This window comes from Ornithorhynchus anatinus, chromosome 5 (genome assembly GCF_004115215.2).
Source record: "Ornithorhynchus anatinus isolate Pmale09 chromosome 5, mOrnAna1.pri.v4, whole genome shotgun sequence".
Lineage (NCBI taxonomy): Eukaryota > Metazoa > Chordata > Mammalia > Monotremata > Ornithorhynchidae > Ornithorhynchus > Ornithorhynchus anatinus.
In genome coordinates, this window is record NC_041732.1 from 37580792 (window position 1) to 38077928 (window position 497137).

The 497137-nt window shown below is 46.4% G+C and overlaps 15 protein-coding genes, 2 long non-coding RNA genes and 1 other non-coding gene across 34 annotated transcripts; 7 read left to right on the forward strand and 11 right to left on the reverse strand.

Moving 5' to 3' along the window:
- The first annotated feature begins 4809 nt into the window (after positions 1-4809).
- ADGRA2 (adhesion G protein-coupled receptor A2) lies at positions 4810-48319 on the forward strand. Of its 4 annotated transcripts, none has more exons than XM_029064999.2 (19): positions 4810-5126; positions 20621-20692; positions 31007-31078; positions 31449-31520; positions 31753-31824; positions 32085-32248; positions 32846-33059; positions 33618-33782; positions 34188-34386; positions 34706-34855; positions 35015-35176; positions 35479-35706; positions 36018-36234; positions 36909-37126; positions 39124-39251; positions 40353-40476; positions 40764-40912; positions 44830-44919; positions 45114-48319. In XM_029064999.2, exons 1-19 carry the CDS (start codon positions 4810-4812, stop codon positions 46381-46383), a joined length of 4083 nt encoding a protein of 1360 aa, XP_028920832.1. In that variant the 3' UTR covers positions 46384-48319. The 4 variants fall into 4 exon arrangements, with proteins under 4 accessions (XP_028920832.1, XP_028920833.1, XP_028920835.1 ...); XM_029065000.2 differs by lacking the exon at positions 4810-5126 and adding an exon at positions 6660-6840; XM_029065002.2 differs by lacking the exon at positions 4810-5126 and adding an exon at positions 16540-16561.
- On the reverse strand, positions 48234-54355 carry BRF2 (BRF2 RNA polymerase III transcription initiation factor subunit). The gene is made up of 4 exons (XM_029065004.2): positions 53978-54355; positions 50904-50963; positions 49936-50257; positions 48234-49338 (listed from the first exon to the last, which is right to left on the reverse strand). The coding sequence occupies exons 1-4, from the start codon at positions 54129-54131 to the stop codon at positions 48594-48596; spliced, it is 1281 nt and encodes a 426-aa protein (XP_028920837.1). The 5' UTR covers positions 54132-54355; the 3' UTR covers positions 48234-48593.
- A 10896-nt stretch (positions 54356-65251) lies between these two features.
- Positions 65252-99467, reverse strand: RAB11FIP1 (RAB11 family interacting protein 1). Of its 2 annotated transcripts, XM_001519894.4 has the most exons (6): positions 99085-99467; positions 80921-81366; positions 78430-79228; positions 74769-76886; positions 73812-73920; positions 65252-68946 (listed from the first exon to the last, which is right to left on the reverse strand). In XM_001519894.4, the coding sequence occupies exons 1-6, from the start codon at positions 99441-99443 to the stop codon at positions 68728-68730; spliced, it is 4050 nt and encodes a 1349-aa protein (XP_001519944.3). In that variant the 5' UTR covers positions 99444-99467; the 3' UTR covers positions 65252-68727. The 2 variants fall into 2 exon arrangements, with proteins under 2 accessions (XP_001519944.3, XP_028921250.1); XM_029065417.2 differs by lacking the exon at positions 74769-76886.
- A 27708-nt stretch (positions 99468-127175) lies between these two features.
- Positions 127176-140688, reverse strand: GOT1L1 (glutamic-oxaloacetic transaminase 1 like 1). Of its 3 annotated transcripts, none has more exons than XM_029064675.2 (9): positions 140446-140688; positions 136448-136629; positions 134752-134863; positions 133557-133666; positions 133135-133227; positions 132888-133035; positions 129926-130091; positions 128849-128991; positions 127176-127391 (listed from the first exon to the last, which is right to left on the reverse strand). In XM_029064675.2, the coding sequence occupies exons 1-9, from the start codon at positions 140558-140560 to the stop codon at positions 127204-127206; spliced, it is 1257 nt and encodes a 418-aa protein (XP_028920508.1). In that variant the 5' UTR covers positions 140561-140688; the 3' UTR covers positions 127176-127203. The 3 variants fall into 3 exon arrangements, with proteins under 3 accessions (XP_028920508.1, XP_039767944.1, XP_028920507.1); XM_039912010.1 differs by having other exon boundaries at positions 132888-133059; XM_029064674.2 differs by having other exon boundaries at positions 132888-133038; positions 140446-140686.
- A 3879-nt stretch (positions 140689-144567) lies between these two features.
- Positions 144568-152536, reverse strand: LOC107547780 (nucleoplasmin). Its single transcript, XM_039912205.1, has 5 exons — positions 152476-152536; positions 151180-151262; positions 146572-146691; positions 145336-145429; positions 144568-144587 (listed from the first exon to the last, which is right to left on the reverse strand). The coding sequence occupies exons 1-5, from the start codon at positions 152534-152536 to the stop codon at positions 144568-144570; spliced, it is 378 nt and encodes a 125-aa protein (XP_039768139.1).
- A 1667-nt stretch (positions 152537-154203) lies between these two features.
- ADRB3 (adrenoceptor beta 3) lies at positions 154204-164411 on the reverse strand. Its single transcript, XM_039912206.1, has 5 exons — positions 163594-164411; positions 162547-162897; positions 158381-158495; positions 154374-154418; positions 154204-154269 (listed from the first exon to the last, which is right to left on the reverse strand). Exons 1-5 carry the CDS (start codon positions 164409-164411, stop codon positions 154204-154206), a joined length of 1395 nt encoding a protein of 464 aa, XP_039768140.1.
- Positions 164412-192625: 28214 nt separating this feature from the next.
- On the forward strand, positions 192626-192763 carry LOC114812495. The gene has a single exon (XR_003760147.1). It is a non-coding gene; the product is annotated as a small nucleolar RNA SNORA7 (small nucleolar RNA).
- Positions 192764-197628: 4865 nt separating this feature from the next.
- EIF4EBP1 (eukaryotic translation initiation factor 4E binding protein 1) lies at positions 197629-220823 on the forward strand. Its single transcript, XM_029066877.2, is given in 4 exon segments — positions 197629-197799; positions 197801-197858; positions 213983-214156; positions 219956-220823. Coding segments are annotated over 4 exon segments (351 nt in total). The 5' UTR covers positions 197629-197712; the 3' UTR covers positions 219988-220823.
- A 5029-nt stretch (positions 220824-225852) lies between these two features.
- LOC103167928 (nodal homolog 2-A-like) lies at positions 225853-231662 on the reverse strand. The gene is made up of 3 exons (XM_029064732.2): positions 231344-231662; positions 228046-228704; positions 225853-226916 (listed from the first exon to the last, which is right to left on the reverse strand). The coding sequence occupies exons 1-3, from the start codon at positions 231573-231575 to the stop codon at positions 226758-226760; spliced, it is 1050 nt and encodes a 349-aa protein (XP_028920565.1). The 5' UTR covers positions 231576-231662; the 3' UTR covers positions 225853-226757.
- A 5048-nt stretch (positions 231663-236710) lies between these two features.
- On the forward strand, positions 236711-271005 carry ASH2L (ASH2 like, histone lysine methyltransferase complex subunit). Of its 3 annotated transcripts, none has more exons than XM_007661081.4 (17): positions 236711-236813; positions 240437-240503; positions 240596-240741; positions 241489-241577; positions 242161-242255; positions 243529-243624; positions 245722-245817; positions 246110-246185; positions 247550-247567; positions 249103-249196; positions 249449-249666; positions 251091-251258; positions 251628-251821; positions 253236-253328; positions 253895-253993; positions 254313-254372; positions 254491-255267. In XM_007661081.4, exons 3-17 carry the CDS (start codon positions 240623-240625, stop codon positions 254596-254598), a joined length of 1623 nt encoding a protein of 540 aa, XP_007659271.2. In that variant the 5' UTR covers positions 236711-236813; positions 240437-240503; positions 240596-240622; the 3' UTR covers positions 254599-255267. The 3 variants fall into 3 exon arrangements, 2 of the variants coding, with proteins under 2 accessions (XP_007659271.2, XP_001519513.2); XR_003759672.2 differs by lacking the exons at positions 236711-236813; positions 254491-255267 and adding exons at positions 269958-270411; positions 270742-271005 and having other exon boundaries at positions 240443-240503; XM_001519463.6 differs by lacking the exon at positions 247550-247567 and having other exon boundaries at positions 236712-236813.
- On the reverse strand, positions 256486-264158 carry STAR (steroidogenic acute regulatory protein). 2 transcript variants are annotated; one of them, XM_007661080.4, is made up of 7 exons: positions 263968-264158; positions 262104-262217; positions 261509-261636; positions 260318-260473; positions 259763-259947; positions 258842-258935; positions 256486-258078 (listed from the first exon to the last, which is right to left on the reverse strand). In XM_007661080.4, exons 1-7 carry the CDS (start codon positions 264029-264031, stop codon positions 257962-257964), a joined length of 858 nt encoding a protein of 285 aa, XP_007659270.1. In that variant the 5' UTR covers positions 264032-264158; the 3' UTR covers positions 256486-257961. The 2 variants fall into 2 exon arrangements, with proteins under 2 accessions (XP_007659270.1, XP_001519505.2); XM_001519455.6 differs by having other exon boundaries at positions 260318-260476; positions 263968-264157.
- Positions 271006-273720: 2715 nt separating the features above from the next.
- Positions 273721-288112, reverse strand: LSM1 (LSM1 homolog, mRNA degradation associated). Of its 2 annotated transcripts, XM_029064317.1 has the most exons (4): positions 287966-288112; positions 281618-281686; positions 279414-279529; positions 273721-274262 (listed from the first exon to the last, which is right to left on the reverse strand). In XM_029064317.1, the coding sequence occupies exons 1-4, from the start codon at positions 288009-288011 to the stop codon at positions 274092-274094; spliced, it is 402 nt and encodes a 133-aa protein (XP_028920150.1). In that variant the 5' UTR covers positions 288012-288112; the 3' UTR covers positions 273721-274091. The 2 variants fall into 2 exon arrangements, with proteins under 2 accessions (XP_028920150.1, XP_028920151.1); XM_029064318.1 differs by lacking the exon at positions 281618-281686 and having other exon boundaries at positions 287966-288109.
- A 215-nt stretch (positions 288113-288327) lies between these two features.
- Positions 288328-327997, forward strand: BAG4 (BAG cochaperone 4). 2 transcript variants are annotated; one of them, XM_029065592.1, is made up of 5 exons: positions 288328-288559; positions 314391-314498; positions 323716-323970; positions 326405-326677; positions 327388-327997. In XM_029065592.1, the coding sequence occupies exons 1-5, from the start codon at positions 288365-288367 to the stop codon at positions 327877-327879; spliced, it is 1323 nt and encodes a 440-aa protein (XP_028921425.1). In that variant the 5' UTR covers positions 288328-288364; the 3' UTR covers positions 327880-327997. The 2 variants fall into 2 exon arrangements, with proteins under 2 accessions (XP_028921425.1, XP_007665592.2); XM_007667402.2 differs by lacking the exon at positions 288328-288559 and adding an exon at positions 314103-314180.
- A 4968-nt stretch (positions 327998-332965) lies between these two features.
- Positions 332966-333829, forward strand: LOC114812161. The gene is made up of 2 exons (XR_003759808.2): positions 332966-333607; positions 333713-333829. It is a non-coding gene; the product is annotated as an uncharacterized LOC114812161 (long non-coding RNA).
- A 6786-nt stretch (positions 333830-340615) lies between these two features.
- Positions 340616-367449, forward strand: DDHD2 (DDHD domain containing 2). 5 transcript variants are annotated; one of them, XR_003759734.2, is made up of 19 exons: positions 340616-340796; positions 342960-343072; positions 343194-343421; positions 344674-344864; positions 345365-345454; positions 346680-346800; positions 348676-348765; positions 349615-349750; positions 354867-355075; positions 355339-355406; positions 355787-355909; positions 357705-357800; positions 358905-359027; positions 359760-359915; positions 360169-360271; positions 360397-360573; positions 361698-361860; positions 363521-363738; positions 365185-367449. XR_003759734.2 is itself a non-coding variant. In XM_016227370.3 (19 exons), the coding sequence occupies exons 3-18, from the start codon at positions 343202-343204 to the stop codon at positions 363600-363602; spliced, it is 2148 nt and encodes a 715-aa protein (XP_016082856.2). In that variant the 5' UTR covers positions 340616-340796; positions 342946-343072; positions 343194-343201; the 3' UTR covers positions 363603-363638; positions 365185-367449. The 5 variants fall into 5 exon arrangements, 4 of the variants coding, with proteins under 4 accessions (XP_016082856.2, XP_007665589.2, XP_007665591.2 ...); XM_016227370.3 differs by having other exon boundaries at positions 342946-343072; positions 363521-363638; XM_007667399.3 differs by having other exon boundaries at positions 363521-363638.
- On the reverse strand, positions 361740-363523 carry LOC114812062. The gene is made up of 2 exons (XR_003759735.2): positions 363123-363523; positions 361740-362658 (listed from the first exon to the last, which is right to left on the reverse strand). It is a non-coding gene; the product is annotated as an uncharacterized LOC114812062 (long non-coding RNA).
- Positions 367450-371114: 3665 nt separating the features above from the next.
- Positions 371115-379405, reverse strand: PLPP5 (phospholipid phosphatase 5). Of its 2 annotated transcripts, XM_029066896.1 has the most exons (8): positions 379304-379405; positions 376803-376911; positions 376111-376201; positions 375667-375730; positions 374039-374163; positions 372916-373003; positions 372475-372645; positions 371737-371824 (listed from the first exon to the last, which is right to left on the reverse strand). In XM_029066896.1, exons 1-7 carry the CDS (start codon positions 379378-379380, stop codon positions 372495-372497), a joined length of 705 nt encoding a protein of 234 aa, XP_028922729.1. In that variant the 5' UTR covers positions 379381-379405; the 3' UTR covers positions 371737-371824; positions 372475-372494. The 2 variants fall into 2 exon arrangements, with proteins under 2 accessions (XP_028922727.1, XP_028922729.1); XM_029066894.1 differs by lacking the exon at positions 372916-373003 and having other exon boundaries at positions 371115-371824.
- A 2861-nt stretch (positions 379406-382266) lies between these two features.
- Positions 382267-458275, reverse strand: NSD3 (nuclear receptor binding SET domain protein 3). The gene is given in 31 exon segments (XM_029066415.2): positions 382267-388746; positions 389207-389411; positions 390117-390223; positions 391435-391576; positions 393672-393788; positions 396659-396928; positions 397883-397995; positions 398986-399188; positions 402674-402830; positions 405320-405466; positions 409501-409674; positions 411245-411442; positions 412313-412439; positions 413742-413870; positions 414286-414416; positions 417364-417409; positions 419563-419663; positions 423454-423583; positions 427421-427936; positions 430813-430845; positions 430847-430912; positions 430914-430969; positions 435084-435243; positions 436898-436966; positions 447011-447033; positions 447036-447086; positions 447089-447254; positions 447256-447342; positions 447344-447385; positions 447387-447729; positions 458258-458275. Coding segments are annotated over 30 exon segments (4308 nt in total). The 5' UTR covers positions 447687-447729; positions 458258-458275; the 3' UTR covers positions 382267-388504.
- Positions 458276-497137: the final 38862 nt, after the last annotated feature.

The following is a 497137-nucleotide window of genomic DNA, read 5'->3' on the forward strand; positions in this document are numbered from 1 at the left end:
TAAAAAAAATTGAAGGTAAAGGGGAAGGAGCCATCGGGGACTGAGGTGCCTTAAGTCCAATATGGAGATGTCTTGCAGGCAAGATGGTGGCTAAGGAGGGAAGAAGATAGGGTGCAAAGTGTTTTTTAAAAGTAAGCGAGGATGGGGTCAGAGATACAGGAAGAGGACGTAAGGAGGGAGTAGTACCTTTTTGAGCTTATATGGTTGACCCATACCGAACCTTCACTCTTTTGGGCCCCTTTTTGGCATTCTGAACTTTGTGAATCCTCTAATCAAGGTAATCAATCAGTTAATCGATGGTATTTATTGAGCACGTCGTGTGTGCAGTGCCCTATACTAAGCACGTGGGAGAGTACAATTCGATAGAGTAGGTAGACACGATCCCTGCCCATACGGAGTTTCCAGACCAGCGGGAGGTGGAGGAAGTAGACATTAAAATAAACCACAGTCGGAAATGTACGTAAGTGCTGCGGGGGTGCAGTGAAAATCAAAGTTCTTAAAAGGTACAGATACAAGTGCCTAGGCGAAGTAGAAGGGAGGGCAAATAGGGGAAGTGCCCGCTTAGTCAGGGAAGACCTCTTGGAGGAGTTATGACTTTAATAAGGTTTTGAAGATGGCGAGAGTGATCGTCTGTTGGATATAAAGGAGGAGGGAGTTCCAGGCCAGAGGAAGGTCATGGTTAAGGGGTCAGCAGCGAGAAAAGGAGAACGATCTGTCTCCCGGCTGCTGCACATCAAGCCGGTAGGTCAGTTGTGATGATCTCCTCTGCTATGCTGTTACATTGTTTGAGACTGAATCACTCTGTCTGTAAATGGTTGATTCTGCCCTCCCTGTTGCTGTGTACCTACCTTTAATTCACCATACAGGACCTGCCAGGAATCCTGAAACGAAGCTCTCAGCTTTAGTGGCGAGCTGACTGTACCCCAGAACCTCCTTGTCAGTAATGTTCCTGCCGTACAGTTCATAGGAAACACTATAATACTCTGCACACGTTAACTGCTCAATAAATAGCATGGACGATAATGATATACAGCCAATATACAGGTAGCAGAATTCTTTGGTCCAAAGAGGAGGTGTAAATATGAGTCCTCAGAATTTTTCATTGCTTGCTCTGCATGCTATCTCATCATCACATGAGCCCTAATTCCAATTCTGACTTTAACTGAGAGGATGGGTCTCTTCCTCGCTATGCGTCTGAGTTCGCAGGTTAGGAAAATATAAAGAGTTCCCTGACTTGCTTCCAAGAGGCTTGGATAAGGGGGATGACCAATAAATAACCGGTGAAAATATCTGCAAAGGCCGAAATAAGTTCTAAATGGTCCACACTGGTCTAGTGTGGGGCAAGTTCTTCGAAGGAACTGCAAGGATTGGGTCAGGGGTTGGGATGCTGAGGCAAGTGATTGGGGGTTGCGGGGAAGCGAAACAACCCCATCCCAAACTACCACAGAGCAGGCAAAGAGAGCTAGCCGAATGGAGTTGGGGGAGCCCAGAGGACTGCACTTAGAACAGTGCTTTGCCCATAGTAAGCGCTTAACAAATACCATCATTATTAGGGAGCTGCCGAATCTGGGGGCTGATTCTGGAGGATGGAGAGTCGTGGCATGGGAGGAGATGAGAGGGAGCATGGGTTAATGGATAGAGCACAAGCCGGGGAGTCAGAACGTCATGGGTTCTAATCCGACTCTGGCACTTGTCTGCTGAAGGACCTTGGACAAGTCACTTCACTTCCCTGTACCTCAGTTACCTCGCCTGTTAAATGTGGATTGAGACTGGAAGCTCCATGTAGGACAGGGACTGTGTCCAACCTGATTTTCTTGTATCCACCCCAGCGCTTAATACAGTGCCTGGCACACAGTAAGTGCTTAAGAAATACCACAATTATTTATCCCCCCTTCTAGACTGTGAGCTCGTTGTGGGCAGGAATTGCCTCTATTGCAGTATTATACTTTCCAAGCGCTTAGTACAGTGCCGTGCACACAGTAAACGCTCAATAAATACAATTGAATAATAACAGTGGCATTTGTTAAGCGCTTACTATGTGCCAAGCACTGTTCTAAGCACTGGGGTAGATACAGCAGCATGACTTAGTGGAAAGACCACGGGCTTGGGAGTCAGAGGTCATGGGTTCTAATTCCGACTCTTCCACTTGTCTGCTGTGTGATCTTGGGCAAGTCACTTAACTTCTCTGTGCCTCAGTTACCTCATCTGTAAAAATGGGGTTTAAAAAATGTGAGCCCCACATGGGACAGTCTGCTTACCCTTTATCTACCCCAGCGCTTAGAACAGCGCTCAGCACATAGTAAGCGCTTAACAAATGTCATAATTATTATTATTATAAGGTAATGAGGTTGTCCCACGTGGGGCTCGCAGTCTTCATCCCCAGTTTCCAGATGAGGTAACTGTGGCCCAGAGAAGTGAAGCGCCTTGCCCAAGGTCTCAGAGCAGACAAGGGCCATTACCACCCCCGTCCTCTGACTCCCAAGCAGGTGCTCTTTCCACTAAGCCAGGCGGCTTCATGAGGGCACCGTTCCTTCCCAAGCGCTTAGTACAGTGCCTTGCAGGGGGTAAGCGCTCAGTGAGGACGGTTGAATGAATTGAATGAATAGAGAAGCAGCGCGGCTTAGTGGAAAGAACCTGGGTTTGGGAGTCCGAGGTCGTGAATTCTAATCACGGATCCGCCTCTTGTCTGCTTGGTGACTTTGGGCAAGTCACTTCATTTCTCTTTGCCTCAGTTACCTTATCTGTAAAAGGGGGATCAAGACTGTGAGCCCCACGTGGGACAATCTCATTACCTTGTACCTAGAGAAGCAGAGTGGCTCAGTGGACAGAGCCCGAGCTTGGGAGTCAGAGGTCGTGGGTTCTAATTCTGACTCCGCTGCTTGCCAGCTGTGTGACTTTGGGCAAGTCACTTCACTTCTCTGGGCCTCAGTAACCTCATCTGTAGAATGGGCATTAAGACTGAAAGCCCCGAGTGGGACGACCTAATCACCTTGTATTCCCCCTCCCCCGCCCCGTGCTTAGAACAGTGCTTTGCACCTAATAAGCGCTTAACAAATGCCACCACTATTATTATTGTAATTTTTTATTCATTCAATAGTATTTATTGAGCTCTTACTATGTGCAGAGCACTGTACTAAGCACTTGGAATGTCCAATTCGGTAACAGAGACCATTCCTGCCCAATAACAGGCTCACGGTCTAAACGGGGGAGACAGACAGCAAACCAAAACAGAACAAAACACCTATCCCAGCGCTTAGAACAGTGCTTGGCACATAGTAAGTGCTTAACAGATACCATCATTATTATGAAGTAGCGTGGCTCAGTGGAAAAAGCCCGGGCTAGGGAATCAGAGGTCACGGGTTCGAATCCCGACTCTGCCACTTGTCAGCTGTGTGAGTGTGGGCAAGTCACTTAACTTCTCTGTGCCTCCGTTCCCTCATCTGTAAAATGGGGATTAATAATAATAATGTTGGTATTTGCTAAGCGCTTACTATGTGCAGAGCACTGTTCTAAGCGCTGAGTAGATACAGGGAAATCAGATTGTCCCTCGTGAGGCTCACCGTCTTAATCCCCATTTTACAGATGAGGTAGCTGAGGCACCGAAAAGTGAAGTGACGTGAGGTGACATGCCTCAGTTTTGAACCCATGACCTCTGTGAGCCTCCTGTGACAACCTGATTACCCTGTATCTACCCCAGCGCTTAAGAGAGTAAGTAGCACATAGTAAGCGCTTAATAATAATAATAATAATAATGTTGGTGTTTGTTAAGCGCTTACTATGTGCAGAGCACTGTTCTAAGCGCTGGGGGAGATACAGGGTAAATACGCTGTCCCATGTGAGGCTCACAGTTAATCCCCATTTTCCAGATGAGGTAGCTGAGGCCCAGAGAAGTGAAGTGACCTGCCCACAGTCACACAGCTGACAAGTGAGAAGCAGCGTGGCTCAGTGGAAAGAGCACGGGCTTTGGAGTCAGAGGTCATAGGTTCGAATCCCAGCTCTGCCACTCTGTCAGCTGTGTGACTGTGGGCAAGTCACTTCACTTCTCGGTGCCTCAGTTCCCTCATCTGTAAAATGGGGATTAAGACTGTGAGCCCCACGCGGGACCACCTGATTCCCCTGGGTCTACCCCAGCGCTTAGAACAGTGCTCGGCACATAGTAAGCGCTTCGCAAATACCAACATTACTAAGTGGGAGAGCCGGGATTCGAGCTCAAGACCCCCGACTCGCAAGCCCGGGCTCTTTCCACCGAGCCACGCTGCTTCTCAAGTGAAGTGAGAAGTGAAGTGACTTGCCCACAGTCCCACGGCTGACAAGTGGCAGCGTCTCCATTCGAACCCATGACCCCCGACTCGCAAGCCCTGGCTCTTTCCCCTGAGCCACGCTGCTTCTCAAATGCCATCATTATTAGGAAGGAGCTGCAGAGCTCAGTGAGCGGTGGAGGGGAGGCCCGGAGGCCGAGCCCTTCCAAGCGCTTAGTCCAGTGCTCCGCACACAGTGAGCGCTCACTAATAGGCGACTGGATGCATGAGTGAATGGAGGCAGGGCCGAGCCCCCCGGCCGGGTGCCGGGAGGCGCTAGGGCCTGGCGGAAGGGGTGGGGGTGGGTCTGGGGGCGGGGCAGGGGGCGGGTCTGGGGGAGCAGCCTCCATCCATGGCCCGGAGCGGCGCAAAAAGCGCGCAGAGAGCGCGCAGAGAGCGCGGCGCTCCGCGGGGAGCCGGGAGGAGCCCCCCACCCCCCGCTGCCGGGCCCCCCGCCTCTGCGGACATGCCCCAGGGCCGCCCTGCCCCCGGCTGAGCGGGCGATGGGCTGATGGGCAGCGGGGGCGGCAGGATGCCCTCGCCGCCCGGCCTGCGGCTCCTCCTCCTCCTGCAGCCGGTCCTGCTCCTGGCCCTGCAGCCCGCCGCCGCCCGCCGATGCCCGCCCAACATCCGCAGCTGCAAGTGCGCGGGGGAGCGGCCCAAGGGGCTCGCCGCGGGACCGGCAGGAGCAGGAGGAGCAGGAGGAGGAGGAGGAGGAGGAGCAGGGGGCGTCCCCCCCAGCCCCACCCGCCGCAGGGTGGTCTGCACCGGCGGGGACCTCCCGGAGCCGCCCGACCCCGCACTCCTGCCCAACGGCACCGTCACCCTGTGAGTAACCCTCGCCACTGCGGCCTCTCCTCCTTCTAGGAGTCTCCAAGCTGTTGGAGCTCCTTTCATTCATTCGGTAGGATTTACTGAGCGCTTACTTAGCGGACTCGGCGCTTGGAGTGTTAGAGACCATCCCTGCCCAGTGACGGGCTCACAAGTCTAATCGTTGTCTGGTTCTGGCCTCTTTTGCTCTGCTGTCTGGCTCCCCCCGTTTAGACCGCGAGCCCGTCACTGGGCAGCGATGGTCTCTCTCTGTTGCCCAATTGGCCCTTCCGAGCGCTCAGTACAGTGCTCTGCACATAAATACGATTGAATGAATGAAGGTCTTAAGCGCCCGCTATGTGCCAGGCACTCTGCTCAGCGCTGCCGGGGCAGCGGAGAGAGCACGGGCCTGGCAACCCCAAACTCCTTTCATTCAGTCGTATTTATTCAGCGCTGACTCTGTGCAGAGCGCGGAACTAAGCGCTTGGAAGGCACAATTCGGCAACCGATTCCATTCATTCCTTCATTCGGTGGGATTTATTGAGCGCTGACTATGTGCGGAGCGCTATACTCAGCGCTTGGGAGGTACAGTTCGGCAACCGATTCCATTCATTCCTTCATTCAGTCGGATTTATTGAGCGTTGACTGTGTGCAGAGCGCTGTACTAAGCGCTTGGAAGGTACAGTTCGGCAACAGATTCAGTCATTCAATCGGATTCATTGAGCGTTGACTGTGTGCAGAGCGCTGTACTAAGCGCTTGGAATGTACAGTTCGGCAACAGAGAGAGGCCATCGCTGCCCAACAACGGGCTCACAGTCTAGAAGGGGGGAGACAAGGCAACAAGACAAAACAAGTAGGCAGGCATCAATACCATCAAGATAAATAGAATCATAGAGATCTACACATCATTACCAAAATAAATAGAGCAATAAATAATGTGTACAAATATGCACAAGTGCTGTGGGGAAGGGAAGGGAGAAGAGCAGAGGGAGGGAGTAGGGGCAATGGGGAGAGGAGGGGGGAAGGCTCAGTCTGGGAAGGCCTCCCGGATCCGCCACTTGTCTGCCATGTGACCCTGGGCAAGTCACTTCACTGCTCTGGGCCTCCGTTACCTCATCTGAAAAACGGGAATCGAGACGGTGAGCCTCCCACGTGGGACAATCTGATAACCTTCTATCTAACCCAGCGCTTAGACCAGTGCTCGGCACATAGTAAGCGCCTAACAAATGCCATCATCACTATTATGATTATTATTCTCCTCTGGGCCTCCGTTACCTCATCTGGAAAACGGGGAGTGAGACTGTGAGCCCCGCGTGGGACAGGGACTTGATTCCACCGCTAAATACGATTGAATGAATGGATGATTGGCTTGTATCCACCCCAGCGCTTAGGACAGTGCCCGGCCCAAAGTAAGCGCTTAACAAATACCATCATTATCATTATTACCGCAGGGCTTGGGGAGGGACGGCCGAGGGTGCTCCGGCGGAGGAGGAGGAAGAAGAAAAGGAAGAGGAGGAGGGAGAAGAACAGAAGGAAGAGGAGGACGAGGGAGAGGAGGAGGAGGAAGGACGGGCCTAGGGATGGGGGTTGGGGAGTCGGACCCCCTCGGGAGTGGGAGTCCTGAAGCTCATCTGGCCGGGAGGACGTTGGGGAAACCCAGCCCCCTACCCCCTGGGCCGGATTGCCGCTGGCCACTGACCGTAGCTCCGGACAGAGTCTGTCTGGGAGAGGGGTGAGCAGAGGGTCTGCAGTGTCCGAGGAGGGCGGCTGGGGGCCGGCGGGGTCGGAGGTCGGGGACAGTCCTCGCCCCGGCCCCCGCAGCTCTCCGAGGGAAGCCCGCGGCGTGGGAGACGGTTGGACGGCTCCTCCCACGGGCGCTGGGGGGCTGGGCAGCGGGGGACCCCGAGGACACAGGCCCCCTCCCCCGATATCCAGTCTGGCCTTGGCGGAATGCTTCGTGGCCGGAGGGCCAGCGGGCCCCTGGGCCGTCATTTGGTCCTGTCGGCCGGAGTCAGGATGTCTAAGAATCAGGGTGGCTGGTGCGGAAGGCTAAGTGCTTTCCACATGCACTCTCCGAAGGAAAAATCGTTTGAAGTGAAGTGCCCACTCACTCCCTCTCACATTCATACACACGCTCACTCGCTCGCTCATTCGCTCTCACACGTTCACTCACAAACACACAAGCTCACTCCCTCTCTCTCATTCACTCTCACATGTTCGCTCGCTCACACATACATGCTCACTCAATAATAATAATGGTATTTGTTAAGCGCTTACTATGTGCCAAGCACTGTTCTAAGCACTAAATACACGCTCATTCACATGCTCACACACACGCTCCCTCACTCGCCCTCTCATTCACTCTCACATGTTCACTCACACACTGACACACCCGCTCATTGCCGTGCTCAGACACGCCCGCTCACTCACATGCTCAGAAACACACCCTCACTCCCGTGCTCACACACAAGCTCACTCCCATGCTCACTCCGTCCCTCAGTTGCTCCCTGGCTCTCTCATGCCGTCTCACGTGTTCCCTCGCTCGGTCTCCTGCCGGCTCAGGAGGTCCACGGTCGATCTCTCAAAATTTGGGAACCCGTCTGCACTTTATTAAATCGGACTTGAAGGAAAGGAAATCCCGCCCAGGCCCTCCTCCTCCTGTAGCAGGCAACTTTAGCAGCCCCTCGTCTCTGGTCAAGAAGGCTTGGCGCCCCTCTCCCTTTGGCCCCCCAAGCCTCCCGCAGTCTCCTGGACCCCGCGGCCCTGGACACCCCTCTCCAAGGCCTCCTCTGCCAGCCCAGCCTCCGATCCCGGCTTTCCTCGCCTCCCCAAAGCGGCGGGTTTAGCTCCCAGTCGGCTTCGAATTCTTTTCCGAACAATAGTCCAAGCCGCCTTCGGCAGGCCGGGGATCGGAGACGGCCTGCTTCCGGACAGGACACAAACGGTCAGCTCTGACGCTGACTCCTGCCCGGCCTCAATCTGGAGGAGTGGTCGGCTCCTCCTGCTCCCGGTCTGGCGGTTTTTGTCCCCGGCCGGGTAGGGGGAGGTCAACCGTTACCGAAGGTCAACTATTCTGGAACCCAAAGTCCAGGATCGAGGGAATTCACGGCGGGTTTTTCCGGGCTTAAATCGAGCGGAGATCAAAAATCGCAGCCCCCTCGTAGTGGCTGTTAACAGGCTCTTTGGCCTGGACTTGAATTTCCCCAGACGCAGGGAAGCAGCCCGGTCTAGGAAATAGAGCCCGGGCCTGGGAATCAGAAAGACCTGGGTTCTAAATACGGATCCGCCCCTTGTCTGCTGGGTCACCGTGGGCAAGTGACTTTACTTCTCTGTGCCTCAGTCACCTCATCTGGAACGTGGGGATTAAGACTGAGCCCCATGTGGGACAGGGACTTGTGTCTAACCTGATTAGCTTGTATCCAGTGCCTGGCACATAGTAAGCGCTTGACAAATGCCACTATTATTATTACTATAATACGTGGCACCTGAGTGTCCCCATAGGTGGATGCAGCCCTGATTGTGCGTGGGTGCTGCTGTCTCACCGGTGTGTGTACCCTATGTCTACCCGAGCCCGTGTGTCAGTGAGTGCCTCAAAGTCCCTGTTAACCTGGGCCTGGTTGTGTATACGTCAAGCCGGAGAAGCTTAACAGAGACAGACCGCGGGAAGGTGGGAGAAAAGAGACAAGCTGCGAGTCCGTCCTGCAGTACATCTTAAAGTGATTTGGCTCCTAATGCTTTCCATCCATGGCTGATTGTCATTGACTTGGCTGGGAGGTGAGACAGTCAATTGGAGAGAACACCCAGGGTGACAAAGATGAAATCCTTCCCCACCCGAATGTCTCCGGGGCGAAGGGACTGGGGCTTCTCTCTGTGGTCTCCAGTCCACAGGACGAGAGAAAGTAGGGCCAAGGAGGGGGCGGGGGCGGGGGGGAATGGGAGGAATTCCAACCCCCCGTCCCAGAGGAGGCTGCAGCCGGGGGCCAGGGGCCCGTCCTTCGGGCGGCGAGGAAGGAGTGTGACCGTAACAAGGGGCTCCCTCCTAACCCGAGTGGGGAAACTTAGTCAAGTGGAGGACAAGGGGAGCGCCGGCTATTCCGCCTTCCCTTCCTCTCTGGTATGTTGCCTGTATGTCTACCCCCATTCCAGCTGCCCTTGCCACTCCCACTTTTTCCATCTACAAAGGGGTGCCCCAAATGAAATCCAGTAAATCCAAGGTTTTACTGTAGGGAAAAGGATCCCCATTCTCCATTAAAATGGGCGAATCAGGATGACATTTCTCTCGGAACACTCCCGGCCCTCCTTCCTCCCCAACCCCTTCCTCCCACCCCCCCATTTCCCAAACAATTGGGGCAACATCTTTAACATAAAACAGGGCACTTGATCTGAGGTTTTGCCAGTTTACACCCGGTAAAACCCCATCTTTATAGGAAGTTGCTGTTTCAAGTGGTCTGCAAAGAGAGAGGAAGGAACATTCGGTCCTTTAAAACCCGAGGTGTCCAAATAATATTTCCACTGAGGCAGCCTTCAGCATTTGATTCAATTCCCTGCTCCTGATCTGCCCCATTTTGTTCCCATTCTTCTTCTTCCTTTCTCTTTGACTTCCCCCAGCTCCTCAAGTGTCAATCAATTGTATTTATTAAGCACTTACAATCAATCAATCGATAGTATTTATTGAGTGCTTACTATGTGCAAGAGCACTGTTCTAAATACTTGAGAGAGTACAGTCTAACAGAGTTGGTAGACACAGTCTTTGTCCTCAAGGAGTTGGCAGTGTAATATATACACGCTCTCTCCCTTACTTGGTTTACCAACAGCTCCTCGTCTATTCCATTCATCCTTGACTCCCTACCCCTGGCCTTGACCCTCCACCCGGGATCCTGGTGGTCCCCAGAGTAAGTAGTATCCTTTGGCTCTCATTTAAGGAGACCCCAGTCATTCGTTTAGGGAAAAGCAAGTCTCCCCAGTCCCCAGTTTTCCCCTCTCCTCATTAGCTCCCAAAGCAGGGCTCCATGCTGTTTCTGCTGTTACCTATTCACCTTGATGTTGAAGAAAGCACGGTGGTCTTTTCCGGTCCAACTGCCTTCCTCCCACCTACCTCTCTTCTCACCTCCCAATTTCTAAGACCCTAGATTTGCAAAAGCCACCCACCACCTATAGCTGTTTGGCCACAGTGATGACCTGGGCTGAGTTGGTGCAGTACATTTCATCCAGGGGCACTCAATGAAGAATACCCTTACTGATGCTATTGCTATTATTCCCCTGGGGGAAGATGCTTTCGGGTCTGATATTGAAGGGGCTTGGAGGTAGGAGAGAGCTGCAGCCAAGGTGGGCATGGGAAATGACCAGCTTTTAAATTATTACTAATAATAACTAATAATACTAATACACAATTACTATGTATCAAGCACTGTTCTAAGCACTGGGTTGGATGCAAGATAGGTTGAACACAGTCCCTGCCCCACATGGGGCTCACAGTTTAAGTAGGAGGAAGGTGAATTTAATCTCCATTTTACAGAGGAGGAAACTGAGGTCCAGAGAAGCTAAGTGACTTGCCAGACCAGTGGCGGATTGGGATTAGAACCCAGGTCCTCCAATTCCTAAGGCCTGAGCTCTATCCATTAGGTCTTGCTGCTTCCTGTTGATAAGCATCAGCCAGAGGAGGCGGTTCTGGAGGTAGAGACTCTTTTCCCTGACAAAGGAATTTTTCCTATTCGGGAGAAGCAGCTGTTCCATGGTCCCAGATAAGCACTGTCTCTTGCCTATTTCTGGGGATCCCAAGTCGCATGACCTTACTAGGGTCTCCCCCAAACCCAGAGCCCAAGTCTCTCTGGAATGAAACTGCCAGCTTGTCAGGCAGAAGGGTGCCTTACATTCGGGCGTGCACCCTCTCTGAGCAGAGGTATGAATTCCAGGAAAGCAGTCACTCTCTGCATCGCTCTGGGGTCCCCCTAACAGGCAGAGCTCTGAGTCCTGAACCGGAGAAAACCTCATACTCCACCCATTCTTCCACTGCCCAGGGCAGGGACAACCCCGGCCCTAAACAATGAACTGTTACCGCCCGTCTGGAAGTCAGTGCCATGACCCCGGGCAGGAGGGCACTACCAGCTCACCAGCAGACGGTTGTGTCTCCTGGGTGTCTTGCTGGCCCCAGAGAGAAGCCCGTTCCCTTGTGTCGTTCGATGACTTGTCTAGATGCGGAGAGGAGGTTGTGAAAAGTAACGTGCCAGTCACTTTTTGTGGGTGGACTCCCAGATTTCCAACTGGGTCCTAATTGCAAACAGCCTTTCCCAGCTGTTGCTGTAGAACACTTGGGGCTTCCAGCTAGCACATCCCTCAAATGCCCTGGTAAATCACTGCCTCTATCCCAAATTCTTTAGATCCAGCCCCCACCCGCCCTGCCCCTACCCCCACCAAAAGGGAAGGAAAACATGTGGGATTCAGCTGCACCCAATGGGGCTGGCAGGGCCCATCTCAGTAAGCAATCACTACATATTATTGATTGAGTCCTGTCTTATGATAAAGAGTCTCTTCAAATTAGCCAGTTCACACGGAGATGATACTCAGTCACCTCTTTATGTACGAAGTGATCACCTGTAGTTACTTGGAATAGAGGTTGCAGATGGTAACTTGGAAACCCAGAATCTTAAACCAGAACTGGGAACCAATGCAGATTTTACTCTACTGTAAATTAGGGATCCCTGAAATTCTGCTAATCTTCCCTCCATCCAGCTTCTTGATGTAGAAACCCGTTTTCTTCCTGATTTTGGGGTTTTTATCAACTTTTCCAGCTCCCACCTCTCTGCCCAATTCCTCCTTTGTAATTGGCTGTGCTCCTGCTGATGTCATTAGGTGAGTGACTGACAGCTATGTGAATAGCTTTCCACCCTTGGAAGAGGGTCTTGAGGAGCTAGTGATTTGCCTTTGCCTATTGTAGCGGCTTCTGGAAGTTTCCATTTAAGGCCAGGGCAGCCTGTCACATGAAGGCCCACTAATAACCACGGTTATCTCTATCTCTGGGGACTCCCAGCACCTACACCTCTCATGATGCTTAGTCTCTCGAAGCAAGTAAGTCGGCCCGGCCATCACCAATGACCCCCTCCGTCGACCCCCACCATTGACCCTGAGGTGCCTGGTTAGTTGAGAGGATATTGGCTGCAGGCATGGGGCTGAACATTTCTCCTTCTCACTCTCTCTCTCTATCTCTCTCCTCCGTCCCTCTGCCTCTCTATGTCTCTTTGTGTCTCTGTCCGTCTCCTGCTCTCTCTCTCTCTCTCTCTCTCTCTCTCTCTTTCTCTCTCTCCTTCCCCCATATGGTTCTCATAACGTCTGGGCTTGGAGACAGCAGCCAGAGGAAATGGCTGTGCACAGAGAGCTTTTGTGAGAGAGAGAAGAGGGGGAGGGGAAGAGGAGTGGAGAAGGAGGGAAAAAGGCAAAGAGGGCACTCCATGGAAGGAGAGAGAGATCTGGGCACCTCCAGTCGCCTCCATTCTTTCCCGCACTGCTTGGGAACCTCTTTTGGACCTCTCAATGAGATCCTTATTCCTGTACGGGGATCCTTCCTCTAACAGAAAGTGACATTCTCTCCTCTCCCCTTCCCTGTTCCTCAACCCTCCCTCGCTCTTCCCATGGGTTAGAGCTGGATGTTACAGCAGCAGCACTTATGGCTAGAGAAACTTCCCTAGTGAAGTGGGAAAGGCTGTCTGCCCATGTGGAGAAGGCATAAGGCTCCAAGCATAAACATGTGTATATAGGCACACAGAAAACACCCTAACGAATGTCCCAGCAGCAGTGACAGCCGCAGAAGTTCTAGACCTGAGAGGGTGATCACTGACTTGAAAGATTTCTGATTTGCTGGATGATTCTGAGCAAACCCCTTCCCCTCTTGTGGCCACAACTATCCCCTTTGGAAGACGGAAGAAAAATCCCTGCCTCTGACCTTCTTCTTTCTCTCCCCACTCCCTCTGCCTCCTCCTCCTCCTTCCTGGGGATGAGGGATCCACCTGTGGTGTCTGTGAAGCAGGGGAGGCACATCTTCTCCAAATGTGATTTGGGGATCACGTTTAAGGGAGAAGGTTTTCTAATTGGTTCCACATACAAGTCACTGAGAACAACTTCAGAACTGTAGGGGAGGGATGAAAAAAGCCCTCCTCTCCCTTTGCTTTTCTCACCCAGTCCCTCTGAAGAAGGCAGAGAGGGAAATAATTCCTGGGGAAGCTGAGGCACAGGGACAAGTGACTCAGGATTGGGACCAGACCCCAGCTCTGGCAGCCTTTTCTCTGCCCAACCATTTTTCCCAGCCTTCCACTTTAGGCTCCTGGGTCCCTGCTCCCCTCAGGTACCAGCCCGGCCCCCCCTCCCCACCAAACATTGCTCAAGGGAGAGGGGGTGGGAGAGGGGAAGCAGCACCAGAGCTGAAGAGACATGGAAAGGAGTTGGAGGAAAAGCCTGGTGTCTGCTGGGAAGGGGCTTCACAGTGGGGCTGTTTATTTTCATTCCCCAAGCTAAGCCACCCAGTTCTATTTAGGGCCCAGGGCCTGTCAGCTAGAGAAGTCTCCCCCGCCACACTCCACCCCCTTTTCCTTCCCTTCCCCTTCCTTTTTCCCCTCTCTCCCCTCCTTTCTTCTCTCCCTCCCCACCCCCAGTCCCAAGAGACTCGGCAATATTCCTTCATTCTCAGGCCCCAGAGTCGATGGGCGGCTGGCACTCCAGAGTTCTGCTGGCCCAGAAGGGGCTGGTTTCTTCTCCAGTTCAGGGCTTAGGGTTCCCTCCTGAGGTGGAGCCCCCGGGCCTTCCAGGGGAGGCCAAGGGACATAAAGGAACCAGTGAGATGGATGGGGCCAGGTGAGCGGCAGGTCTCCCAGAAGCAGAGGGAAAGGAATCGATCCGTCATGGGGAGAAGAGGAGAGTAGGGGGGATAGGAGGGGTTTTTCCTTCTGGAATTGGAAAAACTAGAGAGTTGCCTTCTGGAGGGGGCTGGCTCAGGGAGGTCAGCACTACAGAGGGCACACAAACAGACAGAGCTGCCAACGGCTTATCCCCAGGACCCCCGGGATGGAGCTGAGCTGCCCCTGGGGAGGGGAGGGTTAAGTGAGAAGCTCTGGGGCCTGTTGGTGGGAGCGGAAATGCCTTCCCTCCCCCGTTCCCCACTCCCTCCTCCCTCTCCCGATCTCTGCCCCATTCCCCAGACACCCTCCTCCCCTCACCCCCTCGCCTCCCCCCTGCCTTGTTCCCCGCTCCCCCCTCTGCCCGGCCCCTGCCCTGGTTCCCTGCTCCCATACAGTCGTGTGTTTGAGTAAACTGGGATCTAGGAATGTTGCCCCTCCTCACCAGAGGTAGAGCAGGGGCCAGTCCAGGGACTGCAACTGTTAGGGCTCCCCGGACCAGCCTGCTGGCCACAGGCTGCCCTCAGGGAGTCCTCCGAGAGCCCTCAGCACCAGCTCCACTCAAGGGTGTCTCTGTTGGGACATTTTCCCCTTCATTCCCTCCGGGACTCTTTTTCTATGACTTCTTCTCCTGCCTCCCCGACCAACCGGGGCCCCTGACCTTCCCGTTCCACCGCCACCTCATACCACCTCTCGTGAACCCCCACAAAGGAGTTGTTTTGCAGCCAGAATTTGGGGGGAAGATCCTGTTAGAGAAAGCAGGAGCCTGAGAGGGAGTACAAGGGGGCAGGAAGGGATCAGGGAGCTCCGGGGAATCCCATGGAGTAAAAGGGCAGAGAGAGGGTAGATCCAAGAGCTCCTGGGCCTGACTGGGGGTGAGTAATGAAGTTAGGCAACGAGGAGGAGGGGACCCTGATAATCCCCTCTAGACTGAAAAGTGTTGGTGAGCAGGAATCAACTCTATCAGCTCTACTGTACTGTACTCTCCCAAGCACATAGTACACTTAGTGTTCGATAAATATTACTGATTGACTCTGGGCCAGTGGGGAGGCCTGAGAAAGGGAAAACAGAGTTTGGGTTCACAGAAGAAGACCTACTTGGACTTCCTACTGATCAATCAGTCAGTGGTATGTATTGAGAATTTACCATGGGCAGAGCACTATACTAAGTGATTGGGAAAGTACAATACCATAGTTAGCAGACACGTTTCCTGCCCACAACGAGCTTACACTCTAAAGGACTGTACCTATACCTCTGGACTGTACCTATACCTCTCCACCCCACCTCAGTGAGGCACTGGTGGTGATGGGATCTAATCCCAGCTATGCCCTTTGTCGGCTGTGTGGCCTTGGGCAAGTCACTTCACTTCTCTGTACCTCAGTTACCTCATCTGTAAAATGGGGATTAAGACTATGAGCCTCAGGCAGGGCAGAAACTGTGCCCAACCCAATTTGCTTGTATCCACCCCAGCGCTTAATAGAGTGCCTGGCACATAGTAAGTGCTTAACAAATACCACAATCATTATCATTATTATTATTATCTGGAAGTCACTAGGTTCCACCATACTGAATTGAGCAGTTTCTGAGCCCAATCTGCAATCCTCCTCCCATACCTCACCCTGCCCCCCAGACAAATGCCCCTATCTGCAGGATGTTGCAGTAGAATAATAATAATAACAATAATAATAATTAAGTATTTACTACAAGTCAAGCTCTTTACTAAGCATTGGAGCAGATAAAAGATAATCAGGTCCCACAAGGGACTCACAGTCTAAGTACGAGAGAGAACAGGTATTGAATCCCCATTTTGCAGATGAGGGAACTGAGGCGCAGAGAAGTGAAGTGATTTGCCCAAGGTCACACAGCAGAAAAGTAACAGAGATGGGATTAAAACATGCTCTTTCCACTAGGCCATGCAGCACTAGGCCTAGTAGAAGTAGAAGTAGGCCTAGTAGTGAACTTCTCCCCCACTTCCACCTGTAGCAACTATGTGAAGACAAGGGTAGCGAGAGGACCAGGGCCCCCTGACTGAACTTCATTAGCGTGTTCCACTTCCCCCCCATGTCCTCTCCATGGAGCTCAAGCAAACTCTGATTATTCAGTCAAGCCATCCATCAGTGGAATCTGTTGAGTGCCTACCATCGCCAGAACTCTGTACTAAGCACCTAGGTGATCTCGTATATTAGAGTGAGGCCCCTCTGGAGATGTCTACCTTATGCCAGAAGACCCTCACTCTATCCCAGATCTCTAATCTCCCAGGCCTCCGAGGGAATCTGGCCCACGGGAGAAGTGCCTGGACTCCTGTTACAACAGAAGACACCTGTCATTGTTCGCCAAGGGAAGCTCTCTCTCGCACTCTCTCTCTCTCTCTCTCTCTCTCTAGGACCCAAGCCAGTGGGAGGAGCCGAAAGGATATTTCCCTCAGCTAACCTGATTGGGTCTCTGGGTCTCCTCCCTCTCGGGCCCCAGCTGGGATCTACATCCACTTTAGAGAATCCTGGTTTGGCACTGGAGCCTGGGATAAGTAAACCCTCTAGTGCTATCCTTTTCCTCAGCTGTGTTCAGGGAAAGGTGGGTCTATCTCCCCCTCTAGTCTGCCAACTGCTTGAGGGAGGGGCTCACACCTACTTCTTTCTTGCACTGTGCTCTGCACACAGTAAATAAATATCACTCAATAAATACCACTGATTGATTGATCGACTAAGGATGGAAGAGGTGTTTTATGCAGAAGAGATAGGATGGACCATTTGACTGGCCCAGTTCTGAGACACCATCTTGGGACTGGAGGCTCAAAAGGTAGAGCTCACAGAGTGTTAATAAGAGGTGGGTGTTGGGGGAGTGAAGTGAGGATTGAAACACACCATCAGTACTTGCCCTTGTCCCCTCAGGACCTGGATCCGGGCATGGACAGTTCTTTGGCCAGTGGAAGAGGATGGAGTTGAAGGGGAAAGTCCCTGCCACCCTAAACCCGGCCCTGGCACTTCCTGCCAGCTCCCTCCATTATCTGAAGGCTGGAAAGCAGAGGGAGAAGGAAAAGAGTAGCTGCAACTTGCCTGATCCAGTGTTGCTGATCCTATTCACTTATGTGCATGTTTATACACTGAGTATGTGTGTTTATATGTGATATTGCAAACACATGTCTTTATGTACATGTGCATACTCTCTTTATGTGGGGAAGGTGGGTATGCTTAGCTTCTAACTCAAGTGTGTGCCCACACAGGACTGCTGCCTAAAGGGGCACCTAAATGAAGTTCTTTCTGTCTTTCCATCTGACAGATTCATCAGGGGGCCAAGTGGTCAACTCAGCAACCTCTGTGCCTGCTCAAAGTTGCCATCCCCTTCAGCTCAAGGAAGCCCAAAACAGGGTGGGGGGAGACGGGGAAGAGGAGGGATGAGGGGGAGCTCAGTGAGACCTGCCATTCTGCAGCTCAGCTCTAGGTCCACGGCTCTGTTAGGGCTCTGCTCAAATGCCGGTCTTCATAGCAGACTCCAGCCACTTGCTCCATTGAACTCTCACCTCATTAGTGACAAACTCAGGAATTATTCCCCCTCCCCCTCTTAGAAGCTCCCAGATTCAGGAAGGGCCCTCCCCTCCCCACCCAGCCCCGGGGAGAGGCTCCTACAGTTAATGGACCCTCTGCCCAGCATTCTGACCCCTCCTTGGCCTCAATTCTGTCTCTGGGACTCAGAGCTGGGTGTTCCAGAGGCTGCCTCCCCAGGGAAGGACTAGGGTTGGAGGCAAGGCTCTGGCAGAAAGATTCTGGGTCTGGGGGAGGCTGACAGGGAGAGGCTAGGTCTGGGAGAGCTTTTGGCAGGGAGGAAGCACTGGGTCTGGGGGTGACTGGCGGGATGGGGCTGGAACTGGGGGAGACTCTGATAGGGTCTGGGGCTGGGAGAGACTGACAGGGAGGGTCTGGGGGAAACTCTAGAGGGAGGAGGTGCTGGGTCCAAGGGAGACTGGCAGAGAGAGGTTGGGGCTGGGTCCTGGGGAGCCTCTGGCAGAGGGGAGCTTCTGGGTATGGGGGAGACCGGCAGGGAGGAGATGCTGGATCCGAGGGAGGCTGGCAGGGATCCGGGGGAGACTCTGACAGGAAGGGACTGGTTCTACGGGAGACTCTGGTAGGGAGGAGGTTCTGGGTCCAGGGGAGACTCCGTCAGGGAGGAGGTTTTGGGTCCAGGGGAGACTGGCAGGGAGGAGGTTCTGGGTCTAGGAGAGACTGGCAGGGAGGAGGGACTGGAGCTGAGGGAGTCTCTTACAGGGAGAGGCTGGATCTAGGGGAGACTGTCAGGAGGGAGGTGCTGCTGCTGAGCAGGATTGATGGGCTGAGGAAGGGAACCCCATATGGGGAGCAGCCCTTACCTGAGGCACGGCCCAGGAACGTTTGGGGTGAGAGGGAAGCCTGGCTATGGAGCTCCCTCCTTCCCTGACTGCTCCCCCGGGGTTGCATCCTTGCAGGCCGAGGCGTCGTGGGGACTCTGGCCGTGGGCCGGAGAGGCATTTTCATCCACCCCGTTACTCCCAGGGGGAATTTAGGTCAGTGTTTCTCCCTTCCCTCCTTGAGCTCTCCGCTCCCCGGCAGGCACAAAATACACGCAAAACGTTAGTTCTCCGCAATTCGTGTTAAAGAACTAACTGTCCGAGAACTGGCTGAGGGACGAGGGGGCATAGAAGTGGCTGGTAAGGAAGATTTCGCAGGACCCCTTGGCAGAGGCTGGGGTTTGGGCTGCGGGAAAAGCACCCCCCCCACACACACACACCCCCTCAATAATAAAAACAACTTGTCCCGGTTTCTGCCCGGGCTCTTTGATCCCGCCCCCTAATTCCGACCCCGGCTTGGTTTCCACCCCAGGATAGAGCCCCCCATTCGCTCAGGGCCAAGCAGGGCCGGAAACGTGGAAGCAAACGGGACCGGGAAGCACCGCCCGAGGCGAGGGGGTCGAGAGGATGGGGAGTGGGGAGGAGGGATGGGGAAAGGGCGGAGGGGGGTGTCTCTTCAGGGCCCCGCCCGAGGTCTGGGGCACAGCTGGTCGCTGCCCTTGGCCGCCCGTCCGGGAGGCCCGTATTGTTCTGGGCAGGCGGCCCCTCCCCTCCAATACCCAGTCGGGGGTCTGGGGTGAACCCTGCTTCCCTCCGGGAAGTGGAACAGCAAGCATCCCGACTGCGGGGCCGGGGGAAGGGGGTTGGAGTTGGGGGAGGAGGGCGGTCCAGGGCTGGGGAGGTGGTAGGCCAAGGCCGCCCAGGGCTGGGGAGGTGGGCGACGCTTCGGGGCTCCCCGAGGGGGAATCATCCATTCGTTCAGTCGTATTTACTGAGAGCTTACTGTGTGCAGAGCACTGTACTAAACGCTTGGAAAGTACAATTCAGCAACAAATAGAGACAATCCCTGCCCACAAGGGGCTCACAGTCTAGAAGGAGGGAGACGGGCATCTAAAGAACTAAACAGGCAATCAGAGACCCCTCGTCTACCCGTTGCGGTCTCCCCCGCAGTCCCGACCTTCCTAGGACTCCCAGGTCCGTCCTCCCTGGGCTCCGGGCTGGCAGCGGAGGCTCATTAAGACTTTAATGAGCAATTAGCGCCCGGGGCCGTAGCCTCACTGCGCCGCCCCCAGCCCGGCGCCTTCCCCCCTGCCCAGGAGACCTGAACCAGGGCGGGAGGTAGCAAGCGGTCCGAGGATGCTGCGTTATGCGGGGGCAAGGGGGAGAAGCGCATCCGCCCCCTTCCCCAACAGGGTTAAAGACGGCCTGAGCGCCAGGGGAGCACCTTGGAGCTGCTCCCCTCGGCCGGACTCATTCAATCGTATTTATTGAGCGCTTACTGTGTGCAGAACACTGTATTAAGCGCTTGAGTTTGGGGGTACAGGCCTCCCCCCATCCCGGGACATCCTTCCTCCGACAAGCCGAGGGGACCAGGGAGGACGGGAAATTGCCCAAGGTCGCTCTCCCTCTCAGCTTAAAGGAGTCAGCGTTGAGAGGATAATAATAGTTGTGGTATTTAAGCCCTCACTACATACCAGGCACGGTACTTGGCATCGGGGTAGATACAAGCAAATCCGGAGGGTCACCCTCCCTGTCCCACATGGGGTTCACAGTCTTTAATTCCCATTTTACTGATGAGGAACTGAGGCACAGAGAAGTGAAGTGACTTGCCCAAGGTCATCCAGCAGGCAAGTGGTGGAACTGGGATTAGAACCCAGGTCCTTCTGACTCCCAGGCCTGTGCTCTTTCCACTAGGCCATGTAGAAGGGAACAGGGACTGTGTTCTTCCCCAGTTCTTAGTACAAGAGAAGATGGGGTGTGGGCACAGGAACCCCCAAGCTTCTCCCCTTTCCCCAGCCCTGAGCTGTTTCTCCCCTGGGGCTCTGGCCCCGGAGGGTGACTCCCGCTCATGCAGCCAGAGGGCATGGGGTAAGAGGCCGGGCCTGGCCCAGGACAAATCAAGAGGCCCCACCTTGGTCCTGGGCCTGTTTCTGGGCTGGGGTCAGTGACGGGGGGCTAGCGGGGTCCAGTCGCCTGCTCCGGCACTGAAGGGTCAGGAGGAGTGCGGGTATGCAGCTGAACCCGAGTTGGTATGTGGGTCCCTCTCCACAGGGCCCTGACTGTCCCACCCCCTCCTCTTTTCTCCTCCGCAGGCTCCTGGGCAACAACAAGATCGTGGGCCTGAGGAACGGCTCCTTCCGTGGGCTGCATGCGCTGGAGAAGCTGTAAGTGATGGTTGCCCTGTGAGGGGGTGGGCATGGGAACCCACTGGGGGGCACTGCAACAGGGGAGCGAAGTCTGGGCATTCAGGTGTTTCCCGTTCCCCTGCCGCCCCTCCGCTTTGCCCTCCCAGGACACCCCTCAGCCTCCATCAGTCTTCAAGGGCTCTCGCCTCCCTTTGGATGCATTTCCCAGCTGCGCTGCTTCTCTCCCAAAGCCCAGTGGTCCAGCTAAGCAGGCAGTCATCCTGCCAGAGAAATGATCATTTATTTCTGAGGATAGCTGACCCTGGGAGGGGGTGGAGGGGAAGAGTTTCTGGTAGCTGTGGGGGTCGAGCAAGGATCTGAAGGAGGAGAAGCTGCATGGGCAGAGGGTCTAGGCCAAGCATGAGGTGGGAGTGAGCGAATGGTTAGGACGCTTCACCGATCTCCCTCCTTTTATTATGGTATTTGTTAAGCACTTAGTATGTTCCAGGCACTGTTCTAAGTGCTGGAGTAGGTACAAAATATTCAGGTTGGACACAGTCCATGTCTAAACTGGGGCTCACAGCCTTAATCCCCTTTTTACAGATGAGGTAACTTAGGCACAGTGAAGTGACTTGCCCAAGGTCACACAGCAAACAAGTGGTGGAGCTGGGATTAGAATTCAGGCTGTTCTGTCTCCCAGGCCCATGCTCTAGCCACTTGGCTATGCTTCTTCAAGCAGCATGAGCCAAAATAGGCAGATGCTTCATGGCCTGGCTCCTCTGGTGGAATCTGTGCCCAGTTCCAGCAATCAACCAATCCATGGCATTTATTGAGTGCTTACTGTGTGCAGAACACTGTGCTGAGTTTCTGCAGCTCAGGGTTTGGGGACCCTGCAGGAACTCAGCACCTGGGGTAAGGGCAGAAGACTTCACCAACTCAATGGTATTTATTGAGTGCTTACTTTGTGCAGAGCACTGTACTAAGCACATTAATTCAATTAATCATATTTATCGAGTGCTTACTGTGTGCAAAGTACGGTACTAAGCACTTGGGAGAGTATAATATAACAATAAACAGACACATTCCCTGCCCACAATGAGCTCACATGGGAGAGTACAATACAACAGAGTTAGTTCTTAGACAATAAGCTCCTAAGCTTGAGTCTGACAAGCTTTCCAAGAAAGACCCATCCCATTAAAGGGAGATGGAGCCTGGAAATAGGCCAAGAGGAGCAGAGACGGTGACTCTAGGAGATGGAGGGAGAACATGTGTGAGTGTGTGCGTGTGTGTGCGCCATGTACAGAGTGACACACACCGAATTGCTTGGAGTTCGTCAGCTCGGTATCCTAAGTAACGGGTAGGCCTGACAGGAAGAATGAGAAGTCACGAAAGTAGAGATTTGAAAGTATTCCGTTTGCCAAAAGCCAGTGAAATGATTTGACTTTCCACGCAAGCAGTTAGGAATTCAGTATTTCAGCTCCTAAACTCGAGTGAGCTCAGTGACTGAGAACTGAGTTCGGAAGAATCGTACTTAAGTTCCAGTCTCATTTCTGCATCTTTAATAGGGCAAAACCACAGATGGTTTTCCAGCCACGGGTCCTGGAGCTGATTAGGAATAGAGTTCTCCCTCTTTCCAGGGACAGTGGTGTGTGTCAATATCTCTGACAGGTCTCTCCCCTCTCACTGGTCTCACACAGGCCCAAGACCTTTCTCAGGTCTGACCCAGGTCAATCTGAGCTTCAGAGCACAAATGTTCCTTCACCCTATTTACCTTCAATTTAATACCAAGCCCCACTTAATGTAAATAACAAACTGTGACTTACTTGATGCACACTGCATATTAATAATAATGATGATGGTATTTATTACGCACTTACTATGTGCCAAGCACTGTTCTAAGCACTGGGGTGGATACGAGGTAATCAGGTTATCTCTTGTGAGCCTCACATTCCTCATCCCCATTTTCCAGATGAGGTCACTGAGACACAGAAAAGTTAAGTGGCTTGCTCGAGGTCACACAGCAGACAAATGGCAGAGGCAGCATTAGAACCTACATCCTCTGATTCTCTTGCCACTATGCCACGCTGCTTTTGTATTGGAAAGGTTCATCTTAGCGGGAAGACTTAGATGTTGTCTTGCCCTAAGGCAGGGGGATGTACTAAATGACCCCTTCCAGCCCTATTAGTCCCTGAAATTGGTTCATTATGGCCCTTATATTGGTCACCTGAGATTATCTGCTGTATGGAAGGTTGGGGGGAAGGGTGAAGGAGAACAGCTTCAGTTACTTGAAAAATTAGGAAGGGTCTACGTTGCATTGGCTCTGTTTGAAAATGACTAAATGCAGCTCAACAGACTGGCTTCTTGTAGGAATCCAGTTTTGCTCTTAGTCATAACCTGTCCATTGTGGGTCTCTGCCTGTGTGTCAGTCCAGACTCTGTATTTTTAGGTTGAAGTGTGTGTGTGTGTGTGTGTGTAAAGAAGGGGGACAGGACAGGCATCCATGAGGGTGGGAGAGACAGAGGAGAAAGTGTCTGTGACACTCTCCAGGGTCTTACTCCTGAGTGGAGGGTTCTATTTTTCCATCCTCTGCAGGATTCTGTTGGTCTGGACTCTTACTTTGAAAATAAATGGGCCGGCTGGAAAATATTAAATGAAAGCTGAAGAGAAATTAAGTTATGTTTGACCCGCAGAATTAAATGAAGAGTCCCACATATCCTGGGCTGCAATTATTTTTTGATTTTGCCCCCTGGTTCTCAGTCTCATAACTCTGACTTAAGCCAAGCATTCAAGAGAAGATGTCAGACCACTTTTGCATCAGTCTCCTTCTTGTTATGAGCAATCCCCGCACTTAGAATGGGTTCAGGGCTGGCCAAACTGTTTACAAAAAAGGGGAGACTTGAAGGAGGATGTCCCATTGAAATCGTCCCTCACCCCAGGGTCATGGTCACCTCCACTACCATCTGCCAGTGATATATCCCCAGTTAGATGAGGTTCACAAAGTTGCTATTTCTAGATTTTTTTTCCCCTTCCCACTCTCCCAAAATTACTCATCTGCTATCACACACTTTCCATCCAAAAGCACATGGCAGGGAAGAGATATGGTGAGAGTCAGTGTAGTCACTGCTGGACCGTAAATAGCCCGCAGATCTCAGTTTAGAGAAGACCCGAGAATACTTCTAGACTGCAAGCTAGCCGTGGACAGGGAATGTATCTGCCAACTCTGTAATCTCCCACGCACTTAGCACAGTGCCCTGCACCTAGTAAGCATTCAATAAGTACCATTGATTGACCAGAGCAGGAGACGTTAAGAAAGAGAGTGTTTGTGTGGATGCGTGTGTACAGACACAAGGGGCCAGGCTGAGGGGCGGGGAGGGGGCCGAGAAGGGCAACGTGGTCCGCCCCTTAATGATTTGTAGTCACCTAATGAGATTAATGAGCCCTGGGGGCTGGTATGCGGCTGGTGCTGGGGCACTCATTAGAAACAGACGCTCTCTTGGGAATCAGGGAGCAAGGGGAGGGTGCACGTTCTTACAGGCCAGATGGCTTCAATTAGTTTGGGGTTGGGGGAGGGAGGCAAGGATGATTTCCCCCTCCCACCCTTATCCCCCCTGTCCGGGAGCTGGGGGAATGCGCCACAGAGATGGCCACCACCATTGTAGGCAGAAGGCCTTCTTTCCTCCCGTCCAAATGAGGCTCTGAGAAGACAAGGGACTCGCCTCTAGCCCCAAGTCGGAGGAACAGCAAGGAGGCCCAGAGGGCCAGGGCCCTCAGATGCTGCCGTGGCCTCCAGAGCTCCTCCCCTCCTAGCAGCAGGCAGAGGGGAACGTGGGGACCCGGGGTCGTGTTCTCTGCGTGTGTCTGCCTCGCTTGGCTTTCTAATTAACGCGGGAAGTCTTGTAGGGTTGGAAGGAGGAGCCGTTCTGTGGCCTCAGACCCTGTAATTTGGTCTCCAAACCTACGAGCAGGGAGGTCTGTGGGGGCTGGAGGGAGCCGGCTCTGGGCCGCTCCCCTCCCCGCACACCACTACCCGGCCTGCTCAACTGCTGCCTAGGAATTATCAGGAAACCCAACAAGAGGAGGATGGAGACAGGAGAGTCAGCCCTCTGTGAGGGCACCTGGGCGCGCATGTGTCTGTGTGTCTGGACAACCAAGAAGCCTCCTTGAGTGTGAGGGAGGAACAGATCCAACCCAAGGGCAGAGAACTCTCTAGTGGGAGTGAGGAAGAGGGTGGAAAAGAGTCCCCTGCCTTTCCCCTGGGACTTTCCAATGGAGCCAGGCCCTGTTGAAAGGGAGTAGCAGGCTGTCTCCCCAGCTGGGAGGGATGAGAAAGCTAAAGAGCTGTGCCCCGGCTCTGAAAGAGCCACCCAGCTCCCTCCCTGCAAGGGCCAGGCGCCTGAAGATGCCGTATCTGGGCGCTGTGGGCAACTCCGGCAACTCCGATGAAGAGATGGCCTACAGCCAGTTAGCCTTCTCCCCTGCAGCTTCTTCTCCTTGGCCTCCACAGGCCAAGTGGGTGGGACTGAGGTTCTCAGATTTGCGGATGCGCAGGTAGACCCCAACCCCCTCGTCCCCTGAGCTGGGAGGAGACACGGCCTGACTTTCCAGGAAGGCCCTGCTTTCTGGTGCTTTGGAGGAGAGACAAACTACCCCAAGTCCCTCCGCTGCCTCAGTAAGGGAGGGGGAGGAAGGGGTGGGGAGGCAGCGCCATTGTCTGGGGGCTTCTCCAGGATTGGCGGCCCCGTGGCCCAGATCCCTGGGCTCCGGGCTGCCCAGACTGGCTCCCGGCTGCAGGAAACCAAGGGCAGGAAGAGGCAGTGGGGCCCGTGCAGCATAGCAGGCAGAGAGATCCCATCTGCAAAGCATCAGCTGGGCCAGCAGGGTGGGGGGAGGAAATGGGAATAAACACAAGTTAGCCGGGAGGCGGGGGCGGGGGGCCACGGCCTCAGCCCCTTGGCAACCCATGAAGGGAAGTGACACAATGAGGAATGTGTTTCCCTCTGCCAGTCCTGCGCGGGAGCCGTGCTTCGGGCCGTGGGGTAGGAGGCCGGGCCGGGGAATGACCTGGATAGCAGAGCAAATGCTGAGGCCCTTCCCAGGCCCGGGATTGGGAAGGAGCAGCAGGGCAGCGGCATTGACGTGTGGGGAGGGGGTATGCCGGGGTCTCTCTCGGGAGCACCGCATGTGCGTGTTCAGTGTCTGTGTCTCAGGGTCTGTATGAGTAGGTGCAGCCGTTGCCCGAATGTTCCTTATGTGTGTGGCTCGGCATCCGTACACTTCCAGAAGAGAGTGAGCGTGTGTATGTTGGGATCCTTTTCTTTCCTTATGCTAGTCAGGGGGTGCTGGGCTCCTCTGGGCCCGGGTCCTTTGTACCCCAATCCTCTGCTCCATGGGATTTCTAGGGACAGGGTTCAAGATGGGGGAGGGTTGAGGCATGAGTGACAAGAGTGGAGGGGGAGGAGGCCAGAGAAGGGGTGAGTGTGTGTAATTTACACTCACTCTGACTGTTTATGTTAAGTCTCTGGTTTTCAGCCAAGCTGCCCCCCTGATGGGGATGGGACCGCCCCTGTCCCAGCTTCCTTTCTCCACAGCAGGGATCAAGCTCCATTAACCCCTCCCTAGTCATTGCCCAGGGCACAGTGGTAGAATCGATTCCCTCCCCTCCGCCGGCTCTCCGTCCCAGCAGGGCTCCAGGGTCTCCCTTGCATCACGGCTCTGCTTGGGGCAGGGAGGTGGCAGTGGGTCAGGCAGGAAAGGGAGATTATTTGGGTGCTTCTCTGGGGCTCTAGCTGGAGCAGGGCAATTCCCCAGCCTTCACTGTGGGTGGATGCTCCCGGCAGGAATCATTCAGGGACAGTCTCCTCCTGGCCACTCCGAGCCCCACCTAAACAGGCTAGGGGGTTCATTTGGGCCACGTCAAAACTCATAGATACTGTGCTCAGCCTGAGCTGAAGAGTCAGAGCTCTCCAACTGGAAACCATGATTATTGTAGTTGCTGTTATTATTATTATTATCAATAATAATACGCATTTACTATGTGTCGATCACTGTTCTAAGCGCTGAGGTAGCTACAAGTTAATTAGGCTGGATACAGTCTCTCTCTAACTTGGGGCTCACAGTATAGGAGGGAGAATAGGTTTTGAATCCCCATTTTCTGTAGAGGAAACTGAAGCACAGAGGAGTTAAGTGACTTACCCAAGATCACACAGCAGACACGTGGCAGAGCTGGGATTAGAACCCAGGTCCTCTGATTTTCAGGTCCGTGCTCTTTCCACTAGGCCTCGACTGGGAAATGAATTAGTCATTCAGTGGTATTTATTGAATGCTGATTGTATAATGAACACTGTACTAAGCACTTGAAAGAGGACGATGAAGTAGAGTTGGTAGACATGTTCCCTGCCCACACAGGAGCTTACAGTCTAGAAGGGGAGACCAACATTAAAATAAATTACCGCTATGGGAATGGGAGAGTATAAGGATTACGTACCTGAGTGCAGTGGGTTAGGATGAGTATCAAGTGCTTAAGGGGTACAGATCCAAGTTCAGAGGCAGTGTAGAGGGGAGGGTAAGAGACATGAGGGCCTAAAACAGGGAAGACCTTTTGGAGGAGGTGTGATTTTAGGAGGACTTTGAAGGTGGGAGAGTGGTGGTCTGTTAGATATGAAGGGGGAAGGAGTTCCTGGCCAGAGGGAAGACGTGGGCATGGGGTCATTGGCTAGAGAAAAGAAATCGAGGTTCGGTGAGTAGGTTGGTGGTAGAGGAGCGAAATGTGTGGACTGGGTGGTAGTAGGAGGTGAGGGAGGCAAGGTAGGAAGAGGAGAGCTGATTTAAGTGCCTTAAAGCCAACAGTGAGGAGTTCTTAGTGGATTCTTCACCGTCCAATCAATCAATTCTATTAATGGAGTGTTTACTGTGAACAGAGCGCTGTACTAAGTGCTTGGGAGAGTACAGTATAACAGAGTTTGTAGACGGCGTTCCCTGCCCACCAGGAGTTTACAGTCTTGAGGTGGAGGCGGTCATTAAAATAAATTATGGCTATGTAATTAAGTGCCGTGGGGCCGAGGGTACAGCTCCGAGTGCATAAGCAATGCAAAAGACAGAGGCAGCAAGGGAAATGAGGGTTTAATCGGGGAAGGCCTCTTGGAAAAGAAGTGGTTTTAAAAAAGCTTTAACGGTGTGTAGAGTAACGGCCTGTTGTATATGACGGGGGAGAGAGTTCCAGGCCAGAGGGAGGGTTTGGGCTAGGGGTCGGTGGCGAGATAGATGAGATCGAGGTTCATCGAGTAGGTTGGCATTGGAGGATTGAACCATGTGGGCTGGGTTGAAGTAGGAAATCAGCGAGGTAAGAAAAGAGGGGCGAGCTGATTGAGTGCCTTAAAGGCACTGATAAGGAGTTTTTGTTTGTTGCGGAGGTGGATGGGTAACCACTGGGGGTTCTTGAGGAATGGGGAGATGTGAACTGAATGGTTTTAAAAAAAATGATCCAGGCAGCAGAGTGAAGTGTGGACTGGAGAGGGGAGAGACAGGAGGCAGGGAAGTCAGCGAGGAGGCTGATGGTGTGGTGGATAAAGCACGGGCCTGGGAGTCAGGAGGGTGTGGGTTCTAATCACAGCTCTGCCACCAGTCTGCCGTGTGACCTTGGGCAAGTCACTTCATTTCTCTGTACCTCAATTACCTCATCTATAAAATGGGGATTGAGACCAGGAGCCCCATGTGGGACAGGGACTGTGCTTACTTCTATCCACCCCAGTGCTCAGTAGAGTGCCCGGCACACAGTAAGCGCTTGACAAGTACCACAGTTATTATTATTATTACTCAAGGTGGTATAAGATCAGCGACTGGATCAGCACGGCAGCAGTTTGGATGGGGAGGAAAGGGCAGATTTTCATGATGTTATGAAGGTAGATGGGGCACGATTTAGTGACAGATTGAATATGTGGGTGGAATGAGAGAGATGAGCCGAGGATAATGCCAAGGTCAGAGGTTTGGGAGGCAGGGATGTTAGTAATGTTGTCTCCAGTGATAGGAAAGGCAGGGCAACGTGGTTTAGTGAAAAGGGCACGGTCTTGGGAGTCGGAGGTCGAGTCCTAATCCCGGCTCCGCTGCTTGTCAGCTGTGTGACTGTGCCTCAGTTACCTCATCTGTAAAATGGGGATGAAGTATGTGAGCCCTACGTGGGACAACCTGATTACCTTGTTTCTACCCCAGCGCTTAGAACAGTACTTGGCACATAGTAAGTGCTTAACAAATACCAACATTATTGTTATGATTATTATTATGCAGGATCAGTCAGACTCGGAAACCATTCCAGCGGGAGGGAGGAACCCGACTGTGGGCTCTAGAAAAACCCTGGTTCCGTCCCATTTAAGGCCTTGCAAAGCGCCATACTCTGCATTCCAGCTCGGAGCACCCGAGCAATATCTGTCTTCCTTACCACCCCCCTCAAGCCACTCTGGCCTTCGGTCGCCGGGCCAGGTGGCCGGTGGCGCGGTGGGCGGGTTCCCGCAGGTGTGCGGGAGCTGTCCCTTCAGCACTCTCTCCTCCTCCTCTTCCTCCTCCTCTTCCTCCTCCTCTTCCTCCTCCTCTTCCTCCTCCTCTTCCTCCTCCTCCTCCTCCTCCTCCCCCCGCCCCCCGCCTCTGGGCCTGCAGGGGAGGACAGGTGGACAATCTGGTCCCGCTTGCTGAGCAGAGGAAGAGCTCTCCGAGGCCCCCAGTCCCAGCTGAAGTCCTTGTACAATTGCCCCACTTGGCTCCAACAGTCAGCTTTCCTCCCGGTTGATAATCCCTGCCTTGGCACTCTTCCTGAGGCCGCCGGAGGGGCCGGGCCCAGACTTTCCACCCTGATGTCTCACCTGGCTTGATAACGTGCCCTTTAGTTCTCCCGCCTAACACACACCCACACGGACAGGCTTAGAAGAAGAGAAGCAGCGTGGCTTAGTGGATAGAACACAGGCCTGAGAGTCAGGAGGACCTGGGTTCTAATCCTAGCTCGGCTACATGTCCGCTGTGTGACTTTGGGCAAGTCACTTCCTTTTTCTGGGCCTCACTTACCTCATCTGTAAAATGGGGATAAGAGCATGAGCCCCCTATGGGAGAGGGCTTGTATCCTCTTGTATCTACCTCAGTGCTTAGAACAGTGCATGGCACATAGTAAGGGCTTAACAAGTACTATTCTTCTTCTTCTTATTATTATTAATAATAAAAAGAGGAGTTTTCCTCCCTCTCATTCTGAATTCTTTGTCCCAATTTTCCGCATGTCATGCGTGTTGTCAATCCATACTATATTTTGAGGGGCTTTACTTTTTTATGGTAATTGTCAAGCACTTCCTATACGCCAGGTACTGTACAAAGCACTGGGGTAGATGAAGCACAAAGAAGTGAAACGACTTGGCCAAGGTCACAGAGCAGACAAGTGGCAGAGCCCGAATTAGAACCCACATCCTCTGCTTTCCAAGCCCGTGCTCTTTCGACTAGACCCTGAAGCTTCTCAAAGTCTACTCTGTGCAGAGCACTGTTCTAAGCACTTGAGTTGACTGAAGATACAATCAGATGCCTCACTCCAACCCGGAGCTCAGTCCCCTCCTTATCCCCATCAGTCCTCACCCCCAGCTACCTCCAGCAGTTTAGGGGGCAGAAGGCCCTTCCCGCTCTGAGTTTGGGACACAAGGACCGAAGCCCCAGGGAGTTGCTCTGCTCTTCGGGCACCGTCACTAACCCCCAGCAGCAGGAGAGTGTTTGAGGACCTTTGTTCTCTCCCTTCCCTGTCCCCTCTGTCCCTGTTGAGCCCATTCCTGACTTCCTCTCTCAATCCATCAATCAATCAAATTTATTGAGCACTTACTGTACTAAGCGCTAGGGAGAGTACAATATAACAATAAACAGATACATTCCCTGCTGAGCTCTGAGCTGAGAGTCATGGGCCCAGGGACTGGGTAGGACCAGTCGGCAGAGGGGGTGGAGGAGGTTCGGAGGATAGAGAACAAAGAGATGGGAGAGTCCTAAGAGAGTCTGAAGTTTCTAGTTCATGTGGAAGGTCTGCAGAAGAACTGGGAGGGAAAGGAAGTAGCATGACCTAGTGAATAGAGCTTGGGCCTGGGAGGCAGAAGACCTGAGTTCTAATTTCAGCTCCTCCACTTGTCTTTGTGATCTTGGGTAAGTCACTTCAATTCTCTATGGCTCAGTTACTACATCTGTATAATAAGGATTAAAACTGGGAGCCCCGTGTGGGACATGGACTGTGTTCAACCTGTTTAGCTTGTATCTACCCCAGTGCTTAGTACAGCACCTGGCACATTGTAAGGGTTTAACAAATACCATTTAAGAAAAAAAGTAAGCCTTGTCCCTCTGCCTCCCCAGGGACTTGAAAAACAACCTCATCAGCACAGTACAGCCTGGAGCCTTTCTGGGACTGGGGGAATTAAAACGTCTGTGAGTATCTCTGTCTGTGTTCCTACCCAACCCCCTCACCTCTCCCTCCCTCTTTCTTCCTCTCCCTCCCTCTTTCTTCCTCTCCCTCCCTCTTTCTTCCTCTCCCTCCCATTTTCCTCCTCCTTATGAGAGTTTGCACTCTTTTTATCTTTCTCTCTCCCTCCCCACCCACCCTTGTAGATCTAACAGTTTCCAAGCCTCCCTTACCCACTCACCCCTAGCCCCCATCCCTGTCAGATCCAATTCCCCCTCCCTCATTTTACCCTCAGATCTCCCTCTCCCTTGCTCCCAGCCCTTTGCCCTCCTTTTATGTCCCCTCCCACTTCACTGCTTGGGCCTCCTGAAGCTGTCGGGATGTGTATATCTACAGAGACCTCTCCAACAACCGGATTGGCTGCCTCTCCTCTGCCATCTTCCAGGGACTCTCCAGCCTCCTCCGTCTGTGAGTGCCTGGGTTGGGGAGTGGGGGGAGGAGAGAATGGACAGGAGGAAAAGCTGTGCCTCTACTGATGACCTGAGGGGAGGGAAGCTAGCACCAGGAGTGGGGGGTGGGGGGTAAGGGAAGGGGGTCACACGACCGACCGTGAGTCCACCATTCCCCTATTTCCCAGGGGCTTCAGGGCTGGCTAGTGCTGCTTCCCTTAGGGCTCAGACTCTGCTTTCTTTCCCCACAGAAACATGTCCGGGAACATCTTCTCTAGCCTGCAGGCTGGGGTGTTTGATGAACTGACTTCCTTGAAGGTTGTGTGAGTATCTCTCCCTGCCCCACCGATTCGCCCTGTGCCCAAGGGAGAGGCCCTCTTATTTGCTTGGTGGCACTTTCATGGGCACACATGGGCACATCTATCCAAGTCTCCACACTCATTTTCCTGACTGGCCATTCCCAGCCCCAAATCAATGCTTTCCTCTCCTCTCCTCCTCTGCCCGGGAGCAATTTGCTCCCCCCTGGCCGGATGACCACGGTTCTTGCCTCGGTGACCACCGTGGCCTTTTCCTCTTCTTTCAGGGACTTTGGCACGGAGTATCTGACCTGTGACTGCCGCCTGCGCTGGGCCTTGCCCTGGGCCCGCAACCACTCGGTGCAACTGTCGGAGCGGACCCTGTGCGCCTATCCCAGTCCCCTGCATGGCCAAGCCCTGCGCGGCCTCCGGGATGCCCAGCTCCGCTGTGGTGAGTGACTCCCCTTCCTCCTCCCAACCCACTGGCTGCCACCCCCTGAAACCTCTCCCTCCAGGGGCCTTCCTGCCAGAGACCCAGGCCCTTCCCACCCTCTCCCAACTTCAAACTCTCATCTGAAACCAGGATTCCTAAACATTTTCCTGCTGCTCTCTGGCCCTTTGCTCCCGGGCCCATTTTCTTTCCCCCTTGTCTTCCTTCCTCTCCTGCTGTGCTCAGTTGGGTGTGGGATGCAGCTAACTCTGACCATGATGGATGGAGGGGGCTGCTTAGCTCCAGTTTCTGCCATTCTCCCCTCTCCCTGAGGGTCTCCACAGCCCCTGACTTTCCCCAGCCCTTTGTCTTCCTTCTCTTCCCCTTCCTCCCCTTCCCTTCCCCACCCTCCTCCTCCCCTTCTTCCCACTCTCCTCCTCCCCTTCCCCTTCTCCTTGCCCTGCCCCTCCTCCTTCCCCTCCTGCTGCTTCTCCTTGCCACCCTCCTTCTCCCAGCTCTTGTCCTCTCCTCCTCCTCTTCCTCCACCTCCTCAGGCCTTCATCCTCCTCGTGGTCCGGTTTCCCTGCCAGGGCTCACTGTGGTTCTGCTCCCCCACAGTGGGCGCCCCGGAGCTGCACACTCACCACCTGATCCCCTCGCTGCGCCAGGTGGTGTTCCAGGGAGATCGCCTGCCCTTCCAGTGCACCGCCAGCTACCTGGGCCGTGGCACCCGCATCCGCTGGTACCACAACCGGATGCCCGTGGAGGGTGATGAACGGGCGGGCATTATCCTGGAGGAGAGCCTGGTTCACGACTGCACCTTCATCACCAGGTGTTGGCCCCTGCCCTTCCCAGGCTGGGCCTGGGGAGGGTGAACACTGGCATCCCTTGGGATTTGGGGAGGAGTGGCTGGGGAGGTGGCGGGGGGTGGAGGGATGGGGGGGTGGATTTTAGGAGACGGTGTCTCAGAATTTATGGGACGGAGAAAGGGTTGGGCTGGCGATGTCTTGTGAAAATACTTCCAGCTTGGCAGATGCAAAGACTCCAACCCCAAGAGAGACCCTGGGCCCGAGAGATCCCTGAACTGAACCACCTTGTGCTAGAATAACAATCACTATGATGCTATTAATTTAACACTAAATTTGTACTAAGCACTGGGACAGAGCCAAGCCGATCAGATGCAGTCCCTGCCCCACACGAGGAGTACAATATAATAGGTATGGGAGAGAAGGTACCTTATCCCCACTTTACTGATAGGGAAACTGAGGCACCGAGTGACTCGACCAAGATTATGCAGTCGGCCGATGGCAGTATTGTGATGGGAACCCGAGTCTCCCGGCTCCCCGTTTAAGACTCTCTCCCTTTTTTCCCGGCCCTCTGTCCGCTCCAGTGAGCTGATCCTGTCCAACATCCACGTGTGGGCTTCCGGGGAGTGGGAGTGTTCTGTGTCCACCGCCCAAGGGAATGCCAGCAAGAGCGTGGAGATTGTAGTGCTGGAGACTTCGGCTTCCTACTGCCCTGCCGAGCGAGTCGCCAACAACCGGGGAGACTTCAGGTGTGTGCCAGGGAAGAGGGGGAGGGGAGTGGTTTGGGTGATGGGGGTTGGAGTCTGACACCAAGTTCTCTTGCCATGGATTCCCCCAATTTCCCCCCATTTGTCTGCTCCCCTTGGTTGTCCCTGTGGGGAACGCTTCCTCCTCCCCGCAGCCATCCAACCACCCGAATTTACCAAGGCCCCTCCTGTTGGAACAGCAAGACTCTGTCCCAGTTCAAACTATGATAACTTGTAGCGAGGGTGGGAGGTGAGACTGGCTAAAGTGAGAGTTGGGAGAGGAAGGGGGTCCCGTAAGGGTGTCGAGAAGGGCAAAGGGCCGGAGAACCCCGTGGCTGGAGTCGTCGGGGATGGACAGGACGGGGGCGCGAGGTTCCCGAGCTACCAGCTTCCCATCCTCTGCCTTAGGTGGCCCCGCACCCTGGCGGGCATCACCGCCTACCAGTCCTGTCTCCAGTACCCTTTCACCTCCGTGCCCCTCAGCGGGGGCGCTCCGGGCACCAGGGCCTCCCGCCGCTGCGGCCGTGCCGGCCGCTGGGAACCAGGAGACTACTCCCATTGTCTGTACACCAACGACATCACCCGGGTGCTCTACACCTTTGTCCTGGTGAGGCTGGTCGGGGCTGGGGGGTGCGGGGGGAGTGGAGTAGGAGAAGAGGCCTGGCTGGGCCTCGGGGCATAGGTGGGTCCAGGGCGTAGGGATGAGATGGGGAAGGGAAGAGATGTGACTTTGGGGCTGGAGTGGGCAGAGGAGCAGGTGGGTGGTGGTGGCAGTTGCTGGGAGGAGATGGGATTCCAGTCCAGGCTCAGTTTTGCGCCTGAGGCTCTGCCCTCTGGGTGTGTGTGGTGTGCGGGGCTGGAGGAAGAATAGCGCTAAAGAGGTAAGGGGACCGCGGCTAGAGGGGTCTCCTCTTCCCACCCCGCAGATGCCCATCAATGCTTCCAACGCACTGACCCTGGCGCACCAATTGAGGGTGTACACTGCCGAGGCAGCTGGCTTCTCTGACATGATGGACATTGTCTACGTGGCTCAGATGATTCGTAAATTCCTGGGCTACGTAGACCAGATCAAGGAGGTGAGGCTTCTCCTCCCGACTCTGGCTCCCCGGCTACCCTGCCTCCCTCCTCCCCACCCCCCACCAAGCACCCTGATTCCTTAGCCACCCCCTCCCGTACCCCCGGTCCCTCAGCCACCAGCTCCCTGACCTTTCTCTTCCTGGCCTTCCCTTTCCCAGCTCGTGGAGGTGATGGTGGACATGGCCAGCAACCTAATGCTGGCGGATGAACACCTGCTGTGGCTGGCCCAGAGAGAGGACAAGGCCTGCAGCGGCATCGTGGGGGCTCTGGAGCGCATCGGGGGGGCCGCCCTCAGCCCCCACGCTCAGCATATCTCTGTGGTAATGGGGGGGAGCGGGGCCAAGAGAACACGGGAAAGGGCACCCTATCAGAGGTCATCTCCATCCTGAGGGCTCAGGGGAAGGACCGGTGACCAGTACGTGGCCTAGGAGGAGAGGGAAGGTGTTTGAGGGGGAGGCAGATACCGGGTTCCAGAATCGTGGCCACCCCTTACCAAAAGGCTTGCCCCCAGATGGAAGGAGTTAGAGGTCCCACACTGTAGGCTGATGGGGCGCTTAGTTTCCGGTGTTGGTGGGTAGGTGGTACCTCCCAATCTGTGGGGTGACTGGGCTCCCGTCCTCAGAACTCACGGAACGTGGCTCTGGAAGCATACCTCATCAAACCCCACAGCTACGTGGGCCTCAGCTGCACGGCCTTCCAGCGACGAGAGGGAGGAGGGGGCCTGGGGCCCCGGCCAGGGTCCCCCATCCAGGACCCCCGGCCAGACCCCGAGCCCCCCTCCGACCAGCAGCTCCGCTTCCGCTGCACCACCGGACGGCCTAACGTCTCTCTGGCAGCCTTTCACGTCAAGGTGGGGCAAGGGTGGGGAGGGCATTGGGTTTGAGGGGAGCATGAGAAGGGAAAGCAAGGGAGAAGTGAATTGGGGGCAGTTTAGAGCAAAAAGTGTGTCTGTCTGTGTATGGGTGTGGGTGTGTCGGTCTGTGTATGGGTGTGTTGGGGCGGGGAGGGGTGAACTCTTAGGAGTGAATTCAAGAATGGGGAAGAAAGAAGACTAGGACAGACTGTGGATGGGGCTGAAGCAGCGTCTGTGACCTAGTAAAAGTGGGCCCCAGAGGGCCAAGCAGCTGCACTGTCTCTGAGGAATCCCCATGTCCTTCCCAGAACAGCGTGGCCCTGGCCTCAATCCAGCTGCCCCCGAGTCTGTTCTCAGCCCCGCCGGCCGCCCTGGCCCCTCCAGTCCTCCCAGACTGCACCCTACAGCTGCTCGTCTTCCGCAACGGACGCCTCTTCCGAAGCCACGGTAACACCTCCCGCCCTGGAGCTTCGGGGCCGGGCAAGAGGCGTGGAGTCGCCACCCCAGTGATCTTCGCGGGAACCAGTAAGAGGCTTTTACCTCTCCTCCGCACCCCCCAGCCCGGCTCAGATAACCTCAGACCACCCCTCCTTCTCGGCAACCCTCCTCTGGCCCCACCCCAAGCCTCGGTCTTCCCTGGGGGTATCATAATCGTAATAGTCATAATTAATAATAATAGTATTTGGTAAGTTCTTACTATGTATTGAGCACCGTTTCAAGCGTTGGGGTAGATCCAAGTTAATCAGATTAGAAGCACTCTCTATCCTACACAGGGCTCACAGTCTAAGGAGGGAGAACAGGTATTTAATCCCCATTTTACAGTTGAGGAAACTGAGGCACAGAGAAGTTAAGTGACTTTCCGAAGGTCACACTGCCGGCAAGTGGCAGAGCTGGGATTAGAACCCAAGTCCTCTCACTCCCAGGCCCATGCTCTTTCCTCTAGGCCATGCTGTGGCTGTGCTGAAAAAGAACTAAACATGGTCCCAAAGGGTGGGCTGTGGTGGGAGAGAGCAGGCCCCCTGCCTGCTGAGGGAAGGGGACTCTGGAAATCAGCCCCAGGATGAGGCAGGGAGCAGGGCCCCAGTGTCTGTCCCTCCAGTGTCTGAGGGGCCCCGTTATCTGTCAACCCACAAATGCCAACTCTGTCCTGTCCCATCCCATCCCATCCCAATCCATCTCCTCCTCTGTGTCTCTTCTAGGTGGCTGTGGGGTAGGGAATCTCACAGAGCCAGTGGCTGTCTCCCTGCGGCACTGGGCGCAAGGGGCTGATCCCGTAGCAGCTTCCTGGAGCACGGAGGGCCCGGGAGGGCCGGGAGGACCGGGAGGCTGGAGCTCTGAGGGCTGCCAGCTCCGCTTCAGCCAACCCAACGTCAGCTCCTTGCACTGCCAACACCTGGGCAATGTTGCTGTGCTCATGGTGCGTACGGCCCGGGGGCAACACGGTATGGGAAGGGAGGGAGGGAGGGCAAAGGAGAGCAGTGGAGAGGCAGGGAGACTAAGGGGAGGAACCTGACTTCTCTGGGAAGTGAAGACACGAGAGTGTATGGGTGGGTGGGGTCACAAGGAGGAGGAATCAAGCAATGGTATTTATTGAGTGCTTATTCTGTGCAGCACATTGTACTGAGGGTTTGGGAGATTATAATACAACAGAGTTGATAGATAAGTTCCCTGCCCACAAGGAGACTGGGGACAGGCTGAAGAGTCAGAGTGATGAACCTCCTATTTGCCCTTTCTCTCCTTGGGACTTGGGACTGGTTTGGTGCTGTCCCTGGGATTTATAGTTCACCTGAGGCTCCTCGGGGTGGCATACCCCTCAGGGCCGACACAGTCCCTGGTGGACCAGGGGGTCCAGGAACCCCAGGGAGACTGCTCGGCTGTGACTGTCTTTCTAGTCCCTGGGTGGGCTGGGGTGTTATTTGTTGGCCCTGGGGATTTAGTTCAGCCTAGCTCCCTCCAAGGCCACACCAGACCTGCAGAACAGCAACTCAAACCCAAAGGGGTTTGAACTACTCCAGCCTCTCTGGACCGATGATTAAGGACAGGTCCAGAGTCCTCTGGGGTCCACTCTCTGGAGGTACAAACCCCAAAGGGGAGCCCCAGGCCTTTTCTGTCTGCCCCCTAGAAGGGAAGAGCTGATAAGCTCGTTGTGGGCAGGGAATGTTTCTACCAACTCAGTTCTACTGTACTCTCCCACGCACTTAGTACAGTGTTCTGCACACAAGAAGTGTTCAATAAATACCATTGATTGAACACCACTCATCCAGTTCTTACTGGCTCTCTGGAGGATGGTACTTGAGAGCCAGAAACAATAGTAATGATAATATTAAGTGTGGTATTTGTTAAATATTTACTATGTGCCGGGCACTGTTCTAAGCACTATAGAAGATACAAGGTAATCGGGTTGGGTATAGTCCCTGTCCCACATAGGGCTCACAGTCTTAATCCCCATTTTACAGATGAGGGAACTGAGGCACAGGGAAGTTAAGTGACAAGTGGCAGACAAGTAGCGGAGCTGGGATTAGAACGTGGGTCCTTCTGACTCCTAGGCCCATTACTTTATTCACTAGGCCACACTGCTTCCCTTTCTCCTGTGCCTGGCCCTGAGAAAGATGAGGCTGGAGTAGCAGTGCCAAGATTTCACATTGCTGCACCCAGTCAAACCTAAACTCTCACATTTGAGACAAATCCAGGCAAAACCCTTAGCGCCTGGAGCTAGTCAGAGATCTGGGACTACTCAGGCTATGACTGAGGGGAAAGCAAGAGACCTCCCCCCACAGGGTCTGGGAGCCCTCTCTTAAACCTCTACCCTTCCCTGCCACCCACCTCCACGACTGTTGCTTGTGGTCCCAGCAGGGATGATACTTTTTACCTTATTTGCACCACTAATAATAATAACTGTGGTATCTGTTAAGTCCTCACTAAGTGCCAGGGATTGTACCAAGTGCTGGAGTAGATACAAGTTTACCAGGTTGGACACAGTCCCTGTCCTTCATAGGCTCACGGTCTCAATCCCCATTTTACAGATGAGGTAACTGAGGCACAGAGAAGTGAAATGATTTGCCCAAGGTCACACAGCAGATAAGTGGCGGAGACAGGATTCGAACCCCATGACTTTCTGCCTGCCAGGCCCGTACTCTATCCACTTCTCCGTGCTGCTGCTCTATGCTTATGTAACCTCTGCCCATGCTGAGTGCCTGGAAAGGGTTAAGAGGGGCATGAGGCCTGCTCGGGGGTGCGTTGGTTAGGTTTCTGCCCAGCACTCATCACTGCCCGGGCAAGTAGGGCACTGAGAGAGAGGAGCTGGGCGGCCCGGGCTGCTTGCAGCCTCGCATCCACTCTGTTCCCAGTCATCCTCCCTCCATGGATCCCAGGCTCCCACCTCTGACCCTCCCCCCTTCTTCCTGACCCTTCCAGGAGCTGAGCGCTTTTCCGCAGGAGGCGGGGGGTGCGGGAGCAGGGCTGCACCCTGTCATCTACCCCTGCACAGCCCTGCTGCTGCTCTGCCTCTTCTCCACCATCATCACCTACATCCTCAACCACAGGTGGGTGGGCTGGCTGCAGAGAGAGGGGTGGGCAGAGGCACGGAGGGCTGGACGGGGAGGGGAAGGAGCTGGTTTCACGAGTTGGGGGTTGTCCCCGGTGAAGGGCAGTGTGAGGAGCAGGGGGTGTTAAGGGGCTGGGGGTTTCACATGAGGATCTGTAACTGGGGTTTTATGCCTGAGTCTGTGAGTGGGGCAGATGCATGGAGAAGTGTAGGTCTGCACAGGGGACAGAAACATGGGGAGGTGTTGGGGCAGGGGACAGATGCATGGGGAGGTGTTGGGGTGGGGAACAGATGCAGCACGGGAAGCAGCACAGCCTAGTGACTCCAAGCACGGGCTTGGGAGTCAGAGGATGTGGGTTCTAATCCGGGACCGCCACTTGTCTGCTGCGTGATCTTGGGCAAGTCACCTAACTTCTCTGTGCCTCAGTTACCTCCTCTGTAAAATGGGGATTAAGAATGTGAGCCCCAAGTGGGACAACCTGATTACCTTGTATCTACCCTAGTGCTTAGAACAGTGCTTGGAACACAGTAAACACTTAACAAATACTATAATAATTATTATTATTAAGCATAGGGAAGTGGAGGTGTTCGTGGGGGACAGACACAAAGGGAAGTGTAGGGGTGTGTATGTTTGGGGATTATATATTGATGGAACTAGGGGCAGTGGACTACATATAGAGGCCGGAGTCTATAAGCCATCCTGGGTGGAGGTGGTGGAGTCCTAAACAAGAGGAAATGGAATTAGATGGCATTTAAAATAATAGGACTAAGTGTCAAAAGAGAATTTCTTCACTGTTAGAGTGATTAAACCCTACAACAGGCTATGAAGGGAAATCTCAATTCCTAGATTTCTTTAAAAACAGAAGATCCTCCAGGCCTGTCCTGTGTGGTTTTGGACTGGGGTCTACGGGGAGGTGCCGGTGGGGTGGAAGGTTGGACGTTCACACGTCTGAGGGGGTGCGGACGTCTGTCTGCCCCTAGATACCTGGCCGCCCACCCCAGTGAGCTGTCCTCCGAGCATGTGGGGAACTGGGGGTGGGGTGGGGCGGGCCACGCTGGCTGAGCCTCGTACCAGTAGCACTGTCTGTGTCTGTGTCAGCTCCATCCACGTCTCCCGGAAGGGCTGGCATATGCTGCTTAACCTCTGCTTCCACATGGCCATGACCTCGGCCGTCTTCGCAGGTGGCATCACCCTCACCAACTACCTGATCATCTGCCAGGCCGTAAGTCCCACCCCCTCTCTGTCCTTCTGCCTCTGGGGGGAGGGGAGAGAAGGAAGAAAGAGGGAGGGGGCGCTCACTCTGAGGCGAGCGGTGAGTGGGTCGTGACCACACGGGATAGCACGTGAGGAGGAGGGGCCTCGCTCGACGTGCCACACTGGGGAGAAGGGTTGACCCAGTCGTGGGGTGAGGGGTCAGTGGGAGCAGGAGGGGGATGTGGGGCCCAGAGAAGGGTGCCAGTGTGCGGGTATCCCCCACAGCACCCAGGTGATCTCTTCCCTCCCCAACAGGTGGGCATCACCCTGCACTACTCCTCGCTGTCCACGCTGCTCTGGATGGGGGTGAAGGCCCGCGTGCTCTACAAGGAGCTCACCTGGAGGGGGCCACCCCCCCAGGACGGGGGGGACCTCGGCCCTCCTGCCCCACGCCCCATGCTCCGGTAAGAACCAGCCCTGTCCCTCCTGCCTGGCTCCTCCTCGGGCCCTGGTCTGAGAGGGAGGGGAGGTGGTTGGTGAGGCAGATGCATAGGTTGTGGGCCCCCAAAAAGTCAGGCTCCCCATCAGCTGGCATTGGCAGAGAAGGCACGGACGCAGGGCCTCGGGCCCTGGTCTGAGAGGGAGGTGGGGTGGGTGGTGAGGGAGGTGGAGGGGTTATGGGCCCCAGAAAGTCACACTCCCAGGTGGTTGGTGTCGGCAGAGAAGGTATGAGCTCAGGGCCAGGCCCGGAGTGGTCAGTGGTGCCTCATTTGGCAGGGAGAGGGAGGGTAAGAAAGGGCTCCCCTCAAGCACATGGGGACTAGAGGGAGGCTGTTTCTGAAGGCGTTAAGGGGGTCACTGGACCTGCAAAAGCAGCCTACTTACGGTGGGTGAGGAGAAGATGGGAACAATTAATCAATCATATTTCTTGAGCATTTACCAAGTCCTCTACCCCTACCCGCAGTGATCAGTCAACAATGGTATTTATTGAGTGCTCACTATATGCAGAGCACTGTACAGACTGTAAGCTCATTGCAGGCTGGGAATGTGTCTGTTGTATTGTACTCTCCCAAGCACTTAGTACGGTATAGGGCTCAGGCCTGGGAATCAGAAAGTCTTGGGTTCTACTCCCGGTTCTGCCTCTTGTCTGTGTGACTTTGGGCAAGTCACTTTGCTTCTCTGTGCCTCAGTTACCTCATCTAAAATTGGGGATTGAGACTCTGAGCCCTATATGGGACAAGGACTGTATCCAGCCCTATCTGCTCTTATCCACCCCAGTTCTTAGCTTTGTGCCTGGCACATAGTAAGTGCTTAACAAATACCATTATTATATTACAGTGCTCTGCACACAGTAAGCACTCAATAAATATGACTGACTAAGCTCTTGGGAGAATACAGTACAAGAGACTTGGTAGATATGATTTCTGACCACAAGCAGCAAGGCCTGGTGGATAGAGCAAGGGCCTGGGAGTCAGAAATTCTAATCCCAGATTTGCCACTTATCTGTTGTAGGACCTTGGTCATGGCTCTTTACTTCTCTGGACCTCAGTTACCCCATCTGTAAAATGGGGATTAAGACTGTGAGCCACATGTGGGGCGTGGACTGTGTCCAACCTGATTACTTTGTATCTACTCCAACGTTTACTACTGTGCCTGGCATACAGAAAGAGCTTAACAAATACAATAAAAAAGGAGCTTACAATTTAGTGGGAGAGACAATGCTTAGTACGTTGCCTGGTACATAATAAGAGCTCAACAACTACCATAAAAAAGAAGCTTACAGCCTAGTGGGAGAGACAGACATTTAAATAAATGTCAGAGAAGTAACAGAGTATAAGGATATGTACGTCAGTGCTGTGGGGCTAGGAGTGAATATCAAAGTGCTTTAGAGGTATAGATCCAAGGTGACATGGAAAGGAAGGCAAATATGTTGGGGAAAAGAGAGGGTAGCCAGAGAAGACTTCTTGGAGGAGATACGATTGCAGTAGGGCATTGAAGAGGGAAGAAGGGAGGTTTGTTGGACATGATGGGGAAGGGAGTTCTAGGCCAGAAACCAAGGACTTGAGCAAGGGGCCAATGGCGAGAGACGAGATGGAGACACAGGAACTAGGCTGAAGTTAGATGAGATCCAAGTATATGGCCTAGATTGTAGTAGGATATTAGTAAACCTAGGTAGGAAGGGGAGAGCGTACTCAAATCCTTAAAGTCGGTGGAAAGGAGTTTCTGCTTGATATGGATACGGATGGGCAACCTTTGGAAGTTTTAGAGAAATGAGGACATGCATGCAGGATAGTTTTTTAGAAGAATGATCACTGGCAGTAGTGTGAGGTAAGAACTCAAGTAGGAGAGACTGGAGACAGGGAGGTCAGCAAGGAGGGTGATGCAGTAGTCGAGTCAGGATGTAAGCGCCTGGACCAGCATGGTAGCAGTTTGGATGGAGAGGAAAGAGCAAATTCTTGAGATGTTGCTGAGGTAAAATTGACCGGATTTGGTGACAGACTGATCAGGCAGGTTGAAGGACAGAGATAATGCCGAGATTATGGGCTTGTGAGGCAGGGACAAGTTGATGTTGTCTACAGTGATGGAAAAGTCAAGGGGAAGATGGTTTGGGAGGGAAGACTACAAGTTCTGTTTTGGGCATATTAAGTTTAATGGGTTGACAGGACATCCAAGTAGAGATGTCCTGAAGGCAGGAGGAAATGTGAGGCTTATGGAAATGTGAGGTAGATTATGGGAATCACCCACAGAGATGTCAGATGAAGCCATGGGAGAGAATGAGTTCTCCAAGGGAGTGGATGTAGAGGGAGAACAAAAGGGGACACAGACTGAACTTTGAGGGGCTGCCACAGTTAGGAGGTGAGAGGTGGAGGAGGGGCTGCCGAAAGACACTGACAACGAGCAGCCAGAGAGAGAGAAGGAGAACCAGGAGTGGATGGTGGTGTCAGTGAAGAAGCTAAGATTAAATGTTTCCACCGGGAAGTGTTGGGGGGAGAACCAGAGAGTCCAAGGCATCTGAGAGGTCAAGGAGGATTAGGATTGCCAATCTCCCTCCTAACCTTCCTCTCCAAGTTTCTCAAGTGAGTTGTCTACACCTACTGCCTCTATTTCCTCTCCTCCAATTCTCTCCTCAATGTCCCTGCAACCTGACTTCCATGGAAACTGCCCTCTGAAATCACCAATGACCTCCTCAACAAATCCAACGACTTCTACTCTATTCTCATTGTCCTTGACTTCCCTTTTAGGATAGGGTATAATAATAATAATGTTGGTATTTGTTAAGTGCTTGCTATGTGCAGAGCACTGTTCTATACATGGGCATGTTTGAAAGCAGAGAGGAAGGAGGCATTGGAAAGTGAAAGGTTGAAGACGGCAGTCGGGAAAGGAAGAGGAGAGGGTGCAGATGTTTTAATAGGGTGTGACAGACTGGAGACCCAGGTGAAGGGGATAAATTTTAAGAGGCAGGAGATACTGCTGGGAAGAAAGGGAGAGTCCAAAAGTGGGCAGGAAGAGGGTGGGACGGGAGTGGAGCAGGGGAAAGTTTAGGGAGCTCATGCCTGATGGTTACAATTTCAACGATAATATCGGGGACAAGGTTATTAGGGGCAGGTGATGGGGGAGGAGAGAGGTGGGATTTAAAGAGGGAGTTAAAAGTCTGGAAGAGCTGGAGTGGGAGCACAGGCAGGTGAGGAGATGGTAGTCAGAGAATGGGATTTCAAAGGTGGCGAGGTGAGAGATTGTAGAGTAGAAACAATAAAATCTCCAACAGCTCCTCCAACCTGTGGGTGGCTTGGCATCTATGTGGGAGGGGCAGCCCTTGAGCCACGGCCCAAATGAAGCACTGTGGCCTATTGGTTAAAGCATAGGTTTTTAAGCACTCAAGTATCTCGCCCCCTCCTACCTTACCTTGCTGATTTCCCACTACAGCTCAGCCCCCACACTTTGCTCCCCCAACACCAACCTACACATCGTCCCGCGATCTCACCTATCTCGCCACTGACAACTCACTCACATCCTTCTTTGGCAGACCATCATTTCCCACCTTCAAAGCCGTATTAACATCACATCTCCTCCAAATGGACTTCCCCAACTAAGCCTCATCTCCCCGACTCCCCTTTCCTTCTGTGTCACCTAAACGCTTGGATCTATACCCTATAAGCACTTGCTACTCACCCCACCCCCACAGCACTTACGTATCTATCCGTAATTTATTTTTTAACGTCTGGTTCCCGCTCTAGCCTACAAGCTCGTTGTGGACAGGGAAGGCGTCTACCAACTTTGTACTGTACTCGCCCCAAGTGTCTAGTACGATACTCCGCACGCTACGTGCTCAATAAATCCCACCGGTCTATTGATCCTTCTCCGCTGACTCGTTTCCCTCCAGGTTCTACCTGATCGCTGGGGGCATTCCGCTCATCATCTGTGGCATCACGGCTGCTGTCAACATCCACAATTACAGGGACCACAGCCCCTAGTGAGTCAAGGGTCTGCTCATCCTCGTTCTTTCTGGCTAGTCCCTCCCGTCCCCAAGACCAGGACTCTGAGAGCCCTGGGCTTTCGACATAGCTCATCCCCTTCCCGCAACCCATCCTCCCCGGGTCCAGATGTGCCCCTTCCTCTCCTCTCCCTGTCCCGTTTGACCTCCCCTCGCTCTCTCTCACTCTCTAGCTGCTGGCTGGTGTGGCGTCCAAGCCTGGGGGCCTTCTACGTGCCAGTGGCCTTGATCCTGCTCGTAACCTGGATCTACTTCCTCTGTGCCGGACTGAGCTTGCGAAGGGACCGGGGGCAAGGCCCCAAGGGGGTCCCCTGCGGGTCCTCACTAGAGCCAGGTGAAGAGCTCCCGGCCCGGCTCCGGCCCGGCGGCCCCCTCTTAAGTGACTCGGGCTCCCTGTCGGCAGCCAGGGGGCTGGGGGGGACTTCGTCGGGTGCTCGAGGGACCGGGGATGGCGTCTACTCTCCTGGGGCCCAGCTGGGGGCCCTGGTGACCACCCATTTCCTTTATCTGGCCCTGTGGACCTGTGGAGCTCTGGCCGTGTCCCAGGACTGGCTGCCCCAGGTAGTGTGCAGCTGTCTGTACGGGGTGGCCGCCGCTGCCTTGGGCCTCTTCGTCTTCACCCACCACTGCGCCCGGCGCCAAGACGTCCGGGCCTCCTGGCACGCCTGCTGCCCCTCCCCGCGCGGGCCGCCCCACCCTCTGCCCGTCCCCCCCGAGGAGAGCTCCCCGGCCTTCGGGGAGCGATCCCCCTCCCTCAAGTCTTCCCCGGCCGGCAGCAGCAGCGGGGGCGGCCACGCCTCGCACCTAGGCCCCTGCAAACTCACCAACCTGCAGGTGGCCCAGAGCCAGGTGTCTGAGGGTGGCACGGCCTCTCGGGGGGAGGAGCCCGAGCCTCCCGCCCCCCGCGTCCCCACCTCCCGCCACCCCAACAATCTCCACCCCGGGCGCCGGGCGCACAAGAGCCGGTGCAAGGGGCAGCGAGGCGGAGAGGGGGGAAGCAAACACCGGCCGAAGGCCCCGAGGGCAGGGGTGGCGGGGGCGGCTCCGGCCTCGGAGCCACCGCCGTCCAGTGAGAGCGGCAGCCTGCGCAACAGCCCCTCCGAGAGCTATCCCAGCAGCAACTGCAACAGCCCGGGGACCAGCCCGCGGGACGGGGAGCCCGGCCCCACGCCCTCAGAGGGCAGCGACGCCAGCGGGCCCCCGGGCCGCCCCGAGCCCGGGAGGGCGGCCCAGCGCCGCAGCGCCAGCCGGGACAACCTCAAAGGAGGGGCGGGGGGAGGCCTGGAAAAGGAGAGCAAGCGCCGTTCGTACCCTCTCAACACCGCCAGCCAGAACGGGGGCCTGAAGGGCGGCAAGTATGACGACATCAATCTGGCCGCTGTGGAGGGGGCGGGCGGCAGCTGCATGAAGACGGGCCTCTGGAAGAGCGAGACCACGGTCTAGATCTGAGGGTGGGGGGACGAGCCACAGGAGGGCCTCTGCCCCCCACTACCGGAGTCTGGGGAGAACAGGGAGCCCTAGCTGCCCCACACGAGGTTAACCACACTGGGGCCGGGAGCTGGCCGACGGTAGCCACCTCCACCCCTCCACCTGCCCCGCTAATGGACGGGTGCCAGCTAATGGACACTGCTCCTTGTCCTGCCTGTTCTCTGTGAGGGAGGGCGGGGGATGGGGGCACTGGCTGGGACACTGCAGAGAGGAAGTGACAATCGTTGGAATTCATGCAGCTTACACATTATCTCTTCTAGACCTGTCAACCCAGGCCTGGCCCAAGTGCCTAGACACCATCCAGGGGGAGAATGCTTATTTTCCCCTCTAGGCAGCAATGCCCCACCCCACGACACTACACACACACACACAAAAAAAAAAATCAGCAAAGGGCAGTCTCTGGGACCCAAATCCCAAGGCTCCTTCACTCTCACTTAGGCATTTTTCCCACTGGAGCCTAGAACACAGATGAAAGAGGACAAAGGGGTCCTCTCAAGCCCCTCTGTTGTCACTGGAGACAATCGGATCACTTTCCACGAGCCAAACCCCCGATCACTTCAGCTCTGGGAGCAGCTCTGGGTTAGGAAGAGGCCAGAGTCGGGTTGGGATTGAGCTCTATGCTAAGACTGCTGCTCCAGAAGCAGACTAGGCAAAGGGGGAGCGTGGGATTCCTGAGGAGACAAGACAACCTTGGGGAGAGGAGGATGGGGCAGGGAGAGTGGGGCACGTCTGAACTTTCTGCAACCAAAGAGGGAACCAGGGGGTCACCAAGGGGGGAAGGCCCCTGATTTGTAGCTCGACGTGGACTCGAACTTCTCGAGACACGGACCAATGGAACCCTTTAAACTCTTCCTGAGGCAGAACGCCTGATCCTGCCAGGCAGCTAGGAGAGGAGGCGGGGAGGGCTTGGGATGGGCATCTGAACTGTCCTCACCCAAGGAGAGTGAGTCTAAAGCCAGCAAACCCCTGAGCTGAAGTGGTGGGACTGGGGAAAGCACTTACTTCCCAATTCCAAAGCCCAGCCCACTCTCTCAGCAAAGGACAGAAACTCCTGACATTAGCTGTGGCGTCTCCCCTGGGGACAGCGGTGAGGGAGAGGCGGCGGGGGTAGGGTGCGGTGGGGCTGGGGCGTGGGGGGCGGGTTAGGAGCATTCCTTGCCTCTCCTGAAGACAGAGAGCAAGCCGCCCGTTGCTGTCAGAGTCACCACCCGGGAAGCCATTCCTCTCACAGCCGAACCCCGGTGCCCCAAAACGACCCTATCACCCGCTAATCCCGTCCAGCGTGAGACTGAACCCCATCCTTTCCCAAGGCAGTACATCCACAGCACTTAAAGGGGACCTAACATTCTCTCTCGGGGCCACGCTGCACAGCTGGGGCCCACGCCTTCACTCTTCTTCTGCTCCCAGTACTTACTCATCTTTTCCCAGTCTGGAAGGTGGCTATCGGTCCTAGGTTCCAGGACAGCTACGAGAGGGGGAAAGCTTCCACGTTAAGCCCGGGAGGCGAGAGCAACCCAAAGTCCTGCCTTCTCCTCAGGGTGGGCCACCCCAGGTTCATCCCTAAGAGAAGAGAAGGTTGTGGAGAGAGGAAGGAGACACGACCCCGTTGCTTAGGGCATGCTCTGTTATATATGCTTGCTGCACGGTGACAGTATTAGAGAAAGGAAAAAAAGCTTTGTATTATTCTTCCACATATGCTGACCGCTGTTTACATACCTTGCCAATGCCTTAGCACTGGAGAGCTTTTTGCAATATACTGGGGAAGGACAAGGGGGGAGGAGGGAATGAAAGGTGCCAAAGAAACGTGTTTTTCAAACTCGGGTTTTATACAGAATGTTTTCTAGCAGATGCCTCTTGTTTAATATATTAAAGATTCGCCAAGTCCCCTCAACAGCCCTCGGCCTGAACTCGGTCCTTCGGTGTCTTGAGGAGCGATGCCAACTCCATTTTCTGTGCACATCAGGTCCCACGAGGACCGACCCTGTCCAAGTCAGGCCCAAGAGTAACTTCCATCAGACCTTCTCTCTCCCCGTCTCTGTGAGTGTGTGTGTGTGAGTCTCTCTCTCCCTCCCGTACCTACCTAGTTGATGGAAGGAGGAAGTGTTAGAGCCGCTTTTCCTCTCCTATCCCACTGCAATCTGTCAAGTTCACGGGGAGGCAGGGGATCAGGAAGGGTCCGGGGTGCCTACCGCCTTCTGGCTGGCTGCCTGAGCCTTCTGGAATTCCTTCACCTCCTCGTGGGTGCGCAGATACTGCTCCAGCTCGCTGTCAGAGATGTCCTCGTACCCAGTGATGTGAGTGTCCGGGGGGCGGGGGCAGGGCCGCTTCTGGGGCCTCAGCAAGCAAGGGGGCAGCAGAGGAGGGGGACTAGCCGGCCGCTTCCCCCGCTGGGGTACCGAGGGGCGGTCGCTCCCCTTCTCTTCTTGTGGCCGCCGCTCCTCTTCCGGCCCTTCCTCTTCTCTTTCCTCCTGCTCCTCGTCCTCCTCCTCGTCCTGCTCCACCCTCTCCCTGAAGGCCCGGCGGATGAGGAGGTGACGGTGCTGCAGCAGGTCCCCGATGTGCTTCACGACCGTCCGCTTGTCCGGGGACAGGAGCCGCAACCAAGCCAGCTTCCCCGCCATCCGCAGCAGGATGGCCAGCAGCTCCTGCAGCCGGAGGTAGGCCGGGTGGGGGAGGTCCACGCCGGCCAACTGGCAGAAGCGGGCGAGGGGACAGGTCAGGCGGCCACCCGGCCGCAGGGACTGCCAGGCGAGGTAGGCGGCCGCGGTGATCACGGGCACCGGCTGCCGCCCCGTCACCAGCCAGGTGTCGCTGGCTAACTCCACTAGCTGCACGGTCCGGGACACCAGCTTCTCCTTGTCCTCCGCGAACTTGGCCGGCACAGAAGGGGAAGCCTGCGACACCTTGAAGCTGGAACAACAGAGAAGCCCCGGGCTCAGTTGCCCTGGGTGGAGCCGCTCTTCCCTTCCGCTCCTTCGTCCCCCTCCCGACCCACCGGGAGGGGCTTCTCCTAGGTGAGGAAAGAGAAGCTGACTTCTCAAGGGTGGGGACCACCTGAGCACAAAGAGACCCAAACAGTATATCCAGAGAGGGACAGACCCAGGAAGATGGACACCCTCCCCTCCGGCCCAGTCTGGTGGGAATCGGGACCAGGGCAACATGGAGAAGCCAGTGTGGCTTAGTGGACAGAGCACGGGCCTGGGAATCAGAAGGACCTGGGTTCTAATCCTGATTCTGCCACTTGTCTGCTGGGGGATCTTGGGCAAGTCACTTAGCTTCTCTGGGCCTTGGTAATCTCACCTGTAATATGGGGATTAAGACTGTGAGCCCCGTGTGGGATGGGGACTTTGTCCAACCTGATTAGCATGTATCTATCCCAGCGCTTAATACAGGGACGGACAGAGAGTAAGCGCTTAACAAACGCCATTCAAAACCAACAAAAAACCAGCATCTATAACCGGGAAGCGGCCACCCTTCGTAGCCCCAGGCCCCCTGAGCGGTGGGTACCTGCCGCAGTAGGTCTTCACCAGGTCCGCCAGGCTCAGAGCAGGCACGTCCAGTCCTAGAAGCTTCACTACCTGCAGGTAAGCGGCCGAGAACAGCTCCAAGTCGGCGTAGAGCAGGCTGCAGACCGTGCCCATCGTCAGGGGCCAGTTGTGCTGCCGGCAGGTGACCAGGACACAACAACCCACCAGGACCTCCTTCTTCTGGATCCTGGCGGCTCGGAGGGCGGGATGCTGGAACGCCCGCCGGTAGTAGGAGATGGCCGTGTCCTCGAAGGTCGCCGGCAGCTGCAGAACTCGGCACAGGTCCTTCACCCGCCGGAGCCCTGGGAGATGCCACGGCCCGGTCACGCAAAGGGGCGGCAGAAGGCCGGGGAGCTCACGGCCAACGGGCAAACGCCTGTCACGTGCTTCCTCCCGAGTTTACGGCTGATTGGCAAGGGGCACAGTGGCAAACGGAACTGGCTGCCTACTGTGGGTTTACAGTTTGACCGCCCCCACGCTCCCTTATTCTGAGCCAAGTTTTTAAGTCATTCTCCCGGATGGCCCCCTGGGGCGGAGGAAGCTTCTAATGCAAGTGGATACTTGCTCCTGACAAACCCGTTTCTAGAAAACCGTTCCCTCTTATTTGCTGTACCCGGGTGGCCTCCTTACAAGACGGCAACCTGACTGTTGCGCTCCTGAAAGGAGGGTTGGCCCACACCACCTGCTAGGTCCACTCTAGGGCGGTTTCTGAGGTCAAGTTCCACCTGGGGACCCTCAGCCCCAGAGTAACCCCTCAGAACAGGTCTAGTTTCCCCAGGGGACTCTCCCCAGCCCCCTCGATTTCACCCAGAACCTCCCACTCCAGGCTGCCCTGCCCCCCACCTTCTTCGGCTCTGAATCTAGGAAAGGCATTCAGTCCATCCCCGACCCAAAGGACCACTTTCCTTGTTGTTTATACAGCCTTAGGGCAGAGAATCGGGATCTCACCTCGAAGTTGGCTGCGGCTGACTTGTTCGCTCTCTCCTGTGCTACGCGAGTATGTTACCTCTGAAAGAGAATAAAGAGTTTGGTCTCTCGTTACTCCAGACGCCACACAGTACATGCGGCAACATGACCCGCCGATGCCATCTCTTTGGGCCCCGAGGTGGTGATAAAACAGGGGAAGAAACATAAATTTTGCCTGCAAACCTGGGGAAAGGGGGCCAAATCGGGGCAGGGCACAAGGAGTTACCTGCAGTCAATCACTCCTCCTGTCGATCGATCAATGGTACTTATCGATCGCCTACTAAGTGGACAGCTCTGTACTAAGCGCTTGGGAGAGTACGCTTTACCTAATGCCCCTCCACCCCCTGACACACACACACCTTTAGCAGCTATAGGTAGCCCCGGTTTAATAACAATAACAGTAATGATCGTATCTGTTAAATGCCTACTGTGTGCAAAGCACCGTTCTAAGGGCTGGGAGGGTGGGAGGTAGGAGGTGATCAGGTTGTCCCCCATGGGGTTCACAGTCTTAATCCCCATTTTACAGATGAGGCAACTGAGGCACAGAAAAGTGAAGTGACTTGCCCAAGGTCACCCAGCTGACAAGTGGCGGAACCAGGATTAGAACCCACGACCTCTGACTCCCCAGCTCGGGCTCTTTCCACTGAGCCATGCTGCTTCTCTAATCCCGGATCCACCACTTGTCCACGGTGTGACCTTGGGCAAGTCACTTCCCTGTGCCTCAGTGACCTCATCTGTAGAAATGCTCAGTGGAAAGAGCCTGGGCTTGGGAGTCAGAGGTCATGGGTGCGAATCCCGGCTCTGCCACCAGTCAGCTGTGTGACTGTGGGCAAGTCACTTCACTTCTCTGGGCCTCAGAGACCTCATCTGTAAAATGGGGATGAAGACTGTGAGCCTCACGTGGGACCACCTGATTACCCTGCCTCTACCCCAGCGCTTAGAACAGTGCTCTGCACATAGTAAGCACTTAAACACCAACATTACTATTATTATTCTTATAAATGGGGATTAGAAAATGTGCCCCCACGTGGGGCAATCTGATTAGCCGGTGTCTACCCCATTGCTTAGAACAGTGCTCGGCAAGAGTAAGCGCTTAGCTGATAGCATAATAATTATTCCTATGTGCCGAACACTGTTCAAAGCACTGGAAGTCACAGAGCTGACAAGTGGGAAGGGGGTCTGCCAGGAGTCCCAGGGTGGAAGTAGAGGGTTCTGGCACAGGAGGTGAATGGAGGGGGGCATGCCGGGGGGGCAGGGAGTTTAGGAGTGCCAGGGGGCTGGGGGGGGCAGGGGGTTGGGGATGCCGGGGATTGGGGGTGCCAGGGGGCTGGGGGGCCAAGGAGTTGGGGGGCCAGGGAGTTGGGGGGCCAGGGGGCCGGGGGTTGGGGGGCCAGGGGTTTGGGGATGCCAGGGGGTTGGGGGTCCCAGACTGAGCTCCCCTTTTCCCAGACTGAGCTCCCCTTTTCCCTCTGCTCCCTCTACACCCCCCCCTTCACCTCTCCACAGCTAAACCCTCTTCTCCCCCCTTTCTCTCTGCTCCTCCCCCGTCCCTTCCCCTCAGCACTGTACTCGTCCGCTCAACTGTATATATCTTCATTACCCTATTTATTTTGTTAATAAGATGTACCTCACCCTGATTCTATTTATTTGCTATTGCTTTAATAAGATGTTCATCCCCTTGATTCTATTTATTGCCATTGTTCTTGTCTGTCTCCCCCGATTAGACTGTGAGCCCGTCAAAGGGCAGGGACTGTATCTGTTACCGACTTGTCCATTCCAAGCGTTTAGTCCAGTGCTCTGCACATAGTAAGCGCTCAATAAATACTATTGAATGAATATTTATTTGCTATTGTTTTAATGAGATGTTCTTCCCCTGGATTCTATTTATTGCCATTGTTTTTGTCTGCCTGTCTCCCCCGATTAGACTGTGAGCCCGTTACTGGGCAGGGATTGTCTCTATCTGTTACCGACTTGTCCATTCCAAGCGTTTAGTCCAGTGCTCTGCACATAGTAAGCGCTCAATAAATACTATTGAATGAATGAACAGGCATCAATAGCATCGAGGTAAATACAATTATGGATATATACACATCACTAAATCAGTAGCAGGCATCGATAGCATCAAGGTAAATAAATAGAATTATGGATACATACACATCACTAAATCAATAGCAGGCATCAATAGCATCAAGGTAAATAGAATTATGGATATGTACACATCACTACATCAAGAGCAGGCATCAGTAGCATCAAGGTAAATAGAAATTATGGATATATACACATCACTAAATCAAGAGCAGGCATCAACAGCATCAAGGTAAATAAATAGAATTATGGATTTATACACATCACTACATCAATAGCAGGCATCAATAGGATCAAGGTAAATAAATAGAATTATGGATACATACACATCACTAATATAAATTAAAAGAATTATAAATGTGTACGTATATACATATATACAATGAATGAATGGCGGGGGTTGGGGATGCAAGGGGGATGGGGGTGCCAGGGGGTTGGGGGTGCCAGGGGGTTGGGGGTGCCAGGGGGATGGGGTGCCAGGGGGATGGGGGTGCCGGGGGGATCGGGTGCCGGGGGTTGGGGGTGCCAGGGGCATGGGGGTGCCAGGGGGTTGGGGTGCCAGGGGGATGGGGGTGCCAGGGGGATGGGGGTGCCAGGGGGATGGGGGTGCCAAGGGGATGGGGGTGCCAGGGGGATGGGGTGCCGGGGGTTGGGGGTGCCAGGGGCATGGGGGTGCCAGGGGGTTGGGGTGCCAGGGGGATGGGGGTGCCAGGGGGATGGGGGTGCCAGGGGGATGGGGGTGCCAAGGGGATGGGGTGCCAGGGGGATGGGGTGCCGGGGGTTGGGGGTGCCAGGGGCATGGGGGTGCCAGGGGGTTGGGGTGCCAGGGGGATGGGGGTGCCAGGGGGATGGGGTGCCAGGGGGATGGGGGTGCCAGGGGGATGGGGTGCCAGGGGGATGGAGGTGCCAGGAGGTTGGAGGTGCCAGGGGGATGGGGGTGCCAAGGGGTAAGTCCCGAGAGGGGTCGTCACCTCGGAGATGCTCCTCGTCAGCAAAGGTGGTGGTGAGGAGCCCCTCTGTGAGCACGCAGCCACACTGGGCACACACCACCTGCGTCTGGGCGTAGTGGGCGTCCTCCACCACCTCTCCGGACCCGCACTCTGGGCAGCGGCTCCGGCCCGCCATCCCGGGGGGGCCGCGGGGAGGCTAACGGGAGCGACGCCGGGCCGGAGCCGCCATGGCCGCCGCCCTCCCTCCGGCCGCTCCTCCGCTGCCCCCGGGGGGACCCCTGTCGACGCCGCACCGCCCGCCACTTCCGGCCGCGGCGCCGGCCGTGGAGGCGCTCCTGGCCGCGGCTCGCGTCACATCCGGTCCTCGCCTTCAGGAGTCCCCCCCGGAAACGGGAGCCGGAAAAAAGGGTTCCTTCCCGGTGCTGGCCGTGGAGCCCACGGGGAACTGCCTGTCAATCAATCGTATCAATCAATCAATCAATCAATAAATCTAGATAGACAGATAGACAGATAGATGATGGATAAAGATAGATAGATAGATAGATAGATAGATAGATAGATAGATAGATAGATAGATAGATAGATAGATAGATAGATAGATGATAGATAGGTAGACAGACAGGTAGACAGGTAGACAGACAGACAGACAGATAGATAGACAGACAGATAGGTAGACAGATAGGTAGACAGATAGGCAGATAGATGATAGATAGATGATAGAGAGAGAGAGATGGATAAAGATAGATGGATAGAAGATAGATAGATAGATAGATAGATAGATAGATAGATAGATAGATAGATAGATAGATAGATAGATAGATAGATAGATAGGTAGATAGATAGATAGGTAGATAGGTAGATAGGTAGATAGAGAGATCGATAGAGAGATAGATGGATAAAAGATAGATAGATAGATAGGCAGATAGATAGATAGATAATGGATAGATAGATAGATAGATAGATAGATAGATAGATAGATAGATAGATAGATAGATAGATAGATAGATAGATAGATAGATATAGATAGATAGATACAGACAGACAGACAGATAAATGGTGGTATTTGTTAAGCACTTACTATGTGCAAAGCACTGTTCTAAGCGCTGGAGGATACAAGGAGATCAAGTTATAATAATAATGTTGGTATTTATTAAGAGCTTCCTATGTGCAGAGCACTGTTCTAAGCACTGGGGTCTACAGGGTAATCAGGTTGTCCCACATGAGGCGCACAGTCTTAATCCCCAGCTGCTTCTCATATTGGTATTTAAACGCTTACTATGTACAAAGCATTGTTCTAAGCGCTGGGGTAGATACAGGGTAATCAGGTTGTCCCACATGAGGCTCACAGTCTTCATCCCCATTTTACAGATGAGGTAACTGAGACACAGAGAGGTTAAGTAACTTGCCCAAGGTCACACAGTTGCTAAGTGGAGGAGTTGGGATTAGAACCCATGACTTCTGACTCCCAAGCCCGGGTTCTTTCCACTGAGCCAAGCTGCTTCTCATGTTGGTATTTGTTAAGCACTTCCTATGTGCAGAGCAGTGTTCTAAGCGCTGGGGTAGATACAGGGTAATCGGGTTGTCCCACGTGAGGCTCACAGTTAATCTCCATTTTACAGATGAGGTCACTGAGGCCCAGAGAAATGAAGTGACTTGCCCACAGTCACACAGCTGACAAGTGGCAAAGCCAGGATTCGAACTCATGACCTCTAACTCCGAAGCCCAGGCTCTTTCCACTGACCCATACTGCTCCTCTATTTATTGCGCCTTTACTCTGTGCAGTGCCCTGTGCAGAGATGCAGCGGGGCTTAGTGGCACGGGATTGGGAGTCAGTTATCGTGGGTTCTAATACCGGCTCCGCCCCTTGGCTGTGTGACTTTGGGCAACTCACTGAACTTCTCTGGGCCTCAGTTACCTCATTTGTCAAATGGGGATGAAGACTGTGAGCCTTACGTAGGACAACCTGATGACCTTGTATCTCCCCCCAGCGCTTAGAACAGTGCTTGGCCCATAGTAAGCACATGGCAAATACCCTCATCATGATCACCCATCATGGGGAGCAGCATGGCTCAGTGGAAAGAGCACAGGCTTGGGAGTCAGAGGTCATGGGTTCGAATCTCGACTCTGCCACTTGTCAGCTGTGTAACTGTAGGCAAGTCACTTCACTTCTCTGTGCCTCAGTGACCTCATCTGTAAAATGGGGATGAAGACTGGGGATGAAGACTGTGAGCCTCACATGGGGCAACTTAATTACCCTGTCTCTACCCCAGTGCTTGGAACAGTGTTCTGCACATAGCATTTGACAAATACCAACATTATTATCACTACTAAAGGGTTGGGAGAGTACAATATGACAACGTTGGTAGACACGTTCCTAGAGGCGGAGACAGACATTTATATAAATTACTGATATGTTACATAAGTGCAGTGGCTGAGAGAGGGGTGAATAAAGAGAGCAAATCCAAATGCAGGGACGAGGCAGAAGGGAGTGAGAGAAAAGGAAATAAGGGTTTAGTTGGGGATCCTCTTGAAGGAGACATGCCTTTAATAAGGCTTGGAGGGTGATCATCTGTCGGATATGAAGAGGGAGGGAGTTCCGGGCCAGAGGCAGAATGTGGGTGAGAGGTCGGTGGCTAGAAAGATGAGATCCAGGTACAGTGAGTAGGTTGGCATTAGGGGGCAAAGTGTGTCGCTGGGTTGTAGGAGCATATCAGAGAGTTAAGATGATTGAATGTTTTAAAGCCTATAGTAAGGGGCTTCTGTTTGAAGCAGAGGTGGATGGGCGACCACTGGAGTTTCTTGAGGAGTGGAGAAACATGGGCTGAGCAGGTCTGTGGGAAAATGATCCAGGCAACAGAGTGAATTCAAGACTGCGGTGGGGAGAGACAAGAGGCAGGGAAGTCAGCAAGGAGGTTGATTCGTTCATTCATTCATTCAATCGATCCTATTTATCGAGCGCTTACTGTGTGCAGAGCACTGTACTAAGCACTTGGGAAAGTACAATACAACAAACAGACACATTCCCTGCCCATATCAAGCTCACAGATGCAGTAATCAAGGTGGGATAGGATAAGTGCTTCGATTAACGTGGTAGCAGTTTGGATGGAGAGGAAAGGGCAAGGCAAGGTTAGCGACTAGGGTGGATTTAGGGAAGGCGATAGTTCCGTCTTCCATTAATCCTTCCTGAGTGTCATGCTTCTGTTCTCGACAGATAGGGCGATTCTAATAATAATAATAATAATAATGGTATTTGTAAAGTGCTTACTATGTGCCAAGCACTATTGTAAGCACTGGGGGAGGTACAAGTTATAATCCCCATTTTACAAATGAGGTAACTGAGGCACAGAGAAGTTAAGGGGCTTGCCCAAAGTCACACAGCCGACAAGTGACAGAGCCGGAATTAGGACCCACAACCTCTGACTCCCAAGCCCGTGCTCTTTCCACTGAGCCATACTGCTCCCCAGACTCTCTAAGTCTGGGGCACGAAACTCCAGAATGGGCTGCCCTAAGCTCTCCACCTCCTTGCCATTTCGCCCCGTTCGGGGCTGGGGAACAGACCCTAACCTAACATGCCTGCCCTAATCTGCACTCCACCCCGGGCCCCCATCACAGCTCGCCCAGGCCACGGGGAAGATACCGAGAGCCTGTTCAGTAAGTTTCTAGGACAGTGAGGCACTGACCGAGCAAGGAGCAATAGGTCTGCCTATCGTTCACTACCAAGTTCTTTCTACAGTGCTCAGCCCACAGTAAGCCCTCGATAAATAACCTCTGATAGATTGCTCAGCCTGCCCATTGTCCAGTCTTCGCTTGAGAGGGTTTGCGGTGCTGGGGATCCCCTTTTACAATTCCACTGGCAGAACTCTCTTGTATCTACTCCAGCAATTAGTTCCAATCGATTGGATTTATCGAGTGTTTACTGTAGGCCGAGCACTGTCCTAAGAACTTGGGAGTATACACATTCCCTGACAACAAGGAGCTTACAGTCTGGAGGACGAGACCAATATTCAAGTAAATTATAGAGATATATATGTGCTGTGGAGTTAAGGGTGGAGTGAATATCAGGTGCTCAAAGGGGTCCGTTCCAAATGCACAAATGACACATAAAGGAGAGGGTGCAGGGGAAACGAGAGCTTAGTTGGGGAAGCCTCCTTGCTAACTTCCCCGCCTTCCCTTTCCAGTAATAGTAATAGCAGCAGCATTTATCGAGACTACACTGGTGTGAATTAGACATGGTCAATGTTCCCCGGGGGGCTCACGGTTTAAAATTATTATTACTACTATTATCATTTATTCGCCTGGGGCAGAAAGAATCTCCCAGCCACCATATCAGCCAGCAGCCTCAACCTCCCTCCCCTCGTGCTCAGTGGTAGAAAGTAATGAGCTTGAGTAATTGGATTCAGCTAGCCCATCAAGCCAACCTGTAGCCTCAGGTGACAATAACTGGGACCCTCCACATCAAATCCTAGCCAAAATGTACAGTGCCTATGGGTAGGAGTGTATGGGCATGGGTCTTTATGGGGAACTAAGCATAAACCTTTCCCTCTGTGGCTCCTACTATTGCTCACCACATCCTTGTTCTTCTCTCACCACACCCACCCCAAACAACCCATCCCTGGATCCTCTCCACAGTCTTCCTTCTCTGCTCATGCATTCGTACAGCTGAGTCATCTTGGCAGAAATCTAAAATCCATACCCATCTCTGCAGCAATAAATCTGACCTTCCATATTACAACTCTGCCCTTTTACTAAGGAAACAGTGCTTCTATTCTTTCCTCATTAATTCCCCCAACTTTAGCCTCCTTCAAGTATCCCAGACTTTCAACTCCCTCTTAAAGACTCCAATGCCCCATCTCCTCCCTCACTAAGCTCATAGCTTCGCAAACGACTTTGCTAACAAAGACGATCAGACATGAATTCCCTAGCTTCCCTCCTTTCACCTCCTAAATGTTCTCCCCCAATAAAACATTCTCTTTCCCAGCAATCTTCCTAATTTTCCATCTCCTCTTAAAACCTAACTTCTCATTGTGCCTTGTCTTCCATCGTCTCCCACCTCTTAAAATACTTGCTTCTACCCTCCACCTCACTCTTACAGCTATTTTCATCTTCTTTCTCTCTGCCTTCAAGTACACTCAAATATTCATTATTTTATGGGGAAAAAAGCCAGGACTTGGCCTTGCCACCCCCTCCAGCAACTACCCTGTCTATTCCATTTCCTATCTAAACTTCTCAGATGGACTGAATATTCCCTCTGTTTCCACTTCAGCCCTGACAACTCTATTCCAGACCTCAGAAGTCTAGGGCCTTGCTCAATGCTCTTTATTCAGACTAAGCTCACCAAGAATTCCAGTGATTCCCTTATAGTGAAATCTAATGGGTCTTTTCTCTGCCCTAATCTTCTCTGGCCATTGTGCTACTTTCATGTAGTTAACCAGCTCCTCTAGAAATTTTCTTTGGCCTTGGTTGAGCAGTCATAGTAGACTCCTGGTTTTCATTTTCCCTCTCCAAACTCAGTTTCCTTTGCTGGCCCCTCTTCCTCTCTTTATCTTTTAACTTTGGGTGTTCCTCCAGAGCCAGTTCTGGGCCCTCTCTTTACACTCAATTTCTCAAGAAACTCACCAGTTCACCTGGCTTCAACTAAAGCCTCCAAGCAGACGACTTGCAAATCTCCATCTCCAGCTCTGGTTTCTCAACTGCTCTATTTTGGACTTCTTCCTGCCTTTGGAATACTTCCATCCGGACGACCCTCACAACTCATAACTGTTGCCAACACTTTCAGCCTTCCTGTTCATGAATTCACAACTTTGGTATCATCACTTTCTCTTCTCTCTCACCCCTCCCCCAGCCTCCAAACACCAACCACACACACATCTGTTCTCTAATTCCTACTGTTTCTTCCTTTATGCTATTTGATGGATCCACCCCTTCCTCTCCACCCTTCCGATCTCACAGGCTTAGTGGAAAGAGCCCTAGACTGAGAGTCAGGAGGTTCAGGTTCTAGTCCCAGTTCCATCCCTAGCCAGTTGTATGACCCTGGGCTAGTCAGTGTGACTTAGCGGAAAGAGCCCAGCTTGGAAGCAGAGGTCATGGGTTCTAATCCCAGCTCCACCACTTTGGGCAAGTCACTTAACTTCTCTGTGTCTCAGTTACCTCATCTGTAAAATGGGGATTAAGACTGTGAGCCCCACGTGAGACAACCTGATTACCTTGGATCTACCCTAGTGCTTAGAACAGTGCTTCTAAGCAGCGTGGCTCAGTGGAAAGAGCATGGGCTTTGGAGTCAGGGCTCATAAGTTCGAATCCCAGCTCAGCCACTTGTCGGCTGTGTGACTGTGGGCAAGTCACTTAACTTCTCTGTGCCTCAGTTCCCTCATCTGTAAAATGGGGATTAAGACTGTGAGCCCCACGTGGGACAACCTGATTCCCCTATGTCTACCCCAGCGCTTAGAACAGTGCTCGGCACATAGTAAGCGCTTAACAAATACCAACATTATTGCTTGGCACATGGTAAGCACTTAACAAATACCATCATTATTATTATTATTTAAACTCTCTGGGCCTCAATTTCCACCTCTGAAAAATGGGAGTAATAATAATACCTATCTTTCCATATCTCCCAGGGATTTCATGAGAAGAAAAATGAGATAAGTAGTGTGAAAGCACCTTGGAAGATAAAAACACCATATGAATTCAGTGTAGTCTCAGTTCATATGAATTGAGCAGCAGCGTGGCCTAGTGGAAAGAGCACAGGCCTGGGAGTCAGAAGACCGGGGTTCTAATCCCAGCTCTGCCACTTAATAATAATAATGTTGGTATTTGTTAAGCGCTTATTATGTGCAGAGCACTGTTCTAAGTGCTGGGGTAGATACAGGGTAATCAGGTGGTCCCACGTGAGGCTCACAATTAATCCCCATTTTACAGATGAGGTAACTGAGGCACAGAGAAGTTAAGTGACTTGCCCACAGTCACACAGCTGACAAGTGGCAGAGCTGGGATTTGTCTGCTATGTGTCCTTGAGCAAGTCACTTCACCTCTCTGTGCCCCAGATACCTCATCTGTAAAATGGGGATTAAGACTGTGAGCCCTAGGTGGGACATGGACTGTGTCCAGCCTGATTATCTTGCATTTTTCCAACATTTAGTACAGTGCCTGGCACGTAGTAAGCATTAAAACAATAATAATAATTATAGTACTTGTTATTCATTCATTCGATCATATTTATTGAGTGCTTACTGTGTGTGGACCACTGAACTAAGCGCTTGGAAAGTACAATTCAGCAACAGAGACAATCCCCGCCCACAACGTGTTTACATCAAAACAAGTAAACAGGCATCAATACATCCATATAGATAGAATTATAGATATATAACCATCCAAAAAAGTAAACAGGTACTAATATAAATACTTGGGTACTTATTATGTGCCAAGCACTGTTCTAAGCACTGAGGTAGATGCAGGTTAATCCGGTTGGACACAGACTGTCCTTGTTCCATCTGAAGCCCACGGTCTAAGTGGAAGGGAGTAGGATTTAATCCCCATTTTACAGTTGGGGTAACTGAGGCCCAGTTAAGCACTTACAACGTGCCAAGGACTCTACTAAGCTCTGGGGTAGATAGAAGATTGAATGAGTGAAAGATGCTAGAGTCAGACACAGTCCCCGTCCTCCCTAGGGCTCACAGTCTTCATCCTCATTTTACAGATGAGGTAACAGAGGCACAGAGAAGTGAAGTGACTTGTCCCAAGTCACACGGTAGAGATGCGGCAGAGGGAGAGTTAGAACCCAGGGCCTCTGTCTCCCAGACCCGTGGTCTTTCCACTCCGCCCTGGCATCATCGATCGCTTGGCCTGCGGATGAATAGCAGCAGATGGCGCCCTCTGTCCAAGCTTCTAGAGCGCCAGTGAGTGTCCAGCACCCACCCCGGCCAGCTTGGGAACTTTGGCTGCCAGGGACCCTCCCCTGGGATTGAGATGGGCCACCGAGTCAAAGCTGGCCCTGGGGAGAGGGTATGGCACCGTAGCCCGGCCACCCCCACAAAGTCAAGGCCACCTAACGCAAAATATTCCAGCGTTAAGGGCACAATGCCAATGCTGACTAAATCTCAACTCAGAAAAGAGAAGTCTGTTCCATCCACATAAGAGGAAACGACTGAGGCCTGCCCTGAAGGGCAGATCAGGGGAGGAGCCAGAAAGAGCAAGCCAAGAATCCTCCAACGCTTTCACTAGCACCTACCTCCCCCCACTTCTCTCTCTCCCTGCCCTCCTCCCCTAGCCAGTTGGGCAAACATTTTGGACGTTACAGCCTCTACCCCACCCAGTTGTTTATTATCGCGTCTGTTCCTACCCTAAACCGAGCAGTTGCTCTTTGGTGATTGGACTTCTACCTCCGTCCGGTGGCAAACGGGCAAATCAGTTGGCCCCTCCTTCTGTCTTAAGCATTTGAAGCTTTTCTGATTTGCTTCCTTCCCTCTAGCATTTATTTTCCTTGAATATTTACCCTTCCTTCCCCGTTCCACTCCTATGCTGGGGAAGTCATCGGGGGTTAAGGGGAAAGGAAATGGTGGCACTGAGGCTCCGGAAGGAGTTGAAGGTCTTGAAGTCCACGAGGAACAAGGGATTTGGACGGAGGGACAGTAGCACTATTTTGCTAGTGAAAGGACAGTCAGAATTGGTAACGTGAGAGAGCAGATGAATAATGATGCCTATAAAGTGAGGGCTATTTTGCTTTCCAAATCTCTGAGATAAAGCTCAATTCTTTTTGAGTTAATTGGAGGCGGCACAAAAATAAATCCCAAGTATCGTCACAGTAACGCCAGTTGGGCTGTACAACAAGGAATGGATCAAAGCAGTCACTTTCATTTTCTCCTATAACAGTTTTCTGGTCCCTTTGGATCATTTGGCTAAAAAGACAGTAAAATCCTGTGGAAGGAATTGTTGGTCCTTCGGCCAGACAAAAATTTCCATTTCAAGATTAACATACCTTTCCCCCAGCTCACCCTGCCCAGCAGAGGCTCAGCTCAACAGCAGGGCTCAGTTTACAACGTCCCAAGTCTGCAGGGCCAGGTATGTTCAATTAGATATTCTTTGTTTTATTTTTTTCTCCCCAGAGCAGTCAGCAAGAAATAAATCAAAACAAGGAAACAGGTATCTTTATTTACTTTCAGGGAGCCATTGCAAGTCCGGCTAGCAGAATCCAGAGCAGCCAGGTAAGAGATTTTTAAGGGACCAAGCCTACTTTAATCTCTCAAGCTTGCTAAATTGGCCAATCTTTTAAAATTGGGGGTTCACACAGATGGAGTCAGGGCTTAAAACATCTGACCTCTGCATGGTTTCAGTTCACGTCTCCCCCCTCCTCAAGGACCTCCAGTGGTTGTCCATTTACCTCTGTATTAAACAGAAACTCCTTACCATTGACTTTAAAACACTCAATCACCTCATCCCCCTCTTATCTTACTAAGCAGCTCTCCTACAACAACTCAGGCCACATATTTTGCTCCTCCAATGCCGAGCTACTCACTGTACCTCAAACTCATAAATCTCGCTGCCGCCCCCTTGCCCATGTCCATCCTCTGGTGCGGAATTCCCTCTCGCTTCACATACAACTGATCGCTCTCCTCACATTAAAATCCCACCTCCCCCAAGACCAAGCCCTACTCCCCCTCCCTTCCTCATGACTTAATTTAATGTCTATTTTCCCCCGCTAGACTGTAAGCTCCTTGTCCACCAACTGTTTTATTGTACTCCCCCAAGTGCTCAGTACAGTGCTCAGCACACAGTAGTGCTCAATAAATGCCATTGATTGCTTGTTTCTGCATCACCACCAGTGAGGACTGCTTGGGGCTCAACTTGTTAGTGGAGGCAAGTGGGTCACTGGACCAAAGGGGCATAATAATAATAATAATGATAATAATAATAATAAATAATAATGTAATTGTGGTATTTAAGTCAAACTATGCGTCAAGCACTGCTGTAAGCACTGGAGTACGTATAAGTTCATCAGGTCCCACATGGGGTTCACACTGTACATAGGAGGGACAAAGCAACATGGCAAAATGGATAAAGCACAGACCTGAGAGTCAGAAGGTCATGGGTTTTAATCCTGCTTCTGCCACTTGTCTGCTGTGTGACCTTAGGCAAGTCACTTTACTTCTCTGGGTCTCAGTTACCTCATCTGTAAAATGGGGATTGAGTCTGTGAGCCTCATGTGGGACAGGGACTGCGTCCAACTTGATCTTCTTGTATCCACCCCAGCGCTTAGTACGGTGCCTGTCAAATAGTTACGCGCTTAACAAATACCATAATTATTATTATGGAACTGAGGCCAAGAAAAGTGAAGTAACTTGCCCAAGGTCACACAGCAGGCAACTGGTAGAGGTGGGATTAGAACCCAGGTCCTCTGACTCCAAGACTCTTGCTCTTTCCAGTAGGCCACAATGCTTCTCTGGGAAGCATCCGTCAATGGATGGAGGGAAAAAGGAAGGTGTTTTCTGGACCTGAGGAGGTGGATGGTCCCTGCTGGGACTGGAATATATTGACTGCACATTGCTTTGGTGAAGTGGGATCTCCGAGTGAGGTTGGACTGAGGATGAACTAGAAGGGCCCTGGGGCTTGAGGGCATGGCTTCATATGCTTGGCCGCTGGAAAGGCATACTGGTGAGCAAGGTGAGCAAGAGAAACCCCTCGTTTTTATCCGGATAGTTCCTGGATATTTAAATGTGTTGATTTGCAGTGTTTACTAGTGTAATCTTTGTGTTTTCAGTTATACCTGGATGGTAGGTGAATTTGTGTGGTCTGTGCAAAGTTGCATCTTCAAAAGGGGAAATAGGGGGAAGTTGGCATAACAGAGGAAGGAGGAGAGGGAGGCAAAACAACAACAAAGTGAGGTAAAGTCGGGGAGAGCGTGTGAGGAGAGAACAATGGGCAGAAAGAATGAGTAGACATATCGTGAAGGTGGGGATAAAGGTGTGGCTGTAGAATACCTTTTTATGACCCTGCTGTGGAGTTCTGGAAAGCTGAGCCCAGGGGACAGGGGCTTTAATCTCTCTCATCACCCCCTCCCATATTGAACTGACCATCCTCAGATCCCAGGAGTGAAATGCCAACAGTATGTCTGCAGAGGGCAGAATGATCCAGACACCAAAGGCGGCAATTTCATCTGGGAAACCCAAGTGAGGGGACTATATGGGGTGTTTGCCCAACTGTCCTACAGAAAACTTCCCCGGCTTTCATCCAGGCTCAGGCTAGAGCGGTCCTCTTCCGGGATGGATGGAGGGACGCATGGGCCAATCCACCGACACCAACTTTTAAGACGGTACCATTTTATTTAGTGTTCCAGGGAAAACTTAGGTTCACTTAAAAATAAAACAAAAAGAAATTCCAAGTTCCCAAAGTAAAGCAGGAAATATCAAACACTCCATAATCCTACCACAAAGCATAATGGGAGATCCTTCAATATTTTAAAAATACATAACAGTATCCAGAAGTAGCAACTCATAGAGCAGATGATGTGGAAGCACCGAGGAGTGGAGGTGGGATATTGTTCCCAGGAGATAGAGTAGGCTTCCAGCTCTGGTCAAGGAACTTCTAACCCCCTACAGCACCTGCTAGTTAATCAGAAGCTACAAGAATAGCAAGTTACATTTTTAAGCAAACTGGCTTCCAGGATGTGGATGAGAGGAGGCAGGGTCGCTTTCCTCCCTCACAGCCACTGTAGTGTCCTACAGTCCCCACAGCTGGGACTCAGGTGTGTGGATATGCTCCCATATGGGTACCCTCTTCCACAATCCCCCACCCAGCCATCACACACATACACACAAACACACACCCCTGCTTCAGTCCAGATGGGGCAAATTTCCTTCTTGTTTCTATAGTACTCAGAGAAAGTGACCATATCAACAGAGAAATGCAGAAAAAAATTTCCTGTTAAAAGTCCTAGGGACCAAGAGATGACCCGATATAAGGAATATCTTCAGCAAAGGTTTCACTGTCACATATTAACTGTGACTTCCAGCTGCAAGTCTGCCACGATGGCAAGACATATGACATTGGATTTAGCACTTCCTAAGGCACTGATTTTTTTCTTTATTTTGGTCAACTGAGGCACTGCAAAAATGTAATGGGTCTTGCTGTGGAATGAGGATAACTTGATTCAGTCCAGCGAGGCCTCTAAAAATCCACTGGAGTTGGGTCCCCATTATTATTTTGACTAGTTTAAGTCCCTGAGATACCCCCAGAGTTAGCTGTCATTTTCTTTTCTAAGTCACTAAATTGAGGTCATGGCTTGAATCACACTACAGCTTTTTCAGTGGAAATATGAAATCCCTCACTAGTAGCAGTATTGGACCACTGAATGTAATGTGGGATTACGGGAGATAGCTTAAAGACTTAAAGCCCTAAAACCACACTATAGTCCCAGGCAGAGCTCAGAGCAGAAATCAACCAATTCATCTCCAGGAAGCATTTGGGGACCCTAGGATCCCATTACCCAATTACTGAAGTTGCCCCACTAATGACTGCTATTATGTACCTGAGGTCTAGCAGGGAATATTGAATCCAGCTTCCTCTGCCTTGAATATTGCAAGACTCCAACAAACTCATCTCTTTCTGTTAAAAAAAAAAAAAAGGCCTGCCTTCCAAATTTTCCAGCACATTAGGGTCATCATAGTTAAAAGTTTATATAGGAGTAACAAATGTAACAAGAAGCAGATATATATATATATACACATATATATATACACACACACACCCCTATATATGTATATGAATACATATATAATCTTCTTGATAGAGAGGAAGATATATTTCCCAGGTTCCAATAAACATTTGGATTTTTTAAATGCGTAAATATATTTCACTACATAACATAACACAAATATAAGTTATCTGAGAAGAGGTCTCCAGTGTTAGAAGAAAGTATTAAATATCAACTTTAGCTATGGTTGTCCTGTTCTAAAAGGCTACTATGACGTATCAAGCTGTAGTTAAGCTGTAGTTATCACCCTTCAGATTAAACTGCACCAGAAATGATCTGCTTCCTATCAGGAGAAAAGATTTCACCCTCAATCATCATGCCAAATGGCAGACACTAGGGAAGTTTTCAACTGAAAAAAATAGAAGTTTTCATGCAAGAGGTTGGGCATTTAGTAACCGTGTCTGCCTTCCCGCTCCCAGTCTCAATCCTGCAATAAGCTTACATTCATCTTCTCAGCAGGAAGGTGATATGATTCTAGAACCTACATTATAGCTGGCCCAGGGATCACAATATAAAGTACCACAGGACTTAGCTTCCTGAAGCCTTTGAAATGATATTCAAGGGAGAAGGAGGATAAGTAACCCTAGGGAGTTTTACAAAATTCGATCAACCTCAGGGAAGGGTAACATCTTGCTTTTCACAATCCCATACCCAAAAGAAGGCCTAATCAAAAGCTAAAAGGAGCAGCATTAGATTGAAACAAGTCAACAGACTGTCTTACAGAAAAGTAGTGGAGAAATTTCAGCTTTTGACTGGCTTTTAGGAATGATGATGAAATATAGCCCTAACACTGACGACCTCCCTCTCATTTTCACTATCACCTGGAAATGGCAGGTTCACTGAAGGGGAAGTGTGGAAAGTGCACTTAATCTGAACAAGGCCTCCAGAAAGGTTCTAAACAAGCATTAAGTCTTACTCCCTCATCTGATTGTTTTCTAGGTTAATTCATAAGAAACGCTTAAAACATCAGATTCGGCAAGATTCCCACTCCCTGTGGTATAATGGACTGAATTAAGTGGCAGGTAGTGGATTGGTCTGATGAGGAAACTGGACAGCAGGCAGGGTTTCTGCAGGGTCGGTTACAGAGACCCACTTGAAAATGTTGGCTTTGACTGCCACAGGTCTCACTCTCCTCCTCCTCCTCCCTTCTTACCACATGTCATTCAATTTGGCAAGCAGCCGAATTCACTCTTGCAGCCAGGAGGATGCCTGCGGCTGAGTTAGCAGTAACTCCTACCGGGCTTCCCTTCCAAACGAGAGTTGAGTCAGGGTTGAAACCTGCTTTTCTCCTTCCTAAAACCGAGATGACTTACCTCCCTGCGGTAGAACTCTATAGACTGTTCCAAAATATTCAAGTAAGTTGTGGGGACAAAGGAGGGAGGGTGGAGAAATTTTGAGATAGAGGGTGCTATTCACGAAAGGCAACTCATCTAAATTACACTAAGGCACTTTCAGAAGGCATTCCTTAAACTAACCATACCATGGTTACCCAATGTCCAGAAAGAGTGTTCAGGTTTACATGGTATCAGCTTTATAATAGGGTATCTGTCACCAGAATGCAGTCCCTAAACTACTTAAAGTCAAAGAAGAGATGAATGAAAGATAGCATCAGGCGCCTGGCTCATCCCTTCTCCTTCTGAGGCTTGAAGAGGACAGCTGTGGGCTTCAAAAAAGAAACGACGCCCTGCAGTTAAAATGCATTAATGCCTCCCACGGCTATCTGAATCTCTGGTCTCTTGTTTAGATCTTGTAACCAGGCTCCTGGTAGGAATAAAATATTTACAACACGTTTAAAAGGCACAATACAAAGCTTCTACTCATCTCTGAGAATGGGTCCAGAGATTCAACTGCAATAATTGACCAGGCTTGAGATTAGTAAAATTGACTCGTCAGACAATTTGCAAGGGAGAGGGTAGTTCAAAAGCAGGTTCTAGTTGTTGTTCCTCTGATCCGCAGGATGTCCATTTCCCCAAGAGAACTTGTAAACGAAGATAGGAGGAAGCCGTCTGTCCTTCATTAGGATGTCTCACATCTTTCCTGCTTTCTTCCCTAACTGTGCTGGAGTGCACAGGATGTTGGGAGTTTCCTCCATGACTCTGACAAGCAGGTTATCAATGTAGTCTTCCAACTCCCGCACCTGAAATTCCTTCTTGTTGATGGTTTCCTTTTGTTTCAGAACCAACTGGATCAGCTCATCATGGGTTAACTGGGCATAGGCGAAGGCAGGGTCGGAGGGGTTGTATTTCTTTAGAATTGGGGAAAGAGTAATGATTAGTCCCAGATTAATTTGAGAAAAGTAAGTCACTAAAAGCAACCCAAGGGAAACGGTGAGCTAGTTTATAAAGGATCACGATGTTTCAATCCAGTCATGAGCTCTAGTTGAGAAAGCCACAAAATATGACCCTTGTGTTTAAAGTTTCTTCTAAGTGATACTGCAGGACTCAACTATAGCATGAATTCACATAAGAGACAGACACACCCACCCACAGGATGACCTCATTTTCCAGCATCTCTGTTTGGGCACTGCCACAGAGTGTTGATTACACTAACAGCCCATGAAAAAAGTTGGCAAGGCAAGACCTCTGGAGGGAATAAAATATTTACAACACACACGATGGCATGAAGGCAATTTAAGTAACTTGATAATCCTCACTTGAAGCCCCAAGAATCAAAATAAAAACACCACAACATTCCATGAGCACCCTCTAAGTCCTCTACTGTTTCCCTCCTCACCCCTTCTCTTTGTGAAAGGGCAGGATCTCCTGACCAGACAGCACCCCAAATTACTCCATTGGCATTGATATGGGAACTTGGAACTGAAATCTGCTAACCCCCATCCTTGGCTGTCCCCAAGGAGGAGAAAATAATTTAGGGCTAAGCTAACAAGAAGCTCCTTGAAGAACTTGCCCAAAAACTACAGCTCAAGTACTGGTGAGCCAATTTACAGTGAATCAAGGAGATGGGTCATTAAAAAAGCAGTTCCAGAGCATTCTCCAATTCTCACAAAGCTTTGGTCAGAAGATGTCCAAACTTGGCCTGCCTTGAAACCTCTATACACTAAGTTGTCAATCAATGGGTTGTATTTATTGAGTGCTTACTGTGTGTAGGGCACTGTACTAAGCACTTGGGAGAACACAATAATCTAACAGAACCCCAGAATGTGTGTTTTCCTTACGTGTTTAGGTAGTGCCCCGTCGGGAAATTAGGGAATGTTCTTCTCATAATACATGTCTGTCCAAACAGAACGTGAAACAGAGTGGGAAGAAAGGGTTTGTCCAGGTGTGAAGAACACAATGCAGGTTTTCCTTACCATGGATCTTCAAGAACGTGACTCCCACATAACAGAAATAACTAGTTTCATTAGCTCCCAAAATAGGAAAGCCTGGAGTTTAGCTTCAGAAACAACCAGCTCTGATCAAAACTGAAATTAGCATTCATTTCTCTTAGTGTATGGTTTCCCTCATCCAGAGAGGGAAACCACCCAGGCACTTAAGACAATCCAGCAAACCTCAGCAGAGACCAATCTGTTCTTTAAGCTGGCAATAGGGAAAAGGAAGAAGAAACTGCTGGGCTTCTAAACTGCACAGACATTTTAATACATAGTGGGAGATTTTACATCCCACGGTTTAATGAACTGGTTGAGAAACAACTTCCTTTAGAGAGGAATCCTCCTCCTCTTCTTCCCCTTTACCACTTCTATGTCCCGGTCAGGGCAAACAGGTAAAACTCAAATTTATAATGAAAACAAGATATTTTTTCCTAGGCCTCATCCTTCCAGTCAGAAGAGCCAAGAACAACAAAAAATAGTAATAATAGTACCTGTTAAACCCTCACTATGTTCCAAGCACTGTACTTACGCACTGGGGTAGAAATAAAATAATCAGGTTAGACACAGTCCTTGTCTCACATGGGCCTCACAGTCTAAGCAAGAGGAAAAACAGCCATAGTTATATTGCAAATACAGTCTTAATGTAAGGGAAAGTTTCAGTAGGCAGCAGAGGCTGTATTTTGAAGGGTAGGAGCCTGTTTTTCAGGTTTTCACTTGTTCTCCACGAGTACTGTTGGGGCCTCCGGGTGACCCCAAGGTAAGGATACTGATGTAAACAAGAAGGTTATTCCTTGAGACTTGAAACTTGAAAACTGGAGCAGTAGACGTCAGTCTCAGTTAACTATTACAGAAATAATCCACAGTAAACCAAGTAACAATGGAGGGAATCGTGAAGTATTAAATACCTCCCTGGTTTTGTGGAGGTGTGTTTTTTTAATATTCCATTTAATCCCACTAGTTTCTAAAACGGAACTTTTAAAACGGTTTGGTCTGTATATAGAAAATGCATCTCTGATGTAGGTTTTGAGCTCTATAATCAGCTGAGAAAGGCTGAGTCATTACCATATTAGTGATAGGAATGTGTCCATTGTACTGATCCTAATTAAGTACTGTTTCTGGGTTAGGAACATGAAAGGGTTTTAATAACTTTAGCTATGCAATATCTTTGCTAAACCTCCCCCTTACTCTGGCAACATTCCAAAGAGTAGTATTAGCATAAATATTGTTTTATCCTTTTAGTACAAAGCCCTCATTATAGAGCAGGTCCGCTCTCAGCAGAAGGGCTGAAGGAACAAGCTCCTAGAAAGAGTTTTTACATGAATTCTGAATATTCACCCTGTTCAATAATGAAGCTTAGGCAAGAAATAGAGAAACTAGCCACTCAGCTTTCACAAATCAGACTCTCTGTGTGTCTTCTTTTGACAGAAAAGAGGTTATCAACTGTTGACACCTCCAGGTACCCCGAGTCAGCTGGGAGAAAGTTGCCTGGGACTAAATGCCCTTTGAAGAGGACAAAATGAGCCAAGTGTCTTTCTGACAAAGGAGCCAAGTGCTCTTCTTGGGAGCAGAGCCCCACCTGTGCTCAAACAACTGTAGGTTGTAGTTTCTACCCCCAAATCATTTTTTATTCTCTTCCTCATCCTGATCCAAGCACTCATATTTCCTACTCTGACTACTGTATCAGCCCCCGCCATTGACTTCCCTGTCTATCCCCTGGCCGGTCCATATTTCACTCTGCAGCCTGAATCATTTTTCTGAAAAGCTGTTCAGTCCATGTCCCCACTCCTCAAGAACCTCCAGGGGTTACCCATCCACCTCTGCAAACAGAAACTCCTTACCATGGACTTTAAGGCACTCAGCTCTCCTGCTGCCTGACCTCGTTGACCTCCCACTACAACCCAATCCACACACTCCACTCTTCTAACGACAACCTACTCTATATACTTCAACCACACCTATCCCACCGCTGACCATCTGCCTTTGTCCTTTCGGGCCTGGAACTCTGTCTCCCTTCACATCCTACAGTCTAGCACTCTCCCCACCTTCACAACCCTCTTAAAAATCACATCACCTCCAAGAGGACTTCTCTAAACACTCATTTCCCCTACCAGCCCTCCCCTCTGCATCAACTATGCACTTGACTGTGTACCGATTAAACACTCTCACACTCATCCCAGCCCCACACCATTTATGTACACAGTCTTAGGCTCTATTATTTCCCCATCTGTCATTTATTTTAATGTCTGTCTTCCCCTGTAGGCTGTAAGTTCGTTATGGGCAAGGATAGCCCGTACCGATCCTATTATATTGTACTTTCCCAAGTGCTTAGTACAATGCTCTGCACACAGGATGACCTAGTGGATAGAGCACTGGCCTGGGATTCAGAAGGGCCTGGATTCTAATTCTGGCTCCACCACTTTTCTGCCATGTGATCTGGGGCAAGTCACTTCACTTCTCTGTGCCTCATTTATCCCATTTGTAAAATGAAGATTAAGATGGTGAGCCCACATGGGACAAGGAATGTGTCCAACATGATTAGTCTGTATGTACCCCAGCAATTATTACAGTGCCTGGAATATAGTAAGCCCCTACCAAATACCATAAGAAAAATACCATTGATTGATAAAAGCTATAACTTCTGTCTGCATAGTATGGGGTTTGGTGGCCTCCAAAAAACTACCCATCTAATTATGAGTAAAGTTAAGCAAACATTGAACAATACTACATACATATCATTCCTAACATACCTCAGTAGGGAGTGTAGAGAATGAAAGGAAGGAGGAAATCAAGGAGGGTAGAGAGGGGAAGGAAAGTCTTATTAAAAATGTAATGTGCTGATCAAATTTTTGCACTGTTTTGGAAGTCTGCCGTAAATTCACTTTGAGGGTGCTCAATATATACTCATTGCCAGACGACCTTAATTCTTCTGGGCAAAGTTAGCTTATTTTAACTCTGTCAAGATTAGAGAAGTGAAGGAAAACGATGGTCTGAAAGGTGCTAACTTGCTTTAGCCATATATTTACACATAAATGGCCAAAGCAAGTTAGCACTTTTCATATACATCTATATAAATGTATAAATAGATATAGATATGAAAAAATCTCTTCACCAATAACCTGCATGCCCTACGTTACAAGAGGCAAATTGACCTTTTAGTATAGTTTCTGGTCGTTATATTTTGGAGCAGGCTCTGAAGACCCAGCATTCCTCACCCATCAAAGTGCAACAGGTAGGGGTTAGAAAGATGCTTTGGGCCTCCTGGTTCAGAGAGACCCTCCCTTCTTCATATATTAGAGAGCCGGTGCAACATCCTCTTAAGATAGCCAACTCGAGTAACATTTTGACTTCCCGACACTGGAAAAATAGATCAAAGGGCCCATTTGTACTTCAGTAAAGGTAGGAAGGAACTTCCTTCTGGATTTTGGCCAGTTGGAGGGGAATTTTACAACACAGAACGCTAAAAGAATGACCGACTATTTTCAAACAAGGAACTAGGTTGTGTTTGGGGTTGTTTGTTGGAGGGATGTGCACTTCTTCCAAAGTCATCCACTTTTTTTTTTTTTTTAAATAAAAGGGAGGGCCAACACTAGGAGGCAAATTCATTTTTAGGTGTTTTCCATGTTGGCAATAATATGAACAGCTACAAACCACATAAAAATCCTGAAATTACAGGAAGTTAAGTTCCTCCAAGCTAGCTTAGAGAGTGAGTGCGCTAGCAATGGAAAGTATTTGATAGGCAAAAAGCTCACATATTTACACATCTAATTCTTACAGAAATATACCTTTATAATGGCCTCATTAATCAGGTTCTCACTGATGATCGTGGCAGTTCCCAAGCTGGTGCTGAGAGACTTAGATGCTGCTGTATTCATTGGCTTCACAGGATGAGGTCTGAAAGAGAAGAGGGGATGGGAAAGTGGGTCTGTTTAAGTCACTCAGTACCAGTTTGGCAAGGCAAATGTTCTCCATCACAAGGAAGGCTGACAGGCAAGTTCTAGAATTGAAGGCAGACAAGGTGAGCGGTCCTGCCTACGTCTCTCGGTTCACCGGGTTCCCCAAGTTTTAGTTAAAGCGAGAGAAGACAGGAGAAGTAATAGTACAGCCAAGCACCACAATATCCACTGCCCTGATGCTCTCTCCAAATACAGTGACTCTTCCTCCAGTAACACCACCAGAGGCCTGGAAAGGATAGTACCTCCTATTGCCCAACACCGTTTCTGGAGGCAATCATCCACCCACTGGACAAACCCTCTGCAACCTGATCCTCAAAGGCAGAGCAAAGACAACAAGAATAAACCTGGTTTGGTTTTAAGCCTGTGCTTAGGGCAGACAGAAGCTGCTGTATCTATGGCCGAAAAGATGTTCTGACCAAAAGTTCAATAATTAGATCTAAACCAGTTTCTGGTGGGGAGGAGGGTCGTTCTGATTTTGCTAGTAACTGCTTCTTACACTCCTGGGGGCCACGTGACTCGACAAACCTGTTCTACAACCGTTGTGCAGGCCAGACAGCCGACGGTGACTGTTCTCATACCTGCCTTTCAGTAGCTCAGCCAAGGTACGTGCGATAGCCGGTGCAACCTGTGGGTTTCTGATCGTTCGCCCTGCCAGGAAAACCTAGGCATGACATCAAAACACCTGTGCACGTAGGAAGAACGGGAGTCAACTCTGGCTACAAGTGGAAAACCAGGCAGGGGGAAAAAAATGTATGCCACATTTAGACAATCTTCCCATTCTCTCACCTTTGCTTGGCAGACACAGTTCCACCACTCAGCTGAGTTGGGACTGGCTGTGTCTCCGAGGGGGAAACCCACGCCCGAAGCAGCTGCTTCCTCTTGCCAGAATTTTCAACTTTATCAGCCGAGCCCTCTGCTGTTGCTTTTTTTGGAGATTCTGCTTTACCAGTGTCACAAGTGTCAGAGTGTGGAGAGTTGGAGAAGGAGTGTGCTGGAGAAAAAGGCTCAGAAAGAGAGGGATTTGAAACAGAGGAAGCCTGAGGGGTTTTAGAGAAAGAGAGTGGCTTCCCACTTTCCTTAAAGGGGTCATCCTCCTCCAACTCCTGCTCCTCAACGCTACCAGGGCTCGACACCTGTATATCTAATCCCAAAACACTCTGAAGACGTGTTTCGGGCATTCCTAAATCTGAAATCTCCTTTGAAGTGGACCTGCTGGATGTAGCATTTTCTTCAGGTATCTTTGTTTTGACGTCCTTCACTTCCTTCTGGACTGATGTAGCCTGCCTAGCCTCACTTCTCCAATTCTCTGTCAGGCTCTGATTTCCCTCCTTAGTGCAGGCCAACGACAGACTCGAAAAAGGTGTCCCAGTGTCATCAGGATTTGTATTATTTACAGCCATTTTGTCCTCTTCATACTGTTCTACTCTCTCATCATCCGACGTTGCTTCTGGAATAGAAGGGAGGGTTAAAGTGAGATCTCCGGTAACTGGAGATCTAAGGTCCGAAGCAGATTTAAGATCCTTCAGGGGGTCAGATAATAAACCTTCGTGATCGTTGGCTTTACTTTGAAAATGCTCGCTGTTGAGATCATATTCCTCAATTGTGAATAACGGAGGGGCTTTTCGTGAGCTGACTTCACCGAACGAGCCTCCTGAGAGACTCTCGCCACCAAGTGTGGACACCACCGTCTGGTCTGCCATGATGACAGGTGAAGAGCGGGAAGAAGAAAGGCGGCTGCCAGCTAGAGACGCCAGCCCATCATGATTTAGTTCGAAAACACTTCTTGGCTTTGGCGGCAGAGAATGAGGGTCCGCTTCAATCCCAGTTTTATCCATAGTGTCCTCTGTGTCGGATACCTGGAGTCTTGAAATGGGTGCAGGTGGCTTTAAGTCAGAGAAAATATCACTGGCCATTTTTTCCTTAAACTTTAGCTCTGAAAGCTGATTTTCAACCTTTTCTTTAGTGGAATCTTCCACATCCTCTTCCAGGAGGCAATGTTCATAAAAGGACAAACACTTCTTGCTTTTATTTTGACCCTCAGCACAAATGAGACCAGCCACATTGCCTTTTTGCACCACCGCATCAAATGGGGAAGACGAGTCGCCCTTTTTGAATGACAGCTCACTTTTTTCATGAACAGACACTTCTCCATCTTCATTTGCTTGGCTTTCTGGAGAAGAAGGTTGCTTCCTGGAGTTCTGAGGCAATGCCTCAGAGTCAGGAGTAAATTCTTTATTTGATTTTATCCAAAGTTTAGCATTTGGGCTCCTGCTACTCTGTGTGATAATCTCATTATACTCACTTGCATTTTCCCTGGAAGAAAGGGAACCACCAAATCCTTGCCTGTAGTGGCTCTGGGAAGGCTTGGTGTCCTTTTCTTTTTGTTGGACTTTCTCAAGCTGCTCAGGATTTGTACCTTTCAGCTCCTCCATGAGGGACTGTGCTGATTTTCTGCCACTCAAGCCTGTGCTCTTCCTTGGGATGGGGACTACTGTTTCTACTTTATCGGTTTCATTAGCTCCCTCTACAGAGGTGGTTGCACCTGGATACAAAGGAACTGGAGGTTGTTCAGAAAGCCCTCCGAAAGAGGTGGAATCTTTGGTTGCACTCTCATTTTGTGACTTGACTGTAAGGAGGAAAGAAGGCCCTGCAGAATCAACCTGGTTCGGAATTAAGGGAGGCCAACTTTCAATAGGAGTAGAAGTGGAAAGGGGAGCTGTGGGGGGTGACAGAAAGGAAGAGCCAGGAAGGCTTTCAAGAGATTGTGTTTCTGAATCTTGTCTTGTTTTGGAAGGGGGAGGTTTATGGCCCGAAACGGAAGTTTGCCCAGAAAAAGAAAGAGAAGAATCACAAAGGGAAGAAAGAAGTGTGGCTTTGGGTGGAGCCTCTGGAGACACTCCCAGTCTGTAAAAGGACAAAATAAAATCTGCAGGTCAGTTGCAGATGCAATATGAGATGAGCTCCCACACAAACACTCACTCTCAATCTCTCTCTCTCTCTCTCCCTCTCCCATGCAGTGATGAAGATCTCACACATTTGGCAATCAAGCAAAGTTGTAAGGATGAAAACAGAACAATTAGAGAAGCAGCAGAAACTTACAACACAAAAGAAACACTTTGTAAATAAAGCATCTGTACCACACTGAAAGGCTCGTTTCAACAGGGCCAGAGAGATTCAGGTCAAGAAACATCCTGCAATTTCTTTTGTGGATAATTTACCTGGAGTATTTGATTAATAGAATAGTAAAAAAAAAAGGATTTAAAATCTTCAAAGCATTGCCAGGGCAGAGATTCCGAGACTCTAGACAGGGGTCTTGGAAAGGAACATGTTTTCTGTATGTGTAAGACAAAGGTAGGCAGAATCTCCAAAAAAAGTATCACATACCCCAAGTCACAGAACTACAGTTAGTGTGAATGTGAGTCATGCTGAAAAGTAGAAATGCACTGAAGTTAGTTGGTCTTCTTACAACCAGATGCAAAGTCAAACATGCAGGGAACCACCACAATGCATGTCCAGGAATGACCCGCAGCTCCTCATACCATGTCAAACTTGCACCCCATTGCAAGGAAGAAATATGGCATTAGTCTTCATGAAAAGGGAGAATTAAAGCATCCACTAAGAACCCAATTCACACAGGGCTGGGCGCAGTACAGCACCAACACATATTATTCTGCAGAAGTAAAAAAAATGCATTCATATTCTCACATTTTCCGTTTGAAGACACGAAACCACATTGAGAACACCCAGTATTTCTCCACAATTAGCAATTCAGACAGTTGGCATTGACTAATGACATCATCTGCTTATTAAAACCCCTTGCTGGGCCAGTGGTGTTGAAAACATCAGAAAATTAGCATTGAGAGGAGGCAAAGAAAGCCTCTGAAAAGAGTGGAGCACTTGGAAAGTTATTAGATGGATCAGAGGATGAGGATTTAGAGAGGAGCCACTCCTCTCACCATCTCTTCCCATCTCCCTCTTCTGCCCTTGACAGCTCCCCTTAGGATTCTGAGGGGTTTTATTATGAGTACATTCAGAATGGGTTCAGCACTGTGGTTTGACCTTCTCACAAGTGGTCAAACTTACAACCCACATTGTGACTGCTTCCTTAAAGAAGCCGGCAAAACTGTGGTTGGTGGAACCCCTTTATGTGATCAGCATCTATGCATTTTGTGCTATGTGCAGCCGAGATTGGGGATCCTGGAAGGGGGGCAAGCAATTAAAATAAAAGGTGGGCTAATAAAAAAAAATATATATAATAGCCCTGCAGATCATTACAAACATTCCTTCAAACTTTTGTGAAATGACCACCGAGGAGCCAGGAGCGGCCCCTCCTCTCCCCTCCGCCGACAGAAATGGCAGGAGGGGCACTGGAAAAAAAATGATCCCAGAAGGTGCCATTCCCTGCAAGCTTTTAAAAAGGCAGTTGACCCGAGGAGCCAAGACTAACCTGGGTTTGACAGCTTTGGTTTGGGGCACTCTTGCTGAGGCTGAAGTCGGTTTGGTTTCAGGTTTGGGTTCTGGTTCCGGCTCAGTTTCGGGTTCCGGGATCAGCACCTCCTCAAAGGGGTTTAAAGCTTTACCCTGTCCAGGCACAGCAGCATATGGGTCTTTCCCAGGATCTACCAAAGGGCCTCTCACAAGCTCAGCCAGTTTTTCCTCCCCTTTGACTTCTATGGGGTTCACTTCTTTCTCCTTCACTGTGATGTTGGCAGGGTTCTCTGCTTCACTGCTCTTTGCCACCTCTTTTTTTCCTGTGACAAGAGACAGCAAAGAGGACTTCTTGCTCTCCTGCTTCTTATTCTCTTTCAATTCTTTTGCTGCCTCCACATTTCCAGGCAAAATGCTCTCCCTTAAGTCCCCACTAGCCAGAGGTTTATAAGATGGCAGAGTCAAGGATTTAAGCGAGTCTTTGGAGGGAGACCCAGACAGCCTTCTGTCAGGAGACATTCTTCCTGGGTCCCCAAGTTCCTTTGATGATCTGGAAGACAGGTTTTCAGTAGAGGAGAACAAATGCTTCTTCCGAAAACCTTGGGGAGATGGGGAGGAAGAAGGAGTGTTGTCTCTTGGAAGAGTTTCACTTTTGGGTTCTGGTTGCTCCATGTAAACGTGATTCCCATTGATGCACACATTAGATCGGGAGAGGTGATCGTTCTTGGATCTAAGGCCACTGAAAAGGGAGAGTCCTTCTTTCTTGGGAATGTTTAACTGTTTGGTATCTGCACTTGCTGTTCTCTTGTGAGCCATGCCTGTGGAAAAAAAACACGAGTCTTAATAAGCAGAGTTCCCAATCTCAATTTAAAAAGGAGAGGAGAGATGTTAAACTAATGAGAACCCAACACAGAGGATATTAGAGTCTCTAATTAAAAACCCATGCATATCTTTTACAGAGTCCTGCTATGGAGAGCAGAGGAAATGGTCGGATGGATGGAACGGGTTCAAAAGACCCAAATTCTAGATCTGAAAGGACAGATTTGAATAAACCAAATATTTTATTCTCCCAAAGAATAAAAATGCAACTTCATGCAACCAAATAAGCCTGTGGCATAAATAAGAAATAATACCTAAACGGAGTTCTTGCCTATTTCTGCAGACACATGAGATGCCATAGGGCTTTACCTTCTGAAACAAAATGGTGCTGTAATCTTATACAAAACGTCTGGAGCTCATCCTATACTCTTCCAGGCCTCAAGAAGATGAGCTTCAGCATCCCTCTGTGACAATGTCCTAGATGTTCCAAAGCAAGCTTAGGGACTGCCACTTTTGATCTGACATAATAGGCATGGATGTGCTCCTAAGCGTGTTTGAATGATGCAAGCTCAAGAGTATTTTTGTTGCCAAAGAGGGTGAAGACATGAGATGTGTGCACATCTCATACGAATGCATACACACAAATACACATTCATTCATTCATTCAATAGTATTTATTGGGCACTTACTATGTGCAGAACACTGTATTAAGCGCTTGGAATGTACAATTCAGCAACAGATAGAGACAATCCCTGCCCAATGACGGGCTCACAGTCTAATCTGGGAAACAGATGGTCAAAAACAACATAATCATAAATAGAATCAAGGGGATGTACACCTCATTAACAAAATAGGGTAATAAAAAAATATATACAAATGAGCACAGTGCTGAGAGGAAGGGGAAGGGGAATGGGGAGGGGCAGAGGGAAAGGGGGCTTAGCTGAGGGGACATGAAGGAGGGAGGGGGGGAGCAGAGGGCAGAGGGGGAGCAGAGAGGGAGCAGAGGGAAAAGGGGTAGCTGAGTCTGGGAAGGCCTCTTGGAGGAGGTGAGCTCTCATTCACAACACACACATCCACTACCACAGGCTTGTATCAGAAGAAAGGGTGGGAGTGTGCCCAAACTCCCTTCTCATGACTTGGATGGTTTCAGATCAAAAGCAAACAAACAAAAAAAAGGTTTAGAGGCCCTGTTGTAAAGGATAGTATGTACTCAGAAAACCAAACACAAAGAGGACTCCCTAAGCACTAATCCTTTTATTATTGTTGAAGTTTACCAAAAACCTGCAGGGTTCACCTACTTCTTTCCCCCTTCCACATTTCATTCTGAAGCACACAGAGCTATGTATCACCATTTTGTCTTCGACTTATCTATATTAAAGAGTGAAGTGTAGCAAGGGGAGGGAGGAGAAGAGAAGCAGCGTGGTGCAGTGGAAAGAGCACGGCCTTTGGAGTCAGGGCTCATGAGTTCGAATCCCAGCTCTGCCACTTGTCAGCTGTGTGACTGTGGGCAAGTCACTTGCCTTCTCTGTGCCTCAGTTCCCTCATCTGTAAAATGGGGATTAAGACTGTGAGCCCCATGTGGGACAACCTGATTCCCCTGTGTCTACCCCAGCGCTTAGAACAGTGCTCTGCACATAGTAAGCGCTTAACAAATACCAACATTATTATTATTAAGAGAAGAAGAAACTCACTTTCAGAGGTTGAGGAGGATTCATCCTCAAAATCATCATCTTCCCACCGGGAACGGAAGTCTTCCGGCCGAAGTGTCACTTTCTCTGGTTTAGAAGTGGGCAGGACAGACATGGACTGGGAAAGGGACGTTTTCTGCAAACCAGCCTTGGAAAATAAGGTCTTGATCTTTGATTTCTTCTTCTTGTCTTTCGTAGGTGATTCCTCATCACTGTCCAACGGGGAGTGAGTCATACTGGGGATGATGGCAGAAGCGGTGTCGGAAAGTCCATCTTGCCTCTTTCCCTTGATTTTGTCCTTCAGTTTCCCAAATGGACTCCGGGGCTTGTCTTTCACAGACAGGTCAAACATGCTAGCGGTCATATTGTTCCTCATGAACTGGATGTCAACCTCAATTTCCCCTCGCTCTTTTTCCTTCTTTCCTGGCTTGGACTTTAAGGAATACCATCTTCAAAACCGGAAAAAAAAGAAAAGAAAAAAGAAGGGAGTTGATCCATAAACCCAAGTGGTCAGATAACTGAAAACAAATGAATTACTTCATTCCTTGCCTTAGATGGTCTCTCCTCTCTTTGTCACTCAACTCTCTGACAAATGAATTCTCACCTCCCCATTGCCCCATTGTTCTATCTTGGGAAAAAAAAATATTTCATGGAGCTAGCTCAAAGTCAAAGTTTAATGCAATGCCAACCATATTGCTGCCATTCAGTAAATATTTACTCCTAAAAAAAAAGCAAGTCTAGTTTTTTTTTTCTCCATAATCTGTGATATTCCTATAGTGAAGGGCACAAAATACAAGATGATAAGGAAATAAGTGATGACTTGTACGCAAACTACAGAGGAAAATGCAAAGGACAGAGAAAAGAACAGTCCTTGGCAGATAAGTTATTGGAAATGTTGTAATGAAGAAAAGGGAGTAACTTGGGAAGGGAATGACAGGAGGTCTTCATTTCTGGTTTAATGCTGCTGCTCAGCTTAAACAGTAGGAAATATAGCTGTAGTGCAAGCATCACTTGAAAAATGAATGTCAAATGTTTTGCATGGCCTAGTGGACAGAGCATGGACCTGGGATTCAGAAGGATTTGGGTTCTAATACCAACTCTGCCACTTGTCTGTTATGTGATCTTGGGCAAGTCACTTCACTTCTCTGGGCTCCAGTTACCTCATCTGTAAAACGGGGATGGAGACTGTGAGCCCATGTGGGACAGGGACTATGCCCAACCTAATTAGCTTGTACCTACCCAGAGTTTAGAACAGTGCTTGACATGTAGTAAGCGCTTAAATACCAACACCATTATTATTATTAGGTTATGGAAATATCTGAACATATACTGAACAATGCCATGCAATAATTGTGGAATTTGTACTAAGCACTGTGGTAGACATGATGATTATCAGGTCTCATGCGAGGCTCACATTTTAAGTAGAAGGGAGAACAACGTACTGAATCCCCATTCCACAGATGATGAAACTGAGGCACAGAGAAGTTAAATGACTTGCCCAAGGTCACAAAGCAGGCAAGTGGTAGAGGCGGGATTAGAAACCACGGCCCTCTGACTCCCAGGCCTGTGCTCTTTCCACTACACCATACTGCTTCTCGTGTGGAAATATCAACCTAGCTGCAGTAAAAACTAAAAACTATACCCAGAAGTCTGAAGGGAAAAAAAGAGATCTGCTTGACAATGCCTACTGCAGGAAATTTCCATCTCTGGTGGACTATAGTTAGAGTCATCACTAAAACCATGACATCCGGTACTCTCAATCAGGACTCACTTTAGTAACCTACTGAAGACGATAGCCAGGGACTCAAGGAAACTGGCTTCACCAAAATATGAGGTGTGACTTCCTCTGTGCTTTCAGCAGTCAGTACCAAGACTGCTTGCAGTGCACACCTCAGCCCATCCTACACTGATGATAATGAGGATGATGACAATGACCCAAAAGAAGTTTAAATGCTAAGTACTCGGCTTGCTCTGAGGTATCTCCTAGTTCTCTTTTTCAGAGGTCATTTTGGCATTACGTGAGTACTTGGAGATGAAGACGCATTCTCAAAATAGAATTCCTTCAGAGCAAATTCTTTCAAAGCTACTAATCATAAAAGGAATTTCATCTTAAGGGAGTTAGTTTTAAGCAACCATAAGGGCAAGAGAAAATGGATTCAGAGCTCCGAAAAGCAGGCACAAGTCAAAAGCAGATACTCTTGTTGAGTTAATGAAATTATTCCAAGGCTTTGTTGAAAATTGTGTGGGCTAGAAGTTTGTAAACTTAAAGAATGCATAGATTCTATTTTCCAGCCAAACCATATGGAGTTTAAGAATGAGGCCAGCAAGGCAGAGGGAAAGAGCTGGAGTTACTCTAGACATTTAAAATACCCATAGCAGCAATTCATACTGTCCTCCCTGAATCCTCCTGCACCTATCATGAATTGCTTGCCTATTTATCATTCAAAGGTTGAAAAGATTACACAGTATTTGTATTTTCTCCCCTAAGGATAATGTGACGACACCTCCTTGATATCCTAGAGTTTCTCTTCAATTCCCCAAAAACGGCAACTAAGGAGAACATCTGAGACAGCACCCACACAAGTAGTACTTCACCTTTAACTGAAGAAATTTGCTCAAGACAGTTTGTGATTTGGGAGGGTGCTTATTTACTCCAAAGTGTGCCTTTGAGCTGCTCAGCTTCCAAACGGGTCTTATTCTCCAGATACAATGCCAGCCATTCCACAAAGCACTCTCTACTACATTGACTCTGTTAAAATATTTCCGAAGTAAAGCCGTTTCAGGCGTTCAAAGAATGTCACTCAACAGCTATTGGGGATAGGCCCTCAGTTCAGGGAGGAATGATGCCAATAACATGTTTACTCTTAGAGTAGCTATGCAATCATCATACAACCAACCCGGGAGTCTTCCCCAGGGACCAATTACTCAATATGACGAGGTCAGCACCCTATCACAACTACCAGTGGCCGGATTGGGTTTGTTTTGGAAACTGCAACACAACTTGGACATGACTGAAATACCCACCACTTGTTAATGAAGCATATTTTCATATGCACCTGGGCAAGCCGAAAACCGAATGTAAGATGGGAAAGTGCACCAAAGATTTCAGGTTAAAAAAGTGGATTCACTCACAGAGACATAACTACCTGTGCAAGATTTCAGTCCTTTTAAAGTAGTTCTGTCCCATTTGGTAGTTACTGCAAGCCAGCAAGTAATTAGGAAAGGGCAGGAAGGGGTGCATAATTATTGCTTTGAGTCCTGCTATTATTCTTATCGCTAAGCTTCATTTTGTATATAGCTCTGGGGTTTTATTAAACACTCACATACAACCACTAACCTCAATCCACAAAGGCGCTACTTACAAAGGCACGAGCCATAAACAACATGCTGGAAAGTTTAGCAAGTTGACTGAAAAATACCTTAACCTGAAAAATCCAAAGTACAGATTTTATATTTGTCATTGACTAAATAGATTTTAAGTTGTTCTGCAGAGTGATCTTATAGATTCACCCCAACAGTACTGAACAACAAACATGGGTTCTAATCCCAGCTCCGCCACTTGTCTGCTGTGTGACCTTGGGACAAGTCATTTTTCTCTGGACTATCTGTAAAACGGGGATTGAGACTATGAGTCCCATGTGGGAGAGGGATATGTCCAACCCAGCACTTAGGACAGTGCTTGGCACATTGTAAGAGCTTAACAAATACCATCATCATTATTATTATCATTGGAAGAATGTGAAGATAGGGGGTGGGTGTGTACTAAGGTTAGACTGACCTTTGGGGTTCACTTCAGAAGCTCTCATTATCTCAGAAATCGGGGTTGGGATCATTTTCTTGGTCGAAAGGACAAAGCACTTCTGCTCAGACAGAAAACCCTAATCCTAACATTCCAAACATTTTTTTTAAATCCAGCATATATCCCGGAAAACTCTGTAAACATTCCTGTCTCAGAGTGGTTTTTGTCTTCCACATGTAAAAGGCAGAAAAAAATAAAATCCAGCTAGTCAGATCTTTTACTCAAATGATCAGAACACGATTCCATACCTATACCGTCGAGTTTGTTACCTAGGTTTGAAATCTTAACCTGAAAAAGCAAGCTCCCACAGTTACTGACGGCTTGCAGAAGTCAGTGATCACTCCCCAGAAGACTGACTGGTAGAACTCAAGTCTATTTCTACTGCTGAAGGAAACTTCTTTATCTTCCAAAACATTCCTGAGAGCACAAATGATGGTTTCAGTGATTAAGAATGAAAGCTTTGAGAGATGAGATCCAACCCTATATCAAACTCATAACTGTAGGATATGGGAAAGATTCTCTTCCCTTTGAAATCCTTGTATGAAAACTCTCTCTGCTTCCTTCATACTTCCTTGGTCAAAAGCATATACGGAAAGGAAAAATGAATTTAATCATTTTACTTCACAACTGCCCTGATAAAAGGTTGAGGTAAAATCTTTGCATGTTCAGGGGAATAAAAGGAGGTGGAAAAGAGAAATTGCGGATATGCGGCCAGAGGTGCATTTCTCAAATGTGGTCCTCAGGATTGCAGCCCTTGGAGTATTTCTGCCACTGCCACTTTGCTTTAGGTCAAAGGTCACTGACACATCCAAGTTCTCCAGGTGCAGCGTGTGGCTATGGCAATGGGCCACAAAAAAAAACCAATCTCCTCTCCCAGGGTGGTGGTGGAAGCCATTTGGTCTCTTGTGAGGGTCAAGGGGTAGGAGCAGTGAGGCACCCAACCCAGGATGAAATGTATGTTACTAGGGCAGGGGGAAAGGGAGTTGATGGGGAAACAGGGATGGAAGGAAGTGGGGAGTGGAAAAGATAGATAAGGAGGAGAGGGGAGCCAAGGAGGCAGGATGAGGAGTGGTGAGGTTGTGAAGTGAGAGTGAAGCCCAGGATGGGGAAGGGAAAGTGAGACCATGCGGTGGCTAGAACAAAGAGCATGGAGATTTCTCTCAGTGGATCTCTGGAGCTTTGTGTGTCATTCCCAGCTTTAATCTCCTTCCCCCTTCCCACAGCCCCTCTGAGAAGAAGGAAGCTACTTCTTGTCAAAACACTGGGGCGGATTCCAGGTGGGGATCCTGGGCAGAGACGGCTGGTCAGGGAGACTTGGGAGAGCAGTACCTGCAGCAAAAGCTACAGCTAAATTTGATTGGAGAAACACACATTTAGAATGCTTGGGGAGGGTCTGGAAACATATTTGTATGAAGGATCCACTCAGGAGGAGCCCAAGTGATACTATTATGCTGTGGTTTCTCCCCCATCAGTGTTAGCTCTTTAAATGGTCATTTAGAGACTTTCAGCTCAGTCCAGACCAATTAAGGCATTTCCAAGTCTAAAGGCTGCTACGCTGTTTCAGAACCTGGAGTCCATACAGACACCAAGTATCGCTCTCTTTCACCCCCACCCCCATCCTGCAGTTCAGCCAAATGTCAGAATAAGGAAGGGTAGCACAGTCTGTTGCAGCTACTGGAAAAAGTAAGCTCCCACAGTTACGGCTTGCAGACGTCAGTGATCACTCCACAGAAGACTGATTGGTAGCACTCAAGCCTATTTCTACTGCTGAAGGAAACTTCTTTATCTTCCAAAACATTCCAGAGAGCACAAATGATGGTTTCATTGATTAAGAATGAAAGCCTTGAGAGATGAGATCAACCCTATATCAAATATTTATTCGGGCAAGTGCTCACAGATTCTTTTGACAAATTTCAGGAAAATAACCTTACATGAAAAGAAACTCCTATACTCTGGAATTCCCGATAGAATAAACCAATGATTTCCATGCTCATCATCCCTGGGCACTGACTTTGTACAGGGTGGTGGCCTGGGTGTTTGGGAACATACAATAAAAATAAGAGACACAAATCCCTGCCAGGAAAAGTTTTCAGTTTCTTAAAGTACTGAGAACTCAGTGGGTCCTGCAAGCTTTAAATGTCAAGGTGCTGCAAAACTCACCCAGGGCCAGTTCATCCACGAGTGAATTTCTGCTTCCTCTTGATTCTACACAGCCCAGACCACCTCCACGAGGGACACAGGTGGGGGACAGTAAACATCTCTGGGAAAACTTTTAGCCTTTAAAGTAACTGTTAATTACAGGGGATTTTTACAGCCCTAGTTTGTGAGTAGTTTGCCTACTTCCCACTCCTCATTGGAAATATTAATCCCCTATTTAAGCATCAGTCCTCTCAGTAGTGCTGAGCTAAATGCTTCATTCTGGAGGATTATGGCTTCGGGAGGGGAGACCAGAGGGGAAAAACATTCCGCAACTTGAATTTTGTTGGACCCTGCAAGATGCAATTTAAAGGTCATTTTGCTGATACTGTAGGGTCCTTAGAAGGGCTCCTGCAGATTTACTTCTTTTGGGTAAAATGTCCTGACATTCCCATCAGTAGCTTGGGACAAGTATAGCAATATAGAAAACAGAGGCAGGCATGTTTATAACCTATAAAAGTTTATAGTTTATAGCCTTCAGAAGGTATGTGGTTTAACAAGTTCTGTTGTTGGACAAAGTGGCTGGCCATCTTCACCTAGCTACATTCAGAGTAATCTACCTTGTACAGAAAGTACTGGGACATAAGGGGCTACTGATCATTGACTATGCCCATAGCCCTTTTTAAATAACAAGGACAGTAGAAATGTCTTTTGGACACTAATCCCTGAAAACAGCAACTCTGGCAGAACCAAAGTCTATTTATTGCCACACCACATCATTTGGTCTGGGAGCTAATACCAACATTAGAACCCAGAAAATCAAAAGTTGGAGATGAGAGAGTCAAAAATTCTTTTGGTGGTGAATTAGCACTCAGTCAGCTGCTCTCCTGGCATGCAACTTAAACTCTTCCTCAGTAGTCATAACCACCCCTCCTTCTAACCCACTCAGATATCGAAGGCATATAGATGGAAACAAAGAAGCAGGGACAGGAGAAGAATGAAGAGAGATTTGTTTTGAATTGTAGTACCCAGTTTCCCTGTAAAACTTAACGGTTTATTACTTGGGGTTTTTTTGCAGAATGAAGATGGTGATGAGAGATTCCTCCCCCAACCTTCCCTCCCAGGGAGAGAAAAGGAGGCTCCTAAAAATATTAACAGAGCAATTTCTTAAGCAATCCCTTTGTATCTAAGTAGAATGGATTAATTTAATGGTCCTGCTAAATTAGGGCTAATAAAAAACTTGGAAGTCAGTCTATCTTTTTGCTACCAAGTCCAATTTTCCTTAATATATCCCTCTAAAAAGACCCTTAAGGATGCACATCAGGGTTTATGAGCAATGTTTACCATAACTTGATCATGATCCAGAAGTCTCTGAATAATAAATAATAATATTTGTTAAGTGCTTACTATGTTCCAGGCACTGTTCTATGCACCGGGATAGATATAAGTTAATCAGGTTGAACATAGTCCCTGCCCCACATGGGGCTCACAGTCTAAGTAGGAGGGAGTGGGATTTAAATCCCTTTTTACAGATGAGGTAGCTGAGACACAGAGAAGCCAAGTGACTTGCCCAAGATCACACAACGGACCTGAGGCAGGTCTTCTAACTCCCAGGCCAATGCTCTTTCCACTGAGGTTTCTCTGTATGTTTCACAAATATGGCATTTTCAGGGGGCAAAAAAGTCACTGGTCATTCTCTTTCCTAGTCCGGCTCCCGAGGATGGGACTTGCCTATGTACAAAGTCAGAGAATTTAAAGAAGGGAGCAAAAAATGATACACTGTACCACCCAATCCACCAGCAGAGAAGAAATAATAATGAATTAAAACATTTTGCTTCATACTGAAGGGAAACTACCAAGTTCTTCCAAATGACAACAACCAATGATGATCCAACTCGGGACATTCTCTCATTTATTTTGAAAGCACAAGAAAAAGTTTCTGGTAAAATCCCAGAATCAATAACACATCCTGTTAATAAGATATATCAAGAAAAGGTCCTTCAAATGCTTCAAAAAGTAAATTCTAATTTAGCAAAAATAAGTAGTCATGCAAAAGGTTTAATTTCAGTCATGTGAGTGACACAGTTAATAAAAGTTACTAAAAGTGAATACAAAACCCTACAGAAGTATTATTCCAAGAGTTGAATCCTTTAATATTTATTGGAAAGAAGTCTGTGGCTGGGTCATATCAAATCAATCAATGGTTTTTATTGAGCACTTAGTGCGCACAGTACTGTACTAAGCACTGGTACAGAATACAATAGGGTGGGTAGACAGGATCCCTGCCCGAAAGGAGCTTACATACAAAGGTATCTCACTTCTTCAAAGGAAGTAAGAAAGAGGACTTCACAGACAGTTTTCCTGGAAGACTTCACTGTTTTCAGCTGAAGTCGGCCTAGTGCTTCCCCTTCAAAAGCATCATGGAACTGAGATATTTCTCTGAGATTTCCGAGAAGTCCCTACCTATCCAATTCATTCTACCATACTCAGGCAGAGTCTATTGCACATTTAATTACAATGCTCATTTGCACTCCTCGCTTATCAGAGCTTCCTTGAGACTAAATTCCCAGACTGCTCCCTCTCAGCCTACAGGCTTCCATCTAAAGGAAAGTTCTTTCTTTCATTAATCCCCAAAACCGCTTCTTTGCCAGATGCACCTGCCACCCACAAAGTTGCCTGACATAGTAGTCCCTGGTGACAAGCAAATTCAGCCAGACACTGAACTGGAAAGTATATTCCAAATGATATGGCCAAGATTTTTAGTCTTTTATAAAAGAGCCTCCACAAAGCGCCTACTTTTGGGTAGGTCAAAAATGTAAAATAAACTACCTACCCCATTATCTTTACCTCTTGGGAATTAGTGACTACAGCTGCAGGCATATGTTTGGGTTCTGACAGCAGATATTATGGCTAGCAGTCCGGGGTGGGTGGCATGGAGAGAGACCTAAAACAAGGCAATCACCTTGGAAGAATGTCTTGAAGAACTTCAACGGATTCCAGACTAAGCTAGGGAGGTGCCGTGGCCTAAAGCAGTCACCTAATGGTATGTATCTCTCTTCAGGACTCTGAGGCGGGATGAAATGACCTTCTACAAAATGTCTGGCAGACCTACTTAAAAAACAAAATGAAAATCTTAGCTGCCAGAATGTTTGAAATGAAAAAAAAAGTTACTATCTCAGTTATCTCCCAGGTTTTCTTTCTTTATCAAATTTCCAAAGAAACTTATTTCTACTTATATGATTGGGTTCTTCAAAAAGAATTTGGCCATTTAGTGGAATTGGAGAGCCAAAGGTAGGTCATCCAAACAGTTTGGGCCTTAAAAAAGAAAAAGGCCTGCTAAACAAATATAATTCAGAAGACACTTGACCTAACCAGTCTTGGTCCCAGCCTTCAAGTGAAATACTAAAAGTAATGCAAAACTCAAGTTGCAAAGTAATACCCTCAACCTTTCTTTATTGGGCCAGTGGTAGTCTTTCTTAATTTGAAAGAAATCATGATGAGCTATTACTGGCCTTCATAAACTTATATTTTCACTAAGGCACAAAACATACTAATATTTCTATATTACTAAGAAAAGGGATAAGTTCTAAAGTAGTACAGAATAAGAAATGTTTTTGTAATTAACGCAGTGAAGTTCTAAAAGAAAGAAACTGTAGCTAAAAGATACAAACAGTATCAAGACGAGATAAGCGACAAGATAACTACAATATAGACATAACCTGAATTCAATTAAGTGGAAATTATTTTTAAAAAAGATTAAAAGATTTCGATGGAAGCCAAGGAGTGATTCAAAGAAGTGTTCTAGTTATTACCGCCATAGAGTTGTCTGTTTATTACATGACCTCACTTTATTACTAGAGCTACTTTGGATATTGAAGTCAGAGTCCCCTGTCCCTGGCTCACGTCCAATATTAAGCTTAGGCGTTCTCATCAAGTCACTCCTTGTAATTTTGTGGAAGGAAAAGGATAAGTCAATCGTACTTAGTGAGTGCTTACTGTGGGCAGAGCACTGTACTGAGCATTTGGAAGAGTACAGCACAACAGAGTTGGTAGATACATCCCCTGCCCACAATAAGTTTACAGTCTAGACGGGAGCACCAGTCTAGAGAAAGGAGTACCAACTTTCTCAAAGGTCACTAGATCCCTTAAAAATAAAATATAATTACCATATAGTCAAATACACAATACCAAAATGGCATTAACTGATTTTAAAATCTTCAAGGCAACAATTTTTTTTAAGGTGCATTCCCCCTTCTTAGTCATTTCATCCGACAGCATGAATAGCCTGAGGTTTGTTGTCTCAGCATCTGCAGAGAACTCTCTCCCCTTAGCATGCTGACAATTTTGTTTCCTTGACCTCTCATTTTGAAAATAAGTGCTCCGTGGCACGGTGAGAAAGGAGGACTTTCCAGTAAGTTTTAACAAACCACTCTCAATGAGGGTGTTTCAGAAACTAGCAGAGCCAAAAAAGTGCCTAATTTAAAATCAGTAACAATGGACCCTCATTTGATGAAAACATCTACACATTAACCAAAGGCAAGCATAGAAGGGCTCGTTTGCACTGATGGTATTTTAAAACAGAATCGTTTGAATCATAAGGTTGGATAAGTCCTCAAAAGTCATCTAGCCTACATCCTTCTCTCTGGATAGGACTGCACTCAAATTCTGGAAAGGACGGCTCTGAGTAGCCGTGAGTGCCCACACCTGACAACACAGAGATCTAAAGCACATTTTCCCTTTCTTGATCAGCATCAACACTTTTTAATTCCCTTCCACATGCCCAAGTCACGTTATACAATCTCTAGTGTATCCTTAATAATAATAATAATGTTGGTATTTGTTAAGCGCTTACTATGTACCGAGCACTGTTCTAAGCGCTGGGGGAGATACAGGGTGATCAGGTTGTCCCATGTGAGATTCAGAGTTAATCCCCATTTTACAGATGAGATAACTGAGGCCCAAAGAAGTGAAGTGACTTGCCCACAGTCACACAGCTGACAAGTGGCAGAGCCGGGAGTCGAACTCATGACCTCTGACTCCGAAGCCCAGGCTCTTTTCCACTGAGCCATGCTGCTTCTGATCACTAAGCAAGGACGTTCTGTCACAAAGGAAAATTTAATTCCGAAGAGTAAATTCTCTTAAAGTCATTTTGATTTTTTTTTCCCCAATACGCTGTGCCCGCCTAGAGATTTTTAAAGAGATATTTCTGTATTTTCCTGGTTTGGAAGTAAAAATGGACACGTACAATTCTTAGGATTATCCTTCCTTTCCGTTAACCCCGCTTTTTTTGGGCTGGTACCTTAATGAGTCCAACATCAGTTCTCAAAAAAATTCTGTAATCAATTGTCAACCTCTTGTTAATCAGTCTAGGAGTAACTTTGGACACATTCAATTTATTCATCTCCTCTCACCAAATCTTTCCTCATTTTAGAATGATTCTCTACCTTCCTGTCGGCATGTACAATTCTCATAGTTCCCAAAGCCTGTTCGGTTATATCCCTATTATCTTAAGGTCAGTAAATTAACTAGTGCCTTTAAAAAATTCTTTTTCTACCAAAACAAAAGTATCAAAGTATAAATTGGAATTCAAGGTCCCAAAATGGAAGTGAGGATTGGAATTTCACATTTGAGTGCAGGCAAGCCCACAGAATCAGATGGCATTTAGTGTCAAATTTTCACCTGTGTATTTTTCCCCATTGCTTAGTAATAATAATAATAATAATGTTGGTATTTGTTAAGCGCTTACTATGTGCCAAGCACTGTTCTAAGCGCTGGGGTAGACATAGGGGAATCAGGTTGTCCCACGTGGGGCTCACAGTCTTAATCCCCATTTTACAGATGAGGGAACTGAGGCACAGAGAAGTTAAGTGACTTGCCCACAGTCACACAGCCGACAAGTGGCAGAGCTGGGATTTGAACTCATGAGCCCTGACTCCAAAGCCCAAGCTCTTTCCACTGAGCCACGCTGCTTAGTACTCTGCTCTGCCCAGACTAGGTGCTTAATGAATTCTAAAATTACTACTATAACATACTCAGTAATCACTTGGAACTCAAACACCATAAGCCTTCAACAACTGAATTTTATTCATTTTTCTCCATAAACAAAATCCTGAGATGAATGATAAAAGCCGGTCTCTACCCAGAGAAAAATACCTGGCTTACTATAGCTTTAATTTTCTTTTAAGTTGGCTCTCCTGAGACTACAGATTTTGCAAACTCTGTAAAAGGTTTGGGTGTTTTTATTGTCTCAGGTGGAGTCAAATGACTACCAATTACTTCGATTGGCTTTCCCAGCCTAACCAGTTTCTTTTTCTGAGTAGCCCTGAATTCAGGGTAGCATGTCATACTCTCCAAACCTCTGCAATGTTCTGGCAAAACCTTTATGGTGGCTCTTTCATTAGCCCAACTGCTCAAAGGCAATGTGCTATCACAGCAATTTAGCAAGCCCCAGGGAGGCGGGAGTTTCACCCAGTAGCTGGGGCTTTATAACTTGGCCACAATGTAGAGAAGCCATAGAAGCGATCCTCTAAAATTATAAAGGACTTAAAACCAAGCCCTAGGCTTCTGAAGTTCTCTACCATCCTATACAATCCAAAGAAGGCTTAATTAACCAATAAAATTGTAGGGGTGACCATTTGAAAATGTACTTATTAAACTGAAGGGGACTTGATAAGTCCGAGGTTAGCAGAATAAACCCCTAAAGAAACAGGCGAGGTTTCATGCAAAGCAGGATTAGGATTTCGCATTGAGTAGTTTCCTTTAATCCAGGAACTTCAGAATGTTTTACAAATACCAATTAAACTTGACAACACCCTTGTGAAGTAGTAACCCCATTTCATAAGCTGCCACACTCTGGCATCTAGAGACCAAATGAGTGCCAAAGGCCACATGATGAGTAATTGCCAAAGCAAAAGAACCTGGATATCTTCCAGACCCCTACTCATATTTCTCCAATTTGATGTAAAATTTATGCTCTAACACTTCATAGATGAAGCTGGAGAGATGGCCAGATTGAAGCCACTGTGAACACTCTAGCTGATCGACATATAAAATGTCATTCCTCCCTCCCCTGATCAATGAAAAATACCAGTCACTTTCTACCTCTTAAATAAGTTCATTTTGTTCAAACCTCCTCTTCTCACTTTTCCCAAAGACTCCGCTTATTGTCTTTTGGGTAGCAAACAGTGGACTTTTCTAGATTTGGGTGCCCCCGGGTAGCTTAGTGGATACAGCATGGGCCTGGGAGTCAGAGGACCTGGTTTCTAATCCCTGCCCCACCATAAATCTGCTGTGTGACCTCGGGCACGTCACTTAACTTCTCTGGGACTCAGTTACCTCACGGGGATCAAGTGTGCGAGCCCCGTGTGGGACAGGGACTGTGTCCAACCTCACTGACTTGTATCCGCCCCAGCGCTTAGAACAGTGCTTGGCACATAGTAAAGGGCTTAACGAGTACCATAATTATTATTATTATGTGTCCAGATTAGCATGCCCCATTTTAGGCCTGCCACTCCTCAGAAATACAAGATCACATACTGAGCAAAATTCCAGAGACAACACCAACATATAAAGGTCTGATTTTTGAACACTCCCAGTTTCCTGGTCAACCTGAGTCCCTCTGTACCTATCCATCATTCAGAAATCCTCAAAACCTGGATTTCTTGCTCAGATAAGAGCCATCAAACCATTTTTCTTATTTTGTGTTAGCGGGTGGTTTGACTTCTCCGAAGCACTTTCATGCCACGTATCTCAGTTGACTCTCACAACTGCCCTGTGAGATGGGTCACTATTAGCCAGCCTTTGCCAATGGAGAAACTGAGGCGGAAAGGTTAAACACCATCCCCAAATCACAAAACAGCTGTTGAATCGTCTCCGTCCCTCACGGTCTAATCCCTGAGTCAGTAGTGTCAGTAAGATAATAAACCTCCCTCCTGAGGTTCTGATTCATCCCTGGTCTCGCAGAGCTCAAAATACCTGGTACGGAGTCACGGCATACACCCAGTAGATGCCCCATAAATATTAATCAATGATTAAACCGTGCATTCTAACCCTCAGTTGATGAGTGAGGAATTATCACCCCACAGGTCGCTCAGATTCACACAGGTAGGAGGCCCAGAGAATGGGGAGTGAGTAACGTGCCAACAGTGCCACCCTTGCCTGGGTCACTGGATTATTCAAAACCACAGAGGGTCTCCCCTCTTCCCTCACCACCCTCTTTTAAGAAAGTGCCTTGAGTGCCCAAGAGCCACCGGGCAGAAAGAAAGCTGAGGGTCCCAGGTTGGCCAAGGTCCAAGGTCCCCTCCTTCCCACAACCTAGATCTCCTACTGGAGCTCGTTCTCCCATAGCTTTACTTCCTTAGGAGGTCTCATTGATTCATTCATTCATTCATTCATTCATTCATTCAATCGTATTTACTGAGCGCTTACTGTGTGCAGACTGCTGTGCTCAGCGCTGGAGACATTCATTCATTCAATCGTATTTATTGAGTGCTTACTGTGTGCAGAGCACTGTACTAACAGTACAACACAACAATAAACAGTCACATTCCCTGCCCACAACGGGGCTCCAGGCTCCTCCCTCTGTACGCCCTGAAAGCCCCTTTCTACTCCCCAATCGATCGATCATATTTATTGGGTGTAGAAAGTGCTCAGAGCACTATAACACAAGTACTAAACCCTTGGGAGAGTACAATATAGCAATAAACAGTCACATTCCCTGTCCACAATGGGTTCCAGTCCCCTCCCTCTCGATGCCCTGAAAGCCCTCCTCCTCTCCCCAGTCGATCGATCTTATTTATTGAGAGCTTACTGGATGCAGAGTACTGTATTAAGCTCTTGGGAGAGCACAAGGCAACAATAAACCATCACATTCTCTGCCCACGGCGGGTTCCAATCCCTTCCCTCTTGATGCTCTGAAAGCCCCCCTCCCCAGTCAATAGGTCATATTCACTCATCCAATCAATCGTATTAATTGAGCTCCGACCGTATGCCCAGCACTGTCCTAAGAGCTTGGAAAGTACAATTCGGCATCAGATAGAGATCATCCCTACTTGACAACGGGCTCACAGTCTAGACTGTCTCTCTCTGCTACCGAATTGTACATTCCAAGCACTTAGTCCAGTGCTCTGCACATAGTAAGCGCTCAAGAAAAACGACTGAAAGAATGAATGGGTCGGGGGGGACAGACAGTAAAAGAAAACCAGCAGTGAGGGCGACTGTGCGCAGAGCGCTGTAGTAAGCGCTTGGGAGAGTACCATACGACCAGCAGGGTTGGTAGACATGCTACCTGCCCACAGTGCGGAGGGGGAGGGCGATAATCATAATAATCATAATAATGATGGTGGCCTTTGTTAAGGCAAAGCACTGTTCTAAGCGCTGGGGAGGATAATAATGATGGTATTTGTTAAGCACTTACGATGTGCAATGTACTGTTCTAAGCGCTGGGGGAAAAGAAGGGAATACAAGGCCCAAAGGGGATGACGCTGTCCCATACAGGGCTCACGGTCTTCATCCCCATTTTTAGGGTTTCCTTTCATTTATTCAGTAGCATTTATTGAGAGCTTACTACATGCAGAGCACTGGACTAAGCACTTGGAAGCAGTAAGGACAGCAGGTGATGAGGCTGTCCCACGTGGGGCTCCCAGTCTTCATCCCCATTTTTACAGATTCCTTTCACTCAGTAGTATTTATTGAGCACTTACTACGTGCAGAGCACTGGACTAAGCGCTTGGAAGTGGTAAGGATAGGTGATGAAGTTGTCCCACGTGGGGCTCCCGGTCTTCATCCCCATTTTTACAGATTCCTGTCATTCTTTCAGTAGTATTTACTGGGTGCTTACTATGTGCAGTGCACTGAACTAAGTGCTTGGAAGCGGTAAGGATAGCAGGTGATGAGGCTGTCCCACACGGGGCTCACGGTCTTCATCCCCATTTTTACAGATTCCTTTCATTCACTCAATAGCATTTATTGAGTGCTTACTACGAGCATAGCACTGAACTAAGCACTTGGAAGCGGTAAAGACAGCAGGTGATGAGGCTGTCCCACACGGGGCTCACAGGCTTCATCCCCATTTTTACAGATTCCTTTCATTCATTCAGTAGTATTTATTGAGCAATTACTATGTGCAGAGCACTGGACTACGCGCTTGAAAGTGGTAAGGATAGAAAGTGATGACGCTGTCCCAGACGGGGCTCCCGCTCTTCATCCCCATTTTTACAGATTCCTTTCATTCATTCAGTAGCATTTATTGAGCCCTTACTACGTGCACAGCACTGAACTAAGCGCTTGGAAGTGGTAAGGATAGAAAGTGATGATGCTGTCCCAGACGGGGCTCCCGCTCTTCATCCCCATTTTTACAGATTCCTTTCATTCATTCAGTAGCATTTATTGAGCCCTTACTACGTGCACAGCACTGAACTAAGCGCTTGGAAGTGGTAAGGATAGAAGGTGATGAGGCTGTCCCACACGGGGCTCCCGCTCTTCATCCCCATTTTTACAGATTCCTTTCATTCATTCGGTAGCATTTATTGAGCGCTTACTATGTGCAGAGCACTTCCAAGCGCTTGGAAGCGGTAAGGCCAGCGGGTGATGAGGCTGTCCCACACGGGGCTCCCAGTCTTCATCCCCATTTTTACTGATTCCTGTCATTCAGTAGTATTTATTGAGTGCTTACTATGTGCAGAGCACTGGACTAAGCGCTTGCAAGTGGTAAGGATAGGTGATGAGGCTGTCCCACGTGCAGCTCCCGCTCTTCATCCCCATTTTTAGAGATTCCTGTCATTCAGTAGCATCTACTGGGCGCTTACTACATGCAGAGCACTGGACTAGGCGCTTGGAAGTGGTAAGGATAGGTGATGAGGCTGTCCCACGTGGGGTTCCCGCTTTTCATCCCCATTTTTACAGATTCCTTTCATTCAGTAGTATTTATTGAGCGCTTACTATATGCAGAGCACCAGACTAAGCGCTTGCAAGTGGTAAGGATAGGTGATGAGGCTGTCCCATGTGCAGCTCCTGCTCTTCATCCCCATTTTTAGAGATTCCTGTTATTCAGTAGCATCTACTGGGTGCTTACTACGTGCAGAGCACTGAACTAAGTGCTTGGAAGCAGTAAGGCCAGCAGGTGATGAGGCTGTCCCACGTGGGGCTCCCAGTCTTCATCCCCATTTTTACAGATTGCTGTCATTCAGTAGCATCTACTGGGTGCTTACTACGTGCAGAGCACTGAACTAAGCGCTTGGAAGCGGTAAGGCCAGCGGGTGATGAGGCTGTCCCACGTGGGGCTTCCAGTCTTCATCCCCATTTTTAGAGATTCCTGTCATTCAGTAGCATCTGCTGGGCGCTTACTACATGCAGAGCACTGGACTAAGCGCTTGCAAGTGGTAAGGATAGGTGATGAGGCTGTCCCATGTGCGGCTCCCGCTCTTCATCCCCATTTTTAGAGATTCCTGTCATTCAGTAGCATCTGCTGGGCGCTTACTACGTGCAGAGCACTGAACTAAGCGCTTGCAAGTGGTAAGGATAGGTGATGAGGCTGTCCCACGTGCGGCTCCCGCTCTTCATCCCCATTTTTAGAGATTCCTGTCATTCAGTAGCATCTGCTGGGCGCTTACTACGTGCAGAGCACTGGACTAAGCGCTCGCAAGTGGTAAGGATAGGTGATGAGGCTGTCCCACGTGCGGCTCCCGCTCTTCACCCCCCATTTTCCCCAGGGCAGGCAGGATTGGATTTAGTTGCCACTGTTTTTACGAGATGTTCTTCCCCTCGACTCTATTTCTTGCCATCGTTCTTGTCCGTCCGTCTCCCCCGATTAGACTGTAAGCCCGTCAAAGGGCAGGGACTGTCTCTTATCTGTTGCCGACTTGTTCATCCCAAGCGCTTAGTCCAGTGCCCTGCACAGAGTAAGCGCTCAACCCATACTAGTGAATGAACGAATGAACCCAGGACCTCCCGCGTGGCTCGGTGGAAAGAGCCCGGGCTTTGGAGTCAGAGGTCCTCAGTTCGAATCCCGGCTCTGCCCCTTGTCAGCTGTGTGGCTGTGGGCGAGTCACTTCACTTCTCTGGGCCTCAGTGACCTCCTCTGTAAAATGGGGATGAAGACTGGGCGCCCCACGTGGGACATCCTGATTCCCCTGGGTCTACCCCAGCGCTCAGAAGTAAGTGAGCACATAGTAAGCGCTTCACAAATACCAACATTATTATTATTATTATTATTCGCCCCCGCCCCCCGACTCACTGGGTCTTCCTGCGGGCCTGGTCCCGGTGCAGGTCCCCGAGGTCCACCTCGGCGCGGCCCAGGAACTTGTCGAGGCCGAGGAGGGCTCGATGGAGGACGGTGAGCTGCAGGGTGGCGGGGTCGGCGGGCGAAGGCGGCGGCAGCTCGAAGGTGGCCTCCTCCCTCCAGACGGGCGCGCCCAGGCTGCGCTCCGACACCGAGGTGGCGTACTTCTCCTTGCCCACCTGGATCAGCGCGTAGGCGTCGCTGGTGCCCCCGGGGCCCTTGGCCCGCAGCCCCCGGGCCTGCAGCACCGTCACCTGCACGTGAGTCGGGGACCACACGGGCCTCGGGCCCCGGGACCCCGCCGACAGGGACATGGTGGCCGGCCTCCTTCCCTCCCTCCCTCCCGCGATGGCCGCCGCCCGGCCGGTCCTGACGCGGCTCCTTTAAGGCCTCCGGCCCCGCCCCCACCTGTCCGCGCGCGCGCGCGCCCTCCTGGCCGCCCGCGCGCGCCCTCCTGGCCGCCCGCGCGCCGGCCCCGCCCCCTTTCCCCCCCCCCCCTCCCCGCCCCCGCCGGCGCGCGGAGGCAAGGGGAGCCACCGGAAGTGGGGGCCGCCTCCCTTTCGGCCTCCCTCAGGGGAGCGGGGCGGGGAGGGAGACGGGGAGGGCTGAGAGGGATTATTAAGAAGAAGAATGGGTGGGGGTGGGGGTTAACTGGGACAACCGCTGTTCTAAGCGCAGGGGGGGATAGAAGGTCATGGGGTTGTCCCTCAAGGGGCTCCCAGTCTTCATCCCCATTTTCCTGATGAGGGAACTGAGCCACAGGGAAGTGAAGTGGCCTTTTTCTCTAATGGCGTTCGTTAAGCGCTTCCTCTGGGCCAACCACTGTTCTAAGCACAGAGGAGGATAGACGGTCATCAGGTTGTCCCACAGGGGACTCCCAGTCTTCATCCCCATTTTCCTGATGAGGGAACTGAGCCACAGGGAAGTGAAGTGGCCTTTTTCTCTAATGGCGTTTGTTAAGCGCTTCCTCTGGGCCAACCACTGTTCTAAGCACAGAGGAGGGTAGACAATCATCAGGTTGTCCCACACTTCATCCCCATTTTCCAGATGAGGGAACTGAGCCACAGGGAAGGGAAGTGGCCTTTTTCTCTAATGGCATTCATTAAGCACTTGCTCTGGGCCAACCACTGTTCTAAGCACAGAGGAGGATAGACGGTCATCAGGTTGTCCCACAGGGGACTCCCAGTCTTCATCCCCATTTTCCTGATGAGGGAACTGAGCCACAGGGAAGTGAAGTGGCCTTTTTCTCTAATGGCGTTCGTTAAGCGCTTCCTCTGGGCCAACCACTGTTCTAAGCACAGAGGAGGGTAGACGGTCATCAGGTTGTCCCACACTTCATCCCCATTTTCCAGATGAGGGAACTGAGCCACAGAGAAGTGAAGTGGTTTTTTCTCTAATGGCATTTGTTAAGCGCTTCCTCTGGGCCAACCACTGTTCTAAGCACAAAGGAGGATAGACAGTCATCAGGTTGTCCCACAGGGGACTCCCAGTCTTCACCACCATTTTCCAGATGAGGGAACTGAGCCACAGAGAAGTGAAGTGGCTTTTTTCTCTAATGGCATTTGTTAAGCACTTCCTCTGGGCCAACCACTGTTCTAGGCGCAGGGGGAGATAGATGGTCATCAGGTTGTCCCACAGGGGACTTCCAGTCTTCATCTCCATTTTCCAGATGAGGAAACCGAGCCACAGAGAAGTGAAGTGGCTTTTTTCTCTAATGGCATTTGTTAAGCGCTTCCTCTGGGCCAACCACTGTTCTAAGCACAGAGGAGGATAGACGGTAATCAGGTTGTCCCACAGGGAACTCCCATTCTTCACCCCCAGTTTCCAGATGAGGGAACTGAGCCACAGAGAAGTGAAATGGCTTTTTTCTTTAATGGTGTTTGTTAAGCGCTTACTCTGGGGCAACCACTGTTCTAAACACAGGGGGAGATAGACGGTCATCAGGTTGTCCCACACTTCATCCCCATTTTGCAGATGAGGGAACTGAGCCACAGAGAAGTGAAGTGGCTTTTTTCTTTAATGGCGTTCGTTAAGCGCTTACTCTGGGCCAACCACTGCTATAAGCACAGAGGAGGATGGACGGTCATCAGGTTGTCCCACAGGGGACTCCCAGTCTTCATCCCCATTTTCCAGATGAGGGAACTGAGCTACAGAGAAGCGAAGTGGCTTGCCCAAAGTCACCCAGCTGACAAGCAGCACAGTGGAGATTAGAACCCACGACCTCTGGCTCCCAAGCCCACACTCTTAATAATAATAATGTTGGTGTTTGTTAAGCGCTTCCTCTGGGCCAACCACTGTTCTAGGCGCAGGGGGAGATAGACGGTCATCAGATGGTCCCACAGGGGGCTCCCAGTCTTCATCCCCATTTTGCAGATGAGGGAACTGAGCCACAGAGAAGTGAAGTGGGCTTTTTTTTTAATGGCGTTTGTTAAGCGCTTACTCTGGGCCAACCACTGTTCTAAGCACAGAGGAGGATAGATGGTCATCAGGTTGTCCCCCAGGGGGCTCGCAGTCTTCATCCCCATTTTCCAGATGAGGGAACTGAGCCACAGAGAAGTGAAGTGACTTTTTCTTTAATGGCGTTTCATAAGCACTTACTCTGTGCCAACCACTGTTCTAAGCGCAGGGGGAGATAGAAGGTCATTGGGTTGTCCCACGAGGGGCTCGCAGCCTTCATCCCCATTTTCCAGATGAGGTCACAAAGGCCCTGAGAAGTGAAGTGACTTTTTTCTTTAATGGCGTATGTTAAGCGCTTGTTCTGTGCCAACCACTGTTCTAAGCACAGGCGGAATAGAAGGTCATCAGGTTGTCCCACGGGGGGCTCACAGTCTTCATCCCCATTTTCCAGATGAGGGAACTGAGCCACAGAGAAGCGGAGTGGCTTGCCCAAAATCACCCAACTGACAAGCGGCGGGGTGGGGAATTAGAACCCATGACCTCTGGCTCCCAAGCCCACACTCTTAATAATAATAATAATGTTGGTGTTTGTTAAGCGCTTACTCTGTGCCAACCACTGTTCTAAGTGCAGGGGGAGATAGATGGTCATCGGGTTGTCCCACTTGGGGCCTGCAGCCTTCATCCCCATTTTGCAGATGAGGGAACTGAGCCACAGAGAAGTGAAGTGGCTTTTTTCTTTAATGGCGTTTGTTAAATACTTACTCTGTGCCAACCACTGTTCTAAGCACAGGGAGGGATAGACGGTCATCAGGTTGTTCCACAGGGGGCTCCCAGTCTTCATCCCCATTTTCCAGATGAGGGAACTGAGCCACAGAGAAGTGAAGTGACTTTTTTCTTTAATGGCGTTTAAGCGCTTCCTCTGTGCCAACCACTCTTCTAAACGCAGGGGGGGATAGAAGGTCATCAGGTTGTCCCACAGGGGGCTCGCAGTCTTCATCCCCATTTTCCAGATGAGGGAACTGAGCCACAGAGAAGTGAAGTGGCTTTTTTCTTTAATGGCGTTTGTTAAGCGCTTCCTCTGTGCCAACCGCTGTTCTAAGCACAGGGGGAGATAGAAGGTCATCAGGTTGTCCCATGGGGGGCTCACAGTCTTCATCCCCATTTTCCAGATGAGGGAACTGAACCACAGAGAAATGAAGTGACGTTTTTCTTTAATGGTGTTTGTTGAGTGCTTACTCTGTGCCGACCACTTTTCTAGGCACAGGGAGAGATAGACGGTCCCTCGCCTTGTCCTTTCCGACCCATGATGGCACCACGGACACATCTGTCCCTAAACGCCCCGCTCTCCATCTCCAGCCGTTCTGGTAGTGGATCCATTTCTCCCTAAAAATATGGCAGCGGTTTACCATTGCTGCCTTCTACGCAGTAAACTTCAGTCTCCTTTCATTCAGTCGTATTACTGAGCACTGACTGTGCTCAGGACACTGTACTGAGCACTTGGGAAGTACGATTCAGCAACAGATAGAAACACTTCCTGCCCAACAACGGGCTCACAGTCTTGAAGGTGGGAGACAGACATCATAACAAATAAGCAGGCATCAATTGCATCAGTATAAAAAATAGAATTATAGATGTATACACATCAGTCATAAAATAGAATAATATATATATATACACAAGCATTGTGGGGTGGGGAGGGGGATAGAGCGGACGGAGAGAGTCAGGGTGATGAGGTGGGGAGGAGGAGCAGAGGAAAAGGGGGGCTTACTCTGGGAAGGCCTCCGGGAGGAGGTGAGCTTTCATTAGGGCTTTGAAGGAGGGGGGAGGGGGCCCTCGACTCTCTCCCGTGACGCTGCTGCCCAGCATGGGTGAGTTTTCACTGGTAGCAGATTTGCCTTCCAATCCCGACTGTGTGACAGTGTGACTGTGTAACTGTGTGACAGCTGTGTGACTGTGGGCAAGTCACTTCACTTATCTGTGCCTCAGTTCCCTCATCTGTAAAATGGGGGTGAAGACTGTGAGCCTCACGTGGGACAACCTCATTCCCCTGTATCTACCCCAGAGCTTAGAACAGTGCTCTGCACATAGTAAGCGCTTAACAAATACCAACATTATTATTATTATTATTAGCCATGGCCCAAGCTAGGAACGGAATGGGTAGGCCTCTGCTTGACTCTCCCTCCCATAGCCGAGACCAGCAGAGGACTGGAAACTCTCCAGGTGCCACCCTGAGAGGGGCAGGACAGAGGCAGCTGCCGGAAAAAGAAGCCAGTGCAAAGTGGGAGAACTAGTCAGAAGGTTATGGGTTCTAATGCCACCTCCACCACTTGTCAGCTGGGTGACTTTGGGCAAGTCGCTTCACTTCTCTGTGCCCCAGTTCCCTCATCTATAAAATGGGACTGGCACCCCCAAGGGGGACAACCCGTTTACCTTGTATCTACCCCAGTGTTTAGAACAGTGCTTGGCACTTAGTAAGTGCTTAACAAATACCATTATTATTTATTCTCGGTGCCTCAGTTATCTCATCTGTATATTTGTATTAATGTCTGTCTCCCCCTGCAACCCCAGACTGTGAGCTCGTTGTGGGCAAGGATCGCCACTCTTTATTGCTGGATTGTACTTTCCCAAGTGCTTAGTACAGTGCTCTGTACACGGGAAGTGCTCAATAAATGCGATTGAATGAATGTAAAATGGGGATCGAGACTGTGAGCCCCACGTGGGCTGGGACCGTGTCCAACCCAATTCGCTTGTATCCACCCCGCTTACATGTAGCGCTTAACAAATGCCATTATTATTGTTATTATTATTATTAATGTAGATGAATAGGAATGAGGGAAGGGGAAGCTGAGGCATTCAAGTAGGGGTGAAGAGGTAAAGTGATGGCAGCTTACAGAAAGAGGAGGTAATTAGAAAAGAGGGATGTGACTTGTCTTCCCACCTCCACTGTCAAATTAGAGAGAAGAAGAAAAAAAGGAAACAAAACCACAACTGAATTACCCGTGGTACTTACTAATAACAAGAGTTAAGTTTGCAAAGAAATACTTTTTTTCACCCAGACAAGTGTTCGTCTAGTCTTCCTTTTATGGTTAAACTTGAAGAGAGAGGGGACTCTATCTTGGGTATAAAACGGAAAGGATTTCATTCAGTGCTCAGACACCCAGGTCACGTACTTGCCCACCTGGATCGGCACATATGCATCACTGATGTTGCTCAGACCCTCGGCCTGTAGACCCCGGCCCTGCACGTCGTTTACTTATTGAGCGCTTACAGTGTACGGAGTGTCGTACTTAGCGCTTAGTTCAGCGCCTGCGCAATATGCACCGTGGTGGTGTTGTCGAGGGAAAGAACGGTGGCTTCGTCTATATCAAGAGCAGGCAAGATTTCAAGTCCCTAAAAATAATACTGAAGGAAGAGAGTGATCGTTCACCTGGATTCAAAGATTATGGGACTGTTGCCCTAGAAAGCCAACAGTCCCTGTCGAAGGTGTACCATCCAGGAGGGCAAACATCTAGCATAGGACCAACAGTCCCTGTCGAAGGTGTGCAATCCAGGAGGGCAAACATCTAGTACAAGAGTTTTATCAAACTGCCTGAGGAGCAGAGCTGGGGAAAGGCATCTCAGTTTTGATCCTATCACCTCTACTACTGTTTCAACTTATATCACCATCTTCATCAACATCATCAATGGTATTTATTGAGCTCTTAATAAATAATAATAATGGTATTTGATAAGCACTTACTATGTGCCAAGCCCCTCTTACCTCACCTCTCTTCTCTCCTTCTACATCCCAGCCCACACACTCCACTCCTCAGGGGCTAATATTCTCATTGCACCTTGTTCTCGCCTGTCCCGCCGTCAACCCCTGGCCCACGTCCTACCTCTGGCCTGGAACTCCATCTCTCCTCAAATCTGCCAAACAATCACACTCCCCCTCCTTCAAAGCCCTACTGAAGGCACACCTCCTCCAAGAGGCCTTCCCAGACTAAGCTCCCCTTTTCCTCAGCTCCCCCTCCCCTCCGCGTCACCCCGACTCGCTCCCTTTGCCCTACCCTCCCTACCTTCCCACAGCACTTGTGTATATATGTACATATCTGTAATTCTATATATTAAGGCCTGTTTACTTATTTTGATGTCTATATATCTATAATTCTATTTATATTGATGCCTGTTTACTCATTTTGATGTCTGACTCCTCTTTTCTGGACTGTAAGCCTGATGTGGGCAGGGATTGTCTCTATTGCTGAATTATAGTTTCCAAGCACTTAGTATAGTGCTTTACACACAGTAAGTGCTCAATAAATACGATTGAATGAATGAAGCACTGTTCTAAGCATTGGGTAGATACAAGGAATTCAGGTCGTCCTACGTGGGGCTCACAGTCTTAATCCCTATTTTACAGATGAAGTAACTGAGGCTCAGAGAAGTTAAGTGGCTTGTCCAAGGTCACACAGCAAAGTGGCAGAACCGGGAATAGAACCCATATCCTCTGACTCCCAAGCCCATGCTCTTTCCACTAAGCCACGCTGTTATTAGGTGCAGAGCATTGAACTAAGCTCTTGGAGGAGTACAATAAAAAAGAGTTAGCCGACATGTTTACTGTCCATACGAGCATGCATGTACATAGAAATAATAATTCGAATAGTATTTGTTGAACACTTAGCATGTGTCAAGCATCATTTTAAGTGCTGGGGGAGATACAAGTTAATCAGGTCAGAAATAATCCCTGCCCAAATGGGGCTCAGTCTAAATAGGCAGGAGAACAGGTATTGAATCCTCATTTTATAGTTGGGGAAACAGGCCTGGAGAAATAAAGTCATTTGGTGAAGGTCAAATGGCAGGCAAGTGGTAGGGCTGGGAGTAGAACTCGGGTCCTCTGATTCCCAGGCCTATGGTGTTTCTACTACACCACACTCCTTCCCAAAGTGATCCCAGGGGTGACGGACTGACCCGGCATCGTTTAGTGGAAAGACCCCGGGCTTGGGAGTCAGAGGTCATGGGTTCTAATCCCGCTCCGCCACTTTTCTGCTGTGTGACCTTGGGCAAGTCACTTCACTTCTCTGTGCCTCAGTTACCTCATCTGTAAAAAGGGGATTGAGACTGTGAGCACCAGGTGGGACAACCTGATTACCTTGTAATTACCCCACCGGTTAGAACAGTGCTTGGCACATAGTAAGTGCTTAACAAATATCATTATTATTATTCCCTTCTGCATCACTCTGACTGGCTCCCTTTATTCATCTCCCGCTTCTCTTCCCACAACACTTATGTACACAGCTGTAATTTATTTATTTATAGTAATGTCTGTCTCCCCCTCCAGACTGTAAGCTCATTGTGGGCAGGAAATGTGTCTGTTCATTGTTGTACTCTCCCAAGTGCTTAGTACAGTGCTCCGCATATAGTAAGCACTCAATACATACAGCTGACTAGCTGACTGGAAAGTTAGGAAAACCTAGCTCCAAGACTTTGCTTTGTGAATTTGCAATTGAAAAATCCCTCTTGCCTACCTTTCATAATGGAAAGAAACAAAGGAAGGGCTGAGGGAGAAGCGGGAAGACAGTGATGTATCAGAATCCCATGATCTCACGTGTTTGGGTTTCTATTTGACACAAATAGATTTTATGGATAGAAGGAGGGAGGGCTGGGAAATTGAGGTACAGGAGGGTGTGGTCAGGAATGTGTCTATCTCCACCAGTAAGACTCTGGAGCCCTCCTGTCCTGTCAATGATTTTTCAGTGGGGCCAAGGGAGTCCCGGGCCTTGTAGAGACAGAGAAGAGTGAACTTATTCCCAACAAATTAAGATTTGGTTGTTCCTTACTGGAAGCTTTTCTCTATTGCTTTCTCCCTCTCCTCTCCAGCCTGGGGATTTATTCCTTAAGTGTCTCCTTACAGGAAACCCTTGTATTACTGAGGACCTCTGCCTCACCTCATTTTTCTGGCCAGACAGGAGGACCAGAGGATGAGTTCATTGACGGGCAATGTCTTGAAGCTGTCCCTCGTGCGTTTGTGGCCTTTGGAAGCTGACCTCCAGGAATTCCACCTTATCTGCTTGCCACCTCAAAGCGTCCCCTAATTCCTTTGGAGTGGGCTCCAGGCCCCTTTTTTGAGGGCAACTCAGACCTGACTGCTGAACTCCATCGGCATTTGTAAACACCTCCTCCGATAGCCCGCAGTGAGAGAGGGATAAAAATGCTCAATCATCCAGCCCCGCCTCTTTCTGTGAGAGAGGAAAAGAGTTTCAACCCTCCCAGAACCAGGCATAAGGTGCCGGGCAGGTTAAACTGGAAAGCCTCTCCTTCCCCAGCGCAGCAGAGAGGAGAGAGCGCTAATTCCAAGTTACTATAGGGGTGGCCACTTCCCCCTTTGGACTTCATACAGACAAGAATTGCCATGCTTGGCAACCGAGCTCTAAAACAGGATCAGAAACTTGAACTGGTTTCCGTGGTTTAACTGGGGAGGTGACGTCCTGAGCCGCCACTCAGCTCCTTTCAAAAGAAAACAAGCCACGTGGTGATTGAGCAGCAGGCTTGGAGATGAAATATTGCTGGGCACTACCTTCTGAGATAGGCTTTTCTTCCCCACTTTCCTCCTTACACCTACACGACATTTTAGTAAATCGAAGTCAGGCATCGGATAAGGATGTGAAGACCTTGACTTAGGGGATGAGCTGGGGTTGGGTTGGGGATTGATTGGTTTTTTACTCCTGTTCTGGGGACTGCAGTGGGGAAACAGTGCTTGGGTATTATATTCCTCCATTGGGGTTGGCAGGGTGTGGCATTCATTTGTTTTTAGTCACTTGTACATTTACTAAACAACAGTCTCACCTCTCACTAGTCCCTTTGCCTCTATTTGTCTCATACCTTGATTGTTTCTTATGTGGCTACATCTTCGGTGGATTTTCCACCCACAGGTTGCCTCATAAGGAAAATGAAGAGGGTGATGAAGCAGGGAAAAGTGGGTAGTAGTAAAACTATAGTATTTATCAAGTATTTATTGTGTGCAAAACACTATGGAAGATGAGGGGGAAAGGATTGTTTTGCTGTCCAGTTCAACTTTCTCTGAGTGCTGTAATTTTTCCCAAAGTTGCACTTTTTACAGTGTTTTGCATATAACAGGGACTCAGTTAGTAGTAATGAATAAATGAGTGAATAACTCCTGTTGCTATCAGATGCATTAAACCGGGGTTCAGGCTGAAAAAAACAAAGGCCTTTGCCCAGGTCAAGATATGTCCAGAGGAAATCCTCTCCTGCAATAAAGCCTCCTGAATCCTTGACTCCAGTACTATATGAACCTCCCATTCTGTCCACATTCTTCAGAAGAAGCCCTCCAGAAAGTACTTCTTTGACCTATTGACCAGTACAACCCCGATCCCCACCATTCCTCAATCATTCTCTGTTGTAACCAGCCGGTTACACTGTAAACAGCAGCTAACATGCAACCCCTTCCAACACACCCAGTATTCCCAGGATGAGTATTCTGGAAGAAGTAGAAGAAGGAGCTGGAGAAGAGAGGATTCAGGATGTAAACTTCTAAAGGGCAGGACGGTGCCTTCGTTGTTTGTAATTTCCCACATCTAATACTGTCGACTGACGGGTCCTTGCCTCCCAACTGAATGTGCAGCGTTCATTTTCTTCCTAATAATGATAATACAGTCATGGACTCCCTGGGTAGCTAGAATCTGCTAAACAGTATGTGCGGAAAGGAGAGGTGGCATGGAGAGATCACAGAGCTATTCACAGCTGCCTACCGGAGCTCTTGATTGCTATCCTCCTCCCGCTGCATATTTTGACCTAAGGTGAATTTGGAATGGGAGAAGGGATAAATGACACTTCTAATCTATTTACCTTACTAGAGAGAGCCCCAGAGTAAAGGAAAAGTCTCCTAGCTCCTCCTAGTCTTCCATGCTCTGGTCTAAACCCAAGTGTTGGCCCCAGAAGGCCTTTGAGATCCTGTAGGCTGTAAGCTCTTCATGGGCAGGGATCACATCTACCAACTCTGTGGTATTATACTTTCCTATCTGCTTAGTACAGTGCTCTGCACATGGTAAAGATTGATCAGTTGACCCCCAAATAAAAAGAATCGCGTTAACATTGCCAATCTCTCAAGGGTTTCCAGAATAAGCAAAGTTTATTTTAAATGAAACTACTTTTATATGATGTTCCCATCAAACGTGTGTGCTATAACAACAGTAAGCCACTATAACATGGGAGAAAGATGGGCAGGGTAGAGAAAGGGCCAAAGTGGCAGGGATGGTAGGAAAGGGATCTGGCTGTCAGGCTTCAGAGATTCTTCAATTATATGAACATGGCAAAGATGTTGGTTGACTATCAGAAATTTGTGGTATTCATTCATACATGCCTTCAGTAATGTTTTTGAGGGCCTGTTCTATACTAAGCTCTGAGGAAGACTATAGTGGAGGATAAATCAGATGTGGCTCCTGGTCCTTATAGAGACTGACAATCTAAGGATAAGTGTGATGGGGAGGCAGTGGACACACAAGAAAGACTGAGATGATAAAACAATAAAATAACATGAGAAAATGACAAAAAAAATCAAAACAAAAAGAGCTAATAAATATAAGTTGCACAGTTGCGGGAGTCATTTTAGGTTCTTCCTCATTGTCTCTTTCCGTCTAAAGGGACTAAAAAGATTCAACAGAGTCTAAAAGTCGCAACAGGCACAAGCATCTCAAAATCCTTCCCAAACAACATCCCTCCTGCCATTCCCACTATCTCAGAGGTTGAAGAAAGACTGGGGAGTGAGCCAGCCTGGGGAACTTTTCAGGAGGAGTTTTAAGGGAAGGGAAAAGACAGCAGGCTTGCACTCTTCCGTGCCTGGGTCTTCACCCCATCCTTCTGCTTCTCCTCTCCCAAGTTCTCCTAGCCTGGCTCTTCTCCTAGCCTGGCTCTTCTCCTAGCCTGGCTCTCTCTAGCCTCCTCTCCTGCCATTACCACACTGCTGGTACCACTACCACCAATGTTTGTAATTTGATGGGACCTTTACCTAGTAGAATGAGAGGGTGGGAAAGGAACCTGTCCCTCATGTCTAACTCTATTATACTGTACTTTCTTAAGCTGTAAATTCAGTGCTTTGCTCACAGTAAGTGATCATTGATTGACTGAACCTCTAGAAGTAATCTCGTCCATCCCCCCTGCCTCGGAGTAGGACTATCTTTTCAGACAGCATTCAACACTGGGGGAGCAATAAAGGGCAAACACAATTTCTTCTATTTTCCACCTCCACAGCTTTTCTTATTTTTATCATCCTCATCATCATTATCAAATATTGAGCCCTAGCTCACACGTGACCTTTACAAAAGTTAACCTAAAACAAGATAAGGTGCCTGCCTGATGTAGCTTACATTCTAAAGAAGAGACAATATCAGCAGAGATAATGCTACAGGAAGGCTTTTTTTTCATGCCACTATGTAGCCTGGCAATTGCTCAATTTAAAATAATGAACCGCAGGGCCCTGGGGACAGAGAGAACAGTAGAGCAATTTCCTCCCTTAGAAAAGTAGATTTGGTTAAAATGCCTCGGGCACTCAAACTTCCACTGAGCAAGAACTCAAGTTAAGTGCTGGATCAGGAGATAGGACTAGAGCAGGATCTGGTTCAGACATTTGGCTGCCCTGAGGAAGGGAAAAATTCATCATCCCCTCTTGTTCTGATCAACTTTGTCACTGTGCAGCTCTGCATCCAACTGCCACTTTCCCAATGACATTCATTACACTATACTGTCGGTGGACACAGAACAATCTAATGATATCATACGGAAATCTATCCCTGGTATTTATTGAGCATTTACTGTTTGCAGAACATTGTACTAAGGGCTTGGGAAAGTACTAAGCAATGAGTTGATTGGCACAATCCCTGCCTTCAGAAAGGTTACAGTCTCGGAAGAGAGACCCTAAATAAATTTCAATGAGGGGAAATAGCAAGAGTATAAGGATATTTACACAAGGGCTGTGGGGCTGGGGTGGGGTATCAAAGTGCTTAGGGTATACAGACCCAAGTGCATAAATGATGAAGAAGGGAGAAAGGAAAGGTGAGGAGATGAGTGGTTAGTCAGGGAAGGTTTCAAATCCCCAGACCTGAAACATTTCTCCAGAGGAACTTCCGATGCCCCATTTATTCCGGGGCCATCACTTTCCCCCCCCAAATCCCTGTTCAGGCACCACTTTGGACAGCTGGGGTGTTTTAGCCACAGATTTTATTCTCCTTGAGGGCAGGGAACATATCTACCAACTACCAACTCAGATATTTAGATGGAATGGTAAACTGACAATCTATCCATCATTTGGTATTTATTGAGTGCTTACTGTGTGCAGAGAACTGTTCTAAGCTCTTGGGAGAGTAAGAAAGCCTGAGGTCTGCAGAGTGTTTAGGAGCTCTCTATTCCTTCTGACAAAGTTGGACAATAGTTCCCTGGTTCCTTAAGCACTCAGAATTTTATCTTCCTTGGGAAACAGGCTCCTTAAGCTCTCAACAGTTTATGAAAAATGCCAAGGACTTTCTGAGTCTTTCATCTATAGAGTCATCTATCAGTCAGTCAGTCAGTTAGTCCAGTAACATTTATTAAATGCCTAAGAATGCCCGACACTGAGCTGGATGTGACAGAAAAGTTAATCCGAAATGACACTATCCCTTCTCTTTGGGAGTTTACCCATGAATGCAAAGTCAGCCTAGAGGCACAGTCTTCCCCAGCATAATTCTCACGTCCTCCTGCTGTAATGTGCGGGGCTCAGAACCATCTACAAAGCTGGAATTGGTTGACCTCATTTATCCAGAAGAATACCGTGTCACCCTGCTGATGAAGAGACAGGGAGACTAAATAGAGATGAGATCTAATAGTAATAATAACATTTATGGAAATTGTTAAGTGCTTACTATGTGCCAAGCACTGTTCTAAGCCCTGGGGTAGGTTCAAACAAATCAAGTAGGACACGGTCCCTGTCCCACATGGAGCTCACACTCATTCCCATTTTATGGATGTGGTAACGGAGGCACAGAGAACAAAAGTGCCTTGCCCAAGGTCACACAGAAGACGTGGTGAAGTCAGGATTAGAATCCAGATCCTCCTGACTCCCAGGCCCATGCTCTCTCCACCAAGCCACGCTGCTTCCAACACCTACCTCTCAATGAAACTCTCATTTCACATTTTGATACTTTAAATATAAATACTTTCTTTTAATTTTTTGCTTTATTTTGTTGCTATGTAATGGATAAAAACAGCTTTACAACCAAGTTGAAGAGCAAGTTTCAGGAGGGCTGTCGTTCCATGAGGAATACTGTCAATCTATAGTATCTGTTCATTCATTTGTATTTACTGAGTGCTTACTGTGTGCAGAGCACTGTACTAAGCGCTTGAGAACGCTTACTATGTGCAGATGGTTCTCCCCTCCTCAAAAACCTCCAGTGGTTGCCTATCAACCTTCGCATGAAACAAAAACTCCTCACTCTCGGCTTCAAAGCTCTCCATCATCTTGCCCCCTCCTACCTCTCCTCCCTTCTCGCTTTCTACTGCCCACCCCACACCCTCCGCTCCTCTGCCGCTCACCTCCTCACCGTCCCCCTTTCACGCCTATCCCACCGTCGACCTCTGGCCCACGTCCTCCTGCTGTCCTGGAATGCCCTCCCTCCTCACATCAGCCAAACTAACTCTCTTCCCTTCTTCAAAGCCCTACTGAGAGCTCACTTCCTCCAGGAGGCCTTCCCAGACTGATCCCCCCTTTCCCTCTGCTCCCCCTTCCCTCCCCTCCCCCCACCCTCTGCATTTCATTGAATGAATGAATGAAAATGAATGCAGAGCACTGTGCTAAGAGCTAAGACTAATGGTGATGGTTACTGTGACAGGTTCCTAGACTCTGAGCCATGAGAAGACTGGACCTTTGCTCCCTGAGCCACAGTACCCTGCAGTTTTCTTTATTTTAGTTTTGTATTTATCCCCGCCCTCGTCATATGTTGGTTTTGTGTTCTTACTGTTTTATGCTTCTTTTCAAATCTGTTACCAATCAATCAATGACAATTATTGCATGCTCACTGTGTGCAGAGAACTTTACTAAGTGCTTGGGAAAGTACAATACAATATTGTTGATAGATGTGATCGCTGCCTACAAGGTGCTTACAGGAGAAGACAGATATTTAGATGTCTAACAGAGGTCTAAGAGACAATGTCTAATAGACAATCAGACAATGTCCCTGGCCTTCAAGAGACTCCTTGAAGACCAGGGACATTGTTTCATCTCCCTCATATATTTTTTTCCCAGGACTTAATACAGGGTTTTGCACATAGTCAGTGCTTAATAAATATTATTACTACCACTGCTATTATTCATTCAATAGTATTTATTGAGCACTTACTATATGCAAAGCACTATACTAAGCGCTTGGAATGTACAATTCAGCAACAGATAGAGACAGTCCCTGCACAAAGACGGGCTCACAATCTAAATGGGGTAGACAGACAGCAAAGCAAAACAGAACAAAATGAAACAAGACAACATCATCAAGATAAAGAGAATCAAGGAGAGATACACCTTATTAACAAAATAAATAGGGTCATAAATGTTACATACAAATGAGCACAGTGCTGAGGGGAAGGGAAGGGGGAAGAGCAGGGGGTGAGGGGAGGGGATGGGAAGGGGAGCAGAGGGAAAGGGAGGTTCAGTCTGGGAAGGCCTCCTGGAGGAGGTGAGCTCTCAGTAGGGCTTTGAAGAGGGGAAGGGAGTTAGTTTGGCAGATGTGAGGAGGGAGGGCTCAAGAAATAGTGTTGATGATGACGATGTGATAATATGGGAGTTTTTTTATATGGAAGTAATTTAAAAGAGTATAGGGACCAATAGAAAACTTCGTTTATGGAGGTTTTTGTTATGAAGAGTGTGTCAAGATCAGCTGTTCAGTAAGTAAATTCCTGAAGATGAGGTCCATGACTATAAAAGGACTGCTGGGCATATGGCCTCGAGCATAGAATTTTGTGTATGTGAACACTTAATAAATATCATTTGATGATGAGTTGATGAGCTGATCTGAGAGTTCTCCACTGCGGGCCACTCCAGTCCTCAAGCTGGTGGCTGAGACACACTGATAGCAGGGTGGAATGCTGGGGGGTAAGTGTCTGGGGGTGGAGGGAGAGGCCTAATTAAGAATTAGCCTGAGGTGAGAAGGGAATTGGGCAAGTTGGAATTAGGGAAGGTGTTGCTTAACGTGTACCTAGGACCATCATCCAGGCCTGGCATATTTCAATCTAAAACAAACCAACATTTTATCCTATAGGGCAGATATGGCCAAATTTCCTGACCCTAGAAGACTCCAAATCATCTTCAACGTGGCTCCAGAGCTGTAAAACAAAAGCTTCAGAGAGGCAAACCCTCACAGTAGCTCCGCAGGAGGTTAAGAAGCCGTAACAGCTTATTTAGGAGAGGAGCAAGCAAAGTGAAACAGGGTGGCCTAGTGGAAAGGGTTTGGGAGTCAGAAGACCTGGGTTTGAATCCCGACTCCATCACTTGCCTGCTGTGTGAACTCAGGTAAGTCATTTAATTTCTCTATGCCTATTTCCTCATCTGTCAAATGAGGTTAGGATACTGTTTTTCCCTGCCCCTTCGATCTTAAATCCCATCTGTGGGACAGGGACTGTGTCCAGTGATCTTATGATGTATCTACCCCAGTGCCTGGTATAGTGCTTGGTACATAGTATGAGTTTAAGAAAGCTCTGAGAAGTGGCATGGTCTTGTGGAAAGAGTACTGGCCTGGGAGTCAGAGGACCTGGATTCTAATCCCAACTCTGCCACTTGTCTGTGTGTGACCCTGGGCAAACCACTTAACTTCTCTGTGCTTCAGTTACCTCCCGTCTCTAAAATGGGGATTAAGACAGTGAGCCCTAAATGGGACAGGGACTGTGTACAACCAGATTATCTTGCATCTACCACAGTGCTTAGTATAGTACCTGGCACGTGGTAAGCACTTAACACATGCCATAATTACCTAAATACTATTATTATTTTTATTATTCTTATTATACTTGGGTTTGAGTTTGTGGAGGTAAAAACCCCGAGTTGTGGTGGGAGGGCGTGGGAGGGCAGAGCAAGTTTTGGAGTTGTGGGTGGAAAGGAAACAGTCTGGGAGAGCCACCAGTGGTGGGAGGTGAGGGCTAAACCTGCCTGGAGCCACTAACCGGCAGGCACATTGACTTCCAAAAAGCTGCAATTCGTTCCTAAGCCTCTACTCTAGAGAAAAGAACCAGAGTTTCCTCAGGGGGAAGACCCTCTGTGGATGGGTGACAAGGGGCAGGGGTCTGAGGGGCAGGCATCAAGTCCAGAGCAAGTAGCTGAGGCCACCCTCAGCTGGGTGAAGGATGAGTCAGCTGGGAAGACGGCACAGGGCGAGAATAGCAGCTGGAGCTCCTCACCGTTCCTAGCCCCACCAGAGATGACCCAATACTGTAACACCCAAGGGCTGCACCAGGTTTACATTCCGAAGACATTTCAGATACTTCAACCTACAGAGACAAGCATACACACCCCTACCTCCCCCTCCCTTTGAGGCTGACTGAGTTTTTGGGGACTAAGGAACACGTATGACTCATCTGTCCTGGATAATAAGCAATTCTTTCCTGTTCTTGCTAATAATAAATACTGTGCGTCTACCTGTCCTCAAATTCAATTGTGATCCATGAGAAGTGGTGTGGCCTAGTGAAAAGAGCACAGGCCCGGGAGTCAGAGGATCTGGGGTTCTAATGCTAGTTCTGACACTTGCCTACTGTGTGACCTTGGGATAGTCACTTAACTTTTTTGTGGTCATCTGTAAAATGATGATTAAATACCAGTTCTTCACATGAAGTCTGTGAGTCTTGTGTGTAAGACAGGAACTGTGTCTGACCTGATTATCTTATATCTACTCTAGTATTTAGTATAGTGCTCTGCCCAGAGTAAACACCTAACACATATTATTAATTGTAGAATATTTAGAATAATAATATCCTTAGGGTAGGATTGGTATTTTTTGTTGCTGATGTGCTCTCAATACTCTTGATTGATGGATCTTTGTATAGCTGTACTTTTTGCCCACTGATGATGGAGTCTCCTATTGAAATGACAAATGAGCCTCTGGTCAGTCTTCAAGACTGCAGGACCAAGAACTTGTGGAAGGAATTATCTTATGTCTAGAGAAGTAGAGTGGCCTAGTAGATAGATCATGGACCTGGAAGTAAGAAGCACCTGGGTTCCCAGCTCCACCACTTGTCTGCTGTGTGACCTTGGGCAAGGCACTTAAATTCTCTGTGCCTCTTACCTCATCTGTAAAATGGGACTGTGAACCTCACTGGGACATGGATTTTGTCCAACCTGATTAGCTTGAACCTATCCCAGTGCTTCATACAGTGCCTGGCACACAGTAAATGCTCAAGAAATGCCATTTTAAGAAAGAATTCATTATATGACTAATGGTTTGCATAGTGGCACTCACATTCTCTCATCCCTGCCAGGCATGTTTCCCCTGGGGTGGGGGGTGAAAGAGCTAAGTAGATGGGCACAGTGCATGCCATAATTTTACATACAAAACCAAAATGACCACACCATAATGCCACTTTTGTGCCAAAGTACCAGAGACCCGAGCCTCAGATCTTTGCTTCTCTTCTGTGCCTTAATTTCCTCATTTGGAAAATGAAGATGAAATACCTATTCTGTCTCCCCCTTTAAATTGTGAGTCCCATTAGGGACAGGGATTGTATCTGATATCACTGTATTTACTGCAGCACTTGACACAGTGCTTGGCACATAGCAAGTACCTACTAAATACCACTTTTTAAAAATTATTATTATTATTATGCCAACATTTGCCAAGGCAGCCATGTTGGAAGCTACTGTGGTCTTCATTGTTCATGTTAGACACCTATTTTCAAGAGTCCTGTTAAGCCTGCCCCCACCGAACACACCAAAGTGAGTTCCTTCTGGGTCTGATCCACACTTCATGGCAATGGGAGGGTGAAAAAGCCAGATAAGAAAGATAATAATAATTATTATGGTATTTGTGAAGCACTTACTATGTGCCAACCACTTTTCTAAGTGCTGGGGTAGATACAAGATCATTGAGTGTAGGGGAACGCTTCCTGGGGCCATGCCATGATATCTTGCTTTTGTTCTGTTTTGCTTTGCTGTCTCCCCCGTTTAGACTGTGAGCCCAACTTTGGGCAGGGATTGTCTCTATCTGTTGCTGAATTGTACATTTCAAGTGCTTAGGACAGAGCTCTGCACATAGTAAGTGCTCAATAAATACTACTAAATGAATGAATGGTGAATGTTTCTCCTGGATACTCAGGGACCATCGAAAAAGATACAGAGGAAAAAGGAATCAGTCTTGTTGAACATTTCTTGCTTCTCAGCCACAGCTCTACCCCTGCCCTCACCAATTTGGATGGGGTGTCTAGTTTCTCTGATGTTTAGATTCCCCTTCTACTGCCTTGTACTTTTCCAAGCTCTTATTACAATGCTCAGCAAAGAGTAAATGCTCAGTAAATACCATCGAATGATGGATTGATTCCCCTTATGGGCTTCTGTCTGCTAAGCAGCACCACTTGCTGTGAGGGCAGAGGGCATTTTGATTTGAACACATTTTAACACATGAGATAAAATATGCCTTTCCCATCTGCAAATTTCATACACTCTCGAGCCATTTCCTACAGCTCCATAAATTTCTTCTAACCCTAATGGTATATTCCCTATCAACTAAACCAGGGTTGGGAACAGAAAAACCTATCCTTCATTTACTCACAAGTAACATCTTAGAGCTTTAAAAAAACCCCAGGGTCCCTGCTAACGTGTCTTCTACGCTTCTGAGTGGGCCAGATTAGCTAATGTTTAGAGAGGACTTGTACATATATGGGGCCCCGTGGAAAGAGGAGCCAGGGGTCTGGGAGCCAGAGGACCTGGGTTCTAATCCCCACTCTACCACATTCCTGCTGCATGACCTTGGGCAAGTCACAGCTTCTCTGTGCCTCAGTTTTCTCATCTTTAAGATGGGGATTAACTCCTCCTCCCTCCAATTTAGACTGTGAGCCCTATGTGGGACCTGATTATCTTGTATTTAACCGGCATTTAGAACAGTGCTTGGCACATAGTAAGTGCTTAACAAATGCCACAAAAATATATGGATTCTCCCCTCATATGTAGGTGATGTATACCCAGTGATATGCCTGTTTGAATTCAGTTCAATAGTATATTCCTCTCATGAGCTGGCGGTGGAGGCAGAAGCACGAGAGCACGCTGAAACTGCAACCAAGAAGCAGAAGTGATCATGCTGGCTGAGTAGTCGAGCTCAGGAGGAAGACTGATGTGGTGAGATGAAGAGAGAATGTATGCAGTTTATGTGGCTCTACTTGGGAATCTAGCAAAAGCAAATTACTTGGACGAGGCCTTTTACAACCTGGATACTAGCTCTGCACATATTTTGGCTGGGGAGCTGCAGCAGACATGGCTGCCTAACAAATACTTTCTGCCTTCAGGAGGCATCTCCCTCAAGTATCAGATGGTTAGTCTAAGAGGCAAAAATTCCCTTCCCGGTGTCAACATTTTCCCAGATAGCCACAAACTAGGGAACTGCTTATGAAGCACAATCATTCTTCACTGCCTACCATGGAACCAAATCTCTCAGTGCTCAAGAGCATGGGCTTGGAAGTCAGAGGACCTGGGTTCTAATCCCAACTCAGCCACTGGCTTACTGTATGACTTAGGTGAGTCACTTAACTTCTCTGTGCCTCAGTTTCCTAATCTGTAAAGTGGGGATTCAGTACCCATTCTCCCTCCTACTTAGACTGTGAGCCCCATGAATGGACAGGGACTTTGGCCAAGCTGATTATCTTCTGTCTACTTCAGCGCTTAGTGTAGTGCTTGGCACATAGTGAACGATTAACAGATACCGCAGTTACGAGTACTTCTCTATTTATAGCACTTTGCCGAATCCTAGTCTCTGCATCTGATTGCAAGTGAAACCCTAAAGCTTGTTCAGTCACATAGTTTTCAGTGTGCTGACAGTGCCTGGAGCCAGAGAACTCATCAGCCCTTTCAGTCCTTGCAGTTACTGATCCTCCTCCCTCCTCCTCTCGGCTTCTCAGTATTAGGTCACAGCAGGCACTTTTCTCTCAGTGCCGATGACAAACTGAGTACATCAGACAGTAGCCGTTCACCCGGCTCTCTGGGAAGGGCTTCCCTGAGGAACTACGTCTTTACTGCTGGCGATCCTTCTATCTGGTGAATTCCTCCAACATACTCAGATTACACGCTGCATTGTTCTACCAGTCCAGGGTTTGGGGGGAACAATCATTTCTTGGTCCTTTGTGCTTTTGCAGGGTGACCTTTTTTCATGTATCTGCTAGGGATAAGCCAGCTGGCCCAGCTGGGCTCCAAGCCAGAACTCCTTGCAGACGGGGAAGGCTGTCTTCTTGGAGATTCACGTGATAGGTGTGGCTGGGGATGAGGCCTCCAGTGTCCCCAACGGCTGCCAGATGCCTGCCAGAATCACACCCACAGCCGCACAGGGTCAGGTGACACTTCTTTGGGTGGACAGTGGCCTGGGACCCTGCACCACAAGTAAAGAAGGAACGGGTGGGTGAAGATGTGGGGACTCCTGGGCTAAATTGCCAGATTTTCTACTTCAAATTCTTAAATATTTTAGCCAACTTCCCTTATTGGAAAAAAAAAAGCCAAGGAAAATTTTTATACACTATTTGCCCAATAAGACTTCCATAGATGACCATACATTAGTTAAATTTTGAAAGTTAAGCCCTGTAGGTATCACAGAGCCCCAGATATTCACAGAAATTCAGAGGGCACTATTCTTTCCAGAGCCCAAGATGTACCTAGAGGTGAGTTATGTGTTTGGTGAGGCAAAACTTTTCATGCCATAGGGGACCTTTGACATCGCTGCTGTCACATTAAATAACTAATTTACCATTAGGCATTGGAGTAACGTGACTCTGAAATTGGCTGGAAACTTGGAGCTGCTTCCCAAGGGACTGACGACCCCACCATGGCCTAGCGGAAAGAGCATGGACCTGGGAGTCAGAGGATCAGAGGACCTGAGTTCTAATCACAGCTCCAATATGTGCCTGCTGTGTGACCTTGGGCAAGTCACTTCACTTCTCTGGGCTTCAGCTACCTCATCTGTAAATTGAGGATTCATTGCCTATTCTCCCTCTTATACTTAGACTGTGAGCCGCAGGTGGGACAGGGACTGTGTCCAACCTGATTATCTTGTATTTTCCCCAAAACTTAGAATAGTGCTTAACACACAGTAAACACTTAACAAATTCAATAATTATTATTAGTATTCCCCTCTGGTTCCTTTAGCCCCCACAACGCCTCTCCAACACAACCCTCCATCTTCTGAGTCTCTGATCAACTTTATCTTCATTACCTTCTTTCAAGCTGCAGATGGTGCACTTGGTCCATATCTTCTGGCACTTACATGCATATCCTTACACTCTACTATTTCCCCTACCTGTAAATTATTTTAATGTAATTTATTTCAATTTTCTGGCCTACCTCTCTAGACTGCAAGCTCCTTGTGGGCCGGGAACATGTCTACCAACTGTACCATCTTGTACTCTCCCAGGCATGTAGTACAGTGCTCAGTAAATAATATCAACTGACTGATTCAAGCAGGAGGGTGGGTGTGTATAAATCTGATCGTGAACTTCCCCTAGGGCCGGGTGCGTTCCTGAGCAAAGGGAATGGATAGTATCAAAGATAGCTTCGTCATAGATCCTGATGATTTTGCAACTCACCCTCTCCTCGAGTAGAAGCACTTGTTCTTGCACTTGAGAAGGGGATGGAGGATTTTCTACTCCATGCCTCCAGAGCCTGGGGTTGGGGAACCTACCTTCTGAGTCCCCTCAGGAGCGTAGGGGTAGAAACAGTGGATAGAACGTGTCTCAAAGTCACTAGGACCTGGGTTCTAATCCCCCTTCTGGCCCTTGTCTGCAGTGTGACCTTGGGCAAGTCACTTCACTTTCTCTGTGCCCCAGTTACCTCACCTTGTAACATGGGGATTAAGCCTGTAAGCCCTACGTGGAACAGGGACTGTGCCCAACCTGATTATCTTGTGTCTTCTTCAGCACATAGTACTAGGGCCTGGCACATAGTAAGTGCTTATCAAGTACTATAACAAATAGTAAGTGCTCAGTAAGTGTTCTGCACACAGTAAACGCTTAATAAAAACCACAGAGTGACTGATTGCATTGCCAGCCAGCTGGCTGCTCCGTCAATTAGGATTTTTCGGGAGCTCGCAGGGTACAGGATGTTGCCCCGGCAAACCACCCCACGCTCCTTCCCCTGCCATCCTGCGGTTCTTTGGGGGGCCTGGGCTGGGTCAGGAGCAAGAGGCGAAGAATCAGAGCTGCTCCTCCCCTCCTCCCGAAGCCGGGACCCACAGCAATGGGGAAATGGTTTTATTCTACTTGCGAAATGAAAACAGGTCTGGAGGCGATGCCTTTGGAAGACAGGTGAAGACCTGTGATGGGCGCTGGGGGCCAGGAACCCAGCAGGCTGCTCGGGGGAGGGGGCATAGAGGGCCCCAGGCACCCCTTCTCTTGGGGCCTCGGAAAGGGGATGGCAAATGTCTCCCTAATTCCTGCAGAAGGAGAAATCTTGGGGACGGACGCCGGACAACTCCGCAGGGGAAGGGCGGCATAGACGAGGCAGGTATTAGCGGGTTGCCCGCCCATTTTCAGCCTGTGCCAGGCTCCCGCAATCCCCTGGCATCTCCAAAGTCTTGTTTCCTAGGATCCAAGGCATCCATCCCAGGTGTCACCTTGGCTTCACGGACTCTGTCCTCTCCTGGTTCTCCTCTTACCTCTCTGGCCGATCATTCTCGGTCTCCTTCGCTGGAGCCTCCTCCTCCTCCCATCCTTTAACTGTTGGAGTTCCTCAAGGGTCAGTTCTTGGCCCTCTTCTGTTCTCCATTTACACTCACTCCCTCGGTGAACTCATCCGCTCTCACGGCTTTGACTACCATCTCTACGCAGATGACACGCAGATCTACATCTCCGTCCCTGTCCTCTCCCCCTCCCTTCAGGCTCGCATCTCCTCCTGCCTCCAGGACGTCTCCACCTGGATGTCGGCCCGCCACCTAAAACTCAACATGAGCAAGACTGAGCTCCTCATCTTCCCTCCCAAACCCGGTCCGCTCCCAGACTTCTCTATCACCGTGGATGGCACGACCATCCTTCCCGTCTCTCAGGCCCGCAATCTCGGTGTCATCCTTGACTCGTCCCTCTCGTTCACCCCACACATCCTATCCGTTACCAAGACCTGCCGGTTTCACCTCTACAATATCGCCAAGATCCGCCCTTTCCTCTCCACCCAAACGGCTACCTTACTATTACGGGCTCTCGTTATATCCCGGCTAGACTATTGTGTCAGCCTTCTCTTTGACCTCCCTTCCTCCTCTCTCGCCCCGCTCCGGTCTATTCTTCACTCCGCTGCCCGGCTCATTTCCTGCAGAAACAATCTGGGCATGTCACTCCCCTTCTTAAACAACTCCAGTGGTTGCCTATCGACCTCCGCTCCAAACAAAAACTCCTCACTCTAGGCTTCAAGGCTCTCCATCACCTTGCCCCTTCCTACGTCTCCTCCCTTCTCTCTTTCTACCGCCCACCCCGCATGCTCCGCTCCTCTGCCGCCCACCTCCTCACCGTCCCTCGGTCTCGCCTATCCCGCCGTCGACCCCTGGGTCACGTCCTCCCACGGTCCCGGAACGCCCTCCCTCCTCACCTCCGCCAAACTGATTCTCTTTCCCTCTTCAAAACCCTACCTAAAAATCACCTCCTCCAAGAGGCGTTCCCAGACTGAGCTCCTCTTCCCCCTCTACTCCCTCTGCCATCCCCCCTTTACCTCTCCGCAGCTAAAGCCTCATTTTCCCCTTTTCCCTCTGCTCCTCCACCTCTCCCTTCCCATCCCCACAGCACTGTACTCGTCCGCTCAACTGTATATATTTTCATTACCCTATTTATTTTGTTAATGAATTGTACATCGCCTCGATTCTATTTAGTTGCCATTGTTTTTACGAGATGTTCTTCCCCTTGACGCTGTTTATTGCCATCGTTCTTGTCTGTCCGTCTCCCCCGATTAGACTGTAAGCCCGTCAAACGGCAGGGACTGTCTCTATCTGTTGCTGACTTGTTCATCCCAAGTGCTTAGTACAGTGCTCTGCACATAGTAAGCGCTCAATAAATACTATTGAATGAATGAAAGTGTCTGCCTCTGCCCCTCATAGCTTAGTCGATGGACTAATCGTGGCAAGGGAGTCAGAAGGACCTGGGTTCTAATTCCGCCTCTGCCACACGTCTGCTGTGAGAGCTTGGGCAAATCCCTTCACTTCTTTGGGCTTCAGCACCCTCGTCTGTAAAATGGGAATAAGAGTGTGAGCCCTATGTGGGACAGGGTCTTTGTCCAACCTGATTAACTTGTATCTACCCTGGCGCTTAGAACAGTGCTGGGCACACAGTAAGCGCCTAATAAATACGATTGAATGAATGAATGAAGCCCAGTATGGGCAGAGAATGTTTCTCTTTATTGCTGAATTGTACTTTCCAAGCATTTAGTACAGTGCTTCCACACAGTAAGCGCTCAACAAATACGATTGAATTAATGAATGAAGCCCAGTGTGGGCAGAGAATGTTTCTCTTAATTGCTGAATTGTACTTTCCAAGCGTTTAGTACAGTGCTCGGAAGGAAGGAAGGAAGGAAGGAAGGAAGGAAGGAAGGAAGGAAGGAAGGAAGGAAGGAAGGAAGGAAGGAAGGAAGGAAGGAAGGAAGGAAGGAAGGAAGGAAGGAAGGAAGGAAAGCCGGTGTGGGCAGGAATTGTCTCTCTGCAGTGCTGAATTGTAATAATAATAATAACAATGTTGGTATTTGTTAAGCACTAAGTGCCAAGCACTTTTCTAAGCGCTGGGGTAGATACAGGGTAATCAAGTTGTCCCACGTGAGGCTCACAGTCTTCATCCCCATTTTACAGATGAGGGAACTGAGGCAACGAGAAGTGAAGTGACTTGCCCAAAGTCACACAGCTGACAGGTGGCGGAGCCGGGATTAGAAACCATGACCTCTGACTCCTAAGCCCGTGCTCTTTCCACTGAGCCATGCTGCTTTCCCAGTTGTACTTTCCAAGCGCTTAGTACAGTGCTCTACACACAGTAAGCGCTCAACAAATACGATTGAATGAATGAATGAAGCCTGGTGTGGGCCGGGATTGTCCCTCTTTATTGCTGAATTGTACTTTCTCAAGCGCTCAGTACAGGGCTCTGCACACAGTAAGCGCTCAACAAATACGAATGAATGAATGAATGAATGAATGAATGAATGAATGAATGAATGAATGAATGAATGAAGCCCGGTGTGGGCGGGGATTGTCTCTTTTTATTGCCGAATTGTACTTTCCCAAGCGCTTAGAACAGGGCTCTGCACCCAGTGAGCGCTCAATAAATAGGATTGAATGAATGAGGCGCCGCGGCAGGACCCGTCGGCTCCCCCTGGCGGCCGCGGCTGCGCCCTGCGCCCAGCCCGAGTGCCACGGGGCGCATCGGAGAGCCTTGGGGGTCAACCATCATCAGGGTGAAGTTGGGACACTCGGACACAGGACCACCTTATATTTATATATCTCAGATTCTTGCGGCCCTCGCCCCAGACCCACGGGGTGCCTACCTACCTAGGGAACCTGTCAACCGACTCTGATGTATTGAGCAAGCCTTTAGTACAACGCTCTGCATACAGTAAGCGCTCAATAAATACCACTGATGATGAAGTGCCTCGGCAGGAGCAAAGAGCCTGCAGCTGCGAGAGGAGACAGTCCCAACCAAAGCGCAACCAGGGGGACCTGCCCCTTTCATTCATTCATTCAATAGTATTTATTGAGCACTTACTCTGTGCAGAGCACTATACTAAGCACTTGGAATATACAATTTGGCAGCAGATAGAGACAACCCCTGCCCAGTGATGGGCTCACAGTCTAATCGGGGGAGGCAGACAGCAAAGCAAAACGGAACTTCCAACAGGATCCCTCCCCGAGGCCTTCCCCCAATTAAACCCCCTTTTTCCCTACTCCCTCTCCCTTCTGTGTCACCTCTGCACTTGATATTCACCCCACCCTCAGCCCTATAGCACTTATGTACAAATCCATATTTTATTTATACTAATGTCTGTCTCCCTCTCTAGACTAAAAGTTCCTCGTGGGCAGGGATCACGTCCACCAACTCTGCCGTATTGTACTCTACTAAGTGTTTAGTACAACGGTCTGCACGCAGTAAGCAGTAAATAAATATCTTTGGTTAATTGATCCCACGCTGCTGCCGGGAGGCAGGCAGAGCCCCAGCTCCCGGGCTGAAACAAGAGACTCAGTGATGGGATGGGGCACTGTAATCAGGACTTGGGGAGTCATCCCTCCACCATGGAAGCAAGGAGACCCCCCCTCCTCTCAGCCTGCAAATCCAGGAAGTGACTGTGGGGTTGACCCATTTATTTCCTGCCAGTAGTGATTCATGTACAAATTCCTGGAGCCCTTTTTTTCTTTTAATGGTACTTGTTAAGCACCTACTGTGAGCCAAACACTGTGCTTAACATAGGGATAGATACAAGGTAATCAGGTTGGTTACAGTGCCTGGGGCTCACAGTTTAAAAAGGAGGGAATAGGATTCAATCCCCATTTTACAGCGGAGGAAACTGAGACACAGAGAAGTTAAGTGACTTGCCCAAAGTCACACAGTAGACAAGTGGCACAATCAGGATTATGACCCAGTCCTCTGACTCCCAGGACTGTGCTCTTTCCACTAGGTCATGCTGAAAGGGCTTGAGCCAGGGGTGCTAGTGAGAGGAGAAGAAGCAGGGGGGCTAGAGTACTGGGCCATGACCTCCATCTCACTTAGTCCGGGACTCTCCCGACCCCTCCATAAGAGTTTTGCCCTGACTTAGAGGTGGGCCAGCTATTCTTTAAGGCATTGGCAATCCATGAGCTCCCAGGGGATCCTGGAGATCATAGGGCAGGGCATAAGGGTAATCCAGAATCAACAAGCAAAAAGGAATAGTAATAAAAATGGAAAATGGAATCCACTGTCCTGCAGTTATAAGTCCTGGGAGAGTGATAAAAATCTATTATGCTATAACATCCTCTAAATGTTGCCCAAGGGTCTAGTATAGTGATGTATACCCAGAGAGTACTCAAATAAATACTGTTAATGATGATGGAGTGTTGTGAAAGGATGGATTTTTCTCCTATTTATAAGAGAAACTCATAACAGAATGCATCCCCACTCCACTGCCAACTAAATACAGAAAGTGCTCAATAAATGCCACTGCTTGATTGAGTCCTCTACACCCCCTGACACTGGAAAGAAGTGATGAGTCTCAAGAACGCCCAAAGTGGGAGGAAGGGAGAGGGGTCTAACCTGATCTGAGTTCTAATCCTAGCTCTAATACCGAGATCACGAGGTAATATTGGGACCCTCTTTGGCTTTTACTATTTTTTTTCCATCTGTTTAAAAAAAATGTAGTTCTAAGTTTAAAGAGAAGGAAAGGGGAAGGAGGAGGAAGGTTTAAGGTTAGAAATAGACATGATGGGAAAATATTATGTGAAGAGACAGCAGCTGCAGCCAAAAAGATACAGGCCTGGTTTTGAGCAAATGGATCTTTATTGTAGGTTAAGTCACTTTCTCCCAGGAAGAGAAAGAACACCGAGGGTAGGAACTGTGTGGGTAGGCGAGGACAGCCTCGTTGATGCTCTGGGAGACATAGTCCAGGTTGTGGGAGTTGATGCAGGTCAGGTTGACCTTCCCATTTCTTAGGAGGTATATGTGTTTCTTCTTGACTAAGTAGTCTATCTGGGCAACTAGAACAGACAAAGGATGTTGGAATCTAGGTCTGCAACCGCCCACCCCCGACCGCCCAACCCCTGACTGTGTGCATGTACCAAGCAGGCCGGATGGAGGGGAGGGAAACTTGCATCTTTATTTTCTCTTGACCCTAAATTGTGCCTCACAGTGCCACAGTACCTCAACAGGGCCTCCCTGGGTAGCTGGGAAATCAGAAGACTGGGGGTGGGGGCGGTTGGAGGAGAGGAAGAGGAGGGAAGAGATTTAGATTTCTTACGAGATATAAAGTGGTTTCTCGGGGATTTCCCTCATGTTTTCCCCAGGGGGATGATTCTGATGGAAAAATCCCCTAAAAAAAAGAAAGTGCTGACAGCCCTGCTCTCCACCCCCATCTTTATGGGTGATGAGTCCTGTACAGGGCCACTGCCTGAACTAAACACTGCTAGGCTTCGCCAAAGAATAGTTCAGATAGCCCCTCTCCTCAAGATCCTCCAGTGGTTGCCCATCCACCTCTGCATCAGACAGAAACTCCTTACCATCGGCTTTAAAGTACTCAATCAGCTCGCCCCCTCCTTCCTCACCTGACGGATCTCCCACTACAGCCCAGCCCGCACATTCCATTACTCTAGCGTCAGCTTACTCACTGCACCCCAGTCTCGTCTGTCTCACCACCGACCCCTTTCTCATGTCCTCCACTGGCCAGGAACTCCCTCTTCCTCCAGATATGCCAGACCACCACTCTCCCCACCTTCAAAGCATTATTAAGGTCACGTCTACTCCAGGAGGCCTTCCCCAGTTAAGCTTTCTTTTCCCCAGCTCCCTCTCCCTTCTGCATCATCTAGCGCTTGAATCTGTGACCTTAGGGCATTTGATAGTCACCCTATATTCAACCCCACAGCATTTATGCACATATTTATAACTTGTATATTATAAATTATTGATTTATATTGATGCCTGTTTCTCTCTCTAGAGTGTAAGCTCCTTGTGGGCAGGGACCATATCTACTATCTCTGTTGTATTGTACTCTCCTAAGTGCTTGGGACTGTGCTCCATAAACAGTAAGCGCTCAATAAATACTACTGATGAGTGAGGTACTTGGAGAGGTACCCAAATGCTTTTCCATCTTTAGGAGAACCTTTGATATATTACTGTCACTGCTGCTGCTAGAAAAAATGGACTCCCAGGCTCTTAGCTCTTTTCTTAAGGAAAAACAAAGACATTTGGGGTGGAGAAGAAATCTGGGTTCTCAAGGAAAATAACAGATCAGAAGGAGGAAGTGGTACCTCTCTATGCCTCAGTTTCCTCAGCTTCAAAATGAGCTTTTTGAAGCTACCCTTCCCGAGCCCACAGGGATATGATGAGTGCAAATATGGGATAAGTAATGGGAACGTGCTCTGGAAATGAAAGCACTATATAAAATGAAGGTATTAGAGACCTTGGAAGGTCTCCCTTCCCTCCTATCCCAGCTACTCACGGCTGAGCCCCAGAAGACTATGGGTGCCCTCGTGGCAGGTGAGGTGTTCCCAGGACCCTGGGGTGCCGAGGAGCCGCAGCTTCTCCTTCAACTTCTCCCGGGTCAACATGATGGTCTCCACCAGGGCCTTCAGGCTATTCTTCCTGCAGAAAACATTTAGGGGTCAGGGGATCGGGGTCGAGGGGTTACTTGTTTCTCAGGTGATGTCATCACTTCCAGGCCTTGGAAACAATCTACCAAGGCTGGTACCTGAGGGTCTTCCTTAAGCTACCCTGGGGACCAGGAGTAAGGGTAAACAGACAGTGTGTTCTGGTGGGCTGTTTTCCAAGAGGTACCCATTATAAATTCAGTAGACAGTGGTGGGGACCTGCGGGATCACTGTCCAAATTCAGCGGACAGTGGGGAGGGTGTGGGGAGGGACGTGCTTAGTCTATTTATTTATTGAGTGCTTACTTTTTGCAGAGCATTGTACTAAGCACTTGGGAGAGTACACTACAACAATTAGACATATTCCCTGCCCACAGTGAGCTTACAGTCTAGAGGGGGAGACAGAAATTAGTATAAATAAATAAATTACAGATATGTACAGAAGTGATGTGGGGCTGGGAGGGGGTGATGAATAAAGGGAGCAAGTCAGGGTAATGCAGAAGGGAATGGGAGAAGAGGAAAGGAGGGCTTCAATAGGGAAGGCCTCTTGGAGACGTGGAATTAGGCTTTGAAAGAGGGGAGAGTAAACTTCTGTCGGATATGAGGAGGGAGGGCATTCCAGGACAGAGACAGGACACGGGCGAGGTGTGAACCGTGTGAGCTGGGTTGTAGTAGGAGAATAGTGAGGTGAGGTAGGAGGGGGCAAGGTGAATGAGTACTTTAAATGTCTGTGAAATCTGTTGCATCGTACTGTCCCAAGTACTTAGTACAGTGCTCTGCACACGATAAGTGCTCTGTAAATATGACGGATTGATTATCCTCACTTGGGAGAGAAGCAGAGAGGTCAAGCTGGAGAGGGGTCATGGGTGGGAACCCAATAATGATAAGTCCCTTCCTCCACTCGGGCCTACTCCTTCCATTCTCTCTTACCACTCTGCTTGCAGGGCAGGGTTGTTGAGTACAGTAGTGATGATACGAGCGCCCAGGTCAGGGGGGCTGCTCCACAGATACTTGGCTCTCTCCTCCAGCTGTGAGCGGATCTTGAGCATCACCTGACTGCTCAACGTCACCACAATCAAATTTCCCACTCGCTCATCTGTGGAAAAGGCACAGTTAGTCCACGGGTCCCGGGAAGGGGATCCCTTCTCTCCTGGCTTCCAGAATCTTCCCTCCTAAGACAGGACCTCCTTGGAGATAAATGAATCCCGCTGCAGGTCCCTAACCCAAGTGTGTGGCCCAGATGAGCTGTGGACATGGGGACATTTTAGGCCCAGCAGTATGTTGAGGACAGGCGTGTGGGCATGAGACCGTGAGGAAGCTCCAGCTTTACAGTAAGCGAGTAGCCACAACTATTGGAGAAGCTAATCGAGTTCTGATGGAGATGGTGGAGTTTTTTTAAGTGGTATTTGTTAAGTGTTTACTATATGCCAGGCACTGTTCTAAGCACTGAGGTAGATAGAAGGTAATGGTAGATACAAGGTAATCAGGTTGGACACAATCCATGGCCCACGTGGGGTTCACAGTCTTAATCGCCCTTTTACAGACGAGGTACCTGAGGCACAGAGAAGTTAAATGATTTGCCCAAGTTTACACAGCAGACAAGTGGCAGAGGAGGGATTAGAACCCAGGTCCTTCTGATTCTCAGGTGCGTGTTCCATCCAATAAACCATGCTTTGGAGTAACAAAAATAATAATAATAGGAATAATAATAATGTTGGTATTTGCTAAGTGCTTACTATGTGCCAAGCACGGCTCTAAGTGTTGGGGTAGATACAAGGTAATCAGGTTGTCCCATGTAGGGCTCACAGTCTTCTTCCCCATTTTACAGATGAGGTAACTGAGGCACAGAGAAGTTAAGTGACTTGCCCAATGTCACATAGCTGACAAGCGCTGGGGTCAGAATTAGAACCCATGACCTCTGACTCCCAAGCCCAAGCTCTTTCCACTGAGCTACGCTGCTTCTCATATAATTATGGTATTTGTTAAGTGCTTACTATGTGCTGAGCACTATGGTAGATACAGGGTCATCAGATTGCCCACGTGGGGCTCACATTTTTTTAATCCCCATTTTTCCAGACGAGGTCACTGAGGCCCAGAGAAGTGAAGTGACTTGCCCAAGTTCACCTGGAAGACAAGTGGCGGAGGCGAGGATTAGAACCCACGACCTCTGACTCCCAAGCCCAAGCTCTTGCCACGGAGCCACACTGCTTCAGTTGGTCAGTCCACCCAGGTTCTCAGAGGAGTTAATGCAGGCCTTGAATTCTGTGTCTCCAAGGTGAGATAAATAAACTGGAAGAATTGTAGAGCTAAAAAGGACTTCAGAAACCTTCCTAACTAGCTCTCTACCTTCAGAGAGGTATCTTGCATCCACCCTAGCACTTAGTACAGTGCCTGGCACATAGTAAGCACTTAACAAGTACCATTATTATTATTTTTCCAGTTAGGTGAGTGCCCATAGGCCTAGCAGACAGCTGATTCCCTCTACATTGTAAATTCATTGTGGGCAGGGAACATGTCTACCAACTCTGTTATACTGGACTCTGATAAACACCTAACCCAGTGCTCTGCACACGGTGAGTTAGTACAGTACTCTGCACCCAGTAAGCACTCGATAAATATGATTGATTGATTGATTCACTCTCTCTCTACATTGTGAGTCCTGTGTGACACCAGGATTGTGGCCAATCTGATTATCTTGTATCTAGTCCTGTGCTTGGAACATAGTAAGCATTTAATAACATAATGATGATGTCCAGGTGTGGAAAAGAGGCCAGAGTCGGGTGCGATCACGTGGGGGAGCAGGGTGCCATAAGATGGCCTCTGGCTTTTCCCCTGGAGGGGGAAAGCAGGAAAGAGTTGAACAAACATCTAAGCTAGTCTACTCAGAAAGGCCTATATGAGGTCTCATAGGATCAGCAATTCTCTGTTGCTGGGCAAAAAATCTTCAAACACTTTTAAAAGTAAAAATCATCTGTTGATTAGTATGACTGATGTTGTCACTGACTTGGAAGCTGGCCTGGCACTGTCCTAGGGAAGAACCTGACCCAGCTGTCATATACTTTCTACTGTCAGGCCCTGCTCCTAGGCCCTAAGGCAGGAGGCCCTGAAGCAGTGTGGCTTAGTGGAAAGAGCGCAGGCTTGGGAGTCAGAGGTCACGTGTTCTAATCCCTGCTGCGCCACTTGTCAGCTGTGTGATTTTGAGCAAGTCACTTCACTTCTCGCTGCCTCAGTTACCTCATCTGTAAAATGAGGATTATAATTGTGAGCCCCACGTGGGACAATCTGATTACATTGTAACTACCCCAGCACTTAGAACAGTGCTTGGCACATGGTACGTGTAGAACAAATACCATCATTATTATTAAGGGCCTGGTGGGGAATGGGGATTTGAAAGACCAGGAGACCCTTAGGCCAGAATTTGCTGTCTTCAACGTCCGCACACACATTCCTCTTTCTGACACTACTGGGGCTATTTCTAGTCCCGGAACAGTAACTACGGTGAAGGCAAAAGCAGGGAGAGGAGTTGGATGCTGATGGCCTTGAAGACAATGGGTCACTGGAAGTTGATGAGCCATCCCACCCTCCACCCCCAACACAAAGCCACACACACACAAACACACCTAGACCGTAAGACTACTGTGGGCAGGGAGTGTGCCTACCAACTCTGCTAATTTCTATCCAACCCCCGCGCTCAACCCATTGCTCAGGTCATAACAAGGGTTCCATAAATACCATTATCAATCAATCCACCCTCCTGCTCTAAAGTCCCGGTCTTCCTTGGGCTCCCTGGCCTCTGAGCATTATTTATGTCACAGACCCTGTGTTCCCTGACTTTTTCTCCCTTTTCTGCAACGCCCACACCCCCCGCCAGCTTGTGCCGGCACTCCTGTACCGTATAAGCCAAAGTTTTTGGTGAAGGTCTGGGAGCAGAAGATCTCAAAACCCATGTCCACGAAATAACGTACGGCCCAGACGTCTTGGTCCAAATTTCCACTGATGAATCCCTGATGGGGGTCATCAAAGAATGGGAAAATCCGCTTCTGCTGCAGGGATGGAGAGGAGAACTGAGGGATAGAAATGCGCTGGTGGGCAGGAAAATGGAAGAAGAAGGGAAGAAGGAACTGTCGAACTGGACTCACCTTCATCAGTTCAGCTACAGTCTTCCATTGCTGTTGTGTAAGCCCCATACTTTCAGAGTTGTGCAAAACAAAGATGCTGTCTTCTAAAGCATTCTGCAGCGAGAGTTCGGCATAAGAGTGACCCCTCTGACCATCTCCCCTAACCCCAATCCTAGGTTGTTCTTAGGTTAGGAGAATGTAGGGAGTACAGGGAATTCTCTCATGTTCTGGCTAGGAGTTTGCGGGCGTGGGGGGTGGTCAGAGATATTCAAGTTTGGGAGAAACCTAGAGCTTGAAGGAGAAAGAATGAGCCAGGGACCTTGGGAGAATGGGGAAAGACATGGAATATGAATTGGGTCACAAAAGGGAAAGGGAGACCAGAGAACTGAAGAGGGAAATAGGGCTACATGATGTCGAGTGAGAACTTGGGAAGCTTCTCTTACCTCCATAATTTCCATGAACTTGCTGGTGTCCAGATGCATCCTTTCATAGTCCCAGTAGCAGTATAGGCACAAGGAGAAGCCCAAGCTCTGGAAGATGTGCCCATGGAAATCTGTGGGGATAAAGTTATCCCCCACCCCCAAGCAATACCATACAGAGGCCTCAAGCCAATTCAATCAATCGATCAATCAATGGTATTTATTGAGCGGTCACTGTGTGCAGAGCATGATAACATGCACTTGGGAGAGTGCATTAAAAGAGAGTTAATAGACAAGTTCCCTGCCCGCAGCGAGCTTATGGACTAGAGCTTACAGTCTTTCATCTCCATGGCATAAAGGAGAGTGGAGATGCCTTTAGAATGGAAGCAGCCCAATCCCCAATCCCTAGAGTCAGGGGTGGAGCAGGGCAATCGCTCTGGAGACCCCCTACAATTAACATGTAGGAAACAGCATGGCATAGTGAAGAAGGATTGAGAAGCAGCATGGCTCAGTGGAAAGAGCACAGGCTTGGGAGTCAGAGGTCATGGGCTTGAATCCTGGCTCTGCCACTTGTCAGCTGTGTGACTGTGGGCAAGTCACTTCACTTCTCTGTGCCTCAGTTACCTCATCTGTAAAATGGGAATTAAGACTGTGAGCCTCACGTGGGACAACCTGATTACCCTGTATCTACCCCAGCGCTTAGAACAGTGCTCTGCACATAGTAAGTGCTTAACAAATACCAACATTATTAAAGTAGATAGGACACGGGCCTAGGAGTCACAAGATCATGGGTTTTAATCCCAGCTCTGCCACTTGTCTGCTCTGTGACCCTGGGCAAGTCACTTCACTTTCCTGTGCCTCAGTGACCTCATCTGTAAAATGGGGGTTGAGACTGTGAGCCCCAGTGTGGGAAAGAGGACGGCATCCCACCTGATTTGCTTGTATCAACCCCAGTGTTTAGTACAGTGCCTGGCACTTAACAAATGCCAAAATATTTATTAATTATTATTAGTTCAGAGGCTGAGCAGAGGAAGGGACCTGGCCAGGGATTCTGGGGATGACCTGAAGGCTTGTGGGAAGGCAAACAAGTCCTGCCCCATTACTAATCTTTGTGAGAGGGCAAAATAGGCAGGAGGAGGTGGTAGGAATTGAAAGAAAGATTGCCCAGAGGATCGGCCTCTTCTTGTGGGCCACAGTCTTCTCTCTGAATGATACTTACCCCACTGTGCCCAGGGAATGTAGGCCTTCTGGGAGCCATGATGCCACATACTGAGGAACTCTGCCCCAAGCCGGATGGCACCTGTGCCACCCACAGTTTGCACAGCACCTGCCTACCATCATGGAGAGGAAAAAAATCTCAATCAAATCACTAAGTCTAATTCTCCCATAGCTCTAGTTTTTCTCTCCAATAACCCATCATGGACCTCTTCTCCATTCATTTACCCCAATCCTTCCTGAATTTAGTGAGCTTTTCAGCCTTTACAACTTTCTGAGGCAGTCATTTCTATAAACAAAAACAGGAGAAAAACACATAATTTTCTATGACATTAGTTAAGCGCTTACTATGCGTCAGGCACTGTATTAAGCTCCAGGGAAGATGCAAGATAAACAGGTTGGACATAGTCCCTGTCCCACATGGGGCTCATAGTCTTCATCCCCAATTTAATCTTCATCCCCAATTTACTGATGAGGTAATTGAGGCACAGAGAAGTTAAGTGACTTGTCCAAGGTCACACAACAGACACGTGGCAGAGCCGGGATTATTTCTGACACCTAAATAGAGCAGAAATTTCCCCTCTCTTACCTTATGTCTGGACTAGGTTAAATATATCCTGTGCTACGTCTGGGACTGCAAGAAGGAGAAGGGACATAGCAGTTCCTTTTTCCTTCCGAGCAAGATTCTGAGAAGTAAGTGTCGGGGATAAGGGACCATGACAAGTGAGCTGACTTTCTCCAGTGAGACCTTCATGTCTGGCTAGTTGTCACTGAGTAGGCTGACTTACAGTCAGCTTTGTTTTTGGTGGAATACAAGTAGCAAAGATGACCCAAAGTCTTTCATTTGAAAGGGAGTTATTCCATTGAAAAATACGAGGCTGACAGGTACTTGGGATAAACAGGTATCGTATAACCCTCCTTGCTCCCTCCATTCCCCCTCCAGTTTTATTCAAAAACATACAGGACATAATAATACTATTAATAATAATAATGACATTTGTTAAGCGCTTACTATGTGCAAAGCACTGTTCTAAGCGCTGGACACTGTTCTAAGAACGTTTCCTCACTCCTCAAAAAACTCCATTGGTTGCCCATCCACTTCCACATCAAGAAAAACCACCACTGGCTTTTAAGCACTCGATCACCTTGCCCCCTCCTACCTCATCTTGCTACTCTCCTCCTACAACCCAGCCCGCACACTTCGCTCCTCTAATGCTAACCTTCTCACTCTACCTCGATCTCATCTATTTTGCCTCCCAACCCTCGCGCAGGCCCTGGCTCTGGCCTGGAATGCCCTCCCTCCTCAAATCCTACAGACAATTACTCTCCCCCTCACTTCAAAGCCTTATTGAAGGCACATCTCCTCCAAGAGGCCTTCCCTGACTAAGCCCTCCTTTCCTCTTCTTCCACTCCCTCCTGTGTCATCCTGACTTGCTCCCTTTATTCATCCCTCCTCCCAGCCCCACAGCACTTAGGTACATATCTGTAATTTCTTTATATTAACATCTGTCTCCCCATCTAGACTGTTAATTGTGGGCAGGGAATGTGGCCGTTTAAATTTTATATTGTTCTCTCCCAAATGCTTATTCAGTGCTCTGCACACAGTAAGCTCAATAAACATGATTGAATGAATGAATGAATGAAATTAGCACACCAAGAAGCCCGGGGTAAAGTTTCAGAGGAGGAAATTGTATTCTCACCCTGTTGCTCAAAATGGCTGGATTGTTCCTGCCCACGATCAATTCTGTGGTCAAGCGATTGAACTCTTTGAGGCCTAAGGTAGGCAGGTACTCATGGTCGAGAGTGGGGTCAGAAACAAGCTGTAAGAGGGTCTTTTGTACCACTGGTGAAATCCAATTCCGCCCCTCATTGGTCTTGCAGGCTGTGGAAGGAGAGATAAGTGTGAGCTCTGGCACTCCTGACCCAAAACTGAGTAACTGCTAATTGCCAAGCTGTAGGCTAAGGGGAGGGGGCCTCTCCCATCCTGCTTCTGGGAAAACCTCGCAGGCAGCAGGAGACCCGTTCCTAACCCCACTAGGAAACACCGCTCAGTCAGTCAATCCTATTTAATGAGCTCTTACTATGTGCAGAGTACTGTACTACACACTTGGGAGAATAGCCTCGACTGAGCTCTCCTCCTGGTCATCGGTGGAAGCATGGAACCTCATGATGGGAACTATTTTAGATTTCCATCTAATCTTTGTAAAAAACAGTAGAGTTTATGTTAGTGGAAGTGCACAGTGTTTGACTTCTAGTAAAGGTTACAACAGTGCCTGGCATATAGTAAGAGCTTAAAAAATGCCATAAAATACCTCTAGACTATGAGCTCGCTGTGGGCAGGAATGCATGTTTTTGTTATACTGTACTCTCTCAGATGCTTAGTATAGTGCTTTGCACACAATAAGAGCTCAATAAATACAAAGAAGAAGAAAATTTTAAAAAAAACTTGGCAAAGCCAGTGAAAGGGTATGAGTTACATGGGAATGAATTATGCACACGTGAGACTAAACAAGAATGGTCTATGCGAGTCTGTCCAATTTAAGGCCTGACATATACATAAACAAAAGTCAGTTGTTTGTCATAGGTGGTGCATTATGAGGACTGAAGCCCATTTCTGTCACCTTTATCACGTACCAGAAATGCTAACCTGACCTTCAACTGAGTAGTTTCAGCAGATATATTTTTAATTCCCTAGTAGTCTCTGCATAGTGAGTACCTAACCAAGTCAGGGAAGCAGCATGGCCCCAGTGGGGAGAGCACAGGCCCGAGAGTCAGAGGACCTGCACTCTAATCCCAGCTCTTCCATTTGGCTGCTGGGTGACCTTGGACAAGTCACTTTTCTGTGCCACAAGTCACTTTTCTGTGCCTCAGTCCCCCTCACCTGTAAAATGGGGTTTAAATCCTACTTCCTCCTACTTAAACTGTAAGCCCCATTTAGGACAGGCACTGTGTCCAACCTGATTATTTTGTATCTACCCCAGCAATTAGTACAGTAACTGGCACCAAGTGAGTGCTTGCCAGGTACCTTGAAAAAAATGTAGTGTCGGGTTTTTGGTGATTAAAAGAAATGTAATGGGGGAAGATGAATGTGGAAGCAGGGTAGGGGGCTGTGATCCAGAGAGTCAGGTTAAGGGAGGCTCCCAACTGGGTCATGACTGAAAGACAGAGGAGAAACACTGCCTTCCACTGCCTTCACTGATGTCCGCTGGAGGGCACCAACTCAACAAAGTTCTAAACCCTCCGGAATCCCTGCCAGATCAAGCCGACTGCCCAGACATACAAGGCCTGGAGATGGTAAGGAATAATAAAAGTAGTATTTGTTAAGCGCTTACTATTTGCAAAGCACTGTTCTAGGCGCTGGAGGGGGGGATACAAGGTCATCAGGTTGGCCCACGTGGGGCTCACAGTTTTAATCCCCATTTCACAGATGAGGTAACTGAGGCCCAGAGAAGTGAAGTGACTTGCCCGAAGTCACACACCTGTCAAGCGGCGGAGCCGGGAGATTAGAACCCACGACCTCTGACTCCCAAGCCCAGGCTCTCTCCACTGACCCACCCTGCTTCTCTATGGGGGAAGCAGGGGATGAAAGCTGACAGGAAGATTTCAAGGAGAGACAGCCCCGACCCCACAGCCAGCTCAGGCTAGAGGTGCAACCTTTGTGGGACTTGGTGGTGGAGGCTCCTCCCCGCTCCTGATGCTTCTGGCTCCACCCTGTCCAAGCCCCAAACCAAAGCTACAGTTAGAGCTTCTGCAGCCCTGATAATAATAATAATTATGGTATTTGTTAAGCACTTACTATGTGCCAAGCAAAGTTCTAAACACTGCAGTAGATACAAGTTAATCAGCTTAGACACAGTCCCTGTCCCACAAATGATAATGTTGGTATTTGTTAAGTGCTTACTATGTGCAGAGCACTGTTCTAAGAGCTGAGGTAGATACCGGGTAATCAGGTTGTCCCCCTGAGGCTCACAGTCTTAATCCCCATTTTACAGATGAGGTAACTGAGGCACAGAGAAGTTAAGTGGCTTGCCCACAGTCACACAGCAGACAAGTGGCAGATCCGGGATTAGAACCCACGTCCTCTGACTCCCAAGCCCGGGCTCTTTCCATTGAGCCACGCTGCTTACCCCACATAGGGCTCACATTCTTATCCCCATTTTACAAATGAGAGAACTGAGGCAAAGAGAAGTGACTTGCCTAAAGTCATGCAGCAGTCATGTGGCGGAGTCAGGATTAAAATCCAGATCCTTCTGACTCCCAGGCCTGTGCTCTATGCACTAAGCCAAGGTACTCTGCTTCCACATTTGCTCTCTTTAGCCTCCCTGGAGTCCTGTGCCAACCAGATGAGGGAAAGATCCCCTCCAGGGAGATCTCAGCAAAGTCCAGAGTAAGAGGCAGGGGTGAGGGGAGCTCCAGAGAGCACTCTCTGGCCAGAGAAGCACCCACAGCTGCAGGATCCAGAGCTGTGGCATCCCTGTTAGTAGTTCACCCAGGCTGCTCTCTCCAGTCCTAGGCAGCCCCTGGCCTCTTGCTAGGCCCTGAGAGGGAGGGAGATTGGGAGCAACTACTCTCTGGCCCAAACCAGAGTGACCACTAGTTGCCAAGCTGTGGGCTAAGGGGAGGGGATTGCCACCATCCCGCACTGAGAGACTCCCCACAGGCAGCAAGAGATCCTGCCAACCCCACTGGGAAATACCACTCGACCAAGGGGTTGGGGAAGTTGTCCTTTCTCCCTCTCAGTTACTGATCCCCTCCCCAGCCCCTGCCACCACCCCATCACCAGATGGCAGAGACAAAACATCCCCTGCAGCCAGCTACATAGTCACAAGAACCCAAGGCTTCAGTTCTCTTTTGTCTCTGCTGCCATGCCGTTTGGCTGAGGTAGGAATCTGGAAATATGAGAAGCAGCGAGGCCTAGTGGAGAGAACATTGGCCTGGAAGTCAGAGGATCTGGGTTCTAATCTCCACTTGCCTGCTGTGTGACCTTGGGCAAGTCACTTAAATTCTCTGGGCCTCAGTTACCCAATCTGTAAAATGGGAATTAAGACTCTGAGCCCCATGTGGGAACAGGATTGTACCCAACCTGATTAAACTGTATCTACCTACCCCAGTGTTTAGAACAGTGCTTGACACATACTAAGCACTTAGCAAATACCACAAATAGCCCTTGGCCCACAGGAGGCTTACCCTGACTCTTAGAGGGAGACTACAACCTGGTCTTTTTCATTATTTATTGAACAACTACTGTGTGTAAAGCACTGTACCAGGCATTTGGAAAACATTTAGAAGTGGATATAGTCCCTGCCCTTGAGAAGTTTATAATCTAGTAGGGTGACAAAGTGAGGGAAGAAGACAAATCGACAATAGGCAAAAGAAAATGCAAATATGAACACCACAAATGGATAAACAAATCAGTGAGACAGAAAAGATGGAAAAGATAAATAGTTAAGAGAGCTGAGGATAAGGCAAGGAGGTAGGAGACGAGAGTCATACTAACATGGGACATTAAGGGAGGAGCACTGGGGGTTCCCAATTCCTCTCCCCCTCACAGCCTCCCCCCCACAACTTCCCTGGGTGACTTGGCTCCCAAAGACAAGAGACCCAGAAGCCTCATACACCCCCAGTCCCCTTTTCTGTATGAGCTACTCAAGATACACTTTGCCCTGAGACCCTGTAACTCACTTCACAAGACACTCACCTCTGTGGGACAGGTAAACCTTGTTTGGATTATCATCTTTGTTATAGGCATTGAGCAATTTGTCTTCTGCCACATTGGCGGAGGGCACATCCAGGAAGACAGAGAGGGTGGGCATACTTCAGATCAAGTAAAGGGCACTGCTTCACTTGCTGCTGTCTGCCTGACCTGATTGTGAGCCCCAGGCCAACCCTGTCCTTTTCCACCTAGAAATCTGCCCCTCACCCCTCAACCCCACCCCCAAAATCAGTTGGCCAGATTCATTAGAAATGTGGTTTCCAGGGCAACTGAACACCAAAACTCCATTCACCTAGGCAGCAGTAAACAAAAGCTTTTTTGAACATTCCATTTCCCAAGAGTAGTAAAGGATGGAGAAGCAACAGTGAACAGGAAAAATTCCCCTCTTTCAAGAACCCTGATAGGACAAAAATTGAGCAGAAGCCTCCCAATTTAATTCAGATAAAGAATTAATATAAAACAGCACAGCATCAACTTCAGTCTATGTGCAGGGAGTAAATTAGGGGGCTCATCAGAGGGGAGTTCAGGATTTAAATTTCACCAGGGCTCTGGATAGCTCAAGGAGCTCAGAGGAGCTCTGGTCCTGGGATTGAGTCAGTCAGGCAATCAGTCCGTCGTATTTACTGAGTGCGAGGCACTGTTCTATGCAGTTGGGACAGTCCAATATAAGAATAAACAGACATATTCCCTGTCCATAACGAGTTTACAGGTTAGAAGACTGTCCCAACACTTGGGCCTGGAAGTTGCAAAACTTCCATTCCTTACACCCCAGCTATAGCTTTCGGGCGGGAGAAAGTTCATTTGGCATAGGAGGTCGGGAGAGGTGTTATATTCAGTGCCTCACCCCTCTTCCAGGACAAATTAAGCACCAGAGAATTGCAAAATAAAAAGATGGGTTTAAACTGGGAAACAGGTAAAAGCTACTGCTTTATTGTGCAGAATATAGCAAAAATGAAAGGGAAGGAACATGCCAGAGATCAACACCAACTCTCAGACACAGTGATGGAGCGGCAGCCCCTTTTGACTGCTGCTATCTTCCTCTTCTCTCCAGGATTAGGGCACAGGATCAGAGAAGGTGGAGGCAGGAGCGGTATGTTATGGCCCAGGGACCCAGAGTCCTTACATGCTGAAGGTCAGGAGCCAGATAGTCATAGAGAAGCAGCTTAGACAAATTCCAAGTGCAAGGCAAGTGCCAAGTGCAAGAGGGCTTGCACTCTCTAAGGCCTGTACAGCAGGAGTGGGTAGGGGAATGGTCCTTGATGTGAAGAGGAAGCCCACCCAGACTGAAGGGTTCGTATGGAGAGAGGCAGGGCCGATGTTCCGGTCGGGTGGCTGGGGCTGGTGACGTCTTCAACAAGGTCCATCCTGTGACAAACAGGGATGAACGCACACACGTACACAATCCCATTTCCTCTCCCCATTCAAGCCGACAGCTTGAGCACTCAGGAAGAGAAGACCCCGATGGGAGAGAAGAAACAGCAGCGTTGCTCAGTGGAAAGAGCACGGGCTGGGGAGTAGGAGGTCATGGGTTCAACTCCTGGCTCTGCCACTAGTCAGCTGTGTGACTGTGGACAATCACTTAACTTCTCTGTGCCTCAGTTACCTCATCTGTAAAATGGGGATTATGACTGTGAGCCTCATGTGGGACAATCTGATTACTCTGTATCTACCCCAGCACTTAGAACAGTGCTCTCCACTTAGTAAGCACTTAACAAATACCAACATTATTATTAAACCAAGGCTGGGGGAGAGTTGTTTCTTCACTGAGCAGTTCATGATGAAACACTGGAAAAATCTGGCACTACTAGTCTGTATCCTGGGGAGGGATTACAGATGAAACAATTAGGAGGAAGGGGGTGGCGTAGAAGTTTCCCTATTCCTTTCATAAACATGGGGGGGTGAAGGATGTAAAGTGCCAAACAAGGAACTTCCCCTCATTCCCCACCACGCAAGAAAAGAAGAGAGAAGGAATTTCCCTGCCTTTCCATGCAGCCTGGAGTCACCAGAAAGAATACCATACCAGGTCATCTCCTACTGACAAAGAGCACGTCATCTCTGGGTTGGATTCTGTATCCTCTTCCACTGAGCAGGAGACAGCACAAGATGGCATTGATTAGACTCATTAATCAGCGATATTTATGGAGTGCTTATACTGTGCAGAATGCTATACTAAGCATTTGGGAGTGTACAGTAGAATTCATTCATTCAATAGTATTTATTGAACGCTTACTATGTGCAGAACACTGTACTAAGTGCTTGGAATGTACAAATTGGCAACAGATAGAGACAGTCCCTGCCCATTGATGGGCTTACAGTCTAATTGGGGAGACAGATAGACAGACAAAAACAATAGCAATAAATAGAATCAAGGTGATATATATCTCATTAACAAAATAAATAGGGTAATAAAAATATATACAATTGAGCAGATGAGCACAGTGCTGAGGGTGGGGGGAAGGAGAGGGGGAGGAGCAGAGGGAAAGAGGGGAAAAGAGGGCTTAGCTGAGGGGAGGTGAAGGGGGGGTAGAGGGGGAGCAGAGGGAGCAGAGGGAAAAAGGGGGGAGCTCAGTCTGGGAAGGCCTCTTGGAGGAGGTGAGCTCTAAGTAGGGCTTTGTAGAGGGGAAGATAATTAGTTTGGCAGAGGTGAGGAGTGAGGGCATTCCAGGACAGCAGGAGGATGTGGCCCAGGGGTCGACGGCGGGATAGGCGAGAACGGGGGACGGTCAGGAGGTGGGCGGCAGAGGAGTGGAGCGTGCGGGGTGGGAAATAGAAAGAGAGAAGGGAGGAGAGGTAGGAGGGGGCAAGGTGATGGAGAGCCTCGAAGCCTAGAGTGAGAAGTTTTTGTTTCGTGCAGAGGTTGATAGGCAACCACTGGAGGTTTTTAAGAAGGGGAGTGACATATCCAGAGCGTTTTATGCCCAGGAAGATGAGCCGGGCAGCGGAATGAAGAATAGACTGGAGCAGGGAGAGACAGGAGGAAGGGAGATCAGAGAGAAGAATGACACAATAATACAGCCAAGATATTATGAGAGCCTGTACCAGTAAGATAGCCATTTGGGTGGAGAGGAAAGGGCAGATCTTGGTGATATTATAAAGGTGAGACCGGCAGGTTTTGGTGACGGATTGGATGTGTGGGGTGAATGAGAGAGCCGAGTCAAATATGACACCAAGGTTGAGGGCCTGAGAGATGGGAAGGATGGTCGTACCATCCACAGTGATAGGGAGGTCAGGAAGAGGACAGGGCTTGGGAGGGAAGATGAGGAGCTTAGTTTTGGACATGCTGAGTTTTAGGTGGCGGGCAGACATCCAGGTGGAGACGTCTTGGAGGCAGAAGGAGATATGAGTCTGAAGGGAGGGGGAGAGGACAGGGGCAGAGATGTAGATCTGTGTGTCACCTGCACAGAGATGATAGTTGAAGCCGTGAGAGCGAATGAGTTCACCAAGGGAGTGAGTGTAGATGGAGAACAGAAGAGGGCCAAGAACTTACCCTTGAGGAACCCCAACAGTTAGAGGATGGGAGGAGGAGGAGGAGCCTGCAAAGGAGACCGAGAATGAACGGCCAGAGAAATGAGGAGAACCAGGAGAGGACGGAGTCCGTGAAGCCAAGGTGAGATAAGGTGTAGAGGAGAAGGGGATGGTCAACAGTGTCAAAGGCAGCTGAGAGGACAAGGAGGATTAGGATAGAGTAGGAGCCATTGGATTTGGCAAGAAGGAGTTCATGAGTGACCTTAGAGAGAGCAGTCTTGGTAGAGTGGAGCGGACGGAAGCCAGATTGAAGGGGGTCCAGGAGAGAATGGGAGTTAAGGAATTCTAGGCAGTGAGTGTAGATGACTCGTGTGAGCCTTGCCCTTCAGGACCTTACAACCTTCCCTATCAATCAATGGTATTGACTGAGCACTTACTGTGTGCATAGCACTGTACTAAGCACTTGGGAGGGTACAATACAACAGAGCTGGTAATGGCAGAGAGGGAGACAGTCATTAATATAAATCAATCCTATTTATTGAGTGCTTACTCTGTGCAAAGCCCTGTACTAAGTGCTTGGGAGAATCCAATTTAACAGAGTTGGTAAACATATTCCCAGGCCACAACAAGCTAACAAATAAATTACAGATACGTGAATAGGTCTGTGGAGTGAAAATCAAGAGCTTAAAGGGTATGGAGCTAAGTGAATAGGTGATGCAGAAGGGAAAGAGAATAGGAGAAAAGAGGGGTTAATCCGGGAAGGCCTCTTGGAGGAGATGCATTTTGATGGTGAGTAGAGCAGTGGACTGGCATATATGAAGAGGGAGGGAATATGTGGGAAAGGGATTGGTGGTGAGATAGATGAGATAGAGGCCCAAGGAGCAAGCTGGTGATGGAAGAGTGAAATGTATGGGATAGGTTGTAGTAGGATATCAGCTAAGAAAGGTAGGAGGGGGCAAGCAGACTGAAAATTTTAAAGCCAGTGTCAAGGAGTTTCCTCACCAGGTCCTGAGGAAAACAAAGTGGGACAAATAGAGTGCACTTCTTAAACCATAGGGGATTTTCAGCCTCACCCAGTGAGAATTAGTGAGTCTCAGAAGTTAGACTGATTTCTGCAATGCCTCGGTGAAGAACCATTAGCAAGCAATCAGATAATTCCACCTAAGTAAATCGGCCATGCAGACTTCTGACTGATATTGGGACTGAAGACCCAGGGCCTTCCAAACAACTTGCTGCAGGACCAAGAAAAGACTCAGGCAAAGACTGTGGCCCCAGCGGGGGGAGATTGCTTGTGCAGTGAGGAGGAAGAACTTAAGCCACACCTCCTCCAGACTCTGTGGCCCTGCCCTTGGGAAGTCTATGGGAAGGGAGAACGACCCAGCTAAGGACAACAGAGATGGTATCACTTACAGGCCAAGTGCAGCCCGCTGATGTAGACAGGACCTGAACCTGACAGCAGCACAAAGGTGACAGGTGGGACAAACTCCAGGCCAGCCAGGCTGATCTGCAAGCAGAGTAGAAGGTCCATGGGCATGCTGTGCCAGTGACCCAGGCCATTTCAGAGGAGATCTGGATGTCCATTCCCTGAGTCTCCCTGCCTTCTGTCTCTCCCCACTCCAGGTCATACTTCACTCTGCTGCCTAAATAATTTCTCTACAAAAATGTTCCATCCACGTTTCTCCACTCCACAAGAACCTTCACGGGTTGTCCATTCACCTCTGCAACAAACAGAAACAGCTTACTATCGACTTTAAAGCTCTCAATCACTTTGCCCCTTCTATTTGACCTCACTGTTCTCCTACCACCCAGCCTGCACACTTCGGACCTCTAATGCCAACCCACTATCTGTGGGCAAGTCACTTAACTTCTCTGTGCCTCAGTTACCTCATCTGTAAAATGGGGATTAACTGTGAGCCTCATGTGAGACAACCTGATTACCCTGTATCTCCCCCAGCGCTTAGAACAGTGCTTGGCACATAGTAAATGCTTAACAAATACCAACATTATTATTATTATTGTTATTATCTCGCCACTCATCTCCCACCCACATCCTGCCTCTGGCCTGGAATGCCCTTCCTTTCCATATCCGACTCTCCTCACACAGAGCCTTATTAAAGGTACATCTTCTCCAAGAGGCCATCCCTAACTAAGCCCTCATTTCCTCTTCTTCCACTCCCTTCTGCGTCACCTTTGCACTTGGATTTGCTCTCTTTATTCACCCTTCCCTCAGCCCCACAGCACTTATATACAGATGTATATCTATAATTATTGTAATATTGTAATAATAATAATGTAATCTATATTATATATCTATAATTTATTTATATTAATGTCTTTATCCCCTTCTGGATTTTTAGCTCATTGTAGGCTTGGAACACATCTACTAACTCTGTTACACTGTACTCTCCCAAGCACTTAATAAAATGCCCTGCACACAGTAAGCAATAAATACGATTGATTGACTGAATCTCGACCTTGTTGGGTCTTCTGAGGTCAACCCCGACTCTTCAATTCGGCTAGAGAGGAGAAGAAAGATACATTCTAAGCCCCCTCTAGAAGCTATTTCTAACTCTGAGCTTTGGCATCCAGTTAAGCCTCACCTCCACCCACACAGGAACACAGCTCTATTCTCTTCCCCATTATTACCATGGGCAGAACTGAGGACCGAAGACTGGCGATCGGGACTGGCGTCAGACTTCCATAGACATTCTTAGAAGTGGCAGCCACCACGGTCAGCTGGTCATCAGTGGCCACACTTAAGCAGATCTGCAGAGAGAGCAGCCCCCTCAGCTTCTGACAGGGACAGGCCCTGGAGCCCACCTGAAAAGGAACCCATCCATTTGCAATCTGGTCTGCTGGGGTGGGTGAAGTTTTAAATAAAGTCTCAAGTGTGCAAATGGGGAGAGAAGAAAGATAAGAGAATAGCAGCAGGTTCCCGCTGGCTCAGCAAATTTGCTAATCCCAGGGAGTGCCCACCACCCTGACAGTCCACCGGAATTGTGGGGATCGGAGAGTCTTGAGTCTGCCATGGTGCAAAGAACCGTTCATACATTTCTTTGCTGCTTTTGCTCCAATCATAACAGTTTGAGGTAATGGGCTAGTTGGAGCCATTTGCCTCTAGATGCTTCTGTAGGCAGGACAGATCAGGGAGCATCTCATGGAGGCCAACTTTTCATTCTGAGTCACTCAATCCAGAAATAGTGTCACCTATTGGAAAAAGCATGGACCAGGTAGTCAGAGGACCTGGGCTCTAATCCCGGCTCCACCACCTTGCTGTGTGACTGTGGGCAAGTCACCTAATTCCTCTGTTACCTCACCTGTAAAATAGGGATTAAGACTATTGGCCCCATAGGGCAAATGGACTGTGTCCAACCTAATTAACTTGTATCTTCCCCTGTGCTTAAAACAGTGCCTGGCACATAGTAAACCCTTAATACCATCAAACAAAAACAAAAACATGAAGATGCATTTCTGCCCGGTTCTGACTTAAAGAAGGGAAACAATGCTTAGGCAGAGAAATATCGAACTCATCTCTGCACTTTGCCTCTAACTTCCTTGTACTACCTCCCAGCCCTGTTTCTCCTCTAGAAACCCATGATGGACGGTAGCGGATTTGAGGATGGCAGCCGCTTTAGCAGTAGGTGGAGAATGAAATACGGAATCCTTTGTAATCCCAACCAAACTCCACCCATGCATTTGCTTCAGAGAGCTAGTCCCACTCTGTTAGGACAGTGTTCCACACCCAGCGTCCCATATGAATAAGCTAGTGAGTGAAGTGGTGATACCAAATTCTGCTACCAACAATTTCTAATCATGCATGGGTCAAGATAAAAGCATGACTTTCAGAGTCTTAACTAACTAGCACAGCATGTGAAGAGAACAAAAATGGCAGGATACCAAACTTTTGTTACTCTATAGTGAGCTAAAATGGAGGAGGTACTACAAACAAGGATGACTGCTACGAGTAGCCGGTTAGGAGGCTGCCTTTGAGAAATATGGTAGCACCTTGGCTATGAGGAGAATATCAATATGATGCAGAATTGAAAATGATATCAGACCCTAAATGATAGTGGAATAAGGGATCAAACATTCATGTTTGAGTGCTTACTGTGTGCAAAGCACCATACTAAAGCACTATATTGTACTAAGGAGTACAATATAACTTAGTTGGCAGGCACATTCTCTGCCCACAGTGAGCTAGAGGTTTAGAGTGGGAAACAGATGTTAATATAATCAAATAAATTACTGATATGTGTGTAAGTACTATGGGGCTTAATGGGGTGAATTAAGGGTACAAATCAAAGTGCCAGAGTGACCCAGAAAGGAGTGGGAAAAGAGATGTGCTTTTAATAAGGCTTTAGAAGTGGACAGAGTGAATGTCTGTTGGATATGAAGTGGGAGTGAGTTCCAGGCTAGTGGCAGGACAAGGGCAAGGGGCAGTGGCCACATAGACGAGTGAGTAGGTTGGCATTAGAGGAGCAAAGTGTAGGGGATGGGTTGTAGCAAGAAATCAGGGAAGTAATGTAGGAAGGAGCAACTCAGTCAGTCAACTGTATTTATTGGGCACATACTGTGTACGGAGCACGGTACCAATTGGTTGGGAGAGTACAGTACAACACTATAACAGTCATATTCCCTGCTCACACGAGCTTATGGTCTAGAGAGGGAGACAGGTATTAATATAAATAAAATTACAGAAAAATACCTAAGTGTTGTGGAGCTGAGCGGAAGGATGAATAAAGGGAGCAAGTCAGGGTGACAGAGAAGGGAGTGGGAGAAGAGGAAAAGAGGGCTTACTTAGGGAAGGCCTCTCTTAGGAGATGTGCCTTCAATAAGGCTTTGAAGGCAGGAGAGTGTAATTGTCAGATATGAAGAGGTAGGGCGTTCCAGGCCAGAGGCAGGACATGGGCAAGAGGTCAACGGCTAAATAGACAAGATCAACTTACAGTGAGAAAGCATTAGGGAAATGAAGTGTGTGGGGCGGGTTGTAGTAGGAGAGTAGCGAGGTGAAGTAGGAGGAGGCAAGGTGATTAAGTGCTTTAAAGCCATTGGTAAGTAGTTTTTGTTTGATGTGGAGGCCGGTGGGAAACCGGTGGAAGTTCTTGAGGGGTGGGAAAACATGAATTGGGCAGCGGGGCCCTTAACTTGCCCACCAACAGTGCGTCTCCCAGATCGCCGCTGATCGAGAGCTCCTGGGACCTCGTGGGGCCTCTACTGGACGCTTCCGAGGCCCAGTTCAACCTCAAGAGTGCCGGGGCCACAGGGAGTGAGGAAATGACCCTGATCCTCCTGAATCCAGACCAAGATTCCTCCTCTCTCTGCAAGGTCCCGAGGACAGTGATCTAAATGCTCAGGAGAAGACAAGAGAGTCAGGAAACTCGATCCCCGCCCTCCCCCCAGGACCCGGCAGCCTGACAGGACCGAGTCTTGGAAGTGCTTGATGATGTTGCCTTCTCTTGTTTTGTTCTCTTTTGCCTTGCTGTCTGTCTCCCCTGTTTAGACCATGAGCCCGTTATTAATAATAATAATAATGTTGGTATTTGTTAAGCGCTTACTATGTGCCGAGCACTGTTCTAAGCGCTGGGGTAGACACAGGGGAATCAGGATGTCCCACGTGGGGCTCACAGTCTTAATCCCCATTTTACAGATGAGGTAACTGAGGCCCAGAGAAGTTAAGTGACTCGCCCACAGTCACACAGCTGACAAGTGGCAGAGCTGGGATTCGAACTCATGACCTCTGACTCCAAAGCCCGGGCTCTTTCCACTGAGCCACGCTGCTCCTCTGGGCAGGGATTGTCTCTGTTGCCACATTGGACATTCCAAGCACTTAGTTCAGTGCTCTGCACAAAGTAAGCATTCAGTACATACTATTGTACTATAGTACATACTATTGAATGAATGAATTGAATGTTTTTGTAGAAAAGTGACCTGAGCAGTAGAGTCAAGTATGGACTGAAGTTGGGGAGAGGCAGGGAGGTCAGCTAGGAGGCTGGTGCAGTAGTTGACACAGGATAGGATTAGTGCTTGAATTCATGTGATAGCAGTTTGGATGGAGAGGAAAGGGTGGATTTTAGCGATGTTGTAAATGTTGAACTGAAAGGATTTGGTAAAAAAAAAAAGTGAATATATGGGTTGAATGAGAGAGATGAGTTGAAAATAATGCAAAGGTTGTGGGTTGTGAGACAGAGAGGATGGTGGTGCTGCCTACAATGATGGGCAAGTCAAGGGGAGGACAGGGTTTGCGTGGGAAGATGAGTTCTGCTTTGGACATGTTAAATTTGAGGTATTGTCGGGAAATACAAGACTGCCATGAAGGGGTGTGATGTAGACTGGATTGTTGGTCTTTAAGCCGTCTTTTCAGTTACACTTGCATCATGGAAGCCACAGGGCCCAGGTTCAAGACTGCTCTCCACTACCAGGCTTAAAAGTGGGACCACAGGTGAGTCACGTAACCTCTCCGTACTTCAGTTTCCTCATCTGCAAAGTGGGGAATAATAACTCCTGCCTTTCTACCTTCCTCACAGGGTTGTTGGTTGTCAGGACAAAAATGAGCCAAGTAATGTGAGGGTGTTGGGAATTAAATCACTATACAAAAATCAAGATTGTGTTAGTATTAAGAGTGAGACCTTACCATCATTAGCAAAGTTGTTGAACCTGAAGGGTAGCTACATATTGAAAATAATTGGCCTTTGCTGTAACGGAAAGTGCATAAATGAACAGGGAATGGGACCTGGGAACTTAATCTGAATACACTTGGACTGTGAGCCCCATGTGAAATAGGAACTGTGTCCAACCTGATTAACTTGTATCTATTCCAGCACATAGAACAGGGTCTGACCTACAGTAAACACTTAAATACCATAATAAATAAAGTGATTTGACTCTTGCTGGCAACTTTTTGCCCATACTCAAAATGAAAAGAAGACTACAAGGACAGGGAGAGGACAGCCTTGAAAAAGCCAGAAATTCATTATCTGGGGTCTTTACAGCCCTGACAGAAAACACTCTGGTCTTGTCAAGTCTCAAAGTCTAGCTCAAAAAGCAGAGCTGCCACTACATTGAAAATATACAATCAATGGTATTTATTGAGCACTTACCATGTGCAGAACACTGTACTAAGTGCTTGAGAGAGTACAAAACAACAGAGTTGGTAGACACATTCCCTGCCCATACCACCTCTCCTCCCCTTCCAGTGTAACACCCTAAGGAGTGGTAGAGAGGGCCACATGCCCATGGACACAGGGCTGCTCTTACCGTCTTCAGCTTAAGCAGGTGCTCCAGGAGATCTTCTGCTGCTGTGAAGACATAGCTCCTATTGCTGCTGCTCAGCTCACAGCCTGCAGAAACAAAGTGTGGGAGGAAGCTCTTCTCAGACCTAAGCACTTCTGATTAGTTCCCCTCCACTCCAGGATTCATTCATTCAATTGTATTTATTGAGCACTTACTATGTGCAGAGCACTGTACTAAGCACTTGGAATATACAATTCGGCAACAGTTAGAGACAATCCCTGCCCAGTGACGGGCTCACAGTCTAACCGGGGGAGACAGACAGCAGAGCAAAACAGAACAAAACAAGTATTCTGGCGTAGATATTATCAAGATAAATAAAATCATAGAAATATGGAGTTTCTCTGGAAATCATTTCTTCTGGTGTCTATAATATTTAGAGCCCCTCCATGCCACCCTTCGCCGCCACCCTCCACCAGAAATCCACTGAAGGATTTGGGAATGGACTCTTCCATCCATTCCAGAATGGAGTGTACTACCCTGAGAGGCATGCCTAGAGAAGCAGTGTGGCTTGATGGATAGAGTATGGGCTTGGGGGTCAGAAAGACGTGAGTTCTAATCCTGACCCCACCATTTGTCTGCCATTTGACCTTGGGTAAATCATTTCACTTCTCTGTGCCTCAGTTACATCATCTGTAAAATGAGCCCCAAGTGGGACATAGTCTGTGTTGATCTTGATAAGCTTGTATCTACCCCAGCATTTAGTATGGTGCCTAGCACATAATAAGCACTTATAAAATATCATATAAAAGACCTAGGCAGTTAGAGGAGGCTACTGTAGCCTGGTTATGGAGGATGAAAATACAAAAGCAGAGTAGGGTTATAATTGGCTTCATGTTCCCTAGGGAGGAGTCTAGAGTTTGGATTGGAGGAGTCAGGATCCAGGACTCACCAGCTTCTTCCAAGCAGTCTGCATTTAGTAGAGTGCTCTGCACACAGTGCTCAAAAAATACCATTGATTGATTTCTCTATTACATATCTCTGCATTCGCTCTCAAGAACTCTGGGAGGTAGACCTAGCTTAGTCACTCTCACAGCTTTATAGGGAGAAGACTGAGGCACAGAGAGGCAACCTGACTTGCTTAGGGTCCCACAGTAAGTGTTTGTTCTACAGCAGAGGTATAGAGGGGTCTCTTTGCTCCCCAGTTTGCACAGTCACCCCTCCCAAATCCCTGAAAAACCCAGAAAAGCCCTAGTTCTGTAAGGGTTGGGAGACATGCTAAACCAACACAACAGAGTTAGGAAGCTGCAGCCCCTTCCTTACCCCACAGCTGAACACTAGGCTGCTCATCTTCAGAGCACAGGCTTAGCACAGGGGATTCCATTCTGTCACAGACAGAGCTCAGGCCCCTACAAGCCAAAAGACAAACCTAGGCTGCAGCCCCATGGCTCCCGCTGGCAGCTTAGCCTCGAGCCAAGCCTCGAGGGATTCACTGGGCAGCACTAATGATGAGAGGTTAGAACCTCAGAAGAGAGCCAGCAGCTGCCAGTTCCCTTTGCAGAAGCACAAGTGCAGCTGGGTCAGAGGAAAAAATCTCTCCAGTGCTCCTTCACCCCGGGGAACTGGAATAGGAAGCCAAGCATACCCAAAGGGAGAGCCAAGGGGAGGAGCCCCTGGGGACACAAGAGTAAGGCTTCCAGGATTTAAATTGGTACCGAGCCTCAACCCTCCCTCGTAGCCGCAGGACTTCCGGGACCAGGATCAGAAGGAGTAGTGCTGAGAAAGTATGTCTCCCAGCTCCTTCTGGTTTCCAACACCCCCGAGGCTACAACGAGGGGTGAGCTGGACCTCTTCCAGGACAAATAAAGAACAGAAGGTCCCACCTCTAAGTGCCTATCACTTCAGCATCCACCCCACTGCACAAAATAAATGAGATGGCATCATCAGGGCTAGCCTTTTCCTGGAAACAACACACCACATAATGCAAAAGAAAAAAAAGCTATCCCTCATAGCTCAACCCCAACAGACTAGGCTGACTAAAGAGGAACAAGTGCACACACTTATCCCCACCCCCAGAAAACACTCACTCCTCAGGATCCAGAGCTCTCTACAGCCTCTAAGAGCAACCCAATTTAAGTGGGAATCATTACAGAATTTGCAGCCTGACTGCTGAATACTGGTAATCAGGTGTGGAGAAGTTTCCTGGGTCAAGTGCCAAGAAAAGTAAGAAGCTAATTTGGGCGAGGTGCTGGGCCTATCAGTCAATCATATTTATTGAGCGCTTACTGTATGTACATCACTGTGCTAAGCACTTGGATAAGCACAATACAATAGAATTGGCAGACACATTCCCTGCCTAGGAGGAGCTCACAGCCTAGAGGGAGAAGACGAGAAGGATAAAGGTGAAGAATAAGACCACGTTCTGTTCTCCTCAATTGGCAGAAACTTCTAGAGTAGAAAAGGTCAACTACAGCTGCCTGGGCTTTCTTGCTTCTCCCCATACCCAAGTAGTACTAGGAAAAAGGATGTAGTGGCTTCCCCTAGAAGCTGAGATGGGACAGGGTTGAGTCCCAGAAAAGGCTTACTGCATGGTCTAATAGAAAGAATATGGAATTGGAAACCGGTAGACTCAGTTTCTAATCCCACTTCTGCCAGAGGCTTGCTGTGCAACTGTGGGTAAGTCACTTAACCTCTCTGTGCCTCAGCTATTTCATCTGTAAAATAGGGGATAGAATACCTATCCTTCCATTCTCTTAGACTAAAACCCATTTGTGGGAAAGGGACAGTGACTGAACAGATGATCTTCTTTGGTATATAGTAAACTCTAAATAAATACCATCATTATAAAGTGACCTCAACAGAGCAATCAGAATGTGTATGTGATGACTTGCACCCACTCTGGGAAAGTGCCTTATCTCTCATTTCTGAATGATCTCCCTGTTTTATTTTTTCACTGTTAGGGATGCCAGTGACATTATTTCATTTGGGGCACCCTGCCAAGCAAATATTTGGGCTATGCTTTGTGTGTGTGTGCCTTCATTTTTCTAAAGTTTAGGTTTTGCAGCCAATTTGGAAACCAAAGTGGAAGCAGCAGGATGCCTTGCCCTCCTGCATTTCCTAGGAGGCATGAGCAAGGCATGGAGTACATGGCAATCAACAATTCCCCAAAAATGGGAGGCCTGGGCAAAGGCTCTGTTTCTAAGTCTGTCTGAGAGAAAGACCTGCATGAGGTCTTCTGGAAAGGAGCCTATGAGAAGCAGCATGACCTAGTGGGGAAAAAACAGGGGCCTGAGAGTCAAAGGAACCGAGTTCTAAACCTATCTCCGTCACTTGCCTGTTGTGTGTTCATGGGCATGTGCCTCAGTTTTCTCATCGGCAAAGTTGAGATTCAATACCTGTCCTCACTCCTTCTCAGATTGTAAGCCCATATGGGACATAGCCTGTGTCCAACCTGAGTATCTTGTGTCTACCTTAGTGCTTAGTACAAGACTTGACATGTAGTAAGCCCTTAACAAATACCATTATTATTATTATTATTATGGATGTTCCAACAGGGCTGGAGACGCATGAAATACACTGGACAGGAACACTTTGTCCCGTGTATTCAGATTTTGTCCTGAAAGTGGAACCACTAAATCCATAAAAAGTAATGCAACATCCTGCTTCAGCTGACAGGGAAGCTGCACTAGGATAGCCTCCACCTATTTATTGCTCAGTTGTCACTTCCCCTTTGCGCCAGGAGGAGAGTACTGGGCTTGCTTTGGGAGCTTAAGGGAGAGATAGCTGGAGTTTAGAGCACCACCTTCTAACTGGTGTTAACTTCACACCCTGGAGGGCTCGGTGGTTCAGAGAATTGAGCAAAATGGTTCTCCCCACCTTCGATAAGGCCTTGAGAGTGGGGTAAAGGATGAGCCAGCTGCAGAACTATCACTGGGGTTAGCCAGGGTAGCTGCACAGGACCTGGGGAGGAGGGCGGGGTACGAAGGACTATGACTGGACCCCTAATCCAAAGGATTTTTCAGTGTAACTCCAAAAGCACACAGATCTCTGGATTCATGACTTGGAGCATTGGGTTAAGTAGTTTAGAAAGTCCCGGCTGACCATGCTCTACCCCTAGAGCCTCCAGCCCCAGGAATTCCTTGCACTTTATGTTTCCCCTCCTCCCACCCTGCTGAACCATGTCAGCTGTGTGACTTTGGGCAAGTCGCTTAACTTCTCTGTGCCTCAGTTACCTCATCTGTAAAATGGGGATTAAGACCTTGACCCCCACGTGGGACTTGTATCTACCCCAGTGCTTAAAACAGTACTTAGCACATAGTAAACACTTAACAAATACCATCATTATTATTATTGTGTGACATCTCTAGGCTATGAAGAGGGGTGCCCAGTACTGGAATCTTGCTTCTGAGTCCCCAGTAGGTTTGTTCTGTTGCTAGAGGTCTTTTACAAAAGTTAAAACTGTGCTCCAGAGAAGTGTGTGATCAAAGAACTAGATTCTAGTCCATAACTGCTCTTTCCACAAAATGAAGATAACGTTCCAGTTCACACAAGGCTCCCAGTAGGACTTGGAGCCCCTCCCCATGAGTGTCAGCAAAGGGCTAGTTGTAACACCCAGCTCTAAGGAAAGCTGATTCTCAATTCCCAAGTTTTCCAACCGACTTCCCCCTCCCCAGGCTACTTAATCAGGCCTTGGACTTCTCACCAATCCCTCCTGCTGCACAAAGACCCTTTGGAAAAATATCCCTCCTCGCCCTTTGACCCTGGGCTTCCCCCCCCATTCCCAGTCACCCCCAACACTAGTGCCGGGCTCAGCACATCTTCGGCTTGCTCAATCTTGGCAGCCTCTGGGGTTTTGTGGCCTCTTCCCAGTCAGCCTGCAAGTCTTCACATCTCCCTATTCAGTGGGTCATTGTTTGTCTTCCACTTTTCAAAGATGCCTCCTCCCTGCCCAGGACTGTAAATCTCCTTCTGCCGGCGGCCAAGCTCTGGGTTACTGGGGAAATGCTTGGAGCTGCTGCCTCTCCGGCTGTCAGAAGCAATGGTAACAATCCCCAGATGGAGTCCACAGCACCCACGCAAGTCTAAACACTCGAGTCTGAACCTGACAGCTGGCATGGAGGGCTGGAGGAACGGCAGCAGCATTGCTGCCCAAGTCACTCTTTTCCTACTCCCAAAGGTGACAAAGCTACTTGCTTCTCCGAGCCTAGGGTGCAGGCCCCAGGGAGCCTTAAAGAATTCCTCCTCCAGGAATAGCCACTTCAAAGGCAGACTTGCTCAGGTCTTGCCAGGAAGTCTTGCAGTATGTTAAGGATGGTGGGCTGCTCTCTATAAAAAAGAGACAAATTATCCCTGGGAGGAAATGCCCCTGTGAATAAAAACCTAGTTTCCTAGGGTTGTCATCCCTATGAGGGGAAATACTAAACTACCCTAATTCATTCATTCATTCATTCAAAAGTATTTATTGAGCGCTTACTATGTGCAGAACACTGTCCCACTGATGCGGAAAAGCTCAACAGGAGAATGCAGCAAGCTTGTCCTGAAAATTAATCTGGATAAAACTAGCACACACAAAAAAGAACACAGAAAACAGGACTGTTTCAAAAATTGTCTTTCCACAGGAACGCTGACCCAAGGGGTTACCTGAGTTATTTCTTTAAATAATTTCCATCAAACATGTGTTTTAAAAATCACTTTACTTTCTAGAAGAGAATGGAAATTACTGAAGGCATTTTTTGAGGGGATGAGAGGTGAGGCAGGGAGGAAAGATGAAAAACATTACAATAAATTTTCACCCAAGACATCTCTCGTTGGCTCAACAAGAAAATGCACTATGCCCCCAGCCACACACGCACACACACACACACACACACACACACACACTTCAGTGCAGCATTGTACAGACCTGGTTCCTTACATGCCACACCTGTGTGTGGCAAGTACACACTGCGGCTCACAGTGTGGGAGTCAGCACACGCCCTGAGCATAAGCCCAGCTATACCCCTTCCGAACTAAACTATAGTTCCCTCAAGGCAGAATGATTCTATTTACATCTAGCCACGTGGCCTTATAGTACAAGGTGAGAAATGGGAGGAATAGAAGAAAGCAGGCACTTATTTATGGAGATCCTCCAGCCCACATCACAGTTTCCTGTTTCACCTGATGATAAAGCTTTCAAGAAAGGAACCAATAGAGGCCAACACTGGAGAAGGGAATGAGAAACACAGTTGGAGGGGTAAAGTAAAAGAAGGAAATAGACGGCTTAATTTGTGCCAGTGCTTCACACAGCCTCAGTACATCTCTATTACAAAGTTAACACTGAAAAGAGGGAAAGGAGAGGCAGGTAGTTGAACAAGAGTTTTCACTGATTTGATTTATTCTCTGATTTTTCAAAAGATCATTCTTAACGGCTCACTCTTCTACCACCCCAGAAGCTTGAGCAGATTAGGGGACCACTGTGAGGTAGATAAGGTCATCTCTATTCTATAGATGGGGAAAATGAGTCACCACTGGCAAAGTGAGAAAATCAGGAGCAGGACCTAATCTTTGAACTTTCCCAAAGCCCATCTTCCAGGGTTTCCCCAGCCATAATTTTCCTCCATCTGTAAGTTATTTTAATGTCTTTCTCCTCCTGTAGACTTTTAGCTCCTTGTGGGCAGGAATGTCATCTACCAACTCTGTTGCATTATACTTTCCTAAATGCTAAGTAAAATGGTCTGCACCTAGTAAGCGCTTAATAAATACTACAGGTAGGAAGGTCTGGGAAGCAGAAGGAACTTGAACAAGATCTAATCAAGGAGCACAGAGAGAGAGAGAGAGAGAGAGAGAGAAGGGAGCACCCACCTAGAATATATCTGCTCCTCCAGATGGACAGGGAGAAAAGGAAACCTGAAGGTAAGCAAGAGGAGATAAGAAACAAGAGAAAGGATGCATAGTTCCTAGGTATCCCATCAGGGAGGTATAGCTGAGCTGGAGCGCCCAGAAGTTGAGGTAGTGGTGGTCCGATTGGATTCCCGTTTAGGACCTCTGCCCCATTCAGGGGAGACCCTGGGATTGTTATGAAGAGCTCCCAGCACAAACATCAGAACTGGTGAGAGATCCCAATCTCCCAGAGCTGCCCCTAAGGGTCCTGGCGGGAGCTCTCCTCTCAGGCGCCTCAGTGGGCACAGCCAGCCGACGGAGCTGATGCTGAAGGAGCCCACAGCACGGAGGGCCCAGATGGCACACCCACATGGCCCGGGACACATCCCGGATGGGTTCTGGAAATGCTCCAGGGGTCTAGGTCGACGTGTTTCCGGAGTGACAGCAGGTTCTGTCCGCTTGCAGCCAAGGCGGTCTCCATAGTCCTGAAAGACAGAGACATTCATTCGTTCAATCAACTGCGTTTATTGAGTGCTCACCGTGTGTAAAGCACTGTACTAAGCGCTTAGGAGAGTACAATGCCCTAGTGGAAAGAGGTCGGGCCTGGGAGTCAGGAGGTCATGGGTTCGAGTTCAAGTGGCTCCGCCACTTGTCTGCTGTGTGACCCGGGGCAAGTCACTTCACTTCTCTGGGCCTCAGTGACCTCATCTAGAAAATGGGTATTGAGACCGTGAGCCCCATGTGAGACAGAGACTGTGATCGACCCAATTGCCTTGTATCCACCCCAGGGCTTAATACAGTGCCTGGCACATAGTAGGCTAAAACGGTGTGGCTTAGTGGAAAGAGCACAGGCTTGGGAGTCAGAGGATGTGGGTTCTAATCCTGGCTCTGCTACTTATCTGCTGTGTGACCTTGGGCAAGCCATTTAACTTCTCTGTGTCTCAGTTTCCTCATCTGTAAAATGGAGATTAAGACTGTGAGCCCCAAGTGGGACAACCTGATTACCTTGTATCTACCCCAGCACTTAAAACAGTGTTTGGCACTTAGTAAGCACTTTACAAATTACCACAATTAAAGAAGCAGCATGTCCTAGTGGCAAGAACACTTGGGAGTAGAGGACGTGGGTTCCAATTCCGGCTCTGCCACTTCTCTGCCATGTGACCTTGAGCAAGTCACTTAACTTCTAAAACTGAGCTCCTTATCTTCCCTCCCAAGCCCTGTCCTCTCCCTGACGTCCCTGTCACTGTGGATGGCACGACCATCCTTCCTGTCTCACAGTCCCGCAACCTTGGTGTCATCCTTGACTCAGCTCTCTCATTCACCCCACACATACAATCTGTCATCAACACCTGCCGGTATCACCTTTACAATATCGCCAAGATCCGCCCTTTCCTCTCCATCCAAACAACTGCAGTGCTGGTACAAGCTCTCATAATATCCCGACTGGATTATTGTGTCAGCCTCCTCTCGGATCTCCTTTCCTCCTGTCTCTCCCCAATCCAGTCTATTCTTCATTCCACTGCCTGGATTATCTTCCTACAGAAACGCTCTGGGCATGTCACTCCCCTCCTCAAAAACCTCCAGTAGTTGCCTATCAACCTTCGCACCAAACAAAAACTCCTCACTCTTGGCTTCACAGCTCTCCATCACCTTGTCCCCTCCTACCTCACCTCCCTTCTCTCTTTCTACTGCCAACCCCGTACACTCTGCTCCTCTGCCACTCACCTCCTCACTGTCCCCCATTCACGCCTATCCCACTGTCCACCCCTGGCCCACGTCCTCCCGCTGTCCTGGAATGCCCTCCCTCCTCAAGTCCACCAAACTAACTCTCTTACCCTCTTCAAAGCCCTACTTAGAGCTCACCTCCTCCAAGAGGACTTCCCAGACTGAGTCCTCCTTCCCTCTACTCCCCTTTCCCCCCCACCCTCTGCTCTTCCCTTTTCCCCTGCCCTCAGCACTGTACTCATTAGTATATATTATTTATTACCCTATTTATTTTGTTAATGAGGTGTACATCCCCTTGATTCTATTTATCTTGATGATGTTGTCTTGTTTTTGTTTTGTTCAGTTTTGCTTTGCTGTCTGTCTCCCCCGTTCAGACCGTGAGCCCGTCATCGGGCAGGGATTGTCTCTGTTGCCGAATTGTACATTCCAAGTGCTTAGTACAGTTCTCTGCACATAGTAAGCGCTCAATAAATACTATTGAATGATTGAATGAATGAACTTCTCTGTGCCTCAGTTACTCCTTCTGTAAAATGGAGATTGAGACTGTGAGCCCCACGTGGGACAACCTGGTTACCTTGTGTCTACCCCAGTGCTTAGAACAGTGCTTGGCACATAGTAAGCACTTAACAAATACCATTGCTATTATTATTATTATTTATTAACAGACACATTCCCTGCCCACAATGAGCTCACAGTCTCGAGACCCTTAAGCCTGGGGCAAGAAGGGGAGAACAGCACGAGAAGCAGCATGACACAGTGGCTAGATCACAGGCCTGAGATTCAGAAGACTGTGGGGTTCTGATCCCAGCTCTGCCAGTTCACTTCCCTGTGCCTCAATGACCTCATCTGTAAAATGAGGATTGAGACTCAGCCCGATATGGGACAGGGACCGTGTCCAACCCGATTTGCTTGTAATAATAATAACAATTCTGGTGTTGGTTAAGTGCTTAGTATGTGTCAGATACTATAATAATAAAAATAATCATAATGATGGTATTTGTTAAGCGCTTACTATGTGCCAGACACTGTAATAATAAAAATAGTAATGATAATGGCATTTGTTAAGCGCTTACTACTTGCCAGGCACCGTAATCATAAAAAAAAATAATAATGGTATTTGTTAAGCGCTTACTATATGTGCCGGGCATTGTACTCAGCCCTGGAGTGGATACAAGCAAATCCGGTTGGTCGCGGTCCCTGTCCCTCATAGGGCTCCACATTCTTCCACCCCAGCGCTTATTACAGCGTGCGTCACACAGTAAGCGCTTAACCAATTCGACGATTATTAAGCAGGCGGACTCAGGACTGGAACGGCGAGAGGAGGAGCTGAGAGGGGTGGGTGAGTGAGAGGCGAAGGAGCAGAGTTCGGGAGAGGTGGTGAGAGGGAGCCCCGAAAAGTGAAGAGGGGCCTGGGAGTGCAGGTGTACTGAAAGATGAGCGCTGAGTACAGGCGAAACGCTTCCCCGCCCCCGACTCACGGGCTCCCGGCGCCGGTCCTTCCGTCACGCGGGCGGTGGCTCCGCTCTTTCGACGCCCCCAAACCTTCAGAGAAGCGGGCGGGGGGCTGAGTGTGAGCCCCGCCCCCCCATTTCCGTGCCCGTCCCTTCCCATGGAGGGTCCCGGGGCCCTGAGCTTGATTTTTACTGGGAGCCCCATGGGGGACGGGGACTGCGCCCAACCTGGTTAACTTGTACCTGTCCCGGCACTTAGAACAGTGCTTGGCGCATAGTGAGCGCTTACTAAATACCAGAAAAAAGAAAATAGAAAAAAAGGTGTGGGCAGCAGGGCCCGGATCGGGTCTGTGTATGGGTATGTGTGTTGGGGGATGACCAAGGACCAGGGTCACACTCCCCCAGGGCCTGATAAGAGACCCAGAGGGGGCCTGCTGCCCTAATGCTGGGGACTGGGTCCGCCCAAGGCCTCCCAGGGGTCCTCCCCGTCCTGCCCTTCCCTGTTCCACCCCCTCTCCGCCCGGGACTAGCACCCTGACCCTGGCCTCGCCCCCATAATAGTAATAATGATGACGGTATTTACTAATGATAATAATGATGGTATTAGTTAAGCTCTTACTCTGTTCCAAGCACAGTTCTCAGCGCTGTTTGTTAAACACTTACTATGCCCCAGACACTATTCTAAGCACTGGGGTAGACACAGATAATCGGGCCAGACACAGTCCTTGTCCCACAGGGGGCTCACAGTCTTAATCTCCATCTGACAGATGAGGGGACTGGGGCACGGAGAAGTGAAGTGATTTGTCAAGGTCACACAGCAGACAAGTGGCAGAGCTGGGATTAATAATGTTGGTATTTGTTAAGCGCTTACTAAGTGCCAACCACTGTTCTAAGCGCTGGGATAGGTACAAGGTTATTAGGTTGTCCCACTTGGGGCTCACCGTCTTCAACCCCATCTTACAGACGAGGTCTCTGAGGCACAGAGAAGTGAAGTGACTTGCCCAAAGTCACACAGTTGCCAAGTGGCAGAGTCGAGATTAGAACCCATGACCTCTGACTCCCAAGCCCAGGCTCTCTCCACCAAGCCTCGCTGATTAGAAGCCGTGACCTTCTGACTCCCGGGTCTAGTGCTCTTTCCACTAGGCCACAGGGCTATGTGCCAGGCACCGTACTCAGCGCTAGGATGGAGAGAAGCAGACGGAGTTGGGCGCAGTACCCGTCCCACGAGGGGCTCCCGATCTCCACCTCCATTTTCCAGGTGAGGTCACCGAGGCCCAGAGGAGGGAAGCGAGTGGCCCAAGGTATCCCAGCAGACGAGTCAGCGCCCCTCGCCCTCCCGCTGGGCGCTCCGGGCACCTACCCGTCGAGGGGCGGGGGGCAGGACGGGGGGCAGGACGGGGGGCGCAGGCGGCGGTGGCAGCGGCAGAGCAGGCGGCGGAAGGCGCTGCGGAAATCCGCGCTGCGGCAGTAGATGAGCGGGTTGAAGGCGGAGTTGGCATAGCCCAGCCAGTTGAGGGCGAGGAAGGCCCGGCCGGGCACGAGCGAGGGCCCCCCGAGGGCACGGGCCACGTTGGCCACGAAGAAGGGCAGCCAGCAGAGGGTGAACGTGCCCATGATGAGCCCGAGGGTGCGCAGGGCGCGGTGCTCCCGGAGGGGCAGCAGGCGGGCGGGACGGCGGGCGACGGACCCGGGACCGGACCCGGGACCGGACCTAGGCCTGGACCCGGGGAAGGACTCAGGACCGGACCCGAGACCAGAGCCGGGGCAGGACCCAGGACCGGATCCAGGAGCGGACCCAGGACCAGAGCCGGGGTAGGACCCAGGACCGGACTCAGGACCGGACCCAGGCCCGAAGCCGGGGCAGAAGGCAGGAGCGGACCCGGGACCAGAGCCGGGGCAGGACCCAGGACCGGGGCCAGGACCGGACCCAGGAGTGGAGCCGGGGCAGGATGCAGGAGAGGACCCAGGACCGGACCCAGGACCGGACCCAGGGCAGAAGGCAGGAGCGGACCCGGGACCAGAGCCGGGGCAGGACCCAGGACCAGGGCCAGGACCGGACCCAGGAGTGGAGCCGGGGCAGGATGCAGGAGAGGACCCAGGACCGGACCCAGGACCGGACCCAGGACCGGACCTAGGAGTGGAGCCGGGGCAGGACGCAGGAGAGGACCCAGGACCGGACCCAGGACCAGAGCCGGGGCAGAACGCAGGAGCGGACCCAGGACCAGAGCCGAGGCAGGACCCAGGACCGGACCCAGGAGCGGAGCCGCAGCAGGACGCAGGAGAGGACCCAGGACCGGCCCCAAGACCGGGGCCGGGGCAGGACCCAAGGCCGGGCCCGGGACCGGCCCCAAGACCGGAGCCGGGGCAGGACGCAGGAGCGGAGCCGGGACGGGACCTAGGACGGGACCCAGGAGCGGAGCCGGGGCAGGAGCCCGGGGCGGAGCGAGGAGAGCCGGTCCCGTCGGGGGTCCCCGCGGGCGGCCCGGGAGGGAAGCGCGTCCGCTCCCGGCGCAGCAGGCGCAGCTGTCGTGTGGCCACGGCGAAGACGCGCGCGTAGACGAAGAGCATGACGAGCAGCGGCAGGTAGAAGGACACGGAGGAGGAGAGCAGCGCGTAGGGCAGGTTGGCGGCGAAGGCGCAGCAGCGCGGGTTGGCGTGGCAGCGCTGGGCCTCGGCGTCGGCGCCCGCCCGCCACCACTGGCTCATGATGGGCGCGAAGGACACGGCGGCGGACACGGCCCACACCAGGCCCACGGCCGCCCGGGCTCGCCGCTTGGTGACCAGGGCCCCGTAGCGCAGCGGGGCCGTGACGGCCAGGTAGCGGTCCACGGCCAGGGCGCAGAGGGTCTCGATGCTGGCCGTGACGCACAGCACGTCCACCGAGGTCCACAGCTCGCAGCCCGTGGCGCCCAGGGGCCAGTGGCCCGTCAGCGCCAGGGTGGCCCCCGGGGGCACCACCAGGAGCCCCACCACCAGGTCGGCGGCCGCCAGCGAGGTGACGAACACGTTGGTCATGGTCTGCAGCCGCGGGGTCCGGGCGATGGCCACGATGACCAGCAGGTTGCCGCCCACCGTGGCCAGCACGGCCAGGGCCAGCAGCGTCCCGGCCGCCGCCGCCCAGGGCGCCCCGGCCGGCCCGCTGGCGTTGGCGGCCGCCGTCCCGGGCGCCGGGGGAGGCTCCGGCCATCCGGCCAGGGAGACGTTCCTGGCCGACCACGGGGCCATTCCCGGTCGCGCGTGGGGTCGGCCGGCGGGGCCTGCCGCGGGGCAGGACCGGCTCGGGGGCGGGATCGGATCGGGCAGGACCGGCTCGGGGGCGGGACCGCCTCCGGGCAGGGCTGGCTCCGGGCAGGACGAGCTTGGGGGTAGGACCAGCTCAGGGGCAGGGCTGGCTCGGGGCAGGACCGGCTCCCGGCAGGACCAGCTCCGGGCAGGACCAGCTCCGGGCAGGACGAGCTTGGGGGCAGGACCAGCTCCGGGCCAGGGCCGGCTCAGGGCAGGACCAGCTCAGGGGCAGGACCAGCTCTGGGCAGGACCAGCTCCGGGCAGGACGAGCTTGGGAGCAGGACCAGCTCCGGGCAGGACCAGCTCGGGGGCAGGACCGGCTCTGGGCAGGACCGGCTCCGGGCAGGGTCGGCTCCGGGCAGGACCAACTCGGGGGCAGGACCGGCTCTCTCCCTCAGCTCCGGAGCTGGGGTGGCGGACCTCGGGAGCGGCTCCCCGGCGCTTGCCCCATCTCCCCCGGACGACTTGGGGGGCCCGGAGCTCCCTGCCTACTTTCCCCACGGGTGTCCGGCTCCCGGGAGGAGTGGCGACGCTTAAAGGGGCAGGGGCCAATTGTCCAGGCGCGCCTCGGGTGGGGGTGGGGGGGGGGTGTCCGGGGAGGAAGAAGGGTGTGGCGGACGGGGGGGCTCGGCTATTCCGCTCACCAGATCCGGAGCGGCCGATGCTCCGCCCCTGCTTCACCTCGGCTCTTTGTCCGCGGCTCCAGGCCCTCTCACCGCCCCCACCCCCTTCCCCGACCCCCGACCTTCCTTAGAGAAGTAGCATGGCTTAGTGGAGACAGCAAAGGCCTGGGAGGCAGAAGGTCATAATAATAATAATTGTCGTATTTCTTAAGCGCTTACTATAGGCCCAGGACTGGGCTAAACTCTGGGGGGAGGATACAAGCAAAAGGGATTGTCCCACGTGGGGCTCACAGTCTCAATCCCCATTTTACAGATGAGGTAACTGAGGCCCAGAGAAGTCAAGCGATTTACCCCAAGATCACACAGCAGATTTGTGGCGGAGCCTGGATTAAAACCGGTCTTCTGACTCCCAGACCCAGGTCATGGGTTCAGTGTCAGCTCTGCCACTTCCCCGCTGCGTGACCTTGGGCGAGTCGCTTCACTTCTCTGCGCCTCAGTTACCTTCTCTGTAAAATGGGAATGAGACTGGGAGCCTCATGGAGGGCAGGGACTGTGTCCAACCCGATTCGCTTGTATGCACCCCAGCGCTTAGTACAGTGCCTGGTACAAAGTAAGCGCTTAATAAATACCACAAGTATTGTTATTATTTTCCCTCCCGCCTATGGCCCTGGGGGAGGGAAGAGGAAGGGTTCCTGGATCCAGGGTCCGATCTGCTCTTCCTCCGGGAGCAGGAGCTTCCCCAAATTTCGGGCTCATTCGCGAATCTCTTCCCTCGGCCGGGAGCCGAGGAAGCCCGCTCCCAAATCCGAGGAAACACCAGGCCAGAAGCAGATGCTCCTCGGGGTGCCGCCCTCCTCTCCCTCTCTCTGCCGGACATTTCCCCAGCCCGCTGTCTGTTCTCCTCTGAAGGTTACCTCCGGGAGACCGTGTCCCCTTTTGGGAATTTTTCTCTCGTTCCTTCTCCCCTTCTCTTTTCCTCTCTGTAGCACACTCTTAACTTTTCTCATTCTCCCAAGCTTCGAGAGCTGATCTCTTCCACAGACCCCCATTTCACCCAGGCACCTCAAAGTGCCGCATTTCAGCCTCTCCTGGGGGAATCGAAGTCCAGCGTTTCTTGATCAGAAACTGATGCACGGGCAGAAGTGTCTAGCAGCCAGTACACACCCTTGCTTTGTAAATCGGTAGTTGAATTTGGAATAACTAGGGGTGATGGACTTCGATCTTCATGGGATTTAATCTTTCTTTCGTACTGTTTCTTTAAAGCGCTCTTTCCCAGGGTCTGCTTGGAAGCTGCTGACCAGCTCCCTTATGCACGATCCTACTCGTTCCAGATATTCCCGTTAGATTTGCCCTTTTCTTAAAATCTCAGCCTGGGAATACTGTACTTTCAACACCACAGTGACTTAGACTGCCCTCTTGATCTGTTCCCCGCTCTCCTATCCCTGGCCCCAAAGTTTTAAGGTTTTTTCCTCCATTTGTTTGTGGAATCATTTACTTATCTTTTTCCAAAATGGAAATGCAGAAGTCGAGACCAGTTGACTGATAATCAAGTGTGGCACACATTGAGCAGTAAAACCGCTTATATGGGAAGCAGTCAGATTTTCCTGATTTTATTATATTGGATATATTTGCAGGGACATCTTTTGAAGCGAATATTGTTGTAAATAAAAGGGCTATAACTTATGGTTGCCATAACCAGTGAGGGGGAAGAAACATTATTTCAGAGGTGTTATAAAGGAGTTCATTACAAAAAAGTTGCACTGTATTCAAAATAATTAAGCCCCATTTTCTGAGTTTCTTGCCCTCCTGCTGAACAGAGGTGTTTCATTCATTCATTCAATCGTATTTATTGAGTGCTTACTATGTGCAAAGCAGTGTACTAAGCGCTTGGGAGAACACAGTATAACAACAGACACATTCCTGCCCATAACAAGCTCATAGTCTAGAGAGGAGCTTGTCCCTCCATCTCCTCTCCCTTGAACACCTGTTTGGATCTGGACCCCTGGCTTAACTCAGAGAAGCGCTTAGTACAGTGCTCTGCACACAGTAAGCGCTCAATAAATACGATTGAATGAATGAATGAAGTAGAGTTATCTCAGGATCTCAGGTCCATACCTTTTTTTTTCAGGCTCTGAGGAGAACAGAGCCTAAGAGGATCGGATACTTCTATTTATTTTTTTAAATTAAAGCCCGGACTGATCCCAGCCTTTTTCAGAAGCAACGGGATAAAGGGGACAGTAAACTTTCAGGAAAAAAAGTCTTCTGGATCACGCGCAAGTTGGTCTTCCTCCGCTGAGTGCTCCACATTCATTCATTCATTCATTCAATAGTATTTATTGAGCGCTTACTATGTGCAGAGCACTGTACTAAGCGCTTGGAATGAACAAGTCGGCAACAGATAGAGACAGTCCCTGCCGTTTGACGGGCTTACAGTCTAATTGGGGGAGGCGGACAGACAAGAACGATGGCAATAAATAGAGTCAAGGAGAAGAACATCTTGTAAAAACAATGGCAACCTGACAGTCCTTGAGGGAGGGAGGGATAGAGAGAGAGAGCGAGTCAGGGCTGGAGGGAATCAGGAAGCTAAAATTAGTCATAAGGAAAAGGTGCAGTCCTTGACCTCTCTTCCCACCAGACTGCCAAGCAAAGCCACCGGTAGGTAACCCCTGCCAACTTCCCCACTGCTACCCGCAGGACTCCTGTTCTTGACAAGCCCTATGTGGGCAGAGCCACTGGGGATTTAAACTGCCTCTCTCAATGTTAGAACTTTGGAGAACTTTGATTATAACTGATTAAGACTGTGAGCCCCATGTGGGACAGGGACTGTGAACGATCTGATTACTCTGTATCTATCCCAGTGTTTAGAACAGTGCTTGGCACAGAGTAGGTGCTTAACAAATACCACAATTATTATTATTATTATTATTGTAAGCTCCTTGTGGGCAGGGAATATGTTTACCAACTCTGTTATATTGTTCTCTCTTCAGCACCAAGTAAGTGTTCTCCACACAGTAAGCACTCAATAAATATGATTGATTGATTGATTATTACCTGGGAAGCAGCAGTTTGAGGCCTCCCTACAGGTCCCCTTTACCACCGGACTTGTTGAACTCTGATCTTTATCTTTATTACTGGTCTTGCATTTATATTATTTCATATTTCTTATTGTATCTGTCACCAAACCCTTCCCTGCTTCCCTCCTGGCTTTCTTATTTTTAGATTGGGAGTCTCTGAAGGGCCAGGGACCTAGTCTAACTCATATTTTTTCCCAGCACTTAAAACAGTGCCCTGCACACAGTAAGTTCTTAGCAAATCTTATTCCTTCTACTTCTCTTACTACTAGTAGGAGAAGAAAGGGATTTCCCCTCTCAGGGCCCCAATATCTTACCAATGACCAGAACTTGTCAAAAATAATAATAACTGTGGTATTTGTTAAACACTATATGCCAGGCAATGTGTTAAGCACTGGAGTAAATTCAAGCCAATCAGATTGAACACAGTTCATGTCCCACATTTTAATCCCATTTTACAGATGAGGTAACTGAGGCATAGACAAATGAAGTGTCTTGCCCAAGGTCACATAGGAGACAAGTGGAAGAGCTGGGATTAGATGCCAGGTCCTTCTGACTTCCAGGCCAATGCTCTATCCAGTAGACCATACTGCTTCTCAGTAGCACACAAGCAATGGCCCTCCATGCCCATCAGATGCCATGCCATGCCCATCAGAAGCAGCATGGTGTAGTGAATAGAGCACAGGCCTGGGAGTCAGAAGGTCATGGGTTCTAATCCAGGCTCCACCAAGAGTCTGTTGCGAGACCTTGGGCAAACTTCTCTGAGTCTCAGTTACCTCATCTGTAAAATGGGGATTAAGACTGTGAGCCCCATAGGGACAAGGACTGTGTCCAACCTGATTAGCTTGTATCCACCCCAGTGCTTAGTACAGTGCCTGGCACATAGTAAGTGCTTAACAAATACCACAATTATTGTTATTATTATTATTATTCATTCATTCATTCATTGTATATATTAAGCATTTATTGAGTGCAGAACACTGTACTAAGCAGTTGAGAAAGTACAATACAACAATAAAAAGGGATGTTCCCTGCCCACAACGAGCTCACAGTCTATCACAATTCCATGACTCCCTACAAATGCCCCTCAGTTCTCTCATCCCCCACCGATAAATAATAAAATCTGTCAAAGTGTTCTTGACGTAGGGAGTCTGCCTAGAGAAGCAGCATGGCTCAGTGGGAAGAGCATAGGCTTGGGAGTCAGACATCATGGGTTCATATACCAACTCATCCACTTTCCAGCTGTGTGACTTTGGGCAAGTCACTTAACTTCTCTGCGCTTCAGTTACCTCATCTGTAAAATGGGGATTAATACTGTTAGCCCTACGTGGGACAACCTGATCACCTTGTATCCGCTCCAGTACTTAGAACAGTGCTTTGCACATAGTAAGCACTTAACAAATGCCATCATTATTATTATTATTCCTATGAAAATAGACCAAACCTATTCTTGAAGGTGGAGTCAAGTGCCGCCCCACTCCCAGCATCATGCTTCATGATGTAGGAGATGAAGATTGACCTTCCTGAGTCCTGCCTCCCAGTTGGGCAGAAACCATTCTCTAAAAGAAAAGCATGGCCTAGTGGATAGAGCACGGTCCTGGGAATCAGAAGGAACTAGGTTCTAATCCTCGCTCTGCCACTTGTCGGCTGTGTGATCTTGGGCAAATCACTTAACTTCTCTGTGCCTCAGTCATCTCATCTGTAAAATGGGGGTTAAGGCTTTGAGCCCCATGGGGGACTTGGATTGTGTCCAACCTGATTAGCTTATATCTACCTCAGATTTAGAACTAAGCATAGCAGTAAGTACTTAACAAATGCCATGAAAAAGAATCTGGGGGGTGGGGGATAGGCTAGTGCAAGCACACTTTCCAAGAAAATATAAAATAGCAATAGTAGTGTTTTTAACTCCTACTTTGTTCAAAACTCTGGTGTAGGTACTGAGGGAAATTACAGGAGCAGAATGATGAGAGGGGAGCTTACAGACCAATGGAATGCCTACATTTTTTCAAAAGACACATGGGCTAACTCTAGGCTGATATAAGGTCTGTGAGGGGAATCGCAATGTATTAGAGGAATTCTAGATACCTAAAAGAGAAGTTCCCGGGACTCAGAAGACCTGGGTTCTAATCCTGGCTCCACTATTTGTCTGTTATGACCTTGGACAAAACAGTTAACTTCTCTGAGCCTTTGTTGCCTCATCTGTAAAATGGGAGTTAAACTTTCCTCCTTCCAACTTAGATGGTGAGGCTCAGGTAGGACAGAGACTGTGTCCAACCTGATTATCTTGCATCTACGCCAGTGCTTGGAACAGTGCCTGGCAGATAGTAAGGGCTTAATAAGTACCCCCACCCCCCAATAAAAAAGAATGAATGGGAGAATAAACAAGTCCAAGAGCTCCTCCTTTGGTCCTACACACCTGGAAATGTATCTTTTGGGGGAGTTTCTCTGCATTATCAGTCCCTGAATGATTGAAATAGACAGTGTTCTTTCCAGCTCAGCGAGTGGCTCAGAAGAGAGCTCCCTGATAGAAATGGACAATGTCCAGGGAGAGGTGGGCTGGGCCACAATGATAGTCTTCCAGTCAACCTAACCACCTGACCTCCAGAAGCAGGATATGGAAAGGAGACTTCCCTGGTTCTGGGGAATGGAACCCTCTCTGGCTCTGCTATTGATGTGAGTGGAGTTCAGCACCATAAACTTTCCCATCAGATCACGGGGTGTGGGAAACTGGTGGCAGGGTGGCTGAGGATTCATGGTCGTCGAAGAGGCTGAGGCAGCAGTGTTGTGGCTTTGGGAGATGTTCCAGTGACTTAGAAGCATCCCCACCATGGGGGTAACAGGTAGGTTGCAGGATGAATTAATGAAGTCACCACAAAGCTGAAAGTGACTGAGGGTGTGCCTGAAGGTAAGCATGCACATATAATATCTAGGGTTGGGGAGAACGGGAATTGTATCAGTGGATCCTACATTCACTTGCAACCTACTAAAGTAAATAGTAATAATAACAGCTGTGTTACTTGTTAAGCGCTGATTATGTGCCAGGCACTGTAGTAAGAGCTGGGGCGGATACAAGCAAATCGGATTGGACACAGTCCCTGTCCCTTTCCCTGTCTCAATCCCCATTTTGCAGATGAGGTAACTGAGGCACAGAGAAGTGAACTGACTTGCCCAAGGTCACGCAGCAGAGAAGCGGCAGAGCAAGGATTAGAACGTCTGACCTTCTGACTCCCAGACCCTCGTTCTATGCACTAAACCATGCAGCTTCACAAGGGAAGGGATCAGGTCTACCATTTCTACTGTACTCTCCTAAGCACTTAGTAAGAGGTCTACACACAGTAGGTGCTTAATGAATGCTACTGATCAACAGAGACAATGCTTTTTAAAAAAATGGTATTGGTTAAGCACCTACTCCTGTTCTAGGCACTGGGGTAGATATGTTTATCAGATTGGACCAAGCCCCCCTCTCACATGGGGCTCACAGTCTAAGTTGGAGAAAGGAGGATTTAATCCTCATTTTACAAATGAGGTAACTGAGAAGAAGAGAAGCTAAGTGACTTGTCCAAGGTCACACAGCAAGCAGTTGACAGAGCTAGGATTAGAACCCAGGTCCTCTGACTCCCAGACCTGTACTCTTTCCACTAGGCCACACTGCTTGCATGTCACACTCTGTTGACTTGTGAGGGAGTAGAATAAATGAGGGAGGGCTTTCCTGGTTCTAAAGAGTGAAGCCCTGCTCTTCAAACTTGTAGCTCCCCTGATACCCAACAGTATGTACTTTCCCAATGAGCTAAAAAGTGTTGGCATAGGCTCCAAACACCTAGGCTGCCTCTAAACATCTGACAAGCACAAAACACTGTCTGGAAGTCCTGTCTCTCTGAGTCCCCTACTCCATCAAACATCTGGCTCTCCTTCAGTGCTTCTGCACCTCTTCTGGGAGATGGGAATTTTCCCCATGGGGATAATTTTTAATTCAATTTAAAACAACATAACCAAGTTTACAACATTTCCCAGATGTCCAGTGAGAGACACAAACCTCAGTTATATTTATAGTTGCTTGGGTCCAAAGTTGTCAATAAAGAGATAAAGACCAATCAGGAAAGCTTTATCCCAAATTCCAAATACAATGACCATTTCTTCCCCAAAGGAAAACTCAAAAGATAAAATCACCTGATTCATCCTTACAGACCCACTCATATTTTTACGGTATTTGTCAAGTGCTTTCTATGAGAGTAGCAACAGGCCTCGTGGAAAAAGCATGGGCCTGGAAGTCAGAGGTCCTGGGTTCTAACCCCAGCTCTGCCACTTATCTGCAGCGTAACCTTGGGCAAATCACTTAATTTCTCTCTGCCTCTCCCCTCTTACCTAAAAAATGGGGATTTACTACCTTTCCTCCCTCCTACTTATACCCTGAGCTGTTTGTGGGACAGAAACTGTGTCCCGCCCAATTACCTACCCCCAGTGCATAGTACAGTGCTTGGCACATGGTAAGCATGTTCATACACTGGAACATGTATTGAATCCTCATTTTGCAGATGAGGGAACTGAGGCACAGGGAAGTTAAATGACTTGCCCAAGGTCACCCAGCAGGTACATGATGGAGCCAGGACCTCTGATTTTCAGGCCTGTGCTCTTTCCACTAGACCATGCTGTTTAAATTGAAGTAAATTTTTCAGAATCTCAGATCCATTACTTCTTATTTTAGGGTATGTCTTCAGCCAGGGAGAAATGGAAAAGAGAGACAAGAGACAAAGGTATTTGTTATTTTTCCCTTATTGAGATTCCCTGCAAAACAGATGCTGAACCCAAAGCAGGGGAGCAAGTGCCGAATTGTACATTCCAAGTGCTTAGTACAGTGCTCTGCAAATAGTAAGCGCTCAATAAATACTACTGAAGTATGCACCTCATTCCTAACTCTCGCTCTCTGCTGCTATACTGCAAGTGTGTTTGTTTTTTTGGGGGGGTGAGTGTGTGATATTTGTAAAAGTTCTTACTATGTATGCATTAAGCACTGGGGTAGATTTAAACTAATCAGGTTAGATACAGGTTAGTCCCACATGGGACTCACAGTCTAAGTAGGAGGGAGAACGGGACTTGAATCCCCATTTTATAGTAGAGGAAACTGAGGCACAGAGAAGTGAAGTGATTTGCCCAAGTTGAGAAAGCAGACAAATGGTGGACCCGGGATTAGAACCCAGGTCCTCTGGCTCCCAGGCCAGGCCTTATCTACTAGGCCTTGCTGCTTCCATCAAGCTGTGCCTTGTTCTTATGATTTAGTCCAGAGCAATACTTTAAGTCACAGGCATTCCAGTTTTGCCCTACTATTAGGATGAGTCTTTGAGAACAGCTTTTTAGGTGCCCTGTAAGGTACCCTTCCCCTGCCCCTATGCCACCCAGGAGTGGGGGCCGCCCTACCCAGTTAAAACACCTGAATTCTCCAAACATTTGAAGGTTGTGATTGTTTGACTATGAACTGGCCTCCTGGAGCCCCAAAACTCCTCTGTTAGTCATAAAGAACTGGTTGTTGCTCAGTCCTGTGGTTGATTTGATTTTTTGTTTGTTTTTTATGGTATTTGTTAAGTGCTTACTATGTGCCAGGCCCTGTACTAAGTTCTGGGGTAAAAGAGCACAGGCCTGGGAGTCAGAAAGACTTGGGTTCTAATCCTCACTCTGCTACTTGTCTGCTGTGTGACCTTGAGCAAGTCACTTCACTTCTCTGAGCCTCAGTCCCCTCATCTGTAAAATGGGGACTAAGACTGTGAGCCCTATGGGGAACAGGGCCTGTGTTCATCCAGATCATCTTGATCTGCTCCAGCGCTTATAACAGTGCCTGGTACATAGTAAGCTCTTAACAAATACCATTATTATTATTATTATTATTATTATGCTAGCTGTAGGCAGGGAATATATCTATTTACTGTCGTATTGTTCTCTCGCAAGCCCTTAGTACAGTGCTCTGCACACAGTAAGTGCTCAATAAACATGATTGAATGAATGAATGATACTGCACAAACTGCTGCCATTATAAGTCCTTCCTCTGCGCAACTTCTCAGTCATGAAATGTGACGACCCAGCCTCATCTTCTGTACTCGATGGGAGGCTTCATCGTCATCACTGTAGACCCCATTTTCTTGATATTTTGTTGCTCTTAGGATGTTAAGCTTTCCCTCGTGTGTCCCTCACCACGCTCTCCTCTTCCTCATTCTGGGTTTGTGAGCCCTCTGTGGGCCAGAGATCCTGACTGAATTTTTGTCTGTGCACTTTTCCCCAGTGCTTAGTACAATGCTCTGCACAGAGCATTCTCTTCCCCCAGTGTTTAGTACAGAGCTCAGCACAAAATAAGGGTTCAGTTAACACTACTGATGAATAAATGAATGAGTGAATGCGGATCCCGTGTGATGGCTACCGATTTAGACTGTTTTGAGGTGATTTCTTTGAAGAGACTTTTTGCTGTTTCATCTCAGGTGTTGAGCTAGTGAATGACTTTAGGAAAATGTGGAGGCAGAAAATATCTATTGGCTTAAGAGCATTTTGATAAATTCATAGTCCATAATGGGTTATTAGAGGGGATGTTAGGTGGCTCAAGAAAGGTTCAGAAGTCTCATGAACATTAGGTTCATGAGGGATTATCTAGCAGATGTCAGAAAGTTCATTCCTGAATGGGCCTTGGCCATCATCACTGCATTCTAAACTGTTGCCATTGTCCAGAACAGAACACCAAGCTGGATGAACCCCTATCCTGATACGTTTTGGCATTTAAGTGCTTTCTATATGCCCAGCACTGTTCTAAACACTGAGGTAGATACGAGCTAATCAGGTAGGACATTGTACCTGTCCCACATGGGGCTGACAATTTTAATCTCCATTTTACAGATGAGCTAACTGAGGCAGAGATAAGTGAAGTGACTTGCCCAAGGTCACAGAGCAGACAAGTGGCAGAGCCAGGATTAGAAACCAGGTCCTTCTGACTTCCAGGCCCATGCTCTAACCTCTACACCATGCTGTCTCTCTGGGATTGCTTTATATACTCACAGTACGATCTCGGGATAGGGATAGTGAACTGAGCAGAGGCCAGCCAACAGTATCTCTGCCCACAAGGCTCCTTTCTCTTTGACCCTCCCACCTCAGTGTCTGAGAAATGAATGTCTCCAGAATACCTGGCCCTCCAACAGAACAGAGGACAGGGTGCTGGGGCTGGGTGTCAGTTGCACAAACCAGTTCTAATGGCAGAAAGCTCATCAGAAAAGTCAGGGAACGAGAGGATCTGGAAGGAGGGAGGGTCCAAGCTGGCTGGGAGCCAGATGCCAGGGGAAGAGAAGGGGTGAGGTCTTCCTGTTTTTGAAGGAGAAATGACACTTTTTTTTTCTTGCTGGGAGGAGACAGGGCAAGTTGCTCTTCAGCCATGCTGGGACCAGATGTCCCTTCCCCATTTTTCAATAAATAGGAAACAGAAGGAAGAGGAGGAATGTGCCCCCTTGGGGCCCTCAGCACTGCCATAGCATCACAGGGGTGTCCTCTGCTGGGCCCAGTACCTATCTGTCCCACAGAGAGCTCCAGTTTGGAGGGAATCTATCCTCTTGAGGCTCACTGCACTGTTTGAACATCCCAGGACGGTCCCTGGCCCCATCTCTCTCTGTCCCAAAGAGGAGGGAGAAGGTGAAGTGGGAAGATGGATTCCAATGTCCAGGGCTAAGAGAAGTAACAAAGTCTGATTTTCTTATGGTATTTGTAAAGTACTTACTATGTGTCAGATATTGTTCTAAGTGCTGAGGTAGATACAAGTTAGTCATATTGGATAAAGTCTTTGCCCCAACTGGGGGTTACTGCCTAAATAAAATGGGGATAAAATACAGATGAGAAACCTGAGCCACAGAGAAGTTAAGTGACTTGCCCAAGGTCACCCAGCAAGCAATTGGCAGAGCTGGCATTAGAACCCAGGTCCTTTGACTCCCAGGCCTGTGCACTTTCATTTAGGCCAAGATGCTTCTAATGGAAAGAGTACAGGGGGCCTGGGAGTCAAAGGAGTTGGATCAAAATCCCGACTCCACCACTCACCTGCTCTGTGACTTCTGTAAAACGGGGGCTCAATTCCTGTTCTCCCTTCCTTTTAGACTGTGACCCAGGCCTTTTTTTGTCTTAAAAACAGTATTTGTTGAGCTTTACTATGTGCCCGGCACTGTTCTAGGCACAGGGGTAGATACAAGCAAATTGGGTTAGACACAGTTCCTGTCTCACATGGGGCTCACAGTCTTAATTCCCATTTTACAGATGAAGTAACCGAGTCACAGAGAAGTGAAGTGAGCAGACGAGTGGCAGAGTCAGAATTAGAACGAAGGTCCTTCTGCCTCCCAGGCCCATGCTCTATCCACTAGGTCACGCTTCTTCTAAATACAGTATTTGGCACGTCCACTTAGTATAGTACTTGACACATAGTAAACACTTAAATACCATTATTATTATTATTATTATTAATAATAACCATATGCCCTATTTTTGCAGACAGCAAGTCTCGGAGGGGCACTATTCAAGAAGAGCTTGAGTTTCAGCAAAGCAGTCAAATAGCATCCCAGGAAGGCAAGTGAATGCATGTATGCATGAATGAATGAATGACCCTGTGAGAAACAGGGTGGGCTATTGGATAGAACACAGGCCTGGAAGTCAGAAGGACCTGGGTTCTAATCCTGACTCTGCCTATTTCTGCAGTGTGACCTTGGGCAAGTCACTTCACTTCTCTGTGCCTCAGTTACCTCATCTGTAAAATGGGGATTTGGACTATGAGCCCAGTGTGGGACAGGGACTGCGTCCAACCCAATTACCTTGTAAATACTCCAGCGCTTAATACAGTGCCTGGAAAATAGTAAGGGTTTAACAAATACCACATTATTATTATTATCATGGTCCCAAATAGAGAGTTACCTCATCTGTAAAATGGGGATTAAGACTGTGAGCCCCACGTGGGACAACCTGATTACCTTGTATCCACCCCAGTGCTTAGGACAGTGCTTGGCACATAGTAAGCGCTTAATGGATGCCATCATTATTAAATAGAGAGACTGCGGACTTTGGAAGCTGTGATCATGGCCCTGAGTTGGAGAAGAGAATGAGAGAAGGCAGGGGTACTGTGTTAGGCGTCTGTCTCCACTTGCTCCCATCCTTCCATCATCATTCAGCCTCCCTGGGACACCGTGTATCCTTTCCTCCTCCTGGTGCAAAAACCCTCAGTCATCCATCCATCTTCACAGTCCCTGTCCCATCCATCCGTCCATCCATCCACCAGTCTTGGAGACTATACCTAGAAGAAGCAAGAGGTGAAAGTGATCACACAATGTTTGGCTCCTACAAATTAGATTTCTTGCTGGTGTTATCCTATTCATCCTCACAGCGATTCCTTCTCTCTCCCTCCCCTCCTATCCCCCCGTCTCATTCCCCTGCCTTTCCCCCCTCTTCTTCCTTTTCTCCCTCTCTTCTTCCCCTTTTCCCCCTTCTCCCTTTCTTCCCCTTTCCACTCTTCCCCTCTCCTTTCTTCCCCATTCTTTGCATTTTCCTCTCTCTCTCTCCCCATCCCCTTAACTTTCTTCCCTCCCCTCTTGCCTCTCTCCCCATGGGCACTGTTTCCACTTTGCAGGTGGCATAGAGCAGGATTTCTCTCGAGAAGCTAATGCTGGTGCTGGGAAGAGATCACAGGAGTCTGGCTCCTCGAAGTCGGGGCTCTTCCCACCTGACTCCAATGCCCCCAGTGAACCTCTCTCTCCATCATTCCTCCTAAGGAGTGAGTTCCTTACCTTACCTACTCCAGGTTAGCAGTGAACACTGGGTGCCTGAGACCGTCAGCTCTTCCCCTTGAGGTTGTGAGGTCCACAGTGTAAATCTGCTAGAGCTCCCAAGCTTCCCCACACTCTCACCCTCAAACCCCCCTTAATTAGAAACCTCTAATGCACCTCCTAGCTCATAGAGTAAGTGAGAGGGTTAATCGAGCAGGAGGGGAACTGTTGGCGTCAGGAGAGGTCCCTCCAGGCCCAGGGCAGGATGAGTTTGTTTACTGGGGCACAGTTATCTGCCGGCCCAGCCCAGGGAGTGAGGGGGAAGGGGATGGGGAAATAAGCCGGGGGGGAGGAATGTAAACACTGCCCGGAATGCCGGAGGCTCTCTCCAGGGACAGAGGAGGGGATGACTGGCAGCCCTAGCTATCTAGGGGAGGTCTCCCCTTTCCTAGGTTGGAGAGGATGCAGCTCTGGGTTCCCATGACAGTTTCTGAAAGTGGAGTAGCCTCCAGCCCTGGGCTAATCTTGTGGCTAGCAGTCCCTCTCAGCTCTGAGAAACAGAAGAAACTGCTGCCCTGTCTGCAGTGGGACAACGAAGGACTCAGGATGGAGTTTCCCAGAGGGACCTGGCTGGGGTCTCCCTCATCCCACCCATCCCCACTCCAGCTCTAGTGGGTGGGTGGTGGTGGTGGGTAGTTCAAATGAACTATTAATTAATTAATTATGGTATTTATTAAGCACTTACTACATGCCAGGTACTATACTAAGCACTGGGGTGGATACAAACAAATCAGGTTGGACACAGTCCCTGTCCCACATGGAGCTCACAGGCTCAATCCCTATTTTACAGATAATGTAACTGAGGCCCAGAGAAGTAAAGTGACATGCCCAAGATCACACAGCAGACAAGTGGCGGAGCCAGGATTAGAACCTTCTGACTCCTAGGCCTGTGCTCTATCCACTACTCCATGCTGCTTCTCTAACAATATAATCCATTTGGTAAAGTGCTGGGCTTTGGGGACAGGGAGGGGACACTGTTCCAAAAGAGCTGTAGCTGTTAAACACATTCATACCAACATACAATAACCAGGCACTTGGATCCACTTATGCATTTGGATCTGTGCCCTTTAAGCACTTGACATTCGCCCCACGACACTCATGTACATTTCTGTAGTTTCTTTTAATGTCCATTTCCCCCTCTAGACTGTAAACTCCTTGTGGGTAGGGAATGTGTCTACCACTTCTGCTAGATTGTGCTCTCCTGAGTGTATAGTAGAGCACTCTACAAACACTTAATGTTTAATAAATACCTATGATTGACCATGTTTGCACACTGACCCATTGACATTGGATTCACAACTCCCTACGTGTTCCCAAATCCAAATTTCTCCTGTGGTTTATGCTCCGTCCATCCAGCTGGGGATGAAATGCCAACCACATGGACAGTGAAAAGTCCTCACCCAATGGACAAGCTGACCGAGGAACCAGCGTGGCTCAGTGGAAAGAGCCTGGGCTTCGGAGTCAGAGGTCATGGGTTCGACTCCCGGCTCTGCCACTTGTCAGCTGTGTGAGTGTGGGCAAGTCACTTAACTTCTCTGTGCCTCAGTTACCTCATCTGTAAAATGTGGAGAAGCAGCGTGGCTCAGTGAAAAGAGCCCGGGCTTGGGAGTCAGAGGTCATGGGTTCGAATCCTGGCTCTGTCACTTGTCAGCTGTGTGACTGTGGGCAAGTCACTTCATTTCTCTGGGCCTCAGTTATCTCATCTGTAAAATGGGGAATTGATTGTGAGCCTCATGTGGGACAAATGATTACCCTGTATCTCCCCCAGCGCTTAGAACAGTGCTCGGCACATAGTAAGCGCTTAACAAATACCAACATTATTATTAAAATGGGGATTAACTGTGAGCCTCACGTGGGACAACCTGATTACCCTGTATCTCCCCCAGCGCTTAGAACAGTGCTCAGCACATAGTAAGCGCTTAATACCAACATTATTATTATTATTATTAACCAAGCCCGGCACAGTTCTCTGCATCTGTAATCACTTGCCTCTCCGCAGAGAGGCCGGTGGCTCAGAACTACGCATCCCGTGTTTGTCGTGGGAAAGTCCTTTTAAAGCATGAATGGCAGCTCAGCCTAAATTAAGCCCAGCACATCCCGAGGCTTGTTTAGGAGGAACAAATCACCGACAATCCAGCTCTTGGTGTTCATTGTTATTCGTCTCAGGGAAACTGGGCAGGCAGTTTCTTTTTTGGGAAGAGAAACTCAGAGAATAAACATTCCTTTGGGGCCACAACAGGTTTCTCTCTAGTGAGAACAGTCAGCAGGGAATAGAAGAAGATTTGCGGATTTGGGAAGGGTGACAGATGAAGAGATGTCGTTATACCCAGCCCGGGAACAGGGTGGCCTGCAAGCTCAGCATAATGGTAGCCATGGATTGCTAAAGAAGACTAGCAAAAGATGAGTCACTAGCTCCTTAGACACTGAAGGCTACACGGGATAATCAGCAAAAGCCACCTTCGAGGAGGAACAGACCTCTGTAATTATTATTATTATTGTATTTGTTTAGTGCTTACTATTTGTCAAGCTCTGCTCTAAGCAAAGGGAGAGCTACAAGTTAATCAGGTCAGTCATGGTCCCTCTCCCAGATGGGGCTCACAGTCTAAGTAGAAGGGAGAATAGGTATTTAATCCCCATTTTACAGATAAAGAAACTGAGAAATTACGTGACACAATAATAATAAAAATAAAAATAATAATAATGGTATTTGTTAAGTACTTACTATGTGCCAGGCACTGTACCTAGCACTGGGGTGAATACGAGCAAATCAGGTTGGACACAGTCCCTGTCCCATGTGGGGCTCACATTCTCGATCCCCATTTAACAAATCAGGTAACTGAGGCCCAGAGAAGTGAAGTGACTTGTCCTAGGTCACATAGCAGTCAAGGGATTAGAACTCAAGACCATCGGACTCCCAGGCCTGTGCTCTATCCACTGCGCCATGCTGCTTCTCAAGTTGCCCAAGTCACAGCAGATTCAGGATTAGAACCCAGGTCCTCTGACTCCCAGATGTGTGCTCTTTCCACTAGGCCGTGGTGCTTCCCTCATTTGTCTTGTCTTAAACTGTCGAATTGTTTCCGAGCCATAGTGACTCCATGGACACATCTCTCCCTAACTCCCCACCTCCATCTGTGATTGTTCTGGTAGTGTATCCATACAATTTTCTTGGTAAAAATATGGAGGTGCTTTACCACTGCCTACTTCTGTGCAGTAAGATTGAGTCTCCGCCCTCGATTCTCTCTCGTGCCACTGCTGCCCAGGAGAGTTTTGACTTGTCGCAGATTGCCTTCCACTCGCTAGCTACTGCCCAGCTAAGAATGGAATGGGTAGGCCTCTGCTTGACTCTTCCTGCAGTAGCTGAGACTGGTAGAGTACTGGAAACTCCTCAGGTGCAATACTGAGTGGGGTTTTCCCTTACAGCCTATGCAATTATAGGTAACTACCATAATACACAACTATGTACACAACTACTATAAACACAACTGCCTATAACACTTCCTAATTATTGTTCTGGTTTCCCATCCACTGAGCACATTTCTTTCTTCCCAGCAAAGGACCATACCGTGGTCAAGTCTTATTTCTGAAACAAGATCCTAGCAGGCCCTCTCTCCTGCAGTGATCTCCTCAGTTGGAGAAGCAGCTTGGCCTAGTGGAAAGAGCACAGACCAGGGAATCAGAAGGATCTGAGTCCTAATCCTGGCTCTGCCACTTGTCTGCTGAGTGACCTTGTGCAAGTCGCTTAACTTCTCTGTGCCTTATTTACTTCATCTGTATAATGGGGATTAAGACTGTGAGCTCCAGGTGGGACATGGACTGGGTCCCCTATCCTAAAAAAAAGCCTCTCTTGACCCCACAACTCCCTCCAGTTATCACCCCATCTCCCTCCTACCATTCTTCTCCAGACCCCTTGAGTGAGTTGTCTACACTTGCTGTCTCAAGTTTCTCTCCTTCATTTCTCTCCTTGATCCCTTTCAATCTGAATTCCGTCCCCTTCACTCCACAGAAACTGCCCTCTCAAAGGTCACGAATGATCTCCTTCTTGTCACTTCCAATGGCCTTTACTCCATCCTAATCCTCCTTCACCTCTCAGCGGCCTTCGACACTGTCTACCACCCTCTTCTCCTGGAAATGTTATCTAAACTGGGCTTCACTGATACTGTTCTCTCCTCATTCTCCTCCTTTACCTTTGGCCACTCATTCTCAATCTCTTTTGAGGGCTCCTCTTCTGCCTCCCACCCCCAACTGTGGGGGTCCCTGAAGGTTCAATTCTGTGTCACTTTCTATTCTCCATCTATACTCACTCTCTTGGAGAACTCATTCGCTCCCATGGGTTCAACTATCTCCTCTCTGCAGATGATTGCCAAATTTACATCTCCAGCCCTGATTTCTCTCCCTCTTTGCAGAAAAACTTTTACATTATGAGGTCAAGAAGCTGGTTCCTTAGACAAGAATCAGTCAGTCAATGATATTTATTGAGCACTTACTGTGTGCAGAGCACTGACTAAGCACTTGGGAAAGTGCAGTACAAGGAAGCTAGTAGACATGATAATTGTCCACGAGCAGCTTAAAATAAGTCCCTGGAGCAGGTGAGAAGCACCGTGGCTTACAATACAACAGAGTTGGTGGACACATTCCCTGCCCACAGGGGACTTAGAGTCTAGAGGGGGAGATAGACATTACTATAAATAAATTACAGGTAAGTACATAGTCAATGGTATTTATTGAGCACCTACTGTGTGTAAAGCACTGTTCTAAGCACTTGGGAGAGTACATTATAACACAGTTTCGTAAACATGTTCCCTGCCCACAATGGATTAAGGGAATCTCTATGTAGGAGGAGGAACTCCATCCCTCTCTAATATTTTAATATTTTTGACAAGGCCCTTTTCAATCACTCACACAATGGTATTTATCGAGTGCTTACCATGTGCAGAGCACTTGGGAGAGTACAATACAATAGAATAGGTAGACATGATCCCTGCCCACAAGGAGTTTACCAACTAGAGTAAGTCTTTAACTGACTAGCAGAATTATTCATTCATTCATTCATTCAATAGTATTTATTGAGCACTTACTATGTGCAGAGCACTGTACTAAGTGCTTGGAATGTACAAATAGGTAACAGATAGAGACAGTCCCTGCCCTCTGACGGGCTTACGGTCTAATCGGGGGAGACGGACAGACAAGAACAATGGCAATAAACAGAATTGAGGGGAAGAACATCTCATTAAAGCAATAGCAAATAAATAGAATCAGGGTGATGTACATCTCACTAACAAAATAAATAGGTTAATGAAGATATATACAGTTGAGCGGACAAGTACAGTATTGAGGGGATGGGATGGGAGAGGGGGAGGAGCAGAGAGAAAGGGGGGAGAAGAGGGTTTAGCTGCGGAGAGGTGAAGGGGGGGTAGAGGGAGCAGAGGGAAAAGGGGAGCTCAGTCTGGAAAGGCCTCTTGGAGGAGGTAAGCTTTAAGTAGGGTTTTGAAGAGGGGAAGAGAATTAGTTTGGCGGAGGTGAGGAGGGAGGGCATTCCAGGACCGCGGGAGGACGTGGCCCAGGGGGCGGCGGCGGGATAGGAGAGAACGGGGGACGGTGAGGAGGTGGCGGCAGAGGAGCAGAGGGTGCGGGGTGGGCAGTAGAAAGAGAGAAGGGAGGAGAGGTAGGAAGGGGCAAGGTGATGGACAGCCCTGAAGCCTGGAGTAGTTTTTGTTTTGTGCGGAGGTTGATAGGCAACCACTGGAGGTTTTTAAGAAGGGGAGTGACATGCCCAGACCGTTTCTGCAGGAAAATAAGCCAGGCAGCGGAGTGAAGAATAGACTGGAGCGGGGAGAGAGAGGAGGAAGGGAGATCAGAGAGGAGGCTGACACAGTAGTCTAGCCGGGATATTACGAGAGCCTGTAGCGGTAAGGTAGCCGTTTGGGTGGAGAGGAAAGGGCGGATCTTGGCGATATTATAAAGGTGACACCGGCAGGTTTTCGTAACGGATTGGATGTGTGGGGTGAACGAGAGAGACGAGTCAAAGATGACTCCGAGGTTGCGGGCCTGAGAGACGGGAAGAATGGTCGTACCATCTATGGTGATAGGGAAATATATCCTCTAAGAGGCCTTCCCTGACTAAGCCCTCCTTTCCTTTTCTCCTCTTCGCTTCTGCTTCATCCTGACTTGCTCCCTTTATTTATTCTCCCTTCCAGCCTGCAACACTTATGTCCATATTTATTTTAATATTTACTATTAGGATATTTGATTATTAAATAATCAATAAAATTAATTAATAAGTAGACCATACATCGTAATTAATAAGTGATTGGTAAGATGGTTGATTAAATAATTATTATTTATTATTAAATATTTTATTCATTCATCTTAATGTCTTTCTCCCCCTCTAGACTGTAAGCTCCTTTTGGGCAGGGAATGTGTCTGCTTATTGTTATATTGTACTCTCCCAAGTGCTTAGTACAGTGGCTTGAGCAAAGTAAGTGCTCAATAAATATTATTTTAATTAATTAATTAGTCAATCAATCAATTAATCAATTAATTCTCCCATATGGTTTAGTCTTCTTTCAGCCTGACTGTTGGAGGAGTCATGCTGCCTGCCTCACCAGCTGTGGCTCCCCTCTCTACCGGCCCCACCCCTGGCTTGACCCCAGCCCATGTCCTTGACCTCTTAATTGTTGGTTCAGTTCAGTGGGAGGAAATGCCAGCCCGGCCCTGGGGTCTAGTGGCCTCCGGGGTTGTATCTAGCAAGGGGATCAGGACTGATGTCATTACTATTCCCGGGACCACAGCCTCTTCCTGCCCCAAGAGAGGTAATGGGATCAGCAGCTGGAGCTGGGAAGGGAGAGCCCCTCCCAGAGCAAGACCTGGGGCAACTTGAGGCCTGTCGCCTTCCTTCTGAGCAGCAGCCTTCCCCCCAAGACAGGATGCCCCGCTGCTGGGCAGGTCCTGGGAGAGGTAGGACAAGAATAGTTCTCTGTCTTGGGGGCAGGGCAGGGGACTACCCAGGGAGGGAGGAGTGGAAGATAATAATTATAATAACTGTGGTATTTGTTAAATTAAATTGTTGGGTGGGACACAGTCCCTGTCTCGCAAGGGGCTCGCAGTCTTTATGCCCATTTAACAGATGAGGTAACTGAAGCCCAGAAAAGTGATGTGACTTGCCCAAAGTCACTCAGCAGACAGAAGGTGGAGTTGGGATTAGAACCCAGGTCCTCCGACTCTCAGGCTCATGCTCTATCCACTAGACCACACTACTTCTGGAAGTCCTTGGGTCAGGATGGGCCCTCCTCCATTGTATTTGGGAAGGGTGGTGAGGGGGAAGGTGGACTCAAGGCCACTGTGGCCTAGTGGAAAAAGCACAGGCCTGGGAGTCAGAGGGCCTGCGTTCTAATCCCGGCTCTGCCACTAGTCTGCTGTGTGTGACCTTGGGCAAGTCGCTTAACTTCCCTGTGCCTCAGTTTCGTCATTTGTAAAATGGGGACTAAGACTGTGAACCCCATGGGGACAGTGACTGTGTCCAACTAGATCTTCTTGTATTTACCCAGTAGAGTACCTGCCACAAAGTAAGCACTTAACAAATATCTCAGTTATTATTAATTATCAAGGCCATAATCCAGTGGGAAGAAGCTACACCCATTAAATAAATATAAAACAGATCCCAACACATGAACCCTCCTAACTGGGACCCTGATAACTCAGACCTCTTGGTGTCTTTTCCAGTTCCATAATTTCATGACTCTGACCTCATCTTGGCCCCAACCCTGATCTTAATGCTAAACCTGAAACCTTCTTTCAGAAAGCAGTAATGTGTGACACAGTGCCCAATCAATGAATCAATCATCAATCATATTTATTGAGCGCTTCCTGGGTCCGTCACTGCCTGCTGTGTGACCTTGGGCAAGTCGCTTAACCTCTCTGTGTCTCATCTGGAAAGTGGGGTTTCAATATTTGTTTTCCCTCCCACTTAGGTTGTGAGCCTCAGATGGGACAGGGACTGTGTCCAAACTGATGACCTTGTGTCTCCCCTAGTGTTTAACAAGGTTTGCACTCAAATTTTGGTGCAAATAGTACTTAACAGATATTACTATAATTATTATTAGCATTAGTATTATCAGTATTATTGGGATCCAAATCCCCAATCCTTATCTCCCCAGGTTGACCCTCCCAAAAGAAAGTTTAGTCACTTCAGTCATGAGATTCCTGTTCCAGATCAAATCTGATGTTGGGGGAATTGGAAGGAGAATTGAGGTAAATAGAGCAGCGAAGTCAAGTTTTTACAGGCAAACTTCAAGGCTGAGCTCCCACGGGAGTAGATGAGTAGGCTTCAACACTTAATCCCCTTCTGGTAGAAACATTATCCAATCTCAGCTTCACTGACAGTGTCCTCTCCAGGTTCTCCTCCCACCTCTCTGGCCTCTCATTTCAGTCTTTTTTGCGGACTCCTCCTCTGCCTCCCACCCTCTAACTGTGGGGGTTCCTCAAGGTTCAGTTCTGGGTCCCCTTCTATTCTCCATTTACACCCACTCCCTTGGAGAACTCACTCACTCACATGGCTTCAAATACCATCTCTGTGAGGAAGATCCCCAAATCTACATCTCCAGCCCTGATCTCTCTCCCTCTCTGTAGTCTAACATTTCCTCCCACCTTCAGGACATCTCTTCTTGGATGTCTGCCATCATCTCAAACTTAACAAGTCCAAAACAGAACTCCTTATCTTCCCACCCAAACTTGTCCTCCCCAAAACTTTCCCATCAGTGTAGACAGCACTACCATCCTTCCTATCTCACAAGTCTGTAACCTTGGCATTTATCCTTCACTACTCTCTCTCATTCAACCGACATATTGAATTTATCACTAAATCCTGTCGATTCAACCTTCATAACATCACTAAAATCTGTCCTTTCCTCTCCATTCAGACTGCTAATATGTTAATCCAGGTATTTATCCTATGCCGCCTTGATTACTGTATCAGCCTCCTTGCTGATGTCCCTGCCTCCTATCTCTCCCCACTCCGGTCCATACTTTACTTTCTGGATCATTTTTCTTCCAAAACTTCAGTCCATGTTTCTCCACTTCTCAAGAACCTCCAGTAGTTGCCCATCCACCTCTGCATCAAGCAGAAACTCCTTTAAAGCATTCAATCACTTTGCCCCCTCCTACCTCATCTTGCTACTCTCCTATTACAACCCAACCTGCACGCTTTGCTACTCTAATGCCAACCTAGTCACTATATCTCAAACTCATCTATCTCACCGCTGACCTCTTGCACATGTCCTGCCTCTGGCCTAGAACACTCTCTCTCCTCAAATCCTACAGACAATTTCTCTTCCTACCTTCAAAACCTTATTGCAGGCACATCTCCTCCAAGAGGTTTTCCTGGACTAAGCCCTCATTTCCTCTTTTCTCACTCCCTCTGATTCACCCTGACTTGCTCCCTTTATTCACCACCCTCTCAGTTCCAAAATATGTACGTACATATCCACAGTTTATATTAATGTTTGTATCCCCCTCTAAACAGTAAGCTCATTTTGGGCAGGGAAAGTGTCTGCTATATTGTTCTGTAATACTCCCCCAGGCTCTTAGTACAGTGCACAGTAAGCACTGTACTAAGTGTACAGTAAGCACTCAATTAATACAATCGATTGATTGATAGCAGCATCTTTGGTTGATCAATCAAAAACTGGTGTCCTCTATAGGTTGGAAGCGTAACAAAGAGACTGGTAGGCAAGGAGGAAGAGAGAGAGCATTTTCAGAACTATAAAGCAATCATGAGTGGTATTTATCAAAGGCTTACTGAGTTCCTAGCACTCTACTAAGTGCTTGGGAGAATAGACTACAGTAGAGTTGTTAAGACATGATTCCCACCCTCGAGGAGCAGTGGGGGAAACAAGTGGAGCATCTTGCTTTGGAGTTTCTGAACTGAGCAACTGGAAGTTTTCCTTGTGAGCTGGGCCTCCAGGAGACCAGAAGACTGTCCACATATCAGGAGATCATCTGGAAGGAGAGAGGTTTCTAGGACTTCCCAGAACTGGTGACATCCACCCAACACTGGTTGTCAGTTCTCTGGTTTAGGGATCATGGAGGGAACTTGGAGAGAATCAAATGTGAACTAGAAAATAGAGGAGTAAAAAAACGAGCTCAGCAAACCAAAGAAGAAAAGGAAGATAACAGAAGGACCACACAATTATTCTCAGAGTGTCTGTTCTTAAGAAATGAGCCATAGTAACTCCAGTCACCTCTGCTTGAAACTAGATGGTCACCAAAGACTTCATTTTGTCCTCAAAGACAACAGAGCCGAAAAAAGAGACATTGGGGACCCACTAGTGTATAATTGGCATAGCGTGTAACCAGTGTGTGATAGGATGCATTTTTCTCGTTTCCTTGTTTATTTAAAGAAAAAGATAATTAAGCACAGTCTCCAGCCGCTTGGAAATAGGAGGGAAGTGGATGTGAGCTGATGAGGGCTGGCCAACAGGGGGCATTCAGGCTCCAGGCTTGGGCCCCTGAAATCTAGCAATTCATGAAGAGGCTCCCAAAGGAAGAAAAAAGCTTGAGTTTTCCCAGTACTTCCCATGCTCTGGGATGGCTTTGTGGGAATGAATTCCAACCTTTCCCTATTTCCCATAACCACCCCCATTTCTTACTTAGAGAACAAATCAGTCTGTAAGTTTGCTCACCCCTTACCCTAGAAATCTAAGCCCTTGAGTTTGTTTTGAGCAATGAGCACTGAGCAACCCTCAGTGCAGCATAGATATTTAATCAATGTCACGATCAGTAATTGAATTAAAATAGCGGATGCAGTGAATAGATGGAGCAGTGAGTGGTGCTTTGATTCAAGAGTTATGAGACCTAAGTCTCAGTTCAGTCACTGACACCTTGACTGACTTTAGATAATCACAGTAATACTGATAATAATAATAATAGTTATTATTATTAGGGTAATTACAAGATAATCACATCGGATACAGTTCTTGAACCATGAGAAGCACTGTGCTAAGTATTTTGGAGAGTACAATACAGTAAGTAGACATGAACACTGCTCTCAAAGAGTTTACACTCTAGCATGGTGTACAGACAATTCATTCATTACAGGTAGGGAGAGCAACTGAGTATAAAGAGTCAGTTGAGAAGCAGTGTGACCTAGTGGAAAGAGTGCTGGGAGTCAGAGGACCTGGGTTCTAATTCTGGCTCTGCTACTTGTCTTGCTGTGTGAACTTGAGCAAGTTACTTTTCTTCTCTGTGCCTCAGTTACCTCATCTGTAAAATGGGGCTTAAGACTGTGAGTCTCTTGTGGAATATGGACTGTGTCCAATCTGATTATCTTATATTTCTACTTTTAAGAAGCCTTCCCTGTTCAGGCCCTCATTTCCTCTTTTCCCACTCCCTTCTTGGATTGGCACCTTTTCTTCACCCCTCCCTCAACCCCACAGCTCTTATGTACCTAGCCATAATTTATTTATTTCTATTAATGTCTGTCTCTCCCTCTGGTCTGTAAACTCATTGCGGGCAGAGAACGTGCCTACCAACTCTGTTACATAGTACTCTCCCAATCGTACTATATATATAACTTGGGAGAGTACAATGTAACAAAATACTATTTTGAATACTATAGAATACTATACTTTTAATATAAAATAGTGAATACGATTGATTGATACTCCAGAGCTTAGTACAATGCACATGGTAAACACTTAACAAAAACTATTTAAAAAAGGAAGCAGAAACACATAACCCAAGAAACACATAATCTAAGAAGTGAGGAATCAGGGGCTTATCTCTCTTTTAAATCAATCAATAAATAAATGATATTTATTGAGCACTTACTATGTGCAGAGCTCTGTACTAAGCACTTGGGAGAATACAATACCACAGAATTAGCAGACACATACTCTGTCCATAATGGTGAGTAAACAGAGGCCTAGCGAGGCTACGCTGAAGTTCAGCAGGCTAGTGGGAGAGCTGAGATTATCTCCTGTCTCTCAAAGTCAAGAACTTTTTCCTAGACCAGGATACTGATCACCTGTTATGAGTGTAAATATTTCCTCTGTTTTGTTGAATCATTTACTCTTTCAGTGCTCCAGTTACCCTTTTCTGTATATCTTTGTCATATTCAAAGATGATGATCTGTCATCAGTCACTGGTATATATTGAGTGTTTACAGTGCCTGGCACAAAGCAAGTGCTTAACAGATACCATAATAATAATTATTATTATTTATGTGCTGATTAGGGTTAGAGCCCTATACTAACTGTTTGGGAGAGTACAACAGAATTAGTGAACATGTTCCTGACCATAATAAGCTTACAGTCTAGAGGGGTAGATAAACATTAATATACATAAATAAGTAATTTGTCTTAAATGAATTAAAGATATGTACATAAGTGCTGTGGGGTTGGAGGTGGAATGAAAACCAAGCGTCCAAAGGTCACAGATCCAAGTGCGTAACAACACAGAAGGGAGAGTGAGCCGGGGAAAAGAGGGCTTAATCTGGGAGGACCTCTTGGAGGACATGTGACCTTATTAATGCTTTGACGGTGGAGAGAGTAGTGATCTGGTGTATATAGAGGGGGAGGGATTTCCAGATTAGAAGAGGACATGGGAAAGAGGTCGGCGATGAAATAGATGAGATGGGGGCGCAGTGATTAAGTTGACTCTAGAAGCTGGTGATGATGATGATGCTGGTGACGATGATGAAGCTGTAGGGAAATGTGCCCTGAGGCCCCCTAAGTCCATGAGTTTTAGAAGGCCCTTTCTTCTTAGTAAAGGGGCCATTTATAACAGTATCTCCTCTAAACCGTAAGTATCACCAACTCTTTTGTACTGTATTTCCCCAAGCATTTAGTATAGTGCTTTGTACTCAGTAACTGCTCAATACTTATGATTGATGATGGACTGATGGATAGTCTTTAGGAGCTCATACCCCTGATTAAATAGTGTTCCAAGAATGGAGTGGTCCATAGTGCCCAAGAAGGTTGAGAGGTCAAGAAGAAAGGAAAGTTCATTAGACTTGCCAAGACAAGATCATCTGTGACCTTGAAGAGAGCCAATGGTCCTCTCCGCATCAGCTGTTTGCTGTTCTGGTAAAAGGAATTTTATACTTGCATTCCCCAAACTCATATATAATAATGATAATAATTATGGTATTTGTTAAGTGCTCACTAATATGGCAGGCATTGTACTAAGCGCTGGTGTGGATACAAGCAAATTGGGTTGGACACCGGCCCTGTCCCAGATGGAGCTCATAGTCTAAATCCCCATTTTACAGATGAGGTACCTGGGGCACAGAGAAGTGAAGTGATTTGCCTAAGGTCACACAGGAGACAAGTGGAAGAGTCTGTAATAGAACCCATGACCTCCTGACTCCCAGGCCAGTGCTCTGTCCTCTAAGCCATGCTGCTTCCTCCAATCTGCCCAGCTATAATCAATCAATCCATGATTTTTACCATGTGTAGAGAGCACTGTACTAAGCACTTGGGAGAGTACACTACAACCCAATTAGCAGACACATTCCCTGCCCATAACAAGTTTAAGGCCTAGAGGTATGATGGTGAGAACCACAAATCCGTAATTCCCAGGAAAAGCAGCATGGTTGAGTGGATAGAGCGTGGGCCTGGGAGTCAGAGGGACCTGGGTTTTAATCCCTGCTCTGCCACTTGTCTGCTGTGCAATCTTGGGCAAGTCACTTCACTTCTCTGGGCCTCAGTTACTTCATCTGTAAAATGGGGATGAAACTGTGAGCCCCACGTGGGACACGGACTGTGTCCAACCTGATTACCTTGTACCTACAGTGCTTAGAACAGTGTTTGGCACATAGTAAGTGCTTAACAAATACTATTAATATTATTATAACAAGTGGGAGCCCTCCCAGGAGTACCTGAGGATTTTGAGCCTCCCTCTTCACCAACTCTCTCTGTCAAGTTTGCTGGGAAACCAAGGAGGTAGGAGGCTCGGGATGCTTTGAGATTCTAGAGGCAGCTGAGAGATTTTGGGGCAAAACTGGACACACTGTCCTGCCTGGGGCACATGCAAATCCCAGATCTGCATGCCCTTCCCTCTGCTACATGTGGGCAGGATGAGTGAAGAGGAAGTCTTGGAGAGGGACAAACTTGTGGCAGGGAGATCAGCGAGAAAAGTCCGATTCAGAGCTGTGTGGAGATGGGTGGGGGTAGTCTATCCATATTCAGCCACTGCCCACCCCCTCCCCTCAGCGCCACCTGGAACTAGCTCACTGTGGGCAGGGAATGTGTCTGCTTTATAATTATAGTGTACTCTCCCAAGTCCTTAGTACCTTGCTCTGCACACAGTAAGTGCTCAATAAATGCGACTATCTGACTAGATCCATTGGCTGGTGACCAAGGTACAGCAGGGCTGGGGGCAAGGCCAGCTACCTCAGCTCTCCCTTTCCTGCTACATCACTCTTAGCCAGCCAAAAGGGCTAGTGCCATTGCCAAACAATTTTCATAACTGGAATAGAAAATTTAGGCTTTTTCCATTTTTTATGGTATTGGTTAAGTGCTTACTATGTGCCAGGCACTGTGCTAAGTGCTGGGGTGAATACAAGCAAATTGGGTTGGACACGGTCCCTATCCCACGTGGGGCTCACAGTCTTATTCTCCATTTTACAGATGAGGTAACTGAGACACCCCGTCTCAGGGTTGCAACTGGAGAGTTTCCAGTACTCTACTAGTCTCAACTATGAGAGGGAGAGTCAAGCAGAGGCCTACCCATTCCATTCCTAGTTTGGGCAGTGGCTAGCGAGTGGAAGGTAATCTGCTATGAGTCAAAACTCAACTGTGCTGGGCAGCAGCGGCATGGGAGAGAGTCGAGGGAGGAGACTCAAGTTTACTGCGTGGAAGAAGGCAATGGAAAACCACTTCCGTATTTTTACCAAGAAAACTTTATGGATACACTACCAGAATGATTGCAGGTGGAGGTGGCATGTTCTGGGAGAGATGTGTCCATGGTGTCGCCATGGGTCAGAGATGACTCGGTGGCATAAGACAAGAACTGAGACACGGTGAAGTTAAGCGACTTGCCCAAGGTCACACAGCAAACAAGTGGTGGAGTTGGGTTTAGTTCCCTCCCATTCCGCCTTACTTCTAACACCGGATGTTCTTCGGTCAGACTCCTTCACCATGCTTAGCATAAACCCACTAGTCAGAACAAAACCTAGAACCCAGATTTCTTGACACCCAGGTCAGTGCTCTCTTTCTACTGGGCCAACATCAGGTTGATTGAAAAATAAATATCGGTCCAAGTCAACATCTCCAGAGTTTACGTTGAGTAGTTTCTCATAGCATTTCTAATCCTATGCTTTATTTTCAACGGGGAGAGATAGAAAGACCTTATCATGAAATGGATGTTCTAAGGCTGAAGGAAATGGGTTGTTAGTATTCTGAAAACCTTAGAGAAATATAGATGGTACAAGATATCATCATCCAAAGGGATCAGGGAAATATCGAAAAAGCTAACCTCATTAAAAAAAAAATGCTTACTTTGTGCGTCAGTGTACTGAACGCTGCAGTAGTCCTGCCTGGGGCTCACAATCTTAATCCCCATTTTACAGATGAGATAACTGAGGCCCAGAGAAGTAAAGTGACTCGCCCAAGGTCTCCCGGCAGACAAGTGGCAGTGCCAGAATTAAAATCCAGGTCTTCTAACTCCCAGGCCCTTGCTCTATCCACTCGGCTATGCGGTTTCCCATTCAGTAAATGACATGTGCTTTTGTGGGACCTGATGAAAGCAGGCCTTGGCCCTTGACCGTCTAGGACAGGCACGAGCTTTGCCATTTTATTCATTAATTCATTCATTCATTCACTCATTCATATTTATTGAGCGCTTACTATGTGCAGAGCACTGTACTAAGTGCTTGGAATGTACCAACCAGCAACAGAGACAATCCCTGCCCATTGACAGGCTTACAGTCTAATTGGGGGAGATGGACAAAAACAAGACAACTTAATCACGATAAATTAGAATCAAGGGGATGTACACCTCATTAACAAAATAAAAAAAATAAAAATATATACAAATGAGCACAGTGCGAGGGGAGGGGAAGGGAGAAGGGGAGGAGCAGAGGGAAAGGGGGGAAAGGGCGCTTAGCTGAGGGGAGGTGAAGGGGGGGCAGAAAGGGAGCAGAGGGAAAAGGGGAAGCTCAGTCTGGGAAGGCCTCTTGGAGGAGGTGAGCTCTTAGTAGTGCTTTGAAGAGGGGAAGAGAGTTAGTTTGGCGGAGGTGAGGAGGGAGGGCATTCCATTTTAAGAGGGGCCCTGGGTTAGGCAGTAGGTGCTGGCTCCAGTCAGGGCATCTGTGCATCTGGGGTCTCTCAAGCTGCTCTCTTGTTTCCTGGGTTACTGCTTTCAGGTCCCAATCAAAGCAGGAGTGGATAGGGGAAAGAATGGTATTTGTTAAGTCCTTACTGTGTCAGGCACTGGGGTGGATACAAGCAAATTGGGTTGGACACAGGCCCTGTCCCACATGGGGCTCACAGTCTTAATCCCCAATTTACAGATAAAGTAACTGAAGCGCAGGGCAGTGAAGTGATTTGCCCACAGTCACACAGCAGACAAGTAGCAGAGCTGGGATTAGCACCCAGGTCCTTCTGACTCCCAGGCCCTTGCTCTAGCCACTAGGCCAAGCTGCTTCTTTGGGAAGAGCAGCAGAATTGGGGACCCAGATCAAAGAGCAATTCCCAGCATTTAGGGGATTACCCTCCAGCATGTTTGCCAGGAGTCACTGATACCTGAGATATGCAATAATAAAAACAAGAGCCTGCAAGTGGTGGAGGAAGGACACAGCTGGGGCTTTTCACAAGCACTTACTTTGCCTCATCTCATCTCTCATTCTCCCTCTGCAAGCTGCTGTCCCCAGATAGCAGCTCAGATACCAAATCATCCCAGCCACTGACTGCTCTGGATCCCGACCCTGACTCTCCACCTGCTAATCTTCCCAGGAAACCCTCCCTCCCTCCTTCCCTCTCCCCGGGTGCTGCAGCACTGATAGGAGATAAGAAGGAGAATCCTAGCTAAGCAAGTACACCCTCTGGCAGGCTCTTTCCCCAGTGACCCAAGGCCTATAAATTCTGGATCCCACCCCAACTCCTTTCCCAAGGGTGTGTGTCTGGAAGAAAAGTGGGAGAAAGAGAAGGGTGGAAAGGAGGCTGAGTTCACCTGTGGGGTGAGACTGTAAGCCCGGGGTGAGCAGGGAATGTGTCCCCCGATTAGACTGTAAGCCCGTCAAAGGGCAGGGACTGTCTATCTGTTATCGATTTGTACATTCCAAGCACTTAGTACAGTGCTCTGCACATAGTAAGCACTCAATAAGTACTATTGAATGATTCTGTTGTATTGTACTCCCCCAAACGCTACATACAGTGAATTGGCATTATCCTTGACTCCTCTCTCTCATTCTATCCACATATTCAATTTGTCACCAAATCCTGTCGGTCCCACGTTCACAACATTGCTAAAATCCGCCCTTTCCTCTCCAACCAAACTGCTACCGTGTTAACACAATCACTCATCTATCCCTCCTGGATTACCGCATCAGCCTCTTTGCTGACCTCCCAGCCTCCTGTCTCTCCCCACTCCAGTCTTTACTTAACAATGCTGCCTGGATCATTTCTCTACAAAAATGTTCAGTCCAAGTCACCTCATCCTCAAAAAACTCCAGTGGTTGCCCATCCACCTCTGCATCAAAAAATACAAGATTCTCACCATTGCTTTAAAGCACTCTATCACCTTACCCCCACCTCACCTCACCTCACTTTCCTCCTTCTACAACCCAGCCTGCACAGTTTGCTCCTCAAGTGCTAATCTTCTCACTGTGCTTCGGTCTTGCCTGTCTCCCCGCAGATCCCCTAGCCCAAATCCAGCCCCTGGCCTGGAATGCACTCCCTCCTCAAATCCGACAGACCATTATTCTTTCCCCATTCAAAGCCTTATCTCCCCAAAAGGCCTGCTTTTCCTCACCTCCCACTCCCTTCTGCGTCTCCCTGACTTGCTCCCTTTGCTCTTCCCCCCGCCCCAACCCCTCAGCACTTATGTACATGTCTGTAATTTTATTTATTTGTATCGATGTCTGTCACCCCATTTCTAGACTGAAAGCTCGTTGTGGGCAGGGAATGTCACTGTTTATTGTTGTGCTGTACAAGCCGTTAGTGCAGTCCTCTGCACACAGTAAGTGCTCAATAAATACGATTGAAAGAATGACTGAATAAGATTGACTGATTGAGGGACCCACAGCAGGGCCCACAGCAGGTTAGCTTATTAACATATACTGCTGTGCCCAAAGGGCACATAGCACAATCCTAGGCACTGGAAGTATACATAATAATAACATCATTTAAGTGCTTACTACACACCAGGCACTGTACTAAACGCTAGGATGGATACATGCAAATCGAGTTGGACACAGTCCTTGTCCCACATGGTGCTCAGAGTCTCATTCCCCCTTTTGCAGATGAGGTAACTGAGGCAGAGAGAAGTGAAGTGAGTTGCCCAAGGTCACCCAGCAGACAAGTGGTACACAAAAATATGGCCCTGCCCTCCAGGAATGCACCACGCCGAGTGTTAATGCTTAAATAATAATAATAATAATAATCATAATTATGCCATTTGTTAAGAACTTACTATGTGCCAAGCACTGTTCTAAGTGCTGGGGAAGTACAAGGTAATCAAGTTGTCCCAAATGGGTCTCACAGTCTCAGTCCCCAATTTAGAGATGTGAGGCACAGAGAAGTGAACCGACTTGCCCAAAGTCACCCAGCTGACAAGTGGCAGAGGCAGGATTAGAACCCATGACTTCTGACTTCCAAGCCCGGGCTCCTGCCACTGAGCCACGCTAATAATAGTAATAATAATAATGATAATAATGATGGTGTTTGTTAAGCGCTTACTATATGCCAAGCACTGTTGTCGGGGCTGGGGGGATACAAGGTCATCAGATTGTCCCACATGGGGCTCACAGTCTCAGTCCCCAATTTAGGGATATGGTAAGTGAGGCACAGAGAAGTGAAGTGACTTGCCCGAAGTCACCCAGCTGACAAGTGGCGGAGGCGGAATTAGAACCCACGATCTCTGCGGGACTTGCAGGAAGAAGCGACGCGTGTGGGCACCACCTCGGGGACAGATTAGACTGTGAACCCGTCACTGGGCAGGGATTGTCTCTATCTGTTGCCGAATTGTCCATTCCAAGCCCTTAGTACAGTGCTCTGCACGTAGTAAGCGCTCAATAAATACTATTGAATGAACGAATGAATACTCGGACTGGGCTGCCGTGGAGCAGCTGTCGAGCAGCAGCGTGGCTCAGTGGAAAGAGCGCGGGCTTGGGAGTCAGAGGTCACGGGTTCTAATCTCCGCTGCCAGTCAGCTTTGTGACCTTGGACAAGTCACTTAACTTCTCTGTGCCTCGGTTACCTCCTCTGCCAAATGGGGATGAAGACTGTGAGCCCCACGTGGGACAACCTGATCACCTTGTGTCCCCCAGCGCTTAGAACAGTGGTTTGCACATATAGTAAGCGCTTAACAGATACCGCAATTTTATTTATTTATTTTATTTATTTAGGGAAGAAGCCAGAAGGGCTCGGGGACTACAAATCCTAGGAGGCCTAGCGCTGCCCCAGCGGAAGAGGCGGGCGGGGGCGGGGCCCAGCCGAGCGGAGCCGAGCCGAGGCGCGGAGAGCGGTGCGGAGCGGAGCGTGTAGCGGAGGGTTCCGCACGGAGGAGGGAGAGCATGTCCGGGGGCGGCAGCTGCAGTCAGACCCCCAGCCGGGCCATCCCCGCCACCCGCCGGGTGGTGCTCAGCGACGGGGCGCAGCTGCCCCCCCGGGGACTACAGCACCACCCCCGGAGGCACGCTCTTCAGCACCACGCCGGGAGGTACCGGGGGCCGGGGGCGAGGGGAGCAGGGACACCAGGGGTGCGGGGGGCAGACACACCAGGGGTGCGGGGAACAGAGACATGAGAGGTGCGGGGGGCAGAGACACCAGGGGCGTGGAGTTGCGGGGAGCAGAGACACCAGGGGTGCGGGGAGCAGAGACACCAGGGGTGCGGGGAGCAGAGACACCAGGGGTACGGGGAGCAGAGACACCAGGGGTGCGGGGAACAGAGACACGAGAGGTGCGGGGAGCAGAGACACCAGGGGCGCGGAGATGTGGGGAGCAGAGACACGAGAGGTGCGGGAGCAGAGACACGAGGGGTTCGGAGGTGCGGGGAGCAGAGACGAGGGGTGCGGAGAGCAGAGACACGAGGGGAGTGGAGATGCGGGGAGCAGAGACACGAGGGGTGCGGAGAACAGAGACACGAGGGGCGTGGAGATGCGGGAGCAGAGACAAGAGGGGTGCGGAGAACAGAGACACGAGGGGCGTGGAGATGCGGGGACCAGAGACACCAGGGGCGTGGAGATGCGGGGAGCAGAGACAAGAGGGGTGCGGAGAACAGAGACACGAGGGGTGTGGAGATGCGGGGAGCAGAGACACTAGGGGTGCGGGGACAAGAGACACCGGGGCGTGGAGTTGCGGGGAGCAGAGACACCAGGGGTGTGGAGAGCAGAGACACCAGGGACGCGGAGATGCGAAGAGCAGAGACACCAGGGGCGTGGAGTTGCAGGGAGCAGAGACATGAGGGGTACGGAGAACAGAGACACCAGGGGCATGGAGATGCGGGGAGCAGAGACACCAGGGGTGTGGAGAGCAGAGACACCAGGGGCGTGGAGATGCGGCGAGCAGAGACACCAGGGCGTGGAGATGCGGGGAGCAGAGACACCAGGGCGCGGAGACACGAGGGGCGTGGAGATTCAGGGAGCAGAGACACCAGGGGTGCGGGGAGCAGACACACCAGGGGCGTGGAGATGTGGGGAGCAGAGACACCAGGGGTGCGGGGAGCAGAGACACCAGGGGTGTGGAGATGCGGAGAACAGAGACACCAGGGGCGCGGAGATGCGGGGAGCAGAGACACCAGGGGCGTGGAGATGCAGAGAGCAGAGACACCAGGGGCGCGGAGATGCGGGGAGCAGAGACACCAGGGGCGTGGAGATGCGGGGAGCAGAGACACGAGGGGTGCGGAGAACAGAGACACCAGGGGCATGGAGATGTGGGGAGCAGAGACACCAGGGGCGCGGAGACATGGGGGTGTGGAGATTCGGGGAACAGAGACACCAAGGGTGCAGGGAGCAGACACACCAGGGGCGTGGAGGTGCGGGGAGCAGAGACACCAGGGGTTCTTAGAGCAGAGACACGAGGGGCGTGGAGATGCCGGGAGCAGAGACACTAGGGGCGCGGAGAGGAGAGACACCGGGGCGTGGAGTTGCGGGGAGCAGAGACACCAGGGGCGTGGAGATGCAGGGAGCAGAGACAGCAGGGGTGCGGAGAGCAGAGACACCAGGGGTGTGGAGATGCGGGGAGCAGAGACACGAGGGGCGTGGAGATGCGGGGAGCAGAGACACCAGGGGCGGGGAGATGCGGGGAGCAGAGACACGAGGAGTGCGGGAAGCAGAGACACCAGGGGTGTGGAGATGCGGGGAGCAGAGACAAGAGGGGTGTGGAGGCACGGGGATCTGTAGGCCAGGGAGCTGAGTGAGACCCAAGGGTCCAGGGGACCCGGGAGGCTGAGACACGAGGGGCTTGGGGGCAAGAGGAGCCGAGGCCCAAGGGGGCTCAGACAAGCAGCGGGGCTCAGTGGAAAAGGCACAGCCTTGGGATTAAGAGGTCGTGGGTTCTAATCCCAGCACCACCACTTCACTCATTCAATCGTATTTATTGAGTGCTGACTGTGTGCAGAGCACTATACTAAGTGCTTGGAAGGTACAATTCGGCAACAGACAGAGACTATCGCTGCCCACAACAGGCTCACAGTCTAAATGGGGGAGACAGACAGCCAAACAAAACAAGTAGTCGGGCATAAATACCATCAAGATAAATAGAATCATAGAGATATACACATCGTTAACAAAATAGAGTAATAAATCATATACAATTGTCAGCTGGGTGACTTTGGGCAAGTCACTTCACTTCTCTGGACCTCAGTGACCTTATCTGTAAAATGGAAATTAAGATTGTGAGCCCCACGTGAGACAAGGTGATTACCTTGTGTCTCCCCCAGCACTTAGAACAGTGTCTGGCACATAGTAAATGCTAAACGAATATCATCATTATTATTACTAGAGACACGGGAAACCGAGACCCAAGGGGCGTGGGGACAAGAGGATCCGAGACCCAAGGGGGAGCCGAGTGAGACACGAAGGGCACGGGGAGCCGAGACACAGGGGCTGCAGAGACACGGGGAGCCGATGATGATGATGATGATGATGATGTTATTGGTTAAGCGCTTACTATGTGCCAAGCCCTGTTCTAAGCGATGGGGTTGATACAAGCTAATCAGGTTGTCCCACGTTGGGGCTCACAGTCTTCATCCGCATTTAACAGATGCAGTGTGGGTTAGCGGAAAGAGCAGGGGTTTGAAAGTCAGAGGACATGGGTTCTAATCCCGGTTCCGCCCGTTGTCTTTCATTCAATCATATTTATTGAGCGCTGTGTGCAGAGCATTGTACTAAGCACTTGGAAAGTATAATTTGGCAACAGATACAGACAATCCCCACCCAACAATGAGCTCACAGTCTAGAAGGAAGATTCAGACAAAAAAACAAAACAAGTAGACAGGCATCAATACCATTAAAATAGATAAATAGAACCATAGATAGATGTACATCATTAATAAAGTAGAGCAATAAATATGTACAAATATATACAAGTGCTGTGGGGAAGGGGGTAGAGCAGAGGGAGAGAGTTGGGGCGATGGGGAGGGGAGGAGGAGCAGAGGGAAAAGGAGGGTTCAGTCTGTGTGATCTTGGACAAGCCACTTCACTTCTCTGTGCCTCAGTTACCTCATTTGTCAAATGGGGATTAAGACGGTGAGCCCCACGTGGGACAAGCTGATTACCTTGTGTCTCCCCCCAGTGCTTAGAACAGTGCTGGGCACATAGTAAGTGCTTAACAAATACCGTAATAATAATGATTATTATATAAGGGGTGGGAGAGGTGGGGTGGCTTGGAGCAGGGCCCCCGGGAGTGCAGACATGGGGATCTGGGGCAGTGGGGCGCTGAGGTTTGGGGATCCCAGGGGGGTGCAGACCCCTGGACCCCAAGAGAAGCAATCACGTAGAGAGAGAACAAGGGGGAATCAGTGACTCAGGAGAGAACTGACATGGAGAGGGAGGCAGTGGCTACTGAGATGGGTCACCAAAGGTTAGGGCAGGTGGTCCAGTGGCTAGGGCTTGGGCCTGGGAGTCAGAAGGTCATGGGTTCTAATCCTGGCTCTGCCACTTGTCTGCTGTGTGGTCTTGGGCAAGTCACTTCACTTCTCTGGGCCTAGGTCACCGCATCTGGAAAACGGGGATTGAGACTGGGAGCCCCACATGGGACGGGGACTGTGTCCAACCCGATTTGCTTGTATCCACCCCAGCTTCTAGGACAGTGCCTGGCACATAGTAAGCACTTAACTACCACAATTATTATTAACAGTGGATGGCAGAGGCAGACACTGGGAGTTGGTGGCCACACTGGAGTTGGGGGTGGTGAGGGAGTTAGGGAGCACTGGGTGCCACAGAGGGCAGGAGCCAAACAGACCACTCCCAGTGCTCAGACTCAAAAAGACCACCACCATCTCCTCAGAAAGAGCACGGGCCTGGGAGTCAGAGGACTTGGATTCTAATCCCGGCTCCACCACTTGTCCACTGTGTGACTTTGGGCTAGTCATCAAACTTTCATTCATTCATTCATTCAATAGTATTTATTGAGCGCTTACTATGTGCAGAGCACTGTACTAAGCGCTTGGGATGAACAAGTCGGCAACAGATAGAGACAGTCCCTGCCGTTTGACAGGCTTACAGTCTAATCGGGGGAGACGGACAGACAAGAACAATGGCACTAAACAGCGTCAAGGGGAAGAACATCTCGTAAAAACAATGGCAACTAAATAGAATCAAGGCGATGTACAATTCATTAACAAAATAAATAGGGTAACGAAAATATATACAGTTGAGCGGACGGGTACAGTGCTGTGGGGATGGGAAGGGAGAGGTGGAGGAGCAGAGGGAAAAGGGGAAAATGAGGCTTTAGCTGCGGAGAGGTAAAGGGGGGATGGCAGAGGGAGTAGAGGGGGAAGAGGAGCTCAGTCTGGGAAGGCCTCTTGGAGGAGGTGATTTTTAAGTAAGGTTTTGAAGAGGGAAAGAGAATCAGTTTGGGGAAGGTGAGGAGGGAGGGCGTTCCAGGACCGCGGGAGGACGTGACCCAGGGGTCGACGGCGGGATAGGCGAGACCGAGGGACGGCGAGGAGGTGGGCGGCAGAGGAGCGGAGCGTGCGGGGTGGGCGGTAGAAAGAGAGAAGGGAGGAGAGGTAGGAAGGGGCAAGGTGATGGAGAGCCTTGAAACTTGAAACTTCTGTGCCTCAGTTTCCTTATCTGTAAAATGGGGATTGACTGTGAGCTTCGTGTGGGACAGGGACTGTGTCCAACTCAAATATCTTTCTTAGTACGGTGCCTGGCGTGTAGTATGCACTTAAGAAATACCACAATCAAGAGTGTTCCCAAGCCAAGACTGAGGGTACTGCCAACCTAAAAGATGCGGCAATCTTTCCAGACAGTAGCTACAGCTCACTTAGCCCTGAGTGATTGGGTCTCAGGGCCCAGAAGTTTCTTCAGTTAGGAACTTCTAAGATAACCCTCCCTCCCTTCCCACTCCAGAACACTTTTCCCTCTCATTTCAGCTCCTCTCACTCAAGAGATTTGGGTGGGTGGGAGGGAGATGTCTCTCGCCTGCTAATTTGGTTGTATTGGGCTCTCCCCGAGTGCTCTGCACATAGTGAAGTGATCAATAAATACCTTTGATTGATTTGCCTCCTTTTGGGGGCTGCCCATGCAGGAACCAGCCTGGCTCCTCTGTGCCCCAGCAAGTCACATTGCCTCAGTGGCAGAGCTGTTATTTAATATCTACAAAACATGTACTACAGAGGTAGAGCACTAGAATACAGTGCCAATTAGGATTTTACAGGATCCAAAATTCACAATCATTTCAAGTTTGGTTTGGGACATGAGAAGAGACTGAAGAACGAACCTTTAGCAGCCCTGAATATGTAAGGGAATCCCAATTCCGTTTGCTTTTTTTTTTTCTTGGCCGTTTAAGCCTCAAGAGTTCCGAAAAGCTGAACTTCTGGGGACGGGCACATGGCAGGGAGAGGGAGGGACGGACTCTGAGGCAGGGCAACACGGCATTCCCACACTGCCCTCGCTGTGGCCCCCAGCCCCAGCAGATGATGAAATCTGCTTGCTGGTTTGCATGATGAAACCATTTACTGTAGCTCACCCACTTCCCCCTCCTTTTCACCCCTCCTTCCTCCCCCTTGCCTCTGCCCTCCCCAGCCTGGTCAGAAAAAAAAGAGAAAGAAAGAAACCTTAAAATCAGAATCTTAGCTACTCCCTCCACTGTAGCCTAAAGGCAGGGAGGAAACCAGTTTACTCACCTCCTGGGAGCTGAGCTGGGGGAGCCCATGGCTGTGGAGTCAAGATCCAAAGTGGGATTTAGGGAGAGGGAAGACGCTGCCCTGCTAGGGTGTGATCCCCTGACAGACACTTTATTGCTGCTGCTTCTGTTAAGGGGCCACATGTTTATTTTCTCAGACTGTGCCTGCAGCAGCTGGCCATGCCCCACTAGGAAGCAGTCCCTTGCCAAGGACCTGGAAAGTCTGAGCCAAAATGTAAATGCTTCTGTAAGTCTGCCTGGGCTTCTCAGACTGCCTAAGCAAGGAAAGCAGAGAAAGATAAGGAGACCTGCTTTCCCTAGGCCCATTTGGGCAAGGCAGAAGAAACCTAATAGACCCAAATTGGAAAGTTTGGGATTTGGGAAACTGCCTGGAGCTTGCCATTAAATCAGTCATATTTGTTGAGCACTTACGGTGTGCAGAGCACTCTACTAAGCGCTTGGGAGAGTAAAATATAACAGACACCTCCGACTTGACTTTTCCTTCCCAAGGGCCTGGTGGGTCTTCCTCCAGGGCTCTTTGTCATTCCTGTCACCCACTCTTTGCCTAATGATTGCTGAGGCATCTTGAGGAATTTGCGATATCATGTCAAGAGCCTAGCGACCCTTTACTCTTCAATGAGGATGGACACAACTCTGCCTTTCTCTCATGACTGTCATTTCAGGACTGGATTTGAAGGTTACTAGGGTTAAGCATCCATCTTTGGGAACCTAACCCAGCCTTGGCAGCCAAGAAGTTCCTTGTCTCATCAGCTTGGGAGTTAGGAGTGGGAGGGATGATAGGAAGGGTTTATAAAGTTCCAGGGTTACTTACTCCCTTCTCTCTCTACTTTAGCCTGTGTGTGTCTGTGTGCGTGTGCAGGAGGGTGCATTGGAGTGGGTGGAGGTGGGTCTTCCTTGCATCAGAGAAGCAGAGAAGCGGGTTCTAATTCCAGCTCCGCCATTTGTCTGCTATGTGGCCTTGGGCAAGTCACTTAACTTCTCTATGCCTCAGTTACCTCATCTGTAAAATGGGGACTAAGACTGTGAGCTCCATGTGGGACAAGGACTGTGTCCAAGCTGATTAGCTTTTATCTACCCCAGTGTTTAGTACAGTCCTGGCACATAGTAAGTGCTTAACCAAGACCATTAAAAACAAAACAGGTCAGTCTTTTATAGATCTCATAAGGGTACATGGAGTGAAAAGGAGATGAGGGAGTCCAAACACACTCCTTCCTCTTCTTACGACAACTAGGGGTGGGAAAGAAAACAATCTGTTTGGCCCTTCAGAACCTGGGGCCAGTTCGTTACTATTTAGCTTGCCTGATGCTGGGTTCCTTTGGCTCTCTGGGGACGGCAGAACATATTTGCTGCAGCCAAAGTCAATACTTTTGTCCCAGGTGTCAAGGACAGTGGCTTCACTCCCTACGTTCCCCGACCAACACACACTCCTGGGCTCTGTGCTTCGTATTCCTTGGCCCTTGCCCAGCCCAGGGGAACTTGGTGATTATAAAAGCCACATCTTGGCTCCATATTGGCCCCTGAGGATGTGGCTTCTCTTTCCCCTTCTCAGACCTCCAGGGACAGGTTGGCTGGGGAGGCGGTGAATCAATCCAGCTAAACCTCTGCCCTTAGCTCTCTTGTGCTTGGAGTCAACTTTGTAGACCCCAGTATGAAGAGCTGGATTTTCTGTGGGTTACTAAGGCCAGAGTGGTGATTCAGGAGGGTAGTATTTTCTTAAGGAAGAACCAGTAGAGTTGTTCCCTGATCTCCCATTCCCACTGCCAGCAGAAAGGGAGAAGAGAGGCAGTTTCCCAAAGCTCTGCATCCTGAAGCATTAATCACAGTTCAGTCACATGAGTGGTGCTGCAGGTGTTCATAGACCTTGGCCTTGGTGGATGAACAGTTTTTGCTCCGAAGGCCTTGCCTTGAAAGACAACTGGATAAACTGGGCAGGGGGTTGAGGGTTTGAGGGAATGAGGGAAAATGGAGAAAAGAAGCAGCGGAGACACTGTAGCCAGAACTCAATGCAGTGTTCCAGCTTGGCCCTTGGCAAACACTGCCTCGTGTTTCTGGATACTTGCTGAAGGAGGAAGGAGTTTGATAAATTGTTGAAGCATACTTTCCCTTGGAAAAGATATCAGGGACTGCCTTCTCTCCAGAGCCGAAGTTCTTCTCTACAGCACTACAGCATTTCTTAAAGCACTTATATACGTTCGTATCCATAATTCATTTATATTATGTCTGTCTCCCTACCCTAGACTGTAAACTCACTCTGGACAGGGTACATGTCTACCAACTCTGTTATATTGTACTCTACCAAGAGCTTAGTACAGGGCTCTGCACACAGGGAGTCCTCAATAAATACAATTGATTGATTCTCTGGTACTCTTGAACTACTGTTAATTTCTAGGAAAAGCACAGCCACAGATTCAAGCCAGAAGGGAGCCATTGTCTTACTGCTACCAAGGAATGACTTAGGGAGTAAGAGTTTGGCTCATTCATTCATTAATTCATTCAATCGTATTTATTGAGCGCTTACTGTGTACAGAGCACTGTACTAAGCATTTGGGAGAGTAGTGCAATACAAAAACAGACACATTCTCTGCCCACATTGAGCTTACAGTCTATGGGGGCTCAGCAACAGCCTGCTAAATTTACTTTTCATCTTTTTTCTGAGCTCATTTGGCCAAGTTCTTCAGTTTTTCAGTGGCCTTGTGACCCAGAAAAAGAACAGAGTAATCTTCTCATTTTGCAAAAGGGGGAAATTGATGATCAGAGAAAGGAAAGGGCAAAACACTGGTAGAACAGAGACTAGAACCCAGATCTCTTGACATTGCTGCTCTCTTTCCCCTTACCTCTTCACAGTATGTTCCACCCTTCCCAGGGAAGTGATGCAGGTGGGTCTGATGGCACATTGTTCAGGTACCTGAGGTGGGGAGGCTTGCCGGTGTCTCCAACTACAGTGTTCCCTTTCATTCCCTGCCACTTTGTGGATCCTCCTGGGAGCCAGAGGGTTTGGATAGGATGATGATGATATTTGTTAAGCGCTTATTATGTGCCAAACACTGTTCTAAGTGCTAGGGTAAATATAAGGTAATCAGGTTGTCCCACATGGGGCTCACAATCTTAGTCCCCATTTTACAGATGAGGTAACTGAGGCACAGAGAAGTTAAATGACTGTCCCAAAGTCACACAGCTGACAAGTGGCGGAGCTGGGATTAGAACCCACGACCTCTGGCTCCCAATCCCCTGCTCTTTCCACTAAGCTGAGCTGCTTTGTTGGACAGATAAGAGGGGCAAAGGGCCCTTTGAAATTCAAATGACTTTGTGGCAACCCTGAATGACTTGGTGAATGTGCTCAGGGACACTACATACTCTGATATTTAGAGGTTGGAGTTAATCAGAAGTTCAGAGCCGCACTACTGTGTCTGTGTCCTAGAGCAGAGGATGGACAGTATCATGAGCCCTGATGTCCCTTGAGAATGAGATTCTGACCTTTCCACTTCAGTCAATCAATCAATGCTATTTATTGAGCACTCACTGGACGCAGAACACTGTTCTAAGCGAGAGTACAGTACAGACGGTAAACACTTTCCCTGCCCCCAAAGAACTCACAGTCTAGAGGGGGAGACAGACATTAAAATGAATAAATAAATTAAGAGGATGTACATAAATGCTGTGGGGCTGAGAGTGGGGTAAATAACAAGTGCTTAAAGGGTACAGATCAAGTGCAAGGGTGATGCAGAAGGGAGAGGGAGTAGGGCAAATGAGGCCTCTTGGAGGAAATGTGATTTTAATAGGGCTTTGAAGATGGGGAGAATGGTGGGCTATCACATATGAAGGGGGAGGGAGTTTCAGAGCGGAGGGAGGACGTGGGCAAGGAGTCAGTGTGGCCATTTTCCTCAGAACAGTGGCAGCCTAAGGTAGATTGTGGTACAGACACACACTGGGTTGCTAAATGTCTGTAAGTTCATGAACAGTCCATGAAAGTGAACTAACATTGGTTATGTCCACCAATACCCATAAACGCTGCAGTGACCAGGAGTTTCAGGGTGCCGCTATGCCAGCCCTGTCAATGGCAACCCTAACCTAGAGGCCAGAAGTTGTAGCTCTTAGAAACATAAATTTGAACTTCTAGCCTGTTCAGGGACCAGGATGTTTGTGGGGAGCTGACTGGTGACATCACTGGCACAGCTTCACCTTCTAAAGAGGCCAGCCCTGCTCCGGAACAGGTACCCTGGAGGCTCTCGACCCGTGGACTGGCTTTTGGTGGCTGGAGAATCAATTCCCGGCACCTTGGATCCAGTACTCTGGTGCAGATTCCTTGGCCCTGAGTGCCTTTGTCTGAACAGTGTTTTCTTTTCCACAGAACTTGTTGAAGGAGATCTGGGTCAATGTGCTATCAGGAGGGAGCAAAGCTAGAAAAGGGCAGCAGACTATGTCCATTTCAAAACATCCCTTCTGTTTTCTGAGGAGATAGAGAGGAGGGAGGGAAAGGGAGAGGGAGAGTTTTGAAGTAAATTCTCCTTGAGAGTTTGTTTTTGGGATGGAGTTAGAGCAAGGTAGGACAAGTACCTTCCCCATTTCCTCCTCCCTTTACCACTGTATAAGTAGCTCACCGTCAACCCCTTCCCCCCATCCTCCCCGCCACCCTCACCCCTCCATACACCTATTACTGAGATTCCCTGAAGGAAAATCAATAGGACTGACTTCTGAGTTGTTTAGGAATTAGAATTCAAAAATCTGCATGTTGGACAAAACCTGCCCACCTAAATACCCTTTGCCTTCTGCCTCCCAGTTGTTTTGTTTTTCTGGTGACACACCTGAGTTGTAAAAGAGACTGAACCCTAGGAGGGTTGATTCCTTTGCCCTATTTTGAGTTTCTCTTTTGAAGATCTGAGTGTCTGCCAAGTGGCAAAAACAATTCCATGATGTCAGGGATTGTCTCTACCTGTTGCCAAGTTGTACATTCCAAGCACTTAGTACGTGCTTTGCACACAGTAAGCGCTCAATAAATACGATTGAATGAATGGATGTTTTCAGGGGTGGACCTAAACTTGGTGAGGGAAAGCCACCAGCCAGCTGGCCATTGCTTTTACTGTGTCTGACTTTATCATCATATATCTACCCTAGCACTTAAGACACTGCTTAGCACACGGTAAGTGCTTAACAAATACTACAATTTTATTGTTATTTTACTCAGAACCCGGCACTACTTGTCATCCCTGGTGGAGGGTGGTGGTGGTGGGTGGTCATAAGGAACTGCTTAGTATAGTACCTGGCCACCGAAGTGGGTTTTAGAGCTCTGTGTAGAAGCTTTGAGTGTAGGGAAGGGAGAGAAAAGAGACAAAAAGCGTGTTTTGTCACCTCTTTCCCCAGAACAACTGTCCCATGTCACTGCCTTTGCGTGGAATTTCAGTTTCAAAATAGAACTACTCTTAAACTGGCCATCCAACATAGATAATAAGGCTTTGACTAGTGCTTCCTGCTCAGTTTGTGTCCTGATGGATGCTGACGTACGTGTTTGTTGAGGTGTTCTTGCAAGACCTCCTACCCAGCTGTACTTCTCTGGACTGACAGTTGTTGGCCAGAGCTGTGTTCTGAACGTGTCTGGGGTATTTTGTTTGACGAGTAATTACTGCAAGCATGTGACGGTGAGCTCACAAATGCAAACCTCTCCTAGCCCCATTACGAAATGTCCTCTGCCCCTGAAACAAGCACAGATGTTCTAGGAATTCCTTCCCTGTGCCTCTAGCAATTCCGCACGTGCTATGGGTCACGGCATGGCTCCTAACTCTTGCTATTCTCTATTAAGGGGGTGGGGTAGATTTGGGGACAATCAGGAAAGTGCCAAACTTGTCAATATCCATGCACTGCCCAGCCCCGACCCTGTCCTGTCCCCAGTGAAGGGGCAAATGCAAAGATTTTTTTTAGTCAAAGCTGCTGGTGGATGCATTCAAAGAATACGATTGGTGAATTGGTAGATGTGAGGTTGTGGCTGAAATGAAAAGCCCTGCCAAGGTGGACCTATATTTCAACTTCAAAAATAAAACAATCTGGAGGTCTGAACACCACATGGTGACAAAGTGATTTTTCATTTTCTTTAGCAATTGTGACATAATTGTGGAATTTAAGAGCTTACTATATGCCAGGCACTATACCAAGCCCTGGGATGGATACAAGCAAATCAGGTTGGACACAGTCCCTGTCCCACATGAGGCTCAGTCTTAATCCCCATTTTACAGATGAGGTAACTGAGGCACAGAGAAGAAAGTGACTTGCCTAAGATTCCACAGCAAACAAGTGACAGAGTGGAATTAGAACCCAGATCCTTCTGGCTCCCAGACCCGCGTTCTTTTCTCTAGGCCCCAGTGCTTCTCTGCTGTATATCTTATTGTAAACCATGCCTCATTCCTCAGTCTGAACACACACCCCTACCAACTCTTGTTGGGTTGCAACGACTAGAGATGGATGTCTGGGCAGGAGACTGAGGCTGGATTGATGAGTGTAAAATGATTTATTAATTATGGTATTTGTTAAGCACTTACTTTGTGCCAAGCACTGTTCTAAGTACAGGGGTAATAATAATAATAGTATTTGTAAAGCATGTGACAGACGCTGGGGTGGGTCCAAGCAAATCGGGTGTACACAGTCCCTGCCCTCCATAGGGCTCACACACAGTCTTAATTCCCATTTTGCAGATGAGGTAACTGAGGCACAGAGAAATGAAGCGACTTACCCAAGCTCGTGTAGCAGACAGATGGGCTAGATATAAGGGTATCAATATGGACACATTCCCTGTCCCACATGGGCCTCACAGTTTAGATAGGATGGAGTAGGATTTAATCCTCATTTTACAGATGAGGAAACCGAGGCAAAGAGAAGTTAAGTGACTTCCAAGGTCACCCAGCAGACAAGTGGCGGAGCTGGGATTAGAACCCAGGACCTTTCGACTCCCAAGCCCTTGTTCTTTCTACTAGGCTACACTACTTCTCAAGGGTAAGGCTAAGTTGTTAGACGGCTATAAAGGGATTTGTTTGGAACTGATTTCACTGTGTGTATATTGTAGACCAGAGCTGAGATATTCACCTGGAAGGGAGTTGAGGGTTTCAATCAATGGTATTTATAGGGTGCTTACTATGTGCAGAGAATTGTACTAAGTGCTTGTGAGAGTACAGGACAACAGAATTAGCAGACATGTTCCCTGCTCATAATGAGCTTACAGTCTAGAGGGGGAGTCAGTATGAATAAATTTCCTTTTCGCTCCCTGTTAAGCAGGGTTCCTTCGGGATTAGTATTAGAATAGCTAATATTAGCTCAGCATATATCTATATAATTGTTGTATATAAGTGCTTACTCTGCTCTGCACTGGGGTAAAAGCATTATGAACAGATGGTCCTTGCCTGCCTGGAGCTGCCCATTTTATAGATGAGGTAACTGAGGCACAGAGAAGCTAGGTGACTTGTCCAAGATCACACAGCAGGTAAGTGGCGGAGCTGGAATTAGAACCCAGGTCCTCTGGAATCCAGGCCTGTGCTCTTTCCATTAGGCTAAACTGCCTCTCACTACTTGCTGCTGCTTGTTACTTGCTCTCTCCACAGGACAGAGAGCCGGGTGGCAGCTGGATTGGTTTAGGGATGGGACGTTTATTGTGCTCTGCAGGGAATGGGCTCCTCACACCATCCCAGTGCTGCCACTGGGATCTGTCGCGTTCCCTAGCAGCGACCTTGTAGGAGGAAAATTAACGAATGCTCACCCTGTTTGATGAAGGGAAGAAATTGAGCCCCAAGAACGTTCTACTGGAGATTCCCAAACACCTAGTACAGCGCTCTGCGCACAATAGTTTCTCAGTAAATATCGATGATAATCAGGAAGATTTTTTTCAATGGGGAGATACAGTTTGTACAGACCTCATTCTTTCTGTCCTTCCTGTCCAATACTCTCCCCCACCTTACCTTCTCTTCCTCAACTCTATACCACATACACGCCCAAGGAACTCACTCAAAGATGGTTTTGTATCTTCCTCTCTTTCCCTGTCTGCTGACTTTCTGGACATGAGACAAGCCCTCCTTTTTCACCTTGGCAAATTCTGCTTAGATTTCAGTACTACCAACTCTGATGGCATTGAGCCCTAAGGACTGTATCATTTTAAAGAGATATGAATTCAGCAGAGAGCCAGTGACAGCTGAACTCTGTCCCCTTCCAGAGACCTTTTTAACTCTGATTGCCCCTCACAGTAGGGTCCTCCCACCTTCTAAAAGAAACCAACAGGAAAGGAGCCTTCTGATTCAGAGGAGGGGCCTTTTTAACACCACCAAGATTGTCAGCAGCTGAAGGGAAGGAAATGGAATGGGGAAAGGGACCTTGCAGGGAGAGATGCTCTTTAATAAGCAGGTGGGACTGGTGGGTGAAGGAATGATTCTGAGCCTCATTAACAGAAAGAAAACTTCAGGGCTGAGAGTTCTAATTCCTGTAGGTAAAATAGGCCGAACAATATTGGGAGAAAGAAAGAGTGTGGGCTAGTGAATAGAACTCAGGTCTGGGAGTCAGAAGGATCTGGTTTTAATCCTGACTCCGCCACTCGTCTGTTATGTGACCTTGGGCAAGTCACGTAACTTCTCTGTGCTTCAGTTAACTCGTGTAAAATGGGAATTAAGACTCTGAGCCCCACATGGGACATGGGCTGTGTCCAACCTGATAAGCTTGTATCGTCATTGTCATTAATGGCATTTATTGAGTGCTTACTATGAGCAGAGCACTGTGCGAAGCACCTGGGAGAGTGCAATACAACAGAGTTAGCAGACAAGTTCCCAGCCCATAACTAGCTTACAGTCTAGAGGGTGAGAGAGACGTTATTATAAACAACTAAAATACAAAATATAATTTAAAGATATGTATATAACTGTTGTGGTGTTGAGAGCTTGTATCTACCCCATTGCTTAGTTCACACATAAAGTACTTAACAAATACTATTAAAAGAAGAAGAAAAATATACTGCCTTGGGGGAATAAATTAATTAAAATGGCTTGCCTCAAGCTTTGTAAAGCAGTTATGCTGATAGGGGATTACTGACCTGAAGCCAGGGTTTAGGCCCAAAGGCATCAAGGAATTTTTAGAAGGTCCAGCCACCGCATGCAGAAGCTGAGAGGAATCAATCAGAGGTATTTATTGAGTATTTACTGAGTGCAGAGCATTCATTCATTCATTCAATAGTATTTATTGAGCGCTTACTATGTGCAGAGCACTGTACTAAGCGCTTGGGATGAACAAGTCGGCAACAGATAGAGACAGTCCCTGCCGTTTGACGGGCTTACAGTCTAATCGGGGGAGACGGACAGACAAGAACAATGGCACTAAACAGCGTCGAGGGGAAGAACATCTCGTAAAAACAATGGCAACTAAATAGAATCAAGACGATGTACAATTCATTAACAAAATAAATAGGGTAACGAAAATATATACAGTTGAGCGGACGAGTACAGTGCTGTGGGGATGGGAAGGGAGAGGTGGAGGAGCAGAGGGAAAAGGGGAAAATGAGGCTTTAGCTGCGGAGAGGTAAAGGGGGGATGGCAGAGGGAGTAGAGGGGGAAGAGGAGCTCAGTCTGGGAAGGCCTCTTGGAGGAGGTGATTTTAAGTAAGGTTTTGAAGAGGGAAAGAGAATCAGTTTGGCGGAGGTGAGGAGGGAGGGCGTTCCAGGACCGCGGGAGGACGTGACCCAGGGGTCGACGGCGGGATAGGCGAGACCGAGGGACGGCGAGGAGGTGGGCGGCAGAGGAGCGGAGCGTGCGGGGTGGGTGGTAGAAAGAGAGAAGGGAGGAGAGGTAGGAAGGGGCAAGGTGATGGAGAGCCTTGAAGCCTAGAGTGAGGAGTTTTTGTTTGGAGCGGAGGTCGATAGGCAACCACTGGAGTTGTTTAAGAAGGGGAGTGACATGCCCAGATCGTTTCTGCAGGAAGATGAGCCGGGCAGCGGAGTGAAGAATAGACCGGAGCGGGGCGAGAGAGGAGGAAGGGAGGTCAGAGAGAAGGCTGACACAGTAGTCTAGTGCTTGGAAGAGATCAATACAACAGAGTTGGTGGACATCTTCCGTGCTCACAATGGAGCATACAGTCTGAAAAAGGGAGACAGACATTAAACTAAATTTTGGTTGTGTACATAAATGCTAAGGGGCTGAAGGTGGGATGAATATCCAGTATTTAATGGGTACAGATCCAGGAAAATACCACTGGGTATAGAGACACTGAGTTGTCAAGGTTATAATGGAGGAAGCAGTCAGGTGAAGACCTTGCTTTAGGTGCTCCTGCCTTATAGGTGTCAAGGTGATGCCCAGGACCTCGGGTAGAGAGTGGATCTTGGATGGCAGGTACTTCCTGACCTTTCGATGTACCATAGTGCTCTGCTGTTTCCATCTCAGAGGAGCTCACTTCTGTCCTCCATTGCAAGGTCCAGCCAACGTGAATTCCCTTGCCTAATGGAACCTGTGCTCCTTTTAGGTACCAGGATCATCTACGACCGCAAGTTTCTGATGGAGTGTCGCAACTCCCCCGTGGCCAAAACACCCCCCCGGGACCTGCCCAGAATCCCTGGGGTCACCAGTCCCCAAACCGATGAGCCCAGCACCGAAACCACCCACCTGCACAGCAGCCATGAGGACAAGCCAAGCGGCAGTGAGTGGAAGCAGGGTTGCCGGGACTGTACAAGGCTGTAGGCAGGGGTGAAATTAGGTCTTTGTTTTTTTTCTTAACGGTTCACCCAGGCATTATTTTATTTTAATGGCATTTGCTAAACCCTTATTATGTGTCAGGCACTGTACTAATCCTGTACTGGGGTAGATACAAACTAAGCAGATTGGACATGGTCCATACCCCACATGGGGCTCACAGTCTTAATCTCCATTTTGTAGATGAGGTAACTGAGGCACGGAGAAGTTAAGTGACTTGTCCCAGGTCACACAGCAGACAAGTGGCCAAGTCAGGATTAGAACTCAGTCCCTCTGACTCCCTGATGCGTGCTCTATCCACTGATCCTCGCTGCTTGCTACATTTGAACAGCGGATACCGCTGTTTGGTATTGAGCAACAGGATCAGAGAGCGGACTTTCCTTCCCACTGCCTCCAGGAGGGCCAGCGGCACTTGGCACTGGATGCCATTGCCGTGGGGGCAATCCGACCCCCTCCCAAGCTCTGCACTCTTCTCACCTACCGCTGCTATTAGCAATAGGAGTGGTAGGGATTATGAAGTGCAGGAAGAGGGGTACGGGGTATGGAGCCGACCAGTTCAAGGGCCCCCTCAGCCATGCTGGATTCTCTGTGAGGGCAGGCGATGTTGCTGGCAGCCCCGGCCATGGGCCACACACAGTGCCATGCAAGCCACCCTACCCCAGGCAGCAGTGAAAGCTATGCTGGTGCCAAAACTTCATTAGTATCAGGGGGACCTCATGGGGATTTCTGCTCCTGCTCCCCCCCACTTGCTCTGGAGCCTTTGCGTTCCTCTACCTGATCACTGCGCCATCTGGAGCAACGGTGGAACTCAGCGGCAGGAATGACGGCAGTGGAGCGAGGCTAACCTCTTCTAATAATTCACACCAGAACACCTTATTGACATGTTGTTTTTCTGGAGCCACTTACCGAAATGTTCTGGCTCACTTTCACCTCTGGCTTTAGGCTTGGCACCTTTTGGGCCACGACAGAGCTATTCTCTGGGCCAGGGAGGAAGGCAATCAATAGCTTGTTTGTTTTGCCCAGAGCAGAACAGGCCCCTGTGCTGGCAAGAGGCACAGGTGTGCAGAAGTGCCTGGCTTTTTCTCTGAGGGGCGGGGACCCAGAGAAGCGGTGGAGGGTGGCAAATGCTCAAGGGAGAAACCTGTCACATCGAATGACCTATTTGAAATGCCAGATAATTTCCATTTCATGCCATCCATTTGAAGCCGGCTATGGTCATGACCTCGAAGTAGCTCACAAAAAGCTACTACCTTATTACCTATTGGCCATATAGCCAGACATGTGAATTCTTATGAAAAATCTCATTAGCCTCAGAATTCAGTGTTCACAATATATTCCAGGATGTGTCATGGTTCCCATATCCCCAGCATCAATGAATTCCTCCTTCTCTCTTCCTATCGGAGGGATCTTCAGTCTTCGGTATCACTCAGGGCCCCCGTGATCCTCTAACTTCCTGATGATATGCCAAGACACGACCCCAGTTTCCATCTGGACGTAAATTTGTCCCTTTATTTTTCAAAGCTGGATTTTCTTTCAATTATCTATTCTCTTTGATTAAATGCTTTCTATCTGTCAAAACTACAGAAGGTGAAGTACATTCCTTCAAGGAGATCACAGACAGGCGTAGCCTGGGTTTTGCCTGACACAGGATTCAACCGATCAGATTAGCCATTTACCACAGCGTATGTTCAGCTGGCCCAAATGCTATGCTTTGATGCTACCGGGACCAGGTGGATGACTGGGGGCAGTGGAGACCTGGGAGGGAAGCAGTTCTTCCCCCTACCCTCCCAGTCCTACCCTGTCCCCCTCTCTTTGGCTCTGGCCAAGGTGGGGAAACAAGGCTGCAAGACAGGAAAGGGGAAAGGCAGAGGGAGAGGTGGTGGGAGTGGTGCTGCTAAATTGAAAATAGAAAATAAAATAGAAAAAAGGCAGTTCAGTTATGGAGGCTGGGCTGGACCAACCCACTGGGAGTCAGGGGAAGTGGAGGGGCCTGTCAGTGGAGATCAGGCTTAAAAAAGAAAAAACTGGGGGAAAGGGAGCACCAGGCAGCAGGGCAGGGCAGGGGCAGGATAGGATTTCCACAGCGTGCTCACTCATCATATAGAGGGGTGGTTATGAAACCAATCCTAATTTATAATAAATTAATCAGTGATTTATTAAGCACTTATTGTGCAGAGCACTCATCTGTATGCTTGGGAGAGTACAGTATAGTTGGTAGATGTGATCCCTGGCTTCAAGGACCTTACAGTCTAGCCAGGGAGACAATAAAACAAATGACCAGAAAGGGATGCAGGTCTGTTGGGTTAATGTACCCTGTGATACAACCTCACACAGTGCAAGCATATTTTAGAGTAACATGACTTGGTGGATCATGAGATGGTGGGTATTGAACACACATACACACTCTTATTAGAATTTCTGTTCCCTGTTTTTGTTTTTAAAATTGAGAGATGAAACGGGGTGAAGGATTGTCAGATGTGTTCTCCTTGCTTTCACCCCATCACCTTTCAGTAATCAGGGCAGGCTTCTTGGCGGGAGGTTCTCTTTGCTGCGTGGGACCCAGCGTGCTGAAAATCTTTAAACCTTTGAGAGCAGGAATGGTAATCTCATTTTGGGCGGGGAACATGTCTGCTAATTCTCTTGTTCTCTCCCAAGCTCTTAGTACAATGCTGTACACATAGTGGACTCTCAATAAATGACATTGATTGATTGATTAAGGGCTTACTGTATGCAGAGCACTTTAGTAGCATCTATTGAGCACCCACTTGGTGCAGTGCTCTGATCTAGGTATTTGGGAAAAGCAGAATAGCAAAGTGTCACATTCCCTGCCTACAAGTGGACATAATAATAATAATTGTATTTGTTAAGCGCTTACTATGTGCCAGGCACTGTACTAAGCGCTGGGGAAGATACAAGATGATTAGGTTGGACACAGAGTTCTTGTCCTACAAGGGGCTCACAGTTTTAATCCCCATTTTACAGATGAGGTAACAGAGAAGTGAAGTGATTTGGCCAAGGTCTCACGGCAGACAGGTGGCGGGACCAGGATTAGAACCCAGGTCCTTCTGACTCCCAGAACTGTGCTCTATCCAGTAGACCATGCTGCCCCTATATGGACATATATACATAAGGGCTGAAGAGAGTGTAAATAAGTTCATAAGTGCTGTGTTGGATGAGAGTAAATATGAGGCCACTTCCAGTAGGTGCAATTCACAACACCTTTATTAAGCATTTCCTCTCCTCCCTTGCCCCACCACCTCCAGGTCAGCTCCTTCCCTAAATTAAACCTTTCTGTGCCTGGGGTGGTGTCTGCCAAGGAGAAGGCATCTCTCCGACCACTGGATTGGGCCTACGAGAGGAGGAGGAAGCAGCAGAAGCTTCTGGGTGGGACCTGCTCTGCTGACAGCAGTAGAAACAGCCTCTCTTTCCCAGAGCCAAGCAGGACGTGACTCAGAAACCACAATAGAGGCCTAGATCTTGCCTGCAGCCACTCCCCAGAGGAGCGTGGCCTAGCGATTGAAAGAGCTGCTTTGTGACTCTGAGCGTGTCACTTAACCTCTCTGGGCCTCAGTTCCCTCATCTGTAAAATGGAGATCAGACACCTGCCCTCTCTCCATCTTAGCCTGAGAGCCCCAGTGGGATAGGGTTAGTGTCCAATCTGAATATCTAGTGTCTACCCCAGCGATCTGTATAATGCTTGCAATATAGTAAGCACTAGGTGCACACAATCTGTATTCTTAGCCTCTAGGCGGTAAGCTCATTGTGGGGAGGGAACATGTCTGTCAACTCTGTATGAGAAGCAGCAAGGTTTAATGGACAGGCCTGGAAGTTGGAAGGACCTGAGTTCTAATCCCAGCTCCGCCACTTGTCTGCTGTGTGACCTTGGTCAAGTCACTTCACTTCTCTGGGCCTCAGCTACCTCATGTGTAAAACGGGGATGAAGAGTGTGAGCCCCATGGGGGATAGGGACTGTGTCCAACCTGATGAACTTGTATCTACCCCAGTGCTTAGAGCAGTGCTTGGCACATAATAAATGCTTAACAAGTACCATAATTATTATGGTGCTCTCCCAAACAATTAATACAGTGCTCTGCCCACAGTAAATGCTCAATAAATACTGTTGATTTATATAGCTGCCACCATCATTATTATTAAAATCGGATGATGACCAGTTCTGGTGGCGAGAGCCCCGGCGGGGATGTATCTCAAAGCTGGGTTTGATAAATGAGAGCAGAAGCCGAGGAAGGCCCTGCCCTAGAGCAGCAGGTGCTTGAGGATCAGGCCCATGCTGCTCTCTGTCTCCCAGTCCCACTTCTGACTCTGAAAATCAAGCCAGACACTGCAGGTTGAGGGAGGGATTAGGGCAAATGACATTCCTGCCTACAAGTCTCCCCCTCAACATTTGGTGAGGAACAATCAATCAATCAATGGTATTTCTTGAGCACTTACTGTGTGCAGCGCAGTGTAATAAGCACTTGGGAGAGTATCAAGCGAAGTGACCAATATCTGTTGCCTTCCTTCCCTTCACCGGCCCAAGCTACGAATGTGATCTTTGTGCCCTGGACCGTGGGGTTATGGGCTGATGCCACTTGCTCTCTGCATCGCCCTCCTCCCTGACTGGACAGTCAGCCACGCAACCTCCCCAGGAAGCGGTATTGACTGTCTTCCGCCCCACTGAGAGGACTCCTCCCCTTCCTGTCTTCTACCTCCCCAAAGGCCTCAACGAAATCATAGAAAGGCCAATGACTGCTATAGAGGTCACGATGGCCATGAGTTTGCCTTGGTCTCTGAGCTACGGTAAGCTCCCTGTGGTCAGAGATCATGTCTGTCGTATTTGAGGAGGGAGGAGGTTCCAGGCTGGAGGCAGGACGTGGGCCAGGGAGCAGTGGCGAGACAGGCAAGATGGAGGGACAGTGAGAAAGTTGGCCCTAAAGGAGCAAAGTATGCGGCCTGGGTTGTAGGAGAGAAGCAAGGTGAGGTAGGAGAGGGCAAGGTGATGGAGTGCTTTAAAGCCAATGGTGAGGAGCTTTTGTTTGATACGGAGATGGATAGGCAACCACTGGGACTTTGAGGAGAGGGATGACATGTCCTGAACGTTTTTATAGAAAGATGATCTGGGCAGCAGAGTGAAGCCTGGACTGGAGTGGTGAGAGACAGGAGGCTGGGAGGTCAGCAAGGAGGTTGATGCAGTAATCCAGGAGGGATAGGATGAGTGATTGTATTAACGTGGGAGCAGTTTGGATGGAGAGGAAAGGGCAGATTTTAGCGGTGTTGTGAAGGTGGAGCGATGTTGAGCATTTACTGTGTGCAGAGCAATTGTACAAATCGCTTGGGAGGGTACAGTACATCAGAGTTGGTAGACCTGTTCCCTGCCCTTGCTTTATCTGGATAATTGAGAACACAAGATTTCTGCCAGAGTTATTTAGCTCCTTTTCCCACACTACACATCTTTGTACTGGGAAGATCTGGCCTGTAAGTTTTTAGAGGAAAAGCTGTGTGCTTCATTTAAGCAGACACCCTCTAGACGGTAAGCTCTTCTTGGGCAGGGAACGTGTCTACCAACTCTGTTGTTTTGGAGTATCAAGCGCTACACGCCATAAGCCCTCAATAAATACCACTGATTGATTGTGCTTCTAGCCCAGCCCCTGCCTTCCCATTGCTGTTCTGTCCCGCATACTAAGACAGTTCCTTTCATTTGATTAGTGCTTTGATTTTTCCACAGCTCTTTCTCTTTCTCTCTCCCCAGGTGAGGAATCTCAATTTGAGATGGACATTTAAAGTGCCGGACATCAGAAGCAATAACCCTTCAGCCAATGGACTCTGCTCAGAGGAGGGTTTGCCGCAGCCAGGCATAATGAGGAATGCCTTCCTGGGGGGGAGGGTTGGGGGAATGAGGCAGAGTCAGCATCCTTCCTCCTTTTCACTCAGGGCAGCCACTCCCCCATTTTCAAGCCAGCACCAATTGGCAAACCCACAGCTACATCAAGATCGACCACGAATCCCTGCTCCCAAAGGGCAGGAGACAGGGGAACTGCAAGAGCTCTTGCAAATGATAATCATTCTTTTGGTTTCTTTCTGTTTTAACATCTGTCCCCCTCCTTTAATCAGCAACAGCCCACGGTCAAGGCCAGCAGAACAAAGGGAGGAAATTAAAAAAGACAACCACGGGCTTAAGACTGAGATCTGAGCCTTGTGAACTTCTCTTCTCAGCTGCCAGTCACCAAGGCCCATTGCCAGTTTGTCCTAGAGGGCCCTGCTCTCTCCTTGCCAAGTTCTAGTATTGGCACCACCTCTACTCTAATACTAGGATGGGATTTCCCCTATTGGATCAAGAGGTGGGAAAGGAAAAGTTGAAGGCAGGGAAGCCAGGGGATGTCATTCACACTAGAAGGTGCCTCCATATGATGAAGTGCCCCGAGGGAACCTCTTTAGGAGCCCTTCCAAGTCGGGAGGGAGAAGGTAATGCTCGACCTCTACACTGTAAGCTCTTTTGGGCAGGGAACATGTCTACCAACTCTGTTATATTGTATTCTCCCAAGTGCTTACTACAGTGCGCTGCACACAGTAAGTGCTCAATAAATTGATTGTAATAAAAGCTGGCAGATGTTACTCTAGCCCTCAGTGAAGTTCTGTGCTAGAAAACTGAAGTGAGAACTGGCCTGTTTGAGGAAACCATTTTTGCTCTCCTGTTCTTCAGGCCAAGTCTCAGGGGTCAATCTCACAAACCCCCTAATTGAGTGGCTACCAGTGGCGCCCAATGAAACCATCCACCCCTTTGTTGACCTGGAAGTAATAGTCTACTTACATTATGGGCATTTAGCTAGACATCTATCCTAACAAGGTGACATTAATCAGAACCTGGTATGGAAATCCACAGGGACATACTGCAGGGGGACTCCTGACCTCTCCTCTTTGCTCCAGAGCCATTATATTCCCCCAGGTGCCAGTTAAGACACTGGATATAAAGGCATCTGGTGCTATGCCCAACAGGGAATAGACCTGCTGACAATCAGTCTGATGATCACCCTATACCCACAGTAGATGCACCTTTGCAAACTTGATAAAATCAGTAATTTCCTCCTGAAAAGGGTGTACCCAGTGGCTATGGTGTGGTAGACTCTAGCCTGATTGGGTTTTTCAGCTCTGACAGGCAGCTGCTCTAAATGATCCTCTTCTCCCAGGGTACAGATGGAGAAAGCAAAGCCAGGGGAGCCCTGCCTATAGGATCCAGGACATAACTGGAAAACAAGACAGAAGTTTCATTCAATAGTATTTATTGAACGCTTACTATGTGCAGAGCACTGTACTAAGCACTTGGGATGAACAAGTCGGCAACAGATAGAGACAGTCCCTGCCGTTTGATGGGCTTACAGTCTAATCGGGGGAGACGGACGGACAAGAACAATGGCAATAAACAGAGTCGAGGGGAAGAACATCTCGTAAAAACAATGGCAACTAAATAGAATCACGGCGATGTACAATTCATTAACAAAATAAATAGGGTAACGAAAATATATACAGTTGAGCGGACGAGTACAGTGCTGTGGGGATGGGAAGGGAGAGGTGGAGGAGCAGAGGGAAAAGGGGAAAATGAGGGTTTAGCTGCGGAGAGGTAAAGGGGAGATGGCAGAGGGAGTAGAGGGAGAAGAGGAGCTCAGTCTGGGAACGCCTCTTGGAGGAGGTGAGTTTTAAGTAGGGTTTTGAAGAGGGAAAGAGAATCAGTTTGGCGGAGGTGAGGAGGGAGGGCGTTGCAGGACCGCGGGAGGACGTGACCCAGGGGTCGACGGCGGGATAGGCGAGACCAAGGGACGGTGAGGAGGTGGGCGGCAGAGGAGCAGAGCGTGCGGGGTGGGCGGTAGAAAGAAGGGAGGAGAGGTAGGAAGGGGCAAGGTGATGGAGAGCCTTGAAGCCTAGAGTGAGGAGTTTTTGTTTGGAGCGGAGGTTGATAGGCAACCACTGGAGTTGTTTAAGAAGGGGAGTGACATGCCCAGATCGTTTCTGCAGGAAGATGAGCCAGGCAGCGGAGTGAAGAATAGACTGGAGCGGGGCGAGAGAGGATGAAGGGAGGTCAGAGAGAAGGCTGACACAGTAGTCTAGCCGGGATATAACGAGAGCCCGTAACAGTAAGGTAGCCGTTTGGGTGGAGAGGAAAGGGCGGATCTTGGCGATATTGTAGAGGTGAAACCGGCAGGTCTCGGTAACGGATAGGATGTGTGGGGTGAACGAGAGAGACGAGTCAAGGATGACACCGAGATTGCGGGCCCGAGAGACGGGAAGGATGGTCGTGCCATCAACGGTGATAGAGAAGTCTGGGAGAGGACCGGGTTTGGGAGGGAAGATGAGGAGCTCAGTCTTGCTCATGTTGAGTTTTAGGTGGCGGGCCGACATCCAGGTGGAGATGTCCTGGAGGCAGGAGGAGATGCGAGCCTGAAGGGAGGGGGAGAGGACAGGGGCGGAGATGTAGATCTGCATGTCATCTGCGTAGAGATGGTAGTCAAAGCCGTGAGAGCGAATGAGTTCACCGAGGGAGTGAGTGTAAATGGAGAACAGAAGAGGGCCAAGAACTGACCCTTGAGGAACTCCAACAGTTAAAGGATGGGAGGGGGAGGAGGCTCCAGCGTAGGAGACCGAGAATGATCGGCCAGAGAGGTAAGAGGAGAACCAGGAGAGGACAGAGTCCATGAAGCCAAGGTGAGATAAGGTATGGAGGAGGAGGGGATGGTCGACAGTGTCAAAGGCAGCAGAGAGGTCAAGGAGGATTAGAATGGAGTAGGAGCCATTGGATTTGGCAAGAAGGAGGTCACGGGTGACCTTAGAGAGAGCAGTCTCGGTAGAATGGAGGGGACGGAAGCCAGATTGGAGGGGGTCTAGGAGAGAATGGGAGTTAAGGAAGTTTGCCAGATTTCAGTTGTGAGAATATAGAGCTGCCTCTCTAGAAAGAAGGAGGTGTTACTTTTTTCAAGGAAACAGAATTTTCAGGGAGATATGCAGTGATTGAGGGATAGTGTTCAGGGCCCAACTGGCAGAAAATTGAAGAACCCAAAATTTCAAAATATTGAAGACTTTGAGACCTGCAAATTGAGGGGAAGTTTATTGCCACTCCAGTGTTAGAAAGTATGGTGCCTGTGTTCAGTCTTTCATCTGACAAGAATGATACAAGCATTATTGTTCTTGGGTTGAGAGGCAAAGTGCTAAGAGAATGACATGAGGAATAGTGTGGTGTAATGGAAACAGAGTGGGCCTGAAAGTCAGAGGACCTGCGTTCTAATCCCAGCTCCACCATGTGCCTGCTGTATGACCCTGGACAAGTCACAACTTTTTGGTGCCTCAGTTCCCTCATTGACAAAATGGAAATTCAATACTTGTGCTCTCCTCTCTTCCTATCTTATTCCTATCTATGCTGGGATAGTGCTTGTATCCCAGCACTTAGAACAATGTTTGACACATAGTAAGTACTTAATAAATGCCATTATTATTATTATTTTTAAGACTTGAAAGCAGGATGGGTTGGAAGACAAAAGCTCCTTGGACTACTGTGCATGCAGCTTTATTGACTGACATCTTTTTAATGATAATGGTACTTGTTAAGCACATAATGCCATCATTATTATTGTTACTAAGTGCCAAGCACTGTTCTAAGCTCCATTCCCTGTCAAGTCCTGACCAGCTCATACAAATACCAGTCCATGAGGCTATTTCCCATATCCTTGTGAACCAGCCTCTATATTTTGGACAATCTGTTCCCTTTCACTTGGTACACATTTCCAATTCTCTCCCTTTAGCCCCAAGTGATTTGTGAGGAAGAGGCAGTAAACAGATGCAAAGCAGTAGTCACTCATTCCTGTGCCACGGGGTCTCATGCTTTGCGATAGTAAAATCGGAGTTATTTTTAATATTCCTCATTAGCTCTTTGGAGATGGAAATACCAAAGGGCCAATCAGGCCCACATATGGGGCTAGAACCAGGCAGCTAAACCTGGGAGGGCTGATCCCATCCTGCCACACAGCAGGAAACCTAATCCACTTTAGTACCACCATATTGACCACTGGATCAAAGAGTAACTTTTTTTCTTCTTGTCCTTTCCCTTTTATTATCCCACTGAAGCAGACAAGAGCACGGAGGTCATGAGATGACCAATAGATCTGGGAAGCTCAGCGTGGCACAAGTTTCTTGCTTCCCTTTACTACAATTTATCAATTGTATTTATTAAGCTCTTACTGTTTGTAGAGCATGCTACTAAGTACTTGGGAAAGTACAATATAACAGAATAGGTAGACACTCATTCTGTGAAGTCAAGTCAAGATGGACGAACCAAATAAGGAAAGGGGGAAAGGACGACTCACTATCCCTACTTCCTCAAAGAGCAGATTCTTGGAACCATTTCAGAGCACCAAGAGGGCTACTACAGTCAGATCTCTTCCCTAAGTTGGGGGGCAAAAAGGAAGATTGGAGTTGGATACCCCCAAGAGATGTGAACTTTGAGAGAGATGGGGAGAAGGGAAGTGGAAAAAAGTGGGTGGGGTGAGATAGAGGAAGAGTGCTATACACTGGAAGTGATGAAACATGGCCCTCATTATCATCATAAGAAGTTGTTCATGTGAAAAGGGTAGTAGGCTCAAGGGTGGGTTCTATAAATTGAGGAACGAGATGTCCATAATAGGGCTACGAAAGAGACAGGGATGTTTGATGGAAAGTATAGAAGTCAAGAAGGGCAACTTCTTCACTTCCTCCAAACATCCTTGTCACTGTTAGAGACAATGTGATCTGACCCAGTAATAGCATTTATCATTTAAGGGTACAGCTCAGTTTTAGACAAGTTCTGCAGTAACTCAAAGCACTATAAATTGTGATTTTTAGGCACTTAACCTTCAACAACACTTGCCTCCAGAACTCTTCCCTCCACTTGATTCTAAGTACATTCCCAAGCCATAGGTACTTCAGAGGACTATTTTTAGCTGGAAGCTTCAGCCATTCCAAAGTTGCTGTATAGTGAGAACTCCCCTCCAAATGAGACAATCGCTATAGAAGTCCTCCCACGCAAACATTTAAAGGTCATTAGAACAGAAGACCAGGAATGCCAGAAGAGTACAGTTCCGCTGGAGAAGGGAAAAGAGATTTCCTAGCTCTGTTGTAGCAAAGGACATTATGGATTCCAACTACACCTTTAAAGCAGCAGCACGGCTTGATGAATAGAGCTCGGGCCTGGAAGTCAGAGGTCCTGGATTCTAATCCTGCCTCTACCACATGTGTGGTGTGTGACCTTGGACAAGTCACTTCTCTGGGCCTCAGTTACCTCCTCTGTAAAATGGGGATGAAGAGTGGGAGTCCCATGTGGGTCAGGGATTGTGTCCAACCTGATTAATTTATATCGATCCCAGCACTTAGAACAGTGCTTGAGACATAGCAAGTATCAACATGAGTCTTCCGAAGGAAGAAAGCAGGTAAGCCCAAACAAGATCCAGTAATGATAGAACTCTTCAAGAACCCCATAAGCACAATGGTAATATATAATACCTTGCAGTTGCCACATACAGGAGCCAGCTTGTGACTGGTTAGATCTGATCACCCGGCTGCCTTCTAATCAGTTGAGTTCTAGATTCACAATCAACAGGGAGTTTGGGAAAGGGAGAAAGGGGAAAAAGGAAGAAGTTACTGCTTCCCACTGGCTGGGCATGCTGTGCCCTTCAATAGGTCAGAACTTCAGTTCTGATTTCACGAGTCCCAACTTGCTAGGGCTGAGCCCTGCTCAGCCCATGTTTCTTCCAAACTAAGGTTATGTTGGGGGTGGGCTGGATTGAAGAGCTCTTCACTGCTGAGGAATTTCTACCTCTTCTAGGAAGTATAACAGCTAGTTTCATACATTTCCTTTGCCTGAGCTATTGTGGAACAATGCCAATTGTCCAAATGCTTGCTGTGTGAAGCCAAGGCTTGCCTGGTTCTTGGAATTACTCCTAACCTCTGGCAGTTTGCTTTGGGGTGCTGTGTCTTATCAGGTAAGATCTTTAGTACTCGAGGGAGAAAGAACTGCTATAGTCTCACCTGTTTTCCCAACAAGAGGGAGAGGGAGAAGCCCCCCCGCAACCCCAAACAAAAAAACTAAGTTCTAAACTCCATGCACTATTCAAAACACTAACAATGGATCTTCCACAATGAGTAGGATTAAAGTTTTATTGATTGATATACACATTAGATTTCAGAATATAAACAGAAGTCACCTGGGAGTGGGTAGGGCCTCGGGCTAGCAGCAGCTGCCATAAAAAAAACTGGAAGAGAACTCCTGCTTTAGGCAGATTGGGATCAAATCTACACTGTTTCTTTTAATGTCCCTCTCTTCCAAAACTTGCTTCTTCTCCCATTTTTGAATCCCATCTCCGACATGTACAACCCCATACTCTGCTGAAGTTTATACATTCTAACCAGGGTCAAGAGGATCGAAACATTATTTGTAGATCATAGAGGAGTTCCCTCGCACCCTCGCCTCGTGTAGGCTAGGCAGTCACCCCGAGTGGCTGCTTTGGGGGGCATTCCTGGGCTCTCTGGTGATTGGATTAGATACAGCCACACTCCTCCACCACCATATCCTCCAAGTAGTGGATTGCCATGCTCTGGTCTTCATCAGTGACGATCAGGTTTTGAGGGCTCATCCGTATGGGTACACAAGATGGTGTGCTCACTGCATATGTGGGCTGTAAGTGGTGTAGCAAGCCCTATGGAGGAGTAAAGGATTAAGAAGCATTCAGTTTAACCTGTGTAGGAGTCCATGGCATCCTGAGAAAGGGAGTGTGGGGAACCCACCTATGCCTAGGATCAGACCCATTAAGGATGTGATTAAGTGCCTAGGTTTGACCACTTGGACCCAAATGTTACCATACTGCTCCACCCACAGAGTTGTAAGGGAATTGAGGGGGAAGAAAAAAAAAAAAAAGAGACCTATTGGTTCTCCAGTGAATTGGGATTTAGTTTTCCTTGGGGTTGGTCTCCTTTCAAAGAGAGAGTTTCCTGATTGTAGCTCACACTGCTTGTTTGAAAGATTGCATAGAATGAACCCAGTCCTGATTTTCTGGTAAAATATTAATCTGACTTGAGCCCTCCCTTCCTCTTCTCCCACTCCCTTTTGCATTGCCCTGCCTTGCTCTCTTTATATTAGAGAAGCAGAGTGGCTTAGTGGAAAAAACATGGGTTTATGAGTCAGGGGTTGTGGTCTCTAATCCTGCCTCTGCCACTTAGCTGTGTGACTTTGGGCAAGTCACTTCACTTCTCTGTGCCTGTTACCTCATCTGTAAAATGGGGATTAAGACTGTGAGCTCCATGTGGGACAACCTGATTACCTATCTACCCCAGTGCTTAGAACAGTGATTGGCACAAAGTGCTTAAAAATTATGATTATTATTCATCCCCATCCTTTCCAGCCCCACTTTTGTACATATCTGTAAGTTATACAGTATTTGTTCTATTTGCCAGGCACTGTACTAAATGCTGGGGTGGTTACAAGCAAAAGGAGCTGACAGTCTCTATCCCACTTAGGGCTAAGTCTCAATCCCCATTTTACAGATGAGGTAACTGAGACCCAGAGAAGTGAAGTGACTTGCCAAAGGTCACACAGTAGACAAGTGGCAGAGCTGGGATTAGAACGCATGGCCTTTTGACTCCCAGGCTCATGCTCTATCCACTATGCCATGCTGCTTCTGTACCTTTGGGTGAGGGTTTAAGGGATTCTTTGGAGCCATAAGGGACATTTCTTGCCCAGATCCTTGCTGAAAGACTACATCCAATCTGACGAGGTTCATTAAGGACCCATGAGAGTGGAGATTAGCATAAGGAAACATCATTCCTTACCATGATCACAGCATAGTTGACATTAGAATGCTGAGGAGGTGTCGAGCAGGTCCCCTGGCACTGGTAGGCATCAAAGGACTTGGGTGCCAAAACCCATTTGCCCCACGGTAGCTGGTTGAAGTCCACGACCATGTTCACCCGCCGGCAGGAGCCTTTGTCATGGGACAGCTGGCTAGAGGCCACATCTTCTTCCTCAAGGCCTGGAGTCTCCCGTTTCACCCTCTTGGCACCTGCCATCTGAGCTACTCGGATCATAGTGGGTCGGGTAGAATGTTTGGAAGCCACTATCAGAGTGACCATGTTACTCTTATCAGCCACACAGTTTCCCAGGATGGCGTGGTTGACCATGCCAGCTGAGAACTGGCCGTTTACCCACTTCCCCTTCCCTTTGAGCAGGTTGTGGAGCTCTGCCCAGTAAACCAGGAGGCAAGTGACATCCAGCACTACCAAGCTGCTTAGGTGGGCAGAAGGGAGCGTCACAGGGTAGGAGCCTAGCAGGAACCAGCCCGGCCCCCTGCGGGGATCCTGGAGCTCCAGGGTCAGGTGGGTGGCTCGAGGACCCGCCGGCACTTGGGCCCACAGCTCGACTACCGGTCGAACCCCTGAAATGGGAATGGCCTCAAAGGACAAGTTCCAGTGATGTCCCACTGTTTGGAAGCCTGGAAGAAAAAGAGAAGAGCACCTTGGGTCATAATAAGTAGCTCTTAAAAACACTTCATCCCAGTTTTTGCCCACCCTCCCTTTTTTCTTTAAATGGTATTTGTTAAGTGCTTACTATGTGCCAAGCACTGTTCTAAGCACAGGGGTAGATACAAGTCAATCAGGTTGGCAGAGTCCCTGTCCCAAATGGGGCTCACAGTCTTAGTCCAATTTTCCAGATGAGGTAAGAGGCCCAGAGAAGTTAGGTGACTTGCCCAAGGTCACAGCTGACAAAATTAGAACCCATGTCCTCTGACTCCCAAGCCCAGGCTCTTACCCCTAAGCCACACTGCTTCTCAAAAGCAAAAAAAAAAAAAAGTCTTTTTACTTTGTTACACTGACCACTGGTTCAAGGAGTAGCAGCTTTCCTCCCCTGCAACTTATCCTTTCCCTTTTATTATTACCCCACTGAAGCAGAGAGGAGCACAGAGTCCAAGAGATGACCGAAAAGATCCTGGAAGCTCAGAGTAGCACAAGTTTCCCCCTCATCTTTTCACTCAGTTTCCTAGCCTGTCACTCTCTCATTCACTCCACACATCCAATCCGTCACCAATGCCTGCCGGTCTCACCTTTACAATATCACCAAGATCCGCCCTTTCCTCCATCTGAACAACTATCATACCGGTACAAGCTCTCATAATATCCTGGCTGGATTATTGTGTCAGCCATCTCTCGGACCTCCCTTCCTCCTATCTCTCCCCACTCCAGTCTATTCTTCATTCTGCTGCCCAGCTCATCTTCCTGCAGAAACACTCTGGGCATGCCACTCCCCTCCTTAAAAGCCTCCACTGGTTGCCCATCAGTCTCTGCACGAAACAACAACAAAAAAAACCTTTTCACTCTGGGCTTCAAGCCTCTCCACCTCCCTTCTCTCTACTACCGACCCCGTACACTCTGCTCCTCTGCCACTTACCTCCTCACCATCCCCCGTTCACGCCTATCCTGCCGACCTCTGGCCAGCGTCCTACTGCTGTCCTGGAATACCCTCCCTCCTCACCTCCACCAAACTAATTCTCTTCCCCCTCTTCAAAACCCTGAGAGCTCACCTCCTCCAAGAGGTCTTCCCAGACTGAGCTTCCCCTTTTCCCTCTGCTCCCTCTCCCTTCCCTCCCCCCCAGCTAAGCCCCCTTTCCCTCTGCTCCTGATCCTCTCCCTTCCCCTCAGCACTGTGCTCATCTGTACACATTTTTATTACCCTATTTATTTGTACACCTCATTATGCATCCCCTTGTTTCTATTTATCACGATTATGTTGTCTTGTTTCTGTCCGTCTCCCCCAATTAGACTGTAAGCCCATCATTGGGCAGGGATTGTCTTTATCTGTTGCCAAATGGTATATTCCAAGCACTTAGTACAGTGCTCTGTACATAGTAAGTGCTCAATAAATACTATTGAATGAATGGATGCTTTGCTCTAGCCACTGCCAGGATCTCACTTCCCTTCCCAAGGCTAAAAATTCAGAGACCAGAAAGGCCTGGAGCTCCGGATAGAGCCTAGTTCCGATCTGTAGTTGCTCCACTTAATAATGGTATTTAAGTGCTTACTATGTGGCAAGCACTGTACTAAGTGCTGGAGGAATCAGGTCCCACAGTTTAAGTATAAGGGAGAACAGGTACTGAATCCCCATTTTGCAAATGAAGGAGTTGAGGCAGAGAAGCAACTTATCCTAGGTCACATAGCAGACACCTGGCAGAGTCAGGATTAGAATTCAAGTCCTTTGACTTCCAGGCTTAGGCTCTCTCCACTAGGCCTCACTCTTTGCTTGATCTTGGATAAAAAGTCACTTTTAACCTCTGTGTCTGTTTTACCACAACTCCAAGATGGAAGACTAGCAAAACAAATTTTAAACACACTGGTCACTAGCCAGTTTTCTCTGCTTCCCTCCCTGCAACTATTTAGCTTGAGGGATTCATCCTTTCCACACATTATCTTTGAGAGTTTATGTTCAGTTCAAACTTAAGAAATGTTATCAACAGTATTTGAGCACTTACAGTGTGGAGAGGACTCTAGTGGGCTCTTGGGAATACAGTAGTTTGTAGACAGATTCCCTTCCCACCAGCAGCATTACAGTCTAGAGGGGGAGACCAACTTTGAAAATAAGTTATGGCTCTTTATATGATTAGGGAAGTATCACTTGAGTTTTCTCTGTCCATTACCAGTCAGGAATTCAACTTTCCTATATCACAAGGCTATTTTTTGTAGAACCCCCACATTGAGGAAGACCTTTGTAAGAGTCAGCCCCACCCACATCTATTTCATACACTACCATGTCTAGACAGGTAGTCAGAACACTCTAATTCTACCTTTGTTCCATTTAAGCCATGTCATGAACACACACATTTTGCCAGAACACTGCCCAACCTCCCCTCCCTCAATATCCTGCCTTACATAAATCCACTAACTTCACCATCACATTCTACATATCTTGAATTATTTGCCACTCAGAAGAAAAGCATGTAGGAAGGAATATTTCTATCACCTTTGTTATCTTGCACCCTTCCAAGTGCTTAATACAATGCTCTGTAGACAGTAAGCATTCAGTAAATACCATTAATTGATATAACTTACATCCCACTCACCCAGCAAAAAAACACCTTACTTTTTGCCACAAAGAAGAAACCTTCACTGCCCCCTCTCAGGGGAAACCCTCTCCTTGAACCATGATGTCCAGGACGACTTGCAGAAGAGGAGGAGGAAGAGAAATCCTGCATCAGTTCCTTCCAAAGGTTTACACCTGAAGATTTGGGCTGAGAGGAGTCTCCCGCTTCCAGCAGATCAGGTAACACACAACAAAAGCTAAGAGCCAAAAGCCCAAGGCCAAAGAACCCCATACTGTACCCAAATAACCCCACAAGCCCCTGAGGTCAATAGTACTGGAACCAGTATTGCCTATAAATACCTCCCTGGTCAGTTGGGGGAACTCCACCCCTTTCCTCCCTCTCCCACAGAAAGCTTTTTTGGCAATGAAACTTGATTGGATCCAGGTGTATTTTCACTGCCCAGGTCCTCTAGAGGCCTGATACTCCACTCTGACTTCAATGGGGGAACTTCAGGTGCAGGTTATACAACAGGGAGGCATTAGCCCTCTCAGCAGGCAATAACTGGATGCCACTGACACTTGTTAAAGATGCCTAGTTTTTGGTTGCTATGCCTGGCTTCAGAGCCTTCTTCAGTCAATCAATACTAGCAGGGATTAAACACTTAACATACATGAAGCACAGAAAGGGCATTAAAAAAATACCCAGTCATTAATTCATACCCAATCCCTGACCTACAAGGCACTCATAATCTAAAAAGGAGAGAACAGAACACAGAGGGAAAGAATGACTGACCAAATTCAACAGTTCAGAAGCAACAAGAAGAAAAACCGAGTTTGTTCCCTGCTCCAGGTTGGGAGGAGGGATGTGGCCTCTGGCAATCATTTGAAGAACTTTTCATAGCCCTTTCCACTCTCTTGATGATAAAAAGAACCTGAACAATAGCACAGGTAAGGAGTGGGGCCAGTGGCTAACACACTAACTGGGATGGCCTACTGGCTCTGGAAATGAGTATGGGCTATGGAGTCAGGATTTCAATCAATCAATCATATTTATAGAGTGCTGTATGCAGAGTACTGTATTAAGCGCTTGGGAGAGTACTCTATAACACAGTTGGTAGACATGTTCCCTTCCCACAGACTAGAGAGGGAGATAGACACTAATATAAGTTACCGACATGTAAATAATTGCTATGGGCTTGAAAGATGAATAAAGGGAGCAAATCAAGGTGACACAGAGGGGAGTAGAAGAAGAGGAAAGGAGGACTTAATCAGGGAAGGCCTCTTGGAGGAGATGTACTTTAAGATATCTAAATTCTAATCTGGGCTCTGCCAGTTGCCTGCTTTGTGTGAACTTGGGTAAATCACTGAACTTCTCTGGGCCTCAGTTTCCTATCTGGAAAGTGGGGATTGAATTCCTGGTCTCCCTCCTTGTTATACTCTGAGCCCCATGTGGGACCGAGACTGTGTCCAGTTTGGTTGTATTTTACCTACTTCAATGCTGGCACATAGTAAGCGCTTAATAAATATCACAATTACCATTATTATTATCCTGAGTTAATAAGAGCCTAGGTCCTTCTGAGTCCCAGGCCCATCTCTTTTTAGCTCCTTGAGGGCAGGAATCGTGTCTACTTACTCTAGTGTACTCTCCAAAGCGTTTAGTACAGTGCTCTGCACGGAGTTCGCTTTCAATAAATATCAATGATTGATTGCTTGGAGATTGAAATTAGAGAAGCATTATGGCTCAGTGGAAAGAAAACGAGCTTGGGAGTCCGAGGTCATGGGTTCAAATCCTGACTCTGCAGTTTGTCAGCTGTGTGACTTTGGGCAAGTCATTTAACTTCTTTGTGCCTCAGTTACCTCATCTGTAAAATGGGGATTAAGACTGTGAGCCCCACGTGGGATAACCTGTATCCTCTCCAGCGCTTAGAACAGTGCTTGGCACATAGTAAGCACCTAACAAATTCCGTCATTATTATTATTATCATTAGTCAAGGCTGCCAACCTTTCTCTCAAATGTGGGGCCTCACTGCCCTCTTATGGACAAACTGGTTTTTTTCACCCTGTTTTACCAGCTCCTACGCAAATCTAGTCTTGCAGTTATTTAACGGGGTTTCAGAGAAAGACTATTAGTAAACAATAGTAGAAGCATGGAGTTGGGACCGATCATCGAGTTTGCAAATATTTAAACCATTCAGGACAGTTAATAGTCTGTTCCTTTCTTAAAGACCTCAGAATTAGAAGCTCCACATTCTCTCTTTGGTAACCTGGTATTTCAGAAGCATGACAGTGAAGACCTTCCTCAAGTCTAACTAAAATTTCCCCTCTCATTTAACACCCTTTCCTTTTGTTCAATGTCTCAAAGGATATGAAACTTGAAAACAGTAATAAAGTCACTCCATATCACTCAAAAGTATGGCTTAGAAGGAATTGTACTAAGCCCCTGAGAAAGCACGACAGAAATAAAAGTGTTTCTCTACATTTTTTCTGAAGGGCAATGACCAATTGCTTCACCTGTCTGTAATTTATTTTAATGTTTTTCTCCCTCTGTACCATACTACACACTTGGGAGAGGACAAAACAAGAGAGTCGGTAGACACATTCCCTGCCCACAACGAGCTTGCAGTCTATAAGGGGAGACAGACATCAGTATAAATATATAATTTATAGATATGTACTTATGTTGTGGGGTTGAGGTTGTGGTGAATACCAGATGTCCAAAGGTTAAAGATTCAAGTGCATATAAGAAACATCTCTCCCCATCTCCATCTCGAATATGTTGTCCCTGGCTGTGAGTTTTGGGTGAGAGTGGGGAGAGAGGAGAAAGAAAGATTGAAGAGGGAAAATTCCTTTATATATTGGGACCAAGTTCTGCTGTTCCAGCTAGAATGAAGCTGAGTTGTGTAAGGAGGGATGAGTGCTCTCAGTTGATTATCTGAATGACTAACTTATTTTTTCCCTGTTAGGGTAAAATGACACTTTAGACAATCCAGGGTTCTTCTTCTAGATCTCAGAACTAAGCCCAGGGTCTCTGGCACAAATTTAGTAGAGAATCAGGTCCAGGACCAATCTCTAAAGACTAACACCCAACGCTTCTGACTCCCAGACCCATGCTCTATTCATTAGGCCACACTGCTTCTCAATGGGTTAATTGTTAGATAACTTGTTCTAGCATCTTCCTAGGTGTTAAAGTTACACTTATGGGTTTTTTATTACTGCTTACCATAGTATCCTTTTCCCTCTCTCCAAATATGAGGTTAATATTTGCTCTTCTCCAAATGCACAGGACCTTATGGAGGGTGTAATGGACAGAGCATTCATTCATTCATTCAATAGTATTTATTGAGCGCTTACTACGTGCACAGCACTGTACTAAGCGCTTGGGATGAACAAGTCGGCAACAGATAGAGACAGTCCCTGCCGTTTGACGGGCTTACAGTCTAATCGGGGGAGACGGACAGACAAGAACACGGGCCAGAAGGTCATGTGTTCTAATCCCGCCTGTGCCACATGTCTGCTGTGTGACCTTGAGCAAGTCACTTGACTTCTCTGTGCCTCGGTTACCTCATCTGTAAAATGGGAGTTGAGATTGTAAGCCCCTGTGAGCCCCTTGTGGGACAGAAGACAGTGTCCAACCCAATTTGCTTGTAACCACCCCGAGCTTGGTATAGTAAGTGCTTAATGAATACCACAATTACTTTTATTCAGTGCTTAGTACAGTGCCTGGCACATAGTAAGTGCTTAACAAATACCACTATTATTATTCTTGTTGTATAAAACTCAGGAATGTGGAAGACCAAAAATGCCCCTGAGAACTGGGAAGAATACAGTGCCTGGTGCATAGTAAGGGCTTAACAAGTGCCATTATTATTATTATTGCCATTGTATAAAACTCAGGATGGTGGAAGACCAAAAGCACCCCTGAGAATTGGGAAAAGTGCAGTGCCTAACACACAGTAAGCGCTTAACAAATACCATTATTAGTATTATTGATATTAATCATAATTATTGTCGATGTACAAAACTCAGGAAGGTGGAAGACCAAAAGCACCCCTGAGAACAGGGAAAAGTACAGTGCCTGGCACACAGTAAGTGATTAACAAATACCATTATTATTATCATTAATAATTATTGCCGTTGTATACAACTCAGGAAGGTGGAAGACCAAAAACACCCCTGAGAACTGGGAAAAGTACAGTGCCTGGTGCATAGAAAGTGCTTAACAAATACCATTATTATTATTAATAATTATTGTCATTGTATAAAACTCAGGAAGGTGGAAGACCAAAAACACCCCTGAGAACTGGGAAGAGTACAGTGCCTGGCACATAGTAAGTGCTTAACAAATACCATGATTATTGGTATTATTATTAATCATAATTATTGTCAATGTACAAAACACAGGAAGGTGGAAGACCAAAAACACCCCTGAGAACTGGGAAGAGTACAGTGCCTGGCACATAGTAAGTGCTTAACAAATACCATGATTATTGGTATTATTGATATTAATCATAATTATTGTCGATGTACAAAACTCAGGAAGGTGGAAGACCAAAAACACCCCTGAGAACTGGGAAAACTACAGTGCCTGGTGCATAGTAAGCACTTAACAAATACTATTATTATTGGTATTGTTGATATTAATCATAATCATTGTCGACATACAAAACTCAGGAAGGCGGAAGACCAAAAACACCCCTGAGAACTGGGAAAAGTACTGTGCCTGGCACACAGTAAGCACTTAACAAACACCATTAATTAGCATTATTGATTTTAATCATAGTTATTGTCATTGTATAAAACTCAGGCAGGTGGAAGACCAAAAACACCCCTGAGAACTGGGAAGAGTACAGTGCCTGGCGCAAAGTAAGGGCTTAACAAGTACCATTATTATTATTAATCATCATCATTATTGTCGTTGTATAAAACTCAAGAAGGTGGAAGACCAAAAACACCCCTGAGAACTGGGAAGAGTACAGTGCCTGGCGCATAGTAAGGGCTTAACAAGTACCATTATTATTATTAATCATCATCATTATTGTCGTTGTATAAAACTCAAGAAGGTGGAAGGCCAAAAACACCCCTGAGAAGTGGGACAAGGACTCGAGCCGTTCCCATTTGGGGAATGGCAGAGGTGGAGAGGGCTTTGGGGCAGGGCAGTTGGGCCTCCAGCCCTGCTAACTTGTCCGAGGGAGGGAGAGCGCGCGCGCCCCCCTTCTCCCCCCCACCCCGCGCGCGCGCGCGCGCCCCCTCTTCACCATTATCCTTGCCAAGCAAGTCTCGCGAGACGTAGCGCGCGTGATCTCGCGAGAGGGGCGGAGGAGGAGGAGGAGGAGGAGGAGGCCAAGATGGCGGCGGCGGGTTCGGGCGCGGGCACCGGGACGACCACGGCGGCGGCGGCGGCGGTCGAGGATGGGGAGGCTCCGGCGGCGGTGGCGGCGGGGACGACGGGGACGACGGGGACGGCTCCGACCGGAGAAGGAGCCCCGGCCGCCCCCGCTGCGGAGCCCAGCGCGGGGGAGGCGGACAGCGGGTGAGAGCCCTCTCCCACCTCTGCATTCATTTATTCACTCGCTCATTCATTCACTCACTCACTCATTCATTCATTCACTGGCTCATTCATTCACTCACTCGCTCACTTGCTCATTCATTCACTCACTCGCTCATTCATTCATTCACTCGCTCACTTGCTCATTCATTCATTCACTCACACATTCATTCACTCACTCGCTCGCTCATTCATTCATTCACTCGCTCACTTGCTCATTCATTCATTCACTCACACATTCATTCACTCACTCGCTCATTCATTCATTCACGCACTCGCTTATTCATTCAGTCGCTCACTCATTCGTTCATTCGCTCACTCGCTCATTCATTCACTCATTCGTTCACTCGCTCATTCATTCATTCATTCATTGATTCGCTCATTCATTCACTCGCTCGCTCATTCATTCACTCGCTCGTTCATTATTCACTCGCTCGTTCATTCATTCACTCGCTCGTTCATTCATTCACTCACTCGCTTATTCATTCATTCACTCGCTCATTCACTTGCTCGCTCATTCAATCGTTCATTCACTCGCTCGTTCATTCATTCACTCGCTCGTTCATTCATTCACTCACTTGCTTATTCATTCATTCACTCGCTCATTCACTCGCTCATTCAATCATTCACTCACTCACTCATTCATTCATTCATTGGTGGTTACTGTGCGCTAACTATGTGCACAGCACTGTCCCAGAGAAGCAGCGCAGCTCAGTGGCGAGACCCCGGGCTGGGGAGTCGGAGGTCATGGGTTCTAATCCCCGCTCCACCCACTTATCAGCCGGGTGACCTTGGGCAAGACACTTCTCTGGGCCTTGGCGACCTCATCTGGAAAATGGGGATGGAGACTGGGAGCCCCACATGGGACAACCTGATGACCTTCTATCTACCCCAGCGCTTGGAACAGTGCTTGGCATCTAGTAGGCGCTTAAAAAATACCAACATTATTATTATTCATTCAGTAGTATTTATTGAGCACTTACTATGTGCAGAGAATTGGACTACTACTACTACTAATAATCTTGGTATTTGTTAAGTGCTTACTATGTGCAGAGCACTGAACTAAATAATAATAATAATGTTGGTATTAAGCGCTTACTATGTGCAGAGCACTGGACTACTAATAATAATGTTGGTATTTGTTAAGTGCTTACTATGTGCAGAGCACTGAACTAAATAATAATAATAATGTTGGTATTAAGCGCTTACTATGTGCAGAGCACTGGACTACTAATAATAATGTTGGTATTTGTTAAGTGCTTACTATGTGCAGAACACTGGAATACTAATAATGTTGGTATTTGTTAAGTGCTTACTATGTGCAGAGCACTGGACTAACAATAATGTTGGTATTTGTTAAGCACTTACTAGGTGCAGAACACTGTTCTAAGCACTGGGGTAGATACAGGGTCATCAGGTTGTCCCACGTGAGGCTCACAGTCTTCATCCTCATTTTACAGATGAGGTAACTGAGGCACAGAGAACTTAAGTGACTTGACCAAAGTCACCTAGCTGACAAGTGCCGGAGCTGGGATTAGAACCCATGACCTCTGACTCCCAAAACTGGGCTCTTTCCACTGAGCCACGCTGCTTCTCTGAACGCTTGGAATAGACAATTTGGCCACAGAGAGAGACAATCCCTGCCCAACAAAGGAATCACAGTCTAAAAGGGGGAGACACACAACTCCAGGAGGCCTTCTCAGACTGAGCCCTCCCTTTCCCTCCACCCCTCCCCATTCCCCCTCCTCCCACCCTGTGCTCTTCCCCTCCCCACAGCACTGGTGTCTATATATGTTATTTATTACTCTATTAATGATGTGTAGATATCTATGATCCTATTTATCTGTTTTGATGGTACTGATGCCTACTTGTTTTGTCCTGCTGTCCATCTCCCCCTTTTAGATCGTGAGCCTGTGTTGGGCAGGGATCGTCTCTATCTGTTGCTGAATTGTCCATTCCAAGCGCTTAGTACAGGGCTTTGCACACAGTAAGCGCTCAATAAATACGATTGAAGGAATGAATGAATTAAGACAGAAAAACAAAACACGTCTGTCCTGCCTCCCACTGCCCTTGGATTGGGTCCTCTCATTCACTAATCAGCGATGCTATTCATTAAGCGCTTACTATGTGCCAAGCACAGACTGTGCTTCTAGACCCTGAGCCCGTTGTTGAGTAGGAATTGTTTCTCTCTGTCGCCGAATTGTACTCTCCAAGCGCTTAGTACAGTGCTCTGCACACAGTAAGTGCTCAATCAATACCATGAAATGAAGCACTGTTCTGAGTGCTGGGGTAGGCACAAGGTAATCCGGTTGCCCCACTTGGTGCTCACAGTCTTCATCCCTCTTTTACAGATGAGGTAACTGAAGCACAGAGAAGCGAAGCAACTTGCCCAGAGTCACACAACAAACATTATTGTTATCATTATGGTATTTGCTAAGCGCTTACTATGTGCCAAGCACTGGTCCACGTGATGGGGTAGATACAGCATGGCTTGGTGGAAAGAGCCCGGGCTTGGGAGTCAGAAGTCATGGGTTTGAATCCCGGCTCTGCCACTTGTCAGCTGTGTCACTGTGGGCAAGTCACTTAACTTTTCTGTGCCGCAGCTACCTCATCTGTAAAACGGAGATTAACTGTGAGCCACACGTGGGACAACCTGATTACCCTGTACCTACCCCAGTGCTTAGAACAGTGCTCTGCACGTAGTAAGTGCTTAACAAATACCAACATTATTATTATTATACAAAGTAATCAGGTTGCCCCATTTGGGGCTCACATACTTCATCCCTGTTTTTCAGATGAGGTAACTGAGGCACAGAGAAGTGAAGTGACTTGCCAAAGGTCGCACAGTAGACAGTTATTATTATGGTATTTAAGTGCTTTTTATGTGCCAGTTACTATTCTAAGCACTGTGGTAGATTCAAGGGAATCTGGTTGCCCCATGTGGGGCTTACAGTCTTCATCGTTGTTTTGCAGATAACTGAGGCACAGAAAAGTGAAGTGACTTGCTAAGGTCACACAACAGACAAGTGGCGGCCCCGGGATTAGCACCCACGTCCTCTGACTACGAAGCCCATGCTCTTGCCACTGGGCCAGGCTGCTCACATCTCTCCTCCTGCCACCACAGCAGATCTCCTCACCCTCCACACCCCAGAGCACCAAGTCACCACACTTTTGGCCATTTCTCATCACCTGTTTTATGGTATTTAAGTGCTTACTATGTGCCAGGCACTGTACTAAGCACAGGGGTAGATACAAGCAAATCAGGTTGGACCCAGTCCCTGTCCCACGTGGAGTTCACAGTCTTAATCCCCATTTTGCAAATGAGGTAACGGAGGCACAGAAAAGTGAAGTGACTTGCACAAGGTCCTTCTGACTTCCAGACCCATGCTCTAGCCATTAGACCATTCTGTTCTCTCTCCAGGCTACAACAGAAAGAAAGAAATAGGATCCCACGACTCCCCTTTCACACCCCTTTGGAAAGTTAGCATCTTCTGTTACACCGAAGTCCTCTGCACGCAGTGGGGGCTCAATACGTGCTATTGATTGATATTGAAATAGCACTGTCTGTCCTCGAAGAAGTGACTTACATGCAAGTTTTGTCCATGCAGAGATGCCGCCCTGGTTGACGTAACTGGTGGATTGGAAACTGAATCCTCTAATGGGAAAGAAACACTGGTGGGTATATTTTATTTTTGGATTCTTCATAAGCAAAAGGGTAGCATGGGCGTGGTTTAATGGATTATTTTCACTAATCTCTATGAATTTAGGAAGGTGCTGGGGACAGTTCAGAAGTGATGGATACCCAGGCTGGCTCTGTGGATGAAGAGAATGGCCGGCAACTGGGAGAAGTGGAGCTACAGTGTGGGATATGTACAAAATGGTTCACGGCAGACACCTTTGGCATTGACACCACGTGCGTATTTCTTTCAACTCCCGTAAAAGCGTTTCTGTTGAGCCAATTACGACTTTTTAAAAAATCGGTACAAAGGCAGTTACGAAGTTTTAATTGTGGTGTTTAAGTGCTTACTATGCGTCAGGCATGTTTAAGCCCTTATTATGTGCCAGACACTTTGCTAAGCGCTCCCTGGGGAGGATACAAGCAAATCAAGTTGGACACAGTCCGTGTCCCACATGAGATGCACAGTCTCAGTCCCCATTTTACAGATGAGGTAACTGAGGCACAGAAAAGTGAGGTGACTTGCCCAGGGTCACACACCAGAGCTGGGTTTAGAACCCAGGTCTTTCAGACTCCCAGGCCCGTGCTTATCCACTGGGCCATGCTGCTTCTCTTGTAAGCAGAAAAGCAGAAGATGTCAGCGTGAATGAGTGTAAGGTGCATCTAGGACTCCCGATGCCAAGATCTCTTCCCAGCTCCATTTCCTCTCCTTCCCAAAGTGCCCAAGTGCTGGTCCCACTGGACCTGTCAAGTTATTGTAGCCCCGCTGAGACTTCTTTCTCTTTGCCAAAAGCCTTTAACTTGGGCCTTGAATTAAGGATCATTGAGTTGCGAAGGCATTTTGTAAATCTAATGAATACATGAAGGAGCTAGTATGTGACAGGCTTTGTGGGAGAAGAATCATCTTGATGGTTTTCACACCTAGAAGTAACACATGTACAGTTACGCAAGTAAAATAATCTGTCCTATTTGGCTGCTCCACAGATCCTGCTTACCTTTCATGACCAACTACAGTTTTCACTGCAACATATGTCATCATAGTGGGAACACCTATTTCCTCAGAAAACAAGCAAGTAAGAATCAATCCTAGAGTATTTGGGGAATGGGAAATGCCTCTCCCAGAGGATAATGCTGGGTAGACCAGGAGACCATTGTCCTATAGGTAACTCATAAGTTTGGGTTTAGATCTGCCTATGTTCTCCACCTTTCCATGAATCCCCCCAGTGCTCATGAGACCAGCTGATAATAACTGTGGTATTTGTTAAATGCTTACAATGTGCCAGGCACCGTACTAAGCACTAGGATGGATACAAATAAATTGGGTTGGATACAGTCCCAGTCCCATGTGGGCTCAGTCTTAATTCCCATTTTACAAGATGAGGTAACTGAGGTGCAGAGGAAGTGAAGGGACTTACCAGAGGTCACACAGCAGACAAATGGTGGAGCTGGGATGAGAACCCAGATCCTTCTAACTCCCAGGCCCATGCTCTGTCCACTAGGCCATGCTGGTTCAACTGATGAATGCGTGCATACTGTTTGGGGTGTCAGGTGCTGAAACTCCTTCCTTTAAGGATCTGTGTTGGGAGTATCCACCTGAGAGTAGAGAAAGATGTGTGATTATAACTTAAATTCTTTTTATTATTTTTCCTTTTAAAGATTTGAAGGAAATGTGCCTTAGTGCCCTGGCCAATCTAACATGGCAGTCCCGGACACAGGATGAGCATCCCAAAACCATGTTCTCCAAAGACAAGGTAAGACTGCAGTTACCAAGTAGTTCTAGACCCATTTTCGTAAACATCAACTATAACAAGAACTTTGTAAAGCTGATGGAAGATGCTTTTCTCCAGCTTCTAAACTGAAACAGCTGTATTGTCCTTGCTTGTCTATTCTCGTTAGAATTAGTGTGTTCTGCTCGCTTTCCTCTGGTTTAACTCCCTTTCTTCTCTGTGCTAATTGTATGATAGCGCATTATTTATTTAAACTCATTGCCCATTCAGGCTTCTTCAGCACAGTTATATGCTGGAGTTTCCAAAACAGTTTTTAAGTTTGCATTTCAAAATACTCTTTGTTCACAGCTTTAATTAACACTATAATTGAAATGAGTTCCATATCTTCCTTTACCAGAGAGAAATCTACAGAGTTCTGTTATTGGAAGACCAAATCCTATTAGTTTTTCCTTTGCAACATCTCCAGATTCCCCTCCTTCCTCTCCATTCGGACTGCCACCAAGCTGCTCTAAGCATCTGTCATATCCCAACTCAGCCATTGCATCAGACTTCCCTGCTTCCAGCCTCTCCAATCCGTACTTTGCAGCCCAAATCATTTTTCTAAAACATGGCTTTTCACACATCTCCTTACTCCTTAAAAACCTCCAGCGGTTGTCCATTCGTCTGGGCATCAAGCAGAATCTCATGACTGTTGGCTTTAAGACACTCAATCAGCTCTCTCCCCCGCTTACCCACTACACCCGAGCTCGCGTGCTGTGTGCATCTCAAGCCAAACTATTCACTGGCTGTCATTTGCATCTCACCACTGTCCTTCTGCTCATGCTCTCCCTTCTGTGTGGAACTTCCTTCCCCTTCACATCTGGCAGATTACTGCTCTCCCCCATCTTCAAGATCCTTCTGAAATCATATTGTCTCCAGGAGGACTTCCCTAACTAATCTCCCCACTCTTTTTCCCCCTCTTCTGCCATTTGTGTGTCATTTAAGAACTTGGGTACTCATTTTCTGTTTGTAGGTAGCACTTTTATGCATATCTTTTTACTTTATTGATTTTCCCCTAGCTGTAACTCATTTTAGTGTCTGTCTCCCCTCCTAGATTGCAAACCCTTTGGAGCAGGGATCATTTCTATTATCTATTGTACTCTTCCAAGCACTTAGTACAGTGCCCTGCACAGAGTGCTCAGTTTTGATTGATTGAGTTATCAAGCAGAAATTCTCTTGCAACTGGAAGATTGATTAACTTTAATGAGTCATGTCTTGGAAGGAGCTCTGAAAAATCTTTTTTTTTTTCTTAAACAAGGATATTATACCTTTTATTGATAAGTATTGGGAGTGCATGACAACCAGGCAAAGACCTGGGAAGATGACCTGGCCAAACAACATTGTTAAAACAATGGTAAGTATTTTTCCACAATTTTAATTTAGATATTTGAAAATTCTAATTTATTCAGTCTGGCTTTGTTTTTCTAGTTCATTAGTCAATAAGAAAGTGAATACAGACTGATCTGTGTGAATCCCAGCAATTTTCAGAGAAGATTTCTTCCAGTGGGAAGTGTTTAGTTTATTGTGTTTGGGGCGGGGGGTTTCTAGCTTTTTTTGAAACATCCCTTGCAGTTGTCAGATTTCATGTGAAATTCCTCTCCCTTTTTCTATGCCCCTCACATCCAGACCCATGCAGGCACATACCCTTCACAGAGTAGTAATCTGTAATGCCTCAGTCTTGGGGCACTGAGTCTCTCTCCCTCCTGACATTCTCACTGCTGCTGCTTCTTGCTGGGCTCCTTGGAGTTCCCACTGTCTCTCAATCCGTAGGACCTACGTTATTGACCATACCCTGTTTTTAGTCCTTTAAAGCACATGGATGAAAACCTCTAGTGTTCAAAAACTGCTTCAACCCATGCAAATTTTCCAGGAATTGATGAAATTATTGCTTTGTAGTGTTTTGTCGGGGATGACTTGCTTCTTATATGATTATGTAGTCTCCCCTTGAGAACAACAGAAAGATCTAATCCCTCACTAAGATTTCAGGGCCGAGAAGCAGCATGACCTGATGGAAAACAGACTGGTCTGGGAGTCCGGAGACTTTTTTTTGTAAATCAAGCACTTACTATATGCCAGGTGCTGTTCTAAACACTGGGATAGATATAAGGTAAATCAGATTACTGGGGATTTAATACTAGCTCTGCCACTTACTCGTTCGGTGACTTTGGGGCAAATCACTCACCCTCTCTGTGTGTCAGTTTTCTCATCTGTAAAATGGGGACCAAAATACCTCTTCTCCAGACTGAGGGCCCCATGCGGGACAGGGACTGTATCAAATCTAATTATCTAAAACTTACCCCAGTGCTTGGCACATAGTAAGTGCTTAAGAAATGCTCCAGATATTAACAGCCCAGGTGAAGGAATTAGTCATCTGGGTTTGTGCAGCTCCACTCGCATTCTCCCTTCCCTGCCAGTTGTGTTGGTGAGGGGCACGGTGTTCCACAAGCTGCTACTAGACAGGGATGTGCCCATCAGAAAGTGCATGCAAGAATTCTCAAGTGCAGCCGAATACCCTGCAGGACCGTGCTGATGCTCGACTGTAGTATCAAAGACCAGAAGCCGCTACCGAATTGGCACCCCTGTTTGCCAACTGTTTTTAGGACTTCTGCTGGGCCCACTGCCCACCTCCACCCCTCCCAACATTTCTGAACCTCTGCTGGCACAGCTCCTGCAGTCACTCCCCTACTTCTAGCTCCGACACATTCCCGCTATTCCGAGGTTTGGGCCGCCCTTTGGCAGAGACCTCATTTATATTGAGACCAAGGATGGGCAGATTATGGCCTGGGGGCCATATCTGGCTCACAGAACTCTTAATCCATCCTATAGGTCATCTGAAAAGCGGGGTCTTGGCTTTAATGAAATTTATGGTATTAGGCCCTTACTGTGTGTTGGACACTGTTCTAAGTGTTGGGATAGATATAAGTGTATCGGATCGGACCCAATCACTGTCCTACACGGGGCTCACAGTCTAGGTAGGAGATCAGATATTGAATCCCCATTTTTACAAATGAGGAAACTGGCAACAAGAAGTTGAGTGACTTCCCCGAGACCACACAGCAGGCAAGTGGTAGAGCTGGGGTTAGAACTCAGGTCTTCTGACTCCCAGACCCATGTCTTTTCTACTAGCCCCCAATGCTCCTCTAGACTCCTCTTCAGCTCCACCAGCATTACAGCGCAGAAGTCCACCTCTTGCAGGAACGAAGAGCAAGTGAAAGGAAGGGGTAGCCCAAGCTTCCTGCCACAGGACCCAGATGCGGCTTAGTCCAGAAAGTTTGCCCACTCCTGCCCCAGGCATTTGAAAGATTGTTCTTCATCAGGTGAAGAATGCATTCTTGGGATCATTCACTTGAGATGTAAAAATGAAAAGCATAATTTACTCAGGTATTGGTCGGTGGTAATTTTTGACCCTGTAGTATGATTTTTTTTAACTTAAAAGTGACCTCCTTTGCAGAGTAAGGAGAGAGATGTATTCTTGGTGAAGGAACACCCAGACCCCGGCAGCAAAGACCCAGAGGAGGATTACCCAAAGTTTGGGCTTTTGGACCAGGTGCACTATTCTATTTTGTACTCTCTTTCTCGAAAGGCATATTGTGCTCTCTGGCTACATCAGGTGGCTACATCTTGAGGAAACTAAACTAAAGTTCACTTTCTAATCTCTTTGGTGCTCTTCAAATTTCACACTTCGTCAGAACTGTCAATTCCAGTGCTATTGAAATGTTTCCTCTAGCCAACCCTTGATTATCTGGCCACCTTGAGATTTTATTTTTCTTCCTAACAGTATGCTTTTCCTGTTTTGAAGTGCTACACTGTTATTTTTGAAACCACTGCATTCTTTTCAGGACCTTGGTAATATCGGTCCCGCCTATGATAACCAGAAGCAAAGCAGTGCTGTTTCTACTAGTGGAAACTTGAACGGTAAGTTTTCGAACATTGTATTGCAAGAGTATTTGCAAGATCTCGTTATACTTTTTTTTAGAAAATCTTGCAGTTAATTAGGCCATCCATGCACTTCCCACCTGCAAAGCCCTGCACTTAATACTGAGGTAGATGCAATATTATGGGATCAGACACAGTCTCTGTCCCATTCAGGGCTCAGAGTCTTTGTTACATATCTCCTCACCCTCCCTAGGGTGTGAAATCTTGCAGGGGTTGACTTCCAGCATGTGGTGACCTGAGGCACTGGGGGATGCTGGTCTGGACGGCAACAGCAGACCCCGGAGCCCTCATCTCAAGACGGCACCGAGCCACATGTGACTCGGACCCTGCCAGGGTAGGAAATGAGGCTCCTAATGCTTCGATGTGCTGCAGCTGCGGGAAAGGCTGGGCCTGGGTCAGATGGCAGACCCTTGAGCCCCGGTCCTTCAGGTTTATCAGTGACTGGGAAGCGTCGTAATTGTTGTCACCCCACAAATAATCCCAGATGGCAACTCAGTTGACTTTTTCAGGGGGACTAGGCCTCAGAAGGTGAAGAAGGAAGCCCTGGAGGAGGGGGAAGAAGAAGAAAACAGTGCGGAGGAGGCGGAGAGCGTTGGGGGTTAGGAGGGCCAAAGTGGGAGTCCGGAGTGCTCAGGATATCTGGGAGAGAGAAATGCAAGAGTGGTAATAGTAGGGCCAGGCCCTGGTAGGGAGCAGGAGCAAGAGAGAACGGTGGAAGCACCGATGGTGACAGGGAAGCGCGCAGGGTCAAGGGCAGGAGGAGCACTCGGGCTCGGCCAGAGTATTTCTGCTAGTTCATCCTCATGTTAAAGTTGTAAAAGCTAGAATGTTAAATGACAGTAGCATGTCTGGGTATTTGCCTCTCTTTAATTGAGAGGGTGACCTGACATGAGATGAATTTAGTGCAGAACCAACTGCTGAAGATTTAAGACCAAACCTGTTTTTGTTGTTTGTTGTAAACTCCTACAACTCCTTATGAACTCTGCTGCTCTTTTCCATTTTAACCTCCACCTTTTCTTCTTCCATGTCAATGAAAAATGAGTCCAACCCTGTCTTCACATTTTCCATACTTCGAGATTTCGAATTGTTTAGAAATTTGTCGAACTGTGGACATTTATGTAGCGATCTCCCCTCCCATCACATTTACATTATTTATGAAAGAGCCGGGGTGCACAAAGGGGTTGTCAGAGTAGGATGGTGATGGTGTTGAAAATATCTAACCACTTTTCATCATTTTTAGGTTTCTGTTGATCTCGAAATTTTCTATTTATTACCTTGAATTTTTTTTCTCCTTGTGGTTGTTCAAATTTGACATACACATGGTGCCACTTCTGTCCTTACAGGTGGAGCCTCTTTTGGAGGTGAATATTTTACCTTTCAGCCTCTCAGACTTAAGTATTGTGTGGTTTGGAAAGTGCTTTTGCTCAGTTGTCCTAAAAGCTAAAATTAATTCAGAAAATCTAAAGGTCTCTGAAAATTGGTGATAATTCTTAATATGAAACTAAAAAAATCTAGCAGTGTTAGTAGTTCTAAGCTTTTACATTATCATATTCTGCCAAGCATGACCAGTGGCTGTTCTTAATGGAATTTCTTCTTGTGGTACAATAATTAGTTGCAATATCTCACTAATTAAAACCAATTACAATTGAGAACGTCCATGAATCACGCTGAAAGCTCCAGGAGAGTCTAACTTGAACTTGAAAAATGGCAGAGTCAGGTTACCTTTGAAAGTTAGCCCTTAGGGAGCCCAGCTGGCTTCTATGGAATTCAGAGGAGGTACTGCTTAGAATCTGGTCCTGTTTGGTGCAGAATATGATATCCTTCTCAGGGATCTTGTACCTTTTCACTGCCACAGGTATGCTGATAGTTCCTAGCTTGCTTCACTTTTAGAGTCAATACTTTATGCAATTTTAAATAAAGGTGTTTTCCTGCAGTTCAGTGAAATTCTCAAAAATGAACTTCACGTGAGTGAGAGGCGGCAATGAACTGATTTCAGGATACTATATTTCTAAGATCCCCCCCCCCCCAAAAAAAAAATTATGGCTTGTTTTAATGTGGAGGTATATTCTTTTGGGTATAAAATATAGTCTCACACTAATGCCCCCTTTTTTTCTAGTATCATGTGGCAGATTCAGACTAACTTGAATTAAATGTCTGGCCCTGATCTTTAAATAACTGAAGTTCAGATTGCTTTTGCCTTGAGCAACCAATGGCCTGCTAGAGTTTAGGCCTTTAGTTTTCACTGTAAGAAGTGACCCTCTTCCTGTCCTATCAGAAGCTATCATTTGGAAATTTGCTTAGCAACACTGGAGAGAAACACCTTTTAGTGCTTTTGTTTTTTGTCTGGTGCGTTTTGTTATGTATGTTAGATTTTAAAATTAAGTGCTTATTGCTTCAGCAGGTATTGCGCCTAATATGTTTTTGGAGTGTAACGTGCAGTTAAGGCAAGTGAACGTCTGCTTATAATGAGGACAGTCTCTATGTAGATGTTTGTTCTGATTTGGGTAAAAATTTCTGTCCAGTTGTTTGGAATCTTTGTAGCTGTGGGTGTTTGGAATCTCCATGAATAAAATTTGCTTCTGTGTGTCTGGTGCTCAGCTGAAAGGTAGCAGCGTTTTGCTGGGGAATGAAAGACTACAGACAATATGTCAAACAATCACTGGACTGTTGAGTTGTCGGTTTTGTTTCCACGACTGAAATTCCTAATTTTGGCCCATTGGAAGCACTTCCCCAATTTCTTCAGCTGTGAAGTAGTTAATTCTGTTGAATTTATGAGAAAGTGGCCCGTTGTTCAGCACAATCACATTTCAGTCTCTATCCTCCATGGAGTTTCTGACCCCACACTTTATTTTTTTTGTCACAATTAATTGACAGGGGTTCTTGTCTCTTTCCAAAGGGGGAATTGCGGCAGGTAGCAGTGGGAAAGGAAGAGGGGCCAAGCGCAAACAGCAGGACGGAGGGACAACTGGCACCACCAAGAAAGCCCGAAGGTAAGTAGAAACGCCACAGTCCTAGGGATCCTCTGGCAGTGGTGGCCCACTGCTGTCTTCCCAATAAGCATCTTCCTTTTGTCCCATTTGCTTGTACAGGGCAGGATGATGTGTTTAAAGAAAGAAAGTGGATGTGAAGTTTGAAAATGTGTTTCCAAGTGAAAAGGTCAAAGAGACATGGGAAAATTTAATTCAGTATGGGGGACACAAACTCGAGTGGCTACTAGCCTTTGGTATTTTTCTCCTCCACAGTGACCCCTTATTTTCTGCCCAGCGCCTCCCCCCTCACGGCTACCCACTGGAGCACCCCTTCAACAAAGACGGCTATCGCTACATTCTGGCCGAGCCTGATCCCCACGCTCCTGACCCTGAGAAACTGGAGCTGGACTGCTGGGCCGGAAAGCCCATTCCTGGAGACCTCTACAGAGCTTGCCTTTATGAACGGGTCCTGCTCGCGCTGCATGACCGAGGTATGTACGGTTTTACCTTGGTGCCAAGTGAAAAACTTTAGAAACATTCAGTATAGACCAGTTAGCCCCGCTGATGGGCCAGGGGAGAAAGCACAGCTCTGGGAGTCCGGAGATCTGAGTCCCAGGTTCAGTTCTGCTGGTAGCCGGCTAACGTGTGAATGTAGCCACACAAGCCAGTAGCACTAGAATCATTTCCTCTGCCCAGGTTCTTGGTCCTGAAGCCTCAGGACCAGGGCTTGTCCATCTCTCCTGTTGGTACACTCCATCATCATCACAGATCACCCCCACCTGATTCTTCGTCACCACCTGATTGATGGCTTGTCCTGAGAAGCATAGTAACATACCATGACAACGGTGCCGAAAGATCAGAGGATGTGGTCAATGCCCTACAACCTCAAATCATATGGGTACTTTGAGGTATCCCAGAATTGCCATGGGGATTTGTTTTGGTCCTATAGTGGTTCCAGTGGAATTCTTTTTGGGTGACAGTTGTCTTGGGAGCATCCACTGGAAGATGAGCTAATCTCTCTGTGCGGAATTCACCCTCCCAGGGGACTGGGAAGATTTTTAGCCTTCCCACCAAGGGTTCCAATAGGCAGAGCAACTGTCAGCCTTCCTACCTGCAATTATTGGCTCTCTGGAGCAGCAAAATGGGAGGAGCCTTAGAATTGCCCCAGCCCTTCAGGGGAAATCCTCAAACCAGACATGTCCCATCCTACTCTGAAACCACTTATAGGATTCAGAGAGAACCCTAACCTGCCATCCCAAAGAGACAGGTGGGGGTCCAATCACCAGTCAGTATTGGCTGCAATTTTCAGCCGACCTTGGTTCCGAAAAAACACAGACAGTCTGAGTATTAGCAGGGCTGTTTTGTGCTCTGCCTTCATTAGGGTCTAATAGGAAATAACACTGTCACTTGGAAGTGAGAGGCATCTGACCCATCCCTCAGGAATCAGAATGGGTTTCAGTCAAACAGGTGGTGGTCATTGGTGGTGTTCCTCTTTACTAAGTGAAACCATCACTTTGCCTGCCTGGTCAAATTCAGAGACTAGAACCAAGAGGTTTTTTTAAATCTCTGAATAGAAATTGGCCTGTTTCATGAAATTTACTCTTCAAGATCCTGAGATGTAGTAAGGGAAGGCAACATTGAACCCTCATTGTAGTTGTTTTGAAATCCAGCACAGCACAGTATCCACGGCCACCACCTATAGCTTGTTGATTCCTTATGGACTTTGGATTGAAGAGATTTAAACTACCTTTTCTTGCCGTCAGTTGTTTGCTGGCTTTGCAGTTCCTTTATCTGTAGATGACCCCATTGCCACCTCTTGTTTATATGATTCCCATTCTCCAACCCCCAATCAAATTTTGGTCGGGAAGAGATTAAATCAATGAGGCATCTGTTTTTGTGTCCTTCATAATTTCAGCTCCCCAGCTAAAGATTTCTGACGACCGGCTGACTGTAATCGGAGAGAAGGGCTATTCTATGGTGCGGGCCTCACATGGGGTGCGCAAGGGTGCCTGGTACTTTGAAATCTCAGTGGACGAGATGCCTCCAGACACTGCTGCTAGACTGGGTTGGTCCCAGCCACTAGGTAAGCAGGGGACAATGAGGAATGGATAGGTCCTGCAGTTGGCAGGAAAGATTGCCCAAATGAGCTAGAGGACCTCTTGGTGCTCGTAGAGCTGTGAAGAGGAAGCTCGGGTGTGATAGTACCAGATACAGTTTTTCAGTCCAGTGTTCTCCCAGCCACCCCACTTTCTCCCTTGCTGCTGATATAAGTGCTTTTATATAAACTTCTTGGGAATTCATGAATTTGTTCCTGCTCTCTAAGACTTTTGGCAGGGCTTATGAAAATTCAAGACATTTCAGAATGAAAATGAACTGAGAAGAGAACCCAAACCTGCTGGGAACTGGAGGTGAATTAACCCTGGTATTTTCTGGGTGTTCTGTGTTGGGGCAGGAAACCTCCAAGCCCCACTGGGTTATGACAAGTTCAGTTATTCTTGGCGGAGCAAGAAGGGAACCAAGTTCCACCAGTCCATTGGCAAGCGCTACTCTTCTGGCTATGGACAAGGAGATGTCTTGGGGTTTTACATCTCCCTTCCCGAAGAAACAGAGACTGCTAAATCCCTGCCTGACACCTATAAGGATAAGGTGAGCTCGTTCTCCGCCTGGTAGCAGTTGAGGTTTTTCCAACCCTGATTCCTGTCACCCCAACTGCCAACAGAGGAGCTTCAGGGCAGTAGTAGGAGTCCAAAGAAACTGGTGGTGGTATGAGAGGAGAGGCACATAGTTGAGCAGATTCTGATTGAGCAGATATCCTAGCCAGTCAGGACTCGAAGAAGGATGTAAAGAAGCAGCATGGCCTAGTCGATAGAGCATAGGCCTGGGAGGCAGAAGGATCTGGGTTCTGATCTTGGCTCTGCCATTTTTCTGCTTGTGACCTGGGTCAAGTCACCTCACTTCTCTGGGCCTCATTTCCCTCATCTTTAAAATGGGGATTAAGGCCGTGAGCCCAATGGGGGACTGGAATTTGTCCAACCCAATTAGGTTATATCTACTCCAGCGCTTAGTACAGTGCCTGGCACATAGTAAATGCTTAACAAGTACCGTGAAAGGAAAAAAACCCCAAAACCCAGTCAAAAACCTGCCTGGACAGTTAGCTTTCAGTCAGTCTGGGGGAAAAAAATAATTCTTGGTAAATGACTTTGTTTTCCATTGAAAAGAGAGTGATTGTGGGTTTGTGTTTTTTTTTTTCCAAACAAGAATTGGTTTTGCTCCCAGAAGACACTTTATCAGGATGTCTTATAAAGTGAGGTAGCAAAAATGAATTTCCAGATCAGATGTTAGGCTCTTCGGGATTGAGTGTTTGAAGCCGGAAACTACCCACTTCCCTTTTGTAGTGATATAGGTCTAGGGTCCACGTTACTTATTCAGTCCATCAGTAGGCAAGGCTAGATGAGTGGACGGAAAATGCTAATAGGATCCTCTAGGCACGGGGCCATAAGAGAAAATGGGAAGGGGAGGCTGGGGATCAGTGGCATTGTGATATGCCAGCCTGTTTCAAGCTGGATATCATCTTGTTGGGTTAATCAGACTCATGTATTGAGTGCTTACTGTGCAGAGCATTGTAGTAAGTGCTTGGGAGAATATAGTATAACAGAGACAGTAGACATGTTCCCTGCCCACAAGGAGCTTACAGTCTACATTTTGAGATTATATGTTCCTCATTTTATCTGTGCTCTTTCCCTAAGTGAGAAAGTAAGGGGTTGATATCCAACTGTCCCTATCCCAAAATAGGCTGTTCTTTTGTCACACATGATAAAGGTTCAATAGAATATAAACTATTTTTGTTTTGCATTATGTGCCTATTTGTTTTATCTCTACACGTTTGACTGTGTCTCCTACGTGTATGTTCTCTTCAGGTTTTTTTTCAATCTTATGAGCTCCTGGGGTCTGGTCCTTTTGAATTTGCTTTGTATCCTACTTTTCAGGGCTGCGTGCATAAGTGTACTGTGTTACTTGATACTTTGTGAGATCATGTTTTCTCTCTCTTGTGGCTTCCTAGGCTTTGATAAAGTTCAAGAGTTATTTGTATTTTGAGGAAAAGGACTTTGTGGATAAAGCAGAAAAGAGCCTAAAGCAAACCCCCAAAAGCCAAGTGAGTTCAACTTTTTGTTTGGTCAGGAGTGGTTGTGTAAAGAGATGGCAGAGTTCTTTCTAGAGTAAGGCATAGAGTCCTGAGTCTTAATTTCTCCAGAGAGGGCAGAGTTTGGAGACACAGGAGAATGTGGAAGTCTACTTGGTGGAACAGTTTAACCAGAAGAGTCTTTGTTCCACCAAGAGATTTTAGGATGCATTCCTGATACCTTTCTTGTAGGAAAACAGCATGGCGTAGTGGTAAAATCATGTTCCTCGGCGTCAGAGGACCTGAGTTCTAATGCCGGCTCTGCCACTTACCTGTTGTGTGACCTTGGGCAAGTCGCCTCACTTCTCGGAGCCTCGATTCCCCCATCTGTAAAACGGGAATTCAGTACCTGTTGTCCCTCCTAGACTGTGAGCCCCACGTGGGACCTGATTATTTTGGATCCACCATAGCGCTTAGTACAGCTTGGTACATAGTAAGCACTAAACAAGTACCACAGTTAATGTTATTCATCATAGAGAAAGGTCTGATTGATGGTATTTATGATGGTCTCCTAAAACACATGATTTTCCATCTTCCAGATAATATTCTACAAAAATGGCGTTAGCCAAGGAGTGGCCTACAAGGAAATATTTGAAGGAGTTTACTTTCCTGCTATCTCCCTCTACAAGAGTTGCACTGTATGTATAATTTCCCAGACTGGTCTTAATTTCCAGGGTGTTTGAGGAGAACTACTGAATATTTGGTTGTGGGTCAAAATCCAGGAGGGAGACTAGAATAAGCCTGAAAATCAAGTAGTTGTGAGCCTTTGATTGATTCCAAAGTCTCTAGACTGTGTGTTACTAGTGTTGCCCGTCCCTTACTATTTGGGTCAAGAATAAAGTCCGAGGGACTTTTAGGGACTTTTTATCTTGGGGTTGTGTGATTAGCAGGACTTAGTTTAACAAAAGCCAAATCATGTCACTCCATGTCATGTTCATCAGATTTCCTTTTTTCTAGGTTTCCATCAACTTTGGGCCCTGCTTTAAGTATCCACCAAGGGAGATCACTTACCGTCCTGTGAGTACCAGTTCAGAAAACCATTGCCTACCCTCTTCTTCATTGCCCCCACCGACTCCTTACTTGGGCGGGCTGTTGAAATTGTTCATTTCCTGTGTTTTGTCTTTCTTGCCTGCAGATGAGTGACATGGGCTGGGGCGCTGTAGTGGAGCACACATTGGCCGATGTCTTGTATCACGTAGAAACAGAAGTGGATGGGAGACGGAGTCCCCCGTGGGAGCCATAGCCATATCTCCCATTTTCAGGCAGGGACTTACTGGGAATAAAGCCGGGTTTGTTGTATTTGATCTTCCTTTTTCACAGTCTCCTGTGTGCTTCTCCCTGAAGGGATGGCACAGAATGGCACCTGCTGGGTAAAAGGGGAGTAAGGTCTCTGCCTTCTGTGTATCCATGGGGTTGCTCTTCTCTGATGAGCCTCACTATGAAAACGCCAGTTCTTCACAAGCCAGTGAGTTCTCCCTGTAGTTGTCCTTCCCTCCAGGCTATCAGTACTTCTATAGGCCAGTAGTACTTCTGTAAAGCGGTTCTCCTGAGTGAGGTGTCATGTCTCTGCGGCTTCTTTCTCTAGTAACAGTTTTCTGTATGTGGGTGTTGACACTGCCCTTTCAGAATTTCATTTCTCAGGGGTCAGTCACCCCGGACTTCCCAGAGCAGCTGAAATCAGTGGCTCCTGCCAAATGTGACGACCAAGCAGTTGTATGCTCCAAACGGTTCCCTTTTTAATGATTGTAAATAATACTTTTCATATGGAGGGAACTTCAGAGCGCCAAAACAACTGAGTGTGAAACTAATTGTGAATGGAATACATGCTTTGAGTTTTTTTATATAGTAGAAGTCTTAAAATAAAATTTTAAAGTGGTTCGTGTGCTGCTTTTGAGCTGTCTTTCAGGCTAAATTCCTTGGAGCAGAAGCCATCCTGTCTGTGTATCTCAGATCCTGAAGACCAGGGACCTTTCAGGAGAGAGAGGTAGCCATATGGGAACAAAGATAAGGTTCAAATTGGACCTTTTCTTTAGCATATCTCTCAACTCTTCATATCTTTTATGACAGTCAGCTAGCAGTCGTAGTATCCTCTTAAGGGTAGGAACCACCACTCTTTTTGGAAATCTTCAACTCTGGCTCTCAGGAATTTCTGTAATTGAAGTAACTTCAACTGCAAAATCTGGACAATCTAATAACTGTGCTGTTTGTTACATGGTTATTATGTGCCAAATACTGGGATAGCCACAGTATATGCAGATCCAATGCCAGTCCCCAAGTCACATGGCTCTCACAGTCTTAAGAGGAAGAAAAGGTATTTGATTCCCATTTTACAGATGAAGAAACTGAGTCAGAGAAGTTGTGTGATTTGCCCAAAGTCACACAGCCGTCAAGTGGTGGAGCTGGGATTAGAACCAAGGTCTGACTTCCAGGCCCATGCTTTTTTCACTAGGCTACACTGATTCTCTCTTTGGGGTGATATCAGGAGAGACTTTGAGTTTGACTTTTTCCATGAAATGAGGTTATTTTGAATAAAATATAAATTTCATTCTCAAGATGATGCTCAACTCTCTGCCACTTCATAGGTCCTGTCTTAAGGTTGCCTTTGATTTAAAGATCAGAAGAAAGGTTACCTACTGGGGAGTGCCAGGAGCCATGGGACCACTCTGAGGCATGTGCTGGTTCGAGCTATCTGCAGACAGCAGAGAGACAAAAGGCAGTGTAACTCAAAACTTAGCTACTCAAGTGGGGAAAGGAGCTTGGAACTTTTGTTCAAAATGGAGTTTGGGTCTTTCCTAAACATTTCAATTTTTCTTACTCTCCATCTCACCTCCCCTTACCATAGCTAACAGAAGGTGGCTTTAGGAGGTGGTGCACCATAAGCTCTTGGCCTGCCCTGTGGACATCCTTCTCTGTTCAAGGAGGATACTCAGGAAGAACCCGGTCTAGGTGGGCTTGAATTGATGTAGTGAGAGAGAGGAGGTGGAGCCCAAAGAGAAACAAAGACAGTAGGGGCTAGTATTTTCTTTTTGCCAACTTCAGGACTTGTAGATAATTATGCTTATCCCTAGAACAGAGAACACAGATCCTAGTGTCTGCTGTTCTTCTGTGTGAAAAAGTTTTGGCATGATGATCACCTCTGACAGTTGGCTTTATTCATTTGAATGTAAGGGTTATACAAATTTAAAACATCTCGGCAGATTGCAGTGAAAAATGATAACACTTTGGGGAAAAGCAGTCCAGCTCAACATTATTCTGCACCTTTCCAACCCCACCAGTCGTTCGTATTACTTTGGTTCCAGCCATCCCCTGCTCTCCCTTTCCTCTGGGCACAGACAATGCACTGCTGCTTTTCCTGACAGCCTCCTTTTGGGTTTTAAACAGGGAACCTTTCCTATTCTGAAAGTAGATGATATTTCTGTCAATGGAAACCATAGTTAAACAAGTGAAAAAGGATGCATTTCATCCATTTCAGGGACTGGGTTAGATGATTCTTTGGCACGATTTGCTATAATAAATAATGTACATCTGTTGTAAAAAGCTTTAAACAACTCAAATACAGGCTTCCATCTTACTACACATTTGTTTAATAAATAAGTCAAAGCCCTATTTTCAAACACTGTAGTGCAAGTGTGTACTGCTGACGTCTATTCATGTGATCAGAATCATTGTGGGAAAGCTTCTGGTGCTTACGGCATTAGCAACGGACTTGTTTCCAGTGCTATGTCTAAAGGGTTTTGATACCAGTTTACTTTTTGACATAAATTCCCCAAAGCCCTGTAATAGTTAATTGTGTATTTAGCTAGGTGGCAGAGATTTGGAAAATGGGCACCCTTGGGCTCTTAGCTAGTTTGTCTAAGCATCTTGAACACACATTGACAGATTCTCTCCTTACCTCTAAAAAGTTACTGAAGAGTAAAATATCTTCCTCATATAAAAGGCTTGCTTATCACGTATAGCTCTCCCAATCATCTCTCGCTTAGAACTCGGTCCAGGTTGCCTTTAGTTGATCAGGGTTACACAGTAGCATGATTGATCTTTTTAAAAACCAGAACATCTTTTTTCAGTGATGGTCTAAATGATGGTGTCATGAAGCCCAAAGGATTCTTTTCATACTGAGTAGGTTAAATCAATTGACTCAAGGAGTTTTGAGTCCTTTTACCCCATTTTGATTTTACTGTTACGGTCTAAACGGAAGGATTTATGTCAGTGCTCCCACTGCAAGAAGCTAGTCTAGTCTATTGTTCCATTTTTCATCCATTTAGAAATGACAGGCCCTTAAAAAAAAAAAACACCTATTAAATGATTTCTGGGAAGGGTGTTACAAGAAGGCTTTCACCCTAGGAAATATGTAGAGCTCTTCCTGTCCTGAATGTGGGACCAGAGAGGGAGATGAGGGAGAATGATGATAGGGGAAGATACCACCCTTCCAAGAATCCTTAGTGGTGCTAAAGGTAGAGGAAGAAAACCCTGAGCAAACTCTGCCCAAGCCCTATTCTATGTCCCTACTGCCAATTAGACTAGGGAGAATCTGCAGAACTGCAAGACCTAGCTGATTCTGGTTCAGGTTAAAGATTTCTTGAGACAAAAAGGGGCAGCAAGAAGATCTTCAGCAGCTGAGAGCGGCAGAGGCAGGGCTAGCAGCCAGGCGATTACGCAGGTGGTTGGCAAAGTCCATTTGGGTTTGGGAGAGGACCTGGTTAATGATGCTCTTTGGGAGCCAGCCCTGTGAAAGAAAAAAATAGTTTGAAGTCAAACTCACACCTAATAATGCTTGTCAGCTGAAGCAGAAGGTGGCTCTGGAGGAGTTTCCTCTATGATTAATGGGGCCTGGAATCCCTCTTCCTCTTTATTGATTTGTGGGGGCCTGGAATCCCTTTGACTCTACTCATGGGAAGTGCTTATGGATCCTCTTCCATGGATGGAGAGCATAAAGAGAGCATTGCTATCTGTCTCCCTGACACACCTCTCCTCCGAGCCCTGACACTTTACAAGTTGCATGTTAACTTGGGAACTTACAATGATGATAGTAATGGTGGTATTAAGTGTTACTATGTGTCAATTAGCTGGCTAGCTAAAATGCAATCAGATCAGACCCTCTGTGTGGCCCACATAGGGCTTTACAGTCTGAGGAGGAGGCAGGACGGATATTTAAACTTCGTTTTGCGAATGAGTTAACGGGCACAAAAGTCAAGTGACTTGTCCGAAACCTCATAGCCAGCAAGTGGCAGAGTCAGGATTAGAATTCAATCCTGTTCTCTCTGTTCCCTTGCCACTAGGCCATGCTACTTGGAAGTTTGGAGGGTGGGGATGAAGAGAGGGACTGCCATCTGGAATGAAAGCTGATCTTACAGATCCTTGGGGTTGCCCGATCCACCTACCTAGTTGGGATAGTGGGGGTTGGAAATGGCATCATCCCTGCCTTGTTTTCTCTCCCACTGTTCAGCAAGCACAACTTCAAGGACTTCTTTGGTTTACACCCAACTTACCTTGAGATCAATGCTGAGGAGCCAGGTCAGCTGAGTCTGAGAGGGATTTCCAGCCAGGGGCCTTAGCACCATGCAAGTAGGTCCATGCTCAGCCCTGGTAAGTGGCCAGAATCAGGATTAGCATAAGACATTATAGGGCATTAGTGGCTTGTCCTAAAAGTCATGACTTTGTTCTCTTAGCACTCTAGGAAACTTAACCTCAACTCCTTCCACTTCCCCATCCAGTCCTTCTATTTATTTCCCCAGCTTTTTAACTGCGAAGCAAACTACGCTGTTCTAGTTTAATCCTATTCATCCTAATGAGCCCTCAATGGCTGCTGCTTTGGAACCAGTTTTGTTCTCTCTCTCTTTACCCCTTTGGGAGCAGGGAGAAGAATCCCTGACGGGAGAAGGGCAGCTGAAAGGAAGGATATAGATGAAGAGCTGGGAGCTTTTCGAAGAGTCAATTCCCTTAATAATAATAATAATGTTGGTATTTGTTAAGCGCTTACTATGTGCCGAGCACTGTTCTAAGCGCTGGGGGAGATACAGGGGAATCAGGTTGTCCCACGTGAGGCTCACAGATAATCCCCATTTTACAGATGAGGTGACTGAGGCACAGAGAAGTTAAGTGACTTGCCCACAGTCACACAGCTGACAAGTGGCAGAGCCGGGATTCAAACTCATGACCTCTGTCTCCCAAGCCCGTGCTCTTTCCACTGAGCCACGCTGCTTCCCTTAACATTTCCTGAACGTCCCCCAAATGTGTATGACAACTTATTAGGTAACACTGCGGGGGGGAGGGAGAGGGGTGCCTGGTGATGTCAATCAGTCCAGGACTTTTGTTGAGCACTTACTGTGTGCAGAGCACTGTACTAAGTGCTTGGGAAAGAATAACATGACAACTTTGGTAGACACGATACCTGCCCACAAAGAGCTTACCTGACATAACCGTTCTGCTCCGGCATTGCATCATAGTTGGTAGCCATGCCCGCCAACACACAGTTGGAGCCTCTGCGTTTGGCACAGCGGACACTCACGAAGTCCCGAGGCCCCACTATGTTGCCCGGGGTCTCAGCAGCAGTTTCGTGGGTGATGACTGTGTCCTTCCCAATCTTCTGTAGGACCTGCCCAGTCAAGAGAGAAATTAAGTTCCCCAAGTACTCTTTGGATGGCATATTCCGGCACTTATTACAGTGTTCTACAGTAAGTGCTCAGTAAATACCACTGATCAATCAGTGGTATTTATTGAGAGCTTACAATGTACAGAGTGCTGTACTAAGAACTTGGGAGAGCACAATAGAATTAGCAGACACGTTCCCTGCCCATAACGAGCATACAGTAGTCATCTTCTTGATGATGCCAATGATGACTACTCCTACGTCTTTGCGGTAGCCAGTCTCCCCTGAAACTATCTCTGGCCCTCACTCCTCCCATTTTAAACTTCCACATGCACCCCGACACCGCCCCCCCACAACTCCTGCATTCCCCTCTCACCTTGATTTCTTTGACATTGGGGTTCCAGTCGCCCATCTGCTCCATGCGCTCTACCAGTTCCTCGTAGAGTATCTGCATGGGCTGATCCACTACCACCTCTAGTCGGAAAACTTTGCCCACATCCGGGAGCACCTTACTCAATACTTTGTCCCCATTCTTCTGTGGAGGGAGGGAATAGAAATCACTCTGGGATCATGGCCTCCCTTGGGCACTCAGAACCAGGCTGGAAGTATGGGGCTTTCGGGGAGAGCACTCCAGAACAGCGTGGCTTAGTGGAAAGAGCACGGGCCTGGGAGTCACAGGTCATGGGTTCTAATTCTGACTCTGCTACTTAGCTGTGTGATTTTGGGCAAGTCACTTCTCTGTGCCTCAGTTACCTCATCTGTAAAATGGGGATTAAGTGTGTGAGCCCCACGTGGGATAACCTGATTACCTTGTATCTATCCCAGCACTTAGAACACATAGAACGCTTGGCACATTGTAAGCGTTTAACCAATACCATCATCATCATTAACAAGGAAAAAGGGTCCTATGGCTGATTCTGATTTGCTGAGTCAACATTCCTGGTATCCCCACAAAGAATGGAGGAGAATCATTCATGCCCCTTCTTGCCTCCCAGGAATAGTGGTGAGGAGGACTGGAGTCATTCGTGAGGAGCCACTGCTGTACTTAAAAGGCAAGTTCTCAGTCACCCAATGATGAGGTGTCTCTACTCATCACCAAACATGTGAGAGTCCACCTCAACCTCCACAGTGGCAGGAGTGGCCAGGTCTGTCGTTCTGCAACTATTCAGGTAATTCAAGTGAAACCTCACCTTACCCAAATTATCCGATTATGTTATGGAACCTGATCTTTCAAAAGACCGGCCTCTTGATTACCACTTTGGCCAAACGAAATTGTCGCCCCATGTTGGAAGTCCTAACTCTGGGCATCAGGAGAAGCTTACTGGGCTGGTGGAGGATAAGGGCAGAGTTGGGAGCATTAAGTAACCTGCCACCAGTGGAGAATACAATAGAATTAGCAGACACGTTCCCTGCCTGTAAAGTGACTTCCTCATTTGGCTTTGCTTCACCACCTAGAGAATGGGAATAACCTTTGAGAACTGTTTCATAGGGTTCTAAGGGGGATGGGTGGGGAAGGATGGATACAGGAAGAAAGAGGAGCAGAGGACTCCCAGCCTCACATCCCTACCCGTTGGGTCTCACTCTTCCAGCCATCCTGGTTGCTGAGAATGCCCAAGGCCTTCTGCAAGGCCTCCTCTCCCTGTTGTAAATAGGCCATGTCCTGATCACTGCAGAGGCTCTCTTCCAGCCGGGAACCTGGTGGAAACAAGATGTAACTTGGAGTTTCTCCAGTATGCTCGATGGTTCTGTTTCCATGATTCCTTGGATCTCCCAGACCCTCTGACCTCTCTCATAGGCCCCCAACTCCAGCCCACACCCTTGTTCCTAGGCACCTACTGTACCCTATCACCTTTTAAAGACCGTAGGTAGCCCCCACCCCCGTGCCTGCCTGGACAGTGCTGTCACAATGGCACAGACTCTCGGGCTGCTGAGCCGAGATGCCAGTTCTCAAAATGCTGATATTATTAAAGAAACGGTATCGAGCCTGTGCAGGAGTGGGAGCCAGGGTTCAGGCTGTCTCTGAGCAGGGAGAACCCCCAAACCAACATCTCATTCTCAGGGCCAGAAGTCACTCTGCCCCTCTCCCCCTCCTCCCTGCTGCTCCCTGTCCTTGCCTGGAAACCTTTTTCTGTGTTGGGCAGCTTTGGGCCTTAGGCACTTACTGATAAGGGAGCTCCGGCGCCGGACTTGGGAGATCCACTTGCTGGGCCCAGGACCCCCAAATACTCTCCATTTCAGCTCCTGGCTGATGGCCACTAATGCTTGTTGCCTCAGACCTGTGAGGACAGAGAGAGGGTAGGGAAGAGAGGGTTTTGTGGAGACAGAATAAGAAAGGGTGAATGAGAGCTGCCAGGTGGTTAGGTAGGGGAACAGGGCCTCAGAGAGAAGAAGTGAGGGTAGGGGTTGCATTTTTTCCTTATTTTAGAATCCCAGAGCCCTAGAGTAGACCTGCGTACTCCCAGCAGCCCTAAACAATGTTTTGACTATTAATATTGGCCTGGTGCTAATGCATCTGACAAGGCAAAACACAGTTTGGCAGATCAGTAAAATCTGGTAATTGTAAATCTTGAGAGGGAGTTTTAACCACCACTGGAACAGATTAGAAAGAACATGGGCCTGGGAGTCAGAGGTTCTGGGTCCTAATCCTTGGTCTGCACACCACTTGCTTGCTGTGTGACCTTGGGTAAGTCAGTTAATTGTATTTATTGAATGCTTACTTGTGCAGAGCTATACTAGGCACTTGGAAGACTATAATATAACAGTTGGTAGACACATTCCCAGCCCACCATGAGTTTACAGACTAGAAGGAGCTTACAGTCTAAAAGGGAACTTACAGTCTTCTTACAGAAGTTCTTACAGAACCTCTCTGTGCCTCAGTTTTCTCATCTGCAAAATGGAGATTCAGTGCCTCTTCACCCTCTCACTTAGACCTGCAGAACAGAGACTGTCCAACTTGAATATTTTGGACCTACCCCTAGCGCTTAGTACAGTAATAATAATAAGCTAGCTAATAATAATAAGCTAGTTCTTGCCTAGTGGAAAGAACAAGACCAGGGAGTTAGAGGTCCTGGGTTCCAGTCCCAACTCTGCCACATGTCTGTTGGGTGACCTTGGGCGAGTCATTTAACTTCTCAGTGCCTCTGTTACTTCATTTGTAAAATGGGGATTAAGACTGTGAGCCCCCGTGGGACAGGGACCGTGTCCAACCTGATTACCTTGGATCTTCCTCAGCGCTTAGAACAGTGCTTGACATATAGTAAGTGCTTAACAAGTACCATAATTATTAATAATAGTCTCCATGTAAATGTATTAGAGTGTCGGGACTCTCAGACTTAGAGATTCCTTCAGCCTTAGTTCACATTATTTAAGTGGTTGTAGAGGCTCTCCACTGAATTTACAGCCCTTCCATAAGACCAGGATCCTATGAAGGGAGACAACCAGCAGGTTCAAAAAGAAGCTAAGGCGACTCTCACTCCTTGTGAGGGCAAGCAGAGAGCAGAGGAAGCTGTATTCAGTGATGTGCTTTTTGGCTGATGTAGCTTCCTCAGAGGGCTCTGCCAGAACTGGACAGATGCTAAAAATGTATTGAACTGAATGGCTGCAATCAGCTATGCATCAGCCAGTGGAGGACATGGAGGACTGCAAACGCTCACACAACGTTTCGACAGGGAGGGCTCCTGGAAACGTAGCTGAGGAGGAGAATGAAATACTTAACGTGGCCCAATTTTCCTCCTTGCTGTGGTGGCTGTAGGACATCCCCATGGCTTCTTCTAAGAGCCACATGGAAAAAGCAAGCCTGTCATGCCATAAAAAAGGGCACCTCAAGACAAGTAGGTAGCTGCAGAGAACACCCATTAGACTTGGGTTCCTTTCTCTTTTCCCAGAAGAATGTCCTGCCCAGGCCCTGCCAGAACAGGAAGAAGCAAAAAGACTTGAGAGAAAAGCAGGAACTAGGGAGAGAGTGGCTGGATTCCGGAGTTGCAGGAAACTATCGCAGCTTTACTCACTCCCCAGGGGCCTTCTCACCTGTCATGTTGTGCAGGTGCCTATAGGAGATCCCAGCACACAGCTTAAAGGTCGCCAACAGCATCGTTTCCCCAGAGTGGTGTCTGGTCCCGCCGAGATGTCTCCTAATGGCGCTTTTCCTCTTGCTCCTGGTCTTTGGCGTCTGTGACTGGATCCTTCAACTGCTGCTTAGCTTCTCTTCAACCTGCCCCTTAAATTCCCCAGCTGAAGGCTGCTGCTCTATCATGGGGAGATAACGAGGCCATTACTCACTACAGCAAGGGATGGGGCAAGGACAGAGGCATTGCCTCACAGACTTAGCGGCAGGGCTGCGGGGGGGAGCCCAGCAGGGGAGAGAGGAGGAGGAAGAGGTGTTTGGGATCAAGGCAACAAGAGGAACGAGGCCCCCACAGATGTGCAGTGGAGAAAGCAAGTTTTAACTGTAGACTTCTTGGCTCTGGCTCTCTTTGGGCCTTAGCTTCCACCACTGGACCTCCACCCCCTTCTCCCCCCATCCCCTCTACACCCTCTCCCTCGGAGAACTCATTCACTCGTATGCCTTCAACTACCACCTCTTTGCGGATGATACCCAAATCTACATCTCCCAGCCCTGATCTCTCCCTCTCTGCAGTCTCACATTTTCCCCTGCCCTCAAGACATGTCTACTTGCATGTCCCAGTGTCACCTCAAATTTTACATGCCTTAAACAGAACTCCTTATCTTCCCAGCTGTGTCTGTCCATCTCCGGACTTTCCCATCAGACGGCACCACCATCCTTCCCGTCTCACAAGCCGGCAATCTTGACATTGTCCTCGACTCCTCTCCTTCATTCAACTCACATGTTCAATCCATCACTAAATCCTGCCGGTTCAGCCTTCCCAACATCGCTAAGATCCACCCTTTCCTCTCCACCCAACCCGCACCACATTAGTCCAAGCATTTATCCTATCCCGCCTTGATTGTTTTATCAGCCTTCTTGCTGGCCTCCCTGCCTCACTCCACTGCCAGGATCATTTTTCTACAAAAACGTTCAGGATGTGATACCCACTCCTCAAGAACCTCCAGTAGTTGCCCCCCCACCACCTCCGTGTTAAACAGAAATCCTCACCAATGGCTTTAAAGCACTCAATCACCTTGTCCCCCACTACCTCACCTTGCTACTCTACTGCTATGACCCAGCCCACACATTTTGTTCATCTAATTCTAACCTCCTCACTTAACCTCGATCTCATCTAGCTCACTGCCGACCTCAGCCTCTGTCCTGGAATGCCCTGCCTCTTCTTATCTTACAGACAATTACTCTCCCCACCTTCAAAGCCTTATTGAAGGCACATCTCTTCCAAGAGGCCTTCTCTGACTAAGCCATCCTTTCCCCTTCTCCTACCTGCTTCTGTATCTCCCTGACTTGTATTTATTCATCTCCCGTCCCAGCCCCTCAGCACTTAAGTACTTATTTGTAATTTTTTTTATATTAATGTTTGTTTCCCCTCTAGACTATAACCTCGCTGTGGGCAGGGAATGTCTATTTTGCTATATTGTACTCTCCCAAGTTGTTAGTACAGTGCTCTGCACACAGAAAGCGTTCAACAAATATGACTGATTGACTCCCCTTGAAGCTTTGCTTAGGGTTTGGACCAGCCAGACTTAGAGTGCCCTGTGTTTGAAAGGAAGAGCTCTAACTTGCACAGGTCGATCCCTTTGTTATGCCTTCCCTTCTGTGCCCCAAAGGATGGGGTTGTATCCTTTGGGCTGGAGCCAGTTTTGGGTTTTGGTTTTTTTTTTGTTTTCTTTTACACAGTACTCATTAAGCACTTACTTTGTACCAGGCACTGTACTAAGCATTAGAATAGAAACAAGGTAGGGAAGTTGGACGCAGTCCCTGTTCTGCATGGAATTCACAGTCTAGGAGGGAGGAGGATTTAATCCCTATTTTACAGATGAAGTGTAGAGAAGTTAAGTGACTTGCCCCAAGTCGCACAGCAGACAAGTGGGTGAGCGAGGATTAGAACCCAGGCCCTCTGCTAGGCTCATGCTCTTTCCACTAGGCAATGGTGCTTTCCCATTCAAGAAAATTCACAGGGCTTCTGTAAGCCAGCTGTGGAGAGAGAACTGTCTCATTTCCTTCTCAAAAGAATTAATATGGGAGTCCAAGAGACCAATGCCCTGTAGACCGAGAGCTCATTGTGCGCAGGGACTTTCTCTTTTTATTGCTGTATTGTACTTTCCCAAGCATTTAGTACAGCGCTCTGCACACAGTAAGTGCTCAATAAATATGATCAAATGAATGAATGAGAGACAAATCCAGGAGATTAAAGAGGCTCTATTTTTCCAGCTGTCCTCCTTATGGTTTGTAGGGGATGCTCTCTCAGAAGCCTGGAGCAACCTATAGCCCAGAAACATCCTAGTTAAAGTAGCAAGAGCATTCTTGGACAGTCGACCACACTTGGCCGCAATTAGCCCCCAGTGTGCCCGAAAACTGGGGCAGTGGGGCTGAGGGAAGGTGTGGAGTAAGTTTCCCTATGACCTTCCTCAATACTATACACAGTTCAAAGGGCCCCTCTTAAGTGGCAAGGAGACCTGGTTGGGGACAAGCCCTCCGACCTGGTATTAGTTGATGTTCACTTCCACTGGCTATCGGGGGAAGAGTGTAGGCCCATCTGGGCCCAACCCCCAGGAGAGGAGGTTATTACAGTATCCACTCTTCAGATAACGCTCAAGGTCCCGCTAATACTATCCTGTGGTGAATTATGGCTCCGGGACTCGGAGCCGGGATGGGGGGAGGAAACTGGAAATGGACACGTTCTGCGTTTTCTGACGTCAGCGCCCACAATCAGTCCGTGGAGACAGGGGAGGGGTGTAGGCATGTGGGTGACCTTCCACTGCTTGCCAACAGGCCAAGGCTCCTCAAGCTTACACTGTTAACCCCATGGGGCCCACTGGGGGATCAAAGAACCCTATTCTGCAGCTTCCTGAGTCACCTTCCCATGCAGAATAACTGCCCAATGTTATAGGCTCAGTGTAAGGTTGGGGGGAGGGAGGAGTATCAGGACTGACTCTTACTAGCAGAGGGTTCAGGAGGGATGGTGCTTGCTTTAGGCTGAGCAGGCTCTCAGAGTTGAGCTAGTAGTATAGCTGGCAATCAGAAAACCAAGTGAAATGGTGTGGAAAGATTCTGGGCCTGGCCCAAGTTATGACTCCATCCCGGCTCTGAGTCCTGGAATCATATATCACCACAGGATAGTATTAGCGGGACCTTGAGCATTATCTCAAGAGTGGATCCTGTAATAACCTCCTCTCCAGCTGGGCCTACACCCTTCCTCTGCCACTTGTCTGCTCTGTGACCTAGGGCAAGTCACAATTTATCTGTGTCTCAGTTCCCTCATCTGCAAAATGAGGATTAAAACTGTGAGCACTATGGGACAGGGACTAGAATGTGTCAAACCTGATCAGCTTATATTTACTCCAGCACCTAGTACAGTGCCTGACACATAGTAAGCACTTAAATACCATAAAAAAAGTGGGCTCTTCTTTTTGCTCTGGACAAAACTAAAAGGCAATGTACCTTAAACACCTCAGGGATACGGCCACAGGAAGAGAAAGAGCTGGAGATAGGAATTCCCCAGTGTTAAGGGGGAAAAAAGGGAAGTGGGGAGAGAGGCAAAGCCTATGGAGAAGAGAAAAGGGTGGACCGGATGCGGGAGTAGAGTCATCCTCCATTTTGGCGATGATGCCCTTGACATTGAGGCTACATCTGTAAGCATGACTATCTTTAAGAAAGCATCTTTTGCACATTTGGTCCTTGAAACGAACAGTAGTGCACCTTTCTGCCCTTTGCCGTTCAAGTGAGCATGGCTTAGACTCCAGTAATTAAGAGGGCAAGGGTATTTCGTACTGCCAGAAGGATATACTGTTTTTGCCATAGTGGTGCTGGTTTGCTCTGAGTCATCCATGTCCTCTCTCTGCCCGGTTGCATTCATTGTAAGATGGCTGGTAAGGAAAATGGGTGCAGTCTGACTACAGAATCTCAACAGCAGCAGTCACTAATGCACCCTCACCCATTTTGTAAACCACTGTTGATTACAGTACTCAGAGGAACTGAGTAAGGATCAAAAGAGAGAGAGAATCTTTTCCACTTCTGAGGAAAATCAAAGAAAGAGCAATGGGTGTAAGTAATCTAGGAGGGAAGGAGAACCAAAGAGAAATAGGCTGTGTCTTGAAGGTGGGAATCATGCTTTGAAAAACTCCAGAAAAATGCCACTCTCAGGTAGGTACTTAACTTTTGAAGCTGCTGAAGTACTTTGGTGCAGCTCCCTGTGGTTCCTTGGTACACTGGTGATGTCAGGCATAAATGTCTTCTTTCCAGTACCAAAGCCATGCATCTGACAGTCCCAGGAAACAGGGAAAAACCCCAAGTGAGCAGCCTATTTAAGGTTGCTCTGGGGAGCCTCAGTCCTCCCTGGTTAGGGGTGGGAAAGACAAGGGCGAAGAGAGGAGGACCAAATATGAGGGAAAGGATCCTACTGGAGGAAGCAAATGGTCTATTGAAATTTTGGGCCAGGCCCCAGGAGAAAGAAGAGAGTGGTTGGCAATGGGGTAGTAGGGAGATGAGCTTCTTGGAGGTAGGAAAGTGTCAACCAACTCTATTGTACTGTACTTTCCCCAGTGCTCAGTACAGTGCTCTGCACATAGTAAATGCTCGATAAATACTATTAAATTGCAGAGGCCTGGGAAAGATTGGTTCCTGGCCCCAGTAGCTGAGTCCGGCACCGATCTCCCGCCGCCCCGCCAGCTTTCCGGCAGCACGGGTTGCTAGCAGCGGGAGCCCAGCCTTAACTCACAGGGTTTCCAGAGCAACAGCAATTGAGGCCACTTACTACCACTAGGTCTAGGAGTGTGGCAGGGAGTGCTGAGTGACTAGATGAGAGGGAGGAGGAAGAAAGAGGAAGATAAGGTAGGTAAGAGAGAGGAGGCAGAAAGGGAGCGAGAGACAGAGGGAAAAGGAGGAAAAAAGCAAACGCCCGGGAGAAGAGGCCCAGAGAGAGACGACCATTTCCTGCCCAGGCAATCCAGCGTGGCCAAGGGGCTGGACAGGTAGGGATATTTAGGTACCGATAAACTGGGCTCCATCTTGTATGCTAGTGTCTCACAGCCTATAGATGAGACGGGCTGACTTGTTAGGCCACGGGAACGGGGACTGGGGCCACTGAGGGGTAAAAAGCATTGCAGTGTATTTCATTCTACAAGGGTTATGTGTACACACATGTGCACATGTGTATGGGTGTGTAAATGTATTAGATGAAAAACTTTCTGAAGGTTGCTAAATTCCTTGGGGGCAGGGATTATGCTTGATATGCTTACTGTATGATTCCAAGAGCACAGTACAGTGCTCCGCACAGGTAGGTGATGAACAAATGAATCTGTGACCTTGGACAAGTCACTTAACTTCTCTGTGCCTCAGTTACCTCATCTGTAAAATGGGGATTGAGACGGGTGAGCCCCACATGAGATAAGAGACTGTGTCCAACCCAATTTACTTGTATCCACCCAGAACTTATTACCGTGCATGGCACATAGTAAGTGCTTAACAAATACCATAATTATGATGTCTCTTCCATATTATGGAAGTTACTGCAGCCCCTAGTTCAATACCCAGACCCAGGCATGAGACACTCCATGATTGGCTGTTGGACCTAATTCTCTGCGGGCATTACCAGTTGCGCATGTGACTTTATTTGTATCTGGGTGACTTCCCCCGCCCCCTGCATCCTATCCTCGTGGTCCTTTGGCCATGGGAGACAGTCCAGCTCCACTCCTGCCAGCGCTAAGGAGGGGAACGGGTCAAGCAAGACCCTCCCCTCCCCTCACGTCTCAAGTTTAAGGCCCACTGGCACCGTGCCATTCTTTGCTTCCCTCCTTTGTCCCTGCTAGACTGTTCCTGCCACTCAAGTAACGGGCCCAACCCAGAATGAGCAGATTGGCGGCAACTTGCCTGCTCTTTTTCTTCTTTCCAGGTACCAGAGGAGACCAAGCCCCCCACCCCCCTATAGCCAGAATCCAGTTCTCCATCTTTGCCGAGCTGCCATGAATCTCACCTGTGGGTCGGAAGCTGGCAACTGGGAGCTGCCCGCAGTGGCGGTGACTGCTATCTTCTGCCTGGTGTGCCTGCTGCATCTCTCCGCCTTCCTGTATGCCCTCTGCTGCCAGCGCCTCGGTCCGGCCAGGCTTCCCAGCCCCCCGCTCTGTGAAGAGAATGAGGAGGCCACCTTCCACCCTTCCTCCCCTCTGCCTAACGCCTCCAGCGGCCGTCCAGACACCCCTAGCCTGGGAATCCTCCCACGCTGGGCACCGTAAGGGCGCTTGGATCCAATGGGCCCGGCCAAGGCTCCGAGGTGGATTCTGTAGATCTCTAGCCATCGGAGAGCCTGGCATCGACCTTGGAAGGAAACCACAGCTCAGGCTCAGAGGGTGAGCAAACTATCTGGCAATCCTAGAAGTGTGGGTAGGTGGGAGGGGGGAGAAGGGAGGGACAAGGGAGGAAGGGGAAATAGCTGACCCAAGGCAGTTAGGTAGCCATGCTGGAACTGAAGTATTGGACAGGAGAAGGAAAGGAAATGGCTATAAGGGATCAGCTGGCCCTGGGCAGAACAGGGAGGAAGAATGGGGAGGAACGTGAAGGCCTTCCCCTTGAGCTTAGCTTCAAGGGCAGCAGCTCCAAGGGAAGCAGACAAATGACTCCACCAAGACAGCATGGTGCAAGGGAAACCTGCCTGACTCCAGCTTATCTTCTTTTTGCAGGGTGGACAGAAGCACGAGCTAGCATCAACTGACCTGAACGGCCCACCTGATCCTGCAGCACCCAGCGCCTGAGAATCGTCAGGAGCTGAAAACAAGCTCTGTCTTGGAGCCCATTAGAGAACGGTAGAGAGCAAGGATATGCTATTACCCACCCTCCTGGCCAAAGAGATATTCCTGGAGCTGCTACATCCCCTGATAGGTCAGCATTTTCATTAGTAAATAAATTACTGTCCATGAAACTGCTTCTTCTGAGACAAAGGGAAACGTGTGGTTAGATTTTTTGTTTCATACTGTAAGTACAGCATTTAAGAGAACGTAGGAGAGGAAGCAAGGCCTAGTGGAAAGAGAAAGGACCTAGGTGCTGATCCTAACTCTATCCCTTGCCTATTATGTGACCCTGGGCAAGTCACTTAACTGTACCTCAGTATCCTCCTCTGAAACATCGGGGTTCAATACTGGTTTCCCTCCTACTTAGACCATGAGCCCTGTGTGGGGCAGGGGCTCTATCTGACCTGATGATCTCTACTCCAGGGCTTGATACATAGTAAGAACTTAAATATCAAATTAATAATAAAAATCATTGTGGTATTTGGTTAAGTGCTTACTGTGTATCAAGCCCCGTTCTAAGCACTGGGGAAGATATGAGACAATCAGGTCAGAAATGATCCCTGTCTCACACAGTCACAATCTAAGTAGGAGGGGGGTGGGTACTGAATTTCTACTGTAGGGATGAGTTAAATGAAGCACAGAGAAGTTAAATGACTTGCCCAAGGTCACACAGGAGGCATGTGGCAGACCTGGGATTAGAACCCAGGTCCTCTGGTTCCCAGGTCCGTGCCTTTCCCACTAGGCCACCCTATTAGGAGTACACAACTGTCCTTCCTTCCAATCTCTGATTCTGAGTCCTTACGCCATAACACACATTCCAGTCTTTTTCCTCACATTCCTTTATTCCCATCCTGTCAGCAATGACACCTCCCCGGGGATACTGCTGTTAGATCAATTTAAAACGCAGGCTCACAGTGAAACACACAGGGGTCATCTCCCAGGAATCCTGATAAATGTTAAACTCCAGGAGTTTGGTAGTCATTCCTATTTGGAAGTAGACTGTCCTTAAAAGGAGAATTGATAAAGGATACCTGAACATAAGTGTTTGGCTCTGGCCTCGCTGGGCAAGGATTCCGCAAAACTGTATTCACTAAGGGCAGAAGAGGAACTTCCAATTCAACTCCCACTGCTCCAGAGTAAATCATGGTTCTTCTGTACACTTGGTGGTTCTGGCCAGATCTTGTGAGATCACGGAGCCCAGCCCTCCAGACAAAACCTGGGTGGCCTGAGTGGTGGGGCCACTTTTAGGCAAGGATCTGGGTGGAGGTTGGGGAGTGGGGGAAGGGTTTAAGGAGCAGAGCCACCTGCTGTGCTCTAGTTCTGCTCCTTAAACCGCCTTCTCAAATTCTGAAGGTTCCACCAATTTCCCCTCTCACCCACTACCAAACTGGCAGTTCCTTAAATAGGGCATTTGGATAACTACTCAGTCAGCTCACTCTTAAAGCTGGTACTGAGGCAAGAGTCATCAGTGGTATCATTTAGACCCCCTGAGTCTAATAAAACCAAGCCAAGAGCACAGTAAAGTCCCAGGGCAGATGCTTCAATTCCTGGAGAGAAAAACTTAGTCCTGGCAAGTGAGATTCTCAGTTTTCAGGTTGCTTTTGCCATGACCAGTTTCCCTTAGATGATTTTCATCCAGTCCTGTTCCTTTAGATTTTGGCTATTTTCCTTACCTCAGGGTTTTTCAGGGAAGGCTAACTTGATCATTGCAGTATCTCACACACATTAAAGCTACTTGGCTGCCACCAGCACCTGAAACTAAAATGCCATCAACCCCAGTGACAGGAGGAAAAGGGAAGCTCGAGGAGCAGTTGGTAACTCAGAGGGGCTTTAAGTTCTACTGAATCGCTAAGGAAGCCGGGGAATTTCTCTCAACCTCCACATTACTCCCATCAAATGGGGCTAATCCACATCTCGACCCAACAACTCCTTACTGAGCTCTTTAATGGCCACGTAGCTGACCTCAGGGTGCCCCTCTCATGTGGACACCAACCACCACGCTTTCCTCCTTTTCCTGTAACACACCAGCCTCTATTCCTTCTTCCGCCTAGGAAAACCAATTTTCTTCCAGCTCAGAATCTATGACCCAACAGGAAGTTTTATGGTTTTCAGCAATAATCTTGGATCCCAGCCTTTGATGCAGGGGCAGGACTGCAAACCTACACCTCCTAAGCCCCCTTTCCTTCCCTATCCATCTGCCAAACCAGAGCAGACCTCAGGTTCAACAGGCCTTGGTCAGCAGCAGGGCGAGGCAGCAGCCTCAAGGGGAAGAAAGCCTACGTCAGCCATCAAATGTCACAGTGAACTTTGATAGGATTATCTAAAACCACTCATCGAAAAAGTTATTTCCACCATTCGCTTCTTTAAAGCTTCATCTTGCAACCCCAAATCCAATAGCTCTGTAGTTGTTTCTACTACAGAAGCGGCGTGGCCTACTGCATAGAGCATGGGCCTGCGAGTCAGAAGGACCTGGGTTCTAGTCCCGGCTCCACCATTTGTCTGCTGTGTGGCCTTGGGCAAGTCACTTCAATTCTCTGTGCCTCAGTTACCTCATCTGGAAAATGGGAATTAAGACAGGGTCTGTGTCCAACCCAATTACCTTATATTTACCCCAGGGCTTAGTACGGTGCCTGGCACATAGTAAGTGTTTAAAGACCACAATTATTATTACTATTGACCATCCACAGGGAGACTGAGAAGAAAAAATTAACACCTGGGGCTTTAAGCTATTTCCTCAACAGGTCACCAACAACTTTGAACTGTGGGGGACGGGAGCATGAGCTCAATATGCCTTTTGTATTTCCTTCACCGGGGTGGAGCAATCTTCCTTAAGACCGGGGGAGGTCTCCTACATGGGCAATAACTTGAGAGTTGCAAGAGACTCATATTTTATTTACAAGTGAGTGGGAGAATTTTCCCGCCACAGTCAAAGGGAGAGTGGGAGAGGGAAGCAAAAATGGGGAGAAGAGAGGAGGAAGCAAAGTTTCTCCTGAAGGAACTCTTGCTAGTTCCAAAGTGCTGGGCACCTCAAGGCCATGCCACTGCCCTTTTAAATAATGATTCTGTGAAGAACAAAACGATAAGGCCACATAATCTCTTCATGGCACCTGTGTCAGAAAATCCAAAATTAAAGCCATTTTTCAAGATCAGGTCTCTGGTCCACTGTGTGGGGTCATTAAGTCACTAACTTCAGTGACAGCCTCTGCTTCCGGAGGCACCAATGTTCGCTTGACACACAAAGCCTAGTACTCATCCAAAGTATCTGCTCGAGGGATGGAGAGGCCCCGCTCCTTGAGGGCCTGAACTTTCAGCTTCTCAGCTTCCTGCTTGGTCTGCTGTTCCACCCGCTGCTCTTCCAGTATCTCCTCAATCGACACTTGCTGGAGGGGAGTGTCCGTCTCTTTCTCCAGGTCCTGGAAAATAAAGCGGGTTTGAAGAGGTAACTGGGGTGGAAGAGCTAGTGAGGCCTGGAGGACACTGGACACTCATCATGTAACTCAGGCTGAGCAATCCCAAGCCAAAACCCTCAACTCTGGCTGGGTCTTTGAACCTAATGCTCTGAGAACAGATTCTACATAGAGAGGGATGGGGTGGCACCGTGTGATCCCACAGATGTTACTTGAACCATCTTCCTGCTAACCAGCCAGATCCTCCATTATCTTTCAACTCTCCCACCTCCATTCCTTAACAGTTTCCCTGGTAGGGGAAATCTGACGGACCACAGCTTCTTCCCTGTCAAAGCCCTTCAAAAAGTCCCACCTTCTCTGACAAACCACCCTTGATTACTTATCTTCTGAGTCATAATGGCCACATAAACATTTATTTTTGCCCTTCCTCTGCAACTGTGGGTACAGGTATACAATCAATTGTACAATCAATTTTTTCTGATTACTCTATTTGTAAATATTTTACGTCTGTCTCCTCTATTACAGTGCAAGCTCCTTGTTAGCAGGGAAAGTGCCTTATGTTTCTATTTTCCCCGAGATGTTAGTAGAGTAAATTCACTCAGTGGACATGCAAATACTGTTAGTACTATTTTCCAAGATAATACGAGACCTAGTATGTAAGGAAAAGAAAGCCACTACTCTATATTAGCATCAAGAGTTGGCTTTTCATTAATGAGCTTCTTGTCCTCACCTTAGATGGAAAAAGGGTTTAATGGACATAATGGCCTCCTGAGAAGAAAATCAACTTAAGGACATTAAAGAACAACTGCTCAAGTTGCCCTCTAAATCCAGAATGAGGGTGAAACGGTGGTAAAGGAATCTGCTCTACTGAATGCTATGTGCAGGGTACTGTACTGAGCGCTTGGGAGTGTATATTATGGAGTTGGTAGACATGTTCCCTGCCCACAAGGAGCTTAGTATCTAGAAGAGGAGGCAGACATTAATATGTTATAGATACGTACATAAGTGCTGTGGGGCCGAGAATGGGGTAAAGGGTACAGATCCAAGTATGAGGGAGCCACAACAGGAAGTGGGAGAAGAGAAAATGAGGGCTTGGTTGGGTGAGGTCTCTTGGAGATGAGCTTTTAAAAGGTAGGGAGAGTGAGCTATCAGATAGGAAAGGGAATGGAGTTCCAGGCCAAAGGGAGGACACGGGTGAGGGGATGGCAGTGAGAGAGACGAGACAGAGGTACAGTGAGGAGGTAGGCATTAGAGGAGGGAAGTATTTGGGCTGGGTTGTAGCTGGAAACCAGAAAGATAAGGTAGGAGGGGGCAAAGTGACAGAGAGCTTTAAAACTGAGGGTGAGTAGTTTGTTTGATATGGATCTGGGTGCCAACCACTGGAGATTCTTGAGGAGTATGGAAACATGGACTGAAGAGTTTTGTAGAAAAAATGATCTGGGCAGTAGAGTGCCTGGCTCCACCGCTTGTCAGCTGTGTGACTGTGGGCAAGTCACTTAACTTCTCTGTGCCTCAGTTACCTCATCTGTAAAATGGGGATTAAGACTGTGAGCCTCGTGTGGGACAACCTGATTACCCTGTATCTATCCCAGCACTTAGAACAGTGCTCTGCACATAGTAAGCGCTTAACAAATACCAACATTATTATTAAATATGAATTGAAGAGGGGAGAGTCAAGAGGCAGGGAGGTCAGCAAGGAGGCTGATACAGTAATCAAGGCAGGATAGGATAACTGCATGGATTAATAGGATAGCAATTTGGATGGAGAGGAAAGGGAGGATTTTAACGATGTTGCGAAAGTTGAACCAACAGGATTTAGTAACAGATTCAATATGCGGGTTGTATGAGAGCGAGGAGTCAAGGATAACACCAAGATTATGGCCTTGTGAGACAGGGAGGATGGAGGTGTTCTCTACAACGATGTCAAGGGGAGGGGAGGATTTGGGTGGGATGATGAGGAGTTCTGTTGTGGCCATGTTAAATTTGAGGTGTTGGGGGACATCCAAGGAGAGATGTCTTGAAGACAGGATGAAATAGAAGACTGCAGAGAAGGAGGAAGATCAGGGCTGGAGATGCAGATGTGGGAAATTATCTGCACAGAGATGGTAGTTGAAGCCATGGAGCGACTGAGTTCTCCAAGGCAGTAGGCGTAGATGGTGTCATAAGGTCTTGGATATGGAGATAAATGTAGCTCTCCCCCTCTAGACTGTAAGCTACTTGTGGGCCATGAATATGTCTATTAAATATGAAACATTGTAGTCTCCCAAGCGCTTACTACAGTGCTCTGCCCACAGTAAGCACACAATAAATGAAATTGATTGACTGATTTCAGCAGATCTTATCGACTACAAATTCTGAAAGGATATAATCAATGATATTAGAGGGGAAGACAGAAATTAATATAAACACAAATCCAAGTGTGGATAAAAGGATGTTTTTTCAAACAGATTTTTCTATGGTAAAATCTCCCATTTGGTGCAGCTGAGCGTCATGGCCTATCATTCATTGGGAAGCATTTCCAACCCCTATCTGAAGAATTCAGAAACTTTTAATGGAAGGTGGATTCCAGAAGATAGGTTTTATGAGTTTTCCACTAGTCTTTCCCAGATTTGGGATCCCACATTCATTCATTCAATAGTATTTATTGAGCGCTTACTATGTGCAGAGCACTGTACTAAGCGCTTGGAATGAACAAGTCAGCAACAGATAGAGACAGTCCCTGCCGTTTGACGGGCTTACAGTCTAATCGGGGGAGACAGACAGACAAGAACAAACATCACTTGAGGTCCTCTGAGAAGTTACTTCTGTTTTATTTAATAATCAAATCTTACTGGGGATCTGGATTAGTCAATCAGTAGTACTTAGTGAATGCCTACTATGTGCAGGACACTGTCGTAGGTGCTTGGGAGAGTGCGACAGAATTAACAGTCACGATTCCGGCTCTCAAGGAGCTTCAATCTAGCAGGGGGAAAAGACACACTTTAAAGAATATCACTAATAGGAGGATGTAATGGAGTATATAAGATAAGTAACTAAGTGCTTCAGGGAGTTGTGATATCTAAGTCACAATACCTAATAATAATAATACCTGAGGTATTTGTTAAGCACTTAGAATATGCCAAGGACTGAACTAAGCACTGGGGTAGACAGAGGGTAACTGCGTCCCACATGGTGCTCAGTCTAAGTAAGAGGAAGAAGAGGTATTAAATCCTCATTTTGCAAATGAAGGAACTGAGGCAGAGAAGTGACTTACCCAAGGTTACGCAGCAGAGCCGGGTTTGGAACATAGATCCTCTGACACCCAGACCTGCATGCTGCTTCGGTGGCTTAGGAGGTAAGTGGCCTGCATAAATGGTGTGAGTGACATGGGAGTTGGGGGCATTCAAGAGGCAATGTTAGAAATTAATTTGGGAAAGCTTCCTGGAAATGAGATTTGAGATGGGCTTTGAAGACACGGAGAGCTGTGGCCTGTCAGATGTGAAGGGGGAGAGAGTTTCAGGCAGAGAGGCAGGACCGAGCAAGAGCCTGGTGGTGGAAGAAACGAGACCAAGACACAGTGAGTAGGTTAACTACAGAGGATTGAAGACGGCAAGCTGGAGTGTAATGGAAGAAGGGTGGACTTAAAAAAATGGGAAGATTCCCTAATATGCCATGACTAAGGCACTTTTTTGATTTACTTGAGGGGCAGTATGGAAGGTGCTAAATTATAATAAAAGGACCTGGAACCTGAGTCACCTTGAACTATATCCTAGCCTTTCCTACATGGTGTGTGCAGTACTTTCCACAATGTGATTTGATGGCAGGATTCCCAGAAAAATTCTCAAAGTACCCAGGATGACAATCAAGTTGGGTAGTTTAACCTCTCGGCACAGTTCCGGTAAGGATAACAGCAATGATAAAACGCTTTCTAGGTGCGAAGCACTGTAATAAATAGAAAATAATCAGCCCGGACACGGTCCTTGTTCCAGGTGGAGCTCACAGCATAAGGGAGAGTCAGGGAACGGAGGCAAAGAGTAGCTAAGGGACTTTTCCAAAGTCACGCCGAAGGCAATGGCAGATTAGAATGCAGGTCCTCTGACTCCCTGGCCTGTGCCCTTTTCACTAGCCTCAATGCTTCTCCTCTACCATCTGGATTCATCAGAACCTACCAAAGTCCCCAAATACCCAAGGCAGAAATATGTTTAGGGTGTCTTGTGTTTTTTTAAATGGTATTTGTTAAGGACTACGTGCCAGGCACTATACTAAGCATTGGGTAGATATTATTATTATCAATTGTATTTATTGGGCATTTACTGTGTGCAAAGCACTGTACTAAGTGCTTAGATACAAGGCAATCTGGTTGGCCACAGTCCACGGGACTCACGGTCTTAATCCCCATTTTATGGATGAGATAAATGAGGCACAGAGAAGGTAAGTGACCTGCCCAAGGTCACAGAGCAGACAAGTGGCGGACCTGGAATTAGAACCCATGTCCTTCTCACTCCCAGGCCCCTGCTCTATCCACTAGGCCACTCTGCTTCTCTGGTTGGTACTTACAACTGCCCTACAGAGGGTACTGTTCTTGGCTCTGCTTCTTGATTGATGAACCTCAGGGCATCTGTGCCGATTCTGTTGTTACTGCCCACTAAGTCAGGGTTCTGCCACAACCTAAAAGCTGGGCTTAAGTATCCTTGGAGCATAGTTTAGTGATTGTTTTTAGCTCTGCATGGCTTATTTGAATTTATTTCATTTTATGCCCAACTGCTTCCACAGTAAACTCTTCAAGCGGATCCATGTCAGTTTGGATAAGTGGTCCAATTCCAATAAGTGTTACTTGGAGATTACCCTTCCCTCCCCTCCATCCCAATGGATCCAGAAACAGCTTCAGTAACTGAACTTGTTGCAGCCTATTTACTGTATTTGCCTCTAGGACATTTCACGATGACTGCATAATTGCACGGGTGCTCGATAACTGCTTGATTAAGACATGCTATTGCATAACGGACCAGTGATATCACCTTAAACCGAAGCGGGGCTAAATCAGAATGGACCGATACCGTTCCATGTCTGGCTTGGGAACAGCTATCGGGGCTCACTCTGGACAGCTGGAGTTACTTCGACCGTCAGAAGGAATCGGACCGAAATCAACACTAGGATTACGAACAGCTTTTTACTTACTATTTCTCCTAGCAGCACCACATTCTCTCCTCGTACAACAAAAATTCCTCGAGGTATGTCCCCGTATTTTTTCCCCACGTGGATGCGTTCCACCGTCTGATGCAACACCAGGTTAGCTGTAAGCATTTCGGAGTAGAGAGGGGAAAGAGTCTTAGCTTGGATTTCTGGCTAAAACAGAGCAAAGTCAATCACTCTCAGATATTTAAGGAAAGCCCCTCTTGAAATGCAAAATGATTCTGGTATTGGATACTATACCATCAAGTGCTCAAAAGCAGATATTTTAGAAAAACAAGTTAAATGTCAACTTACGGGTGTTCAGGACACTCCATCTACGTGTTTTTGACTGACAGAAGGGGCCCATTTTACAACAAGCACCACGTGAACATAAAAATCGTACCATGTTTTAGATTATATCCATTTAATGTTCACGATACCAACAGTACAAAGAAGTCACAAAAGCAAAAAAGACCTGCTAAATCAGTATGCTTTAGGACAGCAAAATGTCTTAAATGCTAAGCTTGATCAACTGAAGTAACATTTTGAAAAGCCAAAAAAAAAAAAACTTCCCAATTTTTTTCCTGTTCATTACAAGGATTCACATTTCAACTTTTTTGCTCTTAATTCTGATGAATTCAGAATTAATTAATTCATCTCCATTACAGAACCCATAATTGCAAGCACATGTCCTCCTACTCATAAAAATGATAAAGGCAAAACCAAAACTGGATTACTGGCAAGTCAAATCAAGTAACTATAAATTACCGAAATGACTAGCGATTCCTGGAACCAGAACCTGGTTGGGACAAGCCCCAATGAACCCCGTCTTACTCCAGTCACCCTAAAACCTCCTTTCTGGTCCCACTCTCCTAGCAAAAGGTGAATTGATCCTTGGTCTTGTTGAGGCCCCTGTTCTGCAGCAAGGCCCGAGCAGCTCCTGGGCATGAGGGGAGGTCAGTACTCAGGGGAGGAAAGTCTTGAACACAATCTGGGAAGCATTTTACCGCAGTGGTGGTCCTCCGGGCATGCACAAGGGGGAAAAACCCCCTCCTAAACCAAGCACTCATGTGGGTATAACTTGAGTGACCACTTCAAACAAATGTATTGAGCGCTTGCTGTGTGCAGAGAGCTCTGTACTAAGGGCTTGGGAGAGAACAATATAACAGATGGCTGACACATTCCCTGCCCACAAGGAGCTTGCGGTCTAGAGGGGGAAGCAGACTATAAATAAATAAATTAGGGATATACGTATAGGAGCTGTGGGACTGGGAGGGGATGGGGGAGAGAAGGGGTGCAAACCAATCGAGTTCTCAGTCTCATACAGTGACCTGGGACAGTAAAGAAATGCAGCTAGCTCGATTAACTGGTGCCGGAACGGGCACAGATGCCCATTTGTCTGGGACCGTAATACTATCATCTGCTTCACCGGGCACACCACAGAGAATTCAGCTGCAAAACCTGCACAGGGGTGCAGAGTAGTCCACTTCCCTCTCGCCATCTTCAAAGCTTTATTGAAGGCATAACTCCTCCAAGAGACCTTCCCTGACTAAGCCTTCACTCCCCCTATTCACCCTCCCTTCTGCATCACTTAGGCACTTGAATCTGTACCTCTTGAGCTCTTTTTCACCCCACTTATCTCTGACTGCAATTTATTCCAATGTGTTTTCCACCCCCAGTCTGAAACCTCCCTCTGGGCAAGGATCATGTCTACCACCTCTGTTCTATTGTACTCTCCTGAGTGCTTAATATAGTGCTCTGCACCCAGTAAGCACTCGATAAATACCACTGATTGATTGATTAAAGGAACAATAAAAAGGGTAGGGATGGGATTTAGAAATTTGGCACTTGGAAGCACGTTCCTAGTGAGGTCCGGACGAATCGACTCGGCATCCTTAAATGGTGCAATATAGAGAAAAATGTCCCCAGATGAGGCTGTGACTTGGGGATATTTGGCTCCCTCTAATGGGAAAATAAGAGCAGCTCAGATAACTATCAAAAAGACGAGCAAAAGCCATGGCTTTTTCTGAAGGTGAGCGAGTGGGTTTGGATACAGCACGACCTGGTGTCACAGACAGAAGCTGGGCAGAGGGGCAGGGCACCATGAGTATCACATGGTTTTACCTTTACGGAGGATTTTGCAAGAATGCCACCTCCGGGGTCTTAAGAGAACTGGGCGTATTCAATAAGGCTCCACAACGATTACATACCAAACTGATCAATGCTCCTTAAATAGCCTATGAGGGTCCTACCATCTCGAAGCAGCACCAAGTGTTTCTCTGAAAAAGAGGATTTTAAAATGAGGATCAATTAGGGCAGCACACCGATCACCACGTTAGTTCTGAGCTATACTACCTTGGAAGGCCATGTTCTTGAGATTAAGTTCAGTTGAGGAGAACGTTCGGGTTTGAGGTGGGATTATGTCTCTTTTGGGAAAGTTGTGGAAAACCTCTTTCCAAGAGGTCACTGAGCTTAAAGGCTAAAGGGAGAGAGAGAATAAAAAAAAGTAGCCCCAAAGTTTTGAGCTGGCTTCATTTGTTTTCCTCCATGGTGTAAAAATACCCAGAAGTGATACCACAATGAACCTGACATTTTCCATTAAAGAAAGAAACTAAGAGTGGGTTCAAAAATCAAGATCCACTCTAAATCAAGCCTGTTTAGCAACTCCACCCATGTACCGTGCACCTCTGCAAGGACACCGGCAGTTACTGCAGAGAGACAGACCAAGCTGGGTTTACCCGAGTGAGGGGAAAAAAACTGTAGCAGCACGCAGTCTTTTGGAAGGCTACTTAGGAGTATTTATTAAGCGCTGACTGTGTACAGAGCACTGTACTAAACCCTGGGAAAGTATACATAGGTGAGAATCAGACATGTTCCCTGTCCCTAGTAGATAGGTTACGGATCATAAAGAAGATGAGAAAGGAAAGAGAACAGATTGTCTATACACTAACAGCGTGGCTCAGTGGGAAGAGCACAGGCTTAGGAGTCAGAGGTCATGGGTTCTAATCCCGGCTCTGCCACCTGTCAGCTGTGTGACTTTGGTCAAGTCACTTGACTCTTCGGTGCCTCAGTTACCTCATCTGTAAAATGGGGATTAAGACTGTGAGCCTCACATGGAACAACTTGATTACCCTGTATCTACCCCAGTGCTTAGAACAGTGCTCGGCACATAGTAAGCATGTAACAAATACCAACATTATTATTATTACTTACAGCGTCTGATTTTACTGTGTCTGCCCAGTCTTGTTACTTCTAAATGCTTACAGAACCTAGAGAAGTATTACTAACTTTTATCGAGAAAGGTTGTCATGAAATTTTGAGGTGAGGCAGTTGATGTTCAAAGCAGAGATTCAGGGATTATACCATGTATCTCTATTGTATTCTTCCAAGCTTAATAGAGTGCTCTGCCCATATACTGATATGGGGAGTGGGAGAAAAGTCAACATAATACACTGGTTAGACAAATTTCCATTTATACAGTAAGAAAAAGTCTAATTCTGATTGGCAAAATTAACTTTCACCTTTAGGGCTTAAGTGACTAAACACATTTAAGAAGGTCCTCAGGCATTACTACAAGAGCTCACATTATGAATTACACAAATTCTACCCCTTAAATTTGGTAACTACAGTTATTCCTCAGACCAACACAACTGACTCCTGAAAACTCCCTTGGAAGTTGAAACAGTAATACATAAGGGACTGGTTTCTGAACCTAATCTGTGCCGAGCACCGGATTTGATAAAATAAGTAGATTTGACAAAGTTTTTTTTTTTTTTACCAAGAGGTGTACTCTGAGTAATATACACCTGCATAATTTAGCTACATGACTGTATTATGAATCTGGGATGGTTTTTTTTAATGGCATTTAAGTACTTACTATATGTGCCAGGCACTGTAGTAAGCTCTGGGGTGGATACAAGCTTTTCAGGTCAGATACAATTCCTGTCCCACACTGGGCTCAAAGTGTTAAGTCCCATTTTACAGATGAGGTAACTGAGGCACAGAAGTTAAGTGACTTGCCCAAGGTCACACAGCAGACAAGTGGTGGAGCCAGGATTAGACCCAGGTCCTTATGACTCCCAGGCCTGTGCTCTATGCACTAGGTCAAGCTGCTTCTCAGGTTCCTAGGCTGGTTGCTGACTTACTTCATTAGATGCAAAACACAACTGTAGACACCACTTGATGTTCTGATAAATCCTCCTTCCCTGTCCAAGCCCATCTGCTCTCCTCTGAAAGCAGTCAATCTAGGGTATTTGAGTGCTTACTATGTGCAGAGCACTGTACTACACACTTGAGAGAGTACAATACAATAGAATTAGGAGACATTCCCTGCCTCTCTAAAACTTACTCCTCACCTGATCACCCCCAACACATCTTTTAAAATTGTAGCCCCATTTCCCAGAAATTCATGTGGATCCTCCCACCCGTCGCCTCTTAGCTAGTGCCATAAAACAGGGGTTAAACTTGAAACTGATGTGCTATAAAGCTGAAACAGTGAAAATTTTAGTGTTTTAAGTGCCACCTGTCTTAACTCTGAAAAGCCTTACATCAAGGATTTCCAGTCCAGAGAACGGCTTGATTTTAAGTGACATTTAATAGTTAATCATTTTTTGAGCACTTACTTTGTGCAGAGCACTGTACTAAATGCTTGGGAAAGTACATCATCATAAACAGACACACTCCCTGCCCGCGACAAGTTTACAGTCCGAGGTGGGGAGACAGATATTAATGTGGGCGAGGCGTGGGTGGCGAGACAGATGGAAACTGAGGTACAGTGAGAAGGTTTGCATTAGAGAAGCGAAGTGTGTGGACTGGGTTATAGCAGGAGAGTAGCGAGGTGAGGTAGGAGGGGGCAAGGTGATTGAGGGCTTTAAAGCCAATGGTGAGGAGTTTGTTTGATATGGAGGTGGACGGGCGACGACTGGAGACTCTTGAGGAGAGGAGAAACATGGTCTGAACATTTTTGTAAAAAAATGATCTGTGTAGCAGAGTGAAGGAGACTGGGAGGTCAGCAAGGAGGCTGATAGAGTAATCAGGGTGGGATAGCAGTTTGGATGCAGAGGAACGGGTGGATTTTAGTGATGCTGTGAAGATCACATCTGGACTACTGTTGACAAGATTACCCATTAGATTAAAAGGATAGAGAGAGGGGGAGTGTGAGGAAAGGGTTACTAAGAGTTTGGAAAAGTGAGATCTGCAGGACAGGTACCACAATGGTTGATATATGGCACAATCTGGAAAGGGCCATTCCCTTTCCAACCAAAAGCAAGATGAAATCATGTCTCACTGGCTGAAAATTACTCGAAAGCAATAAATTCCACGCAATACATCCCTTGGCAGCTAAAGCTGGCATTGACTCCACTACCCTGGGAAGCAGCGTGACCGAGCGGAAGGAGCAAGGGCCTGGGAGTCAGAAGACCTGGGTTCTAATCCCGGCTCTACCACATACCTGCTGTGTGACCTTGGGCAAGTCACTTCACTTCTCCATGCCTCAGTTACCTCATCTGTAAAATATGGATTAAGACTGTGAACCCTAGGTGGGGCCTAATTATCTTGCATCCACCCCGGTGTTCAATACGGTGCTTGGCACATAGCAAGCCCTTAATTACAATTATTACAATTGTTATACTTTTGCTCTGTGCCTCATTTACCTCATCTGTAAAATAAGGATTAAGACTGTGACCCCTATGTGGGACCTAATTAGCGCTTAATACAGTTTTTGGCACATAGTAAACACTTAAATACAGTTACTACAGATATTACTATACTCTCCGTAAGGCTCATCTGTATACAAAACCGTTAGGAAGGTCACTTGGGTATTTAATAGTCTTTCATTTTATTAGCTTAAAACAGGCTGGACCGGCTTCCTAAAGAGTTTCATGACCCTTAAGGCTCTCATTTTTCCTTTTTCTTTAAATTGGGCTTACCCCACGGCTCAGATTCTTTACAGCAGAAGTTTAAAGTAGAAAGGAAGGGAGCCCCGAAGCCAGGAAAAAGGGCACGGGGAAAGTGGGAGAAAGAAAGCAGAAGGTCACTCTCCCAGATCCTAAGAGCAAAACTGAAGCAGCGTGGTACAGTGGAAAGAGCATGGGACTGGGAGTCAGAGGACCTGGGTTCAAATCTCACTCTGCCACTTGTCAGTTGTATGACTTTGGGCAAGTCACGTAACTTCTCTGTGCCTCAGTTACCTCATCTGCAAAATGGGGATTAAGAGTGCGAGCCCCATGTATCCCCCCCAGCGCTTAGAACAGTGCTTGGCACACAGTAAGCGCTTAACAAATGCCATCATTATTATTACCTTCTCTGGGCCTCGGTTCCTTCATCTGTAAAATGGGGATTGAGGCTGTGAGCCCCACAGGGGAAAGGGACTGTGTCCAACCCGATTTCCTCATACCCACCCCAGCGCTCAGTACAGTGCCTGGGACTTATTACTACAGGCAGTTACTATTATTAAGTCCTTTAAAGGCAGCCGGGCAGCCCCAGGGCAGAACGAGGGGAAAAGAGCCCAGGCTTGGGAGTCAGAGGTCTTGGGTTCTAATCCCAGCTCTGCCGCTTGTCAGCTGTGTGACTTTGGGTGAGTCACTTCACTTCTCTGTGCCCTCATCTGCCAAATGGGGATGAAAACTGTGAGCCCCACGGGGGACAGGCTGTTTAGCTTATATCTCCCCCAGTGCTTAGAATAGTGCTTGGCACAGAGTAAGCGCTTAACACAAACCAAAATTATTATTACTACAGGAAGCACTTAATAATAATAATAATGTTGGTATTTGTTAAGTGCTTACTATGTGCAGAGCGCTGGGGGAGATATAGGGTGATCAGGTTGTCCCACGTGAGGCTCACAGTCTTAATCCCCATTTTCCAGATGAGATCACTGAGGCCCAAAGAAGTTAAGTGACTTGCCCACAGTCACACAGCTGACAAGTGGCAGAACCGGGATTCAAGCCCATGACCTCCGACTCCCAAGCCCGGGCTCTTTCCACTGAGCCACGCTGCTTAACACATACCATTATTATTATTCTAGGGAGCGCTTAACACATACCAAAATTATTATTCTAGGGAGCGCTTAACACATACCAAAATTATTATTCTAGGGAGCGCTTAACACATACCAAAATTATTATAGGGAGCGCTTAACACATACCAAAATTATTAATCTAGGGAACTCTTTACACGTATCAAAATTATTCTAGGGAGCGCTTAACACACCAAAATTATTATTCTAGGGAGCGCTTAATATATACCAAAATTATTATTCTAGGGAGTGCTTAACACATACCAAAATTATTATTCTAGGGAGAGCTTAACACGTACCAAAATTATTAAAGGGAGTACTTAACACACACCAAAATTATTATTTTAGGGAGCGCTTAACACATACCAAAATTATTATTCTAGGGAGCGCTTAACACATACCAAAATGATTCTAGGGAGCTCTTAACACGTCCCAAAATTATTATTCTAGGGAGCACTTAACACGTACCAAAATTATGCTCTTTCCATATATCAAAATTATTATAGGGAGCGCTTAACACACACCAAAATTATTATTCTAAGGAGCGCTTAACACATACCAAAATTATTACAGGGAGCGCTTTACACGTACCAAAATTATTATTCTAGGGAGCGCTTTATAGGTACCAAAATCATTATTCTAGGGAGCGCTTAACACGCACCAAAATTATTATTCTAGGGAGCGCTTAACCAATACCGTCATCATCATTATTAAGGAGGCCTCTTCCCGGGGAGCTCCTGGAGTGGGACGGAGCAGAGCAGAAGAGGGGGGCGAGTCCCCACTTTGAGCTGGAAGCAAGGAGCCTTATCTGTGGCCCAGCTGTCCATTCCAAGCGCTTCGTCCAGGGCTCTGCACAGACTGAGCGCGCCATCGCTACAACTGAAGACAGTGCTCTGCACAGAGTTCATTCATTCAATTGTATTGATTGAGCGCTTACTCTGTGCAGAGCCCTGGACGAAGCGCTTGGAATGGACAGGTCGCCAACAGATAGACACAGTCCCTGCTCTTTGACGGGCTTATAGTAAGCGCTCGATCAATACGATTGAATGAATGAATGAATGCTTCAATGAATGAATGCTTGAAGGAATGATTGAATGAATGCTTCAATGAATGAATGATTGAATGAAGGCTTCAATGAATGAATGAATGAATGCTCGAATGAATGAATGCTTCACTGAATGCTCGAATGAATGAATGCTTCACTGAATGTTCGAATGAATGAATGCTTCACTGAATGCTCGAATGAATGCTTTAATGAATGCTCGAATGAATGCTTTAATGAATGACTAAATGAATGCTTTAATGAATGACTAAATGAATGCTTTAATGAATGACTAAATGAATGCTTTAATGAATGCTTCAATGCATGCTTGAACGAATGCATGCTTGAATGAATGCTTCAATGAATGCTTGAATGAATGAATGCCTGAATGAATGACTGAATGATTGAATGAATGATTGAAGCAGGAAGGCCCTGCCCCCCCCCCCCCTTGGGGAAGAGGGAGGCCAACAGGGGCGAGGCGGGGAAGGGAAGGGCTCCACTCACTGTCAATGTCCTCGATGAGACTGGCGGTGCCCGGCATGTAGTTCATCGTGGCCGGGGGAGAGGGGCAGAGGGCGAGGGGCAGAACCGCCTTCCCCTTCCAAGCTCCCGCTCGGAGAGGGGGGCGTCTTCCCGGAAGTAGCTCGTCTTCACTTCCGGCTCGGGGCGGGCGGGCGGGCGGGCGGGCGCGCGCCCCAGCCCCTCGTGAGGGAAGCGAGGCCGCGCGCGCCCCCCCTTAAGGGGGCGGTTCTCGCCTCCGATTGGCTGCGGGGGCCCCTTCGGGGGGGGGAGCGCGGGGCGAACGATTGGTCGATTCCGTCCCCCTCTCCTGCCCCGCCTCCCCCTCCTCCCTCCCCCCGGGTGGTGTTGCGCAGGCGCGGCCTGGGGAGCGGAGCGGAGCCCATGTCGGCCCTGAGGAGGCCGGGCTACGGCCCCTACTTGGGGGCGGCCGGGGAGCCGGCCCCGCCGCACTCACGGCCGCCGCCGCCCGGGCCCTGGAGGATGCCCGGGGATGGCGGACCCGTCGCCGCCGCCGCCGCCGCCTACTACCCTCCGGCGGGGCCCTGGCCGGACCCGGCGCCGCCCGGAGGCCTCCAGGTAACGGGGCCTCGGGCCCGGAGGACGCGGGGGCGGAGGGCGCCCCCTCCCGGCCGCGCAGGGCGCCGCTCCCCAGCCCTGCTCCATCCCCTGTTCGGCTCGGCTCGGCTCGGCTCGGCTCGGCTCGGCTCGGCTCGGCGGGGGACACCACCCTGCGCTGCACCCTCCGCACGCCCTCCCTCACCTCCTCCGGGGAATGGGGATGGACACCGGGAGCCCCCCTGGGACCGCCTCATCACCTTCTATCTGGCCCAGCGCTTAGAACAGGGCTGGGCACCCAATCAGCGCTTAAATACTAGCAGCATTATTCCATCCCAGCGCTTAGAGCAGTGCTGGGCACCCAGTCAGAGCTTAACAAATGCTATCATCATTATTACTGTATCCCAGCGCTTAGAATAGGGCTGGGCACCCAGTCAGCCCTTAAATGTTATCATTGTTATTATTCTATCCCAACGCTTAGAACAGGGCTGGGCACCTAGTGAGCGCTTAACAAATGCTATCATTATTATTATTTTATCTCACTGCTTAGAACAGGGCTGGGCACCCAATCAGCGCTTAAATGCTATCGTTATTCTTATTCTATCCCAACGCTTAGAAAAGTGCTGGGCACCCAGTCAGCGCCTAACAAATGCTATCATTATTATTATTTTATCCCAGCGCTTAGAATAGTGCTGGGCACCCAGTCAGCCCTTAAATGTTATCATTATTATTATTCTATCCCAATGCTTAGAACAGGGCTGGGCACCCAATCAGCGCTTAAATGCTATCATTATTATTATTATTATTCCATCCCAGCGCTTAGAGCAGTGCTGGGCACCCAGTGAGCACTTAACAAATGCTATCATTATTATTATTTTATCCCAGCGCTTAGAACAGGGCTGGTTACCCAATCAGCGCTTAAATGCTATCATTATTATTATTCTATCCCAACGCTTAGAACAGTGCTGGGCACCCAGTGAGCTCTTAAATGCTATCATTATTATTATTTTATCCCAGCGCTTAGAACAGTGCTGGGCACCCAGTGAGCTCTTAAATGCTATCATCATTATTATTGTATCCCAGCGCTTAAAACAGGGCTGGGCACCCAGTCAGCACTTAAATGCTATTATTATTATTCTATCCCAACGCTTAGAACACTGCTGGGCACCCAGTGAGCGCTTAACAAATGTTATCATTATTATTTTATCCCAGCGTTTAGAACAGTGCTGGGCACCTACTGAGCCCTTAAATGCCACCGTTATTATTATTATTCTATCCCAGCGCTTAGAACAGTGCTTGGCAACTAGTGAGCACTTAAATGCTATCATTATTATTATTATTCTGTCCCAGCGCTTAGAACAGTGCTTGACACCTAGTGAGCGCTTAAATGTTATCATTATTATTAGTATTATTCTGTTGCAGTGCTTAGAACAGTGCTTAGTACCTAGTGAGCACTTAATAAATGCCATTGTTATTATTAGTATTTTTCTATCCCAGCGCTTAGAACAATGCTTGGCACCTCCTGAGCGCTTAAATGCTATCATCATTATTCTATCCCAGTGCTTAGAACAATGCTTGGCACTTACTGAGCGCTTAAAAGCCACCGTTATCATTATTATTATTATTCTATCCCAGTGCTTAGAACAGTGCTTGGCACTTAGTGACCACTTAACAAATACCATTGCTGTTATTACTATAGAGAAGCAGCGTGGCTCAGTGGAAAAAGCACGGGCTTGGGAGTCAGAGGGCATGGGTTCTAGTCCCGCTTCCGCCCCTTCTCTGCGGGGTGATCGTGGGCGAGTCACTCCTCCGGGCCTCGGTGACCTCCTCTGTAAAATGGGGATGGAGATCGGGAGCCCCTGTGGGACAGCCTCATCACCTTCTATCTAGCCCAGCGCTTGGCACCTAGTGAGCGCTTAACAAATGCCATCGTTATTATTCTATCCCAGCGCTTAGAACAGTGCTTGGCACCTTGTGAGCGCTTAACAAGTACCAATGCTATTATTATTATAGAGAAGCAGCGAGGCTTAGGGGAAAAAGCCCAGGCTTGGGAGTCAGAGGGTGTGGGTTCTAATCCCGGGCCTGCCACTTGTCTGCAGGGTGACCCTGGGCGGGTCCCTTCCCTGGGCTTCATTGACCTCTTCTGTAAAATGGGAATGGAGACCGGGAGCCCCAGTGGGACAGGCTGATTACCTTGTATCTATCCCAGTGCTTAGAACAGTGCTTGGCACCTAGTAAGCACTTAATAAATGCCATTATTATTATTGTTTTAGAAAAGCAGCATGGCTCAGTGGAAAAAGCCCGGGCTTGGGAGTCAGAGGTCGTAGGTTTTAATTCCAGCTCCGCCACTTGTCAGCTGTGTGACTTTGGGGAAGTCACTAAACTTCTCTGTGCCTCAGTGACCTCCTCTGTAAAATGGGGATCAAGACTGGGAGCCCCAGTGGGACAACCTGATCACCTTGTATCTATCCCAGCGCTTAGAACAGTGCTTGGCCCATAGTAAGTGCTTAACAAATGCCTTCATTATTATTATATCCCCGTTTAGACTGTGACCCCATTGTTGGGCAGGGATGGTCTCTATCTATTGCCAAATTGTACAATCCAAGCGCTTAGTACAGTGCTCTGCACACAGGAAGCCCTCAGTAAATACAATTGAGTGAATGAATGAATGAACTGAGATTTCTCCCTGCGCCACGCCCCCCCTGGCCCCGAGTTAGGGGCCGGGAGGGAACGGGCTGGTCTGAAAGCCCCAAACCCCAGGCTGAGGGCTGAGCTGGGCAGATTCGGCCTCTGGGGTGAACAGGGCAGGGCAGGGGGTCACAGGCCTAGATCACTTTCCTCCGAATCAAAACGCACATTCTTTGGGGGGGGGTTGTTTAATGAAGTATTTCTTCGGCGCTTCCTATGCGCCAGGCATTGTTCCAAGCACCAGGGGTAGAGACACCCTAAGCAGGGTGGGCACAGCTAGTGTCCCTCATGAGGCTTGCCTTCTCAATCCCTGTTTTCCAGATGAGGTAAACTGAGGCACAGGGAAGGGAAGTGACTTGCCCAAGGTCTCGCCACCGACAAGCGGCAGAGCGGGGATTAGAACCCAGGGGCTTCCGACGCCCAGGCTCGTCCTCTAACTGTCAGGCCACACTGACTGTCTTTTGAGGGATGACCCAAGGATTCGGGCTGGGAGGCTGAGTTCTAGGTTCACATGATGGTGGGGGATCGGAGAGTGGATGAAGGACACTAGTTTCTTTTTCCCATCCTGTCTTTTGAGGGATGACCCAGGGAATCGGGCTGGAAGGATGAGTTCTAGGTTCACATGGTGGGGGTTCGGAGGGTGGATGAAGGACCCAAGTTTGTTTTTTTCCCCCACCCTAAATGTGTAATTGTTGCAAATTCTGCATCCACACAAAGATGACAGGTGGGTTCTAGATTCTTTGCTCAAGTAGCAGGGTGGAGCAGATCCCTGAATACTGCATGTTGGGGTAGAGGGGTCCTCAGGTCTGGTTAAACTAGCCTGAAGCCCTGTGGGATGGTTCCCCAGAAACTCTCAGCCCGGGGTCCTGCAGAAGGAACCTTCCAAATCGGTAGTTCCGACCCTCAGCCCGGGCTTCCCACCTTAGAGGAACTTGGGATGGAGACGTATGCCTGGACAAAGAAGCTAAGCAGTCACCTGAGCAGTCAGCAGGCTCCCTTTCCCCCCCTCCCGCCTCGTAGTACTTCCTTCCTCTATTTCATTCCTCCCGCCTCGTAGTACTTCCTTCCTCTATTTCATTACGGCATTGGATTAGAAATACTTGCTTGTGGACCCTGCCTATGGGTCCTGGGCTTCTTGGGACAGAACACTCTCCCTTCCCCCAAGGACATCGCTGCTGGTGTAGCTGCTCCGATGAAACCAACGTATCACCCTTGTTATGACTTGCTATCTATTTGATAACCCTAATGTCTTGAGAGAGTCTTTGCTGTGGCCACTTCCCTGGCATTTTCTTCTCATCAGCATAACTATCCTTCTGGCTATGTATTCCATTGAGCTAATGTGCCTTGGTTAAAGATCCCACAAACTGGCCTGGGAAAACCAGTCAAACGTGGGTTGTCTTCTGGGCAGCTGATTCAGCGTCTCTCGCCAGGTGAGAGTATGTGTACAGTCTTCTGGAATTGGGCATGCATCCGTTTCAGCCCTAATACTGACTCACTTCTTTGGTGCGGGCCTGACAACAAAGAATCATAAGGTCTACAGGTGTTTGTGCCACCCTCTCTCCTTCCCAGAGGGTGATTGGTTCAATGCCAGTCTCAGGAATATTGAACTAGAAAACTGTCTCGTTCCCAGGAGCAGTGGGTGGTCTTTTTTGCTCATTTGAAATGATAATCCTTGAACTGGTCTGAGAGAAAACCAGAACCCCTAGGGAGGCCCCCGTTTTATCCTAGCATTAGAACAAATACCAGAGGGTTGCTTTGGTTGTTGATGATGATGATGACAGTATTTGATAAGCGCTGACTACGGGCCAGGCGCTGTACTAAATGCTGGGGTGGATACAAGGAAATCAGGTTGGACGCCGTCCCTGTCGCACCTGGGGCTCACAGTCTCAACCCTCATTTTACAGATGAGGTCACTGAGGCACAGGGAAGTGAAGTGACTTGCCCAAGGTCACACAGCAGACAAGTGGCAGAGTGGGGATTAGAACCCATGACCTTCCGACTCGCAGTCCTCATGATGATGATTGTATTTAAGTGCTTACTCTGTGTCAAGCATTGTTCTAAGCACTGGGGTAGATACAGGCTAATCAGATGGGACATAGTCCCTGACCCACATGGAGCTCTCAGTCTTAATCCCCATTTTCCAGATCAGGGAACTGAGGCACAGAGAAGTGAAGTGACCTGTCTGAGGTTACACGGCAGACGAGTGGCGGAGCCGGGACTAGAACCCAGTTCCTTCTGATGCCCGGGTCCGTGCTTCGACCACTCGGGCACACTGCTTCTCAAGGTCCTTTGCCTCCAGCCTCCCAGGAACACTCTGGGTGCTGATGATGACTTGGACTGTGCTTCAACCATCCTAAAAGCACATTTCTGGGAAGCAGCTGTGGCCTAGTGGAAAGATCATGGTCCTGGGAGTCCGAGGATCAGGGTTCTAATTTTGACTCTGCCACCTGTCTGCTGTATGACCCCGGGCAAGCCACTTTTCCTGTGCCTCAGTTCCCTTTTCTGGAAAATGGGAATTTGATTAGGAGAACACCTCCCTGCAGCCCCAGTCTGAAACCTACATCCTGTAGGATTGGACTGGAACTACTCTGGATTTTGGGAGCGAGAAGCAGCGCAGGTGAAAGTCTCACTAAATCAACTCACTTTAGTATCAGATGGGTTAGATGAGTGTCACCTTGTGAAAAAATTCCTAGAATGAGAATGTCCTGGAACAAAGGGACTAAAGGAAATGTGGAATCTGGTCAGGATGCCAAAGGGAACTTGGCCTGAGTAATTTGAAGAAGTCTTAACATTCTGATCTCCTCCACGAGGCCTTCCCCAACTAAATCCTCATTTCCCCTACTCCCTCTCCTTTTTGCGTTGCGTTATGGATTTGGATCTGTACCTTTTAAGCACTTGATAATTCACCCCACCCTCCATCCCACAGCACTAAAACATGCCTGTGTACTTGTTTTGTTGTCTGTCTCCCTGCTTCTAGACTGTGAGCCCATTGTTGGGTAGGGACTGTCTCTCTTCATTGCCGAATAGTACTTTCTAAGTGCTGAGTACATTGCTCTGCACACAGTGCTCGATAAATACGATTGAATGAATGAATTACACGACTGCTAATAAATCATCTTTTAATCAGAGGCATGGTTGAAAAGAGGACAAGAAAGTAAATTCATATAGAGCTTTAAAACCACAAAGATTTACACCAGAAAAACCCCAAATAGATCATGAATCCATACTTCCCTGGCCTACCTTTCCATCAACCTAATTACCTGTGTGGGTCCATGTGGCGTTTACCCATGTGGAAACAGTTCCAGAGCCAGTTGAAAAACCTACTTCACCATTGTGCCAGGAGAGAATGAGAGCTCTCTCTGCTACTCCCAAGAGAATTTAGGGGGCTTGACTCCTCTCAGGACCATCCCTGACTGTGATGCAAAAAGCTCAGCCTTTTGCTTCTCGGAAAGGTAATTTTCTCTTTTCCTTAATAATAATAATGTTGGTATTTGTTAAGCGCTTACTGTGTGCCGAGCACTGTTCTAAGCGCTGGGGTAGACACAGGGGGAATCAGGTTGTCCCACGTGGGGCTCACAGTCTTAATCCCCATTTTACAGATGAGGTAACTGAGACACCGAGAAGTTAAGTGACTTGCCCAAAGTCACACAGCTGACAAGTGGCCGAGCCGGGATTCGACATTTCAAGCACGCTCAGGTCTGACCAGTCTGACCTTAGTACAGCACAGCCTCACGCAGATTTCCTTCTTCTCAACAAGCCAGCTCATCATTCTACTTTTGTGTCCCTGGCTAGGTTGTCAATAATTTGAGGCAGCAGTCATGTCTACTAACTCTACAGCACTCACCCAAGTAATTAGTACAGCATCCTAAACACAGTAAATGTTGAGTAAATATCAATATATCAGTGGTATTTTTCTAGTGCTATGTACAGAGCACGAGAAGCAGCATAGCATAGTGGCTAGAGCGCAAGAATCAGAAGGTCATGGGGTCTAATCCCAGCTCTGCTACTTGTCTGTTCTGTGACCTTGGGCAAGTTGCTTCACTTCTCTGTGCCTCTTTTACCTCATTTGTAAAATGACAATTGAGACTGTGAGCCCCACGTGGGATAGGCACTGTGTCCAACCTGATTTGCTTGTATCCACTCCAGTACTTAGTACAGTGATTACAGTAAGCAATTAACAAACACCACAATTATTATTACTAAGTGCTTGGGGGGAGTACAGTACAACAGAATTAGCAGACACGTTCCCTGCCCATAACGAGCTTATTGATCGATGGGAGAAGGAATGTAATATGAAGGGTGTAATTATTGTTGGTCGTAGGGTGATGGGGCAGCCTTAGGGCTGAAACAGTGAGTGGGTGATTGCCATTGTCCCTAAAAATGAGGCTTGGCACTGGGTCTGTCCAGTCACGCTTCCTATCGTCATTCCACACCCATTTGCCTCTCTGTTAAGCCTCTGAGGTGAAACTAACAAGCAGGAGATTCACAGTTTTAGCAAAAGTAGAAAAACAATCCTGTTGATTCAGAAGAAAATGCTAAATTTGAGGTAACCTGGAAATCAGATTATGGTAAAAAGATCAAAATGACTGAGGGGGGGGTGTGAAAAAAAAGTAACAGACTTTTTGGGAAGTATAACTCAGTTTTCGTAAACATTACGAGAACGTGGTTCTGAAAATCAAGGAGATGGTGTTAGGCTTTCCTGAAACATTAGCCTAGAAATGACCATGTTTCCCCCAAATCAAACAGCAACTCATATTAGATACCGGCAGGAAGACTTTCTTCTTACAAGCATCGGATAAGCAGCCCATCATGTTTACTTTTTGGAAAGCTGCATCCCAGGCTCACCGCTGAAGGATCACCAATGACTTTGAAAAGCAAAGGGGTCCTCCTTATTGAGGGTTTGCCCCGATTCTTCTGGAATTTAGAGTGATGCGTTAAAAACCGCACACCTCGGCTGACTCTGGATCAGACTCTCAAGTAACAAGTCAATTGAACCGCCCATTTTAGTGTTGAGCGACTTTGCGCATCATTGTAAGTTTTCAAAAACCGAGGGCACTTTGCATTTTGCAGTCCTCTTTAGCTCAATCCTCTTTACCATCACTGGAGTGTAAACACCCGATGTAACTATCGGCACCTATTGTGGAACTGCCCCACCCAGATTCCTGTGCTGTGATGTTAGCGCTGGTTTGGGATTGTTTTTAGTAGACACATTAATAATTCACTTTGGAACGCACTTTGAGCAGCGTCTTCGCTCCTTGTACGGCTCTTCCTGAACCCTGTGAGAGGAGGGAGCTCCCTGGGGTGGCTCAGGAGTGTTCACGTTCACCTTTGGTTTCTCTGTCTTTTCCTGTAGCCTTGAAAAGAAAGTTGAGTGAGGTAACCACTAATCCTGATTTTTAGCCAAGACTGATTTGTCAGCACAATTTCGATTTTGCTCATTACTTCTTGGTAAACTAATGTATCCCCAATGAACCTGGTGCCTATTTGAAAACCTCTAGAGAGACTGCCATTTAGTTTAGTGACATGACCCAGGATTAAATCTCTTACGATTTGCTTGTTAGAATGCGTGTGGATCCATCTACCAACTGTTATATTGAACTCTTCCAAGCGCTCTGTACAGTGCTATGTACATATTCAAGCTGTCACCAAATCCTGTCTGTGCTCCCGTCACAATATTGCTAAAATTCGCCCTTTTCTCTCCATCCAAACTGCTGCCATGCTGATCCAAGCACTTATCTTCTCCCGCCTTGACTACTCCCTCTGCCTCCTCCCTGACCTCCTGGACTCCTTTCTCTCTCCACTCCAGTCCGTATGTCACTCTGCTGCACAAATCGTTTATCAATAAAAATGTCCAGCCCCTGTCTCCCCGCTCATCAAGAACCTCCAATGGCCATCCCTCCACCTCCTTACCGGTGGCTTTAAAGCACTCACCCCACCCTATCTCCCCTCACTAATCTTCTACTACAGCCCACTCCACTCCTCCCAGCCCTAGTTCCCTGTGTTCCAATCTCGTCTACCTCTCTGCCAAACCCTTTCCCACTTCATCCCCCAAATCTGAAACCTCCTCCCCCTCCATTTACACCAGACCACCTCATTCTCCACCTTGCAAGCATTACTAAGGTCACATCTCCAAAAGGCCTGCCCCAGTTAAGCCCTCTTTTCCCCAGCTCACTCTCCCTTAGTCATCTATGCACTTCAACCTGTGACCTTCGGACACTTGACATTCGCCCCACCCTCACCCCTATGGCACTTCTGTACATATCTTTAAATTACATATTAGAAATTATGCATATTATTGTGTCTCCCCCTCCAGACTAAACTCGTTATGGGCAGGGAGCGTGTTGTATTGTACTTGCTCAAGCACTTGGTAAGGGGCTCTGCACATAGCACTCAGTACATATCATTGATCTACACATGGTAAGCGCTCAATATGATTGATGGATTGATCAATCAATCTCTGTGGCATGTGCGGTGAAACCAGGTGAGGTGCTTAATCTAACTGCAGATCTGAACTGGCAGTGCCTTGAGACTTCGCTCAATAAGTATGACTGAATTAGTGAAGGAATGAAGTTGCATTAAGCTGCACGCTGACAAAATAGTACAAGTTTTATTGGTATGCTTTGTACCTCTTGGGCTGGCCAGAAGGATTAGCAACCTGCTAAGAGGGAGCTCTTAAAAAAGAACATTAATTTGACCAAAGGTATGGGTACAGGCATGCTGTATTTCTAATGAGGAACTTGAAGTAGAGTGCTCAGTTCTTCAGATGTGTTGTGTTGGATTGATTAGTGAGGGATAATGGGAGGGGATTTTCCGTCTTTGTTTTTTTAAAAAAAATCCAAGTACTTGGAATACTTCGTCTCTTCTTCAATTTACAGGCATTCTTTATGCTTTAAATATACATTCTTGTCACAATTACTGGAAAGAGTTTCCTTTGTACAAGCATTCTTTTGGAGAGGGAGGGTGAAGGAGAAAGTGGGATTCTGGCACACATCCCAGATGTGCAAACCATCTGACAAGCTCCAAAACGTACTCCAGAGGTAGGTGAAAAAAGTAGATGGGGCCTTCATGCTTCTTCTTTTATCGTTGTAGAGGGCGAACTGGCATTTACAGTACTTTAAAAGCTTATTTGTCCATTTTGTACCTTCTGTCAATCATGGGTGCTGGTCTTTTTGGTTTTGGACTTATGTAGGAGATCGGTAACCTTGGGACATGTCTCGAGAGCTCACCATCTCCCTACTTGGCCCTTTGTGTGTAGCATTCATTTAGAGGTCGCTCAGAAGATCACACAGTCGGTGTTTATCGAGTGTGTACTGTGTGCAGAATATTGTACCAAGTGATTGAAAAGAGTACGGTGTAAGAGTTGAAAAGCAAAGGAAACGGAGAATCAGGGTGAAGTTCTAATCGGGAAAAGCTCTGTGTGTGTTTGTAGTCCCCTCTACCTTCCGTGGCAGGGAGTCCCCGGGAGTTGAGGGTTTACCCCTGCCGGTTGGGACATACATGCCTTTGACCGTATTTCCCGTGTTGATGTCCTGTAGGAATTCTATTCTAGCACGCCATGTTGTTTTGGGACCAAAGGGGAAGTTTGGTCTTTAGGCATTCGTTCTGGAGACGGGCACTTGCTTTTAGTCCAGATTTTGGATCGTCTTTAAAAATACTTCACTCTGGAATCGTTGTGTTTCTGTTAAACTGATCTCAGCCTGTGCCACGTCGGGGATGCTAAGGTTCTGCACCGTCAGTGACTCGAGGATCTGTTTAATTAGTGCCTTATGGGATTCAGGCGTAAGGAAACTGGTCCGTGCTCTTGAGATGTGTTTTTTCAGCCAGGCGTCATTCCCTGATAAAATGACTCTGCTCGTGGAGCCACAACTTAGTCAGTTGCATTTATTGAGGGCTTCCTGTGTGCAGAACAATTTACTGTGAGCTTGAGAGAGGACAATATAACAATATAACAGGCACATTCCTGCCCACAATGAGCTTATAGTCGAGAGGGAGAGACAGAATTAATCTATATAAATAAATTACAGATAAGTAAATAAGTACTGTGGGGTTGGGGGGGGGGTGAGTAAAGGGAGCAAGTCAGGTTGAAGCAGAAGGGAGTGGGAGAAGAATGATGGGCTTAGTCAAGGAAGGCCTCTTGGAGGAGATGTGCCTTCAAAATAAGGCTTTGAAGAGGGGGAGTGGGCTGGGGTGGGACCAGATCTGCTCTGGAGCCAATACTGACCCCTGAGACAACCTCAAAAGTGTGATGATGTCCAAGGGGCTCTGCCCCGGTGTTCCCAGGACAGAATCCTGGCTCTGCCACCTACCCGCTGCGTGACCTTGGGCAAGTCACCTAAGTTCTTTGGGGCCTAGTTCCCTCAACTGCAAAATGGGGATTCGATACCTGTTCTCCCTTCTCTATGCCTCAGTTTCCTCATCTGTAAAATGGGGATTAAAACTGTGAGCCCCCCGTGGGACAACCTGATAACCTTGTATCCCCCCAGCACTTAAAACAGTGCTTTGCACATAGTAAGCGCTTAAGAAATGCCACCATTATTATTATTGCTTAGACTGTGAGCCCCATGTGGGATTTGGTTATCTCGTATCAACCCGAGGGCCTAGTAAAGTGCTTGGCACATAGTAAGCGCTTAACAAATACCACAATTATTACCTAATTCACCATTGCTGCTCTGGACTGGAGTATCCATCGTGGCGTATCCAAAGCGAGCCTTGGTCGACACTCCTGCCTGAGGCTGGGCTAAAGCCAGGGTACCCTCCGAGATATGGAGACGGGATGCCATTTTTCAAAGGATTTGCCTCACGACATTCTTTGTTGTGCTTTGTACTGTTGTCCCCTTTATGATCGCACTCAGTTCCCCAACTTAATTCTTGACTATCATGTCCACATATATTACAAAGCCCAGTTAGTGTAGCAGCTCTGTGGCTGGTGTTGCCATCTCCAGAAAACCCTGGTACAGTCTATAGTCCTCTGAAACATCGGACTCATCAGCCCCCTCACCTGTACTGTTGACCCCTTTGCTGCCTCAACCCCTCCGTGGCCCCTGGGGAGAGTTAGGGAATCTTGGCTTATGCTGTCAAGTTGTTACTGACCCATAGCAGCTCCATGGACACATCTCTCCCGGGACACCCCACTCTCCATCTGCAGTCATTCTGGGAGTGTATCCGTAGAGTGTGGTTGGTAAAAATATGGCAGTGGTTTACCATTGGCTTCTTCCATGCAGTAAACTTGAGTCTCCACCCTCGACTCTCTCCCATGCCACTGCTGCCCAGCACAGGGAAGTTTTGATTTGTGGCAGATTCCCTTCCACTCGCTAGTTACTGCCCAAGCTAGGAGTGGATTGGATATGTCTCTCCTTGACTCTCCCTCCCATAGCCGAAACTGGTAGACTACTGGAACCTCTCCAGGTGTGATCCTGAGAGGGGGAGTTAGGGAGTGGAGGAGGTTAATTAGCTGGATTCCCCCAGCTTGAGATCACATTCTCTTCACAACTCTGATTCTCCCTATCCCAAGAACAGCGACCCTCACTTACCTCTCCTTTTGCTTCATATTTGAATCCTGAGGGATCGTTGCTATTTGGTTATTCAAGTCCTAGCTACTGCCCCTTAAATGCTGGATTTTTACATCAGTTTGAAGGAAACCATATTCTTGGCCATCTCCTTCAGTAGAAAAGCTTGTCAGACCTTCATTTTGCTGGGCTCAAGCCTGTTGCCAAGGGAACGGTGGGGAAAAACAGACCAGCATGCCAGCCAAGACATGTGCTAGAGCGTGATGTGCTACTTCCTACACAGATGCCCTATGATGTTCATGTGATTGGTTAGTGGTCTCCCTGGCATGCACAAGCAATTGTTATAGTGGGGTGAGGCAGAAAGTTTTGTCAATTCTTTGATAAAGTGCCAGATTTCACCAAGTTGCACAACTTTTTAACATGTTAGATGCACCAAATCTGCCTGCTCGTTTCAAAGCCCAAGGCTGTCTTATTCGTCGCAATACAAGTGACTGATCTTTCTTTTATTCATTTCGGGGGCGTTGATGACCGCATAAAATTTATAAAGATATCAGAGGCATATACTTTGCCTCTCTGGGATCTCTTTTATCAAAATGCCTCAAGATGAACTATACAAGCCCACGTATATCCTCTGAAGGAGAACGCATCCTCTCCCATGGCTTCAGCCACCATCTCTAAGTGGATGATTCCCAAATCTTCATCTCCAGCCCTGACCTCTCCCCTTCTCTGCATTCTCACATTTCCTCCTGCCTTCAGGACACCCCTACTTGGATGTCCCACCCACACCCCAAATTTAACATGTCCAAAAGAGAACCTCCCCCAACTTCCCCGTCTTTGTAGACATCACCACCACCTCCCTGTCTCACATGCCCACAACCTTGGCATCATCCTCTATCCATCTCTCTAATTCAACCTGCAGATTCAATGTCACCAATCCTGACAGTTTTACCTTCTTAACATCCCCAGAATCCACCCCTTCCCCTCCTTCCAAACTTAGACCATATCCCACCTCCTCACTGTCCTCCCTACCTCCTGTCTCTCTGCTGTCCAATCCAAACATCTCTGCTGCCGTGATCATTTTTCTAAAATACGAAGTACAGTCCACATCTCCCTGCTCCTAAAAAACCTCCAATTGTTGCCCATTCATATGCACACCAAACAGAAACTTCACCATTAGCTTTAAGGCATTCAGTCACCTTTTTCATTCCTAAACGCACCTTGCTGATCTCCTACTACAGGCACCCCTAACTGTGGAGTTCCTCAAGGCTCAGTTCTGGGTCCCCTTCTAATCTCCATCTCCACCCCCTCCCTTGGAGAATGTATTCACTCCCATGTCTTCAACTATCATGTGGATTACCAGACTGAGCCCCCCCTTTCCCTCTGCTCCTTCCTCCTCTCCTTCCCCCCTCCTTCCGTCCTCTGCTCTTCCCCTTTTCCCTCCCCTCAGCACTGTGCTTATTTGTATATATTATTACCCTATTTATTTTGCTAATGAGGTGTGTATCTCCATGATTCTATTTATCTTGATGATGATGTCCTCTTTTGTTGTGTTTTGCTTTGCTGTCTGTCTCCCCCATTTAGACTGCGAGCCCGTTATTGGGCAGGGATTGGCTCTATCTGTTGCCAAATTGTACATTCCAAGCGCTTAGTACAGTGCTCTGCACATAGCGCTCAATAAATGCTGTTGAATGAATGAATTAATTAATTCCCAAATCTGCTTCTTCATTCCTGACCTCTCTCCTTCTCTTCGGTCTCACATTTCCTCTTGCCTACAGGACATCATGGTGTAGTTGATAGAGCATGGACCTGGGAGTCAGAAGGTCATAGCTTCTAATCCCAGTTCTTATACCTGTCTGCTATGTGACCCTGGGCAAATCATTTTACTTCTCTGGGCCTCAGTTACCTCATTTGTAAAATGGGGATTGAGACCACAGGCCGCATGTGGGACAGGGATTGTGTCCAACCCAATTTGCTTGTATCTACTCGAGCGCTTAGTACAGTGATCAGCACATAATAAATGCTTAACAAATACTATTATGATTATTATTATTATCTCTGCTTGGATGTCCCACTGATACCTCACGCTTAACACATCCAAAACAGAGTTCCTCATCTGACCACGCAAACTTCGTCTTCCCCCGTCTTTCCTGTCACTGTGGACAATATCACCACTCTCTTTGTATTACAGGCCACTGATCCTGGCATTATCCTCAACACATAGTCACATTCAACCCGCATATTCAGTCTGTCACCAAATCCTGTCAACTGAACCATCCCAGTTTCTCTAGAATCCACTCCTTCCTCTCCTTCCAAACTGCTGCCATGCTTAGCCAAGCACTTATATCCCTCCTCCACTACTACATCACCCTCCTCACTAACCTCCCTGCCTTCTGTCTCTCCCACTCAAGTCCTTACTTCACTCTGCTGCCTTGACCATTTTTTAAAAAACAATTCAGTCCATGTTTCCTCATTCCTCAAGAACCCTCAGTGGTTGCCCATCCTCCTCCACATCAAACAGAAACTCCTTACCATCAGCTTTAACACACTCCATCAGCTCACCCCCTCCTTCCTTACCTCGGGGATTTCCTACTTCACCCCAACCCACATACTTTGCTCTTCTAATGCCAACCATTATTTCATCTATCTCACTGCCAGCCCTCTCCCCACATCCTCCCTTTGGCCTGGAATGCCCTCCCTCTCCGTCTATGCCAGACCACCGCTGTTTCCACCTTCAGAGTCTTATTCAGGTCACATCTCCTTCAAGAGGCCTTCCCCAGTTAAGCCATCTTTTCTCCGCCTCCCTCTCCTTTCTGCATTGCTTGAATCTGTACCTTTTGGTTCTTGGGAATTCACCTCATCTTCAGCCCCACAACACTTATGTATCTGTAAATCATTTATGTTAATATCTGTCTAGACTGTGAACTCGTTGTGGGCAGAGAACCTGTTTACCAACTTGGTTGTGCTGTACTTTGCCAAAGGCCTACCACAGTGCACTGCACACAGTAAGCACTCAATAAATAGAACTGGTTGACTGATTAGTATGGTTTCTGCTCTCTGTGTGCTCAATAATTATGATCGATCGGTAAGTAATAGAGTTTTTGAGATACATACATTAGTGCTACAGGGGGTTGTAAATACATACGTGTTTAGGTAGCATGGAAGTGCAGATGTTGGAGTTGGGAATATAATATGGGGAGATTAGGTATCAATCAAGGAAGGCTTCCTGGAGGAGATGTGATTTCAGGAGGCTTTAAAGATGGGAAGAATAGTGAAACGTTGGCTCTGAAGCAGGAGGGAATTCCAGGCAAGAGGGAGGGCATGAGCAAGAGGTTAGTGAAGGGCTAGATGAGAATGCGGCACATTGAGCAAATAAGCTAGGGAGGAAGGAAAGAGGGTGAGCTGGGGTGTTGTGAAATGGGGAAAAAAGTGATTAAGTAGGCGGGAGAGAACTGCCTTAAAACTAATGGTCAGGAGTTTCTGTTTGCACAGAGCAGTGGGCGACTTTTGGGGTTCTTGAGGATCAATCATTCAATCAGTCACTGAGGGCTTACTGTACGTGGAGCACTGTACTAAATGTTTGAGGAAGTACAGTACTTTAGAGTTTGTAGATCTAGGAGCCTGCCCACAAGGAGCTTACAGTGTAGAATGGGAGAAGAAACATTTAGAGCATCATTTAGAAAAATGTCCTGGCCAGCAGAGTGAAGTATGCACTGGGGAGGGGAGAGAATGCAGGCAGGGAGGTCAGCAAACTGTGATAGGTCAGGTGAATGGACCGGAGAAGTGGCTCTTTGGATGGAGAGGAGAGGGTTGTGGAGAAAAAACTGACAGTGTTTGGCAACAGGCTGAATGTGGGGGTTTGAAAAAGAGGAAGGAGTCAAGGATAATTTCAAGCTCGCAAGATGGAGCGGTTGGTTGTGGTGTTACCTATGATGGGAAAATTATGTCGAGGAAAGGACATAAAAAGTAAGGGTCCTAACTACCGATCCTAAATAGTGGATGAAAGCCAGATGTGCTAAAATATTTGCTGGTGAACTTTTAACAAATAGTGTCCCACCAGGCACCCACGACAGTTGTTGGGAAATTTTTGTGGTGGAATTATTTGGAGCAACAGAAGGATTCTTCCCTCTCTACTTATTGCTTCTGCATTGCCTGGAAAAAGAACCATTTTTTAGGGTTAAAAAAAATGAGTGGACAATTACCATAAAGAACTGTTTAAAAATTTGCCGTGTGATATACTTTTTAGGAAATGCCCAAGGCAATTTTGCAACGTTATCTTCGAAATTATGCAAAAGATAACTTGTACATTTAGAAATGTATGCAGCAGGAGTGGAATGAATGTTAGATGTGTACCCCTCGGTGTCATTGGCCAATCCTCCCGTCTCCACGGGTATTGCTGGCGGAGGGGAAACTGAGGCTTGCTGTCGTTCCATGCCTGTGCGTCTGCTTCTGCTGCCATTGTTCCTAATGTATTTATTGAGCACCCTCTTGTGCAATGCACTGTTTTAAGCACATGGGGAATAAAAGATAGGAAGTGACCGGTTTCCTACCCACAAGGAGTCACTTCACTTCTCTGTGCCTTAGTTACTTCACCTGTAAAATGGGGATTTTGCCTGTGAGTCCCACGTGGGCTGGGGCTGTGTCCAATCTGATTTGCTTGTACCCACCCCAGTGCATAGTACAGTGCCTGGCAAATAGTAAGTGCTTAACAAATACCAAGATTAAGGCGTTTATATTCTATTGAAGGAGACAAACATATGCACATTTATAATGAGAGGTCAAAATAAACAACTAGACATGCACATGAGCCCTGAGAAGTCAGCTGATGGTTTCATATGATTTAGGGTTTTGGGAAATTAATTGGGGAAGGTTTGTTGGAGGAAGTGGGATTTGGGGGAGGCTTTGAATTGAGGAGAGCTGTGGGGAAGGAGGGAGTTTCAAGCATGAGGGAAGTGTGGGGGGCGGCGGAAGAGCGATGAGAGCGAGGTGCACCTAGAAGATTGGCTTGGGAGCAACAGAGAGAGCCCGTTGGGGAATGGCAAGTAAAAGGAGCAGAGAGGTAAGATGGGGGCAAGTTGGTGGAGAACCTTGAAAGCCGACAGGCATTTTCATTTGCTGTGGAGAGACGCAGGGAGTAAGGCCTGGGCGGAAAAACAGTCCAGGAAGGAAACTCTCCCCTTTCAGAGACTTAGGGATTAGACCCCATTGCCCAAACAATACGGTATGGTCATTTATGTTTGGCCATAAACTTAAAAATGAAGTTGTGCACATTCTATAAGTGTGCAAAGGATGGCACAGGTGACAAGAAAAGAATCTTCAAGTATTTCATAAACTGAGAGCTGGGTGGCCGTGTGAAGATTTGTGGCATTTAGAGGGATGAAAAAGAGCTGGCTTAGAGGCTTACTGAATACTATAATTTAGTCTTTCCTGAAAAATACGTTACAGATCTTCCCAAGCCTTGATTTTTTTTTTTAATAGAAAAAAGGTCAAGGGAACTGGATGAAATTGTGGTGACCCCACAGGATACTTTAGATCAAATTGATAAAGCAGAGGTAAACAAAACCCTCAGGAATGAATGGCATCAGTTCCGAAAGAACTTGGAGAGGAAGTTGCAGGACTCCTGACAAGACTGAAACCTATTGTTACAAAAGGCTACTTACAGTTAGACTGGCAAGTCTCCAATGTGACTCTCTCATCTCTGAGAAGGATTGCAGAAGTCTTGGGAATTATGGAATGGTAAGATCTGGCAATTTGGTAGAATCCACAATCAAGATTAAAATCATCGATCGCTGGGAGAACAGAACCTGGTTGTCTCTGTAAAAGGAAACCATGCATGTAAAAAAAGGAAGTGGTGGACATACTATATTTAGGTTTATCAAAAAGTCTTTGAATTCTACCCCAAAGACTTAAAAATAAGAAAGCATGAGGTTGGAATTCTTTATCATGCATTATTTTTTTAATGGCCAAAAAAATAGAAAACCAAAAGAGGGAGTAAATGAACATGTTTTTGGAAGAAGCAGTATAAATAGTGAGGTTATCAGGGAATTCACATTAGAACCAGGTTTATTTAATGTCTTAAATTAGCTGGAAGAAGAAATAGGTAGGGAGATTTACAAGTTTGCTGATAGTAAGATTTTTGAGGTGGTAGTATGCCAGACAATTGGGGATAAAACTACAGGAAGAGAATGTAACCAGTGCGCAGAAAAGTAGCAAAATAGCAAATGAGCTGTTTCGCTTAATGCCCTTGGATCTGTTCCCTTTATGCATTGTTATTCACCCACCGTCAGCCCCACAGCACTTTGGGTACCTACTTATATTAATGTTTGTTTCTCCCTCTAGACTCTAAGCTCCCAGTAGGCAGGGAATGGGTCTTCCAACTCTGTTGTATTGCACTCTCCCAAGTGCATGGGAAGCAGCATGGCGTACAGAGAAGCGGCGTGGCTTAGTGGAAAGAGCACGGGCTGGGGAGTCAGAGGACATGGGTTTAATCCCGGCTCCACCACTTGTCTGCTGTATGACCTTGGGCAAGTCGCTTAACTTCTCTGTGCCTCAGTTACCTCATCTGTAAAATGGGGATTAAAAGTGTGAGCCCCACATGGGACAATCTGATAACCTTGTGTCTCCCCCAGTCCTTAGGAGAGGGCTTGGCACATAGTAAGCGCTTTACAAATACCATGATTATTATTATTACTAGAAAGATCATAGATCTCGACTCAGAGGATCTGGGTTCTCATTCTGACTTTGCTGTGTCTGCTGTGTGACCTTGGGACAAGTCAGGGAAGCAGCATGGAGTAGGGGATAGAGCACGGACCCGGGAGTCAGAAGGTCATGGGTTCTAATCCTGGTTCTGCCACCTGTCTGCTGCGTGACCTGATGCAAGTCACTTCACTTCCCGCTGCCTCAGTTACCTCATCTGTAAAATGGGGAATAAGACTGTGAGCCCTATGCGGGACGGGAACTGTCCGACCGGATTTGCTTGTATCCACCCCAGCACTTAGTACAGTGCCTGGCACATAGTGAATGACAAATACCATAATAGTAATAATTATTATTAAGTCATTAATTTCTCTGTGCCACAGTTACCTCTTCTGTAAAATGAGGATTAAATCCTCCTCCCTCTGGTTTAGATGGTGAGCCTCAGTTGGGACAGGGACTGTGTCCAACCTGATCATCTCCTGTCTACCCCAGCACCTAGTAAGTACAGTGCCTGGCACAAAGCAGTCCTTAAAAAGTGCCACAGAGAATGTTCAGTACAGTGCTCTGTACACAGTAAGCGCCCAGTAAATACAAGGCAATGGGTTTGAGTCATCAGTCATGACTCAGATACCTCAAAGCCATTGCTGATGATATTTACAAATCATCAGTTTGTTGTATTATAGTGGCCAGAATTGCCAATAAAATGCTGTGTCAACAGGAAGGGAATAGAAAACCAAAAATATAAGGACATTTAAGAAGCATCTGAGTACATCCATAGATTAGAGGTCAAAGTGTGCAACTAGAAAGGAAGTTAAGAAGTCATCTGCCCTCCCAAATTCTCTTCTTCATCTACCCTTCCCATCACAATTGAAAAAACTATCACTTTCCCTTTCTCTACAGCCTGCAACCTCGGTATTATTCTGGACTTCCTCTCTCTTTCAACCACAACATTCACTCTTTCATTAAATCCTGTCATTTCTTCCTCTACATTTTCAGAACCCTCCCCTTCTTTTCCAGCCAAAGAGCCGTCACTCCGGCCCGGGCATTTGTCATATCTTGGCCTTACTACTGCATCAGCCGCCTCACTGGTCTCTCTGACTCCAGCCTTTCCAGTCCATTCTCCCCTCCCTGCCTAAATCATCTTTCATATATATACCCATCACCTCTCTTTCTTCCTAAGATCTGCAAATTAGTTCTGTGTGTTTCCCCCACGATTGTAAGCTCCTTGGGGATAGGGTTCATGTCTAGTAACTCTACTGTTTTCTCCCAAGTGCTTAGTACAGTGGTATACATACAGTAGGTACTCTACGAACATTGACTGATAGGTGCAGAGAGTAAAGTTAGGAATAATAAATGGAACGTTGCAATATCCATTTAGAGGAATGTTAGAGAGAGCAATCATTTTACTGTCCTGCTAAATACCCTAGAGAAGCAGCATGGCTCAGTGGAAAGAGCACGGGCTTGGGAGTCAGAGGTCATGAGTTTGAATCCTGGCTCTGCCACATGTCAGCTGTGTGACTGGGCAAGTCATTTAACTTCTCTGTGCCTCAGTTACTTCATCTGTACAATGGGGATTAACTGTGAGCCTCATGTGGGACAATCTGATTACCCTGTATCTACCCCAGCGCTTAGAACAGTGCTTGGCACATAGTAAGTGCTTAACAAATACCAACATTGCCCTATTGCCACTGTCCTAGACAGAATAGGAAGCAGCATGTCATTGTGGAAAGAGCATGAGCCCGAGAGTCAAAGGACCTGAGTTCTAATCCTGGCTCTGCCACTTCCCTGCAGTGTGACCTTGGGCAAGTCACTTAACTTTTCCTTGCCTCAGTTCCCTCATCTGCAAAATGGGGATTCAGTACCGATTCTCCCTCTTTAGACCTGAGCCCCATGTGGGACCTGATTATCTCGTCACTATCCCAGCACTTGGCACATAGTAAGCGCTTAACACATACCACAATTATTATCATTCGAACACTGGACGACATGAACCGTTCATCCAATCTGAACAAGTGTCTGATATGCTTTTCAATCATTTACTGTGATTCAGCCTCATTCCTACCAAGGATGGTCCTCATTACCCTGAATAATTGAGAGTTGGCTGAACTTCAGAGAGCTCGGTTGCTTTTCTTCCAAGAGGGTCAAAGCGCTTGCCCTACTTCTGAGGAATAGCAGTGGAGCAGACATTAGCTTCATTTTGCAGACTGGGAAATGGATGTTCAAGGAGTTTAAGTAATTTGGCCAAGGGCACAGAGTCAGTGCAGAACTAGGACTAGAATCGAGGGCTCTGTGTCATGTCTGTCTCCCACTCTAGACTGTGAGCTCCTTGTCGGCTGGGAACATGTCTAAAACTCTGTTATATTGTACTCTTCCCAAACGTTCAGTGCGGTGCTCCGCATACAGTAAGCGCTCAGTAAATACGATTGATTAATCGAGTCCACTGATTCCCTGACTCAGGAGGCCTCCCCTGACTAAGCCCTCCTTTCCCCTTCTCTCCCCCGCTTCTGCGTCATTCTGAGTTGTTCCTTTATTCATCTCCCTCCCAGCCCCACAGCATTTATGTATATATCTGTAATTTATTTATCTCAATGTCTGTCTCCCCCTCTAGTCTGTAAGCTCGTTATAGGCAGGGAAAGTGAGTGTTTATTGTTATATTGTACCCTCCCGAATGCTTAGTACAGTTCTTTGCACACAGTGCTCAATAAATATGATTGATGAATGAATGATTATCACATCTATACCTAGCAATGACAGCATTCCCATTGACCAGATAAATGGGTGTTGGGACATCCCGAGGGTGCGGCAGGTCCCTGTTTGGATGAGGGAGAGTGTGGACTTGGGAGTCCTCTAGACAGTAAGTTCATTGTGGGCAGCGGATGTGTCTGCCAATTCTGTTGTATGGTTTTATCCCCAGCACTTAGTACAGGTAAGCATAGTAAACACTCAATAAATATGATTGATTAGTTGATGGAAGAGCATGTCAGAGGTGATGGGGCTCCAGTAGCTGGCACTACTAACACAACCTCCATTTCTTCTGCACCGAGCATTCATCTGTTCAGTCCACGAGGACATGAGTAGAAACAGGAGTTGCGCATCAGTAAAATTATCTCAAAAAGCCCACCAATTCTGCCACATGCTATAAGAAGTTTCTGAGGTGGTAGTGTTACCCTTCATATCTGAAGATGACGTTACTGATGGGGAGGTCTTATCCAGAACAATGTATAGAAGGCTGATTCATAGGTTCAAGATGTCTAGGCAGAGAATACTCTTGAAATATAGAGTAATCTATTGTTTCTGTGAGGTCCTAGCCTGAATTTTCTCAAAGTATTTTTCTAAACTCGTGGGCAGGGAATGTGTCTGTTTATTGTTCTTTTGTACTCTCCCAAGCACTTAGTACAGTTCTTTGTACACCGTAAGCGCTCAATAAATACGATTAAATGAACAAATAAACATTTTTAGAAGATCAGTACTATAGCCAGTTTTCAGATGCCTCTTGCCTAAGGAAAAGGTTTCTTCGTATTACCCAATCAATTTCTGTTCGTGATTAGTTGTTGTTTTTTTTAATAAAACTTGGGCTAAACCCAAAAGAACTTGGATTGTATTCCTCTGATCACAGAACTCTTTGACTGTTCTGATTTTGTTGCTTGTTCCTGCCTAATGCCCTTGGTTAAGGTTCTTGCCAAGCGCTTACTACGTGCCGGCCGCTGCGCTAAGCAGTAGATACAAGATAATGAAGTTGGACAAGTCCCTGTCCTCAAGAGTTTCACCATCTAAGTTGGAGGGAGGAGGATTTAATTTTCATTTTGCAGATGAGGTAACTAAGTCACAGAAAAGTTAGGTGCCGTGCCCGTGGTCACAGAGCAGACAAGTGGTGGAACTGGGACAAGAAGCCAGATCTACTGACTCCCAGGCCTGAGTTCTTTGCACCAGAGCATGCTGCTTCCCTGATATCCTGGACTTCCTTGCTTTCTGATCTTATTTCTGCCCCTCACATCCCCCCTAAAGGGCTGAACTAATAGGGATCATCCTTAGGTAATCTGGGAATGGTCTATTAGATTGTAAACTCCCTGAGGGCAGAAGACAGGGATTCCTTATTCAACTCTACTCTCCCAAGCAGTTATTGTAGTTCTTTGCACAAAGTAGGCCCTCAATTAATAATAATAACAATAATGGTATTTGTTAAGCACTTACTATATGCCGGGCACTGTACTAAGCACTGGGGTGGATACAAGCAAATCAGGTGGGACACAGACCCTGTCCCACATGGGGCTCATAGTCTTAATCCCCAAATTACAGATGAGGTAACTGAGTCCCAGGGAATTTAAATAATAATAATGGTGGCATTTGTTAAGCGCTTACTATGTGCCAAGCCCTGTTCTAAGCGCTGGGTGACTTGCCCAAGGTCACACAGCAGACACATGGTGGAGCTGGGATTAGAACTTGTGATCTTCAGACTCCCAAACCCAGGATAAAGTCGTGCTCTATCCACTACGCCTGATACCAGCCTCCTCACTGTTACTGTTACCTCACCCTCCATGGATCCCTTACTTTCTCCCACCCTCCCCACCCTCATGCAAGTCCCTCCCCTTCATTGCCGACAGACCAGCACTTTTTTTGTGTGCTATTTAAGCGCTTCTGTGTCAGGCACTATACTTGGAGTTGGGGCAGATACAAGCTAGCCAGGTTGGATACAGTCTATGTTCCACATGGGGCTCACAGTCTTAATCTCCATTTTACAGATGAGGTAACTGAGGCATAGAGAAGGAAGTGACTTGCCCATGGTCACACAGCAGACAAGTGGCAGAGTTGGGATTAGAACCCAGGTCCTTCCCACTCACTCCTTCCACTCCCAGGCCTGTGCTTTATCCAATAGGCCGCACTGCTTCTCTAACACTCTACCTTTCTTCAAAGCCCTATTCAGATCCCATCTCCTGGAAGCCTTCCCTGACTGTCTCTTCCTCCCTACTCTATTTTCCTTCCTTATTACCCTTATCCTACCCTGTAAGCATTTAGGCACTCCGGGGCAAATGGCTTTTCTTTTTCAGTTTGAAAATGGGGTAGGAGTTATGTACCTTACTGCTATAAACTAGCACAGGAGCACAAAATCACTTGAAACCAAAGTGTTCTTTGAATACAGAGTGCTTCTGGAGTGGAAAATCAATGCCTGCCAACTAATTCATTTTTGAAATCATATTCAAAGTATTGGAAGGCATACTTACAGGATTGGAAACAAGCTTGAAAATTGAGGATCAGACTTAATGAATAAATATTATATATTGAGTGCTTACTCTTCAAAGCACTCTATTAAATTTTCGATCAATAGTATTTGCCGAGTACTTACTCGGTGCAAAACACTGTGCTTAACACTTAGGAAAGTACAGTAGAGTTAATAGAAATGATCCCAGCCCCTGTTTTAGAAAAATGAACTAGACACAGAGGAAGGTTTGGACTGGAAAGAGGAAAGGCTGGAGGCAGGGAGGTTTGCAAGGAGGCTAATGCAGTTGTCCAATCAGAATATGACAAGTGCTTAGGAAGACATAGTGACAGTTTGGATGGAGAAGGGGAGAGAGTCTTCAAATGTTGTGAAAAAAGAATATGTATTTAGTGAGCGCATGTATTTGGGAATTGAAAAAGAGAGAGAGGAGTCAAGGATAAGATCATGTTTTGGGGGGATTTTTAAAATCGTATTTGTTGAGCACCTTATATGGTCTTAGTGCTGTACTAAGTGCCGGGGTAGATAGGAGCTCATCAGGTGGGCCCACCCCATGTCCCATGTGGGGGTCACAGCTTTAATCCCTGTTTTCCAGATGAGGTAACAGAGGCACAGAGAAGTTCCAAGTTGCCCAAGGTCACACAGCAGAAAAGTGGTGGATCCAGAATTAGAACCTAGGTCCTCCGGACTCCCAGGCATGCTGTGCTCTATCCATTAGGCCACGTTGGACTTGAGAGATGGGAAGGCTAGTAGTACTGTCAGCAGTGGTGGGAAAGTTAGGAATAGGAGAGGATTTGGGAGAGAAAATGAGAAGTTCAGTTTTGGACACTTGGAGCTTCAGGTGTCGTTGGGACATAATAATGAGAATAACAATGGTATTTAAGCGCTGTGCCCCAAGCACTGTTCTAACTCGAGGGTAGATGCGAGGTAACGAGGTTGTCCCATGTGGGGCTCACAGTCTTAATCCCCCTTTTACAGATGAGGTAAGAGATGTCCTGGAGTCAGGAGGAGATGCGAGACTGCAGAGGAGAGAGGTCAGGGCTAATGAGGTAGATTTGTAGAACCATGAATCGTATATCAAGACAGTCAGTTGAATAGGTATTCTGAGAAGCTGTTTCAGCTGTTTCAGCTGTTTCAAACCTGAGGAGGATTTTGTTCTGTTCTTTATCTGATGGTCATTCATCCACTGCCCTGTTAGGAGTAATTTGTTATGTTTATTGTGACTCATTTGGCAAGATAATTCTGGCGGAGTGAGTGTATAACAGCGACTGCTTCTCGTGCTACGTGTTCATGTTGGAGCAGGGCCTACTAGTTGTTCCACATCAGTTCTTGACATCACAGTCGTGGCTCGCCAGCGGGGAGAAAGCCACGGCAGAGAGTATCCTGCTTTTTTTGAAAGCACGCCCAGTGGAGACACGATATTTCAGGGAAGTTTTTGTAAATTTTTTGAACTTAGTGCTTGAAATTAAATTTGTTATTAATGTTTTTTTTTAATCCTGGGCTATATGGCACACACGAAAATCCTTCGGGGATTTGGGAAAAGGTACTGTGATTTTACCGTGCTGGGATCAATAGGTGACGATTGTTGCATCGGTTGTTTCGGTGTAACCATTTTAGTATTTGGGAAAAGCTCGGGTTTTGAATTCCCTCATTGTTTAAAGTTAATATTTCACCTATGCCTAGTCTCTGTCTTTGTGGTCAGAGCAGTTCTGTTCTTTGAAAAAATGGATTTTATTTTAATTTTCCTTCTTAGGATCACTCGCCTTATACTAACTACGGATCTAACTACTGGAATTCTGCTACTCAACAGAGAGCTTCCTACCCGAGCACTTATCCTGTAAGACCGGATTTGCAAGGCCAGGTACAGTCTGATGAGAAATTTCCACTGGAGTTTAGAAAATGAAACTTTTTTTTTCCTTAGAGGTTGATTTGAAACCCTTTTAATCCTCTTCTACAGAAGGAATGTGGCTCTCTATTGGATGATCTTCAATCATGTTATTTCATGTGCCCAAATTCAAGGCTTAAATTAGGTTTCTCACTAGAAATTTACTACTCAATATTTCACCATTTGACTCAGATTTAGGGCAGAGAGCTTATAGATAGTGCCATCAGGGAGAATAGGAGATTGAGGCAAAATGGGTCACATTCCTGAGAACAGAGAACTGAAATATAATTAAAAAGGGAAATTTCCATTGTATCTTCAGCTTGAGGCCAGGGTTAAGTAAAGTAAGATAATGATCTGAGACCATCTTCACAGTCTGCTTTATGTAACGGTGAGGATGAGGACAGAAGCAGTGAGGTGAATTTCTGCATTGATTAGACATTCAGGTTAAAACAGATTTAAAATTTATTTTGGCACACGTGGGCCTACTCCGTGATAGAGCCCTGCTACGTTCCTTGAAAACATGGTTGTATCATGAGGAGGTACTGTTTCCATGGGCTCATGTGTTATAAATTGGAAGCCATTCCAAAAGCTCTGAAAAAAATTGAAATTACTGTACATGTAATGTTCTGTAACAGTGAACATCACTAAACTATTATTCTTTATTAAGGCAGTTCAGTGTATAACATCACATTAAATAAGGGATTGTAATATGATCAATGCTCTTTGAACGAGGTGGCAGAAGTGAAAACTTGCTCTAAGGACTGTTTTTTCAACTTTAGTGAAAAATTTGTCCGGTTAAAGTTGAACAGTTTCTCTTCATAAAACACCTTGCATTCGACCAAGCCCCGAATGTCTCTGTACACCTATGAACTCCTCTTTCCATCTGGCTCTTCAGTCATTTCTAACTGCTTCCTTGAAAATTGATGCAAGGCTTTGTAATCCCCAAATTTTAGCTGGTAATGGAGCTATGATCCTAGCCTTAGTGGCAGCCTTGACAACTCCCTCCTGCATCACTGGGGTGTGTGTGCGTGTGTCTGGGAGACCATTCTGCTTTATCCGATAGCAGCTCGGAATTGGGATGGTAGAAGGGCAGGAATTTCTTCGTTTCCCTCGAAAGCAACCGAGAACTGGGAATACTAGAAGGGGCAGAGATTTTAGGAGGATGTAGTCAGCCTCTCTACCTCATCGTGATTCTTGGCTGCTTTCAGACAGAGTGGAACAGCTGGCTTTCAGTTTGTTTTCAGGGAGAGACTGTGGCTGAAAGCAGGTTTCTCTTTGTTGCTTTAAGATGAAGCGGAGAAGGGGCTCCCAGATGGTGTGGGGAAGGAGTTGAATTTGTTGCAATCATTTTGGATCTTAGGTTAAGTCGGCAATTCTGCATAACGCATCTCCAGATATTACATATTGTGGTTGTTTGGAACTGCCTATATTAAGAAATACATAGTGGGATTTGTTAAGCGCTTACCACGTGGCAAACACTATACTAAATGCTGGGCTAATTACAAGCAATCAGATTGGAGACAGCCCCCCCTCCCACATGAGGCTCACTGTTTAAGTAGGAGGGAGAGTAGGTTTTGCATCGCAATTTTCAGAAGAGGAAACTGAGTCATAGATAAGGTCACACAGTAGGCAAACGGCAGAGACCATTTAGTCTTATTCTCGTTCCTCTCTGAGTGTGAAGAGGGAGCACTCTCCAAAGTGACTACTGTTTTTTGCTTTGGCTGGGTTGAATGGGAGAGAAAATTAAGCACCAGAATTTCTGGTAATGTAACTTAGAAGGTTAATAATTTATTGAAATAAGCTGTCAACTGAAACAGCTCCATTCCAGTGGAAATGTTTATGTGGGTACATTACCGGGTCCCAGTGGTAAATAATGTGCACTTTAGTGTTGATAGCAGTTGTATTCGAGAGATATCTTTTTGCAGTCTTGTAATCAGCAATGGGATTTGATTGAGGCCAAAAACTAAGGAATCAACTATATCAATATGCTAAATGATCACTTTGAGCATAGAATTGGACTTAGTTTTGTTAAGGGGAAGGGGGCAGAGTCTGCCCCTCTCCCCTCCTCCTCGACTTTCCTTGCCTCTAGTGGATGCTGAAACAAAATTCCTGGCTGACCCTACGACCTAGCCAGGAAGAGAAAAAGCCCTTACCCAGCCCCAGATCCCAGCAGAGGGGCAAAAAAGCCCCGCTAGTCCCAGAGCACAGTGAGACGCAAAGAAGCGTGGCCTAATGGAAAGAGTACGGGCCTCGGAGTCGGAGGATCCGGGATCTAGTCCCGACTCTGCCCGTTGTTTGCTGTGTGACCTTGGGCAAGTCACCTAACTTCTCTGTGCCTGTTTACAGTTGAGGAAAACGGGGATTCAGTACTTGTTCTCCCTCTTACAGTGTGTAGGACAGGGACTTTGATTTAATTAACCTGAACCTCCCGCAGAGCTTAGAACAGTGTTTGATACACAGTAAGTGCTTCACAATTAGCATTAAATAAAGAAGCTTCATCTTGGGTCTGGGGCCCCCCGAAAGGTGGGAAGAGCCCTCAGCACTCTGCGGAGCCTTCCCCTGGCTTGGGCCAGGTCGACCTGGTTTGCCCAGTCTCTTCCTGCTTGGCTCCAGGGCCAGACTGAGGGTTCAGAGGAAGCCCCCCCGCTTACCCCTGAGCTCCGTCCAGCTGGCCTGACGTGACCAGAATTCTGGTGACCTTCCTGGTGCATAGTGGATGGGATCAGAGGTGACTAGAAATGGGAAGGGAACAACAGAGAGGGAAATTGCCTGAGAAGGGAAAGGCAGGGGAACATAATAATAATAATAATGTTGGTATTTGTTAAGCGCTTACTATGTGCCGAGCACTGTTCTAAGCGCTGGGGTAGACATAGGGGAATCAGGTTGTCCCACGTGGGGCTCACAGTCTTAATCCCCATTTTACAGATGAGGGAACTGAGGCACAGAGAAGTTAAGTGACTTGCCCACAGTCACACAGCCGACAAGTGGCAGAGCTGGGATTCGAACTCATGAGCCCTGACTCCAAAGCCCATGCTCTTTCCACTGAGCCACGCTGCTTCTCCTGCAGGGAACATGCAGGGGGAGGAGGAGGGAGGGGAGAAGAGAGGGGAAAAAAATGTGGGAAATGGAGAGAAGGGGAGAAAGTAGGTGGGAGGGGTGAGCTTGGAGCTTACTATGGCAGCTCACCGGCCTTGTGCCCAGAGTACCTGTCTGCTGGCCCTGGGCGAATTGGGGGCTACAGACACCTCTCTTGGGCTCCAGGGCCAAGCCAGAGGCGAGTGGAAACCTGCTGGGCTGGGGAGTGGTGGCCTAGTGACAGGGATTGGGGAGTAGGGCTGCAATCTTGGCTCCACCCAGGCGCCGGAAAGGTGAGCTATAGCTGTGGGAGCAAAGTTCACACCTGTGCCATCACAGTAATAATAAGTATGGTGTTTGTTAAGCGCTTACTATATGCCAGGAGCAGTTCGAAGGGCTGGGGTTGTGTCAGATGCAGTCCCCGTCCCACGTGGGACTCACGGTCTCGATCCCCATTTTACAGATGAAGTAAGAAGCACAGAGAAGTAAAGTGTCTTGCCCAAGATCACACAGCAGCCAAGTGGCAGAGTGGGATTAGAACCCATGACCTTTTGACTCCCAGGCCCGTGCTCTATCCGCTCTGCCATGCCGTTTCTCAGGGGGAGGCAGTTGCCATCGCCTTGATCCCAAGAACACGGCACTTTGCCAATTCCCTGTTGGTTACTTTCGGCGGGAGAGCCAAGGCCGGTGGTTCTGTGGCCCTCAGTGGTGGTGCAGCCCTCTTCAGTCTCTGTCATAACAAGAAATTCTTTATTTTCATTTGATTGCACTTATTGAGTGCTTACTGTGTGCGGAGCACTGTACTAAGGGCTTGGGAGAGTACGGTACAATGGTAAACAGACACATTTCCTGCCTACAGTGAGAAGGACGGATGCTGGGGGTTCGCGGGAAGTTCATTCATTCATTTGATTGCATTTATTGAGCACGTACTGTGCAGAGCACTGTACTAAGCACTTGGAGGAGTACAGTACAATGGTAAAGGCACATTGCCTGCCCACAACGAGGGGAATGGATTCATTCTTTCGATTGCCTGTACTGAGCGCTTACTGTGTGCAGAGCACTGTACTAGGTTCTTGGGAGAATACAGTACAGGGGTAAACAGACGCATTTCCTGCCTACAGTGAAGGGGACGGATGCTGTGCAGTGGGGGGATTCATTGATTCGATTGCATTTATGGAGCGCGTACTGTGTGCAGAGCACTGTAGTAAGCGCTTGGGAGAATATAGTATAGCGGTAAACAGAAAAATTTCCTGCCTACAACCAGGGGGACGGATGGGTGTGTGTGGGGTTGGTTTCATTCATTCATTAAAATGCATATGGTACTGTGTGCAGAGCACTGTACTAAGCACTTGGGAGAGTACAGTACAGCGGTCAACAGACACACACCCTACCTACAAAGAGCAAAGAGAGGGATGGATGCTCGGGGGCGGGCGGGAGGTTCATTCATTCATTCAGTAGTGTCTACTGAGTGCTTGCTGTGTGCAGAACACTGTACTAAGCGCCTGGGGCAGTACAGTAGAGCGGTAAACAGACAGACTGGAGGAGGAGGAGGAGCAGTCCCCACCCCCGGGTCCTGGGCCACTCCCCGCCGTCGGTAGGGGTTGCTAAAGGCCCACACCAGCTTCCTTCCTAAGCCAGCGCCGCCTGCCTTCTCCCTTCCTTTGTCTCCCTCCTCTCCCTGCCCTTTCCTTCACCCCCTTCCTGTTCTCCTTTCCTCACTTTTCCCCCCTCCCCTGAAGAACCCGAAACCGTATCAGCCCCAACTGCATCCGAAGCTGCACGGGAACAACTCCTTCGATTTATAATCCCGGCATTTTAAGACCGGGGTTTCTTGTTCAGGTTTCTCTTTCTTCAGTATGTATTCCCGGGACACCCTTTCCAGCTTGCGTTCCCTTCCTCTCACCAAACAGGAGCTGTTTGAGGAGAATCCGGGCTCATTTTTTCAGAGGTGCAGGGTGCAACTGAGTAGTTTGGTTCTAGTTTCATGATTATTACCTAATAGAGGGTTCACTTTAACATAGAAATAGATAGAAAGCATGGTTAAGCAGGGACAGTTTAAACACTGCTTCAGGTTTTTCCTTTGAACTGTTTGTAGTCTTAAAATGAGAGCACATTTGAGTGCCTCTTTATCCCTACTCTCTGGTGTCAAATGAAAACTCAAATCAAAGGTGGAATGAAGAAGTCTTCATCACCTGCTTATTTGGAGTCTATAGAAACTACAAACCAAATCATTTAACTGTTGGAGTTCCTCAAGGGTCAGTTCTTGGCCCTCTTCTGTTCTCCATTTACACTCACTCCCTCGGTGAACTCATCCGCTCTCACGGCTTTGACTACCATCTCTACGCAGATGACACGCAGATCTGCATCTCCGCCCCTGTCCTCTCCCCCTCCCTTCAGGCTCGCATCTCCTCCTGCCTCCGGGACGTCTCCACCTGGATGTCGGCCCGCCACCTAAAACTCAACATGAGCAAGACTGAGCTCCTCATCTTCCCTCCCAAACCCGGTCCGCTCCCAGACTTCTCTATCACCGTGGATGGCACGACCATCCTTCCCGTCCCACAGGCCCGCAATCTCGGTGTCATCCTTGACTCGTCCCTCTCGTTCACCCCACACATCCTATCCGTTACCAAGACCCGCCGGTTTCACCTCTACAGTATCGCCAAGATCCGCCCTTTCCTCTCCACCCAAACGGCTACCTTACTATTACGGGCTCTCGTTATATCCCGGCTAGACTACTGTGTCAGCCTTCTCTCTGACCTCCCTTCCTCCTCTCTCGCCCCGCTCCGGTCTATTCTTCACTCCGCTGCCCGGCTCATCTTCCCGCAGAAACGATCTGGGCATGTCACTCCCCTTCTTAAACAACTCCAGTGGTTGCCTATCGACCTCCGCTCCAAACAAAAACTCCTCACTCTAGGCTTCGAGGCTCTCCATCACCTTGCCCCTTCCTACCTCTCCTCCCTTCTCTCTTTCTACCGCCCACCCCGCACGCTCCGCTCCTCTGCCGCCCACCTCCTCACCGTCCCTCGGTCTCGCCTATCCCGCCGTCGACCCCTGGGTCACGTCCTCCCGCGGTCCTGGAACGCCCTCCCTCCTCACCTCCGCCAAACTGATTCTCTTTCCCTCTTCAAAACCTTACTTAAAAATCACCTCCTCCAAGAGGCGTTCCCAGACTGAGCTCCTCTTCCCCCTCTACTCCCTCTGCCATCCCCCCTTTACCTCTCCGCAGCTAAAGCCTCATTTTCCCCTTTTCCCTCTGCTCCTCCACCTCTCCCTTCCCATCCCCACAGCACTGTACTCGTCCGCTCAACTGTATATATTTTCGTTACCCTATTTATTTTGTTAATGAATTGTACATCGCCTTGATTCTATTTAGTTGCCATTGTTTTTACGAGATGTTCTTCCCCTTGACGCTGTTTAGTGCCATTGTTCTTGTCTGTCCGTCTCCCCCGATTAGACTGTAAGCCCGTCAAACGGCAGGGACTGTCTCTATCTGTTGCCGACTTGTTCATCCCAAGCGCTTAGTACAGTGCTCTGCACATAGTAAGCGCTCAATAAATACTATTGAATGAATGAATGAAATCATAACAAAGGACAGTCTTTGGGTACGGCTTGGACAGGACTGTGGGTATTATTATAATTATTATTATTGCCCAAATTAGCCTTTTTAATCACAAACCCAAGACGGTCACTGACACCGTCTTGGAGTACAAAGAATGACTCTCTCTTCCCCTGCATTTGTCTATCTCACCGCCTAATCCTTGCCAATCAGTCAACTGTATTAATTGAGTACTTTCTGTGTGCAAAGCACTGTACTAAGCATTTGGGAGAGCAATCGATAATATTTATTGAGCGCTTACCATCTGCAAAGCCTTGCACTAGGTGCTTAGGAGAGTATAATACAACAGTAAACAGACACATTCCCTGCCCACAACGAGCCAATATAACAGAGTTGGTATACACCTTCTCTGCACACAACGAGCTTACTCTCTAGAGGGGGAGACAGGTATTAATATAAATAAATAATGGATGTAGTATTAGTATTATTATTATATTTGTCAAGCGCTTACTCTGTGTTAGGCACTATTCTAAGCACTGGGATGGGTACAGTCCCTGTCCCACATAGGGCTCACAGTCTCGATCCCTATTTTACAGATGAGATAACAGGCACAGAGAAGTGACTTGCCCAAGGTCACACAGCAGACAGGTGGCGGAGCCAAGACTAAAACTCAGGTTCTTTTGACTCCCAGACCTGTACTCTACCCATTAGGCCATCCTGCTTCTCTGCTATGTACATAAGAGCTGTGGAGCTGAAGGAGGGGTGAAAAAAGGGAGTAAATAGAAGTGCAAGAGCGATGACGTAGAAGGGAGTGGGAGAAGAGGAAACGAGGGCTGTCAGAGAAGACCTTTTGGAGGAGATGTGCCTTCAGTAAGACCTTGAAGGTGGGGAGAGTAGTTGTCTGTTGGATATGAAGAGGAAGTGTGTTCCAGGCCTGCAGCGGGACGTGGGCGAGAGGTTGGTGGCAAGCTAGACGAGATCAAGATAGAGCGAGTAGGTTAGCATTAGAGGAACGACGTGGGTGGGCTGGGTTGCTGTGGGAGAACAGTGAGGTAAGGTAGAAGGGGGCAAGGCGAGCGAGTGCTTTAAAGCCGATTGTACGGAGTTACTGTTTGATGCGGAAGTGGATGGCAACCACTTGGAGGTTCTTGGGGAGTGGGGAAGCATGGACTTGACCGTTTCTGAGGAATGGGGAAGCGTGGACTTGACTGTTTCTGTAGAAGAATGATCTGGGCAGCGGAGTGAAGTATGGACTGGAGTGGGGAGAGATATAGGAGTCAGGGAAGTCAGCAGAGGAGGCTAGTATGGCAATCAAGGCGGGATAGGATAATTCCTTGGATTAGCGAGGTAGCAGTTCTGGCCTGGAGCACCCTCCCCTTTCATATTCCACAGGCGATCACTCTCCCCACCTTCAAAGGCTTATTGAAGGCACATCTCCAGGAGGCCTTCCCCGACCAAGCCCTCACTTCCTCTTATCCCACTCCCTTCTGTGTCGCCGCTGCACTTGAATTTGCTGCCTTTATTTACCCCCCTCGGCCCCACAGCAAGTACAGTGCTCCGCACATAGTAAGCACTTAATAAATACCCTTGATTGATTGATTGTATTAATGTCTGCCTCCCCCTCTAGGCTGGAAGCTCATGGTGGGCAGGGAATGTGTCTGTCAGCTCTGTTATATCGTACTCTCCCTGCAGTACAGAGCTCAGCACACAATAAGTCCTCGATAAATATGATTGACCAATTGATTGATCTCCCCTTCCCCTCTCCACCTCCCTCCCAAGTCACCAGTGTTTTTGGACATCAGTTGTCGTTCCAGGGACCACTGCACCTTGAAGCATACTCCCCATAGGCTATAGCCCTGTCCCTGTAAGCGAGCCCATTTCTGGTTTGGCTCGTGAGGGCCCGGGCCCAGACCCTGTGTCGCTGGACTCTGCCTGAATGGCGGGGCTGTACAGGGCAACAAGCTGGGGAGTGAGGTTGTCCCCAGGCTGACGCTACTTCTAAAGGTTGCCTTCTTTCATATCCTAAAAAGTTTGCAGACTAGGTTTTTGGCCAGATAATAATAATAATAATAATGTTGGTATTTGTTAAGCGCTTACTATGTGCCGAGCACTGTTCTAAGTACTGGGGTAGACACAAGGGAATCAGGTTGTCCCACGTGGGGCTCACAGTCTTAATCCCCATTTTACAGATGAGGTAACTGAGGCACCGAGAAGTTAAGTGACTTGCCCAAAGTCACACAGCTGACAAATGGCCGAGCTGGGATTTGAACCCATGACCTCTGACTCCAAAGCCCATGCTCTTTCCACTGAGCCACGCTGCTTCTCTCATTCAGTCATATTTATTGAGCGCTTACTGTGGGCGAAGCACTGTACTAAGCGCTTGGCAGAGCACAATACAACAACAAACAGACACATTCCCTGCCCATGACGAGCCCGGAGTCTAGAGGGGGTGACGGACATTAGTATGCATAAATAAATGACAGATATATACATATGTGCTGTGGGGCTGGGATGTGGCCCTTGCCCTCTCACATGCATGGTCTCTCTTCCTATCCTTTTCAGGGAATGGATTCCTACACAGATGAAGCCTATGGCCCTCACTACCCACCAGGGTCAGGAACGACCACCCCGCCGTACTCTGGGACTTACTACTCGTCTGTACATCCTCAAACCCCTTACCCTACCGAGGCCCAAAGCACATACCGCTCCCCCGGCACCAGCCCGTCCCCAGTGTCTCGATGGACTTATCCCCAGCAGGACTGTCAGTCGGAAGGGCCCTCTCTCAGGGGCCAAGTTCCAGGGTACTCTGCCTCACAGGTGAGCAGTCACTACTGTTTGTGAAAGATCAATCAGTGCTTCTAGACAGATCCGTCAGATCTAGAAAGATCCATCTCTTTGTCCTCTGGTGGGCTCAGTTTGGCTGTATTAATAATGGTGGTCTTTGTTAAGCACTCACTATGTGTCAAGCACAGTTCTAAGTGCTGGAGTAGCTGTAAGCTAACCGGGGTGGACACAGGCCTGGTCCCACATGGGACTCAGTCTTCATCCCCATTTTACAGATGAGGGAACTGAGGCCCATAGAAGTGAAGTGACTTGCCCAAGATCACACAGCAGTGGCTGAGCTGGGATTAGAACCCAGGTCTTTCTGACTTCTGGGCCCGTGCTTTATCCGCTAGGCCATGCTGTATTAGATGAAGTGGGATGGGTGGTGGTGATTGAAGTTCAAGAACTGGATGTCCTTCTGGTCCTGAAGCCAGTGCTGCTTAAACTAGTGCTTGGGTTCAAGCTAAGGGCCTGGGTCAATCAACCAATGGTATTTATTCAGTGTTTATTGTGTGCAAAGCACTGTACTAACTTCTTGGGAGAGTATATACAATAGTTTTGGTAAACAAATTCCCTGCCCACAATAAGCTTCCCCCGCCCCCCAAAAAATTTGGCTATTTGTAATGTTTCCAACTGTTGAGATTTTCCCACATTGTATTAGTTTGGCTCTTCATTCAAAAGAATGAGTATGCCACTCCAATGGTCTTAAAGGTGCCACAAAGTGGAAACACCCACAAAATGTAGAGGAAATGTTGCCTAGGATCTGTTTTTTGTTTTTTTTTATATAGTGTTTTTTAAGTGTTCTAACACTGTTCTAACCTCTGGGTTATATACAAGTCAGTTAGGCTGGATACAGTCCCGCATGGGGCTCACAGTCTAAATTGGAGGGAGAACAGGAGAACCGAGGCAAAGAGAAGTTAAGTGACTTGCTCAAGGTCACCCAGCAAGCACTTGTCAGAGCTGTGATTAGAATCCAAGTCCTCTGACTCCCGGGTCCGTGCTCTTTCCACTAGGCCATGCTGCACCAAGCAGCGTGGCGCAGTGGAAAGAGCACGGGCTTTGGAGTCAGGGCTCATGAGTTCGAATCCCAGCTCTGCCACTTGTCAGCTGTGTGACTGTGGGCAAGTCACTTAACTTCTCTGTGCCTCAGTTCCCTCATCTGTAAAATGGGGATTAAGACTGTGAGCCCCATGTGGGACAACCTGATTCCCCTGTGTTTACCCCAGCCCTTAGAACAGTGCTCTGCACATAGTAAGCGCTTAACAAATACCAACATTATTATTCACTTCATTCATTCATTCAATAGTATTTATTGAGCACCTACTATGTGCAGAGCATTGTACTAAGCGCTTGGAATGTACAGTTTGTCAACAGATAGAGATAATCCTTGCCCAATGACGGGCTCACAGTCTAATCGGGGGAGACAGACGGCAGAACGAAACAGAACGAAACAAAAACAAGAGAACATTATCACGATAAGTAGAATCGAGGGGATGTACACTTGTGACGCATACCCACATTTATACTCCTGTAAGCATCTGCCTTACTTTTCCCATTCCCGCTGACTGAGTTCCCGAGCACGGCAAACACAAACATGAAGCAGTACAGAACATCTTCTGATCCATTTGGGGACACAAAAATTAGAGGGAAATTGGGGTTTGCCTTTATTCTCGGGAGTCGATAAGACATTTTGGCCCAAACCCAGCCAGGGTTTCAACTATTGTGGCCAAGATGTTTGTGTTGTGTGCTTAGAAAGTAAAAGTTTACCACCAGAGCTTCCTTTTCTAAGAAGACATTCAATTGTAGACCTGCCTCCTCATTTTTCCTTTATTTATAATTGAGAATAATAATGATATTAAGCACTTAGACTACGTATCAAGCACTGTACTAAGCACATGGATAGATAATTATTTATGTAAATGTCTGTCACCTCTTCCAGACTCATTGTGGGCAGGGCGTATGTCTGCTAATTTTGCGGTGGTATACTCTGCCAAGTGCATAGTACAGTGTTCTGCACATAGCAAGCACTCAATAAATACCACTGATTGATGCAAGATCATCAGGCCTCAAGTGGAATTGTAGTAAGGGTACAGGTCAGAAGTGAAGCAGCATGAAGAGCAGCTCTAAGTAGGAGGAAAAACAGATATTGAATTCCCACTTTGCAGATGACACAACTGAGTCACAGTGAAGTTGAGTGCTTTACCCAAGGTCATACAGGAGACAAGTGATGGAGCCCGAATCAGAACCCAGGGCCTCAGACTCTCAGGCCCAGGCCCTTTCTACACTTCTTTTCAGATAAACTCAAAAGAACTGGTCCTCTTTGACCTTTTGACTCGGAACACAGCGTGTCTTAAGGAAAGCTGTTCTGAGCCACCCTCATTAGGGAATTTAGCAGTAACCGGGAAGGATGTCTTCTCTCTTTCCCCAGAGCCCAGGGATGGCGCTTCCCCATTATCCATATGGGGATGGGAATTCTAGTATCCCACAGCCTGGACCCCCACCACAACCCCAGGAGGAAGCATGGGCCTCGTCAGGAGTTTATGGAATGACACCGCGCTACTCCTGGTCTTCTGCTTCATCAGCTGCCCCTTCTGGGAATCTCTTCGTGTCAGGGTCTACTTCTTCTTGGCCTAGCAGCGGCTCCCCTCAACCAACCCCTTCACCACCATCTCCACCGCTCCCTCCCTCCTTGGATTCCAAGGTAGGAAAGGGTATTAAGATCGGCTTCTTCTCGAATGCCGTGGCAAGAAATCATGATGAGGGGCTATTGAAAATGACCTGAAGCTCTAAGTCTTAAAAAATTCTAGTGTGTTCTTAATGGGAGGGCCATTTGTAAAAGGATGCAACTCCCGGCAGGATTCCTTGATCCCAGTAACTGGCTTCTCTGGGCTTCACATCGAGAGATTCTCGGCTGAATGGCTGGGTAGTTGCAAATCCTGGCCAAGATACCAACCTTGAGATGGCATAAAAAAGGTCTACAAACTCAAAAGACTATATGAGAAAACTCCAGAAATAGGTGTGGTGTTCAAATTTTATGTGATTGTGTGTTGTGGGGGGTGGCGGGGGAGTGGTGATTTAAGAAACAGTTTTTCTTTTTCAGGGCTGTTTCTGGGTGATAGCCCTATTGAGGAAGGCTATTGGAATTGTAGCTATTAGGTCATAGATTAGATTGTGAGGTGGCCAATGATGAGTTGCCGCACAGGGCAGCTGTTTCCTTTGAGCCTGATCACTGCCTTGTATCATCTTAGGGATGTGCTCCTTCGAAATGACCGGGGCGGGAGGGCAGACTCGGTTGGTAGGAGATCAGTTCCTGTGCTCGCCTGGTCAGATGAAAGATGGAGGCTAAGGAGCCTGGTATTGATGGAGCTCCATTAAAACACCTTTTCTTCCCTTTTCCCTTTCCCCCATAAGGATCCCTCCTATCCCTACAGCCAACCAGAACAAGGCATGAACCAGCACAGTTTTCCCTGCGATGCCCACCAATACGAATCTTCTGGGACCATGAATAACAACAACAAGCCAGACCCGTTCAGCTCCAAGGTGCAATACAGCGCTCAGCCTCAGTTGTACGGAAACTCAGTCAAGAAAGAGCGTAGCAGTCAAGACGTGGGTTTTAAATCTCCCGATGAAGCTCCATCTTCGGACTCCCCAGATCATCCCCCGGGGATTAAAAAAATTATTCAGGTCCTGGAGAAAGTCCAGTACTTGGAACGCGAGGTGGAGGAGTTTGTAGGGAAAAAGACAGACAAGGCCTACTGGCTTCTAGAAGAAATGCTAACTAAGGAGCTCTTGGAACTGGATTCAGTCGAGACCGGTGGCCAGGATGCCATTCGGCAGCCTAGGAAAGAGGCCGTTTATAAGATCCAGGCCATACTGGAAAAACTGGAAAGAAAGGGATTATGAGATGCTCATGGAACTCTTAGTGGTGGCCAATTATCAGCTGTCTCAGTTTGCAGCTAATTCTCACCCCTCTGTCGAAACTGCTGTCGATGACAAGATGCAATAAATTCTGGTGTTTTCATTGGTGTAGAATTCTTTTAAAAATCTGAGGCAGAGAAACTAGACAGTGAAATTTTGGTCCCGAATTTTCTTTAGTTTTGTTGTTTCAGGCCGGTGGATGTATTAAGAAATAGGAAGTATCCGTGTTGCCAAATGAAATGTTTTAATTCTGAAGGAATCTGGACACGCCACCGGGCTTCTCGTCAGCCAGTGTGTAACTACCTTACCAGACCCAAGCCCAAAGAGACCTAACATAATTGGAGGCAAGCAGACCCTGTGTTGAACATCTGAACCAATTGTCAGATTGTGTATGCTGTGAAGACTTTGCTTCATGAGCGCTCTATGTAAATTGCAGCTTAGACTTCAACTTCGTTGGATCTCTGTCTTGTGTCATTATTTGCAGCTCCATATACTGATCATGCAGGTTAAAATGAAACATCGTTCTTTGTTTTATTGGTGGGCTCCGTAGAAAAATGTCAAGTGACCATTTGACAGACCATATTGGCAGCCAGTCAATGTAAATCTCTCAATTTTGATTCATACCTTTCCACTTCTTGAAAATACCACACTTTTCAATGATCTGGTTGTGATCTTCTCCCTTCCTTCCATGTGTAAATCATCATTAGGTTGGAATTTTTCTCCATGAAAGTTGGATGTCATAAAGCTGAATTTGGAGGTGACGGGCTTGCCGTTAAAGTGAGTATGTGGAAGGGGAGAGGTATTTTTATTCTGGGCGTTTTCATGGCATTTGAGTAAAGATCACCTTGATGTTCAGAGAATGTTCTTTCAGCCATATGACTTTTGCTGCTGCTTGTTTAGAGAACCGAAATAGATGCAACTGGAAAGAGAAGCATACTGTGCATAGAAATAGTAACTGCAAGAGGTAATCCTGATAACAAAATAATGAGTGTTTGGTCCACCCAGTTCTTTTATAATGCAGCGGTTGTGTTTTAAGGAAAATGTGTGTTTAGTTCTCACCCTTTTTTGTGACTACCTGCACATGCCCACAACTGGTTCTTCTGACACAGACTCACACTTTCAGAAGGAAGTTCTCTACTTCTGCCATATCATTCTTCCAAAACAAGTAAAATAAACATACGGAATGGCAGAACAGAGTGTTAACAATAATTACTTTTTCTTTCCCCCCCAAAAAAAGCAATGTGGCGTAGTGGATAGAGTACAGGCTCTGGAGTCAGAGGGCTTGGGTTCTAATCCCATCTCTGCCACTTGTCTGTTTATGACCACAGGCAAGTCACTTAACTTCTCTGTGCCTCAGTTACCTCATTTATATAATGGGGATTACGATTGTGAGTCCCACATGGGATAGTGGACTATTTCCAACCTGATTTAGCTTGCATTTACCCCAGCGTTTAGTATAGTGCCTGGCATATAGTAAGTGCTTAAATATTTTTAAAAAAACAACCAAACCCCAAAATAGAATATGTTGGTTCCCAACATTCCTCTGTGTAGATTCCAGCCCCGTTTATAGTTGTGAATGCTGAGGGTGAAAGTTTGGTTGTGCAAATTTAGTGAGGGAATAAATCAGCCATAAAGCCAGAGTAAGAATACCTCTAAAACTGTAAAACCTCACCTAATTTAACTCACACAAAAAAATGTACAGACTGAATTGCCTATTAAGTATTTAAAACAAGAAAAAGGACACCATTTGCAATCCCACTAGTACAGTTGACTTTTAGAGACCATTCTGAGCAATGGATGATGAAATAATATTAGTTGCAGTTTATTAGGTAGCCCTGAGGGTTGTCAGGGGAAGGAGATGTGTTAGAAATGTATTGAATCTTGTGTCCCTTGGTGAAATCTACAATATAGAATAAATTCTTGGGGGGAAAAAAGCTCTCTTGAAGTGATCCCATGTACCACTAGCATTTTTTAAACTCCCAGCCATGTGAACCATAAAAAAAAAAAATTTTAAATGGTGCCTCCCTCCTATATCATGGCCTGACAGAGATTTTACATCAATCAGTGGCATTTATTGAGCACTCGCTGAGTGCAGACACTGTTCTAAACCCTTGGGAGAGGTCTACACAGTAGATTTGGTGGACATGATCCTCCCTTCAAGGAGTTTAATAAAAATAATAATAGAAATAAGTGTGGCATTTGTTAAGCACTTACTATGTGCCCAGCACCGTTCTAAGCAGTGGGGTGGATACAAGCAAATTGGGTTGGACCCAGGCCCTGTCCCACAAGGGGCTCACAGCCTCAAGCCCCATTTTACAGATGAGGTAACTGAGGCCAAGAAAAGTGAAATGACTTGTCCAAGGTCACACAGCAGACAAGTGGCGGAGCCAGAATTAGAACCCATAACCTTCTGGCTCCTAGGCCAGTGCTCTATCCACTCGCCGTGCTGCTTCCCACAGTGCTTTGGCCTTGGCCCAGAAAAGATAACCCAAGCGAAAGGTGAGTCTTTTTGGTGAAAATTAGAGAACATTGGATGGTAGCACAGACTTAAGTGCCTCCCTTCTTTTAATTGCATACCAGTAAGACGATGATTAGTTGGCTAGGCGAGCAACAGAAGAACAAGGTACCGGTACCAATTGGATTATCATGCAATAGTTTCTGGTGTGCTGCTTTTCCCAAAGACTTGGTCCATGCGGTAAAGGTGGTCAAAATAAAGGCAACTCACTACTTGGCATTTATCTTTAATTCAGAAATTTCCCAAGTGGACTAGTCCCACTGCAAATTTTAGACCAAGACAGAGTTCATTTAAGCAGATAACTTCTACCAGCAGGTGTGCAGAAATTAAGCAGTAACATGGCATCTTTGGTTTGAAGAACTGGTTCAGCTTTTGTGGAAGACGGGTCTGGCAGGATTCCAGACTACAGTGAGAATTTCCTTGAATGTTTGTACTTATAGCTAGGCTTGTCTTTTTTTTTTTAATCAATTTGATATTTTTGAACTAATGTCTGGCATTCATATGCATAGTCCTTCGTGTACCACTTCTGCCTAATTCTTGAATAAAGTTACTCCACCATGGCTTGTTACGTACAATGGAGCTTTCTTTGGAATAACCTTCTCCTGATATAGAAACAAAAATAAACTATCTCCAAATATATGGAGATAGGTTTTGCACATGCACATCTGGGTGTTGGTTGTCTTAAAGACTGTCTAAATGGACCGGATTTGTAACAGATGATTTTAAGGATGGTAGAAAAGACATGTTTCTGAGTTTCTTAGTGTGTGGGGATTTAGGGAAGAAGGTGGGTAGTACCCATCTTGGAGTTTCTTCTCACTTGCAGCTCTTCAGTGCTTCTCTTTAAGTCTGTGAGCCCCATGTGGGACAGAGAAGCCATCCAAATTGATTATCTTGCATCTACCCCCAGCACTTAGTACAATGCCTAGCACATAGCACTTAACAAATACCATTATTATTATTACTGTTGTTAGCCCGGTAATATTAAATAAATAATAATAGCAATAGAGTGACCTACTGGAAAGAGCCTGGGTCTGTGAGTCCGAGGACCTGAGTTCTAATCCCAGCCCCGCCACTTCCCTGCTCTGTGACCTTGAACAAGTGACAGCCTCAGTTCCCTCCACTGTTAAATGAGGATTCAATACCTGTTCTCCCTCCTACTTAGACTGTAAGTCCTTTGTGGGATAGGGACTGTGTCTGACCTGATTGATTTGTATCTGCTCCAGTGCTTAGAACAGTGCTTGATGCAAAGTAAACATTTGACAAATAAATTTAAAAAAAACATTTATTATGTACCAGGCCCCGTGCTAAGCACTTATCGAAGTGAAATCTCTGAGTGGTTATTATGTATAGATTGGCTGGCTATGCAGAAACTGACCTGTTACTATATGTTGGTGTGATGAGCTTTGTTTAACCTCTCCTTGACTGTGAGACACCAGTAACGTCTGGAATGTTCCCAGCTAAACAACTAGATTCAGTCAATCAATTAATGGTATTTAGCAAATGCCTACTGTGAGCAGGGTTCTATACTAAATGCTTGGGAGAGTTTAGTTGATGAAATACATGCAATCCCTGCCCTAAAGGAACTTAAAATCTAGGGGAACTGTGCTTGTGTTCCTTTATTGTCAAAGGATGGCCCCTTTGTCTTTCAAATAGCCAATCCGCCCTTGTAGAAATGGCATGATTAAGATCAAACTTGTTCAATATAGTTTGATTCCTTCTTTGAAAAATTGTCCATATTTTTGCTATGAATATTGCTAACTACCTTCCTGCTCACAAACAGGGGAGTGGGTGAGAGTCTACTTTGGCAGTTATTTTCCAATCTTGTTGAAAAGAGCTAGAAAATAATCAGGCCCTGAGTACAGTCCTCGGTGCACAGGTAAGTGCTCGATAAATACCATTGATTGGTTGGTTGATCAGAGTCCCACTATAAGCTGTGCACTCTTGTCAGATTTTCACAGGACTGTGATGGTGGAGTCTCTCACAGGGACGATGGACAGGCTCAGACTCAGGGACCAAGAACCCGCTTGAGGAACCGATTTTGGTGATGGTGGTTTGTGCCGGGCTACTCCCGCTCTCTCTTCTCTGCCAGTTGTTGTGGACCTGCTGGGAATGAAAGTGGCTACCACGAGGAAATAATCCTAGTCTCCTAGCCTCTTTCCAGACAAGGTAAGACTTCCACTAACCTATCCCAGACAGATGAACCTCAGACTGATTTTTAAGACTTTCGTTCATAATTGTTCCGACTGGAAAACGGATCAGCTTTAGCCTGAGCAGTTGTTTAAGGTTTAATTAGGAGCCCTTGGATGCAACCTAAACAGTATTGATTCTACTTTCTACTTAAAGCTGTCTTAGAAGTACTGAAAAAATTATTCAGGGGATGGGCATCCAGTTTATGGAGTATTCAAGCCCCTAAACTCTGTCCTTCTCTCTTGCTGTGTAGTCAGTTCATACTCCATTAACACCTTCACCAAATAGAGGGGAAAAATAAAAGAGAAACTAAACTCAGTCTTATTGGTTTTTTTTCATTCATTCAGTCGTATTTATTGAGCGCTTACTGTGTGCAGAGCACACTATTAAGCACTTGGAAACTGGGTTTTTTTGTAGCAGCTGGGGTAAAAAGTTTGTCAGGAACATGACAACTAATGGTGAGATAAATTGTGGGGATTGTGAATTAGTATAGTGAAATATAATTTTATATAGCATTTTTTAGCAAATTATGATTAGAATGATCAAGGGGTATACCGATTAGTTATTTTACAATGGCGATTATTAGTTATTTTACAATGGCGATTATCTATGAATTTCATTTGTCCATGTGCTCCCTGTTCCCCATTAACACAAAGAATTGGCTGTGGGTAGAAAAGAACTGCAAAGCCCACAAAAAATTACCATACTCTAGAAACACTGAGCGAGTTAGATGAAATCAATGGAATTGTCTGGTCCAAAGAGTTCTTTGTGTGGGCAAACCGGGTTATTTTAAGGAAAGTGATTCACAGAAAGAGCATAGGGCAAACAGAAGAGAGTGACTTTTAACCTCGGCACCACCACGTACTTGCATTTGAGTTTGCTCCTTTGTAAAATGGGACAGTAAAATGATTCTTGTCCTCTCCTTGTGGTACAGGGATATTGTAAGGAAGGAGGAGACCATCTGGCGATGAAGCACTTAAATTGTTTTGAACTTCTCTGAAGAGAGATGTTGTACGTACAGTACCCTTTTGCCTAAAGAGCTATACAGGCATATTTTCACTTTCTGAATGTTAATACTTTGCTTAAGCTCCTAACTAGGTCTATTATTTTTTTCAGGGTTTTGTCAATAATGAGGAAATCCCTAATTCTTCAAAGGAATGACTGAAGAATCTATTTGGGGCATAGGAACAAAAATAAAAGTGTACACATGCACGCTATTAGACTGTAAAATCATTAAGAGCAGGAATTGTGTCTGTCACTTCTGTTTGAACGTTCCAAAGCAATTACTACATTTTGTGTACACAGGTGCTCAAATACTCATATCCCTAAGCATACTTAAGTAGTCACACACCATTAAAAACAAACATTCACAGTCAGAAGTATTTGAGTACCTACTGTAGGCAGATCACTGTGCTAATTACTTGGGAAGGTACAAAAATAACAATAATAATTGTAGTAAGCACTTACTATGTGCCAAGCACAGTACTAAGCACTGAAGTAAACACAGGGCAATCAGGTCAGACAAAGTCCCTCTGACACATGGGGCTCACAGTCTAAGCTGGAGAGAAAACAGATACTGAATCCCCATTTTACAAATGAGGAAACTGAGGCTTGGAGAAGTTAAGTGACTTGTCCAGAGTAACAGCAGGCAAGAGGCAAAGCTGGGATTAGAGCCCAGATCCTCTGACTCCCAGACCAGTGCGCTTTCAGCTAGGCCACTGTGCTTCTCTGGAGCAATGGTTGACACACCATCCCTGCCCTCAAGAGGCTTACAGACTAGCGGAAGGATGAGAAAGTAAGGTGGTTGAGTGGTGTAGAGGGAGCTGGATAGGTAAGGATTCAAAAATATCAAAGTCAAGGATAGGCATCTGCACAGATCTCTTCTACTGACAGCAAGGACTGGGGAAGTTAGATTCCAGGTCTGGTTTAGTGAGCTACCTTCTGTCTCAGTGTCGCTTCCTCTTTTTATCACTGATCTCTGGCACTTCCACAGTCTATCTCGCACCTTTGGACTGTTGAGCCTTACGTGGACTGAACTCAACATATGGATTTCCCGGATTCTGAGCTGTGTACCTTGGGGCTGACTCACTGTTGCCAAGCTTCGGTGGCTTTTAAAAACAGGGTTTCATGACTTTACTAGGCCACAGTCTTGGGAGGTTCTGACCAACTTCAAAACGGGCTGGGCTGCCTTGTAGCCTGCTGCCAGGATGCAGCCTCTGAGCTATGGCAGGCTTCAAGGGCCATCCATTTCCCTACCCTCCGGGGGGTACTTGTTTAGCTCTGTGCAAGTCAGAAACTGTACTTGCATTTTGTTCCCAGAAGGCCAAAGAACATTATCTAGATACAGTTCCATGCAGCTAAAGATCTCAAAGTTCTCAAGGCCACAAAAAGATGTCTTGTGTCAGCCTAATTCTTCCCTGGGCACCTCGGGTGGCTGAAATAGTGCAATCTTGAATAAATAAACCTAAATGGTGTTTGGCTGTAGGTTGTTGCTCCTTTTTAAACTATTATCTGAGGTAATGGCTAACAAAAGCAGCGTGGCATAGTAGATAGAGCACGGGCCTGGTGGGTCAGAAGATCATGGGTTCTAATGCCGGCTCTGCCGCTTGTCTGCTGTGCAACCTTGGGCAAGTCGCTTCCCTTCTCTGGGCCTCAGTTCCCTCATCTGTAAAAGACTGTGAGCCCCATATGGGACGGGCACTATCTAACCCAATTTGCTTGTATCCACCCCAGTGCTTAGTACGGTGCCTGGGACATAGTAAGCACTTAAGGAATACCATTATTAGATTTCTAGGCATGGAAGAAAACTGAAGCAGGCTGAAAGTGCTATTCTGGTAAAAGAAAAAGTCACAGGCTGATCATTCTGGGGTGAAAATTATTTGCAATGGTGCTCCTGCCCATGTGAGCTTGGGTCAGGGTGGGGCTGCTGGTTCCCTCTCCCCCCGCATCCCCTCCCCTCACACACACATGCACAAAATAATAATGTTGGTATTTGTTAAGCGCTTACTATGTGCCGAGCACTGTTCTAAGCGCTGGGGTAGACACAGGGGAATCAGGTTGTCCCACGTGGGGTTCACAGTCTTAATCCCCATTTTACAGATGAGGTAACTGAGGCACCGAGAAGTTAAGTGACTTGCCCAAAGTCACACAGCTGACAAGTGGTAGAGCCGGAGTTCGAACCCATGACCTCTGACTCCAAAGCCCGTGCTCTTTCCAGTGAGCCACGCTGCTTCTCAAATGCAACCGAATCAAAATGCAACCGAATGAGCTGGGCCAAACCAGCCAATACTGTGGGGACACTGGCCACTGGCAGGGGAGCTAGAGGGAGAGGGCAGGGAACTGTAGGTGTCTTCTGCTCCGACTCCCAAAGCGTCAGTCCCCTTCCTCTTCCTCTGCCCTGGATCTTGTTACTGGCACTCTACTGACCAACACCAGCCATGCCAAGCTGAACCTTTGAGAATCTTCATTTCCACTACAGGAAGCAAGTGTGTTTGTGGGTCCCATTTTAGTTCCTTCTAGAGGCCGTGATTGCTTTTCTCTGAGCCCTTCCTCTGGCAACGAGCCAATCCCAATGCTCACCTAACCTTTCCACCCCGTGCCCCTTTCCAATGCAGTCATAGTATTTTAGTTAGAGAACGTTTTTTCTGTCATCCATGGATGGGTCCTACCATCCAGAAAGTATCAATGGGGGAAGGGGAGAAGCACATCTGTTTCCCATTCAGATCTCCACTAACGGTAAATGGAATTAGGTGGTGTCATTGGGAATTTGTCCCCCTAATTTTCTGTACCTGAGGATTTTTTTTCATAAACCTCTTTAGGAAAGGACAGAACTAAAATGATGAAGTGTTTTTTTCTGTCTGCCCATATTTATTCATTCAATCGTATTTATTGAGCGCTTACTATGTGCAGAGCACTGTACTAAGCGCTTGGAATGTACAGTTCGGCAACAAACAGAGACGATCCCCTACCCAACAACAAGCTCACAGTCTGAAAAGGGGAGACAGACAACAAAACAAGTAGTCTGGTGTCAATATCATCAAGATAAATAGAATTCTGGATATATACACATCATTAACAAAATAAATAGAGAAATAATATATACAAATATGCACAAGTGCTGTGGGGAAGGGAAGGGGGAAGAGCGGAGGGAGGGAGTAGGGGGAATGGGGAGGGGAGGAGCAGAGGGAAAGGAAGGAACCCCCTTTCACTTGCTAACAATTGACACTATGCACCCCAAAAGTGTGTGTGGAGGGGGGAGTGAAGCCAGGATCCTGGTTTTTTGCATTCTTTGTAGAAAGGCCAGGAGGAAGCTGTAAGCCTGATGTGGAAAGGGAATGTGTGTATCAATGCTGTTACACTGTACTCTCCCAAGTGCTTAATAAAGTGCTCTACACACAAGTGCTCAATAAATAATATTAATTGGTGAGAACTAGATTAGAAAAGCCAGACTACTTATTTTTTGTTCTGTTTTGCTTTGCTATCTCCCCTATTTAGACTGTGAGTCTGTTACTGGGCAGGGATCATCTCTATCTGTTGCCAAATTGTACATTCCAAGTGCTTAGTACAGTGCTCTGCACCTAGCGCTCAATAAATACGAATGAATGAAAGCGCATGTTGTTTGCAGAACAACTTTTGAGAACAACTACCAATTGTTATATTGTACTCTCCCAAATATTGCAGTGCTCTGTACGCGGTAAGCACTCAATAAATATGGCGGATTGATTGATTTGAGGCCTTAGGCCGAAAGCCTGGAACATCTCTCCTTTTCCTACCAAAAAGGAAAACAGTTCCCAAAACTCCTGCCCCAAGTGAGGAAAGTGTTTGGCTGCCCTGGTTGGAGTTGTTTCTCCAGACAGGGGACAGAGTGGGGCATCTAGACCAGAGATTTATAGGTTCAAATACTCTTGTTTCAGAGATTGGTGACGTATCATTGCTGGCCTCTAGACTTTGGCTGCCCCGTTGTCACCATCATCAACAGCTTAACTGATCACCCAGCGTGTGCTCCACACTGTACCGGAGATTTGGGGAAAAAAGCAACAGAGTTAGAGAGACGCAGTTCCTGTTCTAGAGTAATTTACAATCTGAAAGGAGAAATCCTCTAGGTATGTAAATGAACAATAATACGATATGTAAAACCTGCTATCGGTGTTAGAATAAAAGTCAGCGATTAAACAGTAAACAAACCCATCAATGATATTAAGCTTTCACTGTGTCTAGAGCACTATTATTCAGCGCTTGGGAGAGTACAACGGGATTGGTAGACACGTACCCTGCCCACCAAGAGCTTCCAGTGTAGAGGGGGAGAAAGGCATTAAAATTAGTACATAATTTATAATGTGATTGTGGGGACTAATGGGCTGACGCAATGAAGCAGTGTGGCTAAATGTGAAGAGCACAGGCTTGGGAGTCAGAGGTCATGGTTTCAAATCCTGGCTCCGCCGCTTGTCAGCTGTGACTTGGGTCAAGTTACTTCACTTCTCTGGGCTTCAGTGACCTCGTGTAAAATGGGGATGAAGACTGCGAGCCCCATGTGGGACAACCTGATGACCTTGTACCCGCCCCCCCCTCCCCCAGCACTTAGAACACCACAGAGTAAGCACTTAACAAATGCCATCATTATTATTATGAAGAAGGTGAGCTCGTGGATAGGGAATGTGTTTGATGTTATAGTGTACTTTCCCAGGCACTTAGTACAATGCTTTGCACACAGTAAGCTCTCAATATGATTATTATTAATATAAGGAATAATACTAAAAATAATAATGGCTTAAATGCCATTATTTTTATTAAGAAGGTGAGCTCGTTGTGGGTAGGGAATGTGATGTTATAGTGTAGTCTCCCAAGCACTTAGTACAGTGCTTTGCACACAGTAAGTTCTCAATACGATTACTACTAATATAAGGAATACTACTACTACTGTTACTACTACTACTACTACTAAGTTCTCAATACGATTACTACTAATATAAGGAATACTACTACTACTATTACTACTACTAATAATGGTGGTATTTGTTGAGCGCTTACTATGTGCAAAGCACTGTTCTAAGCGCTGGGGGAGTTACAAGGTGATCAGGTTGTCCCACATGGGGCTCACAGTCTTAATCCCCATTTTACAGATGAGGTAACTAAGGCCCGGAGAAGTTAAATGACCTGCCCAAAGTCACACAGCTGACAGGTGGCGGAGCCAGGATTAGAAACCATGACCTCTGACTCCCAAGCCTGGGCTCTTTCCACTGAGCCACGCTGCTTCTCATAATAATAATAACATTTATATTAGTTTTACGCTGCTAATAATAATAATGGCTTAAATGCCATCATCATCACTGTTATTATGAAGGTGAGTGCGTTGTGGGTAGGGAATGTAATGTTACAGCATAGTCTCCCAAGCGCTTAGTACAGTGCTTGGCACACAGATCTCAATACGATTACTATTTTAATATAGTAATAATGGTATTTGATAAGCGCTTACTATGTGCAAAGCACTGTTCTAAGGGCTGGGACGGGGGGGATTCAAGATAATGAGGTTGTCCCCCGTGGGGCTCCCAGTCTTAATGCCCATTTGACAGATGAGGAAACTGAAGCCCAGAGAAGTGAAGTGACTTGCCCTAAGTTCACAGAGCTGCCAAGCGGAGGGGGCCAGGATTTGAACCCCTGAAGTCCGACTCCCCAGCCCATGCTGTTTCCACCCAGCCACGCTGACAGCACTAATAATAGAGAAGCAGCGTAGCTCAGTGGACAGAGCAAGGGCTGGGGAGTCAGAGGTCGTGGGTTCCCTGACTGCCACTTGTCAGCTGTGTGACTGTGGGCAAGTCACTTCACAGCATGGCTCAGTGGAAAGAGCACGGGCTTGGGAGTCAGAGGTCATGGGTTTGAATCCCGGCTCTGCCACTTATCAGCTGTGTGACTGTGGGCAAGTCACTTAACTTCTCTGTGCCTCAGTTACCTCATCTGTAAAATGGGGATTAACTGTGAGCCTCACGTGGGACAACCTAATTACCCTCTATCTACCCCAGCGCTTAGAACAGTGCTCTGCACGTAGTTAGCGCCTAACAAATACCAACATTACTTGACTTCCCTGGGCCTCAGTTCCCTCATCTGTCAAATGGGGATGAAGCCTGGGAGCCTCACATGAGACAACCTGATGACCCTGCATCTCCCCCAGCACTTAGAACAGTGCTGTGCACATAGTAAGCACTTCACAAATACCAACATAGAGAAGCAGCGTGGCTCAGTGGAAAGAGCCCGGGCTTGGGAGTCAGGGGTCATGGGTTCACATCCCAGCCCCGCCACTTGTCAGCTGGGTGACCGTGGGCGAGTCACTTCACTTCTCTGGGCCTCAGTGACCTCATCCATACAATGGGGATGAAGACTGGGAGCCCCACGGGGGACCACCTGATGACCCTATGTCTACCAAGAGCGTGGGCTTGGGAGTCAGAGGCAACGGGTTCTAATCCTGGCTCTGCTGCTAGTCAGCTGTGTGACCTTGGGCAAGTAAGCCCGTCAAACGGCAGGGACTGTCTCTATCTGTTGCCGACTTGTTCGTTCCAAGCGCTTAGTACAGTGCTCTGCACATAGTAAGCGCTCAATAAATACTATTGAATGAAAGTCACTTAACTTCTCTGTGCCTCAGTTCCCTCATCTGTCAAATGGGGATTAAAACTGTGAGCCCCACATGGGACAACCTGATCCCCTTGTATCCCCCCCCAGCGCTTAGAACAGTGCTGTGCACATAGTAAGCGCTTAATAAATACCACAATTTATTTTACCCCAGCGCCTAGAAGAGTGCTGTGCACACAGTCAGCGCTTCACAAACATCATTATTATGAATAGAGAAGAAGCAGGTGTGAGGGGGCGGGAGGGACACGGGAGTGGGGAGGCCGGGCGGCCCCGGTCGTCATGGCAACGCGCCCCCGCCCGGCGCGTCGTTCTCGCGATGGTCGCCCCCGTTCTCGCGATGTTTCCTCCCCCGTCCGGGCCGAGGCGAGGGGGTAACCGTGGGGAGGAGGGGACGGTCTCGCCGCCCTCCTGCTCCTCCTCCTGCTCCTCCTCCTCTTCGTCCTCCTCCTCCTGCTCCTCCTCCTCCGGCCTCAGGGCAGGCCCGGCCGGGACGGGCGGCGGCCGGATGCCGGAGGCGCTCAACGGTCAGCGGCCAGGGGCGGCCCCGACCCCTCCGCCACAGAGGCCACACGGGAAGAAGGTGAAAGGACCGGACGGGCCGGGGGGCGCGGGGACCGGGACCCTCCTCGTCCTGCCCTGGTCCTCGTCCTTCATCCACATCCTTCAATCGGATTCATGGAGCGCTGACGGTGTGCCCAGCGCTTGGGACGGGGAATTGGCCACTGGAGAGGGACCCTCCCGCCCCAACCTCGGGCCCCCAGCCTCCCTCCTCCCCCTCCGCACTCTGCTCCGTTGAATCTCTTTTTATGACCCTTTGTTAATGAGGTGCCCATCGCCTTGATGCTATTTCTCGTCACTATAGTGCCTCGTTTTTGTCCGTCTCCCCTGATTAGGCTCTGAGCCCGTCATGGGGCAGGGATGGTCTCTCTCTCTCTTGCAGAATTGTCCATCCCCAGCGCTTAGTCCAGTGCCTTGCACGTAGGAAGCGCTCCATCAGTACGATTGAATGAATAGAAGGGGGGGGGGGGGCAGGCAAGACCATCGAAGCGGATCAAGAGAATCATTAATAGGATAAATGGGGTAATCGATAATATGTGCAAAGAGGCACAGTGCTGGGGGCGGTGGGGGCTCAGTCTGGGAGGGCCTCCTGGAGGAGGGGAGCTTTGAAGAGAGCCACTTCAAAGAGGGTCACCCAGCTGCCAAGTGACGGTGGGACTGGGCGGCTGGGCCTGACCCCCCCCGGGGCGGAAAAGACCCCCGGAATCATCGTCATTATCATCATCAGGTTGGTGTTTATTATGCGCCGACCCTGTGCCGAGCCCTCTCCCAAGCGCCGGGGTAGGACCAAGGTAGGCCGTCCCCAAGTGACAGAGGAGGGCCCTGAGGTCCGGAGGAGGGAAAGGACCTGCCCAAGGTGACACGGCTGACGTCGGAAGGGCCGAGGCCGAGAAGGACCGGGAAAGGGGGGCGGCAAAGGGGACACGGAGGGACCCGGGGAAGCAGTGCGGCCGCAGGGGAAAGAGGTCGTGGGTTCCAATCCCGGCCCTCGCACCACCCGGCAGCGGGGTGACTCGGGGCAAGTCGCATCACTTCGCCAAACTCTCTCTCTTCCCCCCCTCTTCAAAACCCTACTGAGAGCCTTCCCAGACTGAGCCCTTCCTCCCCATCGCCCCTACTCCCTCCCTCTGCTCTTCCCCCTTCCCCTCCCCACAGCACTGTTCATATTTGTCTATATTATTTATTGCTCTGTTTATTTTATTGATGATGTGAAGATATCTCTGGTTCTCCCTATCTGTTTTGATGGTATTGATGCCTGACTACTTGTTTTGTCCAGTGGTCTGTATTTCCCCCTCCAACCCCTGTTTAGACTGTTGGGCAGGGATGGTCTCTATCTGCTGCCAGATTGTACCTTCCAAGTGCTTAATACAGTGCTGTGCACTCAGTAAGCACTTAATAAATACGACTGAATGAATGAATTCTCTGGGCCTCACTTACCACATCAGTAAAATGGGGATGAAGACTGGGCGCCCCACGTGGGACAACCTGATCACCTTGTATCCCCTCCCAGCACTTAGAATAGTGCTTTGCACTTAGTAAGTGCTTAATAAATACCATTATTATTATTATTTTCTGGGCCTCGGTTACCACATCTGTAAAATGGGGATGAAGACTGGGAGCCCCACACGGGGCAACCTGATTTCCTTGTTTCTACCCCAGCGCTTAGAACAGTGCTTGGCACATAGTGCTTAACAGATACCATCGGCATCATCACGGGAGAGTCACACGCCCATGAGGCCCCCGCTGGGTAGTTTAGGAGGGCAAAGAAGGCTTGACCTTCCTCCTTGACAAAAAGCATCAAGGGTGGCACTTGGATTTCAAAGTCAAAGCTTTGCCAATGGGGCTTTCGACACATTTAAAGGGCGTAGCACCTTGGGGGAACTGTAAAAGCCCTGAATCTAAACGTGAGCTTTAAAATATTCCGTCTCTGGTCATAGGCATGTTTTCCCATTTTCTGAAGGTCATCTTCTGCCACATTCATTCAGTCGTCTTTATTGAGCGCTCACCGTGTGTAAGCACTGTACTAAGTGCTTGGGAGAGTTCAATCTTCCCTCAGTTGTTTCACTGGACCGGGCTGGATCTCTGGGGTTGGAGAGTTTTTCCACTCCCAGTTTTGACTTGTACTGCTTGTGGATTCTAGCTCAATATCTCTCTCTGACCCCATTTGATAGTCAAATTGTTTTAGATCCACGGGTTCCAGTTTTCGGAGGAAGATCCGGGAATCTACTTCCGAACGGTTCATCTGCCTTTGGAAACACTTGGGTTAAAGACAGTTAACAACAAGCAGTTAAGATAGATGTAAGTTGACTTTCGGTAAAAGTCTTCCGCTTAAAAGTGACCAGAAAACTCATTGTCACCAATCCCAGGGATAGCTGATGGAGAATTGCTTTCTTGACTGTTTTTCCTCATGCATTTTTAGAGAGCGCAATGTCAGCAGGGGAACAGCAACAGGAACAGTTGTCCCAGCCAAATCCTTCCCCGTCAACAAATTCATCCAGCTCCTTTGAGCTAATCGACATGGATGCTGTCAATCTCTATGAGCCGGTTTCACCTCACTGGTTTTATTGTAAAATAATCGATTCCAGGGAGATATGGATTCCATTTAACAGCGAGGATTCACAGCAACTGGAAGAGGCATACACTTCTGGTAAGCTCAGTGTCCCCCTTGGCATCAGTCAATCAATGGTATCTCTTGAATGCTAACTCTGTGCAGAACACTGTGCTAGGTACCTCGGAGAGTCCAGTATCACAGAGCTGGTAGGCATGTTCTTCCCCAAAAGGACAGAGCTAAAGGTGTGGGTTTAGACGTGAGAGCACTATTGCCAAGTAATGGCGCCTCAAGCCTGAAACTGATATCCAAGTACTTTATGACACGGTACTGAGATACTCATTCCTTAAAAAATGGACTGGTTTAAACCCATAACGAATTTTGAAGGGAGTATTTACACCTGATTTACAGTGACAGTCTAGAGGGGGAGACAGACATTAATATAAATTATAGATATGCACAAAGTACTGCAAGGCGGAGGGGGTGGGGCATATCAAGTGTTTAAAGGGTAGAGATCCAAATGCATAGGCGATGCAGAAGGGAGAAGGAGTAGGGGAAATGAGGGCTTAGTCGGGGGAAGACCTCTTGGAGGAGAGGTAGTTTTAATAAGGCTTTGAAAGTGGAGGAAATGTGATCATCTATTGGATGCGAAGGGCCAGGGAGTTCTAGACCAAGGGTAGGACGTGGGCGAGGGGTTGGCGGCGAGATAGACGAGATTGAGGTACAGTGAGTAGGTTGGCATCAGAGGAGCAAAGGGAAGGTCCTGCGTTGTAGGAAATCAGCAAGGTGAGATAAGAGAGGGTGAGGCAATTGAGTGCTTGAAAGCCAGTGATAAGGAGTTTCTATCTGTCCCGGAGGTGGATGGGCAACCTAGAACCCACACTTAGAGTATTAGATTATAATTAGTACTAATTATAAAGTATATCGTTAAAACACAATCGGGGGATTTCATAGTGCAGAGGAGATGAATTTGCTACGATCCCTTGACACGAAGTTTAAGCTTGGTGTATAATGGTGTATATTTCTACTGTACAAAAATCAGGCTTTCTTGCTTTGCCAAAAGCTGCTCTATTTACACAAGGAGGCGTTTTTGATAGAAAAACTGAGGATTCTCAAGCCACTGACTGAAGTATTTGGCACCTCACTTTCCAATCTACAACTGGGCATGGTTATTGGAAAGTTAGTCAAATGGGGAAAGAAAAATTAGAAAGTAAATTCAGAGCTATTCCTTCCCATTTTTTGTGGTTGGAGAACAAAGAAAAGTGCCATGTGACCTGCCTCACTGGGCAGAATCTAACTCAATTGCTATCTCTTTCCCGTTTTTTTCCTTTTTTGTCCCTCTTTCTCCTAGAAAAAGACTGTAATGGGAGAGTTGTTCCCACTGACGGAGGCAGGTATGATGTGCATTTGGGAGAGAGAATGCGGTATGCCGTTTACTGGGATGAGCTACCATCTGGAGTGAGACGTTGTACTTGGTTTTTCAAAGGAGATAAGGATAATAAATACGTGCCCTATTCAGAGGGTTTCAGCCAAGTGTTAGAGGTAACGTAACTGCCTCACAGTGGGAGAACTAGGAGGGACTTTTACTCCACCATTTTCTTTAGTTTCCTCATCCTTTATTTGCTTCATTTTTTCTCCTCCCCCTTTTATTGCCTCTGCTTCTTACCTTGACCGGTATTACCAACACCTCTGGAGTTGGAATCCTCACAGGTCATTTGTGTTTTGATGGATTTTATTTATTTACTTATTTTACAAGTTGGCAGTTGGGGGGGTTAAATATTCTTCTCTGATTTAAACTTACTTGCTGTGAAAATTCTTGTCAGTATTATTTCTGTTCGGTTTTAACTGTCTTGCAAAATGACCATTGCTAATAATGCTACTGCTGGCTCCCCCCTAAAAAGTGTTTCGTTGTTTCATTGTAGTTGTTTATCCCTTTTCTATAGCTTGGGTAAATTGGTGTTAAACTGCTAGGATTCGTGAATTTGACTCAACTTTAAAAGAGTGGTTTTTAAATTACCCAATGAGATTTCTTTTCTTCCAAGGAAACTTACATGCTTGCTGTAACTCTGGATGAATGGAAAAAGAAACTTGAATCCCCGAACAGAGAAATCATTATATTACACAATCCAAAGGTAAAGAGAATTGGAAGCCTCCCCCTGATGTCATGTTGAAAATTTAATTAACTTAGAAAAGACAGTCTTGTTTGGTGGTTTCTGTCTCCATTCCCTGGTTCTGTTCAGGGCCTAAAGAGAAATTAATTGGTTGACATGATAGGCCCTGAAACTCAGAGAAGTGGTTTTCTTCAGCAAGTCGTTCATGTGGTGTGATTGCTCAGAAAACTATTGAACTGAAAACCCCATGCCATCCTGGTTATTTTTGCCGCAAGAAGATTTTGGTCACAAGTGTATGAGGCAACCCATGGCAGCAGCTGGCAATCTTCACTTATCCAGCTAATCAGAACATCTGCATGGGAAACAATCAATCAGTGGTATTTATTGAATACTTACTGTGTGCCAAGCACTGTACTAAGCGCTTGAGAGGGTATAATAGGGTAAGTAGATCAATCCCTGCCCTCAAGGAGTTTACAATCTAGAAGCTTTGGGAAAAAGTACCCCAGGTTAGCAACCTTTATTGCCATCGTTGTAGATGGAATACTGGCCCAGTTGGGCCACTGCTCAGATTGACTCAACCTAAAGCTTTTCAGCTCTTCCCTGCTGAATTAAACCAAAACATACTAGCCTCAAATCTCCAAATGTAGCCGATCAAAGATCTAGTATCATTAATGTCATTAAAATTCAGGTGGTTTATGTGAACATTTTTCAAATTGCCTTTTAGACCTGCCGTGTGCAGACAAAAAGTCAAAGTGCTGCAGCCTCGATATGGTGGTGCCACTGTAAAGGGAAACCCTACCTGCCTGGATTCTCCGGCGTGCCCGGGGGTTCCCTCAGGTGGCATTGAGGTGGGGAACAGGGCTGAGAGATGGAATATTTAAAATTCTATCTGACAAATGTGGTCCAGTCAAGCCTGTTTTGGTGACACAGTCCTTTCAGCTTTAGTTCGCTGCTTAAATATTGGATTTGCTCCGTGCAGATCTGGACCAACTCCAGTGATTTGAACTGGAAAATTAAAGATACCTTAGGCCCTCATAGACCTGGCTAGTGTATGGACAGATCTTCTGTTGGTAAGGCCTGTCCAACAAGTGCCAGTATTTTCATTTCATAGTTGCCAGCCAGGTGTGTTGAGAGTCATCCATTACTGATGTGATACAAACTCTGGTTTGCCCTGCCTTGGGAGAGAGAGTCAAAGGAATATCTGAACTCTAGGGTATGCTCATTTCTCTGATGTTTTCCATTTCAGCTGATGGTTCATTACCACCCAGTGCCCGGGGCTGACGAATGGGGCTCAACGCCTACAGAACAGGGTCGGCCTAGAACTGTGAAGAGAGGGGTCGAGAACATCTCCGTTGACATCCCTTCTGGTACATTGAGTAACTCTCTTATTTCATTTTTTCCCATGCCTGCCAAAGAGTAGGAATGGTTTCTGGATACTAACACATGTCCATTCCTCAGTAGTAGCCCTTTGGTAAGAGCTCAAGTTTTCTTGTTAGGTAAATTAGGGGATTTTAAGAGAGCCATGAGTTACTGTTCATTCAGAGCAAAGGCTAGCTTCTGTTTGGCCTGCTGAAGGTGTCTTTCCTCTCTGCCTTCTCTTCTGAAAGGGACTGAAGTATATTCAGGTAGCACTGGTTGATTGCTTGGAGAAGAGGATTCGGGGAAAAGAAACAGAAAGTTAAAAAGTAGAAAAGGCCTCAGTCCCACATCGAAAAATGTTACCATCTGCAGACATGACTGAGGGATTTTTCTTATGAATCCTTTTCTGGAGGCCTGGCGTAAACAAAATGTATTCGGTGTTTTTGGTTGGCCTTGACCGATACCCATTGTTACCTATCTTGGTCTGTCGAACCTATCTTTGTAATGAGTGTAAAGTCCCTTTCGCTTCGTGGTGTAATTGGCATGGCAGAGGACTATAACCTCTTGGACTGAGTCTTATCGATAGGCTGATTCTGACGAGGATTTGAATCTAAAGCTACCAATCAATCAATCACTAGCATTTATTGAATGCTTCTGGGTACACAGCATGGTACTAAGTACTGTTAGTATTTGAATGTCAACGTGTACCAGGTGCTTGGAAAGTATAGAATAAAGAAGTGACCGGATCCTTGCCCAGAAGGGCCTTACAAGGATTTGGGAGGAAAGAGTCGAGGTAAAAGACAACTCTCGATCCTGAGGGAGCTGACTGTCCAATGACTCTAGACCAGCACAAAACTATTTCAAGATAGGAAAAACAAACTGGAATGAAAGATGAGTGAATGAGGGCTTAAATTGTAGAGTACACCCAGTTCTCCTATAATACAGGGGTTGTATTCTTGCAGAAGCATGTGTCGAGGAAAAGTACCTAGCTTGCCTGCTTAAGTGACTCTCTCTTCTAATACCTTGTTGTGCTGTATCTAGAAAGGATCAAGTTGTTGGAAGAACATTCCCTAATTCTGCTATCATATTCTTGCCAAAATGTGTCAAACAAAGTGAGTGTACTAAGTGTTAGCCGTGGCTGTGAGTGCGTAAGTACTGAGGTGATAGGAGAATATGAGCTGGGCAGAACGATCCATGAATTAATTGTATTTACTCGGTGCAGCGCACTGTACTCAGCTCTTGGAGAACACAATATAATAGAGTTGGTAGACAGGTTCCCTGCCCTCAAGGAACTTACAATCTAGAGGGGGAAACAGACATTAAAATAAATTATAGAGTGCGGTGAGTTTGAGGGTGGGGTAAATATAGGATACAAATTCAAGTGCAAGGGAAACACAGAAGGGAGTAGGGGAAATGAGGGCTTGGTTGGGGGGCTGTCCTCTTTGAGGAGATGTGATTTTTAATACCGCTTTGAAGGTGGGGAAAGTGATCGTCTGTCGGATATGAAAGGGGAGGGAGTTCCAGGCCAGAGGCAGAACGTATGGTCGAGGGGTTGGGACAAGAGAGAAGAGATGGTACAGTGAGTAGGTTGGTGTCAGAGGAGCGAAGTGAGCATGTTGTGTTATAGTAGGACAGCAGTAAGGTAAGCTAGGACAGGGCAGAGAGATTGGATGAAGAGGCGAAGGTCCACAGACAAAGCCAAACCCTAGTTAGGCATTTACAAAAACCTTTGTTGAGCAAAGAGTCCTTTACAGTCAATTTTGTTTGTTATTGTACTTTTCTCTTGCCCAAATAACCTAAATTGACCGTCTCTTAAAATAGGAGAAAGTTACCCAAGTAAACCAAGTTGTTTGAATTCTTTTGCCTCTTTCTGTCCTTCCTAGGTGAGCCGTTGCAAATAGATCATCTGGTTTTTGTAGTTCATGGAATTGGACCGGCTTGCGACCTTCGGTTCCGAAGCATCGTACAGTGTGGTAGGCTTGAAGAGTTCTTGACGTGTGCTCCCCCAGACGGGAACCGTTTCAGTGGCCGTGTTAAGCACTGGCCCTGGGCCTTAGTGACGGCCAAATGAGAAATAAGATTCGGCAGGAGCTTAGAAAACAAATGTTGCTGAATTGCTAAGTATATGGTCTCTCTTTAGTAGTATGGAATGCGTGATCAAATTACTGTAAGGAGTGAAATTATCACTGTGCAGGAGCTGGACAGGAGTTGACACTTTTCCTGAGAAGAATAGCGCCAAACTAGACTTAGAAGTTCAGTAGTGATGGTGTTTTTGGAGGACTCACTTGGGGCGAAAATGCAGTGACTCCTTGCCCACAAGGAGCTAACGCTCTAAATAGCGGAGCTAGCAGATTTACTTAACTTGCTTCATCAGAGTATTGTAATTACTCACTGGTTTGTTTACTTACTAGTAGATTCTTCCTTTGAGAGTACACCTGTCATTCTCTAGACTGTGAGCTTGTTGTGGACAGGGAATGTGTCTGTTATATTGTTATATTGAACTCTCCCAAGCGCTTAGTACAGTGCTTTGCTCACAGTAAGTGCTCAATAAAAGATCGACTTGACTGACTATTCTACACTTTTGAGCAGCAGGAACCTAAACTAGGACCCTTTTGTCAAAGGTTAAAGTTTATGCAAATACCGTGTTCTTTGCCATGTGAAAGAAAGCTTGGAAAACACGATCAAATGTTCTCTAGATCAACAAATGGGCAGAACCGATGGAGTTGAACAATTTGTAATTAAATAAGTTGCATGTATACTAAGGCTATAATAGCCCATTCTCTGTTGCAGTTATTGATGTGGAGTCAAACCATCTCTTTCAGTTAATGATTTTCGTGGCGTTTCCTTGAGTATGATACAGGCGCACTTCAAGAAAGCCCAAGAATTGCAACAGATTGGGCGGGTAGAGTTTCTTCCTGTGAACTGGCATAGCCCTTTGCATTCCACTGGCGTGGATGTGTAAGTAAAACTTTAACTTTTGAAGTTAACTAATTCTCAGTAAAGCCTTTACACGTGGCCTACTTCTTATCATGAAGTGCTCGGGGACGTGGCTGATATATGAGTAAAAATGCTGAATTTGGTTCAAAAACTTGCAATTACTATTACTAGCAGTTGCAATTACTAGGGCAATTGCTATTTGCCCTAACATGAAATTTCAGAAATTTCAATTATCTTTGTTTTTGTAGTAGTAGTAATAGGTAATATGTAGTTTATAGTATATAATACATAATATGTAGTAATAGTAATAGGAAAGAGTACACAGGTAGGAATTAGATCTGGACTTTGTTCCTTGAGGGTCTCCTTTCGTAGGCCTCACAGAGATAGGAAGCAGGGACGTCAGCAAGCAGGCTGATGCAGTCGTCGTGGTGTGATATGATAACGTGTCTGGGTCAGCGTAGTAGCAGTTTGGGTGGAGAGGAAAGGGTGGATTTTAGCTCTAATATGAAGGGAGACCAACAGGATTTGGTGACAGATGGAATATGTGGGTTGAATGACAGACGTGAGTCGAGGATAATGCCAAGGTTACAGGCTCGTGAGATGGTGAGGATGGTAATGTCATCTACACTGTGGGGAAAACAAAAGGGAGGACAGAGTTTGGGTGGGAAAATGAGGAGTTCTGTTTTGGACGTAGTTTGAGGTGTCCGTGGGACATTCTAGTAGAGATGTCCTGAAGGCAGGAGGAATCTCACCACTGACCCCTTGCCCACGTCCTCCTCCCTGTGGCCTGGAACTCCCTCCCCCTTCACATCCAACAGACCACCACTCTCCCCAGCTTCAAAGCCTTAGTGAATCACATCTCCTCCAAGAGGCCTTCCCCAACTCAGCTGTCATTTCCCCTACTCCCTCTCCATTCTGCGTCACCTTAGATCTGCGCTTAGATCTATATCCTGCCCCAAAGCACTTATATACGTATCCATCATTTATTTTAAGATCTGCCTCCCCTTGTAGGCTATAAGCTTTTGGAGGGCAGGAAATATCTACCAACTCTATATTGTACTCTCCCAAGTGCTTAGCATAGTGCTCTGCACAAAGTCAGTGCTCAGTGAATACACTTGGTTGGTTGACTGTGCAGCTTCAGATTCCCACTACCAAACCCACTAAAAGTGTGCCAGTTCTTCCTCTTTCTCTTTTTGCCTTCATCCAAATAAATTTTGTTTAACTTTGAGAAAAGATAAAATCTTCCATAGATAAAAATAAAGCTACTAAATCCAGCCCTAAAAGCTGTCATGACATAAGCATTGTTCTCATAAAAATGGACAGCTTTTCAGGCGAGTCTCATTGGAAGCATAAACAATGCTATTCCAAGTCAGCACATCTAGCTACCAGCTTGTGCTCAGAGTTAGCTGCCAATTGCAGCCCTGGGTCTGATAAAATAGGAAGAGGTGAGGTGTGCCTTTTGAGAGGGTAGGGGAGCAGATGGTTTACTCCTTGTGCACTGAAGCAGTGTGGTCTAACGGTTAGAGCACGGGGCCTTGAGTCGGAAGGTTACGGGTTCTAATCCCTCCCCCGCCACTTGTCTGCTCTGTGACCTTAGGCAAGTCACTTCACTTCTCTGTGCCTCAGTTACCTCATCTGTAAAATGGGGATTAGGCCTGTGAGCCCCACGTGGCACAGCCTGATTACCTTGTATCTACCCCAGCGCTTAGAACAGTGTTTGGCACATAGAAAGTGTTTTACAAATACCATAATTATTATTTTTATTATGCCATGCCTATATCTGCATTATGTTTCTGCTTCTGTTGGAAGGTTAACTTTACCTCTTCCTAATGTGAGCCTGAGGCTGATGGAGGATCCTCCCCCGCAGTGAATTGGGCCTCTGGGAACAAAGTCATTAGCTTTTGGGACAGAGTGGACAGCCTCAGCTAGTTCAACCATTCCTTGGAGCTGGATGGGGCCCGGAAGTGGAAACAAGATGGCAGCTCTATCTTTCACCCCATGTTGTAAGGCAGTGGTTGCTTAGTGGCTCCTCCCACCCCTGGCCTGGCCGGGCAGCCTGTTGGATGAGGCTTTAGGGACTTCTGTCAGTCAATCTGTAGTATTTATTGATTGTTCAGTGCAGAGCACTGTATTAACCAAGCACTTTGGGAAAATTCAGACATTAGAGTTGGTACACGTCCCTGCCCACAATGAACTTACAGTCCAGAGGGGGAGGCATATATTAAATTACAGATAGGGGACTTGGCAGAGGATAGGGATATTTACATTAAGTGAGTGCTGTGGGGCTGAGGGTGGGGTGAATATCAACTGCTTAAGAAGTGCAGATCTGAATGCATAGGCAGAGCAGAGGGAAGGGCAGGATGGGGAAATAAGAGCTTCGTCAAGGAAGGCCTCTTGGAGGACATAGGATTTGAGGAGGGCTTTGAAGGTGGGGAGGGTGGTGGTCTGTCAGATATGAAGGGGGTATTCCAAGCCAGAGGAAGGACATAGGCAAGGGGTCTGTGGTGAGAAAGACGAGGTTGAGGTGAGTAGGTTGGTGTGAGAGGAGCAGAGTGTGCTGGTGGGGTTGTAGGAAATCAGTGTGAGGTAGAAGAGGGAAGGTTGATTGAGTGCCTTAAAGCTGACGGCAAGGTGTTTGATGTGGAGGCGTTAGCCATTGGAGGTTTTTTGAGGATAATGGACAGAAAATTTTTATCAGAAAAATGACTCGGGCAGCAGAGCGAAGTATGGAATGGAGACAGGAGAGACAAATGGCAGGGAGGCTGATGTAGTAGTCAAGGCAGGGTCCGATAAGTGCTTGGATCAGCATGGTAGCAATTTGGATGGAGAGGAAGGACCAGATTATAGAGATGTTGTGAAGATAGAACTGATAGTATTTGTGACAGATTGAATGTCTGGGTTGACTGAGATGAATCAAGGATAATGCCAAGGTTATGAGCTTGTGAGTCAGGGAGAATGGTGGTGGTATCTACAGTAATGGGAAAGCGTGGGAGAGGACAGGATTTGGACATGTTAAGTTTGCGGAGTCCACAGAGCATTCAGGTATAGTCTGAAAGCAGGAGAAAATGTGAGACTGCAGAGAACGAGAGAGGTCGGGGCTGGAGAGGGAGATTTGGACATGATCTGTGTAGAGTTGTTGAGGCCATGGGAGCGAATGAGATCTCCAAGGGAGTGGGTTCAGGTGGAGAATTGATGAGGATCCAAAACTGAGCCTTGAGGGACCCACACAGTTAGGGGGTGGGAGGCAGAGGGGGAGCCAGCAAAGGAGACTGAGAATGAGTTGCCAGAGAGTTGGGTGGAGAAACAGGAGAGGGCGGTGTCAGTGAAGCCAAAGTTGGATAATGTTTCCAGGAGAAGGGAATGGTCCAAGTGTCAAAAGCAGTGGACAGTTGGAGGAGGATCAGGATGGAGTAGAGGCCACTGGATTTGTCAAGAAGGCATTGTCATTGGTGATCCTAGAGAGGGTCATTTCTGTGGGGTGCCTTGGGGTTGAGAAGAGGAAGTGGAGGCAGCAGGTGTAAATAACTTGCTTGAGGAGTTTGGAGAGAACTAGTAGGAGGGAGATGTTATCTTAAAGGTGCCATGGTGTCAAGGGAGGTTCTTTTTTAGGTTAGGGGTTACGTGCGCATGTTTGAAAGCAGAGGTGAAGAAGCCATTGGAAAGATTGCAGTCAGGGAGGGAAGAAGGAAGCAGGCAAACGTATTGATAAGGTATGAAGGGATGGGGTCAGAGGTGCAGTTGGAGGGGGTTGATTTTGAGAGGAGACAGGAGATGAACTCTTGAGGTAGTGGTGAGAGGGATGGGGGTCGAAGCAGGAGCAGAAGGGAGGGACTGGAGTAAAGCAAGGGAGATTATAGGGAGATGTTGCCTGTTGGTTTCAATTTTATGGATGAAATAGGTGGCAAGGTCATGTAGGGGAAAGAGGGAGAGGGTAGGAGGATAGAGGTTTCAAACGGCCAGTGAGGGTAATGGATGGGGGGGTCAAATAAGGATGGAGAGGTATTGGTGCTGGGTGGAGGAGAGAGCAGATTAAAGCGGGTGAGGATGAAATTGAGGTCGGCCTGTTGTCTGGATTTCTTCCAGTAGCACTTTGCAGCTCATGCACAAGAGCAGAAACGTAATTTGGAGATGATCTGATGTTGCGGGTTAGTGATTCAAGATCGATGGAGGGATGGGGGTGGTGAGGGAGTGATGAGGGAATTGAGTTCAGTTGAAAGGGCAGAGTTGAGAGCATGGATTTGTGGGTCAAGAGGAAGTAGGTCAGGTAAGGAGACCAAATAGGGCAAGATGGCTTTGGAAAATTGGAGGCGATCCAAAGGTCTGTCACAGCTGCCTGGTTACAAGATTGGGGAGGAAACTCCATAGGATCAATCAATCAGTCAGTTGTATTTATTGAGCGCTTACTGAATACAGAGCACTATACTGAGCACTTGGGAGAGTACAACATAACAGAGTTGGTAGACACATTCCCTGCCCACAAGGAGCTTGCAGTCTGGCAGGGAACAGACATTAAAATAAGTTATGCATCGTAAGTGCTGCGGGGCTGAAGAAGGGGGGAATAGAAGAGGCTGGCTTTGGCTCCCCTCACTTCCTTGTGAGCACCAGGGCTGGGGCCTTTCAGTGCCCCCTCTGGAGGACGTTGCCCCTCCATCCTTTGCCCCTGGAAGCCTTGCCCCCTGGACTTCACAACTCTCAAAGCCGTGCTGCAAGGGTGCCTTGGCACAGAATGAAAAGTTGGCCCCTCTAGCTTGTAGGGTGCTTTTTAAAAGAAAAAAACAACAGCACTGTTTTTGTTGGCAGTTCTGAAAGGGTTCCCATTAATTTGAAAGTTCTTGTCTTAATGGGCTAGTGACTACCTGGTTCTTCATCTGGCAGACATGAAGGTTTTTCTGCTTTTGCCATCCAGACTCTCAGCCTGCCTATGCTTTCAGAAGTTCCGTCCTCTCTCCATTCTAAAGGTGTGGACCACTTTCTGCTTTGAGGATGGAAATAGGGTTTACTTCAGAGACGGGAAAGTATTTTATCTGTGAGAGATGGGAAAAGTCATGTTTCCCTGAGACACTCATACTAAAAACAGGCAGGAATTTCAATGGTGTTTTTTTTACGAGTCTCCTCAAAGCCTCTCTCCTGGTTTCAGAGATCTCCAGCGAATCACCCTGCCCAGCATTAATCGCCTCCGGCATTTTACTAACGACACCATCCTGGATGTCTTCTTCTACAATAGCCCCACCTATTGTCAGACCATCGTGGACACGGTTGCTTCGGAAATGAACAGAATATACAAACTCTTCCTGCAGAGGAACCCTGATTTCAAAGGGGGCGTATCCATCGCCGGTCATAGTCTAGGTGAGATACGGGTCCTGCTCGAACAGAGATGGCTGTTGGGCTTTCAGCCCTTCATCCGTAGTTGCCGGGTCAATACAGGTTCGCTGGGCCGGAGCTTAGAAAGCTTTCGGAATGAGTTTTGTCATGATTGTGGGGGACGAGAGTCCATTTCCCTTTTTGCCTGATATGTAGGGCTTGTGTGTTCAAATGAGAGGTTAATGAGTCGATGCAGTGTTAAAGCAGGAATTTTTCCTGGATTTTGTTTTTTCCCCTTTCGCTTACAGGGTCTCTTATATTGTTTGATCTCCTAACTAACCAGAAAGATACTCCGGTGTCTAACGACAGCAGTAAGGTAAATTCTTCAGTGCTGAATTTGTCTCTTGGCCAAGTTAACGAAGATAGCTGGAATTAACTCAGTAGATTTTCAAGCTCAGATCAATTGAATTCTATAAAATCGAGGTTAAACTCGTTTAAATTTTAGCAGACATGGAGGTCAGATTCACTACCCTTACGTGGTAGAATACTTTGTATAAAGTTAATACAGAATACAGAATTACTTATTTGATAATCATTCTTTCAGTCGTGTTTATTGAGCACTTTCTGTGTGCAAAGCACTGAACTAAGTCCTCTACAGTATGGAAATTTCTAAAGAGTAGCATGCCATCAGTGATGTGAATTTAAGTCGTGAGAGAAAAATCCACCTTATTTCTGTAAACGTGAATTTCATTTTAGGGTTCTGTCGATGTTATGTTGGATCAAGGAGATGCCCTCTCTCTGGAGGAAGACTTGAAGAAACTGCAGCTCTCTGAATTCTGCAGTATCTTTGAGAAGGAGAAAGTGGACAAGGCAGCTCTGGTAAAATTTGACTGCTTGTGGAGTTGTTGGGGGCATTTCCTCAGTGGGTCACTTTTTGTTTTCTTCTAATTCATGGGTCCTACTGCTTTTTATCCCCCAATCAGTGATATTTATTGAGCATTTACTCTGTGCAGACCACTGTACTAAGCGCTTTGTAGAGTACGATAATAGAGGAAGATGGTGTAGTCAGTTAATACTATTTAAGTACATAGAATAAAACAGCCCTTAGAAATCCTACAATAGTAATGTCTTCTCTCATGGAGCTTTCATTTATGTTGTGTATGTCCTCTTCATCATTATCAGTAGCCACAGCACTAAGCAAAAACCCCTCAAGAGATAATTCTCCCAAAAGAGAACTTAACAGTAAAACAAAGGCTCTAAGTAAAAAAAACTTAGGATTTATATTGTGGACAAGTGTAGCATTTTGTGGCTTGATTAGAAAGTTTTTGAATTTACTTTAAGACTTGCTGTCTAAATTTTTCTCTTGCATTCAAAGAAAGACGGCCTAAAATTAATACACCTGTATATTTTCCATCTTTCCTCCCAGCAAGTTTTTACACGTTTGCTTAATGAAGGTGCTGTAACTTAAATAGTGACCTTTGAAAATGTATAAAATCCCATTCTTTCACAATGCAGTCATTTCTGCCTTAACACAGTACTTGACTTTTTGAGAAAAACCACGTTATGGAAAAACTGTTAGATTAACCATTGATTCAGTGGGAATTAGTAGGCGAAGGGATAAATGATTCCAAAATACCTTCATAATTGACTTTTGGGATCCAAACCTCGATTTGTTGTGTCCACCAGTCAATCAGCCAGTCAGTCAATCGTATTTATTGTGCGCTTACTGTGTGCAGAGCACTGTACTAAGCACTTGGGAGAGTACAACAGAACAACAGAACAGACACATTCCCTGTCCACAGCGACCTTACAGGCTAGAGGAGGAGGTAGACATTAATATAAATAAATAAGTTACAGATATGTACATAAGTGCCAAGGGGCTGGGAGGGGAGGGATGAATAAAGGGAGCAAGTCAGGGCGTTGCAGAAAGGAGTTAAAGAAAAGGCAAAGAGGGCTTAGTCACAGAAGGCCTCTTGGAGGTGCTTTCCACCTTTGCCACTCATTGTTATTTTACTTCATTAATTGCTACTGTAAAGTTGCAAAAACACAAAGCTCTGAATGGTACAGTTCAGTAAGGCTGAGCAGAAACTGGGAAGTGTTAACGGCCATGCACACAAATCATTTCTTCTCAAGCCAAATCTACTTGTGTCAACTTGTGGATTGGATTAGGCCCTGAATGGAGTTCAGTTGTGGGTAGAACATTCCCTATTTTTCCCATCACGTAAAATTAAAATTGTGTAAAGAGAACTCATGTATAACAGGACTGGCTGCCCTCATTTTTTATGGTGATAGTTCCTTTATTTTTGTGCTTACTTTTTACATCATGAGCACACTCATTCTGCTCTTTGTCCTTCTTCCAAATAGAGTTAAACATCAAAACAGTGAACCACACAAGACAGTTTTTCCTCCAATAAAATAATGTTCACATGGTTTTGTATTATTGTAACAGTACATGCTTCTGAGAAGTTTCTTTCAGATCTTTTTCTAAAGAATTAATCTTGCTACTTTTCGTAATTTTGAAACGAAATTGCATCACTAGGGAGCCTGGGCAGTGGAATATAGAATACTAATAAGTCCTTGCAATATCTCCTGATCATCCCACAGGACAGAACAGTTATTATCCTGAGTGCTTTTCCCCCGGAACTAAAAGGGATGTTTGAATTTTCTCATCTAGGCTTTATGCACGGACCGGGATCTTCAGGAAATGGGAATCCCCTTAGGTCCAAGAAAGAAGATCTTAAACTATATTGGGAGTAGAGGTAATGCCCAGGTATGAGTCTCTTCTTATCTTGCCGAGTGATCCTTTCTCCTGCTTGTTGCTTTTGCCTTCCCAAAATATTGATCGTTTTGCTTTGTGGAGGTTAGGCAGATGTGGCTTTCTAGCTTTTGTCTCTGTCCTTAGAAATTCTTGCTTTTGCCTTGGTCCAGCTCCATCATAATGAGAGTTCCAAAAGTCCCCAAGGTAAAATCTTCCTGGTCCTGACAGTCCTTTGTTTTTGGCCTGTACAGTGAGGACCCTTTTTTTTTTATGTTAACACTGGAGTAGGTACAAGTTAATCTGGTTGGACACAGTCCATGTCCCATGTGGGGCTCACAGTCTTAATCCCCATTTTACAGTTGAGGTAACTGAGGCACAGAGAAGTTAAGTCAATCATTTGTATTTATTGAGTGCTTATTAGGTGCAGAGCCCAGTATTAAGCACTTGGGAGAATACAATACAACAGAATTAGCAGACGTGTTTCCTGCCCGTAAAGCTTACAGTCTAGAGGGAACACAGCAGACAGGTGGTGGAACTGGAATTAGAACCCAGGCCCTTCTGGCTTCCAGGCCCCTGCTCTATCCACTAGGCCATGCTGCTTCTCTACCACTAAGTGTCTTCTATCTCTCAAAAGCCGTTTTTCCCCTTTCTGCTCCTCAGCTCAGTTTCATTCAACTGTGTTCTTAGACCTTGTTGGTTTCTTATTTCAGTTCCCACCTCATAGGTTTCATAGGTACCAGTTTGTGATTCCACCTCACTCCTTTGAGTGGAATCACCCCAAAAGACATCTGCCTTACCAGGTTTCCTCAGACTTTGCTCTCTTCCTGGCGGCATTAGCTGCCATTTCACCACAGCCTCTTCCATGCCCCAGTGCCTCAAAATTCCAAAGCAGATGATCAAATCTTTCATCATCAATGGTAATTATTGAGCACTTACTGTGTGCAGAGCACTATACTATGCATTTAGGAGAGTGCAATACAGAAGAGTTGGAAGACACATTCCTTGCCCACACAAGTTTACCTTTTGACTGATTCTCTTGCTTGTTTCTATTGCACGGCAGCCCTAAAGGCCTCCAGAGTTGATTTCTGAGGTTGTTCTTTATTCTTTGTTTCTCAGAGTGGTAAACCGAGCCAGCAATCATCTCCACCGGAAGGCCAGGTAGATGGAGAGAGTTTACTTAAACACCAAACAGAATCGGGGTCCGGAAATAACGAGTATCTGGATGTTGGCATCGGGCAGGTAACAGATTAAGCTTCTTAACCACTTTTTGGTTGACTTGGATAGTTGGTAGACCAAGGCATAACTGAATAGTTGTGGTAAGCGTTTTTAAGCGCTTACTCTGTGCCATACACACTGTACTAAGCCCTGGGGTGGATACAGGCAAATCGGGTTGGGCATTCCACATGGGGCTCACAGTTCGAATCTCCATTTTACAGATGAGGTAACAGGCCCAGAGAAGTGACAGAGCTGGGATTAGAACCTATGACCTTCTGAGTCCCAGGCCCTTGCTGTATCTACTACGCTCTGCAGTTTGTGAATATAACAGTAGTAATAGTATTTAGTAAGCAGCATGGCTAGGTGGAAAGAGCACAGGCTTGGGAGTCAGAGGTCATGGGTTCAAATTCCAACTCTGCCACTTGTCAGCTGTGTGACTGTGGGCAAGTCACTTAAGTTCTCTGTGCCTCAGTTACCTCATCTGTAAAATGGGGATTAAGGCTGTGAGCCTCACATGGGACACCTCATATGGGACAATCTGATTACCTTCTATCTATCCCAGCGCTTAGAACAGTGCTCTGCACATAGTAAGCGCTTAACAAATACCAACATTATTATTATTATTATTACTGTTAAGCGCTTGCTGTATGCAGAGCACTGAACTAAGCACTGGGAGAAGACACCCAGATGGGAATTAAGCATGATGCCTTTCCCTTGCTCACAGTCTAAATGGGGCACTCTCTTCCCCACTCCCAGGTCTCTGTGAAATATCCCCAGCTTGCATACAAACCAGACATCTTCTTTGCCTTCGGATCTCCCATTGGCATGTTTCTTACTGTCCGAGGGCTGAAAAGGATTGATCCCCAATACAGACTTCCAACGTGTAAAGGTTTCTTCAATATTTATCATCCTGTAAGTATGACTTTTACGATTCCGACAGTTGGCCAGTCGTGGGTTGCTTCGCTTGTTACGTTAGGGTTATTTTCCTCTTACATTATTGCTCAGCTCTGAGACTGGGGAATGCTTCAGTTGGCCCTCTAACGTACCTTCTCTCAGTAAATCTACAGTAACTTCTCCTTCATTTGCTCAAAGTGTAGTTTTTTTTTGCCTTTTTTGTGTGTGTGTGCATGCTAGAAATAAGTGTTTCTGTTATTTTTCTATGTAGTTTGACCCTGTGGCATATAGGATTGAGCCCATGGTGGTCCCAGGGGTGGAATTTGAGCCTATGTTGATCCCCCATCATAAAGGCAGGAAACGGATGCATTTAGGTAAGGCTGGGGGTGGGAATTCTTAGTGAGAAAAAAAACGCAATTTGAAAATCAATATAGAGTGCATATCGATTTGCGTTTGGTTATACAGCAGCACTGTGCTTCCCACTTCCCACTTATTTCAGAGTTGAGAGAAGGCCTGTCTCGTATGAGCATGGATCTCAAGAACAACCTGCTAAGCTCTTTGCGAATGGCCTGGAAGTCTTTCACCAGAGCCCCCTACCCAGCTCTGCCAGGCACAGAAGCTGCCAGCACAGATGAAGCGGACTCGGAGCCTGACGCAAGCCCAGAGAAGTCTAGCGGTCAGTGGAGTGGTGCAAATTGATTTCTGTCTCGTTAGCGGGGGAACAAGGGATGCTCTTCAGGGAGTCCGGTTTTCCGGAGTCATGCGGGGCTTTTTGCCTTGCATGGCTGAGTGTGGATCTGGTTGACCTTTAATTGTGACAGCTTCTTCCTTCCTATCTTGCCCTTACCCTTCTCAGGAGTGCGGCTCCAAACCATTCTGCCCAGGATGATTGCAGGGGAGGAAGAGAGCTCACTCTGTAAACTGTGCCTTTTCCAATCAACCAAACATTTATTGAGTGCTTACCATGTGCAAAGCACTCTACTAAGCGCTTGGGAGAGTCTAATACAACAATATACAGACACATTCCCTGCCCGCAACGAGCTTACAGTCTGGAGAGATAGCGGTATTTGTTAAGCGCTTTCTGTGGGCCAAGCACTGTAGTAAGAGCTGGGGTGGATATAAGCAAATTGCATTGGACATGGTCCCTGTCTCACATGGGACTCATAGTCTTAATCCCCATTTTACAGACGAGGTAACTGAGGCATAGAAAAAGTAAGTGACTCGCCCAAGGTCACACAGCAGACAGATGGAGCCAGGATTAGAACCCAGGTCCTTCTGACTCCAGGCCTGTGCTCCATCCACTGACCCACGCTGCCTCCTCCGTACACTTGGGAGCGTACAATATAACAAGAGTTGGTAGACACGGTCCGTGCCCACAACGAGCTACAGTCTGGCCTTTTCCCACAAAAATGGTGTTTCTGAACCCGTTGGACATTTTTCGTGTTCATTTGCCTAATTATAATCACATTAGGCTGAGACTAGAACAAGCCAGGTAGGATTCCCACTTCCTGCTAATCCTCAGCCGGGGTTCTACCTTCTTTCACTGAGCTGGGACAGTGTTGGAGCTCATTTTACACACCCCTTCCCCCCACCCCACATTCTGAGATAATGAGGCTCCGGGGGGGTGGGTAGTTGCAGTTAATGGGGGGACAAGAAGGGACCGACCCAAACCACAGAAAATGGAGGAGTCAGAAGGAGGAATCGGGAGGTGATAGGCCTCTTGCTCTGGGAGGAGCATGGCAGGAATCAAAGTTTGGAGTCACTTGTGGGGAGCTGAGGGCTTGAGGTCTTTTTTTCCAGACGTTAAAGCGGAGGAGCCTCCCTTGGAAGTGAAGGAAGAAGTTGCACCTATCAACGTGGGCATGCTGAACGGGGGCCGGCGCATTGACTACGTCCTGCAGGAAAAACCCATCGAAAGTTTTAATGAATATTTATTTGCATTACAAAGCCATCTCTGCTACTGGTAAGACTGCCTTTTTTTTAATAAAAAAAAAAATCCCCTGGAGACATTTATTCCCTATGACAGAATGTTCACTCAGGGAAGATAAGTCTCTGTGTGCTAAAATGCCTTTTAAAGGATTCAGTCACTCTTGAAGCTGACTTCCCCAAGTGTTTTACAATCAATAATATTTATTGAAAGCCTCCTACCTGCAGGGCATTGTACTAAGATCACAAGAGAGCTTGAGAGCTAGGAGACACAATCCCTGACCTCAAAAAGCCAATTATTTTATATAACTAGGCCCAAGGCTAAGATTATTGTCTCTCTCACCACAACCTGGGGCTATGGCATGCACTAATTGCTGGTGTACTCCTCCCCTCCTACAGGCCAGTACCACAGTGCCTTAGCTCTGTTCTGTTTCCTCCTGGTTTCTGGATAGTTTTTCTTCCCTCAAACTCCAGTGTATTTTTTTTTTAAGCTAGCGATGTGCCAGGGTGACAGGCCCAAGCCACCATCGCTGGGGGGGGGGGGGTGGATGGTGGTCAGGGACCTGTCAGCTGGACCTTCTGAAGGCTGGACACCCAGGTCCTGACCATCCTCTCCCCTGCCCTACGTGGCAGGGGAGCTGACTTGATTTAACTTTTGTTTCAGTGCTTTCTGGCTCCAACCTTTTCTCCCTAGCTGCATATGCCTCGGCACCTCGCCCCCCGGACTGCATGAGTTCTCTGGGGAGAGACAACCTCCCTCCCCTTACTTACCCCACGAGTTCTGAGAGGAGAGCCAGAGAGCCAGGAGAGGAGCTGACAGGTCCAGAGCTGTTCTCTGTAGACGAGGGTAGGAAAGAGCGGGAACATTGGCTCGGTTGCACCGGTAATCACAGCAACCGCGGGACTTAAGGCCTCGGGTAGTAACAAGATAATCAGTTTGGACACAGGCCAGGGACTGGAGCGGCCCAAGCGGGGGTCTGTCGGAGCGCCGCTGAGATCACCAGGCGGGCCCGACTGAGAACAGCGGGGCCAGGGCGCGTCGGAGCCAGGCCGAGTGGTGGGAAGGACGGTCAGACCCAGCTGTCTCCCCAGCTACTGTGCTGGGACCCGGGACCGCCATTCTAACCTCGGCATCACTGGTTTTCCCCCCACCCAAAAAAAGCAGGTGTGCAAGAAGCGGGGTGCTGGTCTTAGGGGAGACTGGAGGGGGATGAGGGAGTTTAGGTACAGTGGGGGTTAGAACAATTTCTAGGATTGAGGAATGGGGGCATGGGGGTGTTTACAAGTCATTTTACTTACCTCTAGGGCCTGGTTGTCAGGTCAGGGCTGGTTCTGGAACTAATGAATTACTTTTATGTTTGGGCAAATGTGCCACATTTTCAAGGCATCTAACCTGGCTGTATCATGGGGAACACCAATTCCGGACCCTGCAAATGTAATATTCTGGTTAGTTATGCCGTATTTCATGTGATTCAAGATCACTGGGCAACATTTTTTGTGTGTCATGGGGGTTGACCAGTAGCCAGAAACTGGCAAGGGAAGAGAGATTGTTAGACCATAGATAATGGCTTCCCTTGTACAGGAAGGTTTCCTTTCATCTTACTTGAAAAGATAAAAAAAGCAAAATGGTCATCAGTATCAAGCCCAGAGGAGGAGTATTTTCCTCCTCATCTCCTTAATTCTACTTGTTTTCACAGGGAATCTGAAGATACAGTGCTGCTGGTTCTCAAAGAAATCTACCAAACCCAGGGAATCTCCCTCGATCAGCCGTCTCAGTGAAATAGACTGACCCTTCGACCCATGTGGCTGCATAAAGTGAGCTCCCAGCTGTCTGCTGTTTAGGGAGGGCAGTTTGCCCCGATGTCCTATTAAGATTACGTAAGAGCCTCCAGAGCCCTTAGCAGGGAAGCTATTGGTAAGCAGGCCTTCTGCTTCCTGTACCTAGGATTGATCACTTTTAGAGTCCAAGTGCGATGACCGAGGCCTGGGTTTCACTGCTACTGTACTGCTCATCACTCTCTGCAATACTTTCCTCATTTCCCAAGATAGAAGGGTGCCATTTTGTTGACTGTTCTGGGGGTAGGCTCTCCTCGTGCTACATCCCCGAGGACGACACCTAAGGAAGTTTGCTTTTCAGAACCACCAGAATTAGGCACTTCAGTTGTCTGCTGAAAGAGAGACTACTCACCTCTGAAAAAGGCTGCCTCGTTAGCTGTTTCTCAATTTACCAAAAACCTGGTCTCCTTTGGGCCTAGGAGTTCAAGCCTAGGTCAAGCAGCCGGGGTAACTGCAGTGAGGTTGATGTCTGGGAGAATGCTCCTTCTCTCGGCCTCAGGTTTGTGCCCGCACGATATGGATGAGAAGAGGGTGGGCTGAATCTCTCTCCTCCAGTGAGGAAAACAACAGAGTAATGGAAGTAAGTGAACTTGACGATGCTGGATATGCAAATGTGCTAATTACCAGAACGGTTTCCATTTGAACAGATCATCTAAGGCTCACTAAAGGAAATGGGGTGAGTTCCCATATTTTAGAGAAGGGTTTCCACAGGATTTGCCAACCTTATATTCAAAGTCTCTGTTCCGACAGAGCCGTAATTTGGTGCCCACTTCCTTAGAAGCCATTTTCAGCTCACCTGTAGCCAAGGGAAAAGTATATGGTTATTATTCACCTCATGAGCAGAAAAATTCAAGCACTTTATTCAACGGGGGTTGGATAAGCTGGGGAATGTAAGGGGTAAGAGTTTAACGGTGGAATGGAAGAGGGGTAATTAGGAGCTTTTCCAAGTGCTTTATACAGTGATTTCTCTGAGTCTGGTAAGCTCTAAATAAATGCAATTACTGCTATTACTACTACTCGAGGATGAGGAGAGCAGTGGACAAGGACAGGCCATTGTGCACCTTCCTCCCATGAGCTCACTCAGTCAAATGGCTGTGCGTTCACCATCTAAAGAAAGCTAGGCCAGCATTCCCGTTTGAAAGTTCCATTTTAGGTGTTGATTAGAAAACAGGGCTCTACATAAGCCCCATCACCCCCCCCCCCCCCCCCCCCCCCCCCCCCCCGCATCCTGCAGGTTGGAGCAATTGCCTCCACCTGCCAGAGACCAATCCACCAAAGGGATATTTATTAGTGAAAGTTAGTTCTAGTGCTTTTGGGAGAGTAATACTTGTCTCTGTAAGAACAGGTCTCCATGCCATCATCCACTTCACCAAGAAGCCACTGAGGAGCTGTTAGAAGATTAAGATTTGATTATGAGTCATCTAGGCTGAGACTCGAGCTAGTTGTAAACCTGCAAACCCCTACGTTTGTTCTGACTCTAGTATACATTGGGCCAGAGTGACCTCTTTTCTCCTCTCTTCCCTAGGTGTACCCCCCAAAGAATCTTTCCATGGAAAATCCCTTGCTGCTGCTTTCTCATTTGTGTTCGTCCCACATGTTGCCTGCCATCTCCTCTCCACCGGGGACTTTACCAGATACGTTTCCTCTCTGGGCAAAGGAATGTGTTTTGGAGGGAGCAGAGGAGAGATTCATCGCTTTCCCCCCAACCAGTGAAAGCATCTCTGCTTCCCACCGACCAAGGCATCTTTCTGGTGGAATCTAGATCAATTCTAAAATCACTCTTTCCTCCCACTTTAGCACCAGTGTACTGGTTGTCTACCGGTAAAAGCCTGTCCTAGGTTTTATCGGTACTGAGTGGGATCTAATTTTTCCTTTGAAAGGAGCTTGTGACTCATGATTTAGGTGCAGTAAGACCCTATGGTCTAGCAAATCCAAGAGGAGGATGGACTAGGGAATACAAAAATGGCCTTTGTCCTTGAGTTACCGTGCACGGGGGACTTGAGTGTTCGGTTGAGCCGGAGGTCTTTCGGCAAGTGGTTATTCATCAAATTTTGGTGTGCACGGTGGACTTGTGAATCTTCACTGAAGCTTAAAGATTAGCGTCTCATTTCCTTTCTTTACAGTTAGGTGGGAGTGGCCACTACTGTTAGGAACCACCGCCGCCATTGAACTTCGCCCTGCACGGCATCTTCTGTTGCAGGGGTTCTTCGATTAGAGACCTGGAGAGGAAAGGGCCAGTGATGGGCAGAATTATTAGATGCATCCAGGAAAAGGTGCCACGGGTACTCTAGCCTGACCTGTCCCACTGCCCCTTCTGCCCAGCTCTAGACGATTGCTTTGGCATGGCCGTTTCCTGTGACATTCCCCTCGCACCTTTGAATTGGGTCACGTTGCAAAAACTGACTTCCTCTTCTTTTGAAGATATGCATGTTCCTGTTGGATCGTGTCTTGTTTATTAGGCTACTGATTCCCTAACAACCTCACTAGGCAAGCTGTGAGGATCAAACAAAACTCTTCTCTCTGCCAAACCCCTTCGAGTCATGCTATTGTGATACCGATTGCCAGATCCAACCACATGGTTACCTTGTTTTATTTATAAACATTGTTGCCTTTCCTCCTCCCCGCCTGCCCAGGTATTGTTAGGAGAGGTTCCGGGCTGAGCTTGTTGACTGAGCAACAGTTTTGCTTCTAAGGACCAAGCAGTTAACCACTGCAGAACCATAGCGCTGGTTGAGCCCGATGTAACAAGGAACACAGGAAAGAGGAGAGCTGGAAAGGCCCACATCAAAGCCCACCGACAGAAGAGGGAGGAGAAGGCTCCCTGGCTGTTCAGCTGGGGGGATGAAAATGATTATAATGGCCACTGCTCACTGATCCTCTTTGGATGGACTCCTAGGATTCTCCTGCCTCTTGTGTCCAGGAGGGCTTAGTAAGTAAACAGAGATAGAGGTGGGCTTTAAAAAGAAATATATTTCAATTGCTTTACCACCTTAAGTCACAGCTTGGTACTTTTTTCATCTGGGCCACTGCAAGGGCAGAAGCAGTCTAACGCCTCTACGGGGGGCGAAGGCACAAAAGCGGGTTAGCCAGCCCGCGTCCTGACACGTCATGAATAAACAGAGCAGAGCACAATAGGGTGGGGCAGAGCTGACGGAGGGAATTAGAATAACTGCAGCAACGGGCTTCTGTTTTAGATGACGTAATGTGCAATTTCAGTTTGAAAAATGCGGGGGTGAAGGTCCAAAGAAGCACCGAGTTACAGAACAAGCTCAGGCGCTACAGTAGGAGGAGGTAACGGTTTAAGAGCAGAACCAAATGGGAGGCGAAATGAAACCTCTGTAACCAAAGATGGATAGGAGCGACATGTCTGTGTCTGTAGCAGAAGGGGAGGGGGATGTGTGAAACAGCTTTAGACCACGTCCTACTCCTTGTGATATATAAGAAGTAATAAGCATTTATCTGTACAATGTTCTCAGCCTTCCATTTCCACCCCACTTTATTTTCGATTGTATATTATTTGCACTATTTAAAATGCATTGCGTGCACTCTCTCGACCAAGCCCGAAAAGCTCATTTAGTCTATTTTGAAACTCCCCAGTACGGTGATATCTGCATACTCCTTGCTACAACATGAATATCGTCTAGCTCATCAAAAGGAACTCTTTGCACAGAACGATTAATAGCTCTGACCAGCTTGTCAAATTTTTGCACTTTCGAAATGTTTGTTTTTTACATGTGAATTTATTTAAAATCTTTAGTACACCCTGAAATAAAATCCCCCCGCTCACCGAGTTATGTGCTTTCACTTGGCTGTCTACCTTCAAGCGGATGAAGTATTCACGGAAACCACGCACCCGTCTGGGGTGCTAGGACTTGGGGGGACCGAAAGCATTGTGCTTCATAATGAGATGCATCCCAGGAAACACAAAACTGCCTGTGGGGAGAGATCTGAAGAAATCCTATATCCAAATGAATTTTTAATTGTGATGGAAAAAAATGGGTAAACGCTCAAATGCCGAAAATTGTAGAAGAGTTGGGCCCACATGCCACATTGCAAGTGAGCAGGCTCTTGAGCCAAACTAGCTCAAGTGTGCTTGTTCTTCCTATCCAACATCAGGCATGGGGGTCAAGTCTCCTCCTCACCTCTCCCCCCTTCCCTCCCCACCCCACACCCACTGTCCCCTCAACTCTTCCACAGGGCCTCTGACCCTTCTCACCTTCTAAAAACTCTTAGACCCACTCTTTCTCACCTGCTGACCCCAGCTTCTGTATAGTTCCTTTGCCTCCAAACGTGCCAAATCTAATGGAGTCTATTCTAATCCATATCCTCTCATTCTGTCTTTAAGGCTAAGGCCCACTCCCCTTCTGGAAAGCTTATCTAACCTCAGATTTAAGTCATGTTCCCTCCTGGTTTTCTTACCTCGCAGGGTGATTTTTTTTTAAGGTATTTAAGCGCTTACTGGGTGCCATGCACTGTTCTAAGCGGTGGGGTAGATACAAGATAATCAAGTTGGACCCAGTCCCTGTCCCACATGGAGCTCACAGTCTTAATCCCCATTTTACAAATGAGGTAACAGGTACAAAGAAGTCAAGTGACTTACCCAAGCTCACCCAGCAGAAAAATGGTGGAGCCAGAATTGGAACCCAGGTCCTTCTGACTCCCAGGCCGTGCTTTCTCACCAGCTCTTCCTCTACCCATTCCGTAACTGGGTGCCCTTCAAGATTCTACTTTGGGCCCCTTCTCTCCTCAATCTGCACTGGCTTCCTTAGGGTAAGGGGGGCAGGGTGCTAGCAGTTTCACTCCCACAGTTTCAGCTAGCAGCTCTACGTAGATGACCCCCCTCCACCTCCCCTGCCATTCTACCTCACTAGGCCCTACTACTTGACAATTTTGCATTTCCTCCAACATATCTCTACCAGGATGCTCCACCTGCATCTCAAGCTCAGTATAACCACAGCTGAACCTACTCACGCTAATAGTGGTTGGCACATAGTAAGCACTTAACAATGCCATCATTATTATTAATAAATCCTCTCCTCCACCTAACAGTTGACGTCACCATCCAATCAATATTTGAGCACTTATTTTGTGCAGAGCATGGTACTCTTTGGACTTGGAAGAGTACAGTAAGTGTTGGTAGACAATTCCTCCCCTCAAGGATCTTACAATCTAGCAGGGGAGAAACATTACAATAAATTACAGATAGGGGAAAGCGATAGTATAAAGACATGCACTTTAAGGCTCTGGGATAAGAATCCAAAGTGTCTAGGGGGGTATGGACCTAAATGTGTAGCCAACACAAAAGGGAGGGATAAAAAAGCGTAGAGAGAGAGGTTGGTCAGAGAGGAGCTAAGATTTTAGTAGGGTTTTGAAAATGGCAGAGAGTGGTGGTCTGGAGGATAACCTGACCTATTATTGACTTCCCTCAAACTCTTTCAACCCCCACGTTCAGTCTGTCACTAAATCCTGTGGGGCCTTCCTCCGGTGTTTTGCAGGATCTGGCTCCTCTCCATCCAAACAGCCACCACACTGTTCCAGGCACCTGTCACACCCCCCCTTCGACTACTGCAACAACCATCTCGCTGGTTCCCTGCCTCCAATCTCTTCTCTCTACAGTCCAGATCGTTTTCAAAATCATTGTCTGTGCACACCCTCCTCATTCCTCAGCAACCTTCAATGATTACCCACTTCCCTCCATATCCTGCAGAAACTTCTGGCCTTTGGCTTCCGGGCCCACTCGGCTCTCTTCCTTCGATATCCTCTCTCTTCTCCCGCTACAGACCAGCTCCAGCCCTTTTCCCTCTTCTCAAGCTAACCTACTTACTGTGACTCATTCCTTTGCTCCTTTCCTACCCCCACATGGAACTCTCTTTTGGTGAATCTCTAACCTTCCTTGAATTAGATCCCCCACTGCTGCCTGTTTAGGATTTCTGTGCCACCTAACCAATGTAGTCCTCATATTCTCCTGTACCAACTTTGAGCAAGTATTTCACACCCTTGCTTACTCACTAATTCATACACAAACCACCCCATTTCATTTTCCTCTTAAAGACAATTTTAGCGTTTGCTTTCCCCACCGTAAACTCCTTGAGAGCAGGGATAATGTCCACCAACTCTGTTGTGCTCTTACACATGGTAGGTGCTCAATACATGCCATTGCTTAACTGCTAACTGGAACATGTGGTTTTAAAGCACTGATTATAGCAACTGAGACAACTTTATCCATTATTCATCTGTGAAACTAAAAGGAAGGAAGCTCGAAGGACAACTACTGGGATTTGAATTTGGTATACGGCAGCAGCTGTGTATACTAAAAACAGTCATCACCAAGTCTACAAGACAGGCCTTTTCCAAAGATCCCAAGACACCACGGTTTTTTAAAAAAATTAATATTTAACAAGAAACATTCAAATAATTATTCAAACACAATCTCATTCAATCAAGAACGGTGCAATGAAAATATCAGTTACTAGAAAAAGAGGTATAAAACATTCATTTTGAGAAGCAAGCATAACAGGAAAATTATATCATGGCAATAGAGCTTCAATATTCTGCAGTCCTGATTGAAACAAAAAAAGAATAGGAAAAGGTTTATCTAAATGATTCCTTTTAATAATCAGTCCAGTCGGTTCTCCTGTCGCATGAGGGTTACTATGCTCTTCAAGAACCTCAGCCTAAAGGGAAATCGTGCTGTACCCATGGCTTGCCCAACACCCTCCACAACCATTTCTTCCAACACTGGGGTAGAGACACAAGATAATCAGCTTTGGACATAGTGTCTATCCAAATGAGGCTGACAACTTAAGGGAGAGGGAGAGGTAAAATTTGACAGAGGAGGAAACTGAGGCACAGAGCAGTTAAAAAAACTTCCCCAAGGTCACACAGGAGGCAGGTGGTGGAGCCAGGGGTAGAACCCAGGACTGCAGACACCCAGCCCTGAGGTCTTCCCCCTGGGCCACACTGTCTCCCAAGCCAAGAGGAGTCTGCCTATGGATGAGGCTGGGGTGGGCTACGGTTGGTGAAGAGCCGGGGTGGGAATGAACTGTGGGTGCTGGGGTAGCAGCTGCGGTCACACCAGCTTTAGAAGCAGGACTTGGAGCTGTGAGATGGGAACTCGGGACTGCTGGGAGGCAAGGGTCAAGGCGGATCACAAGAACGGACACGACACCTTCCTGTGTCCATCCAGCCCAGCAGTCTGCCTCCAAAAGAGGCCAAGCGATCCTCAGATGGACAGGGTGAAACTTGGGAGAAATGCTAGAACCCTGTGTGTGAGTGACCTTGGACAAGTCACTTAACTTCTGTGCCCCGGTTACCTCATCTGTAAAACGGGGATTAAAACCGCGAGTCCCATGTGGCACGTGGGCTGTGTCCAAACTGTTTAGCTTGTATCTTCCCCAGCGCATAATACTGTGCTTGGCACACAGAAAGTGCTTAACAAATACCATAAAAACCCCATTAAAAAACAAACAAAAAGAGGAAGGAGCAGGTTAAAAGCTATTCATTAAGGCTACAGCCTTAGGAGACAACAGTTAGGAATTTGGGCCCCAGGAAATGGAATTAATTTCAATTCTTGCTCTGACACAAGGGCTTTGATTGCTCTAGGTTACAGTGGTGAAGTCGAGATCATTAAGGGAGACTGCAGGATGCAGACAATGTCCAGGTCTTTAAGCCTTTTGAGGATATGTAAAGACACGACAGTATCACTCAATAAATCCTGGTCAATCCCCGGTCAGATGGTCAGAGAGTCACAGGCTGGGCAGCAACGTGCATGGCGACGTTAAGCTCTCGCTCTCTGAGACAGTCTAGACAACTTCACGCAGGAAAAATTGTACTCAATCACACAATGCACCAAAATGAGGGCCTCGGAAAATCAAATGAGGCAGAAGTCAAGAGTTATGCCCATCACCTTCCTTGGGGCATGTAAGAGGTAAACCGAATACCCTGGCATGTCGCCCGGGCTGCTTCATCTGCTCTCCAGTGAGGCGGATTCCATCCCTAAACATCCAGTCTGCAGCCGGGTGCCACAACTTTCCTCTCCAGGGCAGCTGGAAGTGTGTGTCTGCACTGAAATGGTTTGTGGCACTCAGAGTCCGTCAGAGGAGGGTAATACTGTCGATAGCACAAGTAGGCAAACGTCAGGCCAATCAGTGATCCAACCAGCACATCTGAAGGGAGAAAAGAGACATGGCCTCCAGATCTTGCCCACATTAAAAGCAGCTCAGATGCAGAACCTCAAACGCCCCCAGAATCTTCAGCTGAAGGAGACTCTGACTTCTGCCACACAGCTGCCAGGGTGACCGTGAGGTATCAGCCCCTGGATTTTCCCGGTTTGCAGCCTTCTCACTTCTGTTCTCGAGAACACCTAAAGCAGCAGTCGCAGTGACTAGTACTCCAAACTACCAAAGGTAACATTTTCCAGTGGGTTATGGACCGGACCCTGGGGGCAGATGGTCTTTTCGACCACACAAAAATAGCACAAATACCATTTTTAAAAAACACCCACCGTCGCTCATGCCACGGTCAAACAAAGCTAATGATAGGTATGCGTACCTACACCCTGCCTTGTACACACTCCAAATATCAGTCTGAATTAAAAGCAGATCCACCACAAGATGCCAATTAAGGAATAGTTTCTTCTCCCAAAGTGCTTCAAATCCAACCACTCCAACAAGTAACTCCTTCCTATTGCGGGCTGCAGAACGCATTGTATTGTACTTTCCCAAGTGTTTACTACAGTGCTCAGCACACAATAAGCACTTAATAAATATGACTGAATGAATGAATGATCCACTCACAGTGCCAACCCCAGGCTCACCTTGCCAGTGGTGCTTATAGTCACAGGTGCGGGACAGAGCAATGATGAAGGCAAAGAACAGGGGCGACAGGAAGGCGCAGAGTCTCCAGGCTTTCCCTTGGCCTTGTGGAGTGAAGCAATGTAGTTTCCCTGCCAGGTAGAAGGAGGTGAAGGCCAGACCGGCAAAAGCAACTGGAATAAGGAAAACAAGCAAATGTGAGTATCCCCCGGTGAGAATCTCTCTCTCCAGTGTTCGCCAACTGGCACCCGTGAAAGACCTCTGGTCACTTAACCGTTCCTCTCCCGCTCCCTCCCCACCAACTCTCTTGGTTTCTGCCCACCTTCTCTGCACTTCATTTCTGTTTTTAAGTGTTAAGGGCCGGGGCCTCTGGATAGATGGGTGTGAGGAAAAGACAATAAGGACATCGCCAAGCAAGACTGAAATTTAAACTTGCAAATTACCCAAGAAGGCTTCCCAGTGTAGACTGGTTCACACCTACTCTATGCCAATACAATCTTGGCCCGCCTAGTTCATAAACCTGGATGTGACCTGTGGCAAAAAAAAAAACAAAACAGTGGCCTGCCAAGCTCATGAAGGCTTAGAATCACCCCTCCTTTACAAGTCATTCCATGGGGTTTGGGAAACCATCTGAGGAAAAGGAGAGGATGTTCCTCACTTGCCACCCAGGCAGCTGAGGCAAATCTCTTCAAGCCCCAGGATTCCTGGTCCCTCCCACCCTGTCTTTGCTTCGTTCCAGCATGACAGGGTGGGGACAAAGCAGCATGGCCTAGTGGAAAGAGCATGGGCCTGGAAGTCAGAAAACGTGGGTTCTAATCCTGGCTCTTCCAGTTGCTTGCTGTGGGACTTCTCTATGCCCCAGTTCTCCTGTTCTCCTTCCTACATAGACTAAGGACAGGGACTTTGTCCAGCCTATTAACTTAGAACAGTGCTTAGAAGAGTTTTTGACACATAGCAGGTGCTAACAAATACCATTTAAAAAAAAATAATACAAGCTCCAGCTGTCCTCGTGACCTCAGAGGGCCCGGCCAAGCACCGGGAAGACAAGTTGCCAATGTCCTCTCCCTACACCACTAGGCTTCCTAACCCCACTGTGTTCCAGCAAGGCAAGTAAGGACAAGGGGCAGCCTTCCAAATATATGCACCCCACAAAACCGGGGGCCATTGGGCCTGTTGGACTCAGTGAAGAGGATCAAAATACTCCTCAGCCACCATGCCTAGCGGTTAGGATCTGGCGATCTCACCACCGTGGCCCAGATTCAATTCCCGGGACGGACGATTATTTTAAGGGCCTCGCTGCTCTGCACACAGCAGGTGCTCACTAAATGCCACTGATGGAATGTTCGGTCTCTCTCAATGTAGTCAACTGCCATCCCTGTCTTATGCCATTTTTGTTGCTGCATCGTTCCTCACACGTCCGGAGCTAACCGCCACTCCATCCTTTTCTTAGACTAATTCTTATCCATGTCTAATTCTCATCCATGGATTTTTTTTTCCCAGGACTTGGTGGTCTGCCCATAGCAGGTGCCCGTTCAAAGAGAAAAGCAAAGTGCCCATCTGTCTTACAGGAAGAATGTCCACTGGGGAAACTCTTGCGGCCCTCAATCACCACTTCTGCATCCCCCGTACAGGCCAGATCGGGGTTGGCCTGCCCATCCGGAAAACAGCGGTAAAAGAAATCAGGTCGCGGCCTGGAAGAGACAGGAGGAGGCGTGACCCACTGTGGAAAACTGTCACAGACCAACGCCGCATCTTGAGGAAGAGAAGGAAACCACCTAGACCCGTCTGCAGTGGAGGAAATGAAAGGCTGGATGGGTGGACAGGGCCGAGGGGACGAAAGCTAAGGGTGGATGGATAACTAGGGAGGCCTGACACAATGGAGGAGGATAGTGTTTACCTATGGTGATTGGGACAGTCTCAGGGAGGATGGGGTTCAGGTGGGAAGATGAGAAGTTCCATTTTGGATGTTTTAAGCTTGAAGTGAAAGCAGGACACTGAAGTTAAGATGTCCTGAAAGTAGGAGAAAATGCAAGGCTTCAGAGAAGCAGAGAGGTCAGGGCTGGAGAGGCAGATTAGGGAATCATCCTCATAGAGGTGGCAGTCGAAGCCATGGGAACAAATGAGTTCTCCAAGGGAGTGGGGATAGATGGAAAACAGAAGGGAATCCAGAACTGAATACTGAGGGACTCCCACAGTTAAGCAGGGTGGGGGGCAGAGAAGAGCCTGTAACAGAGACTGAGGCAAAGCGGCCAGAAACATTAGAGGAACGCCACCATCCTCCCTGGCTCACAAGCCTCTGACCTTGGCTTTATCCTCAACTCACCTTTCACTCAATCTGAATATATTCAAAGCATCACCAAATTCAGTCAGTTCTACCTTCAAAAATCTCTAGCATCCTCCCTTCTCCTCTCCATACAAACTGCTCCTATGCTGATCCACTCTCATATCTCACCTGGATTACTGCAACGGTGTCTCACTGACCTCCCTGCTTCCTGTCGCTCCCCACTCCAGTCCATACATCACTCTGCTGCCCGGACCATTTTTCTAAAAATACCGTCACTCCATGTCGCTTCACGCCACAAGAACTTCCAATGGTCCTCCATCCACCACCGCCTCAAACTCCCTTCCGCTGTTTCAAAGCACTCAATCACCCTGTCCCCTATCTTACCTCGTTGATCTAATACTACAACCCAGCCCGCATACTTGCTCTTCTCCTGCCAAGCTACTCTGTGTACTTCGATCTCATCCCTCTCAACGTCAGCCGCTTCCCCCACGCTCTTGGCTCTAGTCTGGAATTCCCTCCCCCTCATATCCAACTGACCATCATTCTCCCCGCCTTCAAAGTCTATTAAAATCAGTTCTCTTCCAAAAGGCCTTCCTAAGCCCAAATTTTCCCTACTCCTTCTCCCTCCTGCATCACTCTTAAACTTAGATTTGCACTCTTTATTCACCCCATCAGCCCCATGGCACTTTGTACATCTCCCTTTCCAAACTGTAAGGTCTTTGTGGGCATGGAACGTCTACCAACTCTGCTACGTTGTACTCTCCCAAGCACTCAGTATAATGCTTCACACACATTTGGCACTTAATATGATCATCAACTCTATTGAATTGTACTCTTATGCATTTACTACAATGTTCTGTACACAATAAGCTCTCAATAAATAGCACTGGTCAAGTCTTTACATCCTTACCTCCCCACGATCAGCTTCATGGTGTTAGTGAAGACACCATTCAGAGCCAGGGCAAGACTGGCAGCTGGAAAGCAAACAACTTGCTATTAGTGCTGGAAAAAACAGTGTTGGTGCTTTTCTTAAAGGGTTGGTTTACAGAATTTGTAGGGAAAAATAACATACTTGAAATAATACTTGAAAAGATCCCTTGTCCAAAGGGTAGAGGGGCCTGGAGCACAAGGAGCCTGGCCTGTACGGTTTGGGATGGAATAACCGATTCCCTATGTTTTCTCTGCCTTCCCAGCTCCACAGAGAAGAGTGAGGTACTTAGTTTAATGAGTATAATGACTCTCTTACTGAATGGATCAAATGTCTCATAACAAAAACCTGACTTTGCTCTGCAGATGCTTCTTTCCCACTAGTGGGCCCTAAAAGACAAATGATCCAGGGAGAGGTAGCTCTTACCCAGGCAGGCTTGTTTTGTGTCTGTCCTATCTGCCTTCTTGAGGTACTTGGTCAGGAGGATCAGAAACAGGGGAGACAGGAATGCGATTAACTGAAACAAAACACAGCAACGATATTCTCATTCCACTTTGTCAGAGAACGAGTAGGTGACAGAATTCTCACACATTACTTTGCTTCCCCTCCACCCCCAAAACCTGGCCAAAATTTCAGGTTGACCAGCAGTGCCAATTTAAGCGATTACTGGTCTCTCCAGCAGAGTGTCATGTCACTTCCTTCAGGAAACGCTGGTGACAGATGAGAATTTTTGAGGCCCATTATCCATCCGTGCCAGGAGCAGAGACATCCTCTGCCAACACGCAATCCTAAATAAATCCATCTAAAAAGTATGGGGTTCATAAAAGTCCAGGTCCGTGGAAGGGTTGGCCCTAACATCTGCTTGAAGTAAGTAAGTCGCAGAGAAAGAAGGATGCTGGGGGAATCAAGGAGATTCCACTTGGCAGTTAAAAGGGGATCTCTTGACCACCCCAAACACACCCCTTACAGACCTCGAGACCCCGGCCACTCTTCTGGCGGCCCGGAAAGGAAAAGTTCTTCCCATTTCATGGCACCAAAATGCCCCAACTGTCTAAATCCAAGAGGCAGAGGGATGGGAGGAAAAGAGAGAAGAGCAAAGAGAAGGGGGCAGTACACACAAACGTAGGCTTTGTGGGAAAATGGTCGGCCTCCACATAAGGGTTTCGGTAAAGCCACATTTCCTCCGGTTGGATGAGCCGCTGAAAGGGAGGGAGGAGATCCATCACTCTGGAAGACAAATGTAAAACATCAGGTAAATTCGGTCAGAATCAGAATTGAGGAGGGGACACCTGGATGTGGCCTTCTGTCACTAGGGAGAAAACCATTTAATGGGTTTCCTGGCACATTAGTGATACTAGCTGTCGTCATGGCGAAGCCCTCCCATGGACAGTCCCTGCTCTTAGGGGGCGTTGGCCTGCAGTGGATAGGACCAGGGCCTAGCAATTGGGGAACCTGGTTTCAAATGCCAGCTCTGCCACTGATCTGCTGAGTGACCTTGGGCAAGTCACTTTCCTGTGTCAGATATCGCATCTGTAAAATGGGATTAAGACTGTGAGCGCCACGTAGAATATGGGCTGTGTCCAACTTGGCGAGCTTGTACCTACCCCCGCGACTAGTACAGTGCCTGACACATTGTAGGTGCTTACCAAATGCCATTTTCATTCTATCGTATTTATTGAGCGCTTACAGTGTGCAGAACACTCTACTAAGTGCTTGGAATATATAATTCGGCAACAGAGACAATCCCTGCCCAACCCCGGGCTCACAGTCTAAAAGATGATGGTATTTGTTGAACACTTACTATGTGCCAAGCACTGTTCTAAGTGCTGGGATAGATACAAGATGATCAGGTTGTCCCGTCTGGGGCTCAGTCTTGATCCCTGTGAGCCCACTGCTGGGCAGGGATCGTCTCTTATCTGTGCCGAATTATACATCCCAAGCACTTAGTACAGTGCTCTGCACACAGTCAGCGCTCAATAAATGCAATTGAATGAATCCCCATTTTACAGATGAGGTAACTGAGGCACAGAGAAGTTGTTAGAGAAGCAGCATGGCTTAGTGGAAAAAGTCCGGGCTTGGGAGTCAGAGGTCATGGGTTCTAATCCCACCTCTGCCACTTGTCAGCTGTGTAACTCTGGGCAAGTTCTCTGTGCCTCAGTTACCCCAGCTGTAAAATGGCGATGAAGACTGCACGCCCCACAGGGGACAACCTGATCTCCTTGTATCCTTCCCAGTGCTTATAATAATAATAATGTTGGTATTTGTTAAGCACTTACTATGTGCAAAGCACTGTTCTAAGTGCTGGAGAGGATACAATCTGATTACCCTCTGTCTACCCCAGTGCTTAGAACAGTACTCTGCACATAGTAAGCACCTAACAAATACCAACATTATTATTATTACAAGGTGATCAGGTTGTCCCACGTGGGGGTCACAGTCTTAACACCCATTTTACAGATGAGGGAACTGAGGCACCGAGAAGTGAAGTGACTTGCCCAAAGTCACGCAGCTGACAAGCGGCAGAGCCGGGATTTGAACCCATGACCTCTGACTCCCCAGCCCGGCCTCTTTCCCCTGAGCCACGCTGCTTCTCTACCCATCTAACATAGTTATAATATGGCTATACTACGACCATATGGTCATGGGTTCAAATCCCGGCTCTGCCACTTCTCAGTTGTGTGACTGTGGGCAAGTCACTTCTCTGTGCTTCAGTTACCTCATCTGTAAAATGGGGATTAACTGTGAGCCTCACGTGGGACAACCTGATTACCCTGCATCTACCCCAGCGCTTAGAACAGTGCTCTGCACATAGTAAGCGCTTAACAAATACCAACATTATTATATAAGAAGCTCAGGGGAAGCAGCGCTGGCTCAGCAGAAAGAGCCCGGGCTGGGGAGTCGGGAGGTCGTGGGTTCCAATCTGGTCCTCGCCACCTGTCCGCTGGGTAACTTTAGGCAAGTCATTTCAGTGGGCCTCAGTGACCCCATCTGTAAAATGGGGGTGAAGCCTGCGGGTCCCACGGGGGACAACCTGATGACCTTTAATCGCTCCCAGCGCTTCGAGGAGTGATCCGCCCAGAGTAAGCGTTTAGCCCACACCAACGTTATTATCTTCATTCATTCAGTAGTATTTACTGGGCGCAGCGTGGCTCAGTGGAAAGAAGCACGGGCTTTCGAGTCAGAGGTCATGGGTTCGAATCCCAGCTCTGCCTCTGGTCAGCTGTGTGACCGTGGGCAAGTCACTTCCCTTCCTCTGCGCCTCAGCTACCGCATCTGTAAAATGGGGATGAAGACTGTGAGCCCCACGTGGGACAACCTGCTGACCCTGTGTCTACCCCAGCGCTTAGAACAGTGCTCTGCACATAGGAGGCGCTTAATAAATACCCACATTACGTGCAGAGCCCTGTCCTAAGCGCAGGCCCCAGGCCTGACTATTGCTCCCATTGCCCGTGTTCCCGGCATCCTCTGCGCGGCCCCGAGGGTGGGGAAGGCGCGGTGGGGGAGGGGCGGCCGCCTGAGGGAAGGCCCCCCCCCGCCTTCCCGCCCCCCCAAGTCGGTTTTCTCCGCGGACCCGGGACCGAAGAGGGTCCGTGGGTCGCCGCCCCGCCTTGTCGCTCACACGAAAGCCATAAAGAGCGCCACCCTCACGCCCACTTCGGCCCCCAGGGCGGCGGCGGCGGCGGCCTCCTTCTCCATGGGACCCCGAGGGCGGCGGCGTCGACGGTGGCCGCCCGCTGACGTGGCAGGCGCGCGCGGGCGGGGAGGGGGAGGAGGGGCGCTAACGCACGCGCCGCGGGGGCGGGAGGGAGGCTGCGCACGCGCGCGGGCGCGCGGGCCGGAGGAGTCTTTCTCCCCCCCCCCCCCGCTCGGCGCATGCGCGCTTCGCTCTCCGGGCCTTTCCCGCCCAACCCGTCCCCGCAAGGCCGCGGCCTCGGGCCAGTTAACATTAAGCACCGGGCTCTGTCTTAAGCGCTTGCTGTGGGCCAGGCACTGTGTGCTAAGCGCTGGGGTGGAAACGTGCAAAGCGGGTTGGGCGCAGTCCCTGCCCATGAGGCTCACCCTCCTAATAATAATGTTGGTATTTGTTAAGCGCTGACTATGTGCAGAGCACTGTTCTAAGCGCTGGGGTAGACCCGGGAATCAGGTTGTCCCACGTGGGCCTCACAGTCTTAATCCCCATTTTACAGTTGGGGGAACTGAGGCTCAGAGAAGTTAAGTGACTTGCCCACAGTCACACAGCTAAGTGGCAGAGCTGGGATTCGAACTCATGACCTCTGACTCCAAAGCCCATTCTCTTTCCACTGAGCCGCGCTGCTTCTCTAATAATGATGTTGGTATTTGCTAAGCGCTTACTATGTGCGGATCACTGCGCTAAGCGCTGGGGGAGATACAGGGTCATCAGGTTAATAATAATGTTGGTATTTGTTAAGCGCTTACTATGTGCAGAGCACCGTTCTAAGCGCTGGGGTAAACACAGGGGAATCAGGTTGTCCCACGTGGGGCTCACGGTCTTAATCCCCATTTTACAGATGAGGGAACTGAGGCACAGAGAAGTTAAGTGACTTGCCCACAGTCACACAGCTGACAAGTGGCAGAGCTGGGATTCAAACTCATGAGCCCTGACTCCAAAGCCTGTGCTCTTTCCACTGCGCCACGCTGCTCACAGTTAATCCCCATTTGACAGATGAGGGAACTGAGGCACAGAGAAGTGAAGTGACTTGCCCACAGTCACCCAGCTGACAAGTGGCAGAGCTGGGAGTCGAACCCATGACCTCTGACTCCCAAGCCCGGGCTCTTTCCACTGAGCCACGCTGCTTCCCTGCAGTGCTGTGCACACAGTAAACACTTAATAAATATGATTGAATGAACAATAAGAAGAATTGGGATTTCTTAAGCTGGGCCAGGCACTGTTCTAGGCGCTGGGGTGGATAAGAGCAAATCAGGATGGACGCAGTCCCTGCCCCACATGAGGCTCACACTCCTACTCCCCACAATAACAATTGTGCATGCCAAGCGCTTAGCACAGTGCTCTGCACATAGTAAATGCTCAATAAATGCGGTTGAATGAAGAACGAGGTATTAGTTAAGTGCTTACTCTGGGCCAGGCACTGTTCTAAGCACTGGGGTGGATACAAGGAAATCTGAATGGACACAGTCCATGCCCCGCATGAGGCTCACACTCTTACTCCCCACAGTAACAGGAACAATTGTACATTCCAAGTGCTTAGTACAGTGCTCTGCATATAGTAAGCGCTCAATAAATATGATTGAATGAATAATAATTTTAGAATTTAATCGTTTACTATGGGCCAACCACTGTTCTAAGCACTGGGTAGATACAAGGCAATCAGGTTGTCCCACGTGGGGCTCACAGTCGTCATCCCCATTTTACCAGTTGAGGTAATTGAGGCACAGAGAAGTGAAATGACTTGCCCAAAGTCACACAGCTGACAGGTGGAGCCGGGATTAGAACCCACCACCTCTGACTCCCAAGCCCAGGCTCTTTCCACTGAGCCATTCTGCTGAACAATAATAAGAACTGGGGTGTTTGTTAAGCGCTTACTCTGGGCCAGGCACTGTTCTAAGCGCTGGGGTGGGTTCGAGCAAATCGGGTTGGACGCAGTCCCTGCTCCACATGAGGCTCACACTCTTACTCCCCACAATAACAGTTGTACATTCCAAGCGCTTAGTACAGTGTTCTGCCCATAGTAAGTGTGCAGTAAATACGATTGAATGAATGAGCAATAAGAAGAACCGAGGTGTTTGTTAAGCACTTACTCTGTGCCAGGCACTGTTCTGAAGGCTGGAGTGGATACGAGCAAATCAGGATGGACACAGTCCCTGCCCCACATGAGGCTCACACTCTCACTCCCCATAATAACAATAACAATTGTACATTCCAAGCACTTAGTACAGTGCTCTGCACATAGTAAATGCTTGATAAATGATAGAATGAATGAATGAACAATAAGAAGAACGGGGGTGTTTGTTAAGCACTTACTATTGCCGGTCACTGTTCTAAGCGCTGAGGTGGATATAAGCAAATCAGACTGGATACAATCCCCTTCCCATGAGGGGCTCACAGTCTCCATCCCCATTTTACAGATGAGATAACTGAGGCACAGAGAATAAGAATAATAATGGCATTTGTTAAACACTTACTATGTGCCAGGCACCGTACTAAGCACTGGGGTGGAGACAAGCTAATCGGGTGCCCTGTGGGGCTCACAGTCTCAAGTCCCCATTTTACAAATGAGGTAACTGAGGCCCAAGGTCACAGAGCAGTCAAGTGGTGGAGCCAGAATTAGAACCCATGACCTTTTGACTCCCAGGCCCATGCTCCATCCATTAAACCAGGGTGACTCCTCCAAAGTCACAGAGCATATAATGCAGCCGAATTGCGATCAGAACCCAGATCGTTCTGACTTTCAGGCCCATGCTCTATCCACTACTCCATGCTGCTTCTCTACTCATTATTACTCCCCCCACCCCCTTCTTCGTCCACTGTCACCTCCCCCGAAAAGCAGTCCTCCTGCCCGGAGTTCTACCACGGGACCAAATGCAAAGAAGACATCCGCATTCTTAACTTGGAACATTCAGAACAATTTATTGAAGTCAATCTCAAGCAAAATCTGAAATCAGTGGAATGTCATTAAAAACTTTTCCAAATTAATCCTCACGGAAGCAAAAAACACATCTGAATTCCAAAGTAGTTGTAAAATAAAAAAGGCAACATCTCAGTAAATATAATGTACAAAAATTATATGTTCCTACCATCACACACATTCAGTAAGAAGCTTAAATATTACAGGCAATTCTAAATCCACTATAACTAGTCGACCATAAGCTATCTATGTACAGGTTAAACCAAGCTTTACATGTTTCACACTATGCAAGAGAACATAGGCCAAACAACAAAAAACCCCCAAAATATTGTATTTCTCAAAGTCTATGCGGCAACATCAAGTCATAATACAGTAATGCCCCAGCGGAACATCCCCAGGGAAAAGTTAACACTAAATCATTAGTGTCAAGAGCTTCCAGTCAAGTCATAGAAACTCTTTGAGAGATTGACTTTTAGTGAATATTGATGCTTTGCTATTAAAGACTCAAGTGATTTCATTAAAATAACATTTCACAGAATCTACAAAGTTTGGTACAGATAAACAAATTCTACAGAAATAACGAATCTACAAAGGTCATTATTACAGATAAAGATCACATGGAAATGAAAACGGAATCTGTGGGTATCTGTGTTTGTTGTGCAATATCACTCAGTATGTGGGTACAAATGGGTTTAATTTCTCACACCAATCCCAAATATGCACACACCCTTATACAAAAAGACACTATATCTTACTAGCCAGTTGTAATCATTATCTTAGCATCTTGGATATCAGTGGCAACATTAACTTCTTAAAATATATGACACTAGAAATGAGACCGATATTAATGACTATGAAGTAAAAGTAAATTTCATCCAGTCCATTTCTAAGCTGACAGTAATTCCTTTTCCAGGTCCAGTGCTAGGGAAACTGACTGATGCTTGAAAATGACTCAAATATATTAGCCTTTTTTTCTTTCCAGGCAAGAAGACAGAGCATTAGAAACTTCAGTGCTCTCATTCTGATTAGCAGATGCAGTTCATACCACCGGAGAAAATGAAAGACAATGAATGGCTTTGGCAAGTTTACTTAAATGGTTCTGCCTTTTTGGTAAACGAATGAATGACTTGATGGGGATCTCCATATCGGAGGGCAACTTGGTTCATACAAATCTTTCTCCCTCCCCGTAAGCTCTGAGCCCGAGCTTACTCTTGCGCTTGCAAACTTCTCACCAGTACCCACGTTTGTCACTCAGGAATGGACGATGACAGGAAACAGAAACGTCGGATTCTGAAACACACACTGATTACATCCAGCATTTCAGGAGTGTAATGTAAGTGCAAATGTTTTTGCCAGAGACACATTAAAGGAGAAGAGGGGGACATGGGGACAAGGTTGATGCAATGATGAAAGTAAAGGACAGGCATAGGAAATATTCATAAAATGCTGCTGGTGTCTTATGTGATAAGAGTCTCTTCCTTAAGTTGTGTACATAAAAGTCTGAGACATCTGCTCTGAAAATCTCTCCCATTTGCACGGTTCAGGCTCCGCAATGGGCCTAAGAAGTTCACCTTTAACCCAAATTTGGGAGGGAAAGAGACTTGGCTACTTATTTTCAACACAGTATACAAAAAACAATGCTTTCTACTCTTATAAATAAAAAAGCTGTAAAATAAGGATCTGAAGTTTCAAGTACATTAAAAAACCTGAATTCAATGAGGCAGAGGTCTCAATGTTAAAGTGACTACTTCGTACCTGTGGTAAACATTGTCATTCCCCTCCCCCTCAAACCCTCCCTTCTCCCTAAATCCCACCCCGATAAAAGTTTGCTTGTAAAGTTTCAGTATGTACAGATTTTCAACAGTCAATTTGTTTTCAAAGAGGTCTAATTGTATCTATTTCTAATTCCACCTGAAAACTGAAATGAGTTCCTTTTTTTGTGTTTACAAAAGATCGGTGATTTTTTTTTTTAATAGGTGACAAGTCCAGGGAAAACATTTCACCCCATCATTTTATGTCAAGAAGCTCCTCTAAGAATCCGGAGGTGGTGACTATTGACATCATCCCTAGTGAGAAGTCACCTTAGCTGGACAAATCACTACACTCCCCAGAGACAAGCAATTCCCACTACCATCATATATCATCCCTCTCCCTCAGCCCCCATCCCGCAAGAAAAACACATAAGTGCAAGGTTCTCAAGTAGAAAGTATTAACGTAGTGATAACTCTATCTGTTGTATGCATTAGGACCGGGCTTGTGGGGACCACACTCTAGTTTAAGGTGCATGCTACAGGAAAGGCTTTGTTTTCCAAAAAATAATAATGATAATAATAATAATGACCCCCTCCACAAAAAAAACCCTACTTTCAGGGAAAAAAAACAAAAAAAACAAAAAAACCCAACTCAAACTCTGTTGTACTGCAAATAGAATGCATTTCTTCATTGATAGCATTTCTGTTTTCCAAACTATATTCCAGGTAGTCTGCCAGAACATGTGACCTGGAATTAAACTCATAAAATATAAGGAAAAAAAATCTGAAAAGGAGAGAGAAGTCTACTCCCTTGACTAGGACAGGAAGCTGCCAGGCACTGTCAGAATAACCTAGGTTGGAGCTGATTATGCCTGATGGATCCAACAGCTCCTACCACTACCAGTGGTTATGGGCACACATTTCCAACTCCTTCCTCTGGGAATAAGTAGGGTGGGGAGTTGGAACCCACTCTTCCTTTTAGGGTTGTCATGATCTACATTCCAGCACTTGGCCACATACACACCCACACACACGTGCACACACACATACAAACCCCTCCACATCCACCGGTTTTAAAATTTAGTTTCATTAGCCCCAACCTGCCAACTTTTTGAAAGCTAAAACATGAAGTGGCCCAAGTCACTGTCAAGTAACACCCCGCTTTAAGGAAAACAAAGCATCACATTCCTACCCTCGGCCCCGAATAGTTTATGATGATGCAGAATTTATTTCTCTGTTCCAGCCAGCTGCCTTAGAATGCCACGAACAAATGATTACCTCCCTCCATCCCTCTACTAACCACCAAGTATACTACTGCTCATATTGGTATGAGCTCGTTAACCGGCTCTTCTGCTCCTTGAAACTGGCTCTCCTCCCTCAAGCCCTTCATGGTGTCTGGAGGCGTTCCAGAATTCCACACTCAGTGATACCATTTCCACCTCGAACTTCATAACAATTAAAGTGAGGTAAAGAAAGACAACCACTACCCCAGCTGCTTTGAATTGGTAGTTTCATTTTGAAATGAAACATAAGACAACCTACAAGACAGGAAGCAAACACAGATTTTTAACTACAGCAGATCCCGAAGTCATTCGAAACAAGCCCACCTGATAGGTTGCGGACACACTCACACATTAAACACTGCACGAATTTCTCAATTTCACAAAATAAAGCTTTATCGATGTGTTGAAAAAAGGTGTAATAGTGACACTGCAAAGGTACAAGGAAAAATCCTCTTGGCACTGGCACCAATTAAAAAAACCAAAAACCAAAAAAAACCTTGAAATCCTTTCATACACTCAAGTGTACTCAACAGGCAGGGACATCATAGCTATGTTACAGCTTTTTTCTCTCTCATAACTATCTGAAACCGCAGTCCACTCACTTCCAACATAAAGGCTAACAAAGGCATCTTGGCACTACCTAGTAATTTAAAGACAAAAACAAGATAAGGTTGAGACATAATGGAAGAAACTGCACGCAAATATACGGTATTTGCAGTGTTTTCAGCGCACCCTGGCTTACCATATAAAATTAATCTGGACATTACTAAATAGTACTAAACCCAACACATGATTATTATACAGAGCAAGCAGAGCAGATTTCATGATGGACACTGTAGCAATAAAAGAACCATATTTGTAATCCTCCATGTTAAGAAGTCCAAAAAAACCCACCCACATATTAACCATATACACATATAAAATAAAAAATTAAGTATGTTAAACCTGGTTTCCTTAAATAATTTTTTTAAAAAAAAACAAGAGAACCCCAAAATGTATAACTGCTTAGAATCAAAGTTTAGTGTTTAAGCTGAAATTCATATTATGCTATATTGACCCCAACTGGTGAAACATTTGGCATTTTCCATTCGGCTTCTTCTGTGGTAACCTGACTCAGAGCAAAAGGAAGAGAGCCCTATTGGAATATGCCCTAACAAAATATAGTAATAGGAGGACTGGTGCAGTCCTTGCAGAGTTAATTGCTGGAGTTATGCAAATGGCAGGTCAGGAGCTTAGAAAACTGTAGTGTTCTGGATTTTTTTTTCTTATTCATAATTGCACAGAAAAAAAGAGGTACAAAAAACTGTCTTTTCCTTCTTACATCCATTTACTTTAGGTAGGAATGCTCTAAGCTGACAGAGAAAGAGGAACACATAACACCCAGTACAATAACTGAATGGAAAAAAAGGTGAAGCCACCTTCCCTCTCTCTGTACCCATTCCTGGGTACACTGGGGAAAAAGAACATTTTTCCAAAGACTTTCTCTTACATGCAGGCAAGACTGAGAGAAAGACCAAAGTTAATACTAGCCCAAACCAATGAAGGTTAATCGCAATGACCCAGCAACGTCTTGTCATCTTATTTACTTCAAAGAGTGTGGGGGAACTAGACCTCAAAAGTCTCAAATGAGTGACTTTTGTGGAGAGATGTCATATGACATCAACTGCCTAGCAATTCAAGCATCACAGCCAACCACTTCTGCTAACACTGACTTCCCTGGAGATATCTCCAAAGTATCTTACGAAACCAAATGTGGTAACTCCATACCCAAAGAACTAGAAGTGCTTTTGTTTCTTCAAACTAGTCAATTTTCAGTACTGGATAACAATCAATGGAAACTGTTTAAATACAACCTGAAGTTAGAAACCCCCATCTAAGAACACAACGGAAAGGACCTGAAATAGTTCAAATATACACAAATATAATTTCATTATTGGAAGAATCAGTTGATAGAAGGGAGGGTGGGGGGAGGTCTGAGTCAGAAAGCTGAAGTGTTCAAAATTCTCTTCAAATCTAACCACACTCTAATATTCCATAGAACATATGATCTGTTGTTTCATCTCTCTCTGGCTGCCTATACCCTTCAGCACTGCAGAAAAACATGAGTGGAAACGTGACCATCTGTTGCCCGGGGAACAGCAACAACTGGTACTCTGTCTTCCTTGAGACGCAGCAAACTCAGAGAGGGAGATGGGTGTGGTTTTCTCCATCTTGAGAGTAAATTTAAAGTTGCTTCTCATGGAAAATCCTGGAGAACCACTGCCCCCTTCCCTCCTGCTCCAAAAGCAACTTTAAATTTTAAAACCAAAAAGACCAAACAAAAAAAACCACGGAAAGTCACAACAGGCCCTTCTAACTCCAGAATTTACATCTGCCTGGGGACAACGAAGTAGAGATTACCACTCATCAGGGGCCAGCAGAATCTCTACCCCTGTGGACTATGTCTCTACAGAATCACCCTTTTTGGGCAAAAAGTTACCAAGGGAAATCATTTTAAAAATCAGGGGGCATATTTATCTGGTGATTTTTTTTTAAAGCAAAATACATATTCATATGTTAAATGACCCTAATATCACAGAGCCCACCTCATCGAAGAACACAAGGATTGAACTCTTCTGATATAGAGGCATTTTGTTTTCAAGGCCAGATTCACCCCTTTTACTTTGAGACTCTTCAAGTGCATTTTGTGAAACCACGAGACAGTATTAAAAAAAAAGACATTAAAAAAAATCATTATTTCTATTTCTGCCGGGTTCACCTCTTACTCTTTGTTTGGAAAATGCACTTATCTACCTTAACATCGCTTCTCCGAATCCTTTAAAATTCAATAAAAAAGCGATGGCAATCTTTGCTTTCTACCTCTAGGAAGATATTTTGCACACAAAACCCTCTTCAGTGCCCAAGATTTTTCTTTTCTCCTTTCCTTTTTAAAGGATGAGGCTTTCCTATTTTCCAGCTGCATGAGCTAATGAAGCACACTCACGGATAAGGAAAAGACAAAAACAGAACAAAATTAAAAAGATGCCACTGACTGCTACTGCCTGCCTGGATTAGATGGTTCCCTGCCCCAGTTCCAAAAAGGTAGCTCAGATGACAACAGACTGAATGCACTAGAGCAGTCTTTTCTCTAAATTCATCACCTATTCACTTTTTTGTTTGTTTGTTTTTTAAACTTGCAAATCTATTCCTTCCCTTCTTCTCCGGGATCTTGTGATTCCAATTTGCATTTGATCTTGCTCCAGTACTCTGGTGCCACAGGAGATTTGGGGTTGTGTTCAGAGCAGCAGAGCCGGCCTTCCAACGCAGAGGGCACCAGAGCCCCTTTCTCATGATCTTTACAGAATGAACGTGGGCAGAATTCGCAGAAGGAAACTGCAGGGATGCTGCATATGTCACACTGATGCCATGGACATTCCCACTTTCCTACAGTAGGAGAAGAGACAAGAGGTCAAATTAGAGCCCGTTTGGATTACTAAAAATGCTGCCAAGATTTCTCCCTTCATTTGATGCAGGGAGGCTGGATACAAGGTAATTCCCCAAAGCTCAGGCAGGGAATGCAGGCGTTAGCTGGCATTCATATATAGGAGGTATGAGGCGGGATCTACTCAAAAGAGTTGGGAAAGAGCCAATTGAAATGACTGAAGTCAGACCAAGAGCAGGACCAAGCATCCCAAGTCTCTCCTCTAAAGGCACGAGTTTTACTTCCACTGTCAGAGGTTCTGCTTGTCTTCCCATTCCCCTTAGGGTCCCTAGTACCAAGGTCATCTCAAAATACAGAAAATACATTTTAAATGACAGCACTTGGAGAAGCAGAAATCCAGAAGCAAGCTACAGGCTGAAGGAATTGCTCCTGCCTGGTGGTCACCTTGAAGGTCCTGCTTACCAAATGGTGGTTGAGTCAAGTTAAGGCATAGGAGGTGGTATGCTTTGGGACAGTCTTTTTTGTCACACATGACCAGCTCTCCTCCATCTCCACACTGAAAACAGTAATCTTCATGCATTTGCTTCTGTTCAGTTTTGATCTTCCGTTTCTTCTGCTTTAACTTTGCATTTTTTGCCTTCTCTTCGTTCGCTGATGCAAATGCCGTCTGACAGAAAAAAATCACAGCTTAAATGAGCACTGGCAGTACAAGAAGATTCCTAAGTAAAGACAATTTTAACATCACATTTGTTTCCATGACTTATGGATGTGTACCACAACAAAATCATTTACCATCTTTTCATTTCCACTTTCCAGGGAGTGTAAGTTGGGCTGGCCTTTCTTCCTTTGTCTATTGATTTTGTTATTTTTTACAGTAGCCACTCAACTACAATATATGGCATTTGTGTTTTTCTATTTGTGATATCTAGCACAAGAAGCCTCTGAATAATGGTGCAGTTACTTATGGATGACAATGTCAGAAGGTTTTATCCCAATATTGCCACATTATAAATAGTTATACCAATAATCAAGATTTGTAAAAGCCAGCAACAGCTCCAACCTGTTCATGGCTGGGAAAGATTCCAATTAGGAAGAAGAAAGTCTGAAAGGAAGACTTCTTCACTACCTGCCAACTCAATTTAGTTAAGTACACCTCAAAATACAACTGAAAGACAGATTTCCAGACCTATCCAGACTTTTCCGTTATTTATTTCTTGAAGGTCAAAGGTGGAAACCCAAGAACTTTGGCAAGCACAACTTACACTTGCAAAACAAAACCAGACACTTAGAAGTTGGATACAAGGGGATTGCAGTGACACTCCACTGGCCAGGCTGTTGCAGGCTACGACTTTTTCTCTCCTGGAAAACTAACCTTTGGCCGCACTCCTAGGAAGCCACTGCAGTTATCCGCTCCACAGTGGCACTCGGTCCTCCCATTGCCCAGACAATCCAGATTATAATTAAATGTTAGCTCCATCCCTGGAACGTAAGGAAAACAATTATTTATGTGCCTTCTGGGGATTCTGGGGAATTCTGGGGAAAGCAATATCAACAGAGACACCCACTCATAATGAAAGCAGAGACGCAGTTCTAACTTGAAGGGGATTCTCCCTTCCCCGCGTCCCACCACATTAAAGACACCAATGGAAAAAAGCAAAGAAAACATCCACGCCCACACAATGGCTACATCGAGTATAAATATTATAATAAGGAGTCACATCCTCCACATAGAGGAAGCTAGAAACAAGCAAGGACCCAGGGGTCTAGAATCCACACTCCGGAAAAGTAGATTTGACTTTGTTCTCGGTTCCAAAGTCAATTAATCCTACTCAATAGTTAAACAATATTGTGCCTGCTGAACCATAGAAATGTAGAGGCCCCAGGAATAAAAATTGCTCTGAAAAGTTGTTTTGAATTAAACAGGCCTATATCCAGTACTGCCTGGATAGTACATATTTGGCTGATCCTCATATTCACTGAGGGCTTCCAAAACTCCCTGTCAATTGACATTTGCCTAATTTAAAATTTCTACTTAAAACATATACACACGTGCACACATGCACCTCCACCCACCACAGTTCAGCTACAGAGTTTCTCTTCCCCCCTCCCCCCCGCTCTTTCCACGGGCTTAAGAAAAGAAGAACTAAGTTTCACCACCATCAAGATATTGGGGGATGGGAGAAAATGAATACGGTTCTTGTTTCAGTTACTTTTTAAATGCCTAAACTTGAAACAGATTTATCTTTTAAAGAAAAAAAATTCAGGCAGCTAGAGGCTATTCACACAACGCAAAAGCTTTTAGTACTTAAAAAAACAAAAACAAAATAAAAGCAAATATGCCAAATAAACAAACCCAACAACAAAAAAGCTCTTTCCCCCCCACCCCCATCAACATCAGCTCCCGCTTACACAACTTGCTACAGTACCCAAGCAATGATTACTGGTGCGATTTCTCCAGAACTGTTATTACACTGCCATATCTTGACATTCTCTACCCTGCATTATGGCTCACTAATGTCCTCTGCAGGACACACAAATTTGAATGATTTGCTCTAATGGGCCTACACATTCTGTAATTCGAAAAATGACAAAGCATCTTTGCCTCCAGGCTAACCAACACAGAGCTCTTCCCCTCCAGGAGAAGGAGGGCCCCAACTACACGACCAGCAAAGAGAGAGGGATGGCTTTACCTGCAGGAATATCACAAAGCGCGAAAAGTCCAACACGAACATCCCCATTTACCGTCCACTTCTGCGTCTCACAGTTAGGATTGCAACTGTGGTTCATAAAGCGAGAATAATTCCCCTTTGGGCCAGCATCAATTATTCGGTCCTTCAACGAGAAGAAAAAAGGTGTCTTTCACACTGGGCAGAATGTGTTCCCACCTTCAGAACTGAAGGCTTGACCTCAATCGTGTCAATATGAGGAGCCTGTTTGCCTTAGGCCAATGCCATGGAGTGGCAGACACCTTCCCCCTCCCCTCAGCTAATTTGATTGTTGAGATCCAAAAGGCAGCTCAGATCCTACATAATTTGCTTTCACCTTATACCAAGCACTCCAAATTTGTTCTGGAGCCAATTTCAACCCACTACCCCTTAAAATAAGAGGTTTCAGAGAGATAAGATAAATGTTTAGCCTAAACTCAGTAAAACATTATTTAAAATATTTACCTACTTAATATTTACTTACAGTGTTTACCACATATACACAAGTAGCCTGGGTGCCCAGCACTGAGAAATGAGTAACAGCTAGTATTAGCTTCTCTAAAAAGTACTTTTCCAGAAAGAAAATAGTGTTTGGAAAGCAGTGGGTTTTGGAGGGGTGGCCACATCCCAGGTTAAGGAGAAAAACTCTTTAATTGCTGGAAACTGACTATTCTAATCCAGATACCCAGACTCTCAAAATAGTTGCTGTCATATGACTGATGGGCAGTGCTGAGGATTTAAAAAAAACAAGGCAAGCTTTGGGAGGGAGAGGGGAGAGGTGGCCAGCCAGTCAGTGAAGAGGAGGTCGATCCCACATGCCAGGGCCTCAGAATGGCCCACAGGGGGAGAGGTGGGAAGCGCAGCTGCTGGTGACCCAAGACAGCAGACCGTGAGGGCTGGGGCGAGTTTGGTTGGGCATCACAGCCTCTCCCAGGTCTGATATGGGTTGGGATGCTGCCTCTGATTATCCGTTCAGGAACTTTTTCTTACACCGGAGTCAGATTCGGGTTGGTTCTGGCTTCCTTTCAGGACTGCCGATGGGAAGTGACTTTGAACTCCTGAGATCCACCATCAGTTCTGGTGCCTTTAGAGGCATTTTTAGTGGGGAGGGGAGGAAGAAAACAAAAACCACGGCAGAGGCTCTATGGCACTGATTCAGGGAGAAATTGGCCTTGGATAGGGACACGATAGAGCCTGTATGGGCCAGGCCTCACCCACAGATGCTGAGTCTATGGTGCCAAGTTGAGCCGGCACAAAGCCAAACCCAGATAAATTCAACAGGGCTTGGATGCTTTTCTGGTGCTCTGTAGAACCCTAATTGCGGCTGTCAATCTGGGAGGACTTCGATGTACCACCAAACTCAAAGAAGCCCGCATATGACTACTGTGGTGCTTGCACACCTGGACAGTGGTGGCCCTGGAGGGAATCCCCTGGCTTCTTTTTTTTGATCTGGCTCAGATGCAGATTCGCCGTGGATGCTGCGGTCTGGGGCTCTGCTCTGGCTAAACTGGGTCAGGCCCTAGATTTCAGGCCTAAGCAGAGCCCCAAAACAAGGAAACAATCAGGGGAAAAGGCTGAAGAACAATCTGTTTTTAGCTAGAGAGAAGCAGCATGGCCTCGTGGATAGAGCAAGGGCCTGGGAGTCAGAAGGACCTGGGTTTGAATACTGATTCTGCCACTTGTCTGCTGTGTGACCTTGGACAAGTCACTTAACTTCTCGGCCTCAGTTATCTCATCTGAAAAATGAGGATTAAGACTATGAGCCCCATGTGGGACAGGGACTGTGTCCAACTTGATAAGCCTGTATCTAGCTCAGAGGAGGTACAATGTCTGATGTATAGTAAGCACTTAAACACCATAAAAAAAAGCTACACTGAAGTGATTATGATGTCATCTGTCGTCACCCTTTCCCTAATCAGCTTCAAAAACCCTTAAGTGTACAGCACCTATAACATACACCCTTAAACTACTAAATAATTGCCTGTGGCCTTTACTCAAGAGATTATATCCGAGGGGTGGGTGTGAGGCTGGGTGGGAGGTCTTAAAATCTATATTTTTTCTGCCCCTGTGTAATTCACCAACTCTGAATTTTGGGCCTATTCTTAACCATTTGAGAGGTTACAATTTGGCTAAAAAGCAACAGCAAAAGAACTAGAGTTCGAACCATGACAGAACGATTCTATTAAAGTCATTTTTTAACTACAGAAAGAAAAATGTTTTACCTTGGTAACAGTTAACATGTAAAAATTAGTTACGCTGTTCTCATGGGCTCGCTTGATTCGCAATCTGCACTCTTCTTCATCAATTAACTCACCAACATATTCGTTTACAAATTCACCCTAAAAATGACACAAAAGCACAAAACACTGCATTTTATTTGTGTTCCTTGCAGGACCACTACTCAGTTGTGAACCAGAGAGGACACTCCTGAGATTACTGAAGTAAATCTGAGGTAAATGGATTCAGGGAAAAGGCTGCCTCCCCACTTTCTAAAAGCACAGCAGCAGAGTGATTGCACTTCTCCTGTCCTTAGGCAAGTCAATATTTTGGATAGAAATCCAAGGGCTTTGGTCCTTAGATATTGTTTTCCTCCCTTTTAAGTTTTCTTTACAAAAACAGAAATTGCCAAACCAGCTCAATACATCCTGACAACTCGTAACTGCAAGGAAACAAGATTTTCCCAAACTACTCTTTGATTTGGGGTTAGGAACTTTGGGAAGTTGCCTACATTTTTTCAAGGGACTGGGGGCATGATTTAAGAGAATTATCAGCGCACTCCAAGGGGGACATGTCTCGGTGCCTTGTGCCAGACTGGTTCATTTACTGGCACTTTGTTGTTCAGGAGTTGCTGCCACTTTTCCTTATTGCCTTAATTCCTCTGCAGCATTTCTTTGGTTTTCCCAATCTCCTGGAGATGACAAAGGTACCGGAGAGGTCCACTTGGTATGATGAGCACCGAGGAGGAAGTAATTCACCCATTTGCAACACTTTTTTTTTTGGACTGGCACAGTAACATAAAAACAATGACAATATCTAATCTGAATAGAACTTATTGAATAGAACCTCGTGACCTGGAAGAGTCACTGAGGCACCCAAAAGTGGCTAAGGCCCCAGGAAGAATCTACTTTATACAATCTTGTCGAGAAATTAAAGGACTATTCTGTTACCCTACAAAATGTTTGGCCATTTCTCGTTGTCTCACCTCGCGTTTTCTGGGGCTCTCTGATGGCAAGAAGCATTAACACCCCCCTTTAGAAAGTATAGTTCCAATGCTGTATGCCATATTTGTAATTTCTAGCAAAGTTCTTGCCTTTGCTAATCTAATTTGAACTGATAGGCAATGTAACTCGAATGTGGGATCAATTTTCAAACACTTTGGACAAAGTTTCTAGTAGAAAAAAGGAACTAGAATAATGTACCCTTTTACATATTCCCACTTCTGATTTTAATCAATCTGTTCATTCCTACAGAGGTAAACTGATAATAAAGTGAACAAAATCCACCTCCTTCTCTACTCACCCAGCATAAACTGTTGCTGGCCTCGGACAAGTGGGGGAGTGCTATTTTCACAGCTGGCAGGGTAGTTTCTTTTTCATGCCAACTAGTTCTTACATTAACACCACACGGATGTTAGAGTTGAATAGTACACTCTGATTCAGAATCTGGCTTTGCCTTCTCTCAATTAAATCCTTCAATTTTATAAATTACTTTTTATTACATTTGGGTGGAAAATGCAATTTTTGTACAACAGGGTATTTAATCTCTGCCAAATGTTTATTCAGTATTGTTTTACCTCTCACTGGATGCATCGGTGAGCTTCTTAGAACAAATGCCTCTAAAAACATTTGTGTACTGTGCCTATATGGTTAAAAATGGCGGGGAGGTGGAGGAAAAATCTCTTCTAAATTACAGGCTTATAAACTTTATTTATCTTGACAGTGTACATCCATTCCCTAAACCAGAGTCAGACTTTAATAGAGAGGTCGCACTTGAATAACACTGAATAAAACCGACACTAACATACATACAGACTTAAGGATCTGGTTGTAACAGCGTGTCCCTTAGAAGACAGTACTGGGTGATCGGGGTGCCATTCAAGATTGTGGCAAAGAACCAGTTATTGGGAGTGGATTAAATAGACAGTTGCCTGGGGTCACCAGATTAAAGGGGCTGACTTAAAATCACCAGCTGGGGGTTCCCTGAAAGTAACAGTTTATGGGCTCAGTTTGGGTGCACTCCAACCCTCAAAATTCTTCTCCCAGCAAGTTCCACTCCTTCGTTGTTCCATTTTCTTCCCCTTCTTGAAGAGAGCACAGAAGCGGCCATGATGGTTAGAGGGGCTCCACAGCCTCAAGTGATGATTAGTGAGTAGATAAGTATGAGAAACTAGCTCTATCCACAAGCAGCAGCTTCACAACTCAGCTAGGAAAGGCCTCTTTGCTTCTTTCTGACTCAAAGCTCCTTCATGGAAGACCTTAAGCATTCTGACCTCTAATTTGGCCTTATTTGACCTCTAATTCTAATTCTGACCTCTAATTCGGCTTTATCCGTGACTTCCCACACATATCTTTGTGGGGATCTCAGGGTCAGGGAGAAGCCACATCTCCATTCTTCTGCTTCACTAACTAGAAGTTGTGCCAACATTCTCTGATATCCTCAGAATTATAAATAAATTCAGATGGATGAATGGACTCTGAGATGATCAATCTCCAGGGTTTTGCAGAAATAGTGCTGGTGGCTTCATTCACTCTCTTGTACTGAACCAAGAGTCAGACAAGGTCCCACCCTGCGAGAGATTTTTTTTTTTTTTACTTGGTCCTTTAAAAACAGTCCCAGGTACAAAAGTAGTACTAAGGCCTCAGTTAAAAGGAAAGTACGCAAAAATACTTCTAATTCTCCTCCTTTTACAGGAGGAATGCATTTCAAATAGAAAATGACCAAAATCCCCACTATTAATAGCAGGACCATTTCCAGAGTGGAAGAAATTGGCCTCATTACCGACTATTCTCCTTCCCCTCCTTTCCTTTCCCCAAGAAGCCTAGCATTCTTAAACCTAAGAAGCCTGAGGGTGTGAGAAGGCAGTTGTTACAGAGGCTCAAAACAAATCCTCACTAGTGCTCTTTTAAAGACCCCTCAAGAAAACAAAGACTCGGCCCTGTGGAGACTACACCAGAAGGAAGAGCGCTTCAAAATCCCTGCCAGCCTCTACCTTCTTAATGCTTCTTTTGGTCCTGAGGCCCCAGCCGCGACGCTCTGTCTTGATGATCTCGGCGTCGGGATAGAGCCTTTTGGTGAAGCACTGGTTCTGGCAGCGTTCTCCGGCAGGGCACACCTGGGGGTGGCACTCATACTGCAACATCCTATTCAGGCACTCGGACTCCAGGCCACATGGGTTCTCATCGGCGGGCTTGCAGTTACAGCGTGGGATCTCTGACAGGTCTGCAACCTGGATTTGAACTTTCCCTATTACCTTGTTAGCCTGGAAAGCAAAACAAAACACAAGAGGTGGATGGATGGGAGGCAGTGCGGTCCGGGATGCTCAGCATTCTGTGGGCTGGAAGTCAGGAGGCCTGGAATCTAGTCTTGATTCGATTACTGCCTTGCTATGTGATTCTGGACAAGGCTCTTAAGTACAGCATACCCAGGCACAAAACAAGGAGATATCTCTCTCTCTCTCTCTCTCTCTAGCTCTATCTAGAGCTATCTATCTATCTATGAGAAACTAGCTCTATCCACAAACAGCTACTTCACAACTCGGGTAGGAAAGCCCGCTTTGTTTCTTTCTGACACAAATATCTTTCATACAGGATTTTAACCATTTGGACCTCTCGTGTAGCCATATTCATGCCTTCATATACAACTTGAAATAATTATCAATCGTTATATGAGATCTCTCTCTATATATCTAGAGATCTATCTAGATATCTTATGTAGATATCTCATATAATGACATACATAAATATCTACTTAGACATACATCTATATATACATATTTAGATAGACAGATATATATGGTCACTGACATATCATATTCTCATATCATGAAATAGAGAGGGGTATATATACATATGGAAGTACCTGGGGCTCTTTCAAAGAAAAATGCTACATAAATTCAAAGTAGCATATTATCTGGGTGTGTGGTAATTGGTGAAGGATGAAATTGGGTGATATGTTCAGGTATTCCAGAAGGCCTGGCTTTGTCAAAAAAACTCATTCTGAATAATACAGGTCAATGCAGCAGCTACTAACTACTACTAACTCAAGGAACATGAGCTGGTGTCAGTATTTTTTTTCCTAGATTTACACCCACAGAGATTGAATGAAAATTAGCAGAAGTTGTTTAGAGTACAAGAAACCATGTGACCACCATAAAAGCAGTCTAACTTCATAGCCATCAAATATGCTGCTCATTTGCTCAATGGGGAAAACTCACTTTAATATGTTTATAGGGAGGAGGTTTTCTTGAATTTCTTTCGAGCTCCAGTGCTTCTTTACTTTCTCTTTGTGCTTTCAGCTCCTGAAAACGTTTTGCAGCTTCTTCAAGTGCTTGACAAGAGAAAACAAAGACATTAACAGAGAAGGTGTTCATAAGGTTTCCCACAGCCTTTTAACTGCTGCTGATTTAAGGCTTTTTATTTGACATTTAGAGGCTGGAAATTTACTGCTTACGGCTGAAACAGAAAAAACGCAGGCAAGCCAAACAGGGTTGTGAGTCATTAGTTACAACTGTCTGAATGCTGTCTGGACTGGGTTCCCCTCCACCAATACACTCGGTCACTAACTGTTTCCAAATGGGCCAAAGGACGGCTTTTCACCCTGGACTAGACTGCATCTCAGTTTCTCTCTCTTAACCCTGGCTGCTTGAAGCCAAATCCTAAACAGGCTTCAGGTGCAGGTTCCTGGCTCATGGCTTCTTGGGTAGGAGGAAGGGTCTCCTCCCCTGGTAATAATAATTGGGGTATCTGCTAAGTGCTTACCATGTGCCGGGCACTGTATTAAGTGCTGGGATGGATACAAGCAAATCAGGTTGGACACAGTCCCTGTTCACATTGAGTTCACAGTCTCATTCCCCATTTTGCAGATGAGAACTGAGACAGAGAAAAGGGAAGTGACTTGCCCAAGGTCACATAGCAGGTAAGTGGCAGAGCCGGAATTACAACCCATGGCCATTGTGGCTCTGACACGATGGGGTTTCTTGAGCAGGGTGGCCAGCTCTTTTTAGGAAATAAAATGACAATCTACAACGGGACTTGCTGACCACAGAGTGGGCAAACATTCCCCGAAAGAGTCACCTACATACAATGGGGGGTCTAATTCAGCACTGATGTGGGGTCAGTGGAAAAGCATTTTACCCTGGATTATTGAAGAGCATTCTTCAACCTGGACCCTACAAGTATGCCAGCAATCCTGGGAAGGGAAAGGCGCATTTTGCTTTCAAAAATTCTTATACTTTATACCAGATGTGTCATTCTCCTGCAAGTTACAAGATGTTGAGACATCAATCTGTCTCGATGCCACTAAAAACAGCCCCCTTACCTTTTTTGAAGGTCTTGTTAATACTGGTTTGCCCCTCAGCAAAGCTTTTATCTCCTTCAACATACGGGAAAACTCTGCCCTGGTGCACCCAATAGTAGTCATGAGAGCCGAAGAAGAATACGGGAAAATCCCCAAAGTCATGTTTGAGGCCCTGGATGTTGAGAGGCACAGACCTGGGATTGCAGATCTCTGCTGGCCACCATCTGAAAAGAACATTTTTTTGACAAAGGAGGTCAGAGGTTGAAGGGGGAGGAGAACGGAGAAGGGAAGTTATAAACCACAAATTCTCGATGTGTGGAACAAGAGAAGTTCTGTTGTGCCTACATTTTGTGTTTTAAGAGCGTCCAGGCCTACCTGGCCTTCAAACCAGTCCTAACAACAGTTTTCTAAGTGGACCTGAAAACTCTGACGCATGAAAGGGACAGGGAGGAGATAAAACCACACAGGTGAGGTACTAGAGGCCCTCAACACTCTCAGTTTTAAGACTCTTGGGCCTTTTACTGAGAAAACAGTTTCACTTCGTGTTTTTGGCATTCGACAGCAGGTAAGTTAGTGCTCCTGGACAGCCCTCCTGACATTGCTTTTCTAATTCTGCTCTTTTCTTCCAGTCAATCAAGGGTAAGTTATCTTTTGGCCAAATTTGGTAAGTTTTGAGCCAAAGTGTACTCCAGACTTTAATTTAATACTCAGTGGCCTTAATCATGGAACTTCTTAAAATTTAACAAGTTTGGAGTCTGGAACAGGATAAAGGCACAATTGTCTCATGCTAAGATGAGTGAGGATCCCAGCAACAATTGAACAAAACCATCTGTAGAAACATTTGACAGTTTCCAGGAACTGGAAGGCAAGTATTGAAGGAAGACATTAAATATTGCAAATGAGGCTTATCATAAATGTTTCAAGACCCTGAAAAACTTAGTGCATCTAGAACTAAGTGTTAATTACCTGCCTTGAGATAATCCTCACTGTTGAATGACATGGTCACATGCCTAAATTTACTCTTCAGACTGACTGGCCACACTAGAGCTTTATCTAATATTTACGACACCTCTCTTTGGGGGGTTAATTAAATTAAATGTAAACTATGGATAAGAATTGGAGGAGTAATTTTTTTGTTTTATGCATAAAACATATAAGTAGCCCTTAAAACAGCCCATGAAATAGATATATGATGTAATTTTAAAGATCTCTGAGGAATTTGAATGAGATTGCAAGAGTCACTGAGGGGAGTATTAATGAGCAAATACTCAGACCTGCGTTAACAAGCTGGGTGGTTCTTTTACAGGATCTGCTTCACAGACTCACTTTTTTTTTCCCTAGGGAGCTTTGGACTTGGCATAATTTGGTATTCAAAATGTACAGCTTCATGCAATTCAGCTGAGCCTATTATCCACTATAATATATATATGTGATATATATATAATATATACATATATATATAATAGCGTGGGCTAGTGGATAGAGCAGTCAGAAGGACCTTGGATCTAATGCAGCTCCACCACTTGTCCGCTGAGTGACCTTGGACAAGTCACTGAACTCTGTGCCTCCGTTACCTCATCTTTAAAATGGAAATTAAGACTGTGAGCCCCATGTGGGACAGAAGCTTTGTCCAATCTGATTAAGTTATATCTACCCCAGTGCTCAGAACAGTGCTTGGCACATAATAAGCACTCAACAAGTACCATAATTATTATTGTTAGTAGTAGTAATCGGAAGCAGAAGTGGCATGACACAATGGATAGAGCACGGGCCTGGGAGTCAGAAGGTCATGAGTTCTAATCCTGGCTCTACCACTTGTCAGCTGTGTGGGCCTTGGCAAGTCATTTCACTTCCCTGGGCCTCAGTTACCCCATCTGTAAAATGGGGGTTAAGTCTGTGAGCCTCAAGAAGGAGGGAATGTGTTCAACCTGATTTGCTTGTATCCACCCCAGTGTTTAGTACAGTGCTTGGCACATAGTAAGCACTTAAATACCACAACTATTATTATTAATATAGTAAGAAATATTAATGCAGCAATAAGTGTTGAAGTTTTTCCAAAACCCACAGGAAAATTTGGCCTGGATAGAAAAACATATATCAACTGAGGCACTATCTGGGGCTTCCTTTACATTTCATGTCACCACCCTTAAATGTTACGTCTTAATATATTTAACTAAGATAAAGGCAGTTTCCTATTCAGAACTCACTCTACAACTGACCTCAGCTAGAGAAACCACAGTTGATGCATTTCAGAATGCAATAGGATGCTTAGAGAATCTGGAAAATGGGTATACATTCTAGGCAAGGCACAACAAAACAGAGACCATATTATAAAATATGAGAGAAGTGTTTTAAAAAATTCCTTAAAATGTTTTTGCACTTTATAGTTTTAAACATAAAATCAAACTTTATGGAACTCTACATTGATTACTAATAATGTCAGTAAAATCCCACTTTAAAGAATGGGTCTGGAAAAAGCACTTTACAATTATGTTTTTTCTGAAGAAACAGAAATTGTCAGTGGTAGTAAGAAAAATCTTCACTGCTGCTGTTTGCAACCATTCGAGAACTAACAGTGAAAAACATCTGGAAATTCTGTCACTTTGAATATCTTTATGGACTAGTTCAGAATAGAATTTAAATAACTACTTCCTGGGCCTTTAAAATTACAGATTATTCGGGTCCCAGTGCCAAATTATTTATGAACAAGGGTATTTTCTGCCTCACATCGAGATAGTAATTTACTTCCTCTTTGGAATAAATTAATCTGGAGACAGTAGAGAATCAAATCATTTTTCAGACCTCACTGGAAACACAGAATGACAGTCAAAACCACAAAATAAGAGCAACACAAAGAAGGCCAGAAGGAACACGGCCAAATGACCCAGCCCTTGCAGACAGAAGCAGCCAATTTTACAAGTTCAGGGGCCAAAATCAAACACATTTTTGCCTTCAAGAGTTTTGTTTACTGGTTTTTCATATATTTGGGCCACTAATCTTTGACTTTCCAAAAAATAGGGGATTTCTATTAGATAAGCATTCTATTAAAATGGGATTTTATTGTATTTTTTGAGAACTGCAAAAATCGGACCCTTTCGAAAGGCCTCCATTGAGATGTTTTGGCTATACCTACACTGGGCAGCTATGGAAAAGTCAGGTTCTTGGCAAAGAAAGGTGACATAGTACCAAGTGGAAATTCCATTCACCTATCTTTTGCCTCTCAAGGACTGCTGAGGTTTCTTGCTGTCACTAATTGAGACCTATTGAATGTTGAAGCATTTCTCTGTTCACTGAGAATTCAACTGTTAGAATACTCCAGGGACATTCACAGTGATATTTGTGTCAAAGGGGGCGATGAGCCCAGTGGCCTTTTACAATCCTTTCATTCTTGCAAAGCAGCAGTTCATACTATTTATGGGGTAATAAGAAACAACACAAAGGTTGGGGGCGGGGAACACGACAGGGAGGGCGACAGGGAGGGCGTGGCAGGAGATGGGAGGGCAGCACAAGGGAAACATACCCTCCAAACCTGGGAAGTCTACCAGTAAAATTACTTAGATAAGAGAGGTTTTAACACAGCTTGAAGCTAATTTTTTCTTCAGAAACATTTTTGCACTGCTCTAGTAATTACTTGGGCAATTATTGAAAAGACTAAAAACTTGGGACTGAAAAATGCAGAATGATTTCTCTTTGTTCTTTGAAAACTTGCCTGTAATTTCCCAACTTGACCCAAACAATCTGCTTGTAATGTAGTTTCTTGCCAGCCTTACAATCATTACAGTTCCAGGAGCCCTCTGGCATCTCTATGCTGAGGCATTCCGGATGGAAGGAAGCTGGGCACGATTCACAGCATAACAATCTTCCACCTTGAAACAAACAAATAGCTTTAATAACTGAGAAAAAGGGGAAGAGAGAGAGAGAGAAGAGAAAGAGTGAAAAGCAAAGAAGGTTTTATTTTATTTTGCTTAAATTTAGTTTCCTTTCATATCTGATGAGAAGCAAAGGCAAAGGAAGGAGCTAAGTCACAGCTACAGTGCTGGATTAAAATTAAACAAACACATTCTGCCTCTCACGTCCCTCATCTGAAATGGGATGGTCGGCAGCATCACAGAATTAGGACACCCAGAGCTTTAAGCTGTCTTGCAAATCATCCAAAGTGTCAATTGTAAGCCTTGCTTCTATTAGAGGCAGAGGATCAGGCTGAATCATTTCAACTAGTCCACCCCGAGGAGGGAATTTTGTTTGAAATTTGCAGCAACTTACTTTCCTCTCCAATATCAAATTGCAAAGAACTTTCACTTATATTTTTTAAACCAGCACGTGACTGACTGAATCCCTTCACAGAAGAGTTGGTTGGTATAGAACAGCCTATAGGTTGATCAGTGGTTTTCTGCTCCCACAGTGAAAACAAAAAGGCACAAGGAAGACCATCTCAAATTTGTGATTGTATGTATCGCTGTTCCCTTTTCAGGGAAGATTAGGAAGGGTAAATCAGGCTAGCCAGCATAAAAATGATGAAAATACCCATGCAGAATAAAGTACCACATAGATTTTTTTCTTTGCAGAAGTTCAGAAGAACTCTGTTGTGCACATAAGTAGTTCTTGCATCAAGACAAGTGGGATGGATACAATAAGGCAACATTTAAAAATATTTAAGCGAAGAAATAAGAGGGCTTATTTTCCCCTCTGAGTGCTTTGAAAATACATGTATTGTGGGCAATAACAAAAGGTGAATGATCACCTTAAATGAAAAACAAAATTTATGCAGGAAATGCACTTGCTGCAAAACCAACCCACTATTTGTTGGATTTTAGTCTCGTAAGAAAAGGACCAAAAAAGTAAAAAGTAGGACAACTTGATAAAATCTTCCATGTGATCCAAATGTTTGGGATGGTTATGATACAGTTTGTTTTCCGGAAAATCTTAACCACCTATAGACTTTCAAAACTCTTAAATGATGGTAGCGCATTACAGAATACATTCCTTTAACAATCAGCAATGAATTCATTTACTATATTTCCTCTGCTAAAAGCCTTTTAAATTCAATTATTTGGGGTATTTCCCCCTTGACTTCAGCCCCCCAATGTGGATTAGTTTTCATAATCTATACCACTTAATAATTTATTTCAGAGGAAATACAGACCCAGCGTAATTACTGAAAATCATTATGGTAAAGAAGCCAAAAAATGAGGAAAACAGAAGCCAAAATAAAATTACAAACAAAACCATCTCAATGCTTAGCGAGAAAGTTTGGCTTTATGATGCATTAGTAAGATATCGCTTAAGCTAAGCAATCACAGGGCTCAAAATAATTTCAGTGCATGTGTCAGGTTCAGCACCAAGTACTGAAAACACAGTATGCAAAAATTGAAATGATCTAACAGGGATCACAATGACCCAATTTCCTCTGGGGACCCAGTTTTCCCAGGGAGGTGAAGGAGAATTTCAGGAACCCCATGTGTAATCGGGGTCCATCCTTCCTTTTCTAGCCTCTTTGTATACGGGAAGTCTCCCCAACAAGGTGGAAAATGACCTTCAAAAAAAGCTGCCTCGATCCATTTATTCACAGCTGCCAGTCTATCTGCCTCATCTAAATGCAGAGCAAGCATTTACTTGAGGTGTCACGCTTCCAAATTTTAGTCACAGGATGCCACTCCAGTTGTCTGACAAGGTGAAGAGCTGAACCAAACAGACTTTACCCAGCAGAAGAACAAAAAGTCTTAGCTAATTCATTTTAAGAGTGTGAACTTGGGCTCCTCAATCGTAATGGAAATGTGCACAGGCAAAAGTCATCTGCCTAGTAAACTCGTATTTTAAGTTTGACCTCGAAAATGCCAACGACCCAAATGAACATCAGCACTAAGCCACACTTTTTTTTCTCTACTGCAGGCAACAAGTAGGCAAGGTAAGGTTAGTCCTGGAGTAAAGCTACTTTCCTCAGATGAAATCACTTGGGAAAATTTTTAAATAGAGATTTAGCTGAAGATTGTCAATTTATGATTCTATTCTCATCCCTTTAATGTTAATGGCAGTTCCCACACAGGCGGAAAGGGCAAGGCAGAGTTCACAGAGTGAAATCAGATAAACTTCCAGTCTATATATTTGAATAACTTACTGGTAGATACTGTTGGTCAGAATTTACCCTGAGGGAGCAGGGTGGATAGAAATTTGTTATGGTGTAATTATTTTAAGCCCTTTAAATCATTTTGCCAGCAAGATGAAGACATGCTCACAAAAACCAAGGCAGAATTTACCAAAAGCAACAGATGGTGCTTGATAAGCATACAGTTTTCCTTCAAATTAAAAAAAGATAGAAAAAAAATAAAAACAAGAGAGAAACTATTTTGGTTGTTACCTTTCTCACATTTCTTTTTGGAAGCTGACGAAGAAGGAATCATAGGTAATTTCATCAACTCAGCACGATTTGATTCATTCAGTAGGTAGTGGGATTTATAGGCATAGGAACTGAACATGGGGTCTGAATGGTCCTGAACTATCAGCCCTATACGAAACAAACAGAAAGAGATGAGTTGCAATGAAACTACCCATGATTCCATAAGGAAAAAATAAAATAAACCAACACCTATTATGCAGATATGCTTTAAAGTTTAAAAGAAAAAATAATATGAAGAAAAAGAAAGATCTGACAGAAAAGGTTTCTATAGCTCCTATCAGATGACTAGGTGATTGAAGGCCCAGTTCTAACTGGAAACTTACATTTGAAAGTGAAAAATCCCTCCCATATTTAAGTCTCTAAACAGACCTCTACTAAGGTTGTTTTTAAAGATTTGGACTGTATTTAAAAACAAAATGGATGCTGAGCACTGTAACTAATAAGCCATTATCCCCAATCTATTCACTTCGTGATTTCATTTAAAATGCCAGGGACCTAAAATTCTATAGAAAGGGAAACATCGGCCCCTAATTCAAAAGCTTTAAAGAAGCATCTTTCATTGTTTAAATAGACAAATCCCTCCCTCAACGTACAGACACTGAAGTTGGACCTTAGAAGTCACCAATTTCTAATTTGTACCCATCTTTCGTTAAGACATCCTTCTCTATCTACATCATTGGAATTTAGTACATGGCTTTAGAAAGTCATGATCTGCGGGATAATTCTGGAAAAACTGGGGGCCACGAACCGAAACTGTCACATCCGCTCAGAGAGCTTTATCAATGCAATATTTTCTTCCTAAATATCAACCTTCTACTCCCAGGCAGGGCAGGAACAGGTTTCCCTTGAGACCCACTAAGTCACTCATTCATGCTGAATGGTGGCATAACTCTTTGTGGGGGTTTTTTCTTACCCTAAACCTGCCTGGTAGGAGGAGTAACGGACCAGGAAAGACTTCTATTTACCCAGGCTATTGACTGCTTAAAAACCACCAACAAAAAAATAAAAACAAAAAACAAAAAAAAACCCCACCTTAGTCCTCCCATCCCAAGGTACAGCAGCCATTTCATTTAGATTACTTTTGTTCTTCCAGAAAAGATTAGTGGAAAGACTAATTTGCTTTAAGGGGCCAGTTTAATTCACCTCACTTGAATATGAGAATCTCCAACTGAAACCTGGGCAATAGCAAGATGAAGTTCACCTTCTAATACCTCTTAATTGAGCAAAGTTGAAAGAAAATTTTAAACTCAGTTAAAAATCATAAATACCAATGAATGGTATAGTGTTAAAATATTTCTAACAAGTCACCAACTACTCAAAGGAAGATGTGGAAGAACATTACACTATGGAATGAGGCTGCCTGAATAGCTCCAAAATGAAAATATTTTAAAAATTTGATTTTGTGCTTATTTTTGGACAGACGAAGCATCCAGCCATTAAGCTGTTGGATTTCAAGAGTTGGCTTCACAAATCTCTAAAAATGGATTACCAGGATTTGGACTTCTCTATAGCTGAACACAGAAACTAACTATATAGAATACATGAACCTGAAAGTAAATCAAAGTAAATTTTCTAGTGACAGGGCTTGAAGAATACTGGGTGACTGGCCTGCTAGACAGAAGTTCCCCAGTTAGTGAGAATTATTTTTCCAAGATGTCTTTTTTGGGTTTTTCACATATCAATGATTTTTTTTTCTAATCTAAGCATCCCAATAATCATGCTTACTAAGCAGTTTTCTATGCTGCCCACAAAAATGTTTCACATGTATGGGCAACAGAGTTTAAAAATATACACACACAAAAGAATCTCAAATCGTTCAGAATGATTTCATCAACTGAGTCACCAACATGGCTTTTAGGATCCAGTGCTCTCCCAGTAACATTTCCAGTTCAATGATGTTTTCCTGCTAATCTTTTAACAAAGGATGTAATCTGTTTTAAAATCATGAAAGCTTGCTTATAACTTAAAGTAGTTATACTTGTCCCCAAAGAGTAAAGTCTCCAAAATCAGATTTTTTCCCATTAAATCTGAATCATCGAACATATGCTATCAATGAAGATAAACTCAAAGAACTCCTATATTTTCAGGGCTGCTCTGGAAACTGCTGAGATGGACCACCAAGAAATGAATTTGGTGGACTCATTCTCTCTGACTTATAAAGAACAAATCCATTCTTGGGATCAATTCATCTTAGAGCTAACCTTTTTGTAAGTCACTGGTAATGACTGTTGGAAGTAATTAAGGTACTTGTTAAGCACTTACTAGATACTAAGCATTATACTAAGCACTGGGGTAGATAAAGTTTATCAGGTTGGACACAGTCTAACTAGGAGGGAGTAGGATTCAATCCCCATTTAACAGATGAGGTAACAGGTACAGAGAAGTTAAGTGATTTAAGGTAAGGTCACACACCAAACATTTGGCAGTGCCAGGATTAGACCCCAGGTGCTGTGACTCCTAGGTCTGTGTTCTTTCCATTAGGCCATAATGCTTCTACTGTCCGCTGGCTATCCTTCTACTGATAGGATACCCCTACACTTCCTGCCTTGATTAATGCGCTTGACTGGATATTCAAAGAGTCTAAACTTGTTTGGCATAAAATAGTAGAAAGATTGATTCTGGAGTTAGGATTTAATTTACTCTCCTTCCAATTTTTTTTTCCCAACTTGTTTAAATAAAAAGTGAGCAGAAAGCACACCTAGTGAGAACTCTATGTAATTAAACAAATACACTTAAAGCAAAATCTGTTTTTCACTGTGCTTGTATCAAAATCAAAGAGCATCTAACTCCAACAAGAAGATCATTTCAGCTTTGGTAAGATCTCAGTAGATGTTAATAGGCATGCTAGTTACACTGTGAAAGCTTCACTATGGTACATTCACATTAACTTATGAGTTACTTCACATCCTCTCCTAGAGGCCTTTCCTGACTAACCTCTCATTTCCCCACACTATTTGCCATCCCTTCTGCATTGCCTAAGCAGTTGGGTGTGTATCCCTTGAAAACTTTGATATTCACTCCACAGCACTTATAGACATATTCTTATACCCTGTCATTTCCCCTCTTTGTAACTTATTTTATTGTATGTTTCCCCACTTAGACTGTGGACTTGTGGCCAAGATTGTGTCTATTACCTCTATTACACTGTACTCCCCCAGGTGCTTAGTACAGTGCTCTGTACAGAGTAAGCCCATGAGAAGCAGCGTGGCCTAGTGGAATGAGTTTGGGTATGGGAGTCAGAAGAACCTAGATTCTAATCCCAGCTCTGCCACTTGTCTGCTGTGTGAACTTGGGCAAGTTACTTCACTTCTCGCTGTCTCAGCTTCCTCATCTGTAAAATGGGGACAAAGACTGAGAGCCCCACGTATGGCTCAGAGTTGCTGTTTATTGTTGTATTGTACTTTTCCAAGTGTTTAGTCCAGTGCTCAGCACACATTAAGCACTTGATAAATATGAATGAATGAATGGGACAGGGACTGTGTCCAACCCAATTACCTTTTATCTATCCCAACTCTTAGTACAGTGTCTGGCACAAAAGTGCTTAACAAGCACCACAATTATTTTAGGAATTTTTAAATACCATTGACTAAGGTGCTTTTCGTCTACTTCTGTAATTTTTACTTATTATTCATAAGTCCTTTATATTTTAACCATAAATAAAAGTAAAAATGCTCTCTATCTGATTGAGAAAACTTCAACTTCACATTTGAAGAAAGAGAGCTCAAATTCGTTCAGCAATCTACGGGACATTCCATAGTTTGGGGATGAATCAGAAAAGGGGCAATAGCATCTCTCAGCCTATTTTGCTTCCAACAGGTGGGGACTGAAAAAGCCTACAGTTGTTAGACCTCAACTGGCAACATTTTATGTGCTGTCTTGGGTTGTGTCCTGTGACGCCTCCACACCAGACCAAAACAATATGGGAAAAAAAAACCAAAACAAAAATCAAAACACACAATGTAAACCAATAACTGAAAACTAAACATACTAGCCTTGCTTTCCAATGGGAATCTTAATCAGCTCGGGGTCCTAAGTAAAACAGAGAATCTGACCAATGAGGGGTTAGTTTTATAGATTTTCCTTGGTAAGCATACCAGTAAGACCAACTGAACTGGAAACAAAGGAAAAACGGGGGTGCTCACCTCTTGCACAAACGAAACAAAAGCCTACATTTACAGCAGAGGAAGAATGACTGCTCCTTTTGGAATGGTTACTACAGATGAGAATGTGGGTGGACACAAATACACTTCCTGCAGCAATACAGCCATCTCCTGAGTGATATGCAATTGGGCATTTCAAGCATCTCATCATACGACCTGTAAAACGGAAAGGCAGAATAAGACCGTGCATAAGGCAATCTTCATGACAGAGTCCATATCAGAGGTGGAGAAAGAAGCCATTCTTTTTCTCCTAGGCATAGAACTTCAGATTAAAAAAAAAATGGACAATTACTCTGGCCTGAGTAAACATACTCGTCAACAATAACTGCAATGATACGGGTAGGCATTTCCAGCAAGAATATGCATAACTACTTAGGTAGATAGACAACGGAATTTACTGCAAAAAGGATCTCCCTAAAGGTAACAGAGCAGCTATTTCCCTATTTGTTGCTCTCCTTTTCTAGTAAACATATAAACCATGGAAGTTACTGCAAAAAGGATCTCCCTAAAGGTAACAGAGCAGCTATTTGTTGCTCTCCTATTCTAGTAAACATACAGATAGTGCCAACTGTAAACCTTCAGAGGGAAGAGCCTTTTGCTGCCTAATACAGCACCATGCACTACATGGGCACTTCAATATGTATGTGGTGATTCTGCTCTGGATAGTTAAAGTCTGTAGTTATTCTTCACTCCCTGTGAAGCGGGTGAAGAGTAGTAAGCGATCTTCCAAGATCCAAGCTAAGTGAGTCAGAAAAAGAAATGATACATTTCTGAATCACAGTCTTCTGTGTCCACTGATCCCAGTAATCTCAAAGTTAAGAAAAACTGCTCTTAACCTTTTATTTGAAAATAAAACCAACTTCCAAAAAGTCTTAATAGAAATAGGTTTAAGATTTAGAGGTCCACAATTCTACTTCCCAAAGGAGAGTATTTCACATGTGCACAGTGAGAAGGATCATATTGGCTGCAAACTTAATAATGATGGTATTTGTTAAGCACTTACTATGTGCCATGCACTGTACTAAATGGTGGGATGGATACAAGCAAGTAAGTTGGACACAGTCCCTGTCCCATATGGGGCTCACAGTCTCAATCTCCATTTTACAGATGAGGTAACTGAGGCAAGAAGTGAAGTGACTTTGCCAAGGTCACACCGCAGACAAGTTGTAGAGCTGGGATTAGAATCCATGATCTTCTGATTCCCAGGCCCATGTTCTATCCATTATGCCATACTGCCTCAGATCAGTACACAGAGAGAGTGATTTTCTGCCAGTGATCCATTTCAAAATGGACCACAATTTTTTATTGAAACTATTTTCTGCCAACCAATTTGCACTTAGGGTAACAAACCACTTTCAGAAACCATATAAAGCAGAACCTGGAGTGTCCAAATGGAAAAGCAAGCTTACCAGAGACCATTTTCTGGACAGAGGCAGGTGAGGCATCACTAAGTGTTCTTTGTTCATTTATTTTGCCCTGTGATTCTGTCTTATTGACTTTGTAATACCCTCAAGTACACACTGTAAAAGCTTCCGAGTCAAGAAAACCTGGTCTCTTCCTGCAAATGTATTTGCCAAGATACCAAAGGGGAGTTACACACCTGCAGCTTGCAAGTGAAAATGACTAATATTCTGTCACAGTTGAAATATACTGTTGCCCTCTATTAAACTCCACTCTATTTAAACACTTATTGCTCTTCCGACCTTTAAGCTTGGCTTGGCCTCACCTTTGCTTGCTTTGTGGATATCCTTCTCCATGGAGCAGGCAGAACAGCAGTGCTGGGGACAGCGGAATCCTCTAGCCTCAAAGATAGCAGTAGGAAATATGCGAACACAGGCCTCATGGTAAAATTTACCACAGGCACTGACAGAACAACGCTTCACATCTTTACCAGGAACCTTACAGGAAAAACACGTATGGTGCCCTGAAGAGTAGGAGAGGAAACAAATTACATCTCAGACTGGAGACATAGAGTGAACCTGATCGGTATAAAAAAACAAAACACTACTTCCCCAAACCTCTTCTGTGGAATAGAATCCAAATTTGGGAGGACAATGTTGGATGAACATATAGGAAAAACACACCACTATTTATCCAAACGTCAAAATGCACATATATATATATATATATTATATACACACACACACATATGTATCTGTATATATATGTGTGTCTCATATATATGTATATTACTGTTGTACTTTCTCAAGTGCTTGATAGAGTGCTCTGCACACATAAGTGCTCAGTAAATACTTTTCTCCTTCTCCAGGAGTGATTCTGCGTGACTGTGTAACAAAGTTAGATTATACTAAGATTTTACAATGGCAACACTTTAGTCTTCTGCAGCTCCCTTCCCACAAAGTGAAAACACAGTCTTCACCATTACAGTTCCAGTTTCCTAGCTGATATGGAACAAATTCCATTCACTGGACCAGAGCTCACACCACACTCTTCTGACATTACTAGGTTTGGCATAGTTTTGAGTCACAGTAATCCAGACAGACACTATCCACATTTGGCCAGGGAAGTCTCAGTTTACATATCAGGAAAAGTACCTGACAGGAGACATTAATTTGACAGTGAAAAACGTCAAGACCTTTGCCTATCAGGACCCAGGAAGGTGGTGATATAAGCTTGTTGCCTTGAACAACTTCTTTTTGAAAAATCAGATGAACGATTATAACACCCAAAAAGATATGACCAATGCCCAGGCCATAAAGACCTTATATTTATCCACTCTTTCCCCAGTGCCTTCTCCCTAAACTTTTTCTACACCAATTAACAGTAAAATTACCAGTTTCACACTCCACGCAGACAAACTTCCCATCAGGGAGTGATGTTAATCCCAGGCATTCCAGGTGAAAATGTCGAAAGCACTCCCCTTCACAAGCAACGAGAGAGTCGCTATAGCTTTCACAGACCTACGACAAGCGGAGAGAAAGAGTTCAGGCCACCTATTCAATCATCAGCAGGTGAAGATCTGGGGGCCCCAGATCGTTCATGCTGTCTACCTAGGGGTTGGTTGTGAATAAAACTAAATTAACTGATGCTTGGGTATATTGAAAGCACCCACACTAATCTGGCTTTGGGATCGTGGTACTTTCAGCAATTTATCTTGTCACAGCAGACAATTGACAGAAATTGGTAAAAGTGTGCTTAATTGAAGCAGCGTGGCCTGATGGATAGAGCATGGGCTTGGGAGTCAAAGGGACCTACGTTCTAACCCCAGCTCCGCCAAGTGTCTGCTGTGTGACCTTGGGCAAGTCACTTTACTTCTCTGGGCCTCAGTTATGTCATCTTTAAAATGTGGATTAAGACTGTGAGCCCCATGTGGGACATGGACCGTGTCCAACCTGATGACATTGTATCTACCCCAGTGCTTACAATGCCTGGCACATAGTAAGCAATTAACAAATACCATGGGGGAAAAAAAGTCATAAATATTGAGCATTCATTGGTATGTTTCATTCTCAACAAGCACAACAGCACAGTAAGAAGCATCTTTATGAGTGCACAATGTAGTAGGAACTGTGAGCCTACATTCTACTTTCTAGTCACACACCCTCATGCACCCATAGGTGAATTTCATTGTCAGTGGCACCTCTTTCAAGTACAAAGGACAACTATAAATATAATTCTCCAGATACAGATCTCTGCTTAAGTCTGGCTCGTGCTTTGGTTCAAGCTTAGGATGGTTCAGGAGCACAATATAGAAAACAGTTTTTAAAAAAAATAATGAAAATGATGATGGCATTTGTTAAGTGCTTACTACGTACCAGGTACTGTACTAACCGCACGGTTGGAGACAAATCGGGTTGGACATAGTCCCTGTTCTGCATGGGGCTCACAGTTTCGATCCCCATTTTACAGATGAGGTAACTGAGACCCAGAGAAGTGAAGTGACTCGCCCAAGGTCACACCGCAAACAAGTGGTGGAGCTGGGATTAGAACCCATGACCTTCCCAGGCCTATGCTCCATCCACTAAACCACTCTGCTTCTCGTGTTTGTACAATTACCTCACACATTATGATTCCCAAAAGGTAAAAAGGAGGCCTTAGAGGAAGGGATATTTCTAGCTTCCTTAGCTTCAACCAGATCTAGTCATTCAGAGAGATGCCAAATCCATACATCACCCTCTTCAGCTGCTACCTAGACTCTGCGCCAGATTCCCACCTTCAGAAATGGCAGAAGAAAGAAATGTTCCATAGGCCTGACTGCCCACCTGACACACGGTGTCTTTCTTATTTGTTCCAGTTCCTCTTCTCGATAAACTTGAGTCCACTGACTGCACATCAGAGGCATCGGCATCTGCAGTGGCTGAAGGGCTGTCTATCTGCTTTCCGAAGCTCATCTGCATTAAGAACGGGGCACTGTGAGCAGGGGATCTTCCCAAAAGCCAAATGCTCCGAAAACTAACTAGAAATCTTGACCATGAAACATTCAACAACACTTGCAAAGCTCAAGGGCCCCGTTTTATGAATTCCAAATTCTGGTGTTTCAGAGAGAGATTTTAGTTTCTTCATGGACACGCTCCCCTCTAACCCAATCAGTACTAACAGGCAAGGGAGGCCATGGACTCGACAAGAGATTGTACTTAATTATTCTTTCTCCCGTTGATGAAGCCTAGCCCTCCACTCCCCCCGCCCAAAAAAACATAAGGATTATCTGTCTCATGAATACAGTTAAGTGTCGCTACCCTTGATATTGGCATTCTTCTGTGAAACACAATACAGACCAGGACTGTCCCCAGATTTTTAAGTACTTACTTGCAGATCATTGAGTCCTCTAGAATCCGAGTCAGATGTGTCTCTATATGCTGAGCTAGTCATTTCTACGTCAGTTGAGGCGCGACTCCTTTTCTTTAGAGGTTTACAGGAATCTGAAATCTCGCTGGCACCTTAACACAACACACTGAAATTAATCCTAAAATAGCGCTGAAAAAAAGTTCTCAGTGGGAGAATATTTTCTTTCCCCAAACTTATCTTTAGTGTGAAAAAGCAGAGCTCTTTGAAGTCACGAAGTTAGAACTTCAGAAGCTTCTGACCTGCCTGGCATCAAGTGGTTCAATTTAAACCATATTATTAAAACAATTAATTCAGAGCTCCTGGTCTAAAGCTAATTTCAGCCAACAGTGCCCAAGTTCCATTCTGAAAACCAATTCTATCAAAATCGCAGGATGGATGACAGATTGGGAGCAATCTAGAGAACCATTTAATTTGGTGGGGGAAAGACATAAAACCCAACACATTGTGCAGCTTACAGATATGGTTGTAGAGACATCTCCATCCTGTTTTTTTTGTTTTAGGGATGTGACAAATCTTTGATTTGTATTCGATTCGTACACGGATAGTGCCATTTTCCCCCGATTTTTGCATTCGGTTGAATAGCGCCCCCCAAACGAATTTTGAATGTTCATGTAATTGTTCATTGAGCCTTCCTTGGTGATGTGGCATTTATTCTGACCATTAACAAGCGTTGTAGCACCTCAATGCATGTCACGCCATTTACGTGGCACGTTGCTGAGGGCTGAGAAATGCAGTCAGTATTCAAATGCAGCCAAATCACGCAGAGTTTGACGAGAGGCCTCTATTTGGAATTTATGCAGGAAGGAATGAGTATGAAAAAAAGCAGAGAATAGTGTGGGAATTTTTTTAACCGTGTAATACAAATCCAGCCAAAACAAGAGTGCAAAAAAAAAGCGCCAAAAAACAAAAACTACAAAGCAACAATCTCTTGGGCTAATGCAGCATCAGGCTCTACAAAAACAGCCACGATGAAACATGTGTAGGTCAGGCAGCACGCTGAGGAGTACCAAGAGACCAAGGAAAGGGTTAACTTTGCAACCCTTTTTTGTTTGGTTTTTTTTTGTTTTTGTTTTTCTCCAAAATTTCCATACAACAAACACACATCTAGATCAGCCCAGCAAACTATGGAGGAAGTGTGCAGTCCAGAAGAGACCATGGAGAATGGAGTCTCCTGAGGCCATGGAGATCCGTAACAGACTAGGTGAGATGCAGCACTTAGTACATAGCCAGATTCTGTAGTGGAGGATGTGGGCCTTGTTAGACTGCTCAGATTACTGGAACCTTGTTATCAAATCCCATTCTAAAGGTTTTTTCCACTCAAACAGTGTTTCCTGATATCTATACATGAGGGTGCCTGCCAGTGTTAACGCTGATTTAAAAAAAAAAAAAACAGGAAAAAAAAACCGAAAAAAAAAACTGCACAATCTATCTCCTTCATCGCTGGTGTGTGGACCCAGAACACCACCACATGGTGCTTGCTTGGCCTAAAAGCTCACTGGATTAACAAGGTTTTTTTTTGTTTTTTGTTTTTTGTTTTTTAACAGAAGAACAGCAGTTCTGCACTGAGAGGCTTTCGAAGGGAAACACACAGGTACCACCATTTCCGATGAGTTTCTGAAAATGTTAGAAAAATGGCAGATCCAAAGGCAGCTGCCCCGCTGTTCTCCATGATAACGGCACTAACATTTTAAAAAATAACTTTTAATGATTGTAATGCATACAGTTTGGGCTGTTTTGCACACACCCAGCAGGTGTGCATTAATGATGCTTTATTAAAAAACAACAGTCCGTGTTGAAATTGATCACTATAAAGTTATACGGTGGCTTGTATGCTGGACCCACGATTTAAGCTGTACCCATCCAGCTCTGACAAAAAAAAAATAAAAAGTAAAAAAAAAAATAAAAATAAAAATCACTTGAATGCTTAAAGCAGCCGTTCAGAGTCTTGCAGAAGAAACCAGGCAGGAGAATGCCAATAACGATGATGGCGAAATCAAAATCGAAAACAAAGAAACTGTTTATCGAGCCGCTGATAAAGAAATCTTGCATGGAGACTACAAGTCTGGAGTTTCTGGGATGAAATTGTACAGGAATCTCAGTCCACAGTTTCCTCAACCGCTGCGGAGACGGAGCTGTCACTGTATCTGACAGAGCCCTGCACTCCCCGGTCCGCCGACCCTGTGGAATGGTGGAAACACAACGCAATCAGGCCTCCTAATCTCGCAGCGATCGCGATGTCTTTTCTTGGAGCTCCGCCAAGCAGTGTTCCCTCCGAGAGGCTGTTCAGTTCTGCTGAGGATCTCCACGGAGACCATCGCTGCAGACTTCTCCCCGAGAATGCAGAGAGGCTGGTGTTTTTTTTTTTTTAAATGCAATTTGCCCAGAGTATACTACAAGTATCGTATGCAGTTTGAATGATCTCACCAATCACTCTACAAATTTTTACTGAAATCAAATTGCACACTTTAAAAAAAAATCAATTTAAAATTTCGCAACTTTTGGGATCTCTCAAATAGATTTTTGCATAAGGGTTATCTAATAGTGGCCATAGATACGCTATGAATTTTTTTAATTTAAAAAAAAAAATGGATTTTAAAGCACTGTAAAAATAAATGTGGCAAGATTTTTCAATCTGGTTGTCTTGTCTGATTTGTCATAGTCCATGTTTGACGAACAATAATAGCTACTATTCGGTATTCGGTCGAATACCAAAAAAAGTGGATTCGTCACATCCCTAGTTTTTATAAAACAAATGAAACCCCATAATCATGTGGAGAAAAGGTGAAAATTGGCTTAAGTCTACATGGTGTTCTCCAGTTTACCATAATAAGCAAGACTTCACATGGAGGTACAGAGTCAGGTCAATACGATCAAGTCACAAACACACACCAGGGAGTACTGCAATTTCACACAAATTATCGACTGAAGAGCAACAACAATGAATTACAACAACAGACGAAAATACATGGAGTACAAATAATTCATTTACAACCGGTTTCAGTCAGGGAATTGCAGAGCACATTACAGTGTGTAACTCACCTTTCTGTAATCCAGTCTTCACTGCAGCTTGGGGAACCGTTTCTACCTGTTCGAACAGGAAAACGCAGAATTAATACCGAAGTCTTTCTTTTCGTTGGGAGAAAGGAAAAATAACACTTTCACCAAGCTAAGTAACGATGAGTGGTTAGTGTATCTGAAATCTCAAGTCAATCCCCTGGTTCGGGGCAAACTCTCTGTCCCAGGAGAGGGGGAGGGGGGAAGGGAGAGAAGGGTGGTTTAAATCCTAGCTGCCTAAACTGAATGCCAAGTGACAACACACAGCCACATGCTCTCTAGCAAGGTCCTTTTTTCCCACCACTCCCTGGGTGTAAGAAGACAACAAGAATCCTTTTCTCAATGTCCAGGAGGCAGGAGAGGGGTCACTTCTGCAATCAGTCCCAGTTCTGTTTTAAACCCCTCCCGCCCCAAATACGTTAGGATAAATTTTTACTTACTATGATACTCTGGTTAATGTAACTCACGCCACTTTAAGACCCTTCCGCGCCTGCACTCACAGCTAAGTTGCTGGGAATCAGGACCCTCTCTGTAGAGAGTGCTACAGGGCTCCATACAGCTGGAAGCTCAATACTTTTGCTGCTAGTACAAACTTACGAAAATAAGTTTGTGATATTGCAAAAGCACTTTCTCGAGTGTCTTATGAACAGGGTTCTTGATCCTACATCAGGAGAGCGAGATTAGAAGTTATTCTGCCAATGTATATGTAAAACACGTGACAATTTGGGGATTGAACCATCAGAATTAAAGGAGGGAAGCTGTTTGAGGAGCTCCTGTTTTAGGCTAACGGTTCCAGTTTGTTTCTTTAAGATGTGGTTAAATATGCATGTTGAAACACGTTTTGGAAATATTTAAGGATTGTTCTATAATTTTTTAAAAAAAAATTTTATTTTTTTACAACAGGTAAAAAAACATACAACAGAAGCGCTTTTATAGGATACAATTAGTAATACAAATATAAAATCTTCTAAACAATCACTGGTATTGTTCGACTACTAACTATAACACAGTGGTATTAACATTTTGTTTGTCCCATTATTTGAATTCATTCTGCTTATAATTGGTCACAGACTGAATTTGGGAACCAGTTGCAAGAGCACAACTATTTTGGTAATAAATACTGCTGTAGATTTGCAAGAGCTTAGTAAGATTTTTTGGAATATAATTTCCTAAATATTTAAGTTTTGCATGATAAGTGCATAATCAGTTAGTGCATTAAATTTAGGTTACATAATTTCTGGGATAACTGCTTAGTGTGCTTAGCAATAGCAAAAAGCACACATATTGTCACTTTTCTTCAAGTTTAGAGGTTTAAAAATACAAAAGAAAGAATTTCAAACAGGAAAAAAATCAATCTCAACATCAAGTGGTTAAAAAAGGAAAGCTCATCTGAATTAGCTCTGCTCAGATGCTTTCGGACAGATGGCAGTCTTTTGGCTGTCAAAAGGAATAAATACGCTTTTCATTTGAGATAAACTGTGGTTGGGAATTTAAGGAAAGGGAGCACTGTTTCCAGAAACTTCTTTCTAAAAATAATATGCCCTTGTATTTCATGTATTACCCTCATCAAGTTGTCATATAAACCCTCTTCAGTCAAAATTTAACAACACCAAAAAAGTGGGTACTCTGACTTCTAGATTAGAAATGAATGCTATACACTTTAGTTCCCTTGGAGGAAAAAATGATTCCAAAAAATCTGTTTTTGCCAACCAAAAAATCAGATTATCTAAGATTATTTGTCTCTTAAATATAACTCATAGTTAAATTAATTTGATTTGTTTAAAAAATAAAAAACATAATTCAAACCAGCAGCTTAAACCAAAAATCAAAAGAAGAAAAAAGAAAGAACTTGATGGGGAGCCCATCCAAAAAAAAAAAATCACTGAAACATGAAATCATTTTGCTCAGAACAGAAATCTCAAAGTAAATGTGTCAGGTTTATTAAGAGTCTTGCACCATTCGATTCCCACTTCCCAAAGGCTGACTAGTTCTGTGAAAATGCCTGAAGTCGAATCACAGGGATGGCTGCATTAGTAACAGCCCACTGGCACCAACCGGAGTATAACAAGAATGATAGTCCAGAAAGGAAGCCCGATAGGGGAGAATATTTTTTTTTTAAATACCAATATAAGCCACAACATTTACAAATACAAAGCTTTAACTCTCTACATGTAGGAAGCCAACCTGCTCCTTTTTGATCTTCTTCTTTGGCACAACCTCAGTGGATTTTTCCGATTCAGAGCGAGTTCTAATCGATCTTCTCTGTTGCTTCTTTTCTACCGAACCTATTAGATTAAAAATTATTCATTTACGTGATCTCTTATATTGCAGAGTAGAATATTTTCCACAAAATAAAAGTTAGCTGAATTTCTCTAGACTGCCTGCCCTTTCTCTAATATAAAATTGTTCTAAACCTAAGTTTGCTATTTCCAAGTCAGGATCTTTACTTGTGGATCATGCTAGAAAGGTCAAGTGACAAAAAGTGTGGATTTCATAAGGTTTCCTAATGTAACTGGGGGTGGATTAATTGGAGAAGTCAAGAAATAGAAAAATGACTTCTGAACAGCTTCTACTTTAATTTGGTAAAAAGGAGTCCACCTGGTTACTTCAATAAGGGATAGCACTACCAGAATCAATATCTACGTGTAAACATGAGTATTTTTAAAAGGATGGGTTAAGGATTTGACTTCAAAGCCTAGCCTACTACTCAATTCATGAAATGAAAACCCAAGTGGGAACCAGCATTACGGTCTTAGTTCAGAGAAATGAGATTTGAACTTCTAATGAATACTGACATACTCAGAAGTTAGTGGATGCTGATAATTATTTGGATCAAGATATATACCACTGTAGCTGCACTAGGTAGGACTTTTGAAACTACTGCCTTAAAATTTCAGAAGCTGAAAAGAATCCCATAAAAATCCTGAAAAAGACAGAATGAGATATTATTCCAAATGAAGACACTCAGGAACCAGTCACACTTTTTCTCAAGTGATTTGGAAAATGAGCTAAAATTAATAAATATAAGGCTCATGGAGTGTCCTTGAAGCAACTAAAGACTGAAATACTTGGAACCACTTCTATGAAGCAAGAAGTGCACTTTAGAATTAAAACAATACTTTAAAAACTGGATACTGGAAAGAAAACTGCTTGAAATAATGCTATCCTTGTTCACATCTGTCCTAGGACTCATCAGGTATCAAGAAAATATCAGTATCTAAGCAGACATTTTAGATATAATGTTGTTGGGGAATTCGGAAAAAGTTCACCTGACAACATAAGCCTGTTTACATCCCAGTCACTATGGTATCAGAAGAAACTGCATATGCAGACACTGTGATTAGTATATTGCCAGTTTTCCTTACTGAAGTTTTCCCAAGAACACGATCTCTGTTTCAAGACAACTAGGGGTATTAGAATGTAAGGATTTTGTTCAACCATTCTGTTCAACCCTCAATACTATGGGGTGGCATGACTTTTTTTTTTTTTAAAGGCATTTGTTAAAGCACTATGTGCCAGACATGGTACTAAGTGTTGGAGTAGATAAAGGTTGGACACAGTCCATGTCCCACATGGGGCTCACTGACAATCCCCATTTTAAGATGAGGGAGCTGAGGAACAGAGAAGTGAAGTGACTTGCCCAAAGTCACACAGCAGACAAGTAGCAGAACTGGGATTAGAACCCAGGTCCTTTTAACTCCCAGGCCTGCACTGTACCCACTAAGCCACGCGGCTTCTCTTGGTATGCATGTCCCAAATTTACTGGGGATCATGGAGGAAGGCGGCCAGGGTGAAAATCTCAACCTGATGCAAATGATGCATTAGATTTCCAGGGCAATAAAATCCCAATATTGAGTCCCCTGCCTTTGTATGGCACTTTCAAAAAGTAGTAGGCAGTTTGGAGAAAGGTAAATGAGCTTGAGCAAAAATTATTAATATGGAATAAAACAGGTTTACCAGCAGTAGCTTATATCATTTCATGGTCAAAAATCCAGAATCCCCTCCCTGAAGTTTAAAGATCCCCAAAAAAACTTTATGTTGGGAACTTGCCATGATAACTTTGACAAATTAAATTACATATGACCAAGAAGGGTGTTTTTGTTTTCTCTGGCATATGCCAAATTCTTCATTAATGCTTTAAAATAACTTTCACCACAGACAAATCTCTTGCATGAGAAAGGCTAAATCACAGAATGGTGAAAAATTTCAACCTTCAGCTAGAACTGAAAAATAAATCACTCAGATTTGATCAGACTGATGCTTCATATTTCAGTGAAATCTCTATATTGAGATAAAAGCATTAACCATTCCAGGCAAGAACATTTTCAAATATAACAATTTACTGAAATCTACTCTATTCACTGACTGATTTATTAACATTGATTGTTTGATTCATTTATTCAATCAATGTGGTTATTCAGAACACAGTAGTCTGAAATTATTCAAATCACAAAGTTTGGCTCTTGTCTCTCCCAGTTCTTGGCACAAAGTAATCATTCCTCTTCACCTTTGGGATTTTGGGTAGAGGCTTGACTTTCTTAAACCGTCTATGACATGCAGCTGGGGCCACTCTCCTGGGTAACATTCTTCCCCTTCTGTTAAACATCTTGCTAAGGCTCTCACACTCATGTGTCTATAATTATTGCAATTCAGATCAGAGATTAAGGGAGACTTTGCGCTTTAGAATTCTCCTCTAGAAACATGTAATTTTCCTTTTTTCAGAGATTTCTAGACTGCAGGCTCATTGTGGTCAGGAAACGTGCCTACCAACTCTGTTAAGTTGGACTCTCCCAAGTGCTTAATACGGCACTCTGCACATACTAAGTACTCAAATTATACAACTGAAAGACTGTTTATGCCCTAGGCTTTTCAACTGGGAGCTCTTGCTCTCACATCTCAACTTGTCAGTTGTGAAATTTTCTCCATAAGAGGGTGGAAGGGACATTGCGGACTCGGGTACGGGCACACAGCACTGACTCTTGACTCTTCGAAATGACATAAACCATTATTCTTCACTCTGATGCTTCTGTTTCAAATAACTTTTGAGGGAGAAAACTTAGGAGCCTCTTTCCAAGCCAAAATTTCCCAAATCCCACACCAAAGAATGCATGTCTCACTTAAATCAGGCATCAGGTACCCTGGGGGACACGCAAAGCTAAATTCTAGCCATGGATGGGTTTCTTATGGTCATGTTGGCAGCCTCTCCTGAAACCAACCCAGCAGTCCTGGGTGTGCTCTCTAGAGGATCCCGGGAATGTGATGCGGGTCTTGGGGGCACAGGCCCAAATAATGGTAATCATATTTATATAACATTTACTGAGTGTAGAGCACTATACTAAAACTGGCAGTTGGGCATATGCAAGGCTCTCAGAAAGAACTACTGAATCACTACTTTCGGGTTCACACTCCTGCCTGAAACTTTATGCCACAGGGCGAATCCCTTGTGGAAGCAAAGCAAGGCAGTGGAGTTCAGACTTGAGCAGAGATCTCAGAAGTGAAGACCTCAAAGAGGGTTGTGACTTCTTTGCAGATAGCATTAATGAATTCATTCCAAGCACTAGTGAAAAAATGGCACCAGGAGACCACTATTCAATAACTAAACCTGATAGATCTAGCAGTTCAATTATCTAAGTGATCTCAATGATTCTGGACAGGCCAAGAAATATTATTTTGGCTGTTGTTATGGTATTTGTTAAGGACTTACTATGTGTCAAGCACTGTTTTAAGCACTGGGGTAGAAACAGGTTAATCAGATTGGATACAGTCCTTGTACCATTTGTAGGAGGGAGAAGGATTTAATCCCCATCTCACAGTTGAGGATACTGAATCACAGAGAAGTAACTTGCCCACAGTCACCCAATAATCAATTGGCAGAGCTGGGATTAGAATCCAGGTCCTCTTCCTCCCAGGGCCGTACTTTTTCCACTAGGCCATGCCGCTTCTTAGGCCATGTTGCATCTCAATTCTCCTCTAATAATATGTAACTTTCCTTTTCCACAGAGTACACGCTAGGCATCAGCTTGCTACACACTCTTCTCGATGGTGGACATACAGAGTCTCCACATTCGAACTTACCTGTTGACCCAGGTGTTGTTTCAGGGGATGATGCATTCTGAGCTGTTGCTTTTTCATTCCTCTGGTTTGGGGTAGAAATGATAAGCTTGTCTTGTCCCCTGACACTGATTTCCGTTTTGTTACCAACTCCCTTTAAAGTAAGGCAGAGTAAAAAGGTGGGTGATCATCGGGCAACTGGCATCAATTATATATATTATGTATATATATTACATTGTATATAATATATAAAATACAAACACATTTATTCATGTATACACAAATAATACACACACACATTTTAAATATATGTATCTCAGAATCACCAAAGCAATAATTTCTTTACCCACACTTTCAATTCAGGTATCTTATTCATTCTCTCCTTGATCTTATAAATTCTGCTGGGCTTGATGGGAAAACTGAATCACAGAGTGGAAAAGCCAACAGAACCAAGCTTTCCAGATCACCAACCAGAATCTCTTCTTTGATACACTAGCCTCGACCCACTGTCCTCTTCCACATCACTTGCTTTTTACCCTGAAGCTAAAATGACTCCAGTTATTGGCATCTTGCAGAGAGCCCTATAGGGATGAAAGTTTCCCATAAAAAAAGCATTTTAAAGGAAGGGGAAAAAATCAAAAACCTCCAATACGTTTTGGCACCATGACTAGTAGGTGTTTCAGAATGGACCAGGAGATAATGGAGAGGAGACAATAATCACATGAGTCTTGTCTGGTTCTGGGTAAAGATGGGCTTCTAGCTGTCCTGATTAAAAGCACATGAAAATTGTTTTCCAAGTTCTCAAAGCTTATCTATCATGCCAGAAGTGATGTTGAAGGACAATGGACACCCAGAAAAAAAAAATTAGAGATGTATAGTGTCAGAGGTACATGGTAGTAGATCGCATGAAATAAACCAGGAGAGTCTCCTAACCAAGAAGGAGGACAAAGGCACTTATCATCAGACATTGTCTTCCTTGAAGAATGGACACCCTCTATTTGCAGGCTGGATTAAAGCTAGATGCTCATCAGAGCAATCATTTTAACTATTCTAGAGGGAACACAGCCCAACAGTTTCTTAGAAATCTATTCAGTTATTTTCAAATACAGTAAATATTTGCTAATAATTTATGCTGCTACCCACACAGGCCAGCAGAAGCCAACAAAAATGGCTGATTCAACTAAACAGCTGTTAATGAGTAATTAAAGGGCAACAAAAATGGGTAAGGAGGAATCTGATTTGCTGCAGTTTTATTGCAACTACTGTTAATTCTGAAATTAACAGCATAATCTAATAAATAATTTAAAACAGTCATTTTCTACGACATTAGGACAACCAAACATCATTGGGGCCCAATTTTTTTCCACGACTATTTGAGCTAAGTCTTATTTTGGCCGCAAACCTCAAGATTAATTTAACCCAGATGGGGATATTGCAAAAGGAAAAAAACAAAACCAAAATAAAAAAAGGGGGGAAAAAACCCCTCAGGAACTGCCTATGTTTTGCCTAAGATTTTTATGATCCAAAACAGACTAAACGCACCACATTTTAAATGCACGTAAACATAGGAACTATCTTATTTTTGTATACACTAGGACTCAATAAAACACTGCAGTCAAGTCTTGAGGGAGGTGGGATAGTGTGCATAATACAAAACAGTCGATCAGGCACACACTCTCCTACCCAATCTCACTCTTTCTTCCTGGCCTGGAAGCCTACTGGCCTGTGAGAGGAAGCCTGGGAACCCAAACTGATGGAATTTGGAGAAGCAAGAGTAAAGGAAACTAATGATAATAATAATAATGGTATTTGTTAAGCGCTTACTATGTGCCCAGCTCTGTTCTAAGCACTGGGGTAGATTCAAGGTAATCAGATGGTCCCACATGGGGCTCACAGTCTTAATCCCCATTTTACAGATGAGGTAACTGGGGCCCAGGGAAGTAAAGTGACTTGCCCGAAGTCACACAGCTGGTAAGTGGCGGAGCCAGGCATGACCTCTGACTCCCAAGCCTGGGCTCTTTCCACTAAGCCATGCTGCTTCTCTGATGAAATGATAAGAGATCAATAGAGAAACAGAAACTCCTTACCACTGGCTTTAAAGCACTCAACCAGCTTGCCCCTTCCTATCTTAGCTGGCTCATTTCCTACAACAGCCCAGTCTACACACTTCACTCCCCTGGCACCAACCCACTCACTATACCTTGATCTCATCTACCTCACCACCAATCCCTTGCCCATGTCCGCCCTCTGGACTGGAACTCCCTCCTCCTCCATATCTGACAAACCACCACTCTCCCCACTTTCAAAACCTTATTAAAATCACATCTCCTCCAAGAGGCCTTCCCCGACTAAGCCTTCTTTCTCTGAGTCCCTCTCCCTTCTGTGTCATCTATGCACTTAGATCTGTACCCTTTGGGCACCTGGTATTCATCCCACCCTCAACCCCACAACATTTAGGAATAGATCCAAAAATTATTTTAATAGCTGTCTCCTCCTTTAGACTGCAGGTGCCTTGTGGGAAGGGAGCATGCCTACCTCCTCTGCTACGCTGTATTCTCTCAAGTGCTTAGTACAGTGCTCTGCACGCGGGAAGCACTTAATAAATACCATTGATTGACTGAGTAGGGAAGTTATCTTCAATTTAATCAAAAGAGCAAAGAGATTACCTCCCTTGCTCCTCTATTTGTGCCTATTCAAATCTCCACACTTCCTCAAATATCAAACGATAAACAGGAACTTGGATGGAGCAACGCCGTCTACGTTGTTGGGGTTCACAAAGTGTATGAAGGCTGAGTCAATTGAGGGGGTTGTGAAAGGTGCAGTGAAATTGTTTCTGGAGCTGGGAGGTGGTCACTATTATACACGTTTTGAGATGGGGGGAAGGGGAAACGAAAGGTGAAGCACTACTGACAGTCACCTGTGACGATGGCTGAAAAAACTAATGAGGAATGGACACACCCTTCCACACAGCTCCCGAGAAACAGTAGGGCTTAGTGAGGAGCAGCATGGGTTAGTGGACAGAGCATGGGTCTGGGAGTTGGAAGGGCCTGGATTCTAATCCTGGCTCTGCCACCTGCCTGCTGTGTGACCTTACGCAAGTCACTACACTTCTTCGGCCCTCAGTTACCTCATCTATAGAACGGGGTTTAAGAGTGTGAGCCCCATGTGGGTCCCTGTCATATCATATCTACTCCAGTGCCTAGAACGGTGCTTGGCACATATTAAGTGGTTAATTATTAACCATTATTATCCATTATTATCATCGCTGTCATTATAATTATTATTATTGTTACAGTTTATAGGCAAACTTATTACAGCAAAGAATAATTTCACCAGACACTGTCCTCTATGGAAAATAGTTTTGAAGTGGATGAAGTAGGAAATCTTTAAGGTACCTTTCCTAGGCCCTACTCCATTCAAACAACCGGGGCAGGCTCCTTGCAGAGCACTTTTGTTTAGGTGCAGGGGAAGGGGGCAAATCCATTCCCTGGTGGTCAGGTACTTGAGATGTTTTTCTAGTTGTGGGGATGGTTTGCAGAGAGCCGTCCACATTTTCTCAACTAGTCTGCATGATTGGTGAGTGGCTGGCAACGCAGGATACGTGATCGAGGCTAGGGGTGCAGAAAAACCCGTGCAAGTCCTCACCCTTTCTTTCTAAATTGGCCGCTAATACTCATCCACCTAATCACTCCCTTCCCTTTTAAACAAATGCATATGAAAAACCCTTTGCTCTCTGAACACAAAATACTTTCCCCACTACTTGACCCTTAAGTCCACTTTACTGGGAGTGTCTTTGGAATACGTGGAACATAAACACAATTCTGTCTCCAATTTTGAACTTCACATCTAATAAAAAAAAGAAAGGCGAGGCTGGGAAGCAACTGAATGGCAGTGGGAAGACACCAAGATCCCTGAGGATCTCATCTGCAGTATGGATAATCCACGTGCAGATGCTGGAGAGTTGACTGTGGGGATAAAAAGAAAAGGGTACCTTTGTGGAATAAACAAACTGATCGATAAATTTCCCATCTCCTGTGGCATTCTGGAGAGCAAATACTTGTTCAATTTTCACTACCGGTGACATGTTACACTTCTGCAAATCCAGGCTCCCTTTGTGCATCGTGATGGAAGCTGGTAAGGATTTCCTCGCTGCTGCCGTTTTCCACGCTATTTTAACAGGAGGTGGTTCTTCCTCTTCCGCACTAGTGTGCCGCCTCTGACTGTGTCTTCGCAGTTCAGTATTTGATAATGAGGCGGCAGCCTCTCCCGCATTGGTCTGTTCGGGTTGAGAGTTCAGCACTGGCTTCGGCCTCCGATTCTTTTTAACTTCTGTTTTAGAAGCAGCATTCTTTTTCCCTTGGGACAAAACCTCCTCGGGCTGTTTGTCGATATAGATGAAAGTGTACTGTTCTATCCTTTCTTCCCGGGTCATCTTCAATGCTTTCTCTGCATGGGCAATGCCAATATCCCACTGGGCCCGTTCTCGCTGTGGCCTGGGCTTCCGAATCTTTACAAAGATACAAACACTAGTGAATACCACTTCGATTTATGACAGTCATAATCGGGTTATCAATAAAGCCCACTCTATTTTCTTCTCTTAATGGAGAGGGTCAGTGGATAATTGGCATGTCTGTCGTTTTCAAAAATGATGCTGTAAGCAGTGAAACGTCAATCCTACATATGAGTGTGGCCAAAAAACATGATACACAAAAATACTTGGGCACCTTTTCTAACACCACCCAATCAGGACGAGCAGACCATTCCTAAATCGGCAGCTTTTCTGTAACAATCAAGGATCCAACATGGGACTGCCTGCTTAAAGAAGATTTAAGAAGCTGGGAGTCTCTAGGAGGGGGCTGGATGGGCAGCAGATGGCTTAAGAGAACTGAGGATACCATGGTGGAATCATGTAAGGGGAAGGGACACGGGGAGTTTCTAAGAGGGATGTATAGGGGATATTTTCAAAAGTTTGGGCAAGCTGGTAGATTCTGAAAAATCTACCACCCAAGGTTGTTCTGCTTTGCTGGATACTTCCTCTCTCAAAAGAATAAATTATACTGTGTCACATGTGAACCTGAGTGACTAAGCAAATGTTCTTGATTTCCAAGCCTATAGCCTGATGCCATGGTGTCAAAATCCTATCTGCGAGACAGATTCAACCCATTTACTGCTTTGAATCAGCTGACAGACCTCCTACTCCCTTATTCTTCTCACACTTCTCTAGTCTCTGAACTCCATTCTGCCCACAAAAACATGGGCAGCCATTAGGCCTTGGTGCCCTGCAGAGGACAGAGCATTGTGGCTAGTAAAGATCAAGCCCTGCCCAAAAATATCTAGAGTTCTGGAGTAGAAAGCCAGCGCAAAGAATGAGCCCAAAGTTTTATTTGGGAAGGATGGTGGGACTCGTGAGTTCTACGAGATTTCTGATCATGTCCCATCAATCTTGTAAAAGAGAGGAAAACTTAGAGACATCAGAGGAAAAAAATTAGGGATGGTGGATGGTACACCCCTAACCCAGTTAACTGAGGATGGATGTGAGGAGGGGAATACCAAAAAAGTCTAAGTATTCTTTGTTGTCCATGTTATCACTAGGCTGGGAGGACTAAAGTTTGCCCCTCTGTGGAGACTATATCTATTTAAACAGGGAAAATCCTGTCACTGGCTCCAACACAGGTTGAAGAGGGGGTCAGATCTGATGGAATCTTCCCTCTCCCTTCATCCCTTCTTCTCCTGAGATGGTGGGTAGGTGTGTGAGTGTTTTCTCAGGCTTTGAGGCAGAATGGACTCTCAGAGGTAGGATGAAGTCAGGAAGGGGAGAATGAAGAAAAGGAGGGGATGATGCAGTGATTCACTTTTTTCCTAGGTAACAATAACTACAGTATTTGCTAAATGATTACTATGGGCCAATCACTGAACTACATGCTGGGGTAGATAGAAGATAATCAGATCAGACATGGCTCCTGTCCTACATGGGACTCACATCCTAAGAGGGATAGTAAACGGGTGTTGAATCCTCATTTCACAGATAAGAAAACTGAGGCACAAGGAAGTCTAGTGATTTGCCCAACATCACTCAGCAAGCAAATGGCAGAGCCAGCATTATAACCCAGGATCTCTGACTTCCAAGATCACACTCTTTCCACTAGGCCATGCTGCTTCTCATCTGGTAAGCAGATTTGTTCTCAGAGTGAGGGAATATGTAGAGCCAAGTCTAGGAATAAACCAGCCTGTTGCTATTTTCCAAAGAAGAAACAAAGCCTACCAGAAAATCTGAGTTTGGGACTCTTGATTTAATGCACTGAAGCATACAGGCAAATCTCAGGTCAGTTTAGGGGCCCAGCTAGCCCTTATTTTGTCTTCAACAATAATGACAGAATGTTTGGAAGAACTTTAAGGGTGGCTTTCTGTAGCATCCCAAATCCCTAATCTTATGTATTCTGGGGAATCAATTAACAAAGAAAAAGAGTATCAGCCACATAAATCCAATATGAAAAACTCTACTGACTCAAAATTTACTCAAAATTCTGAGTGAATTTAACTTTACTGGGACATAAACTATAATCTCAAATTAGAAAGCACATTTAATAAATCAGTGGTATTTCCTGAGTGCTTATTTTTGTGCAGAGCACTGTACTAAGCGCTTGGGAGAAGACAATAGACGTAGGTTTGGCATGATCCCTACCCTGAAGGAGGTCCTTTCCAAAAATATAACTACCTATGTAATGCATTCGCACGTGTTGGGCTAGATCCAAAATATCTTTTATTTGGTGCAACATCACTAGCTTCCCCCCCTCCTAGCCCAAAGTACTTTATGTACATATCTTTAATTTTATTTATTTCTATCGATGCCGGTCTCCCCCACTAGACCATAAGCTCGTTGTGGGCAGGGTATGTCACTGTTTTTTTGTTGTATTGTACTTTCCCAAGCGTTTAGTACAGTGCTCTGCACACAGCAAGCACCCAGTAAATACTATTGAATGAATGTGTGCAAAAATTAAGTCTTTTAAAGGAGTAAAAATCACCCAAGATAGTTAAGGGTTTTATGCAAAAAATAAAACTCCCTGAGAGGATTTTTGCATTGGGAGGAACTGGGAAGCTGATGATGATGTCATTTCAACTCAAAAGAAGTTTACAAATATATTAAGAAGGCAGCTAATTGGGGTAATAATTTACTGTGAATATTTCTGAAGCACTAACTTATGGCAAAATCATTATATTGCTGCCTTTGTAAATAATACTAATTTCAAGGTTAAAATTTTAGAAAGAACTCAAAGCAGAGAAAACAATCCACACCTCTACGAAAAATAAAAAATTCCACAATGAATCGTTTTAAGTACTTTTAAAATCATAGATAGTCATAACATAAACGCACAGGACACTTACCTTTTGTTTCTCGGAATGGTTACTGGCTTGTTTTTGTCGCCTCAGCTAGCAACTGCTCATACTGTTTATGGCCTTTGTACTCTCGTACCCGCTTTTCATGGCACCCATTGCCCTCTCTGGCTGGTGCTGAAAAACTGGACATGATATTCACGGGCCCCCTGAAAATAAAACAAGCTCTTATCAATTTAGAACATAAGTATATGGATGTTGGCTTACTCAAAATTTTTCAGCCTCACCCAGATTTTTCCATAGGGACTTATCAAGCTTTTATTACTAGTTCTAAATCACCTGTCCCATATACACATCGTCCATAACCAAATTGCTCAATTCGTCAAACATTTGTATGACAATAGCATGAATTGAAGAAAAATGAGGATTTTTTTTTTAATGTCTGAAGACTTACTGTCATAACTGAAAACATTTCACATATTCAAGTTTTCTTAGAAGACAGCTAAATCTCAATTAATGGGTGATAATAAGTGGAGGACAAGATGTGAAAATTTACACAAAATTCTAATCAAAATTTATTTAGCTAGCTATATAAAATACAATAATTGTTCTGCTATATTTCAGTATTACGTCTTCATCCCTGAGAGAAATTAGTTGGTGGCTACGTTACTGGGGGTGTGGAAGTGGGTTGGGGGTAGGTGGGTTTGTGTGTGCGCGTGCGTGTGTATTTTTACCATGGGAGGGCTAAAAGACTGACCATTTTAATGAAAACTGCTTAGACTCTGCAAATGGCAAGAGGGAAGAAATCATGAGGGAAAGGAGAGGGAATAAAGAAGGAATTAGACATTGAGAAATATCAGAGGTATTCAACTCAAAGAAAATCTGTCATGTTTTACATGAGACTGCTCACATCAGGATTGAAGTAATGTGCTTCTAGTTTAACAGGTTTAATTAAAATAAAATACCTTAGATTATAGAATTACTACTGATACTTCAGATACATTAGGGTATGTGGGCAATATAATCTGTAGGATCTACTTCATTCTTGGCTTTTGCCCATTTGGATTTTATTTGTGCTTTGAGGTCCTAAGGGATTATATTCAGAAATATTCTCAAACCAGATTAGCATTTCATGTATAAATTGAGCAAGGAAGAGAATGAGAAGAATAGATGCCAGAGGAAAACAATAGTTGAAAAAGGTAGATGTTGCATAATTTATTTTATAGTAAATATAATTTTTTAAGGAAAGGACAAGTTACATTTTAGTGGGAAAAGTATGGGATCTGGAAGACAGGAGACCTCCATTCTAATCACCGTTCTGCCACTTGCCTGCTTCTATGGTCTGTTTGCCTTCCATGTTTCTCAGTTTCTTCCCATCAATGGGAATAATACCTATTTCCCTCCCTTTTAGACTGGGAGCCCCATGTGAGATAATAACTGTATCTGATCTGAATATCTTCAATCTATCCTAGTGTTTACTACAGTGTTTGTCATAGCTTAGATACATACCATCATTTTTAAATACCCTATTTTGGTAAACCATAGCAAAGACATTCCTCTTTTAAAACTTAATCAAAAATGCACACAAATATGTAACCCAAATGCTGAAGCACTTTTCAGAGACCTACTTGCCTGTAACATGTTCCTTAAGACACTATTACTTATTGTATGTAAACCACATAAAATGTCTAGTTAAGGCTAAAAATGCTGCTACTCAAAAATGTGAGTGCTACATCAGAAACTGATAAACATTTAACTATTTCCATGATGAATTTGTTAAAGTGCCTTTGAAGTCCTCAGAGGCTCTCAAAGAGTAGAAGTTATAAACATTGTAAATTAATGGCATTAATAAGGATAGAGGTGCTGTTAATATGGAGAGTAATAGCACTAACTGTCTTTTTATAGATTTTAGACTTAGAATGTCCTCAAAGGCAAGAGTTCACCTACATTTACCATGCTTCAGGAGCACCCTTTTTTTTAGTCTATGGACTGGCTGGTGTGTCTTTTTCCTAAAAGAGCAAAAAAACTCCTTCATCCTACAGCACTAAAAGCTGGGGTTTTCACCCCACTGAGATAGAAAAGTATTTGAAAGATGAAGATAGTATCAGGATTTAAATGGGCAAACTCTATAGGAATTTTAGGAGTACACTTTCTGGGAAAAGAGAATTGTGGAAGCACACTGCAATGGAATAGGCTATTTAAGTGGAAGGCCCGAAAGGCCACTATGGATTCAAAGTGAAGAAGTTAATCCTTGCTGAAAATAATCACAAATTGGAAACCCAGGTTGAAATGAAAATGCTTCATTTATTAAGTTCAGCTATCTGCTTCAATAAGAGGTTGAAGAATGTCTTGGTGACGTTAAAGTTGAATGTAAGCATATGCCTAAAGTACAGTTGTCTGTCATAATTGAAGACAACATAAATAATGAAGTTCATCTATGAGTCGTGTATAACAAACACACTAATGAGGGATCCACAGTCCTGGCCACACTGGGCAAAGAAAAAATTTTTTCTCCTACGGTGTATTATACCCTATGCAACGCTAGGCCCCTGTTTTCTCTTTTGCCTCCATATCTCTCCACACTTAGCTTTTGCTCAAAGAAAAGTCGCTCTCTTCTTGACAGCAGTGGGCTATGAAAAATCTGTCCTCAGCAAGAGACTCCCCAAATTTTCAGCTGGGATAAAGCACTCTCTAAAGCTTTGCTTTACTGTGTTCTTAAAATGCTTCCTCTGCCCTCCTTGCTTTCCAATTTCAGCTTCCGTACATCTGTAATTTGGGTAACCTGTCCCACATATCCCACCCAGCATAGCTGTGTTGGGGAGCAAAACTACTTTTTTTTAAGGTATTTATTAAGTGCTTACTATGCATCTAGCACTGTTCTTAGTGCTGGGGGTACATCAAGTTAATAATGCTTTCCATGTCCCACAGGTGGTTAACAGTCTAAGTAAGAAGGAGAACAGGTACTGAATCCCCATTTTACAGTTGAGGAAACAGGCACAGAGAAGTGAAATGACTTGTCCAAGATCACAGAACAGGCCAAGAGGCAGAGCTGGGTGCTACTACCCTCCATTTGACAGTCTCTCAAAAGATGTGCTGATCTTCTTGTCTGTTTCCTATTTATCTATCTTTTGTATTGTTTGGTCAGTATAGCTGTCTAAATTTACTGAACACACGTTGGGGATTATTATATTATTATTACTGTCATTATCCTTACTATGGTATTTAACTGCTTACTATGTGTCAACCACTGTTCTACATACAAGTTAATCAGGTTGGACACAGTCCCTGTCCCATATGGGGCTCACAATCTAAGTAGGAAGGAGTAGGATTCAGTCCCCCTTTTACAGCTGAGGAACTGAGGCACAGAGAAGTTAAGTGACCTGCCCAAGGTTACACTACAGACATGCGGCAGAGCCGGGATTAGAACCCTGGTCCTGTGCCTCCCAGGCCTGAGTTCTTTTCACTAAGCCATGCTTCTTCCTGATCTCATAAGAAGATAAGAAGTTGTGAACCACTGCAATTACAGGTTCGACTATGTTAAATCCTGGTCCCAGAGTGGGGTGATATGGCTCTGAACCACATATTTCTTCCTCCCTCACACTGGAGACCACAGTTCTCTCCCACAGTACTACGGGGAAGAGAGAGAAGTCTCAACTGACCCATGGCAACAGAGCGTAGAAAAGATAAGCCTAGAGACCTCTCTTTCAAATAATCCTAACCATTTTCTAGCCAGCGAAAGTATTTAATGAATAATTAAGCGCTTACTGTTTGTCAGGCACTGAGCTAGTGCTGAGATTGATACCATGTACTCAAACTGGACTTAGGCCCTGTTTCACATTGCCCCCATGAATGCAGTAACTACCTGCTGACCTGGGGATGGAAGCAAACAAAATGCAACTCAGATGACTCAAGGTGCTGGTGCATGTACGTTCAGCTGGGATTCTCTCTAGTCAGAGCTTGCTGGATTCACCCACAAACTAAACCCGAACCCAGGTTTACAATAGTTTCCCCCCTCACAACTTGACTATTTGTTGACAAAGCGGAACACCTCTGGGGAAACTGAACACTATTTACATTGAACTGTAATTGGAGAAAAAGTGCTTGCAGGTAGAAAGTCTTTCTGGGGCCAGGGGAGGGAGGGGAGAATGGTTTTGTGTCTCCAATTACTGAGACACACTTTAGCTGGGGAGACTAAGTGAAAGTGTTTAACAAATAACAAAAAAAAACCCATGGATACAATACACAACGGGCTATCTTCTCTTGAAATTCATGTTTACTTAAAACAGTAACTTCTGTAACATTCGCTCATTGCCTTTCCTTACCTCTTGTGTTGATTTTTGTATGAACGTGGAGTTGGGGATCGCTTGAAACCATGCATGGCCACCAAGGATAGGTTCCCACTTTAGACCAGACCAGATCACCAACCTGATACTTCACACCAGTGGTCACTTCCGTGGGAAGCGAAGGTAAGTGCTGCTGGGTCTAAAGGAAAAAACACGAAAGCTTGTCAACACAGACTGGGTGCACAGCATTAAGAAAAATTAGTCCGGTTCATGTCTGCACAGGCATTAAAGAGAAATTTCCACTCAAAAATTCCAGCTTTGGCCCAACTCTGCACAGGGCCAATCCAATGCTGACTGCCAATCTGCTATTAGTGAGAAGCGCATGATGTTTCTGAAGCCACAATTCTCTAGTTTTGCCACCAAGCCTGACTCACGACCCCAACATCACTTTATCTGCATGATTAATAAACATTGGGGAGGAGGGGTTCCTAGCTTGGCCCAAATGTGCTGTCCTGGGTGGCATCAGGACTGCCCCCAGTGTCCAGATACTGGTGGGAGGCTGAACGTGAGGAAACTAAAGCTGTCAGTAATCCTGGGGAGGAGCTGTCGTTCAGACAGATTCCTGATGCAACCAGAAAGAATGCACCAGACCACAATCTCATGGAAAAAATACCCTTGCCTGCACAAACTCAACCTCCTGCTTCTCAGCCCTTGCAGGCCTGAATTGTAACACAAAGTTATTGGGTCAAACACCCATCATACTTACTAGACAGTTTTTTGTACAGTCATTTCTGCTATGATACGTTATTTGTGTTTTTCAAAAACCTTGAGTTACAGGAAAATTGCAGTACAGTAAGCTCCTTGTGGGCAGGCAACATGTCTTCAAATCTGTAATATTGTACTTTCCCAAGCGTTTAGCACAATGCTTTGCACACAGTAAGCATTCAATGAATATAATTGATATATTAACCACTGATTCAATGGGAATTAATGGACTGTGGACATTGACAGGCATTTACCAATAAAAATTCCTATATTATGTCCACCACAAGCAACATACTTGCCACTTGGTTATTTTTCTGTTTTAAATACCATAAAGTTGCAAAAACACAAAGACACGAAGTCCTCTACTGTATTACACAGTAAGGTCGAGGCAGAGGCTGGGAAGCATAGCAGCATTCCACCTTGACTGAATCCAAGCACTGTGCAAAATCACTATCTCCTACATCAACACTACCTGCAGTCTCTGTTACACTCAGAACTTAACTGTGTTATGAGAAAGATGTTCCCTAATATTTCATGTTATATCCAAATCAGAATGAAAACACACTTTATAGCAGAAATGGTTGTGCTATTAAGATGCAGGCAAAATCTGTGAAATATTTTCAGCCTATTAGATTGAGTTTGTGCCAACAGGGCCAATGTGAGATTTTTACTTTAATGGGAATTTGACTGTTGTTCCCAAGACCCAACACAAGCAAGGGAGAGGAGAAAGTGACCATACAGAAATTCTCTTTTGCTTCTGCAGTAAATTTTAAAACTCCCACATGTGACCGATGAAAGATGGTCAAGAATTTTTAATTTAGAGCAGAATTCCAAAGAGCAGAAAAATCTAACAAAAATATCTACCTCTTAAGCTAACTCCAAACATATTTGAATATTACTGCTGAAACTAGCTAAGCAACTGTAATGTGCTTCCCGAAATTTTAAGCTTACAAATACTTTGGTACTAGTGGTTTATACTGAGTGCCCTTTCAATGCAGTGTACATAAAGTATTTTTTTTTTACTTTTAAAAGCACAATTTTCTATAAGTAAAGTCTCAAATATGCTTTTTTCCACATTATGTACTAACCGAAGTTTCCTCCAGTATCAAATCGTCTCCTGGTTTTTCTGATAGCATGCTGAGCCTCTCATTTGGTTTCTAAGAGACGGGTGATAAAAACAATAAAAATAAAAGTAAATAGGATAAATGGTAGTGAATTAAATTTTCCTTAAATATTCATACCCAGAAAGAATGGCGGAAATTGATTATCTAAAATATAAACAGAAAATTGCAAACTGGAAAACAGGATGGAACCTGAAAACATCCTCTCAGTTGCATATGATGCTGGGCAGGCTTGAATTTTTTTTTATTTTCCATCCTGAAACCCTTTTCACCCTTAAACTTTCCCCTTCTGGTCAATTACACTCCAGGCTGGAAACCAATCTCAAATTTACCTTTAAAATGGAACTTATTTTGGCAATTTAAAACAAGCTTTTCTCATGAACAGGTCCCAGAACTCTTGAAATTACTCGTTCAACTTATATGTAAGACCTCTGTGAACTTGTTAAACAAACTGCAGTTTACAAAATCTCTCGAATACTGACCCTGAACCTGAGTTAACAATGACATACACAAACAGTCTCTTCTTGTAAAAGCAGTGCAACAAACCCAAAAATCAAGTTTCTCTTGGTCACAGTCATCATAGAGGGCATAAAAACAAGGGCCATCAAATGTTTCTCTTACTAAAGTTAACGGATATTCAGCCCAGTAGGAAAGACTTTGCAAACACCCTGTACCAAAAAACCCCTCAAAACCATCCATTTTTCAGATTATTTTTGCTCAGCAATTTTCTTTCAATTTAACAGTTTACCTCTAGTTAATACAAAATAAAGGTTTTCAAAAACACATTCTTCATTGAAATATTTTCCTTGGGTTTTTTTTTTCCTAAGTGCATCAAGACTTCTACCATTTCAATCAATCGTATTTACTGAGAACATACTATGTGCAGAGCATTGCACTAAGCATTTGGGAGAGTTCACTATAACATAGATGGTAGATACATTCTCTGCCCACAATGTGCTTACAGTCTGGAGAGGGAGACCAACATAATATAAATAAATCCCTCCATCCCACAGCACTAATACATGACTGTCTACTTGTTTGGTTGTTTGTCTCCCCACTTTTAGATGGTGGGCCCGTTGTTGGGTAGGGGTTGTCTCCATTTGTTCCCGAATTGTACTTTCCAAGTGCTCAGTACAGTTTTCTGCACACAGTAAGCACTCAATAAATACGACTGAATGAATGAATGAATAAAATTATGGACATATACATAAGTGTGGTGGGGCTGAGGGAGGGGGTGAAAAAAGGGTGCAAATCCAAGTACATGGGTGATGAAGAAGGTAGTGGGAGAAAAGGAAATGAGGGACAAGTTGGGGAAGGCCTCTTAGAGGAGATGTCCCTTCAAAAAAGCTTTGAAGGTGGACAGCATAATCGTCTGTCAGATATGAAGAGGGAGAGCATTTTAGGCCAGAGGCAGTATTTGGGTGAGTGGTCGAAGGCGAGAGAGATGAGACTGAGGTACAATGAGTAGGGTGGTGTTAGAGGAGCAAAGTGTGCGGGATGGGTTGTAGTAGGAAATCAGGAAGGTAAGGTAAGGTGACATGACTGGATAGCAACTGCTTGAAATTGGATTGAGAAAGAGATCAGTAATTTGTGAGCCTAAGAAAGTATGCTAGAGACAACTAAACACTTGACTTTCATTCTGTTTAACTATCCACTGTAGGTTAATGTTCCAAAAGTTAGTTTTTGACTGACAGCATCCCACTGAAAAAGTATATCTGTTGACAGGTTTGGTTCAGCCTGGTAAAAGCTCTAACAACATTTCCCAGCTTCCAAAGGTAAAGCCAAACCAGTCGGCCTGTGTCACTAAATCCTGTCAGTTCTACCTTCACATCTCTAGAATCTGCCCCTTCGTCTCCATCCAAATTAGAATCATGCTGGCCCAAGCACTTATATCCCAATTTAAAACATGAGTCTCTTCGTTGACCTCCCAGCCTCCTGTCCTCTCCCCTCTCTGGTCCATGCTTCACTCTGCTGCCCAGATCATTTTTCTAAAAAAATTCAGTCCACACCTCCACACTCCCCAAAAACTTTCAGAAACCCCTTAGATCAGCTTCAAGGCACTCAATCAGCTCTCCCTCTCCTACCTTAGCTCACTCATCTCCTAGTATAACCCAGCTCACACACTTAGCTCTGTTAATGCCAACCTACTTACTGTACCTTGAACTCCTCTATCTCTCCACTGGACCCTCGCTCATGCCCTCCCTCTGGCCTAGAACTCTTTCCCTCTTCAAATCTGACAGGGTACCACTCTGCCCATCTTCAAAGCCCTACTAAAATCATATCTCCTTCAAAAGCCCTTCCCTGACTAACCCTTCATTTCCCCACCCTGTTCACCAACCCCATCACTCACACTCTTCAGTATGTACCCTTAAGTACTTTGATGTCCCATCCCAGCCCCACAGCACTAATGTACATAAACTTATACTGTCCCATTGCCCCTATCTGTAATGTATTTTAATGTCCATTTCCTCCTTTAGACAGTAAGCTCCTTGTGGGCAAGGATCCCATCAATCAACTCTATTGATGTCCTCACAGATTTTTCACTCTTAGCCGCCAATGCAAGTCTCTCATTTTATATGAAAAAAGTAATTAAAAACATATTTTCGACAGCTGAAGGTAGGGTCAAAGAATAAGGTAAATCATAAGAAGAAATCAGTATTTAACAAATTTATATCCTGTAGCAGGGAAGCAAAAGTTTGCATATCAAAGGTGACAAAAGGAAATCTAGTCACAAATCAATTAATAGTATTTACAGAGCACTTAATGGTCCACAGATCACTGTACTTAGCTTGTGGGAGAGTATAATTCACTCCTGTATATATATCCTCTACCAGCTCTTAGTACATATTCTTCACGGAGTAAGCTCTGAAAAATACAATTACTAGACGACTACTACTACAATAGAGTTAGTAGACATGAGCCCTGCCCATGGTAGGGTATGGTAGTAGTATGGTACTACTATGGTATACTATGGTGCTCTCCCAAGGGTTAAGTATAGTGCCCTGCCCACACAGTAAGTGCTCAACAAATGCAACTGACATTGATAGTAAGTAAAGGATAGTGAATGCCTTTACTAAAGAGAAGCAGAATCCATCTAAAGGGAAAAGGCATTAGTAAGAAGGTTGTCAAACTTAGCTTTGGTTTTCAGAGTTAAATTCACCTCCTTTACTCACACTATATATTGGAGGACATAAAATATTCTAATTTTTGATGACTTGTTTTCTCTCAAAAGATGCTAAAATAGAAGATAAATGGCTAAATACTAAAGATTTTCCCTTGGAATTGGCATGATGCTAAACAACATGTTTAGAATTTTGTCAGCTTCTCCAGGAAAGGACTTCTATTATATCGCTTCATCAACAGGCAAAAGAATGTATAATTTTGTAGCCACATTAAATTGCAGTGCTAAATGTTGCCTTCATTGCTGGATCATTTCTAAAATTAAGACTTTCATTAAAAACTGACAGCTTCATTAGGCCTATGTGGATTAAATCTGGCAGAATTTCAAACTCTTAATTAATAATCAACTACATAATCTTCAAATGCTGAAAGCAACAATATATTCTCTAGAGAACCAAAAAGCAGCTTTGAAGTACCTTTTACATTTTAGGCAAACACAAATTTTAGGAGGATTTAAAATCTCATGAGTCTCCTTTAGGTTGGATGAGTGGGTACAAGCTGTCTAATCTTTCTCCAAACCTGCAAAGACTAAGTCAATATGAAGCTATAACTTAAATGACAAGTCCACTTGAGTGCTCTGAAGGAGACCCACTTCTTAAAAAGAGACCACACTTGGATGCCTGAGACATTTCATTTGACGATAGGAAAAAAAACCGGAAGGAAAAATTCTACATGTGCTTGACTTCATGCACAAAAATTAGAAGTCGTTTTGAGAAACATGTACCTTCCAGAGTCACCTCAGATCTCTTGTCTGGACACAATTTTCACTGCAGAAAGGTTACACTTAACAGGTCTGTCTTAGCCAAATTATGGTGGTAATGGAAGAAATTACTGATATACAAAAATTCTCAGTAAAATATAGAGAAATATAAGATGGTGGATTTACTACAAAAGGAAATTTAACATATTTTATCTGAGATTAACTTTTAAAAATCAGATTCCAATTGGATTTCAAAAAGATAATGACGATGATTAGGATAATGATGATCAGTAAATCAACAGGATTGACTGAGCACCTACTATATGCAGAATTTATAATATATGCCCTTGGGAGGGAGCAAAAGACCCGACAAATCCTCAAACCCGACAAATCCTCAAAGCGTTTATAGTCTTACAGAAAACGATTGACCTTTCTCCCTCTAGACTGTAAGCTCAGTGCGAGCAAGGAATGTGTCTATCAATTCTGTTCTACTGCACTCTGCCTAGTGCTTAGTACAGTGCTCTGCACACAGTAAGCAATAAATCAAGTCAGGAAGCAGTGTGGCCTTGTGGATAAGCCCTGGGAGTCAGAAGATCTGGGTTCTAATCCCGCCTCTGCTACTTGCTCTTGTTTGCTGTGTGACCTTGAACAAGTCACTTAACTTCTCTGTGCCAGTCTCCTCAACTGCAAAATGGGTATTCAAAATCTGTTCTCCTTCCTACTTAGACTGGGAGCCCCATATGGGATAGGAAATATATTTCACCTGATTAACTATCTAACCTGCAGCTTACAACAGTGCTGGACCAAATAGTAAGCACTTAAATACCACTAAAAAAACACCACTGGTTGACTGATTACACTTAGGAGGAAAAAGATGGAGGAGTGAATAAATAAGTGCTTAAGTAGTAACATAAATCAACAAGTACATTAGCATTAAGAGTGGCTGTGATAATCAGCCTACTCTGCATTAAGTGTCTACTATATGCAGAGCCCTGAGCTAAGCAGTTGGGAATAAACAATACCAGTAGAAGATAGTCCTTACCCTGAGGAACTGAGGACTGTATCCATACCACAGGAACTAAACAGATCAAATAGATTCCATAGGTAACAACAAAATTAGCAAGATGTGAAGGCAAAAGTGAATAGAATAAACCAAATGAAGGGAGCAGGAATTTCAGGGAAAGGGAAGAACATGAATGTAAGTCAGCCAGTAGAGTCAAGAGTAAGATACTGCTAGGTTAGCTTGGTAGGAGTGAAGAATGGAAGCTGGAGAGCACAAATAGAGGACCGCCACAAAAAGGGGAAAGAATGAGGCAGCTGGTGGAGAGCCTTGAATCTGAAGGCTTGGTGCAGATCTGAATAGCCATTGGAGGCTTTTGAGAAGGGGAGTAAAATGTTCTTAATGGAATTTTAGGAAGATGATCCATATGTAGTTGGAGAGGGAGGAATAAGCTTGTTGTGGGCAGGCAATGTGTCTACCAACTCTGTTGTTTGTACTCTCCCAAACAGTACAGTGCTCTGCACACAGCAAGCGCTCAGTAAATACGACTGGTTGATTGAGGGCCTGAGCCAGGTGTAGAATGATAATAGTAATTGTTCAGTGCTTCCTCTGTGCCAAGTACTGTACAAAACGCTGGGATGCTTACAAGATATGACATGGTCCCTGTCCCGCATGGGGCTCACAATCTAAGAGGGAGAGAAAAGAAGCATTTAATCCCCATTTTACAGATGAGGAAACTGAGGCACAGAGAATTTACATGGTTTATCCAAGGTCATGCAGCAAGGAAGTGGCAGAGCCAGAATTGGAATGCAGCTCCTCTGACTCCCAAGCCTGTGCTCCTTCTACTAAGTCATGAGGTGAGGATCCAAAAAATATTGTGGAGGAAAGTCTGTCAGGATTTAAAGACAGACTGAATAAGGGAAATGAAAGAGAGAAAGGAGAAAAAGTTGACCCCACAGCTTCATTAACTGGGCAGATGGTAGTGTTGATGACAGTGATAGGAAAGGCAATAAAAGGAGTAGGTCTAGGAGGGAAGGTGAAGAGTCCAGTTTTTGCCATCTTGAGTTTAGAGTGCTGGAACATCACCTACTTGTCTATGTCAGGAAGAAATATGAGACTGCTGGGAGAGTGGAGAGGTCAGGACTTGTGAGGTAAATTTGGGAGTCATCCATGTGGAGGTCATAGTTAAAGCCACATGAGCAAGTGAGCTCCCCTAGTGAATGACTGTACAGTGAAAAGGGTAAAGGACCTCAAAACAGAACCTTTTCAGGACAGCCACAGTAAGGTGAAAGCGGAAAATATACAATAAAGGAAGCTAAGAAACAACCAGGGGAACACCAAGTCAAGAAAACCAAGGCTAGAGAGAATGCCAAAAGAAGGAAGTGTCAAAGACAGCCAAGAGTCAAGGAGGTACAGGACTGATAGAGCCTGTATTATTATTTTTTTTGGATGGGACTTGTTAAGCACTATGTGCCAGACACAGTACAAGTGCTGGGTTGATAAATAGGTTGATAAATACAAGCTAATCAGGCTGGACTTAGTCCCTGTCCCATATGAGCTCAAAGTCTAAGTCAGAGGCAGGATTTCATCCCCATTTTTACAGATGAGGTAACTGAGGCACAGGGAAGTTGAGTGACTTGCCCAAAAATACACAGAAGACAAGTGTGGAGCTGGAATTAGAACCCAGGTCCTCTGACTCCTGGACCCATGCTCTTTCCACTAGGTCACATTGCTTGCCTTGACAAAAATGATAAAATGCTAACACAATAACAAATACTATCAAGCAAGGTTTCTCAAGCTTTTCATCTGCAAGTCCTCCTTGAAGTGTGCTTGCTCCAAAACGTCCCTCCAAAATAAATACATAAACAAAATATGATTAAGTTGATCCCCTTTGGGGTCATTATAGCAGGTTTTAAATGGCAGGGAGTGTAGACAGAGGCCCCAGGAAGCAGAAGAGACTAACTCTCCACAATGATATAGCCCATGTAAACTCTAGAGAAGCAGTGCAGGCTAGTAGAATTAGAACTGGGTTTTCATCCTGGCTCTGCCACCTGTCCATGGTATCTTGGCAAGTCACTTCACCTTTTCTCTATGCCTCAGTTTCCTCACCTGTAAAATTGAGGATTTAATACCCTCTTCTCCCTTCTCTTCAAACTGGGAGCCCCAAGGGGGAGAGGGCCTGTAACCAACCTATCTTGTATATAACTCAGCACATGGTATGGTGCTCCGCACAAAATACACACTAACAAACCATTCATCTTCTAAAGAGCTGCTTAGAGCTCTGTAGCACCTGTCTACAAGCACCCTCTCTTGAAACTCTCACAAACTCTTAGAGGTCCGAACAACTGTTTGAGAAAACTGTTCTAGATAAAGAAATAATGGAGCAGTGGTTCTCAAACTGCAATTCATAGAGGAGTAGTGTGGCCTGGTAGATAGTCCTGGGCTGGGAGTCAGAAGGTTCGGGGTTCTAATCCCCAGCTCGGCCACTTGTCTGCTGCGTGACTTGGCACGTACATTATTTCTCGGTGCTTCAGTTACCTCATCTGTAAATTGGGGATTGAGACTGTGAGCCCTCTGAAGAACAGGGACTGGGTCCAACCTGATTAGCTTGAATCTACCCCAGGCTTAGTACAGTGCCTGGCATATAGTAAGAGCTTAACAAATATTTTTTAAAAAAGAATATTGATTTAAACTGGACATCTCTGTATAGTGAATCCATCAGGCCTCACATTCAATCTTGAGAAGCAGCATGGCTTAGTGGAAAGAGCATGGGCTTGGGAGTCAGAGGCCATGGGCTCTAATCCCGCTCTGCCACTTGTCAGCTGTGTGACTTCGGGCAAGTCACTTAACTTCTCTGTGCCTCAGTTACCTCATCTGTAAAATAGGGATTAAGGCTAAGAGCCCCATGTGGGACAACCTGATTACCTTGTATCTATCCTGGTGCTTAGAACAGTGCTTGGCACATAGTAAGCGCTTAACAAATACCATCATCATTATTATTATCTACTTGATTTTTCAGTCTGCCTCTACCAACAAAGTAATTAGAGCACATCAAGGAGAAGACTGTTTCAAACAATAACAAAACAGGCTTCCTGAGACCAAACTGCAAACTGCACTCTGACCAAATTAATGATTAAAGAATGGTTTTGTAATGAAGACAGTCTACATCATCTTCCTATCTATCGTATTCTCCCAAGTGCTAATACAGTACTCTGAACACAGCAAGTGCTCAATAAAAACACTGATTGATATCTGGAGGCACGAATACTGTTATAAGGTTCTGCAAAGTAGTACTTCTGTTGCATTTTTGAGTTGGAAATGCCCGGTTGTGCCTTGTGGAGACCAGCTATTTTTGCTTCTTCACATTGTACTTTCTTGTACAGGCGTCCAGGCCAACCAGGAAGGATGAGTAATTGACAGATGGCTACCCAGAGATGTGGGTAACTTTCGCATGCCCCCTCTGACGATGCTGCCAGCCTGCCTTTAGCCCCCTAGGCTGGCATCAGTGGAGAGGACAGGACAAAGTATAGAAAAGCCTGAAATGCTCATTGATGTCAGGTGGGCAGGCAGATTTAGGATCTTGGCACAAGCCTGGAAATGAAGAACTCTACTTACCTACCTAATGAATGTTTAGGTTCAGGACTGTAGAACTGCTAATGCTATGTTGGCTCTTGACATTAGACTTGTCCCTTGTGGAACACTTCTGAAGCCGTATTTTCCACAGAAATGTACCTCCACAAACATGCTCGCCACAAGTACCACAACAGAACACTGCTTGGCACATAATAAGCGCTTAACAAATACCATCATTATTATTATTTAATAAGAGGCATAAACATCCCTTCTAGCTCTTAATTACATCCAACTCCTTTGCTCCCTACTTTGGGGCAACAATTTTATCGACTTTCGGTATGACAGATAAAACTGGATGTCTTCTCATTTGCTAAACCTCTAAAACAAGCAGACTATTTCAACAAGTGACTGAGCTAAACAAATTCCGATTTTGTTGGGAGCACACACATAAACAGAGCACCACTTCTGCTTTCCCTAACTACTGAAGTGGAAAGAATATGATGAGGAAAAATGATTTTATGTGCAGAGTCTGATTATTTCTCTCACTGGGGTCAATGTTATGAGACAATCATGGAAAACTAAGGAACTAAGAGTGAATGTCACTCGGAGGGAATTGACAACAATTATAATCTTTACTTCAGAGAAATGAAAAAAATTTTGCATTTACCAACCAAAAGAATGCTTCTCATAAAAACAAAAGGTAAGGTAACAAAGGTGGTAATAATACTAATAATAGTGATGTTTATTAAGTGCTTACTATTTTCCAGGCACTAAACTAAGCGCTGGGGTGGATACAAGCAAATTAGGCTGGACACAGGTAACAGAGCGAAGGCGAAATAAAAAAATTATCCTGGTTTACTTCTGGTATCAAACAAGGATGCTATCCAATGCACAAATACAAGACAGTGTCTCCCATTATTGAACACTGGCCTCTTTACGATTCAAATCCCATCAAAGAAACACTAATTTTGCACAGCAAATGCACAAATCCCAACTCTTGTTCTGGGTCAGTCTTAGGGGCATGCACATTTTTATTAATATAACAAAATGAACAATGGAAACCAAAGAAATCAGTTTAGTAAAATGAATTTCAAGTTGCCCTTGTTATTTGTTAACAGAATAGAAAGGTGAAAGATTATCCATTTAAAACTTTCAGTGAAATGTATTCTGTGGAATCAAAATTGATGCTTTTAGAAATTAAGCCCTCCATTCCTGCAGGTTTGTTTTATGCCCAAGACACGTTAATGATGAAAGCTTAAACACATAGATGAAGCCCACCTCGAATATATTTCAAACCGCAGAGGCAAACTATGAGTTGGTCTAAAACAACAAAACCCCCCAGCGTAATTAGTCATCTATTTTTTGACTTTCAATCTCAATTTGAATAATCTAGTTGGTTCGATGATTTTAAGGACAGTCCAAATTAACAAGGTTGTTTACAAGAAGTTGCCTAGCAGCAAGAGCTTTACATCACATGGGTTTTTTTTTCCAATAATGTTTCACATTAGAGCACATTCCAAAGAAACCAATGATCAGCCAGCCAGAATTCTTGAAGAGCCAGAAGAGTAAAAGGTCTGAAGGCCTCCCAGTGAATTCAAAAACACTACAGAAAGTTTTTTCCACTTACATTTTGCTCCTCTGGTTCTAATTTGGAATTTTGTGTGACTTGCGCTCTTCTGACCTAGAAGAGTCATGCTTGTTACTTTTTTCCTCTTTTCTTTCCTGCCTTCATGTTTTGTCTTTGCGTACTCACTTGCCTGTACTTCATTTAAAAGGTCTCCACAGAGGGAGGATTCAAACAATTCCCTGCCGTTCTGGATCGTTTTGGTGATTTTTAATTTAATTTCTGGTGAACCAGTCTTCTTTGGAATCAACCGTTTGTGGTATCGGAGGAGGTGGCGGCTGTGGAGGGGAAGGTTTTTCCAGAACTTCATGTGGTCTTGTGTTTGAAATTTCTGTTATGATAATAGTCAGTGGGACTAAAGTTTCTAACTGCACCAAAAGCCATTGGCTGAACCATTGGGATACTGACTGTACGCCTGATATTTCGTTTGAGGTTCGTACATGTTGATTGGGGGTGGGTAGCCATTTGTGAGCGGTGGGAGGTCCTCGGTGGTTGGTGTTGGATACTGAAAGCCTTGCTGTAGGCCAGTTTCATACGGTGTCTGGCCACCATCTTCCACTATGTCACTGCTGTTATCAAAGGCATCCTCCTGGCGGATATTGGCTGAGTCAATGAGTTGAGGTGGTTGCTGAATTGTGTTTCCCATGATCCCTTGCATGAAAGAGAAAGAGAAATCCATTGTTCTGCTCCAGCATCCTTAACTTTCCCTTTCTCTCATAGGCCTAAAAGGAAAGTGCAAAGGAAAAAAGGGAATTAGTAAGAATGCAAGTTGAGGATCAAAGCAATTGCAAGAAAAAAATAAAACTTAAATCTTCTGAGCATGACTCACACCCTCACTGGACCCAGCCACCACCCCAAAATTTCCTTGCAGGCAGCCAGAAATACTCTGACATTGGCCTGCTTATCTTTAATCTTATGTGCACCTATTCCCACTATTTCCAGAACACTTCTGCAAGATATCTGCAACAAAGCTTTATCCTCCCTCCGGGAAGAGCTCATCAATTCAACCATACCCGCCTGCCTTGCTTAGTCAGGTATTTCCACCATTCCCGGTTTGTGCAGGAGTATGTATCAAAAGTGCAGAGCATGCATATAAGTTTGCACGTGTGTGCGCTCTCTCTCTGCCTCCCTCCCCTTCTAAATTCTTATATTTTAAAATCCCTTCAATTCCATCAGGAAAGCCTTTCCATACAGAGGGGCCCAGGGGGTACCCTGATTACAGGTTAATTTAGTTATACAGGAAGCATCCATCATTATTTCATTGGGTTTTGAATCCATTTGGCTCAAACCAAAAGATGAGAGCCTTAATGAGCTTTGCAAAAAAGCCTAGACACAGACTTTGGTAATAATGAAAATATTTTGCACTATCCTCTTAGATATTTCAGAATAGAAATCTACCACTTATTATATCTTCTTTCATTCGGGAAGTCAGTCCTTCCTAAATTCCTGATAGCACTTTATCTGGAAACGCTATCTGAAGGCCTTCATGACTGTCCCTATTGACAGTGCTCTCAGCAGGGAGTTTTGGATATACGCATTTGCACCCAAATAATGAATAAATTAATCCTGGCTGTCTCAAACGTTTTCTCTAAGATGGATCCCCGTACTGAGAACGAGTCTCCACGGAGACAATTTTAAATGCTGGAAAGATCTAGTATCCAATCTGTGGTAATAAGAAAGCAACAGTCCTAAATTTTCTGCCCTAATCTTATTCCTGTACATTATGGCAAAGAAGAAAACTCTTTACTAATCAGGAGTGTTCCTTTTTTTTTTTTTAAATGACGGTGAAAGAATAGCAAATGGCTGCTACTCATTCCACTCCAGCAAATGGGGAAAACCAGTTTGAACTTGATTGAATAGAAACACTAAGAATAAAATCGTATGAGTACACATGGGATTGTCAACTAAGCAGCCAAGTCTGTAGGGAGAAGGTTTGGTATGGACTCCATTTATTTTTCATATGGAAAGCTATACTTTTGCTGCTAATCGTTGTCCTGTGCTCAAGTGAGTAAATGAAAATTTTAGGAAAAAGCATCCACTGCTGAAAAATTGAAATTACTCCTCTAGGACTCCTCAAACAAATGTACACGCCACGTTAGGGCAAAAGGAATAAAAAAGGAACATCCTTATTTCAGTAATAAAAGAGGCACTGTTCAACTGGGATTCACGAGTCTTTTAAGTAGGTACAAGTTTCAGACTGAGTTCAATTCTGACATCTAATAAGTTGTAACGTGTGATCTTGATTTCCCAACTGTCACAAGAAAAATCATCTTCCAGATTTCTCTCCTAAATTATATGCTGCAGGGCTGATCCCGCTGGACATCTTTCATCTGTAGGAGAAATTACACCTCGAATGTTTTGGTTTGGTGACAGGACAGCACCTAAAGAAGTTTTGGGTATTCCCTGTGGCAAAGGCCACCACGCCCCCCACCCCCCCCAACCAAAACAACGCTTTAATTTGCTTCATATTAGAAAAGGTCATGGGGCGCATTTCCTCCTTTCCCTCTGGCTCTTATTAGAGAAGCAGCGTGGCTCAGTGGAAAGAGCACGCGCTTAGGAGTCAGAGGTCATGGGTTCTAATCCCAGCTCCGCCACGTGTCAGCTGTGTGACTTTGGACAAGACAACTTCTCTGGGCCTCAGTTACCTCATCTGTAAAATGGGGATTAAGACTGAGCCTCACGTGGGACAACCTGATTACCGTGTTTACCCCAGCTCTTAGAATAGTTCTCGGCATATATACCAACATTATTATTATTATTAGAAGCAGAAACCTAGACAATGGGCACAGGGAGGTAAAGGAATGATTTTCTTTCCATAGCTTTAAAGAAAAAAACAGCAACTTCATCATTAACCCCGCCAATTTTTCTTTCACATTTTATCACAAATAAACACGTAGAATAAGACCCTTGCTTCCCTTAAGGCTTGAACCTTAGGGCTAATAGTCCTCAAGCTGTAGAGAACTGCTTTTTCCTCCAACCCTCTAAGACATGCTTCTCAGAAAACTTGTAAGAAAGAGTGATACTGTCTTCCCTAACTCCTGGCTAGGGATCGACATGCCAAATCAATTTCATTTAAAACATGCTAAACTTGAAGAAATAATTTATCCTTGCCATTTATATCAAAGTGGAGGAAATGAGGCATTTTTTAAACTCCCCTACTTTAGGTTATACTGCTGTGGGAAGAATTGGTTTGGAGGGGTTTTTTTTTGAGCAAATGGGAAACTCCAAACAATTCTCCAAGAAGATGGGGTAAGAAGACTACAATTTTAATTCGATACCACAAGGGCAAAGTACAGCTACTAGACAGTAAGGAACACACTAATTTACATATTCACAACATTTATATGGTGCAATAAGTACTAAACACAAAAACACTACATAAAGAAGGCTCTATCTGCCTTCTGAACAATACCAACAACCTATCATGACCATCACTCTTTTTCCAACCCATTCCAGAGGAGCACTATTCATTCAATACAGAGGATGCCCACATCTAAAATGACTACAATGCAATAGTTCTCCTCAACACAACTACCATTTTGCTCTCCAGTACTCCCTTCAGGAAGGTATTGCATTATTATTCGGCATCCTGTTATTAATGCAAGATATATTTAGTAGGTCTTATCAAGAGCATAAAAGCGCATAATTATTTTAATGATTTTGGAGGATATCTATTTCTGTGCTAGGAAAAGAAAAAGAGAGAACACAACAAAATTAATTTCACCCCAATATAAACGGATAGTTCTGTTGATGACCAGCTAGATCTTCACCAAATGCTTTGCTAAAATTCCTGTTTCTGTGTAAAGAGCTTGGTACTTAGTGCTTAGTTTAGTACTGTATCTTAAAGAAGCTCTGAAATGTATAATGTCATGCAGCAAAACATGGTAGCTGCAAAAAGACGCTGCAGCTATACAGCGCATCGCACCCAATGGGCACTCAAATACTACTGATATTACTAGAAATCAAAACATTTATTAAATGCTTACTGTTGCAGAGCACTGAACTTGACACTGGAAAGAACACAAGGGTGGCAATTAGGCAAGGTTTTTTGACCTTTAAGGAGCATGCGATTTAAGAACATAATTGGGGGGAAAAGGGTCTGGTGACGGGCACATGAAGAAAGCTGAAATGACAAAGCACCAAAACAACATAAAACAAGAACAGACCAAATAAACCAAAAAACAACAGGGAGGACTCTCACTGATTAGGAGCTTTAGGGCATGATGGGGAGAGGTGGGGAATCCATCAACCATATTTACTGAGCACTTACTGTGTGCAGAGCACTAAACTAGCTCTTGAGAGAGTATAATATAACAGAGCTGACAGATATGTTCCCAGTTCACAAGGCAGTCTAGAGGGGGACATTAAAATAAATTATGACTATAATAAAAACAATGATAATAATGGCATTTAAACACTTACTATGTACTAAGTGCTGGGACAGATACAAGATAATCAGATCCCACATAGGGTTTCCAGTCTAAAAAGGAGGGAGAACAGGCACAGAATCCCCATTCTGCAGATGAGGGAACTGAAGCACAGAGGAAGTGAAGTGACTTGTCCAAGGTCACACAGCAGCTAAGTAGTGGAGCTGATATTAGAACCCAGGTCCTTTCTTTTTTTAATGGCATTTGTTAAGTGCTTACTATGTGACAGGCACTGTACTAAGTACTGGAGTAGAATCAAGCTAATTCGGGTAATTCCCATTTTACAGATGAGGTAACGGAGGCACAGAGAAATTAAGTGACTTGCCCAAGGTCTCACAGCAGATATGTGGCACATCAGGGATTAGAACCTAAGTACTTCTGATTCTGAGGCCTGCATTCTATCCACTAGGCCACACTGCTTCCTGTGTGTATTTGCATAAGTACATTCATAAGGATATGTATGGCAGTGTTGAGGGGAAGAACCAAGAGGTTCTGTACTTTGCAGAGTCCTTCTCTTCTGGTCCTCTTCAGGTCTCTGAGGGGGGCACCTATCAGCCCAGACTGTGGGGGTGGGGGGAAGTAAAGGGCTGAGAAGGAGAAGGTGGAAGGATCAGAGTGAGAGCAAGAAGCAGCAAAAAGGAGCAGGCAATGGAAGTTGCTAAATTGGAAACAGACCTATAGGGATATTTACCCCTCCCCCTGCCCCATAACCCATCTGAAATTTTTTTAATGCCTGTTCCACTCAGGTCTGTAAGCTCCTTGTGAGCAAGGATTGTATCTACCTTCTCTGCTGTGTTGTACTCTCCCAAACACTTAATACAGTGTTCTGCACACAGTGCTCAACAGATACCACTGATTGATATGTGAAAGAATCAGGATAAAATATGAAAAACTCATACCCTGCATAATCAAAAACACTTTATGTAATCAAGAACATTTCATTCATGTGATGCTCTTTTAACAAAAGACAAGGCAATTGGATTAGAAATATATAAGTATCAGGAAAAGTGCCAAAGCACCCATAGGAGACAGACAGTAGTAGTTCTCAAAGCAGATCTTCATTTTCGGGGGGAGGTGGGGGGAGTCCTCAAAATATTAGTCAGCCATTTTAAGCTATTTCCACCACACTACCTATGGATGAAAATATTTTTAAAATACAATACTCCTGTTCAAAATTGATATTATCTGGGAATCATTTTAAAATATGTATCTGTTTATACATTTGAGTTACTGGAAGCTCTGATGCAGAAATAGCTGCTAACTCAAACAACCTGCAGAGGTCCCATCCTCCACTCTGTGTTGACTATGAACTTGGCTGTGTACCCCTTATGCACATTGATACTTACAATACTTACATAAATAACTGTAAACTCCACTATGTCTCCTATCCATAAATTTATTTTCATCTCTGCCTCCCCATATTAACTGTACACTCCTTGTGGGCAGGGATTGCATCTACCATCCCTGTTGAATTGTACTTGCCTACAAATTGATATGCAAAATTCAGGTCTTCTTAATTTTACCCAGCTAGCTTCTTTGAACACACAATCACGCTTGCACATTAAAAATAACTAAATCAACCCAAAATAATATGGATTTCCCCTCTCTGGGCACACCAGATTCCCTACTAACCATTCTGGGCTTTTGCTCCTCCTCACTGAAAGCTCACTGTGGTCAGGGAACGAGCCTACCAACTCTGTTATATTGTTATACTGTCCTCTCTCAAGCATTTAGTACAGTACTCTCCACACAGTAAATGCTCCATAAATACGAATGATTTTAAAATATATTCACATGCCTGTGTCCAGGCAGTTCTCAAATTCTTGAGTTTTTTCCCTGTCATATACGTAACATTAATCTAATAAAAGACCATTTTTAGCTACTAGATCACACCAGTATTCGGTCTCCAACGATGTAGAATGAATGCATGAAGAAACTATTTAACAGTTGCACTCTTCATGGTTAGGAATGTACATCCTAACTTTCCCTCTGGTAATCCACGATGGACCTCACCTCCTAACTTTGATAAATTTGAATCTAATGGAATTTTCATGCAGCATAACCTCCTGTGGCAACCACTTTCAAGTTTATGAGCATGCCTTTTGTTGGCCTGAAACCGATCACATTCATCATCATCATCAGTGGCATTTATTGAGCATTTACTGTGTGCAGAGCAGTGTACTAAGTGCTTTGGAGAATAAATTTAAACTTCAAAAGTTGCCATTGTCCTGGTATTGAAGGTCTTTCTGTGTTCACCCTGTCCACACCCTTCACAAATAATAATAATATTTGTTAAGCACTTACTATATGCCAACCACTGTACTAAGCGCTGCAGTACATACAGGCTAATCAAGTCTCACATGGGGCTCAAAGAATAAATAGGACGTAGAACAGGTATTGAGTCCCCATTCCGCAGATGAGAGAATTGAGTCACAGAGAAGTTAAGTGACTCGCCCAAGGTCACAGAGCAGGTATTCAGTGGAGCAGGGATTAGAATCCAGGTCCTCTAACTCCCAGGCCCGAGTTCTTTCTATTAGGCCATCCTGCTTCCTTAATTTTACAATCTTAATTCATAATTGCTCTTACCTTTTGTCTTCCTAGAATAAACAGCCCAAATCATTCCAGTCTATCCTCTTATGACAATTTTTCTGGATAATTATAATTACAATATTTGTTAAGCACTTACTATGCGCCAAGCATTGTACTAAGTGCTGATCATCAAGATGCCTGAACATCTTTAGTGGCCCAGCTCCAGGTCTATTCCATCCTTCTGAAGATCTAGCTATTAGAACTGCATTTGGGATTCCAGGTGTGGATGAAGTCTGGTCCTAAACAGTGGCAAAATTATGTCTCACTTTTTTAATCCCTGCCTGATGAAAGTTCTCATCTCCTATTTGTGTAGAGAAAAGCTGTTCAAATAGAGGAGAGTGTTTGTCAAGTGCTAACAATGTGCCAAGGACTAAAATAAACCCTGGGATGGACACAGTTGTGGGACAATCCTTGTCCCACAGTATAAAGGGGAAGGAAAATAGATACTGTACTCCCATTTTACAGATGAGGAAAACAGAGGCCCAGAGAGAGTAAGTGATTTATCCAGGTCCCACAATAGGCAAAGGGCAGCCTAGCATTAGAACTAGAACCCCATGACTCCCAGGCTCAGGTTCCTTTCACTAGGCAACCTTGTCTAGGCTTCAAAAATAACCTTGACGTATAGAGCATGAGAAACTGTTCATGTTGGTATTTATTTCTGACCTTTTATATTGCCACTTCCCAGGTAACAATCTACCCAGGTTTATATTAAATTACTGGGTAATGGGAACACGCTTGGTTATACCTCCAATTTCCCAATCAATAAGCCCTTTCCAATCTGTTGACTTGTAATATTTGTACCTGATTTGTTTAAAGCCTTGGGAACCCATAAAATGGCTGTGATTGACCACGTATGACACTAATAGCATCCTGAGAGTACACACACCTTAACTCTGCAACATTTCAAATTGAATGCAAATAAATCAACTAAAAACAAAATTAGCATTTATAGTCACTTCCCAGTGACAAAAGCACCCAGGGGAATACTCTACCTTGATTTTACAATTGGTGCCAAACAGTACACGTTTAGATAAGACAATAACAATGCAATCTACCAGCTTCTCAAGGTAAACGGTGAGAGAATGCTTCAGAGTCTATAACTCATGAAATGTAATGAATCATGAATGGAAAGAGGGGGGAAAAAGGATTAAATGCATCTGAGACCATTACTTTATGAGTTTTTCTTTTAACAACACACTTAAAAGCACATTTTCAGGATAAAAGTAACTTAAAATGACCAGTCTCTATGGAGTTCATTTAATTTGTATAAAACTGACGAACAGGAGAATTCCCATCACAAAATAAAATACAGTCCAAAGAAGAAGAGTGGTCAGCCTCTGCACTGGGATGAATAACAGAGCCAGATGCTCCTTTATTTGGGCTGGTGCAGAAGCATCTCTCAACGTTTATCATAAATCCATGGCCTGCGAGTTTCCATAGTAACGCGAGTGGAGTGCCTGCAGTGCTCACGGAATACATGCCAGTCTGCAGTAATGAGCCAGTTAAACTGGTCCTGGAAAATTCAAGGTTCTCTCTCTTTTGCAGAGTTCTGCAGGAACGCCACAAAAATATTGAAACGGCATGAGGTGTCTGAAAGTTGCCGTTATTTTAAACGGTAAAAATTCTTCTGAAAAGCGGTACAATATATAAAAGAAACACCGGTTAAGCACCATTCAATTCAAGGTGTCAGAGAATTCTCCAGTGAATGTTTCCTTGTTATGTTCCGATTCGACTGACTTAACCTCTTCACAGATCTCCCTGCCTTCAGTCTCTCTCCTCTCCAGTCCATACTTCACTCTGCTGCCCAGGTCATTTTTCTAAAACACATTCTTGCCGGTCTACCCACTCCTCAAAAACCTGCAATAGTTGCCCATTCGTCTCCACATGAAGCAGAAACTCCTGACCATCGGCTTTAAAGCACTCAATCAGCTCTTTCCCTCCTTTTGATCCTTGCTCCTCTCCCACCAATAATAACTGTTATATTTGGTATGCGCTTACTATTTGTCAAGCGCTGGGGTAGATTCAAGCAAATTAGACTGGACAGTGCCTGTCCCACATCGGCTATCAGTCCTAATCCCCATTTTACAGATTAGGTAATTGAGGCCCAGAGAAGTGAAGTGACTTGCCCAAGGTCACCCAGGAGACACGTGACAGAGCCGGGATGAGAACCCAGGTCCTTCCGACTCCCAGGCCCGAGCTCTACCCGCTAGGCCACGCTGTTTCTCTGCAACCCAGCTCCCACACTCTGCTCCTCACAAGACAACCTACTCATTGTAGCTCACTCTCATCTCTCGCCGCCACCCTCTTGCTCACATCCTCCCTTCCACTTGGCACTCCCTCCTTCACATCTGGCAAACCACTGCTCTCCCCATCTTCAAAGCCCATCTGAAATCACACCTCCCCCAGGAAGCCTTCCTTAACTAACCTCTCATCTCTCCCATCCTAACCACCCCCACTCCACCACTGCCACTTCAGCAATTTCTATCACCTAAGCGATCGAGTACTCACTCACCACCCCCAAAGCCCTCATGTAAAGATTTTTAACCTCTGTTACTGTTCACCGGCTGTATGCTGCTTGAGGGCACATCCACTAGTTTACTGTATAAGTAGCACTCTTCCTCAGAGTGAGCACTCAAATAGTCTTGATTGATTGTTTTCATATCATTACTCTCTGAATTGACCACTTCCATTTAAAGGATCCAAAAAAAAAAAAAAAACCCCAAAACTGAATGAAACAGAAATCCACTCCTGGGTCTTAACAGAAAACGGACCAAATTAAAAGAAACAGGGCATACGGCCCCTTCCAGAAAGATGTACGCCCAGAAAAACAAAACATAACACCTGCTTCTAAGAACTTGACCACGCCTCTGCAGCACCAAAAAGGAAATGAAAAGCAATGTTTGCCTTTTATTCACTATAGCCTGGTTTAACGATAGCATCTAGAGCCAGCAGACAGGCCTTATTAAACAAAAGAAAATAACCATACTGGGTACAGAAACCGAGCAACTCAGTATCAGCCTTCAAACAAAATGGATTGGGTAGGAAAATTTTAACTAGCGATATCAAAAGAGAGCTAAAAAAAAAATAGGTGTGGGATTTGCAGTTGTTTGTCTCTGAATTCTATTGTTCTTAAAGGAAAATACAGCCTATAGAATTACAACACAAGATCTTATCTACAAAGATAGATTTTAAAACAGCACACAAACCTCACTATATAGGTACTGCTACACCAGATTAGCTTTCAAAACACGGTTATTTACAAATAAATTATTCCTGATCGAAAAACTGACAATTCCCTTTTGGAATCAGTTTGCAAATACTCAAATTCAATTCTAAGCCTTCCCAGGCTTGAAGGCTCTTATGCAATTTTAACCTTTTGGCAACTAGCATAGTTTGGAAATCTCACTTGTCGCCTTTGTTTTAAGGCCTAAGAAACTTGATTAATGTATGGTTAGAATCACTTCTCCAAGATAGAGCTGTTCCAACTTGTGAAACTCATAAGGCAGTAGGTGCCAATTGTTTATAGTTTTAATATATTTTTGGTTAGATTCTTTTCAGGGCTTCTTAAGGTTTGTAGTTTTTAGACTGAAGTCTTGGGGACTTTTTGCATTAAGTTAACCTTGCATTTTGATTAGAAATAAAATCAAGGACTAATTCTTATCACAGATAAAGATTACCAACTGTATTTTCCCCACCCAAAATTAAGTAATTTTCTAGATGGGCATATCTGGGTTTCTAGCAGTTTTAAAGGTACTTTCCTAATGAAGTTCTTTTGAAGAGAACTCTAGGTTGCTGACTAATTTCTAGATTAAGCTGGAAAGTTTACTCACTCTTTTTATTTTACACATTACCCAGGAGACACTATGCTTAAAAAGTTTATATCAGTTTTACTGAGCTATTCATTGTGGTTTGAAAGTATATTCCCATTTTCTGATGGCCACTGACAATTTGCATAAACACTGATGTGGTCTGTTAACCCCGGGAGCAGATAACAGACTTAGGATAAAACAGAAACTGTCTATTTAGATCAGTACTTATCATGTGAATCTTAACCTATTTTAACTGAAACATATCACTTCCTCTACTCCAATTCTCTCCTTGACCCCTCTGGACTGCAAGCTTGTTGTGGGCAGGGAATCTGTTATACTGTCATACTGTACTCGCCTAAGTGTTCGGTATCGTGGTCTGCACAGAGTAAGCGCTCAATAAATACGATTTACTGACTCCCTCCCACCTGAATTCTGTCCTCTCCTCTTCATGGAAACTGCCATCTCCAAGGTCACCAATGAACTCCTCCTTGCCAGATCCAAAAGGAGAAGAAGTGTGGCTTAGTGGATGGAGCACTGGCCTGGGAGTCAGAAGGTCCTGACTTCAAATCGCAGCTCTGCCACTTGTCTGCTGTGTGACCTAGGGTGAGTCAATTTCTCTGTTCCTCAGTTATCTCATCTGTAAAAAGGGGATTAAGACTGTGAGCCACATATGGGACAGGGACTGTGTCCAACCTGATTAACTTGTGCCTTCCCCAGTGCTTAGAACAGTGTCTGGTGCATAGTAACTATTTAACAAATATCATAATATATAAAATCCAACTGACTTTATCCTAATCCTTCTAGGCCTCTTGGCTGCCTTGGACATTGTGCAGCAACCCCTTCTCCTGAAGACACTATCTAAGCTAGGTTTCACTGCCACTCTCTTCTCCAATTCTTTTATCTGGCTGCTCCTTCTCGGTCTCTTTAGTCAACTTCTCCTCTGCCTCCTGCTCTCTCTATAAAGGGGGGCCTTCAATACTTAGTTGCATTTACATCCATTCCCTTGGAGAATTCAATCGCTCCCACCACATCAACTACCATCTGGGCGGATGACTCCCAAATCTACATCTCCAGCTCTGACTACTCTCCTCAGCAGCCTCACAGTTCCTCCTGCCTTCAAGACACCTCTTCTTGGATGTCCTGCCAACATTTCATATTTAAAATGTCCAAAACAAAACTCCTCATCTGCCTGGTCAAGCCCTGTCCTTCCACTGACTTTCCCATCACTTTAGACAACCCTCCCTGTCCCACAACTCCCAACTTTGGCAGACCATAAACTCGTTGTGGGGCAGGGAATATGTCTGTTTATTCTGGTAATGTACTCTCCCAAGTGCTTATTCCAGTGCTCTGCAAACAGTAAGCGCTCAATAAATGTGACTGAATGAATGAATCCCTGACTTACCTTGTTCAACCCAAATATTTAGTCCTTCACCAAATCCTGTGGGTCTTTCCTTCCCAGTATCTCTAGAATTCACCCCTTCCTCTCCACCCAAAAATGCTACCTTGCTGGTCCAAGCACTTATTTCCCACCTCAATTACAACATCAGCCGCTTCACTGACCTCCCTGCACTCAGCCTCCCCTCCTCCGGTCCATACATCGCTGTGACCCATATCACTTTTTTAAAAAACTGTTTTACACAGAAATCACCACTTGTAAGAAATCTCCAGTGATTGCCAATCCATCTCCAAGTGAAACAGAATATCTTCACTGTTGACTTTAAGGCACTCAATCAGCCCTCCCCTTCCTAACTCTAGGAAAAGCAGCATGGCCTAATGGAAAAAGCACAGGCCCAGAAGACAGAGGACCTGGGTTCTAATTCTGGTTCCTCCATTTTCCTACTCTGTGACTTTGGACAAGTCATTTAACTTCTCTGTGCCTCAGTTTCTCCTTGTGTAAACTGGGGCTTCATTATCTATTCTCCCTCCTACTTTGTCTGTGAGACCCATGTGGAATGGGGACTACATCCAACCTGATTATCTTGTATCTATCCCAGTGCCAAGGTCAGAGTTTGGTATATAGTAAGCACTTAATACCACAATTTTTTTATTACCAATTCCATTCTTCTCCCATTATAACCCAGCTCCCAGACTTCACTCTCTTAAAACCAACCAATTTACTATGCTTTGATCTCATCTTTCACTGTCAACACCTTGTTCACATCTTCCCCTCCTGCCTGTGACTTCCTCCCCAGTCATATCCAACAGACCACCACTCTCCCCATCTTTCAAGGCCTACTGAAATCATATCTCCCTCCAAAAGCCTTAGCTGGCTAACCCCTCATCTCCCTATCATACTCTCCCTTCTTTCTGCATCACCTATACACTTGAGCCTGCACTCCAGGAAGTACTCTGATACTCACCCACCCCCACAAAGCATTAAGCTACATAACCTCTTACACTCTGCTGCTTCCCCTATCTGCAATTTATTGTAAATTACTTAAGGGCAAGAATGGGTTTTACCAACTCTATTGGTTTATACTCTCCCAAGTGCTTAGGATAATGCTCTATACACCCTAAACGCTCAATAAATACCACTGACTGATGAAAGGTACCTAAAAATAATGTTTATCAGCAAATGGGGAAGGAAAGGGTAACACAAATGATAAAAATAGATGAAAATACAAACAGTAACAATGTACCACTTGACTCTCTTAAATGAGAATAGAATATAAATAACAAACAGGCAGCATTCTCATAGACAACAATGCTCATCTATTCAATATAAAACTGAGTAGTTTGATTCACTCTAAAAACGCTCTCTAAAAGAGGTCAGAGGCACTTTTTCCCACCCTGAAAGTTCACTTATAAGGACACACAGGTTCTGTAGACACAGACTGGTTTTTAAAATGACAGTGTTGTATGTTATATATTGATCATATGGACCTTCTTGCCAGAATGATATGAGGTATACAGAAGATCTCACACTGGTTCACTCAGCATTAACAGTAGTGGTTTTCTTACACATTCTTGTCAAAATCACCCTCTGAAATTTCCAAAGTTACCCTGGCATCCAATTTTCTCACCAGTCTGCCCAATCTTGCAAGTATTTAAGAAACTGAACAAATATAAGTAGCATTCTTTGCTAGCTACTCATCACTGTGACTACTACCTTTAAGAAGCAGTGTGACCTAGAGGATAAAGCACAGGCTTGGGAGTCAGAAGGACCTAGGTTCTAATTCTGCCTCTGTCACTTGTCTGTTGTGTGACTTTGGGCAAGTCACTTAACTTTTCTGTGCCTCAGTTATCTTGTCTGAAAATAGGAATTAAGACTGAGCCCCATATGGGACAATCTGATTATCTTGTAGTGTCTGGCAAACAGTAAACAATAAATACAATTTTACCAAACACCCTCAAAGCCTTTTTCCTCCTATTCATTCACTCTTCTTCTCTATTGCTCTCAAACTCACCTGCTGACTGTGCGCCCCCCGCCGCCCCCTTCTCATTTCTCCTACAGCCTGTCTCCGCCTCATGTCCTCCTCCCTGCCTGAAACTCCCTCCACCCTTCCTATCCAACAGCCCATAGCTCTCCCCCATCTTCTGAAATCACACCTCTTCCAGATGGTCTCCTCCAATTGATTTCTAATACCCCCAGTGTTTACAGTCCCCCAAATGTCATTCAGCACTTCCATGCCATCCAAGCACTTGAGCATGCTCAACTTCCCAGAATCCTTATGTACAATGTACCTTGCAAACATCATTACTTAAGCACTAACTCATGAACTTACCCCCATTTCCTTCTTCCTTTACAGAGTGGGCACACATTAAGCCCTCAACAAATATGACAATGAATGAATGTCCCTAACTAGACTGTAAACCCCATAAGAGCAGGATCTTGTCTACTAATTCTGTTGTACTCTCCCCAAGGGCAAAGAACAGGACTCTGAAGTACACTAAGTACTACTGACCGATTAATCACAAATCATTACTTTGGGCAAGAGAATATTTTGCAAGGTTTTCCTAATATAGGAAAAGTACTTACATTTTGTGGACCTAAGTTCTCAGGAGGCCCAAGCTCTAGTATACAAATGCCATTATCTTATCTCTAATTCAGAGAATATCAGTTTGGTATTCTAAGCATTCCATCTTCAAAAAACAACAATTACTCCTTTTGAAAAAGGGATGTGGTATTTTACCCACTTGCAAACACACTCTCTTTAAATGCTGTTTTCCCCACTAAAAGGTTTAACTTGATTTTCACAAGTATTTTTTTTTTTTAGGTTCCGAGACCTAGAATTCTTGGCAACATTTCATTAAATGGTTAATACCTACTGTAGTTTGAAAACCCCTGAAAGTGAGAAATGCTCTATTTTTAATAAACATCTTCAAGTAACAAATCCTAAATGTCATCACTACACTGAAGACAGGTGCAATTTCTAAACTCTTGTATTGCCGAGTTGTCTAGTTCTACTTGGCTTTTTTTCTCTTGGAGAAGTTGAGACTACCTAAATTTTTCTGATAAGAATTCACAGATATTTCCACAGAAGATCAGTTTTAAACACTGAAGAACTGTTTTCTTTCAGGCATAATATCTTCACTATATTTACCCCTTCTCTTTTTTCCACAGTAACTAATTTGTTAATGAAGAGGCCAAAGATAATCAATTGGATAACCAAAGGCTACAATCCTGAGCTCTACCCTACAGTTGTTACAGGAAGGATACTGGAACCGAAATATTGTCTTGAGCTGGAATACACAAATGACCAAAGTAATACATTTAGTTTGGGTTACCCTGCTTGCTGTTGCTTCTTAGGAGTACAGAAATGGAAACTTTCGGTACTGTTTAGTCTATAAATTCAACTTGGACAAAAACTCATGGCACCTAAAAATTTTCACTTCTATCATTTCTTTAATTTTTCTGTATCAGATTTTTCTTGGCAAAGCATTCATTCTTTCATTCATTCAACAGTATTTGAGCGCTTACTATGTGCACAGCACTGTACTAAGCGCTTGGAATGTACAAATCGGCAACAGATGGAGACAGTCCCTCCCCATTGATGGGCTTACAGTCTAATCTATCAGATGAAGGCCCAGATTTTTAGATACCAATTCTGATTGGGGCTCGCTACCTCCAGAGATTTGGAGTGAGTTCAAAGGTGAGTTTTTATCTGGGTAAGTTTTAGCTCTAGTATTTACCTAAGTTTATTTCCCAATTTCCGATAAGTCTGAAATGCGACACTGTGTTTCCAACAATAGTGTTGTATGTCTAAACAAATTTCTCTGAAAGTACTTTCTATTTTTGACAGAGGCATTTTTTTTTGAAATTCAATCTAATCTCTTGGTAGTTACAAATTATAAGTGTATACTAAGGAATTCAAGTTAATCTGCTCTAATGTTACGTATCTTACTGAATATCATATTGAATGGCTAGAACCCCACCAAATACTAAGACAATTTTCGAGTCAAATTAAATTAAAATGTTATGTTTGATGCCTGGATGAATTACTTTTCAAATCAACAGAATAATTTTCATTCAGGAAAGACCATCTCTCTCTTTCTCTCTCTCTCACACACACACCTCTGAATATAAGACACCTGATTTTCTAGATGATCATTTTTTGTAGCTATGCAAGTTCACTGCATACCATCCTTTTCCTGCACCTCAAGACTTTCAGCAGGGGTGGCTAAAATAACAGCCTTCCATTCTTCCACTAAAGTACAGAGTTGCAGGGAAAGGTGTCACCTGCTGTTGGGCCCCCAGTGCCACTTTAACACCATCTCACACACTCCATCCCTCACCTTCTCTTCCTTTGAAGCCCACATTAACCACCTCTGCCCCCTTTAACCACCAACACTTGCAGTTCTGTCCCACTGCAGCCCCACCTCCGATTTTCTGAGCAATTTAATAATAGCAATAATAACAGCAACAAATTTTCTCTCGTTTTCTCTCCTCCTCCCCACACTGATCCTTGGGGACTTTAAAATCCACATCATTGTATCCTCCAGCTGCCCACTTCCTCTTATTCCTCAATTTCTCTGACCTCTTGTTCCACCCCATCTCACCCACTCACCAATTTGGACACACAGGGTCTCTCATTATCACAAGTCACTGTACCATCTTTACCAAGAAATCCTGAAATTCAAACTCTGAAATGCCACTCTCCCACCACAACTTCCTAAACGGCCTTCTCTCCCACACCTCACCTGCCCACAAACACTGAACTCTCCTCCAGAGAGACCTTTGATCTCTTAACCCCTTCCACTTAGCCCAGGCCTTCATACCCCATTTGGATTCCCTACCCAACTTCCCCCTCTTGATGCAAAAATCCTTTCCCTCAACGCCACTCTCTCTGCCCAACTCAATTCCCTCCTTTCCATCCCATCGACCAGGCTCCAAGCTCCTGCTTTGAATCGCCTCTACAATATGCTTCTTCCACTCCTGTCACCGAACTCTTCTGGTAGAAATTCAGGTACCAGGTCACCAGCAGCCATCTTAAAATCCTCCTCATCAATCAATTCTCCTCACCTGCTATAACTCTACCCACTCCTCTGCTTAACATTACTTCTTCCTTATGAACTCCTTTTCCCAAACCCTAACTGCCCTTTCCTTCCCCTACTCTCTCTCTACTGATGACCTTGCCAACTATTTCACTGACCAAATCAAAAGTATCAGGTGTGACCTCCCCAAAATCTTTCCCTCACCTCAACAGCTCCTTCTCACTCCTTTCCCACCTTCCAGTCACTTAAGAGATCTCCTGCCTGCTCTCAAAACCTCCCCCTCTACCTGTGCCTCAAACCCTATCTCATCTCACATTATGAAAACACCTGTGTCCATCCTTTTGTGCCTCCCTGAGTATAATCTTCTACAACTTCTTGATTCTTCCCTTCTGCTTTCAAGACTGCCCATTTCTCCACTATCATAAAAAATCTTTTCTGGACCCCACACTGCATCATCCAATTGTTACCCCATCTCTCTCCTCTCATTTCAATCCAAACAGGATGTTTCCACCTACTGCTTCCACTTACTCTTCTCTAACTCCTCCTCTGACCTTTCACAAGCTTGGCCCCACTGAGACTGTTCACTGCAGGTCACCAATGTTCCCTTTCTTGCCCAATCTACTCTGTACCAATCCTTCTCAACCTCTAGGCTGCCTTTGATTCTATGGGCATTCCTTACTTCTGGAAACACTATCTAAGCTTGGTTTTTCTGACAGTCGTCATCAGGAACTTCTAAACTGTTTGCTCCTTGTGGGCAGGGAACATGGTTCCCACTGCCGTAGTTATTGTACTCTCCCAAGTGCTTAATATAGTGCTCCACACAGAGTCATTACTGAATAAATACCCTCGATTGACTGGTTGATTCTTCTATTCTCTAGTTGATCTCTGTCACTCTCTTTCACTGGGATTTTGTCTTCCACTCCCTCAAGGATCAATTCCTAATCCCCTTCTCGGGCTACAATCACTCCCTCAGGGGGTGCTTACCCTCTCCCCTGGTGGCAACGACCACCTCTACAATAAGAGTAATAATTGTGATGTTAGTTAAGCGCTTACTATGTGCCAGGCATGGTTCTAAGCATTGAGGTGGATACAAAAAAAATTGGACTGGACAAAGTCCCTGTCTCACATGGGGATCTGAGTCTCAATCTTCATTTTACAGATGATGTAACAGACAGAGAAATTAAGTGACTTGCTCAGTGCAGACATGCAGCAGAGCCAGGATGAGAATTCATTCATTCATTCGTATTTATTGACTGATTATTGGGGGCAGAGCACTGTACTAAGCGCTTGGAAAGAATCCCTACCCAACAACGGGCTCATAGTCTTGAAGGGGGAGACCCCTGTAATGTCTTCCTAAAACACTAATTGATGCATCTTCAATGTATTTCAAAATAAGATATATGGAATCCCATAAACCTTATCAACTTTTAAATATAAAAAGTCTCATCTTTTCAAATGTTTTGTACTAGTCTAAAGTTAACAGAGATGCAAAATCATTTACACCTTCCGAATGGCCACTAATATAATCTAGATCCTTCTGACTCCCAGACTCATGCTCTATCCACTATGCCAAGCTGCTTCTACGCACCTCTATGCAGATGATTTCCAAATCTACCTTGGTAGGTTTGACCTCTCTCCTCCTCTGCAATCTTGCATTTCCTCCAGCATGCAGGACAGCTCTACATAGAGGTCCCGCTGGCACCACAAGTGCATTACGTCCAAAACTGAATGCCTCATCTTTCCTCTCAAATCCTCTCTTCCGCTTAACTTTCCCATCACAGTTGGCAACACCATCATGTTCCCCATTTCTCAAACCTGTTAATCTGGAGTTATCCTAGATGACTCCCTCTTTCAACTCCCATGTTCAGTGTGTGTCACCAAATCCTGTCAGTTCTTTGTCCACAACATTCCAGGAATCCACCCCTTCCTCTCCATTCAACCGGCCACTGTGCTAGGAAAGGCATTTGCCATATACTGGCTTGGCTACTGCATCAGCCTCCTCGCTGACTTCCTGGTCTCTAGTCTCTCCCCTCTCTAGTACATACTTCTTCTGCTTGAATCATTTTTCCAAAACACTGTTCAGCATGTCTCACTACTCTTCAGAAACCTCCGACGGTTACTCATTCCTCGCTTCATCAACTAGAAACTCCTGACCATCAACTTTTAGAAATTCGATCCACACTCTCCTACTTATTCTGTCTCTTCTCTCACCACACCCAGCTCACTGGCTTTATTCCTCTCAAGCCAATCTACTCACGGGGCCTTGTTCTCATCTCTCATGCCGCTGACCCCTTGCTCGTCTCCTCCATTCTGCCTGGAGCTCCTTCCCCCTTCATATCAGGCAGACCACAACTCTAGCCCAACTGCAAGGCCCTTCCCTGAACTGACAGAGGGAAGGTTAAATAGGGAGTATCAATAGGGCACATTGGAAAGAGACAGGCAGGGGGAAGTATGTGAGGGCTCTGGGGAGACAGAGAACAGTTCTGTGGGAGAAAAAGCAGGTTAAGTGATTTTTGGTCAAAGAGTGGCATTTCAGAGTTGGTGAAGTAAAGCACTTTGACACCCAGCCCCACAGCACTTATGTACAAAGTCTTATATTCTACTATTTCCCACATCTGTAATTTACGTAAATATCTGTCTCCCCATGTAGACTACAAGATCCTATTGGGCAGGGATGGTGTCATCACTGTAGACAGCAGCATCATCCTCCCGATCTCACAAGCCCGTAACCTTGGCGTTATCCTTGACTCATCTCCCTCATTCAACCCACATATTCATTCTGTCAGCAAATCCTATCTGTTCCATTGTCACAATACTGTTAAAACCTGCTCTTTCCTCTCCATCCAAACTGTTACCATGTTAATCCAAGCATTTAACCTATCCCGCCTTGATAACTGCATCAGTTTCCTTGCTGACATCCCTGCCTCCTGTTTCTTCCCATTCAGTCACACCACTCTGGAGCCCAGAACACTTTTCTACAAAATCATTCAGTCTTTGTTTCCCCACTCCTCAAGAACCTCCAGAGGTTGTCCATCCACCACTGCATCAAACAGTAATTCCCATCCATGCCATCATTTTTAAAGCACCCATTCACCTTGTCCCCTCATAGCTTACCATTGCTTTCCTACTATAACCCAGTCCACACTCTTCGCTCCTCTAATGCCAACCTACTCATTGAATCTCGATCTCACCTATCTCGCCCACTGACTCCTCGCCCATATCCTGCCTCTAGTATATAGTGCCCTCCCTCTTCATATCCAGGAATCACTCTCTCACCTTCAAAACCTTATTAAAAACCCATCTCCTCCAAGAGGCCTTCCCCAACTAAGCCCTCATTTCCTCCTCTTCTACTCCCTTCTGGGTCTCCCTTGCACTTGTATTTGTACCCTTTATTCACCTCTCCCTCAGCCCTACAGCACTTATTAATATAAATTGTGGATATGTGCATGCCTGCATCCCCCTCTAGACTATAAGCTTGATGTGGGCAAGGAATGTGTCCACCTATTCTGGTACACTGTATTCTCTCAAGCCCTTAGTACAGTGCTTTGCACTTAGTAGTACATCATAAATATGACTGATTGATTCTACCAACTGTATGGCATTGTACTTCCCCAAATGTTTAGTACAGTGCTCTGTACATAGTAAGGACTCAATAAATATCATTGACTGATTAGAAATGATTAGAATTTGAGGAGCAGTGGAAAGAGTATAGGTATGGGAGTCAGGAGACCACTGCCTACAGTGTGAAGTCTCAACTTCTCTTTGCCTTTGTTTTCTCATCTGTAAAATGGGGACTGAATATCTATCTTCCCTCCCTCTTACACTGTGCACCCCATGTGGGACAGGCACTGAGTCTAACCTGACTGTACTGTATCTACCCCAGGGCTTAGAACAATTAGTACAGTGCTTGGCACATAAGCGCTTAACAAATACTACTACTATTATTATGGTACAATGACTGGCGATGATGAGATCCAGGGTGTACCCAAATTAATGAGTGGGTGAGATGGGGTGGAGCAGGAAATCTGCAGAGTTGAGAAGAGGAAGCAGGCAGCTGGAGAAGGGTCACTGGATGTATCGATGTGGACAATGATGCCCATGAGAATGTGTGTGTGTGTGTGTGTGTTGGGGGGGCGGGGTAGAAAGAAGATCAGAAAAGTTCCAAATCACACATAAAATGGGAGGTGGGGCTGGAAGGAGTGAATAACTACAACTAGTAATCTTCAGGGTGATTAAGGTGGATGATGCAGGGCTACCAAGGATGAGAAGACAAGGGATGGAGAGGAGTGGATGGGATGGTGCCAAAGTGACACTGGGGAGTTGAGAAGCAGGCTGACTCTTCCCCCAGCTGACTCCTCTCCCATCTCCCTGTGAGACGGTATGGGCCCCCCTTAGGAGAGCGCTACAGGGCAGACAACATAGTTTGGAGGGAGACAGGTTTTGGAGGTAGAAGAGGGACTGGATCAAGAATGAGTTGAAGGTGAAGGGCAGTTAACCCATGATAGAGTTGTGGGGTGGGGGGGGGTGTTTCCATAGGCACAGGCCACACTTAGACAGGGAAATGCTGTTGGATGGTAGTGAGCTGATGAGGTGCGATGCTGGGGGCAGGGGGTTTGGGACAGCAGTGAGAGAGGAGATTGGGGATGTGGTGAGCAGAGGGAGGTGGTGGGGGAGGCCACGGGGAAGTGAGTGACTGCAGCATCCACTCCCTGGTCCTGAGTGGCTGCAGCTTCCCAGTGTTCTAATTTAAAATCCACAGCGACTGGTAACATTTGAGCCCGCTGTTGGGTAGGGATTGTATCTATTTGTTGGCCGAATTGTACTTTCCAAACTCTTAGTACCTTTCTAATTAAGCTTAACTACAGAAGGCTTAGTACTGTGCTCTGCACACAGTAAGCACTCAATAAATATGATTGAATGAATGAATTTCACTATTAAGCAGTTTCAAAGAAACACTCATCTTAATGATACTGACGTTTAAATTCAAATTCCCCTTTCCAAATATCCCTGCTCTGTCACTTCATCTTCCCTCAACCCCGAAAATAGATTAAAAGGATGTGTTCATCACGAAACACAAAAAAAAGGAAAACAAGAATGCTGTTCACTAACACCAAATAGTTTCCACTTATATAGCCCAACTTGAGGACACATACATAATAAAATATACCCAGTTCCAAATATGGAATTTTGTCTCAGTCATATCTTTAGCTTCTAAAGTCTTCCAAATTCATCCCACATGCCTGTATTATCTTCAAACCCAAGGACAACTCCATTTTCTACTACTACCTTAACATAATTCTCTGAAGTTGAGAGCAATTCTAATTTTACATTTTTTGAAATTCTCAAGTGATGACAGTTATATGCTTAACTCCAGACTTGCCTATTAAATGGGTAATTTTAATCTGGTCCTTTAATTAATTAAGGCTAGCTATGAGTTACCAAACTAAGCATGGATTTTTAGTCATCAGACTTTATACACATGTTAAGCCACAAGGTAAATGACTCAATACTTTAGGTTCTGTGATTTTTAATCAGATGACACAGAAATAAAATAAACAAGCCACAAGAACACCTAAAATAAGCAGGTCATCACTAAATAAGGGGAAACTCACATTGATGCTATCTTAACTAGCTCAGTCTCCTCAACTGGGGATGGAAAAAATAGTTAGGAGGATATGCAAAAGACATGAAGACTTATGCCCAAATAGACACCTGAAATTCCAAAACTTAAAATACCGTGGTTCTTGCCACAAACTGATCTTTAAATCACAATCTGCACATGAGCACTTTAACACTAAAAATGTATAGACACCCAGGTCACACATCACTGTTTCCGTAAATCGAAGAATGAGAATGGGATTGTGATGTCATGGGATTGTGCATTCTATAGTTTAGCTTAATTAGAAAGGCACTAAGGGTATATCATTAAAGATACTACTTCTTATGCCTCAGAAAAACAATTTGATGCCTATGGGTGAAACAGGAATTTACCAGGATATGTGGTATCTGTGTTTCTGTGCTCTCCACGAGATCGTGCTGGCTTTACTATATATGACTGCAGAATTTAGAACCCCTAAAAGCAGCACTTTGATATCAAAAAGACTGCATTAACTTCCTGAATAAATTAAGTAGAAAGGCAATCAAGAGAATGGGGCAAGGAGTTGGAATTCATCCCCTCATTTCCCAATGAAACAACCGTTTGCATTTGCTAACATCACTACTTGCAAGGTGGTTTAAAAATGCATTTATATAAAGAGGAACTACATACCGCACCTCTTTATACCGCATTTACTTTAAGAAAATTTAAGTTTACTGGCAATCAACACTACTTTCCATTACTAGCCCAAATTAAGAAACACCAATAACATTCAGAACTTAATTTCAAGAAGTCACTGCATTGGAAAGCATCTATCTACTCTAATCACTATCCTGGATTGATACAGCCATTTTATTAAAGAGCTCAAAACAAATCAATCAGTGGTATTTACTGAGTGCAGAACACCGCACTAGTGCTTGGGAGAAAGAGTACAACACAGCAGAGTTGGTAGACACAATCCCTGCTCCCAGTGACCTTATGGTTGAAACCCATCCACAGATTTTGTCCTAATAACATTCCTATAAAGTAGGAACAACTTTCTCTTGTTTGTCTATTCAAATTAAATAACTAAAGAAGGATACTTTCTTGTGGAGTTTAAGGCACCCCTTAATAGACACAATTTAAAAAGAAAACCAACACTAAAGGAAAAATACCACCAACTGGTCAAAATCCAGAAATCCAAATATAAAGAGTATTTCTCAATTACTATGGGGAAGCGGCTAGTTTCGAAACTGCTTTGCGGCAAAAATTGCCATTGCTACCTCTACAACTTGCAGGAGGAGGAGGTGGTGAATTTCACCCTTTTTTTTGGTAAAACTGTTGCTATTACCTTTTCACCACAGAGGACAGTTGGAAAGTTTCTCATGGCCAAGAATGCCAACGGCAATCCACCCCACTGCAAGACCTCGGCACAATATAAGCCTTCCACTTACAGTTGTGGGCAACAATTTCTGTTAGAGGTGCCAACTTGTTTTGAGCAGGGGGGTGAAAAAAAGATTTTGTGTATTGAGGGGCAGGGAGGGGAAGGAATGAAGATTAAAAGGGGGCAACCTTCAAAGAGCTAACGGGTCAGAAAGCCACCATTTTGGGTCTTTTCATCCCTAATCAAAACTCTTGGATTTAGTCTGAGCCAAGGAATAAGAGAGATTTGGGTGCTCAGCTCACAAAGCTGAGGGACCAATCATGACCACGGTGCAGCCCCCTAAGTCACCCCCACTTAAAATATCCAGTATCTGATCAATATTTGTGACTACCAGAAAGAGGGCACCTTTTGGCTGGACAGAGTGGGATTAGGCAATAAATTATTCTATACCACCTGCCAAACCAAGCAATAAGGAAAACTCAGGTTGCTATACATGCACATCTTGACTGATGCTGCACACGCAACCTCTTCTTTCTCCTTTTTTTCAATATTTTATTTTATGGTCTTTGTTAAGTGCTTACTATGTGCCAAGAACTGTACTAAGTGCTGGGGCAGATACAAGCTAATCAGGTTGGACACAGTCCCTGTCCCACATAGGGCTTACAGTCTCAATTCTCATTTTACAGATGAGCTACAGAAAGAGAAAAGCTAAGTGACTTGCCCAAGGTCACGCAACAGGTAAATGGCAGAACTGGGAATAGAACCCACATCCTTCTTCCAATACCACATCATGTTGTATCCAGGGGGAAGTGTTCTTATGATGCCCAGAATCACTTACAATTCTTCCCTAAGATCCATTTTTGCATGGGGTGGACCCTAATATCCTGACCTTACCAGATCTCCAAATCACATCATGGGATATAGTAACTATATCTTACTAAAGGGGTACGGTGATATTTTTCACTAAATGGGTGAGGTGGTAGAGGGAGGAGTCAGTCAGTCAGCCATGCTTGCTGAAACTGAATTGTGTACCTTTGTATTATGCAAGGTTCTCTGCATTTTTGCTAATCTATTATTCCATTTTACCTGAGATGGGGCAAATATAATAAATTATGCCTGTGATGGAGCAAGTGTAATAAATTCAGTTAAGCATACTTGAGCCTCTTAAAAATAGCCATCGAGAAATTCTCTCTTTTGTTTCAAAATGCCATTAGATCCACTTCAGTAGAAATATACCATACTGCAGTAAATAAAAGCTCACATACTTACATACACATACCTATGGCTTTTTATATTCTTAGTCATTAGAGGAAAAATACTGCAAGATAAGACCTCCACACTCAGGGAACAAATTTCTTTATACCCCTATTACACTAGCGTCATTAGAAGACAACAGTAAAATTCATGATGGATGCTTGCAGAGGACCCAGTTCAATCTTCTTTTACATGCAACTCTCATCAGTTTTTGCCTAAAGTTGCTTATGTCAGGAAAAATGCCTATGTTTGTACACAGAGAAGAAGCATGGCTCAAAAGACAAAACAACAGACTGGAAAGTTTGGGAATTGGCAGTTCTCATCTCCTTTCTGCCAATGGCTCACAAATGACTGTGAGGAAATCATTTAACCTCTTCATACCTCAATCTCCTCATCTAAAAAGTTAAAGCCAACACAGACTATTACCACTGGGAGATAATGACAACATAAAAGAGTTTGTGATCATTTCTTTTTTGGCTTAACAATTCCATACTATTTTCTCATCCAGATGAGGCTCCCTAGCAGCACCTCAGACAAATCTAACCCACAACACAACTTTAAAATTAGGAAAACTTCTTTCACACTAATTTGAACAACAACCTCTTACTATAAACTTGATACCTATAATACAGTTGAATGTTGGGCCTCAACTTGTCTGTTGCTAATAATTCTACATGTTATGCTAACTTTCGGGTATCCTATTTCCAACAAAGAGACCATCTTTTGTTTTGAGAGTCATTTATTCAATGGTTTTTACTGAGCACTTACTGTGTGCAGAGCACTGAACTAAGGGCTTGGAAAGCACAATTCGGCAACAAATAAGAGACAATCCCTACCCAACAACGGACTCACATTATAAACGATTGTTGAAAATGGGACTGTAAAGTCAAAAGTAGAATTATTTTCTATGTAGCTGCAATGTACAAGAACAGATTAACTCTTAAGAAAAACACAGGCTCTTAACTCTCACTATGCTTTGAGAATTTCTGATTGGAAATTAGATGTCAGAAGTAAAATTTACCAAAGTTTTCCTTAAATACTTAACAAATGTCTTAAATTTTGTTGTGGTTTTTACTTAGAAATCAATCAACAATATTTATTGATTACTTATTCTCTGTGGAATTCTTCAAGGGCTTAAGAGTGGCTCTAAACATTTCTGTTTTTAATTAAGGTGACATGTTTATTTCATAGTTAAAACATTTTGATTAGTATTTTTTGGACAGCCACAAGTTGAATGAACCATATCAAAAAATAGCCAGTTCCTAAACAAAAAACCTACATCAACTTTAAAACAAATCTGAACTGGAGGCTATCAATGTCTTTTTGATAGGTTGGGTTTCCTCAGTCATTGAAACTACAGAGAATTTCTTCCAGACTAAAACAAAAAGTTGAAAAGGAACCCATAATTGGCAACCAAAGCATAAAGAATTTTCTATGGGCAAAGGAGATCCCTAGGAAATAAGAGACTCTGTTAACTCAGTAATGAGTGACAAATCAAGGTTGGAAGTGGGTTATCCTATGCACATTTGATGACAAAACCAAAAACCAACAATATAGGCCCAAAGAGCACATAAAGACAGAGGCAAAAAAAACACCCAAAGTTAGCTCATTTAGCTTGACTGGTGAATTAAGCCTATGTTTGTTGAGCACTGATTTAGGCAATTTTTACTCTCTATTCTAATGAATGCTTCACAAATAAACACTGACATTACAAAAGAAAATAAAATTCAAGGCTTGGGCAAGATAAAAATCAAAAACTAAACAATTAGACACTAATACCACTTGGAGCCCTACAAATAACATGATAAACCTTAAATGGATTGAACCCTTGAGATGAATAAAAATCAAAACTTCAGAAGGATTTTGAGAATAAAGAAGGCCAGAGCCAAATTAGGAAACCACCGACGACATAAATTAAGAGGGTTTGTGTTATTATTGTTGCTTGTTTTAAAGGATGAGAATGAGGGAACAAACAAGCACATCACACCTCTAGACTGTAGGAGGACTGTGGCCAGGGAGTGTCTGTTTGTTGTTGTACTGAACTCTCCCAAGCACTTAGCACAGTGCTCTGCACACAGTAAGTGTTCAATAAATACAGCTCACTGACTGACCTGGCAAGGCCTATACGATCTCCAGTTCAGTTGTGAGCTGCACACAAATCCAGTCATGATCTCCTGCATTTCCTTTCTTTCCTTTCTTGCATTTCATTTCCCAGCAAAAATTTGGAATGGTTTTCCAAACACAACTACAGTTTACAGTTTAATAGCAATGGTAATAATAATGATGATAACAATAAGTGGAATTTGTTAAGCACTTATATATGCTAAGACTTGTACTAAGCACTAAGGAAGACACAAGAGAGTGAGGTTGGACAGAATCCCTATCCCACATGGGCTCTCACTCTAAGTGGGAGGTAGGATTTAATCCCCATTATACAGATGAGGAAATTGAGGCATAGAGAAGTGACTTGTCCAAGATCACACAGCAGGTAAGAGGTGAAGCCTAGAGTAGAACTCATGTCCTCTGACTCCCAGGCCAGTGATTTTTCCATTAGGTGATAATCTCTACTCCCAAGGTACATCTGTCTACTCATGTGTCTTCTCTAAATCTGATTTGGAAAAAGTCAGTTCCTACAGTGAAACACCTATATGGAATAACACAGGACTTTCTAAGACTGCTGTGCATTAAAAAATATAGATGAGCCAATTCAAAAAAAGTCAGTGGGGGACTGGAGGGACGAAATTCAAAGATGTTTCATTGCCTGCTGGCATCAGAGGCACGTTTCCATCAAATATGGAAAATGAAGCTCCATCTCACTTCGACAGTTGAGTCTCCCATCGGGAATGACAGATGAGCCTCTATAGAGACTTCAGGACCGAGAATCTGCATGAAGGAATTAGAGTGCAAGAGGCTTGGGCACTCTCTCCTCCCCACTGGTCACACTTCTCCCAGGCACAGGCAGCAACAAGTCAATGGTGGGCTAGGGTGCCGGACATCTCGATGTATGTAGGCTTTGCCCACGATAGCCAGCTGCAGACAGTGCCAGGAATGGAATCCAGGTCACTTAGTTCTCAGGGTAGGTCTTCAGTTCCCATGGTAAATCTCTTTCTGCTGGACCAATATCAGGGCTATCGTCTCTATTTATACAAAATAGGACTATGTCACCATCTGGATGATCACGAGCCCTGGCTGCGAGCCGCCCAACAGCCGAACTGCAATCAACCAGGAGTCCGGGGGTCCAGGAGAGGCATGCCAAGTGGACCTCCTCGATGCTCAGGGTTGCCACGAAGTCACAGGGGTACAGTCCCATCCATTCCCTGGTCACACACTGGGCCGTCCCTGCCAAAATCTAAGCCTCCTGCAGGCAGGACTGTGGCCAAGACTGCGACCAACACTGTGACCAGGACTGTGGCCGAGTCCAAGGAGAGTCGCTTGGAAGCGACTTGGCCCTGTGGAAAGCGCACGAGACAGTGAGTCACGAGACCCAAATTCTAGTCCCAGGTCCACCGCTTGCCAGCTATGTGACCCTAGGCAAGCCACTTAACCTTTCGACGCCTCTGCTTCCTCATCTATGAAAGGGCGGTAAAGTGAATACCTGTTCTCCCTCCCTCTTAGACCGCGAGTCTTGCATGGGACAGGAACTGTACCTAATCTGATGATCTTATATTTACCCCAGTACTTAGCACACAGGTGACTGCTTAACAGATACATTTATGATGATTATTACTAGCAACATTATTAAGACTCTTGGTGGTCTTTTCTGAAAGCCAAAGGATAGCCCAATAGGGGAAGGCTCTGGCTCCCTAGTCTCCACAGTTTTTCCCTCTTTCCCTTAGGGTCTCCTCCTCCCTTCCTTCCAAATCCTTTCCTTCTTCCCCAACCCATTTTCCAGAGCCCGCCCTCTCCATCTCCAACTTCTTCCTGTTCCCCTCACTGAGCCCCTTCCCTACTTCCCTAGATGTTCTGGATCTACCTCTCCCCCCATTATTAGGAACCCCCATCCCCAGTGCATGGAACCATTCCTTGTAAGGACACTCCAAAAGTCCCAGGCTCTGATTTGGTGGGAGTACTCCTCTCCCAGGAGCTCCCCACAATCCCAGATATTGCTGGAGGGACTTCTCCCCTTCTCTTCCTGATCATGTTGCAACTGCAGAAACCTATGACCCTATAGTGGGAGAGGTCGCCATCTTCTCCAAACCCCTGGGTTGGTGCCAGAGAGATCACATGCCTGCAATGAAGAAGATTCAACTCTTTGCCCCGCCAGCACCCCCTCGCCCACTCCGGCACCATTGCCCCACTGCAAACTCCCACCCCCCAAAATACCTCCTTCTCTTACCCTCCTCTGCTGTGAATTCAGAAGTCCTGCTAGCACATCAACTTACACCCCACTGCTGACAACAAATCCACTAATGCTTTTTCTTTTTTTCCAGATAGGAACACATGCCTCACTATACATATTTGACTAGAATTGACTAATGGGGGTGAATGCCTGAGAGTGTGTCTTTGACTGAGGGACAGTTTGTCTTTGAGGGGCGTGTGAGAGGGCCACTCCTAATTGGGACTGCCTAACTTTGACAAGGCCAGACAACTCTACTGGTTTAATCAGAAACTGTCACAAAATTCTGCCTGACTAATCCAGTTGGTTATCATTCCATTAAGTTAGATAGTTTTAGGCTGGCTCTTATTTTTTCCTAACCCACATTACTACATAACTGTTACTCTATCTGCTAATATAATCCTACTACTCAAAAAAAGTCACTATTTCCCCTCTTCGGTATTTCTAACCACAACAGTCTCCACTTTGTTCTGAACTCTACCAGTAACAACAGAATATGGATGCCATTATATATGAACTCTTTGTAGATAACATTCATTACTTCCAACAGAGTTTATAGCAATAAAGAAGATTTTTAAAATACACTAAACTCTTACAACAAAAAGGGACATTTTGTTCATCCTAGAACTTCAGGCAATGTAGTCTTCCCACAGTGTCTTTTGAAACCTCTCAGGATACTTTCCCTGACGTACTTCTTTCCCACTGTAACCTGTAAAGTGCAACTAGAGAAAGACCCAGGTTTTGAGTGAGAAAAGTAGTTTAAGAGAGACACAATCATTCAGCCAGCCACATCCCTCCACACACAACCACCCTCACACCCACTCAGCCACATACGCCCAGTCAGCCAGCCAGCCACACACCCACATTCTTAACTTCACTGATGTCTTTGGTTCCAAGGCAAGTAAGAAAGCAACGTAAACAGGAGCGGGTAAGTACAACAGTGGCAATATCTACTGCTGCCACATCTGAAATCCCTGCTGAGATGTCACAGGGAGGTGTCATGGTTAATTGGCACAGGACAGCAGTCGTAGTTTCACTAACTTTTCCTGCTGTTGTCCTTTGCGGTGGATTCTCCATTACCTAGCCTAAGTGTGGGTCTGTGTGTATGGTGTGGGAGGGGACAAAAAGAGCATAAGTATAAAGGAGGAAGGCATGTGACATTTCCACGTGGGCAAATGAAACAAGTAAAACTGTTGATCAAACATCCCCCCCCAGTGGGGTTTAGATTTGCTTTCTGTTCCTGCAAAAGTAGAGTCTGAGGCTGGGGCCCAAAGCAGTGTCTCAGAAAAAAAAAAAATCACACAAGAGGAGCAAGCTCCAGTGTTTTCCTTAGAAGGTGCCAGCTACTGTTAACTCAGACAGGGAGTTCTGCAAATGTCACCCAAGCAGATTCTATATGGCCAGGTGTAGCTTTCTGGCAAAGGTCACACTTCAGTCTGGACAGCCAATCATAATGCTTGTAAACCATCTCCAGACAATTATGGGCTCAGACGGGTTGACACAGAAAGCAGTAACTTCCTTTTTTATGTAAGGATGTAAAAAGAAAACTAGACTGAAAGCTTCTTGTGGGCAGGGAATGCATCTAACTCTGTTGTAAAGTACTCTCCCAAGCGCTTAGTACAGTAAGCAGTATGGCCTAGTGGACAGAGCACGGATCTGGGAGTCTAAAGGACCTGGATTATTATTCCAGCTCAGCCACTTGTCTGCAGTGTGACCCTGGGCATGTCACTTCACTTCTGTGGGCCTCAGTTACCTCATCTGTAAAATGGGGATTAAGACGGTGAGCCCATATGGGACAGAAAATGTCCAACCCGATTTGCTTGTATCCACCCCAGCACTTAGTACAGTGCCCGGAACAGAGTAAGAGCTTAAATATCACCATTATTATGGTAATTATTATAACACCATTGGTATTATATAGTCCATTGGGCAAAATTCCCATATGGTAACTCCTGGCTAAGATCCTCAATTTGAGCCCTTGCTCCTGGACCCTGAAAGGGGTGGAGAAAGGATCCTCTGCCCTAGACTAAGGAATTTCTTTGCAGTAAATGGCCTGTTTGCTACTGAATGACAGGTGAATTCAGAGAGGGACAATCTTGAACCTCCCTTGACTAAGACCGACAAGAAGTAGGATATTTGGGGCTCCAAATGTAGCTTGGAAAATTGACTAGATTCCCCATTAACGGCTACATGTAAGCTCAAGGTGGGCAGAGAATGTGTCTATTTAGTGTTGTATTGCACTCTCTCAAGTGCTTAATACAGTGCTCCGCACACAGTAAGCATTAAATAAATGTTTGAATGAATTAGTGAATATTAAGGAATCGATCACTATTTTCATTTCCATAGCTAAGGAGAAGCCTATAAGATTAAACGGAACAGTCTGAGTAGCATACAGAAGTTTTTCCCCAAACAAGTACTTAGGACTTTTTACTGTCCTTCTGTCTTGCATCATCTGTTGCCTCAGGCCACAGGAAGGTAAATAATACTTGTGAAACAAACTGGATATCCAAGGTTTTCAGAGGCCAAAACATTTACAAGAAATATCATTGCCCTGCTTTAAAAGCAAAGTGCTTAAAGCTTTAGAGCACTAAAATACCAAAGCTAAAGCAACCTAAGAAACTACACTCAAATACTGGTCACTGAGATCACTTAATTCCCAACCCGCTCCTCTCTCTCACTTTTCCCTCTTCTCCCCTCAAAGTGAGGGAAGGGAGGGCAGAAGCTACAGCAGAAATTTCCTTTTGGGTCCTCCACTTCCCTTCCCCTCTGCCATTTTCTGTCCCCCTAAAACCTCCAACAGTGCTTCCATATGGAAGAATGTTGGAGAAGCTTCTTGGGATCAGGAAAACTAAAAAAGGTATTGTTTAAATAATATAAGCAAATGTACAAAAAATGACTACTCTTGTAATACCATTTCGGTTCTACCCAATTAAGGATTTTTATCTTGCCACCTGGTCTAACTACTATTAGCAAGGGTGAGAAACGGGTTTAACAAAGATTAACAGAATCAGGTGAGGAAAGCATCTAGAGGAGTGACCAATAATGGCTTAAAAACCATGAGACAACAGACACAAATTCACAAATCATTTTTCCCCCCATTTTTAAGCATGAAATAGTACTGTGGCTATCTTGATTTCATAGCTATAGAAATCTTTAGAACCATTACATTATCTTACTTCCATCTTCACAAAAAATTATTAGCTGAAATTTTGCTCTTTGGGTTACTTGAAAATAAACTGCTTTAAAGCTTCAAAAAGCAGAAAGGAGGCTTCAACAACTTTTTTTACGGCTGTTGTTAAGTGCTTTCAATATGTCAGACACAGTACTAAGCGCTTTGAAGACCACTATCAACTTCTAACAAATAAGAATATTTCTTGAAGCTCCATAACCATGAAGTAGTAATGACAAAGTGTTACTAAACCGAATGGACTAGTAGAGTTAGATGGCATTTTTGGTAGCCATCCACATGTCTACGCTTGTACCAAATTATCCTTGTGGTTTCTTTCATGAACTGGGAAACACCCATGTAACTACATACACACAAAACTATAGACATTAGCTCTATTTCTCACCAATCTAATCAGAGAGCAGAATCTGAATAGACTTTGAAGAAGGACCATTTCCCAGTGTCTAAATCATGGTGGTATGTGAATTAAACAAGGGCTCGGAATGCATGTGAATTTTATAGGTCATTTTTCCGATTCCTGTAAAAAAAAAAAAAATCACGGCCATCTCTTTTGAAAAAATATTCCATCAAAAGCAACAGTGTGTTTCTACTGAACATTTGGAAAGACTTTTTAAAGTTCACCTTCAGGTGTGAGGAATGGCTTGCCTTCATCACAGTCTAAGTCACATATCAACATACCACAGGAGAAACTTCTTTGTCAGTTTAGAAATCTTCCTGGCTGACTAACCTCTTTTGAGCTGTTACAAACTGAAAATAACCACACATGAAATTAGAAACAAGGTTTTTCAAACATTCTCGGAGGAAGACGTTCAACGTGCTAGCATACCTCAATGACCTAATCGGCTCCATCCCTCAATAAAGCAAAGGTTTTTAATCTTCAAAGTTGTGTGTGATTGCATTTAATAGACCTCAAAAATACCACTGTTAAGGAACAATAAGCCTAGCCAAAAGAATACTGACTCTCAAATTGTTAATGTTCAAGAATTAGGCAAGAAGAGTTTCAAATGAATGAAGCTTCAGAATATCATTTTCATCTTCCAGTAGGGAATTGATATTGACCTAATATTACAAATGCCCAGACTAGGAAAATTCAATATGCTTTTACTTAAAGCCCTAGAATGACTTTTCTATACTTGAGAAAAGCTTTTTTGCTAGTTATAATTTTTATTTTATTTGAGTTGGAGCCTATATACAACCATGGTCTCTAGGAGATACCATATCAAACCAAGAGCAGTAACCTGCATTCCAATTCAACTGGGCTCCTATAGAAAGAATGAAAAAGAGAAAAAGCATATTGTGACAATCTTTTTGTTAAACAAATCCATCATCTGTTAGAAAGCTAATAAGAGAATTTCCCAAACACATTCAAATTTGACCCCCACTAATCACTAGCATTGCTCCAAACAGAGATAGTTAAAGCCAAAAAAAGCTGAAAACATGGCAGGGTCAAATTGACCCTGAAGCAACTGCTCCACTTTTCAAGTTAATAACTCTGTTTGGGACATACAGGTGCTATGACAAGACTGTCAAGGCTCATTTTATTACAGTCCCAAAATTAGAAGATTAACTAGAATACAGACCCAGAATTCTTGCTGGTTATTAAATGCCAGCTATTAGTCTTTAGACTGTTAAGCTTGTTGTGGGGCAGAGAATGTGTCTACGAACTCTATTGTAGAGTACTCTCCCAAGAGCTTAGTACAGTGCTCTGCATGCAGTAAACACTCCAGAAAAACCAATAATTGATTGATGGATATTAAACTCAAGGCCTAAAACCAAAACTGACAGTCCGTTGAGTTTCACAAAAAAATATACTTTTCAAAGTAATTACATACACTTTTCAAATACTGAAATCATTTATAATAAAAATCTAATACAACAAGTTTTCAACTGATCTTGGTTAGCCACTAGGCAATTAATGCACTTCTGAATGCCCTCCATACAATGACTCTCTTATAACAAAGTCCCCCAAACAGGTTCCTTTGGTTTTTGAAGAAACATCTTTTACTACAGCACTTTTTAGTGGAATGAGTAATTTAAAATCCCCTTTTCTTTTCTGAAGGGTGTGGTTAAGAATAATTTAATTATATTGCAAAATGAGGACAGAACAATGAGTGAACAACTCCTGGATAAAACAGCATATTTGTGGTTAATTTCAGTGTTTCACTCCTTAGACATTCTGGATTACTGGTAGGATAGAGTTTATACATTCATATTTTAATAGTAATTGTTCTTGTCTTTGAATTAGAAACTGTGTATATCTCTGCTGATTAAAAAAAGAATGCATGTTTTCCTAGGTTGAAAAATAAACTGCACAACAAAAAGCAAGAACTGTGATAACTCTCCCCAACATCTGTAGCCATTGCATCCTGCCTTAGGTTCTCTATCTGTAAAATGAAGCCATTATTATTATCTTATCTCACAGTTTTGGGGTTAAATAAGGCTCATCCAGCACTTAGAAAACAAACAGGGTAAAAACACTGGACCCCAAATCAGAAAGTCTGATTTCTATTCAGGGGCTTTTCAGGTGACTCTGGGCCTCAAATTTCCTCTGTAAATTGAGGGGAGTACTCTGTATACCCCTCAACTTCACAAACATTGTGTGAGGATTAAAGAGGTGATGTATATGTAATGCATTAGATGTATCCCTTAAAAAATGAACTGAATAAATCCAAGGTAATACTTTAACGGATAGCAGATTCTTTGCCTAGGGCATAAGGGATATGTGGTAAGGAATATCTGTACTTATTCCCACTGTCAGTCCACTTGCCTGCGCACTCTCCAGTCCACTGACCTGTACACACCATCACTTTCAGACTGCATGTGCACTATGAACACAGAGACCTAAAAATACAAGAAAATTCCTTCCGGAGGGAGGGTATCAGCAGATTCAGGGAGGGAAGATTTTTCAGTGGGATGGAGAGGAGAAGTTTTCAAGGGGTAGAAGAGTGGTTTTCAACGGGAGGATGGAAATTTGAAGGGGAAGGAGATGGTAGTTTTTTGGGTTTTGTTTTTTTTTTTGGGGGGGGGGGCAATTCTCTGGGGAAGGGTGGAAGATTTTCAGGGAAGGGAGAGGAGTCTTGGCATGGAGGAGGGGAAGTCCCTGACTGGGGGTGGGGGAACCTTGGAAGGGAAGTTCAGAGGGGTCAGTGTGAGCCGGAGAATGCTCTGCTCCCTACTGCTATGCTTCCTACAAGGCCAGGGTTAATGAGGGAACCTCAGTGGTTCTCCACGGCCAGGCTGTCAGTCAGGTTTTGTTCCTAACTGGCAGTTTGGAGGGCAGCCATGAGAGAACCAGGTTTGCCTGCCCCAACCCCCTACTTACACACACACACACACACACACACACACACACACACCCCACCCTCCCGACCCCCCCTTTCCAATGGAGCCACTGGGCTACGGCCTCACTGCTCCTGAACACAGGAAGGGGAGACAATAATAGCAGTAATAATAATAACAATAATAATGTTAATATTTGTTAAGTGCCTGGAAGGTGTCGAGCATGGCCTCCTAAGTGCTGGGGAAGAAAGATTATCAGGTCAGATACAATCTCTGCCCCACATAAGGCTCAAAATCTAAGAAGGAGGGAGAACAAGAACTGAATTGTTATTTTACAGACGAAGTAACTGAGGCACAGAGAAGTTAAGTGGCTTGTCCAAGGCCATGCAGCAGGCAGGTGGTGGAATTGGAATTAAAACCCAGGTCCTCTCACTCCAAGTCCATGCTAGTCCCACCAGGCCATGCTGCACCTCCTTCCCAGTTGCTACCTGGAACTGTGAGCTAATCAGGAGTCTTTGCAGGGACCCAGATGGCAAACCTGCTCTTCCTTCCCCCTTTTTAATACAGACTGAACAAGCAGAACCCTTGTTTCGGCTAGCAACGTTGTATCTGGTTTATAATTGAAAACATCTGAAGAGCCTTCTCATCCCTCTTTCTTGATGACCTTATTATCTTATTGTATGCTTTCACAGTAAATCATTCAGTGATTATACAGGTAAGCATTTTAAAACACGGAAATGAGCCAAGAACCCTAGAACTTTGTAGGTTGGTGCTTTTATTAGGGGGCTATTTTTTTTTTAATGGAGGCTGGTTAATAATGTAAGCTCCTTGTGGGGAGGGAATGTGTCTGTTTATTGTTATATTGTACTCTCCCAAGCTCTCAGTACAGTGCTCTGCACACAGTAAGCGCTCAATAAATATGATTGAATGAATGAATGATTTGATTTTTCTATGCCAGTTACATACAAAATACTCTAGCAGCAACTTAACATTCTATAAATTCATATAAGGATGGGGTTGAGTCCACTTCATTTTACCCATTACCCCAAATCCTGATTATTTAGAATCATGCCACACTCCATAGGGCAGTCTATGTACATATAATCTGAAGCACCATATTGTGCCAGGATCAGTAGGAACAAAAAAAACCAACAAACCTTCGACCTAATTCTCCCAGTATCTTGGTTTTCCTGAGAATTCATTAGGCGCTTTATGCGAATTCACTATTTCAAATCAGTGACCATTTAGTGCATTACAGAAAGGACTACATAATAATGGCAATAACGCTATAAATCAGGGGTGAGCAAAATCTAGCTCAAGGGGTGAATGGGGGAAGGAGGCTGTGCTTGCAACCACAGACTCTCTCTACTGGCTTCAAGCCTGCCACAGATGCATTCAGCAAAACACACACAGACACACACACACATATACAAAGACACTCACACATACACACAGAGGTGCCATGGCCCCCAGAACTGCAGCATGTGAGCCGGGGAGGGCACCGCTGGCCCCTCACCCCTGGTGGGTTTGGCTCACAGACGAGCCACTTCCGCCCCTTAAATCAACCTCGCCCCTAACTGCGATAGTTATCAAATTGTCAAGTAGCCCTCAGACCTAAATAATTGTCCACTCCCTCTTCCCTTAGTAGGCCAAAATATGCTCTCAATATTCCTAGTATTCTCCTCGAAAACAAATTTAAGCCCTGGGAGAACTAGGAGCCTTTGACCACCTACTTTTCCAGCACCTAATCTTGTCATCGCATTAATAACTTTAACAGTAAATACATAAAATACTCCGATAATATTGCTCATCTAAATAACCACATCTCTCGATTTTTTATTTTATTTTTTTTTTTACAAAATACTGATTTAACTAGGCATAGCAAAATAGCAATGAAATAAGGTTGAGAAAAAAGGCCCAAATTTTCTTTTCATGATAAAAACTAATTTCAAATGCTACTTTTTAAAAATATGACAATTTCAATTTAAAAAAGAGAATGAAATACCCAGAAAATTCATTCCTCAGGAAGGCATTCTGGTCATGGGGACCATAAAAAATATTTTTTTCTTTTTCTGGGAAGCAATTTGATGTTTTTAATAAACTACCAAAAATGACAAATTATTTTTCTCGCTTGGCCTTTTTACCTAATCTTCCTCAATTTCCCTACATCCTTTCTACAATCGTCTCAATGATAAGTGCGGGTCTCATTTTTTAAAAAAAGGTAATTTTTCATTCCACAGAAGTACAAAACCAACAGTCTGTCTTTCCATCACTAATTCTGACAATTTCTGGCAATTTCAGACATTAAAGACTGCCTCTCTATGCTTTCACAGAGAACCAAATCGCACAAGATAACACTGACATATTTTTGACACGATGTGCAGATAGGGTAAATACAACCGAAGGAGCACTTTGCATATAAGGGCCAAAAACACACAGTAATGATAATGAAGGTATGTGTTAAGTGCTTACTATGTGCCAAGCACTGTTCTAAGCACTGGGGTAAATGCAAGGGAATGAGGTTGTCCCACGTGGGGCTCAGTCTTAATCCCCCTTTTACAGATAAGGTAACAGGCACAGAGAAGTTAAGTGACTTGGCCAAAGTCACACAGCTAAGTGGCACAGCCGGGATTAAGAACCCACGACCTCTGAATCCCAAGCCCGTGCTCTATGGTTGAGCTACTTTTAATCTTCGAGTTTGAATTCTACAGAATCCTGGAGTAACAAAATACTCAATTTTTACACACAGATTATTTGTTTAACCTCAGTGTTTAGAATACTGTAGGCGCTCAGTGTTTACCACCAAGCTTCTAGTACGATGCTTTTTAAACAACATAGGGAACTGGCTTCTAATTTAGTGGTCCAGGTAGGCGAGAGGCCCGCTTTAAAAATTTTGCACAGAAACATTCTTGCGGACACCTCTTCAGTAATAATCAATGTGCAATATTTGGAAAAATTTTTGCCATTTAAAGGGCTCTTGCCAAGATGGAATCATTTATTGAATAATTTTAAATCATTTAAAATTCTCCAACGCTCTTTTGTACCAAACACATGGATCTCTAACGCATTAAGAAAAGCCTTCAACCAATGCCAAGGGTTAAAACTGCTCTGGCTTCAGAGCCAAATATTCGTAAAGGATCGCATCTTTTTAAACCTTTATTTTTGTAAAATCATACTGCTCTTTGGGTGACTATCAGGCCATACTGCTGAGTACAAACTAACACTGACGCAATTTAAGCCCACAGGCCTTCAGAACAAGTGATTACTTCAATCCTTCACATAGTTACATTTGCACAAATTCAAAACAATCAATCTAGTTGACTGAGGTCAACCTGACGTTACCCCTGAAAATTAATTGGTATTTTTTCAGTTGAGGTCTGCACAGGTCTAAGGTGACATTTGGCGATTCCATTGTGTTATCTATAGAAAAGCAAAGAACTACTACTTTAAAGGGCCTACTTCTTTAACACACCCTTTGCAGAAGCAGAATCTTTCAGAAACAAGCCCCTAAAACACACTCTCAATTTTCCCAGATTGAAAAATGAAGCCAGCAGATACTGTACAGAAAGCAGATTTTCCTACCCAAAACACACACCCCGATCTTTGCCAACAGCCTTTAGACAAAGTAAAACAACCAATGCGATCTCCTTATTGACTTAAAGAATCGCAGAAAACATTTTGACTACTTCTGTTGTTCCCGCGACGGGCGTAATTTTCGGGATTTTTTTAAATTTTTTTCCTCCTTCAAAAATCACCAGGAGGAAGCCCATCTGTATGACCACGATTTCTGTTGTCGATTTTTCAAGAAGGGTTAATTTCTGCACCACAGTCCCCCGTCCCGTCCCCCCGCCCCCCTCCAGTACATCCTGTTTGCAACCCGAAGGGAGAGCGAGGGAAAGCACACGAGAAAAGGGGAGGGGGGAGAAAAGAAAAAATGTCGCTACCCATTTGAATGGTTGGGGATCATTTAAAAGATCCGGAGAGGTAAGGGGAGGCTCTCCACGACCAGGAGGGACGAGGGGTTGAGGACCTCAACTGCCACCTTTCCGGGCGGTAGCTGAAGGGGGAATTTATTTACACTGCAGTATCGGGCAGCAAACATGGCTGCCTCTGCCCCTTTAAATCCGAATGCTCTTTCTCCCCCTCCCCATTTTCTGTTCCGAACACCCCATTCTGCCCAAGGATCTGCCCATCCCCCCCTCCTCCTCCTCCAGGACCCCCTCTACTCCTTCATCCTCCGCCCAACGAAACCCACACCTCCCCCCCCCAGCCCGACCCTCCCAGAAGGAGCAGCACCACGACAGGGAACGGAGAACCAGAAGAACAAAAGACTTCTCCTTCCCGGCACTTCATCTTCCCCCCATCCCTTCCACCCCCTCCCACCCTCCCCGTCGTGCCTCCCCTCTCTCCCACCCTCTTCCCTCCCCCCGTCTCCCCGTGCCATCTCTTCCCTCGCCCGCGGCCGGTCCTTCCCCGTGCGGGCCCTCGCCCGCGGCCGGTCCTTCCCCGTGCGGGCCCTCGCCCACCGGTTCCCCCTTAACGCCTGCCATTCAACACCACCCCCCCATTCCCTCTCTCCTTGCCATTTCTCTTTTCCTTTTCCCGCCCCTCCCCCTTTCTCAATCCTCCCCCTTCCAACCCAATTCCCATCTCCCCAATTCCTGCCCATCCTCCCTCCCAGCGCGCCGTCCGACTGTCACCTCCCCGGTCGTCGTCCCGTCCCCCTCCCCCCGTCCGGTCCTTACCTTCAGTCTGTTCCATTCTAACCCCCCGGCCGTGTCGGTGCGATCCCAGGAGAGACACGGGGGCCCGGAGGAGGGTCGGGCCGCAGGGAGGAGCCTGGCGCCGAGGGGGAAGGAGCCGGAGCCGGCCTAGGCCTCATGAATCCCCGGCCTAGATTTCCTCAGCGCCGAGCGCCGCTGCCATCGCGGCCGGGGAAGGGAGGGGAGGGGGGGAAGGGGGCGGGGAAGGGGGAGGGGGAAGGAGGGAAAGGGGTGGCCGCGCAGCCGCCTCTAGAGTGAAGCCCGTGGCGAGGTCGGGGCTCGGGGGGCTTTCCTTCCTCGGCCCCGGTCGGTGGTCGCCGCTGCCCTCGTCGATCGCCGCCTTCCCACACACACACACACACACCCCCCTCAGCCTCCGCTCCTCTCTCGACGAGAGCCGCCGCCGCCGCCAAATCCTCCGCCTCTCATTGGCCCACCCACCCCCGAGCGAGGCGCCTGGTGGGAAATGTAGTCCGGAGGGCCGAAGAGCCGAAGCGAGGAAGGCGAAAGAGAAAGAAACGGGGGCGGGAGGGAGGACATGTCGGAGGTTGTGACGAGGAATGGGTTCCCCGGGGGTGACACCGATGAACCCCTTTCCCCGTTCATTAAAAAGCGAGGTGAACGGGCCTGCAGTTTGTTCATTTCCACCTGCGGCGTCAAAGGCAGGGTGGGCGCCTGAGGGAGCTGCTCCCCGGAATGTCGAGGGAAGGGCACCGTCGGCCTTGGGCTTTATAAAAGCCGAGGAGCGAGATTACCGGCCCACAGGCCGGTCCTTACTGATGACAGCTATGGAGAGGGTCTGCCTACTCTATGCTTTCGCGCTCCGGCACGGGGAGGGCAGGATTAGGAGCCCGAGCTTCTGGCCTGCCCTGCTTCCAAGGCGACCATTAGCTGGTAAGCAAGCATTCTGGAGCCCCATCCCTCCTTCTCTGCCAACTCCAGCACGGGCTCGTCTCTCCTTTCGGCCGAAAAGGACAATTTTTGAGCCGTCTGATGGGCATTCGACGACGGGAATTAGTTTGTGACCCCCCCCCCCCCAACTTGACCTTTCTCTTTTGAGGAAGGCCTACAGGTCTCTCTTTTGGAGCCTGTCCTGACTCATTTTCTTGCTACTTTAATTAGTGGCTTAGAGGATCATGGGTAATGGGGAGGACGAAAGCCTCTGTACTATATCCTGGACTGCACAAGGAAGCCGAGGGCTTCGTGTGCTGGTTGCAGAGCGCTTTTCTAGCACGCTGCTCTGTGTGTCAGTGCCCTCTACAGCTCAGCCTTGTCAGGCCCTCCCATCTGGATTCGTGAGTGCTTTCTACCACAACCCCCGGCTCTGAAGGTGGGGAGTGCACGCAGCTGAATTCTTAGCTTCTTCCCAGATAAATCTGTCATTTGCAAGAGGGAAGGCGGAATTTGGCCTTCACCAGGTTTGCCGGGGAGGTCATTCCAAAGTAACCTCCCTTGAATGATTTCTAATCTCCCCAGGTTCCATTCCCCAGTGGCCATTTCACTACTTCCGTGACTCTTAATACACTTGCAGCGTATTTCCCAAGCGCTAGCTCATGTACTCATCCTTTGGTCTTTCTTTCTCCCATCTGCAAATTAAATTGCCAACTCTAAATTAGAGAGGAATCCTCTCTATTTATTGTACTTTTTCAAGTGCTTCGTAGATTGCTCAGCGCTCAAGAAGTGTGCATAAATACTATTGATTCATTGGGTTAGGGAAGTTTCTGAGCGGGGTGAGTTCCTAGTACAAAGGTGAGCAAATACAAAGGGAACAGAATAAAAGGTGTACTTTTTTTTGGTATTGTTTGCTCTTTTAAAACGGTCCCAGGTCAGGGACTGTTTTTGTTTGTTTGTTTTTGCATATTCCTGAAGCCCCTAGAACGGTGCTAGGTACTGTAAGTGCTCAACAAAGACTTTTCCTAATTGATGCAAGAATAAGACACGTTCACTTGGAGATTCATTTTTTTCCCTCTTGCCCTACTCCCACACATTGGCATCTTGATAAGAATATCATATATTAATATATTTAGTAATTTCACCGGAATTTTATCTCTTGGACATAATCTAGAAAATGATCCTTAGCGATTTCATTTTAGGTCGTGTTTCTTTTAGGTATGCTTACAAGGGGAGGTGAGGACTCAGGTCTGTGTAAGGGAGAGGGAAACCCTTCCTCAAGGGGGGCTCACTCATAAGTGACAGACCAAATTTAGGAAGGTAGCCCAGCAATGCAGTAATTCACCATTCTTAGCCCAGCCATTCCTGAGAGAATCCCGAATACTAGGCCCTGTACACCAAAAGTAGCCTGCAACTGAAGTACAGCAACCAGGAACCCATGCCTCCCATCTTGCTTATACGGGGAGTAGGACTGGCTCCCGCAGTGTGCCAGTGAAGAACCACTTTACCGTGCAATCTCGGAGGGACTCTATGGGCGTGGCAGCCATTAAAAGTTGGAAATTGCTTGCTCAATGGATGCAATCCCTACTAGAGAAGCAGCATGGTTTAGTGGGTAGAGCATGGGCCTGGGGGTCAGAAGGTCATGGGTTCTATTTCCGGCTCTGCACCTGTCTGCTGTGTGACCTTGGGTAAGTCAATTCACTTCTCTGTACCTCAGTTACCTCATCTGTAAAATGGGGATTGCGACTGTGAGCCCCACATGGGACAGGAACTGATTTACATGTATCCACCCCAGCACTTAGTAAGCACTTAACAAATACCATTATTATTATTTGAACGATGACCTGGGAGAGGAATGCCAAGGGTGGGGCAGTTACATTCCTCACAAAGAAGTATTCTGAGCAGTGTGGCTTAGTGGAAAGAGCATGGGCTTGGGAGTCAGAGGACGTGGGTTCTAATCCTGGCTCCGCCACTTGTCTGCTGTGTGACTTTGGGCAGGCCACTTCATTTCTCTGGGCCTCAGTTACCTCATCTTTAAAATGGGGATTACGACTGTGAGCCCCAAATGGGTCACCTGATTACCTTGTGTCTACCCCAGTGCTTAGAACAGTGCTTGGCACATAGCACTGAACAAATACCATAATTATTACTATTGTTATTATTGTGGGTTTCAACCGATTTCCATATTATATTATGATATTCTCTGTGCAACACGATGTAACGTTGTTAAATTGTGCTGCCGGTAAACAAAACATAACATAATATTTTGTGAAATGGGAGGGGGCTGCAAATGTTTCATTGTTACAGGGTTCAAAGCTGGACCTGACAGGGAGAAGTCGTTTTGCTTAGATCTTTAGCCAGATTAGCTCCAGGGAACTTCAGTCATGGGAAGTGGTACCTGAAAGATCGCCAACTCTGTATCATGAAATCCGGAACATTTTCAGACGTGATAAATGAAGTGGCAAAGCTGACTTTGGGCAAATATATGACACTTCCTTATCTGTCCCTAATAGAATAGAGAAACCTGGTCTTTCCATATAGCCAACCTGCTAAAGATAGAAACGCAGAGAAGCAGGATGGCCTAATGGCAAGAACACAGACTTGGGAGTCATAGGTCGTGGGTTCTAATCCTGCCTCAGCCATTTGTCTCCTGTCTGACCTTGAGCAAGTCAATTCACTTCTCTGTGCTTCAGTTACCTCATCTGTAAAATGAGGATTGAGACTGTAAGCCCCACGTGGGACAACCTGCCTTGCATTTACCCCAGCATTTAGAACAGTTCTTGGCACAGAGTAAACACTTAACAAATTCCTTCACCTGGATTATAAAAGTTTGGTACTTATCCATGTATAGAATAATCTTACCTCCTAGCAAAATTATCCTTGAGAATTGGGAAAACTGATCAACTGGAACATTTTTGCCTCTTCTGAATTGTGCCAGCTAGCTGAATGAGTTATAAAAGCCCCCTGTACACACTTTGCAATGTGCCGTACCCTGGCTCATCTCCTCACGTTGCACTCGGTCCTCCAGCAGGTACATGACTATCAGAAGTAAAAGAGTGTGTGTGTGTGGGTGACCTGGGTAGCCCATTCTCACTGTAATCAATTTCTTCAGACAGATTCGCTGTCATAAATCAATTAATCATATTTATTGAGCATTTACTGTATGCAGAGCACGGTACCTAGCATTTTGGGAGAGTACAGTATTATAAAGCTTGTAGACATTCCCTTCTTACAGTGAGTTTACAGTCTAGAAGGGGAGACAGTCATTAATATAACTAAATAAATTATGGATATGTATATAAGTACTGTGGGGCTGAGGGGTGAATAAGAGAGCAGATCCAAGTGCAAAATAACTCCCAACTGGAGGCTCTCCCTGAATAATTTTTCTTCTCTCTAGGTAGTATCCTCCCAACTACCACTTCAGATCTCTTAAACCTCGTCAGCACCCTATGTTCTCACAACCTCCCTTAGCATTCTATACAAAGTGATTTACACTTGCTATTATTTAAGTGCTAAATCATCCACTTATCTTTCCATGCTCTTCCCCCTATCTTAATTACTTTACATCTGTCCCCTCCTTAGATTATAAAGTACTCCAGGGCAGGTATAGTGTCTTCTACTTCTATTGCACAATCCCAAATGTCTAACACAGTGTTTTGTATCCAGTAGACATCCAATAAATGCTACTGATTGATCGATCAAGACCGAAGCTCATTTGTAGCCCTCAGTGGAAGACTCCATCATCACCATTCATTGATTCAATCGCATTTATTGAGCGCTTACTGTGTGCAGAGCACTGTACTAAGCACTTGGAAAGTACAATTTGTCAGTATATAGAGACAATCCCTACCCAAAAATGGGTTTATTGATGAGTTTTTGAGATTAGAATTAGGCAGCAGGAATTTTGAGGAGGGAGTGGAAAGAATTTATCAATTAACCAGTGGTATTATTGTTGAAACTGTGAGCCCCATGTGGGGCAGGGACTGTGAGACACCTGGTTAATTTGTATCTACCCCAGTGCTTAGTACAATTCCTGTCTCACAGTAAACCCTTAACAAATACCATCATTATTATTATTATTATTATTATTATTATTAAGCACCTACTGTGTGGAGATCACTGTGTTAAGTGTCTGGGAAAGTATAATAAAATAGAATTATTAGACACATACCCTATCCACAAAGATCTTACAGTGTAGAGGTGGAGGTAGTAAGTAAATTATTAATTCTTTCAATAGTATTTATTGAGCACGTACTATGTGCAGAGCACTGTACTAAGCGCTTGGAATGTACAATTCGGCTACAGACAGAGACCATCCCTGCCCAATGACAGGCTCACAGTCTAAACGGAGGAGACAGACAGCAGAGCGAAACAGAACAAAACAAAAACAAGATATCATCAAGATAAATAGAATCAAGGAGATAAACACCTCATTAACAAAATAAATAGAGTAATAAATAATATATACAAATGAGCACAGTGCTGAGGGGAAGGGGGAGCAGAGGGGAAGGGGGCTCAGTCTGGGAAGACCTCCTGGAGGAGGTGAGCTCTCAGTAGGGCTTTGAAGAGAGTTTGGTGTTAATTACAGATAGGGGGAAGAGCAGAGAGTTAGGATGATGTACGAAAGTGCTGTGGTGGGGTGACTATCAAGTGAGAAGCAGCGTGGCACAGTGGAAAGAGCACGGGCTTTGGAGTCAGGGCTCATGAGTTCGAATCCCAGCTCTGCCACTTGTCAGCTGTGTGACTGTGGGCAAGTCACTTCACTTCTCTGTACCGGTTCCCTCATCTGGAAAATGGGGATGAAGACTGTGAGCCCCACGTGGGTCAACCTGATTCCCCTGTGTTTACCCCAGCGCTTAGAACAGTGCTCTGCACATAGTAAGCGCTTAACAAATACCAACATTATTATGATTATTATTATTAATGGCTACAGATCTGAATGTAGTGGCTCCTTGGTGACTTGGCAGGGGAGATGTGTGGAGTGAACTGGACCTTCCCGCAAGGATCATATATACAAAGAGACCTCTAGTGGCCAAGATCAGAGATGTGGGGCTTGAAATAAAGTTCACCTTTTCATTCACTCATTCGGTAGTATTTATTGAGCGCTTACAAAGTGCAGAGCACTGTACTAGGCGCTTGGAATGTCGACTTGGCTGATGTTGTGGATGAAGATCAGTTTGTCTGGTGGACAAAATATCTACTGTGTTACACTGGTATCAATGCATCATCCGTCCCGGTTGTTGAGAAGCAGCGTGACTCAGTGGAAAGAGCCCGGGCTTCGGAGTCAGAGGTCATGGGTTCTAATCCCGCCTCCGCCACCTGTCAGCTGTGTGACTTTGGGCAAGTCACAACTTCTCGGTGCCTCAGTGACCTCATCTGGAAATGGGGATTAACTGTGAGCCTCACGTGGGACAACCTGATTACCCTGTATCTACCCCAGTTCTTGAAACAGTGCTCTGCACATAGTAAGCGCTTAACAAATGCCAACATTATTATTATTATTATTGTTATTGAGTCACATCCCATCTCAGGGAGGGGCAAATCATTTCCTGATGCCTGAGATACTATTACTCTAGCGCTTAGAACAGTGCTTGGCACGCAGTAAGCACATAACAAATGTCATCATTATTATTATTTCTACTATAACTACTATTACTAAGACCTTGAATCTACATCGTGCCTTTTTTTTTCGAAGTACAGGATCTAAGCCTGACAATTTACCAGACTGCTATATGGGTTCAGGCAAGATATAGTAAGAAATTACTCTCCCGTTTCTTGCCTCCACTCTCAAAATACCTCTTGCTCTCCTTAGTTCCTATGTAGCTTGGCTTAGTGGAAAGAGCACGGGTTTGGGAGTCAGAGGTCATGGGTTCTAATCCCACTCCGCCACTTGTCTGCTGTGTGACCTTGGGCAAGTCACTTAACTTCTCCGTGCCTCAGTTACCTCATCTGTGAAAATGGGGATTAAAAAATGTGAGCCCCATGTGGGATAATCTGATTATCCTGGATCTACCCCAGCGCTTAGAACAGTGCTTAGCACATAGTGCTTAACAAATACCATAATTATTTGGTATTTATTAAAGGGTATCGAGTTTTCCATTTTTTTTATTCTAAAGCCTTGTAACTGGGTTTCCATAATTTATTATTCCCAATAAATTGCAGCACTCCTATAGGCAAGTATTTATAGAACACCTTAAGACCAATATGGACTTTGCAACCAATAATTTCCAACACCCAAGGCCCAGCCTGCAATACCAGCGCTTGCATTCTTAAATACAGTGTTGAGGAAAAACCCCTAAGGGGCGTGGCTCAGTGGAAAGAGTATGGGCTTTGGAGTCAGGGCTCATGAGTTCGAATCCCAGCGCTGCTACTTGTCGGCTGTGTGACTGTGGGCAAGTCACTTAACTTCTCTGTGCCTCAGTTCCCTCATCTGTAAAATGGGGATTAAGACTGTGAGCCCCACGTGGGACAACCTGATTCCCCTATGTCTACCCCAGCGCTTAGAACAGTGCTCGGCACATAGTAAGCGCTTAACAAATACCATTATTATTATTATTATTATTAATATATGTTATGCCCTCAGTGAGTTGAAGAGCAGGGATAATCCTGCCTCCAAACGTTCCCAGAGAGTTGGTGTCCCCCGCCCCCTGATACTAACTGCCAAGAAAGAGATGGAGATAAAGGGGAGGGAAGTATGTAATAATAATAATGTTGGTATTTGTTAAGTGCTTACTATGTGCAGAGCACTGTTCTAAGCACTGGGGTAGATAGAGGGTAATCAGGTTGTCCCACGTGAGGCTCACAGTCTCAATCCCCATTTTACAGATGAGGTCACTGAGGCACAGAGAAGTGAAGTGACTTGCATACAGTCACACAGCTGATAAGTGGCAGATCCGGGATTCGAACCCATGACCTCTGGCTCCCAAGCCCTTTCCACTGAGCCACGCTGCTTCTCTAGGTACTTAATAATAATGTTGGTATTTGTTAAGTGCTTCCTATGTGCAGAGCACTGTTCTAAGCGTTGGGGTAGACACAGAGTAATCAGGTTGTCCCACGTGAGGCTCACAGTCTTCATCCCCATTTTCCAGATGAGGGAACTGAGGCACAGAGAAGTGAAGTGACTTGCCCACAGTCACACAGCTGACAAGTGGCAGAGCCGGGAGTCGAATCCATGACCTCTGACTCCCAAACCCATGCTCTTTCCACTGAGCCGTACTCTTTCTCCTTGGCCTCTGATCTCTTTTTTGCCGGGTATTTGTGAAGCGCTTGCTATGTGCCAGGCACTGTACTAAACACTGGGGGCCAGATCCAAGCGTGGCTCAGTGGAAAGAGCCTGGGTTTCGGAGTCAGAGGTCATGAGTTCGACTTCCAGCTCTGCCTCTTGTCAGCTGGGTGACTGTGGGCAAGTCACTTCACTTTTAGAGAAGCAGCGTGGCTCAGTAGAAAGAGCAAGGGCTTGGGAGTCAGAGGTCATGGGTTCGACTCCCGGCTCTGCCACTTGTCAGCTGTGTGACTATGGGCAAGTCACTTCACTTCTCTGTGCCTCAGTTCCCTCATCTGGAAAATGGGGATTACGACTGTGAGACCCACGTGGGACAACCTGATTCCCCTGTGTCTACCCCAGCGCTCAGAACAGTGCTCTGCACATAGTAAGCGTTTAACAAATTCTCTGTGCCTCAGTTCCCTCATCTGTAAAATGGGGATTAAGACTGTGAGACCCACATGGGACAACCTGATTCCCCTGTGTCTCCCCCAGCGCTTAGACCAGTGCTCTGCACATAGTAAGCGCTTAACAAATACCACCATCATTAATCAGTTTGGATGCAGTCCATGTCCCAAATGGAGCTGCCAGTCTTAATCCCCATTTTGCAGATGAGGGCAGTGAGGCCCTGAGAAGTGAGGGGACCTGCCCGAGGTGACACGGTAGGCGAGGGGATTCGAACTCGGGTATATATGTTCATCACCCTATTTATTTTGTTTAATGAGATGTACATTTATTTGCCATTGTTTTAATGAAATGTTCTTCCCCTTGACTCTGTTTATTGCCATTGTTCTTGTCTGCCTGTCTCCCCCGAGTAGACTGTAAGCCCGTCAAAGGGCAGGGACTGTCTCTATCTGTTAACAATTTGTCCATTCCAAGCGCTTAGTACAGTGTTGTGCACATAGTAAGCGCTCAATAAATACTATTAAATGAACTCGGG

Excerpts from the sequence above, each read along its gene's own strand:
- ADGRA2 (XM_029064999.2), top strand. The coding sequence starts at position 4,810 with ATGGGCAGCGGGGGCGGCAGGATGCCCTCGCCGCCCGGCCTGCGGCTC. Across the intron at positions 32,249-32,845 it reads GGATGCCCAGCTCCGCTGTG|TGGGCGCCCCGGAGCTGCAC; the intron begins GTGAGTGACTCC and ends GCTCCCCCACAG. Across the intron at positions 34,856-35,014 it reads ACGTAGACCAGATCAAGGAG|CTCGTGGAGGTGATGGTGGA; the intron begins GTGAGGCTTCTC and ends TCCCTTTCCCAG.
- BRF2 (XM_029065004.2), bottom strand. The coding sequence starts at position 54,131 with ATGGCGGGCCGGAGCCGCTGCCCAGAGTGCGGGTCCGGAGAGGTGGTG. Across the intron at positions 50,258-50,903 it reads CAGCCGCAGCCAACTTCGAG|GGCTCCGGCGGGTGAAGGAC; the intron begins GTGAGATCCCGA and ends GGCATCTCCCAG. Across the intron at positions 49,339-49,935 it reads GTGAAGACCTACTGCGGCAG|CTTCAAGGTGTCGCAGGCTT; the intron begins GTACCCACCGCT and ends CTGTTGTTCCAG.
- RAB11FIP1 (XM_001519894.4), bottom strand. The coding sequence starts at position 99,443 with ATGTCCCTGTCGGCGGGGTCCCGGGGCCCGAGGCCCGTGTGGTCCCCG. Across the intron at positions 81,367-99,084 it reads CAGGCCCGCAGGAAGACCCA|ATGGTATTCCTTAAAGTCCA; the intron begins GTGAGTCGGGGG and ends CCGGTTTTGAAG. Across the intron at positions 76,887-78,429 it reads ACCAAAGCTGTCAAACCCAG|ACTGGGAGTGTCTCCAGAGG; the intron begins GTTAGTCTTGGC and ends GTCCTTTTACAG.
- GOT1L1 (XM_039912010.1), bottom strand. The coding sequence starts at position 140,560 with ATGCCCACCCTCTCTGTCTTCCTGGATGTGCCCTCCGCCAATGTGGCA. Across the intron at positions 134,864-136,447 it reads CAGCCATTTTGAGCAACAGG|GCAGGTGCTGTGCAAACTGT; the intron begins GTGAGAATACAA and ends CCATGATGGTAG. Across the intron at positions 133,228-133,556 it reads AGTTCATGGAAATTATGGAG|AATGCTTTAGAAGACAGCAT; the intron begins GTAAGAGAAGCT and ends CTCTCGCTGCAG.
- LOC107547780 (XM_039912205.1), bottom strand. The coding sequence starts at position 152,536 with ATGGAATCCCCTGTGCTAAGCCTGTGCTCTGAAGATGAGCAGCCTAGT. Across the intron at positions 145,430-146,571 it reads GGTCCTCAGTTCTGCCCATG|ATCAGCCTGGCTGGCCTGGA; the intron begins GTAATAATGGGG and ends CTCTGCTTGCAG. Across the intron at positions 144,588-145,335 it reads CAGCGGGCTGCACTTGGCCT|ACCTATTCACGTATCTGTAA; the intron begins GTAAGTGATACC and ends TTCACTCCACAG.
- ADRB3 (XM_039912206.1), bottom strand. The coding sequence starts at position 164,411 with ATGGCCCCGTGGTCGGCCAGGAACGTCTCCCTGGCCGGATGGCCGGAG. Across the intron at positions 158,496-162,546 it reads TGCCCCCCGCCCCTCGACGG|GACTATGGAGACCGCCTTGG; the intron begins GTAGGTGCCCGG and ends TCTGTCTTTCAG. Across the intron at positions 154,270-154,373 it reads TTCCAGAAGACCTCATGCAG|GAAATGCAGGAGGGCAAGGC; the intron begins GTCTTTCTCTCA and ends CATGCCTCCTAG.
- LOC103167928 (XM_029064732.2), bottom strand. The coding sequence starts at position 231,575 with ATGGGGTTCTTTGGCCTTGGGCTTTTGGCTCTTAGCTTTTGTTGTGTG. Across the intron at positions 228,705-231,343 it reads TTTCTTCTTTGTGGCAAAAA|GCTTCCAAACAGTGGGACAT; the intron begins GTAAGGTGTTTT and ends TTTTTCTTCCAG. Across the intron at positions 226,917-228,045 it reads TCAACTATGCTGTGATCATG|GGCTTGCTACACCACTTACA; the intron begins GTAAGGAATGAT and ends ACTCCTCCATAG.
- ASH2L (XM_007661081.4), top strand. The coding sequence starts at position 240,623 with ATGGATACCCAGGCTGGCTCTGTGGATGAAGAGAATGGCCGGCAACTG. Across the intron at positions 242,256-243,528 it reads CCATGTTCTCCAAAGACAAG|GATATTATACCTTTTATTGA; the intron begins GTAAGACTGCAG and ends TTCTTAAACAAG. Across the intron at positions 251,259-251,627 it reads GGGTTGGTCCCAGCCACTAG|GAAACCTCCAAGCCCCACTG; the intron begins GTAAGCAGGGGA and ends GTGTTGGGGCAG.
- STAR (XM_001519455.6), bottom strand. The coding sequence starts at position 264,031 with ATGCTGTTGGCGACCTTTAAGCTGTGTGCTGGGATCTCCTATAGGCAC. Across the intron at positions 262,218-263,967 it reads GCACCTGCACAACATGACAG|GTCTGAGGCAACAAGCATTA; the intron begins GTGAGAAGGCCC and ends CTGTCCTCACAG. Across the intron at positions 258,079-258,841 it reads TCCTCAGCATTGATCTCAAG|GGCTGGCTCCCAAAGAGCAT; the intron begins GTAAGTTGGGTG and ends TTTCTTTCACAG.
- LSM1 (XM_029064317.1), bottom strand. The coding sequence starts at position 288,011 with ATGAACTACATGCCGGGCACCGCCAGTCTCATCGAGGACATTGACA. Across the intron at positions 281,687-287,965 it reads TCTCATCGAGGACATTGACA|AGAAACACTTGGTGCTGCTT; the intron begins GTGAGTGGAGCC and ends CCTCTTTTTCAG. Across the intron at positions 279,530-281,617 it reads AAGGAGCATTGATCAGTTTG|CTAACCTGGTGTTGCATCAG; the intron begins GTATGTAATCGT and ends AAATGCTTACAG.
- BAG4 (XM_029065592.1), top strand. The coding sequence starts at position 288,365 with ATGTCGGCCCTGAGGAGGCCGGGCTACGGCCCCTACTTGGGGGCGGCC. Across the intron at positions 314,499-323,715 it reads GACCGGATTTGCAAGGCCAG|GGAATGGATTCCTACACAGA; the intron begins GTACAGTCTGAT and ends TATCCTTTTCAG. Across the intron at positions 323,971-326,404 it reads CAGGGTACTCTGCCTCACAG|AGCCCAGGGATGGCGCTTCC; the intron begins GTGAGCAGTCAC and ends CTCTTTCCCCAG.
- DDHD2 (XM_016227370.3), top strand. The coding sequence starts at position 343,202 with ATGTCAGCAGGGGAACAGCAACAGGAACAGTTGTCCCAGCCAAATCCT. Across the intron at positions 343,422-344,673 it reads GGAAGAGGCATACACTTCTG|AAAAAGACTGTAATGGGAGA; the intron begins GTAAGCTCAGTG and ends TCTTTCTCCTAG. Across the intron at positions 355,076-355,338 it reads CATCGCCGGTCATAGTCTAG|GGTCTCTTATATTGTTTGAT; the intron begins GTGAGATACGGG and ends TTTCGCTTACAG.
- PLPP5 (XM_029066894.1), bottom strand. The coding sequence starts at position 379,380 with ATGGAGAAGGAGGCCGCCGCCGCCGCCGCCCTGGGGGCCGAAGTGGGC. Across the intron at positions 376,912-379,303 it reads GCGCTCTTTATGGCTTTCGT|AGTGATGGATCTCCTCCCTC; the intron begins GTGAGCGACAAG and ends TTTGTCTTCCAG. Across the intron at positions 371,825-372,474 it reads CTATAAGCACCACTGGCAAG|ATGTGCTGGTTGGATCACTG; the intron begins GTGAGCCTGGGG and ends TTCTCCCTTCAG.